Source organism: Chiloscyllium plagiosum, unplaced genomic scaffold, assembly GCF_037043375.1.
Source record: "Chiloscyllium plagiosum isolate Xiang-an unplaced genomic scaffold, Cpla_swu_hap1 HiC_scaffold_5, whole genome shotgun sequence".
NCBI lineage: Eukaryota > Metazoa > Chordata > Chondrichthyes > Orectolobiformes > Hemiscylliidae > Chiloscyllium > Chiloscyllium plagiosum.
In genome coordinates this window covers 68,649,664-69,078,096 of record NW_028270143.1, presented here as the reverse complement: position 1 = coordinate 69,078,096, position 428,433 = coordinate 68,649,664, and the positions used below count along the sequence as shown (strand labels likewise).

At 40.7% G+C, this 428,433-nt stretch overlaps 1 protein-coding gene across 3 annotated transcripts; it reads right to left on the bottom strand.

Moving 5' to 3' along the window:
• Nucleotides 1-236: 236 nt before the first annotated feature.
• Nucleotides 237-288,626, bottom strand: plcl2 (phospholipase C like 2). 3 transcript variants are annotated; one of them, XM_087987268.1, is made up of 6 exons: nucleotides 287,912-288,626; nucleotides 134,543-137,029; nucleotides 80,017-80,217; nucleotides 29,077-29,152; nucleotides 14,459-14,568; nucleotides 237-7,292 (listed from the first exon to the last, which is right to left on the bottom strand). In XM_087987268.1, the coding sequence occupies exons 1-6, from the start codon at nucleotides 288,158-288,160 to the stop codon at nucleotides 7,050-7,052; spliced, it is 3,366 nt and encodes a 1,121-aa protein (XP_087843394.1). In that variant the 5' UTR covers nucleotides 288,161-288,626; the 3' UTR covers nucleotides 237-7,049. The 3 variants fall into 3 exon arrangements, with proteins under 3 accessions (XP_087843394.1, XP_087843395.1, XP_087843396.1); XM_087987269.1 differs by having other exon boundaries at nucleotides 288,457-288,626; XM_087987270.1 differs by lacking the exon at nucleotides 287,912-288,626 and adding an exon at nucleotides 148,702-148,721.
• Nucleotides 288,627-428,433: the final 139,807 nt, after the last annotated feature.

Below are 428,433 nucleotides of genomic sequence, written 5' to 3'. Positions count from 1 at the left end.
TTCTGAACCACACGCTAGATATCTTGCCAACTGACCTAACATGCTCCCTTTCATCATGGCAATAGTCCAATATAACAGTTGCTCAATAATAAACATTTTCCATTTGTAATAATTGTGTGATGTACCTGCTAGGGTCAGTAAATGTTTAAACAATTTCTTTGGGAAAACAGCATTTTATTCTTACAAATATGATCTTTCATTTTATATTATATGAATGTTGTATTAAAACAGCGCAGTTGAATTCAAAATATTTTTAATTAAAAAAACAGTTTTCACATTGTCGCATTTCTACGCAAAATTCTGGCATTTGGTTTTTCAATCCAGTTGTTCCCATAAGAGTAAATAAAGCATGGGGGAAATAATCGGTTGGTAAGAAATCATAAATGGCTCCATTAGTTACAAAGTCAGTGCTACTGAGAGGAGAGAACAAATGGAAGCTTCTTGACTTCATATCACAAATAGTACAAGAGGACTAAATCAAGCATTCCCTCCAAAATGAATCCTTTGAAAACATCAGCAATATTTCTGCATGCTAATTTATGTTGACTCAGTTTTTTAAATTCAGATTACTAGGCCTCATAATAGTCTTTTTTGGTGCTATCCAGACTGCTAATTTTTAATTATATATGATGATTTGATTTTATACATATACATACATTTGATTTTTGCAATATACAAAGAACATTGGGTCTGAAAAGGGTGAACAAATTTAGTTTTCAAGGATGCATCAATCTTAAAATCAATCCTGAACTTTGGCTGGATGCCTTCATTTATTTGTCCTCTCGCAGAGAGACTTGTGTTACAGAAACCTTGATGTGCTGACCAACTGCAAACATCTTCCTGTGTAATATGGTTTATTTATATAGCAGCTTTCTTCTGTACTTTTCAGGAACCAAAAATATTCTCCATTACGTTCAAAGCCAGCAAAAAATAAGGTATTTGATTAAAACTGATTAATTTTCCCACAGCACTCTGAATCCCTCTTAGTTGTATTTTACAAGGTGTATTTTGCAACTCAAAAAAGCCTCTTATTCAAATAAGAACTTAGTCAAAGCACAACGTTTGGACCAGGTGATTATAATGCAGAATTTTGAACAGATACTGCAGTTGCATCTTAAGAGAGATTAAATGAAATTAAAAATTTGCAATATAAAGCAATTTACATGTATTATCTTTTCTTGGTGATCCAGTCAAGTTTGATTGAATTTTGAAGCCAGTCATGTAACAAATCTATAAAAGGTCTGGTGCTCCCTCTTCCTTGAATGAATAAAATCAGCTTTCTGTGGGGTTATTCTACAAATCACATCGGAGTCAAAGGCAACATTTTCTATCTTAACAAGAGAGTCATTTGTGGTCCAGTTAGCAAAATGCATTGAGTTGAGGAAATCAAGTTTCAAGGAATGAATGCCTGACCTTCTGAATTCAAATGGTCAGAGATAGGGAGATAGAGCTGGAGTTTGGGACTACTAAAAGTATCTCTTTTAGGAGACAGTATAGACACGATGGGTTGAATGGCCTTCTTCTGTTCTGTAAAATTCTACGATTCAATGATGCAATTAGAACATAGAACAGTACAGCACAGAACAGGCCCTTCAGCCCACGATGTTGTGCTGACCACTGATCCTCATGTATGCACTCTTAAATTTCTGTGACCATATGCATGTCCAGGAGTCTCTTAAATGTCCCCAATGACCCTGCCTCCACAACTGCTGCTGGCAACGCATTCCATGCTCTCACAACTCTCTGTGTAAAGAACCCACCTCTGACATCCCCTCTATACTTTCCTCCAACCAGCTTAAAACTATGACCCCTCGTGTTAGTCATTTCTGCCCTGGGAAATAGTCTCTGGCTATCGACTCTATCTATGCTTCTCATTATCTTGTATACCTCAATTAGGTCCCCTCTTCTCCTCCTTTTCTCCAATGAAAAAAGTCCGAGCTCAGTCAATCTCTCCTTATAAGATAAGCCCTCCAGTTCAGGCAGCATCCTGGTAAACCTCCTCTGAACCCTCTCCAAAGCATCCACATCTTTCCTATAATAGGGTGACCAGAACTGGACGCAGTATTCCAAGTGCAGTCTAACCAAAGTTATATAGAGTTGCAACACGATCTCACGACTCTTAAACTCAATACCCCTGTTAATGAAAGCCAAAACACCATATGCTTTCTTAACAACCCTGTCCACTTGGGTGGCTATATTAAGGGATCTATGTACCTGCACACCAAGATCCCTCTGTTCCTCCACACTGCCAAGAATCCTATCCTTAATCCTGTACTCAGCTTTCAAATTCGACTTTCCAAAATGCATCACCTTGCATTTATCCAGGTTGAAAATTCTAATTTGATTCATTGGATTGAGGCCAACTTCTGACAATGTTGTTTTTTAATTTGAGATTGTAAAACTTACTTAAAATTAACATGTGCTTTCTAAACTGATAAAGAATCGGCAACACATTCTACATGACAGGAGAGAGTGAAACAAATGCACAAGATGACCCTGAATTAGCGGGGCTGGGGGAGGGGGGGTGGGATGTAACTATGGTATAAGCAACACACAAAGTCCTCACGTGACATTTTTGTAATGAATTCAAAAAACTGAATACAACTAGTTATGGCAAAAAGTAGCAAGGTTTGAAGGCGTTATATTTATGTGTTTCCGCAATTATCTTTGAGGTAAAGAAAACATGTTTTTTTCAAGATATTACGTATGAAAGCACAGTCAGAGGTACTGTCTTCCAAATGAAATTTTAAACTCAGATCACGTTTAGCCTCTCTTGTGGGCACATAATTTCCATATTTAAAACCTGATACCCTAGCAAATGTCACATGACATCACAAAAATGTTTCACAGGTCAATATATCTCACTGTTTGTGGTACCCTACTGTGCACAACAGTGACTAAACCTCAAAAGTGCTTCAATTTCTGAAAACTGCTTTAGCTGATCAAATGCCCACTCCCTCAGCACTGTCCCTCCGACAATGCGGCGCTCCCTCAGTGCTGACCCTCTGACAGTGCGGCACTCCCTCAGCACTGACCCTCTGACAGTGGGGCTCTCCCTCAGCACTGACCCTCCGACAGTGCAGCACTCCCTCAGCACTGACCCTCCGACAGTGCGGCGCTCCCTCAGCACTGACCCTCTGACAGTGCGGCTCTCACTCAGCACTGATCCTCCGACAGTGCGGCGCTCCCTCAGCACTGACCCTCTGACAGTGCGGCTCTCACTCAGCATTGACCCTCTGCCAGTGCGGCACTCCCTCAGCACTGACCCTCCGACAGTGCGGTACTCACTCAGTAATGACCCTCCAACAGTGCGGCACTCCCTCAGCACTGACCCTCCGACAGAGTGGCACTCCCTCAGCCTTGACCCTCCGACAGTGCAGCACGTCCTCAGCCTTGACCCTCCGACAGTGCGGCACTCCCTCAGCACTGACCCTCCCTGGGGTTAGGTTGGGCTGATACCCACTCTCCTTTTTTTTTCCGGCATCCTCCTTTGCTAGTTAGTCCCTCCTGAGGCCCGGGCACAGCCCATGTTCTCCAGTGACTCCTCTAATGCAGTGCCTCCACTTAAAAGACTGGCTGCTGATTCCAGGGCACCCCCTACACCATAGAAACTCGCCAACGTGAAAAATCCATTACTATTCGAGATCAAGAGCCTGTGGGCCGAACCTTTACTAAAATTGCAGCAGGGGTGGTCAGATTTCACAAATGCATGTACAACCCTGGAAGTAAACCTGACACAGTTACTCCTTTTAAGTGACACCCTTAAATTGTTTTAGCTGCAAACCTTACATCTGACAATATACTGTTTGTTCTTTTCTTTATCATACAGGTGTACAGCACAAAAAAAGCCCTCCAGCCCATTGAGTCATCACCAGTCAAAAACATTGAACTATTCTAGTCCTATTTTACAGTCCTTGGTCCTTTTGTATGCATTGGCATCACAAGTGCGCATCTAAATATTTCTTAAATGTTATGAGGATTTCTGCCTCTGCCACACTCAGACAGAGAGTTCCAGAATTGCTTTTGGGTTAAAAAAAGTTTCCTCACATATCCTCTAAACCCTCTGCCTCATATCTTAAATCTGTGTTTCCTGATCATTATCCCTTCACCAAGAGGAAAAGTTTCTCCTGGTCTACCCTAGTTATGCCTCTCATAATCTTGTACATTCCAATCCTCTCAATCTCCTTTGGTCTAACAACCTCAGTCTGTCCAGTCTCTCTTCATAACTGAAATTTTCCAGCCCAGGCAACATCCTGATAATTCTGATTTATTTTGTCCCACTTAGTCCTTCTTAAGGATATTTTCATATTAAGACTACAGGACCTTAAACCTTCAATCCTTTAGAAAGGCCTGACTTCTTGGGGAGAACGGAGTGGGGAAGCTCAGCACCCTCTAATCAGGAGGAAGATTCAATGTGGTCACTCAGAATGAGATAGGTCATTCAGTGATCATTTTTACAGATCTGCATCACCTCCAGTGCAATCACATGCCTCCTTTAATGTGGATTCCAGAGATGCACACAAAACCCTCACTGTGACCTAATCAATGTTATATACAGTTCCAGCATAATCTCCCTGCTCTCCAACTCCAAGCCTTGGCTATAAAGACAAATATCCCTTCTTAATCTTGATTTACCCATCCTGCTACCTTAAAGGACTTGTGGACATGCAAATCAAGGTCACTCTGATCCTCTGTGCTTCCCGGGGTTCATCATGTAATGTGATCCTTTTTCTTATTTTTTTAAATGTACTGCTGTGTTATGCCAAGGCAATTTTTAGGCTTAAAACATACCTATTAAGGCTGGTGATGCTGTCATTGTAGGGAGGAAGTCATACATTCTAAGGTGGACTGAAAATTGTTAAACCGGAAAAAGCAAATAGAGTTTGTGAATGGAGCTGTGTGAACCCAAAAGCAATCACTAGTGGGATACCAGAGTGGGATCAGTTGCTAAGAGGCAAAATGTCCTATATTGTAAGTAATGGGAAAGAATCATATTTGACTTGGAACATTAACTCCGATTCTCTCCACACAAATACTATCAGACCTGCTGATTTTCATTGTAACTATAAAATTACCTCCTTAAATTGAGAAGATGAGCTGATAAATGGCAAATTACATTTAATGTGGATAATTAGAAAATAATAAAATTAGCGAGGGAAATTAACAGTGGAAGCAAAAACTAAATATCTTGAGTACAACACGATAGAATAATATGGGGTTTTGGGGAATAATTCACTGAAACAATTCAATCTGTGCAGCTGTAAAATAAAATGGGAGGTTGGTAAGGACGTATGGATGAATCAAGTAGAGATTCTCATGAAACAATGGATGTGTACAAGGCACTGGTATTGTCATGCAGGGAAATTGTGTACAATTCTGTTCGCCATACTATACTGAAAGTATGCAGATGTGAGAGGCAAGCAAGAAAATGAAACTAAATTGAAACCTAGCATATGACATCACAGGACAGATTTTCTTTTCGTTCTCTTTAGTATAAAGGAAAAAATTCCTACCAATGCTTAACAAAGGTTGAGCAGAGATGACTATATACATAATAGAGTCCACATTCTTTGCTCTGTGGTACATCAGATGAAGACAAATCCTTAAGACAGGGGCAAGAACAGGAAAATGGTCCCTTTCACTGCAAAAAATGGTTTAAGAGCCTATAATTGGTTAGAACAGAAAACTTCTGGTAGCTTATGGGAGGAGCAGGGGGCGGTATTGGGGAAAGGTTACATCGACCCTTTACACTTAACTGCCTTACACAGATGTCAGTGAATTTGTAAAACCAAATGTCTAAGGAAGATTTGAAATAATATTTGATTCAGGCATTTAGGATCACTGTGTACTGTTTCTATTTCGGTATCTATATCATTTTCTTGCATGCTCGAGCTCATTTCTGGATGGATTACAACAGTGGATTTTGTAAAAGTTATTTTCTTAAAGTTCAGCAACAGAATAAGCATAAATTATGATCCAATTAAATCAAAATATAAATTAGAAATCTGAGAAAAGTCAGTGGCAAAACATATGACGTTTTTGCAAACTAGACCACTCACTCTTATGGGCTTCAAATGGTCTTTGTTTCAGAAACAAATGTAAACTTTATCTCTACCTCACTTTGAACAAACCAAACTAGTTTAATTGGTCATCAACAGTGGCAATGTTGTTTATAATTTGTTGACTCTCTACTGTTTTGGTGATTTATGGGCCAGAAGAGAAACAGAGGTAAAAATTTCCCTCTTCCATCCCAGTGAATCATTACATTAAACAAGGTCATGGTGGCTGGCAATCCTGTGTATTACCAACTTTACTGGCATAGAAATCCTTTCTTGTGGAAATTAATGCGCCTAACTTTTCTAGTTGCACTTCACAAAATAGAAACTATATACAACAACCTGCTATAAGCTGCTGCTGCCTATTTGGTCACCAGAAGGTGGGTACAAGGACTTCAAATGTTTTTTTGACATTCACAACTATCGCTGAAGGAACAGATTTCACAGCAAAACTTTTCCAGCTTTCCCTTGATTAATGGTCTTCATAAAGTGCACTGAAGCTTCAGTGACCACAATCAATAATACATGTTTCCATTTATGGCTCAACAAGCTTTACAATGTTTGGGTAGCATAACGACACACACCTCATTGTATTTATATATACTTTACATATTCTTCTGTATAACGATTTTCAATCAAATGAAGACATGAATTTTAAGTATCTAGAGAAATATAACATTTACAAAAAGAATGTAAAATGGCAGCATAAATTACTAGAAAAAAAGTTACATTTCAACTAATTCTTTGTGACATCATATATACATATTAATTTGGCAGACGAACATTTAATGGCAAGTCCACTACTTCTTTGAAGCAGCATACTTCCACCACTAGTAGTATACTTTCACTTGGAGAAGTGTTACATTCATTGCTCTATTTGTCACATTATTCTGTGCCTTCAGAATTGTGCCTTAGGATTTACAAAATACGAAAACCAACCAACCAACCGAGAAGGCTTTGAAATGCAATCCAAATGTTCTATACTGGATGTACTCATTTGGCAGCTTTGAGAGATTTTTGAGTGGTTGTATCCTGGTGAGGTTGAGCGACTTGGTCTCCAGCTCCAATATCGACACTTTCTTTTTCAGGTATTGCCTCGAGGCTTCGTCTTGTCTTGGACGGTTCTGCATTCCCAGTGCCTGGTTTGTTCAGACCACAAGATACTGCAGCATAATGAATTTGCTTCAGGTTGTCCAATGCTTCAATTTTAGCATGTTTCAATAGATCAGCTTGGCCCTGTGGTGAATTAATTATTAATTAGCTTTAAGTAAACAAATTGTTTGAATAGGTACAACATATACAAACCCCAGAGATACAGAACACACAAAATATTTCGCACTGTGACTTCAGGCGCTGATTCCTTGTGCTAGTAGTCAACAACAATACAATCAAAGTGGACACATTGGAGGTAAGACCATAATACTGAAGAGACGAGAGTGTGTGGTGCTGGAAAAGCACAGCAGGTCATGCAGCATCCGAGGAGCAGGAGAATCAATGTTTCAGGCAGGAGCCCTTCATCAGGAATGCTGCATGACCTGCTGTGCTTTTCCAGCACCACACACTCTCCACTCTGATCTCTAGCATCTGCAGTCCTCACTTTCCCCACAATACTGAAGACCCTAATTCTCCAAACAATGTCCCTTGTGATAGCAGCTTCCCACTGGGAAAATACATGATTGAACTATTCTTCAATACTGATGTTCTGCAAACCTCCAAATTGCATTGACTTTTCAATGACATTAGCTCCAATTAATTATCTGGCAGAACTGGTATTATTGCTGTTTCTTATATCACTGATTTGGATTTGAAAACAATCCACACTACACCAAAATGGCAAGGCCAGTACCAAGGTTAAGAAGTGAGATGAAAAAAATACTTGAATGGACAAAAAAGAAAGCAGATGGAATTTAAGGCAGACAAGTATAACATATTAGGCGAATGTGAGGACTGCAGATGCTGGAAATCAGAGTCAAGATTAGAGTGGTACTGGAAAAGCACAGCAGGTCAGGCAGCATCAGAGGAGCAAGAAAATCGACATTTTGGGCAGGAGCCCTTCATCAGGAATCTAAAATCAGGAGTATAAAGTATTGCACATGAGAAAGAAAATGAACAGCACAGAAAGTCCATGAATGGTACTGAAATAGCTTTGGATAAACTTGAAAGAGACATAGGTATGTGTGTTAAAAGATTCAACTTGCAACATTTCCAACCAACACAGATTAACAAAACTGATAAATCGTCAAGCTAAGCAGCCAAAATAGTTGAATATAAGTTAGAAATTATCAAACAAATATCATGAATTGCATTTAATTCTCGTCAGGAAGCAAGTGAACCACTCAAATATTTGAGTCTGTGCAAAGAAGGACTAATCTCTTGGGTGACTGATCTAAATTATGAGGAACTTGAGAAAGATGGGCTTTTTAGTTTGGACAGGAGGTAGTCCTGAGGAGATCTTATGGAGACACATGACACGTATGACAAAGCAAAAATTAAATGTACAATAACATAAAAATTAGAAGTAGAACATGCGCACAAATGTTAAAGCTAATCTTTTAATGGATGTCAGGGTGTTTAGAATATGAAAACAAAAGATCTTGAATCACTGAAGAAATAATTTTGGGGTGGGGAGGGTTTAAGTATGATGCAGCATCTAACGTTACTCTGGATAGGTGAATCAAGATAGGTTACAGCTGTAATTATCATATGGTTAGTATTATGAGTTGACCAAATCAGTTAATTGTCGAAAAGTGTGGTGCTGGAAAAGCACAGCAGGTCAGGTAGCATCCGAGGAGCAGGAGAATCAATGTTTTGACCATAAGCCCTGAAACATCAACTCTCCTGCTCCTCGGATGCTGCCTGACCTGCTGTACTTCTCCAGCGCCACACTTTTCAACCCTGATCTTCAGCATCTGCAGTCCACACTTTCTCTACAGCAGTTAATTGACTAGAGAAAAAATGTTAAAATCATAGGATGGTTATAGAAGGTGGTCATGTTATATCCATGTTGGTGCTCTGTAGGTACAACTTAACTAGGCCACTCCACTGCCTTTTCTCCAACAAAATCGTGAGTTTCCAGCCTCCATTATCAGTGTGGAACCTACAACTACAAGTTCTATTTTATGTGATGAATATTTTGACAAGCTGTGTGGTTTGCTGTTATAAAAGTTATACCTGTGAAGGGAGAAGAAAGAACATACATGGATTTCTAATCAAGTGAATATGGTAAATGAACTGCACTAGATAAAGGGATCAGTGCAATCAATAATTCTGTGCATCCATACTTTTACTTCAGGGTTTAGAAGCGGAATCACACACAAAAAAAAGGATGTGGTACCAATAGAGAAATCATAGACCACTTAATCTAAACATAATTGAAAAGTTGCAGAGTTAAGCAAGTAGTTACTAAATAGTAACAGAAACAGAAATTGCTGGCAAAACTCAGCAGGTCTACAGAAAGAATTGAGTGTTAATATTTTGGGTCCAGTGATCCTTCTTCAGAACTGTTGGTAGCTAGGAAATGGTTAGTATTTATGTAGAAGATGGCATGGGGTGGGGGAGAGAAGGGGGGAAGAGTAAACGATAGGTGGAGATAAAGCCCAAAGAGACAGCAGAACAGTGGGGCAGATAATAGAATAGGTAAAGGTCAGTTTGGGGGAATGAATAATTTCGGAATAAAGGATCACACATTTAAGACAGAGATGAGGAAGAATGTCTTCTCCCAGAGGGTAGTCAATGTGTGAATTCTTTATCACAGAGGGTTGTCAAGGCTGGGTGATCCAGTATATAAACCTGTGACAGACAGACAGATTTTTCTTCAATAAGGGATTCAAGAGTTATTGGGAAAAGGCAGGAAAGTGGAGTTGAGGATTATCAGATCAACCGTGATCTCATTGGATGACTGGCCTACTTCTGCTCCTACATCTTATAATCTTATAGGAGAGATGCAATAGCCCTGGAGAGATGTGATAGCCCTGGAGAGATGTGATAGCCCTGGAGAGATGTGATAGCCCTGGAGAGATGTGATAGCCCTGGAGAGATGCAATAGCCCTGGAGAGATGCAATAGCCTGGAGAGAGTGCAGGGGAGACTTATCAGGATGTTACCTGGGCTCCAGAGTTTCAGTTATGAGGAGAGAGTGGACAGACTGGGATTGATTTCCTTGAAGCAGAGGAGATTGAGAGGGGTCATGATTGAAAAGTGCAAAATTATGTGGGGCACTGATACAGTATTCAGGAAGAAACTTTTGGCTTTGATGGAGGGATCAATGCCCATGCGGCACAGATCTAAGGTGAGGGGCAGAAGGTTTAGAGGAGATGTGAAGAAACGCTTTTTCACCAAGAGGATGGTGGAAATCTGGAACTCACTGCATATAGAGTGGCAGAAGCAGAAACTCTCATTACAGTTAAGTAGTAGTTAGACATATACTTGTGATGCCAATGCGTACAAGGTCATGGGCCAAGTGTTGGAAAATGGGATAGAATAGTTAGGTGAATGTTTTTGACTGGCATGGATGGGATGGGCTGAAGGACCTTTTTCTGTGCTGTAGAACTTAATGACTCTGACTGCAGAAATCAGTAGATGGATTAGATTTCAGGGTCAATGACTGACATCATTTGTATTATGTTTTGTACATGCTAGGATTCACTATAAATAAAGAACAATGTTCTGATCTCAGGCTGATAAATTACTTAGCATGTTGGTAACTTTAACCACCACAGATTACAAATTAACATCAGATTTTTCAATGAACGAGAACATCATACTTTTGAGTAATAAGATTTTGCAAAACTGGTTTGCTAGGTCGGCAGAAGTGTAGCTTTGGCTGCTGAGCAAGTTGCACAAGAGTATGCAGTTTCCTTTTCAGTTGCATATATGTCAGGTTAAGCAGGCAGAGAAATGTGAAAACGTACTGGAAAACAGCAAATATATTGAAAATATGATCATGAAAACAAAAAAAATCTGTTTTCTGATAAATGTATTGCATGAATCAGATTATTTAAAAAATGTTATTGGAACATTTTCCAGAAGGTAACTTGCAGAAAATAAACACCCATTAAAATGTAAAATGCGTGTTAATTTGGGCTGGGCAGCTGCCTGCATAGGCACTCTGACATTGTGTTGAAAATTCAGAAATAAAGATTAAAACATGAATCATTTCTTTTGCTCTCTTTTTTTTAGTATTGCTCCAAGCCAACCCATGGCATGTACCCTCCCATGGTCCCTCACACTCCTTGTGCCAAGCTATGCTCATTTGCCATTATTCTACCGACCCCCTACTTTCTCTGATCCTTCTCTGTAGCTGTAACACTATATTTTGCAATCTATTCTATTACCTTGATGTACTTATGGAAGGTTCAGCACTTTTCAATGTATCTCAGTACATGTGACAATAATGTCAATAAATCAAATCAAATTGTGACAATAAATCAAATCCACATTCCAGGGATTCCACAACCAGATTTCATTGAAGGCGGTTGATCATTTAAATAACCAGCTGCATCCAAGGGCTGTCTGTGTGTGCAAATAGAGACCACCTCCAATATTCTCTGCCCCTCCCCCCCAAAAATATGAGAAAGTCCAGATTTGAGGTGGGACTTAGAGTCCCCGACTTCTTATGGCATTTTTGCAGCAACAGAGATACTCTCTGCTGTGGCAAAACCCCTGGCCTTAATCTGTGCCAAGTTGATTTCATTTGAGGAAGCAGAGACAGTGGTGTGAAGTTCTCTAAGTAGGGAGAAAAGAAAATCAGATTTTCATCCTTGCCTAGTGACTCCATTTAGAATACTGAACCATTTTGGTATAAGGTACGAGTATTTTGTGGCTACATTATGATGTACTCCAACATCAAATAGCTTGCTAACATCGTTTGAGTTTGTTCATGAAAAAATATGGCACTTACATAAGGTACTGAAGTGTCTCTGGAATCATACACTAGCATCTTTCAGAATAAAGCAAAAATTTGAATGTTTAAAAAAATGCTCATCTCTAAATATAGGTTAATGAAAGTAAAACTGAAGATTAATTTAAAAATATTTTGACAAATGATTGATGCAATAGAAATTATAATCTTTGGCCTTATGATAACAATTATCTTTAACCATGAATGTGGTTTTCACTTGGGGAAAGGGCATGATTCAAATATGCAGATTTGTGTGCATTCATTATGAGAGATATTTGTTGTTTAGCTGGAAAATCCTCAGGTAACCTACATTAAGCTCGGCTACAAATTAAAACAGTGCATTTCCCAGGTCACAAATTACTTTTATTCTTCTCTCCTGACTAATATAATTGTATGGAAAGCTCCAAATGCTATCAGATATGAATCCTCTTTGTATCATATTGTTATATTTAGTTGTTTTAATCTCTGGAATCCTTTGTGAAATGCAATTGTTTCTACACATACCATTAAATGTCTTCATCATAATTTTGTAGTTCTATTATGCTAAATGACAAAAAAATTAAATTAAATTTAGTGTGACCTCTGAAATAAGCAAGCAGCATCTTTAAACTCTTTCTGGTCTGGGGCTACTTTTCTAGAATTCCATTCTAACAGATCGGGTGAATCACGATCATTGTACTTTCATTATTATTTTCAACCTTCTGTGCTCACAGGCCTAAATAAATGTAAAGAGATTTCAGTGGAGAATTGTAACCGTTATGGGTTCTTGAGATTATTCATCATAATGCTAACATGTTTTTCTTAGTAGAAATCTGAGGTTTGTTTTAACTGCTATTGCTATGGAAAAGGGTTATCTTTTATCATCATCATAGTCATGAACATTGTGAACAATTGACATTTACAATGCTGAAGGCCACTTAGCCTATTGCTTTTGCATTGACTGTTTGCTGCAACATATAAAAATTAATTCCCTACTTCAATATCTATAGTCTTATATCTGCAAATATGCTTCAAAAATGTAACAGTTAAAATGATATTGGCCTCAACCAATCCTTACAGAAAATAAAACTCTCTTGTGTCATGTCTCTGTGTAAATACTTTTCTCCTATCATCTCTTCTCACACTCTTAGTGATCATTTTGCATTGATATTTCCTTGTCAACAGCTCTCCAATCTTTCCCTATTCAATCTGTCAAAACCCTTCATTATTTTGAAAGGCTCTCTTGAATCATTTAATGTTCTGCATTGGAAATGGTTCCAGTATTTAATTTGCCTTCTCATAAAGAGTTTCCCATCACCGGCATCCTGCTAGTAAATTTATGCTGAACATAATCTATAGTTTTAATGATCCTTTTACACAAGCACATCTGAAACACGCAATAATCTAACTAGGTTAAAAAATGCTTTGCATTTTGTTTCTCAATTTTTTTGAGACTGGAGAAAGGTTAGAGTAGAGTTACAGACGAATTCAGTGTTAGAATGCTTATGCTTCTTGATAAAGTAATAACCTAGCCATTGGTGTACAAAGCACAATTTTATACTTTGAAAACAACACAAACATTGGTCATTTTGTGAACTGTGAGAAGGATAATGCTGAACTTCAAAGGGACTTAGATTGATGGAAGGGGTGGACAAGTGGAAAATGAAATTTAGTGTAGAGGTGTGTGTAATTATTCACTTTCGAAAGATGAACATAGAAACAGCATAAAATAAATGGTACAATTCTAAAGGGGTATAGGAGCAGGGACACATGGATGTCAATGTACAAATAGTATCAAAAGAAGCAAGAAAGCTTGATAGAGTTATTAATAAAGCACATATTATCCTGTAGTTTTAAAGTAGGGGCACAGAGTACAAAGGCAGGAAGTTATGTTAAACCTATATCAAACACTAGTTCAGTCTTCAATGAAGTACTGCATCTGGTTCTCACAATTTAGAAAGGATGTGAAGACATTATTCAGAGTGTAGAAACAATTTGTGAGAATGGTTCTGGGGATTCGGTTGTGTAAATGGATCAGAGAAGTTGGGACTTTTCCTCTTGAAGAGAAGGTTCAAAGGAGATTTCATAGAGGTATTAAAAATTATGAGGGGTCTGGAGGAAGTAGATGGGGAGAAACTTCTCATTGGTGGAAGGATCACAACCAAGGAACACATTTTAGGTAAATGGCAAAAAAAATCAGTGACAATGTGTTAGATTGTAATTATGTAATGACTAGTTAGGACCCGAAATGCAATGCCTGAAAGGATGGTGGAGGTAGGTGCAATTGAGGCTGAGGGATTAAGGTCATTCTCTTATTAGGACAAATGTGCAAGGCTATACCTGCAGAAAGCTCACACAAATATGGCAAACTGAATGGCCTCCCTTGTGCAGTGACGATATTATGATTATATGTTTAAAATTACAACATTCTATGAAGATACTTTATGTCTTATGTGCCTGTGATATGAAATTTCATTGCTGATCAGGAGTGTCTTACATTAACGGTATTCTTAGTAATTAATTACCTTAAGAATAGTGATGTTCCAAGTAAAATTCTCAACAGCTTTATGCAGTTTTCTTCCTTTAAGGCCTTCTTTAACTCCAATATTGTTCAGATTTTCATGGAATTCCATTGCTGGAAACAAGAAACATTTGTTAATCTTAGTCATAGCACAGTTAATTGTATCAGTTACTGGATGAAACTAAACAATTGAGTTGTACTGTTCAACTGTGTTCGGAGCCAGGTTAATTATAGGAAAGCAAGGAATGAGGAAGGGGGATTGTGATGTATGATTAATTTGCGCCATTCTTTCCAATGCAAACATCATGCAAGCTTCATGCTGACTGCTAATTTAAACAACAGTAGTTCACATTCCTGAAGTAAAAGTAGTTCTAGAATGGCAGTAAGGGGACTCACATTTGAGTGAGGTCAGCACTGCTTAAAGCTGTCCTACACATAGGAACATAGAAAAAAGGAGCATGAGCAAGCCATTCAGTCATAGAGTCATAGAGATGTACAGCATGGAAATAGACCCTTCGGTCCAACCCGTCCATGCCGACCAGATATCCCAACCCAATCTAGTCCCACCTGCCAGCACCTGGCCCATATCTCTCCAAACCCTTTCTGTTCATATACCCATCCAAATGCCTCTTAAATGTTACAATTGTACCAGCCTCCACCACATCCTCTGGCAGCTCATTCCATATACATACCACCCTCTGCGTGAAAACGTTGCCCCTTAGGTCTCTTTTATATCTTTCCTCTCTCACCCTAAACCTATGCTGTCTAGTTCTGGACTCCCCGACCCCAGGGAAAACACTTTATCTATTTATCCTATCCATGCCCCTCATAATTTTGTAAACCTCTATAAGGTCACCCCTCAGCCTCCGACGCTCCAGGGAAAACAGCCCCAGCCTGTTCAGTCTCTCCCTACAGCTCAAATCCTCCAACCCTGGCAACATCCTTGTAAATCTTTTCTGAACCCTTTCAAGTTTCACAACATCTTTCTGATAGGAAGGAGACCAGAATTGCACGCAATATTCCAACAGTGGCCTAACCAATGTCCTGTACAGCCGCAACATGACCTCCCAACTCCTGTACTCAATACTCTGACCAATAAAAGAAAGCATACCAAACACCTTCTTCATTATCCTATTTACCTGCGACTCCATTTTCAAGGAGCTATGAACCTGTACTCCAAGGTCTCTTTGTTCAGCAACACTCCCTAGGACCTTACCATTAAGTGTGTAAGTCCTGCTACGATTTGCTTTCCCAAAATGCGGCACCTCGCATTTATCTGAATTAAACTGCATCTGCCACTTCTCAGCCCATTGGCCCATCTGGTCCAGATCCTGTTGTAATCTGAGGTAACTCTCTTCGCTGTCCACTACACCTCCAATTTTGGTGTCATCTGCAAACTTACTAACTGTACCTCTTATGCTCGCATCCAAATCATTTATGTAAATGACAAAAAGTAGAGGACCCAGCACCGATCCTTGTGGCACTCCACTGGTTACAGGCCTCCAGTCTGAAAAACAACCATCCACCACCGCCCTCTGTCTCTACCTTTGAGCCAGTTCTGTATCCAAATGTCTAGTTCGCCCTGTATTCCATGAGATCTAACCTTGCTAATCAGTCTCCCATGGGGAACCTTGTCGAATGCAGGGAGTGTAATGAAGGTTCACTAAATCAATTCTTGGGATGGCAGCACTGATGTATGAGGAGAGAGTGAGACAATTAGGATTGTATTTGCTGGAGGGGGGAAGCTTGCTTAGAAATCAACAAAATTCTATCAGGACTAGACAGGTTAGATGCAGGAACGATGTTCTCGATGGTGAGGGAGACCAGAGGCAGGGTTAAAGATAATGGGACAGCAGTAGCAGATATTTGTTCACCTGGAGAATGGTGTATGTGGAATTCTCTGTCACAGGAGGTAGAGATAAGTCTTGTGGTTAAAAGGATCAAAGGATATGGCAGGGGAGAGAACGGGTGGGATATTGAGCTCAATGATCAGCCATGATCATATTGATTGGTGGAAGAGGCTTGAGGAGTCGAATGGCTTACTGTTGCTCCTATCTTCTATGCTCACCCATGCTCTCTGAATGTTTGCCATTGCCCTTCCAACACCATTCCTTTAAGTAATGCCTCCCAATCTCCCCATAGCCAGCTCACACCTCATACCATCATCATTTATTTTATTCAGATGCAAGACCCTACTCTCAGAATCAATTATGTCACTCTCTATCTTGATGAGGAATTCTATTACATTGTGGTTGCTCATCATACACAACTTAAAGCTGGCTTGACCTGTAAAGGAGATGTGCATTATTGTGGGAACAGGTGCTAGAAATCTTTGGGAATGAGGTTCTGACCTGCAAGAAGACTGACTATAGGCACAATAGAGCAGGAAGTATACTCTAAAGTTCTCAGATGCAGGACTGAGGTAGTGGCACAGTAGGTGGACAGGAGGCCTGGATAAACCCAGAGAAGGTAGTGGGAGCAGATAGCTACCTCAGTCAATGGCAGCTTTTTAGCCCCAAGGGCCTGGAAGTAGTGCTATCACACCATTGACCAAATTAGTGAATTAATCTTCAAATACAATATTTTCACAACTGAACTCTTTCCTTAGATACTGGGTAAATTATAACCCCATTTTCATTAATTTGCCAACAATCTCTTTATCAGTCATTCTTCATATCTAACATTCATAACTTCACCTCACACTCAACACTTAGCACCACTGGACAGCTTGGACTCACTAACAGCTGGAGACACTTCCAACTGCTCAATCTTAACAACCAGTTTGGTCTGCAGAATGCAATCCATGTTTTGTGAATTTGCCTTGAAGCCAGGACCTAGGTCTTCAGGATTTGCCACACCACTTCCAATTTACAAGATTTCAGCAAGTAACATAAACATACAACCTCCAACCAGTTCTCGAAACTCAGCAACAGCCAGCAGAAATCAATTAGCAGTCAAGAATGGCAGCCATGCTAAAAACAAAATGAGTTCTACGGAATTGAATTTTGCGGCAAATGTTTCTTTGGAAGCAGGATATGTGAGGCAAAGATTTTGTTTAATCTGTTTTCTGCACACTTTTTATGGTGTTGGGTCCCTTAAAAGTTTTAAACTCTATGGTTGATGAAGCTGTCGAGTTTATTGGTCAGGGGCATATGAATGCTGTCGACGCCACTTGAAAAAGAATGTTGCATAGTGGTAATGTCACGAGACTAGTCATCCAGAGGCTCAGGCTTATTATCTGGGGTCATTTGCTCAAACTCCACAAAAGCAGCTGGAAGAATTTAAATATAAGTAATAAAGTGAAAACCAGTATCATCATGGTGGCATTGACAATTGTCATCAATTGCAATAGAATCCAATATGACTGACTCTTCACTGCCTAAGGAAAAGCTCAGTTTCAAGAGCAATTAGGGATGTGTAACAATGCTGGTCTTGTCAATGACACCGATAGCCAAGTAAGTGGTAAGAAATTGGCGGTACGGTGGCACAGTGGTTAGCACTGCTGCCTCACAGTGCCAGAGACCCGGGTTCAATTCCCGCCTCAAGCAACTGACTGTGTGGAGTCTGCACATTCTCCCTGTGTCTGTGTGGGTTTCCTCCGGGTGCTCCGGTTTCCTCCCACAGTCCAAAGATGTGCAGCTCAGGTGAATTGGCCATGCTAAATTGGCCGTCGTGTTAGGTAAGGTGTAAATGTAGGGGTATGGGTGGGTTGCGCTTCGGTGGGTCGGTGTGGACTTGTTGGGCCGAAGGGCCTGTTTCCACACTGTAATCTAATCTAATCTAATCTAATCTAAAAATATTCCGGCTTGTAGAAATCCTGCAAAAGCTTTTTCCTGCTGTCTCTTCATGCCCATGAGGAATAAGATGAATTAACTAGTTACAGCAGTGCATCTGTGACTTGCTTTTGCACAAACGTACGGCAACTTGGCTAACATTGTATTGATCCAACTGTGGATCAGAATAACCTTAAGCATTGAAACTCAAGACTATGGTTACCTCAACTGCCATAGGCAGTGCCAGCTGTGGTAATGGGGAAACTGCTGTTGCAGGTCTGAAATCACCTCCCCATAGAATTCTTATTTACTCTTACACTGGCCCTCACTGATGTCCAGTTGCTCACTCTGTATTGTTAGAGACTCTGGGCATGGTATAGGCACCTGCAAGCACCTCTCTTCTTTCAGAAATACGTCACAGGGTCAAGAGTGACATCCTGAAGAAACTCCATCTATTGCTTATGTTACCTAACTAATAAGAGAGTGTGGAGGGATGGTGGTGGTGGTCATGATAATGGTTTGCAATATCACTCTTGTTCTTCCTTTGCGAATATTTTTGCACTGAATAGAATGGCTGAAATGCCAAGAATTGCAGAAGAAAGCTTCTCTGAAAAGCTGAGTTCTTACAGGTAGTATTGCTTTAATATTTTGGCCCTGTAACCTCAGACCTTCCAACTAAGTCCAGCACAGAGAATTTGCCATGTATCAAAGTCCTATTGGAGTCACAAGACTCTCTGTAAGGCTTCAACTCACTTCAGTCTTTGTCTCCAATGGTTAGGCCCTGATTGACATTAGGCAAAATACAGAAACACACTCATTTTTCATTTCAGTATTACTCTGTTTCTGCCCAAAAACAGGGGTAAAAGTATGGTGTGCAGTCCAGGTCTATTTGTCTATTCCTCTTATCCAGTAATTTGAGTAGGAATGCAACCCCTTTTGAAAATAGAATCACAATTAAAAGTCTTGAAGAAAGGATATTAGAGGAGCACCAGACAGAATGAGACATGAAATCATACCCAGTGGATCAAACAATTTGATATTGTACTTTTGAATCTTGTACTTACTTTTTATCTCCCAATAGGTATTGAGAATAGATACGTGAATAAAAAGGTTTTCCTCTAGATTTTCTTTCACCCTTCAGCTTAAACATCTTTAGGGAATATGCTTAACACAGATAAAAATGTATTTAATTAACTTTATTCTCTCTTAAATATGTTGGAGGTGTTGAAGAGATAAATTTCTTTATACCTAATCCATCACTATTAATTTCTGCTAGGCGTGTGATGCCCTCCAGCAGCAAAAGTATTCTTATTAAATTGCCTGAAGCAATAAACTATAATAAAGTGGAAACTACAATTCTTAACAATCTATTCGAGGACAATTATCTGTAATTAGTTTTTTAAAAAGTAGATAATGCTCTTTTTTGATAAGTCAATGAATGCTATTTGTTGAACCTAAATTATTGAGAAACTTGCAATTTCATCTACTGCTTTAACGCATGATTGTTCAATAGTTTATTTTGCTTTCTGTGTGCAGCAAAGTCCGCATCCACCTTATGCCAATTGTTTATTGAAACATTATCAGCACCATTTACAATGACAAACTTCTACTTAATGTTTATGAAGGTAATGGTTTGCAAAGGGACATGAGGCAGTTCAAGTTGAAATAGATGCACTGTGCTTACCCACTAGTACATCAGTGCCTGTAGACAGTACACCTGGCTTTAGCTAACAGTTGGTGTACTAGGAGGAATTATTCCCTAAGGTAAGTGGGAACAACAACTGAAGAAGGGCCTGTGCCCGAAACGTCGAATCTCCTGTTCCCTGGATGCTGCCTGACCTGCTGTGCTGTTCCAGCAATAAAGTTTCAACTTTGATCTCCAGCATCTGCAGACCTCACTTTCTCCTCCGGGAACAACAACTGCAATAGCTCCACCTCCAGCTGCGATTTGATCTACCCTGATACTGATTGCTTTTGAGAAAAGCTCCAGCTAAAGTATGTTATATTTTCATTGGCAGATAATGGAAGATGGCATGAAAAGGTGATCAAGGCCAACAGAACCTTAGAATATGACAGCGTTGAAGAATGTTATTCAAGTCTTCAAGTGTGCACCAGCTCTTTTGAATAGAAATTCAGTTAGTTCCTAAGTCCAATTCATTTCCTGTATCCTGCTTGGCAACATCTACCAAGGTGCTTTTAATCATTTGTACACATCTACCTAGCAATGATTAGTGGGAATTTACTTCAAGGGATCTCAGGTCAGTGGTTTGACAGCTACAAAGGTGTTTCATAAATTAAAACATCACTATGAATGACTGTAAATTAAAGGGTTGATGGAATCAGTCATAGCAATGGTTAATTGTAGCTGAAACTTGGTTCTAGCTCCTTGTAGAATATTGGACTAATATTGTGGAGGGACACAGAAGACTATATGCACTTAACTATATATAACACCACTTAACGCCACATGAAGAATTACGTCCTGGACTGCTTTATCGTCCAACATCAGTGAAGCTTGGAGTTTCTCTTTCTTTATTGTCTCTCCATTAATAGGTTAAGATGTCAATCAATTGTTCTTGCAAACCAATTGTAATGCTCTCCTTATTAACTTTTGCACACAACTAACTGTCGATTGAAGGGTGGTGAGAAATTCCTTTACTGGATCGAAGGTCAGTCTTTCTTTTAGATTCCACTCATATTCAAAATTTCACTTCCACCATTTATGTGTGCCTCCAATAGCTCAAATCTGCATCTGGGATAGACTAAAAGGTGGTCAAGAAAGGTTGGGTCCAAAGAGTGTTTCCACTTTCCAAGAAGGGTGGCAGAGATAAACCAGGGAATTACAGACCAATACATCTTAGATCAAATGGTAGGAAAAAAATACTAGAGAAAATTCTGAAGGAGAATCAGTCTTAACTTGGAGAGGCAAAGTTTGATCAGTATGGCTTAGTCAGAGGGAAGTCATGCCTAACACATTAGATTGAAATTTGCAAGGAGGTGACGAGGTGTGTAGAATGGAGTAGTGCAGTTGATGTACTTTACATGGATTTCAGCAAAGTCTTTGACAAGGTCCCATATGACAGACCAATGGAGAAGGTAAAAGCACATGGAATTCAGGATAATTTGACAAAATGGATCCAAAATTGGCTTGTTATTAGGAGACAGAGGGTGATGGTAGAAGGATACTTATGTGACTAGAAGCTGGTATCTAGTGGGATCAATGCTGGGATCCTTATTGTACATGATATATACAAATGATATATAAGAAACTGTGGGTGATAATAATTAGGTTTGCAGGTGACATGAAGAATGGCCAGATGGTTGACAGCAAGGAAGAGGTCTTTAGATACTGAAAGATATAAACTCGTTATCAGATGGGCAGATCAGTGGCAGATGGAACTTAATTCCGATAAGTGTAAGGTGATACATTTTGGAAGATTAACAAGACAAGGGAGCACTCAATGAATGGAAAACATTAAGAAGCTCAGAGGTTCAGAGGGGTCTTGAGTGCTTGTTCACAGACCCCTGAAGATGGTAGGACACGTTGATAGGGTAGTTACAAAGGCATAGAGGACACTTGCCTTTATCAGTTGAACTATAAAAACCTTTGGTTAAAAAAACCAGGATGTGAGAGATCTGGTAGTACAGGTCCATTGTACCCTGAAGGTGGCTGCACAGGTGGATAGAGTGGTCAAGAAGGCATATGGAATGCTTGCCTTCATTGTACGGGGTTTTGAGTATAAGCGCTGGGAGGTCATGTTAAAATTGTACAAGACTTTGGTTCGACCGTATTTAGAATACTGTGTACAGTTCTGGTCACCACATTACCAAAAGGATGTGGATGCTTTGGAGAGGGTGCAGAGAGGTTTTACGAGGATGTTGCCTGGTATGGAAGGTGCTAGCTATGAAGAGAGGTTGAGTAGGTTAGGATTGTTTTCATTAGAAAAAGGAGATTGAGGGGGGATCTGTTTGAGATTTACAAAATCATGAAGGGTATAGACAGGGTAGATACAGGGTGAGGGATTCAATAGTGGGATGACATGCATTCAAGGTGAGAGGGGAAAAGTTTAAGGGGGATATACGCGGCAAGTACTTTACACAGAGGGTGGTAGGTGCCTGGAACATGTTGCCAGCAGAGGTAGTAGAGGCAGGTACAGTAGATTCATTTAAGGTGCGTCTGGATAGATGCATGAGTAGGTGGGGAGCAGAGGGATACAGATGCTTAGGAATTGGATGATAGGTTTAGACAGTGGATTTGGATCGGCTCAGGCTTGGAGGGCCGAAGGGCTGTTCCGGGGCTGTAAATTTTCTTTGTTCTTTGATGTTGCCTAGGATGGGGCAGTTTAGCTATGAAAAGAGGCTGGATAAGCTTGGGTTGTTTTCTTTAGAGCACAGAAGACTGAGAGGAGATTTAAGTGAAGTGAATAAGATTATGGGGATATGGACAAGGTGGATAGAAAGCAGCTGCTCCCCTTTTGAAGGGTCAGTAACAGTAACATGAGAGAAGTAGGCCCTCTGACCCATTACGCTTGCATTGGTACTAGTTCTTCAACTGAAGATATCCAATCTCATCTAATTTTTTTGCACTTTTCTTTGTATCATTCATTTTGTTAAGCATTCTGCTCAAATATTTATCCCATTCCCTTTTAGAGTCATAGAGATGTGCAGCACAGAAACAGACCCTTCTGTTCAACTCATCCATGCTGACCAGATATCCAAACCTAATTTCGCCCCATTTACCAGTATTTGGCCCGCAACCCTCTAAACACTTCTTATTCATATACCCATTCAGATGACTTTTAAATATTGTAATTGTACTAGCTCCCATCACTTCCTCCGGCAGCTCATTCCATACATGCACCACCCTCTGCATGAAAACATTGTTCCTTAGGCCCCTTTTAAATCTTTCCCCTCTCACCCTAAACCTATGTCCTCTACTAGTGGACTACCCCACCCCAGGGAAAAGACCTTGTCTATTTATCCTATCCATGCCCCTCATGATTTTATAAACCTCTATACGGTCACCCCTCAGTCTACAATGCTCCAGGGAAAACAGCCCCAGCCTGTTCAGCCTTTCCCTATTGTTCAAATCCTCCAACCTTGGCAACATCCTTGTAAGTCTTTTCTGAACCCTTTCAAATTTCACAACATCCTTCCAAAAGAAGGGAGACCAGAATTGCACACAATATTCCAAACGTGGCCTAACCCATGTCCTGTACAGCCGCAACATGATCTCCCAACTCCTATACTCAATGCACTGTCCAATAAAAAAAAAGCATGCCAAACGCCTTCTTCACTATCCGATCTATCTGCAACTCCACTTTCAAGGAGCTATGAACCTGCACTTCAAGGTATCTTTGTACAGCAACACTCCCTAGGACCTTACCATTAAGTTATAAGTGCTGCTCTGATTTGCCTTTGCAAAATGTAGCACCTCAAATTTACATAAATTAAACTCCATCTGCCAGTCCTTAGCCCATTGGCCTGTCTGATCAAGATCCTGTTGTACTCTGAGGTAATCCTCTTCACTGTTCACTACACCTCCAATTTTGGTGTCATCTGCAAACTTACTAACTATACCTCCTATGTTCACATCCAAACCATTTTAGGCTGCACTCACTCTTCATAACTCATTAATTTGCTACCTGCCAATCCACACATTTATAAGGTTGACCCCAGACCCACATTTTCTTCCTCATTGTCTCATTCGGTCTGATGTGTGATCCATAGAAGAGTTACAGGTTAATGCTATCTGTTTTTTCAGATCCCTGTAGGAAGTCTGTGCCCCTATCCCAATGGATACAGAGGATTTAGTGTATATTATGTATTTTTCCTCAACAAAACTCAAGTGTAACTATATTTGTGTGTGTGTATGGTAGTGGGGAAGGTACATTCTTTGCACTACTTGAATGTTAAGGCCAAAGTCATCCAGATATTGGACATTATTATAACTAAGCGATTCAGGTGTGGCAGGTAAAAGGGATGGTGGTGGGAACTGGGTCTTTTGATATGGAATCAAATTTGGGGGCGGCACGGTGGCACAGTGGTTAGCACTGCTGCCTCACAGCGCCAGAGACCCGGGTTCAATTCCCGACTCAGGCGACTGACTGTGTGGAGTTTGCACATTCTCCCCGTGTCTGCGTGGGTTTCCTCCGGGTGCTCCGGTTTCCTCCCACAGTCCAAAGATGTGCAGGTCAGGTGAATTGGCCATGCTAAATTGCCCGTAGTGTTAGGTAAAAGGGGTAAATGTAAGGGAATGGGTGGGTTGCGCTTCGGCGGGTCGGTGTGGACTTGTTGGGCCGAAGGGCCTGTTTTCACACTGTAAGTAATCTAATCTAATCTAAAACAGACTCCCACTTTTTCTAGCTCCACATTCCAGTAAGTTACCTATCTATTTTATCAGATCCTGCAGGGAATCCTTAGACTCAGTTTTCATGAGTGCTGGTACTGGCTGCTTCAAGGCAAACCAATATTGGAGAGCTGATTCAAACAGTCTTTCAGTCCCCTATTTGCATATGCATAGATTGCAGCACTTACTTAGATAGGATTAAATGACATCACGTTTTCCATTTTTATCTTAATATGCTGAACAGTACACATCCAGCATGCAAATGTGTACATGCCTTCTGCCTGACAAATTGCAGCTTATTTATTCTATTAATTCACTGTGTGAAAAAAAATTATAATTCTGTGATAATTCTGAGCCATGTCTCTTGACGCTAAATCACCAATGATCAAAACAATCACACACTATTAATTGAAACTGTTCAACTGAGTATTTTCTGCCCTTTTCTATCTCTCTCTCTCAGCAATATGATACTCAAAACTCTGCTGTCTGCATCCTGATTCATACCAAGGCCAGTTCACTCATTGTCACTATCACTTGTTCCGTATTCTTTATTGAACTGGTGGTGGCATTGATGTCTACAGTAGCTGACTCATATTAGAGGTCACATGAATACAATACTACAATATTACGTTTCTATCCAAACAGTCCCACCATCACATAAAAAAATATAAGTATGGATTATCATTTATACAAAGTGATCCACTATGCGCACAACTGTTCTCGTGTATGAGCAGTCCAGAATTCTCATCAGTCTCTACATATGCATTATACATGAATTCTGGACTTTTTTGGCTTAGTGTGGGTTACATCAAATTTGTTTTGGAGGGTTTTTAGCTACAGGTTTTCTCACTGTATCCTCACAGACTCATCCTATTATCTATCACCTACTATTTACTGACCAATCTTGCCCAATAGCAATCCTCACATCTGATTCTAGCCTCATCTTAATATGTACCATTCCCAGAACAACTCACAACTCACTGGATATCCCAGAATTGACTGGCACCCTTTTCACACATGCCATCTTTAAAAGCCTGTTGTACATTCAGACAAGTAGGGTCAGTCTGCAGCTGCCCTGCACGGTTCCTGACATTTTGCCCCAGATATGGCAGACAGGAAGCAATTGGTGCACTGCTTTGTAGGCAGGGTCCTGAAGATTCGCCTAGATGAAGTGGTACAGACACAGACTTAGTCTTTCCCTCAGATAAACAGTGAAGACCAGGATCCTAGACCCGAGACAGGGTTGCCATCTGGGTCAGTGTAGCCCTCAGCTGTCTGGAGGAATGCCCAACATTATAGGGAGAAAGTCAATTACCTTCTTCACTCTGCCAGTGCTAGTGCCACCATCTTCTCTCCAATACCTCACACTCACCATCTATGCTACTGCACCCACGTCCCACTAAGGCTCATGCTCTACCACTCTCACTACTGCCTGCAACATCTCATCTCACTTGTTGTTACTCAGTCCAATCTCCAATAGCACTAACCCTGCATGCCCTCTGTGCTGCCTCATCATTCATTTGGGACACCTCCCACTTGCAACAACAATAACAACTGTGCCACTAGCTTTCATCTCCCTTATTACCTCTCTTGCTCTCTCATTCCAAGAAGGAAGCAGAATCTAATAGGGAAAAATGAGTCAAGAGATGTGGTGCTTGGTCTGAACCTATTTGTGGGGAGCATTCTGACACTGACTGTCCTGAATGGGTGACTGACCATATTCAAGCACTTGCAATGGTACCGGAGGCTGACCTTGATTTACTGTGCTGGGACCCTTTGACTGAAAGTTTTCTACCTTTACTTAACTGAAGCCTGCTGACAATGACAATCGTCCTTCCTTTGTGAAGGAGGTCAGAAATTACTGGAAAAACTCAGCAGGTCAAGTGACATCTGTGGAGAGAACCCAGCGTTCATGTTTTGGGTTCAGTGACAGTTCTTCAGAACACCTGTGTTCAGCCTAACCTGCTGAGTTTATCCAGCAATTTCTGATTTTGTTTCTGATTTCCAGCATCTGCAGTTCTTTGGTTCAGTCATTCCTTTGTGTTTGTGCTAAATGGCCCAGCAAAGACAGAAAATGCAGGGTACATGTAGCCAATGCCCATAGAGAGAGCCCTGACATATTGGTGCCCGGTGTCCAACATGCAGGTTCTTTGGAGTAAATGGTGAGCTGAAGTTGCCAGGTACCCCCTTTGATTTTCATGGCGAGATTATCAACATCTAGCTTATTGGCATGTTTGGTAAAATAGACAGCTCAATATTAATGAGGCAAGACGTTTTACAAACAGTAATACCAAATGGCAATTTGCTGCTGATGATGAGAAATTGGCCAAGCTGTGTGTCAAGAGCATAAAAGATGGCCTGAGATGTCTCCTGATATAGAGATGTGCTACTGAACTTTTCACGCAATTCTAACATTAATCTTACCACGGTTCAGGTTGTTCAGACTCCTATAAGTTTCTGCCCATTGTCTCTTAATGGTATACTGGCTGTTCTTTCTATTTCCTGGAAGTACAGTTCCCATGTCACTTTTGGTTCCTGCCATAACTGTTGTTACTCTATTTCCAATCTTGAGTGCTGTAGACTCCCAGGGTGACAGTTGACTTTTGGTCTGTGCTTACTTAGTTTACTCATTATAAGCATGGCACTGGCTGATGTGCTGCTAAATGTCACTGCTTATGTCTGACCATGACAGCACTTTGCTGAAAAATGTGTTGCTGGAAAAGCGCAGCAGGTCAGACAGCATCCAAGGACCCCAACTCATGACAGCACTTTTTCTATTATCCTCAGACATGACTCAAAATGTTGTGACTTGTATGGTTTTGCTTTAGTACCACATCTCTCTACTCCTAAAGAATAATTACTCTTATTTCTTCTGCAGAAAATGCCATCATTCCTCTCTGTATACCCACTACACACTTGGATCTGTAGGATTGACCTTGATACTTTTAAGCTGTCATCCTTTCATTATTATTTGTTTCAACAATTGCATCTTGTTGGGTCATTCATTTGAGCAAGGCACTTGTTAAATTCAGTAGCTTTACTGGGTTGATGAATTCCGCAGCTGCTTTTGTTGTAGACTCTGCTATTTTTTTCATAGGGAGTGCTGCTATCAACAGTATGTCAATGACATATAGCTGTTTCTTTGCTTGCATGTCATGTTCAGATGATAACTCCCTAATTACAGAAACACTCTTCGCAGATGCTTTGGAGTACAGAACAACCTTGATTACCTGAACAAGACAGGCGGGGAGTATTTTGTTCAGATAATCTGAAATTTGGATAATTGACATTCGGATAACCGAGATTGTTCTTGACTTGAGAATTTTTTTGAAGTGGTTTAATGTCTGACTTGACTGTTAGTTTGTCTGTACTGAATGGGTATTGATGAAAATGTTCACAAGCAGATTCCTTGTCCAGAACCTACACTGATTGATAAATTTAGCACCCTTTGAGGTTAGATTAGATTAGATTCCCAACAGTGTGGAAACAGGCCCATCAGTCCAACAAGTCCACACCGACCCTCCAAAGAGTAACTCACCCAAAACTATTCCCCTCTGACTAATGCACCTAACATTAGAATGGCTATTTAGAATGGCCAATTCACCTGACCTGCACATCTTTGGACTGTGGGAGGAAACAGGAGCACCCGGAGGAAACCCATACAGACACAGGGAGAATGTGCAAACTCCACACAGACAGTCATCCGAGACTGGAATCGAACCTGGGACCCTGGTGCTGTGAGGCAGCAGTGCTAACCACTGACCCACTGTACTGCCCCTGGAATTCTCTGGAAAAGGTTGCAGCTGAGGAGCAGAAAGGAAACTTGCACTGGGTTAACAGGAATAAAGTGGAGCTTGGATGGTGGTGCGGTGTGGAATGCATGCTCTGGTTACAGTTTTTGATTTTTGAGAGTGATGGTCTGATGATTCTGGGGTCATTGGGAAAGTGGACCAGTCAATGATGTGCAGGTGTTTAATCCCAGTGGGATTCTTTGGATCAGGAAGCAGGGATAATAGTAAGCAAGAAAGCAGGTATGCTTAGTGAGCGAAGCACTCTTTCAGCATAGAAAAGGTACTTTTGTCTGCCGTTAGATTTTATACCAGAATTAGGCAACACTTGCAGAAGAATCCTAAAAGTGTGCTAATTGCTAGCAAGCGATTTAAACTAATCAGTTGAGCCTGTAAAGTGATGTGCATAAGCAGGACCCCATTCTCTGCAAATAAAACAAATATGTACAAGCCTTGTGCGTTTTTTGATTTACCTGGGAACTTGGAGAACCTAAAGTTCCCCGTTGCTTTCTCCATAGTAAAGTCTTGGCCAATCAGAAATGACTTGCTAGCCAATCAGCATCCATCTGTCCTGTAGTATATATTGTGATTGTTTGAAAATTGACATTCTTGCCATTTTTGTTGGTAAGTGCAAGATAAAAAGCTTTGTCAACATGCCTTTCTGTTCAGCAATATTTAGATTCTATACTAACAGGCAGTAATCTGCACTTACCTGCTCTTTGACACTGCATTATTTTTTCCCACACTCCATCACCATTTTCTAACAGAGTTTTTGTTGTTTGGATCATCTGGGGAAAGGAAGAAAAAACAGTCGATTACTATATTGTTATTTTGTTTTACCATAAATTAGAGCTAATTTTAAAAAATGTTCCTTGGCAGAATCAATGATTTCCTTTTCTTTTGGAAACTGGGTCACAAAGATCAATGGTTATAACTGCAGGAGTCTGCGTTGAATGTATAATTAACCATAACTTTAGACTGAAGCCAAAGTAAAGATAAATTAGCAAGCATAAACCCTCTAACACTAAATTTCTTTACATTTCAAAAATGACATGTTATGAAGGAGAACAATAAATTACAAAGAACATTAAACTCCTAGATAGTAATTGAAAGCATTACATTTCAAGATTTCACCTTTTAAAAAAAAGTTTACTGTATAAGAACTAAACAAAGCAAGTATGAACAGCATCACATTTCATGAAAAGTTGTTATTTATGTAAGTCTGACCCTACACTAGGATCTTGTGTATTCATTCACATCTCCTGAATGGAATTGAATTTATTGTTACGTGTACCGAGGTACAGTGAAAAGCTTTGTCTTGCAAGCAATGCAGGCAGATCACAGAGTTAAGTAGCATAGATAAGTAAATAATAGGTAACCAGTGGCACAAACAAAAACACAGGTACAGGCAAATGTTAAGAGTTTGTGAGTCTATTCAGTACTCTAACAACAGTAGGGTAGAAACTGTTTTGAAACCTGTTGGTGCATGTGTTCAGGCTCCAGAACCTTCTCCCCGATGGTAGAGATTGTGGAAAAACATTGCCAGGGTGGGATGGATCTTGACAGCGGGCCTGGTAGATCGACTCTATAAGTGGGAGGTTGGCCTTTGTGATTGTCCAGGCTGAGTTCACCACTCTCTGTAACCGTCTCCGATCTATAATGGTACAGTTGCCATACCAAGTAGTGATACATCCAGACAGAATGCTCTCAATGGCGCACCAACAAAAGTTGGCAAAGGTATTCGCCGTCATGCCAAATGCCCTCAGCTGCCTGAGAAAGAAGAGATGTTGGGATAGGTCAAGGTGTGCCCCAGCGCCTAGGAATTTGCTGATTCTCCTCAATGTTCTTCTCATTCTCCAACTGATGTGATATTTATCAGGGTCTGGCTTGGTGACCCTCCAGTTCCCTTAACAATTGTTGGCACCCTGCTCAAGCATGGCTTTCTTGTTCAGTGTCTCTGCAATCTCTGAAATTCCTTTGCTTCCAGTCTACAGATCCTAACAAGACTCACTCAGCTTCTCAAAGCTGCTCCCAGTCTTCAACTATTTGTTAGAAATCACATGGATACAAGCCAAAATGTCCATCTATCAAAAATCTATCCTCGCGAAAATGTGGCACACCTAGGATGTGTTAATCATCTGCAACTTTCAATTCATGAAAACAATATGAGCAATTTAAACTCCTTATGATGATAGCTATAGACATCTAAGTTCGAACTATACTGTAAAAGGAAGATCCTTGGGAGAAGTTGATGAGCAGAGAGACCTGGGAGTTCAGGTTCATTGTTCCCTGAAAGTGGCTGCACAGGTAGATAGAGTGGTCAAAAAGGCATTTGGAATGCTTGCCTTCATCAGACAAGGTATTGAGTATAAGAACTGTCAGGTCATGTTAAAATTGTACAAGACTTTGGTTCGGCCACATTTAGAATACTGTGTACAGTTCTGGTCACCACATTACCAAAAGGATGTCAATGCTTTGGAGAGGGTGCAGAGAAGGTTTACGAAGATGTTGTCTGGTATGGAAGATGCTAGCTATGAAGAGAGGTTGAGTAGGTTAGGATTGTTTTCATTAGAAAAAGGAGATTGAGGGGGGACCAGATTGAGGTCCACAAAATCATGAAGAGTATAGACAGGGTAGATACAGGGTGAGGGATTCAATAACGAGAGGTCACGCGTTCAAGGTGAGTGGTGAAAGGTTTAAGGGGGATACACACAGAAAGTACTTTACACAGAAGGTGGTAGGTGCCTGGAACACATTGCCAGCAGAGATAGTAGAGGCAGGCACGGTAGATTCATTAAAGGTGTGTCTGGACCGATGCATGAGTAGGTGTGAAGCAGAGGGATATAGATGCTTAGGAAATGGGTGATAGGTTTAGTCAGTGGATTTGGATCGGCTTAGGCTTGGAGGACCGAAGGGCATGTTCCTGGGCTGTAAATTTTCTTTATTCTTTTTGTTCTTTGTTCCACCAAGAACCATGGAAAGAGGACACTTATGTATAATGGTTTCTAACTTCAAACTGATTTTTAAAATAAACACAGGACACTCTTTGAACTGTCCTGTTGTGTTATGTCTGTTTAACTATCCTCCCCTATAAGGTGCTCCCATTTTTTAATTTAAATTTTAAATTACCAAAATAAAAATGGCATTCCGAAAGCACGAATCAGGAAATTGAACACTTTCACAGCACACATTTACAAATTTATTAACTTTGGGGAATTGTTAGAGTGGTGTTTAAAATTTGCAAGAATCACAAAGTAAGTATGATCAGTCTAGAAATGTTAGCTTATATTTGGGACGTTAATTCCTTCCCAGGTCAAATCATTAATGTCACAGTGATAAAGTTAACTCAACTGGCCAAAGTACTCGATAATAGAACATCAGAACTCGGGGCTTGACTTCTTTCAGCCTGTTCTGCTATTTATTCAGATTGTGGCTGAACTGATTGTGACCTCAATGCCACTTTCTTGGCTGTTGCTCACATCTGACTCCCTCATTATTCAAGAATCTACCTGCCTCAGTTTTAAAAATATTCAATAACCTGCCTTCATCGTTCTCTGAGGAAGAGAGTTCCAAAGATGCATAACCCTCAGAGAGAAAAATCCTCTTCATCTCCATGTTAAATGAGAAAGCTTTCATATTTGAACTGTATCCCTTAGTTCTCGGCTTTCCAACTAGGGGAAACATCCTTTCAGCATCCACTCTGGCAAGTCCCCTCAGAACTTGACATATTTTAATATCCCTAATTTTACTAAACCTGACCTAGCCTGTATAATGCCCTCTCATTAGGAACCAGTCAAACAAACCTTCTCTGAACTGTTTCTGATATACTCACATCCTTTCTTAAATAAGGAAACCAAAATTGTGTACAGTATTCTAGATGGGGCTTCATCAGTACTCTATATTACCATAACAAAAAAGTGCCTATTTTTATATCCCATTTCCCTTGCAATAAATGGTAACATTTCATTTGCCTTCCTAATTACTTGATATACCTGCAAAGCAATCTGAGATGCCTTTACCAGGATACCCAGAACCCTCAATACATCACATCTTCACCTCCTTTTCATTAAAATAATGTTGTTTTTCTGTTCATACTGCCAAAGTGAATTTGTTCACATTTTTTCACGTATTACTTCATTTCTACCCACTGATTTTACATATCGATATTACTTTGCTGACGCCTTATACCCTTTTCACAATCTACATTCCTACTTATCTTTGTTTAGCAACAATATATTCCGTCCCTTTGTCCAAGTCATTGATATGAATTATAAATAGTTGCGGTCCCAGCACTGATCCCTGTGGTACTCCACATTTCACATTCTAACAACCTGAAAAAAATACATTTGTGCTACTTCCTGTCAGCTAACTATTCTCTATCCATGCTAAAATGTTACCTATAACACCACCAGCTGTTGTTTAAATCTCTGATGTGGCACTTTGTTAGCCCTAAAACAGCCCTAGTTCCTGCTTTTGGTTGATCTTTTCTGCCAGGAGAAAGAGAAGTACTATTGTAGACAGCTGTACTAAAATAACTAATCAACTTTGACTGTATGCCTTACATTTGAAGAACAGTGAGGTATTCAACTAGTGCCTATAGACATGTCTCCCAAAAACAAGGCAGCACCTTCAATGAGGTGGGGAAGATTTGGGAGCAAGTTAGAAAAAAAAGGTATTCATATATTGGGAACAAAACCATATGTCACTACCTAATCTGCTCATTCTCAGTTATTTGGTGCTTAAAAATGTTTGTTTAATCTGGTAGCTTGTATTATGTATTTTAATGCAACATTCAAATGTTACAGGAGTGCTAAAACAAAATATAAAACTACACAACAATGATTCAAATGGGTGTCTTTTAAACTTGAACACTTAAAACTGCACAGTACAAAATTGAGTTATTTACAAAGTACTGTGGTTTGTTTCTTGTTGACAGAACATTCACTGTCAAGATTTTCAATTTTGTTTAGTGCAGTTAAAAGATTTGGGGAACAGCATGTTCAAGGATTTTAGAAAGTAAGGGAGACTGAAGATGAGAAGGTAACTTGGAAGAACGGAGGGAATAAGCAATGGATGTTGAAGAGGGATTATGATTTCAGTTTCAAAGAGAAGACAATGCCAGAAAGGAAGAAACTGTTTACAATATTAAGTATCATTTAACTTGGGGAATAAAAGTATAAGTTGGACAATCAACAGATCATGGGAGTAAGATCAAAGGAACAGGAGATGGTTTTCATTAACAAGGTGAATGAAGACAATACAAAAGGGAAGACAGGAGAGCAATTAGAGAAAGATTTTATTCAGGGCTAGGTCACAGAGAAGCTTTAAAGGAAGTTTGGGTAGATGGCCTATTGGGAATGAATATGGTGCGGTAGATGAGTGAATTGTCTCAATGTCATTGACAAAGAAGCCTAGGGATGTGGGTGCTATCAATAATGTTAATTTCCATTGCTCATTCCTTATTGTTTATGTGATAATGTTTGAGAACTGCATTGTGAATACAATGAAGTGGCTTGCTATTAAGAATCAATCACATTTCTGAGGGTCTGAAGATGAGGTAAGGTGGGAGGTGTTCTTCTCTAAAGGAAAAGGAGAATCAGATTTTATTTTAATGCTACTGCAATGGTTTTGTAGCCCAGTACTGCTAATATTATCTTTATTACTCAAGATTTAATTAATTGAATTTCATTTTCTGAGTTGCTGTGGTAGTATTTGAACTTATAGAGTCATAGAGATGTACAGCATGGAAACAGACTCTTCGATCCAACCCGTCCATGCCGACCAGATATCCAACCCAATCTAGTCCCACCTGCCAGCACCCGGCCCATATCCCTCCAAACCCTTATTATTCATATACCCATCCAAATGCCTCTTAAATGTTGCAATTGTACCAGCTTCCACCATATCCTCTGGCAGCTCATTCCATATGTCCCCAGATCCTTAGTCCATGCATCTAGATCACAGCTGTAGTCACATATTCCCCCAAACATCTATGGAAATAACATTCAACAGACAAAGAAAACTGGTTATGTGGTTTTGGATCCATTTTTAAATAAATGTTTACCCTTTTCTGGCAAAACACTATGATTTTCCAGTGGAAACTGTTCTGGTAGAGCAAGGGGCAGGATTCCAGACAGGTCAAGTTACATGCTCACCTTCTGCACATGCAGGCACAATGACAGACCCTGCTTTGAAAGAGGAGCAGCAGATGGAGACACCCCAACTTTGAAGACTGGTTGTTACTGGCTTTGATAGTTCTCTGGTGTATCTCAGTTATGCAAAGCTGAGATTACCTGACTGATCAGTGATACAGAATGATTCTTCGGGAGAACCCTGATTATAGAATGTTTTGTGTTGCATGAAAACATGATACCAAGCAATGATGCCTCACCAGCTGTAACTGCAAAAAGACATTGCCAGATACCTGACATTGTCTGTGGCAACTGTTTTTGCAAGGTTATCATCAGCTGGAAAACAAATGCGTAGGTACTATAATGTCAGCTGCTGCTAACCTACACCAGAGAACTATCAAAGCCAGTAACAACCAGTCAGCTATTGTTTCAAACCAAAACAGGGAATTTCCTTACCCTTTGAATGTTTTTAATCCCCTGCGTATGTAGCCTTCGAGAAAAGCTGCCAAGGGACTGTATTGCCGTTTGAAGCTTTCTAAAGGATTTCAGAATTTTATCACTTTACTATGAGCATTCTGTTTATTCTGATCATTTTAAATTTAAATTTGTAAAACATTTCTTTGTTTCATCGTGAGTGCACATGTTACATCTGGTCAGGCCTGCACCTGGAGCTGTTAATAATTGTGTAAATCAGCCAACCCATGAAATTTGTTCGCTCTGATTCAATTGTAACGCTTTGACATTTAGAGGTAGCAGACTGTGAATTCAAGCTCTACTTTAAAGACAGGAGTGCAAAACCTAGGTTGACATTGTGTTCCAGTTTTGAGGGGGAACTTCACTGCTGGAGGTTCCTGAAATTGGATAAGCCATTAAACAGCAGACCTGTATACCTTCTCAGTGTAAAAAAAATCAGAAAAATTCTGTCTGAAGTCTTAGTCAAAGTTAACACCTTCAACCAGCATCAGTAAAATAAATTAGTTCGTGATCACAGCATTGTTATTTTAGAACTTGCTATCCATGAATAGGCAACTTTCTTTTTCTGCTTTACTACAGTGCACTTCAAAAATACTTCATTGGCTATAAAATGACACAAGAAACTAGAGGTGGTGAAAGGTTCTTTACAAAAGCAAGCCTTGCCTTCATTGGAGCGATGTTAGCAATTTGGCATTGATTCAAGATTATTTTTCTCTCAATATTTCAGCATAAACAATACGCAACCAAAATTCACAGTCCAAGAACAGAACAGAACATACACTCATTCTGAACATCGGTCACTGGACCTGAAACATTGACTCTGTCTCTACAAATGCTGCCAGACCTGCTGAGTTTTTCCAGCAATTTCTGTTTGTTTCAGGGTTCCAGCATCCTCAGTTCTTATTTTCTTTTGTTAATTCTTAAATATTTTCTAAAGCTAAAAAGAGAAGACCAAACTTTAATATTTATTTCTATTGAGAAACAGAGGACAATAGTGTAATCATTTGCTCTCATGCCAATATTTTCCTTCTATTTGTTCTAACAAGCCTGTCAATGTTTTTACAAACAGTAGATTTACAGATGTGCTACGTTAGTTCACTGAAGGAAACAGTGGGGTTATTCAACAGAGGATATGACTAGACATTAATGGCTATTAACATTACAAATGACCAATATTTCTTACTAAGTCAATTATTTTGGCTACACAACATCTCAGCTAAATGCTGTGGAAGCAGTACAGATTGGAAATAAACCATCCTGGGTCTGTGAAAGATTTATTTACTGAGCCACTCCAAGAGTATCGGATAATGTGAATATTTTTTCATGCTAACTGCATGAGAAACTTTCTTTTCTTATTACTCACAAATGGACTAATTTCAAAATATTAATAGCAAAACAGAAATACATTTGAAAATATTTTTATTTTATACCACATTTGGAAAATAACACCATGTTAGATAAAGAGAGTATAGCACATTTGAAGTCCTTAACTTAAAGTATTAGAGTTTCATTGAATACATTTAATTTCTTCACTATCTGACTCAGTACTTCATCACAATTAGTTACCCAAAAAGACACAAACAAGCACTACTTAAATAAAAAATATTTCACTGAAATAACCACAAGGCAATTACTTATAATTCCTTGTAAATATTTCATTTTTTAAAATAAAAGTGCAAGTATTCATTCATTTATTGTTTGTACTTGATAAGGTTTATAATGGCAGGAGAACTCAGCCCCGTGGAATGCTCCTCCTGAAATATGGTTTTAGGGACGCTTCCAGTCTCCATGGTGACCATGCATACAGGATGTGTGCTCAGCTGCACATTCTGATTGACCAGATCAAGTGGCTTAAGGTCTGGATGGACTCACTGTGGAGAAAACCTATGGTTGTCATGGATAGCACATTTAGTGAGCTGGTTACACCACATGTAGGGGCTACGCTGGCAGAAAAGCATTGGCTGACCATCAGGAAGACTGGTAATCTTGGGCAGGTAGTGCAGAAGTTCCATGTGGCCATTCTCCTTTCAAACTGGATACTGTTAAAGGAATGGCTTCTCAGGGGAAGCAGCAACAGCCATGTGTGTGGCAATACAGTTGGCTCTGCTGTACAGCAGGGGAGGAAAAAGACAGAGAGCTTTAATAATAGGGGGCTCGATTGTCAGGGAAACTGGCAGGTGGTTCTGTGACGGCGAATGAGACTTGAATGGTATGTTGCCTCCCTGTGCCTAGCCTGGGGATGTCCCAGAGTGGCTGCAGGACTATGTCAGTACCACAAAAAGAAATGAAGTCTTGGAATAGGAATTTAGAGAGTCAGGTGATAAATTGAGGAAGACCAAGAAGGTTGTAATCTCCAAGTTACTTCCAATGCCATGTGCTACATAGCATTGAAATAAGAAGATAGGTCAGATGAATGTGTGGCTAAAGGGATGGTGTAGGAAGGACAGCTTTAGACTTTTGGATCACTAGGACAGTTTCTGGGGTAGGTGGGAGCTGTACAAGTTGGATGAGTTGCACCTGAACCTTAATGGATCAATATCCTTGTTGGGAGATTTGCTTGTGCTTTTGGGGAGGCTTAAACTAATTTGGCAGGTCAATGGAGCACAGTAGTTGTAAAGTCAGGAGCAGGTCCAATCAAATACAGAAGGGCAGTTCAGTAGGGAAGGGAAGACAGGGCCAGGATGAGGCTTGTGGGAGGTCCACAAAGCTAAATTGTATCATTTTAATGCAAGAAGCTTGAATGGTAAGGCTGATGACCTTACAGTATTGATCAGGATTTGGGAATACAATATAGGAGCAATCATTGAGATAGGTTTGAAGGAAAGTTAGAGCTGAAAATGTGTTGCTGGAAAAGCGCAGCAGGTCAGGCAGCATCCAGGGAACAGGAGAATCGACGTTTCGGGCATAAGCCCTTCTTCAGGAAGAATTCCCCCTCCCACTCCACCAAGGATATGCAGGTCTTTGGACTCCTCCATCGCCAGACCACAACAAAACGACGGTTGGAGGAAGAGCGCCTCATCTTCCGCCTAGGAACCCTCCAACCACAAGGGATGAACTCGGATTTCACCAGTTTCCTCATTTCCCCTCCCCCCCCACCTTGTCTCAGTCTAATCCATCGAATTCAGCACCACCTTCCTAACCTGCAATCTTCTTCCCGACCTCTCCGCCCCCACCCCAGTCTGACCTATCACCCTCACCTTGACCTCTTTCCACCTATCACATTTCCGACGCCCCTCCCCCAAGTCCCTCCTCCCTACCTTTTATCTTAACCTGCTGGACAAACTTTCCTCATTCCTGAAGAAGGGCTTATGCCCGAAACGTCGATTCTCCTGTTCCCTGGATGCTGCCTGACCTGCTGCACTTTTCCAGCAACACATTTTCAGCTCTGATCTCCAGCATCTGCAGACCTCACTTTCTCCTCCTTGAAGGAAAGTTAGTACTGGAAGCTCAACAGATTTCTCAGACGTGATTGGAGGAGAGCTGTGACAGGATGGGGAGTCGGGGGGCGGGGAATTGCATTATTGATTAGGAAACCATCATCGCAGTAATGAGGGAGGATGAACTAGAAAGGTCTTCAAATAAGGCATCCGGGTAGAGTTTAGAAATTAAAAAAGGGGCAATTATATTGTTGAGATTGTACTACAGGCTTCCCAACAGTCAGAGGGAGAGGTGCAGATATATAGGCAAATCACAAAAAGGTGTGAGAAAAACAGGGTTATAGTTATAGGGGACTTCAACTTTGCTACCTTTAACAAGGATCGGCTTAGGTGAAACATTTAGGCAGGGAGCAGTTTTTAAAGAGCATCCAGGAGATCTTTCTGTGCCAGTACGTAAGTAATCCTAACTTAGATGAGGCAGTGTTAGACCTAATCTTAGAGAATGAAGTCACTCAAGTGATTGACTTATCAGTGGGTGATCATTTTAGAGACAGTGATCATAATTTTGTCAATTTCAAAGTTATTTTGGAAAGGGATAAGGGCAGTGCAGAAGTTACATGTCTAAATTGGGGGAAGGCAGATTTCAATACCATTAGACAAGGTCCAGTAAACATATAATGGGAGCAGCTACTTGCAAGTAAGTCTACGTTTGGAAAGTGGGAATCTTATAAAAATAATATAGTCAGAATTCAGGGCCAACATTTTCCTCTAAGAGTGAAGGGCAAAGGCAACAAATCCAATGAACTCTGGATGTCAAGGAATATGGGTCAATAAGTGTGGTGCTGGAAAAGCACAGCCGGTCAGGCAGCATCCGAGGAGCAGGAAAGTTGACATTTTGAGCATAAGCTCTTCATCAGGAATGTCCAAGGAAGCTGAGAAATAAATGGAAGGGGGTTGGGTCTGGGGGAAAAGTAGCTGGGAATGCAATAGGTAGATGGTGGGGGTTGATAGTGATAGGTTAGAGTGGAGGAATGCAATGAATAGGTGGGAAGGAAGATGGACAGGTAGAATAGTTCAAGAGGGCAGTGCTGAGTCAGAGGGTTGGATCTGGGATAAGGTTGGGGGAGGGAAGGTCAGGAAACTAGTGAAATCAATATTGATCCCATGTGGTTGGAGGGTCCCAAGACGGAAAATGAAGTGTTCTTCCTCCAGGCATCAAGTGGCTTGGATGTGGTAGTGGACGCAGCTCAGGACTTGCTTGTCTTTGGAGGAGTAAGAGGGGGAGTTGAAGTGTTCTGCCACAGCTACCTGGACTACATCTCCTCCCACCCCTCCTCAAGTAAAGACACTATCCCTTACTCCCAAATCCTCTGCCTCTGCCTCATCTGCTCCTAGGAGGACCAATTCCACTCCAGAACATCCCAGATGGCCTCCTACTTAAAGGATGGCACTGTAACTGAACAATTCAACTTGGCAAAGGTGGAGCAGTGTCTTATGCTATCGCTGACTGCTCTTGAAACAAAACTTCTCTTCTGGGTTTAATAGAGTTGAAGACTGTACTTGATGGCGAACTACCGAGTTTTTCTCTGAGAATCCCTTTAGGAAAACTAATAATGTAGCATGACTGATTTACATCTTAGTTCAATGTATAAGCTCATCATGTTCATTTCTGTTTCCCGTATAGGTCATGCATTTCTGATTGAAGTAGGGCTAGAGATAATCTTTTACCTTTCCTTAGTTACCGGTAAAGTGCCAGAAGATCAAAGCATGGCTAATGAAACAACCATATTCAAGTCTTGCAATATGACAAAAGACCAACAGAACAGTAAAAGAGTAGGGATAGCCATGATTGTAAAGGATCACATTAGGTTTTAGTGAGATAAGGGCACAGCAGTTCAGGCAGCATCCAAGGAGCAGCGAAATCGACGTTTCGGGCAAAAGCCATTCCTGATGAAGGGCTTTTGCCCGAAACGTCGATTTCGCTGCTCCTTGGAATGCTGCCTGAACTGCTGTGCTCTTCCAGCACCACTAATCCAGAATCTGGTTTCCAGCATCTGCAGTCATTGTTTTTACCTCTTTAGTGAGATAAGATCTGACCACAGAAAATTATCAAGTAGAATCAGTACAGAAGGAAATTGGGATCAGTGAAATTCAAAGAACACCAGTGGCAGTTGTTTATAGATCTCCTAAGAGTAGTTATGGAGTTGGCAAGAGTATTAAATAACAACTCATCAGCAATTGTAACAAATGTAACAATTGTGGGTGGCTTTAATCTTTATATAAAGATTGTTTCAGTATATAAAACAATCTATTAAAGATGATTTAGAAGATGAGTTTGTCAAATGTCATTGTGAGAGTGTTTTGTAGCAATCCATTTTGGAACTGACTTGGGATGAAGCAGTTTTAGTTCTAATATTCTGGAATGAAGCAGAGTTAGTTGGAAACGATATCATAAAAAATTTACTGGTAAATAGTGATCATAACTGTGTTGAACTTTATGCTAAGTTTAAAAATGCATACGCCACATCTGAGTATCTTAAGCTTAGCTTAGTTTATCTTTAAGTAAAACCAAGTGCATAGGTGTGAGGGAAGAACTGGCTAAGGTTAATTGGGTAAATAGACTAAAAGATATGCTCGTAATTGAACAATATACAACATATAAAGAGAAAGATACATTCCATTGAGAAACAAAAACTAAGCAAGATAAACCCCAGGAAGATAAAGTCAGTATTAGAATAAAAGGAGAAGCTCACAGTGTTGTTAAAGACAATAAGCAATTCTGAGGGCTGGGAGTGGCTTTGGAAATCAGGAAAGGGCAACCTAATGTGAAGGGGAAGAAACAGATATATTTCCCTCCCCACCCCTTTCCGCCTTCCGCAAAGACCGTTCCTTCCGTGACTGCCTGGTCAGGTCCACGCCCCCATACAACCCACCCTCCCATCCTGGCACTTTCCCCTGCCACCGCAGGAACTGTAAAACCTGCACCCACACCTCCTCCCTCACCTCTATCCAAGGCCTTTAAGGAGCCTTCCACATCCAAAGTTTTACCTGCACATCCACTAATATCATTTATTGTATCCGTTGCTCCCGATGCGGTCTCCTCTACATTGGGGAGACTGGACGCCATCTAGTAGAGCTCTTTAGGGAACATCTCCGGGACACCCGCACCAATCAACCACACCATCCCGTGGCCCAACATTCCAACTCCCCCTCCCACTCTGCCAAGGACATGGAGGTCCTGGGCCTCCTTCACCGCCGCTCCCTCACCACCAGACGCCTGGAGGAAGAACGCCTCATCTTCCGCCTCGGAATACTTCAACCCCAGGGCATCAATGTGGACTTCAACAGTTTCATTTCCCCTTCCCCAACCTCACCCTATTTCCAAACTTCCAGCTCACCACTGTCCCCATGACTTGTCCGGACTTGTCCTACCTGCGTATCTCCTTTCCCACCTATCCACTCTACCCCCCCCGCCCCCGACCTATCACCTTCATCCCCTCCCCCACTCACCTATTGTACTCTATGCTACTTTCTCCCCACCCCCACCCTCCTCTAGCTTATCTCTCCACACTTCAGGCTCTCTGCCTTTATTCCGGATGAAGGGCTTTTGCCCGAAATGTCGATTTCGCTGCTCCTCGGATGCTGCCTGAACTGCTGACCATACAAGTGGCAAGGTTTCGTGGAACCAACATAGATTAGATAAGAGACAGCTGAACTGAAATTAACTGTTTTATCCCCCAGGAGGAGTGAAAAGTCTATTTACCCATTTTATATCCAATTTGCATCAGCATGATAACTTCACACGTTGGAGGTTAAATCATCACCCACAATTATGAAGCCTGAAAAGTAAAAACTTCCAGCAGATGGCATCTAAGTAGTTGTTTGGTAATGCAGAACTTGAATGTGGATGAGAAAAAAATAACATTTTGTCAAAGCTTTCCATCTTGAATGCAGCAGGACAATTAGTAAACATTCCAATTTCAGGGAAAATATTGAAGCTGTACGGCAGGAGTGTGGATCTGATTGGTTCAGGCACATTCATGGAGAATGCATCAGGTGTTGGTGATAGACAGTTAACTTTTTTTTAAAACAATTTTAAATGAGGAAGATTACTTGGTCAACTCATTGTCCTGGGAAGTTAAATCAAATGGCTGTCATCAATTCTATTGCATTCAGTCAGGTACAATGTTTGTACATGTTCTTTTTTTCTGCAAGGAATAGGATTGTGTGTCTTAATAGATGCAGCTTCCAGTACATGGATTAGACAAGAGACAGCTGTTCACCACATTATAAGCTTGACTGAAGATCCAAAAGTGGTTGTCAGTATAATTTTTACACGCACTGTATTGTTAAGGACCAGGCCAGACACCCTCAAAACATTTCAAAAAGGTAGCCCAGACCCTAACTTTTCTAATTGTTTTGAGTAGATGTAAAGTGTATATTCCAAAAATGATGCATCTGGTCAAAACCCTTGCTTTTAAACAAAACAGAATTTATTTACAGAGTACCAAATGAAACACAAAAGAGAACAAAATACAGAATAACTTATCCTATCTGAAAACCCAACAGACTATCCCATCTTAATGATGCTGTTCCAAAGTCCTGCAACAATCCCCATAAACACTTCTTGGCAAAAAGGATAAAATCAAACACAGGGTCTCACAGGGAAAGGGAGACAGCAGAGAGATTCAGCATAGAGCACCTTCTTTCATGTAGCTGTTTCTTTGACCAGCAGGCTCAAAAAATGACCACTTACTGAAACCAAACAAAACCAGACCAGAGTAAAAGCTGAGCTGGGAGAACTGGCCACTCCCCTTTCATTGTACAAGTGTTTTTTTTTAACTTAAAAGCTTCTTCAAGTAGATAAATACAGACAAAATGTAACTTCTGTCTTTACGATCCCTCTGAAAAAAAAACTCAAGGACCTTGTTAAAGGAGCAGCATTGTCACAGAATTATCAAGCAAATGTTGTTAATTGTGATATTATATCCTTTATTGGGCACTATGTTGTAAGCTTTGCAAGTGCAGGCTGGTTGGGTACAGTCAATACCTTGCTTGTTGTGAACAGTTGTAGGGAGACATTGTTTGATGCAATCTGCCGAGCTTTGGCATATATTATTTGAACAGCTGCTTGTAAAAATTCTTTTACACGCTTTAATCAGTCTCATCTTGCGCTCAAACACACCTTTGAAATTGAACAGTCAGATGAGCTCCCTTTGCTCAAAGTCCTTGTTCAGAAATCAGCCAGGATTTCTTTACTACTGTCCACATCTAGAGTAGGTGTGTGGTTTTGAGTCTCCATTTAAAAGGAGATACTTCCAAAGGACACAGTACAGTGAATGTTCACAGAATTGGTTCTGGGGATGAGAACATTGTCCTATGATGAGGTTCGAGTAAAATGGGCCTTTGTACTCTCGCAGTTAGAAGAATGTGAGGCCATCTCATTGAAACTGGAGTAAGGAATTCTGCAAACTTACAGCAATTAGGAAGTCAATTTTCCTCATCTCAGCCCAAATTAATCAACCCTTTATCCGAAGACTGTGTCCCTGTGTTTTAGATTCCCTGACTAGTGTCTTCCCAAACATGCCCCTTCAGAATATTAGAAGAACGAGAGGCAATCTCATTGAAATATACAAGATTCGGGAAGGGGCTTGATTGGGTAGACATTAGTCAATGAATCTAAAACACAGGGACAGTCTTAGGACAAAGGACCGATTAATTAGGGCTGAAATGAGGAAAATTTATTTCATTCAAAAGGTTGTGAATCTGCTGAATTCCTTTCTCCAGAGGGCGTGAATGCTCCATTATTGAATGCATATTGTTCTGGGTTGGTAAAATTTTTGATCTCGCAGAGTATCAAGGGATATGGGGAACAGGCAGGAAGATGGAGGTGAAGCTCAAGTACAAGCCGTGATCATATGAAATGGTGGAGCAGGCTTGAAGGGCCACATAGTCTATTCCTGCTCCTATTTGTCTTTTTGTCACTACATCTGTTGAATATTATGGGAGACAGAATGGTATATTAGTATTCTGATGATTAGCGAGCACTCCCTAAAAGCATTATATTTACATTCTGTGAGTCTCTTTCTGTCACACTTTGATGACAGTATGAGTTTCATTATCAAAGAATTCACAATGAGCAAATTCAGAGATTATATACTTGAAGCAGAAATATTGTAAGAGCAGGAAAATGGAACTAATCTTTCAAAAACCCAGCATTGGTATAATGGGTCAACTGCTTTTTTGTCTACTTGTTAGTCTATGATTTGCTAGCAACTCAAAACTGTCTTTTTTCTATAAGTAACAATTTTTGAGACAAATCCATTAGAGTGGAGCCCTAGAGTTCTTACCAAGGCAAAGTAAGCTGGAAATTCCTGGAAATGATGCAGGAATCCTAAATGATGCACAATCCTATTTTCCCAAGGGTCCTAATGGTCGCTTCTGAGAATTATAGTAGACTGGATTTTAAATCCCCCACTGACAACCTGGGGCTCTAAAAATCCAGCAGGTGCCTGCTCCTGCCCCGATTCATGACCCTCAGGTTAAATGAGAGAGCAGCCCTATGGTGACTGCAATTATATCAGCAGAGGTAGTAGTGTAGGTGGCCCATCCACCAGCAGGAGATTGAGATCCTCACATGGGCAATTAATGGCTACATCAAATACCCAGCCTGTCAGGTTTTCCTGTTAAGGTAGTAGTGGGGATGATGGGCTAGTGTCATCTTAATTGCTCCTGCATGACCATCAGGTGGATTCCCCAAGGTGATATACCTTCATGGATTTTACTGCCCCTATCGCCTCTCAAGCACAAGCTTGAAATCACTCCACAAGGACTGGTATCTTACCACCAAGTCACCCTTTATTTACATATGGTGTAACTTGACACTCAGGGTGTCCCTCTCCCACTGCAATTCCCAGGTCATTTCCTCTGCCCTGAAGCTCTTCAACCATGTCCTGAAACAAACTCGCTACCACAGCCACATCTGCTTCCTCAGTGCCTGTCTCCGTAACCAACTCATCCCACACGGACTCCGGACCATCTTTAAACCAGCAGAGTTTGGACCTGAACAGGACAAACAGTACAGACTACAGATTCAAAAACACCAGCAACAGTTCTCCTTCAAGATCCTCCGCTCCACGCTTGCAGCAATGCGCCAGCACCTAACCTCTCTACAGTCAGCCCTGCCTCAGCTGAGGGCCACACTCTCTCAGAATTGCAAAGGACCCACCCTGTACTACACCCTCAGGAGAATTCATACTCTCAACAAACAGTATTTCAACTCCATCTCAAACATCAAAAACTGTAAGTACAACAAACTTTTATCTACCCACTTTCATAACCAGCGCTCCTCAAACATTACAGAAGATTCCCCCAGCCTCTGGAACTGCTCGGACGCCATTAACCATGCGGCTGGTGCAGCTGCCACCCCCACGCTGATTGATGATGTCACTTCAGCCCCTATCATGGCCACTCCCACAATCACTTACGCCGCTCACAATTCCGCATACATCACACGTGACATCACTTCCGCCCATCACATCATCACTGATGTCACATGCTCAGTGACTTCCGCCACCCCTACTGCCGTGTCTGCCACCACTTCCGCCCCCACCAACGCCACTCACCTGCATTCTGCTGACATGCCCCCCACAGATCCCACTGTCACCATTCCCGGCCCCCAGAACCCCGAGGGGAACACCACCCCTGCTCATGACTCCACCCCCATTCCCCCCACCATCACACCCACTCCAGTTACTGGCTCCGCCCCCACTCCCAGCTCCACACCCACACCAGATCCGAGCTCCCAGCCCTGCCGAGTTTTCACCATCCCTCCAGACCTTCCCCTCACTGAGGATGAACAATCAGTCCTCAGCAAAGGACTCACCTTCATCCCCCTCCGTCCACGCATCAATGAATTTAATACATGCCGTGACGTCGAACACTTCTTCCCCCGCCTCCGCCTCCGGGCTTACTTTCACAATCAGGACTCCCGCCCACCTTCCAAGGACTCCTTCGCCCACCTCCCAAGGACTCCTTCGCCCACCTCCAACACACTCCATCCACCTGGACACCCCGCGCTGGCCTATTACCTGCCCTCGACCTCTTCATTTCCAACTGCTGCCGGGACATTAACCGCCTCAACCTGTCTAGCCCCCTCCCCTACTCCAACCTCTCACCCTCACAATGCGCAGCCCTCCAGTCCCTCTGCTCCAATCCCAACCTCACCATCAAGCCAGCAGATAAAGGGGGCACAGTGGTAGTCTGGCGCACTGACCTCTACACCGCTGAAGCCAAACGCCAACTCGAGGACAGCTCTTCCTACCTTCCCCTCGACCATGACCCCACCCCCCATCACCAAGCCATCATCTCCCAGACCATACAGAACCTCATCACCTCAGGAGATCTCCCACCCACAGCTTCCAACCTCATAGTCCGGGAACCCCGCACTGCCCGGTTCTACCTCCTTCCCAAGATCCACAAGCCTGACCACCCTGGCCAACCCATTATCTCAGCATGCTCCTGCCCCACTGAACTCATCTCTACCTACCCCCACACTGTCCTATCCCCCCTAGTCCAGGAACTCCCCATATATGTTCGAGACATAACCCACGCCCTCCACCTCCTCCAAGACTTCCGTTTCCCCGGCCCCCAATGCCTCATCTTCACCATGGATATCCAATCCCTCTACACCTCCATCTGCCATGACCAGGGCCTCCAAGCCCTCCGTTTTTTCCTCTCCCGACGTCCCCAACAGTACCGTTCCACCGACACTCTCATTCGTTTGGCCGAACTGGTCCTCACCCTTAACAATTTCTCTTTGAATCCTCCCACTTCCTCCAGACCAAAGGGGTAGCTATGGGCACACGTATGGGCCCCAGCTATGCCTGTCTCTTTGTTGGATATGTAGAGCAGTTGATCTTCCGTAATTACACCGGCACCACTCCCCACCTCTCCATCTACACTGATGACCGCATTGGCGCCACCTCGTGCTCCCGCGAGGAGGTTGAACAATTCATCAACTTCACCAACACATTCCACCCTGACCTTAAATTTACCTGGACCATCTCTGACACTTCCCTCCCCTTCCTGGACCTCTCCATCTCCATTAATGACGACTGACTTGACACTGACATTTTTTACAAACCCACCGACTCTCACAGCTACCTGGATTACACCTCTTCCCACCCTACCTCTTGCAAAAATGCCATCCCGTATTCCCAATTCCTCCGCCTCCGCCGTATCTGCTCCCAGGAGGACCAGTTCCACCACAGAACACACCAGATGGCCTCCTTCTTTAGAGACCGCAATTTCCCTTCCCACGTGGTTAAAGATGCCCTCCAACTGATCTCGTCCACATCCCGCACCTCCGCCCTCAGACCCCACCCCTCCAACCGTAACAAGGACAGAACACCCCTTGTGCACACCTTCCACCCTACCAACCTTCGCATAAACCAAATCATCCGCCGACATTTCCGCCACCTCCAAAAAGACCCCTCCACCAGGGATATATTTTCCTCCCCACCCCTTTCCGCCTTCCGCAAAGACCATTCCCTCCGTGACTACCTGGTCAGGTCTACGCCCCCCTACAACCCACCCTCCCATCCTGCCACCTTCCCCTGCCACCGCAGGAACTGTAAAACCTGCATCCACACCTCCTCCCTCACCTCCATCCAAGGCCCTAAAGGAGCCTTCCCCATCCAAAGTTTTACCTGCACATCCACTAATATCATTTATTGTATCCGTTGCTCCCGATGCGGTCTCCTCTACATTGGGGAGACTGGGCGTCTCCTAGCAGAGCGCTTTAGGGAACATCTCCGGGACACCCGCACCAACCAAACACACCGCCCTGTGGCCCAACATTTCAACTCCCCCTCCCACTCTGCTGAGGACATGGAGGTCCTGGGCCTCCTTCACCGATGCTCCCTCACCACCAGACACATGGAGGAAGAACGCCTCATCTTCCGCCTCAGAACACTTCAACCATAGGGCATCAATGTGAACTTCAACAGTTTCCTCATTTCCCCTTCCCCAACCTCACCCTAGTTCCAAACTTCCAGCTCAGCACTGTCCCCATGACCTGTCCTACCGGCCTATCTTCTTTCCTACCTATCCACTCCGAGCGGCCCGCCCCCGACCTATCACCTTTATCCCCTCCCCCACTCACCTATTGTACTCTATGCTACTTTCTCCCCACCCCCACCCTCCTCTCGCTTATCTCTCCACGCTTCAGGCTCTCTGCCTTTATTCATGATGAAGGGCTTTTGCCCGAAACGTTGATTTTATTGCTTCTTGGATGCTGCCTGAATTGCTGTGCTCTTCCAGCACCACTAATCCAGAATCTGGTTTCCAGCATCTGCAGTCATTGTTTTTACCTACATAACTTGACACTGGTCCAGCTTCCTCAGAGCCAGATCTCAGAAAGTACAGAACCTCTGACATGCCTGTTTATATCTGTCAGACAGGGCTCCCTGATTGCATCAGCTTAACAGCTCCAATCAGAGAACTCGTTAAAATCACATGACCCTCCCATCAGAGCTTGGTTTCGCATCTAGCGATATTCCAAACACATATCTAAATACTGATCTAATACTCAACGTGCTGAAGAGCTGCTAGCCTTTCATTGTTCAGCAGTTATTTGAGGTTGGGATGTCCCCTTCAGGAGTCTGAAATCAGCCTTTACATGGGTATGCGACAGCTGGTTTTCCACTCAGTGGCTTCCCTCCCCAAGAAATCCTGCATCTCGTGTAACTCAGTCCAATGTAACACCAGTTGAAGCACAATTTTAGACCCTTTATCTCTAACCATAGGCCACTGCTGGTGAAGATAATTCTGAAGAATATCTTTGATTGTCTTAGTTGGAAACACATGGGAGGAAAGTTTTATGCTGGTGTCAGCATAGCTCCAGGGTCATCTGACTCCAGAAAACCATGTTTTATTTCATAACTTTTGGGGGCTCAAAAAAACTCCCATAGCCGTGCTTCTTCGTGTAATTAGCTTGAGTTTCTACATCCCTCTGTTTGCAACAGAAGCATTATAGGACTCATGGGGGCATTCCATTTAATTGCTGACACCTGAGAAGTACAGTAGAATTACTGGTGTCAATGAAATTGATTTTAAATTATTTTAACGCTGTATTTAAAGTGCTCTACTCTATAGCTTTGCCTGAAGGTAATTTAATTAACTCAAAATTGAAACACAGCAAGCTGTACTTTCATTTTCACAATGTGACTGCAAATTACTTCAAGTAATAATTTGAAATATTTGGTCGAAGCTTTCCTGCAGTTTCCATGTAGAAAACATATGTGTAACAATAGTTACTTAAGATACAGCAATCCTTTCTCCCCTTGCAGATATAGCATGCTGTGCATGAAGTTCAATTATAGAGCCCAATGATATGGCCATCTGGAATCAGTAATACTGTGCAAATGCATTTTCAAAATCAGAAATATGGGTTATAAATTTGACAGACCACAAAACCAGGTCAGGGAATTGTGACACACAATTAACCCAAGCCTGATCTAAGCAACATTTGCAGCACAGAAAAATGAAATTCAGCTTACAGTTTTCAACTATAGGTGATGTTTTGGACCCAAATTGGCACCTGCTCCACGCTCAAACATCTCCAGCATGGTGTCCGCTAAATGTCATCTTATTGAGTGTATTACAGTGGGTGCATTTGTACCGCTAGTGAAGCTTCTACTGACATTTAGGAAATAATTAACAATGCCTTTTCCTTCTTCGTGTAATTTATAAGAATGACCCTTGGGCCTTCATCAATTTCAAGAACTGAGATTGTGTGGGCAGCACAGTGGCTCAGTGGTTAGGACTGCTGTCTCACAGCATCAGGGACCTGGGTTCAATTTCAGTCTCGGGCGACGGTCTGTGTGGAGCTCGTATATTCTCCCCGTGTCTGTGTGGGTTTCCTGTGGGCGCTCCGGTTTCCTCCCACAATCCAAAGATGTGCAGGTTAAGTGTATTGGCCATGCTAAATTGCCCATGAGTCAGGGGCAAATATGGGGTAATACGGAAGGGGAATGGGTCTGGGAGGATTACACTTTGAATGGTCGGTGTGGACTTGTTGGGCCAAATGGCCTGTTTCCACACTGTAGGGATTCTATTCTAAGAATTGTTATTTTTGTTGTAAGATGCGACCCACAGAGAGAATTGGGTACTTCCTGTTTATGCAGCAACAGAGAGAACTTTGGTTTTCAATTGTTATGGTGCTGAGAGCTTGTCCTCGATCAAATTTTGAAGCTAAACATTTCTAAACCAAGTTATGACGACATATGGAAATACTTAAATTTTAAACTTGTTATCTACACTCTTTTCTGCATAATAGAATTACTAGGTTACCACCTCCATGTGAAAATATAAAATAAAGGTCTTTTTATGAAGCTTGAAAATTGTGGGTGGGAGGTGTTTGTAGGTATAATAAAGCATTTGGGCCTCAGAGACACCTGCTATTGCTACACATGAAAGTGTAAATAATTAGACAGTGCCCTACAAATCTAGGTCAAAACTCTGCATAATTACGCCCAATGATCAAAATACCTGCACTCCTGCAATTCTAGCCTATTGCACATCCCGGATTTTAATTGCATCAGCATTGATAGCGTGTTAAACCTACCTATTTTGTAAAACTTCTGTTAATCTATAATTTATATAAATTATTTAGATGAAGAGACCCAAAGTAGCTCGATGTGCTGAAGCCACAGACAGATAGGAAATAAGTTGTGAAGATCAAGGAGGCTAGAAGAGGGTAAAATAAGTTTGGTAAGTGGGCAAAGATCTGGAAGATGGAGTATAATGTAGGAAACTTGTATTGTCTATTTTGATGGGAAAAATAAAAACCAGCATATCTCATGGTGAGAAACAGCAGAGCTGTGAGATGCAGTGGGATCTGGATGTCAAGCTGCAAGAATCATAAACAATTAGCATGCAAATATTTTCGAAAGCAAAGAGAATGTTATTGTTTACTGGGAGCATAATTGAATGCAATGGTATGCATGATATTGAGGATCGGTTAGTTCAGTTGGTTGGATAGCTAGTTTGCAATGCAGTATGATGCCAACAGTGAGGGTTCAATGTCCACATTGGCTGAGATTACCATCAAGGCTCCACCTTCACAATCTTGGCTCTCACCTGAGGCATGGTGACCCTCGGGTTAAACCACCACCAGTTGTCTCTCTCTAATGAGAGGGAAGCCCTATGATCCTTTGGGACTATGGTGACTGCAGCATTCTGATGTAAAAGCAGGAACTTATGCTTCAATTATACAGGGCTTTAGTGAGACCCCATCTGAAATACTGTGCACAGTATTGGCCTCCCTATGTAAAAAAAGATGTAAGTGCATCAGAGGCAATTGACAACAGGTTTGGTAAACTAATTCTTGGAACAAAATAGCTGTCTCATGAGTAAAATTTGGACAGGCAAGGCTTGTATCTGCTGGGGTTTAGAAGATGCAACTTGACTGAAACACACAATATCCTGAGGAAACTGACAGGGTGGACGTGAAAGAATTTCTCTGATGGAGGAATCTAGAACCAGGAGCCACTGTTTAAACTTAAAGGATTGCCCATTTAAAAGAGGAATAAGGATTTATTTTTCTCTCAGAGGATTGAGAGTTTTGGGAATTTCTTGCTTCAAAGATGGCAGATGCAGAGTCTCTAAATATTTTTTAAGGAGATAGTTGATATATTATTGATTAGCAAGATAGGCAGTAAAGGGCCATTGGGTCTGAAAGATGAGGCAATTCTTCTTCAGTGGTCAGAGGGATCTGGAGCTGCATCTTACCAACAGCTGGCAATTAACTGCCAAGGTGACTGGCCAGAAGAGTTGCTGGCCAATTTGGAGACCTGAGGCAAGCCCCAGCAAAAGCAGGGCAGTGTTAATAAAACAGGCAGAAGCAGAGTCACAGCAATGCTGACAAGGCTTAGGAATATTGATGACTCTTCTCTGCACACATGCAAAAAAGTATTAAAAGCTTATGGCCTGCTAACGTAATTCTTAAATAAAGCACTGCACTCGTACTTTTTTCTATGCATTGTGGGCATGACAGCAAGACAAATGTCTATTCAATGGATTAGCAGCATGGTAATTGTCAATTAACATGGAAAGCTGAGTGTATGCATTGACTCAAAGAATCTAAATTAAACCCTGAAGAGATATCACTATCCCATGGCAACTGTGGAAGGAAATTGCAAAGACAAAAATTGTTACCACTCTAGATGCGAAGAATGGTTCCTGACAAGTGAAGCTAGATGAAAGCAACAGCTTTCTAACTACATTCTGGATGCACTTGAGATACACATGACTGTTGATGCTGTTTGGCATTTCCACTGCTCCAGAAGAATATCATTACAGTCAACATGAGAGAGTCAGTGATCTTCCTGGAGAGAAAGGTTTGTTTATGGATGCGGAGAGACAATGCAAGTCAATGCAAGAGCTCACCAGGTGGATCCGAGATGGACCAAGAAGAAATTACAATAAAGATGCCCGAACTTAAGTATATAGGACATGTTCAGCTACTATTATCTCGATTTAGGTAAGGATGGCATGGGGATATGTGGGGGTCCTCTTGTATGAATCATATATATCCAAGGCTAAGATAGATTTTTAAATCAGTAAGGGAATCAAGGATAATGGTGGCAAGGCAGAAAAGTGGAGTTAAAGATTGTCAGATCAGCTATGAGCAACACGGTGGCACAGTGGTGAGCATTGCTGTCTCACAGCCCCAGAGACCTGGGTTCAATTTCCGCCTCAGGCAGCGTCTGTGTGGGTTTCCTCCGCACGCTCCGGTTTCCTCCAAAAATATGCAGGCTAGGTTAATTGGCCATGCTAAATTGCCCATAGTGTTAGATGAAGTGGTAAATGTAGGGGATGGGTGGGTTGCTCTTCGGAGGGTCGGTGTGGACTTGTTGGGCTGAAGGGCCTGTCTCCATACTGCAAGTAATCTAATCTAAGATCTCACTGAATGGCAGGGCAGACTCGATGGACTGAATGGGACACTTCTGCTTCTATATCTTATGGACTTACTGTGAGTGCAATGGGACAGAGCTCTCCACAGTAAACTGAAATAAAATTAGTTAATGCCTAAAATGACAGAAGAACAGTGGGAAGAAGTGTGGGCGGCACGGTGGCACAGTGGTTAGCACTGCTGCCTCGCAGCGCCAGAGACCCGGGTTCAATTCCTGCCTCAGGCGACTGACTGTGTGGAGTTTGCACGTTCTCCCCGTGTCTGCGTGGGTTTCCTCCGGGTGCTCCGGTTTCCTCCCACAGTCACAAAGATGTGCAGGGTCAGGTGAATTGGCCATGCTAAATTGCCCGTAGTGTTAGGTAAAGGGGTAAATGTAGGGGTAGGGGTATGGGTGGGTTACGCTTTGGCGGGTCGGTGTGGACTTGTTGGGCCGAAGGGCCTGTTTCCACACTGTAAGTAATCTAATCTAATTTAAAAAAAAATTAATGTGATATAGAGTCAGCGTATAACCAGAAGTCACAAGAACTCTAAGAGACAAAAGCAAGTTGCAAATGTCTAAAAAGGCAACACTTAACATATCATTAAAAGAAAACACATGCATGTAAAAGGAAACATCCTCCTGGCAACTGGGAGAGTTATAAACAACATTAAAGGTAGCAAAGATAGGAACAGCTGCAGGGTTGGAATATGAAAAGAAACTTGAAAGGGATATCAGGATTAACAATTAATTTTAAAAATCTATAAGGAAAAGAGGGTTGACAAGAACAATGCAGACAGCTTCAAAATTTATTAATGGCGAAATTGTCAATGAAAATAAGAAAATGATGAGCATATTGATAATTATCTTGCAACAACATTTACAACAGAAGTAGAGGTTCACATTGTGGACTTCCAAAAACCTAATACTGAATCATGAGCAAGGACTAAAGACAATGAATACTGCAGAGACTATGGGCCCTGACAACATTCCAGTAATATTAGTGAAACCCTGTGCTCCAGAAATAGCTGTGCACCCAGCAATTATCCAGTTCTCAACGATGGAAGAGCCCAGTATGTCAGTGCAAAAGATAAGGCAAAAGCATTTAGCCTGAAGTTCCCAGTGGGTGATTCACCTCCTCCAGAGAGCTACAGAATCATAGACACCAATTATCAGTCAATTCAATTCACTCCAATGTGATACCAAGAAACAATTTCAGGCACTGGATACCACAAAGGCTATGAACCTTGAAATATTCCGACAATGGTACTGAAGATCTGTGCTCCAGAAATCGTTACTCCAGTGCAGCTACAACACTGGCATCTATCTGGCAATATTAAAAATTCCTCAGGTCTGCCTTGCAGGATAAATCCATCCTGGTAAATTACCACTCTGTCTATTTTCAAAGGACAATCTCATTAAAATCGTATTCAAGCAGCAGTTGCTGAATAAAACCCTGCTCACCGATGCTCAGTTTGTCTTTGGCCAGGCCCATCCAGCTGCTGCTGTCCACTCATAGACAGAAGAGCTGAATTCCAGAGGCAATATGAAAATGATTTGACAGAGTGTGGCCTGAAGGAGCAAAACAAGATTTAATGGGAATCATAGGGAAAATTCTTTGCTAGTTGGAGTCAAAGCTATAAAGGAAGATGACTCTGGTTGTTGGAGCTGAATCATCTCAGTCCCAGGACATCATTGCAGGAGCTCATCAAAGTTGTGTCTGTATTCAAAGTTCTATTATCTTCAGTTACTTCATCAATGACGTTCCATAAAGTCACAGGTGGGGATGCTTTCTGGCAAGTGCACAAAGTTTAGCACCATATGCACCTCCTCAGACATTGGAACATCTTGTGTTCTTTAGCAGTAAGACCTGGTTAATATCCAGCTAGGACTGATAATTGGCAAGCAACATTCATGCCAGACAATGAACCATATCAAACAAAAGAGAATCTAACCGTTGGCTCTTGATATTCTTCATGACTATACGTCAAAACCCTGAACATTTGTAACTTGTAATTCCAAAATGTGCTGATTCAGCCACCAATCAAAAATGGCTGAGGATGTAAATTAAGAGGCTTTGGGATTGCCCCTCAGTCATAGAAAGTGCAATATAAATGCTAGTCTTCCTTACTTTTTATAAAGTAGCATAGAGGAGGGAGAGGGGCCAAGAATTGTTTTGGTAGGGATTATAGAATTAATTATCTAGAAATGAAAAGTGTAGCTACTGTTGGAGATTATCTGCCCAAATTGGTGCAGCACGGTGGTTCAGTGGTTAGCACTGTTATCTCATCGGCCCAGGTTCGGTTCCAGCCTTGGGTAACTGTCTGTGTGGAGTTCGCACATTCTCCCCGTGTCTGTGTGGGCTCCCTTCAGGTGCTCCAGTTTCCTCCCAAAGTCCAAAGATGTGCAGGTCAGGTAAATTGGCCATACGAGATTGCCTGTAGTGTTAGCTGCATTAGTCAGAGGAAAATGGGTCTGGGTGGGTTACTCTTTGGAGAGTCGGTGTAGACTTGTTGGGCTGAAGGGCCTGTTCTCACACTGTAGGGAATCTAACCTAATTGGTTACATATGTTTGGAACTAAATTAGTGTAGCCCATTGAGCAGCACAATGGAAGATACACACTGGAGGTAAGTGGCATGGTCAACTACTGTGTCAAGGACTACAAAATGAGGAAGAGGAATAATTCACCATGTTCACAGTTACAATGCCATTTGTAACTGTGATTTGTGTTATTTTGGTGCAGCACCAGGAGTTGAAACCTGATGAGGGTTAACATCAAAAACTACTTTTTTTTTGAACAGTTTAGATTTAAATGAATAAAGTAAAATCGTTTATCCTGTACTTAGAGTCATAGAGATGTACAGCATGGAAACAGACCCTTTGGGGTAAAAACAATGACTGCAGATGCTGGAAACCAGATTCTGAATCAGTTGTGCTGGAAAAGCACAGCAGGTCAGGCAGCATCCGAGGAGCAAGAAAATCAACAAAAGCTTTTGCCCGAAATGTTGATTTTCTTGCTCCTCGGATGCTGCCTGAACTGCTGTGCTTTTCCAGCACCACTAATCCAGAAACATACCCTTCGGTCTAACCCATCCATGCCAACCAGATATCCCAACCTAATCTAGACCCACCTGCCAGCACCCGGCCCATATCCCTCCAAACCCTTCCTATTCATATACCCATCCAAATGCCTCTTAAATGTTGCAATTGTACCAGCCTGCACCACTTCCTCTGGCAGCTGATTCCACAACCGTACCACCCTCTGTGTCTCTTTTATATCTTTCCCCTCTCACGCTAAACCCATGCCCTCTAGTTATGGACTCCCTATTGACCTATTTGCCTATTTACCCTATCCATGCCCCTCATAATTTCGTAAACTTTTATAAGGTCACCTCCCTCAACCTCCGATGCTCCAGGGAAAGCCTCTCCCTATAGCTCAGATCCTCCAACCCTGGCAACATCCCTGTAAATCTTTTCTGAACTCCTTCAAGTTTCACAACATCTTTCCGATAGGAAGGAGACCAGAATTGCATGCAATGTGCCTTGAAGAAGTTTTCCTCCTCTCTCTACAAGAATCTCAGGAATTCCCTCTCCCACTGCAACTCCCAGGTCATTTCCTCTGCCGTGAAGCTCTTCAACCATGTCGTGAAACAAACTTGCTACCACAGCCACATTTGCTTCCTCAGTGCCTGCCTCTGTAACCAACTCATCCCACACGGACTCCGGACCACCTTTAAACCAGCAGAGTTCGGACCCGAAAAGGACAAACAGGACAGACTACAGATTCAAAAACACCAGCAACAGTTCTCCTTCAAGATCCTCCGCTCCACACTTGCAGCAATGCGCCGGCACCTAACCTCTCTATAGTCAGCCCTGCCTCAGCTGAGGGCCACACTCTCTCAGAATTGCAAAGGACCCACTCTGTACTACACCCTCAGGAGAATTTATACTCTCAACAAAAAGTATTTCAATTCCATCTCAAACATCAAAAACTGTAAGTACAACAACTTTTATCCACCCACCTCAATAACCAGCGCTCCTCAAACATTCCAGAAGACTCCCCTGGCCTCGGAACCTATTCCGCCATTAGCCATGCGGCTAATACAGCTGCCACCCCCACGCTGATTGATGATGTCCCTTCTGCCCCCATCATGGCCACTCCCACAACCACTTACGCCGCTCACAATTCCTCATGCAACACACGTGACATCACTTCCGCCTCTCACATCATCGCTGATGCCACATGCTCAGTGACTTCTGCCACCTCTACTGCCATTGTCACCACCACTTCCGCCCCCACCAATGCCACTCACCTGCATTCTGCTGACATGCCCTCCATAGAACCCACTGTCACTATCCCCACCCCCCAGAGCCCCGAGGGAAACACTACCCCTGCTCATGACTGCACCCCCATTCCCCCCATCATCACACCCACTCCAGTTACAGGTTCCGCCCCCACTCCCAGCTCCACACCCACACCAGATCCCAGCTCTCAGCCCTGCCTAGTTTTCACCATCCCTCCAGACCCTCCCCTCACTGAGGACGACCGATCAGTCCTCAGCAAAGGACTCACCTTCATCCCTCTCCGTCCACGCATCAATGAATTTAATACATGCCGTGACGTCGAACACTTCTTCCATTGCCTCCGCCTTCGAGCTTACTTTCACAATCAGGACTCCCGCCCACCTTCCGAGGACCCCTTTGCCCACCTCCAACACACTGCATCCACCTGGACACCCCGTGCTGGCCTATTACCTGCCCTTGACCTCTTCATTTCCAACTGCCGCCAGGACATTAACTGCCTCAATCTGTCTACCTCCCTCGCCCACTCCAACCTCTCACCCTCAAAACGCGCAGCCCTCCAATCCCTCTGCTCCAATCCCAACCTCACCATCAAGCCAGCGGATAAAGGGAGCGCAGTGGTAGTCTGGCGCACTGACCTCTACACCGCTGAAGCCAAATGTCAACTCGAGGACAGCTCTTCCTACTGCCCCCTCGACCATGACCCCACACCCCATCACCAAACCATCATCTCCCAGACCATACAGAACCTCATCACCTCAGGAGATCTCCCACCCACAGCTTTCAACCTCATAGTTCGGGAAACCCGCATTGCCCAGTTCTATCTCGATCCCAAGATCCACAAGCCTGACCACCCTGGCCGACCCATTGTCTCAGCATGCTCCTGCCCCACTGAACTCATCTCTACCTACGTCGACACTGTCCTATCCCCCCCAAATCCAGGAACTCCCCACATACTTTCGAGACACCACCCACCCCCTCCACCTCCTCCAAAACTTCCGTTTCCCTGGCCCCCAATGCCTCATCTTCACCATGGATATCCAATCCCTCTACACCTCCATCCACCATAACCAGGGCCTCCAAGCCCTCCGTTTTTTCCTCTCCAGACGTCCCCAACAGTACCCTTCCACCGACACTCTCATTCGTTTGTCCGAACTGGTCCTCACCCTTAACAATTTCTCTTTGAATCCTCCCACTTCTTCCAGACCAAAGGGGTAGCCATGGGCACACGTATGGGCCCCAGCTATGCCTGTCTCTTTGTTGGCTATGTAGAGCAGTTGATCTTCCGTAATTACACCAGCACCACTCCCCACCTCTTCCTCCACTACATTGATGACCGCATTGGCGCCACCTCGTGCTCCCGCGAGGAGGTTGAACAATTCATCAACTTCACCAACACATTCCACCCTGACCTTAAATTTACCTGGACCATCTCTGACACCTCCCTCCCCTTCCTGGACCTCTCCATCTCCATTAATGACGACTGACTTGACACTGACATTTTTTACAAACCCACCGACTCCCACAGCTACCTGGATTATACCTCTTCCCACCCTACCTCTTGCAAAAATGCCATCCCGTATTCCCAATTCCTCCGCCTCCGCCGTATCTGCTCCCAGGAGGACCAGTTCCACCACAGAACACACCAGATGGCCTCCTTCTTTAGAGACCGCAGTTTCCCTTCCCACGTGGTTAAAGATGCCCTCCAACGCATCTCGTCCACATCCCGCACCTCCGCCCTCAGACCCCACCCCTCCAACTGTAACAAGGACAGAACGGACCTGGTGCTCACCTTCCACCCTACCAACCTTCGCATAAACCAAATCATCCGCCGACATTTTCGCCACCTCCAAAAAGACCCAACCACCAGGGATATATTTTCCTCCCCGCCCCTTTCCGCCTTCCGCAAAGACCGTTCCCTCCGTGACTATCTGGTCATGTCCACGCCCCATTACAACCCACCCTCCCATCCTGACACTTTCCCCTGCCACCGCAGGAAATGTAAAACCTGCACCCACACTTCCTCCCTCACCTCTATCCAAGGCCCTAAAGGAGCCTTCCACATCCATCAAAGTTTTACTTGCACATCCACTAATATCATTTATTATATCCGTTGCTCCCGATGCGGTCTCCTCTACATTGGGGAGACTGGGCGTCTCCTAGCAGAGCGCTTTAGGGAACATCTCCGAGACACCCGCATCAATCAACCACACTGCCCCGTGGCCCAACATTTCAACTCCCCCTCCCACTCTGCCGAGGATATGGAGGTCCTGGGCCTCCTTCACTGCCGCTCCCTCACCACCAGACGCCTGGAGGAAGAACGCCTCATCTTCCGCCTCGGAACACTTCAACCCCAGGGCATCAATGTAGACTTCAACAGTTTCCTCATTTCCCCTTCCCCCACCTCACCCTAGTTCTAAACTTGCAGCTCAGCACTGTCCCCATGACTTGTCCGGACTTGTCCTACCTGTCTATCTCCTTTTCCACCTATCCACTCCACCCTCTCCTCCCTGACCTATCACCTTCATCCCCTCCCCCACTCATCCATTGTACTCTATGCTTCTTTCTCCCCACCCCCACCCTCCTCGAGCTTATCTCTCCACGCTCCAGGCTCTCTGCCTTTATTCCTGATGAAGGGCTTTTGCCCAAAACGTCGATTTCGAAGCTCCTTGGATGCTGCCTGAACTGCTGTGCTCTTCCAGCACCACTAATCCATATTCCAATAGTGGCCTAACTAATGTCCTGTACAGCAGCAACATGATCTCCCAATTCCTGTACTCAATACTCTGACCAAAAAAAGAAAGCATACCAAACGCCTTCTTCACGATCCTATATACCTGCGACTCCACTTTCAATGAACCTGCACTCCAAAGTCTCTTTGTTCAGCAACATTCCCTCGGACCTTACCATTAATTGTATAAGTTCTGCTAAGAATTGCTTTCCTAAAATGCAGCACCTCGCAATTATCTGAATTAAACTCCATCTGCCACTTCTCAGCCCATTGGCCTATCTGGTCAAGATCCTGTTTAATCTGAGGTAACTCTCTTCGCTGTCCACTACACCTTCAATTTTGGTGTCATCTGCAAACTTACTAACTGTACCTCTTAGCTTGCATCCAAATCACTTATGTAAATAACAAAACGTAGAGGATCCAGCACCGATCCTTGTGGCACTCCACTAGTCACAGGCCTCCAGTCTGAAAAACACCACCCTCTGTCTTCTACCTTTGAGCCAGTTCTGTATCCAAATGGCTAGTTCTCCCTGTATTCCGTGAGATCTAACCTTGCTAATCAGTCTCACATCGGAAAGCTTGTCGAAGGCCTCTAATGCTCTGCCCTCATCAATCCTCTTTGTTACTACTTCAAAAAACTCAATCAAGTTTGTAAGACATGATTTCCCACGCGCAAAGCCATGCTGACTATCCCTAATCAGTCCTTGCCTTTCCAAATACATGTACATCCTGTCCCTCAGGATTCCCTCCAACAACTTGCCTACCACCAACGTCAGGCTCACTAGTCTATAGTTCCCTGGCTTGTCCTTACCACCCTTCCTAAACACTGGCACCACGTTTGCCAACCTCCAGTCTTCCGGCACCTCACCTGTGACTATCGATGATACCAATATCTCCGTAAGAGGCCCAGCAATCACTTCTCTAGCTTCCCACAGAGTTCTTGGGTACACCTGATCAGGTCCTGGGGATTTATCCACCTTTACCAGTTTCAAGATATCCAGCATGTCCTCCTCTGTAATCTGGACATTTTGCAAGATGTCACCATCTATTTCCCTACAGTCTATATCTTCCACATCCTTTTCCACAGTAAATACTGATGCAAAATATTCATTTAGTATCTACCCCATTTTCTGTGGCTCCACACAAAGGCCGCCTTGCTGATCTTTGAGGCGCCCTATTCTCTCCCTAGTTCCCCTTTTGTCCTTAATATATTTGTAAAAACCCTTTGGATTCTCCTTAATTCTATTTGCCAAAGCTATCTCAGTCCCCGTTTTGCCCGCCTGATTTTCCTCTTAAGTATACTCCTACTTTCTTTATACTCTTCTAAGGATTCACTCGATCTATCCTGTCTATACCTGACATATGCTTCCTTCATTTTCTTAACCAAACCCTCAATTTCTTTAGTCGTCCAGCATTCCTTATACCTACCAGCCTTCCCTTTCACCCTGACAGGAATATACTGTCTCTGGATTCTTGTTATCTCGTTTCTGAAGGCTTCCCATTTTCTAGCCGTCCTGCGAACATCTGCCCCCAGTCAGCTTTCAAAAGTTCTTGCCTAATACTGTCAAAATTGGCCTTTCTCCAATTTAGAACTTCAACTTTTAGATCTGGTCTATCCTTTTCCATCACTATTTTAAATCTAATAGAATTATGGTCGCTGGCCCCAAAGTGCTCCCCCACTGACACCTCAGTCACCTGCCCTGCCTTAATTCCCAAGAGTGGAGTCCCTAATTATTATTTACTGACTTGACACTTCTCAGAATTACCAGATTGGTTTCAATTTTCATCTTTAATTTCTCATGATAAATAAATTGCATTACACTTCACAATGGGTGGAGATCTATGGCTAGGTCTCTCGTATTTGTGAGCTACAAACATTTAATCACACCAATCATTTTCTCACATGGTTCCAGTGAACAGCCAAGCCAAAAAGAAAAATCTGTGTTAATAAACCAAAACACTACAGCTAAAAATCTTAAATACAAAAAGAGAAAACACTGGAAATACTCAGATCAGGTAAAATTGACACGAAATGCTGTGTGTGTTATTTTTGCTCATCCCCACCTGGAAGGTAGGGAAGATGCAAAAGGTCACAAGACCATTGGTTAGGCTGGAGAGCTGACTTCAAGCAGCTAAACCAGGCTGGGCATACATGATGCAGATCTTAAGAGAGGATAGAAGTAAAGTGGTTCTATGTAAATATTACCTGAAGGGAGCATGCAATCAGACACATACCTCAGTAAGAAAAAAAAGGAGGTAATGCCTTCAGAAGAGGGACACATTTATTTAATCTCAAACTTCTTAGTTGTGAGCATTTATTTGTTCTCCATCTTAAACATTGTATCTTTGCTGCATTTATCTTCTATCGAAATACTTGGAATTACTTATCCAAGTTTATTTGCTTTAGTTCTTTAATTTCATTGATTTTCATCCTGTTAAAAATGTTGCACCGACTCCTGGTGTTTCTGACTTCTAGATTATGGCAAACTTTATTATACTGTGGTTGCTGTTCTACAGTACTGCTATCAGAATCATTTCCTGTTAATTTTCTAGGTCATTTCAAATCATAGATTAAGATGAGCATTGTCTCTAATCGCCACCTTCATGCACTGAGTCAAAATGCAGTGAGATATTCCATCTACTGATTTTAGTATTAAACAACTTGAATTTCCCAGCTTTTATTTGTTGACTGAAGTCTCCTCTGAAAGTACTTTTTTTATCATTATATGCCTTTCTAATCTCTTCAAAACCATAGTAGCAGTCTATATAATGACCCTTAGTTTGGCTGTTTTGTTTAGGTAATTAGTGAGCAGTGAATTTTAATCTTACATTTTTCATTAAATCTAGGAGCAGCTATTTGGTCTTTCAAGCCTGCCCTATCATTTAATATGACCATAGCTGATCATTTATCTCAATGCCATTAAAAAAAAATCATTCATGAGTCACTGGCTAGATCCCAGAGCAGTTAAGAGTCAACTACATTGCTATGCGTCTGGACTCATACGCTGCTCAGACCAGGTAAGGATGGCAGTTTCCCTCCTTATTAGTGAACCAGATGGGTTTTTCCAACAATTGACAATGAGTTCACGGTCAGCATTAGACTCTCGATGCCAAATTTTTATTGAATTCAAATTCAAATTGATGTGGCGGTATTCAAGTCTGGGTCCCCAGAACATTACCTGGGTCTCAACCTTTCAGAGCACTACTCTTCCATCAGGTGAAGTGAAGCACACGGTACAGAATTTATAGGCAGAGAGATCAAGACATCACTTGGGCAATGTTGTCTACCTCATATGCTGTAGGCAAGGTTGCCCCAAGGAATGGTATATTGGTGAGACCATGCAGGTGCTATAACAACGGATGAATAGACACTGCACAACAATCGCCAAACAGGAATGTTCCCTCCCAGTCAGGGAACACTTCAGTGGTCAAGGACATTCAGCCTCCGATCTTCAGGTAAGTGTCCTCTAAGGTGACCTTTGAGAATTACAACAACGCAGAATCACCGAGCAGAAACTGATAGCCAACTTCTATACCCATGAAGACAGCCTCAGCCATGATCTTGGGTTCATGTCGCCCTACATGTAACCCCACCATATTGTTCTGTATGTGTAAAATCTTCCTTCTTGTCCTGTTTTAACACCATTACCTTGATAACTTATGGTCTCTCTACCTTAATTAGTTTGTACTGTTTTGGATTACTTGTTATTTTGATTAGCATTCGACTCATACCTATCATGTTATTCCAGCAATTTGGTTTATCTCCAGCACTATCTTATTTTAATTTTTTTGTGATTATTTCTCTGCCTCGACTCATTGGATTACAGGTCATTCCTTCACTTGCTATTCAGTTGTTGACACTTTACTCACACTGTCTGACACTTTTGATAAGCTGCAGAGACTTATTATTCAGCCTGTCGACACTCTAATCACATGGTGTGTGATCTTTTGATCTCTCTGCTTGTCTTATCTCTATGAGCTTCTCTTCATCTGACGAAGGAGCAGCACCCTGAAAGCATATGATTTTGAATAAGCTTGTTGGGCTATAACCTGGTGTCATGTGACCTCTGACCCGGATTTCCGAGTATATGCTACAGGTAGGCAAGGTTCTGTGCCACGAACATGCATTTGGAAACTTATAAAAAGCCAATAAAAATGAATAAGAAAATAACCCACAGTTCATACTTGGCGTATGACCAGGGAATGTCAGTGCTATTCATTTTCTGGTGTGAAATGAAGAGTGAGGGAAAGATTATCCAATGTAATATAGAACAGATCTTGAACCCCTGAATAGTGATGTCAAACACAAGGATAGCAACATGTTAAATAAGTTACAAAAGCACATAATTTAAAATAATTTGCAATGCATGTTAAAATTAACAGAAGGAAACAAAACATGCCATAGCCAATTTTATGCAATATACACTGTAAGTATTGTAAAATGAGTAACTTAGGCAGCAAAAATATCTAATCAGTTTTGTATAAATCACAGATGGCTCAAGGCAATGTAGGCAATCAGGTACCATTTGAACTGCCAACTTATATTTTCTGCTAGGAGGGCATGATTAAAATAGACCCTTCTGTTTCAGTAAACAAAGTATCAGCTTTATGCATTTGGAAAGGTCACTGATGCATGCAATAATCATCAATTAACTCGAGGACAATAATTAAGTTATTTCAGCAGCATTGAATAGAGATTGTCCATTGAAGGAGTAGATTGTTTGGAGGTTCAGCATGAAGGAGAAAGAAACTAGGCCATCATGAGTTTTCAGGAATATTTGCTTGGCATGACGTTTGAAGGGTGTCTGCATTTCTTGGGTTTAAAGGAGTTTTCAGTACTGTTCAAACTTCCTAATCTCTTAGCCATACCAAGCTTATTTTTATAAAGGCCATAGTTATGCTCTGTGCCTGAAAGACCTAATGACTCTGTTGTCTCTGTTTCCCTTGTTGACCTACCTGCTCAGCACCCATAGAGCTCTAAACTTGGCAATCCCATATGGTCACTGCCAGCAGATTGCTATTTCAACCCAAGTCTCCTGTACGTTATTGTCTGTAGATTATTGGTCCAGCAACAATACCACTACAGCATTGCCTCCCACACCTGCATTTGATTCCAAACTTAATGTTCCTTCTTTGATCATGGAAATGCATTTGACCCTTCAAAAACTAAGGGTACTCCAATTCATGGCACAACCATTAAAACTACTTGACAGCTGATTCTTTTGATTAAATTCTCTCATTCTTTTATTCTCCCATGACTCAACTCACCAAAGTTTTCAAATTTTTCAGCCTATCAAATCTAATTCTAATTGTGAGAAGCACACAGCTGTTCATCTCTTAATCTACTGATTTACATACAAAAGAAATTTTTGTAGAATTGGTTCACATTGCAGAGTTTTCCAAATGCATCTGCTAATCTTTGCACTTCATGAGCTTAAAAGCTCATCAATGAGTGTACTAATTCTTAATTGCATTACCAAGATATTCTCACTATTAATTACTTCAATTATAATAAACCCCAATACAAGAAACCCCAAAATTGTGAATGGGTTCCATTCTTGAGTACATTCGCAAGTCGATTTGTATGAAAGTCAGAACATAATGGAGAATAATATCAAATAGACATGCATGTGTCAGATCTTTAAAATTTTTGTTAATACACCGTTGTATGAGATTGTCTTCATAAGTGCGCTTTTTCGTAAAATGGACGTCCGTAAATAGGGGCCCCACTGTAGCCAGGTTTTAATACTGTTACATTTAATCCTGAAAATTGCTGTAATTATGTTAAATTTGCATTGCTGACAGTTTTCAAGACCATGGTTTTGTCTTTAACCCTGTTATTCTTTTTTTTTCAGAAGTTAGACGTAATTATGCCAGTGTCTCTGATAGTGGTCTGGACAACAGAGTGGTAATTTTATTTTGCAGGTTTTTAAATAGCTTCATTAGCTATTTAACCCATAAGATAATGACATCTGCGGCTTCTGAACTACTCAGTGATACAAAGTGTGAGATTTATGTATATTTTAATGGTATATTTTGGACATTTGAATTTTGAATTAGTGGCATGTGTGTTTCTGTATGTCAAAATGATAAACTTGAAGACATTTCTGTTGCTATGGTGATCTTCTGTTTCAATAGTCTGAGAGATAGTTTGAGAAGGTTAATAGGAATTTGTTTACATTTGTGGAATTTTAAGAGCAAACAAAGTAAATAGATATGTATTAAATTTTCAATTCAGGATGTCAGAAATTGATTTTATTTTTCCCTTGGTTGGAGGAAACACCAATTGCTTATAGAAGCCTTTTTATTTTTATTTTGACACTTCGCAAATGTCTTGGCTGAAGCTAGATGTGTAAAACAATTGCTCCTGAGAAAAGGATATATTTTACGCCTGTTAGGAAAGAGGTTACTTCACTCTAAGGAGTTCAGTTTAAAAGCTCCAGACCAGAAATGTTTGGTTAAAACCCAAAGTGGTTACATGAAGCTAAGAAAATTTAAGCTTCATTACATGATGAATCAAAGTCAGAAGTACCGCAACACCAGGTTATAGTCCAACAGGTTTATTTGAAATCATAAGCTTTCAGATTAGTGCTCCTTCATCACCTGTCATTTCAAATAAACCTGTTGCACCTCCACATCATGATGAATCAAGGAAGAGATTTTCACAACTGGGAATTGAAACTACAACTAAGTTAAATGCTATGGGACAGAGAAGAAAGTTCTTTTGGTTTTGGAGTACTATAATGGGAGGCAGTTGAAACTGGTATTTTGCCAAGTGTTTTGAAATCCTTTAATGCATGCTGTATGTAAATACTTTAGTTATTCTATTTTATCATTTTCTTTGCGTAATAAATTCTGCTTTACTATTAGAACTGGGTCTGTTGCATTATGTGTTTGTGTTTCAGTGAAAGTCTATAAAAAACAAAAGTAGGCTATTCAGCCCTAGTCTGCTCTGCCATTCAATGAGATCTTGGCTAATCTATTAATCCTCAAATCAATTTCCTTGCTTTTACCCTGAAACGCTTGAATACTGACTAAAAATCTGTCTGTCTCAGTCTTTAATATACTTAATAACCCAGCCTCAACATCCCTCCACGGAATCAGAAACCTCTAAGAGAAGAAAGTCTTGTCTTAAATGTATGACTCTTTATTCTGAGATTATATCCTCTAGTCATAGACTCTCCCATAAGGGGAAATAGCCTTCCTGCTTCTACTCATGCAAATCCTCTAAGAATTCGACATGTTTCAGTGAGGTCGTCTCTCATTCAAACAACTGCTGGTCCAATCTACTCAACCTCTCCTCATTAGATAGTCCCTCCGCATCTGCAGCGTACTAGTGAACCTTTTTTGGATCGTCTCCAATTCATGTGTACCTTCCTTGAGGTAACAGGCCCAACACTGTTCACTGTATTTCAGCTGTGGTCCAACTAGTGCCTTGCCCACTTTTAGAAATACAGTAGTGCCTCGACATACAAACGACCCCGTTCATGAACAAATCGGTTTATAAACAGAATTGTACGTAAAACTTTGCTTCAATGTACGTATGAAATTCAAGGTATGAATGAAGGTACAAATGCAAAAAGCCCGTGTGCGACCACGTGGTTTCATTGTTCTGCTTTGCTACACGCTCGTTGAACGCAAAAGCTCTCGGGCCCCGCGTGATCTCATTCAGTTCATCTTTGGCACGTGCGCTGTGAACAGCATTCGTTGCTACGTCCATGCATTCTTACGCTATCCGAACAATGGGCAAAATTGATTCAGTTTGCAAACTTTTCGGTTCGTGAACAGGGTCCCGGAACGGATTAAGTTCATAAGTCGAGGCGCTACTGTACCTACCAACTTTTATATTCCATTCCCATTGAAATAAATGCCAACATTCCATTTGTCTTCCATAGTATCCATTGAGGTTGGATGACATTTTTTTGTGATTCATAGAAGACGACTCCCAAAGTCATTTTGTTTTGTAATTTTCTGCAGTCAATCTCCATTTAAATAATAGGAACTCGCTAAAGTAAGAAAAAAAGCCAGTATATTGAGCCAGGTTTCAGTCTGGAATCTGACTTGTCCAGAAACAACATCTGGGGTCACAGTGGTTTGAACAATACATAGAACATAGAACATTACAGCGCAGTACAGGCCCTTTGGCCCTCGATGTTGCGCCGCCCTGTCATACTAATCTGAAGCCCATCCCACCTACACTATTCCATGTACGTCCATATGCCTGTCCAATGACGACTTAAATGCATTTAAACTTGGCGAATCTACTATTGTTGTAGGCAAAGTATTCCATACCTTTACTACTCTCTGAGTAAAGAAACTACCTCTGACATTTGTCTTATACCTATCTCCCCTCACTTTAAAGTCCCCTTGTGTTTGCCGTTACGATACTTAGAAAAAGGGTGGACAGGGAGAGCCTATCTAACCCTCTGATTATCTTGTATGTCTCTATTAAGTCACCTCTCAACCTTCTTCTCTCTAATGAGAACAGCCTTTCCTCATAAGACATTCCTTCCATACCAGGCAACATCCTAGTAAAACTCCTCTGCACCCTTTCCAAAGCTTCCACATCCTTCTTATAATGCAGTGACCAGAACTGTACACAATACTCCAAGTGTGGCCGTACCAGAGCTTTGTACAGCTGCAGCATAACCTCCTGGTTCCAGAACTCAATCCCTCTATTAATAAAGGCCAAAACACTGTATGCCTTCTTAACAACACTGTCAATCTGGGTGGCAACTTTCAGGGATCTGTATACATGGACACCGAGATCTCTCTGCTCATCTGCACTCCCAAGAATCTTACCATTAGCCGATTACTCCATCCAAAGTGTATCACCTCACACTTGTCCACATTAAACTCCATTTGCCACCTATCAGCCCAGCTCTGCATCCTATCTATGTCTCTCTGCAACCTACTACATCCTTCGTCACTATCCACAACTCCACCGACCTTAGCGTCATCCGCAAATTTACTAACGCACCCTTCCAAACCCTCATCCAGGTCATTTATAAAAATGACGAACAGCAGTGGACCCAACACCAACCCTTGCGGTACACCGCTAGTAACTGGACACCAAGATGAACATGTTCCATCAACTACAACCCTCTGTTTTCTTTCAGCAATCCAATTACTGATCCAAACTGCTATGTCTCCCACAATCCCATTCCTCCTCATTTTGTATAATAGCTACTGTGGGGAACCTTATTGAACGCTTTGCTGAAATCCATATACACCACATCAACCAGTTTACTCTCATCTACCTGTTTGGTCACTTTGTCAAAAAAGTCAATAAGATTCGTTAGGCACGACCTACCCTTCACAAAACCGTGCTGACTGTCCCTGATCAGATTTCTAAATGGTTATAAATCCTATCTCTTATAACTTTTTCCAACACTTTACCAAAAACTGAAGTGAGACTCACTGGTCTGTAATTACCAGGGTTGTCTCTACTATCCTTTTTGAACAAGGGAACATTTGCTATCCTCCAGTCCTCAGGCACTATTCCTGTAGACAACGATGATTTGAAAATCAATGCTAAAGGCTCGGCAATCTCTTCTCTTGTTTTCCAGAGGATCCTAGGATAGATCCCATCCGGCCCAGGGCACTTGTCTATTTTCACACTCTGCAGTATTTCTAATACCTCTTCCTTGTGAACCTCAATCTCTTCTAGTCTAGATGCAAGTATCTCTGTATCTTCCTCGCCAACATTTTCATTTTCTATAGTGAACACTGTAGATAAAAATTTATTTAGTGCTTCCCCTATCTCCTCTGACTCCACACACAACTTTCCACTATTATCCTTGATTGGCCCTAATTTAACTCTCGTCATTCTTTTATTCCTGACATACCTATGGAAAGCCTGAGGGTTAACCCTGATCCTGTCTGCCAACAACTTCTCATGTCTCCTCTTCGCTCTTCTGAGCTCTCTTTTTAGGTCTTTCCTGACTTCCTTATAACCCTCAAGCGCCCTGAGTCTTCACATTTTGTCCTAACATAAGCCTTCTTCTTCTTCTTCTGGACCAGGGATTCCATTTCCTTAGTGAACCACAGCTCACGCGTTCTATATCTTCCTCCCTGCCTGTTAGGTACGTACTTATCTAGGACACACCGGAGCTTTTCCTTGAATAAGCTCCACATTTTTTAATGTGCTCATCCCCTGCAGTTTCCTTCCCCATTCTACGCTTCCTAAATCTTTCCTAATTGCATCGTAATTTGCCTTCCCCCAGCTGTAACTCTTGCTCGGTGGAGTACACTTATCCCTTTCCATCACTAAAGTAAACCTGACAGAATTGTGATCACAGTCTCCAAAGTGCTCACCTACTTCCAAATCTAACACCTGGCCAGGCTCGTTACCCAGTACTAAATCTAATGTGGCTTTGCCCCTTGTAGGTCTGTCTACATACTGTGTCAGGAAGCCCTCCTGCACACACTGGACAAAAACTGACCCATCTATAGTACTCATACTGTAGTGATCCAGTCAATATTTGGATAGTTGAAGTCCCGCATGACAACTACCCTGCCTCTCTCACTCCTATCGAGAATACATCAATAGTCCTATTAATTCAGGAAGCGCAAGTAAGGAAGACTTATACATAAGGAACAGAAGGGATGACAGAACAGAAAATAGATGAAATAGCACAAAAGATAAACATCTTTCCACTTTTAGTCTATTAATCAAACATGGATACATGTCCTAAAGAAGATAGCAGATTTTAAGTAGCTGTAATGAAGGTTGGAGCGATTGTAACGAGGGTCATCCAGATGGACCTCATAATAAGAGTTCCCTGATTGGACAAAGTTAACAGCCCCAATCAGGGAGCCCTGGCTGACATATATAAACAGAAGGTTAGAGATTCTGTTCACACTGAGGAAGCTGGGCCAGTGTAAGTACCATGCATGTGTAAATAATAGGTAATTTGGTGATGAGGTACTGCCCTCTGTGGAGTTATTTCAAAGATTACACAATACACATTTCACGCTGTCAGATTGAGTTATCTTTCAAAGAATTTTGACTTAAGCAAATGAGAAAATAAACTATATTGTTTAATCGTAAAACATTCTCTGTAAAAGAAAATAGCCCTATGACCCAGGTCAAAAATAAGATCATGTTTTTATGGTTGTTTTTATGGCTGAGGCTAATGTAAACTTAGGCCTACAGATGTGAACATGTTATGTTTTTGAATTATTTAGTTTCGTAACTTTATGTAACTGGTCTATGTACATTAGCTTGTATGATCATTTTAAATTTAATTTTGCTTAGGCATCAACAGTTGTGGAATCACACATTGCTCTTGTAACTAAAAGATATTGATAGGCTTTGGAGAATCATTTCATGCATTAGGATATTTGGGATAGTATTAATTCACTTGAAGGTGATACAACATATTCCTAGATAGACTGTTATAGACCAGGCCAGCGAGGAGAAAGTGAGGGCTGCAGATGCTGGAGATCAGAGCTGAAAATGTGTTGCTGGAAAAGCGGAGCAGGTCAGGCAGCATCCAAGGAACAGGAGAATCGACGTTTCGGGCATAAGCCCTTCTTCAGAAAAGGGCTTATGCCCGAAACGTCGATTCTCCTGTTCCTTGGATGCTGCCTGACCTGCTCCGCTTTTCCAGCAACACATTTTCAGCATAGACCAGGCCAGCCCCCTAGAAACATTTCAAGAAGGCAGCCCAGACCCTAACTTTGCAAGTTGTTTTAAGCAGGTGTAAAATGGATATTTCAGGAGAAATTATGCTGGTCAAACCACTTTGTCTTAAACAAAACAGAGTTCATTTACAAGATTACTGAATGAAACACAAACAACAGAAAACAGAATAACACAAAACTTAACCTCTATTAAAATCCAACAGATCATTCCAACTTAATGATGCTGTTCCAAATACTTGCAACAATCCCCATAAACACCCCCTGGCACAAAAGGTAAAATCAAACACAGGTTCTTACAGGATAGAAGTCACAGAGAGAGTGAACCAGCCAGGACCTGCTTCTGTGGGTCCTGCACCCTTTTTCCACATTACTGTTAAAACCAAACCAAAGAAAGGCTAAGCTGGGAGAACTGGCCACTCCCCTTTCATTGAAGGAGTGTTCTTTTTTTAAAAACTTGAAGGACTTCTGCCTGAGGCAGTATCTGTTAGCTATTATCAAATTAGCCCTAAAATCCTTCAATCCTAGACGTTTCGGAGTCTGTGTAGTTTGCGATTTCTCTGGAAAAAAAAGCCAAGAACAGCATAACCCTTGTTAAAGGTGAGCTTTGTCACAAGACACCTAATTGTCTAAATTGGTGCCACGTTGCTGATTACTAAATGGCAGGTTGATACAGACAAGCTGATATAAAAGGAGTGATTTTACAAAATGCTTGGATGGTAGAAGAATGCATCAGGAAACAGTAGGAAGTGATGGCACTAAGTTCACCATTACTTTTAAGGAAACCAGTTAGGAATTGTCATACTGTGGAGATGCCGGTGTTGGACTGGGGTGTACAAAGTTAAAAATCACACAACACCAGGTTATAGTCCAACAGGTTTAATTGGAAGCACTAGCTTTTGGAGCGCCGCTCCTTTGTCAGGGCAACTACCTGACGAAGGAGCAGCGATCTGAAACCTAGTGCTTCCAATTAAACCTGTTAGACTATAACCTGGTGTTGTGTGATTTTTAAGTTAGAAATTGGGTATAGACACATTTTAATCAGGCTGTTCAGAGATATAATGCATCACTGGAGTAGGTGGGACTCTGTCACAAAAACCTTAGGAATTTGGCATATACTGCCAATCTGAGATTAATAATATGTTGTCCATGCATTGATGAGCCAATTAGAGCTCAGGATGTCTCTGACCATTTACAGCAAGTTATGGATAGTAAGGGTTAATAAGTAATGATTCTTGGCGGTTTGGATCATAAGGTAGGAAAACAGGAGAACTTTACACAAAAGCAGAGAATAAGAGATATGTCCCCAGTCAGTCAATCAGAAATGCAAGACGGTGTCCCATAGTGGACTGACTGAAAAACACACTGCTATTAAGTATACTTGTTCTGACAAACTTAATAAATACAATGAAATTTCTGAAAACATCTCTGTACCTGGAATGTGCACAACAAATCAGGGCAAGTAACATTTAGATTGACTCTCCAAAGCTCTGTCCTAGGTCTTTCAAATAAAGGTAAGATGTAGAAGTGCTGCTGTTGGATTGAGATGGGCGAAGTTAAAAATCAAACAACCCAGGTTATAGTCCAACAGGTTTATTTGGAAGGAAATCATCTCCAAAATCATCCACCTTTTACTCATTACTTGCTACTTCATCAAAACAATCATATTGAATGCAATATCTATCAAGAGACAAACAGTATATTGAACACTTCCTTTATTCATACTGCTGCATAGCAGTAATTCAAAAAGCAATTTAAAACTGAAACCAGACATGGATTTCTTAAAGTGACATAGCACAGGAAATCTGCGTGAGATGGATTATTTGCTTGATGCAAAAATAGAAGATGCTTGAGAAACACACCACTTGCAAGTTCTCCTCCAAGCCACTCACCATCTGACTTGGAAACATATTACCATTCCTTCAGTGTCACTGTGTCAAAATCATGGGCATTGTGGGTCAATCTATAGTGGGTGGACTGCAAAAGTTCAAGAAAGCAGCTCACCACCACCTTCAAAAGTGCAACTATGGATGGCCAATAAATGCTGGTCATCCAGCAACGCCTACATCCCAACAGTGAATTTAAAAATCACTTAGCAGTTCAGGCAGCACCTGCTGAGAGAATTCAGAGTTAACGTTTCAAGTTCAGTGACCCAGCTTCAGAACTGATATTAGCGAGTAGAAAGCACACACCCCGTAAAGACTCTACTCCATTACCCAGTTTCTCTTGCTCCGTTACACCGGTTCTGATGATGCCACCTTCCACAGGAGAATTCAGAAGTGGCAACCTTTATCCTCAACCAAGGATTCTTCACCACAGTGTTTGATAGGGCTCTTAGCTATGTCCGACCCAATTCCCACACTTCTGCCCTCACCACTTCGCTTTCCTCCAACCAACACTGATAGGGTCCCATGGTTCTCACTTTCCATCCACAAGCCTCCGCATCCAAAAGATCGTAAGACATCATTTCCTCCACCTCCAACTGGATACATATAATCCCCTTCCCTCCCTTGTCAGCCTTCCACAGGGACCGTTCTCTCCAAGACACCCTGGTCACTCCTTCTCCACTCCCAACACCTCTCTACAGCCTCAGGGCACCTTCCCATTCAATTACAGAAGGTGTAACACTTATCCAGTTACCTCCTCTCTCTTCACGTACCAGTGTTCAGGCCATACATACCAAGTGAAGCAGTGATCTGTCTGCACTTTACATAATCTAGTCTATTGTATTCACTGCTCACAAAGTGGTCTCTCTTGCATTTTTGAGGTGAAGTGCAGACTGGGAGACTGCTTTATGGAAGACCTTCATTCTGTCTGAAAAAACCACCCCATGCCTCCAGTTGCCTGGCTCTTAACACACCACCATGATTCCTGGTCAACATTTCTGACTTGGGCCTGCTGCAGTGCAAGCTTGAAGAGCAGCATTTCAGCTTCCAAGAGAGGCCTGCAGACTTCGGGGCTCAATATAGAGTTCAATAATTTAGAAACTGAACACCTAATTCCATGTCTTTTGTCCACCCTCACACCCCAGGCCCTGTCATGAGATGGGCTGCACTCAGAACAGCCAACCCATTTTCACCCTCTAATGGTCCCAGTTATCAGGTTTTCTTCTTTCCTGGCTTAATATCAATCACCCTGTTGCCTGCCTAATTTTCTCTCTCTCTCTGGGCTCCAACCTCTCCTATCTGCTCACTCCTTTCCCAAACACCCCCACCCACCCCACAACCAACACTTCCTGTCACCTGCATATATAGCATACACTATCAGTTCTGAAGAAGGGTCACAGGACTCAAAATGTAATTTCTTTTCTCTCTCCACAGATGCTGCCAGACCTGCTGAGCTTCTTCAGCAATTTTTGTTCTTGTTTCAGATGTTTATTCACAGTTCTTGGTTTAAGCTTGGTTGCTTGATGTTTCTAATTATACTGCAGGATGAGTAGACAAATATTGATGGAGGCTAAAGTTGTTCATGAGAAAACGTACAAACTAATGCAGTGACCATGAAAACAATTATAATTATTCACAAGTCTCATTAACATGTGCAAATAGGGGTACTTGGATATCTCTGCCCATCACCCAACCTGCAGTAAGATGTAGTCTGCAAATAGTGTCTCAAAGTCAGTGTGATATAGTATTTAATGGAGCACTCAACTGCAGTTAAGTGCATAGAAACTTTGGCTGAAATTTACCACGCACTAAGTATGGGGGTGGACATCTTCAGTTGACAGGCTTCACACACCCACAATGAGAAAGCTCACTAGATCATGTTCAAAAAGACCACTTAAAATCTTTCCATTAAATCACAAGCCCTTGAATGTGAAATCTTGTACGACAATACTGAAATCAAAGAACAGCAACTTCTGGATCTTGGAGATCACTGCTGGATGCCCAGATTTCAGTAGTCTACATGGCAAGAAAACAAGTGCTTTTTGGTTGGGCCTCATGTGGTGGCAAACATGGGAAAGGGTCAGAAAGTCAGAGGGAAGTGCGCAGGTGGGTGCAGCGGCCACCCCCTAGCCATGCATTTCTTTTCCCACATTGCCCTAGATTGAGGCTAATCAAGGCCAACTCTAATCCAATGGGCACATCACCCTGGAAACCAGTCACATTTTCATATTTGGTCCAGGTTTATTCGGGTATGCAATTGTTTTTTTTTTCATTTATTTCTGGGATGTTGCCTAGGCCACCAGTTATTGCCTGTACTCAATTATTCTGGAGAATGTGATGGGGAGTTGCTTTCTTAAACCACTGCAATTGTTGGGGTGAAGGACACCTATGGTGTTATTACGATGGTCATTCCAGGATTTTGACCAAGTGACAATAATGAAATGGCAAAATAGTTCCAAGACAGGATGGTTAAGGTTTGGAGGGCAACAGGTGTTCATATTCATTTGTTACCCTTTTCTTTTAGATAATAGAATTTGCTGTTTGGATGGTGCTTTTGAATGCGCCTTGATTGGTTATTGCTGCACATTTTGTAAACAGGACATACTACTGCCACTGTATGTTGGGGAAGAACAGAGTGAACACATTCTAGATGGTGGACAGGCTGCCAATCATGCAGGCAGCATTCTGCTGAATGCTGTTTAAATACTTGAGTGTTGTTGAAGTTGAACTCATCAAGGCAAGATGAGAGGATTCAATTACAGAGGAACCTCGATTATCCAGTATTCAATTATCCAAATATCAGATTATCTGGCAAGATTGCAAGGTCCTGATGCTTGGCTAAACTATGTTATCCGGCATTCAATTAACCAAACAAAATGCTCCCCGCCTGTGTTCTTCCGATAATCAAGGTTCCTCTGCATATTCCTGACTTAGGCTTTGTAGATGGTGGACAGTGTGAAGATAGGTGGTTAGCTTTGACCTGCTCTTATAGCCACAGTATTTATATGGCACAGTTTAGTTTCTGGTCACTGGTAACTCAAGGATGATGACAGTAAGAAATTTAGCATTGATAATACCTTTGAATTTTAAAGGGCTGTGATTAGATTTTCTCTTGTTGGAGATGGTCATTGCTCGGCACTTCTATGGCTGTTTTACTTGCCACTTAACAATTGCTGCATATGGACATGGACTAGTTCTGTATCTGAGGAATCGTGAATGATGCTAACATTGTGCAAGCATTGGTGAACATCCCGATTTCTGACCTTATGATGGAAAGGAGGAATTGAAGCAGCTGAAGATTGTTGGACCCAAGGCACTACCTTGAATGGAGATGTCCTGGAGCTGAGATGAATGCCTTCCAACAATCTTCCTTTGTTCTAAATGTAGCTTAAACCTGCAGAAAATTCTCCCTCAATTCCCAACGACTCCAATTTTGCTAGGGCTCCTTGATAACACAATTGGTCAAATGTGGCCTTAATATCACCTCTGGTTCAGCTCGTTTGTCCATGGTTTTCATGATGTCAGGAGCTGAGTGGCCTGAACATCAGTGAGCAGGTTATTCTTTTGCAACTTCTGCTTGATAGCATTCCTTCAATTTTCTGATGACGAGAATAGATTGACAGGGGAGTAAATTGGCTGCATTGGATTTATTCTGCTTTTTGCATACAGGATACATCTGGGCAATTTTCCACACTGTCAGGAGGACGCCAATGTTGTAGCTGTACTGAACAGCTTGGTTAGTGGTGCAGCACATTCTGAAGCATAAGCCTTCAGTATGGCTGCCAAAATGTTGTCAGAGCCTGTAGCCTTTGTAATATCCTGTGCCTTTAGCTATTTCTTGATATCATATGGACGGAATCACATTGGTTGATAATTGCAGGATGAGACAGAAAAGATGGATGCAAATAGTTCACCCTTGTCCTTTGCACTAATGTGCTGATCACTGAGGATAAAGATGAGAATATTTGTGGATCCTTTTCCTCCTGTTAGCTCATTAGTTGTCCACCACCATTCATGACTGGATGTGGCAGGACTGCAGACCTTAGAGCTCAGCTACTGGCTACAGGTTTGTCTATTGCATGCTACTTTCACTGGTTGTCATTGTTATGAAGGTGTAGGTGTGTACTGCACCTTTAAGAGAGAGAGGAAGCTGGCAAGGACTAAAAGCACAGAATGTGCTGAATAATCTAAAAATGCAACATTTGGTTGGCATAAATAGCTGGTGCTGTGTTTCCATGCAAACAAATTCAAATTCGGCCAGTTTAAATTATGCCTCAGAGACCAAAATCCAATCAAATTTGAATTTTACTGCTTGGGATGACAACAAACCAATGAAATGATCCAATGTTTTGGTGTATAAAATGAGACATTTTGAACAGTAGAGGGAAAACTGCAAAGAGCACCAACAAAATCAGACTGCTAGCCAAACAGTTCTCTGAAAGGTACCTGTCCATATGAAACGTTGTGCAGCAGAAGACTGAAGAAAAGACAACGCAGGAAAATACAGAGGAAAATCTACAAAGGAGAATCGACAAAACTGGCTGGTTTTGAAACATGATTATTTTTCGTAAATCTTAATCAGGACTTTTTTCTAAAATCAGACTAGTATTGTAGAGTGGGAGGTAGAAGATAAAGGAGATTAAGAGAAAGGAGTTGTAAATAGTTGTGGTTTTAATGTTCTCTGTTGGACTTAAAGAATAAAATTGTTAACTTTTACTCCAAATAGTGAAATCTGGAATAGTTCTTTGCCTCTCGAAATTTAACAGAGTACGGCACTAGGGTAGCTTGTGTGTGTGTCAGGTTTAAATGAGCAGAGGGATTTACCCCATAACAGTCATACAACTAGTCCTGTGTTGTAGCATCACCAAGTTGACACCACGGTTTCACGTATGCTTGTTGTTGCTCTTGGCATGCCATCTTGCTTTCTTCTTTGAAACAGCACTGATCTCCTGATTTGATGGTTATGGAAGGGTGAGGGATATACTGCGCCATGAGATTACACATAGTAGTTGAATAAAATTCTGCTGCTGATGTACAGCATCTCATGGATGGTCTCATGGAATTGCTAGATTTGTTCAAAGTCTATCCCACCAGCACAATGATAATTTCACAAAATACAATGGATGGTATCCTCAATCAGAAGATGGATCTACAAGATGGATCACAAAGACTACGTAGTGGTCATTCCTCCCAACACTATCACTAGCATCGGTGACAAAGTGATTTTTTCGCTCCTGTTGATTGCTTCACCATCTGCTGAAGATGCAATTGAGCAGCTATGCCTTTAAGAATGCGATAGATGATGTCCACTCGAGGACAGACAGTGAAATCCCCCAATTATTCTATACGTTCTGTGCCCTAGCTATCCTCAGTGTTTACAAAGTGGAGTTCAACATGAGAGAATACCAATTCAACAGCTGATGGATGGCGATAGTGGTAATGAACAGTACATTTCTTCATCCATGTTTGATTTAATGCCATGAGATTTTGTGGAGTCAATATTGAGGACTCCTAGAGTAACTCCTTCCTGACATACCATTGTCCTATTATCTCTGGTGAGTCTGCCCTGCCAGTGGAACAGAACATAGCCTGGGAATCTGATGATCACGTCCAGGACATTGCAAGGTATAATTCTGTAAATACAGCCACTTCATGCTTTTGCTTAACACATCTGTGGGACAGCACTCCAATTTTGGTGCATGTCCCCAGATGTTAGGAGGACTGTGCACAGTGGACAGGACTGGGTTTGCTAATGTCACTTCTGATGCTGAGATCAATGTACATGGTCTGTCTGACAGTTTTCTTTTCTTTTGGCTTTCTGGAGGTTTTGATACAACCAGAATTGCTTGCTAGCCCATTCCAGGGGCAATTAAAGGTCAAGCACGTCGCTTCATTAACTCACAACAATAAAGTATTTATTTTTGACACCTGCAGTGAATAGATATGTTTTACAGTAAGTGTGAAAATAATTATCAAATGCTATATATAATTCAACAGTGCTGCACAGATAGCAGGAAATAATGTGATTACATTACATAAAGTCAATGCTGTACCCTAAACATATGTGGAGGTTTTGTGCCCGAATGCCTAAGACACGCAACATCGCTTGCTTTAATGTAGAAATGGGTGTAGGTTTGGTTGGCTACTTACAACATCATATGCAGTAACGACTTTCTTCAGGACTTCTGGGATTACTCCTTGTGGCTCCATTGAAGGGTAATCATCTTTTAGGTTCAATATGACAATAGGTATATTATCATTGTTCAGAAATGTCGACAATGCCATAAAGCACTGTATTAGATTAGAAACTGGGGACAGGCCACATATTTCTTTGAAAGAAACTATTGCATTCTGAAAAAGGAAAATAAAGTAAAATCAACAATTTGAAATTGTAAATAACTTATAAATATCATTTTACATCCAAATCTTACTGCAAAGAATATACAGCCAGATATCAATTGGAATAATAATTTCATAAAGTTCTAAAAATCTGATCAGGACAATTCCCACGTACTGTATTTCTGGAGCCCAGGTCGCCATAAATCACAAAAGTCAAAAATACCTTCCTCTAGTTGCAGACAATTCAGTACAGAATAATCATAACATTACTATTATACAGTTAGACCTTGAAAGAAATTGATTGCTATTATTTAATTAATTATTATTATTTATTCATTAAGAGGGGGAGATGGTCATATAATAGCAACATTACTGGATTCAAAAGCCCAGAGTCATTCATGTATTCAAATCTTTAATCTTCAATATAGTAGCTAAGTGGTAAGGTTACAAGATGTGAAATCCAGAGAATTGGGAAATGATGAAAACGGAGTCCAAATCCCATTTGGTAGCTGTGAAATTTAAAATGCATACGGTACTAAACCTGGAACCATTATAAAAGTGAGAGAAGGTTAGTGTAGAACTTCAGAAAGATATCGACAAATAGGCGGAATGGTGGCAGATTAAGTTTTTTAAAAATTTTGTAACAGGATGAGGGTGTCGCTGGCTGGGCAGCATTTATTGCCCATCCCTAATTGTCCAGAGGGCAGTTGTGAGTCAACCACTTTGTTGTGGGTCTGGAGTCACATGTAGGCCAGACCAGGTAAGGATGGCAGACTTCCTTCCCTGAAGGACATTCGTGAACCAAATGAGGTTTTTTTTCTGCCAACTGGCAATGGATTTATAGTAGTCATTAGATTCTTAATTCCAGATATCTATTGAATTCAAATTCCACCATCAGCCATGGTATGATTTGAACTCGGATCCGTGGAACATTACCGGTGTCTCTGGATTAACAGTCCAGTGATAATACCACTAGGCCGTTGCCTCTATTAAGTTCAATAATAAGTGTGGGTGATACAGTTTGGTAGAAAGTACACAGAAAAACAATATAAAATGAAGGGTAAACTTGTAAATCGGGTGAAGGAGCACAGGAATCTAGATGTACAGGTGTATAAGTCATCAAAGGTGGCTGGTCAGGATGAGAGATGAGTCAATAAAGTCTACATTACCCTGGGCTTCATTAAAAGAGGTATGCAGTACAAAGACATGATAAAGCGATTATGATGAACTTGTTTAAGACACTATTTCAGCCTCAGTTGGACACTGTGCTTTCAGAAGGATCTGACGATCGGAAAAAGTGCAGAAGAGGTTGATGAGAATGGTTCCGGGGATGAGGAATTTCAGTTCTGAAGATAGAATGGAGAAGGTGAGGATGTTTTCCTTGAAGAGAAAGTTAAGAGGAGATCTGAAGCAACGAGACAATGAAACTTATTCTTGAGTGTTGCTAAAGAAAGCTAAATTTTGTTCAAGTTTTTCATCTTGTACTCACATCATGTCAATTAACATGAAATACCAAAGTAAAACAACATTTAGATTGTATGAAAAGTGATTACTGATTGATTGGCAAGTGTACATAGATTGATAGAAGTGTTGCCATTGCGAATATACCAGAAATGTATTCTATGGCTACACCAACATTTATTGCCCATCCCTAATTTCCTTTGAAAAGGCATTGGTAGGTTGCGGCCTTCTTAAATGTTGCAGTCCCCAAAGCATTAGTACATCCACAATGCTTTACGGGAGGGAGTTCTAGGTTTTGACCCAGTGATAGTGAAGGAATGGTGATCTATTCCAAGCCAGAATGGTGTATTGCTTGGAGGAGAACTTGCATGTGATGGTGCTCCCAGGCATTTGTTGCCTTAGTCTTTTAAGATGGCTGAGGTCACAGGTTTGGAAGGTGCTATCAAAGGAACCTTCGTGAGTTGCTGAAGTGCATCTTGTAGATGATACATAGTGCTATGTCTGTGTTGGTTGTGAATGGAGTGAATGTTGAAGGTGGTGGTTGGTTATGTGCCAATCAAGTGTGCCACGTTGTCTTCTTCAGTGTTGCAAGAGCTGTACTCATCCAGTTAAGAGTTGAGCATTTCATCATATTCCTGTCGTCTGCCTTATAGGCATGGCCAATTTGAACACAAACATGAGTATTTTGGAGAGAAGCCATTTTGGGAATGTGAACTACAAAGGTTGCGTGATAGATGAGATGAATTTTTGCCAAGGTAGGAAATCAGCAGCAGAATTTGAAGGCTAGTTAGGGCTAAAATTGGCTTATCAAACCTGGTGATGTTGAAGGTATGGATGAGCTTTTTAATGACAGATGGAATAAGACATACTGGTTTTGGATAATGTTGCTCAGGTAGTCTTTGTGATGGAGAGAATATGAACTTGTCATGTCACCTCAGCTCATCACCAACACGTACAGCATAATGCTATTTTCTAAACAGTTATATTGCTGTTATGAAACTATTCATTTGTACTACAGCTTAGCTTGAACAGACTGAATACCCGCAGAGGCGATGGAACTGAATTTGCTACGTACACTTATTTAACACTCCATGAGATGTGTGCATCATTGCAAGGCCAGCATTTGTTGCCCTTTCCTAACTGCCCTTGATCTGACTGGTTTGCCAGTTCATTTCAGAGAGCAGTTAAAGTCAACCACATTACTGTGGTGTAAATGGCAGGTACAAGTTATAGATAGTAAATTTCCTTCCCATAAGGCAATTTATGAACGAGAAGGGAAATTAATTGAATTTATTTGAGCTCATTGCCCCAGAGAATTAGCTTGCATCTCTGAAATACCAGGCCAGAGACATCACCACTGCACTATCATCTCCAGCAGCTGTAATTTTATAAGTACAATGAAAAAAATCCTTGATAAATATTTGACTATTCCTAGCACAGGTACTGAAACAAACTATACCATGTCTAATTACAAGCAGGCAGTGGAAAAAAAAGTTAAAAATCAATAACAAAATACAACAAACACTGGCCTCAGATCAGGTTGAAATTTTCATACAAACATCACTTTTTCCCAGCTGGCTTGATAATTAGATGGCCTATTATAGGTTCCAGCATATCTCCACCACTTCCCGCACCTTCGCCCTTGAACCCCACCTTCCACCTCCACCAATCTCCGGATACAGCACATCATTCTCCGCCATTTCTGCCACCCGTAATCAGACCCTACCACCAGAGATATATTTCCCTCCCCAACCCTATCAGCATTCCGCAGGGACCATTGCCTCCGCAATTCCCTTGTTTGGTCCACACCCCCCACCAACCCACTCTCCACTTCTGGCACCTTACCTTGCTGTCGCAAGAGGTGTAAAACCTGCGCCCACCCCTCCCCCCTCACCTCCATCCAAGGCCCCAAAGGATCCTTCCACATCTAACAGAGATTTTCCTGCACATCCAAACATCTCATCTACTTGTTGCGCTCGATGCGGTCTCCTCTACATCGGGGAGACAGGACACCAACTCAAGGAATGTATCAGGGAACATCTCTGGGGGACTAAATAACCCACTGCCCTGTGGCCGACCACTTCAATTCCCCATCGCACTCCACCAAGGTGGTGGAAGTCCTGGGCCTCCTCCATCACCAAATCTAAGCCATCTGACGCCTGGAGGAAGATGCTTAATCTTCCGCTTTGAAACACTCCAACCACATGGCATCAATGTCGACCTCACCTGCTACCTTATCTCCTCTCCCCCATCTCATCTTAGACCCACCTCCAACTTGGCACTGCCCTCTTGCTGTGTCCTACCTATGCATTTTCCTTCCCACTTTTCTGCTCTACCCTCCCCTCCAACCTATCACCATCACCCCCAACTTGCATCTACCTACCGCCTTCTCAGTTACCTTCCCTTGCCCCACCCCCACGGCACCCTTCCCCCTCCACATTGCTGATGAAGGGCTTATGCCCACAATGTTGATTCTCCTGCCTGACCTGCTGTGCTTTTCCAGCACCATACTTTCAGACTCTGACCTTTAGCATCTGCAGTTCTCGCTATTACACATTCTCAGCAAGAGTTAGAAGAGGGATCAGCCTGCAGGAAAATTTGTTCTACATTCCCAATAAAAGTATAGTTGGGCATATGAAAATACTGGATTTAAGGTTGAAAGAGAAAAGGTGACTAAAACTAATCTTTTAAAATACTGCTACTTTATACTATAAATATTTAAAATCTGAATATATTAAATAAAATAACAGAAAAAAGCTTCTATTTCTGTTCTATTATACAATAACTCTAGCAGTTTAACATTTGCTCAGAATGTTGCACAGAAAATTAGCCAATGCTTCAGTGTAGCCGGAAGTCTGTTCGATATGCATGTACCTTGAACGTACAGAATAAAGGCAAATTAAATGCCCTCTAGAATTAACCTACAACTGCAAAATTAATTATTACAACACAATCTCAAATTCAGCCAGTCCCACTGGCATCTGTAATGTGCAGAAATTCCCTAGCAGCAGTAAGACAGTCTTTGGAACAACACTATGTGTTCCTACTTTATGGAAAAATCAATAACTTGATAGAGAAATTATTGCCCTGTAGCACAAGGGATCCATTAAAAACTGCTGTACCATTAGTGAGTTGAAATTGCATTTGTAATTTGACTTTTTTTTCCAAAAAGAATTTCACTGTTCATCTGGAGTCCAATGCCTGAAAGGATGGTGGGTGAAGATTCAAAAATAATTTTCAAAAGGGAAGTGGATGAATACTTTAAAAAGAAAAAAAAGGGTAAGTGCAGAGGAGTGGGACTAACAGCACAGCTCTCTCAAAAAGCCAGAGCAGGCACAAAAGGTTGAATGTTTTTCTCTATACTATATGATTATACAAACTTCACTTTCAAAATAACTATTCTCAGTGTGGAAATGTTGTGCCATTTGTCATATTGATCATGGAACAGAAGAAAAGGAATAAACTGTTCAGTCTATCAAATCCATCCTGCCATTCAATAAGATCATTGCTGATCAAACATTTTAATGCCTTTTACTCACCCCATCACCATAACCCTATATCACAGGTAGATGGAAATGTATCAATTTTTACTTTAAATATCACCAGACTTTGCCTCCACAGCTGCCTGTGGCAGAAACTTCCAAAGGTTACCTAACTGTCTGAATAAAACTCATCTTGGACCTAAGTGGCATCCTCCTTATTTTTAAATTGTGCTCCTTGATTCTAGTCACTCCAACCAGGGGAAACATCTTACCTGCATCTTCCTGGTCTGTCCCTTTAAATATTTTGTAAGTTTTGACACTGCCTCTCATTCTCTGAAAATCTAGAGAATGCAAGTCCAGTTATCCCAATCCATCTTCATAGGACAATTCTGTCATCCTGGGAACAAATCTGGTGAACATTCGTTGCATTCCCTCTATGGCAATAATACCTTTCCTGAGATAAGGAGGCCAATACTGTACACACTACTCCACATGCAGTTAACTAGGTTCCTATACAACTGAAGCAAGACTTCACTACTCCTCGACTCAAATTCTCTTGCAGTAAAAGCTAACATTCCATTAGCCTTCCTAATAGTTTGCTGTACCTCCATATTAGTCTTCAGTGACTAATCAGCAAGAACACCTAGATCCCTTTGTACATCTACACTTTTACATTTCTTACCATTTAGGAAATACTCTATACATCTGTTCCTCCTACTAACCTCACATTTTTTCACATTATATTCCATTTGCCATGTTCTTGTCTATTCACTAATTTTCCTGCAGCCACTTTGTATATTCCTCAAAACATACATTCCCACTTAGCGTATCATCCAAAAATTTGGAAATACAATATTTGTTCCATACCTCCAAATTAAAGAACTAAATGCTAATTAAATGCACCAACAAATACTTATAGATTAGTTGCTGGTTGATATTTACTGTGGCTGTCGGTAATTATTTGACAAGTGTTTAGAGCTTTTCATATTTGATCAAATTTGCCAACATCTACAGGCATGGTGTGGCAGCTACTCAAGCGCTCTGCTGGAATAGCAGGCATGAGAGGGTGAATGGACAACAGGTTCAGTTTTATTTTGACACAACCCACCGGCAGCACGGTGGCTCAGTGGTTCGCACTGCTGTCTCACGGCGCCAGGGACTCTGGTTCGGTTCCAGCCTCAGGCAACTGTTTGTGTGGAGTTTGCACGTTCTCTCAGTGTCTGAGTGGGTTTCCTCCGGGTGCTCCGGTTTTCTCCCACAGTCCAAAGATGTGCAGGTTCGGTGAACTGGCCATGCTAAATTGCCCGTAGTGTTTAGGGATGTGTAGGTTAGGTGCATTAATCAGGGGAAATGTAGAGTAATGGGGTAGGAGAATGGGTCTGGGTGGGTGTGGACTGGTTGGGCCAAAGGGCCTGTTTCCACATAGAATCCCTACAATGATTTCCCCACCATGGATGTCAGCAATCTTACTAATTTGTTGGAGGATGAATTTCTGGATTGGTGTGACCTCTGTAAACTTCTTTTCACACTGTAAGCCACAGCAATGATTGTACAAAGTGCATTTGTGTGACAGAAAGCTGAACGTGTACTGTGGCACTCAGATAATGGGGCAACTAATACCTGTCTAATGTGCCGTCATGGAAGATTTGACATTGCGTACATGATGCTGCATCTGATGACCTAACACAATTACCCACCATTTTGATCAAGGGGAGACTCAAGCCTTATCCCAAGTTGGTGCAAAATTTGTCTGTGCTTTTAAATATTGACTGACTTCTGACAGGTTCATTTAACCATTCATTTCATTCTGTATAGCATTATTTTGTAGAATGCCTCCTTTAAGGACTTGAGGTCCCTACAGAGAAATGCATGCAACATTGTCCTCCAGAGGGGCATGCCATATCTTGATCCCCACCCTGGCTATCTGGTGTTTCACATGTATATCTAGCCTCTCACCTCTCCCACAACATATTCACAGGAGCAGTATCTCATTTGGTAATTGCAAGTGTAAAATCAAATAATGGTGGACCACAACTCATGGTGTGATCATTCAGAAATCCTGTTTAATGCCCTGCAGACACCAGTTCAAAACCCATGACTGAATTAAATTCAAACTTAGTAAGCTTGGACTATGCCCCACTCTCTGCAACTGAATCCCCCATTTCCTGACCGACAGGCCACAATCAGTAATATCCTCACTAACATTCAACACTGGAGCCCCCCCGGAGTGTACACTCAGCCCCCTACTCTACTCATTGCATACCCATGACTGCATCGCCATATACCAGACTAATGCCATTTGCAAGTTCGCTGATGACACCACCATAGCCGGTCGAATCTCAGATGGCGACGAAACAGACTTGACGGGAGGTGGAAGACCTGGAAAAATGGTGCACTGAGAACAACCTAGCTGTCAATGCCAGCAAAACCGAGGAACACATTATTGACTTTCGGCGGGATGTTACTCATGCCCCCTACACATTAACAGCACAGAGGTGGAATGAGTGGAGTGTGTCAAGCTCCTGGGAGTGGTCATAGAGTCATAGAGATGTACAGCATAGAAACAGACCCTTTGGTCCAACCCATCCATGCCAACCAGATATCCAACCCAATCTAGTCCCACCTGCCAGCACCCGGCCCATATCCCTTCAAACTCTTCCTATTCATAAACCCATACAAATGCCTCTTAAATGTTGCAATTGTACCAACCTCCACCACTTCCTCTGGCAGCTCATTCTGCGTGAAAACATTGCCCCTTAGGTCTCTTTTATATCTTTCCCCTCTCACCCTAAACCTATGCCCTCTAGTTCTGGACTTCCCGACGCCAGGGAAAGAACTTTGCCTATTTATCCTATCCATGCCCCTCATAATTTTGTAGACCTCTATATGGTCACCCCTCAGCCTCCAACACTCCAGGGAAAACAGCCCCAGCCTGTTCAGCCTCCCCCTATAGCTCAAATTCTCCAACCCTGGTAACATCCTTGTAAATCTTTTCTGAACCCTTTCAAGTTTCACAACATCTTTCCGATAGGAAGGAGACCAGAGTTGCATGCAATATTCCAACAATGGCCTAACCAATGTCCTGTACAGTCGCAACAGGACCTCCCAAGTCCTGTACTCAATACTCTGACCAATAAAAGAAAGCATACCAAACGCCTTCTTCATTATCCTATCTACCTGCGACTCCACTTTCAAGGAGCTATGAACCTGCACTCCAAGGTCTCTTTGTTCAGCAACACTCCCTAGGACCTTACCATTAAGTGTATAAGTCCTGCTAAGAATTGCTTTCCCAAAATGCAGCACCTCGCATTTATCTGAATTAAACTCCATCTGCCACTTCTCAGCCCATTGGCCTATCTGATCATGATTTATTGTAATCTGAGGTAACCTTCTTCGCTGTTCACTACACCTCCAATTTTGGTGTCATCTGCAAACTTACTAACTGTACCTCTTACGCTCACATCCAAATCATTTATGTAAATGACCAAAAGTAGTGGACCCAGCACTGATCCTTGTGGCACTCCACTGGTCACAGGCCTCCAGTCTGAAAAACAACCCTCCACCACCACCTTCTGTCTTCTACCTTTGAGCCAGTTCTGAAACCAAATGGCTAGTTCTCCCTGTATTCCGTGACATCTAACCTTGCTAATCAGTCTTCCATGGGGAACCTTGTCGAATGCCTTACTGAAGTCCACATAGATCACATCTACCACTCTGCCCTCATTAATCCTCTTTGTTACTTCTTCAAAAAACTCAAACAAGTTTGTGAGGCATGATTTCCCATGCACAAAGCCATGTTGACTATCCCTAATCAGTCCTTGCCTTTCCAAATACATGTACATCCTGTCCCTCAGGATTTCCTCCAACAACTTGCACACCACCGACGTCAGGCTCACTGGTCTATAGTTCCCTGGCTTGTCTTTACCGCCCTTCTTAAACAGTGGCACCACATTAGCTAACTTCCAGTCTTCTGGCACCTCACCTGTGACTACTGATGATACAAATTTCTCAGCAAGAGGCCCAGCAATCACTTCTCTAGCTTCCTACAGAGTTCTAGGGTACACCTAATCAGGTCCTGGGGATTTATCCACCTTTATGCATTTCAAGACATCCAGCACTTCCTCCTCTGTAATATGGACATTTTGCAAGGTGTCACCATCTATTTCCCTACATTCTGTCATCAACAACAAGCTTTCTTGGACTCTTCATGTGGACTCACTGGTTACAAAGGCCCAACAATGTCTCTTCTTCCTCAGGCAGCTGAGAAAATTTGGCATGACAGCAATTACCCTTGCTATCAAGAGCATTCTGTCTGGATGTATCACGACCTGGTATGGCAACTATATCATTCAAGATCGGAGACGGTTACAGAGAGTGGTGAACTAGGCCTAGACAATCACAAAGGCCCACCTCCCATCTATAGAATCCATCTACCCGGCTCGCTGACAAGGAAAGGCCACCAGCATTCTCAAAGATCCATCCCACCCTGGCAATGCTTTTCTACAACCTCTACCATCGGGGAGCAAGTACAGAAGCCTGAAAAAAAACACAAACAATCCAGTTTCGAAACAGTTTCTACCCTACTGTTGTTAGAATACTGAATGCATTCACCTGTAGCTGTTCCTTGGTTTTTGCCACTGTTTACCTATTATTTACATAGCTATATGTGATTTGCCTGTACTGCTCGGAAGACAAAGCTTTTCACTGTGCCTCGGTACATGTGACAATAAATTCAATTCAATTCCATTCAATTCATTAATAATAATCATGAAATGACTGGATTGTGGTGAAAATGAATCTGGTACACTAACATCCTTAGCAACAACAATCTGTCAGATTCTGTGCCCTTTAAGATAGCCTAACAAGCTACACAGTTGTGTCAAACTGCTACAGAAAAGTAAAAATAGAATGATATTGGATAAATACCTGATGTTAACTACATATCGAAAATGACAACGACACAGCCTACCCTGTCAAATTTCAAACATCTGGGAGCTTGTGCTAAAAGTAGAAGACCTGTCACATAGACCAGCCAAGAAATAGCCTGCTATAATCATACTCACCAAATAACACTTGACAGTCCATGTCCCTTTCTCTTTACATCATGAATATGTCTTATTCCAATTAAAGGACAGACACAAATAGAAGTGGCAACATAGTGATAATGAGTTGGGAGAGAATTGCCCTCAAGTTTGACTCCAGACCTCATGAAGTCTCATGGCATTAGGTTAGCATGGAAAACTTCCCACTGATCATCACCTGCTGCCCTCTTTCGGGTGGTGAATCAGTACTGGTCCATGTTGGATACCACTTAGGTAGGTGTTGGACATAGGAATGGCATAGGAGCACTCTCATTTATTCACTCACAAAAGTTGGGCATTGCTGGCTGGCACTTATTTTCCACCCTTAATTTTCTTCAAGAAGTTGGTGGTGACTGCCTTCTTGAAGCCTGCAATAACTCATCAAGGTTTCTATGACAGCATCTTCCAAACCTGTGGCCTCCATCACCTAGAAGCATAAGGGCAACAGATAGGAACATAGTAACAGGAGTCGGTCATTCAGCCCTCAAGTCTTCTCTGCCATTCAATAAAATATGCAAATGTGCACCACCAACCTGCTTCAAACCACATTCCAACCTCAATGAAACTGTATCACTATTCCTTCACTGCAACCTGGTCAAAATCCTGGAACTCCCTCCTTAGCAGCACTGTGTGTGTCCCTAAATCCCACGGACTGCAGCAATTCAGGAAGGCAGTTCCCAACATGTTCTCAAGATTGACATAAGCGTTGGCTTAGCCAATGATGACGACATTTCATGAAAGAATTTTGAAAGATCTTTGAGGTCAGGTGCATCCACAGTGCTGTTAGGAAGGAATTATGCTATTCTTCAACATCTCTCAGCTCTGATACTCTTCCTACATGGCAACAGTGACAACTTCAGCCACAGTGTCTCTGCACTTAAAAAAATTACAGACTTGCTTTCAGCAAAGAAAGCTGGCTAGCTTTAACTTGTATTATCAAGTTATATTTGATCCCCTGTCAATGTGAGTAACCAAATAATAGCATTGACTGTATGCAGCAATCATTCAAATAAGCAGGAAACATGAATTGACATACTGCCCACATTTTGTTGAAAGGATATTAGTTTGTTAAGATTTACGGCCCCCGCACCTATTCTGGCAGCAAACCAAATTAGCCTTTGTGTTTTAAAATAGCAACATGTACAAACAGATTTATTAATTAAATAGCATTAAAATAAGCAGTACATTACAAGAGTGTTATTATAAACAGAAACCAATGTCAGACAAAATTGTTCATGTTTAATTAGCCAACAAAAGATGTGAAGTCATCTGATCACCATGCAGTGGCCAGACAAGGCTATCTTGTTGGAATGATCATTTCTTTATTTCCAGCATTTTCCATTTTGATATTTGACAATGTAATTTGAGTGTGACTATGTTTCAGCTACACTTGGCAATAGAGTACAAAAATGATCAACTAACAGTTTTAAGTATGTGTATGACATTAAACCATACTTCATCCAAATATGCAAAAGGTATAAAATATTAAAAGAAGCCATTCCTCTAATACATTTAGTCAACCGTCATCGATAACATTTAAATTATAGCCACATTCCAGTGTTGGCTGAGATCTTGAGTTGACGCTTATCTACATATTTTATTCTCTCAGGTAAGTGCAATATTCAAGAGCATTGAGTTCTCTAGATGTCCTGGATAACATTTATTCCACTAAAGGCCTTTGCGAAACTCAACCAATTAGCTAATTTACTTTTTAGTATTTGCTGCATAGAAATAGACCGACACATTTACCTTCAAAACAGCACTAATTGTACTTAGTAATTAATCGTTTGTGAAGTTTATTAGGACATTATGTTTCTTAAATTTACAATAAAAATCTCTTACATCGCAGCCACTCTTTGTAACTGGTTACAATACAGAAAACTTGTTATTGTGTAAAACCAAAGCAGTCGCATTGCTAATAATTCTTGGCAAACATTGATGAGCTTGGAAATTGTATAACTCATCCACTCCACTGACATAACTAAATTAGAGTTATTTATGGCAGTGAGAAAACACCTGAAACAACGTCACTGGTGAGATACTGTTTCTGGATCTTGGCACAATCCCTGTTTTAAATTAATTATGGAGCTGCCAATTGACGCCAGTCAAATGACAATTTAAAAATGCTCATTATACAGGAGTATCATTTACTTCCATGGAAAGGTTGTTTAATTATTATAATCTTTCAGAGATACAAAAATTATTAGCTTAACTCTACATACCTTTCTAAGTTCATAAGTTCATAAGATATAAGAGCAGAATTAGGCCATTTGTCCCATTGAGTCTGCTCTGCCATTTGATCATGGTTGATATGCTCGTCACCCCCATTTTCCTGCCTTCTCCCCATTACCCTCCAACCCGTCACCAATTAAAAATCGTTTTACTCCTCCTTAAATTTACTCACTGTCTCAGCATCTATCACACTTTGGGGTAGCAAATTCCACAACCTTTTGAGAAGTAGTTTCTCCCAACTCTATTTTAAATTTGCTATCCCTTATCCTAAGACTATGACCTCTTATGCACAAAATGAATCACTGTCAGCAATTTTATGGAAAAGAATATGTCTGAATTAACAAATATTAGAATTTATTAATAACTGTATGGAATTAAATTATTTTTAATTCCTAGCATTATTTATACACATTTACATTATAATCTTGATATGAAAATATGATAAATATATAGAATCAGAAGAGATTATTGAGTACATCTGACAGTTAATACAATTGAAAACATAAGATATACTAATCACAAAATTAGATATAATCAGTCCCTATGTCCATTGGGTGTTTATCCTCCATGCAAATAATTCTAAACTCATGCTCCCATCACCGTTTCCCTAAATCACTTATTTAATCTATTTGGACATGTTGCCATCTTAAAAGTTGATTCACACAAGGGATATGGGCAAATCTCAAACCATTATCTCTTCTTCTGTTAATTCACGATGGCATTAACAATCTTAAAAACATTGTAAAAATCTTCTTGGTTATAAACCTTTTACAATGTTCTGTATGATGTGGTCAGCACCAAAGAAACAGCACTTACTGCTGACCTGGGGAAAAACTGCCTCCAAAGAAACAGTGAATTCTGTAGCATTATTTTCACCTTTCCAGATGATATCTGGTACCAAGTAAAGGGAAGGTTTTGGCATACAGCAGCAGTGATTTTAGCAAGCAAAAAAGGAGCCTGAAAAACTGAAGTGTTCAAACTTGGAAAGATCTGAGAAATGGAATATTAATTTGGAATTTCTTCAGCTGGTCATAGATAGAATTTAAAAAAAAATACACTTCTTTTAAATAAAGAGCACCAAATTGAATTATCTACAAATTTGCATCAGTGAATTCACATTCCATTCCATAGAAGCACAAAATCTACAGAGTGCTTAACTTTGCCAACTGTACTCACAGAGGGGTAAACAGTTCCTTCCTATCTCATCAAAATGGAGGATGGATCATTAATCTCTGAAAGTCTGGGACATTAAAGAAATCATCTTGGCCCTGAGACAATAACTAAGGGAAGCTAAGCAAATCATGAGTTAGTCCTCCATATTCTTTAGAATATACCACCAACATGAAGATAAATCATGTGATACAACCTTTTGAGAGAAGGTTTGAATTTGGTAATAAACACACACACACACACACACATTTTACAGAAATGGCTGCAGGAATGATTGGGATCTAAGTACTCAAAGATGGCATTAGGAAGGACAGGAAATTCTGTTAATTCATGATGGCATTAACACAATAGCTCAAGATCAGAAGCAACATGTGGAAACAATTTGGGAAGAAATGAGAAATGATGATAAAGGCAAAAAGTAACTTGTGGCAGTAACATATAGGTCAGGTAACTGTAAGCACATGGTAGAGCAGAGCATGAAGGATGAAATGTTGGGAACTTGTCAGAAATATACAACAATAATCACAGAGGATCTTAATCTACATATAGACTGGAAAAATGAGATGGCCAGAAATAACCAAGATGAGGAATCCATAGAATGTTTTCAGTATAAACAGTTTCTGAGCACAGAATACGAAAAAAGAACTGCGGATGCTGAAAACCAGAAACAAAGAGAAATAGCAGGAAAAATACAGCAGATCTGGCAGCATCTGTGGGGAGCACATGTAGATTTAATGTTTTGAGTCCATGCCCTTTCTTCAGAACTGTTTTGAATTGGCCATATTTGGAATTGCACTGTAGTCTCTTTTAAACAAAAGAAAACCGCCTCAACTCTTCAAAATCTTTGCAAGTTGTATTTCTTGATCTATCATTTCATTTTATCCTGCAGTATCCTTCCTAAATTTTATTCAAACTGTAGTCTGACACTAATTCAGTATGTCAATATTTATATTTAGAAAAGAATGGGCTTATCAATGATAGGCAAGAAGGATTTGTGTGGGGGAGATCGTGCCTTACCAACTTAATAGAGTTCTTCGAGGAAGTGACCAAGTTGATAGATGAAGGAAGGGCTGTTGATGTCATATACATGGGACTTTAGTAAGGCATTTGATAAGGTTCTTCATGGTAGACTAATGGAGAAAGTGAAGTCACATGGTATGCTGGGTGTTCTAGCTAGGTGGGTAAAGAACTGGTTGAGCGACAGGAGAGAGAGAGAGTAGTAGTTGAAGGGAATTTCTTGAAATGGAGAAAGATGACCAGTGGTGTTCCACAGGGGTCAGTGTTGGGGCCACTATTGTTTGTAATATACATAAATGATCTGGAAGAGGGAACTGTTGGTATGATCAGCAAGTTTGCAGATGACACGAAGATTGGTGGAGTAGCAGAAAGCATAAGGGACATCAAAGAATATAGGACGGAGAGTTGAGCGGAAAAGTGGCAGATGGATTTCAATCCAGGCAAATGTGGGGTGATGTATTTAGGCAAGACTAATTCTAGAGCGAATTATACAATGAACAGAAGAGCCTTGGGAAAAGTTGATGGGCAGAGAGATCTGGGAGTGCAGGTCCATTGTACCCTGAAGGTTGCTGCACAGGTAGATAGAGTAGTCAAGAAGGCATATAGTATGCTTGCCTTCATTGGACGATGTATTGGGTATAAGAGCTGGCAAGTCATGTTAAAATTGTACAAGACATTGGTTCGGCCACATTTAGAATACTGTGTACAGTTCTGGTCGCTACATTACCAAAAGAATGTGGATGCTTTGGAGAGAGTACAGAGAAGGTTTATGAGGATGTTGCTTGGTATGGAAGGTGCTATCTATGGAGAGAGATTGAGTAGGTTAGGTTTATTTTCATTAGAAAAAAGGAGATTGAGGGGGGAACCTGATTGAGGTTTACAAAATCATGAAGGGTATTGGCAGGGTGGATAGAGACAAGCTTTTTCCCAGGGTGAAGAATTCCATAACAAGGTCATGTGTTCAAGGTAAGAGGGGAAAAGTTTAAGGGGGATATACGCGGCAAGTACTTCACACAGATGGTAGTGGGCATCTGGAACGTGTTGCCAGCAGAGGTGGTAGAGGCAGGCATGGTAGATTCATTTAAAACGTGCCTGGACCAATGCATGAGTAGGTGGGGAGCAGAGTAATACATATACTTAGGAATTGGGGCAACAGGTTTAGACAGTAGATTTGGATTGGCTCAGGCTTGGAGGGCTGAAGGGCCTGTTCCTGGGCTATAAATTTTCTTTGTTCTCTTTGCTCTATATTCTACTTCTTCCCCTAAACCTCCGAGTAGTGCTATCCTTTGTATTATCCAATTGAAGTTTATATATCTGAGAAACAACCACACCAAAATTCTTTTTATTTGTTTATGGGATATAGTGATCAGTAATATTATTAATACATCAGTGACATAAATCAATGATATAACAGAAAGGTTTAAAACTATGAAAAATCAGACAAGGAAGATGGAAGCAGACTTTTTCTAGACGTTTAGTCAGATCAAGGGACCATGTGTACAAGATTAAGTTAAGAGATTTCTGGTCAAGATCCTACCTCGCAGAGTTGAATGGCTGAAGAGTTCAGTCCGAGTGACTGGTTGTTGGATGATCTTTGTCAAACTTGGATTGAATAGATGGATAAAGCAAAGGAAGCTGAAGGAATTTGGGAAGTGACTAAATAACATAATTGGTAGCATTCATTTATATAGAAGATGAGTGCTAATAAAAATAGGTGAATTGACTTGTCTGTTTCAGTCTTGCAACTTTCATGCTCTTTTATGTATATTCATTTTAGGGGTTGTACTTATTTAAGGTACATTCTCAATGTCCAGCTAAAACAGTGGTTTATTTGGACTTCTTTCAATTTAGAATAGGGTATACAGAATTTGCTGCTCACGATAGTCTCCTCTTCACCAGAAAGGCTAACACAGACTGGATGATCATTTAGTTGAACACTTCTGTTCAGCCTTCAGATCTGATCTTCTGGTCACTGGCCCTTTTAATTCTCTCAGCCCACAATCCCACTATCACCTTAGCCTCTGTACCATCCCAACGGCCTCAGCTTTAGCTTGAGAATTTGTGCCTCATTTTTTGATTAAGCACTTTACAACGTGAGGTCATAGCAAAATTTCCCAATACTTTCCAGACAGAAGGTACTTTAGATGCAATTTTTATTTCTTAATTTGACCCCATTACAATATAAAGGAACCTTGGGTGACGAGAGCGGTGGAGCTTCTCGTCAAAAGGAAGGAGGTAGCTTACATAAGATGGAGGAAACTAGGGTCAAGCTCAGCTCTAGAGGATTACAGGCAGGCGAGGAAGGAGCTCAAAAATGGTCTGAGGAGAGCCAGGAGGGGGCACGAGAAAGGCTTGGCAGAACAGATTACGGAGAACACAAAGGCATTTTACACTTATGTGAGGAATAAGAGAATGGTCAAAGAAAGAGTAGGGCTGATCAGGGATAGCATAGGGAACTTGTGTGTGGAGTCTGAGGAGGTAGGGGAAGCCCTAAATGAGTTTTTTGCTTCTGTCTTTACGAAAGAAACGAACTTTGTTGTGAATGAAACCTTTGAAGAGCAGGTGTGCATGCTGGAATGGATAGAGATAGAGGAAGCTGATGTGCTGAAAATTTTGTCAAACATTAAGATTGACAAGTCGCCAGTCCCGGATTTGTCCTCGGCTGCTTTGGGAAATGAGAAATGCGATTGCTTCGCCACTTGCGAAGATCTTTTCATCCTCGCTCTCCACTGGAGTCGTACCTGAGGACTGAAGAGAGGCAAATGTAATTCCTCTCTTCAAGAAAGGAAATAGGGAAATCCCCGGCAATTACAGACCAGTAAGTCTCACGTCTGCAAGGTGTTAGAAAGGATTCTGAGCGATAGGATTTATGACCATCGGGAAGAGCATGGCTTGATTAAATGCAGTCAACACGGCTTTGTGAGGGGCAGGTTATGCCTCACAAACCTTATCGAGTCCTTTGAGGATGTGACTATAAAAGTTGATGAGGGTCGAGCTGTGGATGTGGTGTATATGGATTTCAGCAAGGCATTTGATAAGGTTCCCCATGGTAGGCTCATTCAGAAGGTCAGGAGGAATGGGATACAGGGGAACTTAGCTGTCTGGATACAGAATTGGCTGGCCAATTGGCTGACAGTGAGTGGTGGTAGAAGGAAAATACTCTGCCTGTAAGTCAGTGGTGAATGGTGTTCCACAGGGCTCTATCTTTGGGCCTCTACAGTTTGTCATTTGTATTAATGACTTGGATGAGGGGATTGAAGGATGGGTCAGCAAGTTTGCAGACAACACAAAGATTGGAGGTGTCATTGACAGTATAGAGGGCTGTTGTAGACTGCAGTGGGACATTGACAGGATGCAGAGATGGGCTGAGAGGTGGCAGATGGAGTTCAACCTGGATAAATGCGAGGTGATGCATTTTGGAAGGTCGAATTTGAAAGCTGAGTATCGGATTCTTGGCAGTGTGGAGGAACAGAGGGATCTTGGTGTGCAGGTACATCGATCCCTTAAAATTGCCACCCAAGTGGACAGGGTTGTTCAGAAAGCATATGATGTTTTGGCTTTCATTAACAGGGGTATTGAGTTTAAGAGTCGTGAGATCTTGTTGCAGCTCTATAAAACTTTGGTTAGACCGCACTTGGAATACTGTGTCCAGTTCTGGTCGCCCTATTATAGGAAAGATGTGGATGCTTTGGAGAGGGTTCAGAGGAGGTTTACCGGGATGCTGCCTGGACAGGAGGGCTTATCTTCTGAAGAGAGGTTGACCGAGCTCGGACCTTTTTCATTGGAGAAAAGGTGGAGGAGAGGGGACCTAATTGAGGTATACAAGGTATACCTTGAGAGGCATAGATAGAGTCGAAACCCAGAGACTATTTCCCAGGGCAGAAATGGCTAACACGAGGGGTCATAGTTTTAAGCTGGTTGGAGGAAAGTATAGAGGGGATGTCAGAGATGGGTTCTTTACACAGAGAGATGTGAGACCATGGAATGCATTGCCAGCAGCAGTTGTCGAAGCAAGGTCATTGGGGACATTTAAGAGACTGCTGGACATGCATATGGTCACAGAAATTTGAGGGTGCATACATGAGGATCGATGGTCGGCACAACATCTTGGGCTGAAGGGCCTGTTCTGTGCTGTACTGTTCTATGTTCTATCTTTTTCTGACCTTTCAGCATCATCAATTTTGTCATTTAATATCCTGTGTTCCAGCTGATCACAGACTTCTTTTTCTTCTTTTCTTCTACCCCTTTTATTGCCTCAAATTGTTTCAAATCTGCTTTTTCTTTATCCTTTTCTAGTTTCTAGACGAAAGGTCATTGCCCTGAAAGGGTAACTGTTGCTCTCTCCACAGATGTTCTCTGACCTCTTCAATATTTTTGGCATTTACTGTTTTATTCCAAATATTTCAGCATCTGTTACATTTTGCCTTTTGCTTGTCTCTTCTTTTTATTTAATGAGACTGACAGTAGTTGATCTTCCTCACTCCATTTCTTTCTCATTTGAAGAAGATACTGTCACTTGATTTGTAATCCTGAACTCTAATATTGTGGGGACTGGTGTTCAAATAACACCATCACAATTGGAGAAATTTGTATTCAATACAAAAATTTGGCATTAAAAAAACTAAGGAACAGGAGAATCGACGTTTCGGGCATAAGCCCTTCTTCAGGAATGAGGAAAGTGCGTCCAGCAGGCTAAGATAAAAGGTAGGGAGGAGGGACTTGGGGGAGGGGCATTGGAAATGCGATAGGTGGAAGGAGGTCAAGGTGAGGAAGATAGGCCGGAGTGGGGTGGGGGCGGAGAGGTCAGTAAGAAGATTGCAGGTTAGGAAGGCGGTGCTGAGTTCGAGGGATTAGACTGAGACGAGGTGGGGGGGAGGGGAAATGAGGAAACTGGAGAAATCTGAGTTCATCCCTTGTGGTTGGAGGGTTCCCAGGCGGAAGATGAGGCGCTCTTCCTCCAACCGTCATGTTGCTATGGTCTGGCGATGGAGGAGTCCAAGGACCTGCATGTCCTTGGTGGAGTGGGAGGGGGAGTTAAAGTGTTGAGCCACGGGGTGGTTGGGTTGGTTGGTCCGGGTGTCCCAGAGGTGTTCTCTGAAACGTACCGCAAGTAGGCGGCCTGTCTCCCCAATATAGAGGAGGCCACATTGGGTGCAGCGGATGCAATAGATGATGTGTGTGGAGGTGCAGGTGAATTTGTGGCGGATATGGAAGTATCCCTTGGGGCCTTGGAGGGAAGTAAGGGGGGAGGTGTGGGCGCAAGTTTTGCATTTCTTGCGGTTGCAGGGGAAGGTGCCGGGAGTGAAGGTTGGGTTGGTGGGGGGTGTGGACCTGACGAGGGAGTCACGGAGGGAGTGGTCTTTTCGAAACGCTATTAGGGGAGGGGACGGAAATATATCCCTGGTGGTGGAGTCCGGCTCCATGTACAGCATAACTGGTCCTCACCTACCACCCCACCAACCTCCATGTACAGCAGAGACCTCATCACCTCAGGGGATCTCCCATCCACCGCCTCCAACCTCATAGTCCCACAACCCCGCACCGCCCGTTTCTATCTCCTGCCCAAAATCCACAAACCTGACTGCCCCGGCTGACCCATTGTCTCAGCCTGCACCTGCCCCACCGAACTCATCTCTGCCTACCTCGACACGGTCCTGTCCCCCTTAGTCCAAGAACTCCCCACCTACGTTCGGGACACCACCCACGCCCTCCACCTCCTCCATGATTTTCGCTTCCCCGGTCCCCAACGCCTTATCTACACCATGGACATCCAGTCCCTGTACACTTCCATCCCCCATCACGAAGGACTCAAAGCCCTCCGCTGCTTCCTTTCCCACCGTACCAACCAGTACCCTTCCACTGACACCCTCCTTCGACTGACTGAACTGGTCCCCACTCTGAACAACTTCTCTTTCCAATCCTCCCACTTCCTCCAAACCAAAAGAGTAGCCATGAGCACCTGCTTGGGCCCCAGCTATGCCTGCCTCTTCATAGGATATGTGGAACAGTCCATCTTCCGCAGCTGTGGTGTAAAATTCCAAGCAGTGGAATGTGGTGAAACGGTTAAAAATTATGTCCCAATACATGTGTGAATCTAACCGGAATGGAGGTGTTGCTTAGTCCCGTGTGAATCTTCTTATCTGTATGTAACCAGAATGGAATGTGTTTTTTAGCCTTGCTCTGCTGTTCACATGAATGTTTATATCTGGAAGGGAGTATATCAGCTGGAAAAGTCTCCAGTTCGGTGAGTCTGCTCCGGGGTTACGTTTAACCGCCGAGCGTGGGTTGTTGGCAACCGCTCTACGAGAACTGACGGCTCCCAGTTTTTGTAACATGTAGAGTGAGTATAAGCCAGACCCGTTGTGCGACGCTGCGGGGAATAAAATGCCCATATTCTAGCAGTCTCGCCTCTTGGTCGTTTGTTCTGTGTCAGACTACTCTCCTACGAACCTGACCTTGAGAATTTTTTAAAACAGCAGCTAAACTGGCACCACCCCCAACCTTTTCCTCCGCTACATCGATGACTGTATCGTAGCTGCCTCATGCTCCCACGAGGAGGTTGAACTTTACCAACTACTTTACCATCCACTTTACCAACACCTTCCACCCCGACCTCAAATTCACCTGGACCGTCTCAGACTCCTCCCTCCCTTTCCTAGACCTCTCCATTTCTATCTCGGGCGATCGTATCAACACGGACATTTACTATAAACCGACCGACTCCCACAGCTACCTAGACTACACCTCCTCCCACCCTGCCCCCTGTAAAAACGCCATCCCATATTCCCAATTCCTTCGTCTCCACCGCATCTGCTCCCAGGAGGACCAGTTCCAAAACCGTACAATCCAGATGGCCTCCTTCTTCAAGGACCGCAATTTCCCCCCAGACGTGGTCGACGATGCCCTCCACCGCATCTCTTCTACTTCCCGCTCCTCCGCCCATGAGCCCCGCCCCTCCAACCACCACCAAGATAGAACCCTACTGGTCCTCACCTATCACACCACCAACCTCCATGTACAACGTATCATCCGCAGTCATTTCCGCCACCTCCAAACGGACCCCACCACCAGGGATATATTTCCCTCCCCTCCCCTATCAGCGTTCCGAAAAGACCACTCCCTCCGTGACTCCCTCGTCAGGTCCACACCCCCCACCAACCCAACCTCCACTCCTGGCACCTTCCCCTGCAACCGCAAGAAATGCAAAACTTGCGCCCACACCTCCCCCCTTACTTCCCTCCAAGGCCCCAAGGGATACTTCCATATCCGCCACAAATTCACCTGCACCTCCACACACATCATCTATTGCATCCGCTGCACCCAATGTGGCCTCCTCTATATTGGGGAGACAGGCCGCCTACTTGCGGTACGTTTCAGAGAACACCTCTGGGACACCTGGACCATCCAACCCAACCACCCCGTGGCTCAACACTTCAACTCCCCCTCCCACTCCACCAAGGACATGCAGGTCCTTGGACTCCTCCATCGCCAGACCATAGCAACACGATGGTTGGAGGAAGAGCGCCTCATCTTCCGCCTAGGAACCCTCCAACTACAAGGGATGAACTCAGATTTCACCAGTTTCCTCATTTCCCCTCCCCACACCTTGTCTCAGTCAAATCCCTCGAACTTAGCACCTCCATCCTAACCTGCAATCTTCTTCCTGACCACTCCACCCCCACCCCACTCCGTCCTATCACCCTCAACTTGACCTCCTTCCACCAATCCCATTTCCAATGCCCCTCCCCCAAGTCCCTCCTCCCTACCTTTTATCTTAGCCTGCTGGACACACTTTCCTCATTCCTGAAGAAGGGCTTATGCCCGAAACGTCGATTCTCCTGTTTTATTGGATGCTGCCTGACCTGCTGCGCTTTTCCAGCAACACATTTTCAGCTCTGATCTCCAGCATCTGCAGTCCTCACTTTCTCCTCCATTAAAAAAACTAGCCTAATAGCAACATGTAACCACTGTCAGTTGATATAAAAATCCATCTGCTTCATCAATGCCCTTTAAAGGAGGGAAATTTGTTATCTTGCCTCATTTGGTCTGTGTGTGACTTCAGACACACAGCAATGTACTTGACTCTTAACTGCTCTATGGGCTATTATGAATGGCCAGTAAATGCTGGCCTAGTTAACAATGTTCACATCTCACTAATGAATAGAAACTCAAGTGCATTGCCTTAAATAGGTTTACTCGATTTCACAGTCAGGTCAAAGAGATTCATTTTGCAATGCTGAAGATATGCAAAAATGGTAGGCGTGTTTTGGTTTCTGCCCACCTGATTAGGAAGTTCTATAATTGTAATTTCAGCACGTTGTGACATGCATTGCTGGCTGCTTCTTTCTGTTCAGACTTTGGTCATGCCCTATTAGAGGAAAGCACTAGAACAGATGCATCAACAAAGAACAAGCAAAAACTAATTAACAACAAGCAGGCTTTGATTTGGCCCACTTTCACAAATGTGCTATGAAGCAACATGACTGGAGACCTGGGAAGATGTTGCTGTCTATCCTGTTGCTTTGTTAATTAACTCTGCTCATTATTATTAAAATTTACAAAAATAATGAAATGGTCCCGTCTAGTAATAAATTCAATTTGCAATTCATAGACATTCTAAAACTTGCAACTCTGAATAGATTTTGAGTAATTTGTCCAGGTGGGTGTCCCAAGAAAATGTTTTTATTAGTAGCTAAGCGACATTAAGAATTACTTGGAAACAAATGAACACATCATGCCTTGGGGCCTCAGTGCATCTGCTGTAGGCAGGAAAGTGGATAATTAGCAGAGCAGAAACATTTGTATTTTTTACTGTTTAAGTGAAAATGTGCTGATTAAAAGGAAAAGCCTGTCAGATTTTGTGGCTAATGCCTTTAATTGGGGAGTGCAACAACTTCATTTCACAGTACAAGAGAAAGAGTGGTAGCTAATTTTAGTATTACGATAGCTCAAAGTAAAAGAAAATTAATATATGAACAATTATTTTAAGTATCTTAACTATGATTGGATCAAAACATACAAGAATGACACCACAACTTCTGATTAATATTGCAAGACTTCAACATTCTAATCAGAAAGTTAGTTTTGATTTTTTGATGAACTCTGAAATGTTTCACTAGATATGGAAGCTATGAAATAAATTTATTTAGAAGTATATAGGTTCTGCATGTTATTTGAGAAAATTCACAATTTATATCAATTAATAATCCACTATCAAAACTGTAGAAATAGATTTTCAAATGCAGATTTTCAAAAATGCATTTTGTTTATGCCTGTGAAAGAACAACCACTAATTTTGATGCATTGGTATTAATGACACTTTACTGCCTTTCAACAACAAATAAGCCTTTTAGCCAGTATAGGTGTTAAAATGTTAGGTGTATAATTTTGAAGAATCATTTGGCATAGCTCGAGTATTCCTCTGGATCCTGAGTATTTAATTAAGCTCTAATACGCAGAACTGTAAGCACATTGTTATAATATTATAAACCCATCATGAGATTATATTAGTTAGGGACTACAGCTTTAAATTTAGGGTAACTAAAGGGATTATGTGGCTTATTCTGGAGTCTAACAGTCAATAAGCCTAGGTGATTTGATTATTAGAGATCAAAGGATGGGTTAGATTGTTTTGTTCAGAAGGTTTGAAATAATTAATTACCTCTGGGGGCAGTGACCGTAGTCTCTGATATACAATCAGGGGACCCTGAATCTTCAGAAGTTGCAGAAAGATATCATAGATACTGTGGTGCTGCAAACTGTCCATTTATCTTTGAGATGAAAGGGGGTTGGGATCAAAGATACTAAAGAACATCACATTTTCAGTTCGTATTTTGTCAAGTGAGATTCATGGCGGTCAGCCTGCCAAGGCTCATAGCAACTTTACTCATGCAATCTTCCACTCTTCATCTCATTAATGTTCAGTGATCCCCAAGCTGCATGCCTTCTGCACTAATAAAAATGCAAACCTTGGAAAGCAGTGTGAGCTACACAGGCCCTGGCAGTCCGTAACTCAGTGCTGAAATCGATGAATGTGCACTACCCAATGTGATGTGCAAATATGCAGCCCATCTCCAAATAAGTGATAGCTTATTTTCAAAGAATTTGTTTGTTCTAAGAGCCATAGATGCGTGCATCCATGTGAGCACAACAGCATCCTGTATAGATGCATGAGGTGCATGTATGTCCCTGTGCACAGAGACCTAGTGGAAGAATGTAAGTCATAGGTGTCCTTGAGCTTCAAAGTGATGAATGTCCAAACTGGTGTGTCCAAGCATGGAAATGATGATGTGATGAGGCTGGTGGTTTGCCCACTTTGACATGCATGGATGAAAAGGCTGAAGAAGCTAGTGACCATGGAGAAGGAAGGGTATTGAAGAAGCAATAGAAGATCGCCAAGATAACCACTCAGCGAGCTTCAGCTATTCTGGGATTTGGAGCAGTCTAGTTTCTTTGTGAATGACAGCAGTATTGAAAGTAGAGCATAAAGAAGGAAAGTTGGCACTTTTAAAATATGCAGATAAATGGAACTAAGACAACAGCCACTCAAAGGTGAGATTCTTTTATTGTCCTTTAAGGCTTGAGGGAAAAATCAGGAAATGTTTCTCAACATCAAGATCTAAATATTTTTAAAACTGTCATCTATATTTTTTCACCTTTCTTGCCATGCTAGACAGGAGGGGGAAATTCCACTGGGTGTTTCTTAAAGATAAATTTCTATTGTACCTGTAAATCCAATCAAAAGATATATTTTCCTTTGTTTATATAAAGGTGTTAAATAGAGGACTAAGTTACTGCTTGAAGAGAAGTTTATTCATGGGAAGTGTTTTCTGTTGAGACGAAAAAACACCAGGGGATGGGATTGAGTTTATTGTTTTGGCAGAGTTTTGTGCAACAGCAGGGACAGGAGTTATTATGTCATGCAAATTTGTTTTATGTGTGCCTCTGTTTTGGTTTCAGCTTTAATGTTTTTTATATTAACTGCTGGTATGCTATTTTATATTGTGGCACAATACCACTTCCTCTTGAATCCACTCATAAGCCCCATCTCAGTACCCTCACTTAGCTAAGGTCCTCAACTTTGTTATTACAGGAGAACATTAAACACAACAAGGAAGGAAAGAAGCCTTTTGAAAAAATGAACAAACTAGATTAGCTCACCGTCAGCCACATTTTGACAGCCAGTTCACATGATTTAGGGTGCATAGTTCAAGAGACAATTCGAAGTGTTTTAATTGGGAGACTAAGGACTGAGGCAAAAATAATGGCCAAATAAAGTCATTTTTTCCTAATTCTTAAAATTCTTGGAATGTTTTTTCCAGTTCTGGACTTGCACTATAAGATGCACTGGGACTCCATGCTTCCACATTTTATGAACAGCTGATCCTGACATTATTGGGCACGCCTGATTCTGATCAACACAGGACATGAACTGGACAGAGCAAAATATACTCATTGTGTAAGTTTGTGTGAGGCTTTATCATCTTACATGAAAACTATAGCCAAAGCAAAAAAGGTATTAGGTTGTATTCATGCAATCGTTCAGCATCTGTTTTGATCCTGTACAGGCAACTGGCCAGAGTGTACTCAGAGTAGCATGCCCAGATAGTAGGAAATGTAGTAGTCTTAGAAAAAGGTTCCAAGGAAACTGAGAGACTAATGCCTAACGTAAAGAACTTTAATTACTGAGATGGGTGCAAAGACCTTGACTTAGCTATTTTAGAACTGAATAGGCTTAGAGAGTTCTGTCTAGAGTCTGTAAACACTTACATGATCGTATAGGGTCCTGATTAATAGTTTATTCCAGTTTAACAGACTGGAAAGAAATAGGCAACATGATTTCAAACTATGTAAGAGTTATCACTGATTAGATATTAACATTGAGGATGGGAGATTGATGGAGGGCAGAAGTAGTTATCCATGAATCATAAGACATCAGAACATGAGTAGGCCATCTAGTTATTTGAGAATGTCCCATTATCCAGCAGCTGATCTGCAATCTAATTCTGCATATGCACCTTTGTCTAATATTCCTGGATTTCTTTGGATGCCAGAAAGATATCAATCTCAAATTTAAAACTAAATAAGAATTATACATTAATTACTATTTGCAGAAGAGAGTTCCAAACATCTGCCACATATAAAAGCATTTCCCAGTTTCACTCCTGAAAGGTAGCTCTAATTTTTAGACAATGTCCTCATTCATAGACACCTCAATCAGCAGAAATAATCTATTCTCATCAATCGTAACTGTCCCTCTAAAATCAAGAAAACCTCAATCAAATCCTATTTAAATTTTTAAATTCCAAGGTACACAACCACAACTCACGTAATCAGTCCTTGTAATTTAACCCTTACAGTCCAATAATCATTCCGGTAAATTTATGTTGCACTTCCTCTATCGTTAGGGTTATGGTAAAACAATGGTCCTGCTATCCTAGTGTGGGAATTTGTTGATATGTAGCGCCTCATTTCATACCTCTAACTTTGTAATATTCAGAATGGATGATCTTACAGCCATTGGAAGCTTCATCAATGGGGTAGGGCAGTGGTTTGTGTTGGTGTTGTTGGAATTGGGAGACAGAAGAATATCTCCTTGCCTCCTCCCCAATTCTGATGAAGGGTCTCAACCTGAAACGTCGACTGCTCCACCTCCTGATGCTGCCTATTTGTCCCACAGAATATCCGGCAGAGTTGCACCTCCCACAGGAATCAAAGTTAAACTGAATGTTCTGCTGGCTAAATAGACAGATTTGTGCCGACATGAAGCAAGACACCATATTCTGAGAAGCCTGGGTGCACTACTACGATGAGCATACTAATAGGTCAGAAAGCCAAACCTTCCAGTTGAAACCTGGACGCTTGCTGCATAGACATTCACATTAGAATACCTCATAAACAATTGACTGACAAAGCCTAGCACCAGTAGCATCCATTTTATGTTATACTTCCTCTACTCACAGGTAAGTAGAGCACACTATCATGACACATGCAATAAATAAGAGTGAGAGGTTGGAAGGTGAAGATCTGTTTTGTGAACGTCATAAGAAGCCTGCACGTCATTCATGTAGACAGATCATTATCACCACCATTCAAAGCAGGCTAAAGCACTGCAATGCACACATTAGCGATATTCTAGATGCTCAGAGCCCATCAACAATGAACAATAAAAACAATCAACCTATGAAAATTCTAATCATGAATACTACAGTTCAGGTTTTAACGAGGCCCAATGTTCATCACCTATTTCAGATTAGATTAGATTAGATTAGATTAGATTACTTACAGTGTGGAAACAGGCCCTTCGGCCCAACAAGTCCACACCGCCCCGCCGAAGCGCAACCCACCCATACCCCTACATTTACCCCTTACCTAACACTACGGGCAATTTAGCATGGCCAATTCACCTGACCTGCACATCTTTTGGTTTGTGGGAGGAAACCGGAGCACCCGGAGGAAACCCACGCAGACACGGGGAGAATGTGCAAACTCCACACAGTCAGTCGCCTGAGGCGGGAATTGAACCTGGGTCTCTGGCGCTGTGAGGCAGCAGTGCTAACCACTGTGCCACCGTGCCGCCCACCATCCTGACATTTCATCCATTTCATCCTGACAAAATAAGTACACTTCACGTTCACATTGAGAAAAGGAATTGAACCAGATGTAAGGTCATTAAATACTTATAACTTTTAATTTAAAATGAAATTATCTCAAAGACATTTTAGAGAACACTTATATTTGTTTAAAAGACGACCAGAAAATTAATTGTTGAGTAACTTGGGTGGGGATCTGGTGATTCAAATCTCCATTCAAGTTTCTGTTTCTGATTTGTCTATTCTATTTATTTCACCTGGTGGAAAGAATTGCTGGATTTGTGGTGCTTTTACTGCTCCTTGGATGCTGCTTGAATTGCTGTGCTCTTCCAACACCACTAATCCAGAATCTGGTTTCCAGCATCTGCAGTCATTGTTTTTACCTACCAGAAAGAATTGTTCCCTTACTTTCCTAGTGATACATAATAAGACTATCCTGACAACTAAGTACCACTCTTCATTCCACTGCAAATGTCACAATAACCCAACTGTCAAACTCATTCTATCCACACCAATTGTAACTGCTGTGAAACTTTTCTCATGTCCCAGTGATAAAGCCAGCATCACCATAGCCCATGCAGAGAAACTGTATTCTCTTAGACCTGAGGATTGCACTAGTTCAGATATTGACATCTTGATGGGAACGTTAGCCTTAGAGATTGTGGGAGCACAATCTGGAGAGAGCATTTTGGCAGATCCGCTGCTGGTACTCAGAAGACTTACGGAGACCAAACTCCAAGCAGGAGAGGACTCTGTGATGTCGCCATCAGGGACTTCATCTACAGTGACAACTGGAATGACAGACAGCATGTGGAAGCAAAACAAACAAACAAACAATGAAATACATGGCAATGGGTCATGCTGCCACCTTCAGCCCACCTTGTGCGACATCCTTATTCTTTTGTGGCCCCTTTGCCCACAACGTAGCTGTTCAACAAGGTCGATGGCAGGGAGGTGAAATGCACAGAAGTGGAGCCATGCATTAGGCTGGCTATAGAATAGGGATTCCCGCAGGTCTGCATCACTTACAGTACGCAGATCTATGCACAATGTTATTTTTGTGGTGATCTAACTCAATGAACAGGAAGGGAGTAATACTCTGTAGTAGGGATTGTTAATTTAAAGGTTATTCCAAATCTAGTCTGCTGAATACATATTGAGCCTCTGAAATACAATAGTGTCCAGACTGGGCCTTTGTCAGACCAGAAAATTTCACAGGCCATTAGAGGTCATAAGTGAGGGTGAGCACTAAAGTTTTTAAACACATGTAAAAAGTTCGATGCAATATAAAATTAAATGGAAAGCAATTATTTTGGAGAATATAAATAATCTTTACCAATTAGTAGAGCTTTGCTTTGCCAGTGATGCAGTCTGCACACTGCTCATGATTCTCCAGCAGACTGTGCATGTACACATCAAGGCCTCGTGACTTAAGTAATGACTTTACATGGACCAATATGCTTGTAGAAGATGAATGCCACTTAGAAACTGACCCAAATATGCTCATTGAGAGGTTTACACTGCTGCAGCAAGAAAACCCCTTCAGGGAGATAGGCGCAGAGCAACGTGGGTTCTTGGTAAAATCGAAGTACTGTGGATGGTGGACCAGAGGTCGCCAGACCAATGAGTACCAGATTAGGACAGTAAAATTTATATCTAAATTAATATATTGAAAAGCAGCCGAAACCTGGCTCCTAACTTTAAAGTTTATTCTAAACTTATTAACAACATATTTCTCAAATTTCACAGTTTCAAAATCATTAGCATGAATCATCAAGGTGCCTGAAAGATTCATTTTATGCATACCTCTAAAACATTGTGGGAATTGTTTTCAGTTGAGCACAACACATTTTCTGGAAAACAATCTCACAAAAAAAACAGAATATCTTAGAAGTATCACCATTCAGGTCATGCGCAAAAATTGTTTAGTTTCCTTAATTCCCCTTTTGCAACTGTTGCATCTTTGCCAGTTTCAGAATCATCTTTCTCTGAAAAGTATCAAACCACAGAAATGTAGCTTTTGGGCTGATTGATCTACATTAATAATATATGACCAATGGAGTTGAAAAGATTTTCCAGTTGTGGGAAATGCCTGTCTAAATCTTGAGGGCATGGATAGGTTAACTAGTCAAGACTTTTCTTCCCCCAGGATAGGGGAGTTCAAAACTAGTGGGCAGAGGTTTAAGGTGAGAGGGGGAAAGTTTTAAAAGGGACCCAAGGATCAACTTTTTCAATCAGACAGTGGTGCATGTATGGAATGAACTGCCAGAGAAGAATGAGGCTGCAATATTTAAAAGGTATCTGGATGGGTGTATGAGTAGGAAGGGTTTAGAGGGATATAGGCCAAATGCTGGCAAATAGGACTAGACTAATTTCGGATTTTTAGTTGGCATGGACTTATTGGATCGAAGATTCTGTTTCCATGCTGTGCATCTCTATGACTCTAATTGGCCTGACTTTAGACTTATAAGGCCTATCTCAAAGAATTTTCCAGTTCAGTTCCATCCGTGTGACAAGGCTGTTTGCCCTTAACTTGTCATTTAGAAAAAAAATGCAAATTCTTTCTAACTATAATTCCTTTTGATTTGGTACTCATTGGTTTATTATCGTTTATTAGCAATAACCTAAACTTCGTGGTCATGAGGTCTTCTGCTTCTAGATCTGTTCCAAGGCTGTTTGTTAGCCTTCATTCCTTTGAATGATCTATTCAAACTACAATCTGTGTTTGGAATTTTAGATCTATTGAAACTAATGCCATGAGATCTCCTTTTCACACTATTAGAGTATCTCTCTCGATTATGTAATCATTTTCTGATGCAAGAGTCACTTCCAGACCCAATATGAGAACTTTAACTGCTCTTTCCTACTCTCAACTCTTTTACCCCATTTTTTCAGATAAGGGTCTCGCTTCACAGCTATCGTCTCAAACTTTCAACAAATATTTAAACTTCCCAGTTGTCTTCCCTGTACGTTCCAGTATTTTTGCAACCTTTCATTCATGAGACTCTCACAGAATATGTGCGTTATCCATGTACCAACCCCAGGGTCATTGGTGTTTGGATGTCATATCTGCCTTGTTATTGTTTAAGGGTAAGGACCAGGATGAAAACCATAGGATTCCAAGAAGCGGCACAGTAGACTAATGATGTATATGAATTGCTTTGTAAATGCAAATTCTTTGTTTGTACCTTGTCTGTTAAGTAAATCTGCTTGAGATTTTCAAGTAATCTGAACCACATTACTCACAAATTCAATATGAGTGATAAAGCTGTATTAAGGAAAACACCACCGAATGCAGCAGTAGCTAATACCTGTGCATCACAATGACTCAAATTAATATTATCCATTCCTTGATTCTTCGTAGCTATTTTCTAATCAGACTATTCTGAGATGTACTTACATACAGGTGGGACCTGAATATTCTATTTCTTAGGATCTTAATCACAAAACACAAGAGCATTAGAGATACTAGATATCTGCTCTACTTCTAACAACACTTATAATCTGAGGTTCTGCACTTGATCCTAATTAGTCATGTAGAATGAATCTTACCAGATTGATTGCCATGTTTTGAAAGTACTGCTTTGCCATCGTGAGCCATCATTTTACTGGTTTTCATACTTTATGAATCTTTCTATTATTAAATTCCAAATCTCTTGAATTCAATTCTATCTCAGTTGGTCTTATACCATGCTTCAGAACTCTTGAATTTTCTCTCGAGACCTCAGCTTTCATGAAATCTCATCTTACTGCATGTAAAACATTAAAATGTCAACAACAATGGAACTAATTGTTAGACCTCTAGATATAACAATACAACAAGAAGAACTATTGCACAGCACATCAGGCAATTTGTGATTTCACCATTAAATCAACTGATTGAGACTAGAGTCTCCAACTCTTTGCATGAATAATTCAGATTGGTCAACTTGCAATCTGTTTAATCAGGTAAAATGTTTTGCACATTTCACTGATCACCACATGATTCGTTTCACACAGACCATGCAGTTGCAATATTCATGACCATAATATTAAAAGTAAGATACTGCGAACAATATAAATCAGAAATAAGAACAGAAAATGCTGGACAAACCAGCAGATCTAGCAGCATCTGTGGAGGGTGAAATGGTTCAAGGCCACATTGACTTTATCATCTGAAGCAGGTGATGAAGGTTGTTACTACAATCCTTTTTATGAGTAGGAAGCCACAAGGTCTGCTTCGTCTACTGTGGCAAAGGAGGAACACTTCCTAAACTAACTAGAACAACATTTTGCAGCTAAAAAATAACTTATTGTGTGTTAGCAACTAGTTACAGATTACATTAATAGAATAGGCATTATTACAAAAAGACTTCGAGGAGGAACAGATATTAGATCTCACGTCTTTGAGATCCTAAGCTGTTTTGCCCATGGGTCCACATGACATCATTACAGTCCGTTAACACAGCTATGTACATCGACATGTCCCTGACCCTTTGAAAAGAATTCTCCTGATTCAGGTTCTCACATCATCCTGGTTTGTTCTTTGAAAGTGTCTCAAGATTCTGCAGCAGTTACTGAGACCATAATTTCACCAACTGATTTATTATCCCTGAGAATCTTTGGAAATATCAGACTGACTTTAGAGTGGAGAACCCCATAATGGCATTAGACTTCTGAGGATCTTAAAATTCTACTTTTGGATACTTTTAGTTAAACCTTCATCAACTGCAGACACACAGTGGGTTTTCTTCAACATCGCCTTGTTGGGGTACATTAAGTCAACAAATTTGAATAGTATTGTTAGGTTTAGTTACAATAACGATGACTCTATGGCTACAACAATGTCTATTCTTGTTATTTCTGCAAGATGCTTCTTACTTGTTTTATTAAGTGATACAGAATTTTCCTAGGTGCATACAGGCATAAAGGTTTTAGCATGCTTTCTTCATTGAAATGCTGTATTCAGTTTTTCTCTTCCTTAACCATTTAAATAATTTATGATATTTCTATTCAAAGGAGCTCCTCAGCTTCTGGTGTTTAATCTCTTTCACCTTTTGAATAAATCGGAGGTCAAGACATAGCTTCCTCGTCTAGAGTCAGTGCTCTTGATTATGTACTATATATAGGCTTTCCATAGTTTGCTATCCCTATTGTAGAGAGTTGTCTTAACGTTTGTACTTAGCTTCTTGAATAATACAGTCGCATTGTTGTCAGGCAGTATTTTCTTAACAATGGTTTACTATCTGACAATATGGAACTATCTGAAAGTGGCCTACTGTATGATAGAGAAAACATTCACTTTTACTAACTGGGGACCATTTGTGCTTGGGGTTTCTTTGCTCCACAGTGATGAGAAGGATTTTTAATGTCCAATGCCTGTCTTATTTGCTCTACTGGTTTATCACGTACATTGTTGTGGTTTTGAACCTTAAGAATTGAATGGACTCTGCTGATACCTTGTCCCAAAGTCTTAGTATTGATCTGTGTTGCTTCCAAACTCCCACTCCATTCACTTTCTGAACAGCTTTCTCTAGAATCAGGACTTTTTTGGACCATAATAAATCTTCCAAGGAAACTTAACAAATCCTACAACAATTCTGCCTCTTATGAACACTGACCTTAAGTCACCATAGGTGCATTTCTTGAATAATCTGCAGAGATAGCTCATGAAATCATCAAAGGATTCCCTTGTGTGGTGGAGCACTTCTCTTAAGTCCTGCTCTTTCATGATATGTCTTCGTTCTGAGGTTATAGTAATTATCAAAGACACTCAGTATCTCTTCAAAAATACCTGTTGCTTCTTTTACCCATTTATACCTATTGCTACAACATAATTTGATATACTCCCAACAGTGCTTCCAAGTGTATTTATTTGTTCAATCCATATGACACCATCACAGTGGCACATAACCCTTTCAGATCCAAGTACAACAATTTTAACTTTCTCCTTTATGCAATCATTATCTGCTACCATGTTCTAATCCAGAAAGTAAATTGGTCATAGGTAGTGTTGGCATCAATCTTTAGTTAGTTTTACATTTATTTACCGAGTGAAGAATTATAAGCAGAAACTTCCTGACTCATCCACACCATAATTTTGTTCAGTGAGTCCCAATATGCATTCAAGTGAGATCCCATTTATACCCTCCACCTGCATATAATTAAATACAACTGATATATAATTAACAGCATGCATGAAGTGGCTCAAGTGTAATATATTTCTAGAGGATTATCCTGAGGTTGCATTAGCTGAATTCGTATTAAGCTGGACAGCAGCCAGATAATAGGAACTATATTTAATAACACTCCCTCTAGGTTTTCCTGCCACTGCTCAGACCTCCAAAATCCATGTGCAGCCATGGCTTCTGGAACTGAAAGCCAATGAGCATGATTGATGAATAGCAGCAATATAGCTTAGATGGAACATTGATTATTAGTGTAAAACTTGTGTCGGGAGATAAATTTATTAAAACCAATCAAATATTTTCAAGGCTTTAAATGAACGAAGGCAATCAATTCAATTAACTTCAATAACCTGGGTCAGAGAGCAGTAGGTAAAGGCCACCTGCACCAGCTGAGGCTTTACAGCAGCAGGGTTCACATCATTGTCAATGGTACCTCACAAACTAGTGTAGGTTTTCCAGCAGTATTGAATAAAACCAAGTGAAAAATACATACTTATTCATTATTAATTTCAGCCAACTCATGAAAACAGATTCCAAGCGAATATTAGGTATGTTCCTAGAAAAGCTGTGGAAATTCTGAGCATAGGTCACCCTGGGTTGTCCTTATATACTTCATAGAAGGCTCTGAAGCAACTGTCAGGGACCAGTGTGATTAACGACTTTGGCATTTAGGATCACCGTGAAAAAGGGCAGATAGAAAAATATTAAATATGAATAGGGCAGTAAAAACAGAATAATGACAGTACAATGTTTCTATTACACTAAAAGAATTCTGAACAAAGGTACTGCAGAGTTAAGGGCCAAATGAACGAACAAAATACATTTTCTTTGAGACAACACAACATGGCAGGTGTAATAAATACTCAGGGTAGACAAGCAGGATGCTGGAAGAACACAACGAGCCAGGCAGCATCAGGAGGAGGAGAAGTTGATATTTCGGGTGTAACCCTTCTTCAGAACTGGGGGTGGGTGTAAGGGGAGCCGCAGATAAAGGTGATGAGAGGGCAGGGTGGTGAGGTAGGGATAGGTGGAGACAGATAGAGGGTACGACCTGGTTGATTGATGGGAGGGATGAATCCAGTGGGTGGCAAGGAGGTGTGGAAGGGAGGAGGAGGCTCTGGGAAGAGAGTCTGAGGATGGGAAGGGAGGTTATTTGAAATTGGAGAACTCAATGTTGAGTCCTCTGGGCTGTAGGCTGCCCAAGCAAAAGATGAGGTATTGTTCCTCCAATTTGTGGTTTGATTAGTCGTGGCAATGGAGGAGGCCAAGGACGGTCATGTCAGAGAAAAAATGGGAAGGAGGATTAAAGTAGACAGTGACTGGAAGGTCCAGTCGGCCCCTGCGAACCCGGCTGAGATGCTCGGTGAACCGTTCCCTAAGTTTACATTGGTCTCCCTGATGTAGAGAAGACCACATTGGGAGCACCTGATGCAGTATGCTACGTTGGAGGAGAAGCAGGTGAACTTCTGTCTCACCTGGAAGGACTGTTTGGGGCCCTGATGGAGGTGAGGGAGGTGGTATGCCAGCAGGTTCTGCATTTTTTCTGGTTGCAGGGGAAGGCACCAGGCAATTTGGGGTGGGGGGAGGGGGTTGGTGGGGAGTGTGGCACAAACCAAGGACTGTCGAAGGGAATGGTCCTTGCAGAAGGCAGATAGGGGTGGGTCTATTTGGAATTGGTGCAAGTGTTTATACGGGACTGGTGGAGTAGTAGGTGAGGACAAGGGGGACCCTATCTTTATTGCGTTTAGAGGGGTGGAGGTTTAGAGCAGTGGAACGGGGAATAGAGGTGGTGCGGTGAAGAGCTGGCTGGATGACAGAGGTGGGGGAAAGCACGTTGTTCAAAATACGTGGACATTAGGGATGCTTGAGAGTGGAATGCCTCCTTGTCCGAGCAAATGAAGCGGAGGCGGAGGAATTGAAAGAATGGGATGGAGTTCTTGCAGGATACTGGGTGGGAGGAGGTATAATTGTGAGAGTCTGTGGGCTTATAGTAAATGTCCGTCTGGAGATTGTCACCGGAGATGGAAAAGGAGAGTTCAAGAAAAGGGAGGGGGATATCCAAGATGGACCAAGTGAGTCTGAGAGTGGCGTGGAAGTTGTGGGTGAAGTCGATGAACTGCTCTAGTTCAGCCTGGGTGCAGGAAGCTGCACTGATGCAGTCATTGATATAATGGTAGAAGAATTGGGGCACAATGCATACATAGGTACTGAGGAAGGACTGTTCAACGTGGCTGACAAAGATGCAGGCGTAGCTGAGGCCCATCCAAGTGTCCATGGCCACCCCCTGGTTTTAGAGGAAACGGGAAGAGTTAAAGGAAGAGATATTAAGGGTGAGAACTAGTTCGGCAAGGCGGAGGAGAGTATTGGTGGATAGGGACTGGATGGATCTGTTTGAGACGAAGAAGCTGAGGGCCTGAAGGTCATCCTTGTTGAGTATGGATATCTATAAGGATTGCAAGTCCATATTGAAGATAAAACGCTGGGGGCTGGAGAACTGGAAGTTACTGAAGAGATGGAGGGCCTGGTTAGTGTCGTGGATGTAGGTAGGAAGTGCCTGAACCAAGGGGCAGCGGATAGAATTGAAATAGGACGAGATGAGTTTGGTAGAGCAGGATCATGCAGAGACTATGGGTCGGCTGGGGCAGTTGGGTTTTTGGCTCTTGGGGAGCAGATAGAACCGGGCAGTGCGCGGCTGGGGGACTATGAGATTGGAGGCAGTGGAGGGGAGATCACCAGAGGCAATGAGGCAACAAGTGGTTTTGGCCTGAGGCATCACGGTGGGGTTGTGGTCAAGGGTGAGGTAGGACGTGGTTCGGAGAATTGGCATTCGGCCTCTGCAATATAGAAGTGTATTTTCCAGATTACCACCGGCCCGCCTTTGTTAGCGGTGGTTTGTTTGATGGTGAATCGGGGATTGGTGCGGAGAGACTGGAGTGCTGCACTTCGGAGGATGTGACATTGGAGTGGGTGAGGGGGGGTGGAGAAATTGAGGCGACTGTTGTCACATCAGCAGTCAGCAATGAAGAGGGTCTAAAAAATACTCACCCTACAAAGAAGACCAATATTAAAATGAATAAAGAATCCCAATTTAGCACCTGGGAACTAATCATTACTTATATCGTGGATCACAATTATGAAGGAGTTCAGCAACATCACTTTAATTTTAAACCAGACCATGTATCTGTCTGACTCACTCAGTTATTAATGGGGCCAACTGACAAATTAAAATAATCAATTCACAACACAATTTCTCATATATAAATTCATGCTCTCTTTTATTGCAGATACTTAATTGGAAAATTGCCTTGAATTGCAATTCTTATTTGATTTTTTTAAAAGAAGTAATTTAGATGTCGAGCTGATAAATCAAAATCCTCTCAAAAATACACATATTGCTCATCATCTAACTCTCAGGTTTGATAACTAATGATAATAGTTGCATTTTTAAATATATTTTTCAAAAGAACACTCTTATCAACAATTGCCATCATGATTAATAAAATAAATATTTTAGACTGCAATTTTTGTCCCTATGCTCTTCAGCATGTAGTTTTCATCTATTAAATCGAATAGGGAGCAAAATACTAGCAGGTCTTGAATTTCCATCTGAGAATATGTATTTAAATTATCCTAAGAAAGGTCAAATTAAACAATTGAAGACAGAAGTGATTTAGATTGTGTTCTTGCAAATCCTGTCTGTCCCCTTCAAAGGTACTGATAACATGAGAAAAGGATGAACTGCATGGTTGAAGAGATTGTGTTCTAAAGATAAGTAAATATAGATGATATTAAATATTCCAACTGGATAGCATTAAAGTAAAAGGGGTTTAGAACTTAAGTACTTAAGTGGAGAAAACTGAGACAGACAATTACAGCATTGTATTATAAGCACCGTACTAAATTAGTGTTCCCTTTGTCATTATGTCTGTGTTTCCAGCATTATTTACGGCTGCCTTCATTAGCAGAGATCCCAACACCCTGATACATTAGCGCTACTTAAAGGCAGCATTTTCAAAGTGCACTAAGGTTTTCAAAGAATAAACTTGAGACATTGGTGGAAGATAGAAAGAACTGCTGCATTTGCAGGGGATCAGAAAGGTATCCAGATATGTGTTAAGGAGGCAGTGGGAGTAAGTAGCTGTGAAAGTCAACGTTACTCCAAGAACACAGGTAAGTCCGGAGTCCATATTTACCCCAGCTTCAACCTTCCAATTCAGCACTGCCCCCTTGAATTGTCCTACCTGTCCATCTTCCTTCCCACATATCCACTCTACCCTCGCTTCCGACCTCACTTTCACCCCCAGCTTCATCGACCTATCGCATTCTCAGCTACCTTCCTCCCCAGCCCCACCCCCCTCCCATTTATCTCTCAGCCCCCTTGGGTCACAAGCCCCATTCCTGACGAAGGGCTTGTGCTCAAAATGTTGACTCTCCTGCTCCTCGGATGCTGCCTGACCGGCTGTGCTTTCCCAGCACCATACTTTTTGACTCCATTATAGGAAGTGGCAAAACTGAGGCTACAGGCAGACAGATTGAACCAAATGATGATTAAGGCCTCTGCGTATCTAATCCTCCCTCCTTAATCCTACTTCTCCCTCAACCCTCATCACCTTTGACTTACAAGATGCAAATGATGTAAGAATACACTTTTAGCAGTCAGTCATTTGGTTGCACAGATCTTGAATATTGTTGTAAAGAGACACAAACTGCTGAAGTTTTCCATCCTGAAATCATCAGTACAAACACAAGGATGCCAAATTTCAAACTAACACAAAAATTTATGTTGTGGATGGAGGTGTTGTTTGGTCAACAAGTTGATTTAGATTGGTTGAGGCATTGCCATAGAGAAAATAACATGAACTGTAGGCTCCACCTGCTTCCAGATAATTCAAAAAAGGCTGCAAACTTCTTTAGTTGTAGAGAGTGAGATTCTGCTTGTGAACAAACATTGCTGGCTCTGGAACAAACCTTGTGCCATTTTTGAATGACACGAAGTATGAGGAGCCTTGTTCCCTATTGCTTTCCCCATGGCAGTGCCTTGGCAAATTAAAGTCAAATTGCAAATCTTTCAGCACCCCTTTCTGCCTGTAATAAAAATGTTGCAATTATATGAAAGTTAGCATTTGTGCATTTATCCTGATGAGTAAAAGATCAAAACTTTCAGCAATAGGTCACTCTTCCACTTCTTACTTTCTTCTGTTCCCAGCTACTTAAGAAACAAATAACCAAAATGAAGGGAGTAACTTAAAACAATCACCATCACCAGAAAGTCACTGGGAAAACTATTAGACCTAATGACAGACCAATGCCAGGGACCTGATGGCCTGCATATTAGTGTCTTAAAGGAAGTGGCTACAGAGACATTATAAACATTTGGTTATAATTTTCCAAAGGTCCTTAGAGTCTGGAAGAATCCCTGTGGAATGGAGAATAGCTAATATAACACATTTATTCAAGACAGGTGGGAGACAGAGAGGAGGAAATTTTAGGCCAGTTAGCCTAATATATGTTATAAAGAGAAACTGCCATTTTAAAAGGATATAGCAGGATACTTTAAATCATTATGCAATCAGGCAAAGCCAAGACGTTTTTGTGAAGGAGAAACAGTGTTTGAGCCTTTTGATGAAGCAATAAGCAAAATGGATAAAGGGAAACCTATGAGATGTAGTGCACATGGATTTTCAACAGGTTTTTGATAAGGTGAAACGTTAAAGGTTGTTACACAAACTAAGTCCTCATGATAACTTCTGATTATGAAATTATGGTATGGAAGTAATATTAGAATGAATAAGGGGCTAATTAGCAAACTGGAAACAGACTGGAGTGCTAAATGGGCCATTTTCAGGTTAACAAACTTTTACTAGTGGTGTGCCACAAGGATAATGCTGGGACTCGATATTTACAATTTACAGATGAATTTGGATGAAAGGATGAATGTCTGGTGGTTAAATTTGCTAATGACATTAAGATAAGCAGGATATTAAGTGGCCAAGCAAGGGTTAAAAGGGATATTGGAGCTGAAAATGTTTCCTGATGAAGGGCTCATGCCCGAAACGTCGATGCTCCTGCTCCTTGGATGCTGCCTGACCTGCTGCGCTTTTCCAGCAACAGATTTTCAGCTCTGATCTCCAGCATCTGCAGTCCTCACTTTCTCTTAAAAGGGATATTGTTTGATAAGAAAGTCTGCAAAAAATAAGACAGATATAGCAAATGTGGGAAAATGTGAATCAGATCTCTTTAGCAGGTGGAATAGAAAAACAGCATAATATTTAAATGTAGAGGCAGCAGAACATGGTAGTGCAGAGGGATCTAGTGGCCTGGTACGAGAATGATAAAAAGTTGGTGTGCATGTACAGCAAGTGATTTGGAAGATAAATAGATGAGAATGTGTTGCAATAGAAATGGAATACGTAACATGGAACTTTACTGCAGCCATACAAAACCCTGGCGAGATAACAAAGATCACAGAACTGTACAGCACATTACTTTACATGTGGAGCACAGTGTACAGGTTTGGTTGAATGGATTTAATTGCATTACAAGCAGTTTAGAGGGGGCTCACTCAACTGATTCTTGAATGAAGGGCTTATCCTACAAAGAAAGATTGAACAGGTTGGGCTTATATTTATTGGTGTTTAAAAAAAAAAGAGAGTGGGAGATGATCTTATTGAAACACGCAAGATTTTGAAGGGAATTGATGGCATTGATACCGGGAGGATGCTTTCTCCTGTGGGAGAGACTAGAACTTGTGACACAGTTTAAGAATAAGAAGTCTCAGTTTTAAGATGGAGGTGAGAAGGAATTATTTTCTCTCAGATGGTTGTTAGTCTGTAAAATTCTCTGCTCCAGAGTTTAGTAGAGTCTGGGTCACTGAATTTATTCAAGGCTAAGTTGGCTCGATTTTGATTGACAAGGAAATCCAGGGTTATAGGAGCCAGACAGGAAAATTAAATTGAAACCACAACCAGATTAACCATGATCTTAGTGAATGGCAAAAAAAAAGAACAAGTGTACAAACAGCTGAATACCTACTATTAATGCTTTGTTTTCAAATAATAATTGCAGGTGTAATAAAAATGATTGATATAACCTTTGTCTTGCTTAACCTGTGCTAAGACCTGGTGTAAAACCTTATAAAATGCAGCAAAGCATTACTCCAGTTAATATAAGTAGATCCAGAAACACATTGTAAATCCCCACCATTAGGATATACACAGTGAAATCCAGTGAGAAGGTCCTTAGCTCTAAGATAATAAGTTGATGAATTGATTAAAATGTGTTGGTTCCAAAACAATGTATGGACAAACTCTGAAAATATATTAATAAAACAAAACCAAAAAGTGCTCTTTAAGATTCAATGGCACAATATTCAAGTTTCATAGAAATATGACTAATTCATGAACAGTGCAAGCAGCTCACAAAATGTTTCTGACTAGTTTCTGATGAAAGGCCATCAACTTGAAACTTCAATTGTTTCTTTTTGTTCAGATGCTGCTAAACCTGCTGAGCAATTCCAGCATTTCCTGTTATTCATTCCAGAATCTATAGTACTTTGCTCTTATACTTAAGCTAAGTCTGAAGTTTACTCATGCAAGATATTGAATAGAATGAAAAATAAGAAAGATCTCTCAAAGGTAGCATGAAATAGAACATAGAACATAGAACATAGAAGAATACAGCGCAGTACAGGCCCTTCGGCCCTCGATGTTGCGCCGATCCAAGCCCACCTAACCTACACTAGCCCACTATCCTCCATATGCCTATCCAATGCCCGCTTAAATGCCCATAATGAGGGAGAGTCCACCACTGCTACTGGCAGGGCATTCCATGAACTCACGACTCGCTGAGTAAAGAACCTACCCCTAACATCTGTCCTATACCTACCCCCCCTTAATTTAAAGCTATGCCCCCTTGTAATAGCTGACTCCATACAAGGAAAAAGATTCTCACTGTCGACCCTATCTAAACCCCTAATCATCTTATACACCTCTATCAAGTCACCCCTAAACCTTCTTTTCTCCAATGAAAACAACCTCAAGTGCCTCAGCCTTTCCTCATACGATCTTTCTACCATACCAGGCAACATCCTGGTAAACCTCCTCTGCACCCGTTCCAGTGCCTCCACATCCTTCCTATAGTATGGCGACCAAAACTGCACACAATACTCCAGATGTGGCCGCACCAGAGTCTTATACAACTGCAACATGACCTCAGTGTTCCGGAACTCAATTCCTCTACCAATAAAAGCCAGTACGCCATATGCCTTCTTCACCGCACTATTTACCTGGGTGGCAACTTTCAAAGATTTGTGTACATGGACACCAAGATCCCTCTGCTCATCCACACTACCAAGTATCCGACCGTTAGCCCAGTACCCCATCTTTTTATTACTCTTACCAAAGTGAATCACCTCACACTTAGCTACATTGAACTCCATTTGCCACCTTTCTGCCCAGTTCTGCAGCTTATCTATATCCCGCTGTAACCTGCCACATCCTTCCTCACTGTCTACAACTCCTCCGACTTTCGTATCATCTGCAAATTTGCTCACCCAACTTTCTAACCCCTCCTCCAGGTCATTTATAAAAATGACAAACAGCAATGGTCCCAAAACAGATCCTTGCGGAACACCGCTAGTGACGGCACTCCAAGATGAACCTTTGCCATCAACTACTACCCTCTGTCTTCTTCCAGCCAGCCAAAACCATGCTGACTATCCTTGATCACATTATTCCTATCCAGATGTTCATAAATCCTATCCCTTACAATTCTCTCTAAGATTTTGCCCACAACAGAAGTGAGACTCACCGGCCTATAGTTACTAGGGTTATCCCTACTCCCCTTCTTGAACAAGGGAACCACATTTGCTAGCCTCCAACCTTCTGGCACTACTCCTGTAGACAACGAGGACATAAAAATTAAGGCCAATGGCTCTGCAATCTCCTCCCTTGCTTCCCAGAGAATCCTAGGATAAATGCCATCAGGCCCAGGGGACTTATCTATTTTCACCCTTTCCAGAATTTCCAACACCTCTTCTCTACATACCTCAAAGCCATCCATTCTACTTAATTGTGACTCAGTACTCACATTGACAACAATGTCCTGTTCCTGATTGAATACTGACGAAAAGTATTCATTCAGTGTCTCCCCAATCTCTTCAGCCTCCACACGCAACTTCCCACTACTATCCTTGACTGGACCTATTCCTACCCTAGTCATTCTTTTATTCCTGACATACCTATAGAAAGCCTTAGGGTTTTCCCTAATCCTACCAACTAAGGACCTTTCATGTCCCCTCCTTGCTGCTCTTAGCTCTAAATAAAATTAAAATTAAAATAAAATTAACTCTAAAATATTACATTAACTTAAAAGATATTGATTCCCAATGTGTTAGCCAGCAAGTACATCATAAAATAAGGGAAACCCAAGGAACCTGTTGTGTGATGAGGCAACCTGTTTCAGTTAGAACAGCAGGAAGGTCGCTTCATCACTTCCCCAGGACTACAGAGGATAAAAAGAAAATCAATCAGCTTGGGATCAGTATCAAAATCAATCAGCTTGGGATCAGTATCAGAATGTACCTGGTAGCAATTATAGATTTAAGATGAGGACAATATCTAGTTTCTGCATAAAGCTCTAATGTATGTAAAGTACCATAGAATTATAAGCATTCATAGCACAGGAGGAGGCAATTCAGCTCACAGCTTGTTGAACCTCTTTCCTGAAGAAATCCAAACCTAATTCAACTTACCTCGTCTCTCCTGTAGAATCACAGATGTTTGCAGGATAGAAGGAGTGCATTTCCTAAGGACTATCTCATATCACAATGTATAAGCCAATGAGACATTCATGTCAATTTTCATTTTTTGGTTCCAAAATCGACATTTAGGCCCATATTTGGCATAACGGTTAACCTTTCATTTTTTAACCAATTAGTACATGTTTGGGGTTAAGTCATAATTGGAATTGATCTCAACTTGTCAGCTCAGAGATACATGTTTAGGATTACTTTAATCTCATAAGTTGACAGATGGGAATCAAGCAGGTATTTTGGGCTGTATTTTGAAAATGCACATGAGCAAAATTAGGACAACTTGTGCCAACATCGGTACTTCATACATTGCATTCCACATACAAGTTGAAATAATTCCACAGAGGCTGATATTCTGTCACCAAGTCACCCTTTACATATGACTAGTACATGGTCTCTGACCAGCCAGTTCAGAGCCAGTGCCTAGAAACAGGAGATTCTCTGAAACCCCTGTATATATCTGTCAACCAGGGCTCCCTAATTGGGTTAACAACCCCATTCAAGGATAACATAGTCAATGAGATCCACCTGGCCTTCCTTCCAATCACTATACAATTCGATTCCCATTACTGGAAGGACTCTCTGAAGCTTCAAAAGGTTGACCTATACATGTGCTAAGATATATGATACTTTGAATGTCTTGTTAAAAGGGAGCCATTGATCTGATTAACTAAGGTAAGCTAAAAAGCTTCATATTAATTAAAACATGAATATTTAAACAAATAATGTTTTCTCACATTAATGGGAAGCTATAAGATATTAAGGTGAGAAACTCTGAATTTTTAGGAGATGTGAGTGTTCATCCTTACCTAAAAGCTCTTTATAGCTCTGGATTAGGAGTCCCAAGTTCAAGTTCAACTGCTCTAGAGGTGTGTAATACACTGCAGCGTCACAGCGCCAGAGACCCGGGTTCAATTCCCGTCTCAGGCGATTGACTATGTGGAGTGTGCACATCCTCCCAGTGTCTGCATGGGTTTCCTCTGGGTGCTCCGGTTTCCTCCCACGATCCAAAAATGTGCAGGTTAGGTGAATTGGCCATGCTAAATTGCCCGTAGTGTTAGGTGAAGGGGTAAAATGTAAGGGAATGGGTCTGGGTGGGTGGCGGGTCGGTGTGGATTTGTTAGATTAAGTAATCTAATCTAATCTAAAATATTTATTTTGCTTTTTGTTAACAAGTGACTGAGATGTTTGAGGAGCAATATTACCACCTCACATGTCTACGTGTTAATGATTCATTAACCAGAGGTAATGATGGATCCCAACTTGGCTATTTATAGCTCAATAACACCAAAAGGTGCTGCAGTCTTCTCACATCTGCATCACTTACCATGAGGAGGCTTTTATTAGAAAATAATATAAAAAATTGTGTTTATTCATGTGAGATCAAATCGGTCTTATTTCTACTTTTTGTTATTTGAGTAAGAAAGCTTGTATTTAGTTAAAAAAAAGACAAACTCAAAACTATTCACTTGGGCTGCTACCCAAAACCTAATTAAATGCTGAGAGTATGCTTCCTCTCCTGAGGGAATCTCAAACTAAGGGACATAGTTTCAAATAAAGACATCTCCTGCAGGACTGAGCTGAGGAACAGTTTCTTCAGAGCACTATTAGTCTTTGGAATGCTTTACCCCACATAGTATATATATACTAAATATATTCAAGACTGAAGTAGACAGATTCGTTGATTGACAAGGGATTGAGGGATTATGGGAGACAGATAGGAACGTGGACTTGAATGTAACAGTAGGCTTAAGGGGCCAAATGGCCTCTCCTGCTCTTATATTCTTATGTTCTTAAGCTTGATGTCCTCTTCTTCTGTCTTGCAGATCCCATGGAAATCTGTCACAATTATCCAGGCAAACTCTGAAGCCCATAAGGGCTACTAATGGAGGACTGCATTGTTCGAGATATCAACTTTTGAAAGAGTTATTCAGATTGTCCTGATGAATTTTAAAAAGGCTGACCCTCAAACTTCAGGTTGATGTTTACTAAGGTTTGTAAGTTTCTGCCATGGGTCTCAGTTTCTTCAATTGGCTAACTCTTGACCTACATTCTTTTGGCCACATGTCTTTCAATTCCTATAATGTTCCTACAAAACTATTGTCTCCCCTTAATTTCAACTCAATGGCCAATGTTAAGAAAGTATTAACATAAAACATAGAATTTAAAATTAAATCTGGTCATATTGTACCTCTTTATGGATAAGTAGGTTATTGATTTATGTCTGTTCCTTTGCTGGATATATCAAGCATCCAATTGATGCTTCAAATTATCATCTGCTCTGTTACCTGATCAGGAAATTTGTAAGATTGGGTGGTGGTCTGGATAAAGAGAAATTTCTTCATCCAGGGAGTGATGAACCTGTGGACTTTTCTGCCAAAGAAAGGAGTTTAGGCCAAAATGACTGTTTACAAGAAGAAATTAGATATAGTTCTTAGAACTAAAGGGACCAAAGGGCATGGGGCAAAAGCAGGAACAGGAACAGGATGTTGAGTAGGATAATCAATCAGGATCAAAATTGAATGGCACAGCAGGTACAAAAGACCGAATGGCCTACTTCTGTTCTTATTTTCCATGTTTCTAGTTCCACGTGTTGTGGATAGTGCTTTAGGGTATCTTAGCCTGGGATTCAAAAATGCAATGCTCTATTACTAAAATTTATACAGCTGTGGCTTTCCTGAACTAATCATTAACCTGCAGGGCATACATTTTCTGCAGTCAAAAATTAACTCAGTTGAAAAAAAGGAATTGTTTTCTGATTCTGACTCTTTGGTTAGATCTGCTGATGTATCTTAAATAGGAGAGTATTTGTTATTGGATATTGAAATAAGATCTGTACTAAAAAATGCTAAGTTGTTTTAGTCTATTCAGTAAAGACTGAGACATTGGATTTTGGTTATCGTTCCTAGAGACAGAAAAAAGAATTTACAGTTTCTTGAAAGTGCCCTAATGTTTCATCCATAATAAATTACTTTGAAATACAGATACATTTTTTAATGTGAGCAAACACATCAAATATCTAGTGTACAGCAAGGTCCCATAAACAGCACTAAAATTAATTAGGACATTAGGAGCATTACTTTTCATAAACGTGCATGATATTTTTGACATTTGATCAGATGAACGTTAGTTCTACATTCTACAGTATTGAGACTTTCCTAACAAAGACTTCTAAAAATCAACAAAAATTTAGTGCATAGAGAAGTCATCTGCACTACACTGCTGTACTGGAACATTGGCTGTATACTGGCATGAAATGAGAACAATAGAGGGGTTCCATTAACAATGCTTTAATTGTATCCTGTGGATTAAGTAAAGGGACTGGCGAGCTAAAGCAGATGTCCTTCTTGAAGCCTGCTTCACAAGCAGTCAGGCAAAACCTCTGAAAGTGTACACAATGTCCAAATGGCTGAAAACCTCCCCCTTTCCCAGGTCCTGGTTCCTCAAATCTCAAATGGCCAGTGCTTCAGTGGAGGACAAAGGAAATGCTTTGAAGGCTCTTTGAGTTCTCTTTGAAGTGCAACATTGACATCAATGACTGAGAGGAACTTGTTCCAATCTACCAGAATGACAGCAACTTGTTAATCAACCTGCATGAAAGTTTTAGTCACAACATCTTAATTATGAGGTAGAACAGTGCCAGAAAGGGCAAGTATAGGTGTCAAATCTTGTGCTCCTGATCCACATTCTGATAGGGACAGCAGCTGGTGGAAATTAAATTCAATTAATAAAGTTGCAATTGAAAACTATTCTCAGCAATGAAACTTTTGATGTAGTAAGAACCTACCTGGTTCACGACTGTTATTTAAGGAAGGAAATCTGATATGCTGTAAGCCATTTATTTCAAAGTCAGTTAAGGATCAGCAAATAACACTGGCCAAGCAAAAATAAAAAGGCAGAGCTGCAGATAATATACACCGATTATGGGTTCTAGCACTCGATCAGTACAGTTAAGGATTGCTTTCATTGTCATTGTGCCAAGTTGCTTCAACCTTTAACTCTGCTGAATATAAGACCATAAGACGTAGGAACAGAGGTAATGCAGACATTAACCTAAAGGTTTCTCAGTTAGCCAAAATGAGGTTATAATGAGGTTATCAGAAGAATTGCCTTCATTTCTCTGTTGTCAATCCCTCAAATATGTCAGCGCAAATAATCAGATAGTGAATTATCCTTGCCAACATTGCCCATTTGTAAGTAATGAGCTGAAAAATATAAATAAATCTCATTATCTATAATATCCTTTTAAAAGGAAACTTGGAAGGAACTCTGATAAATGGCTTCTCAAAATTTACACTATATTTTCTAAGATGCACAGGTAAATAAAAAGCATGATCTGTGCAAAATAAATACATCAATACCATTTAATCTTACATTAATTGTCTAAGAATGGTGCTGATTTCAATCAACCAGGAAGCGGCATGTATGGGGGAGCTGATGGCCTTGTGGCTGTTAATCTAGAGACCCAGATAAGGCTCTGCAGCTTGAATTCCACCATGGCAGACGGAATGACGAGCATGAATCCATTGCTGATTGTCGAAAAATAATCTGGTTCACGTAAGTCCTTCAGGGAAGGAGTCTGCCATCCTTACATAGTCCAGCCTTCATGTGATTCTAGACAGCAATGTGATTGACTCTTAACCACCCTTTGGGTGATTAGAGATGGGCAATAAATGCTGGCCTAGCCAGTGATGCCCTCATCCCATGGATGAATTTTTAAAAACTAGTTAATTGAGTAAAAGATTGATTGTTAAGTGAGAAGTCAAGCAGAACCTGGCTGCTTTCCTGTTGGGACTGAGCAATGAAAAGACATCATCACCCAATTTCACAAATTTCCTGACCATTTGATATAGTAGATGATAGTTTCCCGCCAAATACTTTCAGAGACTGTGAGGCAACTCAAGTGAGAAAGTAATGGTTTTAACTTACTCTGGTACATAACTAAAGAAATAAATTGCCTACTGGAAGTTTCAGGGAACTAGATTTCTGTAGTACTATCTTCTGAAACAGAAACAGGTTTGTGCTTTGCCTTTTCAGCTGACATTGTGATTCTTATTCCAGTATTCATATAGTTATTTTTCCCTCATATTTACAAATTCCACATTTCCCCTCTCCTATTTCTTTCTATTAAAGCTTCCCTTTTAAAATTATGTTTCAATATAACATCACAACAATGCATAACCATTACTTTATACTTTCAGTTTTAGAGAAATATGTTGCAGGTTCATAGTTGAGTAGCAGTCATTACAAGTAATTTTTAAATAATATGGATGTTAAAAATATATTTCAGTATCAGATCATTAATGGCAATAAAATTATTATTATATTATGCAAACAATTTTGATCATGGAATCCAAACTGGAACACTCTTAACATTTTTAAACTTACACTTAAAACAATGAGAATATTTACTAGAATTTATGTGACAGGGTTCTGCAATAGCTGATACTTTCAGGAGAAGATTTGATGATGTAATAAAGGAACATATGAATTGAACTTTATCTGGAATCAGCACTCAATAAAGTGTTTAAAGAATGACCAGTCTGAAGGATGTAGCACCCACAAACAGAACAATCCATTTTCCAGATGAACCAAGAGCACTGAACTTGACATTGTGCAGCTTTATGCAAGGAGTTTGTATGTGATAGGAAATAGCTCAAGAAATATTTTTACTTCTTCTCTGCCTGTTAAATAAGTCCTTCACATTGGCTCCAAATTCATACTGTTAATAGTTCACCCTCTTCATATACATTCATCTTGATTTTAATATCTTCGCAAGTTACCACCCCATCCCAAACCCTCTTTCTACTTCAACATTTTGAACACAATATTGCCTTCCACCTGTGCTCACCTTTCCTCCATGTCCATATTCCACGAAATCAGAATGCTAACTTGGCCACAGCACCAAAACAGCTCATGTCAAAGTAACAAATGACATCCTCTGACAGTGACTAAGTCAAACTAACCCTCATCCACTTTCTCAACGTCTGTAACTTTAGACATACTTGAGCACAGTATCCTCCTCCAGACTCATCCAGCTGGGTGAGATTGCACTCCATCTGTTTCCATTCTCAACACCTGCAATAATGTCTCTTCTCATTCCATTGTCAAAAGTATCCTCCCAAAGATTTATCCTTACCCCCTCTGACTTCTCATCTATATGGTGCTCATTAGAGGTATTGAGGTTAATCTTATGATCCCCTGCTGCAATATATGAGGGTGGGTGGGGAATGGAGGATATTCAGGCATATAAAACAAAGTTTAACAAAAGTCATAAAATAGAGACCTTACAGTTGTTAAGTAAGGAAAATTTAAATGCATATTTCCACTATTGCCACATTAACAGTGAGCAGGCAAAGGTGGAAGGAAAGTGGCCAGAAGGCGATTTGTCCAACTCAGGGTAAAAGGCGGGTAAGGATAGGAGTACTTACCCTTTGAAGGTCCTCTGTGCCCATCAAGCGCATTCAATCATACATCATTCCTCTCACTGAAATCCCAATCTCTCTCAACCAAAAGTCCTGTACTAATGCAGTATCCATGGATTTTAAAAACAGTCATAGACTGTTGACATTACTGTCAAGACCAGCATTTATTGCCTATTCCTGATTACCTTGGAGTCTGTGGTGGTGAGCTGCACACTTAAACCACTCCAGTCCCAAGGTGTAGGAACACTCACAGTCTTGGCAGAAAGGAAGTTCCAGGATTTGACTCCGTGACGGTGAAGAAACAGCAAAACTATTCTAATCAAGATAATATATGGTATGGAGGGGACCTGCAAATGGTGAGTTTTCCATGTGTCCGCTGTCCTTCTCCTTCCAGATGGTAGTGCCATAGTTTTGGAAGCTACTGTTTTTCTGAGTCCCTGCAACGAACACTCAACCATGTAGTGCATCAGTATTAACAGGACTGAATGGTGGAGGTACTGGACAGGGTGACAATCAAGTGAACACTTTAATCTGGAGAGTATTCCACCAGACTCATGATTGTGCTTTGTAGATGGAAGACAGGCCTTAGGGAGTCAAGAAGTGGGCAACCCACCACAGAATTCCTAGCATCTGATCTGCATTCTAGCCACAGTTTTTGTGTGGCTGGTTCAGTTCACTTTCTAGTTAATAGTAATGCCCAGGATATTGACAATGAGGGCATCAGCAATGATAATATCACTGAATGTCAAAAAAGATGGTTAGATTCTCTATTGTTAGAGATGGTCATTAACCAGAACTTAACCAGTGCAAACATTACTTGCCACTTATCAGCCCAAACCTGGATGTTATCTCAATATTGCTGCATATGGACAAGGGATAGTTCAGTATCTGGTGCTGAACATTGTTTAAGAATCAGTGAACACCCCCCAATTCTGACTTTTTGATGGAGGAAACATAATTGATGAGGCAATCATCTTTGATGATTCTAAAAGGATGTGTAGGTTAAGTGCATTATTCAGGGGAAATATAGAGTAATAGGGTAAGGGAATGATAGGGTAAGATACTCTTCGGAGATTGGTGAGGATTTGTTGGGCCAAATGGCTTATTTCCACACTGTAGGGATCCTGTAATGTTATGAAGCAGTCAAAGATAATTGGATGAAGGGCACTACCCTGCCTGCATTGACGTCCTGGGACTGAGTTGCCTCTGGCTTTGTGCTAGATATAACTACAACTAGCTTAGATTTTTATCCTCTGATTCCCAATGACTCTTGTTTCGCTAGGATTCCTTGATGCTCTCCTCAGTCAAATGCTGCCTTGATCTTAAGGGCATTCACTATCACTTCATTCCTGGAATTTCCCTTTTGTCAATGTTTGGACCATGGCTGTAATCATCCCAGGGTCTGAGTGGTCCTGGCAGAACCCAAATTGAGCATCAGTGAGCAGTTTGTTGTGCAGCATAAGATACTTAATAGAAGCAATGATGATTTCTTTCATCACTTTGCTGATATTCAAGAATAGACTGATAGGGCAGTAATTGGCTGAGTTGAATTTGTCAAGTTTTCTTTGTGAACAGGACATACCTAGGAAATTTTCCACATTTCTGAATAGATGTCAGTACTGTAGCAATGCCAGAACATCTTGGCTAGGGGCATAGTTATAGGGCACGTGCTCAGTACTAGTGCCAGAATGTTGTCAAAGCCCATTGGCCTTGGTGTATCTTGTGCCCAATCATCAATGTCTTGATATCAAAGGAAACATACTAAAGGTATGAAAGAGGAACAAAAGTAGGTTGTTTGACACATTGAGCTTGCTCTGTCATTCAAGAAGTTATGTAAAATTTGTTTATGTTTCAAATTCCAAATTATTTGATTTTCTTGCCGAACAAGAATCTATCTTCCACTAATTTAAAAGTTTTCAATGATCTTGTCTCCACTGCCTTCTGAAGCAGAAAACTCCAAAGTTTCTAAAAGAAAAAAATTCTCCTTGGTTATGTCCTACAAGGGTAACCCCTAAATTTGAAACCATACCCCATAATTCTGGATTCATCCTAAAAGAGGAAACATTCTTTCAACATCCACCTTTCGGGATCTTCTATACCCCAGTCATCAACTCAACTTGTAAATTCCAGTGGAAACAAAAGCCGTGCATGTCCAACCTACCCTCATACGACAATCCACTCATTTAAGGTAACAGTTTATTCAATCTTCTCCAATGCATTAACATCCTTTCTTAAATAAGACGACGAAGATTGTTCAAAGTATTTGAGACATGCTCTCAACAAAACCCAGTACAACTGAAGTATAACATCCTCAATTATTTTACTCAATTCCTCTCCTAATAAAGGAAAGCATCCTATTCAACTTCTGAACTATATGCTAAAACTCCATACTAACTTTTTGTGACAACTGCAGTAGAACACCTAGATCTCTCTGCAGCTTGGAATTCTCTATTTAAGCCATACTCTGCTTTTTCATTTTTCCTTCTCAAGTGAAGAATTTCACTTTTCCCCAGATTTTTCAAATTTTTACCCACTCACTCAACCTGTCTACATCCATCTGCAAATTCTTCACAAAATAATTTGCTACCTATTTTGTGTCATCTGAAAATGTATTATCCTCCCTCTTCTTGTGAGCAGAAAGGTTATATTTGCTACTTTCCAGTCTGTTGGAACCTTCCCTGAATCTAGAAAAATGAATTAAATTGGTTGCAGGTTGACATCTGTGATGCTGGGGACCTCAGGAGGGTGGATCACCCTCTCAGCACTTCTGGCTGAAGATAGATGGGAATGCTTTAGCTATGTCTTTTATACTAACGTGCTGTGGTCTTTTTAGAATTTGTTGCAGTCCCAGCAGTGACCAGTACTGTGCCCTGGCACTGATGGGACTACTCAGCTGCTGGTCAATCAGATTGTCCAGCATCTTGTTGGTTGAGGCTTCCTGTGCCTAAAAAGGAGAGTTATAGTGTCATCTTAGTAAGGCTGGCCCTCATGTACTTTCAGTGTGTTGTTGAGCAATCCTTTTCATGGTGTGAGATAGGTGAGGAGCGATATATTCTCCTAGGGTAAAATTTGCCCTGTCATCAAAAAGTTTCTACCTGTGTGCTGATGATGCCAAGTTCCAGCATCTCCTGGTGTCTCTATGTCATTGATTTGTCAGACTGCTCATACAACATGCAGTTCTCGATGAGCAGTAATTTTCTCAAACTAATTAACAAAATAACTACATCTGCTCAGTAACACCATCTGGCTCTGCCCCATCTCAGCTCAGCTTCTGTTGAAACCGTCATCTATGTCCCTTAGAGCACTTAACTATTCTGATACATTCCTGAATGGTTTTCCATGTTCTACCCTTATGTTTTCACTTTAACCAACTCCCATTTACCTATTTCTGGTCTGCTTTGGTTCCCAGTTTGCGACTCATCACATTTAAAGTTCTCATCCTTGTTTTAATGCCCACACTGCAAAAGGCCTTAGACCTGCCTGATTCTAATTTCCTCCATCCTTACGGCCTTCAATATATCCAAATTCATTCAATGCATTTGAGCATTCCAGACTTTTAATATTCCACCATTGGTGTCTGTGTCTTCATTTGCCAAGGCCCAAAGCTCTGGAATTTCATTCAAAAACCTCTCTGCCCCATCCCTTATTTAAGATACTCCTTAAAACCTTATTAACAAAGCTTTTGATTATTGGTCTTATTTATCTCCTTATGTGGCTCAGTGTCAAATTTTGCCTGATAGTGGATAATCCTAAAGAAACATTATTTTAAAAAGTGTAAATAAAAGTTGTTCTTGTTAATATCATATTTCTATCATAGCTTAAAACCAACTAAAAGCAATTCATCCTAATTGCTATTACATTATAGTAGACTAAACAAACCATAGTTTGCACAACTGTACCTGCACATTTTCTCGAAGATCAGTTGCTTCTTTTAATTGTTGAACAACAGTCTTGAATATTTCATCTATAGATTTTATCAAGATTGTTCTCATGCTAGCATACTCTCTTGACCTTTTAGCTTTTCTCACAGAAAGGCCACGTTTGTGAGGTTTCCCTCCACCTCTCCTGTTAGTGATTGCCACATGTACGAATAATGAGGCATATGGTAAAGTTTCACCTGTCAGTGACTGAAGCGTCACATGTCTGTATCCTGGTTGTAAGCATTCAAAAGGAATCGTATACTGAGCAATAAATTCATCTCCAATGTAGTCATCATCTAGAACCACAAATCGCACCATTGCCAACTCAGGGAGGTTAATCTGGAATTCAAAACTCTCATCAAAAATGGGATTCTCTCCATTTTGGTTAACCGTTTTAGTTCTTTGTTCAGCACAGTCTGCAGGGATTCCATGGATCTCAACATACACATAAGGATCTACGACATCACCTTTAGAACCCGAGCCTTTTGGCTTTGGAAAATTTTGGCCACTAATGATTTTGATGTGGAGGAGTTGAGGAGAAACACCTGGCACTGAATCTTTAGTATTAGCACTGAAATAAGAAACTTCTTCTCTCATGATGGCAGGACGAAGCACGTATCCACAATTCCCATTCTGACGGAACCAACCAATGTTAAGGTCCATCATTAGACCAGGCGTCTGGTAATTCATTGCTACTACTTGGCAGCCACATTTCCAAAAGTCCTGAGGATTCATGTTGCTTGAATCTATTCTCATTGGATTTGGAAATATTCTGGCCAGGAAACGCTTATTATAATTTACAAAGTCCTTTGGGTATTCGTTCGCAAGTTTCGTGGCAGTTACTTCATTGAATGAGCAGAATTCCCAAAATTTCTGATTTTGAAGTGAGTCTGTAAAGTCTTTAAACATTACAGATTTACAAAGACTCACCATGTCTGAGAGTTCTTTGCAGAGCTTAAACTTTCTGTTTGAGACTACATTCTGTTGGTCTGTATTCTCATTCGACACCCTTTTTGCCATTGCTGCGCCTTCATCTTCATCTGTAATATCACCTGCAGAGCCTGTGAAATTTGCTGGCAGCTTTTTTGCCTTTAGCAGAATTTTCTTCTTAAGGACTTCAGGGGAGGGTAGGTAACTGTCATCAACAGAAGGGGGTTTTGTGTACAGTTTGTCTCCAAATGTTTGTTTCATATGTTGGATCATCACCTTCTGCTGTTTTAATGAACAGTGATTTTCTAAACACAAAATCAAAGGATATTCCGATGCAACAAAAGCATATTTGTTAATTATGTCAATAACCTGGCGGAAGACTATCTGTGATGTCCTAGTATGACCTGTATAGATGACTGGTTCATTGTCAGGACCATCCCACGCATCCACCTCAATACTTCGACACCCCATTTTCAGAGCACGAATATATCCTGTGATATCTGAGGGACCTTGGAACTGATCCTCAATCAAGTAGGTGTTGTGTGATGCATTTATGTAATAATGAGACACGGGTTGTGTCATGTCCTGACAAACCTTCTTGTGCTCTGGATCAAATATATGGCATTCAGGTGAGATGAGGTACTTGGTAAAACCATCCAAGGAAAGCCAACCTCTTTCCTGTCCTTCTCTTGATGGCTCATATTTCTGAATAATGTCCATGCTCACTTGTTCCGTAACATGTGGCATTCCCTGCTCAGCTTCCAAAAACATCATCAGGTCCTTGGAATCTAAAAATTCTTTATTGCTTGAAAACTGGACTAACAAAAAATATATTTCTGGTCTCGTGCAAAGCTCATGATAAACTTCAATCAGTTCCTCTTTGATAACATCAGTTCCTACTTTTTCTTTTGCTTTGTGCAATTCTTTGAACTTCAGTTCGATTTTGGCATTTTTCAATCCCGAGTTCAGATTCTTAACAAGCTGTACAGCTTTGTTAAATGGTATATGTCCTACACCTTTTGTATCAGCTGCAGCAAAAACACTTGAAAGCCATGATGTCCGCATGTTATTGTGACTGCTTTCTATCATGTCTAATGTGTGTTTCCCATAGGAGATCAGATACCGTAGGCCTGTAACCCAAATATTTGCTACATCTGCAGAATTAGCTACAAGGTCTAATGACTCATAGTTTTCTCCATAAATTATTGAAAATGCACAGTCTTCTGAAATATGATCATAAATAGCATTGGTGCGAAACATTTCTGTATTTTTTCCCGTTCGAACTTCTTTGATTGAAGTTATGTCGATTTTTGCTTTATCTGATTCTTTCTTCGAAGGATCCCATCGAAGGGATTGCATGTCTGCATCCAAAAGAAAATAGCGGTGATAGACTCTGGAATTGGAGCGAATTTTTTTAAGTTCAGAGCCTTCAATCATTGAATTGATACAATCACTGGCACTGCTGATCTTCTTTTCGGTTGGCATGCTGCTGAAGGAGACTGTTTTCTTTCTCTCCTTTCGTTGTCTGGTGCCATCCTGCAAAGAGGAAAAAGTTCTATAAATAAAAATGTTTACGTGCAAGATCTTAGATAACACATGCAAACTTCTGTTCCCTTTGTTTGGAGAATGGATGGAAGGAGCAAACACGTGGAACTGTTGCACTTTGAGACTACAAGATACTGACAGGATAACTGATATTATAAACAACAAAGATAAGCAGCTTGTTTTTCTCCCTGGTATGTCAAGTATGATCAGTTTAATGAAGTAACTCTGCACGTTGAGAATGATGAGATGTAGGCTAACTCTCATTTTCCTCAATTCAATCTGTGATCTCAATAGGATCACTGTGGCCATTGTACAGTGGAAGATGGGTAATTCGCAACATTGAGGAAAAGGCAGAAATGCCAATCACTCGGAGATTTAGCAGTAAACAGTCAGAGCAGCAGAAGTGAAAGTCTGGTAGTAGTTGCTTGATCTCCTTCCCGAAAGGAAAATCCAAAAGGCCACATAGAAAAACAAATGAAGGAAACATTACCATAATGTAATATGAAACAGAAATAAGCCATTCAGCCCATGGAACATGCTCTGCCATTCAATGATAACATTGCTGACCTGATAATCCTCAACTCCACTCACAGCCTTTTCCCCATAACCCTGGATTCCCTAACTGATTAAAAGTTTGTCAGTCTTAGCATTGAATATACTCAATGGCCCAGCCCTGACAGCCCTCTGCGGTAAAGAATTATTTCTTATCTCTGTCCTGAGTGACCCCTCATTCTCAGATTGTGCTCCAGAGGAAACAACCATTCTGCATGTCAAGTCCCCTAAGAATCTTGTATATTTTAATAATCACTCTTCTAAACTCCAATGATGACAAGCCCAATCTACTCAACCTCTCCTCACAAACAAAATCCTTCCAGATCCAGATCAACCAAATGTATGTTCTCTGAACTGACTCAATGTGAGTATATCTCTCCTTAGATAAGACAATCAAAACTGATCACAGTTTTGCTGGTGTGGTCTGACTAATACCTTTATGTTTTCAGCAAGGCCTCTGTATTTTTATACTCCATTCCCTTTGAAATCAAGGCCAGTAATCCATTTGCCTTCTCTATGACCCGCAGAATTTAGGTGCTGGCTGCTTCCGATTCATGCACAAGCATGCCCCCATCCCTCTGTGTGGCAGATTTAGATAAAATAGATTAAATTCGATTACCTACAGTGTGGAAACAGGCCCTTCGGCCCAACAAGTCCACACCTACCCTCCGAAGAGCAACCCACCCAGACCTATTCCCCTACATTTACCCCTTGACTAATTTATCTAACACTATGGGCAATTTAGCATGGCCAGTTCACCTAACCTGCACATCGTTGGATTGTGGAAGGAAACCCACACAGACACAGGGTGAATGTGCAAACTCCACACAGATAGTCGCCTGAGGTGGGAATTGAACCCAGGTCCCTAGTGCTGTGAGGCAGCAATGCTAGCCACTGAGCCACCATGCTGCCCCAAGCAGGCTGTTCAGCCCATTGAATCCACACTGACCCTGTGAAGAGCACCCCACCCAGACCCACCTTATTCCTGTAACCCCATGGCTAATCCATCCAGAACCACCTTATCCCCATAACCTCACAGTTACCATGGCCAGTCCCCCTAAGCTACACATCTTTTGGATTGTGGGAGAAAACCTATGCCGACGCAGGAAGAATGTGCAAACTCCACACAGTCGCCAGAGGGTAGAATTGAACCCAGGTCCCTGGCACTGTGAGGCAGCAGTGCTAGTCACTGAGCCACTGTGCCGTGTCTCCCCACTTAAGAGTATTCAGCTCTTCAATTCTTCCTGCCAACATGGATAACGTCACATTTTCGCACATTATACTCCATCTGCCACATTTTTGCCCACTCACTTAACCTGACACTATCCCTCTGCAAACCATCTGCTAACGTGGAGATAGTATACTCACTTTTGTCATCCAAGTCATTAATTATACATTGTAAATTATTGTGGCCCCAGCATTAATCCCTGTGGTACTCCATTCTTACAGGTTGCTTTAGTGAAACTGCTCCCTTTATCCTAGCTTTCTGCCTTCTACGAGCAAGCTAATCCTCTATCTATGCTAATATACTACACCTATCAGTGTGGACTCCTAACTAATTAAGTAGTCTTACCTATAGTAGCTCATTAAATGCCTTTTGGAAATTGAAATATATTACACCTACTGGTTCCCTTTATCTAGTCTGTTTGTTACCTCCTCAGAATGAAATATATTCAATTTATCAGGCACGATTTTCCCTTCACGAAGCCATGCTGACCATCATTTTCATAATAACAAACTTAGCATTCAAAATTGGAGGTTGCACAATCTCAAATACAGGTAATTACTTCTTTAAATAAAAAAAAAAATCAATCAATCAAGGTTGGTGGCTCAATACAATATTTCAAGTGAATAATGTTGAAGAATCTTAAATATAGATATACTCTCTCAAATCTGGTTACCCAAAAGTTGGTGTTGCCTGAAAGTGGACATTTGTTGACTGATGTTTTGATTTTAAACAGTTTGCACTGATTTAGGAAATTTGGGTGAGGCACATTAGAGCATTGAATCCAATATGTGAGAAGTGAATTAATATCAGAGTGGTATGAGGGTAAACATTGCCTGATATTGGTTTTCAGAAATCCAATAAAATCCAACACAGCTGGAGTCAGCTGGTTTTTCAGAAGAAGTACCTTTATTTCATAAACATCCCAATTACAAAGGAACTTGTGGTTATTTTTTCCCTTTCATTTCAACATTTCAATAGAAAGAGCACTGTATGATCAGAAAAAGAGCTCCTCAACTTTCTAATAGTTGAACAAATATTTTGAGGACAACCTAAAGACTGGGTATTAATATGATCTGGACCCACTTATGACCCACTGCATTCAGGAACCTACACCAGCAGCATGCATTGTGTACATCTAGAGTTACACATTGAGAACAAACATTACTACCGGTGCACTACTCACTCAGACAAAGAATACGGTTGTTGTTCATATTGTACTAGACATGTAAAATATTGACCAGAATAAAAATATAACAAACAGCTGCTTTTATTTTTTTACCATTAAATAGCAACAGAATAGAATACTTTGACAGTGAGCTCTATAGTACAGTACTCACACAAGTCACAAAATAAATAGATGTCATTTCCCATGCAGTGAACAGTTTATGTCCTTGTACATTCCACAGAACTCCATAGACACCATTCAATTAATGTTATAAAGCTCAACAGACAAGAATGAGTAAGTGGCTTATGCTCAAAAGTGGATCCACAATTAACTGAGAAGAACAGGCATTGTGCCAGAGAATAAATTCTTGATTTAAATATGTTTATTTCTCTTGACTCAAGACTTGTGCCCACACCTCCCCCTCACGTCTGTTCAAGGCCCAAAAGGATCATTCCAAATCTGGCAGAGGTTTACTTGCATATTCTCGATCTTCATTTACTGTTTCTGTTGCTCTCGCTGTGGTCTCCTCTACACTGGAGAGACTGAGCGCAAACTTGAAACGGTTTAGGGAATATGTCTGATCGGTACGCACCAACCAACTCCAGCTTCCTGTGGCAATCCATTTCAACTCCCCCTTCCACTCTCTCCATGGGGCATCCTCCACCACCTAAACAAGACCACCCACAAACTGAAAGAGGAACACCTCGAGGATCTTCCACCTCAGGAGCCAACAACCACACGGCCTCAACATTTAATTCACCAGTTTCCAAATCACCCACCCCGTCCCAGATCCAACCCTCTGACTCAGCTCCATCCTCTTGACCTGATTTACCTGTCCATCTACCTTCCCATCTATCTGCTCCACATTTCCCACCGACCTTTCACAATCACCTCCTACCTTCGTCCATCTATCACTGTCCCAACTATTTTTCTCCCAGCACTACCCTCCTCCCCTATTTACTTCTCAGCCCCCTTCGCCATCCCCAGTCCTGATGAAAGGCAGAAACATCAACTCTCTTGCTCCTCAGATGTTGCCTGACCTGCTGTGCCTTTTCCAGCACCACACTTTATCGACCCTGATTTCTCCAGCATCTGCAGTCCTCACTATCCCCATGTTGGTGGGGTGGTAAGTGAGGACCCTATTGCTGAGAGAAGGAGTGAGGGCTAAAATGTCACAATGGTGGGGAATCCTCAGTTGAGGAACAAGTTGGACTTTTCAGAGGCCCCATTGTAGAAGCTGGCATCATTGGATTAGATACAAATAAGTTGGGAGAATGGAATAGAGTCCTTACGGAAAGCCGGGTGTGAGGATGTATAGTCAAAGTAACTGTGGGAATTGGTGGCTTGAATTGGATATTAATGGCCAGCAACCCAGAAATGGAAACTGATGTCAAGGAAGGGAGGGGAAGAATCAGAAATGGACCAGGTGAAGGAGAGAGCAGGGTGAAAATTGGACGTGGAATTGATAATTCCAATTCCAGATGAGAGGGGGAAACTGCACTGATAATGTCATCAATATATTGGAGAAAGTGTGTTGTGGGAAGGAATCAGAGTAGGACTGGAACAAGAAATGTTCCACGTGCCCCACAAAGAGACAGGCATAACTGGAAGGGAAGGAATAGGCGGGAATACCCTGCACCCTTCAGAGTTCATTAATTTAAAGGGCCTGAGCATCTTCTCCTACACTCCACAACCAGACTCTGTCATCACATGGGCTACCATCACAAAACTTATTGGTCCCCATTAGCAGCTATTGATGCTCCCAAGCTGATCATTACCCATTCCTTTGTCTCTCTGTCTCTCTGGGCTCCACCTCCACCTATTGCTTATTCCTCCCCCCTGCCTCCACCCTATTTTTAACAAATATATCAACTTCTTCCCAGTTACAATCAGTTCTGAAAGAGGGTCACTGATCCCAAAATGTAAACTCTGCTTTCTTGCCACAGTTATTGCCGGGCGTGGTGAGTTATTCCAGCAATTGTTCTGTCTATGTTTCTGATAAGACCATGACCATAAAACATGGGAGCAGAAATTATGCCATTCAGCTCCTCGAGTCTGCTCAGCCATTCAATCATGGCTGGTAAGTTTCTTAATTCCATTTTCCTGCTTCCTCCCCGTAACCCTTGATACTAAATAACCTATCTGTCTCAGTCTTAAATATACTCAATGACTTGGCCTTCTGAGGCTATGAATTCCATAGATTCACCACTCTCTAGCTGATTTCCAGCACCTGCAGTTCTTTGGGTTTTGTTTTAGAAAAATCAGTCATTTAATTTACATTGTTGTGGTTCTGTTCACCGAGCTGGAAGTTTTTGTTACAAACGTTTCGTCCCCTGGCTAGGCGACATCATTAGTGCTTGGGAGCCTCCTGCGAAGCGCTTCTTTGATGTTTCCTCCGGTGTTTATAGTGGTCTGTCCCTGCCGCTTCCGGTTGTCAGTTTCAGCTGTCCGCTGTAGTGGTTGGTATATTGGGTCCAGGTCGACGTGTTTGTTGATGGAGTTTGTGGATGAATGTATTTAATTTACATACTAAAAGAACTCGCACAGCTATGAAAACCTAAAATATACAATCTCTATATAATCTATACACCAATGCAGTTTGTGCACAGCCTTTTGGCAATGACTGGTTCCTGCAAAGGGTACAGAGTGGGTGCTTTACATAATATACAACATACAAAAATGTGTAGAAAGACAATAATGTGAGGACTTTCAATGTAAGTGCTTGTCCTTCAACATCATACTGTTTCATGACAAAAGAGAAACAACAGCAAAACTGAATAGATTTGAGAGCCAGCACTGAAATAGGTTTGTTTTGGGAGTAGTTCCAATTAGTGCAGCTTTAATTTTATACCAGAGAAGGGCAATTATGCAACAGTAAACTATGAAACACAGATTTTATTACTCTAAGAATGAAGGTGAACAGAGGAACTAAAGTGTGGCAGACACAGAAAAGTTATTCTTTTTACTTATATTATCCACCCTTTCTCACGGGTATTTTGTTTACATCAGTTCAGTACTTGTTTCCCCTTAACTTGAAAGTGAACTACGTATTCTCCAAGGTGAAGATACAATTGGGTGGTAGTAACATGTGCTCTCGTATCAACACTGCCAGCTACAAAGCAATGCTCTATTTAATTTGTCAGTACCTTCCACTTTAGTCTCAATCTCAAGGAACATCTTCCACCACACCAGTATGTTTCTTTTACCATATACCATTTTAACCTAGACTTAGTGCCATCTTAACTCAGTATCTTAACTTAGCATTTCACTTCTAATGCCAGACGTTGCAATGGTCAAATCCTAACACACCAGTTGAGCTAATAACCTGGTATGATACTTCAGTTCAGTACTGAGGGAGTGCTGCCCTGTTAGCCATAATGACTTTTGGATTAGATGTTAATCCTAGGGCCTGTGTGCCTATATATAAAATAGGAGAAAGTGAGGACTGCAGATGCTGGAGATCAGAATCGTCAAGTGTGGTGCTGGAAAAGCACAGCAGGTCAGGCAGCATCCGAGAAGCAGAAGATTTGACAGTTTGCCCGAAACATCAATTCTTCTGCTTCTCGGATGGTGCCTGACCTGCTGCGCTTTTTCAGCACCACAATCTCTATATATAAAACAGGTCATGTGGACTTTTTGAACAAGAGCAAGGGAATATTCCTGAAGTCCAGGCCAGTGTCACTGGAATAAATTAAGTGGTCACTTATCTCACTACTTCTATGAGACCTTAGCTAATATGTTTGTCTTCAAAACAGCCATCATATAACAAAACATATAGTCTATGAATGATTTTGAGATTTTATGAATATATGCACATCTTTTCTTTTTTCATTTGTTTTTCCTTTTTTGTTTATTTTGGATGCACTAGCTTTAAAAAATATCTTGAGTGAAGGCTCAATTTAAGTCTGGAGTAAAGGGCGCTTAAATTCTAAAATTCCCCCAAAAAGATACTGAGATTGTAAAGCTCAGGAACTTTATATTGCTTGCCAATATAAATGAAAGTAGCATATTTCCCAGTATTAGACATGATTTTGAGTGAATGCATGTCTCCGCAATGAGCCCAAGCTCATGCTACACCTGAAACACTAAATGCTTGCTTGCACCTATTAAAAAGGAGGTGAATTCAAGCCGCAAAAGGTCCTACAAGTGGTTAGGCCAGAGACTCCACATAGAAAGAACTTACAATAATGATTCAAGGGCAATACCTTTGTTCTAAGATTTCCCATCACAACACTGAAAGCCTCGATGCATGCGGGAAACAGTGCGAGACAGGTCCTCCATCTTCAGAGCATCAGGAGGCTGTCCAGCTAAACTCTCAAAGACAAGGGAGTGGACAGTCAACACTGTCAATGTAAGCAATGTAATTCCAAGGAATTGTGTCGCAAGAAGTTCAAATTTTGACGAGCAGTGAACTCATCTTTAAGTGGCACATGCCTACAGCTGAACCACCAGCCTCACATATTACACATTTCACTACACCACAAAAATCTTCATCAAACACAACTCATACTTTACATTCATAAGTTTACCTCACCTTCGCACACTTAACACTGCTGCAAGCCTCAAGCTCAAATGTAATATCTTGTACACATTACTAGTTATTCAACTAATTCTGATATCATTCAACAACATTGCTCCATATGCACTTACACTGCCCCTCCCTTGTTGGGTGAGGTAGTAAACAGATATCAGAAGCTAGTAGAGGCCTGATATGGTTGCAATTCCTTATTAAGAAGTTGAAAATCCATTTGGAGATCAGGACAAAGAGCTTGTGTAATAATTGCTTGACTGGTGATAGGATACCGCTTCAGGAAGCAAGTAAACCATCTCATTCAAATCTAAATGCTGAAACTAAACTTTGAAGTTCAGTGAAAAATCTTTTACATCTGCTCTTTTAAGTCAAGTTTATCGAAATTGCATTATTTACTTTCATAATGTGCTCTATTTTGTTTCAAGATTAATTTTGAATTGATGTTTTCCAATGCTATATTCTGAGACAGTCATAATAGCTAAACTCAAAAACGGGAGGGGGCAATCTCACGAGTAAGCAACAAGGGCCCCACTTGCGAACATTAATATATCATTCTTACTTAATCTCACTTCATTTATATACAGATTGCTATTATCCCAGGTATAGGTGAGAAACTAGACAACATCAATTCCCAATGTGCAAGTCAGAGTGGTTACCTGGTTGTTGCAGCTCGCTAGCATCTGTTCCACATCTCCATGTTGCCTGGCATTCCCCAAAACCTCAGGACACATTCTATGGGCATTGACTGCCTACACATTCCATCCATGGAAGTCATATCAACAAACCACTAGCTTCAGCAAATCATCATAGCCACATTTCGGATAAATTTACACTACAGTTCAACATTTAACGCTGCTCTTTGCTGAAACTAGACCATTTTGTATGCAGCAACAGGCTATTTCAACATTTCAACATACAAACAAGGTACATCTCATGGCTGTTAGCTTGCTCTCTTACTGCTCACTAACTTTACCCTTGTTTGAATGCTCACACCATCATTGCTGTGTCTTGTTATTTAGCCCAAACAGAAAGCCAGGCAGCTTGTCATGCTTGACATCACTGAACCAGCATGGGGGCAGATAGTGTTGGTGTACAGCAGGCTGAATAGGCCAAGGCTGTTTTCCCTGGTGCATCAGAGGTTGAGGGGTGACCTTAGAGAGGTTTATAAAATTATGAGGTGCATGGATAGGGTAAATAGACAAAGTCTTTTCTCTGGGGTGGGGGAGTCCAAAACAAGAGGAGATAGGTTTAAGGTGAGAGGGGAAAGATTTAAAAGGGACCTAAGGGGCAACCTTTTCACACAAAGAGTAGCGCGTGTATGGAATGAGCTTCCAGAGGAAGTGATGGAGGCTGGTAAAATTACGAACATTTAAAAGGCATTTGGATGAGTATATGAATCAGAAGGGTTGAGAGGGATATGAGCCAAGTCCTGACAAACGGGACTAGATTAATTTAGGATATCTGGTCAGCATGGACGAGTTTGACTGAACGATCTATTTCTGTGCGTACATCTCTATGTCTCTATTATTCACACCGACAGCATGTGCTAGCAACTGACATGGCAAACATGCTTATCCTTCAATCAAACAACATGTTGAATATCGAAGGGGAGTTGACCTTAGACAATGAAAACTATGATCAGACAGGGAATAAAAAATGCAATCTCCCTAGTAAATGAGTGGAAGACAGGAAGGGTGAGGGATGGGTGGATGAAAGCCACTGATGGAAAGTGCTGGATGCAATATTGAGCGTGATAAATCATGAGTGCTGGTAGGAGTCGGTTGCAACAATGGAGTTAGAGCATGAGGCAACCAAGAGGAGTTGCTGGTACTTAACTTGCTTGTGGCATTGCTACATGTTCTTCTAGATCGTCAGCACCACACTGACATGGCTGGCAGGGTCAGTGGATACCGAGTACGAAGAAGACAATCCTCCTTTACACCACCCATCCGCTAGGATCTCTTGCCTGAGGAGTGGGGTGCTAGCCTGTCTCTCTTAGTTATGTCATTTTGAATTGTACAATACACAAAGAGCAGTTTCTGGCTTGCAGCATGGGTTTAGTGGTGAGTGGCTGGGAATTAAATGTGTTGTCCATGGCATTAATGCCACAAGGTCCTGACACAAGCAAGAACTTTTGCTTCTGATGACTGCAAGACTGCTTAAAAGTAGCACTAAGGAGGTGGAACGCATAATTAATGAGACAAACAGCTGAGAAGTTTGAGAGAACAATCACCAGGGTTCATGGAGGGTAATCCTTAATGAAGCTCTCCAAAACTTAATCAAAATATGAGAAAATTAAGCCCATTGTTACAATCCAAAGAGACATTGTGACAAAATTTAATAGATATTTGATAAAATATATTCTGACTTAAGTGTCTTGTAAGTGCCAAATAATAAAAATGGGTATCAGAACATATATGTTTTAAGACGTTTCACACTGTAAATAATAAACGGCCCTGTCACAAAATGTACAAGATGCAACCTATCTGAAAGCCCTTTATGATAATAACAGTCATATTATCGTCAGGATGGTCAATCAACATACAATGACCACAAAATACAATTCATTAAGTGACGCAAAATTAAACTACCGTTTCAAATATCCTCTACTTAAGAAAGATTTAAATAGGTGTGCTCCACAAGACCTTGGTAATGAACTACTTTAGATTATCAGTTTAGCAGTCAACACTTTGCAGCATAGAGTCCATGACAACCATTATTGATATACTTTACTGCTAAAATACATTTATGATAAAGAAAACTCATAAATATAGTATCTAAGCACACCCATGCACTTAATGCAGCATTTTAATATACATTCAAATCTGATGTTGGATTTGGGGAACCACATGCAGTTTCAGAATAATTCAAAGGCATTGCTTCACAAAGAATACTATTTTACAATTTATTTCCATTATATTTTTCTCTGAAGTAATTCTTTTTTGGACAATAATTTTTTTCCCATTTTGATGCAAAAAAAAAATGAAAGATTAACTCCAAATAAAAACAGATTTTTACATCAACAAAAACTACCTATAATATTAACATGATTAGAATAATTCTAAAGGAAGGGTATCTATGAGGTTAAATACTGTGTAAGTTGTGTAATAATCAATGCAATTAGCGTGTGTGTGTGTAAGTAACTTTATTAATATAATATTCAAATGTGTTAAATAACACTTGGTGAAAGCTTGATTTGTGAAAGAAAGTAACCTGCTGTTTATAGTGTGGTTTGTGTGAATAAATGTTAGTAACAGATGGTGAGTAGTAACACTAGTCACTGTAAAATCCACCTGATGAATGCAGTGAAAACTAATCATTACAGCAAAGAATGGAAGTAACGCATTTCCAGAATTAAAAGGGATATTTTGTGGGTTTTTTTTCAAAACAAGCTCATGATTCATTAGAAAATTAAAGCCCAGGACTAGGCTGACTAACTCAACATATTGATGTCATGTTGAACTATGCTGTGCTGCTGTGTGACTTCCAATGTAGTCTGTTCACAGAGTATCAGCTAGGAAAGCACACAAGAGTCAATGAAAATTGGAGCATGACCTATTCGTATGTTGCTGTTGTCGCAAGGCACCTGGAGTCATGTCATCCATTTGCTTATTGAACAAGATGTATTACAATTCAAATTAAGCACTTCGCAAAGGAAAAGAAATGCAAATTTATTCCTTCAAGCACTGTACTAAATTTGCTTATTTTATTCAATGGCTTAAAGGTCTATCAACATTGACAACACCTTTACCTCAAGGTGACTGAAATATAAAAGAAAAGAAGTTATGTTTAAGACGTACAAAGTCTTGATCAAGTCCCATCTGGAGAAGTGAGTTCAGTTTGGTCACTGAGTCTTGAGAAAGATGTACTGGTATCATCATTACAATTACACCAGGGATTAAAGTGTTAAATTACACAGAAATTAGAGTTATAATTCTTGTTTCTTAAGTTGAAAAGTGATCTGAGGGGGAAAAAAAATTATAATGGAATTTGTTAAGGAAGAAACATGAGGCTGAATTTTATCAAAGATCGGGTAAATGTCAATTTATAAGAGTTTCCTGGAGGGTTTAACTAAGCTCTAAAGAATTATCTCACGCAATTCTGTACTGCTTACCTGAAATATGCACCACATCTCTACGGAATCATTCTCACACTACCGTGTGCTTGTCAGCAGTGAAAGTACTCACCACTGGTGGGACTCTTTGGGATTTCCATTGCTGACACCTTATATCACATATTCCTGATGAAGGGCTATTGCCCGAAACGTCGATTTTCCTGCTCTTTGGATGCTGCCTGGCCTGCTGTGCTTTTCCAGCACCATACTCTCAACCTTACATCATAGTCCAGCTGTGCTCCAGGTCAATCTCTGCCAGTCACAAATTGCTGTTTACAGTGCAGATAGCAACAGGGAAACAAAAAAAGAACAGCTTCTGAAAGCACAAAGGTGGCCCAAGTGACACTTCATTGGAAATGCAAGCTTACATTTGTAAGTTTATTGCCAGCTTTCATCATTACCTCTCTGATCAACTATCATGGTAACTGCCGCTGCAATATCAAAATTCACAGGCTACCCATTGTAAAGTATCATAGCATCTTAGAACCTTTTGTAGCGAATGCCACTTTTCCCCAACATACAGTGTTGCATTATAGTTAGTCAATGTTCAGGGCTGACTATGGCCCAACTCCTGACCAATTTAGAAGGACAGCTATGATGGATAAGCAACCAGGTCCCTGAAAGATCTATGTGCAGTTCCCATTGGACTTACCATTAATTCCCTGCCTAGTTGCACTGGACTTGCAGGACTGATCATGGTCTATTCCACATATTGTAATGTGAAGGACCCCTGACGCTGACTGCCCCAAATGCCCAACTGACCGTGTCCGAGCACCTGGACTGATATCACGTGGTGCCCTTAATTTACAGTGTCAGTACTTTTGAGGGCATTCAATGCAGGACTAAGGGTGTTGTACTTAAATGAGCACAATATATGAAACAAGGTAAATGTGCTTGTAGCAAAGATTTAATTTGGCAGGTACAATGTGTGGGGATCAGAGAAACATAGCTGTAAGTGGTTCAGGGCTGGGAACTAAATATTCATGGATACATGTGCTTTGAAAGGATAAATAGATTGACAGAGGAGGCAGGGTTGCCTTCTTACTTAAGAAACGAAATTAAATCAACAGCAAGAAGTGATATAGAGCCACAAGGTGCACAGTCTGCGGGTAGAGTTGAGGAACCACAAAGGACAAAATATCCTGATGGGAGAGGTGTACAGGTCCCCTATCAGTCGTCAGGATGTGGGTAAGAAAATAATTCGGGAGATAGAAAAGGCATATAAAAACGCACTATTAGAATAAACATTGTGGACTTCAATATACAAATGGACTGTATATTTGGAAAACCAGGTTGGTATCAGATTCCAAGAAAAGGATTTTTTGGAATATCTACCAGAGCAGAGATGCACTACCGAGGCTGTATAAGGCTCTGGTCAAACTGCATGTGGAATATTATGAGAGCTTTGGGCCTTGTATCTTAGGAAGAATGTGCTGGCCTCCGAGGTGGTCTAAAGAACTTCCATAAGAATGATCCTGGGAACAAGGGCTTGTCACCTTGAAGACTCTGGGCCTGTACTCAGTGGTATCTAAAAGGATTAGGGGGAAACCTCATGGAAACTTACAGAATACTGAGAGACCTGGACAGAGTGGATATAGGGAAAATGTTTCCATTAGTAGGAGAGACTGGGACCAAGGGCACAGCCTCAGACTGAAGGGACAACCTTCTCGAACTGAGATAAAGAGGCATTTCTTTCGGTGGTTAATTTGTGGAATGCATTGCTGCAGGAGGCTGTGGAAACGAAGTCATTGAGAGTATTTAAGGCTCCTGATGAGTATGTGGATCAGGGGTTAGGGGGAGAAGGCAAGAAAATGGAGTTGACAAACTTATCGAATGGTGGAGCAGACTCAATGAGCCAACTGTGCTCCTATATTTTATGGTGTTCGAGGCAATCTCCATTGACTTGACTGAGGACTACTTTCCTTAGACTTTCAGACATAACTATTTGGTTAAAGCACATACGATACATTCGCTGTGCAATCTGCTGGCACATGCTTCAGGTGTGGATTGATGTAGCATGGTGCCATAAAGCAGCATGTCTATCCCCTTGACTGATTGCTGCCTGGCTCTTTGCTCACACCAAGAGGAAAAAGTGAGGACTGCAGATGCTGGAGATCAGAGCTGAAAAATGTGTTGCTGGAAAAGTGCAGCAGGTCAGGCAGCATCCAAGGAGCAGGAGAATCGATGTTTCAGGCATAAGCGCTCCTTCAGGACTTCTTCCCACCTCTTCTTCCAAGAGGAAAACAAGATACAGGTATGGTGAGCCTGTAAGTTCTGAATGATGACATGACGGACAAGTTGACAAGGCAAGGGGGATATGTTGTGACCATCCAAGCAGACACAGAATAAGTGAGTGCTGAGAGTGAAAGTGAGGATCCATGATGCACTCTGCTGCAAACTAAGAGATAGTGCCTGTCTCTGCATGCAAAAAGCCTGGCAGTCGCATTGTAATACAAAGTTGCAGCACAATACAAAGTGTAGCACTGAGAGGATAACTTGGTTCCGTTTGAGTCTGAGAAGTGCAATGATGCTGCGGTAAAGCTGGTGCATGTCCAAGGGCAATCTCCATAGATGGGGTGTAGGTAGTTGCCAACCATGGAGCATCCACTGGAACGTTGGTGACTGATGGCCAATAAGGAGCCTGGAGGAAGATGCAATAAGGTGGAGCCGCAAGGTACCCGCTCTAACTTTCATATCACCAATTGTTGCCATGTAGTTTCTACCTCATGGGGAAATTACAACTGCATATAAACAAGGTGAAATGTTAATGCATGCAACTGGATGTCTCGCCACTCACTCACAAGATTCTTATTTTGCCTTTCAAAACTTAGGTGCAAAAGTCAGATTTTATTTCCCTCATCGAGGTTACTAACTGACCTGCCATTGCCCTCTTTGTTCAGGAGCTAGGGAATCTTTATAAAGTAGCCATGACCATAAAGTTAGTGCTAAGCCATTTAGGATTGAAGTCAAGAAAACTATTACATATGTAAAAGTTAGTGAAAATCTCAAATTCACTCCCATAAACATCGTATGTAGTAAATCAGTTCAGAGTTTGAAGTCTAAGATTAATGGATCATTGTCATGTGAAGGATGACAAAATCAAAGGACATGGATTTTTAAAAAAACACAAGTAAATAAGGTTAAGGTAAAAATCAAATCCAATTATATAGTATTAGAGACTCTGGGGACAGAGTGGCTTAATCTCAGTATTTGTTTCAAGTTTGAACTTTCAAAATGAAAACCTAGTTTTCTAAATTTGTTCCAAATTTCAAATCAAATGCTGGGTAGCCAAAACAAAGATTGTTCTCCTGCAGAAATAAAGTTGAAATGAATTGGAATAGACAGAAAAACTAAAACTAGAAGAAAACATTAAAAATTTGGAATTTCCCAATGGCTCAGCATGTCACTGGGATGTTTTCAAAAGTTCAACATCAGGGTGTTGATAATGCTACATGGCGACATTAATCAACTATTGCAAATTGGTCACAGAAGTACGGGTCTTACTCCATTACTGCTGTACTTGTTGTATTTAAAAATTGAAAAAAGTATGCGAGCGGCTTGTTTGACTGTTTCAGAGTCATTGTGAGGAATTTAATGAGGATGGTGGAATCCTGAATTCTGGCACCAGCAAATCTGATGGGAGACCTAACCTACCCGCAAACCTGATTTCCTAGAGTCCCAAAAGATTGGAATCTCTAGCAAAGTATGCCTATCAGCCTCCCCACATGATGAGTTCCCTGTTTGCCATTGTTAAGATTAGGCCCTTAAGAGAGAATTAGTTGTCACTTAAGGTCCTTAATTGATGTTTTGATGGGAAAGCCGCAAGCATTTTTGTCCTGGGCTAAATTTGGAATGATAATGGAATCGCCAGCCAGCTCCTAAGTTACTAGATATATCAATCTCAATTTATTAAATTCCTACAATATGACCTCACAACCATGAAGTTACGATACTTTCACATTACCAGTTTCCAGAAATTTTGGTGTAGTAGACTATATACCAACGTTAATTATAAAGTAATGAAACTGTGGGCAGCTTAACGAAAACAATTATCCATAATATTACTGCAAACTTGAATCTTCCTTTGTTTTCAGCTAGCTGAACTTAGTTTGATCAATATTTGAAGCCACACAGTTGTCCTTAGGGTTCCAAGAATAGGATCAGAAAATCAGCTAGTTCCCATTCCTAATCACAATGAATTGGTGCAGCTGGAAGTTGTATTCACAACAACCAATCTAAGAATGGCAATCCAATATTTATTCAGTACTGTATTAGGGAATAAACTAGAGGTTGTTCTGCAAAACACGTGTTTCGTTAACACCAAATCGCTATAACGTGATTGACGAATTGTGGACTCTGTTTCTAAAGCACGAACTTTAAAAGCCTGTATTGTTTATGATGCAATTTCAGTCTCGTTAGTTTAAATGCTATTGTGTGATTATAACACGAGAATGCACAAGAATGGAACTTTTGTGTTATAACAGAACTGATGGTAATCTCATGTCTTGTAGTTCTGGAGTAGAATTTAATAGCCTTCTCATTCAGAAGCAAGAAAGCTATCAAATGAGCCAAACTGATACTTGTTTGAATGATTTTGTTTTCTTTGCTTGAGATGGTGTTTGTTTAAATAGAAAAAGAGAAAATCAAATGAAAAAGGCAGTGTCATTCCATGAAGCACGTGCATTTGCTACAACAGTCCACATAATATAATCTATAATTCAAAAGTGAATTATGCCAATATCTTTATTAACATCACATATTCATGTGATGTCAATTTGTTTATTCTAGATGAAGCACAGCTGTTGCTGCCAGTTTCATAACACTATTATTTCATGTTCTGTAGACTTCGAAATACATTATTAATAAATACTATACCATCCTGAATGTCAAAATAAACATAAACCCTTAAAGATTTATGTAACAAACTATATAAATACAGAACTTGAAACCTGAGTCGAGAGTGTGGGTTGGAAAAGCACAACAGGTCAGGCAGCATCCGAGGAGCAGGAGAACTGACGTTTCGGGCAAAAGCCCTTCATTATCAGGAATGACGATTCCTGATGAAGGGCTTTTGCCCGAATCGTCAATTCTCCTGCTACTCGGATCTTGCCTGACTTGCTGTGATTTTCCAGCACCACGCTCTCAACTCTAATCTCCATCATCTGCAGTCCTCATTTTCGCCAACTTGAAATCTGATCAACTTCCAAATCTGGAAAATTATTCACTTGAACTAGAATTAAAACTTGCATGTAGCAACGTTCCTTAAATATCTGGAGATCCCCAATATCACAAACATCAGTCTCCAGCCAATTCAATTCACTTCACAGAGTATCAAAGCAACGGCTGAAGATAATGGATACTACAATGGTTATGCGGCTTGATAACAATCTGGCAACAGAACTGAAGACATATGCTCAGCACTTGAAGACTCAGAGCTTAGCTGCTCCAGTACAACGACAACACTAGTATCTACCTGACAATGTGAAAAATTGAAAAATTGCCTGGGTACATCTTACATACAAAAAGTAGAACAAATTCAACTCAGCCATTACTGCACCATCAGTTTACTCTCGATCATCAGTAAAACAATAGAATGGATGATCAACTGTACTATCAAGTATCATTTACTTAGTAATAGTTTGGTCATTGATGCTCAGTTTGGGTTCTACCAGGGCCACTCAGCTTCTGACCTCATTACATCCTTGGTCCAAACATGGACAAAAGATTTGAACTCCAAAGGGTAAGTGAGGGGACATTGGGCAGTACAGTGGCTCAATGCTTAGCACTGCTGCCTCACAGCGCCAAGCACCTGGGTTCAATCCCACCTGGGGCGACTGCCTGTGTGAAGTTTGCACATTCTCCCTGTGTCTGCGTGGGTTTCCAAAGATGTGCAGGTCAGGTGAATTAGCCATGTTAAGTTACCAAGTCAGAGGTAAATATAGGGTAATGCAATGGGTCTGGGTGGGTTACTCTTCGGAGGGTCTGCGTGGACTTGTTGGGGCGAAGGGCCTGTTTCCATACTGTAGGGAATCTAATCTAATCAAAACATTCATGCCACACAAGTAACTAGCAATGAACATCTCCAAACAAGAGAGAGTCTAACCAGTGCCTCTTGACATTCAATGGCGTTATCATCATCTAATTCCTCACTATTAATGTCCTTTTCTTTGGTTCGGTATACCATCCATCATTGAAATGGACTAGCCATACAAATGTCATGGCTACAAAAATAGGTCACAGCTGGGATTCCTACAGTAACTCACATCCTGACTCTCCAACACCCGTCCAAGGCACAAGTCAGATGCATGATGGAATGCTTCCCACTGAGTACAGCTCCAACAATATTAAGGAAGCTTGGCATCACCCATTTGATTAGCACAACATCCACAAACACCCACACTCTCCACAGCTGACATTCAGTCGCAGAAGTATGTACCATCTACAAGATGCATTGCGTCAACTCACCTAGGATCCTCTAACCTTCCAAACCTGCAAACCGCTACTACACAGAAGGACAAGAGACAGCAGACGTATTGGGACACCACCATCTGCAAATCCCCTTCTAGGCTACTCATCCTGATTTGGAAATATGTTACCATTCCTGTAGTGTTGCAAGGTTAAAATCCTGTAATCCACTTTCCATTAGCCTTTTAGTTGTACTTACACTAAATGGAATGTACCAATCCACAAAGGCCGCTTTCCACCACGTTCTCAAGAGATTGGCAATGAATGCTAGCCAGCCACTGATGCCTCTATCCCATGAATGACGTTTTTTAAAAACAAAATCATTCTCAAACCAAACTCCATTTTGTTGTAGTAAAGCTTTGTGAAAAGTGATATTTATTTTGTTATACTGGAAATGAATACCATTAATGTTCAAACAATTTAATTTACAGCATTATAATGCAGTTCAAATTGTACTTAAACATACTCCAATCTTCCATTTTTTTTCAAGTTTACAACTTCATCAAAATCCCACATACCTCACACTAAGATGCTAATCCGGTGAGGACATCAGCACACGCATAGAAAGTACCCAGTAGATGCTTGCAAATGTAGGCTGATTGTGATGCCTAAACGTGTATAACATTGATTTGATGACAGTATTTTTATTTTGGAATTCAAAACTCCAGTTAGATTTAGATTTTAGATTAGATTACATTACAGTGTGGAAACAGGCCCTTCGGCCCAACAAGTCCACACCGACCCGCCGAAGCGCAACCCACCCATACCCCTACATTTACCCCTTACCTAACACTACGGGCAATTTAGCATGGCCAATTCACCTGACCTGCACATCTTTGGACTGTGGGAGGAAACCGGAGCACCCGGAGGAAACCCACGCAGACACGGGGAGAATGTGCAAACTCCACACAGTCAGTCGCCTGAGGCGGGAATTGAACCCGGGTCTCCGGCGCTGTGAGGCAGCAGTGCTAACCACTGTGCCACCGTGCCGCCCATCTCAAGCCATCTCAAAAACATACAGCTCAAAATCCAATCAGCAGCAAAAAGGAACCTCAACCAGTGCTACTGTGATGGATCATCAGCTCCTTTCAGGCTGGTTGTTGGTTGATTTCTACTGACTCTTACTGTGATTGCAGAAGCAGTTGTCGTTTCTATATTTGCTTAATGTTGATTACATTCACAGGAAGTGGTAATGGTATGTGATGTACAACTTTGCCTGGACTTCAAGAATTCTGAACAAATTACTGGATATGGTTGCTGCAGCTTGTATCACCCTAGGGATAGAGAATTAGAGGAAGTAAAACCGAGACCTCTCAGAGCTGTACAGACTATTTAAAAAAAAGGGAGGAGATGGGAGAAAAGGATCTCAGCAGGAAATCATTTCTGCCCACACTTCTACTTACTAAATTGAGCAACCACCTCAGATGTTTAATATTTCAGTATGGGTACCCTCAAGGAAATCAGTCACATGCTGCAGCCAGATGTGTAGTTTCAGAGCAGTAGGACATCAGCAGTGGCTCTGAATATGACCGTGACCATGAAATTTTATCTGCTGGACTCTTTTAAGATGTTGCAACAGGGAAATGTGCAACATTTCAGTGAAATAAGGAAGATCACTGAGGCTCTAGTTTTCCAAGAAGTGTGAATATATTTAATTCTCTTTCGCCAGAAAGAAGTTGATGGAGTAAGTACTCTAGTCCATTAGAATAGCAGACTTCCCACCATGCAGGATATCATATTATGGCTGCCATGTATCAATTTGGTGGTGCACTGCACTCAAAAGGTATTCCACTCCCTCAGCCTCCAGCTTGTGCATGACTATACATAGCAGATCCTTAAGCACCATGCTTGGTATCCTGATAAGAAATGGAGAGGATAGATTCCAATCTCTATTCAGGTGGCAGATTCTTCAATCTGGTTTACATTGGCACATTGCATTTACTGCTAATAGAATCAGAATGAAACAGAGAGAAACAGCTTGAGACTGGTGAAACTGCAAGCATGGTAAGTAAGAAAGAAACAAACATTAGTGAGCAAACCATGAAGGAAGCATCTTCTGGGGTGTTAAGATCAGTTGTCCTAAAGTTCAAGGGGTGTTGAGAGTGGGAGGGTGTAAGATGGTTCTGAGTGTGAAGCAGTCAGCTGCGTTAAGTGTGCGGGTGTGAAGTCAAGCTATGAATATTAGCCAAGAGTCATAAATGATAGAGATTGCTGATGGGTAAGTAATGGGGCTATGATATAATGAGCAACACACAAACAAGTGGGGCGGTTGATAGGACATTACAATTAATGGTGCACTCACTGATCTTGACCACGAAAGTGAAACCTTGAATTTTCTGTACGCTTTGCTGCACTATACCCATATCTTCAAGGCTAGAGTCCTAGTGCTGACCAGCAGAGTTACCAGTCCTACAATTTGTCTGAGAATTTCCTGCATGCTTTTAAAAACTGCCACATTTTCTCCTTCTGTATGGTGCTCCCCAGTGCCATCTCAGATAATCTTTAAATTTTTGCTCCTGAACTTTCCAGTTCAAAATATATTGTGAAATGACATACAGCAATCGTTCCAGTTGGAATGTACCTCCTCTTCAAGAGTTGCAGCAATGCTTTAAGTAGTGATGGCCAATGTTAACTCATGATTTTCTATCCTCTGTTAAAGTGCCCAGCCACTCAACTGAGCACTAAAGTCCAGCTGCACATTACAATTATTTAAAATAGCCTACAGCATAAAGTTTATATGCTGACCTCATTGGAACCAGCAGGTATATAACGATTTCACAGCCATTTCTGGGGGTAATCAAATAGTTTATATAAAATCTAGTTTCAAAATATATGTGTTGACATTCAGAACAGTTCTACTTTTTGGGAAAGTGAAATCCAAATATTCAAGTGTTTCTGTTACTATTATGAAATATAGTTAAGAAACGTACTTCAGCATTAAATGTAACATTAAATAGTTCATGTTTATTAGTATGTTCAAAACATTCAGGTCAGTCAAAACAAGATGGGAGTAAAGGTGGGTGTTTTGCTGTGGCTGACAGGGCCCTGTTATTCTATATTGCTCAAATCAGGACTGTGTGGGCAAGCCAGCTAAACAAACTCGACACAGAAGTATAATGTTTGGCTTGAAAATCACCAGTTGTCCTCCCCTGTCATAGAGGCTAGAGACAGCTGCAGTACAGCAATGTGGTTCAAGCCCAGTTCAGAAATGCTAATTGGGACCTAAAGTCAACTGCCAAGAGTAAATTAACATTTTGGTGAATTCATTAATGTCTCCATGAAAGCATTTACATCCTCAAACAACAAATCTATTCTTGAATCTGACTTCCTTCCCTTAAAACATAGTGGACATTTTATAGATTGTACATATATTTTCAAACAATAAAAGAAAGCCAAATTTCAACTGTGCAAAAGTGACTGAACTCAAAATTAATTATTTGGCTTGAAACACTTTGTTATGTCCTGAGGAGTTGATAAGGTACTAATTAAATGTCAGTTTTCTTTCTTTCAAGGTTTCTTTCTAAATCAAAAGTAAAGACTTTGATCCAGTCAGATAATTCGATTACTAATTTTGATGGAAAGAAATTCTGTATAATCATACAAATGTGTTCACTCATTCATCTCAACTTCGCTGTTCAGATGATTCATATTAAATCACATATGAACCAATAGGTTATATCAAAACATACTTGACGTAAGGATTTCTCCCTGATACTTTCTAAAAAGTTATGTAAAAATTCAGATTTTTATGATCATTCTACACAACACATCCTAAATCAGTTATCTCCCTTGGTATCCAATGGCTTGAGATCTTCAGCAAACCAGTAGTCATTGTTATTCCACACAGCATTCAATAATCCTTAACTTCAGACCCAGACAAACAATCCAAAACAGTTCAAAAGGAGCACCCTCACTCCTGAGACAGACATCAGTATATTCAAGCTCCATTCCAATGCTCCAACATACAAGCTGAGATGATTGATTAGAGCAATACAGAGGCAGCAACCTGACTAAAGATATTAAACAAACTGTGTCTATTTGTCTCTAAGGGAGAAATCAAATATTCCTGCTTAAAGAAACATTGTCGCGTTCTCCCAGAATCCTTGCTCATAATTTATTCCCCAACGAATGGTACCAAAAAAGGTTACTGCTCATTAACTCGATGCAAGGTGAAAAATGATTGTGGCCTTTCTGCACATCACATTTCAAAAGTAACTCATTTCTTACAAAATGTTTTAGGATAACAAATGTGAAAATTCCTTCTTTCTAATCCATTTCAAAGCTATAAATTGACACATTAACTATTAAACTAGTAAACATATTAACATATAACACAGGAAGTAATTTCCTGATGACCTGAAAGTCCCAAACCAGGGATCATAGTCTAAGGACTGAGATGAGGATAAATTTCTTCATCCAGACAGCAATGAACCTATGCAATTCTCTGCCACAAGAAGCGATTGTGACGAGAACATGTTTTCAAAGAGAAGTTAGATATAGTCCTTAGGGCTAAAGAGTATCAAGCGAAAGCAGGAACAGAGTACTGAGCTGGATGATTAGCTGTGATCATATTGAATGGGGCAGGCTCAAAAGGCCAAATAGTCCACTCTTGTTTATATTTTCAATGTTTAGTCTGGTGTCTATTTCACCACCCCCCCCCCCCCCCCCCCCCCCCCCACCACCGCCCAATTATATACTATGAGGAAATGTAGTGGCAGGATGGCGGTGCTAAATGGAAAGAAAAGATTTTATTTCTAATGCCAAATTCGGTTTAAGGCTTCCTAATTTTAGAGCCTATGCTCCAACTCTGCTTCGACAATTAATATACCTTATACACTGGATCATTCCATCTTTCAATTCCACTTAATTAATATGGTCTAATTTTTCGAATTCCCATCAAAACTTTATACTATGGACACATACTTGTCAATTTACTCTGAGCCTCCAGTACATCTTGACATAGAGTCATAGAGTCATGGAGATATACAGCGTGGAAGCAGACCTTTCGGTCCAGCCTGTCGATGTCAACCATTATCCCAACCCAATCTAGTCCCATCTGCCAGCACTTGGCCCATATCCCCAAAAATCCTTCCTAATCAGATGCCTTTTACATGTTGTAATTGTACCAGTCTCTACCACTTCCTCTGGCAGCTCATTCTATACATGCACCACCCTCTGTGTGAAAAAGTTGCCCCTTAGGTCCCTTTTAAATCTTTCCCCTCTCACCTTAAACCTATGCCCTCTAGTTCTGGACTCCCCCATCCCAGGGAAAAGATCTTGTCTATTTACCCTATCCAGGCTCCTCATGATTTTATAAAACTGCATTATTTTGAAGCTAGAACAATCAATATTATATACAATATTTTCAAAATGTAGCCTCTCTTCAGAATCAATTGTTGTGTACACATTGCCATTCCAGTTATACAAATTTGTTTTGTACATTACATTCTTCTTGCATTCCATTGCCCATTCAGTTCTCAGTATAACTTATGTAAATATTAGGACAGATATTTTTAACTAAAACGTATGTCACAAGAAAGCTCAGACTATGTCTAAGTTAAGTGCAAGCCCATCACAACTGTAGAAAAATGATTTGGAAAGCACAGCTTCTAAACTCTTGCCTCATTTTCCCTGGGTTATGACTGGAAGGGCATCCAAGTATTTGTGATGCCAATAAAACCAGGCAAAAGGGCCATCATGGATTCAAGGGACAGGCTTTAAACTGGAAGACAAGCAATCACCATGTTGACTGCAGGGAATTAGGACTTTTGCCTGTTGATCCCGATCAGTTGACAGAAGATCCCAATTAACAGTCAATATGCAGCTGAGAATCTAGAAGTGGACAGTGATATGCAATCAGTGATCATGAAGATTTTAATAACTGAAGTGCATTTAGCCTTGAATTCAAATGTGCACTTCCTGTCCAGTAGTGGAGTGAAGGATAGTGCAGGACAGGGAATGCAGGAGAGAGAAGAGAGCGAATGTGTTTTATAACTTATCTGCCTGCTTGTTGATATTCTAACTGACTAAATAGACGTAAATACTAAAATAAAAACCTAATCACTTCAATTTTATTTAATAATAATTTTAAGGAAATTCTTATTTTGCATGCATTTGTTTGGAATTTTTTAAACAGCTCCCAATAAATATTTACAAGAAGCTAATTTTAATAGGAAAAGCTACAAAGACAGTAAGATTTCAATTCCACTGAATATTACTTCCCAAATTTCCACTATATGTGGTAGCTCCTTTTTCTCTCAGCTGAGCAATTTCTTCTAATTGCAACACTATTCATACTACAAATAATATCAGTAGCAGAAGAAAATAAAATTGAACTCAAGTTACAAATTCTGTAGATCTTTGTGAAGGTTTTATTTATGAATGAAGAATGTTAGCTACTGGTGGGGAAAGTTGAATTCATATAAACTGGAAGATAATGTACACTGAATCCCTCCCTCCGCCACCTCAGACTTAAGCTCCTTCTTCTCTCTTTGCCTAGATCCCCATGGACCCAACACCTCTCAACCTGTATTGACCTGACACAATTTCCAACCCACTGATCCTTAAATCTAAGCCTGGGCCATCCTGACGGACTAGACCTATTCAACCTCCAACTATCCCAACCTAAGCACTCACCCACTCACTTGCTAATCTAACCCCACACAGGTGGTATCCATATTTATTCACATGCTTGGCACCCTACCTTTCACCCATGTATAATCTTGTGCTCTCATTCAGATGGCACTTTAAACTCTCTACAACTTATCTTATCTCAGCAGCTATCAACAAAGCTGCAATACCTTTAATTCTTGGAAAATAGCAGTCAGTGTTCAAAAAAGTGTGATTTAACACTAGTCTGCCCTGTTGTTGGCTGCATGAATTCTTGGCCTGGTCTAGACTGCTTCAGCTGGGGAAGTTCAAATGTAGTGCCCCCCTAAAGTCAAGTGTTTCTTTCTGTTCAACCTGGATCACGAATAAGATTCCTGACACTGATCGGAGATCTAGGCTATGTTTACTTTTGCAGTCACAGACGTACAAAGTTTAGTACAGACATCTGCTGTGGTTCAGAAGTAAATGTATTTAAATAAACAGAATCTTTGTCCAAACACCATCAGTTTTAGAATCAAAATCCATCTGATAATTCAATAACCATGGGGCATGCTTCAGCCACTACCATACAGTGGGTGTTTGAAAATGAATACCCCACATTTGATAGATGAATGTTCAGCAAATAATTTACAAAGGCCATCAATGTTGTCTCATGTGTAACATTAATTTAAGTCTCAATTTGCATAACCGATTGCAAATTTTGCATATAAAGTCAGGCGTTGGAGGGACTGATTAAGGTATTTGTTTTTAGCTGTGCTACTTGTCCTGAAGGCACTTGGCTCTGTTCTCCTCTAATATTGAAAACACTATTACAAAGACTTCTCCATGTGGATATGTCCAAGTTTGTTTCTTCCTCATATGCTGCAATCCAGCTTGCAAGCTCGGAGGTTGGTTTTCACAGTATTTTTGTATGAAAGTTGGCGATGTCTGGGGTGTCCAGTAATCAGGATTCTCACTGTCAGCTTACTGTAGAGTACTGCCTTTGCGATGTTGGAATCCTCCATTCAAACTACATTACTGACCCAGTGAATCTGAGCTCTGAGGGATATGGGTACTTAACACTTACCTGCGATCTTCAGAGCAGATTTTCTCCACTGGTCAGAAATCTGAAATCTGGGTTTCTTGGAAAACATTCAAAATCATGACGAGCACCCAAAATTAGCACACGGAAGGGAGCTCAAATTTCCCATGGTCCTACAAATCCAAACTCAAAAGAACTGCATATGAGATTTATACTCAAGAACTTCTCAACCTATTAACAGTGCACACAAAAAACACCAAGGTCATGCATATCAGCATTTATCATCAAGAATACAAGTTTTTATTTATTTGCCTAACCTCATTCCTGCATCCATCAGAGATGAAAACTCAGCCCCCAAATCTCTGAATATTGTGTTAACCCCATGAGATTACTAGCACCTGATGTGAGATGTACTCACTTCCTACAACCCTTGCACATTTTGGCATGTAGGAGGACAGAACTCCAGCTCAAAATACTCTACTGCTCTCTAGTAAGGTGTTTGTATTTGATGAGAGCAGAACAGACTAGTGACAACCCCACTCAGGTAATTCTCAGTTGAGAACTCGAAGGATGGCTAATGACTGGAACATATGTTAAAAGGATTTCATGAGAAAAAGCAGGAGCATGAACTGCTAATGTAAAGCAGTGGAACAGCTGGGTTGCCTCATATGGCTTCAGGCACAGAAGAAGAGGAGAAAATATCATCATCGTATATACTTTACAATATGCTACTTTTCTGAAATGTCCAGTAATTCATAAGCACTGCAGGCAGCAGATGATTAACTGGATGCTTTCAACTGTAAAATCAAATTTAAGACCAAGAGACAGAGTGATTTACACTTACTTATTGGTACAAAAAGGGTTGGTGAAGAGTGTATTATTTTCTCGAAATAAACACAGTCTTATACGATGTATATTGAGAATGTTATGGTGTCGGATTTAAAATTATTTCCAAAGGCTTTCACAAATATCCTTTGTTTGGTCATTTACAATAGAAGGTTTAGTGGAATGAGTTTAGCATTTAGTGGAAAATGCTTAGCAAATAGTTGAACTGCTTATTGTTACTGTATTGCAAGAAAAACATCAAATTAGCTTAAATTATGTATTCTTTCTTCTAGGTGGTGAATTCTTAATTAAACAAAAGGGAAAAAGAACACGTAGGGCATTTTCAGCATGCACCTAAGATGTGTGCCTGAGGCCAGCATCATAAGGCCTGAACCCGAGGCAGGTTTGAACCTTGGTTGTATTCTGGATGCCAAATCCACACCACCTCAGATTGATGGTTGTGGGATACTCTTGGAAATGCCAAAATGAGATGTGTTTAAGCTCAGTGCGGAAATATAATGGCCCTGAAATACAATTCAGGTTTCATTCCTTTGAGCATCATGCTCTGTTCCATCTCCCTACTGGCAAAAATGTAATCTGTCGGAATATGGACAGGACTTCCAGATCCCAGTGCTATTTTTTTTCAAAAGACTGCACAGTCTCTCTACCATGTAGAAATCTGGCACTTAGTGTCAAATATTACATTTCTGTACAGCAACTCGACATGTTCCAGCACCTCAAAAGGTTCTATATAAATAAATAGTCATACAATAAAACTATGGGATTATGCAAATTAGGCATAATATTATGCAAATCACGCAAATCTAACCATGAGAAACCAACTTCAGGAACCTCACAAAACCTATGAATGGAAGCAGACCGCGTTTTAACAGGGTAGAATTAAAAACTGCATGTTAATCAATCATTATAAAATTCCTCGAACTTGGCATTTTTCCTCAAAACGTAAGTCAAATGAATAACAACTCACAACTGTACAGTGCTTTCAACAGAGTCAAAAATTCCATAGTACTTCACGTGCATAATCAGACAAAAGTTGACACTGAGCCAAAGGAGGAGCTATTAGGATAAACAAACATTTTAAACTGTGACTTAAATGAGAGAGAGGTGCTGAAGCAGAGAAGCTTAGAGAGGGAATGAGGTTTTAGCGCCTAAATGTTGCCCAGTACTATCACATATAGTTCATATTACAAATTCCTGTCACTTTAATGCCTGTGCTTCCCCATATTTTACAGGAATAATTAACAATTAGCAAGAACAGACATGCAAGCTAATTATGGGCAGAGTGTTAAACAAACAAGCCACATTTTAAAAAATAGTCAAGCAAACTGTCTAAATGAAAAGTCTGTGACCTGAAACATTAACTCTTGTTTCTATCTCCGCAGATGCTGCCTGACCTGCTGATTTTGTTTCTATTTCATATTTGCAACATTTGCAATATTCTGCCTTTTGATTATATTTTTCAATCAAATATTTGCAAGCAGGCCTTGCATGTCAAATTATTCTGCAATGCTCTTTCGGTAGAACACAATTCTTAGTAAGTAGGGACTAAATTACAAAGTAGAACTGAACAGATAATACTCTCTGTTCAGGATCAACACAGAGTCATACTTCACAGAAACAGATCCTTTGGTCCAAACAGCCCATGCAAACTAAACTAGTCCCACCTGCCTGATCTTGGCCCATATCCCTCCAAACCTTTCCTATTCATATATCCATCCAAATGTCTTTAAATATTGTAATTGTACCCCCAGCCACCACTTTCTCAGGAAATTCATTCCATACACGAACCACTCCCTGTGTAAAAACTTTGCCTCTTTCTGTCTTTTTTTAAATCTCTCTCCTCTCATCTTAAAAATGTGCGACCTGTTTTTGAAAACCTTCATCCTCAGGAAAATGTCTTAAGCTCCAGTGAAAAATAAGTCCCAGACTATCCAGCCTTTCTCTATAACTCAAACCTTCCATGCCCAGCAACATCTTGGTAAATCTCTTCCAAACCCTCTCCAGCTTGATAATATCCTTCTATAACTGTCTGACCAGAACTGGACACAGTATTCCAGAACAGGCCTCATCAATGCCCTGTACAACCTCAACATGACTTCCCAACTCCTTTACTGAAAGGACTGAGCAATGAAGGCAAGCGTACCAAATGGTTTTTTTTTAACCAGCCTGTCTATATGTGATGCAAGCTTCAAATAATTATGTACTACACCCCTTGGCTATTCTGTTCCACAACACTACCCAAAACCCTAACATTAACTCGCATTTTTCAAGATTGAACTCCATCTGCCATTTTTTAGCTCCATTGACCCATTACAAGATCCCTTTGTAATCTTAGAAAACTTTCTTCACGGTCTACAATGCCACCAATATTGGTGTTGTTCGCAAACATACTAATCATTCTTCTATATTCTCATCCAAATCATTTATCTAAATGACAAACAAAAGAGGACCCAAAACCGATCCCTGTGGAACACCGCTGCTCACAGGCCTCTAGTGTTAAAAGCTACTCTCCACCATTACCCGGTCTCCTGCCATTAAGCCAATTATGTATTCAATTGGCAAACTTACTCTGAATTCCATGTGACCTAACTAATTAGTCTACCATGTGGAATCTTGTCAAAGGCTTTACTAAAATCCAAATAAACAATAGCTACTATTCTGCCATCAATCTTTTTGGTAACTTCCTCAAAAAACTTTTGAGAGATACGATTTTCTTCACACAAAATCATGCTGATTACCCTAATAAATTTTTCCGTCTGTAAGTACCAAAAATCCTATCTTTTATAATCACCTCCAACAATTTACCCACAACCGAAATCAGACTCATGTGTATATAGTTCCCTGGTTTCTCCACACAACCTCTCTTAAACAAAGGCACAACATTAGCCACAGTCATCAGGCACCTCACCTGTAATTATAGATTATGCAAATATTTCTATAAGGGCTCTCATAATTTCCTCTCTTACTTCCAACAATGTTCTGTGATACGCTAGAACAGATCCCGGAGATTTATGCACCTTTATAAGACCTCCTGAACTTCCTCTTCTTAATGTGAACTGGTTTTAAAACATTAAGGTATATTTCTCTGTACACTATACTCCAATTCTTTCGCCACAATTAAAAAAAACTGACATGAAATATTCATTTAGTTTCTCTCCCATCTCCTAGGGTTCAACATAAAGACAACCTCCTTGATCTTTGAGGCCCTTCCCACTCTCCACTTAGCCTCTTGCTCTTAATGTATTTATAGAATCTCTTTGAATTATCCTTAACCTATCTTCCAAAGCTATCTCATATCCCCTCTTTGATTTCCTGATTTCTCCCCTAAGAATGCCCCTGCACTCTTTGTATTGATTAAGGGATTCAAACAAACCCAGTTGTCTATATCTAAAATAAGCTTCTCTTTTATTTTTGACTAGAGCTTCAATATCTTTATCCAGCCATTGTTCCTTAATCTTATCAACGTTACCTTTCACTCTAACAGGAACATAATGCCTTTGAACTCTCATCATCACATTCTTGAACGCCTCTCACTTGTCAGACATTCTTTTACCAGCAAACAGTCTACTACAATCAACTCTTGAAAGTTTTTGTCTCATACCATTAAAATTTGCCTGACTCCAGTTAAAAACTTTAACTTTTATGGAAAGCTTATCCCTTTCTATAACCATTTTAACAAATTCTTCACAATCCAAACCTTTAACATTATGGTAGTCCCAATCAATGTTTGGGGAATTAAAATAATCCATTATTACAACCTTATTATGCTTACGTGTATCTGAGCTCTCCCTACAAACTTGTTTTTCAATTTCCCTCCTACCTTTGGGGAGCCTATCGTATAATCCCATCAGTGATCTTTCCTTCCTTATTTGTAATTTTTACCCATATATTTTCACTGGACAATTTTTCAGAAATACCTACCCTAGTTATAGCAGTAAGATATTCCTTCATCAAAATGCCACCCCCCCCCCCCCCCCGCCCCCCCCATCCGCCCCCACCCCCTCCTTTCTTCCCTACTTTTCTACCCTTACTATAGCACCTAAAACCCAGAACGTTGAGCTGCCGGTCTTGTCCACCACTCAGCGAGGTTTCTGTAATAGCTATGATGTCCCAATCCCATGTTATTAAACATGCTTTGAGTTCAGCAGCCTTACCTCTAAGATCCCTTGCGTTGAAATAAATACAATTTAGTTCTTCAGAGTTACTACATATTCTGACTCTCTCGTCTTTCTTTTCTAATTGACATGTTCTCCTCACATTCAGAACCTTCACCGTCAATCCTTCTGTTTACACGGCTACTTCACATCCCTCCACTCTCGCTCTTTATCAGCATAAAGTCTCCTTGAATGGAATGAGCAAATTTCTCCACTCAGATATTGGTGCCTTTCCAGTTTAGGTTAGACCCATCCTTTTTGAACAAGTTAAAAGATATTCCAATTGTCCAATAACCTGAATCCCTGAACAATACACCAGCTCTTCAGCCATTGATTAATCTCTTTTAACCCTTTGTTCCTTGCCTCATTTGAGTTTGGCATTAGAAACAAACCAGAAATTACCACTCTTAAAGTTCTATTTTGAAAACTTCTACATAACCTCTTAAATTTACTCTGCACTGCTTCAATCTTTTCCCTAAAAATATCATTCCTACCAATGTGTACAATAATTATTGGCTTCTCAATCTCACCTTTAACAGCATGGTTGAAACATTTAGAGATGTCCTTAATCCTAGCACCAGGAAAGCAACAAATCATCCATTTCCATTTGCTACCACAGGGGTGGCATGGTGGCTCAGAGGATGGCACTGCTGCCTCACAGCACCAAGGTCCAAGGTTCAATTGCAGCCTCGGGTGGCTGTCTATGTGGAGTTTGCACATTCTCCCAGTGTCTGTGTATTCTAACCCTCTGAAAATGAATGCCAACATTGCATTTGCCTTCCTAACTGTCAACAGAACCAGCATGTTAAGAGAGTCCTGAACAAGGACTTAAGTCCCTTTATGCTTCAGATTTCCAAAACCTTTCCCCATCCAGAAAATAGTCGACGCCTTTATCTTTCCGAACAAATTACGTAACTTCACAATTTCCCATTTGAATTCCATCTATCACTTCTTTGCCCACTCCTCCAACCTGTCCAAATCCTTTTGCAGCCTCCCTGATTCCTCAACACTACCTGTCCCTCCCTCCCTCTATCTTTGTCCTATTACTTGTTCTGGAATCTTTAATAACCTGTGCCAAGCCCTCACTCCCTTTAACTTTTTCCATAATTTTCAATGCAACTGAATATCCCCCACCCACTATTTAGTTTAAAGCCCTACCCCACATCTGTGGTTCTGTGATTCACTAGGACTGTAGTCCCAGCGTGATTCAGGTGGAACCCACCTCATCGGAACAGCTCCCTCCTTTCCAGTACTGGTGCCAGGAATGTATTGTAAATTCAGAAGTTGAGGTCTATATGTGTATTAGAAGTTTCTTTTACATTGCAAAGGTTTTTTTGACTTTGAAAAACTAATCAATTTTTTCTAAAATAAGGAGTTGTGTTTTTGTTCCGGAGTGTCCTACAAGTAGTCAGCTCTGAAGAAGACTTTTTTTCTTCGAGGAATTTATTGAAGAGGACTCCTTTTTTTATTCAATTAATCAGCTGAGTGGTTGATTTTATTTAAATTTTGTATGTTTGATATTGTTAATTTTTTTTCCATTATAACATTATTTTCTGTAGGCAATTAAAGGTTGTTTATTTTATGTACAAAGTGTTATTTAAATATCCTTTTTTTTAGGCTTTGTATTATTGAGGGTGTATATGAAATACAAAGCAAGATGGCTAGTAGATTTAGAAAAGTTATTACACAGCAGGATCATTCAAATAGATGGGTGACTGTCAGGAAAGGTAAGAAGGTAGTTCAAAAGTCTCTGGTGGGTATTCCTCTATCAAACAGATTCCGCTTTTGGAACTGTAGAAGGGGATAGTCTCTCTGAGGAAAATGGAAGGGGCAAGGATGTTTGCACGCAAGGAATGTTTCCTGTAGTTAGCAATGTGCAACATAGTGCCAAGTAGAAGACTAATTAATCTGATTTTGATTAAGAGAAATGCTACTGCTCAAGTGAGGTAGTATTTAGTTCCTTACATGGGGAATGCATTGATTTATGTGAAAAAATAAGTTGCAAGTCTTCATTGAATGACAACATAAATGGTTAGGTACAAAATTGGTAAAATCCCAATTGATAGTAAAGCTGCTTTACTGGATAATGTTTTTAGGATTTTAAAATTAATTTATAGAATAGTGGAGTCTAAACTAGAGGATATAACCTTAAAATGAGAGACAGGCTGTTGAGGACAGACTAAGCAATGTTACTTCTTGGAAAGTTTGGCAAGTGTGGAAGCTTCATGCAAAAAGCATCAAATGTAAACTCAATTAATAATTTTAACTGTGTTACCAACCCAAAGCTTAAAGGGACATAAAATGAAGAAAGCTGGATAGTTTTTGGTCTTGTTCTTATTGAACGACAGGGCAAACCCGTGGGCCTGAATAGTCTAATCCTCCATTGTAAATACTTAACATGACCTGTAATAGTTAAAACAGTTCTTGCGATTTGCGTTTGTAGTGTGTTGGGGAGTAACTTAGAAGTATCTGCTCCAACATATTATAGAAATGTAAGTCTCACCTGCTCCAGACGTGTGCAAATGACACCTCTGGTTAGAAAACAACTTTATTATGCAAGTGACCTAAGTAGTTCACATACTACAGTAATTCATGGCTAAGTGTAAATAAAGTCAATGAGGGTTTTCACTCCGTATAGCCTCTTTAGATGTCATTTGTGATCAAAGATAGGACTGCGATACTAAAATCTGATCTACTTGTCAGGTCAGTGAGGGCCAGCATGGGGCTAATTTCACAAATTTAATTTCATGCTCTTTAAATCTAGGTAACTTCTCATATCAGTAAATTGATAGAGTTACAGCTAGGCACACGGTGAGGTCCCCCAAAGCATTCTTGTTCCAGACAGGTTACTCCAAACTGTTAAGCTTCTAGATGAAAAATTCTTACCAAGAGTCTTTGGAACTAAAATGCTAACTCTGCTTTCTCTCTCCACAGATGCTGCCATACCTGCTGAGTCTCTCCAGCCATTTCTGTTTTCGTTGTTAATGGAGGCTGTCAAGTTCGTGCATTTGAGAAGGAACAATTTTAAGAAGCCTGATCAAACTATACAAATCACAAGGATAAACAAGCATGTTAATTTTGACCCAATGTAGAGAACAGGTTGAGGAAACAATTAAGAGGGACAAGAAAATAAAGAATGAATCATACGAATGGAGAAAGATGAAATTAAATAAATATTACTACATCCAGAGTTCAGAGCTGTCAATTCAAACACATTCATGTTCTAAGAAAGGGAAACAGGGTAATTCGTTTCAAAGTGGAAGCAAACAAAAATTTGGGAATTTATGCTAAATCTGCACCAAGACAGGACACCTAGATTATTAGAGATTGTGCTAGCTCTCTGTCTGGACATATTAGATTTCCTGAACAGCAAGCATTAAAAAATTGGGTGGGTCAGCGCACAGTACTGTCCTGGAACCTACTCAATTGTCCTCCAGTTTGACAGAAAATTTAATGGACCCATTCACAAACAATCTCTTCAAACCACCCATTATCTAAGATTCAGCATGCTAAGGCAATGGAGTGTAGCTAGACACAAAGCTAACTAATGCACCCTATTAAGCGCTACTATGCAAAATGGTCAATTACTATTGTGCTGGATTGAGACAGGCACTGGACTATAGAAAATTGAACTGAGAACCACATTACCCAATGTTTCTTGTGCCATTATGATTTTACAATCTTCCTCTTCACCTTTAAGATAGGCCCACAAAGTTCTTGCTAAAAAGAGGCAACAGTGTCATTTTACTATAATTAGAGGCATATCTATCTATTAAATCAATCTATTTGCTATGTTATTGCCAACTAGGACATTTGAGATTTGAAACCAAACTTTTTGGCCCTGAGGTAGGGACACTACCACTGTGCCACAAGCACCTCTCCCCCATCTCATAAGCAAGCATTATACTGACTCAAAGTCCCAATTTAAAACAAGCTAAATTGTATTCTGAAAATAATATGAGGAAGATTACTGTTAAAAGATCATTTTCAGTTCTAAGTTATTTTTAGCCAAGAGTTTTGTCTGCTACATTTTTAGCTGCAACTATTCCCACAGGAGTTATTGTTATCCTGTGTTATCTGAAGATTGAAAGATATGATCTAAAACTGGTTGGACTGCATCAATGTACCTGCTCTAACTCTTAGCCACAATTTTATGTCTAGTGTAGGTATTTCACAAGGAAGACAATAACATGTTGTACCTTGCCATGGAAACGCCAGTATTAGTTCACTGTGGGCTTGTGGCTGTTACTGTCTCTACAACATTGAACATCTCATTCCAGGTCACCAGAAGGGCATTCTATAGGTCACTGTTCCTTGTGGAAACAGGACTCTGGGCATCAAGCAAGCAGATGAAACCCTGCATACAAACATTTTTTTTAAATGACTCAACACTTAGAAACTGGAGACAGCACCTCTTGGAGAAAGAATGAAAATATTTCATAGCAGTATTCAAAGACTTGAGGGGCTTCTATCATTGGAAGCACTGCTGTAGATAACCATGGAATTGCCATGTGCTATATGAGGACTGGACAAATGTAAATGCAGAACTGCACAGACACCAGCATATCTTGCCACATATTTCATGAAAGAATAATACATTGTTTAGACACTAATCTTCTTGTAAATACTAATGGTACAAGATTTGATCTCAAAGACAAAGCAAGTCTACACAATGGTCCTTGAGACTATGGGTGCCCGCTTCTTCTCTAAAGAAAACACACAGCCCACGAAGCCTACACCCACACATGACATCTTTCTAAATTTAAAAACTGTTTGCCTCTATACAGCCTGTATCCCTCCATTCCCTGCCTATTCATGTACCTATCAAGATGGTTCTTAAACATTGCTACTGAATCTGTTTCCATCACTACCTCTGAAAGCATATTCCAGGCACTTTCCACCCTCTGTGTAAAAAACCCTCTTTTATCTTAAATGTATGCGCTCTACTAATTGACATTTTTACCCTGAAAGAAAGACTCCAACAATCCATACCTCTCCATTTTATAGCCTAGTTCTATCAGGTTGCCGCATCAGCCTCCGACATTCAAATGAAAACAAACCAAATTTGTCCAACCTCTCCTCACAGCTAAACCTTTCAAAATCAGGTAACACTTGATAAACTTTTCTGTACCCTCTCCGAAGACTCTGTATTCTTGTGGTAGTGTGGTGATCAGAACTATACACAATATTCAAGATGTGGCCTCTCAAAAATTTTATACAGCTTCAACATGACTTGCCAATTCTTATACACTATACTCAACTAATGAAGGCCATATGCCTTCTTGACCACTTTAGCCACTTGTGTTGCCACTTCAGGGAACTGTAGACCCATACACCTACATGTTGATACTACTTAAGGGTTCTCCCACTTACGCGGCTAAGTGGAGCTGAGTCCATGAAAAGATCAACCATGATCTTATTGAATGGGGGAGCAGGTTCTAAGGGCCAGATGGCATACTCCTGTTCCTAGTTCTTATGTTCTTATTTACAGTGCATTTCCCTCATGCGTTAGATCTTCCAAAATACATCACTTCACATTTGTCCAGATTAAATTAAATTCCATCGGCCATTTCTTCAAAGTCTCCAGCCTATCTATATCCTGCAATCCTCCTCATTATCTGCAGCACTATGTGTGCCATTCACACCATCTATATTCTACTCTAAGTCATTTACATAAATTACAAACAACAGCAGAATTCATTGGCCATGGATCTCCAGTCAGAAAAACACACCTCCACCACTACTCCATCAACTCAGACCCCATGTGATTTCACCTTCTGTATCAGCCTGCCATGACAGTCTTGCTAAAATCCATGTAGACAACATCCACAGCCTTGCCTTCATCAATCATCTTTGTAACTTCTTCAATACACCCAAGCAAGTTTGTGAGACACATCATCCCCTGCACAAAGCCATGTTGTCTTTAAGCAAATGTGAATACACCCTAACAATCTTCTCCAAAAACTTCCCTAACATTGACGTAAGGCTCACTGGCCTGTAATGTCCCAGATTATCCCTTTTGCCCTTTTTAAAGAATGGATCAGCATTCTCCAGTCTTCTGGGAACTCTCCTGTGACTAATGAGAATACAAAGATTTCATGCAAGGCCCCAGCAATTTCCTCCCTTGCCTTCCTCAGTAATGTGGGATAGATCCTATTAGGTCCTGGAGAATTGTCTCCCTTAATGCTTTTCAAAACACCCATAGTTTTTATATTAACATGCCTTAGGATATTAACATATCCCTCTCTAGACTTATCATACACCATTCCTTCTCCTTTGTGAATAATAATGCGAAGTATTCATCGAGGACCTCACCCTCCAGTTCTATGCAAAAATTCCCTCCTTTGTCCTTGAGTAGACCTTTCCCTAGCTGCCCTCTTGCTCATTAAACATGCAGAAAATCTTTGGGATTTTCCTTAAACCTATTTGCTAAGATGTGGAGGTGCCGGTGTTGGATGGGGTGACAAAGTAAGAAGTCACACAATACCAGATTATAGTCCAACAGGATTATTTGAAATCACAGTTTTCAGAGCGCTGCTCCTTCACTTGACCAAGGTGTCGTGTGACTTCTGACTCTGTTTGCCAAGGACATTTCCTGGCCCCTTTAAGCCCTGATAACTCCTTATTTAAATGCTTTCCTGTTTTCTTGAAATTATTTGAGAGATTTGTCTGTCTTCAGTTTTCTAAATCTTATGCATGCCTCCTTTTTCTTTTTGACCAAGTTCACAATTTCTCTTGTCATCCAAGGTTCCAATTCTTGCCATTCTTATCCTTAATTTTCACAGGAATGTGCTCATCCTGAACTCTGATCAACTGGCCATTAAAAGTTCATACATAACAGATGTGGATTTACCCACAAACAGTCGCCCTCAATCTATAGTACCCAGTTCCAGCCTAATATTATAAGTAACCTTTCCCCAATTTAGTACTTTCATGCAAGGACTACTCTTACCCAGAAGTAGCTTAAAACTAATGGAATAATGGTCTCTCTTCCCAAAATGCTCCCCCACTAAAACATCAAGCACCTGGCTGAGCTTATTCCCCAATACCATGTCTAGTATGGCCCCTTCCCTTGTTGGACTATTTACATATTGCTCCAAGAAACCTTAACACACTGAACAAACTCGCCCCCAGTTGAAGACTCCAGCACTAAAGAAATCCCAGTCAATAAAGGGGAAATTAAAATCACCACAATAATTCTGTTATTTTTACATTTTTTTCATAATCTATCCACATATCTGTTCATCTATCACTGGTTGACTGTTGAGGACTGTAATACAATCCCAAAGTGACTGCACCCTTCCTATTCCTCAGTTCTATCAGTATGGCTTTGCTGGATGAGCACTTCAAGGTGTCCTACTCCCACAGTACAGCTGTGATATTTTCCGGTCAGTAATGCAATTCCTCCACCCCTTTTATATCCCTCTCTAACTTGCCAGAAAGTTCTAATTCCTGGAATAATAAGCTGTCAATCCTGCCCCTCTGTCAATCAAATCTCTGTAATACCTACAATATCATTGTTATATGTATTAATCCAAGCTCCTAATTCATCTGCCTTACCCGTCATACTCCTTGCATTAAAACAAATGCACTACAGAGTGCCAGTCCTACTGTGTTCGGTAACCTGTTCGTCTTCTTAACCTTACTGACCTTAGTCTCCATCTCTTCCTCAGTTAGAGTCACAGAGTCATAGAATCGTGCAGCATGGATACAGACCTTTCAGCCCTACTCATCTGACCTTCTCCCATTTGCCAGCATGTGGCCCATATTTCTCTCAACGTTTTTCTATTCATATACCACCCAGATGCTTTGTAAATGTTGTAATTGTCATTTCACTTGCTGACCTATTGCTCTGGTTCCCATCCCCCTGCCACACTAGTTTAAACTTTCCTCACAGACACAAGCAAACCTCCTTGCCAAGATATTGCTGCCTTTCCAGTTTAGATGCTCTCCTTCGTGCACAGCTTCTCTCTGTCCTGGAGGACATTCCAATGATTCACATATCTGAACCCTTCCATCCTACACCAGCTCGAGCCATATATTAAACTTACTATCTTCCTATTCCTGGGCTCACTGGCACATGGTACAGGGAGTAATCCCAACATTACAACCCTCAAGGTTTTGTGTGCAAAATACTACCTAACTCCTTGAACTCCCTCTGCAGGACCTCATCACACTTCCTGTTGATGTCGTGAGTACCAATGTGTATCACATGACCTCTGCCTGTTCACCCTCCCTTTGAGAAAACTCTGAGCCCACTCAGAGATATCCTTGACCCTGGTGCCATGCAGGCATCACACCATCCTGGAGTCTCTTCTGTGACCACAGAATCACCCCTGACTGTAAAGTCCCCTATTACTACTGCTTTATAGCACTTTGACCCTCCTTGCTGTACCACAGAGCCAGCTGTGGTGTCACTGCTCTGACAGTTGCTGTCACCATTTCCTGATAGCCATTCCCCACACCCCCACCCCTCCCCCCCACCAACAGTATCTAAAACGGGTTACTTGGTTGAGAGAGGGTTAGCTACAGGGTGCTCCTGCACTGTCTGCCTGACCCTCTTCGTGGTCAGCCTTCTATCTGCCTGAACCTTGGGTATGATCACATTTAAAGTTCCCGTCTATGATGCTCTCTGTCTCCTGCCTAATCCTAAGTGTGCCCACCTACATGTGGTCTGACAGAAGCTGCAATTGAGATGCAGATATAGGGATGTTCAAACTGTTTCTGATTTCCCACATTCTGCAAGGGAAGCATTTTACATTGCTAACTACCATTTTTACCCTGTAGGAATTATTTAATTAAAAGTAAATTTCTATTCAATCAAATTACAGCTAATTAGATGGCACCCGGTGTTAGATTCTCATTTTTTTAAAAATTCTGCAAACAACAGTCTAGGTACTACTTTATCATCCATTGCATATTACTCTATCATTAAATCCCACCACTCTAAAACTTATGGGAATGTAAAGGCTGATAGAAATTAAATGTAAAAAGAAAAGACTCACCTGACCACTACTTTCCAAGCCCTTGATCTTCTGATCTGATTAAGTGCAGTTCTCATGATACTCCCTACCTGTGTAATGGATCAAGGTACAACTGCTTTCCATGATGACTGCGCCAACTTCTCCCAGAATTCTCCTTGGTCACTCCTCACTGGTGCCCACTTCATCCTGTTGAGCACCAGGTCCTCCACAATCCCCTTTATAGTTGTGGTGACTGCATCAACTTCGCCCAGAATCTTCCTCAGTCACTTCTTCCTGGCACCAGTTCTGCTTCAATCATTCACTGCTGCTCACTCACACACTGTGATTCACCCATCCTACACTCTTCAAATTGACCCCAGTTAAAATATCTGAACTGCTGTCTGTCAAAAATAGATTTACCACCAAATTAAGTGTCTCTTACATATTTTCTTTCTTTTTAAATCCTGCATACTTTACCATCCAAATCATAATAACTATTTTAATAAACACAGAAAGGAAATGTAGAGTTCAAAGAATATTCACACCAATCTTTTGTCACAGCATTTAGGGAGCAACAGCTTGGAAGCCACAGTCATTACTGTTTTTTCAGGCTTTGCTAAGTTTTCACCTGTGCAGATGTACAAGATATCTTTATACGAGCTTGGGAAAGTTCTCTTCCCAGTGTCTAAAAACAAAAACAGTTAAAATAAACAAATGAGGAGGTACATCAGCTTTCCTTTATCTGCAGCATTTAGAAATAGAGCCCACAGTCTCAAGAAAAGGCACCTGCTATTTAAGACGGAGATTGGGAGAACCTTCTTCACTGAAACGGTTGGATATCAATGGAGTTCTCAACCATGGACAGCTGTATATTGAAGACAGACATTAAAATATTTTTTTGGACACTGAAGGTAGCAAGGTTTATTGGCATATAACAAAGAGGATGGATAGGGGGTGTGAGGTTGAAATAGATTATTCATTAATTAAAGACTATTTAACTCAATCTTGAATAGCTTGAATAAGTAGGAGTCGAAAGTATGGTACAGGAAAAGTGCCACAGGTCAGGCAGCATCCTAGGAGCAGGAGAATCGATGTTTTGGGCAGAAGCCCTTCATCAGGAATCATCAATAACCCCGGATGAAGGGCTTAAGCCCGAAACATTGATTCTCCTGCTCCTCGGATGCTGCCTGACCTGTGGCGCTTTTCCAGCATCACACTCTCAACTCTGATCTCTAGAATCTGCAGTCCTCACTTTCTCCTACCTGAATAGTTAGGTGTAGGCTTGAGGCAGTGAATCACCCACTGCTCCTCCTGTTTCTGGTGTTTCAGTCATAGAGATGTACAGCATGGAAACAGACCCTTCGGTCCAACCTGTCCATACCGACCAGGTATCCCAACCCAATCTAGTCCCACCTGCCAGCACCCCGCCCATATCCCTCCAAACCCTTTCTATTCATATACCTATCTAAATGCCTCTTAAATGTTGCAATTGTACCAGACTCCACCACTTCCTCTGGCAGCTCATTCCATACATGTACCACCCTCTGCGTGAAAAAGTTGCCCCTTAGGTCTCTTTTATATCTTTCCCTTCTCACCGTAAACCTATGCCCTCTCGTTCTGGACTCCCCCACCCCAGGGAAAAGACTTTGTCTATTTATCCTATCCATGCCCCTCATAATTTTGTAAACCTCTACAAGGTCATCCCTCAGCCTCCGAAGCTCCAGAGAAAAAAAGCCCCAGCCTGTTCAGCCTCTCCCTATAGCTCAAATCCTCCAACCCTGGCAGCATCCTTGTAAATCTTTTCTGAACCCTTTCAAGTTTCACAACATCTTCCCGATAGGAAGGAGACCAGAACTGCACGCAGTATTCCAACAGTGGCCTAACCAATGTGACCTCCCAACTCCTGTACTCAATACTCTGATCAATAAAGGACACCATATCAAGCGCCTTCTTCACTATCCTATCAATTTGCGACTCCACTTTTAAGGAGCTATGAACCTGCACTCCAAGGTCTCGTTGTTCAGCAACACTCCCTAGGACCTTACCATTAAGTGTACAAGTCCTGCTAAGATTTGCTTTCCCAAAATGAAGCACCTCACATTTATTTGAATTAATCTATTTTGAAACCTGGTAAAATAATCTTGATGCAAGTTATCACCCTCTTACTTATGGACTAGAACAACGTGCTCTTTATGCCAAATGGAAAAAAAGAGATACGGGTGTTCAAATTTAATGTAGCTTCTACTGGTGCCCAACTATACCTCCAACAAAAAGAAACTGTGTTTAACAGTTCATTTAATGCAGTAAAACAACACAAAATATTCCATTAGCATGCAATGTTATAAAAACTGACTTCAGGACAAAGACAGATCATCAAAAGAGTGACACTGTTGGTCTCCCATTGGCATTGTGGTAATAAACTAATTGAAGCAGGTGGAATTTCAGGATCAGAATTACTGTCCTTTTTCTAGGGAGAGAAGTTTAAGGGACTTTATAAACAATACCTCAACTTCAAAAATAAGCACAGAACTGTGGAAGACACGTAAGTCTTAAAACAGTAGGTCACACGAATGGATGAAGTCTTAAAGCACGGTGGTGGACAGCTAACCAGGCCAATAGCTGTGGGTTATTTCTGTGCACTTGGTGTATTAGAACTACAGAGATGGTAACAGTGGTCTATGAAGTTCCTGTATGGTTGGCAAAAGGAGGATATGGAGCATGGTAGGATACCTTTGGACAATCCATCAATAGTTTGGTCAACCAAATAATAAAACAATTATTACAAAAGATACCAGTTAAGTAATCAGAACATAATCCACTAAAATGATTGTTATGTTTAACAGGAAGAAATTTTAAATCATAGGAAATCTATCTTGTTTTAACCATATATCACTTCACAGCCAAAACCTGACACGCATTTTAACTAAGGTTCAAATCAATTCTGTGTTCCAGATCCTCAAGAAGATTTGCGATGTGGTCATATCACGCACCCTGACCAACCCAAATATATCTTACTTGGACTCTGAAAATTGAAGAAACATTTTTTTCTGATTTAATTGCTGTATCTTTATAGAACATATTTCCAGTGGGGTGCGGAAATGGAATTTGTTACCCTCCATAACTGACGAGTAGTATTAGAACATTTTGCTTGCGAGACAAGGCTGGTGCCTCAGTTTTGCCCCAAGTGGCACAAGAGCCCATCACTCACATTCAAATTAAGTGCCTTCCCATGGACTCCTCAGTTATTAGTGAAGTGAATGTCAAGAGTTCACCAGAATAATTGCAGGGATTCTGTATGTAATTTCTGGTCGTCAAAGTTTTCTACATTTATTGCTGGAATTTTGGTCTTGGTCACGTTTACGTTTTGCTGAAAACAGACGAACAATGTACGTACTGAACGTTTATTCAGTCTCATATGTTAATGTCACTTAAAAGACGAGTAAGTCAAATCCATCTCGATAGATTGCTTATTTGCCAAGTTTATGTGTGGCAAAAAACACTCAATATCGATTATCTGCCTGCAAGTAAAAGTGCGAGTTAATTATTTCTGATTGCTTGTCCTGTCAGGTCGAACAGTTCATCCACTTTACTAACACCTTCCACCCCGACCTCAAGTTTACCTGGACCGTCTCAGACTCCTCCCTCCCCTTCCTAGACCTCTCCATCTCTATCTCGGACGACCGACTCAACACGGACGTATACTATAAACCGACTGACTCCCACAGTTACCTAGATTACACCTCTTCCCACCCTGCCCCCTGTAAAAACGCCATCCCATATTCCCAACTCCTTCGCCTTCGCTGCATCTGCTCCCAGGAGGACCAATTCCAATACCGAATAACCCAGATGGTCTCCTTCTTCAAAGACCGCAATTTCCCCCCAGACGTGGTTGACGATGCTCTCAACCACATCTCCTCCACTTCCCGCTCCTCCGCCCTTGAACCCAGCCCCTCCAATCACCACCAGGACAGAACCCCACTAGTCCTCACCTACCACCCCACCAACCTCCAGATACATCGGATCATCCTTCATCATTTCCGCCTACTCCAAACGGACCCCACCACAAAGGATATATTTCCCTTCCATCCCTATCAGTGTTCCGGAAAGACCACTCCCTCCGCGACTCCCTTGTCAGATCCACACCCCCCACCAACCCAACCTCCACTCCCGGCACCTTCCCCTGCAACTACAAAAAATGCAAAACTTGCGCCCACACCTCCCCCCTCACTTCCCTCCAAGGCCCCAAGAGATCTTTCAATATCCATCAGAAATTCACCTGCACCTCCACACACATCATTTACTGCATCCGCTGCACCCGATGTGGCCTCCTATACATTGGGGAGACAGGCCGCATACTTGCAGAACGTTTCAGAGAACACCTCTGGGACACCCGCACCAACCAACCCAACCGCCCCGTGGCTGAACACTTTAATTCCCCCTCCCACTCCGCCAAGGACATGCAGGTCCTTGGCCTCCTCCATCGCCAGACCATGGCAACACGTCGCCCGGAGGAAGAGCACCTCATCTTCCGCCTGGGAACTCTCCAACCACAAGGGATGAATACAGATTTCTCCAGCTTCCTCATTTCCCCTCACCCACCTTTTCTCAGTCCCAGCCCTCAGACTCAGCACCGCCTTCTTGACCTGCAATCTTCTTCCCGACTTCTCCGCCCCCACCCCCTCTCCGGCCTATCACCCTCACCTTAATCTCCTTCCACCTATTGCATTCCCAATGCCCCTCCCCCAAGTCCCTCCTCCCTACGTTTTATCTTAGCCTGCTTGGCATACCCTCCTCATTCCTGAAGAAGGGCATATGCCCGAAATGTCGATTCTCCTTCTCCTTTGATGCTGCCTGACCTGCTGCGCTTTCCCAGCAACACATTTTTAAGCTCCGATCCCCAGCATCTGCAGTCCTCGCTTTCTCCCTGTCAGGGAAGCTACAATTAAAGCTCTCAGAGCACATCATTGTTCAAAGTTTGTGCGAAGATTTGTAGCTCGGGAGCTCGTTGCTGTGGTTCTGTTCGCCGAGCTGGAAGTTTTTGTTGCAAACGTTTTGTCCCCTGGCTAGGTGACATCATCAGTGCTTGGGAACCTCCTGCGAACCGCTTCTTTGATGTTTCCTCCGGTGTTTATAGTGGTCTGTCCCTGCCGCTTCCGGTTGTCAGTTTCAGCTGTCCGCTGCAGTGGTTGGTATATTGGGTCCAGGTCGATGTGTTTGTTGATGGAGTTTGTGGATGAATGCCATGCCTCTAGGAATTCCCTGGCTGTTCTCTGTCTGGCTTGCCCTATGATAGTAGTGTTGTCCCAGTCGAATTCATGTTGCTTGTTGTCTGCGTGTGTGGCTACTAAGGATAGCTGGTCGTGTCGTTTCGTGGCTAGTTGATGTTCATGTATGCGGATTGTTAGCTGTCTTCCTGTTTGTCCTATATAGTGTTTAGTGCAGGAAACACAAGGGTATACAGGAAAGCCACACACACAGACCAAGTCCTAAACTATGAAAGTAACCACCCCAACACACACAAACGAAGCTGCATCAGGACACTATTCAAAAGGGCCACAACACACTGCAGTACACCAGAACTACAAAAAGAAGAAGAGGAACACCTATACAAGGTATTCGCCAAAAACGGATACCCGCACAACTTCATCAACAGATGCCTAAGAGAAAGACCACGGAACGAGGACATACCACAACCAAAAGGACTAGCCACACTTCCATACATCAGGAGCATCTCAGAACTGCGACCCCTAGGACTCATAACGGCACACAAACCAACAGCCACGCTCAGACAACAACTCACCAGAACGAAGGACCCGATACCCAACATGAGCAAGACGAATGTAGTGTACAAAATACCATGCAAGGGCTGCACTATAAACACCGGAGGAAACATCAAAGAAGCGCTTCGCAGGAGGCTCCCAAGCACTGATGATGTCGCCTAGCCAGGGGACGAAACGTTTGCAACAAAAACTTCCAGCTCGGCGAACAGAACCACAGCACATCATTGTTTTTAGCAGGGATATCTGGCTAAAAAAAAGGCAAGTAAATTTAACCCAGGCAGACCAAAAAACTAACCTATCAAAACTTTAATTCTAACTCATTGTATTGACAGCAGTAAGGTCAATATGCCTAAAGCTGTTAAAGTTCTTCCTGCAATTAAAACTCATAGTCAGAGCAGAGAATCTGTTGTAGATTTCCTACAAAGTGAAGTTTGCAGGAAAGAAATGGGGACCAGAGAGAGATGGCCCAAACAAGAGACAGAAACAGAAATTGCTGGAAAAGCTCAGCAGGTCTGGCAGCATCTGTGCAGAGAAATCAGGGTTAATGTTTCAGGTCGAATGACCCTTTCTCAGAACTGAGGAAGAAGAGGAACAAGCCCAAACAAGTATGTTTTTTAAAAAGCTCAATTTATTTTCCTGTAGGGCCAGATGGGATTGTCATGCTACATAAATGTAAGTATCCTGGAGTAATAGTTATGTGATTCAGCTAGTAATCAAGAGTATGTGGGGGAGAAATTGGTATGCACTTGTTTTCGGACATAAAACAAAAAGTCTACCACTCTAGCAGGGAGGTGGCCTGCTTACATTCTTGACAGCTGTTGACTGCACAGTTAAAACGTGTGGTGCAGTCATCTTTTTAGGTGTCTTAGACAACTATCTAAAGCAAGTAGCAAAAAAGCCAAAGAACTGTGGGTGCTGGAAATCAGAAACAAAACCAAAAATTGCTGGAAAATCTCAGCAGGTCTGGCAACATCTGTGGAGAGAAAGTGGAGTCAACATTTCAGGTCCAATGCCTTCTTCAGGACTGATTGCAGCTCAGGCAAGGGTGGAATATAGGCAAGAGATAGGGGCTGGGGTTAGAGAGAAGGAGTAAATGATAGATGGAGATGGAGCCCAAAGAAAGAGAAAAACAAGTGTGTAGACAATGGAATGGGTAAAGGTCATGCTAATAGGGACAATTAGTGGCTGACAGTGGGTTGTTTGTGGTAGCAGTCCATGTGAATACAAGGCCTGGCAGGTGGAGGTTGGGGTAAAGATACAGGAGGAGGTGCACAAGCTCTGAAATTGTTGAACTCAACATTAAGTTCAGAAGGTTGCTTTGTCTCCCCAGTGTAGAAAAGACTACATTGTGAGCAGCAAATACAGCAGACTAGACTGAGTAAAGTGCAGGTAAATTGTTGCTTTTCTTAAATACGTAATGGGGTTACATTCGCAACCATCCAATCTGCAGGCTCTATTCCAGAATCTATAGAATTTTGAAAGGTGGTCACCAATGCATCTATTATCTCTATAGCCGCCTCTTTCAAACTCTGGGACGAAAATCATAAGGGCTTTGCCAAATTTCTGTGCTATCAATTTGTGCAGTACTACTTATTTACTAACACCAACTTCTCTCAGTTCCTCGTTCTCATTAGTGCCTTAGATCTTTATTACTTTTGGAAGATAATTATCCTAGTAGCCTTTACAGTGGTATTCTGCAACATCAGGCAGGAAGGCCATCAATCAAAATATTCTTCGAGATATCTAATAGTAGATTAAGACTTCTCTTTACATTTTGGTCTCATGCCTTGCACCATTGAATTTGAGAGGACTTATGGGGCTTTTTTTAAATCGGAGCTTCTTCAGCCTCTCTTAACTAGCAGGTCTGGCAATGTATCCTTATAACTCATCCAGTCATTGGTCTGATGTAGACACATGCTCAGCCTGTTAATGTGGAGAAGTTCTTGTCCTGGCATCTGTATCTTCTACATATTGCCCAGAAACTGAGTACTCTCAAGTTCTACAGAAACAAATATTAGGACAAAGAGGTGTCTATAGTGCGCAAACCTATGAAATCTTCTACATTGTTTGAATCTGTGAAAGGGAGAAATAAAATACTAGCTTTCATTACAGACATAGAAATGACATTAATAGCCTGAATGGTGCAATTAGCAGCCATGGAACAGTGCCTTTCTTTCATTGCATTTACAGCTGCTAAGCCTTCTTGCAGACTTTTGAGCAACAACCTGAGGTTGCTAGACATCATTTCCAACGTTGCATTTCTAACAGGATCTGTACTATTTGTAAACAGTGCAAGCAGCAACATTCTTCTTAAAACTATCTTCACAAATTCAGCCTCAAAAGCCAACTTAGGCATTCACTTATATGTTACAAGGGTTCAGCAACACACTCCTAAGAGATGGATTAGCATAATTAATAAGATGAAGTAGTGGTAGGAAACTACTGGAGAAAATTCTGAGAGACAGAATTCATTTCCATTTAGCTTTGTTAGGGGAAGATCATGTTTATCAAATTTGACTGAATTTTTCAACAAGGTGGCTCAATGTGTAGATGAGGGTAGTGCAATTGATGTCATCTAAATGGACTTCAGTAAGGCTCTGACAAGTTCTTGCATAACAGACTAGTTACCTAGAGGTGGCATGGTGGCTCTGTGGTTAGCATTGCTGCCTCAAGGATCCGGGTTCAACTCCACTGCCTCCCGCAACTGTTTGTGTGGAGTTTACACATTCTCCCCATGTCTGCATGGGTTTTCTCCTGGTGCTCTGGTTTCCTTCCACTGTCCAAAGATGTGCAGGTTAGATGGATTGGCCATGGGAAATGAAGGGTTACAGGGATAGGGTATGGGGATAAATCTGGGTGGGATGGTCTTTGGAGAGTCGGTGTGGATTTGTTGGGCCAAATGGCTTGTTTCCACACTGTAGGATTCTATATTAAAAAAAAGCTAAGAGCTCTTGGGATCCAGGCAATTTGGCAAACTGGATCCAAAATTGGCTTAGTGACAGGAAATTAAGTGATGGTTGAAGAGTGTTTTTGTGTCTGGCAGTCTACGTCCATTGGCATACTCCATTGTTCAGTGCTGAATTGCTTGCTGTTTATTGTGAACATTAATATTCTAGGCATGAATGGAGAGGTAAAATCAGTAAATTCACAGATGGCACAGAAGTTGGTGGTGTGGTAAATAGCAATGAGGGAATCCTTAGACTGCAGGACAATATAGACAAGTTGGTCAGATGGCTGAACAGTGATAAATGAAATTTAATCCTGAAGAATGTGGGGTGATACACATTGGAAAGATGGACAAGGGATGGAAATACACATTGCAAAAAGTGAGGACTGCAAATGCTGGAGATCAGAGTCGAGAGTGTGGTGCTGGAAAAGCACAGCAGGTCAGGCAGCATATGAGGAGCAGGAGAATCGACATTTTGGGCATAAGCCCTTCATCAGGATGAAGGGCTTATGACCAAAACATCGACTCTCCTGCTCCTCGAATGCTGCCTGACCTGCTGTTCTTTTCCAGCACCATCTTGATGGAAATACACATTGAATGGTAGGATCCTAGGAAGTACAGAGGATCAGAGGTGCAGATGTCCATAGATCCTTGAAGGCAGCAGGACCGACACAAAAGGTGATTAAGGCGGCATATGGGATATGTGCCATTATTAGTCAAGTCACTGAAAGCGAGAATAAGGAAGTTATGATCAAGCTGTATCTAATGTTTGTTGTGCCAGAGTTGGAATACTGTCTGCCACACTATTGAAAGGATGTGATTACATGAGAAAGGATGCAGAGAAGATTTACTAGGATGCTGCCTGGGCTGGACTGATTCAGTTCTGAAACTAAATAAGCTATGGTGTTGTTTGCCTTAAAGCAGGGTAGGCTGAGGGACAACCTGATTGAGCTATAGCAAGTTATAAATGGGCAATGATAATGGAGATAGGGAGAACCTTCTCCCTTTAGTAGACTGGTCAATAACCAGGAAGCACAGTTTTGAAGCTAGGACCAAGAGGTTTAGCAGGTATTTGCGAATTTTATTTTACCCAGAGGGAGTGTGCGTCTCTGAAGCTTACTGCCTAAAAGGGTGGTAGAGGCAGAAATCCTCACATTTAAGAAGTATTCAGATGAACACTTGAAATACCATAGCATACAAGGTTATGGTCCAAGCGCTGGAAAATGATTCAGAATAGATGGAGTCTGCATGACTGGCATGGTCACGACGGGCTGAGTGACCTCTTTCCATGTTGTTAAAACAATATGACATTAAGCTACAGGTTTATCTATGGCCGGTTACGTCTCAGGCTTTGGGAGATCAGCAGCTGCAATAAGATAAGGTCAAACCAGGGAAGCACTTCTCTGGGGCCAGGGGAAGCATTTACAAAGTGTCAGTCAGATATATTAAGTGGATGATCCATCTTGGCCTCATCATGGCACCAGCCAACATTCCAACTTTATAAAATTCAATTCACTCCATTTGAGGTGAAGAAACAGCTGAAAGCATTGGATACAACGAAGTCTATGGTCCCTGACAAACGAATGGCAATTGCATGGAAGACTTGTCAAGCTGTATCAGTAAAGTTACAACACTGACAATGACTAACAATATGGAAAATTACTCAGGAATATTATATCCATAAGAAAGAAGACAAAGTCAATCTGGCCAGTCCACTATTAATTATCAGCAAAGCAAAGCCAAGAGCCCTAACCTTTGCCAGCTTCTTTCAGGGTTATCTAATAAGTGAGTACAAATCAATTCATGACTTTACATGAATTTTAATGCCAAGCCTCCTAACAGATTCTAATGCAGCACAGTTTATGATGGAGCAGCAGAAAGCAGACAGCAGCTTCAGGATTTCCACATTTACTTGTGCATTTACCAACTCTGGCAGTTACTACCCAGTTTACTTCAATATAACATTGATGCTATTAGCCTTATTGCTATTTTCAATACAAGTCTAGGCCAAAAGAATATTGTAAAAGTTGTTCATCAGATCGTATATCTAGTACATTTTACACAAAATATTTATTGCTTTTGAGAGATGATTTTTACATTTAATTTATGGTAATATTTCACAAAGTTTGGTTTTTTTTTAATGTAAAACAGAGGACTGCATCATAGACTTTTTTTAACATCATGAACAGAAGTAAGAACACTGAGCAAGTTATTTACTGTGATAAAGCATTTGAATTTCACAAGCCGCAAGGTAACAACCTGGAAGTTGATAGTAAGGAGTGAGGTCAGATTCACCTAGTGTTTTTAGAAAGTTATTTGAAATGTGATCTGTATTTCAGTATTGAATCGTCCAAAAATCTAAAACTATTCTAATTGATTTGCGGCACACTTGCAATAAGTATATACATGCTGTATATCTGCATTCAATGCCAACTAGAAAATCTCAGGCTCAGATGCTGTCTCCATTTCACTTCACTATATGTTAGAATTTTTCACAAACAGAGTTCTCTATCTAAGTTGCTTTTGTGGCGTGTTGTATTAACTGACAATGGAACTACAGATCTATATAAAACTTGTGCTAATTGTTGACCAGTAATGCTTTTCTTCTATTATTCAGCACAATGGGATGGCTTGTTCTTCCCTTTCAATTATAGCCAGAGTCTACAACTCTCATGAATTTACCTTTGGTCCTTTCTTTTCTATCAACTACCTTATGCCTATTTAATATCTAAAAACATATACACTGACAACAACCAGCTTAATCTTTCTTCCATCTGTTCATTATCTTTCTGACATTAGAATGTTTGTCTGGCATTCAGTCTTCTATGAACATCAAGGAGACAAATCTTTGCCATTGATTCCATTTCATCTCAAACACTGTCTCACTTCGAACCAGACTGTCTGCAAAATAACATTTATTTCACCACAAACTAAGCAAAAGCTCAGCATTCTCTTCATTTTAAATTTGATCTGCTTCCATCCTGTAACATCATCTAGACATCAGCCTATCTGAGGTTGAAACTCTCCCCATTCAGCAATTCTAATGATTTCCTAGGTTGCCTTCCATCCCATATGCTCTGAAAACATGAAGTAGTACAAATGTCTGACGTCTTCAATTAATGCTGCACCACATCACACTTACCCTTTGTTGATCTACACTGCCCTCGGTTGTCCAACAGCAAATTAAAAACATTCATCCAGTGCTTAAATTTCTTCTTTAATTTGTCTTTCCCATCTTTTTAACAATTTACAACCTTACTATTCCATGCATCTCAAAAGTCTTCTCCCAATTATGCCACACTTCAGGTCTTCCCCTCTCTTTGCTCACCATTGGCAACCATGTCTTCAGTAGTGTAGGGCATACACTCTGGAATTCTCTCTTTCAACCTCTCCTTCTCCTCATCTCCCTTTCCTCCTTTTGGAATCTAATTTAAATCAAACTCATTAATCATGATTTTAATAGATTGCTTTCCTGATTCAATTTACATTTTTATCTGCTTACACATCTGTAGAGTAGGTTAAAATGTTTTTTTTTCCTATACTTAAGATGTTCTGCAAATGCAAATTGCAACATAGAACATAGAACAGTACAGCACAGAACAGGCCCTTCAGCCCACAATGTTATGTCGACCATTGATCCTCATGTAAGGAAAACCTAGTGTACGAACCTTCAAATTTCTGTGACCATATGCATGTCCAGCAGTCTCTTAAATATCCCCAACAACCTCGCTTCCACAACTGTTGCTGGCAACGCATACCATGTTCTTACAACTCTCTGCGTAAAAAACCCGCCTCTGACATCCCCTCTATCCTTTCCTCCAACCAGTTTAAAACTATGACCCCTCGTGTTAATCATTTCTGCCCTGGGAAATAGTCTCTGGCTATCGACTCTATCTATGCCTCTCATTATCTTGTATACCTCAATTAGGTCCCCTCTTCTCCTCCTTTTCTCCAATGAAAAAAGTCCAAGCTCACTCAACCTCTCTTCATAAGATAAGCCCTCCAGTTCAGGCAGCATCCCGGTAAACCTCCTCTGAACCCTCTCCAAAGCATCCACATCTTTCCTGTAATAGGGTGACCAGAACTGGACACAGTATTCCAAGTGCGATCTAACCAAAGTTTTATAGAGCTGCAGCAAGATTTCACGGCTCTTAAACTCAATCCCCCTGTTAATGAAAGCCAAAACACCATATGCTTTCTTAACAACCCTGTCCACTTGGGTGGCAATTTTAAGGGATTAATGTACCTGCACACCAAGATCCCGCTGTTCCTCCACACTGCCAAGAATCCTGTCTTTAATCCTGTACTCAACTTTCAAGTTCGACCTTCCAAAATGCATCACTTCGCATTTATCCAGGTTGAACTCCATCTGCCACCTCTCAGCCCATCTCTGCATCTTGTCAATGTCATATGCAACCTACAACAGTCCTCTATACTGTCAACAACACTTCCAACCTTTGTGTTGTCTGCAAACTTGCTAACCCATCCTTCAATCTCCTCATCATAAGAAACAGGTGAAGTACATCACTGGACCATTGCAGATCTTAGCTAATCATCTATCCCAATCCAACCTCCTCAAATCGTTGGATTCTCTTCCCATACATAACAAATTTCTTTTATTCTTTCATAGGATGTTGGTGTTTTTGGCTAAACCAGCATTAATTACTGATCCCCAGTTGCCATGGAAAAGTGTTGGTGAACCAACTTCTTAAACTAATGCAGGTGCACTAATACCATAGTTAGGAAGGGAGTTCCAGAATTTTAACATAGGAATGCCGATACAATTCGGAGTCAGGACTACGTACATCTTGGAGGAGTACTTAACAAGTAATGGTTGTTAACCATCATGATTCTGCTGCCCTTATCCTTGCAGGTGGTAGTGGTTGAGAATTTACAAGATGCTGTCAAAACTGCCACATGATTTGCAACTTGTAGATGTTATGAATTGTTTCTATCTATGCATTGGTGGTGGAGAGTGAATGTTTAAAGAAGTGAATGTGGTGCATATCAAACTAGTTGCTTTATCCTGGATTGTGTCAAGCTACCTGAGTGTTAATGGAGCTGTACCCATCCAGCCAAGTGAACAGCATTCCACCATACACCTGACTTGTGCCTTGTAGATGGTGAACAGTCTTTGGGGCATCAGGCGGTTGGTCACTAATTAATTCTTGTAGCCACAGTATTTTTATGGCTGGTCCAATTCAAGTACTGGTCAATGGAAACACCAGGATATTATTAGTGGTGGCTACATCAATGGGAATGTTGCTGAATGGAAAGAAGGTTGTAACATTCCACCTTATTGGAGATGGTCATTGTCTGGCAATTGTGTAGCACAAAGTTTACTTGCCAATTGTCAGCCCAAGCCACAATGTTTTCCAGATTTTGCTGTATACAGGCATGGAGTATTTCAAAACTGTCTGAGAAGTCACAAATGACGATGAACATAATGCAATAAACAGTGACCACCCCACATCTGACCCTACATTTGTGGGATTATTCATGAAGATAGTTGAGCCTAGGACACTACCCTGAGGAACTCCTGCAACAATGTCCTGGGACTGAAGCAAATGACCTCCAACAAAAATACCAGCATTCCTTGTGCCATGTATGATACCAACCAATGTAGTGTTTTTCCTTTTGTCCATGTTTAGACCATGACTATAAAAGATTATGAGCTGAATGGTCTTAGCAGAACTTAAAATGAACATCAGTGAGAAGGTTATTGCTGACTAAGTTCACTTGATAGCACTGTGGATGACACCATCCATTGCTAAGCACTTCTTACTTGGCAACCCATACCTGAATCATGTTCATTTGGACATGGATTTCTTTAGTATTTCTAAATCATGTCTAAAGGGGAAATCAGGTTTAATTAACTTGCTGGAGTTTTTTGAAGAGGCAAAAGAATGGTTTACTGTGGGTAATTTTGCTGATCTGTTGTACATGGACCTCCAGAAGGAGTTTGATACAATGCCACACAACAAACTTATGAGTAAAGTTATCAGTCATAGACGATAAGGGACAGTAGTATTGTGAATATAAAATTGGCTGAGTGATAGGAAGGGGAGCGGTGGTTGATGGATGTTTATAAGACTGGAGGAAAGTTTAGATTATAATACAATATCTTTGTAGTAGAGTTTCCCAAGGGCTTTTATGTTGGGATCTTTGCTTTTCCTGACATATATTAGTGATGTAGATCCTGGCGTGCAGGAGACATATTCAAAGTTTGCTGTGACCTGAAACCGGGAAGAATTGTAAACTGAAGAGGATAATGTCGAACTTTTGAAGGACATAGATATGTTGGTGGAGTGGGTGGACAAGTGACAAATGGCATTTAATGCTGAGAAGTTTAAGGTTATGAATTTATAATTTAGAAGGTATAATTTGAAAGTTCTAGGCAGCACATGAGAGCAAATGCGATACACAAGAATGGTTCCAGTGACAAGAAATTTCAATTATAAGGATAGATTGAATTGAATTGAATTTATTGTCACGTGTACCGACGCACAGTGAAAGCTTTGTTTTGTGAGCAATACAGGCAGATCACAGTTAAAATGCATAGATAAGTAAATAATAGATAAACAGCAGCAAAACAAAAACACAGGTACAGGCGAACGCTAAGAGTTTGCGAGTCCATTCGGTATTCTAACAACAGCAGGGTAGTAACTGTTTTGAAACCAGTTGGTGCATGTTTTCAGGCTTCTGAACCTTCTTCCTGAGGGTAGAGGTTGTAGAAAAGTATTGCCAAGGTGGGATGGATCTTTGAGAATGCTGGTGGTCTTTCCTTGACAGTGGGCCTGGTAGGTGGATTCTAGATGGGAGGTTGGCCTTTGTGATTGTCTGGGCTGAGTTCACCACTCTCTGTAACCGTGTCCAATATTGAATGGTACAGTTGCCATACCAGGTAGTGATACATCGAGACAGAATGTTCTCGATGGCACACTTATAAAAGTTGGCAAGGGTATTCACCATCATGCCAAATTTCCTCAGCTGCCTGAGGAAGAAGACGTTATTGGGCCTATGTAACCAGTGCGTCCAAATGAAGAGTCCAAGAAAGCTTGTTGTTGATGACCACTCCCAGGAGTTTGACACTCTCCACTCATTCCACCTCTGTACTGTTAATGTGTAGGGGGGCATGAGTAACAACCGGCCAAAAGTCAATAATGAGTTCTTTGGTTTTGCTGGCATTGAGAGCTAGGTTGTTCTCAGTGCACCATTCTTCTAGGTCTTCCACATCCCGTCTGTAGTCTGTTTCATCACCATCTGAGATTCGACTGATTATGGTGGTGTCATCAGCGAACTTGTAAATGACATTAGTCTGGTATTTGGCAACGCAGTCATGGGTATATAAGTGAGTACAGTAGGGGGCTGAGTACGCACCCATGGGGGGCTCCAGTGTTGAGTGTTAGTGCAGATGAAATATTGTCCCCAATCTTCACTGATTGTGGCCTGTGGGTCAGGAAACTGAGGATCCAGTTGCAGAGAGTGGGGCTTAGCCCAAGATCACTAAGTTTAGTAATCAGTCTCGAGGGGATAATAGTATTGAAGGATGAACTGTAGTCAATCAAAAAGTTGGGGCCGTTTTCCTTCAAGGATGCTCAGAAGAGATTTGAATAAGGTTATCAAAATCATTAGCAAGCTTGATAGAGTAGATAGGGTGAAACTCATAAAAAGGATCAAAAACAGGAGGGCACAGTGATTGCTGCAGAAAAGTACACATCAGATGAGAACACTATTGAGTTCAACTTTATATTTCTAAGCTAACACTCACCATCTAAGTCAACCTGAGGTATTCATAGGTTTACACATCTGTAATGTACCCTAATAGAAATACTTGTCTGGAAATTGGATTGCACAAAACGTGGGGCACAATCCAGATGCCAAACAGCCTGCAGGTGCCTGAAGAAGCTGGAGGCAAGACTGCAGGAAATGCTCTTTTGGGTTTATTAGTATAGTGCTGGTGAGCTCTAAAAATGGGGCTGCTCATAAACTGATCGTAATTGATTTTAAATAGTTTGCAAAGCAAGTATGAGACATTAATTCAACCACGGTTCTGGTTTTGATCCAAACTCTGGCCATTTCCCACTGAAAATTACTAAATAATTCGCAGCATCAGTTGCAGTCAGATCGCCTGGTATATCGCAGGCTTGTGAGGGGTGACCTCAACTGCCTTTTAGACACAAGAACACAGTGGCAGAGCTAGCCAATGTTGTAATATAACCTGACATAGTGTTCCAGATGGTAAAGTGGGAGATGGTAAAGTGAGAGATGGTAAACTAAACATATGGCTGTCAGATTTAATGAGCATCCATCACTGCATATTTGGGTTGTTTTATTTATTTGCTGCCTACATCATAATCTATAATTAGATCAACTTTTCATTTTTGTTTAAATATCAGCAAATAGTTGTGCCTATGGGTGAGCAATGTCACGTCAATCCTACTGTCTTAAAAGACTTAATAATAGTCATTATGAACAGCTTGTTAACAGTTGAAATAACTTAAGAAATCAATCACAAAATAACTTAAATAACTAATAACATCTGCAGTTCATTTATCTTATTGGGATTACAGCCAAAACTTTTCTAGACCGCTAGAGACAGAGGGTTGGTAAAATGGTGGCAGAAAGCAGTAGGAGGGAAGCTCAATGTGTACCCACCACCCCACAGTACTTATTTTACCAAAGGCAATTGTATGATTCTGTATATCTTACCTCATTCAGACCAACCCCTAACCACATTGGGTGTCTCCTCAAGTACATTGAGGTGGTCTCACAGCAGCCTCTGCAAGAGTGTGGGCCTGTTGAGAGTGTGTTGCTGGAAAAGCACACCAGGTCAGGCAGCATCCAAGGAGCAGAAAAAAAATGATGTTTTGGGCTGGAGCCCTTCATCAGGAAGGGTGTGGGCCTTCCATTCTATAAGCCATGTAATCTCAAAGGTTGGCAATGAATATCTGTGGGACCTTGCCACCACCAGTGCAGGGTTCACCATTTTGATCACCAGGGCATACCTCAGTGTCCACATGTCTCCAAACCTCTAATAGTTCCCACTTCAACATGGAGTTGCTCTCCTATTCACATTAGAGGAAGCCACTTAGCCTTTCAAACTGGCTCCGACATTGAATAAGATCATGGCTGATCTGATTTTTGGCCTCAAATTTACATTCCTGTACATCCCCACTTTTATTTCCTTGATAACCAAGAATCTATCTACCTCTGCCTTAAAGATTCTGCATCCACTGCCTTTAAAGAAAGGGAATTTCAAAGACCCTCAATCCTGTGACAGAAAAAAATGTTTCCTCATCTCTGTCTTAAATGGCAATCACTTAGTTTTAAATTATGACCTTGCAGTATTCACCAGTGGCCACCTTGATGGTGACTTTGAGTTTAACAATATTTCAGAAAGCAAATTAGGACCTAGTGGTGACCTATATGTTAGTAAAAATGCCACTACAGTATTGCTACCTGCTCATGGCCTGAGGATCCGTATTTGATCGTATCAGGATCAAACATATGCTGGTCAATACCAGCTGAGATATCTGTATGTGGGAGCATTTGTTTTCATTGTCAAGTGTGTAAGAGTGAAGAACTATTATATTATTAGACATTTTCTTCATCTCTAGATGGTTCCAAAGTTGGGTTCGTAGCTATAGCAGTGGCACAGAGAGAATTAGGTACGTGAGTGAGTTAACATTGATGGTATTAAAGGCCAAGGGAGACTAAATAGTGGGTAGTGATGTGAGGTGTGCGCTGGTTGAGGAATAGAAGGCCTAACAGTTCCTGATGTAAAGTCTCAACTGAGGTAGACCAACTAACTAACTAACTGTGCTAAAAAAACTTTACTTATTACTTAAATTCTCTAGTCCCATGCAGAACAATGGGCAGCAAAACTTCAATACTGGCCCCAGTCCATCACAAACTTTCACTCCAGTCCAGTTCCGACATTGAATAGCATCATGGTTGATCTGATTTTAGCCTCAAATTTACATTCCTGTACATCCCCATTTGTAGTTCCTTGATAACCAAGAATCTTTCTACCTCAACCTTAAAGATTCTGCATCCACTGCCTTTAGAGGAAAGGAATTTGAAAGACTCTCAGTCCTGTGACAGAAAAATGTCCTGAAGGTCATTGTTAAATCCACTTTCCCTGGTTTGTTTTGGCCAGCTCCATTTTCCTTTCCCATCTGGTGCTGTCTTTCTATTATATCTCTGTGTATATTTGGGAGAGAAGTACATGTCCTGCCAGTCTCTTTAATCTCACAATTACAATGTCACGTGGGCACCTTTGACCAGTCCTATTGAGAACTTTTTCATTGATGATGTTACCTTTCGATGATGCCCAGGATCTATCATTGGTGGAAGAGGTCCAGCTTATTCTCTGTTCTTCCATGTCTCGCTGGCATAGATTTCAGTTATATGCAATGCTATTTTAGAAGTTGAATGTAAGGTTAACATTAAAATTCAGACCACTTATCTATAAAAGCTGATGTGTTTCAATGTTCACCAGACCTATGACAACTTAGTCACCAGAGAGAGAGAGAATTTATATGAAAAGGACACAGGGTTTTCAAAGCAATCTGCTAGAGCTGAATTCGGATCTAAAAATGTGCAAACATGCTCTGCTTTGTGATAATAGCTCAGTCAAAGAACAATTTTATTGGCAGCAGCGAATCATAATACAGCATCCAGATAAGGTGTAGCAACTAAAACATTTCAATATGCTTTCACTTCCTACGAGAAGGCCTCTTTACCACATGCCCTAACGGACTAAACTACAGTTTCATAATGTTAAGGATTGCTTTCCTGCCGGATTTTCTACTTACCATCCATGCCCATGTCAGAAGTATCAGACAGAGGCTGGAACCATTTCCACAGTTGAGTGGGCTGCCAGAGGTCTGAATGTCCAACTGATTAAGACTGATCCTATGATCAAGAGCATCAGTTTGCCAAGTCTGCAGCCAATTTGTCACATGGGGCCAGTTATAAGTGTATTGAGTAACAATGCATTTTGCTACAAGCACCATCATTTTTTCATTGGACAAAGTGAACATGGACTTTTATAAATATCTTATTTTCACAGATTGCTTGCTAGGACAGTATTTGTTGTCCATCATTGATAGTCCTTTCAAAAGGTGGTGATAAGCTACTTTCTTCAATTGCTGCTGTCCACATGGTGCAAGTACATCTATAGTGCTGTTGAAAAGGGAGTTCCAAGATTTTATCATAGTGACAGTGAAGAAATTCAACATAATTGAGTTAGAAAGTCAGAATTCCCAGCCAAAACCCATTGGCTAATGAAAAATAAAACAAACTTTTAAATTAGGCAGTGTCTTCAAACAATACTTTCAACTTTTCCACCTCCTTAAGGTATTAGAGCTTTCGAGTAATTTATTACACATATGAATATTATTTGGTTTCACAAAATGTCTCTTTAACTTCAGTAAAATGAATGAACGAACATAGGGTCTTGTAACCTATTCGAAATTCTGCCAGGGTGGTTTTGTTGTTAACAGGCTAAACGGAGGCCTAGATTATTCTGCTAGCACAAGACAGGGTAAACACAGGAAGGATGTGCCCAAAAACAAGGAGGTCCATACTAAGGGGTCACGGTTTAATGGGTAGTCTATTTAGGACTGAGGTAAGGAAACATTTCTTCATCCAGAGAATGGTAAGTCTGTGGAGATCTCACAGAATGCGGTTGATGCAGGCAGAAAGCAAGAACAGCGTAATGCATATTTAATGGAAAAGCAGGCTTGATCCGCCAAATGACCTATTTTTGTTCTTATTCTCCATTTCTAATATGCTCAGAATAGACAACTGCAAGAGCATCTGTAATGGCTATGGATATACTCTTTGAGTCAGATATTGGTAAAGCCTTTTTATTTTGCAGACATATAAAAATGGCACGCAAGGTGTGGGGTGCAGTCTCACTGCCATTTCTGCCAGCAGGTTAAAGATGGCAGGGTATGATGCATGCAAGGAGGGATATCTAAATTCAATGCAGAACCCATTTTGGCTCCTGCAGAGGCCGTTATCCAAAGTTTAGGAGTCACAAATTGAAGGAGTAGTTGTAAATACTTTCGAATGGCAGATAAAGTCTGCATGAATGTTATGATTTGCATTTTTTTAAAAATCCTGCTTTGTAAAGGGAGCATCTGTTATTGAAAATGTCTAAAAAAACTCTACTCAGCTGCTTTGGCGTTTGGGCATTTGCCTTTATTTTTCAAATGTGTCTTTTTTGTGCAATTTCAAACAAGTTCATCACTGATATTTGCCAATGGGCTCTTATGATGTCATTATGAATGCTTGGATGAGTTCAAAAGCTATAATGATCTCATCCAATGTCTCGGAATTCATAGTTTATTTAAAACTTTGAATTCATCCTATGAGTGGGAGGGTTTGTTTTCATTGTCAAGTGTGTAAGAGTGGAAAAGTAATACATTATTAGACATTTCTTTTATCTCTAGATGGTTCTGGGAATTGGATTTGTAGTTACACAGAGAGTAATGGCACAGAGAGAACTAGGTAGGTGCATGAGTTAATATTGATGGTATTAAAGGCCAAGGCAGACTAAATAGTGGGTAGTGATGTGAGGTGTGTGATGGTTGAGGAATAAAAGACCTAACAGTTCCTGAAACCACAAAGTCTCAACTGAGGTAGGCCAATTAACTAGCCCACCTCAACACCTCTCACTTTCGTGACCATCTTCACAGTTACAGGATTTTAGAAAATACCTACTTCAGTCACAAAATTCCTGCACTTAATCTCCAAATCTCAAAGGTGTTTTAGGAACATCAGATTTAGTACACCAGTTATACTTAAACTTGTCTATTTAATTCCAAGAAAGGATGGAGGTGAAAAATTAAGGAATAGCTAATAGAATTTTCTACCTGCATACAAGGCATTTGTGATTGACATTGCATGGAGATGGGCTTTCTGAGAGGAGACAAAGAAGCTAATGTGGAATTGGCTTACAGAACTTTTTGAGGTATCATTGATCCTGACAGAAACATGTCAGTCTGCAATAATCTAAAACACAAAGAGCAGAGAGGTAGAGACAGAAGTTTAAATTGTTCCCAAAAGAAATGGAAGCAAGAGCTCATGCTTAGATTGAAAAGAACAAATTTTTGATGATTTAAGTGAATTTTGCAAGATTCGCCTAGCTTTGGCTCGAGAGAGGAAATGCTGCATAACCCGCATCACAAAAGGGAGTTTAGGGATTAGAAATTATACATCTGGAGAAAAAAGGAGGAAACAGGCTATGAGGAGCTGGGAATAACTTTGGACTGGCTCCTGCAGAATGAAGTATTCACATCAAGGGCAATGTAAAAGTAAAAAGATTAAATGGAAGATATTTTGTGGTTGACAGTACAAATTGAATGTCACAATGTTGCTATTAGTCTCTCTAGTATATTAAAAGTCTTACAATCTAAAATCTTGTCAGGTGATCCTTTTAGTCAATTCAAATCCAGGATATTCAAATATTTTTTAAAGTTACAGTTACTTAATGTTGATTTTAACAAATTATTATTGTCAATTATTTCACCTACTGCGTAACTGGTCTAGTTTATGAAAATATTGACAGCCAGAATAATCTGAAAATGTGTTGCTGGAAAAGCGCAGCAGGTCAGGCAGCATCCAAGGAGCAGGAGAATCGACGTTTCGATGCTGCCTGACCTGCTGCGCTTTTCCAGCAACACACTTTCAGCTCTGATCTCCAGCATCTGCAGTCCTCACTTTCTCCAGCAAGAATAATTTGCCCTCCAACCAAAATTTTCACTGTCCAACAAACAGGAATGTCTTAGTTCAGTTTTGTGGATGTGACAATGACTTATATCTATTTTGAATATTTAACATAATAAAATATCCTTAGGAACTTCACAGGAACAAAAATGTATTCTCGCAAGGGCTGGAGATCAAGCTGTAATTGTATTATGGGGTGGAAATTGCAATTTATAATTTAAGCTTCAAATGAAGAGTCAAAAGCATCTGATGAACCAGAGGCATAAATGTGTAAAAAAAAAGTGGCCGCAGTGAAATAATCAACATTATTTGATCTCATAAAAAAATTAGGACCTAGCAAATAATCGCTGTAGATTTGTCAAGCTCAACCTCTGCACTTTTTCTCTTATAATCACACATGCATTTCAAATCTGATGTACAATCCTCCACATTATTTTGAAAAGGCTTGTCAGCTCATTATATCTTGCAGTGATAAAAATAAATCTAAGATAATGTTTTCTTGAGGGCCTCTGTCTTGGTGATTAGTTCAAAGAAGGCCTCCAAGAGTATTATGCCATTCTCAATTTAATCATGAGTATAGAATATCTGAAGATAAATAAAAAGGAGAAAGCAGTTCACAGCTGACATAAACTGCAGCACTGCATTTGGAAATCCAATGATAAACTGAGTTTATAGTTTAGTAATCAAAGGTAAATAGTAAAATCTAAACTGCTGTTACATTGTGAAACAGATCTTCTTCTCAGGCAGTCTGTCAAGACCAAGGACTACCATCTTGCTCTCTGGCCTGTGGGCCTTGTGGTGATTAAACAATCCAATACTGAATCCGCACATCCTGCCACAGGTGGGGCAAGTGGTGTTTTAGGAGGTGAGTGATTGGAAAGCTTGAGTTTATGCATGCTCCATCTGTTTCCACCTAGAATTGCTAGAGATGCTCAAGAATGGTTGGCACCTGCATAACTGTTTCTTAACATTTGGGTGGTATTGGCTAAGAGATTCCCATGAATCAGTGGGGATATTTAAGGACATCCTTGAAGCACTTCCTCTACCCTTCTGGTAACAGCTTACTGTGATGAAACTTAGACTAGTGGTTGAACTGACACATTGGAGGAAATGTTGAATTTCATGATCAATGTCTACCCTCAATGAAGGGAAGGTCCCAAGTTAAATAAACTGAACCATATTGTCCAGTGCCTCGTTGTGGATCTTGATAGCTAGCAACAGTATAGTGCAAAATGGAGGAGGCTGTGAGAAAGGGTCTTTGTTGTCCAGATATTTAATCAAAGGCCCCCATTGTCTCATGGCCCTCTATAAATACATCAAAATCAGTTTGGGGTGTGTCTTGAGTGCATGCATAGAGAAGTGTCATCTGCATACTGCAGTTCAATCACAGAGGTTGAAGTGGCCTTAGTTCTGGACTGGAGATCACTCAGGGCAAATGGTTTCCCATTCATACGATAGAAAAGATCACGCCAATGAGAAGTTTCATGAGCAGAGAGTAGGTGTTACATTGTGGAAAATGGAGAAGAGAGTGTCAGTGCAGTGATACAGCTTTGCTTGACTCCAAATTGCACAAATATTGAGTTTGTGTTGAATCCACTAGTGAGGATAATGACTTTTATTTGGAGCATCTTTCTCAAATTTGAATGTCTGGAGAAATCTTTCACAATTCTCTGTATTCTCTTCTCTTCTTTTAACTGTGATATCAATAAAGCAATCTGGGAAAATAAATATACAAATGCTTAAGCCTGTTTTGCAACTCAATAAGATCATAGCTAATCTGTATTTCAATTTTATTGGCCCGGATTGGTTCCCATCATTTTATATCCTTGGGCTCCCAAAAAGCTAATGATCTCAGATTTGAAATGGTTAGCTACAACAGCATAGATTGTCTTCTGCAGATAGGACTCCATACTCCTGCCACCCTTTTCATGAAGAAATGTCTCTCCTGATTGACTAGCCTCTCATTTTATATTCATATACCCACGTCCTTGTCCAATATCCAAAGCAAAAGTAATATCCACTGACTTTATTAATTCTTTGCAAATCTCTACAAATCTCAATTAAATCAGCTCTTAACCCTTGCAATCCAGAGAATACAAGCCCAGTTTACGCACTCTCCTCATGATCTAACACTTGAAGCTCATGAAACATTATGACAACTCTGTGCTACACCCTATTCTTTAAAATGTAGTGTTCAGAATTGTACACTGTACTTCAGATGCTGGCCAAACCAGAGCTCTGTATAGTAAAAGAAAAATACTGTGGATGCTTGAAATCAGAAAGAAACACAGAACTGAAGAAGATTCATATTAGACTTGAAAGTCTTTGTAGACCCTTGAAAAGTGAGTTGATTGACTGCTGCCTTGTTTGCCTTTTTCAGAAATTTTGAGAGTAATCAAAGCTATTGGGAAATTTTGTAAAAATTGAACTTTTCTTAAAATAAGTGGTTAAGTAATCAATTTTGTGATATTTGAATGACATTATTAGACAGGAAATAAGTAGTTGGTGAGCCACTAACTTCCTATTAGACTTTTAAATTATTTTGAACACCTTGATATTTTAGTGAACTGCGTGTACATGAAGCCCTACATTTTATTAGGCAACCACTAAATTTTATTGGAATGCCACCTATTTTTCGTCATTTAAAAATTACTCAGATCAATCCTTTATGGTCCAAAATGGATGATCTCAAACTTAACTGTCTTAAAATACATCTGCCACAGTTTTCCCAGTCGATTAATCGATCGGTCTCTTTGTAGTGGTATGCTCCACAAAGGTGGGATGCAATTTACCGTTGTTATGATGTTGGGATAAGAGGTTCTTTTTCAGAATGGCAGCCGGTGACAAGCGGTGTCCCACAGGGTTCAGCGTTGGGGCCGCAGCTGTTCACATTATATATTAATGATCTGGATGAAGGGACTGGGGGCATTCTAGCGAAGTTTGCCAATGATACGAAGATAGGTAGACAGGCAGGTAGTACTGAGGAGGTGGGGGAGGCTGCAGAAGGATCGAGACAGTTTGGGAGAGTGGTCCAGGAAATGGCTGATGAAGTTCAATGTGAGCAAATGTGAGGTCTTGCACTTTGGAAAAAAGAATTCAAGCATGGACTACTTTCTAAACGGTGAGAAAATTCATAAAGCCAAAGTACAAAGGGATCTGGGAGTGCTAGTCAAGGATTCTCTAAAGGTAAACATGCAAGTTGAATCCGTGATTAAGAAAGCGAATGCAATGTTGTCATTTATCTCAAGAGGGTTGGAATATAAAAGCAGCGATGTGCTACTGAGACTTTATAAAGCTCTGGTTAGGCCCCATTTGGAGTACTGTGTCCAGTTTTGGGCCCCACACCTCAGGAAGAACATACTGGCACTGGAGCGTGTCCAGCGGAGATTCACACGGATGATCCCTGGAATGGCAGGTCTAACATACGAGGAACGGCTGAGGATCCTGGGATTGTACTCATTGGAGTTTAGAAGGTTAAGTGGAGATCTAATAGAAACTTACAAGATAATACATGGCTTGGAAAGGGTGGACGCTAAGAAATTGTTTCCATTAGGCGAGGAGACTAGCACAGCCTTAGAATTAGAGGGGGTCAATTCAGAACAGAAATGCGGAGACATTTCTTCAGCCAGAGAGTGGTGGGCCTGTGGAATTCATTGCCGTGGAGTGCAGTGGAGGCTGGGACGCTAAATGTCTTCAAGGCAGAGATTGATAAATTCTTGATGTCACAAGGAATTAAGGGCTCCGGGGAGAATGCTGGTAAGTGGAGTTGAAATGCCCATCAGCAATGATTAAATGGCGGAGTGGCCTTACTTCCACTCCTATGTCTTATGGTCTTATTACTAATTCCTTCTTTTCCTACTGTTCCCCTGCAAATGTGAAGATACGGATCAGGAGAAGGCTATTCAGCCCCTCAATCCTGCTCTGTAATTCAATAAGATCATAGCTGAACTGACTGTAACTTCAAACCCACATTCCTGCCTCCCTTTTTAAGAGCATATCTACCTCGGTTTTAAAAGTATTCAAGGTCTATGCTTCCACCACCTTCTCATGAGGAAAGTTCAAGAAAGTCCAAAAACTCAAGACCCTCAGAGAAAGAAATTCACCAAATCTCCATTTTAAATGTGCAATCCCAGATTTTCAAAGTTACCCCTGGTTTTTCCTCCTCGTTTAAAAGGAAACATCCTATTGACATTTACTCTGTTAAAGCTCCTTAAGATCTTTTTTATCTCAATGAAGTTACCTCCTACTCTTGTAAACTCTAGAAGGTACAAGTCTAGCCTGTTCATTACAGGTACTCTGAAGAGGTGCTATGCTGGACTCAAAACATTAACGCTGTTTCTCTCTCCACAGATGCTGTGAGATCTGCTGAGTTTCTTCAGCTTTCTCTGTGTTTCTTCCAGATTTCCAGTGTCCATACATTTATATCCTCCCTTAAATAAAGTGACCAATAGTATGAATAATACGCTATAAAAATGTTACTCTTTCATCACTTATGTCTTCAGAAACAGTTGGCATCTTAGTCAAATGTGTAACCTCAAACCGAGAGTTTTGGTAGGAAACTCAGCACATGGGTATCATGACAGCGCCTGATCCTAACTCATGATCACAGCGCCACATATGCACTTGCAAAAATATTTTTCCTCTTCTTATTGGTGGGCACTAAACCCAACTGCAATCGCCAGCATTTCTCCGACTGTGACAAGCAAACTGAGCACAGATCTTGATCACCTGGCACCTTCTTCTTCATTATGGCTCAACTGGTCCCTTCATTTAAGCCAAATGAAGCATTCACTTGAGAAACAAAATCATAATTACAGGCAAGAAGTGAAAAAGCAAGAAAGAAAAATGCAAACTATTGTTTTGTTGGAAATGGACAATGTAAATCGAATAAAATTTGTAAAAACATTTTACATTTCTTCAGACATAATAAAAATATAACATATTAAAAACAAATCTGAACAAAACCATCTTTCTTCCAATTCTCATGTATGACATAAAAATAAACCTTAAGAAATATGTAAATCCTTAAGCAAAAAAAATCAACCGTCAACAGCAAGTCACACGGTTTTACGACAAAATGAATTCTTCAAATTTCCACTTCGTGTTGTCAAAGGTTTTCTTATTTGCATAACATAATCTAGAGAAAAATGACATTTCTGCAAACTGACGTGGTGTTCGCTGACCAAATATTACTAAATTCTTGCAATCCGACAGATTATATAACAGTAGGTCTTACAATTTATATCTCATTAATGACGAAATATTTATGAAAGTATCACGTAATCCAACTGGCATCAAAGACTAATGTACTTGAAACATGGTACATACTATATATGTTGCACAATTATCCTTGCCTTAGTGCAGCTACCTTAAAATGAGTTCCATTCAAACGTCATATGCACTTATTGGGGCGGCATGGCGGCTCAGTGATTAGCACTGTTGCCTCACAGTTTGATTCCACCCTCTGGAAACTGTGTGGAGTTTGCCTGCGTGAGTTTCCTCCAGGTGCTCCGGTTTCCTCCCATAGTCCAAAACTGTGCAGGTTAGGTGGATTGGTCCTGCTAAATTACTCATAGTGTCCAGGGATGTGCAGCCTACGTGGGTTAATCATGGGAAACACAGGGATAGGGAAGGGGTCTGGGTCTGGGTGGGATGCTTTTCAGAGGATCAGTGTGGACTCAACGGACCAAACTCTGGATTAGTGGTGCTGGAAGAACACAGCAGTTCAGGCAGTATCCGAGGAGCAGTAAAATCGACACTTCGGGCAAAAGCCCTTCATCAGGAATACAGGCAGAGAGCCTGAAGGGTGGAGAGCTAAGTGAGAGGAGGGTGGGGGTGGGGAGAAAGTAGCATAAAGTATAATAAGTGAGTGGGGGAGGGGATGAAGGTGATAAGTCGGGGGGGTGGGGAGGGTGGAGTGGATAGGTGGAAAGGAAGATAGGCCGGTAGGACAAGTCATGGGGACAGTGCTGAGCTGGAAGTTTGGAACTGGGGTGAGGTGGGGGAAGGGGAAATGAGGAAACTGTTGAAGTTCACATTGATGCCCTGGGGTTGAAGTGTTCCGAGGCAGAAGATGAGGCATTCTTCCTCCAGGCGTCTGGTGGTAAGGGAGAGGCGGTGAAGGAGGCCCAGGACCTCCATGTCCTCAGCAGAGTGGGAGGGGGAGTTGAAATCTTGGGCCACAGGGTGGTGTGTTTGATTGGTGAGGGTGTCCCGGAGATGTTCCCTAAAGCGCTCTGCTAGAAGACGTCCAGTCTCCCCAATGTAGAGGAGACCACATCGGGAGCAACGAATACAATAAATGATATTAGTTGATGTGCAGGTAAAACTTTGAGGGATGTGGAAGGCTCCTTTAGGGCCTTGGATGGAGGTGAGGGAGGAGATGTGAGCGCAGGTTTTGCAATTCCTGCGGTGGCAGGGGAAAGTGCCAGGATGGGAGGGTGGGTTGTAGGGGGCCGTGGACCTGACCAGGTAGTCACAGAGGGAACGGTCTTTGCAGAAGGCGGAAAGGGGTGGGGAGGGAAATATATTCCTGGTGGTGGGGTCTTTTTGGAGGTGGTGAAAATGTCGGCGGACGATTTGGTTTATGCGAAGGTTGGTAGGGTGGAAGGTGAGCACCAGGGGCTTTCTGTCCTTGTTACGGTTGGAGGGGTAGGGTCTGAGGGTGGAGGTGCGGGATGTGGACAAGATGCGTTGGAGGGCATCTTTAACCACGTGGGAAGGGAAATTGTGGTCTTTAAAGAAGGACCAAATAATGGACCAAACTGCCTACTTCTACACTGTAGGGATTCTATTGTTATTTTCATGCTGACCGACCCTTGTTTTGAGGCAGACTCTACACTTCAGCACAGATGACTAGTTTATAGTTGTTTTGCCATTGCATCCAACAAGCCCAACAAAAAGGATCAACACATTATTGGTCAGAGTATTGAGTACAGGAGTTGGGAGGTCATGTTGCAGCTGTCAGGACATTGGTTAGACCACTGTTGGAGTATTGCGTGCAATTCTGGTCTCCTTCCTATCGGAAAGATGTTGTGAAACTTGAAAGGGTTCAGAAAAGATTTAAAAGGATGTTTCCAGGGTTGGAGGATTTGAGCTATAGGGAGAGGCTGAACAGGCTGGGGCTGTTTTCCCTGGAGCGTCAGAGGCTGAGGGGTGACCTTATAGAGGTTTACAAAATTATGAGGGGCATGGATAGGATAAATCGACAAAGTATTTTCCCTGGGGTGGGGGAGTCCAGAACGAGAAGGCATAGGTTTAGGGTGAGAGGGGAAAGATATAAAAGAGACCTAAGGGGCAATGTTTTCACGAAGCGGGTGGTACATGTATGAAATGAGCTGCCAGAGGATGTGGTGGAGTCTGGTACAATTGCAACATTTAAGAGGCATCTGGATGGGTATATGTATAGGAAGGGTTTGGAGGGATATGGGCCGGGTGCTGGCAGGTGGGACTACATTGGGTTGGGATATCTGGTCAGCATGGACGGGTTGGACCGAAGGGTCTGTTTCCATGCTGTACGTCTCTATGACTGTATATCTAATGTGAAACGGATTCCAGAACCCATTCAGTTTATATATAGAAACTGGGAATACCGTGGGTTCCATGCAACCTATAATATCTTGCTAAGTCCTTAAGTTAAATGAAAAATTAATAAAACTCCTGTTATTAGCCCAGCATTTTCCATGAAACCTTTGCAGTTACTGGTATACTCAACCAGGTTCTTGATTTTCTATATTTGATGCCCTTGTCCCAGTAAAACCCCTACTTATTACCATATTAATGGTTATCATACCTTGCACCACTTTCGACTCATTAAAATTAACTTGTGTTGTCATTTATATTACTAACAAATGAAGCTCTGTGCCACAGATTTGGACCGATCCTATAAACTGTTTCTCCTGTCCCACTATCTCAACTTTGTAATCTAAATATTTCCCAAACTCAAGGAAATTAAAAACCTCCTTCTGCACAGACTTTAATATCTTTAAAGGGGAGTCACTACCTGGAAAGAAAATAAACATCATCCTTTAGATTAGGCCATTACTACCATTTACCTTTATAAAGCAAAAGAGATCTGAAAGGAAGGGGTATTCAAAAATGGCTTGTGCATTTCAGGGCTCAACACTTTTTTTTTTAAAAAAGAGCACATATTCCTGAAACATATGTTTCAGAAGACTGCATATGCTTGAATACCTGTTTTAAATTACCAAAGTACATATATTACAAATTGTGCATACAAGGGCTGAAAATCAACAAAACAAATTTGGAACAAGTCTCCAAATATGTAGGTAAACTTTACACTCTTAATGTAAACATTTCTGAAAATTGATTATTTTATGTTGAAAGTGCAGCTACCTACATCCCTTGATTGTAAATCACCTGCAATATATTATACAACCGTAATGTGCAACTGTGATAATTGTGAAAATACTATAAAATGAAGCAATACAATAAAAATGGTACACTGTCTCTACAAATTAAACTTGCAGGAAATATCCTATTCAGGACAGGGGCTAAATATGCAGAATGATCCAGTTATCTCACACTGTATAAAGAATTAAGTGGAGATAAATTGAAAAATAACCTTTGCCTTTCAAATGATTGCAGTCACTATAACCCGAGACCTCCACTAGTATAACTGAAGGCTAAATCTGATAGCCCCTGAAAATGTCTGAGCTGCTGCTTTATTTCATTGATTTATCATCCAGTTAATTCTAACCATAGCATTGATCACCTTGACACATCACACAGGGACCAATATCTTTGTAGATAACATTCAGTTACCTTATAATCAACCTACTTTTCTGGTGGATGTGCCCTAGGTGTGTGCTAACACCTTTAGCCAAATGATGCAGCTACCACCAGAAATGTACACCCACATCATCGTCTCATCTTGGAAGTAAATAAGCATTTGCAACATTGTTAGAATAAGTGCTAAGGAACTTTGCAGTCAATGTTTCTTTTATGTATTAGTCATTTAAAATTTTTAATTATACACTTATTATGTGCAGCAACAACTGCAAAATACCTTAAAATGAAGTAATAAAAATAAACTGCTGAAAACTATCACAACTGAAATGTTGTTTTGCTTACATTTTACATTGCTTTGGTAAGCTTTCATTAAAAGGAAATAATGTTAAATGCCACTTTATCAATGCTTCATTATGCAGCTACTAATCTGATGTATCAAAACCAAATGGTGCAGGCTGAACACTGCTGGAGAGCTCACATTTATTATGAAGCAATGATCTGACCCAAAATTATACTACAACTGAAGACTGCATTTAAATCACAGTGGTTTTTGCTTTTCAGTTATGTTACTGAGAGCTGTAACATGCAGTGGATTAATCCTTTATTCTTTCAAATGGTCTCTAATCCAAGTCAATTATATTGTGATAAACATTTTTTATTTCAGATGGTCGTAAGCATTCTAAGTGTTTTCTGTGAATAATTTGGGGCCAGAATAAAAAACTGCATATGTTGCTTGTCAGTGATTTTAGAGTAACAATCATACATTGTGGAGCAAGATATTTCTGTACTCTAACAAAACAAGACGAAGTATGTCACAAAAATGAGAATGGAGTATGAGCTGTATCATTAGGCAAATGAGACTCGTTCAGTTTAGGAAACTTGGTTGGCATGGATGAGTTGGGCTGAAGGGTCTGTTTCTGTGCTGTCTGACTATGACGCTAATCGTCAATACTGACAGGATGGTAAAAATGCTAGGTTTCAAGGGGCATACAGATGTAGCACTGCAGAAAGTTTCAAAGTGTGCGGAGGACAGAATCAAATACCATATGACCAGAACAGGGCAAGACAATAAACGTTCAGCAAGAATCCTGGATAGGAAGCAAAGCAGAAAGTCAAACAGGGCACTAATATCAAGCATTGACAAATTCTGCCAGAAGAGCAAAGTTTTTTTTGCCAGACATTAAATGGATGGTTTCAATTATGTTGTTGAGTTGAAGAAACTGTTACTTGTGGGTATCAGCAGAATCAAGGACTGTGATAAAGGGTTGAAATTTATGAAATCTGACCTCATGTCTGTGGCCAAAGTCACCTTGGTAAGGAGGAGACCAAAGATAAGTCTTGAAACAGATCCAGGATAACAGATGGGAGTGGGGAATGTCTGTGGGAGATGCACTGGAATGTACATCATGAAATCAAGGAAATTGGATCCACAGAAGTGTTCTGCAAAGTAAAATAATGTAGGGAAACAGAGTATGTAATTGTGACAAACACAATGGAGAGATTAAGCTAAATAAGAAGGAATAACACAACATAGTTTGATCTCTGGGATAAGAGTGAATGCGAACAAAAATCCCAACACACATCACAAAAGTGAGAACAGAACAATCAAACTATGTTAAAAGTATTGGTCAAGACTGAAAGCATTTACAAAGTGCTAAGCTTTGAGAAGCATGGAGCACAATAAAGAAGATAAGTAGGAGCAGAGTGCATGGACAACATTACCACGTGTGCTGTGACCAAAAGTGGAACTGAGCAAGACAAAGGAGGTTGTGTAAGTTCTCAGGGTTTGAAACAGAACTAATAGTGGAGCACTGCTGTTGAGACTAGGCCAGGTCAGTGAGAATTGCAGAGTTTTTGCCAGTAGTCCTGTAATTGCAAATCTTAACTAAGTGTTGTATTATACTGTATCACTAATTTACTTTGACCCGTTAAAGACCATGTCCAAACTAAGAGGCCTCATCAGTGTAACCAGGTTGAGGTATTGTAGCTGGCTTTGGAAGTGGACAATCTTTTTTGGTTGGAAAAAGTGAGGACTGCAGATGCTGGAGATCAGAGTCGAAGAGTGTGGTGCTGGAAAAGCACAGCCAGTCAGGAATCCAGAAACATCGATTCTCCTGCTCCTCGGATGCTGCCTGACCAGCTGTGCTTTTCCAGCACCATACTCTTCAAATCCTTTTTGGCAGGGTATTTCCAGCAAAAGTGCATCTTACTCTCATTCCAATCAAATACACATTGATAAAATGTATACTTTCAATACAACTCAACAATATTACACACCAACACAATAGAATCTTTTCCTCACCATCCCCATAGTTGGTACAATAAGCAAATATAATTTTCAGCTATTACAGCTACTTTACATTACTGCATTAGAAGTGTATATAAATTTGTCACTTTGTATTAAATCACATGGAGAACATGTTGGAAGAAGCCAAACATAAACCATCATGCATGAAAAGAGCAACAGACAAGTATATACAAGCCACACAAGCATACAATTTCACTTGCATGCAGTTACCCATCGACACAGATTAACTTTTAAAATTCTTATCATTCACACCCACACAACTCCCATATCCACCCAGACAAGAAAAGATAGTGCGATGGTGGCCACAACCACGGAACCAGAATAGTTATTAGAGCTGAACTGCAGTGACACATGCACATGGATAGTTGCTCAAAGAAAAATACTAAAAGCAGCATAAATCTTAAATAGTAGTTTTATTTGGGATTTTTATTTAACTCCTGAATCTTAGAAATTACTTTTAGGAGAAAGCTAAAATAGATACCATATATATGCATCTGCGACAAGAAGACAATTGAAGCTTGAAAATAAATGCAATCTGCTCCCTGACTGCAGCTATCATGAAGGAGGTACAAAAGAAGAACCACCATATTTATGACTGTTAGGAGTGGCTGCTAGTCTATAATGATCATAAAGATTACAATTTCTACAGTGCAACCATCAAATTGAACCTCTGTAGTAACAGTGAAGTGCAGGAAGTTCCCTGACTGTGCTGTCCTTGAAGTTGTTTTGTACAACTGCCAGCTGCAAAATAGAATTAAGACAGCTGCACAGCTAACCACACATTTACTTAGCTCCAAAATATTTGTTTTTGTGAACCAACTGGCATGTCTAACTGAAGCTAAAAGGAACAATGACAATTCCAAATTTTAATACATGCAAAAATATAAATTTCTACAGTTTATTAGGTAGAAGTTCAATATCGCAATTAAGAACTCTCACTGGTAGGGGGGGGGGTGACATATTAATTTGGATACAGGATTAACTATCTAATAGTCTGAAGCTGAAGAAAAGAGAGGTCAAGTTGTAAAGAAGGGCATTAGGAAAGCAGTGAAGAGGCAATCAACAATGACCGCCAAGAGGAGGAGAAATTCCAAGAAAGAAAGTTATGCCATCTATATCTACAAAGTGATGAAGCTGGTTCATCTCAACACCAGCATCTCCTCAAACATCGTCAGCATCATGAACTTGCTCATCAACGATATTTTGAGAGCATTATGGAGCAGGCTTCCTGCCTATCCCATTACAAAACGCACAGCACTACTAGCTCCTGGAAGACCCAGACTGCCATGTGCCTGCTGCTGCCAGAGGATCTGGCCAAGTACGGCAATTCAGAGGGAACAAAAGCAATGATCAGCTCCAAGTGAAGCACCACGTTGTACTGAAAAACAGTCAAGATATTTTCAGGTTGACAGTCTTTAATTAGTTAAGTACCCTAGGGATTTAATTTTTATTAGGTAAATGGATATGCCAATCGACCCAACAGGTCTAATATTGTTGATACACTTTAGAAATTTGGGTAACTCAAAAAAGCAAGTTGTGAGGAAGATACAACACATCTGCAAGGGGATATAGATAGGTGGGTGGATAAAAAATTTGCAGATGGAGCTTTATGCGAGGTTGTCCACTTTGTCAGAAAGAATGGAAAATCAGAAGATAAATTTAAATTGAGAAATTCTGCAAATGTTGTGATACAGATAATTTCGGTTTCCTTTTATGTGATGTATGGTAAATTTAACATGCAACAAATTATTAAGGCGGCAAATAGAATATTAGCCTTTATTGTAAGGTGGAAGGTACATAAAAGTAGGAAAGTCTTGTTATAACTGTACTAACAATTGTTGAGACTGCACCTGGACTCTTATGTATAGCTTTGATCTCTACTTAAGGATGTACTCACTTTGGAAGCAGTTCAGAGCAAGTTCATCAGCCTGATTCCTGGGATGAAAGCATTGTTTTATGAGGAAACATTAGGCACGGTTTGCCAAACCCACTGGAGTTTAGGAAAATAAGAGATGTTCTTATTGAAACATATGATTGAGGGGACTTGACAGGGTGAATGCTGAGAGAATGCTTTGGCTCAAGGAAGAATTTAGAACCATGGGGCACAGTTTGAAGAGAAGCATCTCCAAATAAAGACTAAGCTGAGGGGAAAAGTCTTTGAAATTATTTTGAAACAAACAATCTCCTCCAGTGAGCTATGAAGGCAAGGTATTGAATATATAGTTAGACAGATTTTTGATTAACAAGTCAAAGTTGATGGGGGTAGGCACAAAAATTGAGTTAAAGGCACAATCAGATCAACCACAAATTTTACTGAATGGCACAGCAAGCTCAATGGGTTAATTGATCTACAACACCTCTGACTTCTTAATAATCTTATGTACCCACATGCCTGGAATCATATTAACTTTTTTTTTTCAACAATTAACACACTCTGGCTTCGCCCGGAGGCTCACTGATGACGTTACCTAGTATGGTGACAAAACATCTGAAAATGGATCTTCCAGCTCAGTGAACAAACCTACATCCAGAACACAATGTAGCAATTACATTTAATTTTTATTAGGTAAATGGATATGCCAATAGACCCAACAGGTCTAATATTGTTGATACACTTTAGAAATTTGGATAACTCAAAACAGCATTGGCACCAAATGAATATTTATTTAAACAAGCTTTTATATTTTAATGTTGAATGTTTAGCAGTAGGAGGGAAGTGAAGGAAAACCTTTAGACAGTAGTCAAGTTTTTTTTGTTTAAAATCACTCTTGTCATATCAGCACCATGCTAGAATCCAAGTACTCCTTTTGTGGCTCACCTCCTGACTCCACAAAGCCTCTCCACCATCTGCAAGGTTTCAGCCAAAAGTGTGACAGAATGTTCACCCCTTCACAGAACACAAGGTGGAAGGTACATAAAAGCATCCGAGAGAGCAATTCACCTGAATGGTGCCCCAGCCAAAGGGCACAAAATCCACCAATGGTGCACAGAAACTATGGTATGTATGATTTGCTGGATGCAATTCAGATCCGATCAGGATTGTTCTCACAGTACCTCTCCTCCCCTAAAATCAATGCCACTAAGAACAGGAACACAAATTGTCTCAGAACACCATTACTTACAAGGTCTCCTCAGTCATAAATTGCCCTGACATGGATATAAACCACTATTCCTTAATTATGACTGTGTATGAATTTTGGAATTGCTTGCAGATGAACTGCACATACATGACTGTAACAACTCAGGGGAAGTATCCACCGCATTCTTAGGAAGTCTAGTCGAGGCAATAAATACAGCCTTGCCTACATCCAAAAGAATCTCAAAGTTGGTGAGTGAGCACGCTCGGATAAATGAGAAATAAAAGATAAAAAGAAATTACAGATCACTGAAAAAAAAATCGCCAATCTCTAATATTCTCCCAAACCAGAAGAGCTCATTCGTTCAATACCTCAATAGAACTACTCACAACAATTGAGCAAGTGAAAAGCATGTTAAAGAAGCCAAAACAAAATTGCGAGGAAGTACTACAGATGAGAGCAAAAAACCTCCAAGAGGAAATATAGTAAATAAAGTAGAAAATGCTGGAAATGTTGAACAGCCCAGGCTATATGTACGGAGAGAAGAATAGAATTAACATTTCAGGTTGGTGACCTATAATGGGAAAAGTTTAAAATGCAATATATTCTAAACAAACAAAATAGTGCAATGGGGAAAAGAACAAAAAAAAAGACTGTGATAGAGCGGAGGGCAGGAACGATTACATGATGTAAAGCTTCTTAGTAGAGGCCCAAATAAAGAAAGAAAATACGTCTCTAGAGCAGGTATGAAACATCAGTATCATAAGCTGCTCTGTGAAAACAAGGGAATGGAAAAGAAAAGAGGAAAATAGGGAAGTAAAACCAAAGCCAACAAAGAAAGAGGAAACAAAATGGTGGCATAGGTCATGGTATGAAATTGTTGAATGCAATGTTGAATCCAGAAACTGTAAAATGCCAATCAAAAGGTAAGCTCCTGTTTCTCAAGCTCATGGTGCACTTCACTAGAACACTGAGAAGGCGAAGGTTAGAAAGGTCAGAGTGCAAGCATGGTAAAGAATGAAATTACAGGTGATCCAAAAGTTAGGAACAGGCTTGTGGAGAAAAGAGTAACTTTCACAAAGTGGTCCCAATCACCATTTCGTTTTCTGTTACAAGTTGTGTCGAGATCCAACGTCATTTTAAAATAAATTCCAACTTACAATTGGTAGCTCAAAAGAATTACAGGGCAAGGCTTCATGTTTTTTAACAAATAATTCAAAACATCAATGACTCAATACAACTTGTTTATTGGCAACTTATGCTATAATTCCTGAAAGGGGTATTTCCTTTAAATACTTAACCATCACACTCTCCGTGTAATTACAACCCTTGCAGCAAACAATTCACAATTGCTCCCAACTTCCAAAGGGTTCCTGTACATTTGTCTTTAAATAGTAATCTCAACCGACCATTTCCAGGTGCGTTCCTCAGTTTTAGGAGAATTTCTTATTCGGGGAAAGAGCAGGAAATTGCATCGATACAGTCATCAATACACTAGAAAAGAGATAAGGGATGGAGCCCAAGTGGAACTGCAATCAAGTATATTTCAAATCCCCCATAAAGTGGTAGGCAGAGCTAGGATCTACGTAGCCATCACAGCAATAACTTTTATCTGGAGGACACTGAGTGACAGAAGAGAATGGTGTTAGATCAGGATGTTTTAGGCTTTTTCTTAACAAAGAAACTCAAAACAGTCCAAGTGAATGTTAGAAGTGCAGAAGAACATCTGAAGGGAAGAGGAGATGATTAGGTCTGGAAATTTAAAACTGCTAAGAGTGTGGGAGAACAATTGAAGTGTCATAGATTTGACTGGAAAGAGTATGGATGAGGACAGAAAATAAAAAGCAAGGAAAGGAAGAAATCAGTTCCATGGAACAGACCGAAATGATGAGTCCACCAAAGCAGTGCCATTTATAGACTTTGGTAAGGAGGTAAAACAGAATATTCAAGGCTGGGCAACTATGATGTTGAAAGCAGTGGATAGTAAATATATGGTGGTTGGGCTACAGTCCAAGATTTTAAGAAATGGAATATTAAAATTTTAAAGAAATCAAAAAGAATAGGACAAAAAGAGGAAGATCAAAACATCATGTGCCAAATGTGTTCAGATTTCAGGTTGCCATCAGCAAAACTCCATGATGTTGCACAAATCTAAACATTTAGCTCTAAATGATGTGTTTAACATTATCTGCCAATGTGAAACTTTACATTTTATCAATAAAATTAATTGATGACAGGAAAATATTGGCCAAGGTAAGAAGAGCAGGATTTTCATTAGTGCTTATAACTGATATGTTCATGAGGCTATTCAAGAGTCAAAGGGTTGATAATGGAATGGAAACACACATGTAAAAGAGAACTTTCTGATTAGCAAAGCAGCCTGAAATCGATTGTAAAAGCTGACCCAACAGAATCTACAGTGGTAAGGATTGAAAGGAAAGGTAAGGAAAGCAACTGGATCTAGAAGTCATGCAAGTGGAGGCCAAGCATATGGTAAATATCAAGACGTCTTGAATGTAATACTCAGGAGGTTTTAAATCCCAGGTGCTTTTAGATTCAAATAATAAAACCTGAAATTGAAATCTAGTCTTTAGTGATGGTGCTAGTTATAAAAACCCAGCTAATTCTCCCATGGTGTTGGCCGACATGTAGCTACAACAATGTGGTTAACTCTTAACTTCCCTCTGAAATGGCCAATTAAACCATTCAGTTCAAGGTCAATTAGAAACAGGCAACAAATGCTGGTCTTGCCAGCAATGCCAACATCAAGAAAAGAATAAAGGATGGAAAAACATGGACACAGAAAACAGTGGCTGGACTCCACTCTGTTGTTACACTTCCCATTTTGACTTTTCAACTGAACCACTATGGATTTCTAATGACATAATCACTGTGTACGGTGAAGTAATTCCTTCCAAATTGCAAGCTTTCTTAGCTGAACTACAAGAACAGTTTCCACCATTCAGGTAGCAGCCAGGGGCGGGAGGAGGCAAGGGCTGCATCTATGGCTTCCTAGGACAACATACATGTGCCTCTTGATCCAGACAAAAATGCACTTACCTTTCTAGCAAAGAAGCTACATTGGTTTATCCACACAATTTTGCAGGCCTGCAATGGGACTCTGCAGAATCCAATAGAGCTCAATCTACATTTTTAAAGAAAAGCAGATTCAGGTTAGGACATGTAGAAAGGCTGCAGGATCAGTATGAGCAGGATCATTGGATTATGTTAAAAGCAAATTACTGCGGATGCTGGAATCTGAAACCAAAAGAGAAAATGCTGGAAAATCTCAACAGGTCTGGCAGCATCTGTTAGGAGAGAAAAGAGCTGACGTTTCGAGTCTAATTGACCCTTTGACAAAGGGTCAGTTAGACTCGAAACGTCAGCTCTTTTCTCTCCTTACAGATACTGCCAGACCTGCTGAAATTTTCCAGCATTTTCTCTTTTGGTCATTGGATTATGTTAATTGCCCACAAGGTTTCTACCTAAAACCCCAAAACCAAACAAAAGAAAACACTAAAATAGAAAGAATTAAAGGGATCAAGTCAAATAAATTGTTTACACATAGTTATAGAAAAGGATGAGACTAGTCCTCGGGTGAAAGTGCTAAGTTGGTGAAGGCTAATTATAACTGGAAAAATAGGATTTGAACCAGCTGTTTGAAGATAAATCCACATCTGACATGTGGGAGTGTTTTGAAAGCCAGCTGAACAGAATTCAGGACCAGCATTTTCTGTGAGGATGAAAGATAAGGACTGCAAGATTTGGGAACCTTGGATGATAAGCAATTTTGTAAGTTTAGTTGAAAAGAAAGGAAGCATATATAAGGAAATTGAAATCAAATAAGATCCTTGATGAAAGCAGACAAGAACTTAAAAAAAGAAATTAGGAGGTGAAACGGGACCACGAGATGTCTTTAGCAAGTAGGATTAAGGAGTATCCTTCGGCATTTTATACATAAATCAGGAGTAAGACAGTAACTATGGAAAGGGTGGTCCACCCAAGGACAAAGGTAGAAATTTATGTCTGGAGCCAGAGAAAGTGGGTGAGGGCCTTAGTGAGTACTTTGCATTGGTATTCATCTCGGAGAAAGTCATGGATGATGGTAGGTTTAGAGAGGTGTTTGTTAATACTCTAAGACATGTTGATATTGAGAAGGAGGAGCTGTTGGGGGTCTTGAAAAACATTAAATGAACTACATGTGAAAGGGTTCTGTACAGTATTCTAGATGTTCCTTCCACATGGTTGCAGCAGCTCCTAACCTAATTTTGTTAGGGCTTGATAGAGGAGCATACTTGCTTTCCTCCTCCTGCTGATACTTCCCTTAATATTACCAAGCCCTTAAATCTCTTCCTTATTTGTGACCAGCTTGCGCTTTTCAATGAAGCACAGTGCTCAGCCTCAAAGAGGGGACCCTCCCTTTGTGTACTTCCTGAAGTTACTAACTATTGAGTCACAAAAGAAGCAGTATTGCCCAAATTTTCACTGTGCTATGGTCAATATTTAGTCCAGTATTCAGACTCTACTGCAACAATTTCTTTAATGTTAAGCTGCATCAAATTAAGAGCTGCCATTTTGTGAAACTTTTACTACCCTTAGGTCAAACTCTGAGCAAGATTTATCTAATGTGCAAGTTGCTTGGCAAAACTAGAGGAAATACTCAAAATTCAGTGCAAGCCATACTTGTCACAGGAATGCACAAAACCATTTGACTAGATAAGCCACTCTGTGGCTGCAGTTATTGTTCCAACACTGTTTATATGTGTTGCAAACAAGCTGTAGTAAACAATTTACATAAGGCAATTTAACTTACAGTAGAATGACTTGTGATATTAGATTAGATTAGATTCCCTACGGTGTGGAAATAGGCCCTTCAGCCCAACCAGTCCACACTGACCCTCCGAAAAGTAACCCACCCGGACCCATTTCCCTCTGACTAATGCACCTGACACTATGGGCAATTTAGCATAGCCAAATCACCTGGCCTGCACATCTGGACTGTGGGAGGAAACCGGAGCAGCCAGAGGAAACCCACGCAGACACGGGGAGAATGTGCAAACTCCACAAAAACAGTTGCCCAAGGCAGGAATTGAACCTGGGACCCCAGTGCTGTGAAGCACCAGTGCTAACCACTGAGCCACCATGCCGCCCTTAATGAAACAAAAGTCTGTAACAGATTCATTAACAATCTCAATGGAACATAGTTAATAATATCCCACAAATAATGTATGTAGTTTTAAAATTAATAACATTTCTGAAGCCTGAGATATGTTTTGATGGCATTGCAGATTGGTAATATTATGTATTTAGAAAAAAAACAATAAACTGCACAGCTTTATTAACAACACAAAAGCTGCAGGTAAGCATAATTACTAGCAATTATTCAACTCACTATAGGGAACTGCAAGCTTGCTGAAAATTCCTTTGGAGAAAATAAACAGTTGGGATTTAATGTATGCATACTGCACTGTATAAAAGTCTAAATGATATATCTCTTATAAGGCTTTGGTAATAAGGATAAACAAAACAATTAAATATAGACATTCGCTTAACCTTTCTGAAGATGCAATGGGAATGATTATTTATTTGCTGCTAACTCGTATTGCAAGATTGTGGACACATACTTGGAAAATGTGCCCCATTCTGTCAAGAAAGGGATCATGAATGAAATACACAAATTTTCAACACCAACTTACAAAACCTAACTGCGTTAAGGACTATAAAATATTTTTCTTCAAAGACATGGTTTTAAGAAATCTATCTATCTATCTATACGGATGCCAGTGGACTTCAATCATCTGAGGTTGCTGGACTCCGATCAATTAAATCTGCAGCCTTTAATTGAGAAGGGTTTTTATCATTTCTCAGTAGAGGCATCTAAAATATTACCTTAAAATTACAATTGTTCCAGTACCCAGATCAAAATCATTGGTATAGACATTTGCAAACCTTCTCCAAGATGAAATGTAGATTTTAATCAATAGCAAATTTCCACACTCACACTGGAATTTCCTCCTTAATGGCATTGTAGGTCAACCCACAGCAGGTGGACTGCAACTGTTCAAGGTGGTAACTCACCACCACATTCTCAAGAGTAACTAGGGATGGGCAATAAATACTGGCCAGCCAATGATACCCACATCCCACAAATGAAAAAAAAATCTGTTATTTTGACAATTCAGTATGTTGCTTTTGTCTTTCTCACTTGACACTGCTATGGACACCACAATCTTTAAGTATTTTTCTTTCTCCCATTGACTGAAAGAAAAGGTACCAATGACCATAATGTTGATACTTCCAAAATAAATTTGCAAAAAAAGAAACTGCCAGGTAAAATCTTAAGTTAACACTATTTTGTATATTCTACAACTAAAACTCATTCTGTACCGCATTTGCTGATCAAATTACATGAAAACAGACTTAGCAACATGCTCTCACAGTGCAATTTAAAACCCAAAAGGTATAGAAATAAAAGTAACAATCTCTCTTGCAACTTATGGCAAACAGCTGCCTGCTACAAAAATCTCAGATGTGAGCTCCAAACAAGTACATATTCATCCCTGACGGATGAATCATAAAATGTAACACATGAGTGGGAGACAACTTATAAGAAACTTTGACTGTTGTGCTGAACAAGTAGTTTCCTGCAATCACATTACAGCCTTTAAAAACACTTGCAACCTACTAAACTTCTGTCAATAATAAGCATAAAAAGTGAATAGAAAAGGGCTATTGTGGCACAGTGGTAAGGTCTCTGCATTTAAGCTAGGAGTCCTGGATTCAAGTCCCACCTGCTCCAAAAGTGTATAACAACATCCCTGAAAACGTTGCTGAGAAAAAAATATATAAATTGAATAAACTCTCAATGCTCCTACATTCCCGGTCTGATTACAGCATCCCACGTTAATACAGTATCTCTTTATTACAATACCTAGGTGGGAAGCATCAATTTTTATACCAGAGCTGCTGTTTCCACAATTCCAATTTGCATCAATAAGATCTACAGTCTATCTGAACATCGCCGTTCTGTCCCTTCTTATTTCAAAATATAGCAACAACACATGCGACTTTGCCAAGAACTGTTGGTTCTAAATGTGCAGGAATTATTTTTATCAGGTCACTTTATTCAATTCTATTCCAGATAATCTCTAGTCCAGACCAGTACCACTGTCTTACAACAGTAGCAATACCTTCCAAACATTTTCCCACTTGATCCCAATTAATTTTATTCATTCATAGGACTAGAGCATCATTGGCAAGCATAGTATTCTTGCCAACGCCTAATTGGCCAGAGGACAGTTAAGAGGTGGAGTCGATAAAGTGTGGAGCTGGAAAAAACACAGAAGGTCAAGCAGCGTCAGAGGAATAGGGGAGTCAACATTTCAGGGTCAGAACCTTTCCGTTAAGAGTCAACCACATTGCTATGGACCCAGAGTCACATGTAGGCCATAAGAGGTAAAGTTGGTGGTTTCCTTCCCTAAAGGATATTAGTGAACGCAACTTTTTTTTCTAACAATGGATTCACGGTCATCATTAGACTCTTAATTCCAGATTTCTATTGAATTCAAATTCCACTATCTGCCATGATGGGATTGAAACCCAAGTCCCTAGTCCATTTCTGGAGTCTCTGGATTAACAATCGAGCAATACAACTGGGCCATTGCCTCACCCTACACTCAAGACTTGACAATTGGTATAATTGCTATGACCACACAGTGACAATTATGGGGCAGAAGGGGTAAGAAACTGATTTTACACTAGCTTTTTGTAGCAGAAATTAGGTCTCATACACCTCATTAAAAAAAAGTGAGTGGTTTTTAAGAGGGTTGCAAGGCTGTTAAAACTTGGTCAGAGGTCCATGTCAGCTTTTATCGCCTTGGAGCTGCAACCCAAAGACCTCATCTTGCAGCTGCACTGTGGGTTAATTACCCACAGTTTTAGAAAAACATAAAAGCATATGAATTAGGACTAGGAGTAGACCTTTAGCCCTTCTAGCCCATTCCATCATTCAATAAGATTATGGCTGATAGGATTGTGATCTTAAGTCCATATTCCAAACCCCATCCTTCCTGCTCTTGGATTCCACATTTGTCAAGAAGCAAATACCTCTGCCTTAAAAATAGCCACTGATCCTGCCTCCACTGTTCTCTAGGTAAGAGAGTCCCAAAGACTCACTATCCTCCAAGAGGAAAGCATTTACACTAATTCCTAACTTAAATGGAAGACCTAGTTATGTTTAAAAGGTGTCCCAGTTCTAGCCTCTGCTTCAAAAGAAAACATCTTTTCATCCTACATCAGCTCAAATTTCCCTCAGGATCTTACACGTTTTGAGAAGATCCCAATTCTTGCAAATGGACATAGACCAGGCCTGGCCTGGCCTGTGCAGTCTAGCCTCTTATGATAACTCCTCTATCCCAAGTATCTGTCAAGTGAACCTCCACTCAATTGCTTCAATTAATATCCCTTATTAAATAAGAAAACCAAAACGGTGTACAGTACTCCAGATGTGGTCTCACAAATGATTTGTACAACTGTAGCGAAGTATCTCTCCTTTTGTATTCCACTGACCTTGCAATAAACAACATTTCATTTGCCTTCTTAATCACTTATTGGTCCTGCATATTAGCTTTTCGTGATTGTTGCCAGGACATCACCGTTCCTCTGAGTTCTACAATCTCTTTCTATTGAAACAGTCTGCTGCTTTTCTATTCTTGCTGCCGAAGACGACAAGTTTACATCTAACCATATAATACTCTATCTGCCAAATATTTTTCCACCCATGTAACCTATCAATATCATTTTATGGATTCCTTTTGTCCTATTCACAACTTACCAGGAGTGAAGGTTCATTGTTCCTTGCAAGTGGAAGTAGCAGGTAGATAAGATAGCGAAGAAGGCATTTGGTATGCTTGACTTTTACTGATCAGATCACTGAGTATAGGAGTTGGGAGGTCATGTTGCAGCTGTGTAGGACATTGGTTAGGCTACTTTTGGAACACTGTATTCAATTTTGGTCTCCTTGCTATAGGAAAGATTTTGCTGAATTTGAAAGGGTTCACAAAAGATTTACAAGGACATTGTTGGGGTTGGAGGATTTGAGCTACAGGGAGAGGCTGATTAGGCCAGGGCTGTTTTCCCTGGAGCTTCAGGCTCAGGGATAACTTTATAGAAGTCTATAAAATAATGAGGAGCATGAACAGGGTAAGTAGACAAGGATAGGGGAGTGCAAAACTAGCGGGGATTGGTTTAAAGTGAGGAGGGAAAGATTTAAAAGGATCCTAAGGGGCAACTTTGTCACACACATTGTGATGCATGTATGGAGCTGCCAGAGGAACTGGTAGAGGCTGCTAAAACTACAACATTTAAAAGGCAACTGGATGGGTATATGAATAGAAAGAGTTTAGAGGGATATGGACCAAATGCTGGCAAATGGGACTTGATTAATGTAGGATATCTGGTTGGCATGGATGAGTTGGATCGAAGGAGTCTGTTTCCATGCTATACATCTATATGACTCTATGACCTTCTAACGTACCTTTACATCAGCAGAAAATTTAAAAATAATTTGCACAGGCCAATCTTGCATGGCACTTGCAACACCTTGCCAACCGGAAAATGACCTATTTATATCTACTCTCTGTTCCCTCCTAGCAAACCAACCTTTATCCATGTTAAGAGGATTCCCTCTGCACCATGAAATCATCTTTTGTGCAGTAATCTTTAATGCTGTACCTTGTCAAATGCCTTCTGAAAATCTAAGCACAGCACATCAATTGGTTCTTCTTTACCTAGGTCCCCCACCACTTCTACAAAGAAGTCCAACAAATTAGTTAAATGTGATATGCCTTTCGTAAAACCATGTTGACTCCATGGGATTGCATTGAAACTTTCAAAGCTCCCTGCTACAACCAGCTTAATACTAGATTTCATCATTTTCCCCATGATAGATTATAAACTAATTAACCTACAATTTCCTTCTTTCTGTCTCCATCTTTTCTCGAGTCCAAGAGTTAAACTTGCTATTTCCAATCTGAAGCCCAGACCTATGACATCAGGTTAGTGATCTAAGAACAGTTTGATGCTCACAACAGTTTTGCCTTATTACAATATCCTCTCGCTTGGAACACAACAGCCAATCCTCCTTAATGTGGTTGACCAAACTACTTCAGGTAAGGTCCAGCTCATAAACATATCTGAGCAGGTAACTGGTTATTTGCAACTCAAGTTTCAAGTAAAGTTTTAATTAGACTATGTATCTGTTGTTTATTCTGTTGGTTAGCTAGACACCTAGACAGTGACAAGACATCTACAAATCAATTACACGGCTTGGCAAACATATCCACATCTATGACTACAAATCTTTACACAAACCTTGAGTTCTGCCAATATTTATTGCTAACTTACATTACCACATTTGAACTGCCCATTGAAAAGTCATGAAACCATGTGAAGCTGCTGGAATAAGTTTCCTCCTACACCAGCAAAAGCAGACACTTTACAAGGTAAACCAAAAAAACTGCGGATGCTGTAAATCAGAAACAGAAGTTGCTGGAAAAGCTCCGCACGTCTGGCAGTATCCAGATGCTGCCATACCTGCTGAGCTTTTCCAGCAACTTCTGTTTTTGTCACTGTAAAAGCAAAATGGAGGGTTTCCTCCGCAACAAATGGTGAGCTGCAGAATAAAGCTTGAGGTTGAAATAATACTAAATTGGATTGCATATTACATAGCACAGTCTGAACCTTTAGTCAGGTTAGATGAATTGTCTTTCCCTGTTCCTTTTGCACATAAGATTTATACAGTTAAGATTTGTAGTGGGAGGAAGAGCTGCAGGTAAGGAGACAGAAAACCATGGATATTTATCAAGAATGATGAAAATCACACATTATTTCCCTTTCTGATTCGAAAAATTGTATTTAATCATCACAAATCCTTCTTTAAAAGTACAGGAGCATATCCATTTCAGAGGTCCATATTTGTATTTTTTTAATAGTCTAAGCTCAAGAAGTATATCCTCTTCTTGAAATAGAGAGCTAATTTGAACGTTTGCTACCGTGAAGAAGCTAAATTCCTGCCCTTTGCCGGTTATCCTCCCCCTACACCTGAAGGACTGATTAAGGCCCCCTAAATACATGTGCAGCATTTCAGCACATGCCGATTATTCTTTGTAACCCTTGTGGGTAATGGGAGGCTAGTTTTGTAGCTGCTGCACCATCTGGGGCAAGATTGGATTGCTCAACAGACTGCAGAACAATACGTGGAACACACTCCAAATGTGATTTTGGACCTTTATAGTCACTATCAGATGTACATGTATTTGGAAAGACAAGGACTGATTAGGGATAGTCAACATGGCTTTGTGTGTGGGAAATGATGTCTCACAAACTTTGTTATTTCCTCAAAAACTCAATAAAGAGGATTGATGAGGTGCAGAGTTGTAGATGTGATCGATATGGACTTCAATAAGGTTGACAAGGTTCCCCATGAGAGACTGATTAGCAAGGTTAGATCTCATGGAATACAGGGGGAACTACCATTTGGATACAGAACTGGCTCAAAGGTAAAAGACAGAGGATGGTGGTGGAGGGTTGTTTTTCAGACTGGAGGCCTGTGACCAATGGAGTGCCACAAGGATCAGTGCTGGGTCCTCTACTTTTTGTCATTTATATAAATGATTTGGATGCGAGCATAAGAGGTACAGTTAGTAAGTTTGCAGGTGACACCAAAATTGGAGGTGTAGTGGACAGCAAAGAGAGATACCTCAGGTTACAACATGATCTTGACCAGATGGGCCAATGGACTAAGAAGTGGCAGATGGAGTTTAATTCAGATAAATGCGAGGTGCTGCATTTCAGGACAGCAAATCTTAGCAGGACTTATACACTTAATGGTAAGGTCCTAGGGAATGTTACTGAACATAGACCTTGGAGTACAGGTTCATAGCTCCTTGAAAGTGGAGTCGCAGGTAGATAGGATAGTGAAGAAGGTGTTTGGTATGCTTTCATTTATTGGTCATAGTATTGAGTACAGGGAGGTCATGTTGCAGCTATACAGGACATTGGTTAGGCCACTGTTGGAATACTGCATGCAATTCTGGTCTCCTTCCTATCGGAAAGATGTTGTGAAACTTGTAAATGTTTTCTGAACCCTTTCAAGGATGTTGCCAAGGTTAGAGGATTTGAGCTACAGGGAGAGGCTGAACAGGCTTGGGCTGTTTTCCCTGGAGCGTCGGAGGCTGAGGGGTGACCTTATAAAGGTTTACAAAATTATGAGGGACATGGATAGGATAAGTAGGCAAAGTCTTTTCTCTAGGGTGAGGGAGTCCAGAACTAGAGGGCACAGGTTATGGGTGAGAGGGGAAAGATATAAAAGAGACTTACGGGGCAACGTTTTCACACAGATTGGTACGTGTATGGAATGAGCTGCCAGAGGAAGTGGTGGAAGCTGGTACAATTGCAACATTTAAGAGGCATTTGGATGGGTATATGAATAGGAAGCGTTTGGAGGGATATGGGCCGGGTGCTGGCAGGTGGGTCTAGATTGGGTTGGCATATCTGGTCGGCATGGACGGGTTGGATCAAAGGGCCTGCTTCTATGCTGTACATCTCTATGACTCTGTATTTATAGACTACATGTATAAAACTCTGAATACGGTTAAGCTGGATGTGCAGACAGCAATAAATTTGTGAAAGAAGAACAAAGAACATTACAGCAGAGCAACAGGCCCTTCGGCCCAGCAAGCCTGAGCCAACATGAGATGCCTGTCTAAACTAAAAACCTTTCACCTTTACACAGTCCATATCCCTCTAGTCTCTGCCTATTCACCTATATGTCAAGATGCTTCTTAAATGTTGCTGTTGTATCTACCTCCACCCCTTCTTCTGGCAATACATTCCAAGCACTCTGTGTGAATACACCTTTGTGTAAATACTTGCCTCTCAATCTCCTTTAAACTTACCCTCTTTTATCTTAAACTTATGTTCCCTCGTAAATGACATTTCTATGCCGGGAAAAAGACTTTGACTGTCCATTCTATCCATGCTTCTCAGAACATTGTAAACTTCTATCAGTTCGCTCCCCAACCTTAGAGTTTGTCCAATATCTCCACATGTCTAATATCCTCCAAACGAGGCTACATCCTGGTATACCACTTCTTTAGCCTTTCCAAAGCCTGCACATCCTTCTCGTAGTGTGCCAAGCAGAACATTTCAATATTTGAAACATGGGTGAATGAAAATTCTATGCAGCTGCAACATGCCTTGCCAATTTTCATACCTACGCCTAGACAATGAATGCCAAGCATTCTTATGCCTTTCTGACCACCTTATCCACTGTCAGTAAACTATGTAATTATATACCTAGATCCTTCCATACATTGCTGCTACTAAGGGTTCTGTCATTTACTATATAATTTGCTCCTGCATTAGATCTTCCAAGATGCATCACCTTGTATTTGTCCAGATTAAATTCCATCTGCTATTTCTTCACCAGTCTCCAGGCTACAACCTCCAGCTGTATCGTCTAGCAATCCACCTCATTATCCACAGCCCTCCCAAACTTTGTGTCATCAGGCCACCTACATTCTCCTCCAAATCACCTATATATATGCGCACACACACACGCGCGCACACAAGTAACAGCAGTCCCAGCACTGATCCTTGCGGAACACCACTGCTCACAGATTTCCAGTCAGAAAAACACCCTTCCACCATTACTCTTTGCCTTCTTTTACCAAGCCAATTTTATATCAGCCTACCATGAGTGATCTTGGCCTTGTTAAAGGCCTTGTTAAGTCCATATAGGCAATATCTATCGCCCTGCCCTCATCAATAATCTTTGATACTTTCTCAAAAAAATTCAGTCAAAGTTGTGAGGCATGACCTTCCCCGAGCAAAGTCATACTGCCTATTGCTAATAAGTCCATATTTTTCCAAATTTGAGTAAATCCTATCCCCAAGAATATTCTCCAATAATTTCACGACCACTGATATAAGGCTTACTGGCCTGCTGGGCTGTCCCTGCTGCCTTTCTTAAACAAAGGAATTCTCCAGCGCTCTGCTGTGACTAAAGAGGATACAAAAATTTCATACAAAGTCCCAGCCATTTCCTGACTTGCCTCCCTCAGCATTCTGCAATGGATCCCATCACATCCAGAACAGTTGTCTACCTTAATGTTTTCAAAGCACCTAACACCTCCTCTATTTTATACTGACATGCCCTAGAATTTCAATACATCCCTCCCAAGACTCACCATGCCCTTCTCCTTTGTGAATACTGATGTTAAGAATTTGATGACAACCTCACCCTGCAGGTCCACGCATAAAAACTCTCCTTGGTCCTCAAGTGGACCTACTATTTTGCTCCTTAAATATGTAAAAACACTTTTTAGATTTTTCTTAACCTTGTTTGCTAGGGACATTTCATGGCCCCTTTGAGTCCTCCTAATTCCTTGTTTGAATTCTTTCTTGCTATTCTTGTACTCTTCCAAGGGCTGTCTGTCTTTTTCTCTTGTCAGAGCCAAAAATTATGGAGCTCCACACATTTTGACTGACTCTCCAGTATCTGCAGTCCTCACTTGCTCCTTTTTCTCTTGTCATCCAAGGTTCCTGAATATTGCCTTCCTTATGGTTCATTTTCACAGGCACACGTCGGTCCTGAACTTGTACCAACTGACCTTTAAAGGATTCCCACATGACAAATGTGGATTTATTGTCAAACAGCCATCCTCAATCCACATTCGCCAGCTCCTGCCTAATATTTTCATAGTTAGCCTTCTTTCAAGGACTACTGCTATCCTTATGGGAGAAAATGAGGAACATACTCATATCCTTATCTACCAGTAACTTAAAACTTATGGAACTGTGTTCACTGTTCCCAAAATGATCATGAGGTCTTGTATAGTCTCTTCCCTGGTTGGGCTATTTACATATTGCTTCAAAAAGCTGAACTGGAGCTATCTAATAAATTCACATCCATCCAACATCCTGGCATCCCAGTCAATATAGCAAAGCTGTGTGTGCTGACAGCATGGGTTCAATTCACGCCACAAAAAAACTATGTTGTTTTTACATTTTCCATAATGTCTCCACTTATCTATCCCTTTATTATCATCTGGCTGTTGGGAGACGTGTTGTACAATCCAATCAAAGTAATTGCACTCTTCTTATTCCTGGCCTCACTGAATGATCTCTCCAAGGTGTCCAGCCACAGTACAGCTGTGATATTCTCCAGAGTTGACCAACTCCCCAGCCCTCTCTATCTTACTTGAAACATCTAAATCCTGGAATGTTCAGCTGCCAATGTTGGCCCCCTCTCAATCAAGTTTCTATAATAGCTACAACATCATAGTTATCTATATTAAATTAAGCTCTAAATTTATCTGCCTTACTTGTCATATTCCTCACATTAAAACAAATACACTTCAGACTGCCAGTCCTGCCATGTTCAGTCACCTTTCCCTGTCTGTTCTTTCTCTCAGTCTTACTGTCCTTAATCTCTGACTCCTCCTCCATCATTTTACCTGCTGATCCACTCCTCTAGTTCCCACGCCCAACTTCTGCCATACCAATTTAAACCCTTCCCACCCTTGCACTAGTGAACCTCCCTGCCAGGATATTGGTGCTTTTCCGACTTAGATGCAACCTGTTCTTCTTGTACAGGTCCCACATGCCCCGGAAGACATCCCAATGATCCACATAGCTAAAGTCCTCCAGCAGCTTGTTAGCTACATATTTTACTGTACTGTCTTTCAATTCCTAGCCTCACTGGCATGTAACATAGGAAGTAATCCAGAGATTACAACCTTGGGAGGTACTGCTTTTCACATTCCTACCTACCTCCCTAAACTCCCTATGGAAGATCTTATCTCATTTTCTGCCTCTGTAACATTAAAAGTTTGTTGTTGTTCAGCAACCAGATCAAATTTTTTACATGCAAAATGCTGCGTAATTGACAATATATTTTGATCAGCAGAATCCTGATAGCAATTAATTACTAAGTCATAATCTACTTACCAATCAACCTGAACCTGTATAAATTAGGTTACAAGTGGATTTCCAGTTTTAGCCTATCAGAGAATATCATCAATGAGTAATACAGGTTGTGATGTTACTTATATGCTGCTTATTGGCTGGAAGCTTAGTTTGCAAAGCTGTGTGTGCCGACAGCATGGGTTCAATTCGCGCATCGGCTGAGGCTCTGAAGGACTCGTCTTCTCAAACCCTCCCCTTGCCTGAAGTGTGGTGGCCTTCAGGTTAAATCACCACTAGTCATCACCCTCCAGTGAGAGCAGCAGCTCTCTATGGCCTGGCAAAACTATGGTGACTTGACTTAATGCTGCTTATTTCCTTTTTAATTATTTTCTGTTGATTCACACAGCAAAAGATGTGAAGACAATTTCTAACAATCCATTAAAGAACAATGTACCCAAAGCAAGTGCTTAATTGAAAAATGCAATTTGCTGTCTGTCAATACAAAGACGTTTAAAACAACAGGAAACTGTGGTTAACATGTATATGACTCAGTAAGTCTTCCGAGAATAGAAAAGGTAAACGTTCCACAACAGTTGCTGTCAAAATGATGAACCTTTTTTATTTACAAAACTCCCCAAGAAAACATTCACATATTTACACCACTTTAACTTTGAAAGTAAAATCATTTTTATCATAAAATGATTTTTTTCAAATCACACCAGTGCAACATCTTGAAGAGAAACAATGCTTCAGAAAACACCATTAACCTCAGTTTTCAAAAGAACTTGTCAGTTGAGAGCTACTCAGATTGACACCTTGTAATTTCATTGCCAGGGGCTCCACATTTTATTCTCAACCAACATGAATCTGGCAAGAAGTCTTAATTAAAAATATAAATGGATTTTGTATTGAAGTTTAATGATCAAACTTGTACAGCTAATTACTTAATGATTAATACACTGTATGAAAGTGCAGTATGACACAATCCCAATGGTAAGTCTCAGTCACAGTGACAAGAAAAATGATTATCTGACTGGGAAAAAAAAGTTATCAAAGAAAGGAAACCAGATTAGGGCACCACTAAGCCAGATTACTATAAGTCCAAGGGTGGAATTTGTTGAGGTTTTGGGGATCCTGCTTGCCAGTTGGCATGCCAATGAGTGACCAATGCTGCCTCTTTTCAGAAAGGGCCAGTGAACCCCATGTAATTCAGGCAGTGGTGAGACCATCAAGGACAATCTAGACCCCGAGGCTTACACAGCCAGTCAGAGGCTAGCAGCTGTTATGCTCATCAGCACCACAAGGAACCTGTGAAAGCGTGCAAGGAGGACACTCACCGGATTCCCACAAAAGGGAGCGCTGTTTCACAGGATGGGCATTGCAAGGAGAGGAGTGAAAGGGTGTTGGCAGCAAGGTGTTAGGGTTTATACTTGACCCCAACCTTCCACAGGTGTGCCTACCTCTGGTTTCACTGCCATGTGCTTGGGAACAACTGACCAACCTAGGAGGTGGATCAGCAATCATGCTATTCAAATAGGGTTCTGCACCTCAGAAGTTGTTACTGATTTGTAATTAACACTTTAGGTTTAGGCTTTCTGGCAACTAAAGGGAGTCACAGCTGCATCAGGTAAACATCTTCTCCCAAACAGCTTGTATTCCAAGAGGAGTTCGAATGATTCTTCACCTTCTTCAAACAAGCCTCCCAGGATCCATCTCCTTCCCTGTAACTTCCTAATGCCAGAAAGTAATCTCCTTCCATCATCATCACCACATTTTGAGCTCTCCCTTACCATGACTGCCAAACATTTTGATTGCCGTGGGCCATTGCAGATGCCAGACAGAAAAATTGTAAGTCAATTTTGATGAGGTCATGTTACAAGGGGTACTGACTGTTGACAGACACACTTACTCTCTCACCTTCTCCCCACAAATATTGAAGCACTAGATATAATGAAAATTCCATTTACAGTCAGGGATAATGAAACATACAAATTAGAACCACGTCAGAAAACACAAATATTCTATTAATTTCTGAAAATGGAAAATGACTAATATTAATTGCTGCTAGATCGAGAACGTATCCGATAGTGTTTCACATGTCTTCAATGCGTCTGCATCTCACATCAGTTTACGTTTAAATTCATTAAGCGAACTTACTTAACAAAAAGCAAATATCCAGATTTCAAAAAGAGGTTTCAAAGAGAGCCAGATATATAATGAAAATACTGGGTGTGGACCTCACTCATTGACCTCTTGTACTGAATAAAATTCCTGACCAAAGTAATTCTTGATCACATCTTTCAACATTAAAAATCAATCCTACCAATGACTGTGAGGCACAAGCAATGTCTTGATGGTGGAAAGATTCACTTTCGTTGCCAAAGTAGCAAATCAGTTTACAAGAGGTCCTCACTTCACAGCTCAAACCAAAACCTCCCACACCATTATCCTATTTGCAATACTGCCTTTCTTGCGTACACGATTGGATTTGTTCCTTTGGACAAAAGTTTTGGAGTTGATTTTTTTTAATATTAAATGAGAGCTATTAGCGTTGTTGGTCAGATGGGTGTCAGGGATCACTTATTGGGATCAGCATCCAGTGATGCTCCATGATGGCCAAAGCAAAGTATAGGCCAATTTAAGAAATGCCAAGTGATCCATTGCAGAAAATCAGGCTATTGCAACAGGAATTAGCTCTCAGTTTGACATTTGCTCCCCTAAACTATTGCTGCACTTCGCACAATTCTGTGATAGGACAGTAATGTAGAACTAAAAAATTGATGCAAACAGAATTCATTTTGACTGGGTGGTTATAGTAGCTAACTTTTCATTGGTCTAATCAATATAGGAACAAATGATGATCAGTTTGGTTTATCACACTGTCCTTTGGAAAACCCCAGTAAAGCCCTGTATTCCTCCACCAAAACAATTTTTACTGCCTCTTTATTTGGAGGATTATGGTAACTGAAATTTAATTAGCCTAATCAACTCAGGAGATCAGGATGATAATTTTGGTGCATCACACTCCACATCAGAAAGGTCCAGAAGGACACCACAAAAAAAAATGTCTATTGCACACAAACACACAACTTATCCATTCATAGCAGATGAGGGTTAGGGTAGGGGGAGGAGTTCTCATCATTGCAGCTACACATACATTTTGGTTTCTCTACATGCACCAAATGGGTTATGCAACAGATATCTGAATCAGGGCAATGATGTATAAAATTCATGTGGAGGCATCCCATTGATCCTCTTGTCAGGGGCCTTCATGTCCCCATGTTTGGAGGATGCTGTTTAAATTTTTGTGTGCACTGTGACTGCTGAATGATCACATTACTGAAGAGCTGCTTTGTTTCTGATACTGCCCACACAGGCTCATTGGAACTGTCCCAGTGGATTCAGACATGGAAGCTGTAGCAATCCTGTGTCAGCTGCAGGAAAGGTTGCTACAAACATATATCTTGAAGCCCAGCACCAGCATCAACCTCCAGTGAATCTGGAGCCACTCCTTACCTTGGAGCTTGCAGCCATAGATGTCCTCGTGCTGCGATGAAAATGCAGAAGAACCAGTCGTTTGACTTCCGTGGAATGCCATGCAGATGAGAGAAGGGCACTGGCACGATGCTCTGTGCAGAGGTGGCTATCAGAATGCTCTCATGCTGTCCATGTATCTGTAATGCAATACTGTCTTGCACTGGAAAAATTGGCCTTCCACATCAGGTTGTGTCTGAGGCTCTGCACAAATACAGTTCAAACGCAGAATGATTGATCCTCAGAATTTCCATGCAGACAAATGCACAGAGGCTATGGGATGGGTAATGGGATCTACGAGAGGTACATTATTGTTCCAATTAAGAACATGAGGATGTTCTTCAAATAAAACAGCAATTTTGGCATCTGACAGTGTAACAACATTGGCTACAGCAATGCAGGCTGGATTTCTTGGCAAATCTCGTTCAATAAAACTGAGTTGCACGAAGCCAGCTTTCACAGACATTTTCTTTCTTAATTCTCTCATGGGATGTGAGCATTGCTGGCTGGGCCAACATTTACTATGTATTCTTAGCTACCATTGAGAATGTGGTGAGGAGCTGCTGCCTTGAACCACTGCTGCCTCTTTACTATAGATAGACCCACAATTTAGTTAGGCAAGGAGCTCCAGGATTTTGACCCAACACTCTACAACCCTGAAGGAATGGTGATATCAGATGGTGACTGACTTGGAAGGAAACTTGCAGGTGGTAGCATTCCCATGTATCTGCTGCCCTTGTTCTTTGAGATAGAAGTAGTCATGAGATTGCAAAGTGCTATTAAAGGATCTGTGGCAAATTTTTGCAGTGCATCTTGTAGATGGTAAAAGATTGTTGCTACTGAGCCTCAGTAGTGGAATGCTTATGCGATGTGGTACAATCAAGTGAGCTGTTTTGTCCTGATATAATGTCAAGCTTCTTGATCGTTGTTAGAGTTGTACCCATCCAGACAAGTGGTGAATATTCTATTACATTCCTGACTTGTGGCATGTAGATGGTAAACAGGCTCTGGGAAGTCAGGATGTTAGTGACTTGCTGCTGTGACTTGCGCTTGTAGCCATTGTATTCATATGCTAGTCCAACTGAGTTTCTGGTCAATAGAAACCCCAAGGATGTTGACAGTGTGGGATTCAGTGATGGTAATTCCATTGAATGTCAAGGGGCAACAGTTAAAATTATCTCTTATTGGAGGTCATCACTGCCTGCCATTTGTGTGACACAAACATTACTTGCCACAACTCAGCTCAAGCCTGTATACTGTCCAGGTATTGCTGCATTTGGACATGGACTGCTTCAGTATCTGAGGAATCACGAATAGTGAAAATTGTGCAATCATTGACAAACATTCCCATTTTTGACCTTACAACGGATTGCAGGTCATTGACAAAGCAACTGAAAATTTTGCTCCCAGGACACCATCCTAATAAACCACAGAGGCGTCCAGATACTGAGATGATTTACCTCCAACAAACACAACCATCTTCCTTTGTATGACTCCAACTAGAGGAGAGTTTCCCCCAATTTACATTGACTCCAGTTTAGCCAGGACTCCTTGATGGCACACTTCGTCAAATATAGCCTCAATGTCAAGGGATGCACATCACACCACATCTCTGGAATTCAACTCTTTTGTCCACTTTTGAACTAAGATTGTATTGATGTCAAGAGCGGAGTGGCCCTAGCAGAACCCAAACTGGGCAACAGTGAACAGGTTATTGGTGAGCAAATACTGTTTGATAGCACTACTGATAACAACTTCCATCAATTTACTGATGACAGAAAGTAGACTGATGGTGCAGAAGTTGGCAAGTTTGGATTTGTCCTTTTTGTCTAAGCAGGGCAACATACCTGGGCAATTATCCACATTGTCATGTTGATGGTAGCGTTTTAGCTATACTGAAATTGCTTGGCTAGGGGTGCAGCAAATTCTGAAGCATAAATTTTCAAAACCATTGCTGCAAAGTTGTCAGGGCACATAGCTTTTGCAGCATCCAGTGCCCGTTTCTTTAAATCATATGGAGTGAATCAAATTGGTTTAAGAATATCTTATGTGATGCTGAAGACTACTGGAGAAGGCCAAGATGGTTCATTCAATTGGCACTTCTGGCTGAAGATTGATGTGAATGCTTCAGAGTCACTCTGATGTTCTGGGCTCCCCCATCATTAAGGATGGGATATTTGTGAAATATCCTCTTCCATAGGACTGAAAATATTACTCAGACCAGAATTCCCTGTTCAATAAACCAAAGAATTATGGATGCTGCAGATCAGAAACAAAAACAAAATTGCTGGAGAAACTCAGGAAGTATGGAGAAAGCAGAATTAATATTTTGAATCCAGTGACCCTTCTTCCCAACTGCAAGTGCAAATGCAGCTCCTAAGCAGTTCATGCCATTTTGTAGATGTAAAGTTTCAAACAGATGGAAACCTTAACAACATCCCTCATTCAGTCTTGACAATTATATGTCATAATGGACATTATAGGTAGGATAGTTATCACTCACACAAAGTTAGAACATCATGTTTTGCTAAGATGACTGGTCTCTTCATTTTCTCTCCTATGGTTATAGCTATAATAACATTTGTTCACGCGGCAGATGATATATTTTTACAAATGCAATAATGTATTTATAGGATAAGAATGTCATTGGCTGGGCCAATATTTATTGTCCATTTCTGGTTGCCTTTGAGAAGGTGGTGGTGAGTTGCCTTCTTGAATCGCTGCAGCCCATTTGCTGTAGGTAGCTACACAATGCTGTGGAAGAGGGAATTCCAAGATTAACTACAAAACATCTCTAAAATAAGTTTATCGGTCGATCAAACATTTAAAAATAATGTATAACTTCCAGTTGAATTTATATTTCATATATTGTTCATTGAGATGGCTTCATGGTTTAGCTTCATTTTTGAGTATTCCTGTGGTTTAATGGATTTTATCAAGGTTTTAAACCTTTGAGGTGAACAGTTCAGTGCAATAAAAAAGGGACCAAATAATATGCCAAGGAACTAATGACAAAGAAAGACCATCCCGTGGTGTATGCCAGAGAGCAAAGGGCACTGGCATCCACCACAATGGATACTGGGTTTAGGGAATTCATGGAATTTCTCTGGAATTAATGGAAGTTTCTTAAAAGAAAGTTTAGTTTCAGTTTATTCTAAGACTCTCAGTGACAGAAATCAAATGAAGAAAAAAAGCATCTAGTGACTAAAGAAATTCATCAAAAAGAAATCGGTGGCAGCTGTACTAACCTGAATCTGAACATGAAGCCTTTGTTACTGTTAACTCTTCATTCAGGTTTTACTGTTTGTAAGGATAGTGTTGGGATAAAAGAAATAGTGTGAATTTGAATCCTTTTCTGATGTTTGTTGTGAAACCTTTCCAAAATTTTCTTTAGTTTCATGTGATATAATTTATATTATTCTTACCAGGTTTCACTCTAGGATTTGTCCTGTCCAGTATTTACATCAGCTGGGGTCATAATACAAGGAACCCTTGTGTCATTGAGCTCAACAGAAATATTATTGCATGTCCTAATTCTAATATTCTGTGGTCCCAATATATTCCTATGTAAAAACAACGTGTTTCTGGATGCAGACTAAAAGTGGGAAAGAATACTGCTTTAAACCAAAGAAACCATAGAAGAAAAGGTTTGCAGTTTTAAAAACAATTTACTGAAACACATTCTAAGTTTGATCTACAATACTGCCTTTTTTCAAGCAGTGATGGGGAATTCTAGACAGAATGCCACTGCTTGTGAGCATTCTAGTTACACAGCTTCTAACCTGCAAAGAAAAAAGCCTCTTAATCTCTCTTTCTGCCCTGCTCATATTTGGAGAATAGAATATCTCTTGGTAATTATACTCATTCACTATTTTCCTGTAAACTGCAACCTCTGTAAATTTGCTGCTGAAAAGGAAAAGGGTAAAAAAAAAACCTTCAGAAAACTGAAAGGGAATTCCTCAAGCAGTGAACAGAAGTCTGAGAATTTATCCACTAATTTAAGTAATTAATAAGGAATCCGAAAGACTTGATAGAAAGCGTAAAGAAACCCTCTGACATTTTTTTCTTCACCACCCATACTATTTATGTCTCAAGTTATCTCTGTGTGTCTGTTTGTATGATCTTAAAACAAGGGTAGAATTCAAGTTGTAGAGTCATTAGTTAACAATTCATAGTCCCTTCTCGCCATTGGTTAAAATCATCTAGGAGAAAGTGAGGACTGCAGATGCTGGAGATCAGAGCTGAAAATGTGTTGCTGGAAAAGCGCTGCTGCTGGTCAGGCAGCATCCAAGGAGCAGGAGAATCGCCGTTTTCGGGCATGAGTCTGAAGAAGGGCTCATGCCCAAAATGTCGATTCTCCTGCTCCTTGGATGCTTCCTGACCTGCTGCACTTTTCCAGCAACACATTTTCAGCACTGGTTAAAATCAATTTGATTACAATAAATAGTGATTTTGTTGTTACTGAGAAAAACCAGTATGCCTATTCTTTTGGCCTGAATTAGACAGTTAGGTAGAATTGGACTTCACAGCAGTTTTATCAAATGTTCACATTTGTGACAACTCCAGGAATAGTAGGCTTATTTTCCAGTGCACTACCCATGAGTCATTACACTTGATATTTCTGAAGCAGTGGAAAAATACTATGCTGACAGTTGGTATACCTCAGGCTAAACTACCAAGTCAAATTAATTGTGAGAAGTCTAAATTACATTGAAGAAATAACAAATTAGTAAACTAGATAGCAATGTTACTTCTGGAACAAAATAATAATCATTTACAGTTTTACTTGACATACAAGTATCTGAGTTTGCAATCTTTCTTACCACAAATGATCCATAAATAGATGCGCTATGAATGAACTCAATTCCAAGTTCAAATAGCTATAGAGTTATCAAATAGGTTCACTTTCATAGTTCTAAGGCTGGCTTCTCAGATATCTGCCTCAAGCAATTCACATAATTTCAGGACAAAGAAAAACTGCAACCATCATTTTAGCCTGATTGCACCAGTTATATGTCAATTACACGTAATGGCTTACCTACTTCCAAACCGTCAGCAGGTACTAATATGATTGCAGATACATCAGTATTTAACTTTACAGAGGGCTGAAAAATGAACTTTCAATCTGAGAACCAACAACTCAATAATGCATATTAACCAGCTCCAATACCTGGTTTGACTTTGTATCTTCCACCAAATGGGAAGTGTTATAAATAGATCAGTTCTGAGTTGCTATACCTGTCTGATTGGAGATAACCAATCAACCCATTCACACATTCATAAAAACGTGTTCACAATTTGATGAACAAAGACAACAATTACAAAAGCAATCAGACAAATTCTGATTGCAGTTTAATATCTGGTGGAGTGTTCTGTATTCAACATATAAAATAATGGCAGAAACAACTCATTGCAGCTAGCAGTTTAAAACAGATTAAATTTGATTGCTTTGTCCTGGCTAAAATTTTACTTCAAAAGAAACAAGTAATTTTGTGGACACTAGTTCCAGTGTGGAGCTCTGGTAAATTGGATTGTGAATTACAATTTCCATAATGAAGCTGAATGCACATGATTTTAGGAAAAAAAAAGATTTGCATTCATTTAGAAACTTTCACTTCTTCAGGATATGTTAAATACAACATAACGTAAGTGCTAGAAATACTTAGCAGACTGTAGTAGCATCTGTAGAGAGAGAAACAGAGAGTTAACATTTTAAGGGCTTGATGATTCCTCATTAGACCTGCTGAGTATTTCCAGTTCTGTTCTTATTTCAGATTTTCACTATCTGCATTTTGCTTTTAAATTACTTTTGAAGTGCTGTATTGTAGCAAACATGGCAACAATCTGCTGACAGAAGGATCTCTCAAACATCAGTGAGATAAATGACAGTTGATTTCGAGAAAATTATTGGTGATGTAAATGGAACTATTTCCCTGCTCTTCTCAGAGCAGAATTACAGTATTTTACATGCACCTGAGAGAGCAGACCTCTTCTTTAGTCTCATCAAACAGGATAGCACTTCTGTAATATTCCCTCAATCTCTCACCAACCAGCTCAAATCATGTACTCAAATCCTCGAGTGATGTTAGGGAAGAGTGCCAAGCCAAGAAAGTACAACATTTATTTTATCTGCACAAATGCACAATGCTTAGCATTGGCACTGTGAGGCAGCAAGGGCCCAAGTTCGATTCTAATCTTGGGGGTCTGTCTGTTTTGAGTTTGCACATTCTTCCTGTGTATGTAGGCTTTCTTTCACAGTCCAAAGATGTGCAGGTTAGATGGACTGGGCTTAGTAAATTGCTCTGTCGTGCTCAGGGATTTGCAGGTTAGGTGGTTTAGCCACGGGTTAATGACCTCCCGCCCAAAGGGGCAAAACAGAAAGGGTGGGATGTTAGCATAAAAGCAAATTACTGCGGATGCTGGAATCTGAAACCAAAAGAGAAAATGCTGGAAAATCTCAGCAGGTTTGGCAGCATCTGTTAGGAAAGAAAAGAGCTGACGTTTCGAGTCTAACTGACCCTTTGTCAAAGCTGAGGGTGGGATGTTGTTTGGATGCAGATTTGATGAGCCTAAATGGCCTCTATCTGCACTAGAGGGATTCTATCTGCTGAAATAGAATTCTATGGTTCATATGTCACTATTGTTTTGCATGACTATTTATCAATAATGAGCCTGATTGTTAATTTCATTTTAGATGTCACAGCTCTACTGAGTTCTGAGGTAACTGGAAACAATATTTTTGTTCTCTCAAAATTCCAACACATCTATAACATGCTCTCCAGAGGACTCCACCACAGCCGACTAATACAAAAATCACAAATTAGGCCGGTTTCAAAAATATAAATATAGTCTTCAAAGGTTCCTTTGTTTATTGCACTTAGGAAAAAAAACTATATGTTTAATCTTACATTAGGTCACAATAAAATGTACCATCAGTATATGATCCCACCGAGATTCAAGTTAGAATATTCAACACAATAATTGTTCTCAGCCAGAACAACCTAATATTTTACAAAGATTTTGCTTCAGAAAAACATTTTTTTTCTAACTTGGGGGATTTATCAATGAAGTCAAGCAATTAATTGGATGAGCCCTGCAGTGAACACATCAGTTAAATTGCAGGTCTGAGCTATTAGGCAGTCACTAATATGCAGTTGCCCTCCTTGTTATTTTCTTCCAAAACCAGCAAGCAAAAATAAAATGAATGTGATCAATGTTTATAACATTTTACCTATTACTCAGGATCAGTGTGCCCCATCGACCTAGGTTTAAATTAATAAAATCAGATTCTATGATAACAATTACATATATTAGTTTTATTGTACATCAGAAAACATATTCAGGTTCAAAACCAGAAGTGCTGTAAAGAAGGTTAAAGATCAACAACCTCTTAACATTTCTCTTTCTCTGTTTAATAGCTATCATTCCACAGAAAAACTCATCTGAGATGTTGACCATTGTAAAAATGCGAGGATTTCCCATTGCACTCATTGTAAGCCAATGGATATATTGAACTGAATTACATTCTTGTCCAATTCCCTACCACCATTGTGCCATGGCATTTGTGTGAGTAACCACCAAGGGGAACACTAGCTGCTCCAAATCCTATAAGGACCAGCAGGTTGGTGATAAGACTTTGGTCCTTCTGGATTAGTCCCATCTCACAGAGTTTCTACTGTCAGCACTGTACAAAAGGAAACTAAGGACATATTCAGCAAAGAACCCAGATCGACAATCAAGTCTGAGTTATCAGGAAAACAGGCTGGCTGAGTCCACTGCTGGGGAAACTGGGAGACAACATTGTATACAGTGAGGATGGAGGAGGATATAGAAGGGAAAGGATGGCTATTCTGTGAGCCATCAAACATCCCCTTTAACCAACCATCAGGCTGCAGCATCAAACCTGCCAGGCTAGATGCTAGGCATAGCCCTTTTCCACTGCCCATGATATCAGAATTTGCAACATTAACAAGAATTGACTTGTGTCACAGGATTGCGCTTTGGAAATATAACCCTGCTATCACTGAATTTATCACAAATGTGAAAAGATGGGCGGCATGGTGGCACAGTGGTTAGCACTGCTGCCTCACAGTGCAAGAGACCCGGGTTCAATTCCCGCCTCAGGCAACTGTCTGTGTGGAGTTTGCACATTCTCCCTGTGCCTGCGTGGGTTTCCTCTGGGTGCTCCGGTTTCCTCCAACAGTACAAAAATGTGCAGGTCAGGTGAACTGGTCATGCTAAATTGCCCGTAGTGTCAGGTGTAGGGGTAAATATAGGGGAATGGGTCTGGGTGGGTTGCTCTTCAGAGGGTTGATGTGGACTTGCTGGGCCGAAGGGCCTGTTTGCACACTGTAAGCAATCTAATCTAATCTAAAATTCAGTCAAAGTCCCCAATTTCCCTAAACTCAGGATAAAAGAGAACGCTCACCAGGTTTCTGTATTTAACTAGTACATATCATTATTATGAACAAATTGTCTTTGACCAATGACAATTGGGAATTGCTGAGTTATTACCCATTAACAAAGTCAATTCCTTCTTAAACTCCCCCTTCACAAATAGATACACAAAGACAGTTGAGATAGATGGAGGATGATAAAAGAAAAATAAATCATGGAAGCACAGTTCGATAGCTTCAGTTTGAACAAACGATTTGATGACTTGCTTTCTTTCTTTTCCTTTCAATTTCCTTTTAAGTTCTTTGCTGTTGTCATAAGGCTGTTACCACACCAATACTCTCTTTCATTCACAGGTTGAAAACTTGTCCTTTAGCTGACTTTAAAGGTGTTTCATTCCTCCTTCAATAGGGGATTTGCAGAGAAAGGTAAGTAGAAGCCAGCTAGCTGTTATTGGAGCTGAAAATGTGTTGCTGGAAAAGCGCAGCAGGTCAGGCAGCATCCAAGGAACAGGAGAATCGACGTTTCGGGCATAAGCCCTTCTTCAGGAATGAGGAAAGTGTGTTCAGCAGGCTAAGATAAAAGGTAGGGAGGAGGGACTGGGGGAGGGGCTTTGGAAATGCGATAGGTGGAGGGAGGTCAAGGTGAGGGTGATAGGCCAGAGTGGGGTGGGGGTGGAGAGGTCAGGAAGATGATTGCAGGTTAGGAAGGCGGTGCTGAGTTCGAGGGATTTGACTGAGACAAGGTGGGTGGAGGGAAAATGAGGAAACTGGAGAAGTCTGAGTTCATCCCTTGTGGTTGGAGGGTTCCCAGGCAGAAGATGAGGTGCTCTTCCTCCAACCGTCGTGTTGCCATGGTCTGGCGATGGAGGAGTCCAAGGACCTGCATGTCCTTGGTGGAGTGGGAGGGGGAGTTAAAGTGTTGGGCTATAGGGTGGTTGGGTTGGTTGGTCCAGGTGTCCCAGAGGTGTTCTCTGAAACGTACCGCAAGTAGGCGGCCTGTCTCCCCAATATAGAGGAGGCCACATCGGGTGCAGCGGATGCAATAGATGATGTGTGTGGAGGTGCAGGTGAATTTGTGGCGGATATGGAAGTGTCCCTTGGGGCCTTGGAGGGAAGTAAGGGGGGAGGTGTGGGTGCAAGTTTTGCATTTCTTGCGGTTGCAGGGGAAGGTGCCAGGAGTGGAGGTTGGGTTGGTGGGGGGTGTGGACCTGATGAGAGAGTCACGGAGGGAGTGGTCTTTTCGGAACGCTGATAGGGGAGGAGAGGGAAATATATCCCGGGTGGTGGGGTCCGTTTGGAGGTGGCGGAAATGACGGCAGATGATACGTTGTACATGGAGGTTGGTGGGGTGGTAGGTGAGGACCAGTGGGGTTCTGTCCTGGTGGCAGTTGGAGGGGCGGGGCTCAAGGGCGGAGGAGCAGGAAGTGGAAGAGATGCGGTGGAGGGCATCGTCGACTACGTCTGGCGGGAAATTGCAGTCCTTGAAGAAGGAGGCCATCTGGGTTGTACGGTTTTGGAACTGGTCCTCCTGGGAGCAGATGCGGCGGAGACGAAGGAATTGGGAATATGGGATGGTGTTTTTACAGGGGGCAGGGTGGGCCGTTTGGAGGTGGCGGAAATGACGGCGGATGATACGTTGTACATGGAGGTTGGTGGGGTGGTAGGTGAGGACCAGTGGGTGTTTGGAGGTGGCGGAAATGACGGCTGTTATTGGAGACAATCCAGTACATCCATCAAGGCAAGGGAAGACATTTCCTCTTTGCTTCTTCCTTGCAGGCTAGATGCTTCTCTGCCGCATTGGCCTGTCACAAGTCATAGTCACCTGGTCAGGAGCCAATCAGAATGCTGTCATTGAACAGCTTTTCCTTTGTACAGAACACATCAGCTCCATGGTGCCTGCGTTTGCTCTCATTGTTCCAGAAGAATGCAACACATTGTGTGCAATTCACATTATGGTCAAGTAAACATGAGTTTTAACACTGCTGCTTTAAAAAGAAACTGTGCAAAGCAATAATATTTTTAGTCCAAAAATAAAGGCAATAAAAATATATCATCTTTTCACTTGAATGCTCAGTTTTCCTCATTAGTCCTCAATTGTTATCAGCTGTACCCCGATACCATGATTCAGGGTTCCAAATTTGTGCTTTGGGCCTTAATGTGACTGAACAGGCTGCTTTTTGATTACACATCTTTTCAGCTGATCATCCCATGTGGTTGTGGGACTCAGAATACAGGACTGGCTTCCTTATTTTTCTTCTTCTGCTGCCAATTCTGCTTCATTATTAAGGCATTTGGACTCAAAGCATGATAAGAGTTTTGTGGACAAGTTGTTGCCATTTCGAACAATTTATGAAAAGCCTCTCCCAGTCATTAATGTAAATGCTCATGGAGTGTTTCAGAGACTCTGTAGCATTTTCTTTGTCCTCCTCCACTGCCACTTACAGATTGAATAAATTACATTTTACTCTTCATTCAATTAATTAGATAGGTGAATTGCAATTTTAGATTATTGCAAGAAATCACTAATATCTGACCAAAAGTCATACCTTAATTCTAGGACTTTGAGGTATGATGTCCAAGACCTCATTTTCAGGTGTGATGCCTTCAAAAGCCATGGACTAAACAGAAGGATTTTTAGGATTCAATCAAATTTAATAGCTGCATTTTCCTTTGGAGATAGAAAACAGAGAATTTTGAGGTCAGTGCGACAGAATATTTTATATTTTTGATTTCTACAGACGTTAGGTCCCACGATGCCAGATTGAGAACAGAGTTCACTTTCTTCTGCTGCAGGCCATATATCTTCATTCCAAATTCACAAGAGCATCTACTTTCCACTTCATACCTTTTATGACTGTCAGTCTTGTGCCACTTTATGGAAAAATCTATCCAGTTGGTTATCAGAAACTGGAGAAGTTTAACTTCTTTTATAAATTCAATACCAACAACATAGCCAATTTTCATATCAGTTGCAAACCTCAATCATGACCCCTACTCTTAAGTCGAAGTCATGTGTGCTCCCCCACCCCACACTGTATCAGATCAATCGCAACTAGTTTCTAAACCCCATTTGGTGCAACTCCTCAGTTGAAGATTATGGGGCCTCACCTCCAGGACACTAATGACTATAGGGCATGAAAGACAGCCAAGTACAGGAAGACAGCTCGATAGCAGAAACCTATCAGAAAGGCACTCCAATCATCAAGTCTAGATAAAAGTGTCCAAGCTATTCATTAAAATTTATTACAGAAAAGTGACTTCCTCAATGAAGCCACATCCCTGGATGCAAAAGAGGACTCTGATTTTCTAAGAACTAAACTCACCCGTAATACAGGTATTGTTAATGCCATATAAAATCATTGCTTTTTCCATGAATAACAATCATTATAAGTGAACAGTTCTATTGCTGTGGTCAGATAGTATCTGAGAATCAATACAGTACAACTACAGCTAAGCATGAATGAAGGGAATCTGTTATTTGGTGTAAGCTATAAGATTTACAAGGATGTTGCCAGGGTTGGAGGATTTGAGCTAGGGAGAGGCTGAACAGGCTGGGACTGTTTTCCCTGGCACGTCGGAAGCTGAGGGGTGACCTTATAAAGGTTTATAAAATTATGAGGGGCATGGATAGGGTAAATAGGCAAAGTCTTTTCCCTGGGGTCAGGGAGTCCAGAACTAGAGGGCACAGATTTAGGGTGAGAGGGGAAAGATATAAAAGAGACCTAAGGGGCAACTGTTTCATTTCGAGGGTGGTACGTGTATGGAATGAGCTGCCAGAGGATGTGGTGGAGGCTGGTACAATTGCAACATTTAAGAGGCATTTGGATGGGTATATGAATAGGAAGGGTTTGGAGGGATATGAGCGGGGTGCTGGGAGGTGGGATAAGATTGGGTTGGGATATCTGTTCGGCATGGACGGGTTGGACCAAAGGGTCTGTTTCCATGCTGTACATTTCTATGACCTATCCCATTGACACCTTCTTTCTACAGGAAAAATGATGAGGTTGTAACTTCCTTACAGACTGCATCATATGGCAAATGTAAATCCAACTGAACCATTGAGAAAAATAATTTTGAAAGCTCTTTGTCATTGTAACTTTAACTTTTGTGGAAAGATATATAGGTGCTTGTTGCACACAAATCTCTATAATGCCATTTTCTGTACACCCTGTATTGTGAAACAGAGGAGGCAGAGGTTCTCCTCCGACATACATAGAGACAAGACTCTGTTTTAATGGGGTGTGAACAAAATGCTTCAGGGATTGTAAATGTATTTGTCGAATCCTCATGAACTTCTCTTCGTTATCCCCATTTTACAGCATTTTCAAAACATCAATCAGTATGCAATCTTTATATAATGGTGATATCAGAGCCAACAAAAAACAAAGTGAATATGTGAAACGAAAGAAATAAATGAAACTACGGTCATAGTACTAATGGGTGTAAACTTTCAACTGGGGTTGTGTTTGGCAGGAACAAAACCTCTTTGTTTGCTACTATAATGAAACCTGCAAGAGCTAAGGACACAAAAAATCCATTTGTTTTTCTGATTTTAGCATATCTTTGCACTACATTAACTGTTATAAAAGGTGTTAATAATACTTTTACTCTAGTAAAGCAACTTACTATCACAAATTGTGAATTGTATTAATAACCACTGTTTGCTGGTAATTGCACAGTATTCAGCACCATTCACAACTCCTCAGATGCTGTAGCAGTCCCTGTTTAAACTGAAGCAACACCTGGGCAATATTATGACTTAGGTTGACAAATGGCAAGAAACATTCACACTATGCAAATGCCTAACAATGATCATCACCAACAGGATAGAATCTAACCATCAACCCTTAACATTTAATAGCGTTATCATTGCTGAGTCCCCCATTACCAGCATCCTGGAGATTATCATTAACCAGAAACTGATTGGACAAGATATGTAAATCCTGCTTTTGTGGTCAATGAACCCTGTGGTGTGTCACCTCCTGAATTCCCAAATCCTGTCCACAAGGCACAAGCCAAGAGTGTAAAAGAATACTCTACACTTGCCTGGATGACTACATTACCAACAACACTCAAGCAGCTCAACCCATTCAGGACAAAGCAGCCTGCTTGTTTGGCACCACATCCATAAACCTTCATTTTCTCTCCACCACTGATGCTCAGTCAGAACAGTGTGTACCATCTGAAAAACAACAGATAAGTGGGTACATCACCTGTAATTTCCCCTTTAAACCACTCGTCATTCTGACTTGAAAATATATCACTGTTTGTTCACAGTCACTAGTCAAGATCCTTCATAGCATCATTGTACGTATACCTACACCAAATGGACTACAGCATTTCAAGAAGCCAGCTCATTACCACACCTCCACAATGGCAATTAGGAATGGGCATTAAATCTCAACTAGCAGTGCCCACATCCCATGAATGAAAAAATAATAATTTGTATAAGTTGAAAACAAATAAACCAACTTCCCATCTACTACCATTAAAATGTATTATTCTGTAAAGTAACTAAAGAAAGAATTGGCATCCATGAGATCATGTGCAAAATATAGATGAATGTTGTCAGCTGAAATACTAAGCTAAATAAAAAACAAATAACAAGAATATTTAAATTCTTTGCAGGTATAACAGTTCATATCTATTGTCATATCAGCTCAAATCATCTTCAAACTTTATAGATGACCAATCAATTGCCAAACTGCACACAAATTCCTACTTGTAGCAAAGCCATTATGCTAACAGAGCTAGTCCATGGTTAAGTAGAAGCAGGTTCACTCAACTGCCTTGCTTTTATAGATATTCCTGCCTCCAGGCATCTAAGTCTATACTTGTATAATTTATTGAAAATGCCGTGGAACAAAATCTTTATCCATATACATATTATACAATTTTATCCAAATACATATTACACAATGATTCCATATTGTTAATTTATAAAATGTTATGTTTTTAACCATTTTACCAAATAATGGTATGGAGAGCTAAAGATACACATTATCTGTGTTGAAATCATCTTCATTTTATCTAAATCAAACAAGCTGTATACCTCCACAAGTTATACACTGGGAAAGAAAAAGTTAACATCAAGAAGCGCAATGTTAGTAATGACTGTATTAACAGATGAATATCACAGTTGCATTAGTAATGAATACATTAGATACATTACTATGTATATTATTATGGCATTTTTACAACTAGTTTCTAAGAAGATATTTGATAACATGCAATTGGCTTAGGACAGATTTTTGATTTATGGAGGTCTGGATTCCTGTTGTTACTTAACTTATCTATCAATCAGTAATATAAGAGAATATTCAGGTTTCAATTAACTATGCCAGACAAACTAGCATGGTTTTATCTTTCTACCTGAACGAACCTAACAATTCTTTTCGGGCCCACAGCCACTGAACAAAAATATCCTTATTGTTGCAAGAAAGGTAAAGCTGGAAAAAAAATTATGGAAGGATGTTCCAATGTTTATAGGGTCTCGTGAAGTGAATCAGCATAACTGATGGGATGTACTTACAACAGCTTTCAAAACTGAGGTTCAATCTATTTTACAACTGCCTCTAGTCCTGGTTTGTTACAGCCCATACTACTGCTTGGTCAAGACAGCAAGCAAACAAGTTGTTCACTTTGTTAGCGTCAGCTGTATATCTCATGTGAAAAAGATCCAATTAAATTCCACTCTGAGTGGGGAATGGCCAGCAGTGAAGTTCTATGATGTAACTCTTTGCAGCTGCCGAAACCACAACATCAGTAGAACTTCTTCAAAAACACAAATCTCAGTACATAAGCCAACAGTCCATATTTCACACAAACACTGCTTTTTGTTTGCTAACATTTTAGGGAAAAATAAGCTTCCTGTGCTGTCCTGAGATCGTAATTTAGTAAAACTATTTCTGTGCATGTACTTCTGCAACTATAGCAGATTTACCAGGGCAAATCTCAACAGCTGCCTGTCAATTTTACATTAATAACATTGGAGCCAGGAGCCTTTGAAGACTGGATTGCAGGAATATCCTACTGTTCCATGCCAGATGTGCGTCCAGTATCACATTGGGTTAAGCGTCCTTTAGAACATGCATTTCAAAGGGCAGTTGGCCATCAATACATGCAGATGGGAGTTTGCTGCTTCATGCCATTTTCACCAGCTTTAGCATCCAGAAGTCACTGGCACGAACAGTCAGGAAACACAGAAATCATAAAAACCCTAGAGTATGGAAGTATTCGGCCCATCATGTCCCCTCCACCCTTCCAAACAGCATCCCAACCACTCACCTCCCTATCCTATCCCTGTAAACCTATTTCCCATGGCTAATTCACCTAGTCTGCACATCCCTGGACACTATGGGTAATGTAGCATGGCCAATTCACCTAACCTGCCTATCTTTGTACTGCAGGAGAAAAACAAGAGCTCCCGGAGGAATGTCACACAGGCACATGGAGACCGTGAAAACTCCACACAGTCCAAGGCTGGAATCAAACCTGGCTCCCTGACACTGAGGCAGCAGTGCTAACCACTAAACTATCGTGCTGCCCTCGGCAGAAGGAAGGCTCATTAAAAATTACAATATTACAATATAAACTGGCAGGAAAGCTGCTGCCAAGGAAAAAGTAGACAGCATTTAGCACTTAGTTCAGGAGTGCTTCACATGGGTAACAGAATGGAGGAAAAGCCTGGCTAAATTTGGGCATAAGAAAGAGAGGGACTTATTTCCAAAGGGATAGAACAGGGAAATGTAATATCAAATAACTTATTCCAAAGGACAATGAGCATCAAGAATTTAATAATTTCCAACTGGAAAACCAAACCTGACTCAATGTTCAGGGAGAGGTGGGAGAGGTTACACCAAATCAACAAGGGAGGTGATGGTGTCGTGTATTATCACTGGACTAACCTAAAGAAACTAGTCACCTGTCGGCCAGACCAGGTAAGGACAGCAGTTTTCTTCTGAAAGGATATTAGTGAACCAGATAGATTTTCATGACGATCAACAATGATTTTATGGTCTGGAGACCCAGGTTCAAATCCCATTATAGCAAATGATGGAATTCTAGCCTAAAATAAAATCTGCATTTAGAAGTCTGATCAAAGTCATTGTGCAGTAAAAGAGAAAAGTCTATGGGTATCAAGGACCCTGGGGAATCTGCTGCCTGTCACCAATAACAGCTGCAAGAATCTGAGCACAATGGCAGAAAAGCTGGAAAATTGCATTAATTTAGTTTCTGCAATTGTTGCAGCAAAGGTACAATGGATGGGTGGAAATTCCCACCGAAAGGTCACCACTTCAGTCAGTGAGTCATAATTTGTAACAATGACTTCATTTTCAAATTAAATACCTGTAACTCATCCAAGCTATATTAGATTTGGACTTCATAGGTAAAAGAAGGTTGATTCCAAGATCTGGAAATTGCACCCCAAAAATATCAGAATTTCCAGGGATGTGGTGGGTATGCAGCAAGTCAATTTGTAAAATAGATTCTGTGTTTGTGATTTTTACAGCACCATTTATAATTTTTTTTTCCAATTTGCCATGATCTATGAAGTACTTTTGTTTCTTTTGTCCTGCCATACAGATAAGGGATATATTGGATGTTTATACATTTGTACAGACAATAAACATTGGATTTGCCTGATTACAACTCATTTTCTTAAAAAAGGCTACTTAGTCTAGATTTTCATAGAAGCCTGGGTCTCACTTCTTAAAAACTCTATTAATGGCAACTTGCTGCCAGAAACATCCATCAATACATCGATAATGAGATTTATGATTCTCTTCCTCACCATTAATGGATTGGAAAAATACACTGTTAAATGAAAATTTCCTCAGAATAGGAGAAAATTCACTTCTTGCATATAAATATATAATTTATTCCTCCTACATGCAGTAACAATACATCTACAACTGTTCCAAGATGAGCTTGTAATAACATCTGCTTGTTTCCTGAATTGCCTCTCTCTTTGTTTTAGCTTCCAAGTCACTCAATTGCCAGCATTCTGCATCGACAGTGAAAATTAAACATCTTTTTAAGAACTGGACCAGCTATATTTTTAGCTCATTTCTAACAAGATACAAATCTATACATTTTTTTCTTTACGTCTCACAGCAGATCAGCTCTTCATGTCTCACATTTCTATTCTATGTTCCAAAATGATTCTTTTCATTTTAGGTCTCAAAATAATTCAAAGCTCTGCTGTTTGAGAACTCTATAGCTCAATTTGCAAATGCATTGCATTATGTTTTATTCAGCTTAGAAGAACAGGAACGACTGGTTCTCTTATTGGTCTGGGCTGTGTTAACTGATCTAAATGCCCCAAGGATTGGGATAATTAGTTTGAGAAGTTCTGGTGAAAGGCGTGGGTAAATAAAACTGTGACAAGACTCCCAATCTGGATACTACCAGTGAAGTTTAAGTTAGAACAGATAAAATTAGACTTGATTCTCTCAAATCATGTATCCCACTGATCACTCCACGGCCTAATTTAATCTCTAGGTGTAAACCTGGTGAATAACTACAGAGAGTTTCTAACTTTATTTTGGAATTCTCTACCTAGTGGTATTGTGGGTTTACCTACAGCACATGGACAAAAAAGCAGCTTCTCAAAGGCAACAAGAGAAGGCAACTAGCTCAGCCAGCAATACCCATATCCAATGAATGAATTAAAAACAAAATGTTCAGTTCCTTATCAAGCTGGAGGGAAATATATAGTTATATCCCTTAAGGGTCAACATCACGGCTATGGTTCTTTTTGATACTTACTGAAGATCTTGGGCAGAGGAGGTAAAATGCCAAGTTTGTGGATCATACAAAGCTTGAAAATGTATATTGACAAAATTAACAGACTGCAGGAACATACAGACAGACCACTGAAGAAAGAAATGTATAACTGATTAAATTTAATGCAGAGAAGTATGAAGTGGTGTATGTTGGTAGTATTAAGAAAGAAAGAGAAGCAATATAAACCAAATGTTACCATTTTAAAGGGAGCATAGGAGCAGGAAAACCTGGTATTTTAAGTACACTGATGTTTTAAGTAGGCAGATCAAATTGAGAAGGCTTTAATAAAGGCCGACACAATTGCTCAGCTTTTCGTTAGACTCTGAAATTTGACTCTGCAAAACCACTGCTATGGATGCCACTTTGCCTGTAAAATATTGCCCATGGCATTTTTGTAACAGCACGAGTACTCAAACAGACAGCATCTGCCAAAAGCATGCAATAGATCATAAAACCAATCAGCATACAATGCTTACCTGTCACCAGCACTGCCATTTTGAGCTCAATAAACTAGTCAACACTCTTGCTTAACCTCACACAGCCGAGAATGAATTCAGCAGCAGGAAGGACACAGACACCAATAATATACAGGAGAACCCCCATATCCGTGGATTCGATTTCCAAGGTTTACCGCGGCCTGAAAATATCAGATGGTACATTCCAGAAATAATTCGAGGGCTGCTGAGGAGGTAAGCTTCCCATTTAAATGGAAAGCATTCTCTATTAGCTGTGGTTTTGGGCATCTGCAGGAGGTCTTGGAACGTATCACCTGCGAATATGGGGGGTGTATCTGTATGAGGAGTTTAACAACTACTTTCAAGTTGCTGAATAATTTCTACGGTTGCAATGATTGTGTGTTTGGTGACTTTCAGAATTGTTTGAAATGCACAGGGAGTGGAGTTACCTTTGAATAACTTGCCTGACTTCAAAGCTTTTGCCAAAAAAAACCATCAGACATAGGTGCATAAATTTGCATTCCCTTTGGATGGGTGGATTAGCAAAAGCAACAAAGAGTGGAGCAAGTTTCCGGGAAAGAGAGAAAGAGGAGGAGGTTGATGCAGGCCCTGAGCAGCAGACATTCATTCAAGATGTTCAGGGACCAATTAAACTACCTAAATCTCAGAACAACAGTCTATCAGGTATCTTCATTTAATTAAGGAGCTCCTCATGGAATATGCCATCATTTGCTGTCATAATTGCAGATTCAGAGCGAATAAGGAGAGAATTGTCAGTGTTGCCAAAATACTGTAGTCACTGAATTGTTATGCATTTACTTCCTTCCAGCCTGAAGTTGGAGACATCTGCACCATCTCCCGGTTAATCCTTGGCTTTATAAAGACTCAGATTTACATATGATGCAGATGAGTGTTTCTTCAATAAGGGACCGTACTAAGGAAGAGGGACTTCAGTTACACAGACATAAAGAATAGGAGTAGGAATAGGCCATTCAGCCCTTTCAGCCTACTTTGCCATTCAGTATGATCATGGCAGATCATACAACTCAGTACCCTGCTCCCACTTTCTCTCCATACACTTTGATCACTTCGCCTTAAAAACAATATCTAATTCCTTCTTGAAAACATTCATTGTTTTGACGTCACCAAGTTCTGTGGCAGAGAATTCTACAGCCTCACCATAATCTCAGAAGTCACCAAACACACTTATAATCACTGCAACAGTAAAAATTATTCAGCAATTAAACATTCTCCTTGCATTTACCCTATCTAGTCCTATTAGAATTTTATAAGTTTCCAGGACATTCCCTCCCTCATCTTCTAAACTCCAGTGAACATAGAGTCATGGAAATGTACAGCATGGAAACAGACCTTCAGTCCAACTCGTACATGCCGACCAGACATCTTAAATTAGTCTAGTCCCATATGCTAGCATCCGGCCCAGATCCCTCCAACCCCTTCCTATTCATATACCCATTTTAAATGTTGTAATTGTATCATCCTCCGCCACTTCCTCTGACAGCTCAGTCCATACACACACCACCCTCTGTGTAAAATTGTTGCCTTTTAAATCTTTCCCCTCTCACCATAAACCTATGCCCTCTAGTTCTGGACTCCCCCACCCCAGGGAAAAGACCTTGACCATTTACCCTATCCATGCCCTCATGATTTTATAAACCTCTAAGATAATCCAAGATAGAGGACAGGAAAAAGTTGTGGCTGTGAGAGCTGCTCCTTTTTTGAGGTATTTTAGGTGTTGGAGCTGATTTCTTCAAATTCCAGGAGCAGTCGTATTGCTTTGGAACTTTGGGGAAAGAAAATGAAAACTATGGTACTTTAAAAAAGGAGGAAGAGAAACAAAGGCAGTGATTACATGGTCAGTGAATCAAATGACAAAGCGTATAATCCTCACTGATTCAGTCTCTCTTCATATATCAGTTATGTCATTGCAGGAATCAGTCTGGTAAACGTTTGTGGTATTCTCTTTAGCCAGAACAACCTTCTCAGATAAGGAGACCAAAACTGCACAAAATAGTTCATGTGCAGTTTGACTTGGTGCTGTACAATTGCAGCAAGACATCCCCACTCCTGTACTCTTGTTGTACCTCACCCTTTCCCAATTATCACCATTCAGATAATAATCTGCCTGCCTGTTTTTGCTACCAAAATGAGTAATCTCACATTTATCCACATTTTCTTCACTTGCCACTCATTTACCGATTCACTCAGTTTGTTCAAATCACACTGAAGAATCTTTGAATCCTCCTCACAGCTCACCCTCCCACCCAAGTTTGTGCTGTCTGCAAACTTGGAGATATTGTATTTGGTTCTCTCACCTAAATTATTAAAATATATTGCAAGTAGCTGGGGTCCAAGTACTGGTTCCTATGGTACCCCACTAGTCACTGTTTAAATGTATTGGGCAAACTTGGGAAAAAACATGGAAAAACTATAGTTTCTGATAATTGAACTTCAACTCCTTTATCTTTACTCTTCAAATTCTCCTCCTGTTTCAACCTGTGGCTTTGTGACCTTGTTACCACACAGTGAGGAAAATTCCAAATATGTACTTCCCGTAACACCTGAGTGAGCTCCTTTTGTTAGTGAGACACTCTGCCTGGTCCCTTGGCCCATTTTCATTAAACCTCTAACCAGTGTGAGAGAAATGTGTTTCAGCTCAGTTGATGTTGACAACAGGAGCAGGGAAAGGAGGTGCTGTATTATCGGCACAACCTTCACCAAAATTCCTCAGACATTGGTGAACCATATAACTAGAGTTATAGAAAAGAGCTGTGAATTTAATAATGGGTGGAGCGGTCACATGAGGGAAGATTTTTTAAGATAAAGAGAAAGAGTAAGGCAACAATGGTAGGAAACAGGAAAATAGTAACCGGGGGTGACAGAAAGGGACAGATCATTTAAGTAGAAGACTGCATCCATAAAGGAGTTCAGAATCTGGAAATAATTGTACTAAATTAACAGTGTGAAGTCAACAATTCAAGTGAAGGGAAAATTAGAAATCCCAAGATAAAACTTGAGGCAATAGAAAAGTGTAAATATGTAAGTTTGCTCACTGAGCTTGAAGGTTTATTTTCAGACATTTCGTCACTATACTAGGTAACATAATCAGTGAGAGTCTCAGGTGAAGTGCTGGTGGTATGTCCCGCCTCTCTATTTATAGGTCTCAGTTTCTTAAGGTGAGTGATGTCATTTCCGGTTCAGGGGAAGGTAGATCGGATCTAAATTGATGTGTTTATTGATGGAGTTCTGGTTAGAATGCCATGCCTCTAAAAATTCTCTTGCGTGTCTTTATTTCGCCTGTTCCAGGATGTGTGTGTTGTCTCAGTCAAAGTGGTGTCCTTCTTTGTCTGCATGTTTAGAAACTAGTGATAGTGGATCGGGTCGTTTGGCAGCCAGTTGGTGTTCCTGTATCCTGGTGGCAAGATTCCTGCTAGTTTGTCCGATGTAGTAGCCCACAAACCTACCAATACACTTAAACAGCGACTAATTAACCTAAAGGATCCATTAGATACCACCAGCAAAACTAACATTATTTACAAGATACCATGCAAGAACGGAAAAAAAACACTATATCAGACAAACTAGCAGGAAACTTGGCACCAGGATACATGAACACCAACTGGCCACCAAAAGATATGACCCACTGTCTGTATGTACAGAAACTAATGATAAAGGACACTACTTTGACTGAGACAACACACACATCTTAGGACATGCGAAACAAAGACACACACAAGAATTCTTAGAGGCATGGCATTCTAACCAGAACTCCATCTATAAACACATTGATTTAGATCCTATCTACCTTCCCTTGGGAAAAAAAACCCATAAATGACATCATCCATCTTAAGAAACCAAGACCTATAAAGAGAGAGGCGGGACATACGACCAGCACTTCATCACAGACTCTCACTGACGATGTTACCTAGTATGGTGAAAAAACGTCTGAAAATAAACCTTCAAGCTCAGCGAAGTAACTTACATACTATTCAACCACCTGAGTTACAAATTTTCTCAAAAATTGCTAATGGAAAAGAATATGATGTAGACAAGTACAAACTGAGACAGAATGGAAGACACAGAATTTAAGAGCAATAGTGTTTCAGAGAGCAAGGTCCACGAAGTGAATAGTGTAATTATGAAAAATTAAAAAGGTCCTTCAATTGAATGCACTGGGCATGCACAAATTTATTTTAAGGAAATTTCTACAAGGTTCTTGGAATAATTACAATAAACTAAACTGTGTTTTGCAAAAGTTAGATGCTGATTGACAAATGTATCAGAGATCTTTTTTCTTGAGAATGCAATTAGTTAGGTAGATAAAGGGGGACCAGTAGATTCAATATACTTGGATTTCCATAAGGCATTTGATGAGGTGCCACACAAAACACAAAATGGAAGGACTCAAATATTTGGCAATAATGTATTATCATGCATCAATGACTAGTTAAATGACTGGAAGCAGAGAGTATGGATAAATGGGGCATTTTCAAGGTTGCAGGCTGAGAAGAGATACACAAAGATTTTTCCACAGTTGGATGGTTTGAGTTATGAGGAGAGGCTGAATTGGCTGGGGCTGGTTTTCCCTAGAGTGTGGCTGAAGAGTGAGCTTATAGAAGTTAATAAAATCATGAGAGGCATGATAGGGTGTACAGCCAAGTCTTTTTTCCAGGGTAGGGAAGTCCAAAACAAGAGAGCATAGGTTTAAGGTGAGAGGGGAAAGATTTAAAAGAGAGACCTAAGGGGCAGCATTTTCATGCTGAGTGTGGTGCGTGTGTGGAATGATCTGCCAGAGGAACTGGTGTAGGCTAATAGAATTACAACATTTAAAAGGCATCTGGTTGAGTACATGAATATGAACAGTTTAAAGGAATATGGGCAAACTACTAGCAAAGGGGACTACATTAACTTTGGATATCTAGTTGGCAAAGACAAGTTGTACTGAAGGGTTTGTTTCTGTGCTGTACATCTCTGTGATTCTATGACTATGACTAATGGAGAGCCAGAAGAATCAATTCTGGGGCCTCAGCTTTTACAGTCAATATTAATGACTCGGAAGGAAGATATAGAATAATGTATCTAAGTTTTCTAGTAATACATAGTTACATGAGAATGCAAGCTGTGAGCTAGATTTAGAGACACTGCAAAGAAATTTCAGTCAGTTAAGAGTGTAGGCACTAAGGTGACAGATGGAGCATAATGTGGGGAAGTGGGAGGTTATTTTCGTTGCAAGAACAGAAAAGCGGAGCATTTTTTTAAGTCACGAAACCTGCAAATGTGCAAGAGAACTTGTGTGTGCAAGGAATACGGGATATTACCATCCAAGTATGGTAAGCATTTTGGAGAGAAAATAAAACATTGGCCTTAATACAGGAAGACTATTGTACAGGAATAAAACTAGTCTTGCTACAATTGTGTGGTGTTTTGGTGAATCCACACCTGTATTGCTGTGTGCCATTTTGGTCTCCATATAAACAGATGGATAAACGTGCATTGGAGAGGATCTTACAGCATTGTTGTACTGTCCCTACTTCTGAGCCAGCAGGTCTGGGTTCAAGTCCCACCTGCATATGAGGTGTGTTATATGACATCTGAGCAGGTTAGTTAAAAATAAATACATATGCTTGCATTACGGACAAGAAAACACGGGTTCACTAGCTTGGTACCTGGGATGAGAGGGTTGTTCTGTGGTGAGTGGCTGAGTAAATTAGATCTATACACTCTATGGAGTTTAGAAGTGCTCTCATTGAGACATTGAGTATTATAAAGAGCTTTAAGAATGTAGATATTGAAAAGCATTCACACTGGCTAGGTTATCTAGAACAAAGGCACAGAGTCTCTGATAAGCATTCAGTCATTTAAAACTGAGATTCAGTGAAATTTCTTCACTCCAAATTATAAGTCTTTATAACTCTCTACCTAGGAGATTTGTGGATGTGCCATCACTGAATATGTTTATGCTGAGACAGACATATTTTTGGTCTCTAAGGGAATTTATGATATAGATAGTAGGCAGGAGTGCAGAGTTAATGCCCAAAATCAAAATGATTAAACTGAATAACAGAGGGGGGTCTTCAAGCCATGTGGTCTACTCCAGCTTTATTTCTTAAGCCTTTATTTTCTTTTGCTCTCCTTATTACAAGGACAGCATTTTGTTATTTCTTTTACAATAACTACGACTACAGTTATTTATCTATATATCTTCTTCGTTGTCACTAATATGCTGTAAAGTCCATTTAAGATATATCAGCTAAAGACAGCTTGAAGGGAATCCAAATATCCACAGGGTACACGTATTAACCTACATCTCCGATAAACGCAATCAACAAACAAGGTTAAGAAAAATCACATTTTTAATATTTCCAGCGATAATAAACCAGAAAGATTTGAAAAAACAAACTGCAATCTAACTACAATCTCAGAATCTTATTTTTGAGCCCTTTTGACTCATTTTTTTTCCTCGCACCATATATTTTTTCCATTACCAAGAATAACGTGTTTTATTATTCTTTTATCTCTGAAGTCTATTATGTCCATTAACTATTCCAGCATATGGGTTCAATATGAATTTCCTTTCTCAATTTTGACTTCAAGCATGCTTTTCTGAAATGTCATATAAATCTGTTCTCCGAAACAATGTACATCTATGGATACAGATGCAGAAACTTAAAAGCTCATAGCACATAATAAATAAAAACAGGCATATAAAATCTAAACATAAGGTAACATTTGAAACATGGGAAAGCTAGAAACCTGCTCCCAGGCCTCTATATCCCCTCACACTCAATCAGAGCTCATCTTGTCCTTAAATTGTACTCCCTGTTTCCATGACCACATTCCCATCGATAGGTTGACCACCCAAAATAACTAGCTGGTAACAGAATAATTGACATTGTACATAGTTCCCTCTCCTTAGTTACTGAGCCCTCCTACTTTCAAAATTATCAAAAAAGCCTAAAGCCCTTGGGGTTATTGAAAACCACTACCATCTTTAATTTCTCTTTTGTATTTTAAGTATTTAAATTTATTCTTGTTTACCAAACATGGCCTGTCCCCAATCCCTATGCTAAAAGATCTCCAAAGAGGTTTCTACACCACTACAGTACTGAAAAAAGCCCAACTGATTTGCAAATGAGTCCCCAGTTTTCCCGATCTTTCTGGAATCTTTGGCATGGTCAACTACACGGTCACCCTCTAATACCTCTCCTCCATGAACAACCTTCCTTAGCAGGTTCCACTCTTACCTATCTAATTGTAACCATAAAATCTCCTACAATGGCTTCTTCTTTTTTTCCTTCTGGAGTCTCCCAAGCATCTTATTCCTGTCCCTCACTTACATGCCATCCTTCAGCAGCATTAATCAAAGATAGAGCATCAGGTTCCATTTGTATCCTGGTGATATTAAACTCCACTTTTCTACCACTTCTCTCAATATCTGCACTGTCTTCATGCTTTCATCCTACATCTGACATCGAGTTCTGGGTGAGCCACAATTTTCAAGTTGAACATTAAGACGACAAAAGCCATTATCACCAACCATGCCACAAACACTGTACCTTCCCAGAACATGACCTACATGCCCATTTTCCAGCATGATCCATTCTTAAGCCAATTAAATTGTTTTGATCAATTGGAAATCTATAATCTGTCTCCAGATATGAGTGTAGGATCATCAAGAAATTTTGAGATTCATTTACTTTTAAGAGTACCGATAATGTGACCCTCAGTAGACACAGTCACAAGACTACAGTTGTCACCAGTATGTATTTGTCTACTTTCCTTTCTACTTTTCATTACACATTTTCATTCCTATTTGATAATAAATCTTTAATTCCATAGAATACTTGAAACTGAAAAACAGTAAATTTTGTCACAGCTGCAGGAACAAAATAGCTCAATATTCATTACCCTAACATTTTTGAAAGAACATTAATGTTATAATGGTTCATGAGTAGATTTTAATATTGCTTTGATTTGGACTGTAAATGTCCTCAACATTTAAGTGCTTCCACTTAGAGCTGCCCAACCAAGTGCAATATGCTCTTTATCATCCAGTAACTTCAAGGATAGCTTGGCTCACAATTAATTTTAGAATAAATCAAATCAATTGGAGGGTTAGTAAACCTCCCATTATCTACTGCAGCCTACATATACAGAATCAATGTCAGCTGCCAACACAGGATGTTTTTAAGGACAGTGCATTCTCAATTTGTAGCTGTTTAGTTCAATTTCTACAGATTGATTATCTGTTTGGGCACTTCCCCAACCTTGTGTGCATTATTTGTCAGTGCAACTCTTGTGTCGTCAGATCAGCCATGTTATTGGTGTGTGTGTGTGTGTATCATGGAAAACAAAATTAGCTAGCATACCCATGATCCACATCCAGACTTACAAGGTGCATGTTCCACAGCTGTCAGTATGTGCACTTTCCTCTGAAATTACTTAGCACATCATCCTTTTGTAAAAGCTCTCTATGCTGTCCAGCTCAATATGACTTCCCTTGCTTAGGTGGGGGAGTGCAGACCTACCTATCCAGTTGCACAGAGAACACTTGCAGCAATGGCTTCTCCTTGTTCCTTACACAATTAATATATACTTCATCCTCAATGACCTGCTGCCAATAAATAATAACATTCAAAGAATACTGACTGGTGTCAGCTTCCATATTTATGCTGACAATACAACCCTCAATTCTTCACTCCATTACCTCAACATTATCAGTCATCTTGTTCAACATCCAGTCACAGAGAAGCCAACATTTTCTCCAGTTAAGGAATGAACCAGTATCTGCAGCTTCCGCCATGAACTTCATACCATAGCCACTGGCATAACCTGCACAGCCCGTTTTTCCGGTTGGACAAAACTATTTGTCATGTTGATATTCTACATGACCCTGAGTCGAGCCTCTAACCCCACATTCTTTCCATCACAAGAGCTAATGACAACCCTATTACCATATGACCCATGGTCTACTTCAGTCTCTCAGCTGCTGAAACTTTTATTAAAGATCCTGTCACCTCCAACTCCAACTTTTCAAACTGCTCTCCTGACTGGCCTCCCACCCTTCACCAATGCAAGACCATCCAAAACACTTGCCCATATCACATTCTGCATCAGGAACCATTGAAACATCACTGCAGGTTCACCCACCTACTTACGTTCTTGTACATTAATGCCTCGGCTGCTTATGCTTACAAGGTTTAGGAGGAGGAGCAGGCCATTTTATATTTATTCATGTTAAAGTGATGTAACTACATTTCTAAAAATTACGGGAGACATGCTAGTTACACCTCCAGTATGCAATTGATTAAGTAACTGCTGCCATGCTGTTATCTGATTAAGGAGAGTGAACTCCCCCGAGAGCCTCCAACAGAATCAGATAGCTAGCAACATGACACAGCTACTGCAAGGCACTGTTACTGTGGACAGGGTGGCTCAATGCCAACGGGGCTGGCTATTCCTGGTGTGGAGCCCGGTTGATAGCCAAGAAATGCCAAAAAGGAGAGCCATGTGCCCCCAGAGTATGTAGAGTTTATCTGGAAACCTCCACACACATTGGAGGGGGCAACCGTACCCGCAGTCAATGAAGTGAAAATAAAGAGGGAGCGTCTCTTAATCAGCCACTTAGGTGGCTCAATTGTTGCTGGGTGGTAGGCCATCTATATCCTTTACTGCCCTGGCAGTGGGAAAAGACAGTGCATGTCATTCATTTCCTTTCCTCACCATTTTTCCAGTCATCTGCCTCGGAGCCTGTCGTCAAAAGCCACACAAAGTTGTGATCTTTGTTTCTGTGGATTACTGGCAGAACAACAACGTTGAATTATCAGGGTTTTGGAAATTTTTACTCAACAGTTTTTTCTCCCCATTACGGTAATTTCCTACTTCGCTTTTCTTTCTCCCACAAAGACATCTTTGGCAAATGGAAACTAATATTCTGATTGGGTTCAGCTTCATAAAAGATCTTTTTAATAAAGATACCATGACAAGATAAAATTACAGAAATGTTATCATGTCCTCAGTTGTTTATGCTTTCTATGGGAATGTTGCTTGATTCACTCAGCAACATATTTGGATTTAGCTGAACCATAAAGCATGAGATTACAAGAACATAATAAATAGAAGCAAGAGGAGACCAATCAATCCCTTAGCCTGCACAACATTCTATAAGGTCATGGGTGATCTGGCCCAAGTCTCAAAAATCTTTAATGCCAGGTCCTCATAAAATCCATACTGTATGTAAGCAGGCCATTCTGCCCATCAAATCCACACCAACCCTCTGAAGGACATCCCACCCACACCTGTAACCCTCCATTTCCCATGGCTAATCCACTTACCCTGCATCTCACTGGACACTATGGATTGGCTATGCTAAATTGCCCACCTAACCAGCAGGTCTTTGGACAGTGGGAAGAAACTGGAGCACCTGGCGGAGACCCATGCAGATAAAGGGAGAATGTGCAAACTCCACGCTGACAGTCACCCAAGGTTGGAATTGAACCTAAGTACCTTGTATCGTGAGGCAGCAGTGGTAACCACTGAGCCACCATGCCATCCTAGATTTTTCAAATAGTGAGTCGAGGACTATCTACCTCCTCTTTAAGTACTTTCAGTGATCTCGCCACCACTACACTCTGGCACAGTGAATACCTGACATTTGCTAGCCTGAGAGAAGAAATTCCTTTCCATCTTTGTTCACTTATTCTGTAGCCATGTCCTATAATTCAAGATTCTGCTACAAGTGGAAACACTCTCTCAACATCTAACCTATCAAGCCTCCTAAGATCTTTTATAACATCAGCCTTCATTCTTCTAAACTCTAATGAATTAAGGCCTAAACTGTTTAGTCATTCTTGATAAGTCAACCGCTTCATCCCAGAAATCAGCCTAGTAAGTCACTTTTGAGCTGCCTCCAACGTCTGTGCATCCTTTTTTAAAAGTGGGACCTAAACTTGTACCAAGATTCTGTACCTCTGTATCGTTATATCTAAGATGTTGCCGTAAATGGTGACTTGCAAACTTTTCACAGTACTCATGTGAGTATGTGACAATAAACCTAATTCAAGTCAATTCAAATTCAAATTCAAAACACTACATCCTACTCCACGTTTGACCTAACACCCTGTATAGCTAGCTGTTACAAGATTACAAGACTTGTGGGCGGCACGGTGGCACAGTGGTTAGCACTGCTGCCTCACAGCGCCAGAGACCCGGGTTCAATACCCGCCTCAGGCGACTAACTGTGTGGAGTTTGCACGTTCTCCCCGTGTCTGCGTGGGTTTCCTCCGGGTGCTCTGGTTTCCTCCCACAGTCCAAAGATGTGCAGGTCAGGTGAATTGGCCATGCTAAATTGCCCGTAGTGTTAGGTAAGGGGTAAATGTAGGGGTATGGGTGGGTTGCGCTTCGGCGGGGCGGTGTGGACTTGTTGGGCCGAAGGGCCTGTTTCCACACTGTAAGTAATCTAATCTAATCTAATCTAATCTAATCTAATCTAATTTCCCTATTTTTAGACTCTTGGAAGTAAAAGCCAAAATTCCATTTGCTTTCTCAGTTGCTTGCTACACTTGCATGCTAATGTCTTGTGTTTCAATGCACAACAACACCCTGATTCTTCATTATTTTTGGGAGTCTCTCTCCATTTGCCTTTTCATTCTTCTTAACAAAATGCATAACCTCACACTTCACTACATTAAACTCCATCTGCTATTTTTCTTTGCCCATTCGCTCAATTAATCCATATTCCTTTATAGATTCCTTATATCCTTGTCATGCCCTGCCACCTATTTTTACATCAATAACAAATTTAGATACATAAAACTCCATCCCCTCCACCCAAGTCATTAATTGAGATAGTAAATAATTAGGCCTTATAACTGATCTTCGTGCTTCTCTGATAGTTATGTCATTCCAACTTGAAAAAAACCCATTAATCCCAGCCCTCTGTCTTCTGTTAACCAATTCTCAATCCATGCTATTATATTACTCTCAATACAGTGATCTCTTATCTTTGGTTAGCTCAGTTGGATAGATGGCTTGCTCATGATGCACAATGATGCCAACAGCATGGGTTCAATTCCCACTATGAAATATGTTATCATGAAGGTCCTGTCTTCTCAAACTGCCTTTGTTTTTCAAAATGGCAGAATGTGCAAGGTAGTATTTTAAAGCCTTCTGTTGGATTGCTCTTTTTAACCATTCAGATAAATGATCCAGACTTAGAAAAGGAGGGACAGTGTTGAAATTTACTGACACCTGCAAATGGGAGTGTATTGCAAATTATGATGAAGACTATGAAAACTTACAAGAGGTCACAGCACAGCATAACAGACAGCTGGTTAGTAGATGTAGGTTCATGTCGAAAAATGTCATGAAATATGTTTGGAAAATAGCAAGATACTAAAGGGATCAAAAGAGCAGAGAAATCTTGATGAGCAAATGTATAGTTCATCAAGTGTGGTTGTGCCAAGTGGATATGGGATTGTTTTTTACCTTTAACTCTACTATGTAAGAATCTGCCGTTTATCAATTTCAGTAAAATAAATCTTGAAATCTACCACAATGTGTAATCACTGGTATTCTTAAAGTGAGCATTACTGCCTTGTTCCATGAACAGATCTTCCATTCGGAGAATGATCCCTGTGTCAACAGTCTGAGAAATAAGGATTCATGCATATCTGAGTCCTATGAAGTAAACAGGACCACCAGTTTTAATCATCCAATTGCAAAGCATATGCATGGTACTGTACTCGGCAAAAACTGGTAGTTAAGAAGTCCAAGAAGGTGAGTGCTATAATTATTTTCTGAGACGAGGACGAGGTGGAACGTAAAAACTCATGCTACCTAAGACAGCATCAATCCAGGACTAGCGAATGACGCAAAGCACACAATTTCAGTAAGCAGCTCAACAAATTTACTGAAGAGGTCTCATTCTCAAAATTAATTCACCACAGATACCTGACATCTGGCCAAATGATGGCCACCCAGAAGCTAAAATTCATCACTGGTAATCGTTCTTAGCTTTTAGCTCAACACACTGAAGCGTTCTAAAGATGACTCATACTGGAGTGGAAATGTTAACTTCTTTTTTCCCCCACAGATGCTGTCAGACCTGTTAAGGCTCTCCAATATTTTCCATTTGTTTTAGATTTTCACCATCCAGAATATTTTGCATTTATGTAAAAAAAACTACTCTTTTCAATGAATGGAAAATCATGGAAGCCAACACTCACGTTCTCAGTATACATGTTCTCAGTATATGCCTTTGCTATGAGGTCTACACCACAGAGTCACAGAGTCCTACAGCATAAAGCATACCTTTCAGCCTACCATGTCTATGTTGACCAATAAACATTAAAATCCTTTAGTCCATTTACCAGCTGTTGTGAACCCTGGCATCAGGCAAACAACAGAGTCTCAACTCGTGTTCTAACTTTAACACTGCGTCTCTCCACAGATGCTACCTAAACTGTTGAGTAACTCCAGCATTTTCTGTTTTTATTGTAGATATGGTCACTTTTATTCCTCTAATATTGATGATTGCGTAGAAACATAGATTGCAACAAAGAAACTAAGCAGTTTGGGTAAAAAGACTAAAGATGTTTTGAAATAAAAATCACTACATCTTCCAACAATGTTGTGTTAAATAGTTTCTGAACAAAAAAGTTGTAGAAATACTCCTATATGAAAATATGTGAAGAATTTAATGTTGTACTGCATCAAAGTGCTAAGCTTGATAAAATTAGCAATAATAGCACATTCTAGTCCTTAACATACTTGATTTCACACTGTCAACTTCTGTAGCACCTTATCACTATAATGAAATTAAATATTAAACATGTGGTATAACATAGTTTTAGTTCACCAAATCATCCTTTGTTGAATGTGATGGTCAAATGAGCTTCTGACTGTCCACACCATCAATAAATTGGCTTCCCTCATCCTTCATAACATCATTCTGCTTCACTGCTGAAACTCTGGTGCTCACCTTTGTTAAATCTGGGCTTAACTTTTCTAATGCTCTAATGGGCTAGCTGCCAAGCTTTCATTCTCAAAAAAACTTGACGTCCTTCCAAACTCGATAACCATATCACAACTCATAACATGTCTTTGTTTATCTGCCACCCGTGTTCACTAAACTACACTGGTTCCCTTTCAAGCAAAGCCTCACCCTTATTTTAAATCATTCAATCTTCTCATTTCCCCGAAACTCAGTAATGACATCCATCTCTACAACTGCCTCAGAATTTTATGCTCATCCAATTCTAACCTCTTGCACATCCCCTAGTTCAACTACTTCACCATCTGTGGATGTGCTTTCAGATTCCAAACTATTGAATTTCCTCCCTAAATCTTTCGGCCTCTTTATTTATTTCCCCACCCCACGGAGAAACCTCTTTAAACATAACTCTTTAATCAAGCTTTTTTAAATTGTTCCAAATACTTTTTGCTTCACATCAATTTTTATTTGATAATACTCCAGCAATGCATTGTGTGCTTTAATACATTGAGGGTTCTACATAAAATGTAAGCTGTTGCTTACAAAGTAGAGAGATCTAAACTTGTATCTTGTTAGCAGGGCAGTGACATACTAGAGTGAAGCTTCATATGTGTTTTAACCCTATTAAAGTCCCATGTTACTTCCTGGATTGGGCCCTGGTTTGTGGAATAGGTTGTCAGTGGGTATCTGTCACTGAGATGGGGGTTCACTATTGCAAGTCTGAAAATTTTCTTTATTTATTCACAGGATGTGGGCATTGGTGGCTGGGGTATCTATTGCTCATCGCTGGATGCCCTTGACAATTTCATGGTGAGCTGCCTTCTTGAACCATTGCAATCCATGTGCTTTAGGTAGCTCCACAATGCCATTAGGGAGGCACTGCCAGGATTTTGACCCAGCAACTTTGAAGAAAGAGTGATAAATTTCTAAGTCAGGATGATTGGTAGTTTGGAGGGGAACTTGCAGATGAATGTTCCAATGTATTTGCTGTCATTATCATAGAAGGAAAACGATAATAAGAATCTAAGCATTAGCAGTGTGTTTAAAAAGGTCCTGTCTAAGGAGTCATGGTGATTTTCCATAGTTCACTTTGTACATAATACAACGGTTGCCACTGAGCATCAGTAATGGAGGGAATGAACGTTTGTGGATGTGGTATCAATCAAACTTCATCCTGGATGGTGCCAAATTCCCTAGTGTTGTTTTGGCTGCACTCACCCATCACCTTCCTGACTTGTTCTTTGTAGATGGTGTAGAGGCTTTGAAAATTCAGGTGTTAAGTTATTTGCTGCAGGATTCCTAGCTTCTAATCTTCTCTCATGGTCACTATTTATATAGCTAACCCAGTTCAGTTTCTGGTTAATGGTAACCTCCAGAATGTTGAAAGTGAGGAAATCCACCACCATTGCTCTAAAATGTTCTCTAATGGTAGGCAGGAGAAAGCCATAAAGCCATAGAAATGTACAACATAGAAGCAGAAAGGGCTTTTTATTTGTCACTTTGTTGAATAAATGGCAAGGTCTGGAGGAACCTCTTTCCAAGATATTACCCCTCTTTTTGTTCCTCAACACTTGGCCTCCAAAGCGCACCTCCATTCACCTCTCCCATCTTCTCTAGGCTCCTTGTACCCTCCCTTTAAAATGCCCTCCAGGATCCACATTATTTGCTTTGTGGGCCTCTTTGTAGTCCCAGCAGTATCCATTCCTGAGTTCTAGAACTGCTGGGATTGCTACTGCCATCACCAAATCAGATTGCTAAGATGCAGAGGTGCCAGTATTGCACTAGGGTGGATAAAGTCAGAAGTCACATGACACTGGGTTATAGCCCAACAGGTTTATTTAGAATCACAAGCTTTCCGAGCACTTCTGCTTCATCAGATGAAGGAGCCTGACAAAGGAGCAGTGCACCGAAAGCTTGTGATTTTAAGTAAACCTGTTGGTCTATAACCTGGTGTTGATTGGTCAGAAGCTCTGAAGGGTGGGTTTTCCTCCAACTGAGGTGCCATTAAAGCTGCCCATTGTGCCTTCTATGGAACAACTTGGAGCAAAGTCAGTCAGTCAGTTCAGGACCAACTTTTATGTTGATGAGATGAGCAGTGCATTCACCTGTTAAATCTATCCATTAAGTTGAAACCCTCTTCTTTTATACAAGTAGTTTCCGAGTGGGACATCGCCCAAAGTGAGCACGTTTGAGAGCCAACTCAGTTGATAGTTAAAATATCATTGACAGGGGATCAAACATCTTGACACTCTCGTGTAATTCGAAAAGAATGTTGCTTAGTCAGAGATATGATTTTTCAGATGAAAAGTTAAACCAAACTCCAGTCTGCGTTCTCAGATCTGACATAAAAGATCCCATGGTATTGATTTGATGATGATCATGGAAGTTATCTCAGAATTCTAGCCAGTATTTATTTCCCAATCAACATCATGCAAAAAACATTATCTGGTCATTATCACATTGTTACTTGTTGGAACTCATCCATGTAAATTGGCTGTCTCTTTCCTACTTGATAGTGATTACATAAACACATGCAATGGACTATCGTGCTTTGAGATTCCCTCTGATATTGAAATGATCTGTACAAATACAAGCCTTTCTTTCACTTGTGACAAACAAAGCAAAATAACACTTACTTTTCCATACATAAAAAATATTTTATTCATTTGCCAGTATTGTACACCAAGACAGTAAGACAGTACAAAGACAATATTTGTACTCTGCAATGTGTTTGATAAAAGACAAATTATTCAATATATAAATATTCATTAGGTTTTGGTCAACAAGGCAATTGCGTTTATAACAGTTGATATACCTATCATAAATATTGTCTCATTTAAAATTATCTAGAAAATGTCAAGTAGTGAGAACCATAACAGCCATTAATCATCTACTCTCAAATTAACGATTAGCAATGGCAATTGTTACAAGAATCAACATTAGTCTGGCAATACACCAAGATTTTACAGCTGTTAATTCAAATCAACAATCAAATTCTTTTGAGGTAACTCAGTATGGCAATCAATATATGGCTTGTTACCCTAACCTTCAAAATCTATTGCTTTTACAGTTGTGGAAAACAAACACAAGCCATATCTGATTAATCTGACAAAACCTACAATAGATTTTTCTTGATAGCTGCTATACTGTTCAACTCTAAAATCCTGACTCATAAAGATATTAACTTTTTCCTGTTTTAATCACATGAATATATAATATATGTAAATAAAAATCAGGTGATTTCTGTAATGGGCAGTCAGTCTGCATTGAAATTTTACACCAAGATCCAAGGGTGATGTTGTGCTGTGTCAAGGAAATTGCTCAGTTTCTGACTGACTGCCCATTACAGAAATCACCTGATTTTTATTTACATTAATTTCACCAGACTCAACTGTTTCAAACCTCAACTGTTTTTTTATTGCAGGCAAATAATCTGCAACACTTGTTTTATGCCCCAGTGCCAAATTAGGAATTCTTTTCCATGATACACATGCTCTCCATGTTCACATTGGAATCCAAAGCTGTTCCAAATGCACTTCAATATTTTACACCAATACGGACTAATGATACAACAAAGATTTGTATCCATAGCTCACTCTCTAAGGCTGGAGGCCATGAGTTCACAGCCCATCACAAGAATCTGAACCATGGAAGCTTAAAGCACAGGAGGCCCTTCAATCCCTCACATCTATTGTGCATTTTTAATTAGCAACTCGCTGTTAACACACAGTATACTGGAACAATGCCCAGGAGCCTTAGCCCCAACACTATAAAACTCACCAAATGCAGAAAAAAAATGCATTCACTAAATCAATTTAATCTAAACACGGTATATTCCGATAGGATTCATTATTGGCGCAACATGTATACAAGGACTGCAGATGTATACAAGAAGTGAGGACTGCAGATGCAGGAGAGGCAGAATCACAAAATATGGTACTGGAAAAAGCACAGGTCAGGCAGCATCCAAGGAGCAGAATAATAATGGTGGAGCAATTATAACTGGGATTAGACAAGAGGCCAGGGTTAAAAGATGCAGATATCTCAATACATTGTGTGGCCGGAGAACATAACCAAAATGAGGGGCAAAGCCAAGGAGAGATTTGTGAAAACTGCTAAGAATTTTAAAAGTCAAGACAGGAACCAATATAAAGTTAACGAGTAAATAGATCAGAGAGGAATGTGACTTGCTAAGAGGTAAGATATGGCCAACAGTTTTCAGAATGAACTCAAGTTTACAGAGGGTAGAACGTTGGAGGCAAGCCTCAGTGGGTTTGAATAGTTGGGTCTATAAGTAACAGTGGTATGGAGAGCATAAGCAGCAAATGAATCGACATGGAGCTTCATCAGCAATGTATACACAATCCAAAGATGTTTTTCATGCATTTTTGTGCCCTAATGGAAATAGGTGGAATCAAAGCAGTTATGCAGCAAACACAAATATTCTTGATGTCCAAGTCCCAAGAATTCTTAAAACAGTTCAGTACAAAAGGAATATTACCGCAGGCACCATCTTTTGCACAAGACATTAAACAGAGCCCTTGTCTTCATGTTTATAGGAACGTAATTTATCCCATTCAAAAAGAGCAGGGTATTTCTTCCCATGAACTGGTCAACATTTATTCTTCCAACAAAGCCACCAGATGAATTAAATGCTCATTTGAGAGTCTTCAGAGTCACCAGGAAAGCATGAAATATACTATGCAAATACAAGTTTATTTTATTTCTTTACATTGTGAAAAACTGTGTAGTCTATCCAGGTTGTGGTCTGTAGATCACTTGCTAAACTATACTGTACACAATATGTGAGCATCAGTCAGAGACAAGAGTGTGGTGCTAGAAAAGCACAGCAGGTCAGGTAGCATCCGAGGAGGAGGAGAATCAATGTTTCAGGCAAAAGCCCTTCATCAGGAATCATCATTGTCCTGCTCCTCGGATGTTGCCTGACCTGCTGTGCTTTGCCAGCACGACACATTCAGCATCTCCAGCATCTACAGTCCTCACTTTCTAACAGTGAGAGACAGCTTGCTGATTGGTTTGTGCAATCATGATCCGTTGTGGAGACCAGGAATCATCAGCATCACAACAACTCTCAGATTGGATGCTTCGTGGGAGGATAGTTTGCGTGTAAGTAGTAACAGCAGCAGAAATCTCCAGCCTGCAGAGGAGACAAGATTCTATCTCCCTCTCTGTCTTTGTCTCTCTGCAATGAAGAAATCAAAAACTGAAAGATAGATACTTTCCTCTGCCATTTTCTGTAAGCTGTTCACTCTAACAGTGACTGAATAATTGAACAATTAATGTGCCAACTATCCCATGTCCTCAGTAAAGAATGAAAGAATTTGGAAATAAGGGATTTGGAAATCAAAAGGACTTGGAAGAAGCAAAAAGTACACCATATTAAATCCTGTGACTTATACTATCAAACTGTGCTTCACCAGTAATTTCTTCTCCGTCCATAGATAGCATCTATATGCATCTGTACCTTTTTAAACTTGTGTGTAAGGGTTTAGGGAGAGGGTTGAAGTGTCAGCTAGCAGAGTTATATGTTGACAATTTGTCTATGAGTAGAACCGATTATCTGTAATGAACAGTAGTTCGTGTTGAGTGTACAGAACTGGTCTGCGGTTTCTGCTAACCTGAGTCCATTGGACAGGTAAATTGGGGACTTTGAGTAATGTAATGTAATTAAATCTTTAACAGGATTAGTGGGGCTCGGATATTACTGTATTTTCCAAATGGATATGACAATACTTGACTGTGGGAAATGGGCTATACAAGGTTATTGGACTCCTTTCTGTGAGCATAGGGATCCATCCTTTTAAAGTTATACAGCATGAAAGTTGCTTTGAATTTAGTCCATCAAAAGACACATCTGAGAAACTGTCAGGTTAGGTTTTGTAAAATTAAACTTTTTTTTGTCAGTCCATCAACTGAACTATTTGTCATACTCAAAAGTTGGAAAAGTTAACACTGCATTGGTTTAATCAGAAAGGAATAGCAACAATATCTAATTTGAACTACAGGATATGCTTTTTTGGAATCTAATTTATTTTGTCATCAGTTACTGAAATGCACTTTCCCAGAACAACGTCTGCCAGTTCAGACATACATCCACACTGAATGATCATATTGGGTTGCAATTAAGATGAAGATTCACAACCCAAATAAAGAAAGCACAATATACAGACAAGCACCCTATAGAATGCAAATCAAAAACAGAATACTTATTCACTGTCATAATTAGTTTGCTGCAACCATACAGAGTACTGAAAGCCATGCATAGTACTATGAACTTGTTTGCTAACCCTAATGTACTTCCTTTGGCTTTGGTATCATGCTACACAAAAAAAAATCTAAACAGGTAATATTCAAGCCAAAGAGAAGTTGCTACAGAGAACAACCACATCCTCTTCAAAAGAGCCAGAATTTATCCAGGTTTGCAAACAGGTTTTTGACAGACAACTTCAAATTATTGGTTGATCCAATTGGATCCAATTTTTATTTCAAGAAAAAACTTAAACTTTTGTACCGTGTTATTTATTTCAAGAGTGCAAATTAATCAATAGTAATTAAACTTGCTGCAACAAAATTAAATTTACATTTACTTCACATATTTTAGAAAAACATATGTACTTGGGATCATAACTGACTACAGTCTTAAAGTTCATAGCTTCAAGTGTAAGGCCGGTCCACTAGTTTCCGGTCCGGTATGTAGATACTGATAGCTATCAGCTCTTGCTACGGAACTCATCTGCAAAGCAAGTTCTAAACAGGAAACTGAAGAAACCCTCGGGAACTGATGATTTTAACAGCAACCAAGCAAATATTTCAACAATAACTCAATGCATTGTACACAACAAAGTATAACTGTTTAGTTGGGTCCCAGTATAAACAAGTACAGTAAGAACAATTACATTCATATAGCACATTTTAACATAGTAAAACATCCCACAGCATTTCACAAGGTTGCTAAAAATCATCTGGTACCAAATCACAGAGACTTCAAGTCAGACAGCCAAAAGGGTCCTTAAATGAGAAAAGAGAGATAAAGGGCTAGAGAGATTTAGAAAAGGAATTTCAGAATTTAGAGCATTGGCAGATGAAGGCACAGCCAGCACAAATTTTGGTGAGCAAACACTGGAGTGATGTATGAACAGAATTTGATACAAGTTTGGACTGAGGCAGGATACAACAGAGCAACGTTACAATGGTTGAAAAGTAAAAGCCAATCTTAGAAAGATGCAGTTAAAATACTTACAGCAAAGACTCACAGACCAGCAAACAAAGGTTACAACTGGTTAGTAAATTTTGGCTGCTGCTGCTTGAAACAGGAATGTTGACAAGATCGGGATAACTCCATGCATTTCTTAAAATAGCGATATTGGAATTTTACATCCATCTACATTTCCAGGCTGGGCCTCAGTTTCATATCTTCACTAAAGACATCACAGCCAATATATATTAAGACAGTGGTGTCAACCTACATTATGTCCTCCTAAGGTAGGCCTGGAACTCACGTGGAAAAAGTTTAATGTTGCACCAATCCATTTACCAAAAATCTAGACAATCTTGATTCTCACAATGTCATAATAGAAGAGTAATGGATATCTCTAATTATAATGCCTCCACAAGATGTAGAGATAGAACATAGAACAATACAGTGCAGAACAGGCCCTTTGACCCTCGATATTGCGCCCACCAGCTCGTCCCCCTACACTATCCCAAAATCATCCGTGAGCTTATCTAAGGATTATTTAAAATCTCCCTAATGTGGCTGAGTTGACTACTTTAGCAGGTAGGGCATTCCACGGCCTTATCACTCTCTGTGTAAAGAACTTGCTTCTGACATCAGTCTTAAATCTATCACCCCTCAATTTGTAGTTATGCCCTCTCGAACAAGCTGACGTCATCATCCTAGGAAAAAAGACTTTCACTGTCTAGCCTATCTAATCCTCTGACCATCTTGTATGTCTCTATCAAATCCCCTCTTAGCCTTCTTCTTTCCAATGAGAACAGACCCAAGTCTCTCAGCTTTTCCTCATAAGACCTTCCCTCCAGACCAGGCAACATCCTGGTAAATCTCCTCTGCACCTTTTCCAATGCTTCCACATCCCTTTTTGTAATGGGGCGACCAGAACTGCACACAATATTCCAAGTGTGGCTGCACCAGCGTTTTGTATAGTTGCAGCATGATATTGCGGCTCCAGAATTCAATCCCTCTACCAATGAAACCTAACACACCGTATGCCTTCTTAACAGCACTATCAACCTGGGTGGCAACTTTCATGGATCTATGCACATGGACTCCAAGATCCCTCTGCACGTCCACACTACCAACAATCTTTCCATTGACCCAGTACTCTGCCTTCCTGTTATTCTTCCCAAAGTGCATCACCTCACATTTAGCTGCATTGAACTCCATTTGCCATCTCTCAGCCCACTTCTGCAGTTTATCCAAATCCCCCTGCAACCTGTAACATTCTTCCAAACGGTTCACTACTCCACCGACTTTAGTGTCGTCTGCAAATTTACTAATCCATCCACCTATGCCTGCATCTAAGTCATTTATAAAAATCCCAAAACAGATCTTTGTGGAAAACCACTAGTAACTGGACTCCCGACTGAATATTTTCCACCACTCGCTGCCCTCTTCCAAAAAGCCAGTTTCTAATCCAAACTGCTAAATCACCCTCAATTCCATGCCTCTGCCTTTTCTCCATCAGCCTACCATGTGGAACCTTATCAAAGGCTTTACTGAAGTCCATGTATACCACGTCAACTGCCCTACCCTCATCTACATGCTTGGTCACCTTCTCAAAAAACTCAATGAGGTTTGTGAGACACGACCTGCCCTTGACGAAACCATGTTGACTATATGAAATCAAATTGTTGCTTGCTAGATGTTTGCTCTCAAGTTTAAAATACCATTCTTAATATTTTTGATATTTGTCAAGAGGCTGCAAAACAATGGGAAAGATGTTTAATGACTTTCCAGATCAGGAAAAAAAAGTCAGTAATTCCCTTCAAAAATACACTTCACGGTGATGATATGTCACTATCCAGGAGACCACACAGCATGTTTTGCATCCCTAGCCTGAACTTGGAGTTGTGGGTTTATGTAGTTGCCAGTTATTATGAGAAATATGTACCAATATAAATGACTGCTTAATTTTTGCTATATTTAGAGTCATACAGATGTACAGCGTGGAAACAGACCCTTCGGTCCAACCTGTCCATGCCTACCAGATATCCCAACCCAATCTAGTCCCACCTGCCAGCACCCGGCCTATATCCCTCCAAACCCTTCCTATTCATATACCCATCCAAATGCCTCTTAAATGTTGCAATTGTACCAGTCTCCATCACATCCTCTGGCAGCTCATTCCATACAGGTACCACCCAGTGTATGAAAAAGTTGCCCCTTAGGTCTCTTTTATATCTTTCCCCTCTCACCCTAAACCTATGCCCTCTAGTTCTGGACTCCCCCACCCCAGGGAAAAGACTTTGTCAATTTATCCTATCCACGTCCCTCATAATTTTGTAAACCTCTATAAGGTCACCCCTCAGCCTCCAACACTCCAGGGAAAACAGCCCCAGCCTGTTCAGCCTCTCCCTGTAGCTCAAATCCTCCAACCCTGGCAACATCCTTGTAAATCTTTTCTGAACCCATTCAAGTTTCACAACATCTTTCCGATAGGAAGGAGACCAGAATTGCACACAATATTCCAACAGTGGCCGAACCAATGTCCTGTACAGCTGCAACATGACCTCCCAACTCCTGTACTCAATACTCTGACCAATAAAAGAAAGCATACCAAACGCCTTCTTCATTATCCTATCGACCTGCGACTCCACTGTCAAGGAGCTATGAACCTGCACTCCAAGGTCTCTTTGTTCAGCAACACTCCATAGGACCTTACCATTAAGTGTATAAGTTCTGCTAAGATTTGCTTTCCCAAAATGCAGCACCTCGCATTTATCTGAATTAAACTCCATCTGCCACTTCTCAGCCCATTGGCCCATCTGGTCAAGATCCTGTTGTAATCTGAGGAATCCCTCTTCGCTGTCCACTACACCTCCAATTTTGGTGTCATCTGCAAACTTACTAAATGTACCTCTTATGCTCGCATCCAAATCATTTATGTAAATGAAAAAAGTAGTGGACCCAGCACTGATCCTTGTGGCACTCCACTAGTCACAGTCTGAAAAACAACCCTCCACCACCACCCTCTGTCTTCTACCTTTGAGCCAGTTCTGTATCCAAATGGCTAGTTCTTCTTGTATTCCATGAGATCTAACCTTGCTAATCAGTCTCCCAAGGGGAACCTTGTCGAATGCCTTACTGAAGTCCATATAGATCACATCTACTGTTCTGCCCTCATCAGTCTTCTTTGTTACTTCTTCAAAAAACTCAATCAAGTTTGTGAGACAGGATTTCCCATGCACAAAGCCATGTTGACTATCCCTAATCAGTCCTTGCCTTTCCAAATACACGTACACCCTGTCCCTCAGATTCCCTCCAACAACTTGCCCACCACTGAGGTTAAGGTCACCGGTCTATAGTTCCCTGGCTTGTCTTTACAACTCTTCTTAAACAGTGGCACCACATTTGCCAACCTCCAGTCTTCAGGCACCTCACCTGTGACTATTGATGATACAAAAATCTCAGCAAGAGGCCCAGCAATCACTTCTCTAGCTTCCCACAGAGCTCTAGGGTACACCTGATCAGGTCCTGGGGATTTATCCACCTTTAACCGTTTCAAGACATCCAGCACTTTCTCCTCTGTAATCTGGACATTTTGCAAGATGTCACCATCTATTTTCCTACAGTCTATATCTTCCACATCCTTTTCCACAGTAAATACTGATGCAAAATTCTCGTTTATTATCTCCCCCATTTTCTGTGGCTCCACACAAAGGTCGCCTTGCTGATCTCTGAAGGGCCCTATTCTCTCCCTAGTTACACTTCTGTCCTTAATATATTTGTAAAAACCCTTTGGATTCTCCTTAATTCTATTTGCCAAAGCTATCTCATGTCCCCGTTTTGCCCGCCTGATTTCCCCCTGAAGTATACTCCTACTTCCTTTGTACTCTTCTAAGGATTCACTCGATCTATCCAGTCTATACCTGACATATGCTTCCTTCTTTTTCTTAACCAAACCCTCAATTTCTTTAGTCATCCAGCATTCCCTATACCTACCAGCCTTCCCTTTCACCCTGACAGGAATATACTGTCTCTAGATTCTTGTTATCTCATTTCTAGAGGCTTCTCATTTTCCAGCCGTCCCTTTACCTGCGAACATCTGTATCCAATCAGCTTTCGAAAATTCTTGCCTAATACCGTCAAAATTGGCCCTTCTCCAATTTAGAACTTTTAGATTTGGTCTATCCTTTTCCATCACTATTTTAATATTAATCAAATTCTTTCAAAATTCCTTTTTGCTCAAAGACATTCAAGTCCACAACCAGGGAATGAAAAGTCTGTGACAGATAGCAGACCCTCAACCTCTATGATTTTGCCTGTTATGAGAAGGAAGTTCTGCAAGTTCTGTAGACTAATGTCATACAAATGTGTTGGCATAAAGGGAATAGATGAAGCAGTATCAGCCAAAGTATATATATTTCTATTTTACATCTTTTTCTCCCTACCATGCCACTAGTGAATGTGCTTGGGTCTGCAAATCTCATTCATTATATTTTTTTTTAAAATAAAGGTGGCTTGCAGAGTACTGAAGAGCTATGCAGACAGTGAAAGACAGTATGTTACAGGTGGCACTATGATTGGAGGTGTCAACAAACTACATGAGAAGTACTGTGCAGATCTCTTCGGTAACATTACATTGCAACCTGCACCTTGTCATAGGGATTCTGTTTGTCAGCAGCCCCAGCATGGACCCTCTTCAAAGTCCTCAGGATTTCTTTGACCATTGGTTAAATAATAAATTTATACACTGATCTGGTTCATTAATGTCTTTTACAGAAGAAAACCTGTTGACCTTCTTTAATTTGGCCAACAAAACTCCAGACCCAAAACAATGGGACTGATCCTTAACTATCATCTGCACAATGAGAGGTAGAATGCTGGCCTAGCTAGTGACACCCATATCCCATGTACAGACAAAACAAATTCATTCATTACGAATAACAGCTCTAAGAGGATAAGATTTGCAAGATAAGACTGACTTCTCATGAAGTCCCATGCTTGAAAGGAATGCAAAATAAAGAGTTAGACAAGATCAGCCTGACAAATCTCTTAACTTGCCAAGAGCTAAAGTTAAATGCCATAAGGAATGAAATGTAATAGTCCTGTTGATAACTTGACCAGACAATTGGGCAAGGGTAAGGTCTGATTTAAAATTCACTTAAATAACAGGAATTTGTTGATGGTTTTGAAGCTTTAGTGTTTGCATCAATTCTTGTTCAATGTTTCTCTTTTCAAGGACAAAACAGCTCAATTTCTCAAATGCATATGAATGCGCCCAGTCTCACAATCAAAAGGACCATGGGCTGAATTTTATCATCATTATACAAAGGTATGGGAGACTGGAGGTAAAATGCTAGGGGAAAGCATCAGGAAAAGAGATGGATATTTTCTGCCACCTTAGCAACTCAGCTGGTTGTTGAGTGGCCAACTGTAGCAGTTAAATGCTCAATGCAGGTCACCTGCCCTCACTGCCATCTGCCATTTTACCAGTGTCTGAAGAGACCATTATCATAAGGGGAGACTGGCAAATGATCTGTGAGAGCTTTCAAGCAGATTCCCCTTTGATTGGGGTGTGTATGCGCGTGTGTGTCACACACACACTTCCTTTAATGGCTGCTCAATGATATACCATGAGACCCCTGGAAACAATGGCCACGCTGGCTGCTAAAACATCGCCACTGAACAGTGCACCCTATAATCACTGGGGCCTCCCACACACGGCCCCAGCCCCTTCCTCACAAACCAGCTTAGCTGAGAGCATCTCAGAGATACTCCCTACTTCCTGTCACATAAGCAGCAACTACCTCTGTGGTACCACTGCCAAGACTGATAAACTACTAGCCCTCAGATTAGACTGGCAGCTCTGGTTAGCTCTATTGGACAGCTAACCTCAAATAAAATGCTCACCCAGCAAAGTCCCAGTGCAGTCTGAATGGAATTGGACCACGATTACAGATGGGTCCGATGGTGAACTTCTAATCTCACAAGTGGATGGTGTCATTTTGTAATTACTTTACTTTGGGTAAAATTTAAAAAAAAGTCTCCAACTAATTCATTTTCATAAACTAGTTTTTAAAAAGTCATACCAAGTTTGCAGCATGGTCCTGACGGATGACATAATCAAATGCAAATAACATTTCAAACTAACTAATCCTTGAGAAACTTTCTTAACTTGTGCAATAGGAAGACTACACAGTTTCCTTTTTATGGTAACTTCTGCATATTGTTACCGTAAACTCTAAAAGCATGCTTTTACATCAGAAACTGCAACTAAATTGATATTGAACTTATCTTCAATCCAAAAAGAAATGAGGTAGGATTTCCTGAAACAGGCATCTCTGACACCTCCCTCCCCTTCCTGGACCTCTGGATTAGTGGTGCTGAAAGAGCACAGCAGTTCAGGCAGCATCCAAGGAGCAGCGAAATCGATGTTTCGGGCAAAAGTCCTTCATCAGGAATAAAGGCAGAGAGCCTGAAGCGTGGAGAGATAATCTAGAGGAGGGTGGGGATGGGGAGAAAGTAGCATAGAGTACAATAGGTGAGTGGGGGAGGGGATGAAGGTGATAGGTCAGGGAGGAGAGGGTGGAGTGGATAGGTGAAAAAGGAGATAGGCTTTCACTGCTCCTTGGATGCTGCCTGAACTGCTGTGCTCTTTCAGAGCAAGTTAAAAGTGTGCAGTTGAGGTCTGCTTGCCCAATCCAAAGCCTAGTAACCCAGTAACACCACTGTTACTGATGGTCACTGCTGCTGTTGCAGGACAAAGGAGAGGATGTCCACCTGATCAGACACCCTGATGGACAGTGGTACTTTATATAGATTAAAAAATTGCAACAAGGAGGCAAGCTCAATTGATTGAGTGCAGGCACCCTCTAGCAGAATGCCAACGAGGGGCAAGCTCATGCCATGCAGCATGGAGCAGCTATAGACAGCACCTCTCCCCTTCCCTGGAACCCACTGAGAAAACCATCTGGAGCTAAGAGTTGCTTCTTAATTTGTATAATTAGCCACTCAGTAGGTGACTACACTGCTGGCGTTCCCACCTCTGGTAATAGGTTACAATGTTAGCAAAACACTGGACTCCCCTCTCAATGTCTTCTGTCAGCACCTTTCCAGCCCTCCTGCCTTCCAAATTGGATGTTGCCAATGCTACGGAGACAATCAAAGACGCTTATTTTTCAGACAACTTCTTCTGAAATTCTACAGTCTAGAGGCTAATCAACAATTACACATTTAGTCACAGACAATAATGTTTTACAGAGCTGACATTTGTAGATATTGAGGGCAATCAATGAAAGCTCACTCAAATGCACATACCATTATACTAAACTTAAGACCTGTGCAATGCACCATAATTTCTAATGAATCCCCAAAGATTCGTCAGCAAAAAATGATCTATCACCATGATTTTGCATAGTAACTAATCGGTTACTTGAAACTATTATTGCAAAAATGATGTTCTTTTGGCAAGCAAGATAGTCATTTTCATGGCTGTGACATGACCTTTCTGTTCACCACAGTGACCATAATTAATACTGATCCTGATTGTTTTAAACTGCCTTTAGTTATTTTATTTGGAATGAGTGAAGCTATTCTGTGATCCAATAGATTATTTAGAACCTTTCCAACTATGTGTCAATTTGGGTCAGAGATAGTAATGGAGTCTAAGGTTAGAAGGCTATGGATTTAAGATCTACCCCAGAACATGATCTCGGTGGACATTTCTAATTCACCTCCTTAGAATGCTGTGTTTCTAATTATGCATTAACTTAAGAGCTTGCTTTTCTAAACTGAATATTTTACTTTCACCTAAGCATTCCAAGAAGAATACATGGACTCCGTTTGGCAAATAATTAGCTCTCAATGTGTCCTTAAACTAATTACTTAGTTATTTGTCACTTGTTAGTAATTGACATGTTCTGCAAAAAACAAAATGAAGGCAAATTAGTTGGCTATGAAATGCTTTGGGACGTCCTGACTGAGGTTTTGAAAGGCAATATATAAATCCAAGCTTTTATTTTCCCAAGAAGATAAATAACATAAAAACGAACCCAGACCAAGGTGGCATCAAGAAAACACAAGGTTAAAATAGTTATTTGTTTTCCTGGAGGCTCTTCCTGAGATTCTCCGAAGGGTTAGTTTATGTTACTCAGGGCTTTTTTTCTTGGTTTCACATTCACACTAATTCCCTTTTTAGATGTTGCAATATATTACCTTCTGTGTTTAGGTTGCTTTTTTTTTAAAATCAGAGTTTCTGTTTTTTTAGAAAATGTAGGACAAATATTGTTGTTATTGCCTTTTTAAACTTAAAATGAACAAATAAGGGCCTGGCTCTTTTGATAGGAAGATAAATGAATTGTTGATTATGCATGATTAGAGCAGTACACAAGAATAATGCGAAAGTCCTGACACAGCTGATTCCACAGGAATTGCCTGAGAAGCTGAAATTTCCAATGAACTAACTGGCATCTTCAAAGAAGTCACGAATTCTGAGTCAGATGCTTCGGAGTATTTCAACTTACTCATTTGAATAATTAGCCAGAAAATGTTAGAGGAATTAAACCTGCTGTAACTCCTGGATAACTATAAAACTAACACTCAACTACCCCCACCCAATTTCCCACTTACTCAGTCCCCAATTACACCCCTGACAATCCACAACACCCGATTTTTCCCTCAAGCTGCCCCTTGATAAGAACCATATCCCCCATCATAACCTGACCTCTAAATCCCCTACCTTCTAGGCTTGATGCACCCTACCCTCCCTCCCCCCGCCTACTGTAATCAAACCACACATACTCCATTTCCAAAAGGAAAATACTAACAATCGGAACGAGGTAACTTATTGAGAATGAATCTCAGATCTGCACCCGTGTCAACATTAATTACAAGTGATTCACATTAGAGTATTCTTTGGAATTATTTTGCAAATTTCAAGTTTCTTCCTCCTTAACACTTCTGTGTAAAGTGAGTGTTGACAATGTCAGGATACTGGCTTACAAAATTTCCAACAGTGCAAGAAGGAGTAGACCCAGATATAAATTCTACAGCACTAAAGTAACCACCAGATAACAAATTAATTCACATACAGTTCACATTTCTGTCATTTGTTTCCAAGCTAATGCACCTCCTCACATGATCATCTGTGCATTAATGAGACATATATTGGAACTCTTCCATACAGAAGCTTGACATAAAGGTTGCTAACTCACTAACTATATCCCTTCATGTCATACTTTTTACACTGGACATTGAAGTCTGCACACTAATATAAAAACAAACAGAGGTACACTGGATGTCTGAAATAACTTTAATGTAATGTATTTCCACAGCTTGATAGATCAGATTAAACTATAATCCAGGTTTTTTTTACACATAGATTTAAAAAAAAAACTTTTGATTTCAAAAACAAATTCCATCTTCAAATCAAAGGCCCTCCATCTGACAAAGGGGCAGGACTCCGAAAGTTTGTGATTTCAAATAAACCTGTTGGACTATAATCTAATGTCGTGTGACTTCCAACTATGGGTAAGATATTTGGCTCAGTTTATGCAAACGTATACATGGCAGAGTGAGATGGTCTCCTGAGTGCTACTATAGACAGTGAGATGACATAAGGGATATTTGAACTTACAAAGAAACAGAATTAGTGTTGAGGCCCCAGATTAAGTGTTTTTGTCACAAATGCACAAAGCTAGAACCTTTTAACCAGGTGGTTGCGACACTTCTTTTTTTAACAGTGCTAAAACAAAGAGGATACACAAAAGGATCCCTCAAACATATCAATTTTTTTGATAGAGAGCTAAGTGAGCCATTATTTTTAAAAAATAGGTTAACATCAAGAATACTGTTAATTCAAGAAGCTATGAAACTATTGAACAAGTCAGAAAAAAGTGGTTAAGAACTAATTTGAACATTTAAGTCACAAATGGCCAGCATTATATAACACCAGCTTCTAAAAGAAGCAAGATGTATTCATCAGGAGCAGAGTAACGACATAAGCTACCCCACCTCCTAACATTCCTTCCAAGTATCATCACCCAACTCACTCAGAAGCAACAATTCTCAACCCCGCAGTCACTCACTCCTGCACTCTCCCTGGCAGTTTCTTTCATCCTACTTGCCCCTACAGTCTCACTCTCCCCCACAGATCATTCCCACTCCTCTGCTGACTCTGCCAATCTCTCTCTCCACCTCAACTGAACCCAGCTGTCTCTTCCTCTTTCTGTATGTCTATCTCCCTTTCACTCATAGTCTCTCACTATCACGCCATTGCTCTGGAGCACAGGTTCAGTAATTTTCCACAGACTTTTTGGGGGATAGTTTCAAGAGTGAATTCCCCAGCAGACCTATGTATCTTAGAAAATATTCTTGAAAAGGAAAACAAAATCTCTGGGGCTTTTCTTTTCTTGTCCATGGAATGGGTACATCGCTGAAAGGGTAAATCACCGCCTGCCATGCATTATAAATACATACACCTGCTACCTTGTCAATTTATCTTGCTAGTGATCAATGACTTTTGGCAATTTTGGCCTTGGGACTGGGGTATGGACTGATTGTTGGCCAGACTCTGGAGTGTACATTGGCTGGCTGGTAGCTTCGTGTAACCAGTAACTAGGTTAGTGAGAGGCAAGTCACAGAAGGATGAAGTTCTATAATTGATAGCCATAAGGATACAAACCATTTTCTTTCAATGTAAACAGAGCCATCCCTGGTGAAAGTATACATATGCTTCCTGCTTACCAAGATGGAAGATAGTACCAGATAGCGCACAAAAATCTGGCACTGAATAACTGAACTTGCGCATTATGATACAATTAGTTGCAGAACTACATGCAGTTCGGATGAGGAAAGTGGAGTATTGCAATACATCCATCTCCCCTAAAATTAATAAATCAGGGATACATTTCCATGTATTTGTTCCTAGTTACTGAAAATTACTTTAAAATGCCCAAGTCTTATTTTACTATTGGTCTAGTAACAGTATTAAACAATAAAAACATTACAACAATTCAGCAGAAAGGCTTTTGCTCTGTAAAATGTACAATTGCTAATATGTACTTCAATAATATTAACTTTGACAGTTATTAAAATAAAATACAGCCACTAATATGCACAAAGTTTTGTACGTATTCCATCCTTTTCTGAGATGTAACAATAAATTAGGGGCTTAGAGTGGCAGAGCAGCTCAACAGCATAATTTTCATAGAAGAATGTTCCACTTAATAAATGTAAATGTTGAACTAAATGTTTCAGAATGGCAGTATAGCAATAATGAGATTCAAGGTTATGAGCCAAGTGCTGGAAAGTGGAACAAGTTTAGAGTTAGAGTGAGAAAATATGAGGACCAGTAAGGGAGAGAATGACGGAAGGAGGAAAGGGACTGCTGGATTGTCAGCAAGGTTGAACTTGAATAGCGTTTGTGTGAGTACAAACTCGATGGGCCAAAGGACTCTTCCATACTGTACAATTCTGATTCTAGTTCAATTTTTATAAGATATGATAACCCCAAAAAATCATCAGATCAGAGTTCTAATTTTATGTCACAAGTATTTAAACAAAATGACTCGTTTGAGAATAAAACAATTTACATCTTCTGCTTAACACACCTAATCTCTAGGTACATTGGAAATATGTCATCAAACTTTGAAAACTATCATTAGAGCTTATTGTCAAGAACATCTTGATGATTGGGATAAAGGAATTCCTTTCTTACTGTCTGAAGTTGGTGTGCTCCTAATGGGTCCATGGATTCAATCCTTTTGAACAAATATATGCTCATGGGGTGAGAAGAATATTCAAAATAAAGGAAAATTGAGACTAAGCCTCCATACCATGCTTGGAGTTTCAGAGAGAAACTAACCAAATCAGATAAGTTAACCAAAAAGCATTTGAAGAGAGCTCAACAAACAATGAAACCTATAACATATGGGATACTTGCCTTCATTAGCTAAGGGTTTAAGAGCAAGGAGGTGATGTTAGAACTGTATAAAAAGTTGTTTTTTCCACAGTAAAAGTATTGTGTGCAACTCTGAAACCCACAGTATAAGAGAGATGTTAATATAAGAGGATGCAGAGATATTTAATGTTTAATTTAAAAATTAAAAACTTAAGGCATTCGAGGCTAGAGACCAAGTGCTGGAAAATGGGAATACAATAGTTTTTTAACTGGCTAGACTCAATAGGTCAAAGAGTCTTTTGTATGCTATAGACCTTTATGACTGTATAATAACAGAACAATGTTATCTCATAACCTTCATACAAGTTAAGGTTTGTCCAATTCAGCAAAGCAGATCATGTACCATGATCTCTCAAACAACAGCCCACCTTCATATCTGAAAAGCACACAGAATTCTTCTATCATATTTCCCATTCACTGTCCTACCAAGATCTAAACTTAATTCATGCTTGACATCAACTGTTATAGAAGACAAAATAGGATCACTTCCTGTTTATTAGGTGCATGTCATGCAACTCTGAATTTAATATGGTAACTGCACAGAACCTCACAACTTGTGCTCGGAACTCAAACAAGCCAAATGAAGCCATCCAGCACAACTTTTATTTTTTGTTACTTTGATCTATGAGTAATACACAATAACATCAATGCATTGTGGTCACATTTCACTTGTCTGGAGAATTAATCTTGATCTTAGATTGCTTTGTTAGCCTCTGCCACTCATTTTCAAGTTGTGATGTCCAACACTGTATCCATTATGAAAAAATGATAATTTCAGTAAGCAATACATTCAACAGCCCAAGATCTTAGGTTAAAAAAAAGCCCTCATGTCAAATGCATGAATTCTTAACACCAAAGTTATTCACACCAAACAATCATGATCACACATCTCTTTCACCACATTTCAAGTTAGCAAATAATGGCCCAATGAACTGAGAGTTTAGTGTTGAAGGTGACCTTCAGCCAAGTCCAAAAATAACCATTTTAGATAGTAATTAATATTGTATGATTATTCAAAAAATATTGCTCAAAATCTGACACTAATTATACTGAATTAAAGGCAGCAATGTTACAAAGATTGTCTTAAAGTGTTAAACAGTTTTCTTTCGCAAAAGCCAAAAATGAATCATTTATGAACGTACCAATTTGATCAATTGATTCTTCTTGATCGGTGCACAAATAGCCTAATACTATAAGTCCAAAGGCACAGAAAATTCAACGTAATCTCAGATTTTGTTTATTAAGCTCTCACAGTTACGATCCTGAACCTGAATGTTAGGAACATTATTCGACTTCTTCAGTCAAACCAAATATTTATTTTTTGCAGCACTCACCTCTTCCTGGATTTAGGCACGTTACAATTAACGTGTAAATTTGTACTATTACAATTCTTATGTTTTAACAAACCCCAACTTCATCCATTCAAATGAATGTTACTGTGATCATTACTCATTGTTTCAAGTCTGCATGAGTAGTAGCTTAATGAACCACGAATGCACCAAACATTACATATCCACAAGTTGTTAGCTCAGGTTTGTAAATAAAAAATAATGAAACAAAGTAAATTAGTGTTCCACATTAATGATTTTTGTTGCAAGTATCACTTTTTCCTCTTAAAAATGCTATTAGGAACCCCACTGGCTGTGTCACATAATAAAAATTACATTATACCATCTAACAATTTTCTTACTGTGAACTGTTCTTTCTCTTGCCTTGCATCAACTTCTGTGACACAACTACTCCGTACCAACATTTTCTCTATAGTCCTTGAAATTAGCACCATTTTAATTTAATAGAGCCAAATCAATCCATTTAACATCAGACAAGCATTAGAAGTACAGTCACTCTGAAGGATCAGGGAACACCATCCATTTATTCCATTGCCAACACAGTCATGTTGCACTTACATAAGGCATGTATACTGGCTTTTTTAAAAATAAAGCCCCTTTGATGTCTGCAGCTATTTTGAAGACTCTATAGAACTAGGTGACTTCTCTCCATTACGTGCTGAGATTTTTCTGCATTTTTCTGACTTCTGCAACATCAGAGTATCAAAATTGCATAGTATAGAAAGCATTATGGTCATGTGATGTTTTGTGCTTTGACAAATAACAATGAAAAGAAAGTATGGGGGGGGGTGTTCTCAAACTGAATAATAGCTTAAAAATGAATTCAAAGATAATTCAGTCTCTGCTACCCTTCTTTATCTTTAAGTAATTATTTGCAGAACAATACAACAGAGAGCTCAAAATCAGATTGTGTTTGATCCAAGTTGTTTGGTAGCAAAGGGTGAAGAGTCAAAAGAGCAGTACCAGGACATGTGGAAATTGCATTATACAGATCCTTATCTTAATGGCACTGCCATCCATTTCTGCTGTAAAAGGTAAATATTAATGCCACAGGGTTGTAAACTATTCTTTAGAACTAGTTATTATAAAACCTTTATTTACCCTAAAATGTTTTTTTACTAATCAGGCTACAGCAGCCTTGCCAAAAACATCCAAACACAATCTCAAAATAGTTACAATAACTGAGCTGTGTAAATGATTCAAAATAGTGTGTACTACAAGACTGTACAATTTAGCTATTCTCAATTTGATCATCACGCTTGAAACAATTGTCACCCATTAATTTCACTCTTACAAGAAATAATGAAAAATACTGGTCAGACTCAATTATCATAACAATATCAGGCACATAAACGCAAATATAGTGAAGTCAAATGTAAAATGTCAAATCTCTGGAAAATTCCAGCGAAATTTAATGCACATATCTGCAGAATAAATATCAACCTTTTATCGTGACTGAAAAGAGAAATGATCGCTCCCTCATGTCGAGTAATCACATTTGACAAACAGGCAATGTAAAGAATTGGGATTAGGGATGAAACAATAGCGTGCTGTTTACCATTTGAAATATAATATCAGATGTATAAAGCTCAATGTATGAATGCTCGTGACAAGTATTTGAAAACAAAACTTTCTTTATAATGGCAATTTTTCATACCGTTTTCGATTGGTTTGTAATATATTTTAGCAATTATATTACTTTTTATCGGTTTTGCTTGAACGTTTTCTTCAAAATCCTACAATTGAATTTCAGCAGGGCTTATTCAAATATACGGGGCACGACTGCCGAACAATATACACGTCCCTCCACTGATCCTTTAACAATAGTTAAACAGCAGTCTTCTGTTTGGTCTAGTTCACAGAATTTAAAACAAAACCCTGTATAAAATCTGAGGGCTGGTACCAGAATATTGAGAAATTATCTGCGTTTTGTGCCATGATTTTCCAGTTTACCTTGATGATGCTGCTCCTCCGAGGGATGCCAGCTTTTCCATCTTGGGATGAGGCTGTTGCTGGTGAAGGTGTGAACGTCTCAGCTCCGGGACTGGATGGCAGGACTGCCCCCGCTGCAACAACCGGCTCCTCTCCCACACAGTCCCCGTTTGAGACTGCTTCAACTCCCTCCTTTTTGGCCGAGGAGGGCGAAGCAGAACATGAAGGCACCAGAGACGGGACACCACGTTCCGCCTTTCCTTCCGCCATGGCTTTCTCTTTCTTATTATATAAAAAATTAAAACAACTTACACAAAAAAAAAGAAATAAAAAACCCTCTTAAAAAGGTATGCTTTCAACTCTTTAAATCCCGATTGCCTGTATTGTGCATGGCGTAATATTGTTTTTTTTTAAAAAAAATCAAGATCCAAAATGTGTTGCAAACCTCCCGCTACAATAGTAAGTGACAGTCCCTCCTGTGTACGGAACTGCTGCCACCAACCGAAACCCTTCTCAGCTCGCCAACACCAGAAAACAACATGTACCAAAAAAGCCGCAGCATTTACATTTCAGCGCCTCTGATCTTATCTCCACCAATCCATGACAGGGATATGTCTGAGTTGCAGACATGGAACATTGAAAGCAGCAGCAGCAGCAGCAGCAGCGCTGCAGAGTCCGGGGCAGCGCTGACAGCTCCGCTGCCCGTCTCCCCGGTGACAGGCTCGCGCTCCCCTCCGCGTGATTGACAATCCAGGGGCCGCCGCTTCCCTGCGAGCTGAGAGTGGGGAGAGGTGGGGGCGGGGCTAACACCTGTCAATCATCCTGCCAGGCGGTGACTCCTGTCAGCAAGCCAACACCTGATGGGAACAATCGGCCGAGACTCCTCCCTCCCCCAGGCCCGTGCCCGCTGTGCGCGCTCCACCGCCTTATCGCCGCCCACCCAGCGGACCCCGCGCCCGGACGATGACGCTGATTGGCCGCTGTGTCACAATCGCGGACGTTCCAAGGGATCGCTCGCCGGTGATTGGCCCGTTGACCCAATGTCGGAAGACAATCGCAGTGCAGCGGCAGTAACTCCCATTGAGTCGTCAAAGTTTCATTGCACACTGATAGGGGAACTGAGAATTTCAAAATGTACCTCCCTCCAGAAGCAAAGTCCAGTTGTGCAATTTATTCTGAAGTTCAACATCCGGTGTCAAGTTCCTGCCAACAATAACTTGCAATGAAAGTTTAACAAAGGGAATCACATCTGCCCTAAATGCCCAGTTTCAGTCAGAATGATTAACGTGGGCAAAGGTCAAGACGAAAAGCACTTCAACTAGAGGGAAGTGCGAGACCATGTTCTTTGGGAACTGAGCCAAATGATCATTTGTCCCATTCTTTGCCAAGTTAGATTACCTGAAGGCAACTTGACCCAAAATGTTAACTCTGATTTCTGTGCACAGATGCTGCCAGACCTACTGACCTTTGCCAGCAATTTCTGTTTTTGTTTCTGTTATATAGCATCTGCAGTTCTTTCAGCTTTTATTTAGATTACCTGAAAGTCTTGGGGATATGTGCTGAAACGACTGAGTAAAAATGGTAAAACAAACGGGAGCAATGCTTCTTTGCCTTTGTAGGTAAGAAGATGGTCAACAGGTGTGAGGTACTCAAGGTTTACAATAGATCCACGGCAGACACCATCTCCCTGGTCCTACACTCATTTCTGGAGCATACGGATACACAGACAGATATGTCAGACTTCTATTTATTAATTTTAGTCCCACCTTCAATACCATAATTCGAACCAAACTCATCTCCAAACTCAGGCCTAGAATTCTGTTCCACCCTCTGCAATTAGATCCTTGATTTCCTGACCGCAGACCGTAATCAATAAGGATAAACACCAGCATCTCCTTCAAGATAATCCCTTACTCATCCCCTTATTATGCTCCTTATACATTCATCACTGTCTAGCTAGATTCAGCTCTAACTCCATCCTCAAATTTGTTAATGACACCACCATAGTGGGCCAGATTTTAAACAACAATGAGACAAGAGTACAGGAAAGAGAAAGACAGCTTAGTGCTATGGTGTAAAGACAACAACCTCCTTTAATGTCAGCAAAATGAAGGAGATGGTCATTGACATCAGGAAGCAGAGTGGAGAACACACCCCTGTCTGTATCAATGGTGCCAAGGTGAAGGTGGTCAACAACTTCAAGTTCTTAGGAGTAAAGATCATCATCTGTCCATCCACATTAATGTTTTAGTCAAGAAAGCACACCAATGCCTCTACTTCCTCAGAAGGCTAAGGAAATTCAGCACGTCCACAATGACGCTTACCAATTTTATTAATGCACCATAGAACACATCCTACCTGGATGCATCACAGCTTGGCATGGCAGCTGCACTGCCCAAGACCACAATAAACTACACAATAAAGATGTGAATGCAATCCAGACCAGCACAACAACCAGCCTTCCATTCATTGATTCCATCTACACTTCCTGCTGTCTTGGGAAAGCAGGCAACATAATTAATGACCCCTTCCACACTCTTTATACTCTCTTCCACTGTCTTCCATTGGGCAGAAGATACAAAAGTTTGAAAACATGTACCAACAGATTTTAGATCAATTTGTTCCTTGCTGTTAGCAGACTTATGAATGGGCCTCATATATATTAGACTTGATCTTTCTCTGCACCTTCTGTGTAGCTGTAACACTATATTCTGCATTCTGTTCTATTACTCTAATGTTCTTAAGTAAAGTATGATTCATCTGGTCAGCATGCACAACAATACTCTTCACTATATCTCTGTACATACGACAGTAATAAATCAAATCAAATAAAAAATTTAGAAATCTTCTATCTCAATTTGGAACATTATTCATGGCTCAATATCAATAGCCATCTCCACTTTGTATTTCACAGGTTCACTACTCTCTGAGAGAAGAAATTTCATCCTATTTCTGTCTGAACTAAATGACCTCTTTTCCTGAGATTATAACCGATAGTTTTAGATTCACTCACAAGGGGAAACAACCTATCATCATCTAACCGGTCAAGTCCCCTAAGAAGTTTATAAGGTCACCTCTCATGCTTCTAAATTCCAACGGATACTGGCCCAATCTATTCAATCTCTCCTCATACAAAAATCTCTTCATACCTAGAATCAACTTAGTGAACCTTCTCTGGACCTCCTCCAATATCAATATATCCAAACTGTTCACAGTATTCTAGCTGTGGTCTGACAGCTTGCATCGTGCCTTGCATAGTTTTAGCAACAAATCTCCATTTATATATGGTATTCCCTTTGAAATACAAAGCAACAGTCCATTTAACTTCGCTGTTATTCACTGAACATAGATATTAGATTTTTGTGATTTGTGCACAAGGTCCCACAAATCCCTCTGCGTTGTAGCTCTCTGCAGTCTTTCTCCACTCAAATAATATGCAGATCCTTTTCCTGCCAAAGGGCATAGCCTTATATTATATTCCATCTGCCAGGTTTCTTTGCGACCACTTATCCTGCCTCATTATATCCCTCTGTAAACTCCTTGTCTGATCCTCATCACATGCCTTCTCACCTACTTTAGTGTCATTCTCAAACATGGGGTAGGACATTCACTTTCCTCATCCAAATGGTTAACATGTTAGTACAGTTAATGATTGTGGCCCAAGCACTGGTCCATGTGGCACTTCACAATTTCAACATTGCTGAAAATACTTCCCCTTATCCCAATTCTCTGTCTTCTGTTACTTACCTGTTAATCCTCTATCCAGGCTAATATACTACTTCCAACATCATAAGTTTTTAACCTTATTAAATACACATATGTACAGTATCTTACTGAACCCACTTTGGAAATATAAAAATATTATAGAGTCATAGAGATGTACAGCATGGAAACAGACCCTTCGGTTCAACCCGTCCATGCCGACCAGATATCCCAACCCAATCTAGTCCCACCTGCCAGCACCCGGCCCATATCCCTCCAAACCCTTCCTATTCATATACCCATCCAAATGCCTCTTAAATGTTGCAATTGTACCAGCCTCCACCACTTTCTCTGGCAGCTCATTCCACACATGCGCCACCCTCTGTGTGAAAATGTTGCCCCTTACGTCCCTTTTATATCTTTCCCCTCTCACCCTAAACCTATGCCCTCTAGTTCTGGACTCCCCCACCCCAGGGCAAAGACCTTGTTAATTTATCCTATCCATGTCCCTCATAAGTTTGTAAACCTCTACAAGGTCACCCCTCAGCCTCCAACACTCCAGGGAAAACAGCCCCAGCCTTTTCAGCCTCTCCCTGTAGCTCAAATCCTCCAACCCTGGCAACATCCTTGTAAATCTTTTCTGAACCCATTCAAGTTTCACAACATCTTTCCGATAGGAAGGAGACCAGAATTGCACACAATATTCCAACAGTGGCCTAACCAATGTCCTGTACAGCCGCAAAATGACCTCCCAACTCCTGTACTCAATACTCTGACCAATAAAGGAAAGCATACCAAACGCCTTCTTCACTATCCTATCGACCTGTGACTCCACTGTCAAGGAGCAATGAACCTGCACTCCAAGGTCTCTTTGTTCAGCAACACTCCATAGGACCTTACCATTAAGTGTATAAGTCCTGCTAAGATTTGCTTTCCCAAAATGCAGCACCTCACATTTATCTGAATTAAACTCCATCTGCCACTTCTCAGCCCATTGGCCCAACTGGTCAAGATCCTGTTGTAATCTGAGGTATCCCTCTTCGCTGTCCACTACACCTCCAATTTTGGTGTTATCTGCAAACTTACTAACTGTACCTCTTATGCTCACATCCAAATCATTTATGTAAATGACAAAAGGTAGAGGACCCAGCACCGATCCTTGTGGCACTCCACTGGTCACAGGCCTCCAGTCTGAAAAACAACCCTCCACCACCACCCTCTGTCTTCTCCCTTTGAGCCAGTTCTGTATCCAAATGGCTAGTTTTCCCTGTATTCCACGAGATCTAACCTTGCTAATCAGTCTCCTATTGGGAACGTTGTCGAATGCCTTACTGAAGTCTATATAGATCAAATCTACCGCTCTACCCTCATCAATCCTCTTTGTTCCTTCTTCAAAAAAACTCCATCAAATTTGTGAGACATAATTTCCCATGCACAAAGCCATGTTGACTATCCCTAATCAGTCCTTGTCTTTCCAAATACGTGCACATCATGTCCTTCAGGATTCCCTCCAACAACTTGTCCACCACCGATGTCAGGTTCGCTGGTCTACAGTTCCATGGCTTGTCCTTACCATTCTTCTTAAACAATGGCACCACGTTTGCCAACCTTCAATCTTCCGACACCTCACCTGCGACTATTGATGATACCAATATCTCAGCAAGAGGCCCAGCAATCACTTCTCTAGCTTCCCACAGAGTTCTCGGGTACACCTGATCAGGTCCTGGGGATTTATCCAACTTTATGCATTTCAAGACATCCAGCATGTCCTCCCCTGTAATACGGACATTTTGCAAAGTGTCACCATCTATTTCCCTACAGTCTATATCTTCCATATCCTTTTCCACAGTAAATACTGATGCAAAATACTCATTTATTATCTCCCCCATTTTCTGTGGCTCCACACAAAGGCCATCTTGCTGATCTTTGAGGGGCCCTATTCTCTCCCTAGTTACCCTTTTGTCCTTAATGTATTCGTAAACACCCTTTGGATTTTCCTTAATTCTATTTGCCAAAGCTATCTCATGTCCCCTTTTTGCCCTCCTGATTTCCCTCTTAAGTATACTCCTACTTTATACTTTTCGAAGGATTCACTCGATCTATCCTGTCTATACCTTACATATGCTTCCTTCTTTTTCTTAACCAAACCCTCAATTTCTTTAGACATCCAGCATTCCCTATACCTACCAGCCTTTCCTTTCACCCTAACAGGAATATACTTTCTCTGGTTTCTTGTTCTCTCATTTCTGAAGGCTTCCCATTTTCCAGCCGTCGCTTTATCTGCGAACATCTGCCCCCAATCAGCTTTCAAAAGTTCTTGCCTAATACTGTCAAAATTGGCCTTTCTCCAATTTAGAACTTCAACTTTTAGATCTGGTCTATCCTTTTCCATCATTATTTTAAATCTAAAAGAATTATGGTCGCTGGCCCCAAAGTGCTCCCCCACTGACACCTCAGTCAACTGCCCTGCCTTATTTCCCAAGAGTAGGTCATGTTTTGCACTTTCTCTAGTAGGTACATCCATATACTGAATCAGAAAATTTTCTTGTACATACTTAACAAATTCCTCTCCATCTAAACCCTTAACACAATGGCAGTCCCAGTTTGGAAAGTTAAAATCTCCTACCATAACCACCCTATTATTCTTACAGATAGCTGAGATCTCCTTACAAATTTGTTTCTCAATTTCCCTCTGACTATTAGGAGATCTATAATGCAATCCCAATAAAGGGATCATCCCGTTCTTATTTCTCAGTTCCAGCCAAACAACTTCCCTGGATGTGTTTCTGGGAATATCCTCCCTCAGCACAGCTGTAATGCTATCCTTATCAAAAATGCCACTCCCCGTCCTCTCTTGCCTCCCTTTCTATCTTTCCTGTAGCATTTGTATCCTGCAACATTAAACTGTCAGTCCTGCCCATCCCTGAGCCATGTTTCTGCAATTGCTATGATTTCCCAGTCCCATGTTCCTAACCATGCCCTGAGTTCATCTGCCTTCCCTGTTAGGCCCCTTGCATTGAAATAAATGCAGTTTAATTTATTAGTCCTACCTTGTCCCTGCCTGCCCTGACTGTTTGACTCGCTTCTGTTCTCAACTGTACCAGTCTCAGAATGACCTAATTCCTCACTATCTCCCTGGGTCCCACCTCCCTCACCTTATTAGTTTAAATCCTCCTGAGCAGCTTGAGCAAATATGCCTGCCAGTATATTAGTCCCCTTCCAATTTTGGTGCAATCCGTCCTTCTTCTACAGGTCACTTCTACCCCAAAAGAAATTCCAATGATCCAAAAATGGGAATCCTTCTTCCATACACCAGCTCCTCAGCCATGCATTCATCTGCTCTATCCTCCTATTCCTGCCCTCACTAGCTCGTAGCACCAGGAGTAATCCAGATATTATTACTCTTGAGGACCTCCTTTTTAAATTCCTGCCTAACTCTCTGTAATCTCCTTTCAGAATCTCAACCTTTTCCCTTCCTATGTCGTTGGTTCCAATGTATACAATGACCTCTTGCTGGCCTCTCTCCCCCATGAGAACACTCTGCACCCTCTCTGAGACATCCTTGATCCTGGCACCAGGGAAGCAACACATCATTCTGATCTTTCACTGCTGGCCACAGAAACATCTGTCTGTACCTCGGACTAGAGAATCCCCTAACACAATTGATCTCTTGGAACCCAACGTTCCCCTCATTGCATTAGAGCCAGTCTCAATACCAGAAACTTGGCTGTTTGTGCTATGTTCTCCTGAGAATTCATCACTCCCTACATTTTCCAAAATAGCATACCTGTTTGAAATGGGTATAGCCACAAAGGTCTCTTGCACTAACTGCCTACCTTCTTACCTTTCCTGGAGTTAACCCATCTATGTGACTGTATCTGAGACTTCCCCCTTTCCTATAACTGCCATCCATCACATATTGTTGCTGTTGGTAATTCCTCATTGCTTCTAACTGTCTCTCCAACTGATCCATTCGATCTGATAAGATTCGCAACCAACAGCATTTATGGCAGATATAATCAGCAGTAACCCTTAAACTCTGACAAGAAGCACATATCATTCTACTAAAGGCCATTTTTGCTCCTTCACAATCCAGAAAATAACACCGTCTTGTTCCTCTATAAACACTACCCCAGGCTAAATTAATAGTTATGGCTTATATTTTAAGTTTAATCAAGAGACATATCTCCAAAAACATATAATCAAGGAAGAACCCATTCTACTCACTACTGCAGACTTTGTGTAGGCCACAATTAAACAACAATTCACTTAGCTGATTTCACTGTTTGTTAATTTTCTCAGACACACTCCGATGTCCAGCGATTCATGAATTCAAACAGCAAAGGCAGTGTCAGTTTCTCTCTCTCTCTCTCCCTCTCTTGCACTGACCTCACCATGTGCTTCCTTTGTCTGTTTTTCTCCCTTTTAAAACTGCTGTTGTTTTGACTTTTTTTTTCCAAAGTTCCAAAACAATGCAACAGCATATAAAACAGTAATTGCTGCTCCTGGAATTCAAGGAAATCTCCTCCAGCACCTAAAATACCTCAAAGACAGAGCAGCTGTTACAGCCAGAAATTTTTCCTGTCCTCTAGTTTTGTCTCTTCTGCTTGTTATGTCCTCAAAGAATTCCAACAAACTTATCAGTTGTAATTTCCCATCAGGAAGCTGACTCTGCTTGATCATATTATTTATTTCTAAATCATCGGCTAATACAGTTTATAATAAACTCTAACATTTCCCCAATAACATATTATAACATATTATGCAAACTGGCCTATAGTTGCCTGTTTTTTGGGAGAAAGTGAGGACTTGCAGAAGCTGGAGATCAGATTCAAAAAGTGGGGTGCTGGAAAAGCACAGCAGGTCAGGCAGCATCTGAGGAGCAGGAGAATGAACATTTAAGGTGTAAGCCGTTCATCAGGAATGTGGTGGGGGGGAGGGGGCTGAGCAATAAATGGGGGATGGGGCTGGGGAAGGTAGCTGAGAAGGCGATAGGTAAATGCAGGTGGGGGATAATGTTGATATGTCAGAGCAGAGGGTGGAGCAGATAGGTGGGAAGGAAGATGGGCAGATGGGACAGTTCAAGAAGGTGGTGCCAAGTTGGAGAGTTGGATCTGGGATGAGGTTCCCTTAGCACTCCACTCATATTTATCTTTCAGCTGTTCCCCTCCCTCCCCCCACTTATTCCACCCCCCTCCCACCCCCGGCAAAACCACATTGCTGATGCAGGCCTTATGCCTAAAACGTCGATTTCCCCCGCTCCTTGAATGCTGCCTGACCGGCTGTGCTTTTCCAACCACACTCATCGACTCTGCTTTTGAGTAATGGTGTCACAGCAACAGTTTTGCAATCCTATGGGACTTTACCAGAATCTAAGGTTCTTTGCAGTGCTTGCATTATCTCTGTAGCTATTTCCTTTATTATTCTCGGACAGAATATTCTCCACCAGGTTAGGAAGCATTTAGCCCCATTAGTTTCTATAGCCCTTTTCATCTAGTGATGGATATTGTATTTATTTCCTTTCCTCCTTGATTATGTAGTGCTTTTGAAATGCTATTAATGTCCTCTGTCGTGAAGACATATAAATTATTTATTCAACTTTTCTGCCATTTCCTCGTTCCTCATTATTATTTTCCCAGCCTCATTCTCTAAGAGGTCTACGTTCATTTTAGGTTCCCTCTTCCTTTTTATATCTTTAAGTAAGCTCTTATTGTCCATTTTTAATTATTTGCTAGTTTACCCTCAAAGTTTACTTTCTCCCCTTTTGTTATGTTCTGGTCATCATCTGTTGACTTTTAACCCTTTTTCAATCCTGTGGTTTAATACTAACCTTTACTACATGAATGTTTTTATTTTCTTTGAATTTGATATTATCCTTTAACCTTCTTGATTAACCATGGGTGGATTATTTCCTTTCTAAAACCATTCTTTCTCTCAGGAACATATCTTTGTTATCAGTCATGAACTATTCTCTTAAATGTGGACTAACCAGACCCTCAGCAGTACATTCCTGCTTTTATATTGTAGTCTAGGAGAAAGTGAGGACTGCAGATGCTGGAGATCAGAGCTGAAAATGTGTTGCTGGAAAAGCGCAGCAGATCAGGCACATCCAAGGAGCAGGAGAATCAACGTTTCGGGCGTGAGCCCTTTTTCAGGAATCCTACTGTAGTCCTCTGGAAATGAATGCTAACATTGCATTTGCCTTCCAAACTGCCAACTGAACCTGCATATTCAGTGATTTGGATATGAACATAGAAGGTATGATTGGTGAGTTTGTAGATGACACCAAAATTGGAGGTGTATTGGACAGTGAAGAAGATTACCTCAGAGTAAAGGGGATCTTGATCAGATAGGCCAATGGGCTAAGGAGTGGCAGATGGAATCTAACTTAGATAACCGCAAGGTGCTGCATTTTGGAAAAGCAAATCAGAGCAGGACTTATACACTTAATGGTATGGTTCTAGAGAGTGTTATTGAACAAAGAGACCTTGGAGTGCAGGTTCACAGTTCCTTGAAAGTGGGGACACAGGTAGATAGGATAGTAAAGATGGCATTTGGTATGCTTTCCTTCATAGGTCAGAGCACTGAGTATAGGAGTTGGGAGGTCATGTTGTGGCTGTATAGAACATTGGTTAGGCCACATTTGGAACATTGCATGCAATCTGTTCTCCTTCCTTTCGGAAGGATGTTGTGAATCTTGAAAGGGTTCAGATAAGATTTACAAGGCTGTTGCCAGGGTTTCAGGATTTGAGTTATAGGGAGAGGTTGAATGGGCTGGGGCTGTTTTCCCTGGAGTGTTGGAGGCTCAGGGTTGACCTTATAGAGGTCTATAAAATCATGGGGAGCATGGCTAGGATACATTGACAAAGTCTGTTCCCTGGGGTGGGGAGTCCAGAACTAGAGGGCATAGGTTTAGGGTGTGAGGGGAAAGTTATAAAAGAGACCTTAGGGGCACCTTTTTCACTCAGAGGGTGTTGTGTGTATGAAATGATCTGCCGAAGGAACTGGTCCAATTGCAGCATTTAAAAGGCATCTGGATGAGCATATGAATAGGAAGGATTTAGAGGGATATGGGCCAAGTGTTGGCAAATTGGACTGGATTACATTAGAATATCTGGTCAGCATGGACGAGTTGGACTGAAGGGTCTGTTTCCATGCTGTACATCTCTGTGACTCTATGACTCTATGTTAACCTTAAGAGAATCCTGAACTAGGACTCTTTAGTCCTTTTGTGCTTCAAATTTCTAAAACCTTTTACCATTTAGAAAACAGTCTATGTCTCTATTCTTCCTACCAAAGTGTTTAACATCATATCTTCCCACATTGTATTCCATCTGCCAGTTCTTACCACTCTCTTACCTGTCCAATCCATCTTCAGCCTATCTGCTTCCTCAACACTAGCTGCCCCTCCACCTTTCTTTGTGTCATTGCACACTTAGCAAAAATGCCCTTAGTTCCTTTGTCCAGATCATCGATGCATAATGCAAATACTTGCGGTATTTGACCACTGCAGAACTCCACTCGTAACCAATTGCCATCCTGAAAAAAAAACCTTTATTCCTGGTCTCTGCTTTCTGTCAGTAAGCCAAACCTCTATCAATGACAATACCTTGCCCCTAACGCCATGGACTGTTGTCTTGTTTAGCAGATTCTATGCAGCACTTTGTCAAAGGCCTTCTGTAAATCAAATAGATCACATCCACTGGCTATCCTTTGTCTAACTTACTCATTATCTCCTCAAACATTCTAACAGATTTGTCAGGCATGACTTCTCCTTGAACAAGATTTCCACAGAGCTCATTTTTTAATGGACATCCAATCAATTCAAACTTGATACAGAAGTGGGTGGTACTGTATTATTCAGCAGAACTCCTTGGGTAAAAAGCAGAAAGTTTCAACCTACTATCACACCCAAAGATTAAAGAAGTGTTAGAAGTTTTGTTTTAGACATAAAGATCATCAGTCCACAGAACATTCGTACATCACCTAGCATCAGAAGACTTCATTTCCTGGTATCAAAAGATTTGAACATTCTTTGCATTAGTTTGTTGGATGATTATTTGGAGTGTTTGGACCTTATGAAGTTCAGAGATACTGATCGGCTTCTGAAGTAAATTTGTCTTTCTGTTGCCAGAACTTTTTCAGTTTTTTCCAAACCTCAGCTTTTAATACAACTGTGATAACTCTTTGCAGTTTGAGATATTCCTTTGATTGTAAAAAAAACTTCTGCAAGAAATGAATCATAAGTTATGTCTCTAATTAATTCAGATTACAAAGCACCATATTTACATGATTCAGACAACCTATAAAACTCATTGATGAGTTATCAAAAGCTATTAAGATATTAAAAGTATCCATATTTTCCTTAACTTTTTTGTCTATTAATAACATGGTCTACTAATGATCGAACTGAATCAAGCAGTGCTGACTTATTCTGCTTGTGATTTGGTGTAAGCAAGTTCAGAACTCAACAACTAAAAAGTAATTGCTGGAAAAAAATTCAGCAGGTCAACTGCGTTCTGACAAAGGGTGACTGGACTCAAAACATTAACTCTGCTTTCTCTCTACAAATGTTGTGAGACCTGTTGAGTTTTCCAGCAATTTCTGTTTTTATTTCTGATTTCCATTATCTGCAGTTCTTTGATTTTTCTGTAATTTATTAATTGTTTCTTCCGTGCTGATCAACTTAATTCTCAGAAGAATCTGTAATATTGAGTCTACTTGGAATTTTAATAACTTTATCTATGCCTTTGTTTAAATTAAATTGCTGACTTCAAATTCAGAAAACTGTTTAAAATTATATAAATTCTGCTGTATCATTAGCTTTTCTTCATTAAATTTGAACTATGGCTTAAATTCAATTGCTGTAAAGCTTGTCGGAGAATTTCCAGCTTGAAGACATCTTTTCTGAAATTATAATAAAAGCAAGATTAGAGGTTCTAATAAAGCTTTAAATTGTAACTGGCTGTTGTTTTCTACTATTCTGGAGTTTCTTATTTCACATCCTTTTTTTTTTCTTGATGTTGTAATTTGTTCAGTAAACCTTTAAATTAATTTTGAAGCATTTGCTGCATTATCAACCTTCTACTAAATGAAATGTTATCTTCCCGATATAAGAACATTATGATGGTGATTTACACCATTATTTTGGCATGTTTCTTCCCTTTTCAGTAACATGGAAATTTTTTTGTTGTTTCTGCATCCTCCCCAAATGTTTTAAGACTTTTAGCCTCTCAAAATTGTGCCTAACATTTTTTAACATCTTTAAATAGTTTTGGTTCTATAATAACAACATATCTTTGTTTGAAAATTGCTTATTTTAATGACATTTTCTCTGTTCAACATATAGGATCTAATCTTTCAAACAATGCTACTGGTTTAAAGCTTTTTTAATATAATAATCCAATTTATGAAGACATTTTCTGCAGCCTGCATCAACAATTTTTCACACTGAAAAGTACATTCCTTTTAATAGAGGTAACAGTTTTTGCCTTGCTTTAAAGCTTCCCAGCCCAGAACTGCACAATACTGAACTTTGGCTACTTCTTTCCAGTTTATGACTCAGAACTACACCTTTGTATATTCATTGAGACTCTTCCTGTATGTTTTTTTCTGTGATACTGGCTGTTTTAAGCTTTAAAGAAGCTGCAACTTTTTCAGTCTACACTGAGTAACTTGCTGTCAGTGCTGATTGAATGTTGCTCTCTGTTTAAACTAGTTGTATTCTTAAAGAGGTAACTCACATTTTTTGTGCTAATTGTTTGTAAACTTAACCTTGTTTTCCCATCTTGAAGTAGTGCACCCATATTCTCACTTTCACTATTACTTAGGTAAATGAACAAACTATTATCTTCATCCTCCACAATATTCACTTTATTGCTGAACAATTTGGTCTACTTTATTTATTCTTTTAGTTTTAGGATGTTAATAGACATCATTACTAATTTGATTTCCATTATCTGCTGCCCCACTTCATATTTTACTTTTGCTTTTCTCTTCTTGACTACGCATTTTACATTCCTTCCAATTTGTGTTTACATTTGAGGTCCAATTTACTTACTGGTCCACAGAATTATATCCCTTGATATACTTACTTATTGCCTTATATTGAAATCTATGTTCCATCCATCTCATATTTCAGAATTCTTCATTATTGATCCATTGTCCTAATTTGCTAACTTTGCTGCTCAGGGAGTTTGAGCAGGTTTATAGAGTCTTAGAGTCATACAGCACAGAAACAGACCCTTTGGTCCAACTTGTCCATGCTGCCGATATCCTAAACTGATTTAGTCCCATTTGCCAGCATTTGGCCCATATCACTCTAAAACTTTTCTATTAATGCACCCACCCAGATGCCTTTTAAATGTTGTAATTGTACCCACCCCCACCACCTCCTTTGGCAGTTCGTTCCATACACCCACATCCTTTGCATGAAAAAAATTGCCCTCCAGGTCTCTTTTAAAGCTTGCCCCACTCACCTTAAACCTATGCCCTCTACTTTTGGACTCCACTATTCTGGGAAGAAGACCTTGTCTATTCGCCCTATCAATTCCCACTCATGATTTCTGTTATGAAGATGTGGGTGTACTGTACCTGTGTCATCATAGCTGCATGTGTTGGGATGTTGTACGGTGGTATTCCTGCTGCAAGGCATGCTAAAATCCATTACATCGAGCAGAACCAAGCTGAGGTGTATAAGCATCGCTTGGAGGCTGTGAGGTCAGCACAAGATGCCGGAGTCCGGGGCTTTGTTCGTTATGGCTGGCGATGGAGCTGGAGAGTCGCTGTGTTTGTAATGATATTCAACACAGTTAGCACAGGTCTGACTGTGTATCATGATCAGAATCTTCTGAGGCATTACTCTGTAGCTGGAGTAAACACAGGAGAAGTATCCTGGACGAGCCCCAAAACCGTAATGACATGGGGTAAATGCTCCTGCTTAATGTAAAACAGCAACACAGAGAAGATTTATCCCATGCAGTCATCTGATAAAATTTGAGAGGCCAAGCACTATTTAAAGTAAAAATTAACAACTTTACTTCTTAAAGTATAACAGAATAATTAACTAACAGCTATTTACAAGTCCTTCCTCTAACCTATCTTTTACTTGCAGAATTATATTTTATTTAGCTCAAAAACTGTATAAATCCATGTAAGATTCTGTAAATCCCTTTTTTAAAAATAGGATCAGTCTGAACATTGGGACACAGACAGACTTTAACCATACACCTTCAATGCATTATCTGAGCTGACATGGCACCTATTGTTAAAGTTTGCTTGAGAATGTAACTTTAAAAAAGTTCTAGGATTTACATATGAAAGAACTGAAACCAGCCTGGTCATTCTAAAAGATGAGAGACTTAACAAACAACCCAGGTTTTTTTCAATATATCATTTCAGTTGCATCACAGTACAAACATTTGCTGTAAATACTGTGCCTTATGATCTTATACTCCATAACCACCTGATGAAGGAGCAGCACTTCGAAAGCTAGTGCTTCCAAATAAACCCTTTGGACTATAACTTGGTGTTGCGTGATTTTTAACGTCATGTCTAATGAATTTGAATGAATTTTTTTGGGATGTAACTGAATGTGTAGATGAGGATAGGTCAGTTGACATAGTTTATATGGATTTCAGGAAGATCTTTGACAAAATCCCACGTGGAAAACTGATGAGAAAGTTGTCATGGGATCTAGGGTAACTTGCCAAGTTGGATCTAAAATTGGCTTAATGGAAGGACACAGACAATGGTGGTGGAAGGCTGTTTGTGTGACTAGAGGCTTGTGCCCACTGGCATCCCACAGTGCTCAGTGCTAGGTTTCATATTGTTTGTCATTTATATAAGCACTGTAGATGAGCGTGTCGGGTGGGATGATAATTAAGTTTGCGGATGACACAATGATTGGCAAAGTGGTTGACAATAAGAAAGAAGAGCTGAAAATGTGTTGCTGGAAAAGCGCAGCAGGTCAGGCAGCATCCAAGGAACAGGAGAATCGACGTTTCGGGCATAAGCCCTTATTCAGGAATCTTCAGAAGGGTTTATGCCCAAAACGTCGATTCTCCTGTTCCTTGGATATTGCCTGACCTGCTGCGCTTTTCCAGCAACACATTTTCAGCTCTGATCTCCAGCATCCGCAGTCCTCACTTTCTCCAATATGAAAGAAGATCTTAGATTACAGGAGGATACAAACAAATTAGTCTCTTCTTATCTCTCTGAACTTTGCCTTTTTCCCATTTAAGCATTCTCAAGAAACCTTAAGTAATCTTATTTACTTTCACACTGAATTTATTTGTCAATACTTTACAAGTTATTTTCTAACCCATGCATCAGTTATTTGTCCCAATTTATTTTCCAGCATTAAAACAAGCTATGCTTTCTTCCTTGTTAAATTAGAAACAATTTAATATGTGGGCTGAATCTTACTTTATTTGGCTAAGTGCAAAATTCGTTAAGTTGCGTGAAATGAATCTCACTGAAGGCCAAGTGAGATTTCTTGCCAAACCTTATCAAAATGTTCATTAATTATCTATCATATCCCTATTTTGTCTCTCACATCTGATTTCCTTCCCATCTTACCACATGTGCTTCCCAGAACAAATTGCCACTCAACAGTTATTCCAAAATTCACCAGCATTCATTATGCCTCCGCCATCTTTAAAAACTTGGACACATGGAGTATTACTTCTCACCAAGACTCATACATTCATATAGAGTCATACAGCATGGAAACAGAGCCTTCGGTTCAACCGGTCCATGCCACACTAAATTAATCCACCTGCCTGCTCCTTGCTCATATCCCTCCAAACTTTCGTATTCATGTATCTTTCACAAATTCCTATAACAGTTTCCCATTCACTCTCACTCACCAACCCTCGACACCACTCACCTGGCATGCCCTTTGGCTGCCCACTTACTCGCTTGAGACACTTCCCCACCTGCACCATCAGTAATAACTGTGCCACTTCTTTCATCTCCCATAATATCTGTCTTTCTCTCTCATTCCAGGAGGAAAAAAGCTCACAATAGGACAGAAAATGTCAAGAAGGATGATGTGCGGTCTATCATTCTGCTTCTCACCATTTATGAGGAGTACATTATAAATTTGAATGGCACAAGCAGCACTCGGATTGGTATTGGAAGCTGTCCTTGACTCACTGTGCCAGAGTCACTTGAGTGAAGGCTGTTCCCTCTTGACTTGATTGACAAATACAACAAGCTTCCTAGTTTTGTGTCTGAGCTAAAAGGCATGGCAAGACATTAGTAATATGAGACTGGTAGCTCCAGCTGAAGAAGCAATGTGCAAAAATGTAAAGCTGGGTAATACTAGACAGGGATGCTGTGAGCATACAGGTATGCTCAGTGGGTGTGAGCACTTTAACAGTGAGTGAAGACCCTGGAGAAACTGCCTTGTCAAGTCCATGAGATGGGGCATGTCCCTGAGCTGACAGGACTCTTGAAGCAGCATTGCAGTGCAGCCTAAGGTACAACTTTGAATGTAGAAACATTCTGTGCACGGATCGGAGATGAGTGCCATGTATGTTCTTATGGGCTGCAGCTAACAGGTGCCAATGTATATGGACATAGGATGCCTCTAGCTCATATCCGTGGAGCATGCCCTGAAATATCAGTGCCCAGTTACGAAGATGGAGATTGTTTGAAGCAAGTAGCAAGCTGAATCTGTCAGGAACCCACACTGATTTCCTTGTTGGGTTTTCCCAAGGACTTTGGGTGGGGGGGGGTGGGGGTGCAGGGGATTAAAAGCCTGGTTTATTGGACTCATTCAGTAAGTTTGGAACATGAACATTAATGAGGTGAGTTGGCCCAATAACAAGATGCTGAACAAGAGATGATCTCCATCAATTAGCAGCTTCATAATGCCTGGTATGAATCTTGCCACATTGCTTGTGAAAAGTGTAAAATATGGAGATAAGATCACATTGCGATGGCCTCAATCTCATCTGATTCTGCCAAACATCTTGTCAAAGCTCACTTTGCTCAGATCCTCATAACATTCTGCACACTGAGGTAATTTGAAGGAATTCAAGATTGTCCAGTTTAGAGGTGGACCAACCTCCACTGTGGTTGCATAGACATTTGGTTCAATGCAAAATTTTTCTGATTTTTAATTTTCCTCATTTGTCAGTTATTAAAACAGGCATTATGTCCCTTTGCATCTGTCAATTCAGAGAAAAATGTCTCTTAATTAATCCTTTGCCAAACTTGGCTTCTCTGTGTATAACAGGGAGTCAGTGAGGCAGGTGACCTGAAATTTAAGTCTTCCATCTGGGCTGTTGCTTATGGAGTTCCAAATGGTATTGGCTCTGATCGTGTAAAACAGACTTGTAGATAATTTCAGGTAATCTTTCAATGTTTTCTTTGGTTGGTGGGGGTGTACAGGGACATTATCTGTACCCCTTTGCTGATCTATAACTGATTTAAAAAAATTTCCAACCCATCAAGTTTAGAAGTGCAGTCGGTTCTAACGTAACATGACAGTTCTGTTCTCGTGCGATCTCATGTTATAATAAAATTGCGCAATAGCCACACCATTTAAACTAATGGAGCTGGAATTATGTTATAGCCAATACAGGTAAGGAAAGTTCACATTCCACAAATAATAGTCTAAATTCTTCAATCATGTTAAAGCCAATTCACATTGAAAAAAATACGAGTTATAGCAGAACCAACTATAGTTTTAAATGTATTGCCAATTGTCTGCCTATCTGAGAATAATATCCCATTGAAACACTCCCTCTATACTATTTAGTAGCCTGTAATTCATATTCCTAATTATACCATTTCCCTTCTGATTTCTGTCTTAATTCAACTACATTGAATAGTTTTTATTTCGAGCATTCTGATCGTTAAGCCTGGCACCAGTGGGAGGGGAGATGTGAAAATGATAATAATAATGATCTAGAGATAAGAAAAAGAAGAGACAAGAGTAAAGATCTGATTACAAGAACATACATAAAAGTAACATTAACTATCTGGTAACATTCTATGAAGTATTGATACAAGACTTTTTTTTTAAATGCTGGTGTAATGAACAATAAGATCCTATTAAGCTACTTGTATAACAAATGAGACATCACAACAAAATAGGAAGCAGGGAGCAGACTTTAAAGTGAGGATGAAACAAAATTAGACAATTCGATACTGCCACCTTTAATGTATTTGGCAGCATAGATATGTTAGTTCAAATAACATAATGGCAATAACCAGGTTGATTAACAGACAGATAGAAAAAGAATCCAACTGGACATAGATACAAGATGTAAAGGATTTATCATACTTAAGCTATGCTGAAGATGACTGAATAGCAGAAGGAATTAGAGGACAAGTGAAAAGGCAATATATTAGTCTCTGAAATGAAAGAAAGATCATAATCATGTAGGATTTCAACTTCCCCAAATAATTTAATAAGAGAAAGAGTGAAAAGGAAAAGGGAGAGGAAGTTTTAAAACATACAAAGTTTGCAAGACACGCCGACTTAAACTGTAAGAATCCAACAAGGGAGTATGTTTGCCGAACTACAAAATAATAAATGAATGGACCGGATAAGATAATTGAACCTGAGAAAACTAAAAAATAACCAAACTACAGGTAATATTTAGACAAATGATTGATAGAGCTTGGAAGTATTTTGCAATAACTATCTAAAACTGAAACATCATGTATAGAGTTCGGTAAAAAATTGAGTCTGAAGATAAAAACATATTCAAAGTATATCATGAATAAGAGGATTAATAAAGGAAATATGATGATTTTAGCAATGAGGTAAAATGGTGAATAAATGAGTAAAGAGGAAATATGAAATGAAAATATCAAATAATATAAAAGTAAGTATTAAAGTTTTCTCTGGTATATAATGAAATACAAAATTAAGAAAGGGATAAGGTCATTGATGGTTGGGCAAAATAAATTCATATGAAATGCTATTGAAGCCTTTTCTTCTTCTCCAAGGCTATCTCTCAGTTCCAAGAATGACTTGCTTCCTCTCTGTTTTGATCAATTAAAAAACAACTCTTATTTTCAATGTATGATCTGTCAATTCTGTGCCTGAGAGACAGAGATGCTTGAATTATTGGGTAGATGGTTCATTTGGAGTTTTGGGTGCTCCCTTCAATGCCTCAAATTTGCCTCTGCATTAATGATGGGTGTTTATCAAGGTGTTTGGTGCCTTTATCCATTTTCATTTGTCACACCTGGATCACCAACGAATCAACAGACATGTTTGACCTCTTCAGGCTTTGAGGTCATCTCTAAAGTATTTCCACTGTCTGGTAACACAGAATAGAAACTTTGCCATTTTTCCTTTGAAGAGGCTAACAAAAACAAACTTACAGTGACTGAAGCAGTTGAATTTGCATAGTAAGATAGAGGAAAGGAGTTACTAAACAAAATGCTGAGTCAGGAACAATACCTTATCAAAATTAACACAAGAAAAATGGTATCATTAAGGAAAACAATGGCACAACTATACACAATAAACTAAGTGAACTCAGTGATTTCCATTTCAGGGCTTTAAGGAATTGGTGAGGCCATCACAAATATCCTAAGTATAAACTTCGAAAGTGATCTCAATCTAGCACTATCCCTTCAGTTTGGAAAATTATACATATTATTTTGTTATTCAAAAGAGATAAGAGGGGAAAACCATGAATTGTAAACCAACTACCTAACATCTAGTGAACATCTGTGACTAAACACCTTAAAAATGTCCAGTTAGTCAAAGGAAACCAACATGGATTTGTTTTGAGTAGATCATGCCTGACAAATCTACTTGAATATTTAGAAAAATTGTCCAATTGGGCTGCACGGTGGCTCAGTGGTTAACACTGCTGTCTCGCAGCACCAGGGTCCCAGGTTCAATTCCAGCCTCGGGTGACTGTCTGAGTGGAGTTTGCACATTCTTCCCGTGTCTGCGTGGGTTTCCTCCGGTTGCACTGGTTTCCTCCCACAGTCCAAAGATGTGCAGGTCAGGGGAATTGGCCATGCTAAATTGCCCGTAGTGTTAGGTGCATTAGTCAGAGGGAAATGGGTCTGGGTGGGTTACTCTTCGGAGGGTTGGTGTGGACTAGTTGGGCTGAATGGCCTGTTTTCACACTGTTGGGAATCTAATCTAAAAAAATGTAATTTATATGAACTTCTTGAAATCATGTGATAAAATACCTCGGAATAAACTGTTAGCTAAAATTGAAGGCTGTAGAAAAGGGGAGTTGATGTACCAATGGTATTATCAACAGAGACCCAGGTAATGCTGTGGGTCCCGGGTTCGAATCCCACCATGGCAGATGGTGGAATTTGAATTCAATAAAAATCTGGGATTAAGAGTCTAATGATGACCATGATTCAATTGTCAATTGTTGGGAAAAACTCAAATAGTTCACCAAAGGAAACTGCCATCCTTACCTGGTCTGGCCTACTTTGTGACTCCAGACCCACAGCAATGTTGGTGACTCTTAATTGTCCTCTGGTCAATTAGGGATGGGCAATAAAAAGTGACACGCTCATCTGTGAATGAATAATAAAAAAAAATTAAAGGCAAATAATTGACTTAGTTAAGAAATTAACTGAGCATTAGGAGACAGAGGGCTTGGTATAATGTATTTCCCATACACATCCTCACACTTTACCCCCACAATCTAAAAATATTGTCAGGACCCTCCCCTAAAAACCTTGGGCTTCACAGCTATTTTACCCTTGCAGTGGCATGAATAGGCTCAATACAGGATGTAACTCCCAGATCCAAATCCCTGCCTAATTTGCCTAATCAATCCAGTTGTCTGGCAACTTTGTAGACTTGGCAGTGCCAGGTTTGAGTGATGGCCACAGCTGAGACTGCAGCCGGGTCTCAAAGAAGAGGAGGTGATGGAAGCGCAACAAGTTGTATCAATTGTATCAGTGGAGCTTGGGGCTGTCAGACGCCAGCAATGGGATGGTGAGGAAGATGGGAGGTTGTGTTTGACTGGCCACTAAGGGTGGATTAAAAATGGGAATGTATGACCGAGGGTTTTGGGTGTGACTCCATTGGACACAGGGAAACAGTAAAAGGAGACCTGGGTCTTACCCCACAACCATGGATTAAACACTGGTCGAGGCAGGATGTGGCACTTAAATGACAATAAATTGGTCACTTAAGGACCTCAGTAGGATTAAGAACAAATAAGCAAAGCCTCCATTAGCCTAAGTAAAATGGAAAACAGGCTGGGGCAACAGGCCATTGACTGCATTTTACAAACCACTCTTCACCCCACTCCACTTTCAACATGCCAGGAGAAGATTGCAAAGTCCAGTCCAGAGACGAGGACTAATGTATAGGTTCTTTAATTGGTCGAATAAATCCTGCAACGGTCTGTGAAGCTTAACCATTCATCATACTTATTAATGATTTAGATGATGTGATAGTAAGCCACAGATTCAGATTTGCTCATGACATTTTGTCATTTATATAAATGATTTTGATATGAATATAGGAGATATGGTTATTAAGTTTGAAGATGACACCAAACTTGATGGTATAGTAAACATTGAAGAAGATTATCCAGAGTACAATGTGACCTTGATCAGATGGACAATGGACTAAGGAGTTGCAGATGGAGTTCAGTTTAGATAAATGTGAGGTGTTGCATTTTAGTCAGGCAAATTAGGGCAGGACCTACACACTTAATGAAAGTGAGGACTGCAGATGCTGGAGATCAGAGTCGAGAGTGTGGTTCTGAAAAAGCACAGCAGGTCAGGCAGCATCTGAGGAGCAGGAGAGTTGACATTTCAGGCATTAGCCCTTCATCAGGAATGTGGGGTGGGGGCGCGGGCAAAGGGGGCTGGGAGATAAATAGAAGGGTGGGGTTAGGGTGAGGTAGCTGGGAAGGCGATAGGTTGATATAGGTGGAGGGATCTGAGACACACACACCAAAAAATCCCACTGCCTTGTGACCAACCACTTCAATTCCCCCTCCCACTCCATCAAGGACATGCAAGTCCTAGGCCTCTTCCACCCCCAAATCCAAGCCACCTGATGCTTGAGGAAGAATACCTCATTTTCTGCCTTGGGATCCCTTCAATCACATGGCATCAACATCTCCCCTCTCCCCACCTCATCTAGGTCCAACCCTCTAACATGGCACCATCCTCTTGAACTGTCCAACCTGCCCATCTTCCTTCCCACCTATCCGCTCCACCCTCCCTCCAACATGTCACTATCAACCCCCACCTGCATCTATCTATTGCCTTCCCAGCCCCCTCTCCCAGCCCCCACCCCACATTCCTGTTGAAGGGCTTATGCCCGAAACATCGGCTCTCCTGCTCCTCGGATTCTGTCTGACCTCCTGTGATTTTCCAGCGCCACACTTTTCAACTTATATACTTAATGGTAGGGCTCTGGGGAGTGTTGCTGAAGAAAGAGAACTAGGGGTACAGGTACATAGTTCCATAGTAGAGTCGCAGATAGACAGGATGGTGAAAAAGGTGTTTGGCACGCTTGCATTCATTGGTCAGTGCATTGAGTAAAGGAGTTGGGATGTCATGTTGCACCTCTACAGGACAAAGGTAATGCCACCTTTGGAATACTGCATTTAAATCTGATCTCCCTGCTTTAGGAAAGATGCTGTTAAACTTGGAAGTGTTCAGAAAAGAGTGACAAGGATGTTGCCAGGGTTGGAGGATTTGAGCTGTAGGGAGAGGCTGAATAGGCTGGGGCTGTTTTTCCTGGAGCGTTGGAGGCTGAGGGGTGACCTTATACAGATTTATAAAATCATGAGGGGCATGGATAGGGTGAATAGTCTTTTTCCAGCGGTAGAGGACTCCAAAACTAGAGGGCATAAGGTGAGAGGGGAAAGAGTTAAAAGGGAACTGAGGAGCAACATTTTCAAGCAAGTGTGGTGTACGTATGGAATGAATGCAAGAGGAAGTGGTGGAGGCTGAAACAACTACAACATTTAAAAGGCATCTGGATGGGTACATGAATAGAAAGGGTTTAGAAGGATATAGGCCAAATGCTGGCAAATGGGACTTGATCAGTTGAGAATATCTGGTTGCATGGATGAGTTGTACCGAAGGGCCTGTTTCGGTGCTGTAGAACTCTATGACTTAATGACACAATGACACACTGTGAACAGTGTTGGTGAAAGTATAAAATTGCAGAGCATATTTGATAGATTGAGCAAATGGAAAGACTTAAATCTATTTTCAGCATAGGCAAATATGAGATTGTCCACTTTGCATCTAAAAAGAATAGAACAAGGTGTTTACTAAATAATGAAAACTAGAAACAGCGAATAGATTTGAGAGTTCTGGTATATAGATCATTAGGATCTCACAATTGGTTATAGAAGATTATTAGAAATGTTAATAAATTGGCAGCCTGTATACTTTAAGGACTAGAATCCAGTCAGGGAATAGTCATACCAGTTATGCAATGGCCTTGTTAGAAGACCACATCTGAAGCACTGTGTATAGTTAGGCATCTTTTCTAAAGAAGGATATATGAGCCTTGGAAGGAGTGCAGAACAGTTTTACCAGAAGGATACCTGGATTTCCAAAGTTAATTTACAAAGAGAGATTACAGAGACTAGGGTGATTTTTCCGAGAATAGAGAAAGCTAAGGCTGATTTGGGGTAGGCTAGCTCACTTTGCAAGATAGCCAACATGTGGCTTAGGTTAGTGTCAACTGTACAGCATTTGATCCCCATTCCACGTGATGCAGACTCAGGGCTGCAGAAAGTTCAGTAACATGCAAATAGTTGAGAATGCTACCTGGAGAATATAGCGATTTTATTGCACAGTAAAAGGAATATATAAGGAAGATAGAGAGTAAATACCTCTGCTGGATAAAGAGCGTAGAACCAGCAAGCCCAGTCCAAAATTGGAGCTATGCCTTTCAGGAGTGAAATTAGGAAACACTGTTATGCACAAAAGGTTGGAGAAATTTGGTACTGTCTTCTGCAAAAGAACAATTGAAATTTTTCAAGGATATTAAGGTATATGGGGCAATGGTGAATGGAAAGAGATAGTTTGCAAATCAACTATTATCTTACTGAACACAGAACAAACTCAAAGAACCAAATGATCTACTCCTGTTCCTAAGGGCTGAACTTTATCAGAAATTGGCTGTGTCAATGCCAGGATGTGTTCTGTGAACCTTACAAGATTTCTCATGCTATCTTTTGAAACTTACCTCTCTTGTTATGCACCATGTCTTTATGGCGCCAGCTTGTCCATACCTTTCTTCTTGCCACAGGAAAAAAAATATTCGTCACTACCAGGAACTCCTGGAATTTCTGACACCAGGGCCATTTTTAAAGCACCACATCAGTCAGATGCTACTGTTCACCCTGCGTGTCGTGAAAGGGGAACCAAAAACAATGATCTTCAGTACATATATGCAGTGTGGCTGGCATTCCATTGTAAATACAAGCGCACATTTGAAAATCTATTGTCACTTAAGAACCAAGCTACATAATTTACCTACCATCCCATCTTAAGACTTTTTTTTAAGATGTTACTCTTCCCCTATGGCCAGTGTAGCTAAACATCTCAATGTTCAGTGTGGGATGATTACATATGGGAAAATCTTCAAATGATTCAAAACATTTACTTTTATTCAGCGACGGCCAGAGTGACTACAAACAAATAGAAGTTGCATTTACCTTTGGGAACAGACAGGGACTGCCTTTCTTTTGATCAACAACAAATTTATAGTCAATGAGTGATCATTGCACCTTGCTCATATCTACTGGAACCACATGTCAATTGAAGCCTGTTGACTTTGTGCAAGAGCATCACCTTCACATGTAAGGCCTTTCTCTTATAATGTATCAAGAGGTTATTACCTTATTATACCTTTAGAGTTTGTATTGGAATGTGTAGTTTCTCATCATATTTGGTAAATGTTCCAATTTCACATTTGTATCAAGGTACCCAAGAGAGCAATGCACAGATGAAAAATGTGATTTTTTTAAAATTGCATTTTCTGACTTGAACTGTATTGTAATGTACTTATAAGTAATTCATAATCTCAATATATATTTTTACAAAGAAGAAATGTGATGTTTACCGTAATACTGCACTGCAGTGTGGTGTGCAATAAATGAGGAGAAAGTGAGGTCTGCAGATGCTGGAGATCAGAGCTGAAAATGTGTTGCTGGAAAAGCGCAGCAGGTCAGGCAGCATCCAGGGAACAGGAGAATCGACGTTTCGGGCATAAGCCCTTCTTCAGGAATGAGGAAAGTTTGTCCAGCAGGCTAAGATAAAAGGTAGGGAGGAGGGACTTGGGGGAGGGCCGTCGGAAATGTGATAGGTGGAAAGAGGTCAAGGTGAGGGTGATAGGTCAGGCTGGGGTGGGGGCGGAGAGGTCAGGAAGAAGATTGCAGGTTAGGAAGGCGGTGCTGAATTCGATGGATTTGACTGAGACAAGGTGGGGGGAGGGGAAATGAGGGAACTGGTGAAATCCGAGTTCATCCCTTGTGGTTGGAGGGTTCCTAGGCGGAAGATGAGGCGCGCTTCCTCCAACCGTCGTGTTGTTGTGGTCTGACGATGGAGGAGTCCAAAGACCTGCATATCCTTGGTGGAGTGGGAGGGGGAGTTGAAGTGTTGAGCCACAGGGTGGTTGGGTTGGTTGGTCCGGGTGTCCCAGAGGTGTTCTCTGAAACGCTCCGCAAGTAGCCGGCCTGTCTCCCCAATATAGAGGAGGCCACATCGGGTGCAGAGGATGCAATAGATGATGTGTGTGGAGGTGCAGGTGAATCTGTGGCGGATATGGAAGTTTCCTTTGGGGCCTTGGAGGGTGGTGAGGGGGGAGGTGTGGGCACAAGTCTTGCACCTCCTGCGATTGCAGGGGAAGGTGCCGGGAGTGGAGGTTGGGTTGGTGGGGGGTGTGGATCTGACGAGGGAGTCATGGAGGGAGTGACTCCCTCGTCAGAAGACAGTATTCATTGACTGTAAATTTATTGCTGCTCAAAAAGCAAGCAAACCCTGGCTAGTGCCAAAAGGAAATGCAACATTTTTCTTTGTTTTTCTCTTTACATTTCCAGCTGTTTAATAGAAGTTAACATTAAAAACTGGTTGAACGCTTTACAACATCAGATGCTGCCATATTCAAAAATGACACAACGTTTTGTTATGATAGGCATTAGGGAAAGAGTTGTAATCCTTCAGATATAGTTCTAGCATCAGCTGGCATTAATGAAAGATAGCTTCTGTAGCTTCATTCTTGTACCTGCCATTAAAATGACGGTCAATCTGACAGGTAATGGTTTAAAATGCCAATACTTTTACAAATGTGATATTCCAAGTGCAATTAAGCATCACTCGCCCTACATATGTGCCCTCAGAAAGCTCTCATTTTCCTTGCCCTCCCAGTACACCTGAGTGCAGCCCACATGTTTGCAGCTGGAGTGGACTGACACTATCCTATAGTGGAACCTGTTAGCCTTGGAATTTTGGCTTCGGGTTGTTTGTGGCTAGAGAACCCAGACATAGTGGAAACATGACACAAGGCAGGCTCCCTCTCCTCGACTTGAACTCCCACCTGCCCATTGGTGTTGACTGCTAATGATTAAAGCAATTGAGGGAAGGTTTATGTGCACTTCCAGCAGCCAATGAGCTTTCTGCTGGAGTTGGCTTTCTATGGCAGCTGTGAACATGTCCATGGAGATAGCCATAAGCACACATGCCAGAGCTAGCATGGTGCAAATAGTACTGGCGGACTCCTCCAACTTTCAATCCAGTTCATGAATATCTGCAACTAGCCTGCTTTCTGCTCCTGAGTCTGTCTCCGCATTTTAATGAAGTTTTTAATAGTCAGCACAATGGGGTCTTTCCTGCTTGGGCTGAGCAGGGGCCTGCTTTCTGGTAGTTCCTTGTGTGCCTGTGACCTGGGACATTCCTTCCTCCATTTTCTGTGGAGAGATGGCAGTCATGTGATCACCAGAAAGTGCTCCTGACAACTAATCATCTGAGGCATCAGTATCTGAGCTGGTGGAGAGTGAAAAAGACAGCCTTGACAGTGCTTCTCCTGAGTGGTCTCTTGCTTCTCCTTCAGAGGTGAAAAATGAGATCATGTCTGAATGATCTATCAGAGGCTGTGTAGATACTGCTGATGCCTGCAGAGGACAAAAGGAGGAATGATTTGTGCAATACGACTTGGGAGAGTAGGCATGTTAAGAACGTATCCACAGTGGTTGTAGTGGGGGAGCAGTGCAGCACTTGACAATGAATCTTACTGGGTTGGCCGGATATGAAGATTTCAACATCATCACATGGGCTATCATGTTTCTCTCCAACTGAGAAGGTACTCTCTCCTAATAAGGAATGATCAGTTGAATGTTGGGCACCCCACTTCCTATGTTGTTTTTCTTTTTCCTCATGTGGGCAGTTTGTTTTCTTGCTCTTAGATGAAGGGAGGGATTGAGTGAGATAAAATTACTGGTGCATGTTAATGGAGGTGATGGAGAGGTGGTGAGGTGTCCTGCCTGAGTGAGTAGGAAGCAGAAGGCTTGTAGTTTGGCAGGATGGAGTGGCTGAGAGCAACTGAGGGAAGATGCTGCATGAAACAATGGGGGTGGTGAACCATGAGCCTTGGTGGGAAGTGTGTGCAGTAGCACCTAGAGCGAGTGTGAGATAATGAGAGAAGAAGGACTTACTGTTGTGGAATACAGAAAATCATTAAACATCTTGATGAGCATTCCTCCAGATAGCGGACACTGCTCTGACCCGATGGCAACATCAGTCTAGTCTGGCAGGATCTGGGGCCATGGTTTCCTCTGGCAATCCTGAGGGAAGAGGACTGGTACCCTCCCTGTTCAGCAACTTCTCAGTGTCCCGGTTAGCAAAGTGGGGTATCATACTGCCTCTTCTGGCCATCTCCTAGGCAATTCTTCACTCACAGTAATTGTAAAGAGTTATTCCTGACTTGTAGTGTTTGAACTAGTACACAGCTGGGGTTTAATTATGGTAGCAGTGGTGGGAAACCTGGAAACTGGAAAGAAAATAGCAGTAATCACTTTCAACACTGGTAAGCACAAGATAATGTGAGAGTGGTGCTGTGATAGAATGGAGCATATTTAATAAGGTTAGCAGCATGATAAAACTCACTAGGTTCCACAGAAAGATCCCCTCCATGATTGATTGATCTGATATATTGTCTCACGTCTACCTAAGTACAGTGAGTAGCTTTGTTTGTGAGTGGTACAGGCAGACCATAGTATGTAAGAACATACAGATCATTAACTAAAGTTCTCTTTACTGGAGTTTCTTCAGTTAATTTCTTAGCTCTTTACTATTGTCTCGTCACCATTTTATTTCTATTCAGAGAAAGTCTTTTGAGAATGCTTATGCATACAATGCATTATGTTTCTTTAACAATGTACTGCATAATTTCTTACAAGAAGTCAATTTAATGTATATTGATATGAAATAAAATAGTCCTGCAGAAATGAAAAGCTATTGTTAAACACGATGTATTATTAAGTGGTGATTGGTAATTTAAAAAAAAATCATGTATCAAATTTATCAAAGATCATAGCTTTATGCACAAGTTTGGGCAAAATAAAAATGTAAAGATACCAAATGTTATATCAAACTGTGATTATGACATATTTCAACAAATGAGTTATTGTTAGCTTTCGAGTGAAAGTAGCTGAAGTCTGTACAGGACGATGCTATTTATACTAGACTGACATTTAAGAAACTCTGGAGAAACTCAGCAGTTGGGCTAATGCCTGCAGTAAAGAATATAGATATCCAGCAGTTACTGAGCAATAACCAACATAATGCATTTCTTACCCAGAATGTTTCCAAAGGAGTTTGAAGGAACACCTTGAAATGGTGTTTACTAAACTTTTGCTCATTCATTTTGCTAGATATAATGAAATAAAATGTAGAATCATATCATTGGGTTATGGAAACATCATTCTATCACTGTACATGATGTTTTGACAAAATTGATATTTAGCTATTTTGGATTTCCTTCTCTCCTCATTAGTTACAGGACATTTTTAAAGTATCTGACAGTAAAAAGTCTCTAATGAAATTAATTAAAGCACTGGGTCCTCTTCTCCAATGCTTTGGTAGACACATCATCATATTATAGGTTCTCAATTCTTGAGATGATATTTGCAGCTGCCTTTGTTATCTTATGTAGACTGTAGTAGAGTATCAATGTTTTCAGCTGATCTGAAGCAGATAAAAGTTTTTGTTCTGTGCTCTGTCACACAGACTTAAATCAATCTTAGAATGTGTGATCTGATAGCTTTCTATTGATTTCTATGGCTCAAAACTTTACCACATGTTGCATTTTCCCATTGAACTATTTCAGGAGTCATAGATCAATGCTTCTAATGGAATTCATCAACTGAAAATAACAAAAAGGTAGGCGTATATGTGTTTTCTAAAGGAACCTTCTAGAGGCGTTGAGGTAACATGAACATCCTTTCTTGAAAAATCCACATCAGTTTACCAATTCACTGGAGTTTCATTAAAAGTTCAGCTTCTTAACTCAGTCCCCGAAGAATATAAAAATGTGAAACCTGACAGCTCTGAGTTTTTCACAGGTGGATGGGCTTTTGCCCGAAACATCGACTCTCCTGCTCCTTGGATGCTGCCTGACCGGCTGTGCTTTTCCAGCGCCACACTCTCGACTTTAGTCTCCAGCATCTGCTGTCCTTTTTTTTGCCTAGCTCTGAGTTTTTGTTGAGCATCAAGACATTCATTCCATGAATAAAAATAAGCTACAGCAGATGCTGGAAATCTGAAAATAAAACAGAAATTGCTGAAGAAACTCAGCAGTTCTGGCAGCTTTCTTGGAGATAGAAATAGAGTTAACATTTTGAGTCCAATATTTTCTTCAGAATTGGGCAGAACAGGAAACTAGTGGTTTTTATGTTATTGACAGAGGGGAAGGAGGATCAAATAGAATTGATATCAGAGCAAAAGGCAAAGTGAGTGCTTACAGTGTTAAAGGCAAGATGAAAATGAAAATACGTGTAAATTAAGATGTGAAAAGGAGAAAAAGGTTGCATGGAAATACTGTAGCAAGCCCACTATGGAAGGTTAGCATGAAACCAAGGTGAATATTGGTGTCATTCCTATGGACAGAGCACAGCATAGATGTTCCTCAAAGCGACTGCTTAGTCTATGTTTGATCTTGCCAACTAAGAGGGCATAGACAGGGTAGACTGGAAGAAACATTTGGCCCTTGTTGGAGGGATCAATGACCAGGGGACATAGATTAAAGGGGAAGGCTGGTAGATTTAAAGGGGATGTGAGAAAATGTCTTTTTTCACCCAGACGGAACTCACCACCTGTAGGGGTAGTTCAGGCAGAAACACTTATAATGTTTAAGAAGTATTTAAATGTACACTTTCAACGTCAAGGCATGCAAAACAGTATGCCAAATGATGGAAAATTCAGTTCTGAGGAAGCGTCACTGGACCTGAAAGGTTAACTCAGATTTCTCTTCACAGATGCTGTCAGACCAGCTGAGCTTATCCAGTAATTTCTGTGTTTGCTTTAGAATAGTTGGTGGTTGTTTCTGGTGAAGGGCTTATGCCCAAAACATCAATTCTCTTACTCCTCGGATGCTGCCTGACCTGCTGTGCTTTTCCAGCACCACACTCTCAATTCTGATCTCCAGCATCTGCAGTCCTCATTTTCTCCTGGATGGTTGTCTCTGCCTGGCACAGTCTCAAAGGGCCAAAGGGTCTTTTTCTGTGCTGTAGGCTTCTAGTGACTCTAGTGGTGGATACAATAAACTAGATCGAAACAAATAAAAATAAAATGCGACTTCCCCTGGAAAGTGTCCCGCCTAGTTTCTTAACTTCCCTATCAATCTGTCCTGCCAATATCAGGGATCTGTGAACAAGCTTCCGCGTAGCTTCCTAGTCTCCTGTCTTTCAGTGAATATTCCCTTACCTTATTCCTTCTTTCAAAGTGCATCAAATCACATTTATCAGGGTTAAATTTCACCTGCCATTGATCTGACCAATCTGTTCAAATCTTCCTGTAACTTAAAACCTTCCTCTTAACTGTCAACCACCCAGTCACCCTTTATGTCATCAGCAAACTTACTTGTTGTCTCCCCACATTTTCTTCTATATCGTTTCTTTATATCACAAACAATAAGGCCCCACACCAGTGCCTGTGGTATGCCATCAGACTCCAGTCACGCAAACAGGATTCTACAACCAGCCTTCACCTCTGTGCCAATTTTGGATCTAACTGACAAGTTACACTCGATCCCATGTGTTTTTACTTTCTTTTTCAGTTTCCAATATAAGGACTTGTCAAAGCTCTTTCTGAAATCTATATAAACAAGATCAATAGCCCGACCCTCATACAAATTCTTGGTCACCTCTTCAAAAAACTCCACCAAGTTAGTTGTGCGCAACCTCCCTCTGACAAAGCCATGCTGACTACCCATGATCAAACCTTGGCTGTCTAATGGAGAGTAAGTTTCTGCCTCATTATTTTCCACAGTGGTTTCCCTACCACTGATGTGAGACGCAGTAATATTTGGTTCCCTGGTCTGTCTCAACCATCCTTCACATAAAGTGGAACCACATTAAATTTCCTCTCGTCCTCTGGCACCTGCCTTGTGGCCAGAGACGTTTTAAAAATTTGAATCAGGGCCCCTGTGTCCTCAGTTATCTCCCACAGCAGCCCAAGTAATAACTCATCCCGACCTGGGAATTTGTCCACTTTTAAATCTAACCTCCAATACCTCCTCACTTATATCTCATACTCCTTGACTGGACTATCCCCTTCTATTCTCTGATGCGGTCATTTGGTTGAATGAGCATGCAGTGTGTTTGCTGAACAGGCAGCTCGCACGTGTTGTAGGTGTAAGATTTTTATTTTAACATAAATCGTTTGGGGGGGGGGGCGGCACGGTGGCTCAGTGGTTAGCACTGCTGCCTCACAGCACCAGGGTCCCAGGTTCAATTTCAGCTTCGAGTGACTGTCTATGCGGAGTTTGCACATTCTCCCCGTGTCTGTATGGGTTTCCTCCCACAGTCCAAAGATGTGCAGGTCAGGTGAATTGGCTATGCTAAATTGCCCATAGTGTTAGGTGCATTAGGCAGAAGGAAATGGGTCTGGGTGGGTTACTCTTCAGAGGGTCGGTGTGGACTTGTTGGGCCGAAGGGCCTGTTTTCACACTGTAGGGAATTTAATCTATACCACACAGCAAAATGGTTCCCCCATTGGACAGGTGAGGTCCGTACTGACAACCAGCCTTTTACGCATGTGCAAAGGAGCATGTCAATATGGCAAGTCTGACAGCCTTTGGCTCTGACTTAAGAACCAAAGCACTAACAAGTACAGCATGGCATGGAACGGCATGCATGGCAATGCAATGCAAGGCAGAGATGCTGCAAGGATCTAGATTGACACGAAGTAACCTCACACGAAGAGTGCAAGTGAGCAGCCCCAGAAATTCCAATGGAATTCCAGACTATTGATTCCAGCTGTTAAAAAGGACAGACTAATATCCCGTGGTTACTATGTCCTTAAGTTGTTAATAATTGAATGATCTTTTATTTCTTGCCTGTTTTATATCTCTGTGTATGTTTGTAAGTATGCCTGTGTTGTGGAGTATTCCCCCACATCCAAGAGTTTTTTAAATTCATTCACAGGGTCAGGACATCACTGGCCAGGCCAGCATTTATTGCCCATCCCAGAGGGTAGTTAAGAGTCAACCATATTGCTATGGGTCTGGAGTCACGTGTAGGCCAGGCCAGGCCAGGTAAGGATGGCAGTTTCCTTCCCTAAAGGACAGTAGTGAACCAGACAAGTTTTTCCTGATAATCAATAATGGATTCATGGTCATCATTAGACTTTTAATGTCAGATAGGAGAAAGTGAGGACTGCAGGTGCTGGAGATCAGAATCAAGAGAGTGGTGCTGGAAAAACACAGCAGGTCAGGCAGCATCCGAAGAGCAGGAGAATTGATGTCTCAGGCAAGAGCCCTTCATCCAAAACCCTGATGCTGCCTGACCTGCTGTGTTTTTCTAACATACACTCGCGACTCTTAACTTCAGATATTTATTGAATTCAAATTCCTTCATCTGCCATGGTGGCATTACAAACCTGAGTCCCCAGAACATTACCTGGGTCTCTGGATTAACAGTCCAGTGATAATACCACGAGGCCATCATCTCCCCAAAGAGTGTTTGAGATAAACCCTAACTCTGACTTAACTTTGCCACAATGTTGATGAAGTCCATATACAGTCAGTCGACCAACAGAGGGAGTGAGGAAGATAAACTGCTATCATAAATGAAAAAATAAATCACAACCTGCTTATGGAGAGGTGGTGAGAATGGGGAGAGAGATTCCTTTAGAAACTCACAATGAGTCTGTAATAATCAGTGAGCAGGTTATTGCTGAGTAAGTGTCACTTCATTACGCTGTAAATCTTCTATCACTTTATTGATGATAGAGAGTAGACTGATAATTACCATGCTATCAGATTGCACGGCCTAGGCACAGGACATACTAGACAATTTTCCACATTGTTTGGCAGATGCGTGTGATTTAGCCATTCTGCTACTGTTTCACTCTCTATGTGTCTAGTTTTGCAGAACTTTAGTCTTATTGTCAGGTTCCTTACAAGTTTTGTTGGAGGACTAATGGACATGAAAAGCTGAGGAAGTGACAGTGAGGGGACTTATAATTGAATGTTTCATGCCATTCACCTTTCATGCCCTGATCAAGTCATTAAAGCTCTTGTGATGGCTGTGAGACACCATGCGTCTGTTGTTGTCTTCCTCTGCCAGTACCAGTCAATCCTACTTGTCTTCTCAGGCTGTTTACTTTCTCCCATTCACAGAAACCAGGGTCTCACTGCTGGCCTCTTCAGCCTGTAGCATCATATCCATAGACACACTGCGGAAGCACATTGCTGTTTTGCCACCTTGAACCGAGCCATAACCCTGCAGTTATGGCTCGGTCAAAACATATCATCAATACTTCATTTCTGACCCTTACAGGATCTCTTTGAATATTGGAGCTGAAATATACATGTCATATATATGCCTCATCCGAGGAATGGGAGAATCGAAGTTTTGGGCAAAAGCCCTTCATCAAGAATGAGGCTTGTGGGCCAGAGGGCTGAGAGATAAATTGAAGGGGTGTGATTGGGGGGGGAAAGGTAGCTGAGAAGGCGATAGGTAGATGAAGGTCAGGGAGAAGGTGATAGGTCAGACCGGAGGATGGAGCGGATAGATGGGAAAGATCAGAATGGCGGTGCCAGGATGGAGGCTTGGTACTGAGATAATGTGAAGGGAGGGGAAATGAGGAAACTGGTGAAATCCAAATTGATCTCCTGTGGTTGCAGGTTCCCAAGGTGGAATAGGAGGTGTTCTTCTTCCAGGCATCGGGTAGTAAGGGTAGTAAGAGATGCTGCGAGGATCCATGTTGACACGAAGTAACCTCACACTAAGAGTGCAAGTGAGCAGCCCCAGAAATTCCAATGGAATTCCAGACTATCCCAACACCTTGTGGCTGAACATTTCAACTCTCTCTCCCACTCTGCCAAGGACATGCAGGTCCTGGGCTTCTTCTATCGCCAAACCCTTACCACCAGACACCTGGAGGAGGAATGCCTCATCTTCCGCCTTGGGACCCTGTATTAATGTGGACTTCAGCAGTTCCCTCACTTCCCCTCCCCCCCCACCTTATCCCAGTCCCAAGCCTCCAATTTAGCACCACCTTCTTGACCTGTCCATCATCTTTCCCATCTATCTGCTCCACCCTCCTCTCTGACCTATCATCCCCCACCTTCATCCATCTATCACATTCTCAGCTACCTTATCCCCAACCCCACACCCTCTCATTTATCTCTCAGCCCTCTGGCCCACAAGCCTCATCCCTGATGAAGGGCTTATGCCTGAAACGTTGATTCTCCTGCTCCTCGGATGCTGCCTGACCTACTGTGCTTTTCCAGCAACACACTCTCGACTCAGATCTCCAACACCTGCAGTTCTCACTTTCTCCTCCATATATATGCCTCTCTATTTAAGTGGTTGGCAAACCCTGAAGTCAAATGAAAATGCAGTAACTGGATATAAAATTTAACACTGACAAATCATGTGGTTGAATCTTGGTTGCAACATGCTACTGACCTCTTCTACTATGTGAGTGTTTGCAGTTAAAACTAAGTTCCAGATTAGAGTGGTGCTGGAAAAGCACAGCAGTTGAGGCAGCATCCTCGGATTAAGTCCCTAATTGTTGTAAATGCTGAGATAATACTTACGTTTAAATTACACTATAGATAATGAAGAAATCAAAGCACTTGTAACTTCTGGAAACTGCTGTCAAACATCTACCCATTTTTAAAACAAAAATTGTGGATGTTGGAGATCTGTAGCAAAAACGAACAGAAAATGCTGGAGAAATTACACAGATCTGATAGCATCTGTGGGGAGAGAACCGAGTTAATATTTTGAGTCCAATGACCCTTTTTCAGAACCGACAGTAGCTCAGAAAATATGGTATTTAGGCTGATGATAGGGAGTGAGGAGTAGAATGAAGGAGTGAGTGAATAGATGGAGACAGAGCCCAGAGAGAGAGAGAGAAAAAAAGAGTTCGGCAGACAAAGTGATTTGTAGGTAGTAAACCAGGGAAGAAGAAAAGCTAAATAGGGATTACGAGTGGGTAAAAATGGATTAGCTGTGCTTAAAAGCTTAATATTGAATCCTAATGCTGTAAATGTTCCCAAACTGAAGATGAGGTGCTGTTCTTCCAGCATGCACTGAGCCCCACTGGAGCACTGCAGCAAGCCTGAGACAGAGATACTGGCCAGGGAACACTGTGGTGAAATGGCCAGCGATGGGAAGCTCAGGATCATTAAAAAGGACAGATCATAGGTGTTCTGCACAGTGGTCTCCCAATCCATGTTTTGTCTCCTCAATGTAGAGGACGTCACATTGTGAGCAGCTATCCATTTTTACTTGAACATGTCAGGCAGGATCCATCTTCAGGTTCTTCGTTTTACAAGTGAGGCTATCACGCAGTGATATCTCCTTTTGCAAGTGACCTGCAGAGAAAATTTAGATCAGGGATAATCTTTCCTGTCAATGTGAAGGTTACCACAGTATGTGGCATTCATGCTACTGGATAATTCCAAGTCACTGAAGATACATCTATCAGATCAGCTGATCTGTTGCATTCACATTAATCATGCAAATTTAAAAGTCATGCAAATTTTAAAATGTTGCTGATTTGAAAAAGGCGACATCTCTATTATTTTATGCTGGAAAAGAAGGCACAGGTCTTTTCAAAAAGCACCAGCACCAGGTGTTAGGTTTCCTGGGTGAAGTGAACTGAAACAATTCACCTCTGAGAATTTTCATCTCATAACTGACCACAGAAAGATGATATCAATGATTATTATTCAGGAAGCAGCTATAACACCTTCATTCGTGAAGTCTATATTTGATGGAGACAAAACAATGGTTGAAAAGCTGCTGGGAAGCTTAGAAGTATAAGTAAGACCAGGAATAGAGTATATATCCTCTTTGAAATTTCACTACCATTTAACAAGATCATAACTGATTTTTCACCTCATTTTCACTTTCCAGCCCTATCCCCATATCCTTTGATTCCCTTAGCGTTCACAGGCAATGCTCATTTTAAGAGCTTTATATGATTGTTCCCAAGGGTATGATGTTCCTAATTGACATCGGTGCCAGGCTTAATGAGACTCACAATAAATGTATGCAAAAATAAGGAACACACTTACTTTCCCATTATATGTTTGGGGTTTTAGCACAAGATAGGACTGAGATTGGTTTAAGTGTGTTGATTGTGTGATCTGCAGACCACCTATCAGACGTTGCAGGAGAACAAGGCACATCTGAAACTTAGCCTAGAGCCTTCTCAACAGTTACAATGAACTTGCTGATGCATCTCTCAGCTTTAAAGGCAACCTCACCATTAACTGAAAAAGTCCTGCTTAAAAATGTTTCAATATTGTCTGATGCTAATATTGCACAAATGCATTTATAATGTCCTCTTGATGCAGAACAAAAACTGCTTTACTCATCTTATTTACTTTCATTTATGGCTTGTAAAATATACATAACTAGGACCAATTTTTCTTTGAATGAGCTGATTAGTACAACAGCCTGGACTTCCAACCCTCTGCGTGATGCAGGATAAAATCCAAATTGGTTCGTACACTTTTTACTGAGTGAAATTCTACTCCGCAGCTCAGTCACCCAGTTCAGTTTACATTTCTTGACTGATGGAGTAGCCAAGAAATAGAAACCCACAAATAACAGTTCCAGGATACAGAAAGAGACTGCAACATAACCATTCACCCTGCTCTTCTAAACAATACCTTCATCAGAAAGAACTACCAATGTAAATCACTCCTCAGGTTGCAAATCAAGAAGGATCTTTAAATTAAATGAGAATGTTGATTTCTTAATAAGCCTTCAGAATGCTGAGAATTTTGAACTACTTACTAAATTGGAGCCTACCCAAATAAATTAGTCTTTCAGCCTGTCTACACCTAATATCAGACAAGTTGATCAAATTGAGCAGTGTTGAATCTTAAAATAAAGTTGTTTTGGAATGTTTGTAAAGAAAAACACACCTTGATGTTCATTTAAGCCAGATAGTTATAATGGAGCTTGGTAATCTCCAACTTCTGGTATCTGGAAGAATAAAAACAGGAAGCAGATGAGAACACCACCATCGCATGTTTTCCTCAGAATCGTACACATTCCTGACTTGGAATGATATCACCATTCCTGCAATATCACTAGATGATCCTGATACTCCTTAGCTAACACTATATGGATTACAGCAGTGTGAGAAGGCAGCTCACAATTACTTATTCAAGGGCAGTTAGGGAAGTGCAACAAATGCTGGTCTGAACCACAGGACTTAATGAATTAATTTCCTTTGGAACTGGGAATCCTTGGAGTAGGATGCAGTACAATACACAGGGGCATTGCATTAGGATTGCAAGGGTTTAGGAAGCCTGCAGGTCTGTGTCTACACAGTGTATTGGTGTATGTATAATAGTGTTGCCCTGTAAATTCCCTCATATTGGTTGCCTTACAGCTCCCTGCTCTCACCAGCTGAGACACTTACCCTACCCACGCCGGTTGTGATCACATCCATTTTCATTCCTTGTGTACAGTTTTGATTTCCAGCTCAAAAAGGAGGCGATAGCTCATTGTACTTGAGCACTAGTTTTCCACTACATGTTGGTGAGGTCCTGAACATCTATACTCCTTTCCTGATAGCCCATCCTAAAACTCTATGGGCTTTGTATCTCCCCATGTCCCTAACCAACCAGTCCAGATGAGCCTATACTGCCCATGATTCCCCCCATATGCAGTGATCATACAGGGGCTTTGTTATACACTGCCATCCTTGAAGCCAGTGTTTCAGAACATAGATGAAATCCTTTCCCACATGACCCCATTACCATCTAAGATTTAATGTGGTGCCCTTTATGAACACGGTTACCCTGTTCACAATTGTCAACCCCCCCCCCCCCCCCCCCCCCCCCCCACCCCGTACCTGAGCCTGGAGCCCCAAACCTGAACAATACGTTACTGAGTCTCCTTTCTGCAATAGCTGTCCCCTTTCCCCCATTCTCTTTTTCTTTCCTTTCTCAGGACAAACCTGATACACTGACCATGATTTATCCCTTTGAGCAATACAACTATAGAGTCCCAGAGGAGGAGGTCAGACCCCTGACTGATGTCTGCATAGCTCTCTGATTGCATTAGCTCTACCTCATGAAATGACCATTTTGGATCCACAGAGCTGACCATGACCCATTCCCCAGACTGCAGATGGACCCCAACCAGACACTTGATATTGGTCAGTTCCCTGGACTGGTATGTGAGGCTGCCCTTGACTTGCTAAGTCAGGACCGTCTGATCATCTGAAGGGTGTCTCTATGGACTTGGCTGCTTACTTGCTGCCTGTGCAGTGTCTTTGTCATATAAGCTGCTTGCACATGATGCAGCTATAAGGTTGACATAGCATAGTGTCATACAGCAAAATGTCTGCCCCTTGATGAAAGATTACTGAGCATCAAGGCAAGCTGTTTGATCATGTGGCTTTGCTAATAGACATTTTAGGCAAGTGTTATGCCTCACTACGGTAGCATACTGGAAACTACTATTCACAGAGTTATCAAAAAATTGAAGATTTTAAGAAGTACACAGCATCCACCAATTTACCTCAGATTAACAGAAAACACAGACCAGATTTCTGTACTCAGCCAGAATGACAATTTATTACAAAGAAATAGACTCCAGATACAAGCAAAAATGATAAATAATTCACATATAATGCTCCTGGTTAAAATTTGAACTTCCTTATAAACAATACCATACATATATGGATAGATACAGATAAGAAAACAAACAAAGATGTTATGGCTGGAAGGAAAAGAATGGAAAACAGTTCATTGGTCCCTGTTCACAGGTTTGCTGAGATTTGACTTGTGCTAATCAGAAAGTTGTTTCTCAACCTTCTTTCTCCGGATGTTTCACTTGTTTGCAGGAAGCATTGGGTGACTGGTTCACACTTTTAAAAGGTCTCTGACTTATGAATTAAAAGTTACAGCTTACAGCAACTGAAGGAAAAATAAGCTGGATTTCTTCAAGTTTAGAATTTTTTAATTGCAAAGAATAGAGGGAGCTTCTCAGCCATTGGAGATCTGATAGCTTCTCCCTATCTTGTTCACAGCCGCAAGCTGTTCAGCTACTGGGAACCAATCGCATTGATGTTGGCAGACAGAATGCCTTTGTCATTGACAACTGGTTACCTGTTCACAAATGAACATATTGTCAGCTGGATCTCCATTTGTCCACAGTCTTGGCTCCCACTCATGTATAAATGATCTACTACTGCTTGAATGAACAGATGCGTAAACTGTACCATTAGGCTGCTTGCTTTCTAAAAGAGCAGCAATCAATAATTTTTAAAATATTTCCAGCCTGAAGCTTCAGAGAACATCTCAGGAACACCGCACCAACCAACCCCACCGCCCCATGGCCGAACACTTCGACTTCCCCTCCCGCTCCATCAAAGACATGCAGGTTCTGGGCCTACTCCATTGCCACTCCCTTACCATCCGATGCCTGGAGAAAGAAAGCCTCATCTTCCGCCTTGGGACCCTCCAACCCATGGCATCAATGTGGATTTCACCAGTTTCCTCATTTCCCCTCTCCCCCCCCCAACCTTATCTTGTTTCCAACCATCCAGCTCAACACCATCCTCATGACCTGCCCATCTTCCTTCCTACCTATCCACTGCACCCTCCCTCTGACCTATCACCATTACCCCCACCTCTACCCATCTATTGCTACATTCCCCCAGCCCCAGCCCCTCTCATTTATCTCTCCACCACGAGGCTCCCAGCCTCATTCCTGATGAAGGGCTTTTACACGAAATGTTGATTTTCCTGCTTCTCGGGTGTTGTCTGACCTTCTGTACTTTTCCAGCACCACACTCTCAACACCAAGTAAGCAAGCACTAAGAAAGCAAATGAGCAGCTATGAGATACAGCCTTATTCAATTCGTGAGAAAAAGTCACACTTGGATGTTGGCTTTTTATATCAAAATATCGTCCAGCATGTTTGAAACAAAGAACAAAGACAAAAGTTATAGGATAATGAGCCAAACGTCGAAATAGTTTGTCCAAAGCACAAAGCAAAGCAACTCAGTATACGTTGTCATTTTTTTCGATTCTTTAATGCTGTGTTTGAAAAAGAAATCTGGTATAGGTGTTTCCCCTTGGGCTATCAGCAAGATGCACTTATCAGACTTTTTTTTACCCTGGATAGAAAATAACAGGAAATAAAAAAAGTTAGAAAATGAGACAAGCCAGCAAAGGAGGTGATTGTGCCATCAGTCAAACTTTACAGAGAAAGCTATGGTGTTTTTGCTGAGTCTAAGAAGTTACAAATACGAAAGAACAATTAGAAATCATCTTGTTTAAAGCAGATAAGATAACTGACTGATGTTGGAAAGTTAGGGTTAGTGTTCTTTATTTTCTATAATTGGACAGAGAATGGTTTTATATTTTGAATTGAGTGAGTCCAGTCATACCCATTGTTCATCTTAACAGAAAAAGAAAATTGCCTAATGATTTATATCAGACTTTGTCTCTCCAAGGGTTTTCTCAGTCTGCCTTTGAGAGATTGAGGAAGGTCACACAGAAATAACAAATGACATCCAGTCCAGAACTCAAAGGGATTCAACTTTCCTGTCCCTATGATACTTCATTTTCCAAACAGATATAGAACTACAGCAATGCACCTGGGTTGCATAAAAGAGGAACTGATATCACTGAAATTGTGAATCGATCAAACATGGTCATCGACAAACATTTTACAATAACAACAGGCACGTTACTGCTTATTTTGCTGAAACCCAGGATTGAAATGGGGACATTTAGATCTTCAATCTAATGGTCTCCCAACTGAACTATTTCAGCTGATGCATTAAGAGAGTACAGGGTCTGAAAGAGATTCTCAGATCAAAGCTGGTTTACCAGTGATTCCTTCTATTTCTCTCTGTAAATAAAATTGTTCCTGTCTAAATTAAAGGTCTACACAAAATTTAAAAAAGGAACTACTGGAAATACTTATGACAGGGCTGAAAGGGAAGTGAAATAACTTCACAGAGGCTGGTGTCCATCACCAAGTCATCCCTCATTTACATGTGCACAGTATGTGGGCTCTGACCAGCTAGCTCAGAGTCAGTTCCTAGAATGAGGAGACTCCCTGAATCTCACTCCAGATTAACAACCCCAGTCAAGGATCTCAGTCAGTGAGATCCACCGAACCCTCGTTGCAATCACTACCGGAAGAGTCAAGCAAAACTAGGCATCTTGCTTCAAGGGTGCATGAGTTTTGGTGCTTCAAGTGGCCATATTTTCAGCCAAAGTCTTCCCATGCAGAGATTCACTATGTACTGATGTTTGTGTACTTTTGCTTAGTGTGAAACAAATTCAAAAATGAAAAAAGGAACATACATCAAAAGGATTTTCATTATGAAAATAAGCATTTTTCCAGCCAGTAAAATATATATTTGGTATGTTGCAGATTACATATTAGAGCCAAAAGGCTGTCAGGAACACTGTTCTAGCAAAAAATGATGTTCAACCACAGTAGCATAAGAGCAGCTGCAATAATATTCATGTGAAGCTTGTAGCAGGCTGTTGACACTCCAGCCAGTCAGCCTCAGTTTTTCTTTGTTTATGGGATATAGACATCACTGGCTAGACCAGCATTTATTGGCCATTTCTGTTGCCCTAGAGAAAGTTATGGTGTGTCTGGAAGTGTATTCAAAAGATACAGTGTTGTTCTTCCAACTTAGATTGAACTTCAATGCAGTAGTGCAGAAAACAGAGCACAAAAAAGAAATCAATGATGAGAGAAATGGGCAGAATTTAATAATATGTCACTTACTATAATGTGACAATTAGGAGAAAGTGAGGACTGCAGATACTGGAGATCAGAGTTGAGAGTGTGGTGCTGTAAAAGTACAGCAGGTCAGGCAGCATCCGAGGAGCAGGAGAATTGACGTTTTGGGCATAAGCCCTTCATCAGGAAACCTTCCTGATGAAGTGCTTACATCTGAAACATCGATTCTCCTGCTCCTCGAATGCTGCCTGACCTGCTGTGCCTTTCCAGCACCACACTCGCAACTGTAATGTGACAAATGGATGGTAGAGACAAACGTGGTAAGGATACTCAAGTGCTTTGAGATAACCTTATAGGTTAAATGCAAGGTCATCAATTAATATGCATTTGTTTTTGAGGAACGACCATGTTGTAAGAATACTTCGCCAATTTTGTTTTTAAAGGGAAATATTGGGTATTTGTAATTTGAAAAGTCTTTTGAGACTGTAAATGTCATCATTCACTCATCTTTTCTGAATAGTTCTGATGCTATTTCCTCTGATTGCAGCCTCCTTGTCAAGGGACATAGTTCAGTGAGGCAACCTTTCTTTCACTCACTACAGCACTTATTTTATGTATGAACATTTTTAAAACTCTTGCTTCTCTTTAACTGGCTTTTGTGGATGCTAAGTGTCTACAGCAGTTAAAGCAAATAAATTCTGCCTCTAGTTGTCAGAGTACAGTGTAAGGTTAATCTATGGGCATGTGCTTGATTTAATTGTGCTGCTGTGTGTTTTGATTAGAGTGGCTAATTAATTGATCACTTGCATACCTTGTTACAGGAGCATTGATATTGGAAAGTTCACCCTGATGTAGCAACATATCCATTTCTTTAATACTGTTAAACAGCAATGCAAAAAAAGAGAGAGGGCAAGGTTTGGGAATCTTGGATGACAAGAGATGTTGAGGGTTTAGTCAAAAAGAAAAAGAAAGCATATATGAGATTTAAGAAACTGAAATCAAACAAGCCATTTTTATAGGAACAAGAGGGTAATAAAGGAAAGGGTAGGTTCACTCAAGATCAATGGAAGGAATTTATGGATGGAACTATACGAAGTGAGTCAAGTTCTTAACAAGTACTGCGCATCGGTATTCACAAGGAGAAGGACATGGATGACAGTGATATTAGGGAGGATAATGTTGATACTCTGGGGCATGTCAAGAGCTGAAGAGGATACAATGTACATCATGAACAATAGGTAGAAGTTGAGAATGTTAATAATACATTCACAATGATGTAATGGGAGAGGTAGGACAGCAATGGACGATGTTTCTAACATTTTCACCAAGATATGAATATTTCTGCATCTCCACAGGACCAGGCTTGATTTTCCTCAATGAGGACCAAGATCCGAGAGAGCAAAAGAGCGAGAGAGCGAGAGAATCTGGATGTCGGGCACCACACTACCTACCCTGGCTCTTTCAGCCCTACTATGTGAAAGAAGGGATTGAGTGAGATGCAAGTTGATTCTATAACTGTTGGTGCTGTTATGGTTTGGAAAAATGGTGAGGTGTCCTGAGCAAGTGATGAGGCAGCACAGAGGCCATAAAGACCTAGCAGTGTGAGGGGTTAACATAGGATTGAGTGAAGGAAGATGCTGCATACAACAGTGAGAGTGGTGGAGCTTGAGGCTTGGTGGGAGGTGGGTGCAGTAGTAGAGATTGAGAGTTTGAGGTAGATGAGGAAAGAAAGTGCCAATAACCCTGGGTGAGGAGAGAATATCATTGATTTTCTTATGAAATTGCTGGGCATTCTTCTGGTTGGCTGATACTGCACTGACATGGGTGGCAACATTGAAGCAGCCTGGAATTATCCAGTATTATGGTCTCATCTGCCAGTTTGGAGACAAACAACAGTGCTAAGTTGCACTACCCCATCCATCAGAACCACCACGTCCCTGGCTACAAAGTGACATACCATTTCCTCCATATTCTTCCCTGTCCAAGGCAAATGTTTGGAACCATGCAGGATATCTCCAGATTGGCAACCCTTTCTCAGGTGCACAATGGCCTTTCAGATACTGCACCAGCACCAGATCTGCCAGAATATAGCAGTAGTGACTAGTTCTGCCTACAATGAGTAGGAGAATTAGACTCACATCAGATGAGTGGGGTACTATTGGGATGTGGTGCATGGTTAATGAGGAGAGCTCAGGACAATAGTATGAATAAAGCTCACTCAGTCTTGTGGAGATAAACCCTCCCTTAAACACAATAAAATGATTTTTAAAGCGATTCAAACAAAGTTTCCAGGAGTGACAGGTGCAGAAAAACACGTGATTAAAATTTGATGACAATTGGGAGGAAGATAAATTGCCAAAGAGTTAAAATATCCCCAAAGTTATTGATCATAATAGCAAGCTAATTCAGACATACAGATTAAACTGCCATATTAATTGACGTTAAAAATCACACAACACCAGGTTATAGTCCAATAGTTTTAATTGGAAGCACTAGCTTTCAGAGCATCGCTCCTTCTTCAGGTGGTTATCAGGCAAGAGCAGAAGCCAACGGAATCCAAAGATCACTTCATGAGTAGATGCAGAGAAAAGGACTCATTCTATGATATTTAAGATCTGGAGCTAGCCATCAAAACTGTTGAGTTAATGATTGCATACACAACAATAGAAAACTTCCAGAAAGATTAACTTGATAATCTGAGGACTTAGAGTGTAGAAGAGGGATAAATGTAAGTTTGTAGGTATTTAGTGATCCTGACAGTTTAACAAAGTTCACAGGCCCTAAGTGTAAACTTGATGATGTACACAATCACTCGAAATTCCAAGACATGTATAAGATATGGCCTTCTGCATTTATAGCCTCTTTCTGCACTCTAGGGAATCTGTGAAATATCAATGGCATTAGACTGCCTAAAGCTTTTGCAAAAACTCAAATAACCTATCATCAAAAAGCTGGTGAATGTTCACTGTTGAACAAGTTTGACATGAGCAAGTGGAAATACACTGTATGGAAAATTCTCAAAATATTTACCCACAGACATGGGAAGATATAACAAATCCTGTGAAAGTAAAATTTCCAGCATACAATGGTTCACCACATCCATGTACAGGATCAACAGTACTGGAGTGCCAGTACAATAATTCTGTCTGGATGTTGCAGGTACAGTCAGAGTCATAGAGATGTACAGCATGGAAACAGACCCTTTGATCCAACTTATCTAGGATATATGGTCGGCATGGACAAGTTTAGTCCCATTTGCCAGCATTTGGCCCACATCCCTCTAAACCTTTTCTATGCATATACCCATCCAGGTATCTTTTAAATGCTGTAATTGTACCAGCCTCCATCACTTCCTCTGGCAGCTCATTCCATACATGCATGACCTTCTGTGTGAAAAAGTTTCCCCTTACGTCCCTTTTATATCTTTCCCCTCTCACATTAAACCCATGCCCTCTAGTTTTGGACCCGACACCCTGGGCAAAAGCTGTTGTGTATTTACCCAATCCACGCCCTCCATGATTTTATAAACCTCTATAAGGTCACCCCACAGTCTCTGACACTCCAGGGAAAACAACCCCAGCCTATTCAGCCTCTCCCTATAGCTCAAATCCTCCCACCCTGGCAACATCCTTGAAAATCTTTTCTGAACCCTTTCAAGTTTCACAACATTCTTCCCATAGAAGGGAGACCAGAATTGCACACAGTTTTCTAAAAGTGGCCTGCCAACATCCTGCACAGCCACAACATTACCTCTCAACTCCCCTACTCAATGCACTAACCAATAAAGACAAGCATACCAAACACCTTCTTCACTATCCTAACTACCTGTGAGTCCACTTTCAAGGAACTATATACCTGCTCTCCAAGGTTTCTTTGTTCGGCAACACTCCCCAGGACAGTACCATTAGGCGTATAAGTCCTGCCCTGATTTGCTTTTCCAAAATTCAGCACCTCACATTTATCTAAATTAAATTTCATCTGCCACTCCTCATCCCATTGGCCCACCTGATCAGATCTCGTTGAACCTTTCTTTGCTGTTCACTATAATGCCAATTTTGGTGTCATCTGTAAACATACTAACTATACATCCAAATCATTTATATGTACTACATCATCAACATTTATGGACCAGCATAAACAGGTATACCAGCACACTTAACCTCGTGTTAATCCCAATCCATGGAACAAGTCAGGCATCAGAAAGACAACAGAAACTGCAAACAGACTGTTCAATAACCTTCTGAAATTTAATGTGCTGAAGAATGGAACAGCTTTGGACTGACTCTGCCAGGTTGGCAGGCCCTGCTCAGGTGTTGATTGGCGATGAAAGGTAGGGATCTAGGCAGGCTAGAAGAGAGTGGAATCAAAAGAGGAAAGAACTTTGAGGGATCTCTATGGACCCCCATGTGCCTACCACAAGCTTGTGCAGAGATCACGGTTGCACTGAACACTGAGCTTCTTGTGCTACTGAGACAGATGAGCACTCAACTCGAGAAGTGGAAAATATTCCATCACACTCTTGACTTGGATCTTGGAGATGGTGGACAGACTTTAGGGATCAGGAGGTGAGTTAGTCATTGTAGGATTTCTGATCTCTGATCTGCTCTTTTAGCCTTATTATTTATGTCCAATCCAGTTCATTTTCTAGTAATGCTCAGGATATTAATAGTGGGGAATTCATGATACTATTGAATGTCAAGGGGTGATGAACATTACTTGATAGTTGTCATCCCAAGCTTGGATACTGTCTGTGTTTTATTACATTTGTGCATGGATTGCTTGAATGTCTGAAGTGAAGTGAATGGTGCTGAACATTGTGCAATTATCAGTGAACATCCCCACTTCTGACATAATAATGGAGGACACATCATCGATGAAGCAACTAGTGAAGATGATCTTTCACCACATCAGTTTGTACTTTAGTATGAAATGATAGGAGAGAAAAGTTTTTTTTGTAATATTGAAGATTAGTACAAATTTTATATAACATATAGGGTATAGGATAGGATAAAAGCTATTGGAAATTTAAGTTTAACTAGAAATTGTATGTCATAACAAACAGTCGCTGACTACACATATCTACCTATTAAACACATGCCTGAATATTTTTAATCTCTTTTCTGTAATATTAACATTCTGGAAAATTTCCACTCAATCTTTCAATTTTGCAGCTTGTAACTGAATATGCTAACAGTTATCATAATATACAACATTAATAAACAAACTCAGCATCATATTGGACATTAACAGCACAAAATTCTTCAAAATAGAGATCATGCAGAGTGTTGCAGTGGTACAACACTTTTATAGCTAACACATAGAAGACTAATTTCCTGGAATCAAAGCTTTCATCTAAATCATAGGGTCTTATTTTGTTTCAGATTGAGATTGATTGTAATATATATGGAATGCTACTTCTAGCAAACTGTCTTGCCTCCTGTACATACATTTTTTATCCCATGAAACAATTAAGTTCTCCATGTATTAGAAGAAATAAAGATTTTGACATCATAAGGTGCTTACCCAGGCATAGGAGAATTCCCAGAAAGCCACTGACCAGGATACCTTCTGAAAAAAACAGAACTGAAATAGTATTTAAATGGTTGAAGTGTTTTACTAGTTGTTAAGTGTCATAGATTAGAGATTAAATGGCTAAGGTCAACAGCAGTAATCAGCATCTCTTTTGGTTAATACAAACAGACTTGCAGTAACAACCAAATGTTGATAAATATTTCTGAAAAATGGCTGCAGCTAAAATATGGATTAATTTGTAAGCTGTACTTGGTTCTTTTGGGGTTTTTTCTTGGAAATCCAAAATATTGACAACTACTTCAGCACAAAAGGCAATAAGAACCAATCAGTAATGTTGATGGTTCAACTAATGTCCTGTGATGTTTTGTACAGCAACTTGATTGAAAAAGGATAGTTACTAATGCCAAACTTTCATTTGGAGAAAGTGGGACAGAAGGCACAGAGTTACTGTAAACATTCAGCTGCTAATACTTCTAAACTATAAGAACAATTGGTTTAAATTTTCTGTAATACTGTACTGAAGCAATAAACAATTCAATTTAATTTTTTTTTGTTATTTTTTTCCTTTTTTTCTTTTTTTTTGCAGGTGTGAGACACAGTGGAAGACACAAAGTGCACGAATCTATATTCAAATTCCACCACCAGGAAGATAGGAAAACACTCGGGTGGCCAGTGAAAAACACTGCCCTTCACATCAAAGGGCAATGCTGTGTGATCAAAACAGTGAAGGGGAGGGTAGGGACAATTCAATTTAAATTTTTTTTTTGTTTCTTTTTTTTTTAAGACAGTGACAATGACATTTATACATTAGACAATACCGTTACATACAAAAGTGCAGACAATACAGACCCAGCAAGCCCCCGCCCCTCCCACCTTCCGACCGCTCTAAGGCAGCCCGCCCCTACCCACCTTCTGGTTCTCGGTCCACCCCATGCCCCTTCCAGTTCTCGGTCCGCCCTGACACACCTTTCGACCACCTCTAGGACAGCCCGCCCCAGTACCTGGACTGTGTTTATTTTTTTTTTTTTATTTTTTTTTCCTATTTATTTATTTATTTTTTTTTTCTTTTAACCCCCACACTACCACCTAAGTGCGGTAGTGCTTATTTTTTCCCCAGCACCCATGGTGTGTGTGTGCAGGTGTGAGACACAGTGAAAGACACAAAGTGCACCAATCTTTTATTCAATTTCCACCACCAGGAAGATAGGAAAACACTCGGGTGGCCAGTGAAAAACACTGCCCTTCACATCAAAGGGCAATGCTGTGTGATCAAAACAGTGAAGGGGAGGGTAGGGACAATTCAATTTAAATAGTGCTAAACATTCATTACCAAACCAATCATGCATTTAACAAAGTAGTTCCTTCTTTTCATCCACTATTAATCAATTTGACATTGCAATTATTGTACTAATACAATGCAGCTGGAGTGTCTGAATATCAAATCAGTTCTTTACATAAATTTAACTGATAGAAAAAGACAATTTGGGTCTGTTTTTCACCATCATACTTTACATGAGAAGCAATATTTTGCCACTTGTCTTGATTTGCCTTTGTTTTTCACAGATGTTGGGACATAATGAATATACTGGAAGTATCTGAACCCTGAGCTTGATTCTCAACAACATAAGCTCATCTTTTTGAGACTAATAAACATGAGTAATTATATTATTATAATATAGTGATCCTTTGTTTCTCTTGAATGTCTGCTGGTGTACAAGGAAACCCAATTCTTCTCCTGATTTATATCCAGCAATTGAATCTAGGGCTGATTTTGTAACAAGTCCTCTTTATGTGGTCAGGTTTGTAAGTAACTCAAAACTTCATAACAGGAGAACCAAATAGATCCTTTTCATTCCTCATTTTACCCAAAATTAATGAGACAGCCTTAAAATGAATAATCTTGTACATGTCATTGTAATATTATTGATTCTATAATAGCACTGATTGATTGTCAAATAGGGTGGTAAGACTGACAAGCATTTTGAAGTAGATTTTTGAATGAGTGTTTTATTAGATTATATTCAATACTTCCTGCTGTTCTGTGTCTTATTGATTCTGTAGTGCCTAATCGGTGAGTGGGCAAGGAAGTTTCAGGGGTACTCTGGAAGGGAGTATGGGATTATGGAAGGGATATACAGGGGCATAGAGTGCATGGAATGCGTGTGAGTAAGGCTTTTTAAAGTTATCTTTCAAAAGGTTCCCACATCTGAACTATGGCTCAGGACTCCCTGAGTGACTGTGACCACATCTCCTTGAGGAGCTGGCTTGACTCCATGAAAATTGCAGGGAGTCTAAAATGTTAAAAATACTTGTACCATTTTCCTGCATTCTATTAATAAGGGCAGGAATCCAGGATTTGGGTCCTGTCACTATTTTTAAAGACCTTTGGAGTCAGCTCTACTCTGTGAAAATCTGGTTTCTGAGCTCAGGTTTCCTGTTCATCAGAGTACTATAAAGCTAATGCTGGTTTTCAACCAGCAGATCTTACTTTACACAAAGAGGAATTTTCCCTGATAGTTTGCTGTTGAGAATATTTTTGTTAGTTTCGTGATCTATTATTTTATTGCAGTCAGTATTTAAAATGACTGCAGAAATACAATGAAGAAAGAAATCTTTCTGACCACATTAACTGGTACAATGCAGAGAAAATTAATTATTGGAACAAGTTAAACTTGAATGACAGCCAAGTGAAACAAATCTTGTTTTACTTTGCAGTTGATAGTTAATTCTATTGACAAACCTGCAGTAAAGTACTGGAGAAGAATATATCCTGCAAAAAGTGAATATACAATATAATCAGAAATAGCCATAAGAAGATCAGTGGCCTTCTCTGCTGCACCAGGGTATGGGTTACACTTTTGTGTCTGATACCTCACACTGATTCTGTCTCTGCTACTGCACTCACCTCCCACCAAGGCTCATGTTCTGACACTCTCAGCATTACCTGCAACATCTTCCCTCATTTGATCTCAAAATTATGTTCCAATGCGCACACCCCTAACCCTACCTGTCTCCTCACTCCCTCTGAACATTGCTCTAACATTCTACAACCTGCATCAATACTAACAGCCATGCCACCCACCTCTGTTTCATTCAATCCCCCCACTTTCTCTCATGAAAGGAGAAGATAACCCATAAGAGGTCTAAGCAAGTCTGTATGGGGGTGGGATTGCTGCAATATTTGTGTTCTTGTCTGAGATGAGAAGAGAATTCTGGCCTTCGCATGAGAAGAGTTCCTGCAGGGGATGCTGAAGCATCCATGTCCCACCAAGTAAATACCATTCCACTACAACTGTCACATTAATCTTGCTGTGAGTCTCTTTCACTGCACACCACTTCTTACCATATCTCCTCTCTCTTTGATCTTGCAGACACCATCAGGATGCTCAGAACCTCTGTATAGAAACATCTGGCCTCCCCAGAATCCCTGCAGAAAGCACCTCCTGGACATTAAAGGATGAGAATTCGGAGGCCTCAATCAGCAAGGCTGCCTCTTGCATCCCCTACCAGCCCAGACACTGACACTTCAGTGGAGATATCAGAGTTAGAAAGTTTGGGAGCACAATCCGTTGAGCACCTCACTGTCACAGCTAGTTAAACAGAAAATGCCCCAGGTTGCTAGCACTCTGGGGACAGACAAAGGCCAGCCAGCTATTTATCCCCATCAGGAGGGGATCCAGTGGTGTCAGCAGTTTGGCTGTTCAGCCATATGCACGGGGAAGAACAACAGGACAGTCAGGGATGTGGGGGTCAATGGCCTTCATTGCAGCAGTCCCCAGAAGCTGCAGCAGGGGAGTGAGTCACATGACCATCTGTCTGCCCCCATTGACAGGTTGGTAGCTGTCATGGAGAGCCAGGCCCAGCATACTCAGGGTCTGCCTGCACTCTATCATCCCAGCCATTGCTTCTCAGGACTGGAGATATGGGAACAGGGAACCTGGTGAGCACTCCAGGAGTTTCCCCCCTCAAAAGGAGACAGGGTGATGCCAAGAGGCACTCAACCCAATAAGGAACCACACACAGCCCTTTCAAAAGTCTCCACTCAGCCTACTGCAGATGTGGAGAAAATGAGGACTGCAGATGCTGGAGATCAGAGTCAAGAGTGGGGTGCTGGAAAAGCACAGCAAGTCAGGCAGGAGCAGGAGAATCAACATTTCGGGCAAAACACTCATTCCTGATTAAGTCCTTATGCCCGAAACGTCAATTCTCCTGCCCCTGACTTGCTGTGCTTTTCCAACACCACACTTGGCAGATGTGGCCAGTGGCCCTCAGTTCCACCTTGCCTGCCTTATCATTTGGAGTGTAGCTATTTACTAATCAAGCTGTTCAGAGATGTTACTATCTACCACTGAGCAGCTGGGACTTTAACCTGGGTCTCCTGGCTCAGAGAGTGGGACACTACCACTGCACCACGCAAGCCCTATTCTGTTGAAGTATATACTGTGAATTTGAGCATTTGCGTCAATAGGCTCTCTCAGGTTATTTTTATATTAAAATTAAACAGAAAATCCTGTGATACTACTAGCCATGCCTGAAAGGACGTTACATGTTTGCAGAATGTGAGCATCTGTATAGATGTAGGAATCTTAAAAATCAAATGATGATGGAAAACAAATGAATTAAATTCTGAGCAGTAACTGGCACGCATATGAAGATAGTGTGAACAATTGGAAACTACGGAACTAACCATTGTTGTAAGACTGAATTTTTTGATGCCAAAATCCCATTTCCTCCTCAATCACTAGAGCTTTTCCTATGCCCTGCTCATTTCAACCATTAAAATTTCTATTCCTCCCTTTTCTATCATCCCTTAATCCCATCACTGACTGAAGACATTCATCACTATCACCACCTCTTTACTATCCCTTTAACTCTGATACCTTTTCACTAAAATCCTCTCCTCACTCTTGCCATTATTTTATCTCAATTCCACTTGATCTCCCAAAGATTGGGTGGTGAGAGTCTAGAACACCCTCATCCAGAACCTTTTCCCTTCACCTATCCCTGTGACTTAAGCACTTAATTTTCTTTTAACACATTAAGTTAAAGAATTGCTTTGGATTTGCCATGAATGGGTAAGAATAGGAGGCAGGGCTTAGAGCAGGTGGTACTGAATCATCCATTCCGATCTCTGATCACAACAAAATCTTGCACTGGCTCATGAATTAACTGTGGCTGGACTGGGGAAAGCTGGAGTGGGTGAGGTTGGGCAGAGAGGAGTGACATTTTAAGTTGGAAGAGGGTTATTAGGCAGTAGTCATGGTATCACCTGATCTGATGGATGTGCTGGTGCTCTTTTTTGACGTGTTCCAAGCATCAGAACACAACCTTCTGCAATCCACACAACCATCCCCATAACACTCCCTCCATTCCAGCTGGTCAACCACTGAAGACCTACAAATGTAATCAGTTTCAAGTTTCTTGGCCCTAACCATTTTCTTTTCACCATTGTCAGCCAATCTTTCTACATGTCCAACCCCCAGGAAGACAGTCTAAAAACGTTTCACTTCTCCCTTAAATGGAAGTCCAGCTAGATTTCATCTATCTTGAGTTTCTGCCAATCCGTTGACCTGTTGAGTAACCTCTCTATTAACTGCACTTGCTTCCTCAAAATTGAATGTGTTGTTATGTGGACCTTTATGGGTCCTACCTACACCTTCCTTTTTGTGGGAAATGTGAAACATTCTTTGTTCTAGTCCCACTAAGGCTCCTTCCTCACCTTTTTCCAGTATATTGATGGTGTTGGTGCTGTTTCCTGTTCTCTTCTTGATTTAGACAATTTCCTTCTCTTTGACCAGGAATTTCCCATTGCAATAAATGGGATAGTTCCACCCATCTGGAGATGATAGCCTATTTCACCAAGAAGCTCAGTCACATACATTTGCACAAAACTGGTGTGAAACTGATCAGTTATTGCATTAATAGTTGTCCAGTGTTGAGTGAATTTAAATGTTAGTGTGAAATAAATAGTGTTTGCAGTAAGATGGAACAATGTCTCTTTGATGGAAAGGAATTGGCTAAAGAAGAAGTGGCTCAACCTGGCTGAATTATTTGCAGTAGAGATCAATACCTCTGACATTGAGGAGAATACAAACTGGTTTTTGAACAAGAAGGACCAAATAATAAAATTGCCATCAGAGACATAGGATTAACCCTTCAGGCTTGCTACTCCAATCAATAAGAGAGTCACTGATCATTTAATTCAATGCCACTTTCCCACACGACCACCACATTCCTTGATATCATTAATGTCCAGAAATCTATTAAATTTTGTCCTTAATATATTCCTGAGCTTCCAGACCTCAGACAAATTCCAAAGATTCACCACCCTCTAAATGAAGAAATGTCTCCTCATTTCAGTCTTAAATGGCCTATCCCTTAATCCTGAGATTTATCCCCTGGTTCCAGACTACTCAGAAAGGGAAAACACCTGATCTGTATCCACACTCTCATACTTGGTAAGAAATTTGTAGGTTTCATTGAGATGGTCTCCCATATTTTGAAACACCAGAAAACACAGACCCAGTTTCCTCAACTTCCCCTCGTGAGAGGTTACATTGAATCCTGGATTAGTCCAGTGAATGTCTGTTGCATTCTAAATATATCCTTCCTTAAATAAGGAGACCAAAACCATATACAAAACTCCATACACAGTCTTATCAAAGCTCCTTCCAATTTTCACAAGACATCTTTACTTCTGTAGTCAAATCCTCTTGTTATGAAGCCCAATATAACATGTGCCTTCCCTATCCATCCTTGCATATGTATGCTAGCCTTCTGTGATTCATGAAAAATTACATTTCCATCCCATTTACATATCAACATTTGTCTACCTCTTGCAATTGAAGATATATCCTTTAATTCCATTTTTTCCACAAGTGCTTCACAGCGCCGGAGACCCGGGTTCAATTCCTGCCTCAGGCGACTAACTGTGTGGAGTTTGCACGTTCTCCCCGTGTCTGCGTGGGTTTCCTCCGGGTGCTCCGGTTTCCTCCCACAGTCACAAAGATGTGCAGGTCAGGTGAATTGGCCATGCTAAATTGCCCATAGTGTTAGGTAAGGTGTAAATGTATGGGTGGGTTGCGCTTCGGCGGGTCGGTGTGGACTTGTTGGGCCGAAGGGCCTGTTTCCACACTGTAATGTAATCTAATCTAATCTAAAAAGTTGGATAATTTTACACTTATTTACACTATATTGCATCTGCTATCATTTGAACCCGTTTACTTATCCTGTCCTATCCATTTGAAACCTCCTTGCATCTACCTTACAATTTGTTTCTGCCTTGTTTTATGTCATCAGAAAATTTAGAAATATTATATTTGATCACCACATTCAAATAATTTGCATAGATTTTGAACAATTATGGTCTAGTACTAAATTTTGTGATGTTCTACTATCACAGCTTATGATCCAAGAATGATCCATTTATTCTTTCTCTCTGCTTTCTATATGTTAACCAATTTTCAATCCATACCAGCATACTACCACCAATCAGACATATGGCAACCAGATTTACTAACCTTCTGGATAGGCATTGGTAGACAGGAGGTGAGTTTTTAGCCTCTGACCTGCACTTATAAATACAGTACTTACACAGCTTATCTTGTTCAGTGTCTGGTCAATGGTAACATTACAGATGTTGATAGTTGTGGACACAGTAATAGTATTATATAGAGGTAATGTTTAGATTCAATGAGATGATCGTTGCCTGACATTTGAATGGCACAAATGTTACATGCTACTTACCATCCCATATCTGGATGCTGTCCAGATCTTGTTACATATGAAGATTACAGGTCCAGTATCTAACAGGTCACAAATGGTCAAAGACTGTGGCACTAGGAAAGCACAGTAGGTCAGGCAGCATCTGAGGACTAGGAGAGGCGATGTTTCGTCCATAAGCCCTTCATCATGAAGGGCTTTTCCAGCGTCACATGTTTCGACTCTGACTCTCCAGCATCTGCAGTCCTCATCTTCTCTGGGTCACAAATGGTGCTGAACATTGTGCAATCATCAGCGAACATCCCCACTTCTGACCTTATGATGGAGGTAAGGTCACTATTGAAACAGCTGAAGATGATTGGGCCTAGGACACTACCCTGTGGAACTCCTGATGGGATACACTTGGATTAAGATAATTGATTTCCAATGAAAACAACCATCTTACTTTGTACCAAATCTGACTTCATTCACTCGAACTCTTTGCCAGTTCCCATTGACTGCAGTTTTAATTGGGATATTTTATGCCATAATCAGTCAAATGCATTTATATCAAGGGCAGACACTGTCACCTCACCTCTGAAGTTTATTCTTTGGTCCATGTTTGACCTAAGGCTTTAATGAGGTTAGAAACTGAGCAGCCCTGGTGAAATATAAGCTGTATATCAGTGAGCAGATTATTCCATTGTAAATGTTGCTTGATAGCATCATTGATAACTTCTTTCATCAGATAACAGATGTCACATTCAAACCTAATGTGAAATTTAATCATGGTAAATATGGTCAATATTTTCCAAAGGGTTCTTTACAGGAAGGTTATTAACTAGCCCTTTTGCATTACAGAACACTAAATCCAAAATAGCCCATTCCCTCATTGGTTCATCAATATAATGCAGTGGAAGCCCATGTCATACTCATTCTAAGAATTCTTCTGCCACAAAATTATTGCTAATTATTTTTACCAAGTCTATATGTAAATGCAAGTCATACATTAGTAATGTATTGTCCAGGTGTGACAATGCTGTTCCTTTATTAAAGTAATGTTGTCCTTAGGTTTTTTAAAGAGGGGTTGTAACGACAGAGGTGCTGATTTGTCTGGAAATGGTTACTTTGAACAATGGTAGTGGAATGGCCAGTTCTCCCAGTTCAGTTTTGTTTTCTAGTTTTGTTTAGTTTTTAGCAAGCAGTTAAAAAAAAAACTGCTGGGGATCTAGAGAAGCAGTTTTAGTGGAAATAAGTTCCATTCTTCAACTGAGGTCTTGCCTGAATTTTTTCTCTGAAATCTCTCTGCCCTGTAAGAACTGTGTTTGAATATACCTGTTGCCAAAGGGTGTGTTCATGGGATGTTGCAGGGATTGGAACAGCTCCTTCGTTAAGTTGCGATATCGTGTCGGTTGGGTTATCAAATAAGTTAAGTTATTCTAAATTCTGTTTTCCTTTGTTTGTGTTTCATCCGTAACATTTAAATAAATTCTGTTTTGTTTAAAGCCGAGTGGTTTAACAAGCTGCATTGCTCCTGGAATATCCACATCACATCTACCTAAAATAAATAAAAAGTTATGGTCTGGGCTACCTTCTTAAAATGTTTTGAGTGGCCTGGTCCATAACACAGGTTACATGTATTTCTAATTCTTAATTATTGTATACCCAACAGTTATCATTACTATTTGGTGATCTGTAAACAACTCCTGCCTTTCTTTACTGCCTACTTGCTGTTCATCAAATCCACCCAAACAGATTCCACATTTTGATCCTTCATTCTAAGAGCCTCTCTCACTAACTGACTGATCTCTTCAATTATTTAGAGTGTGCTCCACATTCCTTGTTGTCTATGTTTCTGAAATGATGAATGTCCTTGGATGTGTAGTTCTCAATTTTTGTCATCTTGTAGCTGTATCTCAGTAATCGCAATTAAATCATACCCATTAACCTAAATTATAGAATCCCTACAGTGCAGATAAAGGCAAGTGAATCTGCACCAATCATCCAAAGAAGCATTCCAACCAGGTCACCCCTTCCCTGTAACCCTACATTTAGTATGGTTAATCTACCTAACCTGCGCATCTTTGGATTGTGGAAGGAAACCAGAGCACCCAATGAAAACCCACGTAGACAGGCAAGGATGTACAAATTCCACACAGACAGACACCCAAGCAAACTGGCACTGCATCTCTGGCACTGTGAGGTAGCAGTGCTAACCGCTGAGCCACCCTAATTGGATACTTCTGAAACATCAAACTTGTTGCAAATGCTATGTGCATTCAGATAGAGTGCCTTTAATTCTGATTTTTAATATTATTCTGCATTCTACTCCAATTTGATGCCTGCTTTGCCTGTTTCTATTTTGCACATTATCTTGCTTCTTCCTGTTACTAGATTTGCTTCCCTCCAATTTGAGCTCCCACTCAGGATCTCATTCCCATTTCCAATGAAGTTTAAACATTCGCCAATAGCAAATCTCCCTGCAAGAATGTTAAGCCTGGTCATGCTAAGATACAAGGCAAAAGTGAGGACTGCAGATGCTGGAAACCAGAGTTTAGATCAGACTGGTGCTGGAAAAGCACAGCAGGTCAGGCAGCATCAGAGGAGCAGGAAAATCGACGTTTCGGGCAAAAGCCCTTCATCAGGAATGCATGCTAAGATTCAACCTATCCATCTTGTACAGGTTCCACCTGAGCTAGAATCTGTCTCAACGCCTCAGAAATACGATGCTCTTCAATGTATGCCACATGTTTGATCCCTATATTGGGCTTGTGCCCGAAACATCGACTCTCCTGCTCCTCAGATGCTGTCCGACCTGCTATGCTTTTCCAGTGCCACACTTTTTGACCGTATATTTCTATGCCTACCAGCACATGGGACCGGAAGTAATCCTGAGATCACTGCTTTCGAAGTCCTGCTTTGTAATCTACTTACTAGCTCTCTAAAATCTGCTTTCAGGACTTCATCTCTCTTTTTAATATGTTGTTGGCACAAACGTGAACCACAAACTCTGAATGTTCTTCCTCTCTCAAAGTAGCTGCTGGCTGCATGACACTCTTGATACTGGCATCAGAGAAATGACAATCAATCCTCGAGTCATGTCATCCACTGTAGAAATTCCTGGCTATTTTCCTAACTAAAGAATCCCATATCTCTACTGCTTTTCCATCTTGAACAGCCAAACAGCTACTTACTTGGGTCTGATTATACTCCTCCAAGGAACCATTACCTTCAGCAGATTCAAAATGGAAAATTGATTAAAGAACAAGATTGTCTCATGACACACCTGCTTTCCTTTAAGTTACTTGGTGATCATTGTTTTCTCTGTGACAAGAGGATTGCATTTATAATAAAGTCTCATGTCTCCACCATTCACACATTGGTGTAAACGTGGATTTAATTATCAAAGTGAGCAAGTCCACTTATTTGTACTTCTACTAAGAATAAAACAAACATCCTTTAGGCTTCTTCAGTGAACTCAAAACAATCTCTTAATTATAAACTAAACTTATTCTTAAAGTGAATCACAAATACTGATTAATACCTACGCTATGATAAAACCATATCCCTAAACTCAACAATCCAACATACACACAAACATAATGCAAAAAGCCACGTCTCTGTGGAGATGATGTGTTTTTAAAAGGGAAAAAACAACTCTGGCGGGTCACAGTCTGGAAACAAAGGATGAAATGTGATAACTTTTCATTTCCGCTGAATTTCCTGTTGAAGAAGCTAAATTGCTGACAACTGCAGATTAATGATAAATATTCATTTCTGATTCAAATTAGCCAGGATTCAAGTTGCTGACAATTGGGTCATACTTCATGACTTAAAGATTCATAAGGTAGATAGAAATGCTGGTATTTAGAACATTTTTTAACTTCTCAGGGACAGCTTCTAAGCAACAGGATTTCATAAAGTATTGCAGCTTCATGGTGTCTTTTCTACTCAGTGAGCCCTGGCTCTGAAAAACAGAACTTGTAGTCCAGAGAGGGTTATTGGGTCATCATTAGCACAGTTCTAGCTCTTTCACAGCCAAGTTTTTTTCCAATAATTAAAGTAATACCTCCCATTTCCCTTGTTTTGTTATAGCTGCTTTTACAATGTCACTTGATTTCCAGAAAAAATATCAGTGTATTATATACACATCAAACTTTTAACTTTAAAAATGAGCAGATGGGACACAGCCCACATTTTGCTGAACCCAATTTTAAGAAATTTTAGAAAATATCCAATTAATTCCACATCTTCCAACTTCCTTCACATAGGCCTGAAATATAGATTCATAATATCAATAGTCACCCATTTCTTATATGCCTTCATACTCCTAATCCTTATACTCCTTATATGCCTTCATACTCCTAGGGAGGTATGACCACCTCCCTAAACATACTATCTTAATAATTCTCTGCATTGTGGATGCACCACAGTGACTCCGACTGCCCCTCAAATCTTGAAGCCCCAAAATCAAGTTTGTATAGTTAGTGATTCTTCCTGTAGACATGTCATCTAAGATATAAAGTAGGTCCATGACTTCCCACATGCCACAGTCTGTATCTTTCAGTCAGCTGAGCTGTCCTGCCATATTTTAACTTTACTGATTATTTATTCTAAGTGGAATTGTTTGCCAGTTACTCACCAATCAGCTGTCTCCGCTATATAGCAGTAGTAACCATATACTATAAGATGAGGAAAGTAGGCAAAAAATAGAAAATAAAACACTTCTGACAAGCCCTTCACTCCCCACTCACAACCTACAGAAACTTCAGTGATTAAAATTAACTAATTATTTGCTTCCCAGTAGAGCTTGTTAACCCCAACTAAGGGTGAAAGAATGACAAACATTTTGAAGACGGACTATAACAGGATGAAGCATGTCCTTTTCTCAAAGGGCTTCAAAGACATTAATTGCTGACCACTGTCTGATGAACTTGTGGTGTTTTAGAATCAAACAACATAGAAATGGGCCATTTGGCCTACTATGTCTATGCCAACCAACAGAAGTCAAACTACACTAACTCCATTTACCTGTATTGCATCCAAAGCCTATTATACCATGACATTTTAAGAGCTTGTCCAGATACTTCCTAAATATTGCAGGAGTACCTGCCTCCACTAGCCTCTCAGGCAGCAAGTTCCATACTTCCATCACCCCCGGGTAAAAAAAAATCTTCAAATCCCCTCTAAAGCATTTACACCTCACATTAAACTTATGTCCTCTTGCCTTAGACATGTCTGCTATATGGAAAAGATTCTCACAAAATACCTGATCTATGTCTCTCAAAATTTTATGTACCTCAATCCGATCCCCCTCTCAGGCTTCTCTGCTCCAGGGAAAAGCCCAACTTATCCAGCCTCTCCTCCGAACTGAGACTTTCCATTCCAGGCAACATTCTGGTGAATTTCCTCTGCACCTTCTCCAGTACAATAATAGTCTTTTGATAATGTGTTGGCCAGAATTGCACACAATATTCCATCTGTGGCCTAACCAATACACTGTAAGGTTGCAATAAGATTTCCATGCTCCTATATTCAATGCCCCGGCTAATGAAGTCAAGCATCCCATATGTCTTCTTCACCACACTATCTCCCTGTATTGATACCTTCAGGGATCTATGGATTTGTACGCAAAAGTCCTTTTGTTTTGCAATATTCCAGAGGGATCTACTATTCATTGTGTTAATCCTTCCCTTATTAGATCTCTGAAAATGCATGACCTCACACTTATTGGGAATAAATTCCATCTTCCAGTGCTCTGCCTAATTTACCAACTGATTGATATCAAACTATAACCTGAGACCATCCTCTTTATTATTAACAACATCGCCAGTTTTCATGTCATCTGCCAACTTACTAATTATACACAGTTTTCTATTATGGTACAACTACTTGGAGCATTCCATGGCATTGTGACCAGGTACATTATTTGCAACAGTTGAAACAGGTAGAACCCCAGCAAGTAATGACAATGGGTGTTTGCATATTGAGGGACCACACACAGCCTAATTCAGCTATACCCATCAGAATTAGAGAGACTTTGGGTACATTCCTTGAAGAGGGAGGTGATGGCCTAGTGATATTGCTGCTGCACTGTTATTCCAGAAACCTAAATAATGTTCTGGGGACCTGCGTTCAAATCCTGCCATGACAGATAGTGGAATTTGAATTCAATAATAATGAAGTAAATATCTGGCATTAAGAGTTTATTGAGGACCATGAATCCATTGTCAATTAACCTATATGATCCATTAATGTCCTTTAGGGAAAGAAACTGCTGTCCTTACCTGGTCTGGCCTACATGTGACTCTAGTCCCCAGCAATGTAGAACATAGAACATAGAACATAGAAGAATACAGCCCAGTACAGGCCCTTCGGCCCTCGATGCTGCGCCGATCCAAGCCCACCTAACCTACACTAGCCCACTATCCTCCATATGCCTATCCAATGCCCGCTTAAATGCCCATAATGAGGGAGAGTCCACCACTGCTACTGGCAGGGCATTCCATGAACTCATGACTCGCTGAGTAAAGAACCTACCTCTAACATCTGTCCTATACCTACCCCACCTTAATTTAAAGCTATGCCCCCTTGTAGTTGACACTTAACTCCCCTCTGGGCAATAAATGCTGGCTTAGCTCTCATCCTGTGAATGAGTACAACAAAAATTCCCAGAAGGGTCACTGAACCCAAAATGTTAACTCTGCTTTCTCCTCATAAATGCTGCCAGACCTGCTGAGGTTCTCCAGCAATTTCAATTTTTGTTTCTGATTTCCAGCATCACAGTTCTTTGTTGTCTTACATTCTGGTGCATTCCACCTCACCTCCCCCACCTCACCTACACATCCAGAGCTTTTTACTTGGTGTCCCTGTGGATAAAAGAGGTGTTCATCCCAGGAAGCAGGCAGCAGAGGCCTGCTGGTGAAAACCTCCCTGTACATGAATAATATTGCCCTCTGCTTGCACCTGCTGTGGACCTGTTACATCATTAGGCAAATTGCAGGGGATTGAGGCAGGCTGGGAGACTGGAGTTAATGTGGGCCATGATCAGCCTCTCAAAGCACTTCATCATTATTGAGGTCAGAGCCACTAGGCAGTAGCCATTAAGGTACACCGCATGTGCTTTCTTAGGTACAGGGATGACGGTGGTCTTCTTAAAGCAGGTGGGGACTGTAGCCTGTAGGAGGGAGAGGTCGAAGATGTTGGTGAATGCATCCACCAATTGGTCCACACAAGATCTGAGTGCTCGACTTGGGACGTCATCTGGGCCTGTCGCTTTTCTTGGGTTAACTCCCAGGAAGACCGATCTGACATTTGTAGCAGTGACCAAGGGAACAAGTGTGTCTGCAGCTGTTGGGCAGACATCACAGCGCTGCTGGTATTCTGCTGAAACCGAGCATAGAGAGCATTGAGTGCATCAGGGAGGGATGTGTCTTTGTCTGCTATCTTGCTCTGCTTCATTTTGTATCTGGTAAAGTTGTTTAGGCCTTTCCATAGGCGGCGGGAGTCTGTTTGTTAGGGTTGGGCCTCTAACTTGGTCTGGTATTTCCCCTTGACATCCCTGATAGCTTTGCAGAGGTCATATTGGATTTCCTGTATTGGTCTGATCATCTAACCTGAATGTTACCTGTCCAGTCTTCAGGAGGGAGTGGATTTCCTGATCCATCCAAGGTTTACTGTTGGGGAATACTCAGATTCACTTCTTTGGTGGCCCATCTGAGCATCAGAGGTCATCTGAGCCATCTTCAAATTGATGCTGAGCAACTTCCTTCCACTTGCTCCAAGTATGAGATTACATTTCTTATGTTAGACAGGCATGTAAATGGACCTTTCATTTCAACTATGACCAAATTGTTTGCATGTGTCCAAAATTTAGCCAGCATTTGCACTCTTTGCATTTATGTCTGAAATTTGACTTTTTCTAAACAGATGAAATACTGATGTGTCAAAATAGATGAAAATATTTCTCAAGTTTCAATTCTGAGGAAGCTTTCGGTTAAAACTGACAAACTAATTCTCATTTCTTTTTAGTTTTCAGTAGCAGGCAGCATGGACTTGGTTCACTGATTGCTGAACTGACACATGTCTACTCAAGTACAGACTTGTCAGATTTGTTACAAATAGTTTGCAGCTATCACTCGTGTTAGGTGGTAAATTTGCCAAGGATTCATAGTTAATCAAAATGGTAACATGACTGGGAAATCTTTTAAGGTGTTGATCTGAAATCTATGGAGTTTGTTATTTCAGTGATAAGCTTTGGCACTTCTGAATCTATATTGCATGATCTGTGAACCTCAAGTCTACGTTTATCTTTTTGGAAAGATGTCTTATTTCATTTTATGAGTAAATGTTTGACCAATGGAAAGGATTTCAGGTTTGAGAAATACAAAATTTTCAAACTCGTGTAATGGCTACAATAATGCCAATCTGTCTGGATGGTTCGGACATTTACTCATTTCCTTAAGTTTGATTTTAATGGTTGCGAACCAAATTTCATACTGAGTCAAAAGATGCTGTCAAAGTAATGGAGAGATGAATGATGTTTATCGTTATTCATGCATAACTATTTATGCATCATTGGCATTAATACATAGCAACTTCAGGACATCAGTAGATGCAGTTAAATGTGAAGATCTGAAAGTTGCAATTCAAATTGTGTCACTCCACTGTGAGCTCTGTAAAAAAAAAATCTGCCTCACTAAACGTGCATTGAATGCCCAGATGTTACTGTATTTAAAAAAAATATGTATATGGGATGTGTGTATCGGTGGCAAGATCAACATTTATTGCTTGATAGATATGAAGTGAACCTGCAGCAGGTATTTCAGACAAGCAATTAATAATTCAACTACTTTGTATGGTTAGCTTAGCTAGCTAAGTATGTGCTACAAAATAACAGCACAAGTTCAATCACTGGACTAGCTGAGATAGTTCTTGGACATATCTCCTCTCCTTATCCCATGATGATATCCAGGCAGCAGTCATAATTGGTTAGCACAGTTGGCTGGATGCTGTGAGATGCCAACAGCATGGATTCATTTCCTGCAGTGGCTGAGGCCTACATGAATGATTCTCCTTTTCAACTTCTCCCTTTGCCTGAGGCACAGTGACCCTTAGGTTCGACCACCACCAGTCATTTCTCTCTAATGAGAGAGCAACCCTATGGTCTGGTAAGAAAATGCTGACTTTACCCTTTATTTCTCAGAACTTGATTTGAATTGAGTTGAAATCACTCCTCTTAAATCAACCACCTTCTCAACACTTGCACAGTTTATTTTCCAACTCTTCAATCTAACTGCTTTAAAAAATATTCTGTTAGTCGTCAGTCAGGTCCCAGATGTTAACTTGCTCTCACTCAGCAGTAAAGACCTTACCCTTTTAACAACTTTGTTGGAAAATGTAATTTAAATGAAAAGTCTGGCAGCTGTTCTACCTAACTGCAGATTCTATTAGATGCCTTTACAGAATAAAATTTACCTTAAGTTTAGCATTACACCAAATGATTCTCAAAATTAATATATTTTAATGTTTCAATATTATTCTTACATTTTATTTATTTTTTTCTCTTCTTTCCTTTTCACCCATCTATCTATACACACGTCTTTAGCTGACCAAGTGTTCAGGAGATCTACTATGTAACAGTGAGCAATGGTCATCTGGTGAGTATTTCTTTCCATCTCCCTGTGACTGGGTGCTCGAATCTCTGAACCGACTGCCATCAATAAAATGAAAACAGTTATATATATAACTTTGGAATTTTGAGTTGAATGAAAAGAAATGCAACCTTTGAGCAACTGAAACAAAAAAAACCAGAAAATAGAAGTATGTAAATTCAAATTTCAAGGTGGACAATTCTTTTAAAAAAAGGCATATTCTATCGGACTGAGAAAAGAATACATGACCGATCCCCACAAAAGACTCTGGGATACAAACAGATTGGACTGCTACTCAGACAGGGGTACTCGATTTGTGACCTGCCCACACCAGACTCTGTGGAGGTAAGGAACACGTAAATTTATGCTGCTTCACTATTTAAATGATTGTGACATGCAGCCCAGCATGACCCATGGCTACACACACAACAGGGGCTCAAATTTTGTGCAAGGTGACCACATTTCCTCTCACAACCCTCCAGCTATTAAAGGCAACTTGTCTTTCTTAAAGGGATGCTGCATTAGTAAACTGAAGCAGTAATAATTGAGATTGGAGTAAAACAAAGGTAAGTCAAACATTAAGTTAAGGGAGAGTGCTCCAATATTTCTGGACATTGCATTAAAAATAATAGGTTGAAAGAGAACTGTAAAAGGAGGAAGCTGTGTTTCTGTGGGGTTTAGGAGTTTAGGATTGCTTGAAAAGCAATCAGAGGGTGTCACATAAGAATCTGGCTGTGAGAATCTGGTAGAAATGGCTTCATATCTGAGGTCAGCATCAGTAAATGCATCGTCATATTGTTCCTCATACCATCAAAACAACAGTCCCGCCCAATGGAACACAGTCCCATTGCTCACCCAATAGCACTGAATGGCATTAAGGACTCATACCTATGTTATTACCATTATATTTTATAAATTAGGTGTTTTAAACTGTCTCTTTTAATTTAAAGTAAAATTCACTTGTTCTATCACTGGCACACCATCACAGCAGCGTGTACCATTTACAAGAACTTACCAAGCCTCCTTCAACAGTATCTTCTGAAATTTGTGATCTGCACCACCTGGAAGAAAAGGGTAACAGATTCATGAAAACAACAAATATCCTGCAGTATCCCTTCAGGGATGCATCCTATCCTGACATAAAATATGTCTCTGTTCTTGCATTGTTGCTGCGCAAATTGCTGGATCTCCCTTCCAAACACCGATGTGGATGTGGCTACAGCATGTGGATTAGAATGGTTCACTATGATGGCACATCAACTTCTCAAGGCCAATTAGGGATAGGCAACAATTACTAGTCAGGCCAGAGAGACCAAATCCCATGAATGAATATTAAAAGAAGTTTGGAATGGATAATAAACATAGAAATAGAATCCCTACAGTGTGGAAACAGTCCACACTGACCATCGGAAGAGTAAGCCTCCCAGACACATTCCCCTACTCTATTACTCTACATTTACCCCTGATTAATGCACCTAAACTACACATCCTTAAACAATATGGGCACTTTAGCATAGTCAATTCACCTAATCTGCACATCTTTAGATTGTGGGAGGAAACTCAGAGCACCCAAAGGAGACTCATGCAAACATGAGTAGAATGATGGTGTGAAGTTGTACTGATCTCTGGCTAGTGACAGATGCAAGTGACCAAATTGCCATAACGACAGGGCATCCATGTCAGGGTCTGTTAAAATTAAGGTCAGAGCTTGGACACCTGGTCGCAAAGGAGAAGGCAGCTGCACTTGATTTTTACAGACATGTTGTCTCAGAGACAACCAGACATGGAACTTTGGGGAGGAAGATCCATAACACATGCTGTTATGCCAGTCAGAAGAAAAGAACTGCTTTTGGTTTAATCACCAAGTGGACTACTGGTGAGAACAGAACCTTTGTTTGTAGGAAGAGAATTTGTCAAGGAAAAGAATCACCAATTAGCACAAAACCAGAAATTGCTGAAAATACTCAGCAGGTCTGGCATCATCTGTGGGAAGAGAAGCACAGCTGATGTTTCGGGTCCAGTGACACTTCATAACTGATAATCGCTCGGAAAAGGTTGGTGTATACGCTGAAGATGGAGGGGAGGGAGGGGAGTGGGAAGAGTAAATGATAGGTGGGATGAAGCGCAGGGAGAGAGAACAACATTCGGGTAGACAAAGGAATGGGTAAAGGTCAGCTTGGGAGAATCAGTCGCTGCTAATGGTGATCATTTGTGGCTGACAATGGGTTGGTTCTGGTAGCAGCCCACGTGATGACAAGGCCTGGTGTGTGGGGGTAGGGATAAGGACATGGAGAAGGTGCTGAAGCCCTAAAATGATTTAACTTGATATTGAGTCCTAAAAGCTGCAGAACCCCCAAGTTGAAATGAAATGCTGTTCTTCCAGCTTTCACAGAGCTTTGCTGGAGCACTGCAAGATGTGGTCTGGGAACATGGTGCTATGTTGAAATGGCAGGCAACAGGAAGCTCAGGGTGACTGCTATGCAGAATACCTACGCTCTGTCCACAAAAATGACTCAAAGTAAGTCTCAGGAGGGACCAAAGATAGATTGCTGGGGATCTCGAGAAGTAATGTTGCCGACGGGCTACGAACAGCCATTGCAGTTGACATTCTGGCTCCAACTGGATAGATAGTGAATGAACTCCTATGAGAACAATGCCATCTATTTGTATGATAGTGGAAATGTGTGGAGGAGGAGGATGAAGTTGGATAATTTTGACAGAGTAAACAAGGATATTCGATTTCCACTTGTTAGTATGTCAGTAACTAGGGGTCACAACTACAAGATTGTCAGCAAGAGAACTAGGAATGAGATGAGGAGAAACATCTTTACTCAGAAAGTTGTTAGGATTTGGAATGTGCTGCCTGGGAGAGTAGTGAAAGCGGATTCGATAGGAGGTTTCAAAAGAAAGCTGGATATATATTTGAAAGGGATGAAGTAGAGGACAATGGAGATAGCGCTGGAAATTAGTTGTGTCGCTGTTTCAGGAACTGGTACAAATATGATGGGCCAAATGGTCCCCTTCTGTCCTGTAAAATTCGATGATACTATCCCTTATTATTAGTGCAACTCAACATCCTTTTTCTCTCCCATCTGTTCTTCCAAAATATTGAATATCCTTGAATATTAATTTTCCAGTCCTGGCTACCAACAGCCATGTCTCTACTGGCAAAAAAAAATGTATCCGTGTATCTCTATTTGGTTGTTGGAAGTTAACGTTCTCAGTCCTGCAGATTGCTGTAGATATTCCTTGTAGTGCTTAGGTCCAACCATTAACAGTTGATTCAGACCAAACACAGCCAGAAACCCTAACCACCTTACCATACATCAAAGAAGTTTCAGAAATGACAGCCAGACTACTAAGACCCCTCGGAATCCCAGTAGCACACAAACCCACCAACAGACTCAAGCAAAATTTAACAAACTTAAAAGACCCAGTACATCCCATGTCATCTACAAAACCAACGTCATCTACAAAATTCCATGCAAGGACTGCCACAAACACTACGTAGGACAAACAGGAAGAAAGTTAGCCACTAGGATACACGAACACCAGCTAGCCACAAAAAGACACGACCCTCTCTCCCTCGTAGCCCTACACACGGATGAAAAAAACCACCATTTCGACTGGGACAACACATCTATCCTGGGACAGGCTAAGATTAGATTACTTACAGTGTGGAAACAGGCCCTTCGGCCCAACAAGTCCACACCGACGCATAAGCCACCCAGACCCATTCTCCTACATTTATCCTTTCACCTAACACTACGGGCAATTTAGCATGGCCAATTCACCTAACCTGCACATTTTTGGATTGTGGGTGGAAACCGGAGCACCCGGAGGAAACCCACGCAGACACGGGGAGAATGTGCAAACACCACACAGAGAGTCGCCTGAGGCGGGAAATGAACCCAGGTCTCTGGCGCTGTAAGGCAGCAGTGCTAACCACTATGTCACCGTGCCGCCCACTACCACCGTGCCGCCCACAAGCAAAGACATGCCAGAGAATTCCTAGAGGCCTGGCACTCCAACCACAACGTCATAAACAAACACATAGATCTAGATGCCATCTATCAACCCCTCAGAAAATGAACAGGAAATGACATCATCACAAACCGCAGGAACCCCATCCAGGAGAAAGATATAAATAGAAAGCAGGAGACAACAGCTTCGCTTCACTTGGAGGTCGCTACTGATGATGTTACCTAGCCAGGTAACGAAACGTCTGGATATCAAACCTACAGCTCAGCGAGCAAACCCTAAGCATTTATCCTGTCGAATCCCTTAAGAATCCTATATGTTTCAATGAGATCATTGCTCATTCTTCTAAACTCCAGTGACTAAACCTGCTTAGCCTTTGCTCATAAGACAATTCAACCATAATGGGCATTCCTGAAGAAGGGCTTATGCCTGAAACGTCGATTCTCCTGTTCCCTGGATGATTCCTGATCTGCTGCGCTTTTCCAGCAACACATTTCCAGCTCTGATCTCCAGCATCTGCAGACCTCACTTTCTCCATAATGGGGATTATCCTAGTGAACTTTCTCTGAATTGCCTCCAATGAAATAATACCTTCCCTTAAATAAGTGGATCAAAACTGCTCATAGTACTCCAGATGTGATCTCACCAGCATCTTGTACAGTTGCAGTAAGATTTCCCTATTTTTATACTCCAATTGTCTTGAATTGAGGGCAAACATTCCAGGAGCCTTCCTGATTATCTGCTGAACCTTAAAACTAGCTTTCTGTGTTTCATGCATAAATACCCCCAAGTCCCATTGTGTTGCAGTCAAAAAGGGCTGGAAAAGAACAGCAAGTCAGGCAGCATCCAAGGAGCATGAGAATCTATGTTTTGGTCATAAGTCCTTCATCAGGAATGTGGGGGTGAGGGGTAGAGGGAAGGGAGCTGACAGATAAATAGGCGGGTGGGGGTGGGACTAGGGAAAAGGTAGCTGGGAAGGCAATAGGTAGATGCAGGTAAGGGGTATGATGGTGATAGGACAGAGGGGAAGGTGGAGTGGATAGGTGGGAAGGAAGATGGATAGGTAGGACAGGTCATGAGGGTGGTGCAGGGTTGGAAGGTTGGATCTAGGATGAAGTGGGGCAAGGGAGGAAACTGCCCAATTCTACCTCTCACCTAAAATTCACACACCTGACCCGGTTGATCCATTGTCACCGCCTGCTCTTGCCCCACTGAACTTATCTCCGCATATCTTGACATTGTCCTGTCCCCCTTGATCCACAAACTCCCCACATTCATTCGGGAGACCAGCCATGCCTTTCACCTCCTCCATGACCTTTGTTTCCCTGGCTCCCAAGATCTCATCTTCATCATGGACATCCAGACCCTATAATTATCCATCTGCCAGGAGGAAGGCCTCCAAGCCGTCCGATTCTTCCTCTCCTGCTAACCCAACCAGTTCCCCTCCATCAACACGCTCATTCGATTGGCTGAACTGGTCCTCACCCATAACAACTTCTCCTTCGTATCCAAAGGGGTAGCCATAGGCACCCGCATGGGCCCCAGCTATGCCTGTCTCTTCATTGAGTACACGGAACAATCCATCTTCTACAGCTACACTAGCATCATTCCCCACTTTTTCCTCTGCTACATTGATGATTATTGATGAATAGTTCATCAACTTCATGAACACCTTCTACCTTGTGCTCAACTTCACCTGAACCATTTCAGATACCTCCCTCACCTTCCTGAACCTTCCCATTTCCATCTCTGGTGACTGACTCAACACAGACATCTACTTCTTACCCACTGACCATCCTCACTCCCAATTCCTCCGCCTCCTCCATATCTGCTCCCTGGAGGAGCAATTCCAGTCTAAGACATCCCAGATGGCCTCCTATTTCAAGGACTGCAATTTCCCCATCCACATGGTCAACAATGCCCTCCAGTGCATCTCCTCCATTTCCCGCACCTCCGCCCTTGAAACCCACCCCCTCCAACCACATCAAGGATAGAACCGCCCTGGTCCTCACCTTCCATCCCACTAATCTCAAGATACAATGCATCATCCTCTGCCACTTCCACCACCTACAATCAGACCCCACCCCAGAGATTTATTTTCCTCCCCACCCCTTTCAGCATTTCGCAGAGACTATTCCCTCCATGATTCCCTTGTGAGGTCCATGATCCCATCAATCTACTGTCCATTCCTGGCACCTTCCCTTGCTGCCACAAGAGGTGTTAAACTTGTCCCCACACTTCCCCCTCTCCTCAATCCAAGTCCCCAAAGGATCCTTCCACATCCAGCGGAGATTTTCCTGCACATCCTAACACCTTATCTACTGTGTCCATTGCTCTCAATGTGGTCTTCTCTACATTGGAGAGTCAGGATGCCAACTCATGGAACATTTCAGGAATACCTCCAGAACACATGCACCAAACAAGCCCACTGTCCTGTGGCCGACCACTTCAACTCCCCCCCCCCCACTCTGCCAAGGACATGCAAGTCCTGGGCTCCACTATCAAGTCCAAGCCACCCAATGCCTGGAGGAAGAACATCTCATCTTCCACCTTGGGACCCTCCAACCACACGGCATCAACATCAACTTTACCAGTTTCCTCATCTGTTGAAACTTTATTGCTGGAACAGCACAGCAGGTCAGGCAGCATCCAGGGAACAGGAGATTCGACGTTTCGGGCACAGGCCCTTCTTCAGGAGTTTCCTCATCTCCCTTCTCCCCACCTCATCCCACATCCAACCCTCCAATTCGGCACCGGCCTCTTGACCTGTCCTACCTGTCCATCTTCCTTTCCACCGATCCACGCCATCCTCTCCACCGACCTGTCACCATCGCCTTCCACCTGTATCTACCTTTCGCCTTCCCAGCTCCCGTCCTCTGAGCCTCACCTTCACCCTCCTATTTATCTCTAAGTCTCCTTCCCCACACACCCCACTTTCCTGATGAAGAGCTGATTCTCCTGCTCCTTGGATACTGCCTGACCTGCTGTGCTTTTCCAGCACCCTACTTTTCGACTCTGATCTGCAATCCTCTCTTTACCCTCTGTGTTGCAACCTTCTGCAGTATGTCCCATTTAAATAGAACTCTGTTCTTTTGTTCTCTCTTCTAAAATGAACAAATTCACATTTTTCCATTGATTTCCATATAAACGAGTTGAATTTCATTCTTTCTGTCAATGAGTGAGATTATTCAGTGGGTGAGCAGTGGGTCATGCTGCTGATTTGAAACCAAATCCAAAGAACCTTTCCTCTGTAGTTGAAGGGTGCATTCAAAAGCATTTGATTGCATCTGGTAGTCTTCAGGCATTTTTGTATTTGAAATGCAGAATGTATTCAGCAGCAAAGAAAGAGAAATCTATCTTAAGAGCAACATTGTGCTGAAATCCAGTTTTAACCTCTGTCCACCTGGATTTGCATGGATTTATGTGTATGGTGATTATTGAGGGCATGAGTCAAGCCATGTTGAGAATTATTCAAATACTCCGTGATGTAAATGCTGTGAGAATATTTATATCCCTTAATACCAGACCTGTTTATAAAAGCCTGAGTCAGTGAATGGCGGTTACTTAGCCTGATTCACCCTCATTAGCACAGTTCAACCATGCAGACAGCAAGTCATTAACAAGGGGATTTATGAGGCACAAAGGCAAAAAGAAACTGGATTGTTTTGTAGAATTACAATGAACTATATCTGTTTTCATATTTCTATGCTTATTCGAACAATAATTGATCAGTTATTTTTTTGAACAAGAGACCATAAGATATAGAAATAGAAGTAGGTCGCTTAGCATATCTCTTCCGCCATTTAGTGAAACCATGGTTGATCTAATAATCCTCAAATTTCCTGCCTTTCCCTTTACCTTTGATTCCCTAATAGATCAAATTCTGTCCATCTCAGCCTTGAATATATTCAACAACCCAGTCTCAACGACCCTCTGCAGAAGAGAATTCCACAAATTCGCTACCTTCTGAGAGAAGACATTTCTCCTCATTTCTGTCATAAATAGGTGACCCCTTACTCTAAGATTATGCCCTCTGGTCATAGAGTCATAGAGATGTACAACACGGAAACAGACCTTTCACTGCCTAACACTCTCGCAACATAGAACAGAGAACAATACAGCAGAGCAACAGGCCTTCGGCCCACCATGTCTGCCATTCTAAACTAGTCCTATCTGACTGCACATGGCCTTCTATTCCCTGTCTGTTTATTTGTTTGTCTAAATTCTTAAACTTTGCTAACATATCTGCTTCTATCATCTTCCCTGGCTGCATGTTCCAGGTACATCTCCTTTAAACTTTCCATCTCATGTTAAACCTAAGCTCTCTAGTATTTGACATTTCCACCCTGGGAAAAAGACCTCAACCATCCACTCTATCTATTACCTCTCATAATTTTCTATACCTATATCAGGTCACCCCTCAGTCTCCAAAGCTTTAGCAAAAACAATCCAAGTTTGTCCAACCTCTCCTTGCAGCTACTACTTTGCATTCCAGACTATATTCTGGTAAACCTCTTTTGCACACTTTCCAAAGCCTCCACATTCTTTCTCTAATGTGGCAACTAGAACTGCATACAATATTTCAAATGTCACCTAACTAAAACTTTATACAGCTACAACATGACGTGCCAACTTTTATAGGAGAAAGTGAGGACTGCAGATGCTGGAGATCAGAGCTGAAAATGTGTTGCTGGTAAAGCGCAGCAGGTCAGGCAGCATCCAGGGAGCAGGAGAATCGACGTTTCGGGCATTAGCCCTTCTTCAGGAATGAGGAAAGTATGTCCAACAGGCTAAGATACATGGTAGGGAGGAGGGACTTGGGGGAGGGGCGTTGGAAATGCAATAGGTGGAAGGAGGTCAAGGTGAGGGTAATAGGCCGGAGTGGGGGTGGGGGCAGAGAGGTCAGGAAGAAGACTGCAGGTTAGGAAGGCGGTGCTGAGTTCGAGGGATTTGACTGAGACAAGATGGGGGAAGGGGAAATGAGGAAACTGGAGAAATCTGAGTTCATCCCTTGTGATTGGAGGGTTCCTAGGCGGAAGATGAGGCACTCTTCCTCCAACCGTCGTGTTGCTATGGTCTGGCGCTGGAGGAGTCCAAGGACCTACTTGTCCTTGGTGGAGTGGGAGGGGGAGTTGAAGTGTTGAGCCACGAGGTGGTTGGGTTGGTTGGTCTGCGTGTCCCAGAGGTGTTCTCTGAAACGTTCTGCAAGTAGGCGGCCTGTCTCCCCAATATAGAGGAGGCCACATCGGGTGCAGCGGATGCAATGATGTGTGTGGAGGTGCATGTGAATTTGTGGCGGATATGGAAGGATCCCTTGGGGCCTTGGAGGGAATTAAGGGGGGAGGTGTGGGCGCAAGTTTTGCATTTCTTGCGGTTGCAGGGGAAGGTGCCGGGAGTGGAGGTTGGGTTGGTGGGGGGTGTGGACCTGACGAGGGAGTCACAGAGGGAGTGGTCTTTTCGGAACGCTGATAGGGGAGGGGAGGGAAATATATCCCTGGTGGTGGGGTCCGTTTGGAGGTGGCGGAAGTGACGATGGGTGATACAATGTATATGGAGGTTGGTGGGGTGGTAGGTGAGGACCAGTGGGGTTCTGTCCTGGTGGCGATTGGAGGGGCGGGGCTTAAGGGCGGAGGAGCGGGAAGTGGAGGAGATGCGGTGGAGGGCATCGTCGATCACGTCTGGGGGGAAAAGACCACTTCCTCCGTGACTCCCTCGTCAGGTCCACACCCCCCACTAACCCAACCTCCACTTCCGGCACCTTCCCCTGCAACCGCAAGAAATGCAAAACTTGCGCCCACATTTCCCCCTTACTTCCCTCCAAGGCCCCAAGGGATCCTTCCATATCCACCACAAATTCATCTGCACCTCCACACACATCATTTATTGCATCCGCTGCACCTAATGTGGCCTCCTCTATATTGGGGATACAGGCCGCCTACTTGCGGAACGTTTCAGAGAACACCTCTGGGACACGCGGACCAACCAACCCAACCACTCCGTGGCTCAACACTTCAACTCCCCCTCCCACTCCACCAAGGACATGCAGGTCCTTGGACTCCTCCATCGCCAGACCATAGCAATACGACGGTTGGAGGAAGGGCGCCTCATCTTCCACCTAGGAACCCTCCAACCACAAGGGATGAACTCAGATTTCTCCAGTTTCCTCATTTCCCCTTCACCCATCTTGTCTCAATCAAATCCCTCGAACTCAGCATCGCCTTCCTAACCTGCAATTTTCTTCCTGATCTCTCCGCCCCCACCCCCACTCTGGCCTATCACCCTCACCTTGACCTCCTTCCACCTATCGCATTTCCAACACCCCTCCCCCAAGTCCCTCCTCCCTACTTTTTATCTTAGCCTGCTGGACACACTTTCCTCATTCCTGAAGAAGGGCTAATGCCCGAAATGTTGATTCTCCTGCTCCTTGGATGCTGCCTGACCTGCTGCGCTTTTCCAGCAACACATTTTCAGTGCCAACTTTTATACTCAATGTCCCAACCAATGAAGGCAAGAATGCCATCTTTACTGCCTTATTCATTTCTGGATAAACTCTATTGCCATTTCTCCGTCAACTTTCTACTTGATCAATATTTTCTGTAACCTTTGGCAATCTTTCTCACTATCCATAACGCCTTCAATTTTCACATCGTCTACAAACTCATTGGACCATCCACATTTTCATTCGAAACATTTACATACATTACACGTAACAGAGGTTCCAGCACAGGTGCTTGAGGAGCATCACTGGTCACAGACCTCCAGTCAGGAAAACACACCTCTATAAGTACCCCCTGTCTTCTATGACCAAGCCAATTTTGTATCTAACCTACCAATCACTGTGCAACTTAATCTTCTGGACCAACCTACCATGAGGGACCTTGCTTTAGTAAAGTTCATGTAGACTACATTCACTTCTGTGTCCTCATCAATCACCTTCATCACTTCCTTAAAAACCTCAATCAAATTTGAGGGACAAGACCTCATTCCAAATAAAGCCACATTGACTTTCCATAATAAGTTCATTCTTTTCCTAATGTAAGTAAAACCTGTTCTTAAGTATCTTCTCCAATAATTTCCCTACCAGTAGTGTAAGACTCACTGACCTATGATTTCCTGGATTATCCCTATTATCCATCTTAAACAAAGGAACAACATTGGTTCTCTTCCAGTCTTCTGCGACCTTGTAGTTAAAAAGAATACAAAGATCTCTGTCAAGGCCCCAAAATCTTCCCTTGCCTACTTCAATATTTTGGGATAGATCATATCTGGCTGTGTGCACTTAATGTTTTTCACAATAGAGAAGAAATAACTTGTCTGTGTTGGTGGTACATAGTTAGCACTGCTGCCTCATAGTTCCAGGGACATGGATTCAATTCCAGTCATGGGCAATGGGCTGTGTGAAGTTTGAACATTCTTTCTGTGTGGATTTCTACTGGGTCCTTCAGTTTCTTCCCACATTTGGCTCATGCTAAATTGCCCATAGTGTGCGGGTTAGGTGGATTAGCCATGGGAAATACAGGGTTAGCAGGATAGGGAGAATGAGTCTGGCCGGATGCTCTCTGGAAGGTTGGTGTGGACACTGATGGGCCAGATTTGGGTATTCTATAATTCTAAACTCCAATTAGTACAGGGTAAAACTACTCAACCTCTTTTTATAGACAGTTCCTCCATACCTAGGATCAGCATAATTACCCTTCACTGGACTGCCTCTAATGCCAGTATATCTTTCTTAGATAAGGGGCTCAAAACTATTCACAGTATTCCAGCTATGGTCTTACTAGTGCCTTATACAGTTTTAGCAAAACCTCTCTATTTTTAAACTCCATTCCATTATGTCTTCAGTCACCTTATTCACCTTTAAATAAACAAAAAAACATTCAGGTACAGAGTCTAACTTTCGATTTCTATATCAAATTGCCCCATCACTCCAAATTGGCCCGCCATTTTGTTTCCCAGCTGGTGGAAATTTTCCTGCCTCTTTAGTCTAGTAGCTGTTCATACCAGACGTCCCCTTAACAAATGCTGTCTTCTCCGACTGCTCGCTCACTGACTGTGTCAGCGCACGACTCTTCCTTGGTGTTGCTTACAGTCCGAGCCCCCTCGCAGGCACTTCCCTTGATGTTGCTTTTAGAATCCAGGTGATGTCTTACCCCCAACAATAAAATTCAAATCTTCATCACTAATTGTTATGTTTGTGGTCAGAAATAGAACACGAGTTGGATAGAGGGCAAACTGGAACAGGTAATCCTTTATTGTGGTATCCTCTTAGCTCCACAGTTAGTCCTAGATTGCTCTTTAGCTTCCACCTTTGGGTCACCTGACTGCCCTTTATAGGACAACACATCCCCAACTACACACATAACACAATCATCGCTCCATGCTAATATACAACCTCCAATACTATGGTCCTACTATTTTAATAAGGTAGCCTAATGTGTGGTACCTTATCAAAACTCTTCTGAAAGTACAAATTTATTAGTTCTACTGATTCTTCTTGTTCTACCCTGCTTGTTAACTCCTCAAACAATTTTAGTAAATTTGTCAGGAACAATTTCCTCTTCACAAAGCCTTGGTGACTCTGCTTGATCATAAATATGTATTTCTAAATGCTCTGCTATTGCATCCTTAATAGGACTCTAATGTCTTCCCAATAACAGAAGTTAAGTTTACTGGCCTATAGACTGTTTTTGTTTACCTTTTTCCCTTTTTAAATAAAGTTGTTATATTAGCAGTTTTTCAGTCCTCTGGAACTAAACTTTCTTGGCAGGTTACTATCAGCACATTCATTATCTCTGTAGTACTTCCTCTAATATCCTAAAATGCATCCCATCTGGTCAGGTTATTGAAATAATCCTGCAAAATTACTGATGTAGTGAATGACAAAATAAAGAACAAACTCCAGGACCTGGGAAACATGCTGTCCTCATCTTAATTTTTTATTACATGATGGACTTGAAGAAACCTCAGGACAAGTGATCCTTTGTCTTATGATTTAAAATTAAATGCTTACTTTTACAACGTTAGCTCAATGTTTTCCATTCAAGTTCCTTTCTCTAGCCTTACAAACATACTTATCTGCCCTTCTACACTTCAGTGCATCTTTTTTTTTGACATTTTTTCTGGATTTGGTTTTAACTGAATTCTAAGATTATATCTCCCGTAATCCCAAGTTACCAACTTCTTCTGTAACATTAGTAGCGCTCACAGACATAGAGTTAAGTCTGATTATATCATCTGAAGATGAATTATCGAGTCTTGACCTGTAATCCAAAAAATTTATACACATTGTAAAAACATGTTATCCGTGATGCAGTATTGAAAATGCACCTGCTTTTGAAGTAAACAATATTTTCTGTCCCCAGGGCTTGTTATTCCCTTAGATTTCTTTGAGATCCATCAGACAACATTTCCCTCCTATAAAACTGTGCTCGTTTCTTTTTATAGATCAATGAGTCTCAGCCTGATTTATCATACGTTCGTTCTGAATACTCCCATATACCTTCCCTGCAATTCATTTTGAGCTACTTGGTCTGTTGTTACTTAATTTATCTACTTTCTTCTCAGCACCATGGGGCTGAAATTTCTATGGGGCTCTACTGTCTTCCATAACCCTGGCAAAATGCCAAGGAAAGCACTTTTGATTGAATTACACCAAGTCTTGGCTATTCGTAGGGATTCCAAATAAAACTTAAAAAGGCCCTTAGCAGCTGGCCAAGTCAGCCTCAAGGTTTTCAAAGGTCTGGCAATAGATACTCAAGCCAATAGGCCTTTAACTATTCTGAATGGTGACATGCCAGATAAGACAAAGATAGGTAGAAGGACAGGTCATTTTGAAGAAGTGAGGAAGCTACAGAAGAACTTGGAAGGGCTAGGAGAATGGGCAAAGAAATGGCAGATGGAGTGCAATGTGGGAAAATGTGAAGTTATGCACTTTGATAAGGAGAATAGAGGGGGAGACTATTTTCTAAATAGAGAAAGGCTTTAAAAATCTGAAAAACAAAGGAACTTGAGAGTCCTAGTTCAGGATTCTCTTTAGCTTAACGTATAGGTTCAGCTGGCAATTAGGAAGATAAATGTGATATTAGCATTCATTGCAAGAGGGGTAGAATATAAGAGCAGAGATATATTGCTGAGGTTGTATAAGGTTCTGGTCTGACTGTGTTTGGAATATTATGAGCAGTTTTGGTTTCTGTATTTAAGGAAAGATGGAGGCGGCACGGTGGCTCAGTGGTTAGCACTGCTGCCTCACAGCGCCAGGGACCCGGGCTCGATCCCAGCCTTAGGTCACTGTCTGTGTGGAGTTTGCACATTTTCCCTGTGTCTATGTGGGTTTCCTCTGGGTGCTTCATATTCATCCCACAATCCAAAGATGTGTAGGTCAGGTAATTTGGCCATGCTAAATTGCCATAGTGTTAGGTACATTAGTCAGGGGTAAATGGAGGGGAATGGTTTTGGGTGGGTTACTCTTTGGAGAGTAGGTGTGGACTTGTTGGGCTGAAGGGCCTGTTTCCATACTGTAGGGAATCTAATCTAATATATTGGTAGTGGAGGGGTCCCAAGGAGTTTTACAAGAATGTTACTAGAAGTGAAGGGCTTGTTGTACAAGGAGCTGTTGAGGAAGTTTAGAAGGATGAGGGAGGAATCTCATTTAAATGTACAGAATACTGAGAGGTCTGGACAGAATGGGCATGGAGAAAATGGTTCCACTTGTAGAAGAGATTAGGATCAAAGGTCTAGCTGCAGGGAGAAGGCATAACCCTTTAGAACTGAGATGAGGAGAGATTTCTTGAGCCAGCGGGTGGTGAATCTGTGGAACTCATTGCTGCAGAAGACTGTGGAGGCCAACTCATTGAGTGTTTCTAAGACAGATAGTTAAATTTTATATTAGTAAGGGATCAAGAGTTACGGGGCGAAGGCAGGAGAGTGAGGTTGAGAAATGTTATCAGCCACGATCGAATGGCAGGACTGACTCATTGGACTGAGAGGCCTACTCCTGCTCCTAGTTTCTATGTTTCTGTTCTGATATTTCTAACTTTGTCAAGACCATTCAGGATCTTATATATTTCATGCAATTCATCCCTCATTCTTCTAAATTTCAGTGGCAACAAGCCTATTCAATTTATCCTTGTAAGGCAATCTATTCATTCCAGGTATCAAACCAGTAAAGTTCTGCTGAATCACCACCAAAACAGTAATGTCCTTCCTTAAATAACGAGACCAAAACTGCACACAGTATTCAAATTGTGGGCCCATCAATGCTCTGTATAACTGAAGCATAAAATTTGAAACTATATGTTTAGTGCATTGCACAATAAAAGATAACATCCTATTAACCTACTTGAATACATGCTGTACTGCATACTCTTTTTGTGATACATGCACTAGAACACCTAGATCACTCTGCATCTCAAGTTTTCACAGGTTTTCTCCCTTTAAATAATAGTCTGCTTTCTCTTTCTTCCTGTGAAAATAAACAACTTCGCAGGTTCCCACGTTATATTCCATGTGTTAGAACTTTGGCCACCCAGTCTATCCGTGTGTAAACTCTCTACCTTCTTTGCTTTATAATTTCCTACTTAAGTTTATGGCATCTACAAATTTAGCTACTGTTCCTTTGCTCGAAGTCATTTGTGTTCATTGTAAAAACTTGAGGTCCCAGCACTTACCCCTGCAGAGTTACATTCACCCCATCTTGCCAATAAACAAAGACTCACTTAAGCACACTCTTTGTTTTCAGTCAGCTAGTCAATCTTCTAGACATTATGTTACCCAATAATCTTTGACATATTATCTTATCAATTGCCTTCAGGAAACGCAACTATAGTATGTCTACTGTCTTCCCTTTATTCACGGTATATGTTACCCCTTCAATAAATTTGTTAAATATGATTTCTCCTTCACAAAACCATATTGACTCGTCCCAATCACTTCAAGGTTTTCTCAGTGCATAGCTACAACTACTTTACAATTGATTCTAACATATTCCCCTTGATGAAGATGTCAGGATAACTCTATTATAGTTTCCTGTTTCCTTATCCCTCTCTTGTTTGAATAGAACAATCATATTTGCTAATTTTTAATCAGATGGAGATTTCCCTGAATCTAGGGAAATTTGGAAAATTAACAGCAATAAGTCTACTATCTCTTTAGCAAACTCATTTAAAACCCAAGCATGAAATTCTCCTGAACTGGGAAATTTGTCAGTCTGCAGTTCCATCAGTTTGTTTCATATTGCTTCTCTGGTGATGGTAATTTCACAAGGTTCTCCTCTCTCCTTTCTACATTCCAGCTGGGAGCTTCCTGACAATGTTACCAGTTCTGTCTTACTAGCTGATCATTTGACTGCATGCTATGTATCACGCACTACCACATACTGTATATCATTGTATGAGAGTTTCTGAAGAACCATTCAAAATGATAGTGAATTTCCCATTAACAACTGTGTGTATTGTTGTAACTGGGAAATTAGTAGGAAGTGATTTTGCATGACCTCTGGCCATTGTATATTATTTACAGACAGGAGCTTTCTATGACTGTGATTGCCCACAACATGTTATTTCCGAATGAGTAACTGACCCAGCGCGATAGATCTCTACTCCATTCTCTGCCATTATTCCACATGACCTATTACGATGTGATAATAGCAGGAAATCAGCATCTGTACAGAATCCTTTGAATGATAGCTAAGGCTGATATCTTTTCTGTGGTTGTGAAGAACTTTGATTTGAATAAAAACCAAAAGATTTAGTTGAGTAATTTAAGAATTAATCCTTTTAACTTACGGTGCAAAATTTTATATTTACTTCCATGCAGACACACATACAAAGTAGAAGTTGTCAATGTGCAGCTTTGAGCCTAGTCTACTACTCAACAAGATTATGCTTCTTTGGTTGTGTTTTGAAATGCACATTCCCAATTTATGTATACCCCCGACAATCCTTGACTCATCTACGTAACAAGAACCTAACAACTCAAATGAAAATAAAACACCGCAGATGCTGGAATACTGAAATAAAATCAGAAAATGCTAGATAAACTCAGCAGTTTCTGGTGAGATTGAAACAGAGTTAATGTTGAGAGTCCATAGGTTCCTCTTTGGTCCAAAGCCTTCCTGAATAGAAACTGAACCTGCATACTACTAAGGATGGCAATGGTATAGAATGTACTCCATGTGGGAAACTCCAATGTCCATCATCAAGAGAGACTTGGTTGCTCCTACGACCTAGATGTCCAAGTTGTTAGATTGTGTCTGTGGCAGGTAATCAGGGAAGCAACAAGATGGAAAAACATGCTTGACCTCATCCTCACCAATCTGTCTGCCACAGATGCATCTGCCCATGGCAGTATCAGTAAGAGTGAAAACTGTACAGACGTTTTGGAGGTGAGGTCCCACCTTCACATTAAAGATACCCTCCTTCGTGTTGTGCAGCAATATCAGCATGCTAAATGGGATGGACTTTGGACAGTACTACCCTGCAGCCTTAATCATATTCAACCAAGCTGAGCAAATCTCAAAAATATGGAATAATTGCACAGGCTGATGCCTTTGTACTCTTGCCCTCTGGTCACCTTACCTACCTCACTCCCAGTCTCACCTTCTGATTTATTGCCCTTGACCAAACAAGTGGTGTGACTGCCTCCGAGTATAAAGAATCCAGATACCTTTTACTCTCTCTGATTAGCCTCCAGCTAATAAACTCTGAGCCAAAGTAGCTTGAACTTCAAACGCACATTGGAAATGTTTGAGTCCTGGATCAAAATGATATCACAGAACTCCCACATGTAGCAGCCTTGACACATCACACAATGCTGATTTAAAGAACATTTTCTGATTATATTTAAATGCATCCTAATTGAAAGTACATCTAAAGTATAAACTAGTACAGGAAACAATCTCATGTAACACCTTCCTGAATTTGTTACATAGTTATGAATAGTGCTATTTACATTATATTTCTTCATATAGTTCAATCTTAATCAGTTGAATTCTGCCAAACGATAAAGCTGTTATGATCTATTTTACCATTGAGTGAGGAAGATTACAAGGTTTATAATTAAATTATGAATTTTACGCCAATTTCTCTAAAGAAATAGCAACTCCATATGGTTAGCACTAGAAATATCATGCATGCTCATATGATATTTTTGATTAATTTATGGACAGCTCTCACTACTTCTAAATTTGCTTTTGTTATTTTGCATGTTTTCAAGACATTAGTAATGCTGTGGTTACCAGTGTAATAATATTTATGGTTTACCGTTGATGTGAATCCCACTGTAAATAAATGGAAAATACAAAGGAAAGGAAAACAATGAAGATAATTTTTTTAAATAACCAGGTAAAGTTAGCAATTGGTAGTGCTGGGGAGTGTAAAGTAGGGGAACAGCAGATAATGAGGAAATGCTAATATTCAGTTTGAATCTGTTACTCATGCTTCTTGTGTAATCAGAACATTCATCACATGGCACTTGAAGTCATTCTTTAAGAGTGCTGAAAGAATTGAAACATGAATTTCCCACAAGAGCTTTTACTTCCTTGTCAAAGTTTGACAAATTTAATAGACATCGTTGAAAACATAACAGTGTTTATTGTTCATAATAGATTTTCAATCACAGGAGACCTTTTGATAAAATAAAGGAGCATTTTATCAAAGAAAAAGTAGTTACAGAAAGCAGAAAGTGGTTCATGTTTATTGGACTGAAGGAATGTAAACAGTAATATTCCTCTGGGAAATGTTTGAATCATTAGTTCTCTCTCTCTCTTTCCTTTGCTCCATATAAACAAGCATGAACAAGATGACCTTATAGAATTTTTAAAGAAAAACTGACTTGAACTAAACACAAGATACTTTAAAAAGCCTATACATTCCTTGACTACAAATCTATAAGCTCCAAGTGGATTGCAGAGATAAGTACCCAGGCATGTAAAGACTCTTGAAATCCTATGTATTTTCAAAACGACGATGGATTGTGAGAATTCTAGCTTCAGAGAGAAACAGCAAAGAGGAAGATTTGCAAAGCAGCTCATCACAACTGAATTGTTTGATTCATGGAACCATTAATTCCTTAAAATTAATACATCACCAGTCTGAGCTTCTGAACTGTACCAAGAAATCTGGCTAGGAACATCCAGTGTGCAATGTTGTACAGGGCAATTGGTACCTGAAAACATTAACTGTCATGACAAGTTAAGCTTCATGTGTTAGGACATAAATAATTGTTCCTGGGAGGAGCTAACCAGAGTTCTGTGTGCCCTGCATGTTCTGAATATTTTCACCAGATAGTGTTTCAGTAATTGTTCATAGTGTTAATGGCATGTAGGTAAGGTAGTAATGTGTACTTAATCTTATGATAAGCTTAATTGCCTCACAAAAGTCTATCATTCATCTCAGATGTAATGTAAATGACTATTAGATAACATAAAATTAACCTATTTATTGTTCATCAGGATCGAATCTATCTTCTTCGAAAGAGTTTGTGCAGATATCCTTGCTTGCACGGTGTCAGTTTTGATTGATATCAACATGGACTGATGGCAGTGAAATAACCCAAGGCATTCAAGATGTTTCCAGCAAAACAAACATATACAAAATGCAGAATTCCAAGACATCTTTGAAATCCATTATTCAAGGGGAAATTTGACAAAGGAATGACAAAGGGAAGTTCTGAGGAAGGATCACTGGATCTGAAACATTAACTCTGATTTCTCCTCACAGATGAGGGCAGACCTTCAGAGCTTTTCCAGCAATTTCTGTTTTTGTTTCTGATTTACAGCATACGCAGTTCTTTCAGTTTTTATTAAGAATAAGCAATGTCCCAAAAACTGGCATTAGGCAGCAATGCAGCTGGACATGAACTCTTCTACAAAGAAAACGATTAATCCCTTTGACTGTACTGTTCCCTACGACCACTATTTTTCCCTTACTCTCCAGTTTGAATGGCTTCCTGTAGCACAGTGCCATCCAGCCAACTCTCCCTCAATCTCATCCAAACAAACCGAAAGATCAAACTTGTTGAACAATTCTAACAGCTGAAGCTCCTACTCTCCTCCTTCTCAGACGACTTACTTGTTTCACTTGCAGTTATGCTGTTCTGTCCCTGATCACAGAACCAATCAAACAACCCAATCCTAAGAGGGTCCAGGCAACTTTCACACTTCCCAATATGTCATTGGTGTCTGTAGTTCAGTCTCCAACTCATAAACACTGAGCTGAAGCTACTCAAACTTCAAACCCTTGTTGCAGAACTGTTTGTTCTCTACCAAGGCTTCCCACGTGCTGGAGCTACGATATTTCACCTATCCTGCCATCCTGCATGTGTTCTAATCAACAACTTAATTATTGTGTTCAGTTACTAATTTAATTTGTTTTATATACCAACATTAGTACCAGTTTCTATACTATGTTGAAATCTTAGGAATAGTACAAACTTTAATCATTTATCAGATAGTCACTAAATAACCAGCTTCTTCTCCTTCAGCAATTCCTGAAGGTTGAATAAATAACTCCTATCAGTGTTTGTGTTGCTGATTCTTTGCTCCACCCAAACCCTGGCGGTCAGGAGTCAGTGAGGTGACAGGAGGAGAGATATGGTGGGACGATGAATGCTCTCGTGAAGTCATTCCCACTCCACTCATGGTCGAGTCTCTGCAGTCCTAATGATCTGTTGTTGAGAGATTATTGGTCTGCTGATATATACTGCAAGTCCCTTTCTGTACTGTAATAATCCACAGCCATGTTATCAGCAGTTTGAGTTTGCATCGCAGCAGACTGACCGAGTATGACTTCAGACGAAAGTGAGGACTGCAGATGCCAGAGATTACAGTCAAGATTAGAGTGGTGCTGGAAAAGCACAGCAGGTCAGGCAGCATTCGAGGAGCAGGAAAATCGACATTTCAGGCAGGAGCCTTCATCAGGAATGAGGCTGGAAGCCTCGGGGGTGGAAAGGTAAATGGGAGGGGTGGGGCTGGGGACAAGGTAGCTGAGAGTGCAACGGGTGGATGGAGGAAGGAGTAAAGGTCTTACCTTCCACCTCGGAACCCTTCAACCCCAGGGCATCAACGTGGCCTTCACCAGTTTCCTCAATGCCCTTCCCCCCACTTTACCCCAGTTCAGCACCATGCTCATGAACTGTCCCATCTGTCAAGCTTCCTTCCCACCTATTCGTTCTACACTCCTCTCCGATATCACCTTTACCCCCACCTATTGCACTCCCAGCTACCTTCTCCCCAGCCCCACTCCCACTCCCTCCCATTTACCTCTCCACCCCCAGGCTTCCAGCCTCATTCCTGATGAAGGGCTCTTGCCCAAAATGTTGATTCTCCTGGTCCTTGGATGCTGCCTGACGTGCTGCGCATTTCCAGCACCACTCTAATCTTGACTCTAGTATGACTTCAGTCTGATTTTCCATTGCAGCACCCAGTTGATGCATGGTTCCTGCTTATGTTGCAATGAAACCTGAAACAACAATGATGCTGAATCACAGTGAAATCATTATTGTGCTAATGGAGTTGACTACACATCCATACTCAAAAGCATGGACTTTGATGTGCTTTGTGGTTTTCTATACATAGCATATACCACTGAAACAAGCAAAACCAGTTCTGGAAGTGTTTAATTACATCTCTGCACAGGTTGAATAGAAGTTACTTATGACATTATAACTGATCTGTAGCTCAACTGTATAAGGAGTCTAGTGGCACAGTAGCAGTGTCCCTACCTCAGAGGCCTTGGTTCTAGTCCCACCTGTGTAATAACATCTCTGAACAGATTGGTTAGAAAGTACATAAAGCAGACCCAGGGATAGGTCTGTAGAACTGTTTGTCCCAGGTTAGGATTAGACTATGTATGTTACGAGTAGTGGCTCTGTTTTAGTGTTCAACAATAAACTTTCTAGTTGAATTTCCCAAGTTATTAAATTGACCCTGCATATTGGATACTCATGTAACTTATAACTGCAAATAAAAATATACGTGTTTTGGTCAAAGGTGGATGTTTGGAGAAATACAATTTGTATCATTGGTGTACTATTTGGCATGTCATAGTCATGCGACCTGTATATTTGTTGTAAGGGCCTATGTGTACAATCTGTGGTTGCCATTAAGCATGCATAACATGTCACTTGGAACACCTCCCATTGAAGCCAGCATTTTTGGTCTTCCTTTGATACCTATGTTTGCGGCTAGCCTGAATTTTTTAAAGCCTATGTCATTAAAATAATCCTTCTCAGTTAGCTGCCTGGCTCTTAAAAAAGGTTGGGTTCCTGTCTGCAGGCCCTTAATCGCTTGCAAAACTGCTTTGTACATCCCACAATCTGTGCATGCGAGCTACCAAACCATACACACACCAGCCCCGCCTCATCTGCACTCTGCACCCATCCCCCACAAATGCAAAATCATTCACCTCATTGGTCAAATTACTTTCTCATGCTTCGGACTGACTTCTTTGTAGCAGTTGGAATTAGATGAATCCCATCTGGTTTCCTGTTTTCTATGCTTAATTTAGGCTAATTATCCTTGCTTTTATAAGTTCAAGAGTCTCTCGACATAGCTGACAAATCTTTTTGTACGAAATTATGTTGACTTAGTCAGAACTACTAATCCATGTATCCAAGGGCATAGGCCAACATTTAGTGGTAATAAAAGTAAATATTATTCATTCTCATGATTTTACGGGAAATTAACTCACATCTTTTATTAATTAATTAAATTTGAGGAAACTCTAATTCTGAGCTGAATCATTGGGATTTGTGGTATATTCTGAGTGAACAGACTAGTCATTTATTACATTATGCTAAATTTCTATTATTTTTGCATTAGACAAGCATATTTTAACCTCATTACCTAAGCTTGATTAATGTTCAAGGATCGAGAGCATATTTGCGTAAGAAAATAAAGAACTAAAAAATTTCCAGTCCGAAAAACAGAAGGTGCCATTGCACACATTGAGCAATATTGAAAAGCAGATTGTATTTAATGCATCGATATCTGCTGAATAACTTATTTGGGCATTTATGCAACTGAGTTGTCACACCAGCCCACTTCACTTGGCTGGAGCAAGGCTGGAAAGGTTAGATTCAGGTTTGTAAAATTCCATAAATCAGATCGAATATATTTCCACAACATATTAATTTAATTGGTGTTTTTTTGGTTTCAACACAGCGACCTATTACAGTCAAGAGAAAATAATATTTTGCTATATATCAAATGAACGATCGGAGCAGCTTGTAAGAAATATTTGTTGAATGACCTTAAACAATGGTAAGAAATTAAATGAACAGGAGGTGATGGCCTAGTGGTATTACTGCTGGACTGTCAATCCAGATACCCAGCTAATGTCCTGGGGACCTTGGTTCAAATCCTGTTAAGATGGTGGAATTTGAATTTAATAAACATGAATCATCATTGATTGTTGGGGGAAACCCGTCTGGTTCACAAATGTCCTTTCAGGAAGGGAACTGCCATCCTTACCTGGTCTGACCTCCTTGGACACCAGACCCCCCACTGCAACGGGATTGACTCTTAACTGGCCTTAGGACAATTAGGGATTAGCAATAGATTCTGGCTGAGGCAGCAATGCCTCCATCCCATAAATGAATTCAAAATAATAATATTTTACAAATAACTCTTTCTCCCATTAAGAAAAAGAGGCAATGATAGTATTTAAAATTGTTTGGTCTTTAAGCTCTGAGTTGACTGGATAGATCATTGAAAGTAATTTCTGTTTCTTTTTAAAATTAAGATTTTGTTAAAAAATGAAGTGTCAAATGAGTTCAAAAACATCAGGATATATATGTCAGAAGTAAGGTTAGTAATTATTGTCCATCCCTCCTTATTATCTAAGGGGAAGATAAAGTTTCTTATCAACTATTCCCCCGATACATGTTGAGAACATTCTGCCACAACTCTGTTAGCTACAGAGATGCAGGACGTTGACCTAGCAATAAACAAAAGAGAGTATTAAACATTCAAGTCAGGAGGAGAACCTGTCAATCATGCACATAGCAGATGTAGTTCTGTTCTGGACCAATATGAGACCTACCATGAAATAAATAACTGGCAATTGATCTTAGGAAGATGAAGGCCATTTGAAGCAGGGATTATCTTTGAAGGACTCCAGCCTTGGTGTTACTTCTGCCTGATGGATTAATTACATACACTTTTGGAGCATTAAGTGCTGCTCTTAAGCTTTTGTAGGATGGACAGTCATGTCATGAATGATGTGGTCACTAGTTCCCCATATTTAAATGACATGTCCTTAGGAATCTTTGTAGTTGAATCAGTGGGCCAGACAATAGTTTTGTCTCATGCAATTCCAATAGGACATTGTGACTACTACTACTGCTTAGAGGTTCATACTTGACAGTTTCATTAGAACAATATTACTTGGAAATATATCACCATTGTAACACAAAGAAAGAACAAAAGCTTTCTTGTTGAGACAAATAGAAATCAGAGAAGACTCAACCTGAGGTATTCTTGTATATCAGGCAATAAGTGAGTACAAATGATCATTTCTAAAAATCTATCAACAGGTGTTCTACAAAGTCTTTTGGTTAGGCAATGTCATATGGTACTGGAAACCATAACAATGGGGGAGAATTGGGGGCAGATCAGTCTTTTGGTATATGGATATTTCTCCAACATTTCAAAATACATTAATTATTTTGACACATATACACATATACATATGCATATTTCTCACCTCATCATCTACAATTGTATAAACATTATTTTAATCTTACTTTGCACTGTTTTGTGTCAAATTTCTATGGCATTGGTTTCTATTACAGTCCATCCCAAGTTGGCCAAGTCAGCTTAACAGAATGAAGACTTTTAACCACGTGTTGCATCCCGAATAAATAGAACATGGAAATATATGAATTAGGAACAGAATTAGGTCATTTGGCCTTCTGAGCCTCTTCCACCTCTCATTAAGTTCATGGCTGCTCTGATTACTCCATATGCCTCATAACCTTGATAACCTTCAAACCACTGGCTTATTGGAAAATGACCCACCTCTGCCTTAAAAATATGCAAAGATTCTACTTCCACCACTTTTGGAGGAAGAGGGTTCAAAAAAAGTTCTCATCATTTCTGTCTTGAATATGCAATCTCTTCTTTTTAAAAGTGACCTTGCAATTTTTGATGCAGACTGAAGCAATTCAGGATCTGGAGACACATGTAAGTCAGACCAGGTAAGGATAGCTTCAAAAGTAAATTATAAGCAGTTGAAGGAAAAACAATTAACTTCTGAAAAGGGGAAAAAGGGGGAAAAGAGCAAAAAGGAAAAGCAACATGGCAAAATAAAATCTTACAATGTTTTGTTTCAAAGTTACATTGGGTTATTAGGAGGGATTCCACTGAGAGGCTCAGCAAATTTTTTTTGTCGTTTCTTAACAGGTTCAGCAACTACCTATTCATCTATAGTAGCATCCCTTGTATCTGATTCTAACCCCACTTTGTCACATACATTCCCAGACAACTTGCTATTCATCAAATATTGATTGAAACCCTGGCAGCCCCTGCCCCCATGCCATCTTTGAAAGCCTGTTGTGCACTTGGCAAGGTCTGTTGGTCTGGAGCTGCCCTGCATGATTCCTGATATTTGCAACGGACATGGTGTATGGGGGAAATCAGTGCCACGCTGTGTGGGCAGGCACCTGGAGCTGGATTGGGTGGTGCAGATGCAGGTCTTCCTCCTTCACCAGGACCAGCAGTGGTCCAAGTTTGTCATCCAGGCCAGAGCAGTTTCAGCCATCTGGAAGAATGTCCAGCAATGGAGGAAGAAGGTCAATGTCATTATATATTCTGCCAGGATAAGTGCCACCATCTTCTCTCTGTTACCTCTGACTCTCTGTCTCTGCTTCTGAACACACCTCCCATCATGCTCTACCACTCTCATGATTGCCTGCTATATCTCTCCATCCTTGATCCCACCCACTCCAACCTCCGGCACCACCAACCCTGCATGACCTCAGTACTACCTAATCACTTACTCAGGACACCTCCCACCTGCAATAAAAGTAACAGCCACCCACTTTATTCTTCCTTAACAACTATCTCTCTCACTCCACGAGGAAAAAAGCCCTCAATAGGTCAGAAAGAATCAAGATGTGTGGTGGGTTATCTGACATTCAGCTCCTCTCTCCTCATGATTGGAAATTTCTGACCTGATCGCCCCAACAGCAGACTGACAATGCCCAAGTCTCTGGACTGGTATCAGAGGCTACATTTGACTGACTGTTCTAGGTGCTGCTGAGCAAAGGTTACCCCCCCTTGACTTAACTGATCACTTAGGTTGTAAGTTTGTTCACTGAGCTGGTAGATATGTTCTCAGATGTTTCATCACCATACTAGCTGGTAGATATGTTCTCAGATGTTTCGTCACCATGCTGGTGTTCTATAAGGCTTTCGATATATGTGTCTTGGTCTGTCAAGGTTGGTGATATCATTTCAGGTTCTTTTTCTCAGAGGTTGATAAATTGGGTCCAAATCAATATACTTATTGATGGAGTTCTGATTTACATGTCAGATGGCTAGGAATTCCTGTGCATGTCTCTGTTTAGCCTGTACCAGGATGGATATGTTGTAGCAGCCGTAGTGGTGTCTTCTTCATCAGTGTGTAAGGATACTGGTGATAGCTGGTCATGTCTTTTGGTGGCTAGATGGTGTTCATGTATCTTGGTGGCTAGTTTCCTGCCTGTCTGTCTGATGTAATGCTAGGACAGGCTAAAGAGAGACACACATGGAAATTCCTAGAGGCCTGGCCTTCAAACCGGAAGTCGATCAATAAACACATCGATTTGGACCCCATTTACTAACCACTGAGAAAAAGAACTGAAAATGATGACACTCACCATAACAGAACCAAGACACATAAGTAAAAAGTGGAACAAAACATCAGTGCTTCACCAGAGGCTCACTGATTATGTTACCTAGCATCATGATGAAATGTCTGAAAACAAACCTTCCAGCTCAGCGAGCAAACTTATCACCTGAACCCCAACCTCAGCTACAAATTTTCTCAAAAATCGCGAACTGATCACTGCTGACAAGCATGATAAGCTTCCTGCTGTGATTTCTTTTCACAGATGCTGCCAGACCTCGATTTAATTTGCTCGCTGAGCTGCAAGGTTCATTTTCAGACATTTCATCACCATACTAGGTAACATCATCAGTGACTCCTGTGAAGCACAGGTGGTATGGCCCACTTTTTATTTATGTGTTTAGGTTTCCTTGGGTTGGTGATGCAATTTCCTGTGGTGATGTCATTTCCTGCGGTGATGTAATTTCCTGTTGGTAAAAGGGGTTGGTAAATGGGATTCAAGTCAACGTGTTTGTTGATAGAATTCCGGTTGGAGTGCCATGCTTCTAGGGATTCTTGCATGTGTCTTTTTGGCTTGTCCTAGGATGGATGTGTTGTCCCAGTCGAAGTGGTGTCCTTCCTCATCTGTATGTAAAGGTACTTCTTCAGAACAGGTGCTACTAGGTCTGCTGAGCTTTTTCAGCAACCTCTGTTTTTGTTCATGGCTTTGTGTCTGCATTACACAACAAGGCAAGACAGAAGTAATATGAGCATGGTCTGAGGGGCTATTGCACAAAAAGGTTAGGCATTGCAATGCAGGGATGCTGTGAGTATCCAGACAGCCTTGGTGTGAGTGTGTGCTGTGGTCCACTCCATGAGCCGCATGTGTGTCCCTGAGTGCACAATGTACAAGCTGTAATATTGCAATGATAGTTGCCGATGCTACCCAAAGTGCTGCATTGAAGTGCAGGTGATTCTTGTAAGTGGATCAGAAATATGCCATAAGGGATTTTAGAGGCTGGCACATGTCAAATGCCAAAGTGGATGTAAGGTGTATGTGGCCTGTGCTAATGGAGTCTGTCCTGAGATTTTGGAGCCTGGTATCCAACACAAAAGTCCTTTTGATCAAGCAATGAAAAAAGGTGCCAGACACCTGCTCAAACCTCCATGTCAAAATTCCTCGATGTCTAGCTTGTTTGGCAAGATGGGAGGCTGAATATTAATGAGGCAGTCAGGCCAATGTCAAGGCATTTAACAAACTATATTTTTTTCTAAACAAAACACCAAAAAAACTATGGATGCTGGAAATCTGAAACAAAAGCATGGTATGAAACATTGGCCTAAATTATTCTCAACTGCTACAATAGAAGCCTAGAACCATACAATCCGCTGTTGCACCAACCTGACAAACTGTTAAAAACATATTTAAATTAAGGTATGGTTTGGAGATGCCGGTGTTGGACTGGGGTGTACAAAGTTAAAAATCACACAATACCAGGTTATAGTCCAACAGGTTTAATTGGAAGCACACTAGCTTTCGGAGCGACGCTCGATCATTACGATTGAGCCCTCCACAATCACCTGATGAAGGAGTGTCGCTCCGAAAGCTAGTGTGCTTCCAATTAAACCTGTTGGACTATAACCTGGTGTTGTGTGATTTTTAAATTAAGGTGGTTTGTTTCCCCTCAAGAAGCAATTTTGTACTTCAGCACAAATGTCATGAAGTCTGATCAGTTAAATTTTCCATGTCTAATTTATTGCAAGTTACATGAATTTTTTTTTGCACAATTAATTCTGAAAGCAACCAGAAAAATCTGTAATGAATTTTCCACAATTTCACAAACATTCTGAAATTCAACTTGTCAATTTTCACGGTGGCACAGTGCTTAGAACTGTTGCCTCACAGCATCAGGGACTGGGTTCAATTCCAGGCTTGAGCGACTGTCTGTGTGGAGTTTACACATTCTCCCATTTCTGAGTGGGTTTCCTCTGGATACTCCAGTTTCCTCCCACAGTCCAAAGGTATGCAGGTTAGATGGATTGCCCATGCTAAATTGCCCATAGTGTCTAAGAATGTACAGACTAGGTGGATTAACCAAGGGAAATGTAGGGCTACAGGGTTAGGGTAGGAGGGTGGGTCTGTGAGGGATGATGTTCAGAGTGTTGGTGTGGACTCAATAGGCCACATGGCCTGCTTCCACACTGTAGGGATCCAATGATTCCAAAGTAAGCTTTACAACAATGAGTCTGGTTGCCAATAAATAAAGTCACCGTTTTAAAATCTATTACTAAGCCTGAACAAACCATTACGTTCATATTGAGTCTGTTCAATATAATCAATAGGACTTTCACGAAGAAAGCACTGCAGAAAACAGGTATTTGTCTTCTTAAGTTGAGATTAGAATGGTGCTGGAAAGGCAGAGCAGGTCAGTAGCATCCAAGGAGCAGGAAAATTGACGTTTTCGGCAAAAGCCCTTCACTCAGGAATGAGGTTGGGAGCCTCCAGAGTGGAGAGATAAATGGGAGAGTGTGGGGGTGGGGAGAAGTTAGCTAAGAGTGCAATAGGTGGATGGAGGTGGGGATAAAGGTGATAGGTTGGAGAGAAGGGTGGAGCGGATAGGTGGGAAGGAAGATTGGCAGGTTGGACCGGTCATGAGGATGGTGCTGAACTGGCAGATTGGAACTGGGGTAAGGTGGGGGGAGGGGAAATGAGGAAACTGGAACCTTTCACATCCAACAAAGTTTCACCTGCGCATCCACAACTGTCATTTATTGTATCCGTTGCTCCCGATGCGGTCTCCTTTACATTAGGGAGACTGGACGCCTCCTAGCAGAGCGCTTTAGGGAACATCTCTGGGACACCTGCACCAATCAACCTCACTGCCCTGTGGCTGAACATTTCAACTCCCCCTCCCACTCTGCCAAGGACATGCAGGTCCTGGGCCTCCTCCACCGTCACTCCCTTACCACCCGACGCCTGGAGGCAGAACACCTCATCTTCTACCTCGGAACACTTCAACCCCAGGGCATCAATGTGGATTTCACCAGTTTCCTCATTTCCCCTCCCCCCACCTTACCCCAGGTCCAACCTGCCAACTCAGCACCATTCTCATGACCTGTCCTACCTGCCAATCTTCCTTCCCACCTATCCACTCCACTCTCCTCTCCGACCTATCACCTTCATCCCCACCTCCATCTGACTATTGCACTCCCCAGCCCCACCCCATCCCCATCCCCATTTATCTCTCCACCCTGGAGGCTCCCAGCCTCATTCCTGATGAAGGGCTTTTGCCCAAAACGTCGATTTTCCTGCTCCTCGGATACTGCCTGACCTGCTGTGTTTTTCCAACACCACTCTAATCTCGAATCTGACCTCCAGCATCTGCAGTCCTCACTTTCACCTATTTGTCTTGTTAACAATGTTACAGAACCTGAAGGTAAATGTTCTGATGAATTAGAAATTAAAAATGCACAAACATCTTGGTAAAGATACAGAAAGATCCAAAATGGCCTACAATTAACTGCAAAGAAAATAAGTTATACTAAACATAACATTTGCTGTGTTCTTCAGGACTTTTTTCAGACTATATCTCACACATTGGCTAGTTCATGAACAGACATATAGATCAGATTATAATTACAGTGTCTGCAAACGTGCCAACAGTGAACTGGCAGCCTGTTCTTCATTTTGCCAATTTCCTTTTCCATCGAAATCAAAATGAACAAGTTCCAGCTTCACAAATTCTACATGAAACAAATTCAAAATGAGATAAATAGCCTGAGCAACCTTGTAAAATTAAAAGAAGCAACTCACTTGAACAAATAAAAAAAGCACAAATGAACAAATTGGAAACGGGAAACAGAATTGGAAAAAAAACAGTTGAAGCTAAGCATAATAGTAAAATAAACTCCAGTGCTACAACAGCATGAGGACAGTCCAAAATGAGAACACTGTTGATAAAACGCAAACAGATTAAAACTGAGATATGAGTCCAGTAGCTGACAGGAAGCTAAACATAACAGCAAAATAAACTTGGAAAAAAGATAGCAGTTGAACCTAAGCATGACAATAAAATAAATATTCCAGTACCACAAAAAACAGGAGGAGAGTCCAAAAAGAGGGGAATACCATTTACAAAAATGACAGATTTGAAACCGAGATATGAGTAACCTTTCAAAAGAGGTCAAGTAAAATCATTAACTTAATCATAAATTAGATGTGTGCCTCGACAGCCTAAATGATCTCAGAACAATGAAATCCTCAGTGGAAGATGTATTTAATCTGAAGTGCTATGAATGACTAAAAAGGAAGATGACAAGGCCCAGATAATTTTTCGAAGACTATCACTACCTTTAGAGAGGTACCAGTAGAATGGAAACTGGTAATTTCTGTAATTAAAACAGATGTGGCCAACGAAAAACTCATCAGATTTACTTCATTTTTGTGTAAAATAATGGAACTGATTATCAGGAGCAAACTTGCAGGTCATCTCTAGAACAACATTCTGCTTAACAGGAAACAACATGCATTCCAAAAGTTAAATGCTGCCTGATTCTGTGAAGATAAAAAAGAAAAGATCAGCTGGCCCAATGAGCCTGTCTCATTCAGTCATGTTGCAAATAAATATGATGATTCTCATGGTTTTCACTCACCAATATCTAATTTCCAAGTAAAATATGCCCTGGGTCATTTCTGCCTCACAAAATCAATTCAAAACAAATTATTGTTGATACTGATTGGTCAAAGGGCCAGTTCTGTACTGTATGTCAATGAACATCACCCAGGTAAAATACTCTGCAAAGAAACCTGCAAAATCATATCCGTTTTTGGATGTGTATCAATCAGACTTCCAGATAAAATCGGAGAGCCAAACACTCTGGAACCATTTAGTAACCAATTGTGATGTGATCAGCAGCTTTCAGACCAGAGAAACTAAGATTGGCTTTCAAAGTTATCTTGCAACTGAAGTGGTTTGAAGATCTGCAACTCTACAATATTAAGTGACTGAACAGATTTGTAATTACCTAGACTGGAGACAATACTAATTACATAGTAATATGATGCATATTTAAATGACATTTAGGTGACAGGGGAAATTTGATAGAATATTTAAGTAAATGGGGTGGGGCTGGGGAGGTAGAGGAAATATATCCAACGTGATAGTAAATGAATTGAAGCATGGATCCATGTGGATTTGAATGCAGCAAAGGTTTATACTGTGAAGGCAGAACCAGATTGATAAGGCGTGTGAAGCTGCAACAAAATCATATTGTGAACTGTGTCACGCGGTCACGAAGGAGAGATCACATACAGAGTGAGGCACAGCCCATGTTAGTATATAGTTTCAAGGGAAATTTCAAGGCAATGTGGGAATTCAGTGCAGAACAGAAGAGATATTTTTTGTTTGCTGTCCTTTGGCTCATCATTTGTAAGGTTATTAACAGGAAATATTGAAGGCCAGGATCAGGGACATAGCACAAAAGTACATCACAGGTAAACTGTAAGTTCATTGGTTGATGATAGCTACTAATTTCTAGTTTCCTTTCAGATTAAATGTAAATAAGATAAATACTTGCAGGCTACAAACTATAAGATAATACAAAATTTTTAAAAATCAAATTAAGGACAAAGCAATTAAAATAGAGAGACCAGGCCAGGTGATGTGTTTTAACTGCATGATGTGGGAGCTGGTGGACCCCACTATGGTTCATAGTGAACATTGGGATATAGTACATGATTATATTGGCACAAAAGAGTCAGTTTCTTAAGAGTGGTGGTCATCTTACTGACATCGCATTCTATGTCTCCTTAGTAATTCTGTAAAATATCAATCATTTGTGGGAATATTCTTTTCCATATAACTATTCCTGCTAGGTATTCATTTTTTTGCTCTCCAAGTAGAATAAGAGGCACCACCAATGTATTTTCTTTCTGATTATAGAATGTGTAGTGTGACATCCAAATGACTAATATTGTTTCAAATGTTGAATTGATTCATCTGACAGAATTCCAAAATCTATCAATATCTTTTATAGGGTCATAGTCATAGAGATGTACAGCATGAAAACTGACCCTTCGGTCCAACCTGTCCATGCTGACCAGCTATCCCAACCCAATCTAGTCCCACCTGCCAGCACCTGGCCCATATTGCTCCAAACCCTTCCTATTTATATACCCATCCAAATGCCTCTTCCTCTGGCAGGTCATTCCATACACATACCACCCTCTGTGTGAAAAAGTTGTCCCTTAGGTCTCTTTTATATCTTTCCCATCTCCCCCTAAACCTATGTCCTCTAGTTCTGGACTCTCCGACCCCAGGAAAAAGACTTTGCCCATTTACCCAGTCCATGCCCCTCAAAATTTTGTAAACCTCTACAAGGTCACCCCTCAGTTTCCGATGCTCCAAGGAAAACAGCCCCAGCCTGTTCAGCCTCTCCCTATAGCTCAAATCCTCCAACCCTGGCAACATCCTCATACATCTTTTCTGAACCCTTTCAAGTTTCACAACATCTTTCTGATAGGAAGGAGACCAGAATTGCACGCAATATTCCAACAGTGGTCTAACCAATGTCCTGACAACTGCAACATGACCTCCCAACTCCTGTACTCAATACTCTGACCAATAAAGGAAAGCATACCAAACGCCTTCTTTACTATCCTATATACCTGCGATTCCACTTTCAAGGAGCTATGAACCTGCACCCCAAGGTCTCTTTGCTCAACAACACTCCTGAGGACATTACGATTAAGTGTATAAGTTCTGCTAAGATTTGCTTTCCCAAAATGCAGCATCTCGCATTTATCTGAATTAAACTCTATTTGCCACTTCTCAGCCCATTGGCCCATCTGGTCCAGATCCTGTTGTAATCTGAGGTAACCCTCTTCGCTGTCCCTCCACCTCCAATTTTGGTGTCATCTGCAAACTTACTAACTGTACCTCTTATGCTCGCATCCAAATCATTTATGTAAATAACAAAAAGTAGAGGACTTGTGGCACTCCACTGCTCACAGGCCTCCGGTCTGAAAAACAACCCTCCACCACCACCCTCTGTCTTCTACCTTTGAGCCAGTTCTGTATCCAAATGGCTAGTTCTCCCTGTATTCCGTGAGATCAAACCGTGCTAATCAGTCTCCCATGGGGAACCTTGTCAAACACCTTACTGAAGTCCATGTAGATCACACCTACTGCTCTGCCCTCATCAATCCTCATTGTTACTTCCTCAAAAAACTCAATGAAGTTTGTGAGACATGATTTCCCACGCACAAAGCCATGCTGACTATCCCTGATCAGTCCTTGCCTTTCCAAATACGTGTACATCCTGTCCCTCAGGATTTCCTCCAACAACTTGCCCACCACCACCGGTTTATAGTTCCTTGGCTTGTCTTTACCGCCCTTCTTAAACAGTGGCACCACGTTTGCCAACCTCCAGTCTTCCGGCACCTCACCTGTGACTATCGATGATACAAATATCTCAGCAAGAGGCCCAGCAATCACTTCTCTAGCTTCCCAAGAGTTCTCGGGTACACCTGATCAGATCCTGGGGATTTATCCACCTTTACCTAGATAAAATAATCTTCATTAATGCAGTGAATGCTGCTGCCTGCACCAAGTTAGCTAAAAATAATAAGCTTACACGTTATACCAACAGAAAATGCTATGCCGAGAATGACTATAGGAATAGAAATAGGCCATTCAGCCTAATATACTATTCACCTTTTCCATTGCTGATGATCTACCTCAATCCCACTTTCCTTCAATATCTTTAATTTCCTTGATAACATTAGTATTTAGAAATCCATCAATTTTTGATTTGACCATGCTCAATGGTTGATCTTCCATATTCTTCAACCCTCTGGGGCAGAGAATTCCAATGATCCAATATCTTCTCACTGAAGAAATTCACCTTCATCTCTTCAATGGCTTAATACTTATCCAGAGATTATGTTCCCTGATTTTAGACTGACTAGCCAGGGGAAAGATCTCACTCTAGTCTTGGGAGCCTTAGGGGATACAGGTCTAGTCTCCTCAATCTGTACTCATAAAACAACACCACCATCCCCGGGATTAATCTGGTGAACCTCTAGGTAAAAACAATGACTGCAGATGCTGGAAACCAGATTCTGGATCAGTGGTGCTGAAAGAGCACAGCAGTTCAGGCAGCATTCAAAGAGCAGCGAAATCGACGTTTCGGGCAAAAGCCCTTCATCAGGAATAAACTCCCTTTTTATCATGTGTATCCTTCCTTAGATAAGAAGAATAAAACTATGAAATCTCACCAAAGCTGTACATGACTACAGCCTGCAATCTTTACTGCTGAACTCAAATTCCCTTGCAATGAAAGCTAACTTACCAATTTGCATTCCTAATTGCTTCCATCAGCAGCACATTAATGTTTAATGACAAGGATTCAAGTCCCTTTCAACACCAACATCCTCAATTTTAAGAAATTTTTGCCTTTCTGTTTTTTGTCTACAAAGTGAGTAATTTCACACTTACTTGCATAAAATTTTATTTATCATGCTGTAGCCTATTCAGTTAGCATGCCCAAGTCCTCTTGAAGCCTCCTTGCATCTTCCTCACATTTGCAGTGAGTGTCATCAGTAAATTTAGAAATGCCCCTCATCCAAATCATTTATGTCGATTGTGAACAGCTGCAGGCATAGCACAATTCCTTGCAGCACCTCACTGAGTTCTGAGGAAGGGTCACTCAACCCAAAATGTTCACTCTGATTTCTCTCCACAAACGCTGCCAGACCTGTGGAGCTTTTCCAGAAACTTCTGGAAATGAATGCAGAAGATATAATTGGAGCATTTGCAGATGACATAAGAATTGGTGGTGTTGTTGATAGTGTGTATGATGCCAGTCCTTTAACATGGCTGTGCTGTCCTTGGCTTTGTTTTCAGAGACATCGTAAAAGCAGCAATTCCGAAAGGTCTAGGTTTGAAGGGTTTTAGGGCCAGTTTGATTATAGCTGACAGATACTGCAAAAGGCAAAAGGCTTTCAAGTTTAAAAAAAATCACTTGTACAATGAAAGTGGAGTGACCAGTTCTCCCAGCTCAGCTTTTCTCTAGTTTGGTTTGTTATTAGCAGTCTGATTGGTTACTGAAAGCAGTCACTCAGTTGGGAAGATGTTGGGCCCAAAGAAGCAGATCCATGTTGATCCTCCCTCTCTCTAACATTCTCTCCTGTAAGAAACTGTGTTGGATTTTTCCTTTTTTTTGCCAAGGTGTGTTTATAGGGATTGTTACAAGTAGTTGGAACAGCATCTTTAAGTTGAGATCATCTGTTGGGTTTTTGGATAAGTTAAATTATTCGGTATTCTGTTCTCTTTTGTTAGTGTTTCATTCGGTAATCTTGCAAATAAATACTGTTTTGTTTAAAACTAAGTGGTTGGACGAGCTGCATCACTCCTGGAATTTCCACTTTACACCTGCTTAAAACAGCAATGAAAGTTAGGGTTTGGGCTACTTCCTTGAAATGATTTGAGGGGGTCCGGCCTAGTCCATATTAGATTGGGGGCACTTTGGGGGATCTGTTCTATAGCCCCAAATTGGGATTAGGATTGTGAATTCAAAGTCTGCGAGTGGCAGGTGTTAGTGTCTTTGTTTTGGGTGTTGCATTCGGTTGGTTTAAACAGTGCTTGGGATAGCAATGGTTCTTTCAGTCACCAAGAGTTTTCTGGGGATGGAAGAGGTGACTTTGGGAGTGTTGCAAAAGGTGATTAAGGCTAAGCTGCTAGAACTACCAAACAAGCTGGAGTTGGAGCTGCCTGCTTCCCTGAGGAAAGGAGAGATAATTACAGCAATAGGTTGGCATTTAAATTTGCTGAAAACGCCATCAGAATCTTCACAGATGTCTAAAATTCAAATGAAAATGAAGCAGGGAATTTGTGTTGCAGACGTTTCATCCCCTGTCTAGGTGACATCCTCAGTGCTTGGGAGCCTCCTGTGAAGCGCTTCTGTAATGTTTCCTCCAGCATTTATAGTGGTTTGTCTCTGCCACTTCCGGTTGTCAGTTCCAGCTGTCCGCTGTAGTGGCCGGTATATTGGGTCCAGGTCGATGTGTTTGTTGATTGAATCTGTGGATGAATGTCATGCCTCTAGGAATCCACAGATTCAATCAATAAGCACATCGACCTGGACCCAATATATCGGCCACTACAGCGGACAGCTGAAACTGACAACCGGAAGTGGCAGGTACAAATCACTATAAATGCCGGAGGAAACAACACAGAAGCGCTTCACAGGAGGCTCCCAAGCACTGAGGATGTCACCTAGACAGGGGACGAAACGTCTGCAACACAAATTCCCAGCTCGGCGAACAGAACCACAACAACGAGCACCCAAGCTACAAATCTTCTCACAAACTTTGAAAATGAAGCAGCTTGAGTTACAAGCAAAAACTAGGAAAAAGAAATGGAAATGAAACTGTTTGAATTATGATTAAACACAGAGAAAAGAGAAAGTGAAGAGAGAGAAAGAGAGAGGAAAGGAAAAGGAAGAAAGTGAGTGAGTTTAAATTCAGAAGCTGGTGTTTAGACATGAAAGTCAGCTTAAAAGGATGGAGATGAAGGCTGAAGGTAAGCTGAGTGATTCAGACAGTGAGGATAAGCAAACCCAAGGTAGCCAAAGGCCCAGTGAGAAACTGTTTAAGTATAGTCAAGCATTGCCTAAATTTGATGTGAAGAATATGGAATACGTTTTCATCTCATTTGAAAAGGTGGCTAAACAAATGCAGTGGCCAGTGACCAATACGTTTAAGTAGAACTAGTGAGGTATTCGCATCACTATCAGAGAAGGTATCTTGGGCATATGAGGAGGTGAAGAAAGCCATTTTAGGTGCATATGAGCTTGAGCCAGAAGCCTACAGACGTTTCAGGAATCTAAGGAGGGACCCTAGTCAAATCTACATTGAAAGGATCAAACAAAGTAATTTTGATCGGTGGATAAGGGCATTAAAAAATAGAACGAACCTATGATGCTCTTAAAGAGACAATTATTTTGGAGGAATTGAAAAATTCACTTCCTGAAGTAATGCAAACTCACATGGAAAAGCAGACAGTTAAAATGGCAAGATTGGTAACTGAAGTGGCTGATTAGTAACTGATGATTATGAATTAGACCATAAATCAAAGCTTAGCGTCCAAAATCAGTTTCAATCTGTGAGGGATAGAAATTGGGAAAAGAGAAATCCTCATGTGGAAAGGGAAAAGTAGATCTTGGTGAAGATCAAAAGGATAACTTACCACAGGGTAAAAAGGAAACCCTTGAAGAGGAAAGATAAGTTAAAAAGCTCCTGTGCTTTCAGTGCAATAAAATAGGCCACATGAAATCACAGTGTTGATGGGCTAGGAGGAGCACTGGGAGGCCAGATGTAGGAAAATAGGATAAACCAGTGCATTTTGTTGGAGTGGAAACAGAAAGCATAGTAGAGGCTAGAAAACTGGACCAGAATGTACAAGCTGGACAACCTCTGTTGGTTAAGGAAGAAGTGTGGGATCTTCTTAAACCATATATCTGTGAAGGTAAAGTTTATTCACATTGGCAAGGAGCAACAGGTAAATAGGTTACAATATTAAGAGATATAGGATCTTCTTAATCTTTGATGTTGAAAGATGAGGAGATATGTACCTCTGAAGGAAAAGCGCAGCAGGTCAGGCAGCATCCAAGGAGCAGGAGAATCGAAATGTTGATTCTCCTGCTCCTTAGATGCTGCCTGACCTGCTGCGCTTTTCCAGCAACACATTTTCAGCTCTGATCTCCAGCATCTGCAGTCCTCACTTTCTCCATGTACCTCTGAAGGACTATTGCCAGAAAAGCTCCTAGTAACAGGAATTCACGGTGAGACAAGAAACACTCAACAATGCAGAGTGAGGTTAGAGTGCCCAATGAAGAGTGGAGAAGTCATGGTAGGAGTACTGGACAAATCCACAGCTCCAGGAATATTTTTTGTCCTTGCTAACGATATAGCAGCTGCCTACTGTGGCTGAAAAGCCAGTGGAAACTCAGGCAACTGAGCTATTGCAGGACACATATCCTGGGATGTTTCCCAACTGTGTGATAATGAAGTCACAAAGTCACCATTGAAACAGGAGAGATCAAGGAGTACAGATAAGAAAATTGAAGTGCAATTAGCAGAGATCCCGTTTGATCAAATGGTTGACACAAACCAAAAGCAGATAGATAATAAAGCAGACATCTTTAGCTCAGATAAGTTAACTGAGTTAGGCAGAAAGATGAAAATTTAAAGCAACTGTATCAAAAGGAATTCATGGAAAAAAAAATCTGAATGTATCCCTGAATGCTACTATCTTAGAAATGATGTCTTAATGAGAAAATAGAGACCATCACAAGTTCAGGCAGATGAGAAATGAGCAGAAGTTCATCAAGTCATATGTTGGTAAGTCAGAATTCAGAGTCCACATATTTGGACTATGTGTCAGAGTTTAGGGAATGATTAAATAGAGCGGACAGTTGGCGAGATAGCATTTAAAAGTATCACAGCATACAGTGAAACTGGAAACGGACAAGAAATCAAAATCTTGCAGTTTTGCTATCAGGGATAAGGTGTTAATGTTACTTCCAGCGATTGGTGAACTTTCAAAAGTAAGGTTTTGTGGACCTTATCAAGGAAATTGAATGAGGTGAGCTATTTGATAAGGACTCCAGATAGAAAGAAATCTCAGAGTGTGTCATGTGAATATGCTCAAAAGATATTTTGACAGGGAAGGAAAGCCAAGGGAGACTGTGTTATTCGTTACAATGCAGAGTGAAGAACCAAGTTCAGAGGATACTGAACTAGACATTCCTCAAATTAAATTGGACAATTCGGAAGTTGTCGAAAATTGAGATAAAATCTTGACTTACCTTCCAGAGAAAAATCGAAATGACCTGAAAGAGTTATTACTATCACACGGGGAGATATGTGGAAATAAACTGGGAGCAACATCTTTATAGGCATAGTTGGCACAGGTTCAAAAGGAGATTGAACACATGCTCCATGATGACATAATCAAACTAAGTTACAGTGAATAGAGCTCACCCACAGTAATGGTGCCAAGACCAGATGGTACCCAATGGTTATGTGCGGACTATCGCAAAACCAATGATGTTACAAAGACTGATACATATCCGACTCCGTATTTGGAAGACTCTGTTGAAAAGGTGGGAGAAGCAAGTTATATTTCTAAGTTGGACTTGCTCAAAGGATACTGGCAGGTACCTTTGTCTGAAAGAGTGTAGACAATTTCGACTTTCGTAATGCCAAATGAACTGTATCAGTTTAAAATAATGCTGTTTGGTATGAAAAATGCGCCAGCCACATTTCAGAGACTAACCAATAAGGTCATTGCTGGATTACCCATTTGTGTTGTATATATTGATGACCTGGTGATTTTTAGGCACACATGGAAAAATATTGCAACATTTGTCAGAATGGCTCGATCAACTTTGGAAGGCAGGCTTGGTGATAAACCTGGCTAAAAGAGAATTTACCAAAGCCCAACTCACCTTCCTGGGCCATGTTATTGGACACAGACAAATGGCCCCACAGGGGAGTTTCCTATACCATCAACAAAAAGAGCGGTACTATGGTTCCTGGGATTGAGTGGATTTTATCAAAAGTTCACACCAAATTTTCACAATTCGCTGAATTGTTAAAGAAAGGCAAGAAGTTTCAGTGGACAGCAAACTATCAGAAGGTATTTAACAGCCTGAAAGCTGTGTTGACCGCTGCCTAATATTGGCCACACCTAATTACGCAAAGCCACTCAAGGTGGCTATCGATGCAAGTGATGTGTTTGTCGGTGCTGTACTCTTACAGGAAGATGACGAGAAGATAAAATTACCTATCGAGAATTTCTCCAGGAAATTGAACACATTCATTAGCAAAAATATTTGACAGTTGAGAAGGAGATGTTGAACTTGGTGTTGGCATTACAACATTTCAATGTTTTTATTACCAGTAATGTATCTGAGACAATCACATACACTGATCATAACCCATTGACGTTTGTGGAGAAATTCAAGGACAATAATTCCAGACTGTTTAGATGGAGCTTGCTTTTACAGCCATTCAATTTGAACATTGTGCATGTGGCAGGATGAGAAAACGTGATTGCTAATGCATTATTGAGACTTGAATGAGAAACAGAAGCGTTCAGTGGCAGGTTTAAAACAGACTGGAACAAAATGTAGTTGTGCATGTTTGCATGATTAGAGTCAATGTAATGTACATGTGTGCTGTTGTGTACTAACAATTTAAGATTAAAGGATTTTAGAATGAAGCCATCTTTGGATATTGATGGTTCTTTTTTTTAAGAGAGGAAGTGTCATGATGCTGTCCCTTTAACTAGGTTATGTTGTCCTTGACCCTTTTTTCAGAGATGTTGCAAAAGCAGCTATTCTGAAAAGTTTAGGTTTGAAGGGTTTTAGAGCCAGTTTGATTATAGCCAACAGATACTGCCTCAGGCAAAAGACATTCAAGTTTTTTATAAAACCATTTGTACAATGAGAGGGCAATGGCCAGTTCTCCCAGCTCAGCTTTACTCTGGGTGGGTTTGATTAGGTTTTAGCAGTCTGGCTGGTTACTGAAAGCAGTCAGTCAGTTGAGAAGCTGTTGGACCCAAAGAAGCAGGTCCATGCTGATCTTCCCTCTCTCTAACATCTCTCCTGTAAGAAACTGTGTTGGATTTTTCCTTTTTTTTGCCAAGGTGTGTTTATAGCGATTGTTGCAAGTAGTTGGAACAAAGGTGAAGTAGTTGCAAGTAGTTGGAACAAAGGAATATCATTAAGTTGGGATATTCTGTGGGGTTTTTGGATAGGTTAAGTTATTCTGTATTCTGTTCTCTTTTGTTAACGTTACATTTAGTAATCTTGCAAATAAACACTGTTTTGTTTAATTTGTTGGGCCAGCTGCATCACTCCCAGAATATCCACATGATACCTGCTTAAAACAACTAGCAAAGTTCCTCAAAATGATTTGAGGGGGTCCGGCCTGGTCCATAACAAAAGAGGAGATGGTCTCGGGCTACAATATGATATTGACCTTCTGGCAAATTGGGTAGAGCACTGGCAGATGGAACTTAATCCTGATAAATGTTAGCTGATGCATTTTAGAAAGAATTACAGAATATATGGCAGCTCCCCAGGGAATCTGAGGAACAAAGATATGTTGGTGCACATGTCCATAGATCCCTGAAGGTGTCAGCAGAGGTGGACAGGCCAGTGAAGAATACATGCCCTCATTATGGACTACAGGAGAGGAAAGTCTTGTTGCAAGTTTACAGAATATTGGTTAGGCTACAGATGAAATACTGTTTGCAATTCCATTTGCCACATTATTGGAAGGACATGATTGCATTGGAGATGGTACAGAGGAGTTTCACCACGATGCTGTCTGAGATGAAAAGTCAGTTAAGAGGAGAGGCTAGATAGACTGCGTTGTTTTCCATGGAGCAGAGGCTGAGTTGGGGGAATCTGACTGAGATATTCAAAATTATGAGAGGCATAGATAGGATAAATCAAAAAAATTTTTCCCCATGGCAGACATGCCTGAGACCACAGAATGTAAGTCGAAGGTGAGGAGTGAATGGTTCAGAGGGGATCTGAGGAAATACTTTTTACGCAGAGGGTGGTAGAAATATGGAATGCATTGCCTGAAAGGATGGGGGAGGCAGGTACTCTCGCAACATTCAAAAATCATCTAGTTAAGCACTTAAAATGCGAGGGCATAGTATGCAATAAGTGTCAGTACATGGGATTAATGTTGTTTGGTATTTGTTGGTTTGCGTAGAAATGATGTGCCAAAGGAATTAGTTTCTATGCTGTATGACTCTACGACTAATTGTAACTTCCTTCAGCACTGGAGAAAAAACAAAATCTGATCAGGGACTTATCAACATTGAATCCAGTTAATTTTTCAAGTACTGCCTCTATACTAAAAATAATTTGTTTCAGTTCCTAGTTTCACAGATCCCTTGGTTGCTGAATATTTCTGATTAATTTTTAATGACTTGTTGTTTAAAGACTAACTCAGAGTAACAAATAAAATAAATAACTGCAGATGCTGGAGATCGAAAGCAAAAAAAAAATTGTTGGAGAAATTCAGTAGGTCTGGTAGCATCAGTGAATAGAAAGCATAATGAATGTTTAAAGCCAGTAAGTGTTCTTTAGAACCGTGCTTTGTTATGACAGATGCTGCCAGACGTGCTGAGCAGCCTGAAGACCTGCCAGCAATTTCTGTTTTTGTTTGTGAATACAGAATAACTGTATATTTTCTCTGCCATTTCCATATTCCCCAGTATAATTTTTTGTATTGTCATTTGTATTGGGCTTCACCTTTGTTCGAGCTCATTTTTATTTGTTTTATTCCGAAAGACATTTTTACACATTTGTGTTTTCCATTGGCTTGCATTCATACTGGTTTTTCCCTTTCTTAACCAGGGTTTTAGTTCTCCTTTAGTAGATTCTAAATTGTTCCCAATTCTCAGATTACAGTTTAGCTGGCATCATAGTAAATCACTTTTTTGATCTAATGCAACCTTTAGCTTCTTTTGTTAATTATGGCTAATTAACATTTCACTTTTGGGGTTTGTGTTTAAAGAAATGTATATGTGGCTACAATGTATTATTTCTTTTAGTACTAGGCACTGGATGTCTGCTATTAAATCTTTTAGATTACTTTCCCAATCCACCATAGCCAAATTTCCCCCTATATCTTCCCAATTTCCTTCCTTCAGGTTTAACACCCTCCTCATTTCAGAATGAATTATATCACATTAAAACATGGTTGCTATTTCCCAAAAGTTATTTATTAGTCTTTTCTCATTACACAACAACACACCAATAAACAGGAAATCCTAATTGCCTTCTCAATGTGCCCAGCTTGTACACCAGGAATGCATCCTCCACAGCTTTTTCATTTCGTTTACATTGTCTATGTGGAAATTGAAGTTCCCCATTATTACTATATTACCCACATGCACCTCTAATTTCCTGATTTAAACTATACCCAAAATTACAACTGCAGTTTGTTACTTTATAAACAACTTCCCCAAGCTGTTTCTTAGCTCCACTGAAACTGATTGTACATTTTGATCCTTAATCTAAAACCTTTCCTAAAATCTTGTCCCTTATGAAGAGTGCTATCCCTCCTCCTATTCCTTTTTGCCTCTCCTTCCCAAATGTCAAATCTCCTTAGGATATTAAATTGTCAATGTTAGTCGACTCATCTCTATAATTGGAATTAAATTAAACCCTAATTTGTGTAATAAAATCATCAACCATTTTGCAACAGGTTCTGATAGAATGCCTTTAATTTTGTTTTTCTGATTCTGCTTGTCATAGGGAGTCGAATCTGTATAAATATCAGTACATAACTATAGGTAGTTCTCCTAAAATAAGCATTTACTAAACGCGATTTGGTTGTTATGCAATTTGTGAATTGAAGACCTTTTTTTAATAAAGCGAACTCTCATTCGCTGTTACGCAATTCCATCCCCGGATGCAGGTTTGCTCGCTGAGCTGGAAGGTTCACTTCCAGACGTTTTGTCACCATACAAGGTAACATCTTCAGTGGGCCTCCGGGCGAAGCACTGCTGATAATTCCTGCTTTCTATTTATTTGTTTGGGTTTCTTTGGGTTGGTGATGTCATTTTCTGTGGTGATGTCATTTCCTGTTGTGATGTTATTTTCTGTTCTTTTTCTCATGGGGTGGTAGATGGGGTCTAACTCGATGTGTTTGTTGATCGAGTTGCGGTTGGAATGCCATGCTTCAAGGAATTCTCGTGCATGTCCCTGTTTGGCTTGTCCTAGGATGGATGTGTTGTCCCAGTCAAAGTGGTGTCCTTCCTTATCTGAATGTAAGGATACTAGTGAAAGAGGGTCATGTCATTTTGTGGCTAGTTGATGTTCATGTATCCTGGTGGCTAGTTTTCTGCCTGTTTGTCCAATGTTATATTCTTTACAGTTCTTGCATGATATTTTGTAAATGACATTCGTTTTGCTTGTTGTCTGCATAGGGTCTTTCAATTTCATAAGCTGCTGTTTTAGTGTGTTGGTGGGTTTGTGGGCTACCATGATGCTAAGGGGTCTGAGTAGTCTGGCAGTCATTTCTGAGATGTCCTTAATGTTAGGGGGAGAGTGGCTATGGTTTCTGGACGTGTTTTGTCTGCTTGTTTGGGTTTGTTGCTGAGAAATCGGCAGACTGTGTTCATTGGTGTTTTCTACAACATGGCATCACACAGGAATACAACTACCGTGTTACAGGAGAGCTACCTGTAGTATGTTTAAAACAAAGGTAACCAAATGCACTTATTAGATACAACACAATACATAGATTGATACATAGTGAAGGTAAAAATAACTGCAAAGTTTTATATATATATATATATATATATGGATATTTCTGCACCATATACTTTAAAAAGAAAGTAACTTCCTCCTTTAGTTGCTTAGGATAAGTCTAAGCCAATTTTATTCTGAAGCTGATGACTTCAAAGCTTCTTCAGCAACATTTGACCTGGATTTAAGTCATAAAAATGGATCTCTTCCAGGAGTATTAAAACCATAAACCCACGATGATACTTTTGATCTCAGTCATATGGCTATTCTCACTTAAAACAAAAAAATATCTTTCTTTGACCACAATTGCTGGATTAAGCCAAATGACTAAATTAAAAACTTTATTAAACATTGATATCCCTACAATAAGGCCAGTTGGGGCATTTCAGGTATTTACATGAATGTCCATACTTGAATAAGGTGCCAGAGGATGTTGCCATTCCTCAGCACTGATCCAGTGATAAAAACAAATTTATATTCTGTGAAATATTGAGAAATAAAAATTTGAAAAGATTACAAGAGCAACAAAAAACATTAATGCAATACCATAAAAACATTGGTCACTTATTTTGAACATCTACAATAAATCACAAATATAATTCTCAGAGTTTCCTGATTTTATTTAAGTTGCAATTTTGGATATTAGTTATCAAAGAATCATAGATGATACAACACAGACGGAAGCCATGTTGCCAAACTGCTCTTTCAAAGTGTTCCACTTTACTGCTTTTTCATGTTAGCTGAAAACTTTGAAATTGTGCATTGCACACCCAAGCCCAGGCCATTGTTCTTGTTACATCAGATGTGAGAAAAATGGCAAAGATTATACAAATCTTTGTTGTGATGCAATTCATCAGCAATAGCCTGGAACTACAAGTAAAAGTGTTTCTTACAGGTGAATTGCACAGGACTATATGGTCTTGTGATAGGGCATATGTAACTATGATATGTGTTCTATTTAGGAAACAATACCAATTACAGGCTTCAATTACAATTGTAATTACAACTGAACAGGGATATAAACGCAATTGAAAAGTCCATTGAAATGTTTACAAATGACATGTCACGGCAGCTTAAATAACATAACTCTCAAGAGTCAGGCCATTGAAAGGCTGAACAAAGAACATTTCTTTCAACATATTTCAGTTGTGCTGTTAGTGGGTATGGGAATCCAAAGCTTTTGGTGCTAATAAAACTCCATCTAGTGGCCAGAGTGAGCCAGATATGAGCATAGCTGAATGGGAGACAGAGGGCAGCAAGTGCTGCTGGGAGGAAGCAAGCAGAATGACATAAACACTAGAAATAAAAGATTTAAGTCTACAATGAAAAGTTTTGAAAAATAAAAGTGAAGATTAGGCCAACAGAGGTGACAGAAGGAAAAGACATTTGCCATAGTTTAATTGAGAAAGATGGAAAACAATCAACAGGAGAAGGACAATAAGCAAACAATAAAAGGAATGTTTTATGGGAAATGTTATGGTCTGTGAGAGGTAACAAGGATAACTGTGCCAGACGTATGTAACAGGCTGAGGCCTGAATCTATTTCAGAAGACAATGTGACCTGTTATACAGAATAATTAAAACTAATCTCATTTATAGTTTTCATTGAAAATTAACACTGAAGAGCTTTCTGAAAGGGGAGAAGATGAGATAAATCCAAACTATTTCCTTTCTATTTCTTTCCTCTATGTGAAAAGCTTGGAATTAAGCTTGTATGTTTTAAGAATTGTCACAAGTGTGTCACAGCAGCCTCTGAAGTATAGTTACTTTTTAAAAAATTCCATGAATATAGAACATAGAAAAGTACAGCTCACAAGAAGCCCTTTGGCCTGTGATGTTGTGCCAAGGATTATTCCTAATCTAAAATAAAATAACCTAACCTACGCATACCTCAGTTCACTGCTGTTCATGGCATGTCCAGCAGTTGCTTAAATGTCCCCAGTGACTCTGTTTCCACCACCACCGCATTCCATACATTCACAACTCCCTGCATAAAGAACCTACCTCTGACATTTCCTACTAATATCTTAAAACTATGACCCCCCGTGCCAGTCAATCCTGCCCTGAGGAAAGGTCTCTGGCTATTGACTCTATCCATGCCCCTCATTACCTTGTATACCTCGATCGGGTCTCCTCTCTTCCTCCTTCTCTCCAGAGAGAAAAGTCCGAGCTTAGCAATCTCTCTTCGTAAGACACGCCGACCAGTCCAGGCAGCATCCTGGTAAACCTTCTTTGTACCCTCTCCAAAGCCTCCGTATCTTTCCTATAATAGGGCGACCAGAACTGGACACAATATTTCAAGTGTGGTCTCACCAGGGTCATGTAGAGCTGCAGCAAAACCTCACGGCTCTTAAACTCGATTCCCCTGTTAATAAAAGCCAAAACACCATATGCTTTCTTAATAATCCTATCCACTTGGGTGGCAACTTTGCACTTGAATACCAAGATCCCTCTATTCCTCCACACTGCGAAGGATCCTGTCTTTAATCCTATATTCAGCATTCAAGTTCGACCTTCCAAATTGCATCACTTCGCATCCAGGCTGAACTCCATCTGCCATTTCTCCGCCCAGCTCTGCATCCTGTCTATGTTGCGTTGCAGCCTGCAATAGCCCTTGATACTACCAACGGCACCTCCAACCTTTGTGTTATCGGCAAATTTACTAACCCACCCCTCAACCTCCTCATCGAAGTCATTTATAAAGACTACAAAGAGTAGAGGCCCAAGAACAGAGCCCTGCGGGACACCACTCACCACTGACCTCCAGGCAGAATACTTTCCATCTGCAACCACTCTCTGCCTTCTATCAGCCAACCAATTCTGAATCCAGACAGCCAAATCTCCCTGTAACGCATACCTCCTGACTTTATGAATGAGCCTACCATGGGGAACCTTATTAAATGCCTTTCTGAAGTCCATATACACCACATCCACTGCTCAATCTTCGTCAACCTGTCTCGTCACCTCCTAAAAGAACTCAATAAAATTTGTGAGGCATGATCTGCCCCTCACAAAGCCAGGCTGACTACCTTTAATCATGCTATACTTTTCCAAATAGTCATAAATCCTGTCCCTCAAAATTCTTTCCAAAACTTTGCTGATCACAGACGTAAGACTGACTGGTCTGTAACTGCCAGGGATTTCCCTATTACCCTACTTGAATAGAGGAATAATATTCACCTCCCTCCAATCTTCCGGTATGACTCCCGTGGAGAGTGAGGAAGCAAAGATCTTCGTCAGCAGCTTAGCAACCTCCTTTTTCACTTCCCGGAGTAGTCTAGGATAAATCTGTTCTGGCCCTGGGGACTTATCAATCTTAATGTTTGCCAAAATTCCCAGCACATCAACTTCATCAATCTTGACCTGGTCAAGTCTGTTTCCCAGCTCCTCAAAGTTCTCATTCACAACAAGGTCCCTTTCCTTAGTGAAAACTAAAGCAAAAAAACTCATTTAGGGCTTCCCCTATCTGCTCAGACTCCACACATAGGTTCCCTACGCTATACCTGACCAGCCCTACCTTCTCCCTGATCATTCTCTTACTCCTCATGTATGAGTAAAATGCCTTTGGGTAATCCCTAATCCCTGCTGCCAAGCCTTTCTCGTGCACCTTCCTGGTTCTCCTCAGTCTATTTCTGAGCTCCTTTCTAGTAAGTCTGTAATTCTCTAAAGCTGTGCTCGATCCTTGCTTCCTCCACCTTACGTAAGCTGCCTTCTTCCTTTTGACGAGAAGCTTCTCTGTTCTCGTCATCCAAGGCTTCTTAATCTTACCCCTTCTTGCCTGTTAGCATTGTTGAGAAGCCTGTCATTTGTTGCCCATCCCTAATTGAGAAGATTGTGGTGAGCTACCTAATTAAATCGCCAGAATCCCTCTGGTATCGGTACACCCATAGTAATGTTGCATGTCACCAAAATACAGTCTGGGTATCACTGTAATACAAGAGTATGATAACAACAGCTGCTCTGCACACTAGAATTTTTGTTGATTTGTGGAGCGCTTATCTCTATCAAGTTTTAAACAACAGGATCAATCAACCTGGTTTCATAACAAACATTATTATTAGTTTAAAATCAACATAAAATTTATTCAATAAAGATGCAGTAATATTAATATACAGTCAGTATTGTAGAAGTATAAACACGTATTCCTCCATATAGTAAAAAGTGAGGACTGCAGATGCTGGAGATCAGAGTTGAGAGAGTGGTGCTGGAAAAGGACAGCAGGTCAGGCAGCATCTGAGGAGCAGGAGAATCAACGTTTTGGGCATAAGCCCTTCATCATTCCTGATGAAGGGCTTATACCCGAAACATCGATTGTTCTGCTCCTCGGCTGCTACCTGACCTGCAGTGCTTTTCCAGCACCACACTCTCTCTGCTTATTCCTCTAAGTAACCCCAAAATACATGGAGAAACACACATGGATTCTCTTCATGGAAAGAAAAATACAAACAAATTTACTGTGGAGATTGGCTTTCTGAAAAAGAAAAGACACTTTGGCAATGAGTAATTCTTAAAGGCAAAAGGACAAAACACAGAATGTTCTGAGATCAGATGCCATTTATTCTGGCTGGTGTGGTCAAGGTACAAATCACGCACATTTGTCTTTAAAGTTTTACAGTTGGCTTGATCAGAAAATACAACCTTGCGATATTTCTTCAATCACTCTTTCAAAAGAGCAAATGGCACAAGAGAAGAGTTTTCTTTTCAGAAATGAGAGCAATCAACCAGGCAGCATATTTCTTTAAGCAGGCTTTCCTGTAAATCAGCTTGTTTTTAACACAATTCCCTGCAACTAAACCAGATAAAACAAGAACATTTCCAATAATTTTGAATCATCCTTTGCTAGTCTGACACTTGCCCTTATATTAAACCTGTTGAATATTTTTGCTTCGAGCTTTTTGTGGTGAATTACTGCACTTGCATCTTAGGACTGTAATGCTTTGCCTGTAAAACAAAGACTACCTCAATTTTGTGTTCAGGATGATTCTGACCATTAATGGTCTTTCCCTTCAATTCTGACTAAACTGAATAACATTTGATCTCCTTGGTGCTCTATTTAGTTGAATTATGCCTTAATCATAAGGGCAACTACTTCTATTTCTTCCCTGACATTTAGAACTTCAAGTATAATTGGATCAAGATAGTGAAGAGGCTTTCACAAAACTGGGACTGAGCATCAGTGAGTAGGTTATTTGTTAATGGGTAGCAATCAATGGTACTACTGATGACTCACTTTGCTGAAAAGAAAGAGGTTGATTGGGTGACATTTGGCCAAATTATATTTCTTCTAATTTCTTGTGAGCAGTAAACGTCTGGCCAAATTCCCATTAGTTTGATGTACACTTTGTCTCTTAGAGATTAAGGTGCAGAATACATTCAGTATGTGAAAATATGATCATTCTTTCCTGAACACGAACATGAAAATAAAACAATAGGTAGCCGAAACTCCTGAATAACAGGTGTGTACTGTACATTCTATTTTTTAGGGGTCCTCTTTATGCCCATCATTTTTGGGATAAACTGCTGGTCTACAAATGAAATGATTTATCATATCCATTGCCAATTCCTTTTAGTGTTTGCTCAACTAATATCAGGAACTCATGTGTTTGAATGTTGTGATAGCCAGAACACTTAACCTCATAAAGCTAGCATTGACTCAATCTGCCATTTTCACTCATTAATACACCACACTGAGTGAGGAACAATGGCATCTGGTTGCTCTGTGCTGGACATCAGATCTATTACTACACTAATGTGCAATATCACCAGGTCACCTTCCAAATCAATTTGAAAATTATGACTCGGGTATTACACTATGATTGACACCCTTTGGATTTTTTTATTTAAAAGCTTTTAATCAGAAAGGTCCTTTTAATCTATAGTATTTCCTTGACTTTTAAATGATTTTTCTGCTGAATGTACACCTGCAATAATACCTGGAAAGCTGGTTTGTTGTTTTCTATCAAAACCAGCTCATGCCCTATTCCAATTACGGTGAATGAAACAGCCTGAGTACACAGACTGTCTGTTTCCAGTGAGAGTGAAAAGCAAGAACATCCAAGTGCCAGATCTCTGAATCTAAGGAAGCATGTATAAAACATAAGATTGAAAAGAAACGAAGTGCTTGCAAGTTTTATATGGAATGAAACTAACAATGAATTAGGGCACGAACTGCAGCACTTTGGATCACCTCAATTTTATTGAGAGTAGAGTTTATTAGGTCAAACAGGAGTGTTAGAATAATCAAATCTAGAAGAAATATGCATAGGGGAATATTTCAGAGCTGAGTGATGCTGGCATTTTGGAGCCAGATGATACTGGAAAGTTGGAAGTGAACGATCTTGGTCCATTGCCAATTAAGTGATATATAACTTTTAGATTGCAAACAGTACTGCCCTGCAGGGAAACATATCAGTCAACTTTCACATAACAGGATTCCACAAAATGAAATCAATGATCAAATAATCTGCTTCATTGATATGGGTTGAGGGATAAATGCTGTCTGGGACTGCAGAAGAACTCACTGAGAACTGCATGGAAGTCATAGAGGTGTACAGCACAGAAACAGACTCTTCAGTCCAACTTGTCCATGCCGACCACTTATCCTAAATTAATCTAGTCCCATTTGCCAGTATTTGGCCCATATCCCCCTAAACCTTTCCTATTCATATACCTATCCAGACGCCTTTTAAATGTTGTTTTTATACCAGCCTTCACCACTTCTTCTGGAAGCTCATTCCAGATAGAAACCACTGTCTGTGTGAAAAAGTTGCCCGCTAGGTCCCTTTTAAATCTTTCCCCTTTCACCTTAAATCCATGGCCTCTGGTTCTGGACTCCCCCACACTTGGGAATAGATCTTAGTTATTCACTCCATCTATGCCCCTCATGCCTCTATAAGATCACCCCTCAGCCTCTGATGCTACAAGAAAAACAGCTCCAGCCTATTCAGCCTCTCCCTATAGCTCAAACGCAACAACCCTGGCAATATCCTTATAAATCTTTTCTTAACCCTTTCAAGTTTCATAACAGTCATCTTATAGCAGCAAGACCAGAATTAACCATTATACACCAAACGTGACCTCACCAATGTCCTGTACAGCTGCAATGCACTGATCAATTAAAGCAAACAAACCAAATATTGTCTTCACTATCCAATCTGCGAGTCCACTTACAAAAAATTATGAACCTGCACTCCAAGGTCTCTTTGTTCAGCAACACTCCCCAGGACCTTACCATTAAGTGTGTAAGTCTTGCCCTAATTTTCCTTTCCAAAATGCAGTACCTCACATTTATCTAAATTAAACTCCATCTGCCACTCCTTGGCCAATTGGCCCACCTGATCAAGATCTTGTTGAACTCTGAGGAAACTTCTTCGCTATACACTGTGTCACCAGCTTTTGTGTCAAATGCAAACTTATTAACTACACCTCCTTTGTTCACATCCAAATTATTTATATAAATGATGAAAACCATTGGACTCAGCGTCGATCCTTGTGGCACACCACTTCATGTCTGAAAAACAACCCTCCACCATCACCCTCTATCTCTTACCTTCAAGTCAGTTCTGTATCCAAATGGATAGTTCTCTCTGTAATCCATGTGACCTAAACTTGCTAATCAGTCTTCCATGTGGAACCTTGTCAAACACCTTACTGAAGTCCATATAGATTTCCTGATGAACGGCTTTTGCCCGAAACATCGATTCTCCTGCACCTCAGATGCTGCCTGACCTGCTGTGCTTTTCTAGCATCTGACTTCAACTTTGTCTGAGGTGGGAATCAACCCTGGGTATCTGGCACTGTGAGACAGCAGTGCTAACCACTGAGCCACTGTGCCATCCTGATGCCAGACATATTGGTTTCTCTAGCATCTTTATTTCAGATTTCCAGCATCTGCAATATTTTGCTTTTTATTGACAAAAAAAATTATTTGTACTTGGAAATGTAAGAAACTAGTTTATTTCAGTGTTTGGCATCAATGTGCTAAACAATTAGCTTATTTTCAATAAAATATTCACACAAGATCTAATTCACTTCTAGCACCTTTAATACCTGAGTGCTGACTGGAATTCAAACTCCACCGAGAAGTTTCATTTCATCTTCAGATAAAATTCTCATAAATCATGGGATTATACTCTAGGACAATAAAAAGAAAGGCAAACAATAAACTTGTAGCCTTCAAAATTGAATCTGCAAGATCATGTTTCATCACATAGTGGACAAAGCTTGTACATAAATTATTTAGTATTTAGAAGTTGGAAACTCAATTCAATCACCACATTATGACAGCAAAAGGAAATGTGCTGCATAATAATTTTGATCTTGACGTCCACCTCTGCAAATTAAATGCAATTTAACATGTTGAAAATGGTGTGTGTAATTTTCCCAACCTTTGAAAAGTATTGGCAATGACGAGAACACTGGTGAATGAAAAGAACCAGATTCCCAACTTTGAGAAAATAAATTTCAATTTTCCCCTTGAATTTCTGAATTGTGCCAATGAGTTGTGACTACCTTACTCCCTAATATTCACATCTCATTAATAGCTAATCTTACCTCATTTCGAAGCAGCTCCTTATTCTCCTCTCCTTTCCTGAGAAACAGGACAGTACCAATTCTTGTCATGAAAGTCAGAATGGTTACCCCAGGCCACAGCTCGCTGTTTGCTTTTCTGGTGCTATGTCCAGTTGCACTATCCTATTAGAGGGGTGCTATGGTGGCTTCCCTTCCATGTGGGTGCATACTGACAGCAGTTTGTCACCCTGAGATGAAGGGACACTTGGATTAAGGTCAAGATCTGTCAACCACCTCTTGCTTTGCCACTGGTGTTGAGCATCAATTACTACAGCCATACAGTGCAGATCTGTGAGCATATCTGGCAGGTATTGAATGTGCTGGAGCTGTGTCTACATGGAAGTTACCAAACTGACCATGGAGGCAGTCAAAGCATGTGTGTCAGAGACAGAACTGGACTGATAATGTTGGTGGACTCCTCCATCCTTCAATCCAGTTTACCAACTGCCTCTGATAAATCTGCCTGCTGTTTGCTGAGTATTTCTGTGTGCTTTGACGAAGGCACGTATAGCCGAGACTATGGGGTTGTCTTTTGTACAGTGCAGGGCAGGTACCTGGTCTCTAGCAGTACTAGGAACAGGGGCATTTCTTCCTTAACCAGCTGTAGAGATGTGTCACTGATGTGATCACCAGACTGTGCTCCCAAATCTATACAGATGGAGAACCCACCAAGGTAAACATCTCTGAGCTGGTGGAGGGTTCAAGTGAAAACCTTGATGTTGCATCCTCAGAGGATTGAGTGGTTTCCTCTTTAGATGGTTGAGCTAAGTGTGGATGACATTGGCTTCTTACTTGCTCCACGTTGCAGGTTCACAGTAGTGCCTGCATAAGAGGGAAACAGTTGTGAAAAATAGGTAAGACTTGTTCAGAATGAGTTAGCAATGGCAATATTGGGAAAACAGCACAACACAACAAACCAAACTCAGTTGGTTATTCATGGAAGTCTCAGCATCCATACGTGAGCAGTTATCCTCTTCTCTGGTCAAGTCCAATTTTGTGTGATCTATGAATTTACTCATCAGACATTCCAGATTAATGTCCATTAACGTACACAATAAACAACAAAGAACTCAGTGTCAAACCCAGTGAAATATCATTGGGACCTCTAGGCAAGAAAATAACTTTCGGTCATCACTGCCTGCCTCCTATCAGTAAACAAATTGCGGACACAATCATCCTTCTTCTCTCCAATGAGAAAAGATCTAGCTCCCTCAACCTTTCTTCATAAGACATATCTTCCAGTCCAGGCAGCATCCTGGTAAATCTCTCCTGACCCCTCTCTAAAGCTTTCACATCCTTCCAATAATGAGGCAACCAGAACTAAACACAATATTCCAAGTGTGGTCTAACCAGGGCTCTTTAGAGCTGCAGCATAACCTCGCAGCTCTTAAACTAAATCCCCCTTCTAATGAAAGCCAACACACTATGTGCCTTCTTAACAATCCTTTCAACTTGGGTGGTATCTTTAAGGGATCTATGGACATGGGACCCCAAGATCTCTCAGTTCCTCCACACTGACAAGAATCCTGCCTTTAACTCTGTATTCTGTATTCAAGTTTAACCTTCCAAAGTGAATCATTTCATACTTTTCCAGGTTGAACTCCATCTGCCACTTCTCAGCTGAATTTTGCATCCAGTCAATGTCTCGTTGTACCTGACAACAGCTCTCCATACAATCTATCAGTTCACTAACTTTCTTGTAATTGTCAAACCTACTAACCCATCCTTCTACTTCCTCATCCAAGTCTTTTATAAAAATCACCAAGACCAGAGGTTCCAGAACCAATCCCTATGGAACACCACTGGCCATTGAGCTCCAGATTGAACCCTTTCCATCAACTATCACCCTCTGTCTTCTATGGGCCAGCCAATTCTGTATCCAGACAGCCAGATTTCCCTGTATCCCTTGCCTCCTTACTTTCTGAATGAGCCTACCATGGGGAACCTTATCAAAAGCCCTGCTAATATGCACATACGCCACATCCACTGCTCTACCTTCAACAGTGTTTCGTCACATCCTCAAATAATTCAATAAAGCTTGTGAGGCATGACCTGCCCCTCACAAAGCCATGCTGACTGTTTCTAATCAAACTATGGTTTTCTAAGTAATCACAAATCTTCTGTCTCAGAATCCTCTCCAATAATTTGCCTACCACAGACATTAGACTGACTGGTCTGTAATTCCCAGGATTATCCCTATTTTCTTTCTTGAACAAGAGAATAACGTTTACCACCCTCCAATCATCTGGCACTTCTCCAGTGGACAGTGAAGATGCAAAGATCATTGGCAAAGGTGCAGCTATCTCTTCCCTCACTTCCTGTAGTAACCTTGGATATATCCCATCTGGCCCAGGGGATTTATCTCTCCTTATGCTCTTCAAAATTTCCAACACATCCTTCTTCTTAACATCAACCTGTTCAAACATATCAGTCTGTTTCACACTGTCCTCAGAAACACCAAGGTCCCTTTCAGTAGTGAATATTGAAGCAAAGTATTCATTAAGGATCTCCCCTACCTCCTCTCACTCCAGGTGCAAGTTCTCTCCACTATCCCTGATTGGCCCTACCCTCCCTCTGGCCATCCTGTTATTCCTCACACAAGTGTAGAATGCCTTAGCATTTTCCTTAATCCTACCTGCTAAAGCTTTCTCATGTCCCCTTCTAGCTCTCCTAAGTCCATTTTTCAGTTTCTTCCTGGCTACCTTGTAACCCTCTATAGCCCGGTCTGATCCATGCCTCCTTAACCTTAAGTAAGCTTCCTTCTTCTTCTTGACTAGATATTCCACATCCCTTCTTTCATCCTACCATCTTCCTTGCCTCAGTGGGACAAACCTGTCCAGCACTATCAGCAAGTGTTCCTAAACAATTTTCACATTGCTGTCATGCATTTCCCTGAGAACATCTGTTTCCAATTTAGGCACCCCAGTTCCTGCCTAAAAGCATAGTAATTCTCCCTCCCCCAATTAAATATGTTCCCATACCGTCTGCTCCTATCCCTCTCCATGAGTATAGTAAAGGTCAGGGAATTGTGATCACTATCACCGAAATGGACTCCCACTGAGAGATCTGACACCTGGCCTGCTTTGTTGTCAAGTGCCATATCCAATATGGCCTCTCCTCTCGTCAGCTTGTCTACATATTGAGTCAGGAATTGTTCCTGGACACACATGACTAAAACTGCTACATCCAAACTATTTGAACTAAGGAGTTTCCAATCATATTAGGAAAGTTAAAATCACCCATGACAACAACCCTGTTCCCTCTGCACCTTTCCAAAATCTGCCTCCTAATCTGCTCCTTCGTGTCTCCATTGCTAATGGGATGTATGTAGAAAACTCCCAATAAAGTGATTGTTCTTTTCCTGTTTTTGACTTCCACCCATATTGACTCTATAGACAAACTCTCCTTGATGACCTCCCTTTCTGCAGCTGTGATCCTATCCCTGAGTAGCAATGCCGATCTACACATAGAGCCTCAATTGAGGAACCTTTGAAAATATCAGACCTCATTATTGCAGTAATTGATTCCTTGTCCAATGTTGTGACACCACCTCCTCTTCTAGTCCCTGCCCAGTTTTACCTGAACTTTCTGTCTAATGGTGACCATTCCAATTGCTTATTATCAGGAAAACTCCATCTGGTTTACTAATGTCCTTAGGGAAAGAAATTTACTATCCTTACTGGTCAGGCCTGCATGTGGGCGGCACGGTGGCACAGTGGCACAGTGGTTAGCACTGCTGCCTCACAGCGCCTGAGACCCCGCTTCAATTCCCGCCTCAGGCGACTGACTGTGTGGAGTTTGCACATTCTCCCCCTGTCAGCGTGGGTTTCCTCCAGGTGCTCCGGTTTCCTCCCACAATCCAAAGATGTGCAGGTTAGGTGAATTGACCATGATAAATTGCCCGTAGTGTTAGGTAATGGGTAAATATAGGGGTATGGGTGGGTTGCGCTTCGGCGGGTCGGTGTGGACTTGTTGGGCCGAAATGCCTGTTCCACACTGTAATGTAATGTAATGTAATCTAATCTAATCTAACTCCAGAACCACAACAATGTGGCTGATCCCATAACCTTTGATTCCCATACCAGTTAAAACTTGTCATAACTCAGCCTTGAATATACTTAATGATCTTACCTCAAAAGCCCCCTGTGGAAATGAATTGCCTCTGCCTTAAATGAGTAACTATTACAGGGATCGTGTCCTCTGTTCTTAGATTCTTCCATAAAGGGAAAACAATTCCTCTGCAGCTATCATGCCAAGCCTCAGAAATCTTATACGATTCAATAGGTCTCATCTCAAATGTCTAAGTTCTAGTGCAGTCTACTTAACTTCTCCTCATAAGAAAATCCCTTTTTCACTCCCAACTCCCATTATCACCTTTTCCTAGCTATGACCAATTCTGAAGAAGGGTCACTGGACCTGAACATTAACTCTAGTTTCTCTCCATAACTGCTGCCAGACCTGTTGAGCTTCTCCGGCCCTTTTGTTTTTGATACCGTTCACTTTCTTCAACACCTGTTGCACCTGCATGCTTCGTGCATGACAATCTCAGGACTCATTACACCTCCCCCTTTCCCAATCTATCACCGTTCAGGTAATAATCTGCCTTCCTGCTTCTGCTATCAAAGTGGATAACTTCACATTTATCCACGTTATATTGCATCTGCCAGACATTTGCCCTCTATTAAGTGTGTCCAAATCTCTGAAGCATCTCTGCATCCTCTTTATAGTTCATCCTGCCATCCAGCTTTGTGTCATCTGCAAGCTCTGAGACAACACCTTTATTCTACATCATTAACATATATTGTGGATAGCTAGTGTCCAAGCACTGATACCTGCAACACCTCACTAATCACTGCCTACCATTCGGAAAAAGACCAGTTTATTCCGACAGTTTATTTCCTGTCAGCCTACCGGTTCTCTCTCCATGTCAGTACCTTAACCTAATCCCAAGTGCTTTAAATTGTACCTGCTAATCTCTTAGGTGGGACCTTATTGAAAGCTTTCTGAAAGTCCAAACAAACTACATTCACTGGCTCCCTCTCATCTCCACTAGTTACATCCTCAAAAGAATTTCAGTAGGTTGTCAAGCATGATTTCCTTAACCATGCCGTCTGATCTTGTCACTGTTTTCCAAGTGTCCTGCTTTAAACATTCTATAATATACCATGGAAATTGTTCGATTTCCATTGTTGGATATGGTAATTTCAAGTAATTTATCAAATTCTCCCTCTCCTTCTTGGTATCTTTCATACACCCTGCCCTGTATCCCACATTTTAAATTGCTCAACCACCAGCAGCCATGCTTCCAGTTTCCTTCATTCGAAACTCTGACATTCCCTTCCTAAACACCCCTCTCTTTAGGCTGATATTACGCCCTGTGTCTCGGTGTCAATTTTTAAAAAAATAACACTTGTCAACCTCTTTTTAATATTAGGGTAGCTAATGTGACAATTTGTATAACTGGTAGTTACAGGTGCAGTGCGGCAAGACTGAAGGTTGGCTAATCTTCTAATACCACAATTTAAGAAAAATGGTAAGGAAAAGTCAGGGAACTATAGACTAGTGAGCTTGACATCGGTGGTGGGCCAGTTGTTGGAGGGAATCCTGAGGGACAGGATTATCATGCATTTGGAAAGACAAGGACTGATTAGGAAGAATCAGCATGGCTTTGTGCTTGGGAAATCATGTCTCACAAACTTGATTAAGTTTTTTGAAGAAGTAACACAGAGGATTGATAAGGGCAGAGAGGTGGAAGTGATCTATATGGACTTCAAGAAGGCATTTGACAAGGTTCCTCATAGGACGTTAGTTAGCCAGGTTAGATTTCATGGAATAAAGGGAGAACAAGCCATTTGGATACAGAACTGGTTTGAAGGTAAAAGACAGAGGGTGATAGTGGAGGGTTGCTTTTCTGACTGGAGGCCTGTGACCAGCGGAGTGCCACAAGGATCGGTGCTAGGTTCACTACTTCTCGTCATTTATATAAATGATTTGGATGTGAAAATAGGAGATATAGTTAATAAGTTTGCAGATGACACCAAGATGTAGTGGACAATGGAAAAGGTTACCTCAGAGTACAACAAGATCTTGATCAGATGGGTCAATGGACTGAGGAGTGGCACATGGATTTTAATTTAGATAATTGTGAGGTGTTGCATTTTGGAAAAGCCAATTAGAGCAGGACTTATCCACTTAATGGTAAAGTCGTGGGGAGTGTTGCTGAACAAAGAGAGCTTGGATTGCACGTTCGTAGTTCCTTGAAAGTAGAGTCGCAGGTAAATAGGATAGTGAAGAAAGCATTTGGTATGCTTTCATGTATTGGTCAGAGCATTGAGGGAGTTGGGAAGTTATTTTGTGGCTGTACAGAACATTGGTTAGTCCACTTTTGGAATACTGTGTGCAATTCTGGTCTCCTTCCTATTGGAAGAATGCTGTGAAACTTGAAAGGGTTCAGAAAAGTTTTACAAGGATGTTGCCAGGGTTGGATGATTTGAGCTATAGGGAGAGGCCGAATAGGCTAGGGCTGTTTTATCTGGAGCGTCGGAGACTGAGGTTTATAAAATCATGAGGGGCATGGAGAGGATAAATAGACAAAGTCTTTTCCCTGGGCTGGGGGAGTCCAGAACTAGAGGGCATAGGTTTAGAGTGAGCAAGAACAGATATAAAAAGGACCTAAGGGGTAACCTTTTCACGCAGAGAGTGGTGTGTGTATGGAATGTGTTGCCAGAAGTGGTGGAGGCTGGTACAATTGCAGCATTTAAAAAGCATGTGGATGGGTATATGAATAGGAAGGTTATATAGGGATATCAGCCAAGTGCTGGCAAATGAGATTAGATCTGGTCAGCATGGATGAGTTGTACCAAAAGGTCTGTTTCCATGCTGTACATCTCTATGACTCTATGTCCTGGACTATTAAGCTGCCTGTGCTGCTTCTCCCTCAACCGTACCCCTGCCTCTGTTAGCAATGGCATCATATCTCCATGTGTTAATCAGTTTCATCAACTGATCTGCCTTACTCACAAGACTCCTTGTTTTAAATAAACACCATCAGACTTTGTTGAGCTCCTTTGTGTCTTCACTTGACAGTGTACAATCTGCCAGACTGACCTGGCTTCTTTTTTTCACATTTACATCATTCGCTATTGTACTTCCACTCTATATCTCACTCTCCTGACAATTTAGTTTAAACCCCACAAACAACATTAGCTCCCCACTCCCTGTAAGGTGTGGTTCATGTGCAACCTGTTGAGCTTTTTCAAGTCCTATCTTTGCCAGAAACAGATCCAGTGGTCCAGGAATCTAAAGGCCTCCCACCTGCACCAACTCTTTCACCACACATTCAACCACGCTGTATGCAAATTCCTATCATTATTATCTCGACTTCCACAAGGCACTGACAGTGATCTAGTGATTACAATCTTTGAGGAGCATCTAAGATTTCCCTCATACTCGAGGACGTGCAACACTCATGTCCTTTAGGGAAGGAAACTGTCATCTCTACCTAGTCAGGCCTACATGTGACGCCAGACCCACAGCAATGTGGTTGACTCTTAATAGCGCTTTGGGCCATTACGTATGGTTTGTAAATGTTGGCCTGGCCAGCAAAGCCAACAACCCATCAATGAATTAAAAAACACAGATGGGACAGAGCTCCTGTTTAGTTGAAAAAAAACCTCTTACACTAATTTCAGCCAAGTAGAAAATTAATTAAGTTTTCTTTTGAAAAGAACTGAGAACTCTTACCTTTCCTTACTATAGCTGTGAAGTGGGCAAAACTAACTCATCCATTACCTAACAATCAGCTAACCGCTTTGCATTGCTACTACTTGCGCACCATTTTTAAATTCTGTCGAGGTTTCTGTTGTCGTCAAGCTTCTGCTTCAACTGAGCTCGATTTGGACCTTGCTCCTCAATTTTATTGGGAAGCTCTATTGGTATTGTTCACCTTCAGGTTAGCTCCACTCCCCTGCCATCTTAACTGGCCCCTCTTCAGGTCAGAGTAGACTAGAGACTGGAAAGGTTATTTACGTCCTGAGTCACTCAGGTCTGCTGTCCCAGTCTGGTTCACTGTAATTTGGACTTCTGATCCTTTGACCTTTTTAACTGGGCAGACTACAAAGAGTTACTAGGATGCTACCTGGAATGGATGGTTTTAGTTATAAGGAGAGGTTGGATAGGCTGGGGACTTATTTCCATGGAGTGTAGGATACTGAGGGGTGACCTTACAGAGCTCTATGAAATCAAGAGAGGTATAGATAACTGTAGATAGCCAACACTTTTTCCCATGATATGGAAGTCTAAAATTAGAAGGCATAGTTTTAAAGTGAGAGGGGTGTGATACAAAAGGGTCCAAAGGGACAAATGTTTCACACAGAAGGTGGTGAATGTTTGGAATGACCTGCCAGAAGTAGTGACGGAAGCAAATACAATTTCATCATTTAGATAGCATTTAGACAGATACATGGATGGGATGGGTATTGAAGGATTTGGACCAAGCATAGGCAAGTAGGACTAGTTTAGTTGGGAAAACTAGGCGGCATGGGCAAGTTGGGCTGAAAGGCCTGTTTCCATGTTGCAGACCTCTATGATTCTAAATAATGAGATATGACTTGATAATTGTCTTTGAACTGTTTTGAGGCTGCAGTTTTGGTTTTGATAATGACAGGTTTCAAGAACTGAACAGAAGATATCTTATGCACTTCAGTTTTACTGAAGGTGAAGTAAAGGGATTCTTGTAGATTTGGCCTCCAGCTGAGTATCCTGTTTCTCCTCCTTCCTCTTGGAGCAACTTACCCTGCTCTGTGTGACCTTGCTTCTTTCTCCCAGTCATGGCAGTTTCTCAAAGGAAGGTATACTAGCACATTAAAATAAAACAAAGGAAAAGAACGGTCGATACTGATGATCTAAAACAGTAGAAATCACAGGAGATGGTCTGAACTTAAGAATCCACATAAATAGCACTGGTGATATTGGTGTCTCCTTCATTGAAATGAGGCCAATCAAAACTTAATTTTATTAAGATTTTATTAAGGGGCAGCACAGGTCTGAGAGCTCAGTGGCCGACTGCAGCACTTAATTCTCCGCTCATATAAGCTTTCTATTTTACAATTTGGCGGCTGTTGAGTGTCACATACAGACTCTTCAGCGAGATGCTGTTCTGTGCACTTCCCATTGGAAGTATGCACATACAACTGAGATTTATTTTGACATATTTCATGGTTGCCTGGTGCCTAAAAATGGTTACTACACAGCTCAATTTAACCCCTATTTTGTTAAAAGTTAACAGTACAAAAAGTTAAAACATTCAGAAATCATTGTTCCTTGCACCATGCTTTTCAACTGTTGCCTGGTGGAGCCTATAAATTGACATCTTACATAGAACTTCTTCTAGCAGTGAGAAATAGAAGATAGTACATTACTGAAATGAGGAATGCTACACAACAATTCTTCTGCCATCCAATAGTTTTGAGTATAAATTACATTGCAAAGAGCTGTTTGTTTTTCATAATACTAATCTAATATATATTTTTCATGAAATAAAGCTTATTCATTTTTAAAAATAATTAAAATAATTCTAAATAAAAACTGAAGTCTGCTTGGCCATTGAATTAGATATGGGAAGCTTGGGACTTCCTGCCTATAAAGAACTCAAAATTAAGCATGTATATAAAATCTCTTAATATCTTCCCACTCTTAGTGCAAGCCCATTTCAACATTCCCCTCCTTTGACTCAAATGATCTGTTCTGAAACCTGATTGTTCAGATGCAGCAAAAACAAACTCAAGCAAACTATCTGCAAATCAAAAACCATGAGAATTACGTGTTCTCATTTTGTAGATTGAAGGTGACCAATTAGCAGGTTCATGTAAAGTTAGCCTTTAAGTATAAGAACCTAATTTTTTTGTTTGTATATGGCTTTTATTGTTTTCGACAGCTCACTTACTAATTGTTACTTGCCAACATAGGACTATAAAGTGATACCTGTGTCAACCTTCTGAATTTACAAACCTAGTAAAGGACTGGAAAAGATTATGAAGTCTTTCTGGTTGAACTCAAAATTATGAAGTTTAAATAAGGAAATGTAAATGTGAAATATTTTAAAAGAAATTCAAATTTCCAATAAGTACAACTACTAAAGCTTAATATTATTTTTGCAGTATTTTTGTTTCTAGTATTGATTTAATTTAGATTACAGTAAAACCATTTCCATTACTTGAATGCATTTAATATTATATTTGGAACCAAATAATCTGATTGAGAAATGTGTTTCCCTGAACTTCTAAGACGTAAGAAGTTCATTAGCCTGAGAATAATGGTGACAACAGCACGGTTAAATCAAACACCTTTATTAAATTATTAGAACATAGAACAGTACAGTACAGGAACAGGCCCTTCAGCCCACCATGTCTGTGCCGACCATGATGCTACTCTAAATTAATCCTATCTGCCTGGACGTAGTCCAATACACCTTATTCTTTACCTGTTAATGTGTCTGTCTAAATGCATCTTAAACATTACTATCGTATCTTCTTCTATCACATCCCCTGGCAGCGTGATCCAGGCACCTAACCTCCTCTTTGTAAAACACTTGCTTTGCACATCTTCTTTAAACTTTCCCCTTCTCACTTTAAAACTATGCACCCTGATATTTCACATTCCTACCCTGGGAAAAGACTTTCACTATCCACTCTATCCATGCCTGTCATATTACATACTTGAATCAGGTCACCATGCAGCCTCCAAAGCTCTAGCAAAAACAATCTAGGTTTGTCAACTCTCCTTATAGCTAACACACTCCAAATAAGACAATCTCTTTTGTACCCTCTCCCAAACTTCCACATTCTTCATATAGCGTGGAGGTAAGAACTACACACAATATTCAAAATGGATCTAAAGGTTTACACAGTTGCAACATGACTTGCCAACTTTTATACGTAATGCCCTGACCGATGAAACAAGCCTGCCATATTCTTCGTTACCACTTTATCCACTTATGTTGCGACTTTCAGGGAGCTATGGACTTTGGACCCCAAGATCCCTCGACATATCAATGCTCCTAAGCATCCTGCCGTTTACTGTATACTTTCCTCATGCATTTAACCTTCAAAATTACATCACAACTCACGCATGTCTGACTTAAACTCCATGTGCCATTTCTTGATGATCTATATCCTTTAACAACCTTCCTGACTATCCACAATTTCACCAATTTTCCTGTTGTCTGCAAATTTACAAATTGGACTGCCTATATTTTTATCCAAATCATTTATACGTATTACAAACAGCAAAAGTCTCAGCACTGATCATTGCGGAATGCCACCGGTCACAGACCTTCTGTCAAAAAAAACACTCCACAACTATTTTGTCTTCTATGACCAAGGCAATTTTATATCTAATTTACCAACTCACTGTGGATCCCATGCCATTTAATCATCTGACCAGCCTACCATGAGGGACCTTATCAAATGCTTTACTAAAGTCCATGTGGACAACATCCACTGCCTTACCCTCATCAATCATTTTCATCACTCCCTCAAAAACTCTATCAGATCTGTGAGACAAGGCATCCCCACAAACAAAGTTAAGCAGGCTATCCCAAATAAGTCTCTTCTTTTCCAAATATGAATAAATCCTGTCCCCAAAAATCTTCTCCAATAATTTCCCTAAGGCTCACCAGCCTATAATTTCCTGGATTATCCTTTTTGCCCTTCTTAAACAAAGGAACAATATTGGCTCCAGTCAACTGCAGCTGAAGGGAATAAAAATATCTCTGTCAATGCCCCAGTAATCTCCATCCTTGCCTCCTTCATTATGCTGGGGTAGATCCATTAGATCCTGGGGAATAAATAATCTTAATATTTTGAAGACATTCAACACCTCCTCCGTAATATCAATATGCCCCAGAATATCAATATATCCCTCTCTAATTTTACCATCATCCAGGTCTTTGTCCTTGGTGAATACCAATATACTCATTAAGGTCCTCACCTGTTTCCTCAGGCTCACACATAAATTCCCTCTTTGGTCCTTAAGTGGATCTACCCTTTCCCCTTGCTCCTAAGAGATGTATTGAATACCATGGGCATTCTTAATCTACTTGCCAAGGACATTTCATGGCACCTTTAGCCCTCTTAATTCCTTTTTTGAATCTTTTCTGCTTCATTTATATTTCGTAAAGGCTTTATCTGATTTCAGTTTCCTAAACCTTACATTTGTTTCCTTTTTTTGACTAAAGCCTACTCTACTATTACTTTTTTTTCCACCTCATTTTATTTCTCTTGTCATCTATGGATCTCAAACTTTGCCATCCTTAACTTTCATCCTCAAAGGACCATTATACAAACAATTTTAATATTTTCTAGAGAACATACAACTACACACCCGATGGTCAGCCTGATGACTGCAGATATCTTAAAGTATTCTTAAGGGGAACCTTCTTGACTTGATGCACTAGGATTTCCCTGAAATGTTGGAACTTTCTTTTGCCATCACATTGCCTAGGGAATTTCCAGATTTTATGTATTGTGCATGTATCCTTATCTTTACATATTTTAATACACTTTCTAAGGTCTCATGCAGAATCTCATTATTAGGTCATATTGTACCATAAAGTGTGTGACTAACTTCATTGTCATGCAAAATTCCAAATGGGTTTTGATTAGTTCAACAATATATGAAAAGAGTGAGCACTTTATCACATTTGCAATGAACAGTTTGTTCAATGTAATCTCAATCAAAACTCCTTATAGGTCAATACTTTTTCCTGACTTGACTGAGTTTTCTGTCTTGGTGTTCAGAAACACACACTTATCAGTCATTAATCGTTTCGTTACCCAAACCTCCTTTTCCTCTAAAATACAATCAAATGCTGCAGTACTTGAAATTTTTGCAAGTTTGTATTTTATGACTGGTGTTTATAATTTAATGGTTTCTGTCATGCAGTCTATAATGCAAAACACAAAGAATTATAAATTTATCTTAAACTTCAAGAACGGTAGGGTGACAACGGTGTCAAACATTTATTCAGCACACCTAGAAAACAACAATATTTATAACAGAGTAATAACAGAGTAATCACAGAGTCATCAGAAAAATTAGCCAAGTACACTAATGCAGGTGGGTAATTATTATTTACTGAAAGCTTGAGATTTGCAGGAATTTCAACATGAGGAAGCTTGAGTGCAAAGATTCAACAAATAGTGAACGTTGAGCTGTAGATAAACTGACTAATATTTAGAAACTGTTGAGAAGGCCAAACACAAACTGTGGAGAAGGAAACAAAGTCAATGTTTCACATTGATGACCGTTCATTACAACTCAAAATGTTAGAGATGTAACTGGTTTAAAGCAAACGTTCAGAAGCAGGGGTATGGGGGAGGGGAGTAAAAGACAAATGGGAAGATCTTTGAGAAGATAGAAGATAGCAAATGAAAAAAGGATTTGGTATAAGTTAAAATTGGCTATTATCTTTCTTACATTTTCTGCTGGGTGTACAGAGTATTTTCACATTTTGTTTTTAACTCAAAATGAAGTTCAATAAAAGCTTTAGAAACAAGATTTCATCACCTGATTGGGCACTTCACAGACATCTCAATATTGACTTCAACAATTCCAGATTATAACTATTGTTCACATTTTTCAGATGCATCTGTAATGATTCTGCTTTTGTCATTTATACCTCCTCTAAACACATCTTTTGATTGTATACATGTTCCAATACCATCTATTTTTGACTTGTTGTATCATGCCTAAACTGCTCTGTCTTTCAATTAATATGAAAGTCTGTTACAATTCTAATTTAAGTTAGAAATATAGAATCAGAGAATGATTGCAACACAGAATATGCTTGGCCTGTTCGTGCTGTCTCTCTTAGAGAACCTCAGCTTAGCCCACTCTACTATCTCTTTACTTTTGATCTCATTTTATTTCAGATGATAATCACAATTGTATTTGCCTCCACCTTTCAATCTTAGCCACTTATCGGGAATGAAAGATTTTCCTAATGCCTCAATTGTTCTTTGCGATTCACTTTCTGTCGGGTTCTGGACCCTTCTACTAAATACGAAGTTCCTCTCCACAAACTATATTCTTATGGTTTAAAGACTTCTCACACAGTTCTCTTCTATAAGTAGAAATAATCCCAACCTCTCAATTGTGGGATATGGGAAAAATAGTGTTACTTCTGCAATTCCATTTACTTATACAAAGTAAATGAACTCACACCAGTGTGTAATTGTTTTAGCCAAGAGCTGAGTCAACAAGAATGGAAACTATGTGGAGGAAATACATAATTGTTTTTGTATTAGCTAAAATTGTATGCCAGAATGAAACGTGACTTCAAAACAATGGTTGATATTACAGGTGAATAGATAAGATGCTGTGAGGGGAGGAAGTTAAGCTAGATACGCCTGTACAAACAGTAGGTATAAACATCTGTTTCCCACTTTTACAGAAAAACAGGAACAAACCCCAATTAAAAGAGTCATAAGGATCAGGGAAAGGTACAGATGGAGGGAGTAGATAATGGTGAAGAAAGAATATGCCTAACAATGACCTACAGCGGGATGAGGTCAAACGGCCTTGTGAGGCCAGAATTAAGCATTTTGTCACAGACAAGGCCGGATAAGGCAAGAGATAAACAGGAGTAATGGGTGCCGGTCTTAGGGAAGTGGAAGATGTAAACAGGGGAGGAGCAATGTAAAACAAAAGAAACCAAATTATATAAATGTTGTGTATTAATTGAATTTGCGGTGTGTTTGTCCCTTGCCTTATAGGCACTGGACATCACATCCTCTTGCAAGAGTAAAATAAAGGACACTACTGATTCAGATTTTGTCTCGGACTGCAATTATTGAAGTGTGTGAGCTTTGTTTCTCACAATTGGGAGCTCGTCCGGGATATTCTTCCATCGCCGGGGGGAGTGGCTGGCGTTGGACACTGGGAAGACGCGTCCCATTCCCAATTGAGGAGCGGTCTTGTGTCCTGGTTTGGTCCGCTCCCTTGGGCGGCTGGTACGGATCCCACAAGAGAGACATCTGAATCAGACAGTGATAGGAGGTCGATAGAAAATACAGCGAAAAGAGGCCAGGCAACTCTGTGCACAGACCAAGGTAAGAAACCTGGCTTTTAAGTATTGCCTTGGTGGCCAGGAAAAGGGGTATTTAATCACTGAGGGACTGGCGAGGGCCCCGGGAAAAGGGGGGTAGGCAGAGTAGCTGTCACGGAGTAAAGGAAGAAGAAAAAGTTCCTAGTAACATTCCTCCTGAAAGTCCGTTGGGGAGGATGTTGCGGGAATGGACAAGCAATACTTGTCCAAGGGCAAAAGATAAAAAGAAAATGATTAAATATTGTTGTTTAGTATGGACCAAAGAACCAATCCTTCGTCCGGCTGTCTTCTGGCCAAAGTATGGTTCAGACGAGGATTGGGTCTGTCAGTATTTAGATTTGTATGTGAATAAATAAAAACCTTTTAGTCAAGAGGAGGCGGACCATGCATCCTGTTGGAAGGGCAGTTTGGGAATGATGGTAGTAAAGACAAAGCATTCCCCCTCTGCCCCACCTAGTCCCTGTGATCCTCTTGGCTGTTTGCCCCCCCCCCCCCCGTACCATAAAATCAGGTTAGGTGAACATGGGGGAGGAGGAGAGACTGACAGACAGGGACAGGGAACAGATGATTCACAAGAGGAGGACGAAGGGGCGGTGGACGGGGATGTTGTTGTTCCTGACCCTCAATCCTCAGCAAAAGAAAGGAAAGCTATAGTGGATGTAGAGAAGGCCTCCAGAGGATCTAAATCAAAACCTAAGGGGGAAAAACAAAAAAAAGGAAGAACGTAACGACTTATCCCCTTCGGGAGGTACCAATAGGGGACAAAGAGATTGGGTTTGTATGTGCCCCCCTCACCAGTGGGGAGGTCAGAACATTTAAAAAGGAAATGAAGGTCCTGGTTGAGGATCCAGTGGGGTTGTCTGAACAAATTGATCAATTTTTGGAGCCCAGTCTGTATACGTGGGCTGAGTTAATGTCTATTTTGAATATACTATTTACTGGGAAAGAAAGGGGACTTATACGAGGAGCCGCCATTAAAATATGGGACAGGGAACATCCAATTGGAGATGGGGATGCTGGACAGGGAGAGGTGAAGTTTCCCCTCAGAGACCCCCAGTGGGAAAACCAAAACCCGGAGCATAGAGAAGAAATGAGGGAATTGAAAGACCTGATTCTAAAAGGAATAAGAGAGGCAGTTCCAAAGTCGCAGAATTTGACTAAAGCCTTTGAAGTTAGACAGGAGAAAGATGAGACTCCCTCAGCTTTCTTGAAAAGATTAAGAGACTCAATGCGGAAATATTCTGGAATGAACCCTGAGGACCCAGTGGTACAGGGTCTTTTGAAAGTACATTTTGTGACAAAGGCATGGCCAGACATACAGAGAAAGATACTGAAGATAGAAAGGTGGAGTGAAAAACCATTAAATGAATTGTTAAGAGAGCCACAGAAAGTGTTTGTAAAGAGAGAGGATGAGAGACAAAAACAGAAGGTGAAAATGATGGTAGCTGCGGTTGATGAGGTAGTTAAGAAAAGAATGGAACCAATAGTGAGCAACCGGAGGGCGGGTGGCAGCATGTAGGACAGAGAGGAAGAGGGAGAGGGAGAGGACAAGGGGGAGCATTTGATAGAGGGTTCGAGCGACAGGGGCAGAGATGGAGGTCTCCACAGGCAGAATGCTATTATTGCGGAAAGATAGGGCATTTTAAGCAGGACTATCCTGATCTACAAAGGGAAGAAAGGGCAATTCCGCTTATGAATTTTGATGAAGAATAGGGGTGTCAGGGGTTCCTGCCCTCGGGGGCCCACCAGGAGCCCTTGATAAACTTGAAGGTGGGACCCTATAGGGAAGAGGTAGTCTTCCTAGTAGATACGGGAGCAGCACGGTCATCGCTGAATTTTAAACCAAAGAAAGTAGAAATGTTGACACGGTCAATTACTGTTTCGGGGGTAAAAGGGGAAGGATTTACTGTTCCAGTATTTGAACCTATGATGATAGAAGGTCCTAAGGATAGGGTCACAGGGGAACTGCTGTATATCCCTGATATAGGAAGTAACTTACTGGGGAGAGACTTAATTATTCTTTTAGGACTGGAGATTGGAATTCAGGAAAAGGAATTAGTTGTACAACTGACAATGTTGACAGAGGATGTGGAGAAAGAGATAGACCCTATTGTATGGGCGAGAGAAGGGAATCGTGGAAAACTACAGATCCCTCCCCTTCTAATAAATTTAAAAAGGAAAGGGACGTTGTGTGTGAGCGACAATATCCCATTTCCATAGAAGGTAAACGAGGACTGCAGCCAGTAATTGAGGGACTGATTAGAGATGGACTGTTGGAGCCATGTATGTCTCCTTTTAATACCCCAATTCTACCAGTGTGGAAATCTGATGGAACTTATCGATTGGTGCAGGATTTGAGAACATTAAATCGAATAGTACAGATCAGGCACCCAGTGGTGCCAAACCCCTATACGTTATTAAGTAAGATCCCTCATGACCACAAATGGTTTAGTGTGATAGATTTAAAGGATGCCTTTTGGGCTTGTCCCTTGGCGGAGGAAAGTAGGAATTTGTTCGCCTTTGAATGGGAAGATCCCAAGACAGGACAAAAACAGCAATACCGGTGGACTGTGCTCCCCCAGGGGTTTACGGAATCCCGAATTTATTTGGACAGATGTTAGAACAAATATTGGAGAAATTTAGCAGCCCCAAACGGACTACCCTGTTGCAGTATGTAGACAACCTCTTAGTAACAGGAAAAAGAAGAGAAAGAGTAGTAGAAGCCACTAACAAATTATTGAATTTCCTGGGCCAGCAAGGACTGCGAGTATTTAAAAACAAACTACAATATGTGGAGCAAGAAGTGAAATACTTGGGACATTTAGTGAGTGAGGGAAAGTGAAAGATAAGCCCGGAACGGATAGAGGGAATAGTGGGGATGCCACTGCCCAGAACTAAACGGGAGTTACGCAAATTTTTGGGTCTAATGGGATATTGCAGATTGTGGATTGATTCCTATGCTCAGAAGACTAAGAAATTATATCTCAAACTATTAGAGGGGGAACCAAAATGTCTAAGTTGGGATGATGATGAAAAAGAACTAGTTGAGGAACTCAAAAGAGATCTGATCCATGCCCCCGTGTTAGCCTTACCTTCCCTAGATAAACCTTTCCACCTCTTTGTTACTGTAGATAAGGGAGCGGCTTTGGGAGTATTAAGCCAGAGGTGGGGAGGAATGAGACAGCCAGTAGCATATGTTTCAAAGCTATTGGATCCAGTATCCCGGGGATGGCCTGAGTGTGTGCAGGCTGTGGCTGCCACTGCACTGTTGGTGGAGGAAAGCAGAAAGCTTACATTTGGGGAAGCCCTAATAGTAAGCACCCCACACCAAGTGAGAACGATCCTAAACCAAAAAGCTGGGCGATGGTTGACAGATTCGCAGATTCTGAAATATGAGGCAATATTAATAGAAAAGGATGATCTAGTGTTGGTCACTGACAATTGTTTAAATCCAGCTGCCTTTCTTTGAAAAGGGGAAGGAGACTCTCCTCAGAATCCAGGGCACGACTGCCTTGACATTATAGAATACCAAACTAAGGTCCGCATGAACCTGAGAGATGTTTCACTTCATGCAGGGGCTAGATTTTTTATAGATGGATCATCCCAGGTGACTGAAGGGAAAAGACATAATGGGTATGCAGTCGTAGATGGGACAAAAGGTAGTGTGGTAGAGGCAGAAAGGTTGCCAAATGGGTGGTCAGCTCAGACCTGCGAACTCTATGCATTGGAAAGAGCCCTTATGGCATTAGAAAATAAAGAGGGAACAGTATTCACTGACTCTAAATATGCATTTGGTGTTGTGCACACTTTCGGAAAGATATGGCAGGAAAGAGGACTGATCAATAGCCAGGGGAAGGAATTAGTATATGCAGAATTGATTAAATGGGTCTTGGAATCTCTATTACTCCCCCGAAAAATAGCAGTAGTGCACGTAAATGGCCATCAGAAAGGAAATGAACCAGAAGTTAGGAGGAATAGATTAGCCGATGAAGTGGCTAGGGAAGCCACCCTGAACCCACAAGAAGTGGTGATTCATTCCCTAATACCTACTGTCCCAGGTCCTAGGGAAGCTCCTATATTTACTGAAAGCGAAGAAAAAGAATTGAGAGATTTAGGGACTGTAAAAACAGCAGATGGGCATTGGAGGTTACCTGATGGAAGGGAAATGTTAAACAAAATGATGACGTGAGAGATTATGGCCATCCTACACCAAGGCAGTCATTGGGGAGTACAAGCAATGTGTGATTTAGTTCTTAGGGAATATGGATGTAAAGGAATATATAAAATTGCTAAACAAATATGTGAGGGATGTGTAATATGCAGAAAGGTAAATAAGAAAGTCTTGAGAAAACAGACCCCGGGAGGAAGAGACCCAGGATTGAGACCCTTCCAGAGTATACAAGTAGATTATACTGAACTACCCAGAGTAGGAAGACTAAAATATATGTTGGTCATAGTAGATCATTTGTCCGGTTGGGTTGAGGCATACCCCTTAACTACTGCCACTGCGAGTGGGGTGTCTAAAACAATATTGGAGCACATAATTCCCCGGTATGGGCTAGTGAACCATATAGATTCCGACCAAGGCACTCATTTTACCTCTAAAGTGTTACAGGGGGTAATGAAAGGGTTGGGAATTTCCTGGGAGTTCTATACTCCATGGAACCAGCCATCATCGGGAAGGGTTGAGAGAATGAACCAAACACTCAAATGACAGCTTTCTAAATTGATAATAGAAACCAGACTCCCTTGGACCAAATGCTTACCTATACCTCTCTTGCGAGTACGAACAGCCCCAAGGAAAGATTTGGGACTATCCCCCTATGAAATCTTATTTGGATTACCTTACCTGGGAACGAATGGAGAATTGCCAATTCCCGAACCTAAAGATTTGTTTTTAAACAAGTATATACTGGTCAAAGTTTGTGAGAAGATTTGTAGCTCGGGTGCTTGTTGCTGTGGTTCTGTTCGCCGAGCTGGAAGTTTTTGTTGCAAACGTTTCGTCCCCTGTCTAGGTGACATCCTCAGTGCTTGGGAGCCTCCTGTGAAGCGCTTCTGTGGTGTTTCCTCCGGCATTTATCGTGGCCTGTCCCTGCCACTTCCGGTTGTCAGTTTCAGCTGTCCGCTGTAGTGGCCGGTATATTGGGTCCAGGTCGATGTGTTTGTTGATGGAGTTTGTGGATGAGTGCCATGCTTCTAGGAATTCCCTGGCTGTTCTTTGTTTCGCTTGCCCTATAATGGTAGTGTTGTCCCAGTCAAATTCATGTTGCTTGTCGTCTACGTGTGTGGCTACTAAGGATAGCTGGTCGTGTCGTTTCGTGGCTAGTTGATGTTCGTGGATGCGGATCGTTAGCTGTCTTCCTGTTTGTCCTATATAGTGTTTTGTGCAGTCCTTGCATGGAATTTTGTACACTACATTAGTTTTGCTTATGCTGGGTATTGGGTCCTTCGTTCTGGTGAGTTGTTGTCTGAGTGTGGCTGTTGGTTTGTGTGCTGTTATAAGTCCTAGTGGTCGCAGTAGTCTGGCTGTCATTTCAGAGATGTTCTTGATGTATGGTAGTGTGGCTAGTCCTTTGGGTTGCGGCATGTCCTCGTTCCATTGTCTTTCCCTTAGATTCACGAGAGAGGAAGAAAAGGACAACCAACTCCCATTCCTAGACGTGAGTGTACAGAGAACACCAAACGGAGAATTCACCACCAAGGTACACAGGAAAGCCACACACACAGACCAAGTCCTGAA

Coding starts and splice junctions, on each gene's coding strand:
- plcl2 (XM_087987268.1), bottom strand. CDS start 288,160: ATGGCGGAAGGAAAGGCGGAACGTGGTGTCCCGTCTCTGGTGCCTTCA. Junction 14,569..29,076: donor AATGCAGTGTCAAAGAGCAG/GTAAGTGCAGAT, acceptor TCTTGTTTCCAG/CAATGGAATTCCATGAAAAT. Junction 7,293..14,458: donor GGAACATCACTATTCTTAAG/GTAATTAATTAC, acceptor AATTCACCACAG/GGCCAAGCTGATCTATTGAA.